We start from the raw sequence: 576,716 nt of genomic DNA on the forward strand, positions 1-576,716 counted from the left end.
TAAATTCTGGTGAGAAAAGTTGTCAAATGTCCAGCTTCCATTTTGTCAGAAGCTTGTTGGTAAGAACAAAAGGTTTATGGTTTCTCTGCAAGTTCCTTGAAGACATTCATGTCGATATCCGCATGGTGTCAAATTTGTATTTTCTACATTATTTTGTGGGACATCACAAAAGTCTGATAGTGGAGAAAGCTGTTGTGTACATTTACATGCCCTTTTCAAACTTTGGAGCACATTCAGCGCTCCAGAGTTCCCAGTAAGCAAAGAAAATAATAAACAACACACGGCCTTTACTCCAGCACCTGGCACAGTGAAGGGTGTTTAGTTTAAGTCCCTAATGGTTTTTGGAGTTCTCAAAAATAAAAGTGACTCATCCTGCTAAATCCAATTTGTGTCTACAATAGTGCTTTATACATTTTGAATTCTGATGTAAAAATAAAAACACAGCAAAGAAACATCAGTATTCATTTATGGGAGGAGGATCTGATACCTGGCTGTTAACAAAAAGATCTCAACCACTTTTCCTCCTTTATAGAAAAGTCTGAAACATTAGCAGCAGACAGTGCTGTAAAACAAAACTCCCTCTCACCAATTTCTTCTGTTTTTTGCTTCTTTTTTTTTGCCTCACACCTAAATGTTTCACACCATTAAATACATTTTAGCAGCAGACAAGGGAAACCTGGACAAAAACAAAAGCAGTTTTCAAATACAATTTTATTAATCAACAAAAAGTATTCCCTCACTCTTGTTAAATTATGGATTAACTTTGCTTGACCACATTTTATTGTAAAGATGAGACAGATCCATCTGGAAAGGATTGGGACTCCAGTGAACCACAGTGAGCGCCTTTGTCTACAAACAGAGAAAACATGGAACAAGGTGAACCTTCCCAGGAGTGACCGGCCAACCAAAATCGCTCCATCTGTGATTTAACCAGGAGATTGGAGGAATCCAGCACAACATCTAAATCACTCCAGGCCTCAGTTGTCTCAATTGATATCACTGTTCATGATTCAATAAGACAGAGACAGATCAAAATGACCTCCATGGACGGGTTCTGGGAGAAGAACCATACAGGTATGTTTCACATTAACAAAAAACATATTTGTGATCCTTGATGATCACCAGGACTTGCGGGCAAATATTTTGGGAACAGATGAGACAGAAGTCGATTTTATCAAGAGCAAAGCACACCAGCAGATCCACCATTGAGTGATTCAAAGAAAAACTAAATAAATGTTTTGAAGTGGCCTAGTCAAAGTCTGAACTGAAATCTGGTTGAGATTACCTTGAACAGGCTTTTGAAAACTGGTGCATATTGGCAGCTGCAGCACCAGAGTTTAGTGGAAGCTGTGCAGAGGGCTTTGACTTTTTTTTAGCCCATTGGCAAGTTGTTACTGCAAAGGATTAACCAGATTGATGATGTGTAGCACTCTAGTTCTACACTTTTATTTATTCTTGTGTGTTTGTGAACGCATAAATCCTGCTAGAATTCATCTTGCAGGCAAGGTTAGCAAAGGATGGCACAAAAAGCAATTATTACTTTAAGGGGGATTTACTTTTCACTACTTTTCAATATCAAGAACATCAGTTTTGACAGCATTTCCCTTAATAAATGAAATCCTCTTTAAAAATTGCTTTTTGTATTTACTCAGGTTACTTTCCTTAATAAAATGTCTATATGTATATGTATATCTATATCTATATATCTATATCTATATCTATATCTATATCTATATCTATATATATATATATATATATATATATATATATATATACTTAAAAGCAATCCCTTAGAAATTTAAACCTTAGTGTCGATATGTGAAATGAATATAACTCCATGTACATTTAGAAGAAGTATAATTTGATTAAAAAATCAACACCTTTTCAATAAAAGCCATAAGAATTATCAACCTGTTTTCATCTCATTCAGATGGTAAATGAGCACATTTCCTAAACCTCGGTGCTTTTGATCATTGCTGCACACTGTGGATGTAAGGTTAATGTGTAACTGAGCATAAGCTTTAGATGAAATCTCACCTTGTTACCACAATATGACGCTGCTCTGGGGCTCAGAAATCAATCTCGAAGCTAAACCTCAGTATTGATAAACTGTGTGTGTTAAAGGACTGTTACCAGCAGCTTCCCTCCCTCCCCTCTCTGTGCAAATTGCGCCAACCAAAAAAATAAAAATAAAATAAATAAAGGATGCTTTTACACTTCCACAGACCTAAAGGGCAAAAAACACACACGGACGCGTCCACGCAGGCATTAACACAGACATACAACACACAGCGGTATAATCGGGAGGTGCTCTAAATTATCAGCTGCGATCAATATATTCATGCCTTTTTCTTGTTTGGTGTCTACAGCCGTAATGGAAATCTATCTCACAGTGAGGGAAAGAGGATGCAGCCGAATACCTCCGCCCCGGATTGACAGTCTACATTCAGATATCATTTCAGTCGGTTTGTCTTTGAGCAAAAACCCAAGTTCAATAATGTGTAAACAGCCATATATGCGGGGAATAAGGTGTGATTATGTATTTTAGCCATGCTTATGCATACTGTACATGGCCCTTTATTCAAGATCACAAAAGTATGCGCATCATGAGTCAATCTTATCTGGTAATATGTACATTATATTCTTTTTTTTTTTACACAAACTTTCTTTAACTCTGTTGTTGTCACTATGTGTATTACGCGAAGAGATGACAAATGGATGGCAGGACGTGTTAGAGGAAGAAACAGGAGGAAACTTTTTTGTTGGATCACAGAGAAAGGGGGAAGGAGAGTAGGGTTATACTGTCAGTCGGGGTAGATGAGGAAGCCAGAAAAGGTGCTGTATTTGTTGGTGTTTCCCCCGTGAACTTTTCCCCCGTCCAGCTGAACGCACACTTCGTCGCCGACGTCCAGGTGCAGGATGACGCTGTTGGAGGCGTAGTCGTAGTTCTGATCTGCGTCTTGGGCGATTGCGCTGGCTCTCACCTGGCGACAAGGACGTAGATCAGGACACAAAGTCAATTAAAAAAATAAAAAGGAGAACCTATTCGTTATATGTAACAATTACAATGTTGCCAATTTATTTGCTGTTGCTCTTTTTGAACATTTTAGATATTTTCCACAAGTTTTATGAGGCTGACCTGCATGAAATGTTATATATTTTTTCACTTGGGAAACATTTAACTTAAATAAATACACATATTTAACACCACACAACCCCATTGAATGTATAGTAGTCACTCCATCATTATTTACAGTAGCAGTAAAAATGTTTACATAAAGTCGTCATCGTCATGAATATCATTTACATTTTGGGCTTTTAATGGTGCAGTTAACCTAAAAAAGTTTAAAGTAAGAGGTTGTTTCTGGACAGTGAGAATTAATTAAGGATAAAATAACGTAAATATTTCAACTCATTGTGTTTTGCTTTGTTTTGATGCTTACATTTTGTCTGGCCAGAGCTGAGGCTCTGGTGATTCAAACTATCTCCATTGGGTTATTTTAGCAATGATAGTCTGGTAACGTGAGCTTGTTCCATTTTATCTGTGATTTTCCCTCCTCTCCTATCACTAACCCACCTTGAAATATGTCCAAATATTAGTCAGTATAAAGTATGCTGAGTTTTCTCAGCTGCTAATACTAAAGTTAAAGCATTGCAATAGCTAAGACGGTAGCCACGATGGGTCTCATGTACGAAATATTCTCTGCACAAAAAGCTTGTGGCACAATGTTTCATGCACAAATCGGCATGTACAAAAATGGACATTGTATAAAAGCAATATTTGGAGCTACCGTGAAAATCTGTGGCAGCAATGCAAACTATTTCAATTATCAAAACCAAACCACAAAGACTTAAAACCCACCCAAATACTCTGAAATATAACTCAGTTCAGTTTTGTTTAACCCAAGGAGCATTGAATCCAATGCTTATTCAAGTTTGAGCTTCCATGATTTAAACCCATACAAAGAGAATTAATCACATTCATCCTCATAAAACAATGTTACCTCACAAAAATGATGGAAACAACCTCATTCAGGTGTAAGCTGTAAATATTCCTGTTTTAGTCACGTGTAGATGTAATTGAACATCTGTGTGCTGAGGAGCCTAAATTGCATGTAAATTATGTACGGGGCTCTTTCATTCTCACTGACAATAAAATAGGGTCTGATCAGCGTAGTAATTCCTATCAAGTCAGGTGTGATGATTCCTAAGGTGGAGACCATCACAGACGTCCAATAATCGTGGACGTCTGTGATGGTCTCTTTAGGGTAACCTGGGTAAGAATTATTGCTTTAAGAATTAAGTTTCAGGAATAGTATTTCTGACCTCAATCCAAGTCAAGATTTGAGTACTGCTTCAAAGTCAGATCAATGCAGGAAACCCACTAGTTTTAAAAGAAATCTACAACTTCTGATTGAAAACATGGTCAAAAAAACCATCAGGGTTTACTTTGCTAAGAAACATTTATGCAATATTATTAAATAAAATGTTCTAGAACCCCCTACTCTGGTATCATATATCTTACCTTGATACTAAACAACTAATTGTTGAAGTTTAATATATGATGTATATATGTATATTGAATATATAATTATATATAATGATTCGTGAACAGTGAATCCCATTTTTGTAAAAAAAAAAAAAAAAAAAAAAACTATAGCAATAACTATGTGAACACCTCTGCAGAGTTCAGTTGGCTTTTGAAGTACTGATACCACTGTGGTGGGATTTCACAGGGAACTGTGAGAAGCAAATCCATTTCACTCAGACCACATCCCACAAACACTGATCCCAAGTGATCTCTTATTAAAGTTATTGGACTCCAGGACTACAACAATGGGTGCTCTGGTCAGGCCTCCGCTGACCAGAAGCATTATGGTGAGAAGATTCTGAACTTTTCAATAATAGTTGCTTGATTAAAAAGTTTCTGGATACCTTCTGGAAGTCTTAACTTTTTCACTCATATCCTATCTACACCAAAGCGTCGTAGGATGATCCTTGTAAAATACATACTTTTCCAACATATAACTAGCCAACACACAACCAGTGGGTTCAGTTTATTTGAGAGATGCTGTTTCCAGTTTGCCTCTTCTCTCATACTGTGATCTGGGGGTAATGTCATCAGTGCTGATCCCTTCCTGCTCACTGGGTAGATAAATGAGATGTGCAGTGATCTTTGGCCTCAAACCTCCATCTGAAAGTGCATTCTTAGTCAGTATCAATTTTTTTTCCAGAGGATTGTTGCTATCACAGCTGATCCACCTGTTACACAGGGGATGATGGCAAGAGATGAAAGTATCAGGGACCACGCATCAGTTAAATTATCAGCCATTTAAAACATACACAGCAAATCCCTTTGGCATGCATGTTATGATTGTTCATCCTGGTTTTATTGGCTTTTTGCTGAGTCCAAACTAATACTTCATAAAACTATTAATGCTATTGCAATTTTGAAATACAGTCATTTATTTTATCATATGTAGTTATATGGATGTTGAAAATAATTTGAAGTGATATCAGCAATGTGAACTGCTGAAAATGGCTGCTAAAATCTTCTGTAAAAATTCATTGTTAGCCAGTCAGGACCTAGCAGGTTCTGGCTACTGTTGATGCTAAAGTTCATGTGTTTGCAATCAAAAAGAAACTAGAAGTACACTTCTTTTGTTGGAATTGGTAGAGGGGAAAACATTTCCCCTCTAAAAAAAACACTTGATGGTTAGACCAAAGTTTGTCAAAGAGAACAGAGAAACATAGAGCAGGACTTCTAGATTAATGTTCTTTTAAATGTGTATGTAAAACTCAAAGTTATTTATACACCAGAACACAGATTGCATTCCAGAAAAGAAACCTTGTGCCAGCTTTGAAGCATGGAGGTGGAAGTGCCATGGATTGGGAATGCTTTGCTGCAGCACGGCCTGGTCAGCTTCCCATCATAGAATCCACCACAAATTTTACTGTGCATCAGGGATTGCTTGATGAAAATGTGGGGTCATCCTTAAACAAATTCACACTAAGGCAGAACTGGATCCAGCAAGCATGACAATAAACTGAAACATACCAGGAAATCTACCGAGGGCAGACTGCGAGTCAAGAAATGGAAACTCCTTGGCTGGGTCAAAAACCCATATTGATCTCATCTAAATGTGGTAAAGTGACCTGAAACAGGCTGTACAGGTTAAAAAACACTCAAACATCTCACTGAAAGTGAGAATTTGGGCAAACTCCCCTGAGAATAGCAGTGGCCACGTCCGTTCCTGGAGAGCTACTATCCTGAAACATTTAGATGCATCCCTTCTCCAACACATCTGATGCAAATGAATGGCCTGTGCAGAGCTGAATTAAGTGATTCACCCATTTTATGTAGGTGTGTTGGAGAAGGGATGCATCTAAAAGATGAAGGAAAGTAGCTCTCCAGGACTGGAGTTGGGGTTCATAGACTGGTGTCAGCGACTGGTAAACGCAGATATGATGCTTCTCAATAAAAGTCTTTTAAACAAAGAGCCATATTGATGGCTGCAGTTTTCTTGACTATTTGTGTGAGTAAACTGAGCTGTGTGCTGTGCTTAGATATCCACAAACAGCAGTCTGTGCCAAGTAGTTCATGGGAAAAGGGCTTAGTTTGAAGATTAACACAACATTAACTGGAACTTGAATAACCAGGTTTGATGCTTTTCTCCTTTGGCTTTACTGCAATATGAGTTCAGAGCTAGAAATATCGTTTCCTAAAGACTTTTGCAGTATATTTAAATACCACAACACAAACGTGTGTGTATGTATCTATAAATATATAAATAGAATCAACCAAATCAAACATGCAGAAAGGCCCCAGTCTGAAATCTGAACCCAGACAGGGCCTTATTGCTGCAAAGCAACAATGCTACTAACTGCGCCACAGAGCCGCCGTTTCTACAGAAAAATAATGTTCTGATGAGGACTATGTTTTCAGAACAGTATACAATAACATGGAGATGACATACAGAGATTTAGCGATGCCCCTGCATTCAGAGATGATCATGATGAACGCGGCTGTTGTCGGTAAAGAAACTCAAAAGAAAAAGTTACGCGCACAGTTTCTGCTGATTTCTAAAGAACAGTTCCACTGTAAAGATATCACAAAGTTGTGCAGAGACCTCTTTATCAATTTTGCTGTTCAAATCTTGAAGGTGTTGTTGTTTTCATCCAAAGTCTGTCTTTACAATCGGTAAGCAAATCTCCCTGTAATAAATTGAGCTTTCACAGGCCAAGTAACAAACTACCCGTGTAGACAAACAGTGGAGAATAAAGCATGCATCTGCATATATATTAATGAATGCAAATACAATGCCCCAACTCCATCCTCTGTCTCCTCCTCGGGGTCTCAGTCTGATGGAGGATATGGTTCATCATCTCCACCAGTCATCGAGCTTCCCTTGTGATCAGAACAATAAATCAAATAAGTCTAAAAGAGCAATTTTTCTCCATCATCCCACCGTTAGCGCATTATTTCAATATGAGTGAACATATTTTTTTTTTTTTGTAAAAGCATTATTTAAAATCAACAAGGTGAACATGTTTGTTTTGCTCCTGAAGAAAGAAATAAATCAATACATATCCTTTGTTTTAATTCAGCTCACATCTCTCCATTAATTGTTGTCTCTCTCTCCAGACCTCTCACCCGTTCCATCATCCCTCTCTCCTTCCCCACCCTATCCCTTTCTCTTCATTCTCAACCCATCTATCCATCTTTTTGTGTCCACGCATCAGAATAGGATGCAGGTCACGCACGCGTTTTCTCTCCCCCGCCATGCCAGTGTTGGCGGCAGCAGCGACTAAGTGTGTCCCTGTCCGGTCTAAATCGGATGGATTAACGACGCGCCGCTGTAGCAGGTCTCCAGAGAAACCCTACCCGACCCCTAAATACCCCTCCTCCCCCTCTTACCCACCACTCCTTACAACATCCCTCACCCCTCCCATATTGTCCAGATGCATTAGGGCGGACCATACATGGCTGCAAGCTACAGTAATTGGTAGTCTGACAGCCATGGCAGATCCCCACCTAATAGCTCCGACTCCTCAATAACTCCATACAATCACAATAAATGGGGGCGCAAGCTAGGCAACCGTGGTCAAACGGGGCGATGAAATACGAGCAGGAGGCCAGGATAAGATACAACACACACGATAGAAGTGGCTCTTCTCCCCTTTTTTTGTTTTTATGAAGCTCCAGTGAACACCTGAGCAACAAAATGTGCAAGATTCAGAGGCAATTTTGTTGCTTTAGAGAGTAAGAGCGCCTTGCTCCAAAACGAATAAGAAAGCTCCCCCATGGAGACCTAATAGGTTTTAAAAAAAAAAAAAAAAAAAAAAGAAGATACTGGCAACTTGTACATTCAACATCTGTCTGCATGGCTGAATGACTAAATTCCCCCGACAGTACCGTCAGCTGAGCTAAAGACCTGATATAACTTGCTTTGAGAACAGCGCACCGATGAACAATGAACGTCAAGGCCACTCATAGACAAAGTGAATTGTATGGCCTATTTATTTAAGAACGATGCATGTGCTGTGTGACTTGACAACTTTTACTTTTGAGTCTTTTTTAACAACAAGGCCTTGGGAGTGTTCTCAGTTACCACTGAGTAGTTGCTCTAATGGGCGCACAGCAGGCTGACTGGATATGTTGCAATATGGACCTAAAGGGACAGTACTGACGTTTATAAAGAGGACATATCATGCAAAATCCACTTTTTTAGTCCTTAAATTGTCATAATCCTTAGGTGTTTGTATTTGAATTTAGTTATTTTTTGGGATCATGCATTCTTTAGTTTTGCATTGTTTATGGATTTCGCTACTTTACTCTTGTCCCTCTCAGCTTGTTGTTTGCATGCTTGTCTTTTGTTTTCCATTAGTTGTTTCTTTTTTAGAGTCTGCTGTAGGCTTTTCATTCTGGTTAGGTTCTGCTTTACTCCTTGTCCCCTGCCATTCCATAGTTCTCTCTGTTCCCTTCCTTCATCTTTTAAACTTTTTTTTTGGGGGGGGGGGGTTTACGGCACCAGTGGTTCATTTTTCATACAGTAGACTGACAGGAAAGGGGGTTTGAGTGAGAGCGTAAGACATGACAAAGGACCTCAGGCCGGAATCAAACCCAGGTCTGCCACATCGAGGATTAAGGCCTCTGTACAAAGGTTGTGTGCCATCGGAGCACGCCCTGTTCTACCTTCATTGATCACACCTGCTCCCAATTGCATCTGCCTCTTCACCTGGCTTCTCTCTCATCAGCTCACTCTACCCTGTGTATTTATACTCCTGGCTTCCTTTCACTCAGTACTGGTTCATCTGCTCAACTTATGGTTCCCTTCCTGAGTTCTCCTGGCTCTATTTTTTTAATTTCTGGACTAATTAATCTTTATGTTTTTTGTAGACCTTTATTAAGTCATTTTTGGCTGCATCTGTGCCTAGGTCCTTAACCAAATCATGACATAAATACATTTTGTTGCCTACTTGGAGTCTCTAGGAGTTCATACATTTGTATTTAGTCTGTCTAGGTATTTTTTAAAGATCATTGTATTCTTTTTGAGTCATATTTTTCAATCTGTAAGTTTTCTCTGTTCTTTATTACGTTTGGTGAACAATTACGTCACAATATTTGCTGCAAAGCTGCTACATAAGGCTGAAGCAGTGAACATAAGGCTTACAGGTGTTGGTTTTAAGGCTTTGAAAGCCGTAATATACATGCCATACAATGATCAGTGCACTTTTTGCCATGTTCGATGGCTCTAATGGATTTTATATGCTTTAACTGTGGCGGGACCAAACACGACTGCAAGGCTACACCGAGTTCACCCAAAGACGAAAAGATATGAGGTTGTAAATCTCCGTTGACTCTTCACAATTTCTCGACTGAAAAGAAACATCCAGACGGATGTAAAAGATGGACTAAAATTGTAAAAGTTTTTTGCACACATTTATTTAGTCTAATCTTTATAGGCTATCTAATCTTGAAACCGTGGAAGCAGTCAGGCTCAGGGTGGCTGCCCTGTAGGCTATAGCCGACAGAGGAAGAGAGTACAGAGACAGAACATAGAATCAGAAAAATAAAATCCGAAATTTTATTTTGCCCACTGTCACTTTTACATATTCCTGCTACCAGGGATAACATAGAAATGTTGATGAATATGGTAAATGAACTTTCCGTGTCTAAATAAGCAGCACCATACACCATCAAATCACTTCACTCACGTTAATGTGGCCAAAACAACACTTTATTTAGGAGTTTAAGTGGATTACAGAAATATAACAATTTTAAAAACTATGACGATATAGTATCATTGCATATTATCATCATAGTAAGGCGCACTGTGCAAAAGCATTTTATCATGATCTGATGGTACATGCTGTCAGCACACATCCTCGTGCCCTGCAGCATCTCCAGACCGTCACCCAGTGTGGTGTCTCAACTGCTTTGGGCCACAAGACGGCCACGGTGAATCTAGAACCTGCTTCCAGCCTCTTCACCACTCACTGAAGAAATTACCTCTCTCTCCTTCACCACAGTGTTGCTCTCTTTTTTCCGCACCCCCATCTCTTAACTCGCTGTTTCTCTGTCCTAGAGCTTAACTTTAGTGCCCCAGCTTAAGACAGAGACAGTGTCCCTGCAGAGGAGAGTTGGTGTCTCGAAGACAATCATAGTTCTCTTCATTGCTTTCTGTCATCTTTGTATGTTGTTTGGTAGCCAAAAAAAGAAACTTACCAACCGAGCAACCTGAAATCTGCCACTCGCTTATTTTTTACACCATCCCCCAGCATACTACAAAAATGGTCGAATGGAGTGGAGTGGAACTCTCTGCAACCTGGAGGGGGGCGGACTGTGAAGTGCTTAATTTGCACTTAAAGAGACAGCACCAAAACGAGCTGCTCTACGGTGCACCTAAGAACAGGGGTGAAAGAGGGGCTGTGGGGCAACAACTACAAGAAATACTGTCCAAAGCATTGCAGTTCCACTTTGTATAGACCACAACTGAAATGATTTAAATTTGAAAAAGAAGAACTTGAAAGTATGATATGTCCCCTTTAATCTACTGCATGAATTATTTTTAAAAGTACCAATTAGCTCGACTTTCCATCAAAAATAGAGTTTCTCAAAACTGAGATCAATTAAACAGCTATCAAACAGCAGCTAGGACACTGCAGATCATAACTTTACAGAGCATCAATCAAACAAAACCTCTACCAATCCTTCAACGGGTTTGAAAGCTGATGCTACTAAAACAATCTGCTGATGGCTTACAGAAAACAGTCACCATGAACTCCTCTAGGGAACCTACCACATCTCCAACTGGATATTACACTGAAGTTTACATAAAACTCCCGTTAACCCCATCCTCCAGTACTGTAAATCATCGTTTGAGTAACCCCTAACATGCCAACTAACAAATGTTGCCGCAGTGATATTCACACTACCTCATCACAATGGCCTTTAAATATGAGCATTGGCTAATTATATTTGCCAGCCAAAAGGACACAATGTTATTTATGACTTATGGTTGACTTCCTTAAAAGGCATATAGGTTTGTTTAGCCTCTGTTCAGACAGTGGAGATGCTGACATTTAATGCGGTGTTTATGATTAATTCATGGTCCCTCTCTCTTTCTGTAAGTACAGTGACCCAGTGAACACAACTCTGCTCTTCGGACATTTTAAACACATATTTACAAGAGTCTGACATTTAGGATATGACTGCGGTCACTATCAAATGACAGTGTCATCATTGTATACAGTAAGTAATCTCATGTGAGGTCATCTTACAATGGCACAAAGTAACACCACTGAGAATCTATGAAGATTAAATTTAAAATCTTTGCCTTTCTGGATAAAGTAATCACTGTTTAGTGGTAAACAAAACATCATAAAAGTATTATGGCATATTCACACGCCTTAAAGTTGTCACATTGGTCACATCACAATAAGAAACATGGAAAATAATTAATGGCTTTCAATGATTATATATATTTTTTTACAAATAAAAATATGAAAATTGTGCTGTGCATATGTATTCACCCCTCAAGGAACTTTTTTTAGATGTATCTTTTTACATCTGCAATTACAACTGCAAGTCTTTTGGGGTTGTTTCTCTAGCAGCACATCTAGTCCACACATGCTGGAAGGACAGTGTGTGTGAGCAGAAATGTTCTACTCTTGTCGACTTTTCATTTAAATTTAAAGGCGATAGCTACATCTTTAACTCCTCCCAGCCAGTAGGTGGTGCACACACCCTCACCCTTTCTCGTTCCAACCTTCAGTTGTACTGTTTTCCCGCCAGTTGCCAGGTTCTTTGGTTAAAACATTTAACTTACCTGTTCAGCAAGAAAGCGGCAACCTCGGTGTGGTTTTTGAGCTCCTAACCAATCGGCGCTAACGCTCCAAAGCTTGACTGATTTTCAACCTCGTTTTGCTTCTTTTTTGTTACGTTTGAATCTGAAAAATGTTACGCCAAGAAGAACCCATTTCTCAGCAGTGTCACTGAGCTACTATAATCTGGCAACGCCTGAGCCATCTAACTTGACTTCAACCTACTATTCCTCTTGGTTCAGAATGCTTTCGTGTTGACGTTGGCATCCTAACCAGAAATAAATATGTTTATATTTTGGACCCGTCAAAATTTATTAAACAAATATTTCTATACTATATATTTATTTTTCTGTTGAATTTATATTTTTACTCTGCGCCACTCTTGATGTTCTGTGGATGTGTTATTTTTGAGAAATGTATTGTTTTGATGAAAAGGTTATGACCCTTAAGTTTTAAATTTCACTGTGCTATAATATTTATGTTTCATAACACATTTATATTCTTTCATCTAAACTATTTGATTGTACCTCTGGTTGCACATTAAGGGTAAACCTCTGCTGCAGCCTCAAGTCTTCTGCAGCCTTTAACAGGTTTTCTTCCAGGATTTAGTGGCAATTAGCTTCATCCATCTTTCCGTCATCTTTGACCAGCTTCAGTATCCCTGCTAAGGAAGAGGTTCCCTCAGCATGAAGCAGCCACCACCATGTTTCACCATGGGGTTGGTGTGTTCAGGGTAATGTCCACTGTTAAATTTCTACCAAAAGCATTTTGGATCTAGGCCAAAATTGAAAATTGAGAAAAAATTGTAGTGTTGAGAGATTATCCCACCTGAGCTATGGAATATCTGCAGGTCCTTCAGAGCTACCATGTACTTCTGCTTCTCTGACTAGATGTCTTCCCCAGTTTGCCAGTTTCGGTGGACAGCCATGTCTTTGTGTGCATTTGCTTCAATCTTAAAATCATGGATTGAACAGTGTTCTGTGAGATGTTCAAAGCTTGGAATATTGTTTTTCCAACCTTGCCACGCTTTAAATTTTTTTAACAACTTCATCTCTGGCCTGCCATGTTTCTTGTTCCTATTCTTCTTTATTACTTCTTTGACAAACTTCTGAAGCTTTCATAACTACTGTATTTTCCTGAGATTAAATTACATATAAATCAATTCTCATCTAATAATTAGGTGACATCTGAAAGCAGTTGCTGATCATGAATTTAGATGCACCAGGGGAAAATGGGCTGAATACGAATATACAGGACACTTTGTGTGTTAATTGTGAAACAGAAAAATGTCACATTTACACAATGCCTCGTGCTGGTCCAGCAAATGTAGTGAGGACCTTTTCTCAGATTTCACCATCAATTAGAGGACCATTTGCACCAAGGTACAAACATTAACAATAGAACATTTTGTTGGTCTTCACTTTGTATTTTGCTGACGGTAAGGTTTAGGATTAAGGCATGAATTAAATTTAGGGCTCATAGAGTAAATTCTCTTTAGCCAAAGCGCTGTGTGAATACTTTAGCAAAGCATCGAATATCAAAAAATCCAGATGCTTTTCAGTAACAGCAACAGCAACATCAGCAACATTTTCCAGCACACTAATAATTATCTGTGTAAGTTTACCAGCTATACACATCCGGGGGTCCTTCTGGTAACATAATGAAAAATAAAGCAAAATGAAACAGATTATGTCATAACTTACCTAAATATGTTCTTGCGTAATCACATGACATGTGTAAACCATTATGTTGATTAAATAATTGTGCGGTACACCTGAGTGCTATTGTTTATCCCATTACTGATGAACATAGATTAATTTCTTGCACTATGGCCATGATAATTCCTGTGCGGTGAGACAATGAAACCTGCACAGATGAGTCTAGAGGTGCAGCTGTCACTACCAATCAGAGTGAAATCTTGTTTTCTTAAAGTGGGCAGGAGAAGGCACTGGGGCTTTGGGAGTGAAAGCAAGAGGGGAAAGGCAAATCAGGATTATTGTCAACAGCGGTGGAGATTGATAGCGACAAGGGAGAGAATTTCTGTCTGTTGGGCCAACGCCGCTCTGACTTGATCTGCTACTACAGGGAAGAAGGGGAGACCCAGGAGACAGTAGAGAAGATTACACTGCCAACACTTTTCATTAGATGGGCAACATTAAATGGGGGGCAGTGGGTAGGGGGAAGAGAAAGGAAAAAAAAAAGTGACAACACAGAAATGTGTCTCTGACAAGGATAAATGCCTAATAAAATCTGTATTTCCAACTGTGTCCAACTGATTCGTGGAACATATTTGTTTAAACTATATTAAGCTAATAGATGTTTGTCAATTTTAGCTGCCTGCAGCAAAAAAATATAAATAACAGAAACATATATGGCTTTTAGAAACAAAGATTCAAGTACACGAAACCAAAGTTGAGAGGGGCCATGGGTGATGGAGAGGGAGCTAACAAACTGATCACACATGCCTGTTTCGTAGCAGGAGGGGGTATAAATGAGGTTGGGGGATGGAGGTCTCCATGTAGGGTTATTTTTTTTCAGTTTTGTTTTGTTTCGGTGTAGCGCCTTGATCCTCTGGTAATAAAACTGACAGGATTCATTCACTGTGATGTACAGACCTCTCGGAGCGGAGCGAGCGATTGAGACAGGGTCTCTTAAACTTACCTGAGGGACCTCTAAGGGTGAACTGGGAGAAAGAAGAAGGGCAATTGAAATGGCCTTCTTTTATTTTTTTATTTTATTTTTTTTTTTCATAAAAGGCTGATAGGTCTCTGCCTCCATACCAGCTGTTTCTTTTATGCAGGTCGACATATAACCTTATTCTTGCACTGCTGACTCACACACTAATTGGCATACTAAATGCTAATATTTTGCCATGACACTCAAGACCCGAGGTGTCAAGATGTTGATTAGAAAGTCTCTAATTGGCTCTAGACTGAAACCTTTGAGGGAAGAGGAGATGGCTTAATTGGACATAAAGGGGTTTTTCCGGTTGGTCTACCTACTGAGTTACAGTTTCAGCGAAGCCGCTGTTCTGAAGTTCATTTATATTATTCGTTTAGGATAAGTCTACATTTTTTCACTACACATGCAGCACAGAGGTTAACACGCGGTGGGTAAAACACATTGTTCTTAGTAAATATATTTCTAATAGTCCTGTTGGCATGAAATTTACACCAACCCTAGTAAGTCCAATAATTATGTCTAAAAAAGTAGAATGACACAGAAAATAAGTATTGAAAAGCGTTTTCTTGTAGTGATTGTATCAAGAAGACTCCTGCGTGGTGTAACTAGCACCATCCATTGCTCGGCTGTGATTTTAGCCCATTAATCCACAAAAAACTCTTCAAATCTTGAATGTTCTGGGGGCTTCTTCTGTACAATCTAGTATTGTTTTTTTCATACATTGTCTTGCTACAAAACTCTTCATTTCATTTCTTAATCAAATGTATGATGACTTGTATCTACAACCTGCCCATTTCATGATGTGCCCATCTCCAAACTTCACTGTCTGTATAATGTTTTGGGGGGGGGGGGTTGCAGTATTATTTCTTCTCCACATGCAGTGTATGCTATAAGATCCAAAGATTTTTGTCTCACCTATCTTACATTCTCCCAGTATTTCACAAACCTTTGTCAAAATGTTCTCCAGGAAACTTCAAACAAGCTTCAACATGCTCTGTCTTCATCAGTGGAGTCTTGCGCAGTGACTGTACATAGAGGGCATGGCTGTTGAATACAGTTTTTTACAGTTTTTTTTTAAACAATTATACCTACTCATTTCACGTCTTTCTGAAGCTCTATGTGAGAGGTCATTGGTTCTTCAACAAAAATCTTCATGTTTTTCTTATAGTCCTTTCTCAGAAAAGGTTATGACGAGTCCCTGATCATGGCTTGATTGTGCTGAAATGTAGTTCTAATAGATTATGGCCCCAGTGGTGCTCACTGGAAAATTCAATTTAGAAATACTAAATACTGTAATGGATACAAATTGTTACAATGAACACATTGCAACATACAGATGGTAATGGTTACCATCTGTATGCTGATAACGGTTACCAACTCAGCAAGGTTCAACGGTCTTGAAAAAACTTTTTATAGGCCAGCAATTAGGACTTAACCAACCAGTATTAATTTTCACTGACAGGGAGAAGAATTGCTTTCTAAATATTGATAGTTTCCAGCCAGTTTCTTGACTCTCAATGGCTTTTTGCACTTCTTTATCCTCATAAAACCCACTTGTTCACTTGATCTTATGTGGCTTAATCTGATGCCTAAAGTTACATTGTTTTATTTTTGGTGTTTCCTTTTGTTTTAATGTTTTTACCTGTTTTTCAATTATATTGTTTTATTTCTTGTTTTATTATTTTTATCACCTACTGTTCAGCATTTTGATTGAAAGCGCTTTATGAATAAAGTTGTATTATTATTATTATTATTATTATTATTATTATTATTATTATTATTATTATTATTATTATATGTATTACGGCGATCCTCAGCTAGTGGGAATTTCATGTCAGCAGCCCCATTAGAAATGTATGCCCTGTATATCCACTGTACATACACCTGTGTAGACACAAAACAGCCCTTAGCCATAAAATCCCACCCAAACTATCGGAGCAAACACAATTCGTCACATAAAATCTTAATTAAAAGTCCATATTTAGTGCAATTTACACTCATATTTACACACTGGTCTAAACAGAATGTTAACCCTGAAATTTACCGCAGTTATTCTTGTTCAGCCTGAAAATGCGGGCAACACTGTGACATGCTGCTGCTTATAAATAAGACAAACCTCTGTTTCCTTGATGAGGAGGAACAATGATATAATGGGGAGGCAAACAGGAAAGCACAACAAAGGCAAAGGCCAAACGCAGCCAACAACCAGCTGAGCCCTTTTAGTCTGCAGAATATAATAGCCTCGGCCATTAAAAGGGAAACATATAGTCAAATAATGGTTGTGTGCATGAGCATGAATGTGTGTAGTCAGGAAGACCATAAGACAACAATATAAACCGGCATGATATAAAGCACAGATGCAAGGAGATAAACTGTTTCCTTACATATGTACATCATATTGTTACTTCTGTGTAATCATACACTGATGATAAGTCTATTAATATATTCTGGAAAGACTCAGGTAGTAGGATGAAAAGGGGTTGGAATATGTCAAAATAAGATAAGGTGTCTAACGAAGTGCTTTCATATTGACACCTTGTCTGAATCATACTCTAATTAGCACCCTCCACCTCACACAGCAGCATCGAACCTGTCGACTGGTGGCGAGCTGTTCCTCCCTTCTAATTGAGTCCAAGCCTGTCATCAGCACAACTTTTGAGTTGTTTATTTAATTATCTAATTAGCTCAAAGATCTCGTTAATTACCTCGTAAGGAAGCTTAGGTTAAACCTTCACATTTAAGCATACACATAAGAATACAACGATGTGCGGATTGTTTACTGCAACCACACAGGAGCTCATTCTGAAACAGTTTTCACATCTATCTTTTTGCAGTCTGTGCACCTCACAGCATTTCATAAATCCAAAGAGCTGATATTCAGGTTCATATATTTTCTGTAGCTATGTTTATGCCTTAAATTGCCAAAGTTAGTGATACCTTGTGCTTAAAGGAATGGCATTAATATTTACTGAAAACTATGACCCGAAAGAAATGTTTTAACCTGAGGAGAATGATTTGAGTCTAGTAATTGTGGAGACTCTAAACAGTGTTATCTTTGGAAATTTCAGGAAAATAGTAAACAGCTACAAGGAGAATACGCCAATTTGTTGTTTCCAAAGATTAATCTGTTTCTTTGTTTTTGTTTTTCAGATTTGATCAGGTGATTCCAAATTAGATCCAGTAATATGTTTTTGCAACAGACTTTAAAAACCTAAGAGGGAAAATAAGTTCTCCAGGTTGCATGTGTGCATCAAAGCACATTCCTAACCTTTTATTTGATTTTTGTTAAACTGAAAAAAAAAAAAATGCAATAAACACGAGCCTTTCATAAATAAAGACAAAAAGGATTCCTTTTTTTTCAGCATTTGACCTCCCAATCATTAATTACAACCGATCAAGGAGAAATTGGCCAGTTCCAATCTCTGGCTGATTGATCGGTGCATTTCTGGATGTTTACCTTCGGGGCCAGGAGCATTTTGTCTGCCAAATGCGCATTCAGGATGTTACACTGTGTACTGCTGGGGAGGCCTGTTTCATAACTAACAGTCTACATTTCATTTTCTCTTTACTTTACAAAATGAAGCCCTAATCTTTCCCACAAATAATTCAAGGTCATATCATATTCTGTCTGTAAGCCCGGTCCACTATGCGGTCGCCGCAGATTATTCCAGTGTGCTATGAGCTCACACGATGGAAGACGGGTCTCCACCACCTCCGACATTTCTACCTTTTCTTTTAGACCGTTGTGGAACAGTGAAAAAATAAAAATAAATGCATGGACACAGTTTGTGATTGAATTGAATGGAGGTCTTATCTGCTAATGTTGGGCTTAAAGGAAATCAGAATTTCATAAAATTAACAAAAAAATCACCTTTACTGCAGAAAAACCGGAATTGGTCATTTTCTGACAAAAATGTGCATGGGCTAAAATTTACATTAGTTGAACACAAAAGCAAAATTATGTAAATTCTGCCAAGAATGAAGGGGCCAGGATGAGAGTCAGCTGGTCTAACTTTGAGGCCATGGCTGAAAAAGGTGGATTGCTCCTTTGGGGTTCAGTGTCAGTCTCTCATGCAGAGGTTCAAGTAAAAAAAAAGGCAAATCTTTCGATTTAATGGTCCACCTACATTTTGATCCACTCCTCTGCGCAGGAGAAATGGCTCCATGGTTGAAGGAATGAGAATACAGTCTGCTAAAATGAGCTGACTCCATGGAGCAGTTGGACTTAAACACAGTTAGTAGCTCCTTCATGTAGGAGGAGCTCAGAGTAGAGCTTCTGCTCCTCTCCATCAAAGGGAGTCAGTTGAGGTGTTTTGGGCATCTGATCAGGAGCTCTCCTGGACCTGTTGCCCCTCATCCTGATCTTGGATGGTTAGATAAAAATTTACAAAACAGAAACACATTCATTTTGTGGCTGAGAGTGTATATTTTTAAACCATGAACTCTGAAGATGAACAAGCAAATTCGCGAAAGCCTAGTTTGTCCCTGAGTCCAAACCATGCCAGCAAACTGACCGGCTGACCAGTTCAGTTTCTCTAACACTGGACCAGCTATAAATATTCATACGCTCACACCACGCTCATCACTGTAAAGGGCAAAATACATATTGGTCGTGAATTATATATCCTTTGAAAAGGTCATCCACCTCAACACCAATCCTTTCACGAGTTATAAGACATACTGAGAGGAAAAAAGATTAAATTCACTGAGCGCTTAATCAGGCAAATGAGTTGTAAACTTGCACATAAGCTGCATGATTCATTAGCGAGCGTTTCAGACAGGAGCTTGATATAGTCATTCTTTTCCTATATCTATGACCAAATTGCTTTCCTCGCTACGCAACTCACACCATTAAAAAAAAAAAAAGCTGTCCTGTAAATATCCGTCCCTCTTCATGTCAGACTTCTCATCTGCGTCTTCTCTGTCCCTGCAGTGATCTCTCCACGGGACGCGTCTCGTTCTCAGCTCCTTTTGACAAGACATTGATTAACATGGTGCACATCAGCTTGACAACTGTTCCGAGCTGGTACGCACATGTTCTCACACACCCATACATACTGTGAACGATGCTGCAGACGCACACAGTAGAAACTATAATCGTTTTCCTTCAGAGTGTTTTGGATTCAACCACAGCAGAGTTAAGCTATTTAATTATCCAGAATCTTTTCCGCTGTTTCTACTGAAAATAAGATGAAACAGATGCAGAAAATATGCCTCTGATTCAAGCTTCTACACTTTATACCTTCAATCTTAATGTCAATGAATATGCACTAAATCGGATTTTTACACACAAAGGTCAGATCCCTGGCATGTGAAGTTAGCAGGACAGAAAACATTTCCCTTGCCTGTATCTCTGACCTTCTAGAGCCGTACAGCTCTTCTTGGAGCCTGAGATCTTCCGGTCAAAGGCTGTTCCACGAAGACATTTTAAAACCAGAGTGGGTAAATCCTTTAGAGCGGAGGCTCCCAGGCTGTGCGATGCGTTGCCTCCATCTTTGTTCTGTCTTGATTCTGCTGATTCTTTAAAGAAGCTGCTGAAGACTTGTTTATTCAGACTGGCTTTTAACTAGCTTTATGCTGTATGATTTCAAATGTGTGTTTTTTATGCTTGTTTTTATTGTAAGGCACTTTGTGGTTTTTAATCTGCTGTATAATGTGCTGTATAAGGGAAATGTACTAACTTTATTTACCTAATAACAAAAAAAATCTATCATCTATGATTTACAGTCAAAACCAAACATTTAGATACAACATTTGTTTTCTCACTTTTGACTAATGTTAACCTGTTTTTGGCCAGTTCGGATTTTCAAAATGACTTCTACTTGCTCAATGAGATTTTACTTATTTTATTTTTTTACAATATTCTTCAAATTCAGAAGTTTACATCAATTTAGTCCATATTTGGTAGTATTTACTTTTAAACTTAATGATTTGGTTATCTTTCTTCAAGCTTCTCAGAATAGCTTGCTGAAATTTGTTCCAGACCTGCTGACAAGACTGGAGTAACTGTCAGCCACTTTGCTCAAACGCACCCTTTTTTAATAAAAGATAAAAAAAAACACACAAACCCTTTTGGCGCTGCTCACAAATTTTCTCTGGGACTGAGATCAGAGGTTTGTGACGCGCACTCCAAAACCTTGACTTTGTTGGCTTTAGGCCAATTTGTAACTAATTTGACAATCTGCTTAAGGCCATTGCCTCTTTTGAAGACCCATTTGTGGCAAAAGAATTAAAATTCTGGCCGACGTTTTCAGAGGTTGCTTCAATATTTCCACATAATGCTTGTGATGCTATTTATTTTGTGAAGTGGACTAGTCCCTACTGCAGTCATGCCGGCAAACCTTAGAACAACAACAAAAAAAGTCTGCACTCAAACTACACCCAGCTTCATTGAAATAACCTGAGCAGGATGTGCATATAGTAGACCAGCACCTTGCTCCCTCAAAAGGAAAACAGACCACAAAACTGAGCAGACACGGTGCAACTTCAGTCAGAAACTGGAGCAAACAGGATCTATCAAGGACATACCACTGGGAGCAGTGTGCTACACAAACGCGTTTATGAGTGGACCTAACATTTTTGATAACTTTAAATGGAATGTTTTTTAAGCGTGAAGCATCAAAATAACGCAGCTCATCTTGATGTTATTTAATGCCACTAACGAAAGATTTACACTGCAGTTTTTAGGGGCAAACTTTAGATATTTCACTGAGAGAGACTCACAGCGTTTCCCCTTAAGACCTGGTGAGTGCCTGTGTGTTTGACTAGCAGAGACCATTCAGCTTTTTGAAGACCTATATTGGTAATTCAGGCCTTTTCTGTAAACTTGACTATGCCACCTTAGGCTACCTGTACAGCATATAAACGGAAGCTCAAGTTACAACCTTTTCAAATGATCTGGCTGCACCGAGGGATTTTATCACCCAGTTTTTTTGCTGGACTAAAGACACGCAAATATGCTGCAGCTAATTACCTCTCTGAGGCCATCCTGCAGGTAAATACCTGAAAGAAAAGCAGAGATGTATTTAATTTATATGAGTGAAGATTCTTTTTGATTTAATAATTGTAGAGTTTTCAAAACATGTGAAAAGAGAGATTAGTTTTGACCAGGACAAATTATACTTTCAGTATTTGACAGTTATTCTATACTGCTGTGGGTTGTTGTTGTTTTTTTTGCAGCTTTGGTATAACAGTTTAAAGGCAAAAATCCTCCTGGTGAATCCCATCTATGCTGATATGATGCCAATAAGAGGGTTAAATGTTACCACAATTACAAATGTAGTTCAGATATATGCTTTTTAATTAGAGCATTACTTTTTGTTAAATAAAGCACTAAAATATGAGAATTTTGCCATAATAAAATGCCTTTCTTTTCCTTGAATGCCATAACCCATATGCTAATCTGTGAGCGACATCTTCACTTATATGGTTTTCAAAACATATTATACGCAAATTATGATAAATAAATTAGGCCTATTTCAACTTAGAGACGTTAACTTAATTTAGAATATTAAGGTGTTGAACTATGAACCAATTCATATCAAACTGGCTGAACTGAGACAGGAACTACTGCTTGTTAAGGTTGCAGTTGGTAACCTTTGTAAAAATGTATTCTTTTACATGTTTTTTAATTATTTCCGTATGTCCTGTCAGTGTAATACGAAATAGAAAATCTGTGAAAGAAATCTCAGCTCCTCTGGCTCCTCCCAGTGGACCTACTGCCATTTGCAGAAACACACCGCTCCTGGTCAGAAACAACCAATCAGAGTCAGGAGAAATGTGTTAACAGGGCCAATCGTGATCCCCAACTAAACAGGGATACCACAGGTATTTTGAACTGTCAGCGGTATGAACGTTGATACATCAATAGTCCGTGTTTAGCGCACATATAGGCATCACCACTGCTGAATTTACGAAGCTCAAATGTTGCAGCAAAGACGAGCTGATAATGCTCTATTTCTGCCTAACACGATTTTTGCATCTCTGAATGCCAAGTGATTGGAGTGACACCAATCAGTCCGCAGGGCTTATTTGCAGGTCACAGAACATGATTGTTTTAAAAATTGAGCTTCATTTAGTCCTGTTTAGACCCACATAACACTGTAACACGTTTTTAGATGCGCCAACATACCTTAAGAGGTAACGAATTGTGTGACAGCATCTTAATAGGACGTTGTCTCTACATAAAGATAAAGATATCTTCTAAGCAAAAGTTCTGCTATGAATTAATAAAGTTACTTTCTCTTTTTTTTTTAAAGCTGTGCCTTTGCCAGCCGATTAAATAATTATGCCTGCACAAAGTTGCTTCACTGTTCTGCACGAACACTCGTCTGTTCACAGAAATATGCAGCAACTGCAATGAACCTGTAAGCCAAGTTCAGCTATAAATTGAGTTAAATAATTTAGTTGATGGAAAAATAATTAATGGGGAAGGAGTCAATAGACAGTGTGGACGGGGACAGTAGGAGGTGAGTGCCTGTGTGCGTGTGTGCGTAAAGGATGGTACAGGTGAAGGGGAGAAGATCTCATCTAAAGGCTATGAAAGATTTAACAGCAGGAGGAGACAGGAATGACAATGTCAGAGAAGGCACGCAACAAACCAAGACCCCCAATTATATCTGGCATTTAACCGTCCGTCCTCTTTACTCTTTTTGTTCATTCAGTCAAAGCAGTAAAATAGGGCAATAACTATATTTATGCACTTGGTCAGTCACATAAAACATGCAATATGAGCTGATATTTGCATTTGGGAAGACGCCTGTGAAACAAAAGTTTGACATTTTTTTGAAACATTATTTTTATTTTATGTTTGTAGCTCTTTTGTTAGCAGAGCACCTCAAAAATTATAGGAGAGGAGAATTTGACCCAAAGAGAAACCGGCTATTATTTGATTTAACACATTTGTGTTTTATGTTTACATTTTGTGACACAGATTTTCTTTAATATGATTTTCTTGCATGTAAATTTGAAATGCATGTGTACACACTGAGATCACATCTACATCCACATTTAATTATTAATTTGGCATATTAGGCTGGATTGATGTGCTTTAAAATTGTTACCATCATAGTTAATAATCTCCATATCTAGTTCAAGTCAAAATGACAGATAATGTTGCTATCTTCTTCAATACTATTTACAGCAACATATCATTGCAAGATGGTTGGGGTATTTGTTTAGGCTGAACAGACACTCCATTTAAAATCAAATTCACAAAATAATAAATTCGAGTTTAACAACTTACTCAAAACCTGAAAAGTTACATGGTATTGAAACGGCCCCAAATTGCTCCGACAGGTTCACGTTTGAAAAGAAATGTTACATCCTAACATCGCCAACATTACAAGGCTGAAGAAACATCCAGATCTCCTTGTTGAGAAATGACCAAACAAAGACGACGTTTGATTCTGCAACCAGGGTATGATGTTGCAATCAATATTTTTTTTCCTGTATTATCCTTTATGACCTTGTCCTTGTGTGACCTGCTGCATATCAACGCTGTGCACAACAGATGAAGAGTCCCCCCCCCCCCCTTCCCGCCCCCCCCCCCCCCCCCCCGCCCCCCCTCCCCCCTTTGGTAACCCTTGGGAAAGTCCCAAGATCCCTCACCTAAACTGGGATAAACTCGCCAAGAGTCAAATCTGTTTCTGCCTCATAAATAAAGCAAAATTTCAAAACTATAATAATTTACAGTGCTACTTCCCTTGTTGTGGAAGCTGGTTTGTCATAAGTAATTGTAACCTGCCTTTCCAAATAAAAATTAAAAAATAAATAAATAATAATTTACAGTGCTGCCAAAATGTATCTGCCTCTTTATAGATTTATTTTATTTTTGCTTTGTTTTGTTTTTTCTTATAATATTTCAGGTCATCACACTAATTTTGAATGCAAACAAAGATGACCTGTGAAAATACAAAAAGCCAATTTTAAATGATGATTTCATTTCTTACAAGAAAAAATACTATCCAACCTTTCTATGTGAAAAAGTAATTGCTGTCCATGAGTCCTTTTTATCACTGTGGAGAAAATCTGACCCATTTTTACTTTACCTCCTTGATTTAAGTCAAGTGACATTGGAGGGTTTTAACATGGATAACCTGTTTAAAGTGGGCGTATCATGCAAAAGACCTTAAATGTGTTTTGTTGTCTACATGGAGTGTCTAGAAGTGTGGAAAAGTTGTATGTGGTCTGTTAAGGTGCTGCATATATATCTTTATATACTGTTTGGGTCATATTTTTCAATCAATCCAGTTTTCTCTATTTTCTATTACATTTTGTAAACAATTAAGTCATAAAATATACATCTGGACAATTGGTGCAGAGCTGATAAACATGGTCATGGACTTAAGGCTAACTCATTTCATGAATCTGTCTTTTTTACTTTTTGCTCCAATTTTGTAATCCAAGCTGAAAGATGCCGAAGCTACAAGTGGATAAGTGAAAATTTTCTGTTTTTGGGTGTATTAACCCACACGATTCATTACACCGTCTCCCAGCATGCTACAAAAATGGCAGAACGAGGTGGAGGAGCAAGTATGTCCAGCTGCAGCCGCGGACACTGAAAAAACACGTCCTGCCCTACAAATCACGCCCCCTCTGTTCTATAAATCTTCAAAGCCATGCTACAGCTTCTCAATTGGATTTAAGTCCTTTGGTTGGACCAGTCCAATAACTCGATTTTGCTTTTTTTGAGCCATTCAGTGATGGACTTATTGCCGTGCTTTGGATTGTTCCCCTGCAGCATAACTCAAATGTGCTTGAGTCCAAGGTAACAAACTGATGGCCATATATTCTCCCTCAAGACTTTCCTAGTAGAGAGCAGAATCTGTCGTTTCATTAACTACTTACAAAAGTTTTTACCTTTGTTGTATCAGTCCACAGAAAATTTTCTAGCAAAATGTGTGTCTCAGTGGAGGTCTTTTTTGCCCCATCTCTTTCTCATTGTTGAATCAGGAAATCAGGAAATCCCTCCAGGTCCAGGAGACCTGGAGGGATTTAGATGTTCTTCTTGGTACGTTTGTGACCCTTCTGGACCTCACTGTGATCCTTTGGCCTATTTCATGTTGTCAGACAGATTCTGTGGAAGTGATTTACTGATTCTACATATCCAGCAGTGATCAGGTCTGGATGTAGCTAATTAAATAAAAACATGGAGTAATCACAGTTCTGTGATTTTGTGTATTCGCACATATGAACAAATTGGATCTTTCCCTTAATAAATGTAATTATTGCCAGGGGCAGTCCTGTTGGTTAAAGATTTTACATGTGTTATCTATTGTTTTCACTTCCTGCTTTATTTTGTAATTATTTCTTTTCTCATTTTAGGCAACTTCCCTTCCTGAGTTTCCTCCTTCTAAGAATTCAAAAGGATGTGTGGGAATAGGAATTTATATATCTGAGTTTAAAATTGACATATCTAAAAGACTATCTGATCAACTATCTGTATTTACGGCAGAAATGGTGGCAGTTATCATCAGTTTGCAGTGGGTAGAGGAGGTGCGACCAGACAGAGTAGTAATTTGCACAGATTCCAGAGCAGTCATAGAAAGTATTCAAGGAGAAGGAAACAATAGGAAAGATCTAGTACTAGAAATTCAACATAGCTTATTTAGATTATACAGAGGTGGCATTGATGTTTGGTTCTGTTGGGTACCAGCACATCAAGGTGTAAAAGGCAATGAAAGGGCAGATAAATTAGCAAAAAGGGCTTTAGATCAGGCAATAACGATTAAAATACCTATTGGCAAAGGGGAAGGGAAATCAATTATTAAGAATAAAGAAATGGAAATATGGCAAAAAAGATGGAATGAAGATAAGAAAGGAAGGAAATTATATAAAATACAGAAGTCAATATTTAGTAGAAATGTTAAGGTGAGAAATAGAAGGGAAGAAATAATAATGAGTAGATTGAGAGTAGGGCACACATATTTAAATGATACTTTATATTTAATAGGGAAGAAAAATAATGATAAATGCGAAAAATGTGGAGAGAAAGAAAATGTAGAACATATACTATTGAACTGTAAAACATATGAACGTGAAAGGGAGAAATTGAGAAGAATAGTTGGAAAGACAGATCAAGAATGGAGTTTGAAAGGAATATTGGGAAATGATGGAAATATAATGGATATTTGTATGATAAGAAAAGCGTTATTTATTTTTCTTCATAACACAAAATTAAAAAATAGAATATGACTGATGTAGAATACAGTTGCTACACACTCGTGTACAGTAGGTGGCGGTATGCACCTTAAAGTTGATTGCGACCCGCCATAATAGAAAAGAAGAAGAAGAAGAAGAAGAAGAGTTTCCTCCTGCAATCAGGCTTTGCCACGCCCTAATGTCATCCGCCTGGGGTTTATGCTCCGTCTTGTTGGCCTGTTTATTTCATACTCATGCAGCTTCCCTTTGCCAGTTCCTCTTTGCCTTGAAACATAGCCTACTAGTGTTTTTGGCCCAGCTTGTATTTTGGACCTGCCCCTGTTTTTGGTACCTCTGCTTGGATTGGATTTTTGGTGTCTGACCCAGGACTGTATTAAAGGAGCCTTGAACCTGATTCCACTGTGTTGAGTCTTGCATTTGAGTCCTCTATTCTTGAGCCATGTGACAATTGTAATTTCACAAAAAAACAGTTTTGTGTAATTGCTCAGGTTGCATTTGCCTAATATTAAAATGTGTTTGATGATCTGAAATACAGTACTTAAAGGAGCAATAGGTAATACTGACACCTAGTGTTGTTCCGGACCTCTAGGTTTGAAACAAGAAAATGTGACTAAGACATCGTTGATGGAGAGGTCCAATTGTTTATAGGGACTGTTGCTTCCATCCTGGGTGACAAGTGAGAATGATTTAGGTTGATTTTACAGTATCTTACTCATTGCTCCTTTAAGTCTAAAACAAAAAAATCGCAGCAGAACAGGTGTAGCTTGAAAGAAGCCAATACTTAAGTCTTCTTCCACTTATACTCACCTACTCCACCTTCTACCTTGAGGTCACATAAAGCTGTCGAAAAAAAACAGTAACACCAAAGAGATCACCTTGAAAAACCTATTGATTTACCCTGGTGATCCCTTTAAGTATAAAAGTCATGCTCTTTTTTTCTGAACCTCACAAAACAAGAACTTCTCCAAGCAGTTTGGACATATGCACCAAATCAAATAGTAAAAAATTGAAAACACAAGAGCGACAACTTTAATCTTCACCGCTAAAGCCCTTCACTTAAATATGCAGCACTCCCTTTTCCTCTTCTACAGTCCTGGTACCATTTCAAACAGCACTTGCATGCCAGCAGTGTTTTCTCTGTTTAATCTTGAGCGCATAGAAAAGTTATGGAGAATAATGGTCTCATCATTATGATGTAGGACTGGTGACCAGAGAGCCTGAGATCTAATTGCACCTCACGATTGTCTTCAGTGTCAGCAACTGTTGGACAAATAAAACTCTTGAAGACATACCTTATCACTCTTTGTTCTAAATAGCAGGTGTTGACTTAAAATTGGAAGCTAAATATAAAGGAAAAAGGTCTTTTTCTATTTGAGTACTCTGAGAAATGAGCATCTACGCCATCCACCTCACCACTGTTTGCTTCTCAGCTGCCAAACTATCTTATTTAACATTTTTTGGAGTTTAATAAATCATCTGGCAGAACATATATCTGGTGCAGGGATGGTTTCTTCTTGTATTAATTTTGCTGTCTGTTCGTGCACTGTGTAAATTATGTGAAAAGAGACGGTTGTACAATTAAAGACTTGTAACAATGCAAAGCATGTCTTTCTTTCTCTTTTTATCCTCCTTTGTCTCTCAGACAGTCCCATGGACATTGCTTTTTTTTTTGGCAGCGCACATGTCAAAATCCGACTGAAGGCTTAGTACTTCAAGCTTGTCCCTGTTCTCCAGATGGAAGGTGTTTTTCAGGCATTTGTACTTGTTTATTTATTAGTGTTAAAGTCAGAGTCCCTCAGAGGACAGTAGCCAGCTGTTGCATTTTGGCTTCATTCCACGGAGACGGGGAGGATTGTTATCCTCTTGATCGCTTGGCTGTCACTCTGTTCCTCTTCTCTCGTTTGCGAGTTTTGGCAGAATAAATTGTTTAATTTCTTTTCAGTGTTGTAAAAATTGCGCTTTTAAATGGTAAATAGTTTTTTTTTATACACTCAAGTGATCTTTTATTATATTTTATAATACTGAAGTAATTCCTTGTGTTATGTGCAGAACAGATGTTTTTCATGTTACCACCCTAAAAGCAGATAAGCAGTCCTGTCCACACCTTAGACTGCTGATGCAATTTTCCTGTACCTTCAATAACTCTTTCAGAGCACATATTGGATCATATTTAACAAAGTAGATAAACATCCATCCATTATCTAACACGTGTATCCCTATTGGGGTCACTGGGGGGTGTCAATGGGAGGTGGGGACTCACAGGTTGCCTTCTTGAACACTCTCACACCTGAGGAGAATTTAGAGAAGCAAATTAAACTAATTTTTGGACTGTGGGAGGAAGCTGGAGTACCTGGAGAGAACCCACGCATGCACAGGGAGAACATGCAAACTCCATGCAGAAAGACCCAGTGCAAGGGTAGGACTCGAACCCTTGCTGCATGGCACCAGAGCTACCCACTGCACCGCTGTGCACCCCTAAGAAGATATACATTAAACCCTAAATCTAACCTTCTCATAATCTCAAGTACTTTTAGGGCACCAGATGGGCAAAACCTTTATCTTTAGAGTGACTTTTTTTTGGCTTTGTATCAGCAGTCTAACAATGTTGCCTCTCTTACATTAAAAACAGGTTGGTGGAGCGCACAACTAATGGCTGCTCTGTCAATATTCTCTTCCATATGAGCAGCGAGTCTCTGCAGCTTTTCCAAAGTTACAATAGGTCTCTTTGCTGTTTGGTAATAGGTGGATTATCCATTGGTGGATCATATTCACTGATCAAGTGAATTGTTTGGTCAATTTACAGATGAAGGATAAAAGGGGACTGCTTACAAGTGAATGGCACACTTTTTAGATTTTAATTTGTTAAGATCTTGAAAACCATGAATTGTTTTTTTCTTCCATTTTACAATTATACACTACATATTGTAGAGCTATTATATAAAATCCCAATAACACCCACTGAAGTTTATTGTGACAGAATGTGAAAAATTGAAAGTGCTGTGAAAATTTTGGCAACGCAGAGTAAAGTTAAAAAGTGACTCAGACTCATAAATTAAAGCTATAGCTGGAAATCATTGTTCAGAAACACTTTTTGTTATACTGGGTAAAATGGTCCTTCCATCCTGAAAGTAGTGAATGCATTACGTATTCAGGGAAAAGAGGTTAAAAATCTCCATCTCTGTGGGAACAGCAAGCCTGTAAAAACTCTGACCAATCTCTGCCCTTCGCATTGAAGAGCAAGGATTGGTCAGAGTTTTGTTCCTGCTCTCACCTCCCTCTGTCCCTCTGTCCCTCATATCACCTTATCTATTGGTTTCCACATGCCAATCATTCTGACGTGCTCATGTAACGGCAACATTCCTTGTTAGTTTTCACTTGCTGGCTGCGCATGCGCACTTCTAGTGTTTATGTATCTGGTTAGCTTAGTGGTTAGCTTCGGTGTTAGCCGTTCATTGTAGCTCCGCCGCTCTCACTGTATACTTTGAAAATGGCTGAAAGAAGCAAATTGCATTCAAGTTTATGAAAATGGTAAGTGGCTTTTTACTTGTATAGTAAAGTCCACCGACCCCAAAGTGCTTTACACTAGTCATTCACCCATTCACGCACGCATTCACACTGTGACGGTGGTGAGCTTTGTTAGTAGCTACAGCTACACTGGGGTAGACTGACAGAAGAAGAAAAAGGCCTCAGTAGATAGAAATAAGACCAGAATGGATATGGGAGATTTTTTTCATGCGATCCCCCTGAGAAGCAGAAAGTAGCAGTTACATCAGTCTTGTGCAAGCACAGTTATTTAAAAAGGGACTTGGGGAAACTTACGTCAAAATCTGCAACTCTACCTTTAAACTCTAATCTGTGACTTTACACCAAAATAATATTACTTGATATGCTTGTTTTTGGGGCTGTGGCTGAATTCCCAGTTGTGTTTAAAAGTGTACCATACTCACTAGAACCATTTATCTGTTTATAACCGGTGTCTTGTTTCAAAAGAGACCCCCTCAGACCACCTGACCGGGACTCACCTGTCCGTTCTTCTTCAGGTCAGCCCACATGCTCGTCCCATCTCCCCCTCTCATCAGAACGTGGTAGGTGAAGTAGTAGATGCCAGGCAGAGGACACGTGAATTTGCCTGTGCTCGGCTCGTAGTAGTTTCCCACGTTGGTCACCACATCGTCAAACTTCAGTATTTCGCTCCCCTCGTGTTGCTTCCGGAGACCGGCGTAGAAGGCTATTTTAGGAGTGTAGACTGAGGAGCCATATCCACCTGGACCAGGACCCGGTGGACCAGGCGGACCGGGCTTACCGGGCTCGCCGGGCGGCCCTTTAGGGCCTGGAGGACCAGGAAGCCCGGGGGTTCCTCTAAACCCCTGTTTGCCCCTCCGGTTTGGGAAATCTGGAGGCTGCGGGGAGACTGCAGTCAGCTCTCCCTGAGGGGGGCTCAAAGTGTCACACACCATCTTGCAGCTCCCCAGCATCTCATAATGTGTGCCACCACCTCCGGACCCTGCCCCCTTTGTGGTGTGAACCAATAGGGGAATGGCCACGAGCAGGACCAGGACCATGGCCACGCCGACTCCAGCCCCGATGACACGTTTCTTACGGCTGAGCCGTGAAGCGGCCAGCGTGAGGAAGTCCTCCTCCCCTTTGGCTGGAATGGTTGTGCCGGCCAGACTGACCTCAGGGCAGAAAGCTACTCAAAGAGGAAAGTGTCACAGACAATGTTGAGGTTTGTCTGATGGGAAAAAAAACTAAATGTAGTCTTTTCAGGTATTCTAACAGTGAGACAAGTACAGGAATGTCAGTATTCAGAGGGAAGGGAATGACTGATTCCCCATTTGTGGATCCCTTTTGTTTCCCTCTGTTCTCCGGTTCACATTGTCTGGGGACTTTTATCCAATCTAAAACAATACATTATATAAGGGGGACATATTTTAAACAATTCTGTGAAAGGTTTGCAGCTGAAGAGATGTTACATTTAAGGATTTGATTTTTTTTTTTTTTTTCCAGCTCTGTGGTTGTGCCAGATCCAATGAAAAATCCTTCAGTTTCTCAGGCAGGGAGGAGCTGTCAGGTGGGGTCTTCAGAATTCCCACTGGAGTTCATCTCAGCCTCCGCATTCAGGGAAAGGCGCTTCGCTTGTCTGTCTAGGAATGAGAGGAGAAGAACAAGGAAACGGCTAAATCTCTGCTCTTTGCTGTTCTTCGGCTTCTGCTCGCGTTTAAGATTTATCCCAGAGATCTGATCTTGCATTCACACCACAGATTTATTGCAGCTCGTAAAAGAAAGGGGTTAAATCTGAGGAATGGGAATTGAACAGGCAAATCTGCTCTTTTCAAAGTAGCTTGGATTTAGCAGGAAACATTGCATTACATGCATCAGGGGAAGGGATTCTCTGACAACTTCAGAGCGACAAATAGAGGGGATAAAAGTTTGTGTGGTAAGGCAACTGTCGTGAATAGGGGGTTAAGTTTCAAAAATTTGAATAGAGAATCTGTTCTTTGGAAGGAAACTTAAATGGAACAGGAAACATTTTAACACATGCAATAGAGCAAGTGACTCTTGTAACTTCAGCAAAAAAGGAAGAATGCAGATAAGTGCAACAGGGCGATAGTTATTAACTCAAGAATGCATGTAGCCTTATAGTGGAAAAACTGAAAAAATGCATACCAAATATGACATTGTTTTAAACTTCACCAAGAGTTCAATGTCTTTTCTAAATTTGAAAAGAAGCTTTGAATAAATAAAAATATTTTCAGACAGATTAAAAGTAATTTTGAATAATATATTAAACTTTGGTGAATAATAATAATAATAATAATAATAATAATAATAATAATAATAATAATAATAATAATAATAATAATAATAATAATAATAATGCGACAAGCAGCTCGAAAATATTGTAATTAAATAAATATACAGTAAAGGATCTTTGTGTTCTTCTAAACCAGTCAGTTTTGAATAGCAATAAATTACTTTATTTTAAAAGTGATGACGCATTCTCACCTTAGCGAGTAATTTAATTGAAAACTTTTAAAAATCAGCCAATCTGCTTACCAAAGCTCTCTTTTCCAACCCTTTCCTGTCTCTGTTCTCAACCCGGGGTTCGGCGTGTGTTCATCCTGCAGGTTTCCGATGAGAAACGCCGCTTCTGCTCCAAACCTCCGGGAAAAACTGAGCGCCTTCGCCGGCGCAGAGGTGCGAAGTTGCTGCGCTTCTGCGATCCAAACTCCGCTCGGCTCAACCAGGATCCTAAACACTTAAACTTCAACCAAAAATCTCATCCATGAGAGAATCGCCCCGAGTCCAAACTCCTAAACGATCCGAATCAGACTGGGGAAAATTGGGTTTGTTTCAAATAAAAATAAAACAATAAAGCGGTCGAATTCTATATAGTCCTATAAAAACAGCACAAAAAGGCTTTACGGGCTCTGATGAGGCACTTTTTCCAGACTTTGGCTGTGCGTAAATGCCGGTGCACAGTCAGTGTAATTGCAGCGTAGAGCAACAGTTCAGTCACTTGTTGTATTTTCTGCCCTGCTTCTCTCTCCTCAGCATCATCTGCCTACTACACCCCCCCCCCCCCCCCCCCCCCCCTCCTCCTGTGTAACACACACTCTCTCTCACACACAGATACATCGTCTCAGCCTGCATATGACCTTTTCACAAATCAAACAACTACATTAATTAATTCTTTAATCCAGTTCTATCACTTCTGCTTAAATGTGTGGAATTCATTTGGAGCACGTTTACCCTTTCAGGCTTCAGTCGTGCAAATACTCAACATTTTTGTTTGTTTTCAGGCATATTTTGGCTTAAAGATATGTTTTTAATACACCTGTCTGAGAGAGACAGGTTAATGTACAGAGTGAAGTATCAGTGGTGGGGATTGTTCAGTATACTTGTGATGAAAAACATGCACCTATGTCTCCAACTCCTCAGCTGTTTTCTGCACGCTCCTGTCCCATTCATCTAAAAAAAAAAATGTCCTTTCTTTTTTAGGTTACCATAGATCTCTGATATTTTACTTTCATGATCTCTGTCACTTGGAGAATCCACCGCTTCTTCAGTCTCTTCTGCTTCTAGACTCTAGAATCTAGAGCATCCTTATCTCCCTCAGCATCCTCATCTCTGCTGTAACTACACCTAGTGTTCCCAATCCATACACTTGTGGGAGATGTTTATAGGTACAGCCACCTGGATCATCCTCATTTAAATATGAGTTACATCATCAATTTCAATTAAAAATCCAGCATCAAACATTATTCATTTACTTATTTAATCATTCTAAAAAGCATTTTTTCAAGAACATTGAACTAATAGTAGATAATAATGTGCCTTTTGTCATGTTAAAAGTCTTCTGAAAATAAAAACCTTTAAGCAAGTATTAAACATAATGTCTTAAGGCTACATTTTTGTATTAAAAATTATTTTTTTAATTGCTTTGATATAATATTCTAATCTTATATGCAATGTTTGCATTATATGTAAGCAAACAATCATCATTATTAACAGAAATAAGGGCTTTAAAACATCAGTATGTGAGTAAATAATGTATATAATGTATTTAGCTTAGTTAATGGGTTACTTAAAGCAAGTTTACTTTTTGATAATATTCTAATTTATTGCCTATGACCGTAGTTGTTAATTGATGCTGTAATGACTGGCCAACAGGACGCAGTATTTGGAGTGACACACCAGAATACAATAAATTGACTCTTGTTCAAGCATCCCACCAACGCCCATAAACAGGTCTAAAGGACTCTTCAGCCAAAGCGGAAGTGTTTCAGCGGTTACTGTCCAAATAGTACAGTTAGTAAGGAAGGAGGTAGGAAAAGGAGCCTGTGTGCTTCCTATCATAGGTCCTTTAGCATAGGGAGCTCACAATGTCCCTTACTGGCACCAAGGAGCCATAAGGAACCCCTCAGTCCTTTGCATGGCATGACGTATAAGCAGCTCAACTCACAGATATTAATAAAAATGTCCAGAGAGCAGAGAGCTCGCACTTTGTAGTTCATTTCCGGAAGTTTGTAGGCCCAGATTGGACTCCCATCATCCTCAGGACAGCAGTCTGAAGCTCCTTTCCTTTCCACGGTAGTATTCTTACTGTTGACCCCGTGAACAGTCAACGAACAGGAGGTACGGTCCATAGTTAAAACATTTTGGGTTCAGCCACGTACATTGAGTGTAAACTGACTCACACCCCTGACAAATTTACATTCAAAATAATTTTCATTTGCCATATCCGCTTATTATAAGCAACTTTAGGCTTGATTTTTTTCTTCTAAAGATGCTTGTAAATCTCGTGAGTTGTGGGCTGAACTTATTTTGGGCTTGTTTTTGACTGTGAAGTTGGTTATTTGGGCTCCAAAATAAGCCACTATAAACTTGAGTTTCAACGAGACCTGCTTGCGCTGCTGCATTACAGACAGCGTGAATCAGCAGAAATATCTAAATATCCCACCCCACCTGCTTGCTTGTTTCGTCTGGTATTTTGACAATTCATCTTTGGCAAATAGATCCAGGGTACAAGGCCTCCTTGCCATAGTCCTAATCTATAGCTCCCTAAATAGTTCACTATCAGATATAAATCAGATTGGTCACTCCAAAGTATTAATATTATTTCTATTCACAAGGAAAATTTAGGTAAAATGAAGGAAATTACTGTATACATTAATCTGCATGGGGTATAAATACTTAAATTTAATTCAGTTTATTTACATAGCGGCAATTCACAACAAACGTCATTGCAAAGCAAATGATTACATTTTATTGAATCTTACTCAAAGATTGGTAAAACAAACTTTCTTTCTAAAGAACTTAACTGCAAAAAACAACTTTCTATCTTTAGCCATGCTTATCACTACATGAAAGTAAAAAAAAATACATTATTTCAACATTAATGAAACTCCATAATTACGATAATATTTTTTAGGTAGATTTGATAACAGGCGTTGGTCAGCTATTTTAGGACTATTCAAATTTTGCTTTTTCAGATTATAAATTTCTAATGATCTTCATGAAAAAGGGCTCCATTGGTTCATTCTGCAGCTGATCATATCCAGAACTGGAGCCCTGATTAGCTGGGAGGGGGGGGGGGGGGGGGGGGGGGTGAATCAAGTAGAATAAAAATGTAGCTGGTAGAGGAGATGAAGATCAGCACATGTGAAAGGACTGAGGAGCACAAAGCTGCCGTGCGTGCAGACAGGTGAAGACATGAAAAAGGAAAGGAGGAGAGTGGTTGTTCTCAGGGTTTGCCGTCAATTTCAGTGTTTTTGTAGCTTTCAGACCTCGTTAGTGATGAAAGATGTATTGATAGTGACAACTCCCCCCTTCCTCCTCCTCTTCTTCCACCGCCTCCTACATGGTTTCTTTCTTATTCTCTCCATCTGCCTGATTGTACATTTAGAGGTAAATTAATTAATCCTCAGAGTGGACATTGTTCCATGTTGTCCTTTGGTACAACCCCGCACTCTTAGGTGTATCTTTCAGCAGTCTGCACACGCCTGATAAAAAAAAGCGCCTTCCAAAAACATTCACCCCTCTTTGAAGTTTTTCATAATTTTAGTAAATTACAACCACAAAACTCAAATTATTTTATTAGAATGTCATATTGGGACAAACACAACATCCTTATTGTGAACTGGAAGGGAAAGGATGCAAGGTTTATATAAGATTTAGAAAAGTGTGCATCTGTATTTGGCAACACATCACTTAATTAATCTAATTTCTCTGTGAAAATCAGTTTCGAATGCTTGCCATGGATTCTCAGCAGGATTTATGTCCAGACTTTGATTTGGCTGATTTGGCCATTCTAGCACAAGGGCATTCTTTGATCTAAACCAGGGGTCTACAGCTTATGCATTTCAAAGCTTCAATTTTACCCTCATTCCTCCTACATAAAATTTGTCAATGCATTTTCATGAAAAAATGCTTCATACTGATGTAAACTTCCTGAAGTCCGTGCTAAAGAAAAGCCTCCCCAGAGCATGATGCTGCCACCATCATGTTTTCTATATAACATAGAAAAGGTGTGTACAGGTCAGATGTTTTGCATGTAGCCCAGGAAGTTTAATTTTTGGTCTGACCCGAGCAGAGCATCTTCTTCCACATGTTTGCTGTGGTCCCTACATGTACTGTGAAAAAGTGTCAATTGTGGTAAAGTAACTTTCTTCCAGCAATAATTTTGTTCTTGCCACTCTTTCATACATGCTCAATTTCTTAAAACTAATCAATGTCTCTTCAACTGAATCTCCCACCTGAGCACCGGATGTCTGCAGCTCCTCCAGAGTTACTATAGGACTCTTGGGTGCTTCTTTTAGCAATGCTCTCCTTGACAACTGGTTAGTTTAATGTTTTCTCTGGTCTTTGTGATGATGTTCACCAATATTCTCTAACAAACCTTCAAAGAACATTTGTATCTAAACCTAAATAGATTATACTTATAGATAAGATAACCCAAAAGTGAACCCTTTTTACTGATTCAGAGACTTCTAAAAGGCTATTAGCTGCACTGGATTTTATTTAGAGGCATTAGAGCTGTACATGTTTAAAAAAGAAACCATTATTAATTTTTATTTTTGTTTCACAGTTATGGTTATCTTATGCTCTACATTATGTGGGTCTATTACGTCAAATGACATCAAATTAAAGCCCTAAAACTTGAGGCGGTAACATCAGAATAGGTGAAAAAGTCGAATACCTTTGCAAAACGCTGTACATCTTACATGAAATAAAGCTGCTCTGCCTCTGCTAAATTTTGCTTTTACATAGCAGGAAATGTAGGTGATTTACACACAAAGAGAACCCAGTAAAACCATTTAGCCACTCAGTTGTAGTATACTTGTATGCACTGTCAGTTCTGCTCCTTATTTATTCATCTTTCAACTTTACTGAGCTGGAGAGTGTAGCAGATATTGAATATGGATCAATAGATCACTCCCCAGGATGCATACTGTCAGCCGACCAAGCCCTCAGGCAGATGCCAAGCCTCTGGTCACATTTGCATTTGGAGATAGAAAGTAACTACTGCTTGTCAGAAAGAAGGAAATATGTGGACCCTGCTTTTTTTATTTTCTATTTATTTTTACAAAACTGGCAAATGAGAAATATAAAAGCTGGAGGACTTTCTGCATTCATGAACATGACATCTCTGCAGTAAACCCTCTGCTTGTACACGCGCACATATGTGTGACGGTGCCTGGGTTTGTTTGTGCCTCCCAGTGCGTGCATACACATGCGCTCACATACACATATACTGTGCACGTGGCTTTGGCACGATGGTTAAACACTAAGAGGGTCCCTGAATTTAAATTATAATTGCACAGAAGGAAGGACAATTTAGAGAGAATGAGTTTTTTAGGGCCTTATAAAATATTAACTAAGAGGATGAATGTATAAGCTGTGACGAGATAATGTCTGTCTCCGGCTCAGTTTTCATCATCTTGCTGTCTGCGCTTTTTTTTCTTTCTTTTTTTTTTTTTTTTGCCTAATCAGGTTTATATGAATAACACACTGAGTATCCTTTACACAGTCTGATTTTTTAGATAAAATATATTAACGAATCTTTTTTTATCAACCCAGTTATATGTTGTGTATTTTATTTTGCCCTTGACTCCATCCTTCAGCTTTCTGACCTTCAGGTGTCTGAGCTGCAGAAATGTGATTATTACAAGGGGGATATAGGACTGTGAGTAACAAGATAGATTTCAGGTCCAGCAAGGCTGCTGCCAGTTAACCCACCAATCTACTCACTTAAAACCTGTTTTAACTGGGGAAAAACCAAAGATAAGATAGAATATCACAGCCTATTTCTGACATATGATATTGTTTTTACAGTTTAAATATATATATATATATATATATATATATATATATATATATATATATATATATATATATATACATAACCGTTCTTTCCTTGGGTTCCACATGTTTATATTACACAATTCCTCTTGTATCTAGAATCTGATCTAGTATAATTATCCATAATTTTTCAAGTATGGATTAATAAAGACGAATAATCTTCTAGACTTTTATTCTTCATTCAGCATCTAAAAAAATCTGAGATGTGAAGGGATTTTTACATACATTTGTTTTGTTTTTTCATCTTAATTTGACATGATCAACATTACATTTTAGTCCAACTCTTTGATGGATTTGGTTGTAGGACTAATGCACGCTAATTTTAAATTGAAGAATAATAATTTCAATACTTTTGTTTTCATCTGATCTCTGTATAAATAAAGCAGGTTTCTAAAGGCCTCAAAGGTTTGTCAGTGAAGATCAGTGAAGAAAAAGTATTACAAAGACCAAGTGACTGCACCAAATTAACGAGTTGGCAAGAAGAGCGATACACAGAGAAGCAGCCAAGAGGCCCATACCAAGTATGGAGGAGATGCAGAGATCCACCGCTCAGGTGGGAAAATCTACTGAACAGCTATTAGTCGGGTACACTAAATATCTTCTATCGTATGCGTTTTCATCTTGGACAGGCCTAAAGGACAACAGTTCAAAACTTTGTCACTCTGGGTCCCTGATAAGACCCTTGACCACCGATCGCTCCTCGTGCACCACTCAATGTGGCAGCACACTGCTCCCTAAGGGATGGGTTAAACACAGGGACAAATTTCCCCTCTGGGGAACTATGAAGGGAAATATATTTGTTATTTATGGAAGAGTGACAAGACTTACTTAAAGACTCATAGTGGATAAATATTTTTAGTTAATTATGAAAATAAATGATAAGAAAATTTTAAAATCTCATGATTTTTTTAAATTATTATTATCTAAAAACTCTGTATTACACCCGTTTCCCATTGGTTAATGTTTTGCTTGTTGATTCATTTGAAATATGACAGATTATGAACCATGAACTAAAACAACTCCAAACAACTTCCAGCTGGAAAATATTCATCATTGATGTAATAGAAACACTTTTCCTTGCAGCAGATCACGATTAAAGTATGGAAATTACTTTCAATCATCATCTGTTGAAAAAAAGTTGAGATAGTTTTGGGCGTCTGATCTGGATACCTCCCCTGTCCTTTAAACTTTAAAGATGTTCTAGGACAGAACCAGAACTCATCGGGTGGTCTGTGTATTCTTTCGAGCCTGGCAACACCTGAGGTTTATCCACAGAATAAACTATAAATAGGTGGCCTCCCTTGGCCAGACAGTCAGATATGAATTTATTTATTTTTAAGATTGATTTAAAAAAGATGAAAGGTTTTAAGAGTTACATTTGTCTATTTATTTATGTGTTTATTTATCTACCTTCATAGTGTGCTACTTTTAAATGCATCACTTGTTCCCCACCCTCAGCCCCTCAACGCATGAAAAAAGTATAAAAACAGCCTTTCAAAACTGATAACTTATGCTAATAAATTTTTTTATTTTTGGTTTAGCTCCCCAATTTGAACACTTTCTGTAGCCACCCCTGCTTTTATACACATTAAAGCAGGGGTGGCTGAGTAGGATTAAAGTTGGTAATCCTGCTCAGGCACACCTTTTGTTTTACTTGGTAAAATGGTTCTTCCATCCTGAAAGTATGAAATGCATTATGCATTCACAAAAAGGAGGTTAGAAAATCGATCTCTGTGTGAGCTGCAGGTCTGTAAAAACAGTAACCAATCTTTGTCGTTGTGGCTGAAGGGCATGGATTTGACAGAGTTTTGTTCCTGTTCTCATTCCTCTCTCTTTCTCAAGTTCCCGGGGGATCACCTTATCTATTGGTTGTCCCACATGCCAATCCTTCTGACGCGCTCACGTAACGCCGGTGTGCGTGCTCGTTCCTTTCTAGTTTCCGCTTGCTGGCTGCACATGCGCACTTCTAGTGTTTACGTATCCGGTTAGCTTAGCGATTAGCCGTTCATTGTAGCTCCGCTGCTCTCACAGCAGACTTTGAAGATGGCTGAGAGTCGCAAGAAGCGAACTACGTTCATATTTATGAGAAGAAGAGGAAGGCCTCAGTAGAAAGAAATAAGACCAGAGTGGATTTGGAAAAAAAAAAAAAAGATGTTAACCCCCTGAAGAGTGGAAGTGCAGGTAAGACGCTCTTGCGCATGCGCGGTTATTCAAACAGGGTCTTGGGGAAACTTCTGGAAAACTTGTCGACACTAGCTTTAAAAAAAAAAAACTTTCCTTTATCATGACTGGAGGCTCTGATTTTTATAATTTCAGGCCTTAGCAGAGTGATTGTCATTTGTAAACTATGCAAACTATCAATATGTCCTATTTTTGGGAGTGGTGGAGTGGTTAGAACCAGGTGTTTGTGTCTTAGAGAAGCCCCAAAGGTCAGGGGTTCAATACTGGGTTTGTTACCCTGGTTCCCTGAGCAAGACACTTGACCATAGATTGCTCCCCGTGTACCACTCATTGTCAGCAGCACACTTCTCCCTAAGGGATGGGTTAAATGTAGACGACAAGGCAATTTGTTTTTATATTAATTTTTTTCCCCACACAGTATTTCAGGAATTCACAAACCTGCCATTGCATAAAAAAAAAATTCCTTTAAAAATTGCTTAAATGATTGAGGACCTTCCAAACAGTAGGGAAGAGAAATGTCTACGAATCAATGATGAACACGTCTAAGGAACCGTCTCCGCTCCCTCCAGCTCTCAAAGTTGGAGTTTACTGGTAAAACTGTGATACCAGATCACGAGGAGAGGATTAAATGTTCAGTATGGGGAATGCAGCTGTGAGTGTTCCTGATAAGTGTTGGGGAAAAAAATGTGTGTACGTGCATGAACCGCGCTCCTCTGGGACATGTACCTCTGTCTGCGTGCAGATCTGATTATGGTCCTTGATTGCGAGTGACAGTGTGCAGATTGAGTTGCACAGCCTCTCTAATTCTCTCTATTAATGAGTTGGGCTCCACACTGCTGCCCCGGACCCCATCTATTAATCACAATTTGTCATCTGTCTTGCGCTCTTCGCACTCGCCGTCTTGTCCTCCTCTCCTCCTCCCCCCATTTCTACTCCTCCCGTGCAAACATTACCCCTCTTCTTCTTGCCCCCTTCTCCCGTCTTCTTAATAAATGTCTTCTCTTCATTGCCTCCTCACTGTCCTTCTTAAAACTAGTTTTCTTTTCCAGAATGTCTCCTTTTTACTTTGTATAGATTCCCTTTTCCTGCCCTCACTGCCTTGAGTTTTTACTCTTCTTTCTTCCCTCCCACATCTGTGTCCTTCCACGGTATGGCCAAGCATACAGAGTGGGTTTCCTCCCTGAAATCCCCATCTTAATTCTGCCAGCACACCAAGGTTAAGTAAGCCCTCTTACATAGGTAAATAATGATTTATAACTTCAATTAATATCCATATGTGTTGCTTTGTCATTTTGTTATTAGAAAACATATGGCAATTTATTTAAAATACTTCCACTGCCCTTATTTTTATAGAAGAAATGTTTATGAATTTATAAAATGAGAACTCATACTGTCTGTCGGTGGATGGATTTTGGATAACGTAGCAGTTTTTATGTCCCTATTACTGAAACGCAGTTGCACAGGGATGAACGGCACTTCGTCTGGACAGAAATAAGACAACGATAGTATTATAAGGATAAAACTCTTTGCTGCAGCATCAAATGTTTCTGGTGAATCCCTACGGAGCAGACGTGTCAGAAATTTTCCACCCTACGATGAGCATTAATTAAAGTTCTAGTCTATCCCAAAACCTGCTGTTCACTTCAGGAAATCTGTTTTCTGGATACCTCCAACATGGCAAACACAGAGTGTGATCACATTGGTTAAATGGAGCACGCACACACGCACACACACAGACACACACACACACACACACACACACACACACACAATGCTATAGTTGAGCACTTGGTATATTACTTTGACAGTCTGGATAATCTAGAGTTAAGATGAGAGAATAACAACATCTTTCTGTCACTTGCTTTTGAAAAACAGCTTGACAGCAATACAATTTAAGCCACCAAGATGTGTTTATAGGAGTATTTTGTGGGGTTTGTTGTGCTTAAGTTTGAATTTTGTTCTTTGGTGACATGACTTGGGTGCTCATCTTTTCCCGTTTTAGAGATGTTTTACTTAACCAATTTTGTGTTTGCTTTGTATTTGTTCGTTTGTTGTTGCACCCACATCTTGGCTTTGCAATATTTGCTCATTCTGCAATATTTTCCAGATGTGCCAGATTTGCACATTACACATTTGCAAGTGACTCTTTGGATCTTCCACAATGATTCTTATTAACTTTGTTTGAAAAGGATGATGAACAAACAATAGTTTTTAATACAAACATAAACAAAAATGCAGGTTTTAAGCAGTTTTTCTATTTTTTCATGGAACATTTGCATTAAATTTCCACAACAGAATTAAACTAAAAGTGCCAAAAAATAATCTTGGTCCATTTTTCTTCTCATTCAGTTTTTACATAATTTTCCACAAATATACCAGCCCATGGGAAAAAGTGTGTGTATGCTTTTTTTTTTTTTTTTGCAAAGGTTTTATATTTTTCTTTCTTTTAAAACCTAAAAATAGCAAGTAATTGTAACAAATTAGATGCAGTTGAATATCATCTGTAAAGAATTGTGGTACAGAATGCATTAAGCATGGAAACTATATAGCATCATTCATACACAAGGCAATCCAAAGTGCTTTACTCAAAATCAAAGAAGAAACAATATAATAAAAAAAACACTTTAAAAAAACACTGAATAGTCAGAAACTAATTTTAAAATGTTATATAACTTGTACCTTATGACTCATTAATTGGGCAAATAGTTAATTTGTGAGACTTTTTGTTTTCAAACTGCAGTAAATAATCATGACTTAGTGTAAAAAGACCAACAGTTCTTGCGCATCTCAGGTTTTGAGAAAGTTTCTTCCAGAGCTGAGGAGTATAGAAACTAAATGTCGCCTCATTATTTAGTTGCACAAACTTTTGACCAATTTCTTTTTCCTGCCTGGTTAGGGACAGAAAAATGAGTCAGCAAAGCAGAGTGCTGCCTTCTGCAACTTGTTATTTATGAAGGTGCAGTGGTCACTGACTAGAAAACACAACCTCAAAGAGGAAGAGGAAAAAACTGCTTTGGCTATGCATATACAACCATATAAATTGAATCACATGTTTTCATATTAAAATTTAGGTAATGTTTTTACAGCTTTAATATATGAATAAACTTTTAATATATAGTTAAATTGAGAGGGAGGTTTAACAAATATGATCCCAAGATACTGGAGACCAATAATGCAGTGATAAGAGCAACATACATTGAGAAATTAAACTTAATTAAAGTATAAAGCTGCTTGTGTAGGATCTTTTTCTGAGAATTTAAATGTAAATAATACTAACATGTGTTCCTTCTCTCCAGAAACCTATTTCCGTCATCCAAGTTCACAAGGCCCTAAAAGGCATTGATCAGAGAAAAATCTGCAGGCCCAGCCTGTTTGCAAACTTTCAGTATTCGCATATATCCTTAAAAATTAAGATTAATTTCCTGCTGAATGCTGAAATGCTTTATATCTAATGATACTACTTTATGTGTTATCATCAGCCTAGTTTTAGAAGTAGCTGTCACCAATGATCTCACTGGAGCCCTGCACAGAAAATAGCATTGTGCCACATCATTTATAGATCTTTAAAAAGCATTCGATTCAGTCGATCATCAGCCTCCAGAATTCTGGCATTAGTTCAAACGCTGTTACATGATTTGAAAACTGTTTAAAAGGTACAACTCAGCGTGTCCAAGCTGAAGGCCATGAATCAAACTTCCCTGAGATAGCTAGAGCTGTTCCTCCATTTTGACTCCAATGATTTTTTTCTGGTTTTATAAATTATTTATAAACGACAAGAAGTAAGTATGGAGACTTAAGAATTGAGCATGTATATTATGTATATGACCATCAACTACACAATATAACGTCATTAATCAACTGCAGAAAATACAGGGTAAAGTTGCTACCTCTTCGTCTACTCCCATTAGCTCCTATGCCAGCCTACAATAGGAGCAAGTGACCCATCCAATATGGCGGCGTCGCAGAATGCACTCCAGCACGTAATGAGGCGTCTATGTATACTATATTGTCTACAGGTTAGGGCCAGCAGAAGTAGGGTCCCACCCAAGCTGCATTCATGCAAAAACCACCACTGACTGCTGGTGGTTGGCTGTCCTTGTTTATGGGTAAACATTTACAAGGTCACATTCACTCACAGGACCCTTACTATCCAGGTTATTTCAGATAAGCCTGATACATATCCAATCTTCCCATATCACATCCTGCAACGCTATATAGATGTTCATATTTATACTAAAATGACCAGACGTGCTTTTTGAGTTTTCAGGCACCACAGGTGGTCAGCATCTGATTTTAGGCCCTATGAAAACTTTAACTTAACACAAACAGTGTTATAAAACTGTGAATATTAATCAGCCCTTGGCTTGATGGTAGGAGAGGGATTTGTTAAACGGAGCCATTCAGGTGGCTCCTTGTGGGGCTTGTTCTGTGGGACTGAACTTAAACCCTAATCTCACTTTGCACACCGAATACCGCACAGCTCTTGCTTTCACACTTTCACAAATACTTCCTACTGTGGAGCGTGAATGCAGCAAAAAATAAAATCACTTTTCAGTAGTGTGGTTAAACACAAAGCAAGATGCCAGGAGGGGAGGGTGGAGTACCAACCCGTGACGAAGGACAGAAAGACAGGCGGGTTGGATAAGAGCGCAAGGGATCATCCCGTATGGATGACAGGGGCAACAGAGAGAGGAGAGGAAAAGGGGGAGGGATAGTGAAGCGAGACATCGATGACCTTCTTTTCGCTCTTAAACCATGCTGTTCATGCCATCGCATCACTCAGAGACAAGAACACCTCCTTTAGCCTGCTGCCGCGACATGAACATGACAGGGCTGTCTAATACACTGGACATTGCTGTCTAATTCACACAACCACTTAAACAAACAGTTTTTCCTTCCCAGGCTTTGCGTCATTGCAGGTCTTTTAAATGCATTTTCCAGTTAAAGTGCCTCATTAGAACCAGCTAATGCATGCTGTAACGTGAAACGTAGAGGCTCTGTTACAGACACACCATCCTATCCTGCTTTAATTGGCTAAAAGAATAATTTCAAAGCTAAGTAACAAGAAGCTTTTAAAATATTTTATCCACAATGGGTTGATTACATCCGAGATGTATTGTCAAATAACAGTATAGTGCACGCTGGAGCTTTCTGGGGAATTAGATGGGATGTTATTGGAAGAAAAACAGCTTTTTTTACAGTACAGTTTATGTATGAAGTGCTTTACGACAGTCCAGTGATTCTCAAGGTGGGGGGCCCGCCCCCCCTAGGGGAAGCCTTCAGCTCTGAGAGCCATACTCAATGTTACAGAGTTTTGAAATGCTTTATATAAATGACAAATACCCTCTTAGATCATGAAAATGTAGCAATCAAGCTTTAAATGCATGATGGCTTTACGCAGTTATCGGCCTATGATGAATGTTTTCATGGAATAGAAATCGATTACAAAAGTAAATATCTAAGTGTAGGGGGTGATTGTGGGGCAGTGTGTGGAGAAGTCGTCTTGCAATCTGAAGATTGTGTGTTCGATTCCAGCTTCTGCCTCCCGCATGTCGACTTAACCCCACGTTGCCCGCCGATCCGCGCACCAGAGTTTGAATGTGTGCATGTTCGTCAGTGCGATTTGGTGAATGTGACTCTGGTGTGAAGTGCTTTGATTGGTCAATATGACTAGAAAAGCTCTACATATACTCAGTCTATTTACATAGTGTTAACTTTATCAGACTCTATTAAAGGTAGCATTACTGGATCAAACGTTGTTGGAAAAAAGTTAAAAAATATATATATATAAAAATGTGATGTGTGTGTCTTTTAACACATTAACACATCAGCATTTGTTAGGAGAAAATTAGGTCTGTTTTTTCTAAGTTTACACAGAGCATTCTTGTCAAAAGAAGCATGGTCCTGAAGATGAAGATCGCTCGCTGCGATGTTGATTCCCAGAGAGAAAAGATTTCCTGAAGGACATTGAAAGAGATAGCTCACAATAAAAGCAGCTCTGTATAACCTGCTGAATTCAGAAATCCAATCCCTGTGCAGAATTATGAAGGATAAAGTCTGGTATTTGTTGAACAAAAAGGGTAGAATCAAAACTTTAAAGAATGATTAAGTAGGAGTGTTACCTTCTTGGCTTTCACGCACATAAAAAAGAACGCAGTGCCTCTGAAAAGTTTTGACAGCCCTATTAAAATCCTAAGTTTTGTTGAGTAAAAGAATTAGACCAGCCCTGTTCAGTTCATCTGAAGAACAAACAAATAGAAAGCTGCAGTAGCACTCTTTGGGTTAACGTACCTGCCCTTAAACTAATACTTTGCTTAACCACATTTAGATTCAGTTTCAGCATTTGATCTTGTTGAGTTCAGAACCTAACTTTGGTTAAACTGTCCTGGATTAACAGGCAATAAAGTTTAGCTCTCATAGTTGGATATTCCAGACTTTTAGCCAAAGCCATAGGTTGCAGACAGCTTGGAAATGATGACAAAGATCTCCCGTACAAAGATATCAGTCAGGAGAAGCTTGCAAAACCTCTACAGCATTATTCATTTATCGTTCCTCACTGAAATCGGTCATGAATAACTGGAGTAAAAGCAGGACAAGACAAACAATCCAAAGACATACAACTGGTAGGAGCTGGTCAGGGAGACTTCCAAGAGGCCAAAATTACCCTGAAGAACAAGAGAACTGACTTTTCTGCTAGTGCATGTTATGTTCTATATGTGACAACATTCTCATAATCTGCCTGATAATGACAATTTCCATCATTCAACTTTTAAAATGGCCCAGCCAAAGTTATGAACAACATCTGACAAAGAATATGTTAGGTCACCTTAGAAGGGATGAGGATGGTAAACGATCCCACAATCTGATATATTTGTAAAACATTTGAAAGGAAGACCGAGCAAATTAATTTAATATCTGGTATGTAAAACCTACCAAATAAGATTGAAGCTGTTTTTGATTTGTAAGGTGCTTCATCAAAGTGTCGGTTTAAGGAAGGATCTTCACGTTTACGCAATTAGGTTAATGCAGGGTTTTAAATACTTTACATTTTTGTCTTTTATTTGGATTTAAGTTAAATTTCACAGCCTATTCAGACGCATTAAATAAATTAGAATATTATTTAAAAGTCCATTTATTTCAGTACATCAAGTGCATCACTAAATAAAACACGCTACATAGATTGCAGTAGGACTTATGTTTTCCATTCCTTTATTTTTGTTAATTATGATTTCCACTTATTATCCAGCTAAATAAAACGCAACATTTAAGAATAAAATATTACTGATGATCATTAGGCTTAATGAAAAGTTAATTTGATAAAGGTTATTATTTTCAAAAGGCACTTTTGCAAACCTCAATGGAAAGTATATTCTAATATATATATATATATATATATATATATATATATATATATATATATATATATATATATATATGTATATATATATATATATAGTCATGTCTTTACATTACTTACGATGACAATAAACAAATTGAACTTCTTTTCTTTTAAGTCTCAGTGAGTTTATTGCCTGATAAATTAAAGGTTAAATAAATCAATCAATTAAATATTACTGCTTTGTACAGCAAACCATAAAACTAACCAGCGATAATGACATTTTGAGCATGATCAGACAACTTCTTAAGTATCTCATTAATCAGGAATTGTTTTATTTGAAACTACCTTCTGACAAATTTCTGTCAGGACAAACATTTCTGATGTTCCTCATCTGCTTGTAGCTGCAGACAAAAGTCAATAAAACACAACCTAGCTATTGTATCTATAAAACACTTACTGTAGATACAGCCATGATATCTATGTGGTGTAATTACAGCCTTATACATAAGAGAAGTCTGGGCAAAGCATTAATAGATTATTAAAGATTTGATATTCAATTAAATTTTTTTGAAACATTACTTTATACAAAAAATAATAATTTCTGTATGTTCCAACCATAACCCTTTTTTCTGTTTACGATGAGATATGACTCAGTATTGCATGTTGACACTAACAGGTCATCCATCATCGTTCCCTAGGAATAAATGTGCAGTTGTACTGAGAAACCATCCGTCTCACACTCTGGATATTTCAACCTGATCCATCCATCTGTGTCCTTAATCTGACGCCCCTACCTGCCTTCACCGATGGGTAAACAAGTGCTCTGGACACAATTACAGTAATAAATCTCCCCCCTCCTGCACAGTTTTTCTATTTTCTTCCCACACAGTATAATACGATCCCCCTCTGTTTGAAGCTTTACCTCCAGCTCTTGCACTCTTACTCTTGATCTCGCCACAAACTGAAATGTGTTGCGGCCTCATTTGTTTTTATCTTGCGGTTAACAACATTTCACTTAGCCAGTGATTGGTTGCATAGGTAAATACAAAATGCTTTATTTTTCTCTGTAAGACGGGCCACGGGTTCACAGAGAATGGTCCCTTTAACAGCTTGGGTTGTTCACACTTTCTTGCAACAGTGCAGACTAAAAGCAGCTTAAAGCAGCAAATCCACATTACAAATGACATGTTTTGTGTGTCTGTGTTGGGAATGTCGACAACTACTTTACCCTTTGGTACACCTCGCTTGTACCAGTTTAGACCTTATTTTGCCTTTAGATCTGCCTTAATTATTCATGGCACTGATTCAAAAATTGGTCAGAAATAATCCTCAAAGATTACAATCTAAATTGACAATATAAAAATAATAATAATTTCTTTATCCCTTTGATTTAAAAGATGTAGCAGATTGCACGGTTTTGAAAATTTACCTCTCAGGGTTTTAGAAAAAATTCAGATTTTATAGATCAACAACATAATAACTACATAATGTTAATGGGTAATAATGCAATGTTAAAAGCTATTCACAGAAACGTTCACCATTGTTTTAAAAATCTGGTCCAGCTGGGACTGCAGCAGACTTAAAATATCAGGCGGTAGACCAAAATCAGGTATTAAAACTTGAGTTTAATTGAGACGGATCGGTTAAGGAACTGAATAGGACAGCTTTAATACTGTATTGCCTGTCTGCTAACGTTATTCTGAGACCGAACGAACAATTCACTTTGTGTCAAATCAGAGTTATTCAAAATGTCCGGGAAATGATTAATGTCCGGTTTTCACTCGCATGGTTTCTACTTATCTATTTACAAACCCTGTTTTAAAACATTAGTTGTAACGCCACTGTTCTCTACAAATCACTCCTTGTATTTTATCCCAAAGACTACAACCAATGAGTTACCAAATAGTTTACCTGCTTGAGGGCGGCTGTTAAAACCCAAAAGTCTTGTACTGTATTTTTATGCTGACATGTAATTGGATATACTACATGTTGTTATGAGATTTTACGGTAATGCATTTGATAAAGCTGGAAAACACGTAGAAATGTGCGTGTTTTTGTCGTTTCAAAGTTAAATGGCCTTTACTTGTACAGGCATAAATGTAACATAAATGACACTCACCATAATTGGACAGAATGAAAATTAGGCTGGACAATTATGATGTTTATAATATGTTTATAATATGTTTATAATAATAATAATAATAATAATAATAATAATAATAATAATAATAATAATAATAATAATAATAATAATAATAATAATAATAATAATGACCAATATTCTACTTTTTTTAAGCTTTGGTACAGAAACATTTAAATTTAAACTCTTTCATGACAGAGACTGCTGTGAATTCAACACCTCACTCCAGATTTTTGGACTTACACTTGATTTTTCCACATGATGATCAGTCAGACATCCCTCTGGACCAGATGTAGTAAAAAAAAAAAACATGCAGTGTTTGATACAGATCAAAGACTGGATTCAGAGGAGGTGATACTGGTCAGGCTCTTTAAAGCTAATATAGGAGTGGTTTGAGGAAAACATACAGTAGAGTCACTTTTTCCACTTTATTCTGCACATTGCTTTGTATTGGTTTACTGCCAAAAATACCAATAAAATATATTGAAGATTGGGACTATAATGTAAGGAAATGTGGGGGAAATCACATGGTATGAATACTAAGGAACTTCTCTGCTTATTCAGCTCAAAATGGATAAATGGACTGGAATTATGAAGTTCATACTTGAGTTATGATCAAAAAAGGCACAAAAAAACTAATAAATATATATATAGATTTTTAAAATCTATATATGTTTGAGAGGGAAGACCAAAGTCTTAAGTCAGGCTCAGTGTCTTGCTCAAGAATATTAAAGCAAATAAAACTTATTTTTTTCATGCAAGTTTTCTCAAACTGTTGGAGCAGAATGCAGTTGATGGAAAACAAGAAAAGACAAGACAGGATTTTAAAATATACTGAAGCTTCTTAACTGTGACTTGTTCTCTGCAACTTTCACAGGCAAGTCAGTAAATCTCAGCTGACCAAACTCGCTCTTTTCTTTTCTTTTTTCGGTCATTTATCTTCTTTTTTTTTAAGAGGCAGGCATTTATGTTGGTTGTTGCGTCAGTTTTTCCCAATTGTAAAATAAAATGCAGCATATCTGTTTTATATTAGAGAATGTTTAAATAACAGTCGTCTCCGTCTCTTTCTTCGCTTCGTTAGATTGTTCATCTCTTGGTTGCCGAGAGGCTGAAATTCAGCTGTCTTTGCTCACTTTGAGTGAAACGTAGTGCCGGGTGTCATTGCATCTGAATAATTCATATCTGCTCTGCCTGCGTCCGTGTGTTTTAAATATTAGTCATAGACCTGAAAACTATGAATCATTCATCAGAGGCGATTAAAGTCTGCAGTTAATTAACCCGTATCCTTTCGCGGTTGTGGGGTGGGGTCAATGACCGATCCATGCCCTGACCTCTCAGACCACCTGCTCACTCCCAACACAGCTCTCTGTTAAAATTAAACTATTTGTTAGGTTTCTCTTCAAATATTCGGTGGTTATTTGTTTGACACAGCCATGCTAAATCATCTTCTTTCATTTCGAATCAAAAACATGTTGTTTTTGTATACGTATGAGCGACTTCAGAGGATATATCGCATTGTTCAGTTTAAAGGGGTACACCGAGTATGTTAAATGTGTGTATGTGTGTATGAGTGTGAGTGTACGTGTAATTGGCGTGACGAGACAAGATGTTGAGAACTCGGTGGTGCATGTCGTCAGAGCGCTTGAACGCTCCACATATGGCCCACAGAGAGGAGGACTGAAGGAGAAACAGAAGGAGGTAGAAGGATGAGAGGAAGTGTGAGGAGACGCAGAAATATAAGAATACACATGCTTTTTTCTTTTTTTCTTTTTTTTGTTCAAGATGCTGAAAGTATTGTAGAGATATTAGAGCGAGCAGCTGCATGTGTTTCTTGGATTTTACAGTTCTCAAAAGTAGTGTGAGGGTGTGAGATCAGATTAACCTCATTACATCCAGTTCAAAGTGTCAATCACTACCTAATTACAGATTTGTTCCACTGGGTTTTCTTATATCACTCTCTCTACCTCTCTGGAGTGTGCCTTACAGGGTTACAAATACTATAAATAAAATAGTTCAAGTACACCCCTGGGTCTTCTCCCTGTGCATGCGTGGGTTCTCTCCGGGTACTCCGGCTTCCTCCCACAGTCCAAAAACATGACTGTTAGGTTAATTGGCTTCTCTAAATTCTCCTTAGGTGTGAGTGTGTGCATGAATGGTTGTTTGTCCAGTCTGTCTCAGTGTTGCCCTGCGACAGACTGGCGACCTGTCCAGGGTGTACCCCGCCTCTCGCCCTGTGAACACTGGAGATAGGCACCAGCAACCCGCGACCCCATGAGGGATTAAGCGGTTTGGAAAATGGATGGATGGGATATATATATATATATATATATATATATATATATATATATATATATATATATATATATATATATATAAACTCTCTCTCTCTCTCTCTCTCTCTCTCTATATATATATATATATATATATATATATATATATATATACATATATATATATCTCGCTGTAGCCTTTCAAACTTCTGGTGGCCTTCAGATTATATATATATATATATATATATATATATATATATATATATATATTAGGGCTGGGCAACGATTAAAATATTTAATCGCGATTAATCGCCCTGATTAATCGCGATTAATCGCGATTAATCGCATTGTATTTACAAACTCCAAGAATGAATTCAAAAGTAGTGTAAAGAGCACTTTTATTTTAATGTTCTGCTGCCATATGAACAAAAGTGTTGTAACATTTGTAGCACTTATTTTATACTGGATATTTTCAACCCATCTATTGAATTTAGTGCACTAGTTGATCTTTTCTTCATAAGAGAACAAGCACTGCAGCCAAAATATGGCCTTTTCTGACCTGCTGTATATTAGCCAGTCCCTAAGCTTGATGTATCATGAAACTGTTGACCTTTTGGGTTTTGTGGTTTTTATTTTATTATTACAATTTAATAATAATAATAATAATAATAATAATAATAATAATAATAATAATAATAATGTTATGTTCAGTGTTTTTTCGCTAATCCACCTCTTACATATTTCAATCCTTATGTAATTTTGTCTGTGTTGTGTGCACCTGCCTGTTGCTTTAATCCTATTAATTTCCCCGTCGTGGGATAAAAAAAGGATTAGCTAATGTTATCTTATCTTAAATAACACTTTTTAATATATGTACTGGGTTCTTTCAAGGTCTTAATTACATGTTATGTGTGGGCTCCAGTAACATCCATCCATCCATCCATCCATCCATCCATCCATCCATCCATCCATCCACTGATCTACCTGGATGTTCCCTGGAGGACTGAAACGCCTCAGTCAGAGACATCAGTCTGTGGGTCTGTCGGGGCAATGAGAGAAGTTTCGTCTCCTCTCTCCGTTTCTGGGGCTCGACGTTTTCATGTTTTTTCACGTGCTTAGAGAAATTTGTTGTGTTTCCACTGAAATGAACCGGCTTTTTACAAAACATACAGCTTGATTTCATTTACGGTATTAAAATAAAGCCGAACGGTGCTACTTCCTCTGTTCATGTTTTTTCGCTGCTGCGTTCTCTCTCAGCTGTTTGTGTATTAAGTTTGTGTGAGAGCTGAGTGCGCGGGCCAGGCTGAGCCTGCGTGCTGATTGGCTGGCGCCGCTGAGCCATGTACGAGAGGGGAGGGGGGGCGGGAGGGCTGCCGTGACAGCGCGCTGCAGTCAGCGCGCTGCTGACTGACACTGACTGAAAGCTGACATGCGTTAATGCGCGATAAAATAAATATCGCCGTTAATAGTCTAATGAATTAACGCGAAATTAACGCGTTAACTTGCCCAGCCCTAATATATATATATATATATATATATATATATATATATATATATATATATATATATATATATATCGCTGTAGCCTTTCAAACTTCTGGTGGCCTTCAGATTAGCTCAAGAACAGTGCGTTCAAGGGATGGGTTTCCACGACCGCAGCTGTAGCCAAACCGTACGTCACCAAGTATGCACCAATGCAGAGTGTCAAAAGCAGTGTAGAGCACGCCGCCACTGGGCTCTAGAGCAGTGGAGGCACATTCTCTGGAGTTAAGAATCACGCTTCTCCATCTGGCAATCCGATGGATGAGTCTGGATTCGGTGGTTGCCAGACGCACAGTACTTGTCTGATTGTATTGTGCCAAGTGTAAATTTTGGTAATTCTGTGTGGGATTGTTTTTAATCCCACACACGTTCCAAGGAGAGGAACTCTATATGCTTCATTTAACAAGGAGATTTTGGACAATCCAACTTTGTTGGAACAGGAGATACCCCCTTCCTCTTCCAACATGACCGTCCACTGTTGCATAAAGCAGTGTCCAGAAAGTGATGGAGAGAGTTTGGTGTGGATGACGTTGACTGGCCTGACAACAACCAAAAACATCAAAAATTTAAGACAATTACTGTTGAAGAATGGGACAAAATCACTCCTAAGCATTACATTTTATCTTGTTGCTTCATAAAAGAGATGTCTTCAAGTTTTGTTACAAAAAAGGCGTTTCTGCAATGTAGTTATTACATCTCTGTAAATAGTAAATGGTAAATGGCTTATACTTGACTACCTCAAAGCACTTTCCTTTACAATCAGTCATTCACACATTCACACCCTGACGGTGGTGAGCTATGTTAGTAGCCACAGCTGCCCTGGGGTAGACTGACAGAGGTGAGGTTTACATACATGTGTTCAATACTTTTATCCTTTGTCAATCCATTTTTCATTATTTGTGGACTAATCTGCTTTGATTTTGTTGTATATGTGGATTATTTGGGTTGTTGCCGTTATCTGAGCTAGATTTTGTGACAATGACCCCTTAAGATATATTCATATTAATTTTTTTCAAGTTCAGATTGTTGAGCTTGAGTGAAATTTGGTTTTCCTCTATTTGCGCGTCCAACACACTGTTCACAGTGTTGCTTCGTATGCGGGATAACATATAAATCCCTCGCGCCATCCGCCTTGTTCACGTTCGGTGTCAACGCACCTTTAGAGTCACATTTTATCACCCTACAGGCAAACATTTCAAATTGATTAAGCTGTGTAAGCATTTTTTTCTTTCAAAAAAAGCAGAAACGCTCTATGGCTGTGGTCTGTTCTGTTCGTGATCATGTAGCATATCCTGCTTTCAACCTGTAATAGAGCCTATTCAGAGTGAAAGAATAGGACTGAGCTTTCACCTGCTCTATCACCAGAGCTCTTAACAAGGCCTTCCTACATTATTCGCCCTGCGTGTTCCTTTGTAATGGTGGGTCAGTGATTCTTTGGGCAGTATTTCAGAGGCAGAACCTGAGAGTGATGAGACCGTGCGTGTGTGTGTGTGTGTGTGTGTGTGTGTGTGTGTGTGTGTGTGTGTGTGTGTGTGTGTGTGTGTGTGTGTGTGTGTGTGTGTGTGTGTGTGTGTGGTAGGGGAGTGACAGGCGGTGACGGTGGGTACACAGCGTAACCTTTAGAGTGGAGCCACAAGAGCATGACGGCCAGACTCCAAGGTAACAGAGAGACAGACAGGAAGAGGTGTTGTGGGGGTTGTTGAGGGGAGAAAGAGAAAACCGACAGGTGAGAGAGAAAGAAATTTCAGTGTATTTGTGTCATCTGCCATTCGTTCAGATTGCTTTGTTGTGCGTTGCTAGAGGACTTCAGACGGGATTGGGGGCTGTGATGGAAAATAAAAATAAAGTTAAATGATTTAGAAAACATGCTTATTTGGCTTTTTTCCTGACAGGGAATTCAACCTTTCTGACTTGGTCCACTTTTAAGAATTTCTTCTCCAGTAACTCATTATGGTTGCATACAAAAGTTTCCCGATTGAATTATTGTGCCCAGTTGGCGTATTCCATGTTATTTATGTGTTTTAAAAAATTTTTTTGCTCTATTTGTTAGTAAATGAAGCGCTTTTGTGTATATCTACCACAGCCAGACCCCATGACCAGAAGTACGATATTACGCATGCACACAATGAGTAAACAAGGAGAAGCAATGGAGGCTCAAAAAAGAACAGGTAAACGCTTGCCGTATATTTAGTTTTATTTGAGGATGAATCTATGTTGTTTTTTGTGCTTTCTTTTTATGGTCACAATACGTAACTAGGCCCCTTTAAAGCAGTTTGTTCTGAACTCAAAGTTGGTGAAAAGATCTATTTACTGTATGTCAATGACAGTAAGTAGGCAACGATTGTACACAGCACATTAGTAATGTGCAAAATTAAAATCTGAAAACCCACGGTAATATGTAAATAAGACATCATATGCCCATTCCTTTTTCTTTTTGTATTTTTTTGTATCCTTTTTGATCCATTGTATATATGAAGATTCACTGTATATAACTGAATGCACCCTTTCCTACTCTGCACCTTCTTGTATGAACCGATGTGGCAAGTAAATTTCTCCATTGTGAGATCAATGAAGCCTATCTTATCTTATCTTATCTTATCTTATCTTATCTTATCTTATCTTATAGATCATAAACAGATGATCAAACATGTACAAAGAAACTGACCCTATAGTGTCGGTATTGTGCATTCACTATTCAGAAATAGATCAGATCTTTGAGTTTCACAGGGGTGGTGAAGCTTGATGGTTAGCTCTGTCAAGCTCAGTAAGTGAGATTGTAAACTGAAGCATAATTTAACAATTTTCCCCAAACCCAACTGTCCACTGAATATATAGCAAAGACACTTAAATTAAAATGTTTTATTTTTATTTACTGATATAGAAGATTATTTTATTCTTATTTGAACACTTTCTTGGACATCTTTATAGGGTATTTGAATGAGATCGGTAAAGTTTCTGCTCCCTTGGAAACACAAAAGTCGGATCTTTTTTCTGATTAGTGAATGCACCATACCTAAACTATCAGATATATGTGGCGACAACTACTCCTCAATGTGGATATCTCTATTGCAGGATGAAAATTTAAAGCCAGTTAATTTATTATTAGTGAGAGCTAGACTTCATGGAGGTCTTCCCCATTTCATACTTTTGCAGTTTTGGTTGTTTCATATTTTACTTATTGGCTACAAAAAGGAGCCATCTGCCTCAGCAGATCTATTTATACCTACCTTGGGGACATTTTGTCATATTGTCAAAGTAGAGAAATTACCTGGAGCCAACTTCAGCAGGTAACTAGAAGGCTAAACCTGTTAAATCATGAAACAAGTCATACTCATAATATTGTTTTCTCTGTTTGAAAGTATTATTATTTAAGTATTATAAAACCCTGTTTTATAGCAATCATGTCATATGCACAATTTACAAAATCTCTAATTCTAATCTAAATTATTAAAATTCTTGCTCGTAAAGTGAAGGCTGGAAATAACATCTTAAATGTGTTGGTGTTTAAATTAGAATGGGCTCAAATTAGTATCAGGAGGACAAATATATAAAAAAATAATAATAATTGAGATCCGAAATCCGTGATTTGTCTATCTCTATAAAATATTACGTCAGCTACAACTGGTGTTAGTCCTAACACCCCTGTTACACTAGGCATATTTTTTGGGTTGGACCATCAAAGGAAAAAAAATGCACCCATATCGCCTTCCTATGCGTTTAACAGTGTAGAATAAACAATTTGATCATCACATTAACCAGGCCACTATAACTGTTTTTTATTTTTTTTAAATCTCCACCACAGGAGCAAAGCAGCTCTCTGATGTCTTCTCTACCTTACCCGTGCACCACTGCTACAGAAACTATGTCTGTGCAACTCATTTGTTGTAACAATGACCCAATAATAACATCACTGGATTTTATGCTACTATACAGATGCTTTACTCACCTCCAGATGTGGAATGGTTACAGCTAACAATCGTTTGAACACTTGTACAGCATTGAAATGTAATAATAATAATACTACTACTACTACTACTACTACTACTACTACTACTAATAATAATAATAATAATAATAATAATAATAATAATAATAATAATAATAATAAATTAGATGATCATGTCAGAAAAGTACCTGGTCTTGACGCAGCAGAACACTGTGAATTTCTCTCCACTGATCCCAGCATACACTAACTTTGTAGAGAGGAAGCGTAACAAAGGCTAAACAAATACTTTGAAGACAAGACATGACTTGATGATCCACAAATTTGCCTTCATTAATTTACGTTTAGACCTACTTCCATCCATCCATCCATTTTCCAACACGCTTATCCCTTGTGGGGTCATGAGCGGGGCTGGTGCCCATCTCCAGCTGTAAGTGGGCGAGTGGCGGGGTACAGGTCGCCAGTCTGTCGCAGGTTTAGACCTACTTAGCACGTTTTTCAAAACACCAGCATACATGGCAGGATAGAAAACTGTGACAGCTTGAATTTCCTTCAGTTTGCGAAATACAAGGTTTTCTTGTGTCTGCTGACGGATGATCTCTTCTTGGTTCTGTGCCTGTCATATTTTTTTGTGTGATATGAGGTCTTCTCTTTTCCCTCCCTGAATTTTATTTTATTGCAGTGCCTTTTGCTGATTTAGAAGTGTTTTATATCTGCCTGTAAGCCTGTGTGCTAATCCGTCGCTCTTAAATTCAGATTCCCAAAAATATTACTCTCCCCAAGGTAAATAAAAATAAAACTTCGGCAGACTCCAGCACAGAGACCACGGTGTTATTTGTTTTTTCAGGCACAGATTCATTCTGAATGATAAACGTTACATTCAAAGATGTAGACCAAAACTCACAACGGATGGGGGAAGATTGTAAATCGGTATCAAACAACAGGAATTGAAAGGTGCAAAACAGAAGTACAGAAGTGATCCAACACTGGATGAATAAAAGAGTGTATAACAGGAAGTTACAGGGAAGCAGTGTGTATAACAGGGAAGCAGTGTGCTCGAAATGTCTTAAGATATATCCACAGTTGTGCCTTCCTCTGTCATAAATGTTGTCAAATTAACCAATGAGAAGCTTGCAAAGGCATGATGTGGGGATTTCCCAAACTGTTTATAGGCATAGCAATGTGTGCACGTAAAACAGATTTGAGAAACACCAATAACTAAATTCTGCAGATAAAACTATCTATGCTGTTATTCTGGTATTTAGCAAATAGAAATATTTATTTGGTTATTCTAACTGACATAAAACAGGAACACTTTAGTCTGGTTTAATGTCAGAAAGTAAAGAATAATTTTATACTACTTTTATAAATCTGTCTTCAGCTGTACATGTGTCCCTTGGGGGGGAAAAGGGACACATGTACTTTGAGCCTGTAGGAGTGCAGAAAATTTGAATTTAGTCTGTCTAGGTGCTGGGTATATATATTTTATATTATATATCTTTTTCAGTCATATTTTTCTAGCCGTTCAGTTTTTTCTGTGTTCTGTTCCACTTTTTTGCAACGACTATGTCACAGTATTTGCAGCAGAGATGATCATGGACGTCAATTAAACGAATCCAAAAATTGTATTTGTTCCATTGCGATTTTGTAATCCAAGCCGAAGGATGCCAAAGCCAAACGTGGAGTGAAGCTGTTTGTTTTTTGGGATTTTGGGTGTATGAATTTATTACCCACAGGGGTAACAAAGAGGCTGTGGGGAAGCCATAACGAGAAATTCAGACCCAAGTATTGCAGACCACCCGCTACAGGAAGAGTTTTGTTCCTGTAGCTGTTTCTTTTTTAAATAAGTCTGGACGGACTGTACTTATTTTTGTGGTCTCAACCTATTCACTCTTTCACTATTTTACTTTTTTATCTACTTATTTATTTACCATGACTTTACTGGCCTTTGCATCACGCTATTGTGTCTTAACATGCTCTTAACACGTGTTATATTGGAATAATTTTAAGGATATTTAATCATTTATAATTATTTTGTAATTTATTTTATTCATTTATATCATAGTTTTCCTAACCATGTTGAGTATTTCAATGTCTTTGTCTGTACTGATTTAATTTGTCTTTTAATGTCTGCCCAATATATTTGAGATGCCCTTTCCAGACTTCAAAATACATCTACCTATGGGTATCACCTTGGATCTTGTTCCAGTTTATATAGACCACAACCAAATGATTTAAATGTGAAAGGAAGGCATTTAAAAAGAATTTGTTTTAAAGCTACTAAAACAAAATATGTTAAATGGTTTTCCTGGGAATTCCCTTAAATACATGGAAACATTTAATAGACCAAGCATTCTCCATGCGTCTAGTTCTACTCTTTCATCATTCTCACATAGACACAGCTGAGTGTCTTCCTGACAGATTTTACTCGTTAGACTCTGCTTCTTGTTGATCAAAGCATCGAGAGTCATTTGTAGATATGGAGGGGGGGGGGCAGTTGACAGAGAGTTGTAGCAGTGAGTTTAAGCTTCCAAGAGTCAAGTGAGCGTTTCCGTCATTACTGTCAACGAGGAAGATCTTATCCTTTCACAAACTCACATAAAAATAACATCATTGCCATCACAACTTCACAAAATGGATGGCATCATGAGGAAAAAAACATTATGTGGAAATATTGCAGCAGCATCTGGAGACGGCGGCCAGGAAGTTAAAGCTTGTGGCTGGGATGGATCTTTGAAATGGACGATGACCCTAAGCATTCTGCAAGAGTGGGTGAAGTTTGGCCTTTTGGACAACAAAGACAATCATTTCGGAGAGTCCATCACAAGCCTCTGAGCTCAGTTCCATAGAGAATGTGTGTGCAGAGCAGAGAAGGTGTGTGAGAGTGGCGGTCCACTCACCCTTACTCCGTTACATCGGTACTGAAAGGAGGAATGGACCAAAACTTCAGCAAACTTTTCTGAGAAGCTTGTGGAAGGAAACCCGAAACCTTTGATCCGACTCACGCAGCTTAAGCAAGGGGCTGTTAATTTTTAAAGAAAAGAAGAAAGTTTAAAAGAATTCAAACAAATGTAATCCCTTGGTATACTGGCATTAATAAAATAGAAATAATCTAAGGTAACCAGACAGGTTTAAGGTGAGAAAAACAGTCTTTTTACACAAAGCATGGGAATACAGTATCTGGTTTCCACTGCATGGCTCTTTGTCAAACCAAGTTATTGGGACAGTCGTTACAGGTGCGTGACTTTACATGTGTTTCTGCAAATTGTTTTTACGAGGCAAAGTTGTCCGAGTCCCATTTGACGTTCATAATCAGTGTTTAGTCTTTGAACAGCAGGTGCAAAGCAAAAAACTGCACATATGATCAGAGTACAAGCAGACACGAAGAGACAAACTAGCGACACTGTTATCACATACAAAAAAAAAAGTATTTATCAAGCACATAATCAGATACAGTACGCATTCATAAGAGCCTGCCGGTGCTCTCATACCGACACGCACACAGCTCAGCCACACTCCCGGTTTAGACCGAGCCCTGTGACTATGACAAGCCCTGCTGTCTGCCTCAGTCCTCTCCCAGGCTTTAGGAGAGCATGGAGAGGAATGCTAAAGAAAACGGGAGAAGCCAAGCATACAGTTCCACAGTTGGTGGGGGGGGATGGAGACTTGAAGCAAAAGGAGGGGTGGATGCTGCTTACCACACCACAAAACTCTCTGTCTCTCTTTCCCCTCCCCTGTACTAGCATCCTCTCAGTCTGCGGAGACCCCCATGTGTGTCAGCCAAGCAGCAGAGCATTCCTTCTGTCTATTTTGCCAATTTTCGTTGTTGTTTCTGCGCTCTGTCTCCCTACCCTGCTCTCCTGTACGCTCCCTTTTCATTATTGTTGATTTTTTTAACTTCCAAGAAGGCTTTCTTTATATTATAAATAACAAAATTGGGGGGAAAATGGTAAAAGAGATCATTCATAAATGAGTAAAGAGGAGGTTACATGATGGTTGCGGGTGTTCTTTTAGTTCAGGTTAGCTCGTGCGATGAAGGGCCGATTGTTGAAGAAAATAATAAATAGTTGCAGAGAGACGTCCCTGTGTCGTCTGGTTTCCTGTGCAACTTCTCCACTGCAGGTGTCAGCTGACGAAGGAAGCTCAGAGGCGGAGACATGCAGGAAGAAGGCAATTACTGTTGTGGAGCGTTTTGTTTTGTTTGTGGAAGCAGCATTGTGTGGCCCCCTGCTAATGAGGCCCAGCAAGCGCGTCCATAATGAATTGGTAAAAAAAAAAAAAAAAAGGTGACATAAGGACTCTGTCTCACCGGAGGCTGTTGACATTCTCGCTGATAGGCCCCCAGGATAAATATGGTGTCACTGCACAGCGTTCTATTGATCTTGCTACAAACACCCATTCTTTCTCCTCTCCATGTCTACCTTGTAACTGCTTCATCTTTCCAGGTTAACACTGTTGGGATCACATTTCGTTGTCAAAGAGATTACCTTTCATTCAGCACGCTGGCTTTGAAAATAAAAACCAAATTGCGAATATGCTTCGTTTGTAGTTTCTTGCTCAGCGTTAGGTTTACTTGGCGAAGATGTAAAATACGGATGGGATGGTGAGAAAATCTCACAGAATGATAACCGGTCATTATTTTTGGACCTCTTCTTTACTGGACTGTTTTAATTCACCCACACTGGATGTTTTTTTGTACATGATCAGCCTGTTTAAGGTTATAAATGACTCGGACTTTCCAGAACATTCATGTTTTTGGGATTTTTTTGGGCCATTTATAGAGGAATTGATGGTACGTGTCCCTCCACCTGCTGCTAACTCCAAGTATTCTTGAGCTTAAGGTCAAAAACCGAATGGCAGGACATTCTCCTTTCAGGACTTTTAAAAACCTGTCTCTTGCACAGCTGTCAAATTATTTATTACATATTTAATTTATTCATCTATACTTGTTTATTTACTTATTTACCTATGCACTATAAACTAAGAAGAAATTAGTACAAATAAGACGGATATTTTATTTATTTAGCTTGAAGACATTAGATAGGGAAAAGAAACTTTGAAATGGGTATTTTGTTGATTTTTTTTTTTCAATAAAAAAATTATTAAAAACCATCACTTTTTCCTGGCCTTTGACCGCTTTAGTATGAATGCTAAATAATTTTTTTAGAAATCTTAATTCTTCTGTGTTTTATCTATAATCTTATTTGCCATTTTATTCGTTTTGTTGATTTATGATTGCTGGTGTAACTGAGAAGCACTTTGGTGACCTCTTGTTGTTTTTAAGTGTACTATATAAATAAATATTATATCGATATAAATAAAAAATCAATAATAATCTTTATTTGTCAATGCAACTTTGCTCATTCCAATGCATTTAACCCATCCCTCAGGGAACAGTGGGCTGCCAAAGTGCAACACATTCTGGGACCCAGACTGGCAGTCTGTGGGATTCAAACCGGTAAACTTGCAACCTCTCCAGGACGCAAGCGACCTGCTCTGACCACTAGGCCACCACACGCCCATAATAAAATAAAATAAAAAACACACACACACATTTCTACTAATTCCTGGTTCCACCAATAATCCAGTGCCTGAAGCCGCTCCAGACCATCACACTACCACCAACATGTTTGACTGTAGCTATGATTTGTTCTGACATGCTGCGTGAGTTTCACCAAGTTCATCGGGAGTTTTGCTTTTTGACAGGCCTTTGGATCCACAGTGGTCCTGAAGAGTCCTGAACTGTTTAGATTTTGTTCCTGATTCTTTCGTGACCTCCTGGATAAGCCGTCGATGCCTCCTGGGAGTGTTTTTTGTAGAGTGGCCTCTCCTGTAAGGGTTCAGCACTGTTGCCACTTTTCTCCATTGGTGGACAATCGCTTATGCTGTGGTTCAGTAGAGCCCCAAAGCCTTAGGAATGGCTTTGCAACGATCTCCGGACTGATAGATGTCAAAAACTTTGTTTCTAATGGGTTCTAGAGTTTTGTTGCTTGAGGCAAGATGTGCTGCTTTTGAGATCCTTTAGCCTACTTCATGCTGTCAAACAGACCTTTGTGTCTGTCTGACAGCATGAGGTGGGGTGGGGGTTGATGAGCAACAATTATATTGTTAAGTAGGAAGATTTATGATGTTTAGAAACCACAATTTTTTTAAAACGCTTGGTAAATATTGATATTTGTAACTCACCCATTAGACAACTGGACATTGTAACATTGTAACCAATTGGCAGTGTTGTAGTCAAGTCACTATGCCTCGAGTCCGAGTCCAGGTTCGAGTCTCCAGTGTTCAAGTCCGAGTCAAGTCCAAGTTGATAAAAAAAAAATCAGAGTCGAGTCCGAGTCAAGTCCGAGTCGAGTCCTTATTGATCAAGTCGAGTCCAAGTTCCGCACTAAAGTAAGCATAGCCTACATGTTTTTAAACTAAAAAAAAAAAATCCACACTCCACCACATTGCACTAATAATTTAGATATTAAAATCATACACCAAATAATATTCTAATGACATATTAAAATTATAGCCTGATGATATAAAAAAAAGTTGAGTCTTTTTCTCAATTTCCGAGTCAGAATGATCTGAATGTAGGAGTCCGAGTCCAAGTTCGAGTCATCAGTGCTCAAGTCCAAGTCAAGTCACGAGTCTCTAAATTTAGCTAATGACTCGGACTCGAGTTTGAGTCTTGGACTCGAGTACTACAACAATGCCAACTGGAGAACTTAAAACGAAGAACGTAAAAACGTTCTATCCCCAATTTCTGAAGTGTTTTTGAACGATCAGTTACATTCCCCAGTTTGCTGCCGACCTCTACCAAGATCTCCCCCCTCAGGGTCATGAGGGAAGCTTGTTCAGAGCAGCGGGGATTTTAGCAATATCTCGTGTAATAGGTGAACACCCTAAAATACACACTCACCTGTGCTGGAGTTTAAACTTCTTCCCATAGTTTGCTCTGTGTGTGTGTGTGAGAGAGCGTGTGTGTTTGGGTATGGCGGGTGTGTCTGCGTTGAGAGTGCAAAGAGAATTATTATTACCCTGACTTTGGTGTCCGAACGTTGCCCTCCTATTCCCATTGACTAACACCTCCCTGGGCGGCCGGGATCTTACTGTCTTCAGGGGGAATGAATCTCTTTTGCAGCGTGTTTGAGAGAGCTTGTGAGTGACACCAGCAGCCGCCGTGTTAAAAGGTTTGGGTTGGCAGGGACCAAAAAGCACTGACGGCTCCTCTTCCATTACATCTCTTTTGCTCCTCTTTGTCGCTTTCCATCTTCATTGTGAATACAGCCTCATCTAGCCAGTCTTTCAGTGCAACATCTGACTCCTAATAGCCTCTGTCAGCGCTTGCAGTCTTTTCTCTGACTGTCTGCTTTTTTAAAAAGGTGAATACTTTCAGCATCCTGCTTTTGTTTCTGTAGCTGTCTGTTTTTGACACTTTCTCCCGGTGCTTTATAAACCCTCTCTCCCTCCTTGCGTCTCCTCTTCCCACCACTGCAGAGATGGTGACCAAAATATACAGCCTTAATTAAAAAAGCACACTTGTATGCTTCCCTCCAGCCATTTAGCTTTCCTCTTGTTTCATGCTTCTTTTCAATTCCCCTCCTCTTCCTTTTATTTGTATCCAGTTGGCAGGAGCGCGGACGTGAGGCGCATTCTCCTCATTGTTTTAATTTGCATGTCTCCTCTTATCATTTTCCTTCTCCATCTTCTGATGGCTAGAAAAGTGGTTAAGACATATCCGAGTCTAATCTTTGCTCGGGCCCCGCTGTTATCCTGTGTCTGCACTGAACTGGTTTGGGAATGACTCACCTTCTGACTTGTCTGTCCCCCCTGGGTGAGACAAGGGAGATCCCAGTAGAACACAGTGGACCTTGTCTCTTTCCATCCCCCTCCAAACTGGTCAGCTGCAGACGAGACGGCCGTCCCCACTGGTATCACCGGTGACCCCTTCTGTCAGCTCTCATCAGCCGGATTGACGGCTGCCAATCAAACGTCTGGGAAGCGCTGTGACACGGGAGGGTCTTTAATATCAGAGCTGTCCAAGCTGAAACGTGTTTATTGATCCAAACTTGTCGGAGTTTGGCTTTGTAGTGTTGTCCATTTAAAACTGGGTTCTTTGCTGTGTTATGGAGTCAGAAAATAAAGCTTTAATGGTTTTCGGTGAGCAGCCAAAGAGCCGCATATTTCTCAGATCCTCTGTTTTTGTTTGTGTGGGAGCGACGGACACAGCCACGGTTTATCTGCATTGTTATTCTGAACTGGCTCCAAACCTCTAATGGCTAAGCCTTCAGATCAAACTCCTCCATGTGCAGCGGCTAAGTCAGATCAAAAGGTTTATTCTGCAAATGTACAAAGACAATAATGCCTGATCTAAGATACAATATTTCTTCTGCACTGTAGTTGTTCTTTTTTTTTTTCTTTGACAAGGATTTCCTGTTAGTAGCATTCATGCTGATCCTTTTCGTGAAAGCAAGGATATATCAAACATGTTTGGGGTTTTGTCTCACTTTAAGAAAAATACTCTCACATTAGCAAAGATAAATGTCTTCTTGTAAAAAGAAAAAATAGAATTTGTCAAGCTTTTTGACTGATTAAGAACAAGGTATAGACATTTGAAACCCTTCAACATTGCAACTGCAAATTTCAACATATTTTGTGGGTTTTTATCGACCAACACAGGTAGCCCATAATTAGGAAAAACAAAGATGCTTGGCTTCGAAAGAAAATGTTCAAAGATAAATGTGAAAAGTTTAAGGATTAGGTTGTAAAGCCCCGTCCTACAGTTCGAACATCTCACAAAGCAGTGATCAATCCGTCACCTCAAAAGATGTCAGAGAAGGAGTCGAAATGTCTTTGGTAGCTCTGTCCCACCTGAGCTGCAGAGATCTGCAGCTCATCCAATCTATTGGCAGGGCAACTATTAGCCGTGCATTATTCAATTTAGGTCTTTATGTAATGCGTGACAAGAGGAAAGCAACTGTTAAAGAGAAGCAATCAATGAGATGTTGCAATTAAAGCACAGCAAACACGTGGAACAATGTGCTCTGGTCATTATGAGACTACATGTTTGTTATGTTGAGTAAACAGTGAAGTAAAAGAAAAATGATAATATAAGAAAGGCATTTATAAGGAATAAATGTATTAGCTGTCCAATTAATGTGGATGACTTGTTCACTGTTTTATATAAAAATGTAAAATAAACAAATTAGCGTGGTAAAGGACATCATCTTTAAGTTAATTGTGGTGCAACAGAGATGTCAAATAGAACAAGGCCATAAAGAGACACACATTTGTTCAAACCTTTATTCTATTGAATAATCATTGTAAATGCACTTCCTGCATTGCTGTACATCAGAAACGTCCCAATTAAAATGAGCTAGCATACAGCATGGCTCACTTTGCATGGACTGCATACAAACACAGACACAGTCCCTTCTGTCTCACCTGATGTAATTGGAAAGAAAAAGTGCTACCGCCTCACAAACTAGACTCCATATTTCTATGACTAAATGCAGTGTAAGAAAAGTGTCTCCAAAAGAAAAGGAAACATTAATAATAACGTGTAAAAAAAACATCCCCTGTAAATTCCATAATGCTTGAATAAAAACTGCATTTCCGGGAAAACGGAGTCGTCTTAACAATACATCATTACATGTAATGAAAATCTTATTATCTCAAGTCAGCACAATTAAGACTGTGATTTATTTGAATGCAAATTAACATATCAATAAGCCTTATAGGAAATGTCTCATTAATTAGTCATTCCTTAATTGGTCCTGAATGTCATTGGCGCGCGGTGTGTGTTAACCAGGCGTTCATTAATAATATCGCAGCGGATCTGAGCGACAGGGCCGGCATTGGTTTAAGTGCTGTCCCTTTCGTAAGCTGCTGCATGGCGCTGTGGGTGTGGGCCTTAGGTTTGTCTCTGGACGATGAAAACACCCGTGCCCATGCACAGGCTGGTTCTGCTTTGACCAATGGTGCCTGGCATTGATGAGGTGGAGGTGGAGGGGGGGATGAGAGGATGGGGTTTGGACCTCCCACTGGCCTTGATGAAGACAAATGAGCTAACAAGACGTGACGGAATTGCTTTTGCAAAAAAGGAGAGCTGAATGCAGTGTAACTATATTGTGTTGAGGGGGGGGGGGCTAAAGGGGGAAGGTTGATTTATTGTTGTAGCAGAAGTTAGCTGCCGTCTTTTGCCTCCCCCTCATACTTTTCCTGCAAGAGACCCCAATGGTCTTTAATTAAAGCCCCCCAGCCCATTAGGGAGAGATGTAAACGTGAAAAAATGTGAATCAAGAAAGGTCAGGTGGAACTGAGAGAAATAAAATCCAGTAGCCAGGAGAAAATACTCCAGATGTGTACATGATGTGAATGAGGGAACTGAGGTTGGCAAATGTAGGGAAAAAAAGACAATCCTCAGAGGGAAAATAAGAGTTAAACACAAGTTAAGTATTGGAAGCATGACACTTTGGCAGAGCCCTGTCACACTGTAATAAATAAATAAAAAAAACTTCTCTTACAGAGAAGTTTATGCAGCATGTGGGAGCAAGGGTTACAAATATTCCTGCCTTAAAGAGAAAATGAGTGATCTTTGTGAGTCATGCTATAGTCGCCTGCACCAGCAAGTGGACAGATAGCTGTGCAGGTATCCATTCTCTGCAGGAAAATAATTGAACGAATTCGGAGACACACACGAGAGCGGGGGACGTGAGAGCGCAGGCAGCTCACCCCTCGTAATTTATCACTGTATCGCTGCTCGCTCTCTGAAATATCAGCCTATTAAAACATTCATTGAGCTGATTAAACTGCAATAAAATCTAACAAAATTTCCACTGCTACATTCAGTACATGATTTATTAGGCCGGAGCTTCGCGTGTGTGTTTCACAAGCGCCGATAAAGCACAAGGAAGGGAAAGATCAGATACTGCTGCCACCTTTTGGCTGACTGCTATTACTCTATAATGCTTACGGACAGAAACTAAGAGAAGACCAGAATTTATCTTCAAACTGACTTTATAGGATTCACCTAATTGTTATTCAGTCTCATTATCAATGTCAATAAGTCACCTTTAACCTGTGTGTATTTGTTTATGTTTATGAACCACACAGTTCCCACTACACTTATTGGCATGCCTGGTGAAGACGTGTAAAGGTCCTTTAATGAAATTATTTTGTTGCCATAGCAAAATCTCACACTTAAAATATAAGAAATCAGTTTTGGGTACATAAACTTGACTTTTTTTAAGTTGATCAAAGTCTTTTGGAACCACCAATCCATGAGTTTCTGTTTCCCCGCGTATAAATTCAATGTCACACAGAGGCCCATTCTAGGCTTGAAATGGGCCCACTGTACAACGCAGTGAGAAGGACTGTAACAGAGATAAAAAAAAAAAAAAGTATCTATAGCTCAGTCAGTTGTTTGATTGCAATAAAAAACAAAAACAGCATTATTTTCCTTACCATTACAATCATGAACGTGTGGCGTTTACCAAAAACTGCCGGTCTTCCACTGGTGTGTTTTTACCAGGTGAAGAGAAAGCCAGGTTCACACTGAGTGGTTTTCCTCATGAAAGAACAATCCGTGGTTGTGATGATAACTCAGCGGTCTTTCACTGTGAGACCCACCACCCAATGCTATCCTCCTGGATGAGCAGTCGCTAAATAGTGTTGCTGACTTTGCAGCAATCCCTCGAGCATGCATGTTGAGACGGTGGAGAGGAAAACTCCCCTTTAACAGGAAGAAACCTCCAGCAGAACCAGGCTCAGTGTGAACTCCTGTCTGCCAGGACTGACTGGAGGTTTGAGAAGACAGATCAGAGACAAATAATTATTTTCAGAATTATTGTTTTGCGCTCACATGTATCATCCCTTGCTTCTGTTGTTCCTCTATGCTTATATATACAATCTGATCATTTCAGTTGCAATGTAGACATACTGATGCAAACACATAGTATTTTTACAGAGACTCTGGGAAGAGAAGTGGTCCTTTTTGACATGAGTCACATGGACAGTTGCCCAGGGCGGTAATGGAAAGGGGGAGTACAAGCACCACGAACAAAAAAAAGCTAACATATCTATTAGTTGCTCATTGAACCAATTTTTCTGTTGCTTTTCCAAATGTACAGTCAATGGGGAGTTAGCGCCCCCATGTGTTGAGTAGATACCCCCTGGTGGCTGTAAACATTAGGGTCAACATTAGACATTAGACTTGGCTACCTGCTTTGCATGGGGACTATGCTGTCTTTTTTATAACAACAAAAAATGTAGATAATTTCTACATTTTGACTGGTTGGGCAGAAGGAGAAGTTTGCTCTGGATACCTTTTCCTGCAAGAACCACCACTTAGCATGATGTCTGTTATTGTGAGGAATTAGTTTAAGGGTAGAAAAGGAAATGCGCGTCATCTGTGAATAATTTGAGTTAAAGATAAGCAACAAATTGTAGGTCAGAAGATGCAAAGACATGAGTGCAACACGCTTCTAAATGTCAGAGCGGTAAACCTCTGACTGCGTTATTAAAGCATCTGCTTCAATTAAATACAACATGGTGTGATTAGGAACTGAGTAAGTCGAATAGTTGGTGAAAGGTCAGACTGTAGTGAGATCCAGTCCATATCTCACTGCATTAGCCGAGGGTGGAAGTGTTTTGTGTTGAACTGTTGTTTTATTGATCCATATGGTTTATTACAGGCCACCCGAGTGTTAACAGTCTCCAGGAAGACAGGAACGGGGATTACCTGGAAATGGTGCTATTGATTGGTGCGGTTTGCCTCAGCAGAGAGTTGCATGTCACTCAGCTCCCCCAGAGGTGCACCATTTTTTTAAAAAGATGGTGCAAAAAGAGGTAACAGCACAAATGCCACCTGAGGCGTGGGAATTTGATGAATTCCCTTTTGTATTCTGGGATGTATCCATTTTTAGAGGCCATATCGCTGCTTCGGTGTCTGGTTTGATTTGTGGTGTCTGTTCAGTCGGGGTCTTCAGAGATTTAACAAGTTGACGAATCGCCGCAAGATAAAACGTTTTGAGTTAAATTCTTCATATTTATGAGATGTGTGTGTTGCTGTGAGTGCGTTTGGGCTTGGATACACTCACAGAGTCAAGCTGCATGCGCTGTTCTGCTGTGTGACGGTCACACCAGTGTCACATTGCTGCATAACTCCCAGTCTACAGGCTTCAGAGTCACCTCAGGGCTCTGACCTGAGGTGACCCCATTTTCCTCAATACTACCACTGTACTTAAACACAGTGCCCACCGCAGACTGTAAACAGCTTCCGTATTGTTTTCAAACTTGCAAATAAAGACATTTGCTACGACTATAAAAAATGCAGATAAAACATTAGATTGATAAAGCTATATATACACAATGATACCGCCATCAACGTTGATAAAGTGCTGCATAATTATTTTAAGCCAAAGTAATATAATAAAGCGATTCTAAACCAATAAGGACATATTTGTCTCAGCTCACCTCTTGAAATAAGTATTTTTTTAAGTATTTTTTTTCTCTTTTTCTGGCCACAAACATTTACACAAGCCTTATTTGATTTATAGTTATACTCCTCCACTGGCTATCCCCTTTTTTAAAGCTTCATAGATGCCTTATTTAACTACCCTCCTTCCCCAATAGTAAGAATCAAGTGCAAACAAGTGATTGGACAAAAGACAGAGGGCAGAAAATAAAAAGAATGCAAAGAATAAAATAAAGTGTTTTAAAAGCAGGAGGCGCCTTAGATGTAATTCGGAAACTAATGGTATGATCATGATAGCCGACACAACTGCTGCGGGGCTGATTACTATATCCAGCGATGAACATATCATTAAACATGAACAGCATTGTCTGATAATCAGAAACTGGAACCAGATGTGATGGGGAGCATCTTTATGATAAACCAGGAAGCAGAAAGTACAATGCAGAGCAGAATAAATACCAAATACCAGCTTAATCTAAATGTAGACCCAGCAAAGCTGTGGACAAAGACCAAAAACGACTCCAAATCAACCATCCCAAGCTACTTGTACCTTTGACTTTTCTGGTGCAACTGCATTATTCTGCACAACTTCTTACGCGCTCATCCAAGAACACCAACGCATGTAAGGAACATCTGATCTTGCACGTCTGTTTGTGTGAGTTTTCTCTAGTTGACTTTTCTTTCCCTTTTTTGGAAATCTGGGAAATGTTGCACTAAGGCAAAACTACAATAAGCTAATAATTATTGTGATTTATAAATTTGCAGTGTCTTTTATAGTTAATCGTCCAAACCCTATCCTCTCATCTCCCCACTACCACCTCATCAATGCCAGGCACCATTGGTCAAAGCAGAACCAGCCTGTGCACGGCCATGAGTTGACTACATTGCTATTTTAAGATATATAGCATAATGTCATCGGTTTCTGTCTGAGTTTCGTTTTAAACCTTTCAACTTTCTTTGTCTGACTTTTCAGCCCATGCTTGGCATTTGAACATGGATCCGCTTTGCCCTCAGATGTTAGCAGACCCTGGGGGGCTGTTTTTGCGCATTGAGCATGCTTTAGTGATGAGGGTCGTTACTTCCTAATGAAGAACTTATTTAGAAGCTATTAATACGGAGCAGATCCACAATAGGGTTCCTGCAAGAAAGCCGCTTAGAGGATGTGGCACTTCGATGTTCCTGCAATGCTGGAGCTACTCTGTGCTGCCTTGCTCTTGGGTCTGTTGAAATGGTTCAGCGATAAAGTTTACGGTAAGCAATTGTTGTGATTAAATGTGTTTCATGTCTGTCTCTGTTTCAGTCTGTGATTTTGTTAAAATCTCAGTAAGGGTTACTTAACCGCATTAAAATCAGTTTTTACAAAAGAACCAAAGACATGTTGTACTTTCTGTGGCTGTTTAACATATTTGGCATTATGTAATAATAGAAAGTCAAGGCTGGTACATGTTAGCATGTCCAGTTAAAGAATGACTGTGCAGTATCAAAGTAATGGTGGTGAGGAAAGGGAGGAGTTACTCTTGAGTTTTATAGATAGCCGCTGTATCTATTTACAGTCTGGATGGGTCAGGTGCCTGAAGCAGGCGAGACACAGACGTCTGCCGGTGTTACACTGACCCTGAACTCTCTGATTCTAATTCATACAACGCTTTTGCATTAGCATTCAATCTCCTTTAACTTTCTTTATATCATAATTGGAACAACAAAATTAAAACTGGGATTGTATGTGATTGACCAATGCAAAGTAGCCCATAATGTGGGAAAAAGGGATACGTAGTTTACTTTTTTATTAATATAAATCAGATACGTGTATTCCCCAACTACCCCAACACTTTAGTGACATGTGACATATAAATAGTTGTGTTATATAAAAATGCTTTGATAGGATGGAGTGTTTTTGCTGCAAACTGCATGAAGTGGTGAAGATCAGATTATTCTCGGCGCTGACTGGACAGCCTGTCTAAATCAAGACATGCATGTTATGGCCTATAGCACTGTGTTGAATCTCATCACTTACAAGATTTGTAACGCTATGATCAACAATGTGTCTGATGGAAAATAATAACATTACAATCGAACAGAAACCAGCTGACATTTTCACAGGGCTAACTTCTCCTGAGTAAAGCCATTAAAGACAAGTGCAAATTACAGATCTTGTGAGTGGGAACCATATATTTCAAATATCCCTGTTTGACAAGCTGAACTTAAGGTGGTGAAGGTTTTTAAAACAAAAATATTTTCATCCGCTTTTTGCTTCTACACTCAATCTAAAGCAACCAACCTTCCACCTTCTGTTACAAAGTGCAAGATAAGACCAACTGGAGCGGGCCTGTCTGTGAGGAACAGATATAGGATTTTACTTACTGATAGGAAGTTTTTTTAATAAACAAAGTGGATAAAAGAGGAGAAATATGCTTGAACAGCTTGTCTGCTGTAAATAGGTTTTATCATGTAAGATGAAGCTATATGAAGAGTCGTTTACGGCATTGATAAATTTCCTTTTTCCTCCATTTTCAGCTGGAGATGACTCTGCAGCTGAAAGTGTGCATGAGAAGTGCTTGAGTTGTGACTCCACAGACAAGACTGGTAAGACAGAAGGACCTTAAATTTTGTTATGTAAAGTCGCTAAAACTCATCTTTGGAGACTACCATGCTAATTCAATCACTGCTGATGGAAAAGCAAAAAAATAATTTTATTTTAAGAAATCTTTGTTGGTCATTGCAATTCTACATTCCAACATCTGTCTTCTACATTTAACCCATCAATTAGGGAGCAGTGGGCAGCTTACAGCAATGGGGTTAATCATGGTAGTCTGCGGGGTTCGCACTTGCAGCCTTCTCAGAACGCATGCGCTCTGCTAGGCCACCGCTACCTGCTCCCTATATCAGCTTTTTTAATCGCAAAAGTATTGAAATCCTTTTAACTTTTTCACATGCCGTCATTTTGCATCTCACAGAGCACTGCACTATCATCTGAAAAAAGAAAAACAATGGCCCAACCGCAAACCTAGTGAGACTTGGCTGTGTATCTGGACTGACAGGGAAAGGAGAGTATTAATCAGAGATGCAGCCAGGAGGTTACTCATGGTTACTCTGGAGGAGTAGCAAAGAGATCTACAGCAAAAAGGGGGCAAATCAGTTGACAGGAGGACCGTTACTCATGTACTTCACAAATATGTCCTTTATAGAAGAGTGACAAGAAGAAAATCATTGAATGAAAAAGCACTAGAAGTTCTGTTTGCACTTTACCACAACTCTACCACAAGGCATAAAGGGCACAGAGCAGACGTGTGGAAGAAGGTGACCTCGTCAGATGGGACCAAAATTCAACTTTTAGTTTCATACGTAGAAGGATAGCTGTGTGGAAACCCACACTGCACCCTGAACACATGCAGTGATACATGCTGGCCACAGCACCATGCTGTGAGGAGGCTTTTCTTTAGCAAGTACAAGAAATGTGGTCAGAGTTGAACCGTGGTTGGAGCTACACACAGAAGTAAACCTGTTTAAATGTGGAAATGTGTGAGATCCGGGACTGAGGTTCACTTTCCAGTAGGTCCCTAAATATACAGCTAGAAATACAGCGGGGAGGATTCAGACAGAGACAATAGCCCAGTCAAAGTTCAGACCTAAGAATATACATCAGAACATGGAATTTAATTTTAATAGATTCTGTCTATCCAATCTGACGTATATCAGGCTCCAGATGTGCAAAGCTGTTAGAGACATACTCCAAAAGCTTTGCAGATGTAACCACAGCAAGAGGTGACCAAAGGTCCATTATACTTTTCTGATTTGTATGTGTTAAAGAAACACAGCTTTGTATTATTTTCTTTGACTTTATGATTTTCTACTACGTTGTGAAATGTGACAAAAGGCAAAAAACTTTATCAGGTACGAATACTTTTGCAACGCTCAAAATGAGTGCTACTGTAAAGAATCTGCTGTATGGTACATACAGCACTTCACAGTAAATTAACAGATCTTCACGATTTTTTTATTTAGGCAATATGCAATTAAATCTTAGACATATAAACTGGCTAACCAAATAGGTATGTGAAACTGCAGATTTTGAACTAGGTTTTTAAATCAAGAAACAGATTTTACTAGTCTGGAGCTCACTGAAGCTTCCCACTGAATCAGATGCCACTCACACATCATCTGTGTCTGGGATGTCTGAATTTTAATCGTCCATTTGCAATCAAGCTCTTCAACAAATGTGCATTTAAAAATGCATCTACTGATTAGTGAAATTTCAGGATAAAAGGTATGAAATTACATTTATATTCAAGCCTACTCCAGAAGAAAAAGCTGATTCACAAAGTCTAAAAAAGAACTTGGTTCAGAAGGACCAGGGAGAAATTAACGAACTTCTAAACAAATATGTCAGGTCAGTTTTTCCTGTTTGCTAATTTGTAGCATAGTTTCATATCTAGAAACAAACCCTTTTGTATCTGTATACTTAACATCTGTGTATCTTTTTTTTTTTCTTTTTTTGCTTGGTAGGTAATTCATTTTGAATTGTGGAGACAATTAATCTTAAAAATGATGAAATTCCACTTGTACACAAGGCTTTTTGTTTGACAGTAGAAAAAAGTTTAAGCAACAGATAAGGGGAATTAAGAGAAAAAACAAATGGGTACAGTTAATATGAAAAAATAATGGCTAACAAAACATATTTTACATGGCAGTTCAAAACAAACAAAAGAAAACAAAATCTGACAATTATGGTGCAACCAAACTTGGTATTGATGGCATACTGGTTAATGCTTACTAAAAACATTCTGCCAATCAAATTCATCAGTCCTTAAAAGGGCAATGACATCACATTATGAAGTAAATAAAATAAAATATTAAAAAGTAGAAAATTAAATAAATAAATAGATAAATACAAGAAGAAGAAACAGAAATTAAATATTGCATTACACATAGTATAATAATTTACTGACAATTTGGGCCTTTTGACTTTTATGAAAATAGGTAGATTATTATTACTCCTGATCAAAAACAACTCTCAGCAGCCTCCTGCTGATAGATAATACTTATTGCCATCGCATCTGTACCATATGTCCTTACAGTAGACATATGGTACAAGCTTCTTCTCACCATGAGAAGAATATTCTTCTCATGGTGAGAAGAAGCTTGTCTGTCAGAGTAGTTGGTACAAAACGTCCAAAAGGCATCTATGAGCTAACACGCTGTTAGTGCAAAACATTCAGCGGCAAGATGTCCTTTTTACACCCTGAAAGTCAAGTGTAAAACAAATCTACAAAAACACACCATGGTAAAAAGGCAAAATTATCAGCACCAGCTCCAAAATTAACAAGGGGTTCATAATTTTATTACTAATTTTGAGGTATATGTTGTTGTTTTTTTAAGTGTGAATTTTCTTAAAGGTAAATATTTTTGTATTCCTGATTAACAAGCATCTTAAATTGAGGAAAAACAGTTGTAGTTTAATATCAGTATCAATATCAAAGAGTAGGGGTGTAAATACGTGTACTAATCAGCGTGTACTGTACTCTATGTGCGTGTGTGGTTTGTGTCTAAATGCGTCACAACTATGTGTGCCTCCGTGTGTGCCAACAGAGTAGTTAAGCTGGGCACTCTTGCAACTGCGCTCACTTTCCATACCAGGCAGGCTGGGTTACTGCAGAGGCACCTTGTGCTTCTCTGAGAACAGCCAGGCTGCAGAGATTTTCACACTTAGGGCCTCTTTCTGTCAGACAACTTCAGCTCCAGGACCAGGACCAGGACTAGGACCAGGACCATGGCACAACCGGTTCAAATCGACCCCACTAAGATGGGCGAGGGTCGGGCGATTGCTGTGCTGACTTCTGGGGGCGATGCCCAGGGTAAGTGAGGACTTTCCAGAATGGGGTCAAGGCATGGTGCAAACAAAGCAGGGACTTGGGGGATTTGACTAAGTCAATATAAAAAAAGATTAAACTCTACTTAACCTCTTAACGTCATTGATATTGTTGCTCGCGATCACACTTGTTTAGATCCGTTTATTGCCCCAATATGACTATTTTTAATCTGCCAATCACCTTCTGATCTATGTCTGATGCTTCCTTAGTAAAGACAAATGATTTTAAGTACACTAACATGATCATGTTCAAACTCTTCCCATGAAATCCAGCATTTTTTTGTTCGTTACAGATAGTCCTCTGGGATTTCTGCTAGCTGTCATAGAGCTTAGTAATGTAAAAGGGAGGTTTGGTTTGCTATAGTGACAGAGAACAGGAGACAATCTTCTGACCTTTAACTTGATGAGGAACAAGTCCAAAGTGACCTTTGAAAGGTTTGCCAGTAACCCCTCACCGCTGAAGTGTCAGCATGTGAGAGATTTCCATCTTCGGTTTACTATGTGAACTTTATAAACATAGGACATAATCACATGTGCAAAACCAAACCAGTCATCCGTTACCTTTCTCCTTTTTCACCTGCAACTTTTTTTTCTTTTAGCACAGCTTCTTCTTAAAAATAATCCTAGTTTCTTTCCAGGAATGTAACAATCATGACCGCTAATTTTAGAGACGTGACCTTTCGTTCCGGTGTGTACATTAGTGAGGCGGGTCAAGACAGCATTTGCTCTTCCTTCCTGTACCCCTTCTCCTTTGCACTGTAAGGGGAGATGCTATTGGCACCCTTGAAGCTAATCTATCCACATCTTGTCCTTTAAGTGACCCCTTCCCCTCAGCTCAGACGACCGTGTTGAGGCTCACACCGTGTGTTATTAACCCCCTTGTGCCACTTGGTTCTCCTATCTGGTGTTTCGCAGCTAAATAGTAGCTAAATATAGAATTTCTAAGATTATTTTTCACCTGAGCGTCACAATGTCAGATCCAGAAAACTCACAATTTAGCATGCAAGCTTATAGAGAACTATAAACGTGATTGAAATGGGAAAATAAAGCTTGCATTTAATGTCAATTTTGTTATTTTATCAAAGGGGTCACATGGTGCCATTGCCCTACTTATAGATAGCACTATTTAAAGGCTAATAAAGGGAATCTAAATTTAAAGTGCAATCGTATTTAAACCTCTTCAACACAAATGATAATTGTTGGGTTATTATTATTATTATTATTATTATTATTATTATTATTATTATTATTATTATTATTATTATTATTATTATTATTATTATTATTATTATTATTATTTGAATATCATGGGACAGACCAACACAAGGTAGTGATTGATGGGAAGTAGAAAATAATGCATACAGCTGCAGTGTACATTTGTATTCAGCCCCCTCTACTCCGATACAACACACACAGGACAGGTCAGGGATTAAGTTGTGGAGAGGTTTAAAGCAAGGTTTAGGTCATAATAAATATCCTGGGCTTTGAACGTTTCTGTACTGATCCACTTTTCATCTAAAAAAAAATGTAAATTGCATGACAGAGCTGCAAAGCTGCTAAACCAAGGCCAAAGCATTAAATTAAATCAGAGAAGCAGCCAAGAGGCCCATGGTACACTTGGAGGAGCTGCTGACCTAGAGATCAACAGCTCAGGTGGGAGAATCTGTGGACAGGACAAGTAATAGATGTGCACTGCACAAATCTGTTCTCTGAGAAAGAGCAGAAAAGAGAAATGCTTTACTGGAAGATAGTCACAAGAATGCTCACTTGCAGTTTCCCATAAGTCATATTTGGGGAAACTGAAAACATGTGAAATTAGGTCTTCAGATGAGACAAATATATCACTTTTTGGCCTACATCTAAAACACTATGTGTGGAGAAAAACTAACTCTGTAGTTAGTACTCTGAACACTTCCTCTCCATGGCCAAGCACAGTAGTGGCAGCATTATGCTGGGGATTTGCCTTCTTTAATACAGACAGAGAAGTTAGACAGAACCAAAACCTGTTAGAAGCTGCAAAAGACTTAAGGCTGTTGCAGAGTTTCACCTTTTATAAGGATGATTAAATCCCCACAGCCACAGCTACAATGAACTAGTTTTCATCAAAGGATATTCATTCTGGTGTTAAAATGGCCTAGTCGAAGTCCATACCCAAACCCAGCGCAGAATTTCTGGAAAACCTGAAAACCGATGTTTACAGGTGCCCTCCAGACAATCTGTTTGAACTTGAGCTGATTGGCCAAAAATAATGGGCAAACACGTGTAGTCTTAAGCAGAACTAGTAGAGACATACCCCAAATGAGCTGAATCTTTTTACAGCAGCGTACGTGTTTGAATTTACTCAACATAATTTCACATGTCTTAGGATTTAATTGAAATAGATCAGTTGCAGGGATGGTACAAATCAAGATGCACTCTCTGTTCGTGCAGGAATGAATGCAGCTGTGAGAGCCACTGTTCGAGTGGGACTGTATACTGGAGCCAAGGTGTACTTTGTTCATGAGGTACATACTACTATTACCGTTTTCTGACCATCGCTACAGTAAATAATATAAACTCAACTAATTAAAATCGATATGCATTTTATCAACCAAATAATCAATCAATGTATTGTTTCATTTTTAGGAAAAATGATAAAAAACATCATCAAAAGATTCTTTTTTAAATTCAATTTCTGATCAATAGCTTCAATTAAATGCCCAAATTGTTCACATAGGAATACTAGGGGGACTAGAGCAGCTGTAAAAACAAAAGCATGGCATTAGTACAAAGCTGCTTCCCGGCATTAACCTATTTTTGTGAAGCCGGTTCTCTTCCTTGCAGTGATATTGTGTTGTTTGTGGATAGGGCTACCAGGGCCTGGTTGATGGGGGAGACTATATCCGCCCAGCTACTTGGGAAAGTGTGTCAATGATGCTGCAACTGGTGAGAAAAAACACATACAGGCGCTGTTAATACGTGTTCTATAATTAGCCTCTGACATATACTAACAGTCTAGCTTTTACTTTGCATGGTGCAGTGTTGAAGGTCAAATAGTCCGTTAAATGCCAAGGTTCACTAGAAAGCAACACTTCAGGGACACGAGTGTGCAGGTTTCAAATTCTACCACCCAAGCTGTGTCCTTGCCATTCACGTTCGAGACTGAAATCCTTTCTCCCCACCGGACGTCAGGGCGGCACAGTGATCGGTAGCGCCCGCTGTCAGGACTTCCGCACCAAGGAAGGGCGCACCAAGGCAGCCTGCAACTTAGTCAAGCTGGGCATCACCAACCTGTGTGTTATTGGGGGCGACGGCAGCCTCACAGGCGCCAACCAGTTCAGGACGGAGTGGAAAGACCTGCTGGCGGACCTGGTTAAAGCAGGTGAGCTTCAACCCCAACGAGTTGCAGAACATGCATGCAAAATGTCTGTAAAACATGTAAATGTGTAATATCAGCACCTTGGTGAAGATGTGAACTAACAGTGATGCTGTTTGGAACTGGTCTCAGGTAAAATCACAGCAAACGAGGCGAAGAACTCCTCCCACCTCAACATTGTTGGCATGGTGGGCTCCATTGACAATGACTTCTGTGGAACTGATATGACCATTGGCACTGACAGCGCCCTGCATCGCATCATTGAAATAGTAGATGCCATCACAACCACAGCACAGAGGTATGCGTCTGCAGGCTTTAAAACATTTAAAGATGGACCCAGCAGGTGATATATTGAAAGGCTTTTGACAATAATGGTTTCTGTGTGCAGTCACCAGAGAACCTTCATCTTGGAGGTAATGGGCAGGCACTGTGGGTGAGTACAACTTTCCTGTGTGTTTCTGGAAGCATTCGAGTAAAATTTCACACTACAATCACATGAAAAACATATTTTACATGATAGACTAACACAAGGCTTTGGATGAGCGTGTAGTAGAAGCTGTTCTGTGAAGACCTTAAAGGTTTGTTGGAGAAGATTGGAGAACAAACTGCATCATGGCGGCAAAGTAACACAGCAGGCGGGTTAAGGAAACAGATATGGAGACATTTAGATGACCTCTACATAGCAAATATCAGATAAGACCAAAATTTGATTATTTGACCTACATGAAAACACTGTATGGGAAAGCAAAAAACACATCAAATCAGCATTTTATTGTGAAGGTGCCTTTCTTCAGCTGAGACATTGAGACCGATCAGAGAGGATGGGAAGACAGATTGAGGAAAACACAGGCCAATCCTGGAAGAAAACCTGTGCGAGACTTCTAAAGTCCTGAAACTGAAGAGGAGGTGCCCCTTTCAGCAGGACAATAACACATACAGTCAGAGCTCCAATGGAACAGATCAGATGGAAGTACGATTATGCTATAATTACAGTATGCTCTCATTTTATGACATGATAGCATCAAGAATAATGGTTTTATCTAGCTGAAACTGAGGGGCCCCCTCACCAGAAACAAATGCTTAACCAATGCTTAATCAACGTTGTAATTCCTCATCGCCATAACACCTAATTGTTTTCAGCTACCTCGCCCTGGTGACTGCTTTGGCCTGCGGCGCTGACTGGGTATTCATCCCAGAGATGCCTCCAGATGACGGATGGGAGGGGCATCTGTGTAGAAGACTGACAGATGTAAATTTCCTTCTCTGCAGTGTGACATTCGTGTTTAATGAATGTGGCTTCTGTCCTAAATCTTTGGCTGTCCTGTTTAGCAAAGAGGCCGTGGTTCCCGTTTGAACATCATCATCGTTGCAGAGGGAGCAATAGATCGCAAAGGAAAACCGATCACCTGTGAACAAGTCAAAGAGGTCTGTACGCCAGCATGCTACAGGAAATAAGCACAGATCCTGTGAGGAAGTTTGCTGATAAACAATGCATCTTTCAAGCTGGTCTCAAAGCAGCTGGGCTTTGACACCCGCACCACCATCCTGGGCCATGTGCAGAGAGGAGGAACCCCCTCGGCTTTCGACAGGATCCTGGTAATACCTCAATAGACCCGTTGATGTTGCTCTCGTTAAATGAGTTTTATTGATCGTTCGAGAGCCTGACGTGTTCCATTATTGTAACTCAGGCAAGCAGGATGGGAGTGGAGGCTGTGATGGCTCTGCTGGAAGCCACACCAGATACTCCTGCCTGTGTGGTCAGCTTGTCAGGAAACCTGGCAGTCAGGCTGCCTCTTATGGAGTGTGTGCAAGTGGTAAGTGAGCAGAAATGATGCGTTAACCTGGTAAAGTGGACATTAGGTTTACTAGGCTTTCCAGATGTGCTAAATAGGTACAAACTGATACTCTGCTGTGCCTTTCAAAGGCAGTAACTTCAAACTTTTACCATTATGTGGCACTATAAACACAAACTACAATGTATTTAATTGAAATTGATGTTTTTGAGATAGACCTACAAAGAGTAGCACATAATTAGGAAGTGGAAGAGAAAGTTGGCTCCATTTTCAATACATTATTATTATCATTATTAGTCTATTATTATTCATTAATAGATTATTATGGAAAAGTTTATTTATTTTTTTAACTCAAATCCCTAAGGGAAACTCATTGTATAGATTCACATAGACCGCTGACATTTTACAGCCTTTATATTTGTTAATTATAATTTTATATAATTAACCATTTTTTTCTAACTCCAGCTACTAAAAACACACCATTTAAGATTAGAATATTGCATCGGACAACTAAACAGTCAACATTTTTCATGCCAAAAATAGCAGCTTAATTAAAACTATGTTTAATATCAGCTTAAAGGTTGTTGTTTTTTTAAAATGTACATTTATTCTGACAAACAAGCCTCTTAGAAATGTGCATTCTAATTTATTGAATGTATATTAAGTATATGGTTTTCAAACACTTTACCATGACTTCACATTGAGCAAACAATGGCAGTGACACCATTATGCTAGGGGGATGTTTGGGGGCGGGTGGGGGTTAATGGGGGGTTGTTGAGGGGGAAACATATCTGGTCAAATATTTTGGGAAACTGGAAAAGAAAATGTCAGAGGCTGCAAGATACTTTGGACTGACGTGGAGAACACTGACCTTAAACATACAGCCAGAGCTACAGCAGAAAGGGTTGAAATCAAAGTAAATGCACATGTTGGAATGGTCCAGGACCAAATTCAAGAGACAATGTATAACAAAAGTCAAAAATGTCAGTAGACACTTCCCATCCATCACCATAAAACCGTCATCATCAGTTATGTAATCACAGCGAAAGGTGATTCTACAGTGTACTGACGCGGGTCTAGGGGTCGCAAATGCACACCACACTTTTCAGATTTTCAGTTAAAAAGTGAGTAAATCATGTATCACTTTTGTTTCATTTTCATATTCATGTATTACTTTTCTTTTCTTTTCTTACACCAGACTAAAGATGTCACAACAGCTATGGCTGAAGGACGGTATGAAGAGGCAATAAAGCTCAGGGGAAAGTAAGGCCTGCACCTTTTTCTGCCTCGTTTAAATTTCTTAGCTCATGTGTTTGATTTCAAACGACTGCTCATGTTTGCCTTTCTAACAACAGGAGCTTTGAGAACAACTGGAACACGTATAAAATGTTAGCTCACGTCCATCCTCCAGACACAAAGGTCAATAACTACGCTTTTAGTATCTTTTGCCTGACAGAATTTCCCCAAAACTCTTCTTCCTCTGCAAAAACAAGCTTGGTCTGATGAGTTTTTCTTTTCAATGTAATTTCAGAGCAATATCAACATTGCCATATTAAACATCGGTGCTCCGTGCGCAGGGATGAATGCTGCAGTACGTGCAGCTGTCAGGGTTGGGCTCCTTCAGGGCCACCAGATGCTGGCGGTGCATGATGGCTTTGATGGCTTAGCACATGGGATGGTAATGTATTTGATTAGGCTGTAAATACTCCTCTAAAGGTTTTTGTCAATGTTAACCTATAATAATGAAAAAAATGGAGTTCAGTTATATTATTGGGGTATAATCTTGCCTTTATAGTGGTAATACAAAACCTAAACATTTTATGGGATAAATGCTCTGTCTGCATGAACAGATTGAGCCAATTGGTTGGTCTGGAGTGGCAGGATGGACTGGAAAGGGTGGTTCACTACTTGGCACTAAAAGGTGAGTCAATTCACTGCACAACTGATGATCTGGGCTTTAGTTAATGTTCTCTTACTTCAATGAACATCCGTTGCCTTCATCAAAACGGAAATCTGTACCACCATGACCTTCTGTGGTGTTTGTTGTTTTTGTTTTGCAGGACTCTGCCTAAAAATCTTTTGGAAGAGATCAGTCTGAACATCACAAAGTTTAACATCCATGGTATTGTCATTATTGGAGGCTTTGAGGTGAGCTGCTTTTCACTCTGATTGTGTTTACAACATGATGCTATTCTGTTCATCTGGCTTTGTTTTCTGTGTTGGTCAGAAGTTTGGAGTGAACAGGTGTGAAATTACTGTTGATTTTCTCTAACCCCCACTTCCACTCCCTATAATCACTAATGTTACTTAGAATATTGAACAGACTGCTTGCTTTTTGTAGCCATCAAAAATACCAACTCATCAAATGAGCTAGTTTTTTACAAGCTCATTTGGATAATTTGGTTTCTCAACACGATTCAGCTTGTAGGCATAGTGCACAAATATTTCTTATGCCTGAGACCATTACGGACCCAGAAGCTCAATATCACCGTTCTTCTTCCCTGATTGAACATCCAAATGTGTCAAAGTTTCAACCATTTAGTTGTGGACTTACAATGAAGTTAAGGCCTTTATTTTACAGCTAGGTCTTCGTTTTAACTGTTAAATAAACCCTCAGGATGATGCTGCCTCCACCATGCTTTACAGTTGTGTTCTCAGATTATAAATCCCCACCTTAACTCATACAAATAAATATTTTAATTTATTTATGTATTTAATTTTTTGCAATTTTGGCCCATTGGATATATCTTTGTCCCATCTCACCAAAATAAAATGTTTTCTACAAAATGTGTGTTATTGCTCTGAAAGTTCCTGTGTGATATTTATATAAACATTACTGAAGATGTATGAAAATATTTGAACCTATGTGTATACTTTTTACCTATTTAGGTTGCGGACAATTCACAAAACATCAAACATTTGCTCCCAAGTCAAGTTTTTTTCTTTTTATTCACTGAAGATATGTTTTGTATGGTCATTCTATCATAGAAAAGGAATAGTTGAAATGCATCAGTAGAAGCCACCAATTAAAATGACATTCATACCAATTCCTCCTCACAGGCATTCCTGGGAGGTCTGGAGATGGTGGAAGCCAGAGAGAAATACGAGGAACTGTGTATTCCCATCGTCGTTATTCCAGCTACTGTCTCCAACAATATTCCCGGATCTGACTTCAGCATAGGCGCAGACACAGCCCTCAACACCATAACCATGGTAAACTCCTTACTGAGCACAAACATCAAGTAATCCACAAACAATCAGGCCCTCTTAACCGCTTAGTTGTTTCCCGTCACTTGTTCACCTTCTGCAGACATGTGACCGGATCAAGCAGTCTGCTGCCGGCACCAAGAGGAGGGTGTTCATTATTGAGACCATGGGCGGATACTGTGGCTACCTGGCAACCATGGCTGGGTTGGCATCTGGAGCAGATGCGGCCTACATTTACGAGGAACCGTTCAACATTCATGACCTGGAGGTCTGTCTGTCTTCTCATGACCAAAATAAAAAGAGCAATTAGGACTGTAACCTGTATCGTTGAGAGATGGGTAGACATGTTTCATGCAGTCTGGTTGATGATGTGTTTGCAGGTGAACGTGGAACATCTTGTAGAAAAGATGAAGACAACAGTGAAGAGGGGACTCATTCTGAGGTATGCGGGAATTAAAACTAGACATTTTCTCATCCCACATACATTCACATGGATTATTTGGTGTTCATGTCTGGTCTGTAATTCTGCTCTTGGTTTAGAAATGAGAAATGCAATGCAAACTACACCACCGATTTTATCTTCAACCTGTATTCAGAGGAGGGGAAGGGTGTGTTTGACTGCAGAAAAAACGTTCTTGGTCACATGCAGCAGGTTTGTCACTCTGTGGTCCTCTGTTTGCTGCTCCACTTCTCATTGCTTGGTCAACACTGTAAAAGATACATTTTCTTATTTATATATATTTAGGGTGGCACACCCAGTCCTTTTGATAGGAACTTTGGCACCAAGATGGGAATCAAGTCTGTGCTTTGGTTGACAGACAAGCTGAAGGAATGCTACAGACACGGTGAGGACTTTAGAATGTTTTAAATCATAAGATATTTCACTGACATCTGGTGTTCTTTTTCATTATTGTGTTGAAATATCTGCTGCGCTTTTTGTCTGCCACTGAACAGAAGTCCTCTGTTTTTTTTTGTTTTATCAAACCTCCAGGTCGCATCTTTGCCAACTCCAATGACACGGCCTGTGTACTGGGAATGAGGAAAAGAGCGTTGGTGTTCCAGCCTTTGGCAGAACTCAAAAAGGAGACTGACATTGAGTAAGACCCTACAACTTTTATTTTTTGTGCTTACTGTTCACTCCACTTAGAGTGTTCCACTTATTGACATTGCAAGCACATGTTTCAATGCATTTTAGTCCAATTTTAACAGACCATCACAAAGTAGTGCATCATTATAAAAAGGAAGACGATTAAACCTGGTTTTCAATAGAAACCTGAATAGAAACCTGAAACTTGTGACATGCATATTTGCATGTCACAATTACCTTTCTGTGCAGGCAGCACAACCTTTTGGTTTCATTACAGCTACAAGCTTTTTAGGGAATGCCACTACCACCTTTGCCCATCTATACACAGGATTTTGGTCAAAATCATCAAACTGGATGTTGAGCATCTATGGACATTGAATTTGAAGTCTTAACACAAATTGTCAATTGGACTTTGGTTTTGACTGGGCCATGTTATGTGTTCCTTTCACTTCACACATATGCATGATGCTCCGTCAGATAATCCCCCCCCCCCACCCCCACCCCAAAAAAAAGGAAAAAAAAGAAAAAAGGTGGCACTCTTATTAGCACCTTTAAACATGCTGTATGTTTATCACATTGCACTTTTGCTGTCCCCTGCAGACATCGTATTCCAAAGGTGCAGTGGTGGCTCCGGCTGAGGCCCATCTTGAAGATCCTGGCCAAGTACAAAATCAACTTGGACACCTCAGAGAAGGCTGCAATGGAACACGTCATCAAGAAGAGAGGCTTAGTTCCTCAGTAGATTTTCTATGTGACTAGACAGGAGCGGACATCGGTTCAACGTCTCCCTTTGAAGCACTTTGTAAACTCTGAGTTGAGAATTGTGCAATATAAATAAAGAAATTAATATAAAAATATAGTTTAATAGTTAGTATTTACAAATCATACTGTCAGTGATGAATAACGCCCTGTGAAAAGCATTTGCTAAATTGTACAAACACCAGGATTTCAGGTATATAAAACTGACTGGTTATGATGACTATCTTGGGAAGGGATTATAAATGCTTTAATCACAGAAAACTGAAGGAATGTTTTGAAGTCAGGTTTTCGGTGGTAAAAATGTGTCTCTCATTTTGCTAAATATACAAAAAATTAACCAAGTTGGCTTCTCCTATCTCCATTTTTCCCTTTTCCCAGAACATTATTTTGTCTTAATTAGAAATATTGCTTTGAAAAGTCGTGCAATATTCTGTCGCTATTTCTAAAAAATGTAATCTTTGGATACTGGTATGTACATATTCCAGGGGATTTATGTCATCACAGCCTCCAGTAGCTTCTGCACCTAGGGTGAGACTTTCTTAAACAAAGATATTGCTTGTATGTTGCCTGCATAAACAAGGTCCCTGTCACTTGTTGGAGTTACGCGTCCCATGTAAAGTGAGCCACTGAAACAACATTTACATAGATGTAAGCTGGTCCTGTAATATCTTTTAGACAGAAAGTTTTCAACAAGCCTAAGATTTCTAAACGGTGTTTAACCTAAAACAGGAAACGTATTATATGGGTGGAGGGATGATGCATCATTCTCGTCCAATTCTATGTGTTTGCTGAGAGCCAACATTTGCTGTTGAACCATTAAAGGCAGCTTTAATTTAAACTTAATGGGATATAACTTTTGCCTTTTTGACAGGTTATTAATAGACTACATAAAATAAAATCATTGTTTTTTTTTGGCATACTATCTGTGAATATAATCTTTTGATGTGAAAAGCTCTCAAGATTTATAACAAAGCAATCAGAAAGAAGGGTCAGGGAAAAATAATTGCCCAGCAAAACTTTGGATAGTGAAAAGAAAATCAAAAGGTTGTTCAAGACTTTTCGCAGTGTTCGGTGTTCCCACATAAATTCAGTCACGAGAATGAATGATGAGGCTAAGTAAAATCTTACATCAATTTTTGAGTTAAAATAAAAAAAACGTGTAATCTATCAGCATATTACAGACCCACGGAAAAACGGAAAACAGTTCTTTTCTAACTTCCCTGCTAAAAATAAACATGGAGCAGATGGATTTACACTGATCGGACCGAAATCAAAGAATGTTTTCTTTTTAAATATCTGTTCAAGTTCAAACAAAATAGAATTTGAAGTCCGTTCCAAAGCTGACTTGAAGCGCGTCTCTTCAAAATAAAACTACAACACCCATAGGTCCAAGCGTCTCCACCCGGCAGTGGATGTGCTTTGTGATTGGCTGGCTGAGATATTTGAAACACGGTGCGCGGGGCTACAGTTGGCCGATGGAACGCAGCCTGAAGCTGAACCGACAGGCTCATAAATAACTGCTTCTCAAAAATTGTTGTTATGATGACCAACTCTGGAGCTTCTCGGCCGTGAAGACGACATATTCTGCCAATAGTGAAGACGTCAGGTAAATTCACGTTAACGGAGCTGAAACGCTGTTAGCTTAAACGTTGGCGTCATGTTGAAGTCTATGAGCCGCGGCGCCGCAAACGCTAACTCGTCACTTTATGAATGTAGACCTGCGGCAGGAGTTGCCTTCTTCTGATTATGTCTTCTTTATAACAGGAGTCAACATGAAGTGTTTGAAAGTGGAAGAATACACCAAAAGGACCGCTTCTGTTAAAGAGACGAAGCTTTTGTATCAGGAATTAAAGGTTGGCATAGCGACTCAATGTTTAGCTGTTACCAGCAACTTTACGTTTGATCGGTACAATCAGTGAGCCTGACTCTGACATGTTTTGGTATTGCCGTGGGAAACATTAATCGGTTCTCTTATTTACACTGAAGCTTGCCCGACTCTCTGTTTTCTTCAGGAACACGCGAGCGGTAAACCTGGACTCCAGGTCCGCCTGCTGTGCGACAGGATTGCCAGAGCTTGCAACCATCAGCTCGGACTCGGACCCTGTCACTCGGAGCACATCAGTGAGTTGGTGAAGCTGGTGGAGCTAGCTGTCCAGCTCTACTATGGCTCTGTAGAGCTTGTGCCGCAGAGCAGTCCCTTATATATGGAGAAGATCCTTTTCCATATTGTGAATAACCTGTGCTCCCTAGACGCTCACGCTCTTTGCAGTCACGTGGCCGGATTGCTTCACGACAAGCTTCTCATATCTCAAAAGGTAATTTATGCATCATCTGCAGCAGGGGTGCCCAAGTCCAGTCCTTAAGCGCTTCCATGCTGCCTCCTTTCTTCAGCACACCTAGATCAAATGGGTTGTTGCCAGGCCTCTGCAGAGCTGGATGACACGCTGGTGAGGAAATGAAGCCATTTGATTTGGATCTGTTTGAGGAGGGGATTCATTTGAAAGTGCTCTGAAGGACTCTGGACTTTGGCAACACAGCGGCAGACATCTTGAGCTTCAATATTGTCAAAATTTTGTTTTTATTTTTTTAAATAATGCTTTTAGTGTTTAAGTAACTTGCAAAGTAACAACAGAGTTTCTGTAGTCACCCACAAGCTTATGGCGTAAGTGTTGCTTTATTTATGAATACTCTTCTGTAATTGGTGGATATCACGTTGATCTTCTGATTCCTGGGTTACAAATACAGCTGTTAGTACTTGAGATTGGAGCTGCTCCAGAAGTTAGTTTTCAGTATTTAAAGGTTGTCTTTCACCTTAATCATTCATTTGCACCTTTTTGTACCATAAGCATAAAAGAAGACCCTCCACATGATGCTGCTGTCGGTTAATTCCAGATGCTGTAGACAGGTTTTGATCTGGATGTTTAGCAGCAATGTGAAATGGGACATGTGGTTGTCACAGATGGTCCTGGTTGACCTGTGTGGACAGATTTTAATTTTTTTGATCTCTTTATTGTGGCCCTATGGTGTTAAGGCAAGTTTATTTATATAGAACTTTTCAGTAACAAGACAATTGAAAGTGCTGTGTCAGTACTGGTCATAATGAGGTAGGACTTTATGTTTACTCCAATGTTTAAGCATTTGACTTGTCCGCTTAAATATCAGTTGAATTTGACTGTTTTCATTGTGAAGCAGGGTCTTCTTTCTAGATCAGCACCGCCTTCAGTTCAGAGTGACGTAAACTTGTTTCACTGTCGACAGGGATGCTGTTGTTGCACAATCTCCCAGATTGTGACAGGCTTGAGCTTTGATGGTACATTTGTTGCTCTTGAGCTCTAATAGTTGAAACTTGGGCACAATTAGGTTGTTCCAGCAGGATAATGATCCGAAACGCACATCAAAAAAAGCCTTTGGAATGAAGACATCAGGCTAACATCTAGTTTATTAAAGGTTTGATCCCGACCTTAACCATATTGATTAGAGTATTCATAAAAGCTGGGTTTGTTTAATTAAAAAAATCTACCAAATCTGACAAATGTGATCAGATATCCTGTCAGATTTCTGCCAGAAGCTTGTTGTTGGCTACAGAAATCATGTGGCTGAGACGGGATATGGAGGAAGTGTATTTCGCGTCCCGTGAGGGTTACAGAAACTTTTGGACCCAATTCTTGGTTATAAAATCTTTTAGTAGTCCGACTTAGAAAAAATAGTTCCCAAAAGGACACATTTATGGCAAGGATGATCATGATTTTACATTTTTTGACTGGCAGTGCATGAGTTGTGAAGCATTTTATGAAGAAGACATGTAAAATCCTTGCTTGTAATCGTTGTCAGCTGTAATTTTATTATATATATATATATATATATATATATATATATATATATATATATATATATATATATATATATATATATATATATCTATATATATATATATATATATATATATATATATATATATATATATATATATATATATATTTCTTTTTTTTGTCACTTGTAGGCTGAACATGATTACACTGTTCTCGTGCAGAGCTGTTTCGCTGTGTTTTGGAATGGCCTGTCCGCTGCCAAAGAAGGGAATACCCTGAGCCCTCAGGAAAAACTACGCTGGCAGCTTCAAACCTTGAGCTTCTTCTTGTTGTTGGACTCAGAAACAGCCGTTTCTGCCAGCTATAAAACTTCGGCATACATGCAGGAAGCCGTTGCTTTGTTCGAGAGCGGCTTCAGAGCTCTGACTGCAGAGGACGTGTCGTTTCTTCTCCAGGAGATACAAGCTCTTTTTAACAGAACCTTTCCCGACAGTCAAACCTGTGAAGGAGAGGCGGCGAAGCAGCGTTGGGAGGCATCACGTTTTTGCGTGCTCTCCGAAGTCACGCTGTTTGCTGTGAGGTTGGCCTGTAAGGGCGGCCACCACAGCCTAGCCACCGCCTTCTTAGAGGAAACGGAGAAGAGGATTTTGAGCTGTGATGGCTTTCAGGGGATCCCGTTGGTTCTTGGCAAATGGGCAGTAAAGATTCACTCAGCAATGAAGGCTAACAAAGAACCTGGCCACGCTCTGACAGAATGCGCCAGAACCCTGAGGTCTCTTTCAACGGAGCTGGACTTCAGAGACGGCCACGCGGTTCTTGAAGGCTGTAATCTGGTGGTCTGGGCTGTTGAAAGTGAGAACACCAAAGAGCTGAGCGGCCCGGCGCTGCTGGCTCTGTTTTCGTTTCTGGAGGAGCACCAAGAGTGGGCGATGCAAATGCTCAACAAGGTCAGTGTTGGCTCTGTTCAGTTCCAGTTGTCAGTAAAACAAAAACAAGTATTTGTCTAATATTATTTTATTATTTTCCTGCTCTCCCAGAATTCAGCATGTCAGGCTAGAGGCTACAATATGCGACGGTCCCTTTGTTTGAACATCTACCAGGGCTTTGTGCTTGCTCATAAGAGCATGGTGGCATCACAGGTAAGACTTCGACATGGATGTTTCTTAGATTTTTTAAATTTATTGTTACATTTATTCTTTGCATTTGAACCTGGGGTGGTTGTTGTTGTTGTTGTTGTTGTTGTTGTTAAATGTAAAAAAGAAAAAAAAAATTTCACGCAATACAGTTTTTTAACGAGCTTAAAAATGTAAGTGATACCAAGATTAGTTTCAAAAGAGATGTGCATCGATCAATAAAAAAAAAATATATATATATATATATATATATATATATATATATATATATATATATATATATATATATATATATATATATATATATATATATATATATATATATATATATATATATATATATATATATATATATATATATATATATATATATATAATTTTATGCCGATACAGTTTTGAGCCGATTCTGATTTCTATAATTTATAGAGCTATAAATCCCAACAAGATGTGCTTTTCTAATTTGCATCACATGCAAATTTCATTGTTTTTAAAATAAATGGTTAGAGAGAGCTGTCTCAAAAGGAAAGAAAGCCACCTCAACATCTTTTAGTATAAAACCATCCATCCATTGTATTTGCATTATTCATCGGTCGCTGGGAATATGTCCACCTTGGAGTTTATCAGCAAATGCTTCCGTTTAAAGAAAGAGACCAGATCTCATTTATTTTTATATTTGTTTTACTGTTTTATTGCTTATTGTGACAGGCTTGGTTGCATCTAGATATATTTCCTTTCGAAAATTACTAGTTGACATGTATAACTTGGCTGTTTTACGATCTATCAGTAAGATGGGAAAATGTGTCATCTCTGGCAGTGATTTATATTAGGCAGCTCTGCTAATACTTAAAGAATACATCAAATACAAAGTAGTTGACATTTTAAACTATATTTTGCATTTTAGATCAGAACCATTAACTATAAACACAAGGGAATCTGACACCCTGATAATAGGCAACAGGCTTGAAGATGGCTTTCCTCCTTTTTATCAGAAATTTGTTGAAATTTATGTTATATCATTGATATGCTTTTTCTCTAATTTTTTTTTCCCCCTGAAGTTTATTTATTTATTTATTTTTTGTCTCATCCATGTGTTTTTGTAAACATGAACAAAAGAAAATCTGTATTATCCAAGATGCTTTTTGTTGCACAAATATCCTGGCCTTTGGGGTTTTGAGTCTTTATCCATCCATCTGATTTGCTGCACCTAGCTGGACGACAGTGACACACTGGACCGGGTTCTGCTCTACTGCCAAGCAACGGCTGGGCTGCTGATGACCGAACTTCGCAAGGTGTCGAACGGCATCTCCCTGAGCAAACCAGGTGACTGGTTTGATTCTTTATAATATGGGTTGTCAAGTAAACAATCTCTGAATCTGTGGTTTTAAATTGTAGCCATCTGTATGACTTTTGATTCTCATAGCTGTTGTTCATGATGTGTTTTTACAGTGACCGTTGTGAGCAACTTGGCTGGTTGCTTCTACAGCCGGCGCCTATATGACCAAGCCCTAACGCTGGTGGAAATCCTCTGCCGGGATCTGTGCAAGAACTGCTCTGACACACTTTCCGTCAACACCGTGAGTTTCAGATAGGATCTGTTTTACTAGACCCTTGTGTTGCGTGTACTCTGTATTTAGGGTACAATTTTATTTCTAAAAATCTTCTTTGCATTGTTGAAAACCAGTTAAATCGACCCTTCATGCTGGCCGTGCAAGCTTCACGGCAGGTCGGACAATTTGAACGAGCGCTTGACTGGATCATCCTGTGGCTGAAGGCGCTTGGGGACCAGATCACAACTCGCATGACTAAACCGGTCTCTCTTTGGGTCAAAACAAAGTGTGATGGTGCCCGTAACAACAACGAGGACATAAGACTCAGGTACAGAAGTGTCTTTTTCCGTTTATTTTGTGGCTCCTTTTTTTTAAAGGTGCAGTGCACAAGTTCCAAGATTAACACGAGTGTCGTGCACGGGGATGGGAGAAGGAAGGGTGGAAAGCTAACCACTATGGACTTCACAGGGTTTTTTTTCTTTTTTTTTTGTTTGTTTTTTCTTTTAGTGGCGTAATCTCGAGAAAGTTAGAAATATTATTTTTTTTATATAAGTTTATATAGAAATAATGTTATTTTGAACAGAAATGATTCATATTGAGTCTGTAGTAAAAAAATTTTGGGGGGAAATGCCGAGCTAGCCTTTTAGTTGGTCATTGACTGAAGGGGTGGACTGGCCATCGGCAGTCTGAACTTCATAGCGTGGGTTTGCAGCCAGGAAGAGGCATTAGCAGCTGTCTGTGAGACCGCAGTGAAAAGGGAAACACGGCTCCCTCATGTCGCCAACAACACAGAAAAAGACGAGCGAGCCACCGCATGATCGCTATGGATTGTTATCAAGTTGACTGGCTTTGCCATTTCTGCTGAATGCGCGCTCCAAACGCAGCAGATACAAATTTTGTCAGAAGTAAAAGATCTCTATCACGGGCTAAATGCTGGTCCCTTTTTATTCCCAGGGCAGAACAAAGCACCTTCCTTTGTTGAAAACTAGGGCTGGGTATCATCTAGGATGAGCCGATTCGATACCATTGTCAATACATAGCTCACCATACAATACGATTCTCTATATAGCTGAACTTGATTTTTATTTGAAACCAATATCAACAAAACCAGCCAAATATTATATTTGTGTTCAATTTATTGAACACTGATATATTGACAGGAAAATAAAGTGCATTTGGTTCAATGCGTTTAACGTATCACAGAAACCCAAAATGTGCCCAAACGTCTGATTTTTAGGGACGAAGGCGCTGCTAAAATCCTTTGGGCCTTTTCGCAAAGTTGTCTCACTGGCACTTCCACGTGTGAACAGTAACGGCGCGTTGTAATAACGCCCCCTGGGGGTTGGGATAGATATTGAAAGCCAGAATATCGATATTAAATCGTTTGTAAAAACATCAATATTAATCTTTGTATCGAATTTTATGCACAGCCCTATTGAAAACTGCCCCGACATTTACTGTAGTTTTGTTCCTTCGCAGACCTGAGTCCAATTTTCCCCTTTTTGTCTTATTATAGATTTTTGTTTTTCTAACTCTTGTATGGGGTCTGAGATGAGGTCTGAGATGAGCTCGTTGCTGGTATTTTGCAACCATTTCTAAAATAGTCGGTGTTCTCTAATAGCTCAGTGGCAACAGAGACTCTCAACAATTGAACACCAGATCAAACCGTTGGAACGAGAGCGTGCATCACACGCACTTGCCCAGAGGATTTAGCCCGAATCTCTCTCAAACTGACTAATGGGCCTATAGATGCAACTGCGGTAAATAGAATATAACTCATTTTACGCATTAGGCAATTGTAAAGGCATATATGGGAAAGGAAATATAAAAATAAAAACTTCAAACATGTGCAATGCCCCACTAAACTTTTCAGCTATGTATGCATTTTGGAAAACCATTGATAAAAAATTTGTCTTGCAATTGTTTGTCTTGAATCAGGACGTTGCGAGATGGTTTTGGTCCCGACGTTCCTGAGGAGAAAGTCATGTTGCTTCTTTTGGACGAAGAGTTGCGGGGCTATAAGGAGGCGACCAGGGACACGGCTCAGGAACGCTACAACACGCTCTGTGATCTGTTGGACATCTGCCACGAGGAGAGTTCCTACACCCATCTGCGTGCGTTCTACCTCTGCGAAATGGCCCAAGTCGTGTGCTTCCAGGACTTCAGCGAGCAAACTGACTGGTAAAGATATAATGGACGGTCCTCTGCAAATGTTGTGTATTTGTAAGTTGATGCCACTGAACCAACTTGATTTGTTCTTCCTTTCTGCCAACACAGCATGGCGGTCGACTTTGCCCATGAAGCTCTACGGCTTCTCGGAGAAGAACCAGAGACTTCAGAAAACGCTGATAGGCTGAAAGATGATAAAGCACAAGCCTTCCTCTGGCTTTATATCTGCACTCTGGAGAAGAATCTGCAAGATGTAAGCTCTCTCTCTCTTCATTTTTCTTTTATTTATTGTTTTTATTATTATTATTTTCAAAGTGTCCTAATGTTAATGTCTTTTATAGTATGTTATTTTTTTTATAATGGTCTTATAATATTTAAATGTGACTAAGGATTCTATCTATGTAGGGAGGTAGAATTAAAAATGCAGTTTTAATTGAATGACAGCGTTTTTATTAGCATTTGAAATTAAGATGTTTATCTCTTTTGCATTTTTTTTTAAACCCTGAAACTGAGCTTTTTTTTTACTGCTGGTAAAGTAATTTAACAATTGAGATTTTTTTTTTGTATATCTTATCACGTTTCTTATTGTTCTTTTTGTACTGAGATTTGAAACTCAGAACACCTGCTGAGTTTAGTATTTTTGAAGTGTTATGTCTTTTTTAATAGAGTAACACTGGAAGTCTAATAAGGTGACTCTTGTGTTTTTGTTTTTTAAGCTGGTGAGCATTCTGCTGCTTCAGCTGTGCTGCTTATACCTGCCATCTGTAGTTTTAAAACGGTTTTACACTAATCGGTGATGGGCAGCAGCCCATTAGTTTCAACACTGTTCGTGTGTTTCACAACCAGAAATATCTCCAGCTGACTAGCAGTGCACAGCGGCAGGTTGAGTGGCAGTGCATCGTCTGTTCTCTGTCCAGATGCAGGAAACTGCTCACCCTGGCTTTCCCGTTGGAATATTTAAAGCACTTTTAACCCCCAAGGATTAATATGACAAAGTTTTAGCCCCCTGGTCACGAGCCCGTGTCTAGTTTAAACGTGACCTTTTTAGAATCACTACTTTTTTAAAATGTTTTTTTTGTTTGTTTGTTTTTTTTTTTTTGCTCCACCAGGGAATTGAGAGTGATAGAAAACAACGAGAGCTGCATGAAAAGTCGCAGAGCGTGACCAGTCCTATAGGCAACAACGATTTTGATTATGAAGACAAGCAGAAGACGCAGGACAGAACTCTGGTGTACGAAGGGCTCCATTTTAACCTGTATGCAGAAAAACGTAAGACTTAATTTTCACTTTGATCAATCGTCTTTCTCTGCCCTTTACAGAACATCAGTCAGATGTGGTTATGTCTGAAGGCTTTACGGTAGCCGCGTGGGTTTGTCAGTCATAAAATACAATAGTTTATGTATAATTTTCATTTCCTCCGTTTTTATTTTCTTTTTTTAAGAGCTGTGTCAGCCACTGGAAAAAGCTCTGACTGTTTGGACTGACCTTTTTAAGAATCGAGCCGTGCCTGGTGTCAGAAACCCTAAGCAGACCTGCAGCTCCATTGCTGTTGCTGCAGCTCTCTTCAAACTCATTGGGAAGGTAACGACATCTAAACTACTGCAGAATGTCTCCTTTGCTCATTTTCCATCGAGGCCCACAAGAGCCTCAACTAGATGCATACAATAAGCTGCTAAATGGATATTTATGAGGGTATATTTAAATGAAAACTGGAAATTCATAAATCAATGAATGTATAAAGTATGACATAATTGCAAAAATGTATATTATTTTGAAAAGCTTCTACATGTTTTGAGTGTTTAATGTCTTTGTCATAGTCCTGTGCTGCAGCACAGCATTTATTTTCTCTTAATTTGATGCATCATCATTTTAATGTTAAATTAAATATTTTATCTGAAGGTGATTATTTAAAAAAAAAAGTCACAAATATATTTGATGATTCCCAAGTTCTTTATAGTTTTACTTTGTATAGATTTATTGCATTAAAAGGTAATAATGACCAAGTTTTGCTTTTATAAGGTGTCTTTTTTTTTTCCTTGCATAGCCCCTGAAGGCTTTGGAGGCATACAACCTTGGCATTAACTTTTCCCGTGAACTTGCTGATAATCGTGGTTGTGCTGCTGCTCTCTGTCAATCGGCCAGCATCCTCTTGGAAATGGGATCACCTGACCTGGCTCTGGTGATTTATTTATTTTAATGAGATTCTCAGCATGTGATGTAGTATTCTTTATATTTACCCTATAACTATTGTAATCAATTCATGGTTAAATCTCAAGGCCCAGATAGAGGAAGCTGAGAAAATGTTAACATCAGAAGCCATGGATGATGGTCCTTCTTCCCTCTACATGCTGCTTGTCTTGTTAAAGGCTCAGTACTTCTACAGCATAGGACAGGTGAGTAATTGTGGAACACCTTGCTTGTTTCATTAGTCAGATTATTGTACCCATCTTTTGTTTTTATTTTTATTTTTTATTTTTTTGTCTATATGTTAGGTCAGCTTGGGTGTGCCTCATCTGTGTAAGGTACTGAAAGAAGTAAGTGACCAAAAACAGTCAAAGAGCTGGTACCTGCTGCATGCACGAGCTCTGCAGACCTGCAGCTCCTATCTGAATTTGGACGTCGTCACACTGCCACAAGCCCAAAGAAGCCTCATCACGCAGTATGGTGAGTGTTTGCGTCACGTTTCGCACACAAACGCCTTTACGTTTTAGTTTTCTTTGTAAATGTGTGATACGGGACCAAAAGTAATGAAAAAACTTCACATTTTGCACCAATAATTTTAACTTCAGTGGGTTTTAGTCTGATTTTTATGCTATAAATCAACACAAGGTAGGGAAAATGTGACATTGTTTTTAAATTGTTCCCCGTAAAAATCTGAAGTTTGACATGGAGTTTGCATTCTGCCCCCTTTTACTTTGAGTCCTAAATACTGTGCATTCATTTTAAGTACCTTGAAAATTCAAATAGGTTTCAGACCTAAATCTAATTGAAAATTTGTGGCACTGCTTGAAAACGGATTATCAGAGCCCATCTGTCTTCTCTATATTAATTAATTAACTAATTAATTAATTATAAAGCTGTTTTGCAAAGAAGTGTCAAGTTTGTGGTCTCTTAATGTGCAAACCTAGTGAAGACAAAAGACTGGCAGATGTACATCCAGCAAAAAGCTGCTTCTACAAATTGACCTGTAGAGACAGAATAAAATTAACTTTATGCATTCACCATGTATGCTTTCCACCAGCCTTAAAACTCTGCAGCACGCTGGTTTGGTCCATCACAGAAAACCCACAAAATATGTGTTGTGTGTATCTTAGGTCTAGATTCTCCTGATTCTGCGCTGTATAAAGGATTGAAGCTCCTCTGCAGCTTACTGGTAGCTTTAGTGGGAAAATGCCTGCATTGGAGCTCAGCCAGTAACACAGAAGTGCGCTTTGTCCACCAAGGTACGATTTTTCATGGGGGTTCTTTTGTTTGTTTTTCTTCTCCGCACCACAAAACTCACCTCCTGTTTTTGTCTGTGCCTTTTGTCAAGGAAAACCTCTGTTACAGCGTCTTCTTGTCTTTTACTAGGAGACAACCTGGTGATGAAGTGGCAGCTGCTCTCAGATCTCCTGAGCTGCTTTACAAAGCTGGTTGCCGTGCGCAGCAGGTCTGGGGCCGTCAACGATGCCAGACTGCAGTGTCTAGAAGCCCTGAAACTAGCCACCAAACTACAAGCACTCAGCCAGTATGTAGGCAGAGGCCCTCGTTATGCTCTCAGTATAACTTTGTTACGGTTGATTTGGCCCAGGCAATGCAGGCAGTTCTAAATTCAATACTTTTTTTTTTCTTCTTTTTTTTTTTTTGAAGATGTGTTGAGCTGCTGGTGATTAAAGCAGAACTGGAGCTGATGCAGGGGGAAACGGATGAAAGTCGGACAGATCTGGATTTTGTCAAAACCCTCCTGGAGCAAGGCACAGGTATGTGAATGTGCTGCTGCATCAGTTCAAATGGATCTTCTATCCTCATACAGGTGCATCTCAAAGAATTATCATCTTTCTTTTTTCTTTTTTTTTGTCACTTATTTCAGAGAGTTTGGTTCATATTCTATTTATTCGTTTCACATAGTGAAGGGTTTTCTTGTAATTATGGTCTACAGATAATTAAAACTCAAAATGTTGGTTCAATAAACTAGAATATTGTGAAAATCAAATGATGGAGACTTGTTACACCTGAGCTGCTAAATGGTCTCAATCTGGGTCAGTAGGCTGTACAATCACAGGGAAGACTGGACTGGACAGAAAAACATTGACACCCTGCACACACAGGCCAATGCTTCCCTCTGCTGACTGCATTTTCCAGCAGGACTTGGTACCTGCCCACGCTGCCAAAGGTACCAAGCGGCTCCGTTGACCATGATGTTAATCTGTTTGATTGGTCAGCAAACTCCTCTGACCTGAACCCTGTAGAGAATCTGTGGAGGAAGATCAGACACCAGACCTAATAATGGAGAGAACCTTAAGGCTGCAGTCAAAGCCGCTTCCTGAACACCTCAGCAGGACTACAGGCTGATCGGCTCCATGCCACGTATCATTAGAGGCCCAACCAAGTGTTGAGCCTATAGGAATTGACATACTTTTCAGAAGCCTGACAGTTCTGTTATCAACTTTTTTTTCTTTTTTTTTTTTTTCTTTTTTTTTTTTTTTTGAGACATTGAATTGTGGGTCTTAATCATTAACATTACAAGGAATAAAAGACATGAAAAAGTTAACTTTTTAATTTATATAATGTGTCTCACTTGCTGAAATAAGTGACAAAAAAATATATATATATTTTTTTTTTTTACATTTGCCTGTATATTGGCTTGGGCATGTTTATTTGCACTGGTTACAATGTTTAAAAAGGTTTTTGATTGCGTTCCTCTTTTGATGCAGTAGCAACGGCTCCATTTGAAAGATGTGGAAAAGTCTTGTATTTAATTTGAGTACGGTACATTTATTTCGTAACTCAGGTAGTGTGTTTTTTGTGTTACACCAACTGCTGATACTTTTTACAATCCCCTTTGACCTTTTTAGGACAGTGCACATCTGGGTGATGACAGAAATATCATATCACTAGGGCTGGACGATATGGAAAAAAAGCATATTGATAAAATGGAAATCATATTGATCAAGGTCAATATTACCAAATAATTCAAAACATATTTAAGTGCAGCCCTGGACATTTATGCTGTTGCTTAATGACCTATTTTTTGATACGAAACACTGAATTCAAACTCAATCCTTTATTCAACCAACTTTTTACCAAACAAAGTTTCTAAAAAAAAAAAAAAAAAGAACTCATACTCGCTGAACTCTTCAAACGGGGCGGAGCTTGGAGAGAGAGCATTCCTGGGTCTGCGTTTGATTGGTTGGGAGGATGTAATGACTGATGTTAGGGGTACAATGCAAAGGGCAGGAAAACTGTTATTCTATTGAACTATTTATGCAACTTTTTTTTTTTTTTTTTTTTTTTTTTTCTATTACACCACACGTCTATCGATCGATATGTATTGTAATTGATCATCTGGCCCTAAATATCACTTTTTTTTTTCCTTTTTTTTTCACAATAAAATTGCCAGTTTTTCCTCAGTCAGAATTGACATCAGTAATGTCTCGAGTCATTTTTAACACCTGAAGTTCATTGAAGCTGTCAAATTCAACAATTACTTCCACTACAGCAGTACAAAAATCCAAAGAAATCCAACCCCGCGGTCATCTGGGAAATGCCAGCGAATAATTACACTCCTGCAGTTTGAAACAGAAACCTACTTTTTTTTTTTTAACACATTAGGATTACAAGTTTTTATGGCTCTGTATTGTTACTTGGTTTTTATTTAAATTAAATTGTAACATTATTTATTGTAGTTATTCTAAGTAAAATATAAAGATGGGAAAACTTTTTGTTCCATTTGATTTTGTTTTCCCTCCTTTTTTAAATGATTTTTACCTAAATCTATCATCATAACACGCCCTTTAGTTCTGAAAAAGTCTGGGTATCTTCCTATGAATCTTTATCAAGTGTTTCTGGGTGTAACTTTATCTGCCATTAAAGGAATGTTTTCTCTTTCTTTCTTAGATATTTCCGATCAGGTTCAAAGGACTGATGTTAAAATCAAACCAAGGAAAGGCCGTCCCGCTCAAAGACCTCAGTCCCCGGTTCCGTTCATGGAAGATGATCTAAAGGACATCTTGAGCACCAGGTGGATTAACAAAGAAGTTGTAATGAAAGATGTCCCCAGTTCCCCTCCCCTTAAGGCTCCCCCTCTGCGCTGGCTCGCCTGTCTGACTCACGAACCCGACTGCCAGCTGCCCTGCTGCTCGGAGCCATCTTTAGGCCGGGCCTCTGCTCGCTGGGCAGCAGCGCGCGCCGATCTGGCTTTTCAGCTTGATCCCAACGACCTCAGCGTCACGTCCAAACTTCACTGGGCGTCTTTAGTCCGTTGTAAAAATGTGACCACGCGACTCAAAGAGAAGCTGGCCAAGCTCTTCCCTCCCTGTGACCCCGCCAGGAGCGTCTCCAAACCCTCCCTGATGCAGGACGTGGTGGGTCGCGTGTACCTGAGCATGGCCCAGACTGAGCTCCAGACTAAGGCCACCAAGGTCTGTGGCTTATGGAAAATACTGGAGGCTGGCTTTGCATTTCTAGATTCCACCACCTCCCCTGACCTAGTACCTGTCAGAGCGCATCTGATGGCAACCAAAGCCGTCGCATCACTCATGATCTTGGCTGCGAAGAAAGGCTGCCGGCCTGAGGAGCTAGTTTTAAACAACTGGGCATGGAATGCACCAAAGGAGCAGACGCACAGCAAATGTGAGCAGAAATTAGCTGCACCCGCCGCACTAAAGAAGCCCAAAGCCTCTGTTAAAAACCCAGACGCTGCAGAGCAGAAACAGGAATCAAAAAGCATCAAAGCAGTCAAACCCAAAATTCAAGTTTCTGGCGCCTCAACCAAAGGCAAGGGTCTGGTTCCCATCACACCAGTTGTTGCGAAGCCCAAGTCCTCTGCTGGGGTGTTTGATTTCAACACAGTGGTTCCCACCTTGGCTTGCACTCCGGTCCAGAAGGTAAAATGTCCCGCTTCGGCGCGGAAGGCACCGAGGAGTGTGGCTAAACTGCAGTTTCAAGTGTATGAAGAGGCGTCGCCGTTACAAGACAAGGTCCAGCCCGTGCCTGCAGCTCCTAAACGGACAAAGAAATCACGCTTCAAGGTAAGCAGAAAAAAAAAAATAGATTTTATTTTTGCCCTAAAGATTGTTCCAACTCCAGACACCCTTCAAAAACATTGACATTTTAAAATGTATTCCTTTTTGATCGCTTGCTGTTGAGGACCACATATTGAGCAGCCATACTTTTATTAGCAGGCTGATATACTTGTGTAGGTTATCTCTTTTTTTTGTCTTGTAAAACCAAATTTTTAGAGAAACGGAATTTTGGCTTTTTATTAGCTGAGATCATCGAAGTAAACGGGAAAATTATGACTCTTTGTGTAATGAATCTGACCAAAAATAAGCACATTTTAGAATAATCTCATATGGAGGCACCCTTGTGGATGTTTTTTATTAAAGCACTCTGTTAATCTTGCCTCAGGTGGAATTTAGTGATGAAAGTGACTCTGAAGCCGCTCCCCACGCAGAGCTCAAAGCGCCGGCTGCTGTCCCTAAGAAGCAGAGCTCTCGACGAGCTGCCGCTAATCCTAAAACGGCTGCGGAGAAGGCCAAGCCCGCGGGCCGGAGCGCGGCCAAAAGGAGCAGCGCCCTGCCTCGTTCAACCTCCTCTGAGGATGAGCCCGTGCTCCGGCCGCCCACGCTCAGCCGCAGAGGAAGAAGCAGAAAACCGCCGTCTAAAGCTGAAGAATCGCAGGATGAGCCCGACACCATGCGGACCATTGTGGAGGAAGCTAAGGAGGTTTTAGACCTAAGCATCGAGCAGCTCAGGACGTCCGACGCTGAGGAGGGGGACGACTCAACGGGACGTAAAGACAGTAGTATGTATTTTATGTTCAAAGAGAAAAAAACATAAGAGATTAACTCAAGTTATTGTTCGGCTCCAGCCATATTTGACACCTGTATTTTTTTTATTTTTTTTTAAGAAAAGGTTCTAAAACATTTAATCTGCTCTAAATTTTAAATGGACTTGTTTCAGTGTAGAGTTCCTGGAGCTCTCCAAGTCGGCATCCTAAATTGTTAAAAATCATCACATGGTGCCCATTTTAGTCCTGAATCAGTATTTTAAATATTATTTTTTTTTTTTTTTTTCCCCTCCATCCTCAGATGTCGACTTTGAGGTGTTGAGGAGGGATATGTGCTGTGGTGGGGAGAGAGACGGGCCGTTTGAGAAGAGGCCCAGTGAGAGTCCACCAGAAGACCTATTGCCCAACATCGCTCACACAGACAGCGGGCCAGGTAGGAGACTCTGATATGCTCAGGTTTAAAACAGCGCTGGGACATTAATTCAAGGACTGCCATCTTCCATAATAGAAACGCATCACTGTCGAGAGGATTGGTGCTTTTAATTTTGAGTGTCGTTGATCCAATTCCCTCATGTTTTTTTTTGGCTCCTCAGACAATCTTTCCTTGGAGGACGTTCAGTCTCTGCTCCGCTCAGCGCTGCGGTCTCTTCAGCACTTCCCCTGTCCAACGATCTATCCCGACCTCTGTGCTCTTCTCGCCTTGACCACGGGAGAGAGCGACCCTGTAAGGACAGCGATGCTGCACGCCCAGTCCTTAGGGGTCACCAGCCGCCATCGCACCATCTGCCACTTGAACAAATCTCGCCAGTAAGTGCATTTTAGATTGCTTAAACGAATTGATTATTGGGTTCAAATCCTTCCAGTGAACTTTTTTTTTCTTTCTTATAGAAAACTGCAAAAGGCATCCAGTGATTTAACAAAAAAAATGGATGCTTTGTCGCTAAGCGAGCCCAGTGGGACCGGTTCCTCTGCAGCTACTGAGCAGATGCTGTCTCAGATGGAGGACATATTTTCTTTCCCCACCACAGACCTCAGTTCTTCCTCCCAGAACCCTCGCCAGGAGTTTGTCCAACAAATTCAACAGCTTCCACCCGGTAGCGACAGTTTGAGCTTTGAGTTTACGTCTGTTCGCCTAGAGATCAAAGAGCTGATTTCATCTGAATATGAGTTCAGAGAACAATGTTTATGACCTCCATGTGTTTGTTTGTCTCGTCACCCACAGGAGTGACGGTGTGCCTGATGTCTGTGCTGGGAGTGAAACCCGGGGAAATGGGGGAGAGCATAATGCTGTCGCGTCTGGAGAAGGATTCCTCCCCCCTCACAATTCACATCTCCACTTCTAGACAAGAGGTGACATTGATCTTATGATTTGGTTTTATCATTTAAGCAGCTCTTATTCGAGTAAGCAAAGTTCAAAACAACAAACTATATAGCTACAGTTGAAAATATTTTCAATGTGTTGCTACAAAAATAATGGCCAGCATCAGTAGCATGTAGTTTTTTCTAAAATAATTATCTTTGGGTGGCTCTAACAAATAAAAACAGCCTTACAGGCTTCATATGCAGTTTGGAAAATTTCCCTGGATAACTGGAATAATTTTATTCAATTCACAGTGAATATTTTTAATTTTACTTCAGCAATTAATAGACTGAGAATTTCAGACCTTGGAATCTGGAAAATAAGTGAATTTTCTGATGGGAAAACAAACTGTTTTTAAGCGTCTTGTCTTTTGGTAATTATTTAGTAATTGCTGTTATAAAGGCTCAGGTTAAAGTTGCACTCACTGCTTGACTTTGAGAGTAATGTAGTTCACTCTTATTAGCTGAAAGCTTCTATGCTGCTGTGCCAATCTGGGAAAGTTTCAAACAGTTTTTATGCCAAATGCCTCTTGGTATTGTCAGAAACTCAGCCCTGGGTTTCTTTAAGTTCACAGGAATGCGCCTGGTGTCTTTATTTATTTATTTTATCTTTTACAGAGCAGAAACGCATACAAAGAGAAGGTTTAATAAGTTTTTGGGATGAATCTTTCCTGTCTGCTTAAATGATTCATGTGTCAGAGGTTTGTGGTTTGCTGGATACTAAGCATGGCTTTTGTTTTTGTGGCGTGTAGGTCAGCATTCGATGGTCTGTGCAGGAGATGGACAGCATTCTGGAACAACAGAAGGTTGTGAGCTGCGTGGCCGACAAAGCAAAGTGGTGGGAGGGCCGCAGAGCTCTTGACTGTCGAGTTAAGGTAACCCACCCATCCATCCCATGCCTGGACCACTTTTCACCCATGTCCTTTTGGTGCCTTCATACCTGATATCTGGAGAAAAATTACTTAGCAGGGCTTTAACAGGGAGCCTCGGTTGGCAGTGTAGAGTTCCTGCTAGATTTTGACCAGTTACTGTCAAGTGAAAGTTAAATTGCTCTGTTATCTTTCAGCAACTTATACAACAAATGGAGAGACTGCTTGGGTGCTGGAAGAGCCTTCTATTGCCACTTTCTCTGGATCCAGAGCTCTCCAAACAGACTAAGGACCTCAGCAAAGCCTTAGCTAAGAGAGGAGTGGCTGTGCATGAAGAGATGCTGAAGGTAGGTTTGTTTTGATGGTATTCTGATCCATCAGCCAATTTCTGTGAAAATCCATTGCCCTATACCAATCCTCATACTTTGCAGCCTGCAGACGCCCTGTGTGTAGTGTAGAGAACTTACTGAACTCTTTAGGCTGGATGTCCAGCCTTTCTCAGGGGTTGAAGACGCTGGGTTCTGCAGACTGCTCTCGCTTTTGGAGCCTCGCTGTGTGCTACCAGTCCAGAATGTGAATATGTGGCTTTTTTTTTATTTTTATTTTTTTTATTTATTTATTTTTTTATTTTTTTATTAGATGTCGTTCTCAAACGGCAAATCCTACTCGCATTGACAGAATAAACAACTTGTTAATTTTTTGTACTTTGGAAAAAGTAACAAGATACTTAAGTCAATAAACTCTTTTTAAACTAAGCTAGTAACCTTCAACTTAACTAAGTAAAATGAAAATAAGGAAAACTCATTAAGGAAGAAAACCAATAAGTTACGCAGTTATATAAAACCATGTTTTTGTCTAAATTAGTGATTTTTATGGTTCCTTTTTTCCAGATCATGTGGCCAGTAGTGCTTATAACTAAACTTACAGCCGATCCATGTGTTCTGTATCAGAGTCGCAGAATAAAACCTGATCGGAGCGTCGCTAGTTTTTATTTATTTTCCCTGTTTCGTTGTGATTGGAGCTTGCCTCTGTTCCGTTAAAAGCGATTGTAAAACCGTCAGCTTTTCAACTTCATGCTTCGTTTCTTAGGTTGTGCTTTCAGCGTCTCACTCCTTCTCTGAAGAGGATCTTAAAACATTTGGGCCAGGACTTTCCCCCAAGTGGGACGGCGACTGCGATCGTCTACTCCGCGCTGCGATGTCCCAGCTCTCGGAGAGAAAGGAGACCAGAGGACACGTGGTTCTAATCCTGGACAAGGTTGGTGTGTCCGGCTAAACGGCACGCATGACGGGTCAGAAATAAAATGCACCTGATTTCTGCCGTTAAGAGGAAGTGTTAAACGTTTACCAACCTCTGCGTTTATTACAGTACGTTCAAAAGTTACCGTGGGAGAGCATCTCCGTCCTAAAGTCTCGCTCAGTCAGCCGGATGCCTTCGCTGCATTCTCTGCTGGGACTGAGCTTTCAGAAGGAGGTGAGACTAAGGCTGTTGGTACCGTCTGTGGGGCGCAACATTTGTGCAGCAGAGATACTTTAACGGAGTATATTTTCCATGTCAGATGGATTCTCAGTCCATCTTGAGGCAAGGTGTGGACCTAAGGAAGGTGTTTTACGTGCTGGACCCCGACGGCAGCTTAAAAAGTGCCCAGGATCGGTTCAAGGAATGGTTCTGCGGGTGAGGCGAACATTAAATTAGATTCACGCCTGCCTTTTCTTCTCTTACCAGTTTATATTCTGTCCCATTGCTGAATAACTTTTTGTTTCTGTGAAAGCTACCCAGACTGGGAGGGGGTGTGCGGCGGTCCTCCCGACTCGAGACGACTAGAAGAAGCCGTTGCTTCTAAGGACCTTTACATGTGAGTTTGAGAGGAAATCCCGGTCATATTCAGCAGATGTAATGCCAAACAAAAAAAAGGTTTTCAAACCCTGTTTTTGTTACACCAGCTTCACTACAGAGTTATTTCAGTTTGCACTCTTTCATCTGTAGCAACGTAAAAAGAGATGTAAAAACGCACGACTGCTGCTCCTGTTTCCAGCCTTGTACTAAATATTTCTAAAAACATTTAAAAGTCAGATTAATCAAATTTGTATAGATTCAACATGCATCAAGTTGTGCAAACCTGTAACTCGACTAGTCGTCTAACGAGCATTATGGGTGTTTCCATGTATTGTTTCTAACTGGATGTCCCCCTGGTTCTGCTTTAGTTACGTGGGACACGGCGCGGGAGCAAGGTTCCTGGACAGCCAGGCGGTCCTCAAGCAGCAGATGAGAGCGGCCTCGCTGCTTTTTGGCTGCAGCAGCGCCGCCCTGAGTGTCAGAGGCAACCAGGAGGGTCAGGGGATCATTCTGAACTACCTCATATCAGGATGGTGAGATCACAGCACTGCTGCTTTTTTTTCTGCATGAAGTTTAATTGATATGAAAGGAAGGACTGCATGAATCTCCAGGGAGTCTGGCTTCCTCCTACAATAAAAAAAAAGATGTATTGTTAGGTAAACTGGTTTCTTTAGCATGGCTTTTGCTATGAGTTTGTGTCTGTGTTGATGTGGAGGGTGATCTGTCTAGGGGGATAACAGTTTCTAGCCCAGTAATGACCCTGCAAGGATAAGTGGGAACTGATGATGGATGGACTCCTTATATCGCCTTTTTGCTATACAAAAAGTACAGAAGGGTTGGATTTGCTTTAAGCATGGCCCGTGTCTGAATTATGTGAAAACGGTTTCCTCAGACTCTAGTACCTTTTACCATTGTTAAAAGAAAAAGCTCCATTAATTTTTCCATTTATGGGCGTTTGTTCATGTTCGTCTGTCCCTCCTTTCATCTCGTTTATATATCTCTTCATCTATCTTCACATTTATCCATCATCTATCCATCTTGCTGTTTTCTGCCCATTTCTGTTCAGTCTTCAATCCACCAATCCTCTGTCCATCCAGTTGTCCCTTATCTGTCTGTTGTCCTTATTTGATCAGTTGTCCATCCCTCCATCCAGATTTTTTTGCTGGTTTCATATATAAATTCAGGCCACTTTATTTTACCTACAATAAATCCATAGTGAATTCTTATTATCCTTTTAAAAATAGCCAAGAAATACATTTGAGTTGGGATAAGGGTAATATTTGGTTATGGGAAATGTGTAGAAACCTTGTAAATCTGTTAAAGAGCCCCATCCTTTACAGAAAAGAATAATAAAAGGTCATATTTAACATACTAACTTAAAGTCCAGTCTCATTTAATGACCTGCCAGAGATATCTGACCTGAATCATTGTTTAAAAAATCAAATGTTTTTTTTTTCTTTTCTTCTAGCCCCTTCATTTTGGGCAACTTGTGGGACGTAACGGATCGGGACATCGACCGGTTCACCAAAGCCCTGCTGGAGTCCTGGTTCTCTGCGGGATCCGGAGCGCCTCTCCTGGACTTCATAGATTCGTCCCGTCAGGCTACGCACCTTAAATACCTCATAGGAGCAGCACCCGTCGTCTACGGGCTGCCGATTCACCTACAGTAGCATGGGAAACCAAGCAGCAAACAGAATAAACATTTTGTTTATCCATGCCTTTTTAGGCTATTTATGAACTCTGAATGTTCTTTCAATCATTTTTTTATATTGTTTTTAAGATTCCCTGCATTGCTGGGTATATTGAATAAATGAACTTTCACATGCAGTCTTTGTTATGGAAGTGTTTATAGATACAGCAGTTTACTGTAGACATAACTTTGATCTACAATTACAGGAGTGAATTACAGGGAGAATGACTTGAAACCACTTTTACTGCTAAGGGTTTTTGGTTTGTAAAACAAATGTATAGTTATTAAGTTAAAGTTTTATCAATCTAGTGCTATTGATGGATTTTGAGTGGCGTCTAAAAATGTAATTTATATTCCTGCTTGATCTTGGTTGGGTTTCTAGAGGACTGGAGATATTATCAAGGTAGTGTAGACTACTCGTCCACATGGGGGCAGTGTTTCAGACAAATCTCACAATATTCTCTCTATATCTATCTAGCCTCTGTTTCATAATATAGTGAGACTGCTAAATTGACAAAATTCAAGCACCAAGTGATCTGTAAGTTGTGGGAAAGTACTAAGATCCACTGACTAACAGAACAATTTTTTTTTAAAGAAAAATAAAACAAGTTGTCAGTAATGTTGAAGTCCAAATAAAGACTTTCTGGCAAAATACAACACCACACATTGATTTGTGATTATTGATTTTTCAGAATAATAAAAATGCAGTGAATCTGAGTTCGTGGAGGACTGATGCTGGATTGTGAGAGTTGATAATTTTGCGTAACAGTTATCTCTAGAAAAGAGCACTCGCGCTCATTCATCCGCGCCGTTTTGTCTGTGATGTGGCCTTGTAAGTCTGCCCTTATCACCATGATGGCTGCTGCTGCTGCAGTGACAGCAAGGCTGCAGGCCTCATGCAGACCACTGCAAGTGGGCTTTAGTGCCTGGCATCCCAGCCACGCTATGACGCCTGCTTGTGCCCATCAAACGCGGCATTGTTTATGCAAAACATTCATCATGTTGAAATTCTGTGATTCTGCCTCCTACAATAAACCATATGTACTTTGCATGTTGAAGCTAAATTACCTCAGGTTGCTTCTTGCAAAAATTTTGGAAGAGGGGTATAAACTGATGCACAGTATCGGGTACCATCACTGTCTGATTATCTCGTAGCTCCTTTCGTATCCTCACCACTGGATGCTGGGTTTGAGCAGGAACAAGGTTTACCTGACAGGAGATGCCAGCTTTAACCCTAAAGAGCTGAAGAGGAAGTTCTGACCTTTTATTATAGTCTAAAATTGCTTCATTTCAACCTCAAACGTTTGAAAAAGCAGCACAGATTCAGTCGTTGCAGTATCTTTCAAAGAAGCCATCATGGAAAATTGGTGAGTGGAAAACTGAACAACGACTCATGATCCAGATTGTAGACTCACCTTTTGCAGCCTTAACTTAAAGTAGTCATCTTCTGGATAACTCAGTCTTTTTTTTTTTTTTTTTTATTCATTTAGGTTTGCAGACATTTGTTTCTGTACGACTCTTCTAAGGTCAGACCATTGTTTTAATCAGTTTGAGGTCTAGGCGATTACAGCAGCTTGATTATTTTCCAGTTGTCCATTGTGTTATATATCTGCTGTTGTGTTTGGGATCATTGTTGTGCTTCAACATTCAGGTTTTTTTGCATTAACCATTTTTCTAGGTTAAATGTTTTTTTATTATTATTTAAATTGTTTGAGATATTGTTGCTTGGTCAAAAGTGTAATTTTTTTTTAAGTGATGCCTCGTCTTTTGAGCAAACTGGCTTACACCTGCATTATGTAGGGTTTTATTCGACATTTTTCACCTGTACATTTTAAAACCTCGGGAAATATTGATTTTTGTGTAAGAGGAATATGCAGAAATTGTAATAAAACTTCTGTCTTACATGGATATTATTAAATGTAATCTTCTTAACCTGTTTTCTAAGAAGTCTTTAAAGGACGATTACATTATAAGTTCATTAATTTTTTTGTTGTGCTTTGTTTTTTTTGGGTATGAATGATATTTATACATTGGTATGCTTTGTTTTTGTTTTGTTTAGAAACAAATTATTTATTTTTAATAAATGTTAAAGAACATGTGCATTTTCATATGCATCACTTATATTTAGCATTTAAGCACTGATAAGAACCAAACCACCTCTGGACAAAATTTTAAGATCTATGTATAAATTATAAAAATATCTATATTCATTCTTCCATGATTGTCCTCAGGAACATAGACATCATATACGTAGACGCGTCATAGGGCGCAGGTTCGCACGTCAACGTCACCGCCATATTGTATGTGGCAGAAAAAAGTTGAGTTCTGTTATTGTGAACGTGAATCAGAAAAGATGCCTCATTCCTGTGCTGCAATAAATACACACACACACGCACACACATATATATATATATATATATATATATATATATATATATATATATATATATATATATATATATATATATATGTGTGTGTGTGTGTGTGTGTTTATGTGTTATGAATATAAGGATAAATTTGTTAAATCTAAACATTGTGGTCTTCATTATTTCATAAACCCGTGTCACATGTGAACCTTTAGGAACAGACTTTTTGGGTGAGTATTAAAGAGGTAAAATTAATAATATGAGGAAAAAAAAGTCCTAAAGTAAAAATAAACTAACAAACACAAAAGTGATAATGTTATGATAAAAACATCATATTATGAGAATTAAGGGGGAACATTTCCAGAATAATCACAGTTTGCAGAATTATTTCACTTCTGGAGTAATAGGGCCAGGTTAGATTATTTTAAATATTTTTATTCTTTAGGAGAATAAATTCAGGAGGATGAAGCTAAAGGGATACGAAAATAAACTTGTAATATTACAAAAAAGAAATACTACGAATACAAAGTATATTCAGAGATTAAAGTCCCTCTGATACTGTTTAAGTGACTGAGTAACTGCAGATTTGCCACATTTAAGATGGCGGACGCTCTGACGCATCGCAGCATAGGCAGAACCCGCCCAATGACGCGTCTACTCTTATATTATGTCTATGCTCAGGAATGCCATTTCGGCCACAGGGGGGCAGTGTTTCAGATTGTCGTCCCATCTCTCACTCGGAAGCACAATGAATGGGTCTGCTCCCTAACAGTCAGCCGGTGGATAACTCGGGTAGAACCCATGATGATAGTAGATATTTGGCATGACGGTCTGAGTTCATTACGTCAATGAAGAATCAAGAAGACTTTATACTCACCATGTGTTACTATGGTGAAATTACCTTTCAGGCAGACCCGGTTTAGGATGAACAGAAACACAAATTAACGAGTAATATAAACACTGGCGTTTTGATCATATCAACTAGTGTTTAATGTAAAGTGTTGTATTTATCATGTTCTACACATTCACTAAAAATATCTATTAAATGTATTTTAAGCTTGGTTAAAAAAATCGTTACTGTTTATCAGAAAGCTGCATAGTCTTTGGTTTGTTATAAACTCCGCCATCCCGGCGCATCGCTCTACTCCGGTGGACAAATGGTGCGCACTCAATGCGGCTCGTCGCTCATCACGCTTCCAATATGGCGGTGAATCTCACAGACCTCTCCCTTCCTCAGTTAGAAGGTTTAAAAGGCCAACTGGACCAGGTATTGTGGTGTTTTCCCTGTATATAGATGTTAATTTGTCTAACACAGCTTCCTGAACGAGAGCATTTCCTCTGGATTAAAGGGGGCCGACTCCAACGCTGCTGGGGGTGGCTACCTAAAAAGCTGCTGCAGCATGTTAGCGCCATGGTGCTTTCCTCTTTTTTTTGGAGGCTCGTTTGTTCACAGTCATGCTTTTTTTCAGGAGGTTGAGTTCTTGACGTCTTCCATAAGTCAGCTGAAAATTGCCCAGAACAAGTTTGTTGAAGCAAAAGAAAGCTTGAATGTCCTGAGCCCAAACAATAAAGGTGCGTAAACTGATTTCGTTTCTGCTAGAGACGAATTTTTATAGTGAATTTATAATGTGTAAAAATAACTGAACGTTTAAACATGCTAACTTTTATAATTATTCAATTAATAGAAAATGAGTCCGCTCAACAGATTCGTTAAAATTCCTCAGGATTGCCAGGATTACAGTTCTCCTTGTTTAATGATCATGGTTGAGGAATTAATCTGTTTCTGCCTTCTTTGTTTTCCCCCACACAGGAAAAGAGTTGCTTGTGCCTCTCACCAGTTCTGTATCCTTTTTAACACGACTTCTGACCTGAACGTCGCATAAAAGACGTCTAGGTGTTGTGTCATCACCGATTGTCTTTTTAATTTGAGCTGTTGTCATTATCTTGGGTGTAGATTATCGGGAGCAGCTGTTTACTTCTGGGTGCATCAAGTCTTCTTCTAAACTTTAGCCTCAGTTGACTTCATGGATGGGAAAAAATGCATATGTGGTGTTGGACTATACACATTTAAACGTTTATTTCACACAATGCAAGACTAAAAACTGACATTTAATCTGGTTAAACAAGTTATTAAACTACACAGCTGCATCCACAACCAGCTGAATAATGTGGATCATACCTGGGAGGATGAATGGGGTAAATTAGCAACTCCAACCAGCAAGGTTTTATCCAGCGCATTTCAGCGTAACGGCCCGTTGCCCCAAAAGTTGTCAAAATTACGCCTAAATTTGGCCGTGAGTGTAACGAATGTTTCAGAGCAACATAAAGTTCACGTTAGGGCAGGGCGATATGGATAAAAAAATAAATCTCAGATTTTATCATACCAAATCCGATTAATCTATTTTTTTCCTCCTTTTTGTTTCATAAAAAGAAATTAACGAAAATATTTTAAAACCTTGCTTTTTATTTCAAGCATTTTGTCAGGGAGTTGACCTGGATTCAAAGTGCAACTAAAAACAAGCTGTGAAACATGCTTGTAAAACAAGATGGCAGCTGTGCCATTATAAACAATGAAAATATAACAAAACATTTGCTGCTAGTGGTATTACACATTGAGCTAAGAACAGGCTTCACTGCACTTGTGAATTTCAAACTAAGTTAAAAAAAAAAAGTAAATAAGTAAATTAAGTACCTCGTATTATGGTAAAAAATTCCACGTAACAATATTTTGACAATAATTTTGCCTAAACATATATTCAGCATCACATGCTGTTCTCTTCCAGATTTTCCAAAAAGGAAATCTTAAAGAATTGTAAATTCGAATTAATCGATTCAATCGATTTATCGCCCAGCCCTAGTTCACTTGCATCAGAGAAGTTTTAATCCGCCCTGACAACTGACCTGTAAGCTAGCGCCAGCTGTTACTAGCTTCACAGACGGCCCAATAACAAGGTTCTGTCGTGGTCCTTTGAGCTGCACCACGCAGCGCTCCCCTGCATGAACGCAGACTGAAACGACATACAAACACTTGTTCAGTCTCTGTTGTCTATAAGTTAATGTTTCAATAAACTTTTAAGTTAAGGTGACCAGATTTCTCTAACGAAAACCGGGGACGTCTCTGATTGAGAATCTCTGTCAGGGAAGCCGTATTCGGCTCAGCTCTTCTTCTATGTCGGGACAGGGGCACGACCCGGTAAATAACTCTCGTTGAGTTAAACTTTTTTTTACTCCACGAGACACTGAAATCGGACACAGGTCATCAAAAACGGGAACAGTCCCTGGAAATCGGGGACATCTGGTCACCCTATTTTAAGTGGTGCATGAGCAGGATAGTTTTCACAAGCCTAGAGAGCCCTGCTGTGGCTATAGACGGGAATGTTGTATATATCACACCTGCATATAAGTGACTTATAGTCTGAAAAATACAGTAATAATAGGACTGTGTGTGTGTTGGTCTAAATCTCGCAGTTAGGCCACCGTAACTGTACTGTGGTCCTACAAGATGGGGAAACGTGGCTTCCATGAATCAAACTTATCTGAATAAAACCCACATCCCACAGATGCCCGGTTTTATTCAGATCTGGGGACTCTGGAGGACAAGTCAGCACCTGAAACTCAACGCTGAACTGTTTTTGCCGGTGACGGGTGTATTATCCTGTTGCTGAAGGAAACAGCCATCAGGGAATAATGTGTTTAGTAAAAACCATAGACTACATTGTCTGCTACAGTGCTTAGCTAGGTCATTGTGTCATACATCACAATTGATCCTTTGTCAATACAGTTGCCCTTTTTTCTGTTAACACATTAACTTTGAGGAGAAACTGTTCACTTTCTGCTTCATAATTCCCACCCACTAGCAGCTGCCATGGCAAGGAGATGATGTGTGTTATTTGCCTCACCTGGCGGTGGCCATATTGTTTGGCCTGTGTGTTGCAAGGTGTTGTTTACCTTTTGGGATCCTTAACTGTTGGTTTTTGTCCAGATGTATGTCCCCGGGACGTTAAATGACGTGGAACATGTCTTAGTGGATGTGGGCACCGGATATTATGTTGAAAAGGTAACATTGATGGTGTACTACTGCCACCCGCCTATATAAAAAATAAACGACACTTAACCATGCAGGTTTTATTTTTGTAGAACGTGGAGGATTCAAAGGCTTTCTTCAAGCGTAAAATAGACTTCCTCACGAAGCAGATAGAGAAAATTCAGCCAGCTCTTCAAGAGAAACACGCTATGAAACAAGGTAACGTGAAGATGAACCATTTTCCCTAAGATCATGAGCATTTAACAAGTCAATTCATGATTTAACAAAAGAGCGAATACGTTTCAACGTTAGGACCAGAATCAGAAATATTTTAATAATCCCAGAGGGAAATTATTTTCGTTACATGCTCCAGATATAACATATGGGCCAGGTCCCTTCAAAACATGAAATCCTCCTTTGAAAACTGCCTTATGTATTTATTCGGGTATTGTCGTCTCCGATTAATGCAGCACAGTGTACGTTTTGACCCAAGCATTGGCTTAATTTGTGATATATTAAACAATTTTTACACTTGGTGCATTTTGATGCTCTGTACAGGCTGGCCTTGTCAAAACTCGCCTATGTAACTTGAGAGGGTCGGATCAGTCGCCGAATGGGTCATGTGACCCAATCCAGGTTACAACAAAACAAAAATGAGACTTATCTGATCAGACATATTGTTGGTTCTCTGATGTAGGATTAATCTAGAAGGGTGACGTGGCCTTGTCTTTACAAGTAACTCCATGACTCTTCAATCTGCTGGTCCAACCTAGTCTGCTATCAGATTCCAAAACACGGAGAGAGACTGTTTAATTTTGTGACACTGCAGTGTAGCCTGTGGCCTTCAGGGGAGCTAAACCTGAAGATTACAGGTCTAGCGCCCCTAGTGGCTAAAATGCGCCACTTTTATGTTCATTAGCTGTAAATCTGAACAATAGTATTATTTTGAATTAGCTTAACATGATATAGTGGCATATATTGCATATCATCATTTAGCTAACATTATCTGTATTATGCATGCAACAGCATTACACAACTTACGCCCATGCGTGTGACGACAAAAACAAAAATAAAGGGGGCAAACACTTGATGGTACTCCATGTGTGATTTAAAACCTGGCACCCACTCACGAAAAAGGCAAAATGTTTATTGTTGACCCATAACATTAGAAAAACCTTCTGATGCAGATGTAATTCTCTTTTTTTGTGTGTTGCAGCGGTCATTGAGGTAATGAACCTGAAGATACAGCAATTACAACAGAGCCAGCAGGCGTCACCGATGGTCGGAAGCACCAAGGCCTAATGACAACCAAACTGCTTGAGCTATTCGGGATTAGAAACCATTTTAAGTTTGTGTTCACAAGATAATATCAAATACCCAAATGCTGTTTCAGTTGTAGGTGCACTGTTATAAGGAGGTTCCCTCGTGTAATTGTATGAATTTTATTTAATCATGTTCCGGTGCCGAGTTCATTGCCTAATTAAACATAATTAATTCTGGATTCAAAAATCACGTGTCATTCTTATTGATGGGCTAGATCAGTCCACCCAAAAGAGGAGCGTTATTTACAATATTACAGACTTTTCTGGATTATTCATTTTATTCAGCGTTTGTTAAAGTAAGTTTGTCTTGTAAAACCTGAGTATCGTAAGAAGTTCATGTTTAAGCGATTACCTCAATTAAACTGAATATTTGAGTGACTTATTGATCTATTATTTTGAACCTAATTGAAAAATAAAAAAGGAAACAAGCAAATATAACATGTATAATTTAGATTATGCAGTATACACAGCATAACAGCTTAATATTGTTTGAAATGAGGTATGAAGAAGTATACATTTATTAAACACTACTCAAAGTCCTTGAATCAAAACTGTTGTCCCTTCACGTTGATGACTACCTCATTAGTCATTATAATCATGCTTAACCTTTGAGCTTTTGTCTTTAACATAGACAAAAAAGGTTCATTCTGATGTTACAAGTTACATTATTTCACCCATACAAACATATACTCCTCAGACTAAACCATTTCTGTTTTTAGTTAGGGAAGATTACTGAAATTATACCTGTTAAATACATGAATCATGAAAGAAGTTTCCAGATGTTTTTTTTTTGTTTTGTTTTTTTAAATTTAGAAGTTTACCTACACTGTTGAAAAAAGTAAAAGGAACACTAAAAACATCCTAGATGTGAATGAATTAAATATTGCTTTGTTCTTTACATAGTTGAATGTTCTGACAACAAAATCACAAATTATCAATGGAAATCAAATGTATTAACCCATGGAGGTCTGGATGAGGAGCCACACTCAAAATTAAAGTGGAAAACACTACGGGCGGATCCAGTTTTGATGTAATGTCCTTAAAACAAGGCAAAATGAGGCTCTGTGTGTGTGTGTGTGTGTGGCCTCCATGTGCCTGTATGATCTCCCTACAACACCTGAGCATGCTGCTGATGAGGCGGTGGATGGTCTCCTGAGGGGCTTCAAGCCTAAGCTAGTACAAAAAGCAGGTTCACTGTTAGTAATGACACTTTTATACCACCTCCAGACTACGTCTTTACAAGGTCTTGATCTTTTTTTCTGGTTTTGAACCTTTCTCCTTTCTGAATGTTGCAGCGAGTGGACGTTCGAATAGATGAAGCTGTTGCATTCAGGCCACTAGAAATTTTTGCAAAGATTAACCAGATTTATGGAGGTCCACAATTCTTATCTTGATGGTTGTGGCAGATAGTTGTTTTTTTTTTTTTTTTTCATTTAAGAAGCAGTGAGTGTGTGAGGTGTGCCTCCAATTAAATACTGTTCATAGCGGTTGCATCTTGTAGTTTTCAACCACTTTTCCTTTTTCCTAAATGTAAAATTTAGCATTACACTTGAAAGGATAAGAAAGATTTGTATATGTCTTTAGTGAAAGCTGGATCATGTACAGCCATCCAAATAAAGGCACAGGAGATACTAGTTCCTCAGTTTTCATTAAATCCAGCATAAATGAGTAAACATACACCTTATCAGAGGCATGAAATAAAGTCAACGAAAATTAACATGTTTAACTTTTAAAACTCATAAACATCTCTTGTGATTTACAACTGGAAAACTCAATTAGATTTACACTGTAACGTCACTTGTTTACATAGTTCACAACACTAATAATTGGTGCTGATACTGTATATTTATTACAATACTGTAACTATTGACAAACTATATGCAAAATGCATTGGGTGCTCTGTGCTTTTATTTTTTAAGTTACAAGAGAAAAGTTGTTACAGCATCAAATGGTTTCCAACCCGGTTTGGTCTAGAAAATGGTTCTATTCCATATAAAACGGCATCGTCAAACCTACTAAAACAAGTCGTATTTGGTTCAATAAATACCACTTGATTGTATTCCACTTAGTTCACACTCTCAGTTCTAAAGTTCTATGTTTCTGGACATTAAAATTAAATGGGTGAACACAAAACAGGCTTCGTGACCCACTTTTGCTGTAATTTAATTTACCTCAAAAGTAAGAACTGAATTCTGGTGAGGATTTCTTGAGTGACGATTACCCATAAGGCTTAATAAGCATGTATTTTTTTTTTTCAGACCATACTTAAAAAAAAACTAGCAACACGTTAACAGATGTTGCACAGAGCTTTGAATGGTGACTTCATGAGATACAGACTAACGGAAACACACTTTATCACTTCAGCCATTGCTGCTTTAATAATATTCATCTTTATTTGTCATTCCAACAAAATGCGTCCTGCATTTATCCCGTCGCTTTGAGGGAGCAGTGGGCTGCCACTGTGCGCCGCCCGAGGAACATTCTGGGTCTAAGGGTCTTCTTTCATGGACTTAGAGTGGAAGTCTGTGGGATTCACACCGAGGAACCGTGCAGCCTTTCAAGGATGCAAATGCCATGCTCTAAAGAACACTTCTCCCAAAACAAAGATTCCTTGACTGGGAACTGAACCTGGGCTGTGGCAGTGAGAGAGCCAAATCCTGACCATTAGGGACCTGCTTTAAATACATGGCACGCAGATCAGATTTTGAGGTTTGACGTTGGAAAGAAACTCCTAACTTTGGACTTTTATTTTTTTTTTTCTACTTGGAGTTTTGGTGTTTACTGAAACTGTACTTGTTTCACACAGTTCAAGGGTGCTAAGTCTCAAAAGATCACTTCTATAAAAGCTAGCTGTTCACAAAGTGTTGTGTAGAAACTTAAATGGAGAGTTTGGTTTAAGGAAAAAATGTGTTAGAGGACTTGGATAAATTCAGCCTCGAGAGGATTGTAAAGCAACCCCGTTTCAAGAATTGTGAGGAGATTAAACGGGGTTGGACTGTAGCTGGAGTCGGTGCTCTAAGATGTTCAAGTCCGTTGTCAGCGCAGCCATCCTCAAGGACATTTCAGAGCAGTTTGTGTTTCCATCTTGCCTGGCAGGCTTTATAGAGATGCTTATTTCAATTTTCAGCAGGACTTGGCACCTGCCCATACTCCCTAAACCTGCATTAACGACCATGGCATCCATGTGATTGAATGGCCAACAAACTATCCTGATCTAATGACATAAAGAATCTATGGAGCGTTCTCAAGAGGACGATGGGAGACGCCAGAGAAAACGCTACATGGGGGCTGAAGGCCTCGAGAAAAGGAGATTGGGCTTCCTTAACACCACATATAACCACAGGCTGATCACATCCACCCTACCATCCAGTAAATCATCCAAAATGAGCCCACACCCAGTATCGGACACTAAAACCACATTTGTATATTGCATGGTTTTAATAATACTCACCTGTACACTGTGAATAGCACACTGTCTATTTCCCCTTTTACATTGTTTACATTTCAATTGTTTACATAAATCACTGCTGCATCTTATCCTTAAATTTTCTGCAATTTACTGTGATTTTTCAAGCTGTATGCAAACGAAATTTCGTTCTGTACGCACTTTGTGCACACAAAATGACAAATAAAGTTGTCTAAGTCTAATTAGTGAAAATACCTTACAGTAAACGGACACATTCTTACTATCTGTATTTGTTTTATTGGCTTACAATATCCACATTTTTTTTCCCTGAAACTTCAGGTTTTAATTGACCGTGCGGGCATAATCATTAATAAATTTATAAATGCATCAAAAAAATCACTGTGTAATGACTTGCTTCGACTTTTAAAACGATTTATTTTAATCAAATTTAGGCCCTTCTAACACATTTGAGGATCATAAAAGTCCGTTTAAAAGATTTTTTTTTCTTTTTAAACAAAATAATTTCCAAGATGAAGGCAGTTGTTGCGTGTTTCTCCTGGTTACATCAACCTCCCCCTCTTATGCAGCGGCGAGCTGCCTCGTCAGGGAGGAGGTCACAGCCGTTGCGTTGTTTGTTAAGGTCGACGCGGGCGGGGTGCAGCAGCAGTAGCAGCCTGTTGTTTGGTCGGAGCTACGCAGCCAGGGCAGGCAGTCTGAAGGAGCAGCAGCTGTCACATGCTGCAGTAACCGCTGCGTAGCTGACAGCCAGAGATGAGCACTGACACACAATTACCTTAACTAGTGGTACAGGTGCGTGTTTTTATTGCAGATTTAGCGAAGCGAGTCCTTTAGCGTTACTCTCGCTCTCTGGTCAAAGTTGCGGGGTGCGCGAGGCAAACTGTTGAGGCTGGAGCACGCGACCGTGGAACCTTGGTGTCCTGGAGACGGCGGTTGCCACCGACAAAGAGACGGACTCTCACTACTAAAAAAACGTCACAGTTTAAATCGTTCTCCAGAGAGGAGAGGGGACACGCGGAACTCCAGTTTACCGGCGCTGACCAGGGCAGGAAACCAAAAAAAAACGAAGATCGAGTTATTATGGTAAGTGTGCGGCCTGGAGGCTTTCACCTCGGCTAATGATTGCCAACCTGTTTCAGTTTCCCCTCTCTTGGGTTTACGCAGTCGGTGCTATCTGAAGGTCGTCCACACTCCGCAGCTGCTTGTCTGTTTTTTTATTCGGCGTTTTTAGAAGCCGGGGGGCGCGATTTAATAATAAACGTTTCACCTTTTACACAGCAGTTACATCAACCTGTTCAACAATTTGGCTCAGGGTCGCAAAGTAAAGTCAGGCCGGTTCCAGCTGGTCTGCTAGTAAACATAAGCTAGTTAGCTTAACGCCGGTGACGCTGATGCCACAAAGTTAACATATGGTATCGAATAGAACTATTACTAGCCAATTATAGCTTTTTAAAACACGCTCAGTTGTCTTTCTGGTTAGTTGAAACGCCGTTTGTTGTGTAAGAACGGTTTTATATAGAGCAATTTTTCGTCTTTACACGTGTAGTAACTTCTGCACGTGATTTCGGGTTAAACGTTAGCCGCTGCGTGTCTAACCGAAGGTCGACGGGGACGCTGTCTTCAAAAGGTTTATTTGCGGTTGAACGTTTTTGGCTATCGATCAGCAACGACACATGTGTCCGGAGACACACGATATGTAAAAAAAAAATAAATAAAAATAAGCGATCGGCACATGGTTAAGTTTTAAAAGTAGCACGTCGGCGCCACGTGCTCCTGCCGAAGCCATGAAACATTTTTTCCTTTACGTTACAAAACGCTAAGCTACTGACTTCTAATCAGGGTTAGCATACAAGGTGGGTTTACGTGTAAGATTTCGACAGGTAACAAAATATGTTCGTGACCAAAGTGCCTTTAGGTTGGGTATATATTTCTTTTTTCGGTTGGATGACAGGTTGCACGGCGTTGTGAAAGGCGAGCTTGAAATGGATCAGCTCGCAGCATTCGTCCATGTGACCACAGATGGGCGGGGAGAGGGTTCAGTAAACCAATGGCGGCTCAGGGTTGTCGCGTCTGTGTGTAAAGCTGGATTTGCGGCTCCAGTTACTTCATTCAGTGGATTGGATGTGGTATATTTAGTCGATGCTCTTCTGTGATGAAACAAGATGTTATAATCCAAGGTTGCTCAACTTCTTAAAGCGTGTTTTTGCCAAAAAAAAATTAAATGAAAAGTTCAAGGAGGCAGTTTACTTTTCATCAAATTAACTTACCTTTTATTTATATTTATATTGATAGATCTTATTTTGCATCCAAAGTGTGGCTTCTCAGAATTTGCATTGACTCTACAAGCCAAAAGTTCAAAATGTCCACGTCTTCCTAATAGTTATGTGGTGCATGTCTGAGATCACTAGTGGGAAATTCCAATCTTCGATTATGAGATGGTAGAATAAAGCCATGTCAGCAATGTCACAGTATGCAGTGAGTGGCAATATGGAATAAAAGTTGTTTAAAAATATTTTTGTGGTGTGCACTGCGGTAATGGAATTCATCAGACTATTTTGGAAATGCATCTGTCAGTGCATACAGTCAGATACGTGTTGTGCGTTTGTGGCGGCTACAGTCCTCGATGTATCTGTGCCCGGTTCGGTTCCTGGCACTGGGCCTTTACTGCCACAAAACCTTTAAAAAAATGAATTTACAATTATAAAACGACCCTTTATTTTCTGTCAAACTTCTCCTATGGTTTAAAGTTTTATTGAAATGCCAGAAAAAATGGTGGATGTCAGTTTTCTGCCAGTCAGCTGGCTGAGAGAAGCTACTATACCTTCGCTTCACTTGAAGGAAAAACGTTGTCATAGTAGGGCTGGGCGATACATTTATTTAATTGATTAATTTGAATTTACTTCTTTTTTCCTTTTTTTTTTTTTTTTAAGATTTCATTTTTGGAAATTCAGGATTTTATTTTGCCAATGCACTCTGGGCTTCCAATTTACCTTTTGGAAAATGTATTGTCATGTGTCCAAAATATTGTAAAGACAAAACTTTTTTACCATAGTACGACGCACTCATTCACTTACTTTTTTTGTTAGTTTGAATTTACGCAGTGAAGCCTGTTCTTAGTTCATTGTGTAAAACCACTAGCAGCAAACATTTACTTATATTTTCATTGTTTACAACGGCAGGGCCGCCATCTTGTTTAACAAACATGTTTCACAGCTTGTATTTAGTTGCATTCAGGTCAACTCCCAGAAAAAATGCTTGACATAAAAGCAAGTGTTTAAAATAGTTTTTCTTTTTTTTGTCTTTTTTTGTGTAACAAAATTGAGGGGGAAAATTGATTATTCAGATTCGGTAAAATAAAAGCTGAGATTTTGTTTTTAAGCCATATCGCCCAGCCCTGTGTCATAGTGTGGTGACTAAAGATTTAATGGCAACACTGTTATAAACTGTTACTGGCAGGATGTCGACCAACTGCAAATAATCTAACACATTAAGCAGATGATCTCAGTTTGTTATATTCCCGGTGTTACTCTGAGGAGCAGGATGGGGACAAAATGTATAAATTGTGCGAAAAGCATTTAAAAGCTACTACTAAATTAAGCTGGTATTTATTTTTTGCGCTGTCTATCCTGCAGGTTACCACCAAGGGAACAAGTCTGAACCCCAACGCCAAAGTGTGGCAGGAGATCCCAGCCCAACAAAATGACATCCCAGAAGTATCAGAGGATTCTTCCTGGCTGCACACCAACTCCTCACCTGCTGAGATGACTGACGGTATGTTTCCGGTTTGATGTCGTTTCTTTTATAGCACAGCGTGGGCCACTTGTCTGTCTCTCGTGTCGGTATGGCACAAAAAAAGTGGCTTTATCAGCTTCAGACAGATATTTGCTGAGAATTCTGAGTAAACCAAACGTATGAAGAAACGTTAACTCTTGGCCTCAGGCGTCGAACACAAATCGTGACTTGTTCGATGGATTACTCTGGTCTGCAAACACAGCAGTCATTTCAAAATCTTTCTGCTACCATTTCCCTTTCTGCCTCAGGTTTCTCAGACGTTCTCCCGTCGGAGGGTAAAGGATTCTCTTTGGAGTACCCGACTAGCCCCGATGAGTACTTCGCATGTGAGGATGTGGAACCCGACTTGGGCTATTTGCCCTATGATCCACAGGGCAGTTCTGCCACAGACTCTGAACCGTCAAAGGAAGAAATGTCTGAAGAGAGCCTACGGGAGTCATTAAAGAAACGACTGGAGTTCTGCTTTTCTAGGTAAATCTTTGCATGTATGTGTAAAAAGGCTTGAAGAACAGACTAAACAAAATAGTTTTGTAACTGGAGGAAACTATATATTCCTCTAATGATTTAGCCTTTAAAGAAGTTAGTGGTGTTTTGTTTTTTACTTTTAATTCTTACCATTAAATTCAGCTCTGATTACTCCCCAAATGTCTGCATTTTAAGGCTTTTTTTTTTCTCCTCACATGGTAAATCCTTTCAATTTTAAACACAACTTGCTAAGGAATTTATTTCATGATATTTCTAACTAGAACGGTGATTTTTGGGAAACCGTCATCGTAAAGAGGAGTTTACCTGTGAAGTTCTGAAACTTTGTGAACCATTTGCCCCATTCATCATTTATTCAGAATGTTCTCATTGATAATAATCATAATGCATAACTAAATGTATATAAAATGTCACATTTCTTTTCAGGGAGAACCTTTCTAAGGATCTGTACCTCATATCCCAGATGGACAGTGATCAGTTTATCCCCATCTGGACTGTTGCCTGTATGGAGGACATCAAAGCGCTCACCACTGATATGGATCTAATTCTGGAAGTGTTGAAAGGTGCCGGCGATACTCTACTCCTAATTATTGTAAAAGCTTGCTAGTTGAGATGCTAACCATATAAAAATGTAAAGAATGGTTAGAGAAATGTTAAAGTCTGGAAAGCCTCACCAAGAGCAGCAAAAGCTAAAAAAAACTGCCCAGTTATCAGTTAACTGCCAAATTCATGGGGAAGGAAGTGGAATGATGTTTACAAACTTTTACTTTTATTTCTTCATTAAGTAGGTGGAGTCTTCATGGTATTTAAGCCACATCATGGCACAAGAGCATATCTGCCCATTTTGTGGGCATGTCGGATAAGTCGCAGGGTTCAAATTGGGGCTTTCTGATATTAGGAAGGCAAATAATTGCAATAAAGGTATCGAAATTTGCAATAATGACTAACCTTAGTTTTCTAACTTCTTAATTTTCATTATCACAATTTCCCCACCACTTTCTTTGAATTAAAGCGTTATGTTTTGATTAAAGTCTGAAACTACACATTATCTTAACAAAAGCTCTATCCAAGCAGTCCATGTTGATCTTGATATTGCAGTGACTATTAAGATTGGGACATATTTTGCAACTCTGGTTAAAATGTAGAATTAAGTTGCAGCAAACATGGCATTTAGCTTTAAGGAAGATTTCCAGGCTGTGCAGCAGCTAGCTGTTGCTTTATCCTTGTGTTCCTGTACGTCACATGGCTGTTAATGATGCACTAAAGTTTGGTTGCTCTGAGAGATTACTTTTTTAATATTAAACTTCCTTACTTGGACACTTTTTTTTTTTTTTCTCCATTCAAAGAGAAAAACATTACCGTTGCCTGTTATCACTTCTGCCCTGGTCATGTGACGCCAGCTGTTAACACCAGGCCCCTGGTGTTAACAGCTAGCGTCAGGCTTCAGTGTAGATTTCTATATTAGGTTTAACAGGGTTTTCATATGCAATAGTTTTTTTTCTTTTTTTTTTTTTTAAGAATTTCTTAGTTAAACCTAGTGTGCCCTCACTGACATAAAGTTTATGTTGTCCTGTCTTTCTTTACAGCTTCTCCCTTAGTGCAAGTTGATGATGCCGGTGAGAAAGTTCGACCTAACCACAGTCGCTGTATCATTATTTTAAGAGAAGTGCCAGAGACTACACCAGTTGAGGTAAAGATGACTCAATACTGCATGCTAAGCAGTTGTCTGGATTGTGTAATTAGAGTGTAAATCCTGCTAAGGGCTACCAGATGATTTTTACGTTCTCACTTGAGTTAAAAAGTAGCAACGAGTCATAAATGCTAAATGGCAGACTTGGGCTTGTTCAGTCTGTGTTGTGCCTCAAAGTCATTGTATGAGCAAAATGCCAAAGTTTTACAGGTTGAGCAGTATTCTCTGTTCGAAATGGAAATTAAATCCATGATGTCTTTCATGTTTTTCTATAGGAAGTAGAGGGTCTTTTCAAAAGTGAAAACTGTCCAAAAGTGTTGGGAGTTGAGTTTGCTCACAACAGCAACTGGTACATAACGTTTCAGTCGGATATGGATGCGCTGCAGGTATGTTTTCTTCTTAATGATCATAGACCTCAGTTTTTTGGTTTGACAGTTGTACTTTTTACAGTGTTTTTTCTTTTTGTCATAAATGCTTTGCCTCACTCAAAGTCTATATTTGGCATTCTAACAGAGTTAAAAGCACTGGTAGATTTGGCCTTAAGTTTTCATAGGGAAAACGTCAAAGCTCCAGAGTTTAACACTTTTTTTTTTTTTTTTTTTTTTTTTTTTTACATCTTCCATCGCTGTCAGGTTGGTTTTAGGAGACACAAGTTTCTGGAGTAAAAAAAAAAATTAATTTGCCGTCTGGTGAAAATTTGTTCCTTTTTTTTTATTTTTCTCATTCAGGCATACAGATACCTACGAGAGGAAGTGAAAATCTTCAAGGGGAAGCCCATCATGGTAAATTACAAGAATTAATTTACATTGTTATGTTTAAAACTCACATTTTTAGATGTCGTGAAGAAGGCTGCAACAGCTTGGTTAGTTTCGCTCAGCGCGAGCTGTGCCGTCAGCTCTCAGGACAAGGCCTGTGTGATGCAGCCTCGGCTTTACCTTGGGCTTTATTTGGATAGAAACCTGATAAAGGGAGTTGGTCCTTTTACCATCGTTTGCCAAGCGTGACAGAAGGCCAACCAACCTATACCAAGCTACGTTTTTAACAACATGCCGTGAATCTAGTGTGTTTTATGGATTTTTGCCAGTCTTTTTCCCTCCTCTCCCCCCTTTGTGAACAAACGGCACCATGACTCAAAATCAGCTCCTTTAGCCCGATTCTGTGCAGAAACGAGAATTTGACCTCAATGTCTGAACACAGAGATGCGTGAAACTAAGTGCAGTATCTCATATAAATAAATACCCCCCCTCACATCTTCTCATGGGACAATGTTGAAGATTTGACACTAGCTTAAAATGTAAAGTAGCTTATGTACAGCTTTTATAACATTGTAAAATTAGCCATTAATGTCTTAGCTGCTGGCTAAAAAGTGATAACATGTCCAGATTGTGTCCAATTAGCCTCTTTCCCTCGCCGGTGTCATGTGACTCGTTAGTGTTCCCAGGTCTCAAGTGTGGTACATTTTCTGTTCTTGCTCTGATTTTGGTCACTGAGGCAAGAACAAAAGGATAGTTTCAGGTTGCCAACTCCCTGAAAGCTCATCTGTAGCTCGGCGGCCAAGACCATACAGCATGTGTATGTCCAGCCAAGTTTTTATTATATACGGAAGGATGAAAAAAAATGTTTGTGGTGCAAATATACTTTTGTTGTTTCATGGCAGAGTAGCTGACTACTCAGGCTGTAAAGTGTTCATTAGAGAGACTGCCTGGGGGCTCTGTGCCAGCTGGGCGCGCTGCAGCACCAGTCTGAAGGTAAAAGTCGATAAAGAGTTTGTGTCCAGGATGTGTGGAGTCAGCAGAGATGTTGGCTGCCCCTAGACCTGTACAAGTCCAAGAGTGAGGGAAGGGCAGCCTCACTGATCCCCTCTACAGACCCGATTGTTCGTTGCAGTCTAGGCCTTCTCCTGTTTAGCGGATAAGCCAAAGCAGACGGTGATGGACGGACCCAGGGCAGACCGTATAACGGCAGTGCAGAACATGACCAGCAGCTTCGTGTGGTTCTGTCCACACCAGTGGACCAGCCAATCTACGTCCCCGTCTGTATGCAGACGCGTCACCATCCTGGATCAGATCAATGTTTTTGGTTGTAAGTTGAAACTAGGTGAGACAGACGATGATCAGAGAGTCCTAAAGCCTCACGGCGTGCTTCTTTTAAGACGTTACCTCTGGTCCAGTGTGTTTGTGTCAGCGTGCTTTACTGAGGCAGCTTTCAGTGACGCTGGGAGCTGCAGTCCAGAGAGAGATGCAACTGTGGAGATGTTTAAAGCGATAAGTTATAAACCAATATTCCAAGCTCTGAACGTCTGACAGTTCAGTCTAAAAATGTAAAAGGTGTTGTAGTTAGTATTGGATGACAGGTCCGGTGAGGAGAGCGTTCATTTCTGGAAGCAGCCAAGAGGTCCATGGTAACTGTGGAGAAGCTGATATGATCCACAGGATCTGTTGACAGCTTGATTATTAATTATGCTCTCCATAATTTTGGCCTTTATAGCAGGGTGGTTAGAAGAAACGATAAGAACTCCTGACCATGAACCATGTAGGGACAAGCAAACATGAGGAAGAATGCAGACTGGCCAGACTAGAGCAAAATATAACCTATCGGCCCGCATGCAAAAACAGACCTGCTGTAATTGAAGCCAAAGGTGATTCTACAAAGTATTGAATTGATTGGGCTGAATATAAATGGATGACAAAATTTTCTTTGTATCTATTTATCGATCGATCGCACTTATTAAAAATGTGACAAACAAAGAAATAGTAATGCATCTTTATAAGACCGTTTTACAACTTTTGCATTTAATGTGAACGAGTTCAAAGTGTACTTTACCAAGGCCTCTTAGACCCCTGTGATGATCAGTATCGCGCTTGGAAGGACTCATAAGCACTGTCTATCCAGGAGGACCTTTAACTCACTCTACATAAATCTGAATCTGTTTTTCTCCCACCCTCACTCTGCCTCCTCTCTTCCTTCACCCCTTTTCTCCCCTTCCTTCCCCTCCTCCTCCTCCTTCGCTCCCCCTGTTAGTGCAGTGTTTTATGGCCTCATGACCGTGAGATTATGAGATCTGAGGGGATTAACTCGATAAAGCAACAGCACCAATTGTGAAGTGCTTGTCTGTTTAGAAACCGTGACCATGTGTCTTCTCCGCAGGCTCGTATTAAAGCCATAAATACATTCTTTGGTAAGAAGGGCTTCCAAAGCGTGGATTCAGGAGTGTACCAGCAGCAAGCCCAGCCTCAGGCCCAGTATGTGCCTCCGGTGTACATGCAGCAGGTGTACAGCCCGCAGCAGGAGTACCCCATCTATCCCCTGGTGTCTCCTACCTGGAACCCATCCATTGTGCCACACTTTGAAACGCCACTGGTGAGAACTCTTCAGTTTTTTTTATGCTATTTTCAGAGAAACTTTAATGTCAAAATCTCTCTTAACATCACAGCAATCTCTGACCATATTAGTGTGATATATCTGCTTTCATTTACATACCAGACGTTCCAAACCGCAAATTACAAAGAGTTTTTTTTGTTTGTTTTTTTGTGTGTGAATTATGTAATTAAGTTTTTATTAAATGTGTTGTTGTAGGCACCGTTCCCCAATGCTGGATTCATGAATGGATACAACAATCCTGGGAGCCACAAACCAAACTCCAGCTCCATCGGCGGCCATCGTGCTGTTGGCAGGAACAGGTAGCTGCACGTTACGATGCAAATCCCGCTCATGTTCAGTCTTGACTCATTTTCCTCATTAAATGGAGGCATTATTTTGACAACTGGTGTTTTTGTTCTTTGAGCTTCCAGCTTCACCACTTTAAGTTTGAGCTAAGTGATGCCACATTTGAGCAACAAAGGGATTTATGTCAATCCTTAAATAGCTGTGTGGAAACATTTTTTTTAATGCCTCGGATAAATAAAAAAAAATCCTTGAAAGGTCGTTTGATTGATGCATGTTGTGTCAGACAAAACAAAGCTTTGAGGTCAATGTCGTAAAAAGATTAACAAGCATTACCCGACGATTTGTTCCTCTTCTACTCGTATTTAGTGCTCCTCCCCAACCAACGACTTTGAGCCGATCTAACACGCTATATGCAAGTTTTACTCTGAAAAGGCAGCCATGTGTTAAGATCCCTTTAGATATTTTGCCTAAAATGCTGTCAAAAATACTTCTGTACTTCTTTTTATATATAAACATTAGCTTATTCTTTTCCTTATACTTGTTGAATTGTCAATTTATTTGTAGAATTTACTTTTCACTTTTAGTAATGAAGTTATTTTCTTGGCCCTAGGAACCAGATAAAAGGTCATCACAGACCAGGGGATCCTATTCCCATGATGAATGGCGTCTCCGGTCCTGTGGACTTCCAGGCACTGAGGACCCTGTCTGGTATTGCATCTCTGTCTGCCTCTTCATCTTCCTTCAAACCTAAAGAGACGTCTTCCCTGTCCTCCATGTCCAGTGGAGATCCGAGCCGAGTCGGACGAGACAGGTAGGAAATGTAGAATCTTAAATATTAGCACGACTTCCCACAGGTCAGAATTTCTAACCTGAATGTTACAATGCAGTGTGAGTTTATGCAAGTTAACAGTTTTATATGTCCACAAGTAAGACTTGAAGTTTTTTTTACATGCAGCTGTAATGAAAAACAAGTTTGAGACTCAATGTTATTTCAACCTTGTATACAAGCTGTTGCAGATGTTATTGGTGCGTTGTTTTTATTTAATTTTTTCTGCTGAAATAGGAGAAATGGCCACAGAGGCATGAGGAGGAAAAGAGAAGATGAACATTCCATGGTAAGCATTTTCTCCTTTTTCTTCTTTTTACTCCAAATCGTTGTTTTGTTTGTTCCTAACTGTCCATAAATGGAAACAGAAACCCGTCCCTTTGATGGAGGCCAAGGCTGCCCCTCCTAACTTTGATCTGGCAGCTTCCAGTTTTCCCCCTTTGCCTGGTTCTGTGCTCCCAGTTCAGGGAGAGACCGTGTCAGAGGTGCGCCTCTCTGATGTCGTCCGTGGCCTAAAGCCTCCAAGCAAGGTGACTAGCCTTCCTCGTTACATTTACACTTTTATGAAGAATAGATGGATTTCACAGCAAAATTGTGCTTTGTCTTTATTATTATTTTTCTTAAAATGTATTTCAGGCAGGGAACCAGGACAAGGGCTCGGCCCAAAACACAAAAGACTCTGAGAGTCCTGCTAGCAAACAGGATTCTACCTCCCTGACTCCTAAACCCACTGCTGTTGAAACACAACCATCAACGCCACCAGCATCAAGGTAAATTATCCCATGTCACGATAAATTACATTATACTATTTTAAAAAGTAACAAAAACTAACATGCCTTTTCTTCTTCTTTTTTCCCTCGCAATAAATTTCTAGTGCTTGTCCAACCGTAACAAATGGAGAGAAAACTGAAGCAGCTGCTGTAGAGGAAAACCTCTCTCCATCCACTGAGCCTGATTCTAAAACCAGTCCAGAACATGCTCCCACCATGTGTAGTAAAAGTGGTTCTGGTGAAAAAGCCTCACCTCCAGCATCAGAACAAGAACAGGTAGGCTTGGTCTTCCAATGTCAGTCATTGGAAACACTTCATTGTCAGGTCCGTTTAAAAAAGAACATTTTACAGAACTAGGAAACTTCTGCGTTAAATAGAGCGAAAACACGAAGTAAACAAAAAAAATCTAAAGGTGCAAAATGTAATGGGGGTCGTTTTCTGGTGGCAGAGGTTCTGGTCCTGATGGACCGAGTCTTTTTACCAGGAGACAGGAATGACTATTTGCTCACTTCTTGACTTCTCAGCGAGGGTTTTCTGATAGGTTCATGCAATTCCACAGTAACTTACATCGTACTGTAAAGTGACTATCTCTTTTTTTTTTTTTCTTTTTCTTTTTTTATTCAAACATTAAATCAGATGCTAAGGACCATTTGCAGACTTTTAGCTTCTCAGGAAGTGCCGCCAGTGCATTTAGCTATTTGAACGTCGCGTCTTGTTTTGTGTTATATGGGAATTCTGAGTCGATATATCACCAAAATGTAATTATGGCGACATGATGACAATAAAGACAGACCGGTGACCAGATGGGCCGCTGTAGGTGGACAGGGAGAGTAGATTGTTCATATTACACACGTTTCAGTCTATGTAGAAGTGCTTTGAAGGGCTCAGCAGCTGCTGTGGCCTGCAATGCAGTGTGCATTATTTAGTCTCAAACTTTATGTGCATAATTTGCTTTTTTTTTTTTTTCTTTTTACTAAATACTTTTTATGTTTTAAGGAGGAGCCTAGGAAGCTGAGCTATGCAGAGGTGTGCCAGAGGCCAGCCAGAGATCCACCACCAGCAGAGATGCCCTCCCCTCCTGCCACTTCACCCAACCACCCTCTGAAAGAGCTCAAGGTCAATACGGTCAAGGAGCCTCAGCCCAACTCCAAGAAGACGCCCGAGACGGTTGGGGATAAACCCCCTCGACAACCTCCGCGTACCTTCAGAGGTGCACCGGGTCACGCCAGAGCCAAAGGTTCAGGGATGAGGATCTGGGAGCATCAGAGGGGCCTGAATGCTGGCAAGCCGTTTTCCCCACAGCGGGGACCCAAACGCAGCGGCAAAGAGCAGAACATACCCCCGCCTCACCCAAATAACTCCAGTTAGAGCTTCACAGACCTTTTATTTAAAATGTGTAAATATGTAAATGCAGATGAATATATTTCTTTTGACAGATTTTGTCAAAGACTTGTGATGCGACTTTAAAGTCGATATTCCTTAAAGGAAAATGTGTATTTCAACAGAATTCAAGGCAAAGGCGATGCTATACCCCTTGAAGGTTGATCATGGGTTTATTTTTTACTTTGATATTTAATATAACAGTAATTAACTTCTATCCAGAGAAGCCATGTATTGTCACCAGAGATCATTTGTCATGCATTTTATTTGTCATCTGATCTGGCAAATTGTGTATTTTTATTGCAGGAGTTCCTCTTTTGCAGTCTGGTGCGTTGCATTTGAGACCATGGCTCAGATTTTCCTCTGAGGAAATTTTATTCATGGACTATAAAAGACATTAAACGGAGGGAAAAAAAAAAAACATGGAGGGTTAATCTTGGAGAACTTACAAATTTAATTTCACCATCAGTGATCCTGAACATCGTGGACTGCAACTTTTGTTTTTTTTAAAGTCCAAGTTTATAGAAGCTTCTATAGATGAGGTGTAGGTAAGATGAAATGTGTCGGGTATTTTCCTTCGTTTTTTTTGTGTTAACATGATAGCATAGTTTGTAAATATTTGAAAACGGAAGCCACCCTTTAATTTGTCAATTTTTATGCTGTTTCGAATCAAAGGTTGTTGAAACCTGGAATGTTTGACCATGGTGTGCTTACCGAGTCCTGAGCAGGTGAATAGTCTGGTTGTTAATCCTTTAATGCTTGAAGGTAACAATATTGACTCGTAGATTTTTTTTGTTTTGTTTTTATTGTTTTTCGTGAGATGTTTGGGGATAACATTTTTATTGAAGTTTTTTTTTTCCTTACGGTACGTTCACATTGGCGCCACAAAATCGTCACTTAGCTGTTGCTCGACTGGCATATGGCCGGCCGCTCACATGGCAGGCGACATTAATTGCACAGCGGACGACACGCCTGAAATACAACAGTACAATGGTGTTATCTAGTGACGCTTTCACTTCCCTGCCACTTCAGTCTCCTCGCTCACTTTTTTTGCCCAGGCTTGTTTTTCTTTCTGGACTCGTCTCGGTAGTAATAATTGGTTGAGTCTTACAACTCAGGCCGACCGCCACTATCAGTTTTTCTTCCATGTTGAATGGAAACTGCTTTGTCTCCGCTGCAGTCCTTCACCCCACGCCACAACCACATCTAGTTCCTGATTGGTTGTCACAGTGACACACAAGACACAAACATTCAGATTTTTCAACTCCAACAACTGTCCCTTCGTATCCATCACAGGTGTCGTGTCTCTCTGGCTTCGCTTTACTCGCCAAAATTGTGCGTTTTGCGTCGCTAGAATTGCCTGTGTGGCCTCACGTAGCTCAGTTGACACGTTCGCGCTTAATGTGAACGCACCTATAATTTTTCTTTTTTTTTTTTTCTTTTTTTTTTTTCATTTGTGATGTAAATATTTGTTCAGTGTTGCTAACATTTGGAATTTGGCCTCTGGCAGAGCTGTTGTTATGCTTCAGTAATTGTAAAGCATCCATTTCTGAGTTTGATATCAGTTAATTCATGCATTTATTTACAAAAGCTCCAAGGTGACAGAACACATGGAAAAATATGAAATGTAAGCACTTGTTTGTAGAGGCAAATGATCCAGTTCCATATCTGACCAGGTAATTATTTTGAATGTACTTTTTGTTTTGTTTTTGTTACTTCTGACTTTTGTGTTAATATGTAATTATTTTTGACATTTTAATTTTTTACATTTGAATGATCAGTGGTCAGCCACTCTGGCCTAAAATGTAGCAAGAAACTACATTTGTTCCGTTGTCCAAAGGTTTTCAAAAACTCCTTTTCTCTCTGCCTGATCTTTAGTGAACTTGATTTTTTTTCCTGAATACAGATGGTTCAAAAAACATATTTATACAAAGTTTAGAGTTGATTTTCCTATTTGATAATAATCATATGGAGTTATTTGCCAAAAGGGAAAAAAAAATATGATCACTAAGGCTTATTCGGTACATAAAAAAAATGATCAGATGCTCTTGCTGGGTTTTCTTTTTTAAGCTGTGGTTTCGGCATACATGTATGAGAAATGGATAGTTTGGTACATTCATGTCAGACCAGCTTTTATTAATGATTGTGGGTTCATAATTGTTCTATTTTTGCACTATTTGATGTTTATCAAAGGGACCTTAAGGAAAAATTGGGTTTTCAACTCAAATGTTTTCTCTACTCAATTTTTAAAGTTGCTTTCTCTGAACCGATTAGTGTCTTTGAGCTATTGATGCAAATGGTTTGCATCTGCATGATGAAACGAGACAGGTTGTGAACGCCGTCTGTGAGTGTGCAACTGCTGGTGGGCTTTGGTTTTTCTTTGTAGCACTGTTTTCTAGTCTTTTAGGATATGTTTTGTGGTCGGGGTTGACATTGCTGTTGAATCTGTGATGTGTAAGCAGTTTTATTTTTGTATCACTTGATTCAGCATTTGTAAATAGTGTTCCCAGATCCATTTACAGCAAATGTCTCAGCAGTGAACGCAACATGCCTGTGGAGGTGGTCAATGAAATGCACTTCATCCGATCTTGTCTTGTAATGCTGAAAAAGACGTGGGGAAAATGCTTCATTTTGAAATGTAATCGTTAAAAATTTGGAAAATGGGTTAAAGTTGATGAAACGTAAATTTGTAGCTCTTTCGGTTGTGGATTTGTGAAAGCATGTTTCCGAAACGTTGTGCCTTTACCACTTCTATATCTCAGCAGAGTCCTAAACAAATCACATCTAGCAAGACTGCCTGGTTCCTTTTCAAATAATGTGAATTAATTTGTATTTATCAGTGTATTCATTCCAGCTCATTGGAGGCATATTCTGGTCAGTTGAGCAGATACATAAATCCTGTTGATCCATTATGTTAATCATCATATTGTCGTTTTGCTAGTCGCATTTCAAACATTAAAGTTCCCTTAACTAAAAAAAAAACATTTTTTTTCAATCAATTATACACTGGTTTATCAAGTAAATATTGTGAAAAAATTAAAATATTTTCAATAAGACCTTGTGAGTGTGTGTGTTTATATTGAATTGGGTTAAATTAAAGTGTAGGAGTGTCATTTTTTTTTTACAAAACTCAATAAAAAAAAAAAAAAAGCATACCATAATATTCTGCCAAGTAAACTCCAGGAAGTAAAGATTATGTAACCACTGAACTGGAAGCACGTTTGTTATCTCGGGAGAAATTAAAATTGTACTAATCTTTATTATTAATACACATTCGCGAGCGGTTCATGCCGTTAGATATCATAGAGCCGCGAAATCTAAAGCTCAAACGTTGCTTTTTGGATTTACGCATAGAAACTACACGTTCCCCACAGATCAACCCTGTTACGTAACACTGAGCTCTCGCGAGATTTGGTCAACGCAAGTGTCAGAGTGTCAACAACGGACGGGCAGCAGCAGCAGCAGCAGGCAGCGCTGTCCGGGAGCAGGGAGGGGGAGTGAAGAGGCACTTTAAACGTCCGGTGAGTTCGGACGGATTTCACATCATGTACCATTGCCTCTCGCGTTCAGCGGAGCACAATGTTGGTGTCTGGGACGCCTGTTATGTTCTTGCTCCTACCCAGGAGTGTATAACCCCAGTTATCGTTAGCATTAGCTTGCTAACGTGTAGTGTAAAGTCTCCAAGTAAGCTAATGGAGCGTCGCTTAGCGGCTAGCAAGATCGCAGCTAGCTTAGGTGTGAGGGTGTGAAAATATTCACTGTTTTTTTTTTTTTTTAGAAGTATGTGGCTGTAATTATTTCTGTATCTACGGCTCTAAACGTGCGCATTTGCTCAGTTGTCGCGTTCGTTCGGAATAAAAGGGGATCAACGTGTCGAGGACGTGACACATTGCGGAACATCTTTGAGAGAAAGTCAAAGCCAGCAAAGCTTGTGCTCCGTACAAGCTCAACCTGTCCGGAACCGGAGGCGTTTATTTAGAAAGCCAGTAAAAACGCCGCGTCCCGATCGACCCGATGACGCCGCAGAGTGGGTTGCATGGTAGCTGGAGCTGGTTGTGCTGCCTCATCGTTGATCGTTTTGTCCCTGATCATCATCCTCCTCCTCCATGGAGTCCAGAGGCAAACCCCCCCCCCCCCCCCCCAGATAGGCCGATAGTCCTCGGCCTGTGGGTCCCTCCTGGGTGGTTAGTTCAGGCGCTGTCACTCACAGGCGTGGACAGGGGACTTCCGGTGCCATCACAGGTTTTCCTTCTCAACAGGTGCAGAATCGATTTCCTTCACTTAACCGGATTTGACCCATTGAGCTTGAAAGAGGCACAGCTCAAATTGACCTCCAACATCACAGTAAAGCGCATATAATCGTGCGCTGAGCTGGTGTAACATTCATGGTGTGTGTTGGAAAAAAAAAAAAAAAAAAAACAAGCATGGACGTCCAGTAGACCCAGAAGGTGTGCCGTGGAATCTGCCACTGGCCTGTTTGCCATGGATCAGAGTTGTAGGTCCAGAGATGGTCAGGGACAAAGCCGCGGCAGGGTAGGCGGTCCGTGTCAAACTGACACGCGTCACACTTCACATTTATGGTGGGATCACACCGCCTCCACCGTGTTTTTGCGGTGCCACGTGTTACCCGATTCATTATAGTCCAGCTCAGATGCACGTTGGACCATTGTTGGCTCTTTCAGCAGTGGACTTGGTCGCCATAAGCACTCTGACTGGGCTGAAGGTGTGTCGGTCGCCTTTTTATCTATCGGTTCACTTCTGCTGCTTGAGCTACAGTAGCTCCTCTGTTGGATCGGACCACTCGACAGGCCCAGATTTCCTCCTTATCTTCATCAGTGACCCTATTGCTGGGTTCACTAAACAGTTGCTTGGGCTACTATTAATACTTACTGAGCCTTTCAGACTGAAAAAAAAAAAAAAAAAACGGGATAGGATCTGCTGGTTTGAAGATATTCTGAAACGGTCATATCTAGTCATCATTAACTTGGCCTTTTCTCAAATTTCCTTCACGTTCCTTCTAACACATTTTATTTGAAGACACGCTTTCTTGGTTCCCAATATGTCGCACATCACTAGCAGGCGCCACCAATCGGTGTAGTTCGTGAATGGATGCACCTGTACAACTAAATGTCTCATAAATAACACAGAGCTGCTACAAACAAAGTAGGAGGTTTTACTCAACGTTGCTGCGAGTAGCGGCCATCTTGGATGCCGATGCCGGGTACCATCCTGCTGCACCAACTATCCGACTCCTACTACCGGCTTTAGGGGCCGTTCCAGTTAAATTTTCCTACCTGGAGGTTGAGAATGCCGACTACCGAGGACAAATGGAGCGCACTATAAAGCTTGATGTGTGGCGTCATCTGCCTTGTAACGCTTTCACGCTGTTGGCCTGTACGTCAGGTTTTTACTTGTGTTTTTAATCCATTCAGAGATATTAGGATATATTGCAGATGACGCTGAGATTTACCCTTCTGTACCCAAAGCTTTCTTCCCAGCTCAGTTCCTGCACTTTGACCCACCATTTACAAAATGGTCACCGAGTCAAGACTGGGATTTCCGGTTTTACAAAGATTGCATTTGTATGTTAACATGCAGCAGTTGCTGAGGCAACAAGCATGTATGGCTGTCCTGTTAGTTTAGCGTAGACTATGATGATGGGTGAGAAAACCAACGTTGGTAAAGACAGTGCGCGTTCTGGGATCCCCGTAGTCAACAACAGACAAAACGGCTGATTATACTCGTTTCCGTTTTACACGAAGATGAAAAATGACCTTGATAAAACCCTAATAAGAGCTGCAGCTTTTTTCTCACAAGATGATCAGCATGCACAATTTAAACATAGTTGTTTAGCTGACTGTTCCTCATTAACGTATTCTCTGACGTTTCTCACCCTAAAGTTATGAGTTGTATCAACGTGAGAAAAATAAGTTTTGTTTTTGCTGCTTTTAAAGCACTCAAAACCCCTCAAGGTAGTCATGATAATGGAAATAGTCCGTAAATGACTGTTTATATTTATTATAACTCATGTAAAGACTGCATAGATGCAAAGAAAAGGGCCTCTGTTATTGGTTTCCACTGAGTAGGCCTTAAAAGCCACATGTTGTTGTTTCTTGCTCCTCCTTGCAGAACGTCGTCTGAGATGGGGGATGATCGGCCCTTTGTCTGCACAGCCCCTGGATGTGGGCAGGTACAGTTTCCTCATGCACAGCACCCTCTTAGAAAAGTCTGCTCCATTTCCTTGCCTTCTGGTCTGTTCCTACAGAAACAACGTTATTTTCTTCCATTACATTAGCAAAGGTTTATAGGCCTGTGATGGCTCGCCCATTTGGTACCCAAGCATTGCCATTTCTTCTCTTCCTGCTCTCATTTGGTACCGTGAACAAACAATTTGGTTCTCATGCACCTAAACAATCACATAATCGCTTTGTTTTTCTCTTGGTAGCTGTGTATTTTTCATCAGTTGTGGACATAAAATGTTTTAATATGAATCTCTGACGACTTTATGTTACACTTCATGTTTTGTGTTGTTTCAATCACTGTTTGGACTTCGTGATCTGACCGATTAGGACCTCTTTGAAATAAACAAAATGCCACTAATCGACCCTCTGCTTGTGGATACTATTTAATGGCGTTAAAACAACCACATTTCCTTAAAGTAGACTGAGTAGAAAGCTACTTTAAATCCATTAGTTGTGAAGCAAGTATAAAAAGCCACGTCTGGCAGTAGGAGGAGATGGATGGTTGGGATGAAAGCGCTCATGGTTTAAGGTCGACCTGAAAAAGAATAAAAGAGCAAAAGGGTGAAATGACCAGCAGGCGAATAGAGTAAGCCAAAATTCAGTGTGACCTTTAACCAGCTGTTATTTTTCATATAAATATTGAACATCACGGCCTTACACACTCGTTCCCTCTTCCCTGAAGCTTCTGCTCTTTGTTTGTTGTCGGGATAAAGAGATGAAAAAGACAGAAATTGCGCTTTTATTACTTAACCATTTTGTGTTTACTACTATGAAAAAGCAAGCCAATCAGTTTCTTTCTCATCTCATAAATTTTTTTTTTTTATCCAGCTAGAGCTACAATAGCATAGTTTCGATCAAAGCATGTGTTAGCATGGCCCAGTCAACGTTCAGACCTAAATACAAATAAAAAATCAGTGTTAAGGCATGAAAGCTGATGTTCACAGATGATCTTCATCCAATGTAACTGAGCTGGAAGCTGGACCCCTTCTTGCAAAGGAAAATGTGTTAATATTTCAGTCTAGAAGACTTGCAGCAAAACGTTCTACAAATGTTTTGTTTTTGAGTAAAACACTTTGAAAACTTTTTCCACTTGACAATTATCCACTGCTTAGTGTTGATCTTTCACATAAGCAGAGATAAGTTAAAATGGCATTATATTTGGAGCAAACTTTAAAAAAGGACCTTGCTTTATTATTTCATTTTGTAAAAAAAAAAACTAGAATATGTGTTGGCTTAAAGTGCATTTCTATGTCTTGTTTTGGTACTGTAGCATTAAAAATCAATATTGTACTGCTTTACTTCTATAAGCAAAAAAAAAATGTGTGTATAAAACATGCACACGCTATCAATTATAGTTAATATACAAAAGAGATATGAATGGCAGTTTAGCTTCTATTTAAAATGAATAAGAATAATTAATAAAAATGTTAAGTCTCAGTTGACCAAAGAAGGCTGTAAATGTAGCATCTCTTAAAAGAAATTCTCTGCGTTCAGACTTAATGTTAACCTTCCAGTTAAACGGCTGAACATTGTGGCCGATGATTAAACTCTGGATCTTCTACTCGCTGAGCTGGTGCTGTTGTTCTTCTCTAAATGGTCAATAAATGAATAAATAGCCTTGATTCATTCTTTGTCAACTTTTAGGAGGTCGTCTCTCTTTCTTTTGTTCCTAATTGTCTGTTTTTGTTGGTTGCAGAGATTCACGAATGAAGATCACCTCTCGGTCCACAAACACAAGCATGAAATGACTTTAAAATTTGGTCCTGCCAGGACAGACTCTGTTATTATCGCAGGTAGGTGCAACTGCTTGTAAATTAATTTTAAAAAGAGTGCATAATAGGGGAGTGGGGAATGGTTCTTTTTCCCTGTTTTTTTATTTAAATTTTTTGTTTTTGTTTTCCCAGACCAGACCCCAACCCCCACGCGTTTCCTGAAGAACTGTGAAGAGGTCGGTCTGTTCAATGAGCTGGCCGGTTCCTTTGATCAGGAGTTTGGTAAAACACAGGAAGACGAGCACAGAACAAAGCACCCCGTGAGTAACGAGCTTTACTCCGAGGCCGAATGTCGGTTTCGGCTCATTTTGGCTGCCGGCCTCTTTAATGCTGCAGAAGAGCTGACGGCGTTCGTGTGTTTCCTTCTGTGTTTCTGGTCTGTAAGGCTGCACCTTTACAAACACCCGCTGAAGTAAAAGATGAGGACGACTCGTCCTTACAGGTTGATTCGTCTCCCCCCGACAGTCCGGACTCCTCGTCCACCATGTCTGAGAACAGCAGAGACTCTAGGGTGAGTCTAGGGAAGCGATGCTTTGCTCGGTTAAGTGCCTCGCGGATTCGCCGTTAACGCAGCCCTAACCCTAACGGGATTTCCTTAACAGGAGTTTCTCACTAAGCACGTGGCGAGCTCCACTCCTACTCCAACGATTGTTCGCCCGGGCTCGCTCCCCCTTCACCTGACCAGTGACCCGCTACACCCGACTCTGCCTTCTCCAACGTCTGTGATCACACAGGCCCCGCCCTCCAACAGACAGCTTGGGTAAATGTGTTCCTCCGTGTTTACTGTCCCGAGGCAAAACCTGCGAATAAACATCTTCAAGCTTTAAGCAAGTTCTCATCAAATGCACAAACAAATATGTCCGTCGGTGATGTAGACGGCGCACAGTTACTGAAACGGGCTAAAACGGCTCATCTTGTAAACAGATCTCCCACAAGTGCGTATCCACTGATGAGGCACCTCCCTAACGGGCAGACTATCCCGCTTCTGCCCAGCCCTGTGCAGATGACTTCAGTTATATCTGTAAGTGGAGATTTGGGAGAAATAAACTGAGGGCCTTTGGATAATCTTACTTATTTACCCTTTTTGCTTGTGTTTGTGGACATTTGTTGCTGTGTGAAAGCTTGCGAGGACAGTGAACACCGTGCCTAACATCCCTGGGATCCCAGGACCTCCTCTAGGAGGAGCCAGCAGTGGTTCCTCCTCCCCTTCGGGATATAGTCTTCACTCTGAGACCAAAATGGTAAGATTACCTATTTACTGCCCAGTTATCAAGTACACCCCAATACATTAGAATACCAGTGAGAAACTAATTAAATAATAATATTTATTTCCGTGTTTTAAGTGAAGCTCTGATATCATAACACCCTTATACAAAGTGATATTTCAAGTGTTTATTTTGGGTAATTTTGATGATCATCATGCACTTAATGAAACTCCATCTTTAAAAAAAAATAATTAAATAAAAAATCAAATATGACATAAGAAAAGTAAAGAAATATTTCAAATGCAAATCTTTACACCTTCTGAAAGTTTGTCCATGTACAGTCAATGTTTCCCATACATAGATCTATTCGGGCTACCCAAGTAAACTGAGACCCACCCAGGAAGATACTCACCCCCAAAATAAAAAACAAAAAACATTGGCTTTACAAACAGCGCACATCTGCAGCGACCAGCGTCGGCATCCTACCACTGACGCACCTACCACTCAATAAAGCTGGTGTTTCAGAGCTAAGTACATTTTCTCCCATATTGTAGGACTATGCAATCTATAAGGTCTCGGTAAAGTAGCTAATTGCTGGGGCCCATGATTTCCCCGACGCGGAAACACAGACAGAATCACTTAATTTACAGTAAACGGTTAAACCCTGAATCTGAGTTAAAGAGAGGCTGAAAATTTGGGATGGATTTTTTTTTTTTTCTTTCAGTTGGACGGGTTTTATGTTGTGTTTGGGCTGGAAACGGTCAGATCTGGCAACAGTGCTGGGTCCATTCAATTAACTCAAAATTCAAGCGTAAGCATGGACACTGTGATTAACAGAAGCGCTGATGTCAGTCTGAACTCTGGCTGAAGTAAACATTCGTACTAGGAGAGGCAACGACAGCAGCTAAGGGAGCACACGGCTCAGAACAAAGCAGAAGTCCCTTCTGCCTGCAGCTAACCAGCTAACCCAAGTTTCCTCCATTTGGCTGAGTTTCTCTGCTCCGCTCTGCTCCTCGTGCTCCTAGCTGCCGTAGCTAAACCCTCCCAGCATGAATGTTTTTATTCAGTGATGACTTCAGTGCTGACTTTCCCAACAGAAATTAATGGCGATGCTTCCTGCTCGCTCTCATTTGCTCCGTTGTCAATTCTTGTATTTGTTTGGAAATAAGTCTGAATATCCACGCCGCACTAGCAATGGTGGCCACAGTCGTCGCCAAGTAGGCTAATGACCTGTCTCCCCTCTCTCAGCAGATGGCTAGCATGTTGCTTTTCTTGTTGGCTTGCTTGATTGAATTGTATGATTGTCATATCAAGATATGAATAATAGAAAGTAGATATGAATAACCGCTTCCATGGCTGGGCGGGCACGCCTCCCAGTGCCTCCCTATGCCGCCGGGGCGGCGCCCGAGTATGTGGGAGCCTAGCCTAGGCAGACGCTAGACATGAGCTCTGGTATATGTGACATAGTGAAATATGTAAGATCATAATGACACAATATTTAGTGTAAATAATTATCAGCTGATATGTGAGATATCCAGTTTGGGCAACGTTTGTGATTTAGAGATTGGCATCATGCTACGGCGCACCATACACTGCAACTCTGCACTGAACACCAACACTAAATTATTGATCTATGGGAAACACTGACAGTAAAGTATGTGCTTTCAATACTTGGTTGGAGCTCCTTTTGCCTGAATTACTCCATCAACGCGGCGTGGCATGGAGTGGATGAGCCTGTGGTCCTGCTGAGGTGTTCAGGAAGCCCAGGTTGCATTGATAACAGCGTTAAGTCTGGCTTGATGCATCTGCGAGGTCCGCACTGCCATACTACGTCATTTTGGCTTCCACGCCCCTCCGTGGGGCCAAACGTTCCCGCTCCGCATACCTGGGAAAATTCCTAACTACACGGATAGTCTCATGTGGAAAAACACACCGGACGAGAAAGCACTCCTTCTGGCGGAGGTTTGTAAATATAGACATCTCTATGTTTCGGCTCATAAAGATCACTGTGATCAACAAATTAATTATTCCTTAACAGAAATCACCCTCACTCTCCGAAGAAAGGAACAGGCTTTAAAATGTTGGAAGCAAGTGTTTTCTACTTCTGCGTAGTGGGGTGTAGTACGCTTGGCGTAGCAGCACAACGCTGCCCTCTAGAGTCCAGGGGACTCATTCCCACAGGGAGCGTAGGCGCATCAAGCATAAACCAGCCTTTACCGTCATCTGCATTGTTGGGTCTGGTTTCTGTCATCTTCCTCTTGACAATACTCCATAGACTCTCTATGGGGTTCAGTTCAGGGGGAGTTTCATGACTCGTCACGGACAATGGTCACCGAAGCAGGTATTGACAGTTTTTTCCTACTGGAAAACTAAATCAACATTACCTGTAAGCTTGTCAGTAGAGGCAAGTAGAGCTGTTGCATTTTCTGCTGGATGTCTCTATTGACTTTGCACTTAACAATATGGTGTTAATTGTGGACTATGACCGTAGAAACTTCACTTTGCACCTTAAGCAATTTGGACTCAGTGCCTCTCTAGACTCTTAGACCTTGATTTCCAAATGAAATGAGAAACTTATTTTCTTCTGAATAGCGGTCTTTGGACCACTAAGCAACAGTCTGGTTCTTTTCCTCTTTAGCCCAGGTAAGACACACCTGATGTTGATGCAGGAGTGGCTGAATATAGTGGCTGGATACAGCACTCTGTGAAAGCCAGCATGTTTAGCTATGACCTTCTGTGGCTTATAGCATCCAAGTGAATGGGGTCTATCACTGTCTACTGAACAGCTGTCGGGTTAGCAGTCCTCTTGACCGTGGAAGCCCTAACATGACCAGCTTTTTTTTTTTTTGTTAGCTATTAGCCAAAATCATAAAAATTAACACAAATGAAAGAGTGAAATATATCCCTCTGTGTAATGACGATATATAAAATGAGTTATACGTTTTCAAGGATCTTCTAATGCTGCGTCCAGACCAAACGCCTTTTCAGCGTCAAAAAGGCGTCCAACGCCTCGGCTTGGATGCTTGTGCACATAAAAGTCCGACGCGCTGCCCGTTTTGAGCTTGGTGAGTTTCAGCACCTACAGCAGGAGCTGCGCGCTGACGAGGGTCACTTTCAGGGCTATTTATGTCTCACCTGAGCCCAGTTTGACAACCTTGCCCGCATCTCCCGCCGGGACAGCAACTACAGGCGGCCCATTTCAGCTGAAGAGTACCTGTCCATCTGTCTCAGGTTAGTGGCCATCATTCAGGAGGCTCGATGTTAATATTTATCAGTGATCCGAAGCATGGGCGCCGGTTCTGTGGGTGCTTCAGGGTCGGAGCATCCATGGAGAAAGCTCGCCTCCTTCTAGCAATGAGCGTGCGTGTTAAAATAGCAACGAGTCATGCAAGCACGGTGAGCACCCACCAGCAGAACCTTGATCCCCCACTACGTCAGAAAGCGGAGTCTCTGATTGGTTGACGACCCGCTGCAAAAGTTCAAATTTTCTAACTCTAGCGTCGGCCGCTCCGGAGGCGCTTAATGTGCGGCAAACCAAATTTGCAGCACGAAACGCGCTAAAACGTCTCAATGCCCCCCCCCCGAGGCGCGTCCACCATAGACTTTGCGTTTAAACCCGGTGCCCTTGATGCTCAAAAGGCGTTTGCTCTGGACGTGTCATGAGTTGTTGAGATGTACCTGGATGCTGTTGCCTCTGAAAATGCTCTCATGCTCCAGTTTTTCTACCATTTCAAATGATGACGTTTTCAAAAATCAGTCTAAACTGGTTAATCTGAGGAATTTATCCCTTACCCGGAGTGTTGCTCGTGTGTCATTATAGAGGCTGAAGGCAGCTCTGTCTCAGCAAGGCCCGGCAGCACAAGATGGAGCAGGGGGTGGGTCAGGATCCATCCCTGCTATCCCTCAGCGACAAGAACAGAGCCAGCAGCCCACTCAGAACTCTGACACACCGTCGCCTGCTCAACCTCAGGTACAGTTATGGATGGAGGCAGCAGTGTTCAAAGTACTGATAAGGATGGACACAGTGGCCCTATTCCTCCGACTAATACTGCTCTAACTTTGCCAAAAGTCCATATAAGCCGGTATTAATCCACATATTTAAAAACAAACAGAAAAGCAACATTTATTCTTTGCTGTTGCTAAAATAACACAACATATCGATAGCTGCAGCTGTAATGATGCTATCTGCAAAAAAAAAATTTATTTTGAGTCCAACTAATAAACCTAATGCAAAAATAGGCCGGCAACCTGGTGAGATAAATAGCAGTTTTAAAGTACTTATTGTTCTGATTATTATGCTGATTATGCTGCCCTTTTATAGAGGAACACAGCTACACCAAGCTGTGGTAGCTGGTTACTTGGTTAGGCAATCTGCTCGGGTCGGCGGCTCGTCAAATTACGTACTCGTAGCTTACCAAATGGATTTTAAACCAGTTTCCCTTAAGGTTGGTTCACACCGCAGGATTTATATTTAATAGTCGGACGATTTTTTCAAAGCTTCAGAGACGCCACGCGTAACGATAAAAAAAATCTTGTGACTCCTCTCAAGATCAAACATGAGTTCAGAGTAAATAAACTTGAACGATGGGGGAGAATAATGGTAGTGTGTGGACTGATTATTAGCGGCAGGATAGTCTCTTAAGATTATTTTAAGAGACACGCCGATAATCAGCGCCTCTCGGAGGGGGGAGATCAGGGAAAATATCGGGCTAAAAATCCAGCCGTTTGAATTAGCCTTTTAATAAGGAGGACGGGAACCGTTCTCTCTGTGTCCACATCCCCACTGTCCGTAGGAGTCCTTGTTAAACAAGGGAAACTGAGCGAAAGTCCGGTTGCCTCCGATTTAAGCCTCTTCGCTGTTGCGATTGACCCAGACTGAGAATTTGCACAGGCATAAACAAGGGAAGTGTAGAAGCCCCCATTTTAGCCAGCTGACCAGCAGTGTGCAGTAACAGAGGAGCAGAGCGGCGTTACTCTGTGCTTCAAGCTGTGAGAGAAAAGACTCTGGTTACTCCAGCACTTTGCTATCTCATTACCAGGTGCTTTCACAGCAGAACTGTTTGGTCCTCAGTTTCCCTGCATACTCCACTTTGTTTGGGTTTGTGTGAAAGCTCCTTTGAACCTGGTGTCGACCCGGGTTTGCCTGAAAACGTAGGTCTTGGTTGGCTTGGAGATGAACCCTGATGCAGTTCGCTTGCAGTGTGAATTCCTAAAAAAATAAAAAAACAAAGCAACTGGACTTGCTTCCTGGAGAGGAAGCGAAACGACTTCAACTACGAAAAACAAGTCCAGTTGCTTTGTTTTTTACTTTTTTTGCAATGACCATGACCTGGTTGACTGAGAATCTTCACCAGCACTTGCAGTGTGAATTGCAGCTGAACCAAAATGGAGAAAGTGATCTAAAGTGAGGAAGACATGCTTTTGTTGTGCCAGATTCTGTATGTAATCTAAAAAAGGCCGAAACCCTTGCTTGGGTTGGCCCAATGTAGCAGAGTGTCTGCTGTGATTGGGCATTCAGGTAGAAGGGTTTCTTTTCATGTTCTCCGGCAACCTATTATTGTTTTCAGCCTAATGAATGACGTTGTGGTGAGATGCAGCTACATGGGCCGCTGATATTAGGTAGTCATCTGTGATTCTCATCGGCCATTTTCGCCATGCTGTAAACCAGTGCTTTGCGGTGCTGTGTCCTCGGGGCATCCTGCCTGCATGCTTTGGCTGCTAAGATGTTTGATGCACGCCTACATTCCCTTGATGAGTCAGTAACGTGCTTTAAACGGATTTGACGACAAGCTTTTGAGTGTGATTCATTCCTTTGAATCGTGAGTGTGTGTCGGAGCCAGAACATCCAAAACATGCAGGACACTGTTTTAAAAAAGACCAGGGTTGGGAAAATGACCGCTGTGTATAGATTTGAACAGAGTATGTTTTACAACCTAACTTACCACTTTTGTTTATTGCAGTCACACAATGTCTCCATTATAATAGATCTGCTGGGAAGTGCACGTGAACAGGCGCAGTGGAGATCCAAATAATTTTCAATAATAAATTACAAATACATTTATTTTAAAAAAACTACGCATAGATTTTACTAATGAAGGGCGAATAAAATATCATTCTTTACTGTGTTTCAAAACAAACGGTGATCTGGTTACAGTGCAAACAAGAATCTGGTCCATGCAAATATATTCAGCAGCAGACCTCTACAGTTTCTCTCTTTCTTCTAACTTTGCATTCTATTTTCTTCAGTGATCAGCTAGCAGCACGGTTGGTTGCTACAAATTTCTACTTTTTTTTTTAAGCCCTAATTGTGATCTTAGGGTCCTTAGTCTACAAGGAGACACGATAAATTTTCATAAACGATTAAGAAAAAATGCGAGTCCACACGAGAGGACGCAGCACAACTGAAAAGGCTGTAGTTGGTATGTTGGGCCTGCTGGTGGCGCTGTGACACACGGCCGAAGAAACATGCAAAAAAAACACCGATCGGTCTCCCAAACAACTGCATCCATGTGGACCCACAGCCTAGACGACAAAATACCTTTGTGGATGCACCTAATCCTGTTGCCGTGGAGACGGTGCCTCAGTCTGGCTCCAATATAAGCTGTGTTATTAGCCATGTTAGCCTCCAATAGCGTTGCAATGAAACACTGGAGTAATGAAGGAGGCGCACTGGTTTGTTCAGTTGCTTCACTGTTGAGTAGCTGACTAACTTTTTCCTGCGCGGATTCGTACCGCAGCACGCAGCGTTGCTTTACTCTGACCTGCACACCTGGGAAGCACATGGCGACGGGGGGCGCTCAGGTGGGCTGAACGCCATCATTGGGGTGTACGTGTTAATATTTCCACACATGGTGTTGGGTTGTGTCGTCCAGGAACTTGATCACTTCACTGTTGCAGAGACAGGAGCTTCACTGGCCTTTTTTTTTAAAGTTGCTCACAGACATTAGCGTTGTAGCGTTAGCGCAGCTAACACGTGCCATTCAGCATTTTGTTTTTTCTTGTCCATCTGTCTTGTAGGGAAAACTCCTCTGAACAACGCTTTTATTTGTCTTGTTAGTTAAAGAGGGTCACGTATGTTTTTCTTCTGGATGCAGACCTTGTGTTCAGAGTTTAAACTTCCTCCAGCTCCTTGTTTTGTTCAGCTGAGCAGCTGCAAGAAGGCTAATTGTTCTAGGAATATAAGAATCAGTGAATCTATATCGATTTTTGACCTAATCATTTTTCTTTTGTATCAATTTGATCAAAATATCAGTTATTTTTGACAAACTAGCTACCAGCATTGTTCACCTCAGGGTTGGTGTATCCATTGTAAGGTGCAGGGTTAGTTTTCCTGAATGGCCATGGCCAGTGCTCAGTGAGATGTTCAAGGCTGGGGATATTTCTTTATAACCTAAACCTCCTTTAAACAGTCACACCTTTATGTCTGCTGAGGTCCTAAGTTTTTATAATATTGTTTTATTTTCTTTCTGTTCTCCAAACCTTTGAGGCCGTCTTACTTTGTGCTGGTCTGCCACATAAAATCCCAACTGAACGCATTCAGATTTGTGATTGCTATGTAAAAATACCAAAGGGTATTTTACAGGGGATCATATTTATGTCTGCAAGTAACCCACTTTTACCCTCCCTGATTCTCCAGGTCTCCCCTGCTCAGCCCACAGGGGGGCGGCGGCGGCGCGCATCGGAGATGGACCCCGACGAGAGGAGGCAGCGTTTCCTGGAGAGAAACCGCGCGGCCGCGTCTCGCTGCAGGCAAAAACGAAAGCTGTGGGTCAACTCCTTGGAGAAGAAGGCAGAGGATCTTGCCAACATGAACGTCTCCTTAACAGTAAGCTATCAGTGGATTGCCTGCGAAAACGTGTCAACGCGCTTTGTGACTGGTCTGGGGATGACTGAAGGGACGGTGTGCTGTACTTGTTGTGCTCCCATCAGAATGAAGTGACTCTGCTGAGGAACGAGGTGGCACAGCTGAAACAGCTCCTCCTCGCTCACAAAGACTGCCCTGTGACCGTCATGCAGAAGAAGGCCGCTTTCCTAGGTAACCATTCAACATCATCAACCCACAATCGTCCTGTCTTATCACTTCTCGAGCCCGGACTCACCCACCACCTCATCCATCTAATGTGTTACTTTTACTCGCTCACCTCTCTAAGGGTGAATGTCGCTCTGTCTGTCTGCAGCTGCAGGAGGAGAGGAAGTCTCCAGGGAGGCTCCCAGCGAACACATCGGCTCCCCGGCAGCGGTCATCCAGCACGTGCCGTCACCTGCTGCAGTGTCGTCGAGCCCAGGGCCCACCATAAACGGACTGAGCGTCCGCGCCGCAGAGGCAGTGGCCATGTCGGTGTTGGCCGGCATGGGCTCGGGCCAGCCCGGAGGCGTCCTGATCGCCCCGCAGTCTCAGCCGTCCCCGAGATGATGCGCGGGCAGACGGCAGCAGGAATGAACTGAGGTGTCGCTTAGAGGCCGGACCGGTGCAAAGCTCGTTGTGAAGAGGGAACCCACCCTCACTGTTATCGATACCCCTCCCCCTCTGAACACCTTACAGTAATCACACAAAGGACATGGCGAGACACCTCCGCCAGCCCTCCTCCCAACAGAAACGCTTCATCACTCTCCATGTAAATATGAATCACGTGTCGAACACTTACTCTGCAGGGTTCGGGGTCTGTTATGACAGTTTGAAATGGTTTTAGATTCAAAAGAAAAATCTTTTTTTTTTTTTTTTTTTCAACCAATTTGTTATTTTATTGCAGTTTGGAAAGCAGCAACAGTCCAACTTCTTCCCACACTGGCTGTGATGAGATTTGTTTCTTTCCAGGCTAACAGATTTACTGTAATATATCCTGATTTTTTTTTTTTTTTCTTTTGTAAAAATAAAGTTTTAACATCATCTGCATTGTTCACATAAGGTATTTAGTTACATCAAGGAATGAACAGTGTTCTCCGTAGATGCCGTATTTTTCAGACCATAAGGCGCATCAAATATTCTTCCCAAGTGTGTAATATCACTCCGCCCCTCCACGTACACAGCTCCATCCTGACAGGGAGAGCTATCCGTCTTTCTCGGGAGGACAGAGTAGTTGGACTACGGTGCCCTGTTTCTAACATAAGGCCAAAATAAACGTAACTTTTATGTTAAATTAACTTACTTGGTTTATTGTTGGTAGCACATACTGTGGGCTACCTTACATGAATGTAGTTCTAGTTTGGACATTACAGTCAGGCAGTCTTGTAGACAGCTCAGGGGTCCGATCAGGTAGTGACACAGCTTACCGTAATACTCCTTATATCCATTGAGCGGAGCGGCTTCGTTGCTTACCGCAGTCGTACTTACACATTTAACAGATTTTTGAGCGCATTGTACCACATAAAATCAGTCAGTAAGCACAACGGGAATCATATATAAGGCGCACCGGGTGATAAGTCACACCATAAATCTTTGAGAAAATTTAAGGACTTTGAGTTTGCATTATAGTCCGAAAAATACGGTATATGTCTAATATGGTTAACAACATAAAATTACACCGGATGTGGTTAACATCAATCCGTTGTTTATATCCAGTTATCCTTGCAGGATCGCGGGGCGACTGGTCCCTGTCTCCAGGGGTCATAAAGCGAGATGCAGGTTACTGGCTGGACAAGCTCACCTGTCCATGTTGCTAACAACCAAAGTAAGCCAAACATACAAAGAAATCAAAATGAATGACTCCATAAAATGTTAAATCCACAAAAAAACTTAATAAATGCTGAACACGCTAACAGAAATTCTAATTATTTATTATTTTAATGATTAAATACTTGGTGGGAATGCTTTTGTCGGTAATGACGGCCTCAATGCTTGAAGGATGAGAGTCCCTTCTTCCCATTCTGATTTTTAGCTCCTTCCTTAGATTTGAATTGGATTTAAGTCTGAGTATGAATGCTAATTTTAGCTGCTTTATTTATTTTTCTCTTAAACCAGTAAAGTTTCCTTGGCTTTGTGTTTTGAGATAATTGTTCTGCTGGAAAAAACCCATCCTTGTCTTGTCTTCAGATTCTGATCAATAATGTCTCAGCGAATTTCTCCATTCATCTTGCTTTCAGTGGTATGAAATCTGCCACAACCACATGCTGAATAGCCGCTCCCACCTTCAAACTTCACTGGTGGTATGGTGTTGTGTTTTATTTTATGTTTTTTGGGGGGTGGCAGCTTACAGGACCATTTCTCCTTAGAATATGCCATGCGTTATGACATCTGAAGTGTTCAGTTTTACACTCATCTGACCAGACTGTACTCCCAGTATTTCACTGACGTATCCAAAAGCGTGCATTTTCTTCAGCAGTGGAGTCTTGTGCTGTGAGTACAATGAGCTTAGAGGCCATGTTTGTAAATGTATTGGATTTAATAACTTAAATTGTGGATTAGATTTAGTTGATTTCTTTGTATGTGTGGATTACGCTGATTGTTACTGGCATCTGGTGTAAATTTCATGTCAGTACCCCTATTTGAAATGTATTTAGGTGGGAAACATTTTACTGGTGAAGATGTTGATGTGTCTAATCCTTATTTGTACTTGCTGTAAAGCCTTTCCAGACTGCAGTGAATGCAGTCTGGAAAGGCTTTGTCGTCTTTTTTTTTTTCTTTCTTTTTTTTATCCCCTGACTTTTACTCTTGCTTTATAAATGTTGTCTTTTTTTTGTTGTTGTTTTTAAGTCAATTCTTGATTAATGCACTCATTGGAAGTTGGTTGAGTTCACAACAAAACAAACCGTAGATGTGAACACAGTAAATCCTGTGATTGTGCCCCCCCCCCCCCCCCCCTTTTTAATTATTATTCATATTTAACCCATTTTGGATGGATATCATGATATTAGTCAATCGTATCAACCCTTACTGACTGCATGGATTGCTCAAGGCTGAAGAATACCACTATTTGTATGTAGCCCATTATACTCTCACTGTTTTGTAACATCAAGATATAAATGTGAAAATTGTCCCAGTTCTGTTAGGAATCCGTCCTCTGCCCTGAAAGCTTTGGACTATTAGAAATACGTTTAATTGACAGGTTTGAAATCTTTTACCCAGACATTTCAGTTGAGTACAGAGTAGTGCAATATATTTTTCTATTGAATATCGATGTTCTTGCTTTGAGCGGACGCGTGTAGTCCAGCTGCTGACAGGGTTTGCTCTATTTCAGTCAAACGCTACAGTTAACGAGGTGACCAAAGGAAATGTGAAGGAGATTGTTGTTGGGTGAATGGATTGTTAATCAGTGTACGTTCTGAGATACACATGGTCTGATTGGGAGCTTTATACCATTAAAAACTTGTGCTATTGCATTTATGAACCAGATTAATTTCACATGCAAGGTGCTTTTGTTTTGATGTTCTTTTGCAGCTTTTTTTAATATGGCATTGTTCTTCCAAGACGATCATCTTGTTTTTCCCCTATTACTGTTTTTTTTTTTTTTATAACATTTTTTAGGTTCCCTTTTGTTTTGTCTCTGAGGGAATATTAAGGTTTTCTCCATCATGTGATTGTATGTGCTCCTTTTTTTTGTTAGTTTTTATTTTGTTCTCTTGGTGTTTAACTGAAGTTGAACTACATTGGGGGGGGGGGGGGGGGGGTGTATCTGTTTGGAGGGAGTTTGTCCAATACTCAGGCTTCAAGATGGGAAATAACTTGTGTATAGTCTCAGCTACTTAATAAATTGTCTTGGACAAACGATGAAATAAATTAATGTATAGCAAAACGTTATTGATGGTTTGTTATTCTTATTTGACTGGAATCTCAGCTTTGAGGATTTCTTTAAAGACTCTATATCATCTTTTTTTAAGCCTTCCAAAGTCAACTATAGGCATATATATGATGAAATATTGCCTTTTGGCATTACAGCGTATTCATGTGTTATTAAATATTAGTTTTTCTTTTCTGGTGCTATTTTTCAAACCTTGAAGAAATAGATTTACCATCACTGTTGAGGGTGCTGCCCATTTCATGACGCTGCCCTAGAGCCGTTGCCGCATGGTATCAAAAAAGAGCAGATGCTGTTGCTATATGCAGATTAGGTGCTAAAAGGGCCACTTCGTCTCAACTATGGGGAGAAATTATTGCACTCTAGCTCACATTTTTTATTGGGCAGGGGCTGCAAGGTCAAGGTAGGTACTTCCAGGAGGGAGGCGGGTAATGACCACCGCTCTACATTAGAGCCATTAGTCATGGCCATTCATTTTCCAGTACAGGGAGGGCCTGCTGCTCAGAACGCAGAATTCAAGAGAATTACTCACATGCTTGAATCAAGCAAAATACCTCCTTGGGCATGATTTTGATGAAGGAATAGCATCATAACATAGTTAAAGTAGAGTTTGTATGATATGTGCCCTTTAAAAAATTAAATGCCAAATACAAATGTGACATTTAAGCTCACCTAGGATATCTGTTTATGTATTCAAGGTTTTCTTATTCTTAAATTTAGCTCTGAGGTTCATCACATCAGGTGCAACATGACGAAAGCATTGTTAATCAGCATTTTGAAGGTTTGCCCTGTTTAAACCTCAGAAAGTTAGTTTGGTGTGCTGATGACTGTTGAAGTACTAGCGAGCACTGAAACTTCAAGAACCCTTAAGAAAGAAGATTTTTTTCATCTCATGTGCCTGGTAAGAGATCTTAAGAGATCCCCAAATAATTTAAATTAGGCCATTTTCCTTTATGGAAAAATAATCTACAAGTGGGCATTCAATGATCTGGTTGTCCAAGCAAGTTCACCATGAGAGCAGACAGCGAGATGCTGAAAGAATTCTCCAAAAATACTTGAATGTCATCACACGACCTAATGCACTCTCTTGCTACTGTTATAAATGAATATGAAGGTGCATGCATCTACAATCAGATGGACGCCATTAAAATTCTACTTTCATGGGAGATGTTCAAGGAATAATAAAAAAAAAAAAGGCCAAACTAAAGAGAATGTAGACTGAGACCGGGACTTCTGTTTTATGGACTGAATCTAAAATTGTGTTATTTGGACACCGTAATAGTAAATGTTTTATATAAACTAAGTTTAGATTCCAGGAAAGGTGCTGCACACAAACTGTGAAGCAAGGAGGTGGATGTGTCATGGTCTGGGAACGCTTTGGTGCTGCAGGAACTGGCCATCCTGGAATCCACCATGAAGCGTACTGTTTTTCAGAGGGGTGCTTCAGGAAAACATGAGACCGTATCAAAAAAAATAAAGTAAAGCTGAAGCAGAGCTGGGCCATGCTGCAACGTGACAAAGAACCACAACCCACCAGCAAATCCACTAACTATGTGAATAAATAATGACTGAATAAATGGAAAGTCCTGGGCTGAGTCGAAGCTTCTCACTTAAGTCATTTCAGCCAAAAGTGGTGGGATCAAGTCAAGAGACGAGGACGTAGCTCAGCAAAATTAAAGATGAGCGAAGACGATTCACACATATTAATTTGTGCAAACACTTTAGTCACTTTTTTTCTTCCTTTTTTTCTTAACTGACTTCCATGTTAGCAAACCGCTGCCCTTTTTGCCACCATAAACTCTGCACTCTGTTTAGGCAACCCTGGGAACTCTCCTGTGATTGGCTCAGGAACCAGGAAGTAAACACGGGCTACACTCTGCACAGAAGTAGTTCCGCGCCGTACCTCTAGGTTTGAAAGGAGAAAAACTTGTGTTGATTGAGAGGACCGATTGCTTGAATGTCACTTCTGAACCGGGTGACAAATGAGTGATTTAGGTTGATTTTGAAGTCAATTTCTTACTCGTTTCTTATTTAAGTAAGGTTTTGTCGTTTAAGTGCAATTACGCCACATGGATTTTCACAGTTGAATAACAATTATGTTAGACACCTGTCTGGGAGCTGTGAATTTAACGTGGAGTCCTGTTTTCACGTGGCTGTATGTGTATCATATGCTTGATATGATCGCCATTTTCCCACCTGGGATGGGTGAGTCAGGCACTTCCTGCTGCTACCAGCAGGGGGAGCCCTACGCCCACTTCCTGGCCTCCACGGGGTCCCATCATCCCGGATCACGTGACCAACCGACTCTCCTCTCTCCACTCTGACTTGTTCCCATCTCCCCCAGTCATGGCGGTGTCGGGGAGTCGCGGAGATGGAGTAAACACCACCGTTTCCACATCTTGATCGCTTATTTCCCTCTCCTCTTCCTCTTCCTCCTCCTCCTCCTCCTCCTCCCTGCCTCTCCCCGGCAGCCTCTCGCCGGATCGTTACCTGCCGCCGTTGGAGCCATCGGGTCCTTCCCGGCTTGGCTTGCCCAGCTTCCGACGATGACCGAGCGCGGCGTTGATCTGGCGGCTCTGCCGAAAGAGGTCAGGGACCAGCTGGCGGAGCTGGACCTGGAGCTGTCCGAAGGTAGGCTGGCTGCTGGCCGCTGTGGCTTTGATGGAGGCCGGAGGAGCGATTTGCGGTTGTTTGTTTTCAGCTGGTTTGAGTCCCGAGCCACTGCAGTGGGTCGAGTCACGAATTTGACAAATTATAAACACACAGTGACCCCCTTTATTTATTTATTTATTTTTTTTAACAATCAATCACGGCTACCCAGAGGGATTGCCAGCTGCATGCAGCTTATAACCCATGAATAAAAATGTAGTTGTTTTTTCTATTTAAATCAGACATCTAAAAGCCCATTCTTGCTTTGTAATCCACATTTCTCATCCTGCAGTTTGTCCCTGCTGGTGAAATGAGCAAAATACCCACTCCTGTTGTTGAATGTGGGTCAGCGTTGTCATCCCACAGGCCCTGAGTAGGAAGATCAGGGGACGGTGATGAATGCTGTGGCCCTTCCAGCATCCGTCCAAGCGTTCGCCCTGGTCTGCAGCAGCTCATAAGAGGGTTTCATTTTCTTTAAAACAACCCAGCTGTAGCTATGAGAGAGAGAGGAGGGGGGGGGGGGGGGGGGGGGGGGGGGGGGGAGGACCATGGATCTGGGTGTTATGCAAGTCTCCTCGTCACGCTGCGAATCACTAGGCAGAAAGTTGATTTGTGGCGTGCAGTTCTCCGGGGCCCCGGAGGAGGATGAGTAATGTGAGGCTTCGCGTGGAGCCAGGCAGGAGAATGCATGTGCCACTAATGGTGTTCCAGTGGCCGAGCTGCGTGCACGCATCTAGCTGGAGAACAGGTGGAGCTTCTCTGCAACCGGTCTACCTTGATGGCGTTGAAGGCGCTCGGTCCTTTTTTAATGTTGTTGTTGAGGAAAGCAGACTTTTCCCAACGCGACTGTCAAAGTAACCTCTCATTTTATTCCTGCACTGAGAAAAAACCCCCCACAAAATCTCTGTTTAAAAACAGCCGCTCTCAGTAGATGCATAATCTTCCAAAGTACTGTTTTAGTTTTGAAGTGTGTCTTTGTGTGTCTGGCCCTTTTTACATGATTCTTCAGATCATTACCCACATTTTAATAGCAGGCTAATACAACCTGAGTAATCAGGACAAAGCAGTTCTCAAATGAAAATTGATTTTTTTTTTAAGGAACTAAATCCAAATGTGGCCCTGTTTTGAACCTGCTAACTGGCTGCAACAACCTTCGCAGCATCGTGATCATTTTTGGCCCAATTTTCTTGTTTATTTCAGCCACATTGGAGGGTTTTTAATCTTGTTTAAGCTTAGGGTGCAGCATCTCGGTCGGCTTTGAGTCCGGACTTTGACTAGGCCACTCCAAAAAACCCACTTAGGTTTTTTTTTAGCTATTCAGAGGTGGACTTGCTGGTGTGTTTTGGATAATTTTCCTGCTGCACAGCCTCAGTCGTCAGATGTCCACGCTCCACACCTGTCTCCTCAGTCCACAGAATATTTCCCCCCGAAGTCTTGAAGATTGAGAGGTTTTAGTTGGCAAATGTCAAACGGGCCTTGCAGGTTTCCCATGGATGCCATGTTTACCCAGCCTCCTTGTTAGGGTTGAATGATGAACACCAGCTAAAACGGAGGCAAGTGAAGCCTGCAGTTCTTTAGGTGTTGTTCTGGAGTCTTATTGGCCGTCTGGATGTGTGGTCCATTCACTTTTGGGAGTATTTCTTTTCTAGGCCGGCCTCTCCTCATTGTTTTCTGCATCTGATGCAAGATGGCTTTCTCTGTGGTTGACTGGAGGCAAAATGACCTTTTCTCATCTGTACTTGAATTTCCTTTGATTCGTGTGTGACGTGTTGCTTTTTTAGATCTTTTAGCCAACCCGCGTTGACTACTGCCTGATCCTACAAAAGCAGTGGTCAGGTCCGGGTGTGGATAGTAAAACTGAATAAAAGAAATCTAGTTATTAATATTAATTACAGTTATTTCATGTTTAACAAGGGGGGGGGGGGTTCTTTTTCCGATCGGGCCACATTAGTTAGGATCGTTTTTTTTCTTCTTAATAGATAAAACCACCATTTTAAAACAGTTTTTTGTATTTAGCTTTTATAAGATATGATAAGATAAGATAAGCTTTATTGATCTCACATTGGAGAAATTCACATGTCACATCGGCTCAGTAATCAGTAATCATAGGAAGAAGGTGTCAAGTAGGACAAGGAGCATCATATATATACAGTGTGTCCTCGTTATACCATGGATCAAAAAGAAGTAGGTAAGAAAAAGAAAAATACAAAAAGAAATAAATTATATAAAAGTTTGTTTAATGATCTAAAACATTCAACTGACAACACTGTGACTTTATATTAGTTATCAAAGCGCATCAGTTTCCTGGATCCAGAGTTAAGTCACTGACTTGTGACGGTGTCTGTCCTCCGAGTGAAGCTGCGCGGTATAAGGTGACGCCTCGTATCGCTCTGTGAACGCCCCAGTGGGTCTCTGAGGGCCTCGCCGTCGTTTGAAACGTTAGAGCAAACGTAAAATGAATGGCGCCTGCTTTCCAGATGCTCCTGCGTCTACGCCGCCTGTCCGCCGTCCACTCAGGCTCCACTCACCGGATGGCGACGAGGCGAGCAGCAGCTGGACACCCAGCGAGCCCGAAACTTTCTCATGGATATCTTTTACGTGACAACAATCCCTTCCATTGTTGTCCTGCTTAGACGGGATTCCCCCCCCCTCCCTAGCAACGAGCCAAGGAAAAAGTGCATCAGCATCTTTTATGGCCTTTCTGAAAACATAACAGGGCCGTGAAGAAGAGCGTTTGCTTCTGTGCTGGGTAGCGGTGGTGATCACAGCTGGAGGAGGCAACAGAGCAACTCCACCTACTTTGACTTCCACGACTGGGAGGACACAAAGAAAACCTTTGACAGGATAAAGGTCTTAGTGACCGAGCTGGGCTGGAATGTAGAGCGCTAAACTACAACGGTTTAAGCTGCTCAGAACGAGGGTGCAAGTGTGCAGGACTTATTCCCTCCACCGTGGAGATTATGTGTTTGGCTAGATTGTTGCACTTCGAAACGCCGCGCTTGTGTAGATAAATAACCTTTGTCTAGAAGCTCTTCGCTCGACGGGACGTCCGCCCCGAGGCGCTGACCTCCCACGGCATCTTAAAAGCAAACCTGCTTGTGTTTTATGTGACAGAGAGTCTCAGAGTAGTTAGTAATACATTGTTTTCACATGTTTTTACGAATACAGATCTGAAAAGTGTGGCAGGCGTCTGTTTTTAGCCCCCTCCTGAGTCACGACTTTGTAGAACCGCCTTTTGCTGCAGTTGTAGTTGTAAGGGGGATGAATCTACTAGCTGTACGTAGCTAGATGCTGAGGTTTTAGGCCGTATCTTTAATTCATTTTGGAACTGAGATAAATGGTAAGAAAACAAACAAGCATACAAGTGGGAACAGCTGTGACTGAAGACATCAACACAAATGAACAGAATCATTAAAAGCAATTCAAGTTTATTTATATAGCTCCAGGGGTCATCTCAAGGCACTTTACAAAGTCAAATTCAATCATATCATACAGACAGATTGGTCAAAAAGTTTCCTATAAAAGGAAACCCAGCAGATTCCAGCATTCACTCCTCATAAAGAGCGTAGAGCCACAGTGGACAGTCGTCTGCATTGTCCATGGCTTTGCAGCAATCCTTCATGCTGAGCATGCATGAAGCGACAGTGGAAAGGAAAACTCCCCTTTTAACGGGAAGAAATCTCCAGCAGAACCAGGCTTACAATGAAAATACATTTTACACGCTCTGAATGGACAGTCGCATTAAAACGCTTCTCGTTTACTGTTAAATATACCTAGCAATAAAAACCAGAGGGCTGGTGTTTAGATTTGTTTCTGCTTCACATACCTGATCATTAGCAGAGCTTGATACCTGCTACAGAGGTAGTTTAGCATCTAAAAGTAGCAGGACACTGGCCCTCAAGGATTTGGGTCTGAGACCACTGGTTTAACGTCGCCTGGATAAGGTGAACAGAGTTTATCTTCCTCTGCAATAAAGATGGGATGTCAGTCAAGTTGCTCCTGGGTTTCCCACTGACTCTATCGGCGAGATCAGTGTTTGCTTTAGAAACCACGTTCGCTTTCTCCCACGTATCACGTCCCGCACACTTAAGCAAAAAATGTACGTTTTGTTCTCATCTGACCTTCGTTCACATGTTTGTTGGCTGGTTTTCTTCCAGACACTCTTTAACAAAGTGATGAATTGTGGAGTGCTTGTGTGACGGCTGTCGGGTCAGCACACTTTCCCACTCCTGCAGCTCCTCCAGAGTCACCTCTTGGCTCCTTCTCTTGTTGATGGCCGTGAGTTTGTAGGATTTGCAGCTGCGTCCAGTTTCAGGTAGTGGACTGAACGGAGCTCTGTGAGACGCGCAAAAGTTGTGCTCTTGTTTTACGATCTAACCCTGATCGTAACCCGCTAGAGTTGCAGGGATTGTCGCTTCATTTCGCTTTTTGTCCGTATTCCTAATCCACGTGCTGCCAAAGCTCTCGATTTCTGTCCTGTAAGGTTTCATGTGTCGCTGTCTTGCCCATGGTCCGCTTGGAGTGCAAACATCCACCAATATGGGGATTACTGAAACCAAGCTGTGGGGTTGACTTTGGTCCAAGAGCTGGAAAACACAGTAATGGAAAGGCTGTAGATACCAGTGTGGGTGTGTTAGGGGGGGAAGGGTGGGATGAAGGAAGTGACATAGAGTAAAAAGATAAAGATATTAATAGAACCAGAGATTAGCTGTGCTTATTCACGTCTGCAGAGGAACGTTTTGGGATCAATCAGAACACGAACATCACAGCGGATGAAGTGAGAGACAGATTTTTGTGTATTAGTGGTGCGTTATCCTGGGTTTGCCTTTGAGTCCCCGTGTTCTTGTAAATGTAAATGTTGAGATGTACCTCACGTTAATGTAAAAACTCAGGTAAAACTCACAAATTTGAGTGGTCACATGCAGTCTGACTGTACTGCTCTGCCGTCAGGAAAGGGAACCTAACCGGGTATTGGGCCAGTTCTGCAGACATCACATTTCTGGTCAAAGCTGTGAGGCGACACTAAGGCAGTGCCTTTTTAGATGAACAATTAAATCAGCATGTCACACATTAGTTTTTAAAAACTAATGTGCTAAATACAAAAGTATTTGTCCTAAATTAAGTTAAAAAAGGAGTTTCCCCCGTAGCAGATTTCTTCTTTTGTTATTGAAGTGATATTGTTCAGATCATCATCCCAAACTTTAATGTAAGGAAAGCTTGTATTTAATTAGTTTTTATTTATTATTTAAAGGAGCAATAATTAATAATGAAACATAATGTTCCAAATCTGAGCAAAACATACATAGCCTCTCACCAACAACAACCATTTCCTCGATGGTCCGTTGCTGCTGTGAAGTTTTTACTTCCACAGGACAGGTATATGATGTTATGTTCTGTTTTAGCTCTGGTCCGTTTCTTTTACTGGCTTCCATGTTTGCTGATGCTGCTGCTCTTTTACCAACATAAAATACCAAATGCTGCCCTCTGTTTTAGGAACCCTGTGAACTCTCCTGTGATTGGCTCAGGAACCAGGAAGTAAACACGGGCTACACTCTGAACCGAAGTAGTTCCGCTCCTTTCTCTAGGTTTGAGAGGAGAAACACTTGATTGTTGATGGAGAGGACCGATTGTTTATAGGCAACATTACTTCTATCCCAGGTGACAAATCAGAATTATATAAGTTGATTTTACAGTAATTTTTTTTTACTTTCCTTTAACGTGAATAAATGCAAAAAACAAACAAACTCCCAAGCCGATACATGTCTCATCTGCTCTTTGATTTTCTTTAGATGGAGACACGATTTGTTTCTTTTTGAGATGATCTTTAAGCCTTCTTCATGTTGTGAGTCAGGTTCTGTTTGAGTGATTTTACAGACCTGGCAGGAATAAGGCCTGCACATAAAAAAATAATTTGCCAAACCTAATAAATTCTCGATTTGACAAAGGGGGAATTAGTTTTTCATATTGGTCCAGGTTGGTAGGCTTTTCCCCTTAATACATTAATTTAATGCCTTTTTGTATTTATTTACAAAAAATTTGTCTTGTATTAGAAAAAAGTTTAATGATAAAACAACAAAATGAAACCATTTTCACTGCCCTGTGAATGCTTTAAACCAAGTGCAAACTCTCTCCGATGCCAATAAACCATGCCATCTGCACCGTCCCACTCCACATATGTGTGTGCTGCTATAAATGTCCCGTAAACAAACACTCTGACACACGTTGCAGCTACTTTTTTTTCCCCCCCTCAGTTTCATGATTCGATCATCTTCTCAGCCCCTGCTGTTAAAGGCGTGATCAATAACTTCATTTCTACAGAACGTCTATCTGTAATCTGCCAACGTCGCTGCGCAGAACAGGTTCTGGTGTCGGCAGCCTGTTCTATACTGTAGGAGAGGGAGAGAAACAAGAGATTATAGTCCTGCCTGCGTCTCTCAATCTAGGTCACAGAGCATCGGGGGGCAACGAGCCTAGCTCATTTAGCCCGTGAGTCACATTAGGCCAGGACTGCTGCAGGGCATCGCTGCCTCTCACACGCCCACCGCCAATAACTGATGTGTTGCATGAGAGCTTCGCTTTGTGACAGCAAGACTCCAAGGCTGTTGTTTGAGAGTCCGAACCCTGCTATGCACTAGTCCATTGGAGCTGCATAATAACCTCGATGTTGCAGAAAAGCGATCTGAACAGATTTAGTGGAACTCAGATTAGTTGTCTGGAAATGAAGTAGCTTGAAGATCGTTTGGTGCCAGTCACCAGTCTTTGCCTTCACCCTGAGGTCTCCACGAGGCTGTCAACTAGAGTTGCTCAATATGTCAAAGTGCAGTCGTCCTTGCAATCTGTGCAACATTGCAATTGCAAAGGGACTGCTTGGCTGCAGTGTTTGGTGGGCCTGTATACGTCAGGTGCCTTGAATTGAAATTCTCCTTTCAAATATTGCATACAGCCAGTTGCACGGACCTTTACCGCCTTTTATAGCCACACCTGACATAGACGTTGGTGACCAAGATGCCGAAACGTAAGGAGAGCGGAGGAAATGTTTATTAGTCGCATTCAAGGTTGTTATTTCAATACTCAACAATGCTTTCCTGTTAGGGAAGACACAATATATTTAATTACCCACAGAATAAAAGTAAGTCTTTGATGCCTTCTTCTGATGCATTTTTTTTATTCTCTTCATTGAAGATAGCATATAATAAGGACAAAGGCAATCTCCATGTGCAAAAAAACAAACAAACAGCAAAAGACAGAGAATATTTCAGTGATTGATTGAATACAAAATACTTGTAGAGTGTATCTACAAACACAGAACCTGAGTGGATCTTTGTTTTCAAAACCTGAGAGAGAAATACCGAGGACTAGTTGCTGCCAAAAGTTATATATGAGAAAAAAAAAACACAAAATGTAGGATAAGAATAAAGGTAAATGGTGGTAGAACCAAATTAGATAAAGGAAGGCACGTTTGAGAAATATGTTTTCCATAATTCCCAATTTATTTATTTATTTTTTTTTTTTTTAACTGTAGGTACATGGAGAATTTAATTCTTTCCATTGCAACAATCTTGTAAATAATATCATACCAGTCCTTGATGGACGGGCTGCCTGGCCTGAGCCATTTCTTAGTGATTGCCTTTCTGTCTGCCACACTCAAAATCCCAAATAAGTATTCGTTCTTTCTGGTTAATGGTAGTGAGTGTGACATCTCAAAGAGCAACACATCCCAACTAAAAACCATTCTCAAGCCAAATGCAGTTCTTAGTTCTGTGCATATATTTAGCCAAAAAGTGGTTACAGATGCAGATTTTAGTGGCTGAAAAGCTAAAACTCAGAGAACGATAGGGAGGTCGTAATAATGCAAAAGAAAGCAATCCAGACAATGCGCGTTATTTGTCTGCTCATCACAATGCTCAGCGCTTGGATCACTGTTACATATTTTCCTTAGACTGAGCAGCCAGAGAGACCTCCAAGGCAAGAACCACTGCTGACCAAAAAGTTTCTGTCTCATGTTTGCCAAAAAGACATCTTAAGGATCTCCAAGACTGACGAGACAAACGTGGAGCTCTTTTGAACTTATGCCTCCCGTTAAAGCTATCTTAAAACTAGCATAGCATTGAAGAAAGACAATATTGTATCAAAGAGCTAATGTCAAAGTGCTGGTGGGATGGACTGGAGTGGCCTAGTCAAAGTCTGGCCTTTTAATCTGATTGGAATGCAATGGTGTGACCTTAAATAGGCTGTTGATGCTATAAAACCTTTGACGTGGCCAAATTAAAACCAATTTGTGAAGAAGTCCACCACAGCCATCGGGAAAAAGCATAAACGCAGTAGCTGCTGTTGTTCTTGTTATTGGGTTTAGGGGGCAATCACCCTGATCCTACAGACAACAAACGATCCTACAGACAAAGACACGGGGGCAGATCGGTGCTGATATTTTCTTTTTTTTAATAAACAAAATCAAAATCTTTGAGCTTAGGGAAGTTATCTTCCTCTGAGATTAAAATTCACTTAATTACCCGAAACACACATCTGAAACATTTTTCTGCAAGACTCCATCGACGGGTCCTGGGGATGAAGCCGATTTAGGCTTTCCAGCCTGGACTCGGTCGGTCTAATACGATGAAAGAAAAAAATCTGGGCACCGCTCATGACTAAAACACAGCAGCTATAGTCACAGGGTTTGTCTTTTAAACAGGTTTGAACCTTTAATTTTTCCGGGAACGCAGAGAAACACTGTTACAAATGAAGCTTTGAGCTCCGCAACGACTGAATAATTTAGACGAGACTCCAGCACACACCTTGACAGAGAGCCCCGCGGTCAGCTGGGGAGCTGAAGCCTGAATCGTGTTCACAGGGAACCTCAGGTGGAGCTTTTAAACTCCTTGTACCTTTTTAAGTTGCTTTTTACACCACGCCTTTGGTCGTTATAGTACAACTGATTCATTTCTTGACTTAGGCTGGTATAAGCGGCAAAAACTAAAGGAAACGATGCACGGTGGGGGGGTATTGCATAGAGAGCATTAAGTGGTTCGTGGGTCAGTGTGTTGTTCGCTAAATTATTAAACGGAGGAAGAACCCGGCCTACAACGCAGACCAGTGAGTGTGCAGTCATTTAATCCAGGTTTCCTGCTGCTTCCCATGTTACTTTCTCCTTCATGGTAGATGGGCCAAAACTGCCAATACTGTTTTTTGTTTTTTTTAGGGGATGTAAATACTGTGATTGATTTAAATTTGAAAACTGTCAAGTAAAATTGTGAAAGTTACTTGACAGAGAGAGAGAATAAGGTGTGAAGACGGTGGTTTACTCCTGGACTTTAGAGCAACTTCTGGCCGAGTTGATTAAATGAAGTGGCAACATTACCTGAACAGCTTCCTTCTTATTACAGTTCAGCTCAGCCTTTCCTTCGTTAGCGCTGCCTGATCATTTGTGGCTGTCACCCTGGGTTAGCACCGCTTTTTCTTCATGCTGGCCTGGCTCTTACTGACACGGCCCACATGCTGCCCCCCGTATGTCCGCTCCCACATGCTGCTGCACCCTCTGCAATTTCCATAAACCCTGTCCAGATTGAAATGGCCATGTGTTGCAGGCACTTTGTCGTGCAGCACAATAACTGCCCTGAGCTGTGAAAGCCATTACAGATGAAACATGAGACTTCCGCTGCCTCCGATGAGCTGGAGAAACATGGAAACAGATCTGCCTCTCGCCTCCAGGCCCAGGATTATTTCATACGGTTTGACGATCCACGGAGAGGATTGTCTTCAAGGCAAAAACGCAGAATGGATGAGACCGCTTGGACGTTTTAAGGGGTACACCAGCTAGCCTAAGTGTTAATTAAAGCACATGTAAACTAAACTGTAGGTGTACAGGTATTTCAAAACCTTTAGCAGAAATAATCAACCATTCTGATCATTCGGGTTGCAGAATAAAGTAGAATAAAACTGTATTCATCCCTGAGGTGAATTTCTATTGCCTAAGTAGTTCAGCATTAGGAAAAAAAACACAAGAACAACACTTTGAGTAATCGGCAGTACTATATAACACAGACAGTACAAAAAAAATAAATAAATGTTGAGAAGATTTTCAAGTAGAGCTTAAGATTACATAATTATTGATCTTCTAATGTGTGTGCATGCACATTAAGAATAAACGTGCATTAAAATGACGGTGTATTTGTTTGTGTGATTCTATGCATGGCTGAATTCGACATAGTTGTGTAATAACATTCAATTATTACCTCGATTTTGATAGACTAAAGCAAATATATACAAAATTGATCATCTGATAAATTGAGCTCTTCAAACAATTGCCTACGTAGGGCAGAATATTGGACTTTTTGTTGCCCTGGTCTTTAGAGAGTAACATGCCTAACAGGCTGATTTAGTTGGTTAATTCATCAGGCTATCTGCTCAGGTAGTCAGGCTGCAGTCCGCTGCTTTGTAAACAAGCTCCTCCTAGTTCGTAAACCTTAGAACTGATAACATCCATCCATCAATGGTCTTCCGTTTATCTGAGATCGAGTCGCGGTGGAAAAACGTCCAAGAGGGAAACCCAGAAATCCCTCTTCCCTTGTGACTTCCTGCAGCTCATTTTGGGGGGATCCTAAGATGTTCCCCAGGCGGACAGGACATATAGTCCCTCCAGCGGGTTCTGGGTCTCCTTTCAGCGGGAAGTGCCCGGTGAATCCTTAAAGGGAGGCCGTACTACTTCCTGGGCCACACTGAAGGATCCACCTGTTGACCTGATGTAGCAGGAGGAAGACCTGGACGTTCCTATTTTAAAAGTTAATTCATCTTACAAACAACGTAGCAGAAATCCAATTGGACCATTTGCTTGACAGAATGGCCGTTTGTTTCAACCATTCTTGTTCAGGATCTTAAATAAAGAGCTTGAACGTCGAAGGGAGTCATGTTGAATAAACATGACCGCGCAGTTTGTTCAGCAGACTGGCTCGGTTTTTTGTCTTTGACCGTTTCTCATGTCTGTCACCGTTCTTGTCGCGTCCAAATCCCAGTTCATTTAGGGACGGTGCCAGCGAATGCTAAGCAATGCCGCTTTATCCTGCTCTTTATCACAAAGGGAAAACTGGCCATCCAGAGGTAGGCTATTAGTTACCTACCTGCACTTATTTGCCTCTTATCTGTGTGACCCTTGCTTTGGGGGGCCTCTCGGGACTCTATGTGTGTGTGTTTGATGTCACCAGTCCCATCTGGGATGAGGGTAGTGAGTGCGTGGAGGAAAACATGATCCGCTTTGTTGCCCGTGTTGGTCACACCCAGCTTCCTATTCCACGGGAGGAGAATCACCTGAGACCATTTTCACCCTGCTGGGCTTGTAATACCAGTTTTATGGTCTGAGCCGACAGAAGTACAGATGCAGCTTCTCTTTCAGGAGCACAATCAGCTGTGACAGGATACACACGGGCCTCATTATACACGGGATAGACTTGTTTTCTTTGGGTGTTTCTCTGCAGATCCAGCTTTCTAAAAGAGAAAGTTTATATGCAATTTTGAAGTCACTGGGATCTTTCCAAACAACTCTCGTCGAAAGGAATTTTGATTAATAAAATAATCACGGGTCAGACAACATCTTATGCGCTCAAAGTGCTGGAAGATGGTTGCAGGGTTTAGCCGAAGCTCGCTCCCAAATTCTTCGAGTAGCTCTATCAGCCTAATTGTCAGTCACACAGCGTATTCGTGTTGACAGACCCGTGGTCTTGTTTCAACATGCACGCCGGCTGTTCTTTTACGAGCTCACAAGCGCAGGAGCAAGAAAAAGCAAGAGAGCCCTTTTAAAATGGTCAACATGGCAATCATGAACAAGTGTGCAAACATTAAATGGCAGCACGCAAATGTTCCTTTCTTTTTTTTAAAAAAATAAGGAATATGGTGCTAAATATGTTCATCGTTTTGTGTAAAAAAAAAAAAAAAAAATTAATTGCATGCTAATCAAAGCACTATGAGATCCTGTATCACGCATAGTCATTGCTCACATCATCGCGTCTGTAGGAGAAATGTCACTGCAGGTCACCTTTAGCGCAGCACACCAACAGGGACGTTCAGAGGTGGGAGGATCGCGACTGTTCGTCGGAGTTTGGTACTGGCAGACCTCGTAAAGTAATAAATAAATGTACCAGGACATTTTGGATCAGAACATGAAGATGAAATGAGGCTGACGATGATCCTGACCACCCAGCCAAGGTGGTCTCAGAGTAAGAAAATAAAGCTGCCAGAACGGCCAGAAACCTTCAAGAGTTGAAGATGGTTGTTGTTGAGCAACACGTGTGGGAGGTTTCTCCACAGAGGCATCTTCAAGTTGTCATTAACCTTATGGACTTATGTTGATTTCTATGTGTGTGTGAATTACTGGGGTTGTTACAAACGTCCGGTGTGAATTTTGTGTCATTTACTTCACAAGCGTTATTTTAATGAGGAAAGCTGTCGTGTTTACACAGATTAAAAGTTTCCCGCTGTGTCAAAACTAAATAAAATACACACAAATGCATTTAGAATGGAAAAAAGGAAAACCAAATAATGGAAATAATTAGATTTTCCAGATTTTATTTCATAATGTGAAAGATAGAAAAAACAACTAATGGCCTTTTATAACAATTCATATTTAGATGATGTATTTAATCTTTTTGGTTATTGAATCATTGACACTTGGCTCCTAGACCCCCTAAGACAAGGGCATGTGCTTTTTAAAACCATTTTAAACGTCTTGGTGCTCTTGTGTTTTAAAATTTTACAAACAAAATAACAGATCCAAAACCCAAATGTGACTGACTTTGCAGCGTTCTTTCATCCTGAGCAAGCATATGGCGACAGTGGAGAGAAACCATTCCCTTTAAGCAGGAAGAAACCTCTAGGAGAGTCAGAGAACAAAACACAGAGCACATGGTCAAGTAACGATTTACACGAAAAGAAAGAGAACCCGGAGTTTCTGGCAGATGCAGCTGGTTTAATGACTCCGTCCGGGAAAAGACAGCTAGCTAAATAAATGACTCCAGGACATCCAGGAACGAGACACAGCTAAACACAAAGGCTCAGAGCCAGTAGTACTTTCCAAAGACAGAAAAAGACAAAGTAATCTAAGTAATTTAATGAAATCAGTTGCTCCATCAACAACTCCACCCAGAAAGGACATAACAGCTACTTAACAATGTTGTTAGACGTTGATTAATGATCCAAAATATTATATTTGTAGCTTGAATGTAGAATAAAATGTTTTTTGAACAGTGAAGAAAACCCTAAGCTTTCCATTGCTCTCAGTTAGAACCCAGACCTAAATAATAAAGTTCAAATGGACTAATGCCGGTAAGCTCTTAAGAATAAGCAGAAAAAGTATTACTGAAACAAATCTTTCAGGGAGAATATTATAAAACGGCCGACAGCTTCTCCTATCCCTGCACCCATTTTAAAGAGACAACGCTGAATTGTGCGGCGTATTTACCATATTTGTATCACAACCATAAACCATGGCTTTAGTTGAGAGCGAAACGAGCTGCTAGGAGGTCTCAGCAGACGTCAGTTCTTAAGATAAAACCTTGCCAGGCCTCTGGGCCTCAGGAACGATGCGTTTGCCGATTTAAGCAACAACCCTGTTGAAAATGACGGACTTGAACTGAGGTGGCCCGATGTCGGCTTGTATCGTGGCTCTTGATGCATATGCAATCAGGAAGATTGGATCAAGCTTTGTGGAAATAAAGTCCCATTCTGTTTAACTTACTGTTTGTCTGTGGGATTCTTAACAAAAAGGTGTTGACACACATTTTAAGTTGTTTCCTTGGCAGAGCAATTGAGTGTAACGTGATGGGGGGAGCAGGAGAAGCATGGAGCGAGAACGAAGATGTGCAGCTAATTACTATTCAGGCCGAGCGGCCGTGGGGCAGAAGGAGAGCGAGCAGCCGAAACCACAGCTCAGATACTCCCAAAACAGAAAGTTGGAGAGCGTTCAGGCCGCACCGCTTTTATGTTTTGCGATCATTCTTTTTTTTTTATGGTGCAGCTGTCCAACCAGGACGAGCTGCGGCCGCGTCGTGCAAAGGTCGGCTCTGAAATCGTTTGTTTGTGACGTCGGAGCGCCGGGACAGACGGGACTGGGTCACTGTGGGAAAGTGTGCTAACAAGTGAGGCCCTCTTCTCCCCTCGCGTTGTTGTGCCTCCTGAGAAGGCGTAATAATTTAACGATTATTATCCACTCTCCCTACTCTAACACATCCAGCCACAGCTACGGTTTAACTCTCTCATCTCTAACTGCTGGAAAACAGCTGAGTTCAGGATCATCCAGATGGAGGAGCGATTACTTCGGGTCTCAGTTGATGCACGCTGACCCCTCCCCCACCCCCCCCCCACCCCCGTCTCCATCCCTTCCTCTGTGTACGTTTCTGCAGAGAAATTGCCTGTTCACATAAGCTAAAAATAAATCATGTGACTGAGCGCAGCCAACTGTGCTGTTCATGCATTACTTATGGAAGTGTTTGTCTTTCTTCCATATTTTTTTTTTTTCCTCCCCAGCCTCCTGAGTTGGTATTATTTTGGAGCGGGCTCTCAGGCGATGTCCTGAGACAAACATGAGCTTTCTTGCTGTTCCCTGTGTGTCTGTGGTTCTTTCTGCAGCACCGTGGCGTTTTTCCCCTTCCCGATATGCGGTGAATCTTTAAGCACGGCCATCTTATCTGTTGTAATAAATCACTGCGATAGATGCAAAGGTCTTGTAGATTAGACTAAGCTTCCCATAAACAAACATCTAACATTAACAACCTTGCTGATAAAATAAAACCACTGTTTCCAGGATTTTCTGTTCTGTCTTATGGATTTACTATATAAATACGAAGGCACTCTGAACTTTACTAAGTTAACTACTTAGCTAGTAGCCAGTCTATAGTAAACCTACTGTACACCTTGCCTACGGACTCTGGTTCTATACTAAAACTCACAACGCAGTTAGACCCAAATAGGCAACCAGCACCAGTCCAAGTGAAAGGCAGGAAGTTTAGAATCAACATGAAAACCACATGAAGACAAGCCTTGGAAATGAAAAATTGGTTTAATGCAGGGCTGGCCAAAGTGGGGCCCGAGGGCCATTTACGGCCCCTGGACTGATTTTGAGCGGTCCTCAACTGCAATTCAGCAATTATTTGACACACCAGCATATGTGAGTAATGCAGATGGTGGCTATTTATTCTTAACTAGGGCAAAATTGTTGCAGATAAGTTAAAGTTTTCTTACAATTGAAAATGTTACGTACAACACAAAGTATCTTTAATTTCATAGTATAAATAGGACCACATTTGTTAAATGGATTCTACTCAAATGCAGACTTTAGTGCACCAAAATTGTCTTTTAATAAAAAAAATCTAATTAGCTAAATACAGCAACTGTTTTGAAAAATAAAGACTGACTCAAGTCCTGTTCTTATTGCGGAGAATAGACCTCCAGCACCAAAACCTGCTGAGCCAAGCTGCAGTCTGTGAGCCGGGTTCATCCATTCCCAAAAACCGCTAAAAAATGAACCCAGGATTCAAAAAGTGCATTGACCTACGCATTCTTTTTAGCAGTGGATTTTTTTGTCTTATTTTCGCAAAAAAAACAAAAAGATCTTGTATGAGAAACTTGGACTCCCCTAACCCCCACCCACCCCCCTCACAACATCCACTCAACTGAAGAACACTCTCCAGGAAGTAGGTGTACCAGTATCTAAGTCTGTCATAAAGAGAAAACTTCATGATAGTAAATACAAAGGATTCACCAGAAAGGTGCAAACCATTAATCAGCCTCTAAAAAAGAAAGGCCAGAATTGACTTTGCCAAAAAAAACAGCCCAGCTCAGTTCTGGAACGGCATTCTTTAGACAGATGAGACTAAGATGAACCTGTATCAACGTTTGGAGAAGAATTTGAACACCTCCTGAACCAAAGCACACCACATCTTCTGTTAAACATGGTGGAGGCAGTGTGATGGCAAGGGCATGCATGGCTTCCTGTGGCACCGGGTCACTTTATTGATAATGTGACAAAAGACAGAAGCAGCCAGATGATTTCTGAAGTGTATAGGGATAAACTTTCTGCTCAGATCCAGCCAAATGCAGCAACGTTTGGACGGCACTTCACAGTACAGATGGACAATGATCCAAAACATACTGTAAAGGCAACCGACCAGGTTTTTTTTAAAGCAAAGAAGTGGAATATTCTGCAATGGCCGAGTCAGTCACCAGATCTCAACCCAATCAAGAATGCATTTCATTTGTTCAAGACAAAATTTAAGGCAGAAAGACCCACAGACAAGCACCACCTGAAGACAGCTGCAGCAAAGGCCTGTTAAAGCATCACTAAGGAGGAAACCCATGGGTTCCAAACTTGTGTTGATTCTCAACAAAATATTGAAATTTTACTTAGGGTTATGTTTATTTGTGCTTTTACTTTTGAGCCCCTGAAACAAGGAGCCTTTATATAAAAAGAGCTACAATTCCTACACTATCATATATTATATATTTATCATATATTATCATATATTTTTGTTCAACCGCTGGTATTAAACCTTAAAGTCAGCACTTCAATTACATTGTAGTTGTTTCATTTAAAATCCAACATGGTGGCATGCAGAGCCCAAATCATGAAGATTGTGTCACTATCCAAATATATTTCCTTTACATAAAACCACATGTTCGCAATTACAAGTAGATCAAAACTCAGTTATTAATTTAGCTATATGTGTCATAACAAATCTCTTACTCCAGCTAAAGTGTGTGTACGTGCTCTAACATATAACTGAGAGGGCAAGAGTCACCCCACTTCAGGGCATGGGTATCTTTATGGCCATCACACGGCCACATCTTCATCCGACTTTCAGACCGTTTAACCAAACTCAAAAACTGTTTTATTCTAACCCTAACGCTGAAATATATCACACTCTCCCAACACTAAATTCTTTTATGTGCGCCACAAGAGCAGAGAAACGTCATGTTTATAATTCGCAAGAACAAGAACATGGTTCTTTCTGGTCAGGACATGTCACACTTAAGAGGAACTCAACTGCAGCACCCCTGGCAAATCCTCTTAGGCCCCGCCCACTGCAGCACGTGGTGGCATAGTAACCACGCCCACTTTAGACTTCAGAATCACACAGGAAAGAGCATACTCTAAAGCCAGGGTTTGTAGGAACAGAAGGGGGACATTTCAGACGCTGTGACTCTAAAGGAAAAACTGACACACAAAACAGATGTGTCTGTGCAAGAGCGCCGAATAGCAAGAAAGAGAATCTGCACTATAGGTAATATCGTAATGTATCAGCTTTGGCAGATATTTGTTTTAATCCTTAAAAATCTATTTCCCAAAAGCATTACAAGGAAAACAGTCATGCACAGCTGACTGACAGCTGAGCAACAGCTGAGGCAGAGGGGAGGGAGGATGTTGGCTCTGCACCGTCTCTGGTATCCTGTTAAAAGTGATATAAACTGCACAAATGGTATGACGCGGACATGTTGCGGTTCAGAGGCCGTCGCATATATTTTAACCATAAATAAAGCCAAGTCTGCAGCTTTATAATCGGTGATCAAAGCTCAGAGCTTCAGGAAGCCATGCAGAACAAGGGCCGGATCAGACAATAGCCCTATTTAAGGGTATCCGTCACCTCTGAAGGTAAAGTTTAAAAGTTGATAATAGATTGATAACCTTAACATGGAAGTCATTAGCCGGGAGCAAACAGGAGCAAACAGTCCATTCCTCACCCTATTTCTGGAAAAAGGAGGAGATACTCCCTAGAAGGATTTATAATAGATGTGAAAAATCTAAAAGCTTTACCCACATTGGGTTTTGGCAGAGAGACGGTTAGGCCTGAGGCCCAGAGGAGAGCTCTGTGAGCCTGTGTTGGGTCTGATGGGATGGAGGATGCAGATGGGCTGCTTAGCAGGAAGGGTTGGAGGGGCTTCCAGAAGGGGGATTTGCTTCTCTGCTTCTCACTTGAGGTTAAAGTCAGGGCTAGAAGTTAGGATTTGTCCACCTCTTTCTGCTCAGTTTCTCACAATTGCCATAGTTTCCTACTCTGTGCTCTGGTCGTTTGCTTTTCATCTCCCATCCTCGCGACATCCGCCCGTCTTCGTCTTCTCTCTGAGTCTCTGAATCACTCCCGTCTCCAGCCCACGCTTCCGTCTCCGTCCACGTTTAGTCCTGCTTTGTGTTTCCCGTCGCTGGGGCTGGAACAGAGGCCCATCTTTGATGCCCGCAGCCATCTCTAGAGATCACTGCGACGCTGTGTGCACCCATCTGTTTTCATCCTCCTCTTTACCGGTCTCCCACCCGTGTACTTTTCCCTAATGCTCGCTCCTTCCTTCTTCTTCTTCTTTCCTTTTGTTGGCGGATTGCAAACAACTTATAGGTGCATACCGCCACCTACTGTACATGAGTGTGTAACTCTGTGGCTCAACCTACTATATTCTATTTTTTAATTTTGTGTTATGTAAAAATAAAAACAATGCTTTATTAATTACCATATTTTCCTCTATATCTCCATCTCGCCCTAATATTCCTTTAATACTCCATTCTCTCCCATTTTCCATAATTACTTTCCTCATCCTCTCTCTTTCCGTTGCATATTTAATGCATTTCATCAGAACATGATCCACATTTTCTTTTGCTCCACAACCCTCACATATATCATCATTTCTCTTCCCTAATATATATAAAAACTCATTCAGATATGTGTGTCCAGTTCTTAATCTAGTAAAAATGATCTCTTCCCTTCTGCTTCTTTCTCCATAATTTTTAATTATTACAGATTTTTGTCGCTCCTTCCTTGATCACAGATGGCTTCTTTTGAAAGGAGTCATTTTCTTTAGTGTTTTAATGCTAAGCTAAGGTTCCTGTGTCGTTCTGCAGATTTAAATCTCTGTAACATTTTTGTTTCACAGGCGACATCACTCAGAAGGGCTACGAGAAGAAGAGGACCAAACTCCTGGCTCCCTACATAATCCAAACTCCAGGTAAGCTCAGATCTCCTCTTGATTTCCAGTAGCATACGTAGACTCTTCCCAGGGGAAAAGACATTTTAGCCTTCTTGCTTTGGGTGGTTTTAATGTTGTGGCCAACTTGCATTTGTTAAGATGTTTTTCTGCAATCATATTTCTTAATGAAGAAAAAAAAAAAACACATTGATTTAGATATCTTTCCTGGAAGAACGATAAAAGCACTAGACTCAAATCAAGCAGTTTGATGTTCCATAAAATACACAGAAGATACATTCTACAGAGTTAAGATAATTATTTATTTGAGCTGATTTCAGTCATTGGGCATTGTTTTTTTTTGTTGTTGTTTTTTTTAGAAGTTTTGGCTGGTGTAAGATTCTCACGCTGTGATAAATTTGAATAAAAATTCCTGCATATCTTTGTGTGTGTATTCTTGGGGATGTAGTTCTTTACCTCAACTCTGACACTTCCAAAAAAAGGCCGCCAGCTTTTCCAAATCCAGCGTGCTCTGTGGGTGACACTGGCGGAAAGCTCAAAACAACTTCTTTCTTCTTCTCGCAGAAAACGCAGACGTGTCTCGACGTGTCATAGAAAATACAGCCTCCCTTTTTAATTAGCTTCTCTCTGCTTCCACTGATTGCATGTTTAGACGCTCCGCTGCTAGTGAAGGCAGGAAACGTCAAGCTTTCGTACCTCGGTGACACCCTCCTTACATAAGAGTTTTATTGTTAGTCACCTGTTGACATTAAGGCTACATTCACACAGCAGGGAAATGCGACCCAAATACGATCTTTTTGCCCACGTGCGACTCATATCCGCCTTATTCATGGCAGCGTGAACGGCCCAATTCCGATCTTTTCACCCCCCCCAAAAAATCGGATTTGTGCCACTTCCATATGTAGTAGTAAATCGTATACGTATCAGATTGTTTTAAACGCGTCCGTGTCTGAACAATTTCATCGTTCTTTTACGTCACTGTCCTGGCTCTCACTACACATCCACACAGACATCAGTCATGGTTCCACAAACAAACAATTTTATTAGCTGTTCTTGTACCTTTCTTTGTCTCGTTATGATGTGGTCTTAATATTGTCCGATCCCATTGCTCAGCAACTTTATAGCACAGAGACGTCGGTATTCACTATTACGTTTTTATCAACAATTACATCCACCATTACTTCCACTGCGCTACTGTATGACTTTTACATTCTCCTTCTGTTATATGCGCATTTGGGTCGCTTTAGGGTCTTGATCCGTTCAGACTGAAGTCTGGTTGCGGTCGCATGTAACTAGTAGGACGAACAACCACACACAAAAAAAATCAGTTTAAGCAAAAAATTGGAATTGAGCATCAAGACCTGCAGAGTGAACGTAGCTTTAGACATGGTGGGTTCAAGGACTGTATCCAACCAGGGCTGACTGAGCTGAAAATCGACAGATACATTCTTGAACCAATTTCTCAGGGCATCTGTAGTTAGAAGTGTGCTTTTCTGCAGCTAATTCTTCCTGAGACTTTGCTCACAGACTCTAGACTTCCCCTGTGCATAACCAAGATAAAGTAATGAAGATTATTTTAGGGTGATAACAGACCTTTTGCCCCCCTACAAATCTGCCAGTGTTAAAAACCCAGAACTTGTGCTTCAGTGTTCTCATTAAATGTTTGTGATGGGGTGTTTTTTTTTGCACTAAAGGTGGTTTGTTGTGATTACCTGACAGTGGCGCCCCCTCAGAATGACGTACAGCCGCCTGCTCCCAGTTCGTCCAGCCACGCCCCCGCGCCTGCCAACTCGTCCCGCTACCGTGAACGTCGCTCTCGCAGGACGCATCGTAACGGAGGAACCAGGGATGACCGCTACAGATCAGGTCAGCAATCCATCATGCATAAAAGGAAATTTGATTTGCTTCTCATTCAAAGATATAATAAACCTAAACCACTTCTGATGGGGCAACATCAGCTGGGCTCGATGAGGGGCGATGTGTTTTTTTTTTAAACCGCACGCCGGGTTGTCTCAAAGGGACCAATTAAACAGGTGTTTGTTAGAAGTGTGTTTGCTTGTGGGAGACTGAGGGGATTAGAGAGACAGAGAGCGACGCTGGGTTGCAGCTGGGGAACCCCTTTGTGAGGACCCCCACTCTCACAGCAAAAAGGATGTCGGTGGAGAGACGCAGAAGTTAAGATGAGGTGAAAAATTACACAAAAATCACACGAAGACGTCCACTGGTGTTCTCGCTGCTTCATTTTGTTAGTTTCCCTCTGCTCTGTTCTGATGGGAGTCACAATAACACCACAGCAGGGTAAATATGAAGACATATGAACCAAAGCCTGTCTGTTAAACTGAGTTACTGAGATGAACAATGTTTATAACAATGCAGGAAAACAAAAGGCAAAACCAGGGATAAAACTAAGAGAGCGACTTAAATATGATGACCTAATATTTCCCGTTCATATTTCACATACAAGACCCAAAACTGTGGGCACCCTTGAAGCATTGAAAATGAATCATACACACAGGTACAAACATGGAACTGTTTTTGCTGTAATGAGTTAAAAGCTACTTTATGGTCAGATCTATTTCTCTTCCTTAGTATAACAGTTAATAGTATAGTAATAGTATAACGCTAATAATCAGTAAATTAATGAAGTAATGACCAATTAATGATATGAGATTTTATGAGACTTCATGCTGTGTTTTTATCAGTGCCTTATTATTAATATTTTTGGTAATCTGGGGGACCTTTGGGTTTGACCAGACACTTTTAAATGAGATCACAGAATGAACCATTGCAGAAAACCTTTATGGTCAACTGTGTGGGTTGAGTTTATAAAGCTCTTCTCTAGTCACACCAACAACTAAAAGCAGCCTTAGAGCAGCATTCACTGTTCAAGCATTCATACACCGATGCGTTAAACTGAGGGATTTATGAATATAAATATATATTATTTGACGTTTGGCTGGAATGTAGCGGCAAACCAAAAAAGGCATTTTATATATCTGCGGAAAGATTATGTGTAAGACAATATGAGTAGTGCAGGTAAAAATTAAAAAATGAGCTTATTGGTCTAATTTCAGCGTAATTTTGACAAACTACTTTAGATCAAAGAGACCCCAAGTATTTATTTAGTGTGTTTCTTATTATGAATAGAAATAATTAAGTACTGTGATTTTATTTTTTCTGTGTGTTTGTTAATGTATGAATAGAAACAATTTAGCTTTGAAAGTGATGAAGCTTGTTCCAGTGAAACTAAAGAAGTCTAGTCAAGCATTTACTCAGCTTATTCCTTTGTTAATGGAATGTTTTCTTTTCCTTTGTAATATTTCCCTCTGTAATGATTTTTTTCTGTTCACGTACAGCACTTTGAATCATCGTGTTACTGAAAAGTGCTATATAAATAAACTTGCCTTGACAACAGGCAGCGTAATGGGGCTGTTACGCTGAAATGCGCTGGCGGGACTCCTGATATGTCATAATGTGACGGTGGTTACTTTCTCTTTGGAAAACACTTCATTTAGCCTTAGCTTTGGACTTGTACTCAAAAGCAGCTGGATTCTTGTGGTCTGGTTTACTTTAAAGCTAAAATGAAAACAAAAAAGATGGTTAGCAAAAACACTTTGTGTTGCACTATTGTCTGTATTGAATTTTTTTTTATCTGTCTGTGAAAATCTTGTGCTAAGACCTTAAAATTAACAATCAGTACACCTGGGAGCAGCATAATCTTATTGCTGCATAGACAGTAACATTTTTAAGCCCGGGACAGTATACCTTGCTGTTAGATCACTCTTAACTTTCAAAGCCTCAACATGTTTTCCCGCATCTAGACGAGCAAGCCTTCCATGTGCTATTTTTGGATCAGCTGCTCCACAGTGTCCCACTCAGGGGACAACAGTTTGCTCTCTAACCTCATAGGTGATGACAATGCACTGCCTGTTCAAGTGATAACAAAAGGAGAAAAAAAAACTCAGCTGCTTTTGTACTGAGAACTTATCCCAGTTTTTATTTCCTTGATTTCTTGCACTGCAGCAATTGAGGTTCTTCATTTCTTGAATGTTGAATAATTGCAGTTTGACGGCGCAACAGTGGTCCTAATTCCTTATTTAGGTATTTTGTTCAGCTACATCCAGGGAAGCCCAAGTGCAAGACCTGCTACTGACTGATAAGGATGGGGAGCTGCAAAAGAGAACGAGAAACGCCACAAACCTATGGAGTCATCTGTAATGTCAGCAGCAGTGGATCTATACAGAGTCACTGGAGGGAAAGCAGACGCAGCAGGAGCTGCTGAGACAGCCAGCTCACTTCTGCTTGATGTGCATTTCTTTTTTGTCAATAACCCTTAACAATATACCAATTTAAACGTTGTTAAAATGTTTCATGGAAAAATTTCTGTTATCTTTTTGACAGACAAAAAAAAAATCCAAACAAACGGGCATGAATTGTCAGCCATTAACTGCCTTGTGTTTTAATGCATGGCCATAGTTACGTAGTACCACTGCTGTCACTCTGTTGGTTTCTTTTGAGCAGAGCGATCAGCTCCTCTGTCACAGTGAACTTGCTAATGATCGGCTGTTAGCGACTGCAGCATTTTACTGATTCCACCACTTTTTGCAGATCTGTAGCTGCAATTAGTGATGTCCCAATGCACCAATTAACCCATAGTAATTGGAGTCATCCAAAACACAAGGTCCTAGTGCTTAAAAAATGCGATAGTGTCCCACTTAAGTCAGTTATTTTCAAGAAGTTGCAGTCAGCTTTATGAGCGCAGCTTTCCAGAGCACGTCATAAACCAGCGAGAAAGAAAGCTGCAGCAGCCAATGCACTCTTTCTTCCACTGTAAACATCATTGTAAAAGGTGAAAAAACACTTTCACTGCTAGAGAAAAGTTCTTTCACTGCTCGGGCCTAAAATGCCTTGTTCCAGACCCTGAACCAGTACTTGATATTCAATCGGCACGTCTATAGATGCATTTTTATTTATTTTTTACCCTTTTTGGGGGTTTTTATGGCACTACTAGTGGCTAATTTTTATAGCAAATAGGCTGACAAATTTTTGTTAAAATAGGCTGACAAAGGGGGATTGAGAGGTAGGGTAAGACATACAGCAAAGGACCTCGGGCCAAAATCAAACCCGGGTCTGCCGTACATGCGCCATGGGAACATGCCCCTATAGTTGGATTTTTGACACAGGAATCTTGCAGCTTGAGAATAGTTTCAAGCGAAACATGCTAGCACTTGTCAAAACAGCCAGTTAATGATTTTCTACGACAGGTGCGCAATTTTGAGGGGAGTAGTGGCCTAGTAGTTAGATCGTTGCACTTGTGTCTCGGAGGTTCTGGGTTCTGGGTTCAACTTCCACTCTGGGTCCCTGAGAAAGACCCATAAACCCATATTGCTGTCCCCCAAAGGGTCTGGGTTAAATGCAGAGATATGTATGTTGCAATGACAATAAAGATAAAGATGAAAGAAGATTTATGAAATCTCCTTTCCAGCCATGTAAATGTGTGCAATATGACAATCTGAAACGGCTGCTCAGATGCAATATTAGGTAGGCTATAACGCTTGAATATTTGGCCAGTTGCATGGACTTCTACTGTCGTTTGCCAAACCGGATCCTAAAGAATAGCGGTGGTGATACACTGATCATGGAAAAGAAAAGAACGTGAGGAAATGTGGGTTATTTGTGATCATTGTCATCACAGTAGTCAAAAGGGTTATTGTAAATGTCATTTTTCTGCATGATATACAACCATATTTTTGGTGCAGAACACGATTTTTGTTCTGCACACTTTCGTTAATTGAAAGTGAACTGAGAAGACTTGGAGTTGAGAGAGAGGCTGAAGACATGCGGCAAAGGTCAACATGCTGGGAGTCAAACCTGGGATGGCCGCGTTGAGGACTAAGGCCTCCGTACGTGGGTCGCACGCACTACCCCCGGTGCCACCACTGTGCCCCTTGTGCCTACCTTTTTTTTTAACATGCTTTTTGCAACACTATTGCCTTTATTCATAATAATCACACAGGAAATAGGCTGTGAAAGAATGGGGAAAACATGCAGCAATGGTCCCAAAGTCAGGCATCAAAACCCGGAAAGCTAATAGCCTAACAGCCTCTGCACGCACCGCGACGGCTCTACGTACCGCCAGCAGCGCAGAACTTGTGTGTACGGCAGTTTTAATGAGTAGAAATTTTGTTTATAGCCAAACACTTAAGAAATCTCCATATTTTTCTTAAACGGTTTGGATTTAAATGAACAGTGCACTTCCGATTGGATAATTTTTGTTTTGCATAAACAGTGTCAACATGAGCAAAAGAGAACTATAATCTAAAATAACCTTTTATAGGCTGAACAGCCGGGCTTTCTTGTCTCTTGCCCGGCTCATAATAAACTCACTGCCGACTTGTTCGTCTTGCTTTTCTTCAGCTTTTATGGCCCATAAACATTATCACCGAGTCAACAATACCACTTCGTCAAGTACTAATAAAGACTTACTCCTTAAATCAGTTTTTTTATTCCCTCATCAGTTTAAATTAAGCCCCCACATACGCCAGTTTAGGGTTGTACCACTGGATTCTACGGCCAGTGTCGTGCCAAGCTTCTAAACACCACACTGTCTCTGTCACCGTCATCCTTCAGGACATGTGTGAGGAGGCACCCTCTCCTGAAGCTCCTGTATTGTGTGGGGGGTGGAGGGGGGGCTGGCACATTATGAGGAAGGATAATCTGTTCATCAGAGTGCCATTTACGTAATTATAGTCTTGCTGCCGCTGTGCAGTGGGCTGCACTTGATTTATTTTTATCTCTCGCTGCTCAAACAGTTTCACTGAAGTAATAAACGTGTTTTCTTTTCAGTGCGTCATTCTCTTTGCACATGTGTTGTTGCACGGTCTGAGCGCGTTCACAGTCACATGGTGCCTTTTTAATGCGCCTGTGGGTGTCGTGGAGTAAAAAGCGTCTCTGTGTCTATGGCCGTGTGCATTTTGTCTGTGTAGGCTCACGAGTGGGCTAATACACTGCTTTATTCTCTCTACGTGGCTTCATACTTATTCCTTTTCTCCATTTATACATCGAGAAAACATTTTTTCTCCTCTGAGCTTTTTTTTTTTTTTTTTTCTTCTCCCAAACTCTATTTTTGTTTTAGGTTTTAACAGAATCTCACTGAAATGAGGCTAAGAGTCAAGAAGAACTCAAAATATCCTCCCATCCATCCAACCTAATGGTCCTGAGGCTTAATCTCCAGCATTTCTTGATAATAATCTAATCTTTGTCATCAAGTCTAGATAGAGTCGATATTTAAATGTTGTAAGGTTGAATAATCTCACTTTAGTTACAAGATCTTATTAGGAACATAAATTTCTTTTGTGTTGGTCATAAGAGTGTTTTCCTGTGCTATTGGACTCCTAGTCTTAAAAATGCACAAGGGCAAGGCAAGGCAAGGCAAATTTATTTATATAGCACAATTCAGTACAAAGACAATGCAAATTGCTTTATATGATTAAAATATAGCAAAATAAAACAGAATAAAAGCAAGTGGGAATAAAATATAGATAGAAAATAATGAACAAATGCATTCATGCACAAATTCCCTTGCACAATCCAATCTGTAGATAAATAATGTCTCTTTTTTGTTACATTTCAACTGTTTGTATACTGTATATTTAAAATCTACTGTTTACTTTTAAATCTCTGCCGCACCTAATACTGTAATTTAACTTCTACTGCGATTTACAAAAGCTGTACGAAACTAAATTTCGTTCTGTACGCACTTTGTGCATACCGAATGACAAAAAAAGTTGTCTAAGTCTAAGTCTAAGTTCAGGCCTTAAATATCAACAAGTCGAGAACGACAAAAAGAAGCTGTTTAACAAGTTGGTCTGCACAGGCCACTGACATCAAAAGCAAAATCGTACATTTTAAGTGTGTTTTTTTTAACGCCTTTATTTGTGTTTCCTCTTTTGCCGTCTTGTTTTCTGCCTCAGAACAAGAGTACGTTGGACTGAACATGTATCTTTTTTTGTCCTCTGGCTATGCAGATATCCACACTGAGGCTGTCCAGGCTGCGCTCGCAAAAAACAAAGAGGAAAAAATGGCACTTCCAATGCCAACCAAGCGGCGCTCCACCTATGTGCAGTCCCCCATTGAGACCCGCACACCTCCAGGTAAGGCCCAAAAGGAGACGGCTCTTTTATCCCCTTGTCACTGCAGGTGTAAATCCAGACATCGGGGTGTTAAATTGAATATTAATGCTTTTTTTTTCTTTTTTTTTGTTGTTATCCACTTAGACTCCTCGTCAGGATCTGAAGACGAGCCAGCTGCTCGCAGACAGTCTTCAGTGGGAGCTCCCCAGCCACAGGTCCATCCCAACCTGCAGAGCCCAGACTACTGGATGAGCCGCACCACCCAGGGCTCCTCCACCTCCTCCTCCGCCTCCTCCACGCTGTCGCACGGAGAGGCCAAACCTCAGCCTCAGAGCCAGCCTCAGCCTCAGTATAAGCCACAGTACCAGCCCTTGTATCAGCCTCACCATCAACCCCCGCCGCAGCCTCAGCAAATCCCTCACCGCCAGCCTCCGGAGCAGAGCCGCGCTGCAGCCGTGACGGACATGCTGGCTCACAGTCGCATCGGTGAGGCTGAGTTTGATGAAATATTCATGGTGCGCAAAGTGTTGCGTTGGTTCTACATGTTGTTTCTGTAGTCAAAGTCTGGTAAGGACCCCGCAACTGCTGTGATGAGATTACTTTACTTTATAATAAACAATACCCATCTATCCATCCATTTTCTGACCCGCTTAATCCCTCATGGGGACGCGGGGAATAAACAATACATTTGTGCTTATTAATTTGACTAATTCTGTTTAATAAAGAACCAAAAAAAATGTTAGCAGCTACATCAAACACAGATTTATCAAGCATTTGTGTCCTCTACCACTATTCATTGGCTGTTGTCCTGAAACCATTGTTGAGTTGAAATAAACAGTTTTGCGTTAACAGTAAACAACATCCTCTTGTCAAACATAAATCCAACGCTCCTCACAACAGTACTGGAAGTCAAAAGTATTGACATCTTAAAGTTATTATTCAATCAAGTTTCGTCTTAGTTTGGAAACAAAGACTTTAATGGTACCCACTTTTTTGTAACTATGACATACTTGTAGAGTAATTATTTGACTTGGCTTTTACTCAGCAACAAGTAATGATCATCAAAAAAGTAGAAACTATACCCTATACTTACTAGTAATTATATATATATATATATATATATATATATATATATATATATATATATATATATATATATATATATATATATATATATATATTTGTAGAGTGATTATTTGACTTGGCTTTTACTCAGCAACAAGTAACGCTCATCAAAAAAGTAAAAACTATACCCTATACTTACTAGTAATTATCTATCTATCTATCTATCTATCTATCTATCTATCTATCTATCTATCTATCTATCTCTATCTCTCTCTCTCTCTCTCTCTCTCTCTCTCTCTCTCTCTCTCTCTCTCTATATATATATATATATATATATATATATATATATATATATATATATATATATATATATATATATATATATGTATAGTACAGATCCAAGCAGTGTACCAATACGTCTTATTGTCACCAGATAGGGTACCACACCATGTCACACATTTATTGATACAGAAATATTATTGTATCGATATTAGAAAAAGACACCTTGAAACAGGTAAAGCTTTCACGCCTTCAGGCTCTGCATGTCAATAATGCTTATTTGGTGATGCTGGTTGTTTAACGCAGCAGACAATTAGGATGTTCTAGTAAAACATCACGAAACTAAAACCCGATGTAATCAGGTGCAACTTTTTCAATAACCATGTTGTCGAGATGGAAATAAGAAATGTCCTTTTTCCAGAAGCTGGATGGACTACAAACTCTCGGGGGCCTGTGGTGTTAATGAGCCCAAAGCGGAAATATATTTAACACTGTTTATTTATTTATCTCCACATTTACCAAAGTGTCGAGTATGGCGTTTTCTCCTGTAGCTCTGTCACCTGTTATAATAAACCAGTGGACTGGATTTTATTAGGAGGGGTATCAAAGTAAGGGAGGCTAAATGCACAACTCGGCTTTATACAAAAAAGTTTGAAAACAATTATTATTTTGTTTCCCATATAAAGTTATGTTCTGCTTTGTGTTGGACCTTCGCATGAATCCCAGTAAAACCCACTGAGGTTTGTGGTTGGAGTGAAACTGTCTGTCGGGGCTCAGCTCCTGGGAAAATTAGGCTGTTTTGGGAAAATCCGTAGAGAACTGGGGGAGCTGCTAGAGCAAGACGCAACAAGGTTCAGGGTTCGAATCCCACAGACTGCCACTCTGGGTTGGTCCCCGAGCAAGACCAGGTGCTGCACACTGGCAGCCCACTGCTCCCTTAGGCACGGATTAAAACCAGACAACAAATTAACATGATTATAATTATTATATTAGGCACAATGTCGAAAATGGCAAAAGATCTGGAAAAAAGTGAACCCCACCTTTATGCAACAAAATGACAGCTTTCCACATCTCTAGGCTGTGGTAATATATTCCAGTGCCTGCAGTGGTGACGTGCTCCCATTTACTTGTTCACTCTCCTCTCTGGTGCAAACGTCTGTTCATCGATTTCGTTCCAGCTCCTTCTGAGAACAGCGCCCCCCCTCCAGATGTGACGGCCGTGGCCCCCCCGTCCAGAGGCCAGCGGGTGGACCTGACGTCCAACGCCGTGGTCCGCGGGATGAGCCGCGGGAACAGCCGCTCCAGCATGATGGAGACCGCTGACGGTAACGGCTTTGCCACGCTACGCTCAGTCACCAGCCTACGAGTCGTCGCGTTAACATTTGTCTCTTTCTTTTTCGTCAGAAAGGTGTCGACTTTCGCCTTTTTATATCACATACATCCGAGTTAATGTGTTTTTTTTGTTTCGGTCTTTTCCACTCTGTCCTGTTCATTTGACTGGCTAACAGGGAGAGGGAATATGCAGAGTAAGGACACTTTTTCGTGTGTAATATTTATTGCCTCTTTTCTTTTTGCCTCCCGGTGAACCCTCACTGTCCCTGTCGTTTGTACTGGATGATCATAGGAGGGGATGCAACAAACACATACATGCACCAAAAGTCAATCCTCATGTGTGGTCCTGAGACTGAAAAAAACCCTTCTCCCAGATCTCTCTGTGTTTTTCCCAGTATGGACGACACCCATGTAGAGCTGCTGCTCTTTATTGCCGCAAATCTGAGTTATTAATGAGTCAAAGCTCAAACTCTCTCTAAAAGCGTGAAATGGAATGAAGAACAGCAGATTGTAGGATTTTAAGACCTGTGAACACGTCCTGTTTTTTTTTTTTTTTTTTTTTTATTGTTGCCCGACCTTTAAAATGTGACTATTTATTGATTGCATGTTTCCACCTTTACCCTCCTTGCAGGAGTTCCTGTAAGCAGCAGAGTTTCCACAAAGATCCAGCAGCTGCTGAACACCCTGAAGCGGCCTAAGAGACCCCCGCTCAGTGACTTCTTCACTGATGACTCTGAAGAGATCGTCCAAGGTACGCCGGCTCATAAAACTTAGTGACCCTTGAGGTTGATTGACTGGTGAATTACTTTATCCTTAAACATATACACACGTTCTCTCCTTTTGACTTTTGTGAATAATAGGGGCAGTAATAAAACAGACTACCTAATAAACATATTTTTCCCATCATTTTTGCACATTTGATGCAATTTTTTTTGTATTGTTAGAGGTTTTTTCAACTGAAAATCCCATTTTTGTGAATTCTTAAAATACATTTCCATTCATTTAATACATAGTCTAATTAAATGGATTTATCAGTCTTTTTAGAAAAATAAGCATAACATTAACTGATCCCTACCACTGGGCAATGATAGTTCACAATCATAAACATATGTGATGTAAAATAAATAATGGTCCAAGCACTGAACACTGAGGAACTCTATGAATAAGTAAAAAGTGCTCAAATCTTTTTAGAGATACACTTTAAAACAGGTTGTATACCAGGACTTTACCTTTTTCGGCTTCTTGTGTTGTGTGTAGAAACAATAAATAAATAATTCTCATCTGCTGGCACTAAGGATCGGTTTAAGGACGCGGCTGAAATATGTTTTTAAGTTTTATTCAAAAGCTGAGCTTTCCAAACATGAAGTTTAAGAAATTACCGGAAGGTTGAGATTAAATGTGCCAAAGTCAGATGTTTCTCACCAATTCTGACATTAATCTAACATGGCTGCCCACAACAGCAGTAGAAATTACTTGATATACACTTCTGATGATTTGGACCCAGTTTCATTGCTATACAAAAAGTCTTTATATTTTCTTGTTGCAGCCACAAACATCATTTCATTTTATCAGGATTTTTATGTAATCAACAAACACAAAGTAGTGCCTAATTTTAATAAAATGAAAAATTGTTTAGTGTTTTTCTCCCAGATAAAAATGTGAAGAATTCAACCTCTTATATATTCTGTTACTAATAAATCAAAGCTGGTTCAACCTGACTGCCTTCAGAAATCCTGTAATTAAATAAAACACACTGGGGTTTTTTGGCTGGAAGGCGAATAAATGTTTTTTTTTTTTGTTTGTTTTTTTTTCTCTTTTTTCTAAATGTAGAAAAGCTCAAGAGGTTTGATTGCATTTGCAAGACAGGGCAAACATTTTGTTAAGGCAGTACTATGCAACCTCCTTTGGTTAATATGTTAAAACAACATCTGAAAATGAAACGTTTAGTATTATATATTTACTGTACTGTACTGTAGATTGCAATATTAATAGTTTGCGCTGCTGATAATAACCACTCTCGCTTTTCCCTGACTTTTGTACAGCCCACGTTCCACCTGTGCTACCTGTACCACCGTATTTTTTAGCGTTACAGCCACAGGAAGCATTAATTTATGCTTTTTGGTGATTATTTTTAGAAAAGTAATCATCGATTATCCTGTCTTGAACGCTGAACATCAGATCGGGTTGATGCATGTCTGTAAGAAGTGATTTGAAATCAAAGTTATGGTCTTTTTTTTGGTGCTGTAGTTGACCTTTTAATGCTTCTTTCTGGGTAATCTAACAAATTATTAACATGTTTTCCTATTAAGCCTCTTTTTGAAAACAGTTTTGCTGAATATGTTATATTATTTAACTACACAAACATATTTACTCAGTTTACTTATGTCTGTTTTTACTCATTAAGTCACAAAATCATTTTTATTTGCTGGATCTAACCTCAGAGGTGCATGCCTGGATAAATAAAATAATAGGTGTACAGTAGGGGCAGTGTTTGCAAGCTGTAATGTATGCATTTAGTGTTATTTTAATGCCATCCTAAATAGACTCATCAACCTGTGAACTAGCCTAATGCCTTCTGTTGTCTCTCTGTCGCAGTGCCCCAGCCGGACCCCAACACGCCCAGGCCGGAGGGCCGTCAGATCATCCCAGTGAAAGGGGAGCCTCTGGGCGTGGTCAGCAACTGGCCACCAGCCCTGCAGGCGGCGTTGGCTCGTTGGGGGGCCACTCAGGCAAAAAGCCCCGCTCTCACTGCGTTGGACATCACGGGCAAGCCCCTCTACACCCTGACTTACGGTGAGACGCAAGATTACGTCAAAAACGGAGTAAGGTTTTTGATTAGTTCACTGGTTATTTAAAGAAGGAAGACTAAGCTGTGACGTTCTGTTATTTGAAAGGTGTCCAACATGTAAAAGCTGCGTGTTTTCTCTGTGATCTGAGATTGTGTTGGCCGTGGTAACGTGTCGCCTCCTCCCCACCCCACCTTCTGTGTGTCAGGGAAGCTGTGGAGTCGCAGTGTGAAGCTGGCGTACACCCTCCTGAACAAGCTGGGCACCAAGAACGAGCAAATCCTCAAACCGGGAGACAGAGTGAGGCAGCAGACGCACAGATTCAGATGCAGACATTGCTTTGTACCTATACATCTCCCATATTCACCGCAAACACTCGCTTTTATTTTTAACAACAGGCCACATTTCACACAGAGTGACAAGTAAAGGCAAAATGTGCTCGTATTTTCCACCCGTTACAAGGTGGGAGTTACTGTGCCTTGCAACAGTATTTGGACCCTTTGAACTTTTTCTCATACTTTAATGCATTTTACTGTAAATTTGCATGACAGACCAACAAAAAGTGGTGAATAATTGTTAAGTGGAAGGAAAATGGAAAAGCTTTAAAAATTGGCAAATAAAAATGGGAAAAGTCTGGATAGCTTTTGTATTCAGCCCCATTTACTCTGCGCTAACAACCGCCTACACAAGCCCCCTAAATGAGAGTCCACAGGTGTGTAATTGAATAACTGAGAAAAATGACTGAGCTTGCAGGTGCTCGGATCTGTTTAGAGGACAGCTAATAGTAAAGCTCTCCACAAATCTGGCCATTTTGGATGATTGGCTGCAAGATAGCCATCAGCAGCCCTGTTTATCGTTTACCATCAGTCTTGTTGGGGACAAAACAAACGTGAAAGAAGGTGCTCTGGTCATATAAGAGCTAAATTAATCATTTCCCCCCACATGCAAAGCGATATATGTGGAGGAAAGCTAATCAGACATGGTGGTGGCAGCATTATGCTGTGGAAATCCTTAAAGAAAATCAAGAACAAGGAAGCTGGTCAGAGTCAGTGAGAAGATGGATGTGAATGAAGCAATTTCCAGATCTTTATCTGCAGACATTTAAAACCAGGACTTCCTTTAGCATTAAGCCAGCAAAAAACAACCCTAAAGGTTAAAGTAACTGTCTTGGTAGGTGGCGCTGGTGTACCCAAACAGCGACCCGGGCATGTTCTGGGTGGCCTTCTACGGCTGCCTCCTGGCTGAAGTCATACCCGTACCCATAGAGGTGCCGCTGTCTCGCAAGGTATGAAGCCCATCACTCAGAGAGGCGCTCTCAGAGGACCGTTCTGTGATTAACTGGTTCGTTTCTGTTCACGCTGTGGTTCCAGGACGCCGGTATCAGCCAGGTGGGCTTCCTGCTCGGCAGCTGTGGAGTTGGTCTGGCTCTGACGAGCGAGATCTGCTTGAAGGGTCTGCCCAAGACCCCCACTGGTGAAATAATGCAATTCAAAGGTATGCAATCTGTCTGGAATGTGGAGGGATGTGTTTTCAGGGAAGAATACGCTGTAGTTACTACAAGATACACATTGAAACAAATAACTTTAACAATAAAAGAACCAATGGCTCTGAGCGTTTTCAGTGCTCCATAACTCGCTCATGTCCCTTTTCCTTTCGTCGTTCAGCACTGTGTAAGAACGATAATATGAGGTTTTAAACTACAAAATAACCGTTCCCCCTTTTTTTGGTTAAATTTTTAGGATTTGTTGAATAGATTAACCATTTATATACCAGCTGAAAATAAAAAAAGGAGCTTTTTAAATGCCAGAGGTGTCTGATTGTTGAGGTTGACCCCCTCTGGAGTTTGAGGGGTTCGAGCTTTAAACTGCTTGCAAATAAAGTAGTCGGTGCCTTTTAACTACAGTGTCTAAATGATTTGAATCTAAATATTTAATTGATGGTCTCCTAATGATGTTCTCTGCCAGGTTGGCCTCGAATGAAGTGGGTGATAACAGACTCTAAATACCTGACCAAGCCGTCCAAAGACTGGCAGCCGCACATCCCCACAGCCAACACGGATCCTGCCTACATCGAGGTAACAGAGCTGTGTTCACTCACTCGCCACTGTTATTAGCCTGAATATAATCCAATTGATAGTAAATTTTTAAACATGTTCAAGGACTTATTGACACGTTTTTATCACATTTCGCGTCCTCTATGTGTAGTACAAGGCCAGCAAAGAAGGCACGGTGGTCGGTGTGGCGGTCTCTAAAGTGGCCATGCTGACCCACTGTCAAGCTCTGACCCAGGCCTGCAACTACTGCGAGGGTGAGTGGATTACCGGTGATGCCGGCATACAGCGCGTCCTGGTTAGGACAGCAGACTTCGTAACCTGCTTTATGTTTCTGATTCAAGGGGAAACGTTGGTGAACGTCCTCGACTTCAAAAAGGATATGGGCTTATGGCATGGTGTGCTCACTGTGAGTATATTTCCCTCTGAATAAATCCATCGAACACAAGTTTAGTGAAGTTATTCTTCCAGTAACCTTTGGAGCCCTTTAGAAAATAATAAAAAAGAAAAGTAAAAACCTGGAGAGTAGATTTAAAAATGTATCCTTTTTGAGCTCAATGTGTAACTATGTTGGATTACAATTAGCAAATACTGACTCTAAACCTGCCATTTATTCAAAGAACAACCCATTCAAAGCAATAATTAAGCCAAACTTGTACACAAAAATATACATTCTGCATTTAGGATGAAAAACCTTCTTTGTCTGTAAAGTTGCTCTACCCAGAAATCCTCAAAGGGCATAGTTCTAGCTTCACCTAGTTCAAATTCTGTTAAAAACAACAACTTTTAAACCCCTTTTGCTATAACATTAATCATCTGCAAATCCATAAAAAAAACAAAAAAAAACAACAACAGATGAATCAATTATCAAAGCATTTATTCATTGCAGCCCTAGTTATATTGTCTGCTGTTTTGCCAAACAGCGATAAATATAAAGACCATAATAATTAAATTGCCATGTTGGGAGCATTGAATGATTTTACCATTTGCAATATTTTTATAATATGCAATAAATGTGTGTGTTTTTTTAAGTTGAAAACACTTGTTTATTGGGTTATGTTAATTTTCTGAGAATATCTCTTTGTCGATTAAACGATTAATCAAAAAACATCAATAGATTAATCAATTTCTAAAATAATTGATAGCTGTAGCCCTACAATACATTGTATTTTATTGGTGTGCGTCTTCACGGGGTCTACCCTGGATGAATAGACTTTATCTCAAGGAAAACATTTATAATAAAGTTCTGTCACTGGTATCCTCCAAGAAAAAACAGGAGCGCTCAGCCAGGGATAAACACACACACACACACAAAAAAATCAGTGTACACATATGGTACTAGTAGCTCCATTAATGGCTTTGTGTAGTAACGAGACACAGCTAAATGCAGAAACACAGGGTCAAAGCAATAATTGCAAATAATGCAGAATTGGAGAGGAAGCAATTAGTTCAGAGAGTGGTGTGTCATCCAGCAGCATTAGCCTATGGCTGCATAACGTCACAACCCAACTCTAAGGCTGCAACAATGATGGGAGACAAACAAGGTTTTCCAAAAATATAATAATAATTTTATTTTACAAAATGGCCAAAATCGTGGACTACTTCGACCAGATCGTTTGTTACAATAAAGACAGCTTAGGGAAACAAAAGCCACTCTTAATTAGAAGCCTTCTCAAAAACAAGCATCTGAAGCCTTAGAATTAGATGAGAGGGTCAGTGAAAGAGGATAAAAACCTAAAAGACAAATAGTAATAACATTTTTTAATAAAAGTGGAAACATCAAATGTAAGAATGCCCCCTGTAGGATGCGTGTAGGTGGACTTTACAGGGTTTATTTCTGTCCCCCAGGCTGTAATGAACAGGATACACACCATCAGTGTTCCCTACGCTGTGATGAAAGCCTGTCCTCTCTCCTGGGTGCAGCGGGTCCACATGAATAAAGGTGAATGCCTTTAGTCTCTCAGTTTGAGTCATGTTGTATAAAGGCCTGTGTCATGTTCTTTAACGCGTTTTTCTTCTTCTTGTTCTTCTTCTTCTTCTGCAGCTCGTGTCGCTTTGGTGAAGTGCCGTGATCTGCACTGGGCCATGATGGCTCATCGGGACCAGAGAGATATCAGCCTGGCTTCGCTACGAATGCTCATTGTTGCTGATGGTGCTAACCCCTGTGAGTGGATCCATTAAAAAGCTGTTTTTGGTTAAACTAAGGGTTCCTACCAAGGGCTGAAGAAGTCTGGAGTTTAATTGGTGTATTTTCCCAGATCCATCCGTCCTTTTTTCAGCGTTCTGTATTTGAAGCCTGTTCAACTGTAAAAACGTCCCCTGGAAATTCATTAGAAAATACATTGTTTATAATTTAAAATTCACTATAATTTTTTTTTGCCGAAAAACATATTTGAAATTAAAATAGTGTAGGAACCCTGTGAACTGGTAGCAAACCTAAATGGATGTGATGTGACGCGAGGGAACGGCCCGTCTGCTCTTTTGCAGGGTCTGTCTCTTCCTGCGATGCCTTCCTGAACCTGTTTCAGTCTCACGGACTAAAGCCTGAGGTTATCTGCCCCTGTGCCGCCTCCCCTGAGGCCATGACGGTAGCTATACGCAGGTATCTCACTGTTGCTTTGCTATTGAAATTGTTTTGTATACTTTAGGATGAACCTAAACAAGATAGATGCATTGCCTTGTCTTCATTTTTAACCAAACCTACTAAACCTAGAAAAAGACATCAAATGCTTTTAGTTATTTTTTTTCCCTTTTCCCTTGGAGGGTTGCAGTTCTGCTCATTTTTTAATTTTCTATTGTTATTTGTCTGCCTCTTAAAGATCCACTCCACTGTAAGATGCATCTGACCTATCAGAGCAAACAACGAATGAATTATAATAGTAGCTGCTGTTGCAGAGAGGGTCCAGGGTGCGACTAATGTATTTTTTTTACCATTAGAGCTCCAAAACAACGGGATAAAAATATGCAAAGAGTCCTGCAAGAGACCAAAACCTGAATATGTTTTTATGGAACTGCTACATAGATCAATATATTGTTTGTTGCACATTTGCATATCGGCTGATGGATAACAGTGCCCCCCAAAGAGAAGGGACGGATTTTGCTAAGAATAAATAAACATATCTCCTCAAACTCTCGCTTTCTTTAGGCCGGGGGTCCCAGGTGCACCCCTCCCCGCACGTGCCATCCTTTCTATGGGCGGCCTGAGCTATGGGGTCATCCGGGTCAACACCGAGGACAAGAACTCTGCTCTGACCGTACAAGATGTGGGACACGTCATGCCTGGAGGTGAGGACCGACCGAGGCAGACATTAGCCAAGTGAAAAGAAAGAGACAGAAATGTCAAGTGGATGCAGATTTTATAGTAAGCTGCAAAGAAAAAAAGCTCAATTAGGCGTTCTAAGGTGTAAGAAATTATTTCGTCAAAACTTACTGGGATATAAATACAGAAAAGCACCAATGGACGTGTATCTGTCAGACAATGCCTTCTAGAAATCCGCTGCATGAGAAGATTATCCAGGTGGAAGAACGCACATTGAGACATCAGTCATGAATTTGCCTTTGCATCTGGTTGCAATGAATAAAAGGAGCGTTAGCCAGCTTGTTGCAACTGCTTGTTTAAAACAACAGTGTCCTAGACGGTCAGTTTTTACTAATCCACAGTGGGAACATCATGGGAACATAAATACAGAGCCTGTACAGCCTAAGATATTGCAAGCACCGGTTAAACTCTATCTGGATACAAAACAGAAATGCAAAATCAGCTTTTCCTTTTATCAACAAATCTCTCATGTAGAGTTTGTCTGACTTCAGAAGCAAATTGGAAATTAAGCATTCCTGTGATTTTTAAAAGCATCGTATGTGTTGGTTTTCAGGGACAACACTCCAGTGTGTTAGTACATGGTGCTAGAGTTTATTTAGAGGGAGTGGGTTTCGGTGAGTATTATTGGGGGCTATTTTTGGATGATAATAAGGTAAGTCTATAATATTTAAAATCTGTAACAAATCCTTGATCGCCCCTGCTGTCCCGTCTGCTGCGTTGGTCACACAAACTCTATGTTTGACTGCAGCGGAGCTACCGGCTACAGTGACTACTGATCAGTCACGAGGTTTTCCCAGGATGAATTAACTTTACACGTGATTATCTTAATAACAGTTTTTAGTCTGTAGATCAACTAATCTATGTTGTATCATCTGATATCCCAGACAGAAAGGCCTCAGCTCTACTGCCGGGATGTGCGGCGTGACTCCGGTTATAACGTGGTCTCCACTTTTGTACTTTTTAGCTCTGATGTGCATAGTCAGGCCAGACGGACCTCCACAGCTGTGTAAAACCGACGAGATAGGGGAGATAATCATCAACTCCCGTGCCGGAGGCATGATGTACTACGGCCTGCCTGGACTCACCAAAAACACCTTTGAGGTATGCCGGGTGGAAATGATCCAACCAGCTCCCATATATGTGCTGACAGGAAAGGAGGAGAGCGGAGCTGGTTTGTATTGTTTGCTGTAATTGGGCCATCTCTCTGTGATGTTGCTCAGGTGATACCGGTTAACGCAAATGGAGTTCCTATAGGAGAAATCCCGTTTGTGCGGTCAGGACTCCTGGGGTTTGTTGGCCCAGTAAGTACGACTCTTCCTGCTTGTCTCTGGTTGTGTGAAACCTCCCACATGCAGGATAAGGACTCTGCGTTGTGTGTCCCCCCCTCTCTCTCTCTCTCTGCACAGGGCAGTCTGATCTTTGTGGTGGGGAAGATAGAAGGCTTGCTGATGGTGAGCGGGCGGAGGCACAACGCTGACGACCTGGTGGCCACCGCTCTGGCTGTGGAGCCGGTTAAGACCGTGTACCGTGGAAGGTAGGCCCATGTGTGAAAGTTAATTTAGTCTTTGCTGACATCTAGTGGCTAAAGGCAAACGTAGCACGTCCAGAATGCAGGGAACAGTACAGTGCCTCGCAAACTTTTTCATGTTTCTTCACTTTACAACCACAACTTTATTTAAACACTTTTTATGGGGAATTTATGCACAACATAAGGTAATCATGATATACTTGATTTAAACATGAAAATAATCTTACAAGTTTGACGTGCATGTCTTTATACCCCGATATAAAATATGGCGCAACTGAAGTCATTTAATTTGTATATCGAGTCCAGTTGTGTGTAACTTAATCCCAGTCTAATTCAAGCTGTTCTGCAAAGGCCTCAGAGGTTTGTCGGAGAACATTACAGAACAAGCAGCATCATAAACACCAAAGGAACACAGCAGACAGCTCAGGGGTAAAGTAGCAGAGACATTTAAAGTAGCGTTTGAATAAAATAGAATAACCCAAGCTCTGAACATCTCACATAACCCTGATCAATCCACCTAGAAATTGAAATATTATCACAGAATAATGCAGACTTGCAAGCACATGGCTGTCCACCTAGGCTACGTTCACACTGCTGGGAAAGGCGACCGATATCCGTCTTTTTCTCTGCAATTCTGATCTTTTCACCTCCACTTTCATATTTGGTACAAATTCGGATACGTATTGGATTTTTTTTTCAAATCGTTCACAGTCTGAACGGTCGTCTCGCATTTTATCCGTCTTTCACGTCACTCTCCTGTCTCTCACTACACATCCACAGACAGCAGTAGCATTTAGCGCACCGTTGTAAATAACTGTTTTAATTTCTTCTTACCTTACTTGGTCTTACTATGACAAGTTTTTTTTAACAAAACTTTATTGAACACTTCCAGAAACATTTATATTCACCATTACTTCCACAAACAGTGCCGTGACGTCTCCTTCCGGTATCTGCGCATGCGGGTCGTTTTGCGGTCTTGGACCATTCAGACAGAAGTCTGATTATGGTCACATTTAATAGTAGAATGAACGGCCACCTCAATAAAAATCAGATTTCAGCAAAAAATCGGAATTGAGCATCAAGGCCTGCAGTGTGACCGTAGCCTTAGACGGATAGTTCAGCTAAGGGGAGCATTAATCAGAGAAGCAGCCCCTCTGGAGGAGCAGCAGAGATCCACAGCTCAGATGGGAGAACAACTAAACGCTCTGAACTCCACAGATCTGGTCTTTTTGAAAGAATGATGAGAAGAAAGCAACTAATAAAGAAAACCATGAGTTCTTTTTAACTTTTGCCACAAGTCAAGTAGCTGCCGCAGCAACATGTGGAGAGAGGTGCTCTGCTCTAATGAGATAAAAAATAATAAAGCCTATTGGTGATTAGAAATAAAATAAAAGACTTGATACCAGGGCGGAGGCTCAGCTTCTCGCAGGGCCACCCTTAACATACAGCCAGAGCAAAAATGTTAAAACCAGGCACCGTCTTCCAGGCGCTTCACAAAATATGCGCTACTTTGTGTTGGCCTAGCTCATAAGATCCCAAAGGAACCATTGAAGTGAAAAAGTTAATTGGGTAAGAATAGTTTTACGAGGAACTGTAGGCTTTGTTTTTTCACCTTTCTGTCAAACTCTCTCCAAGCCTAGAGAGAAGTCTTCACCATATCCCTGTTTGTGTTTGTGCACCAGGATCGCTGTGTTTTCAGTCACGGTGTTTTATGACGAGAGGGTGGTAATTGTCGCGGAGCAAAGGCCAGACGCCAGCGAGGAGGACAGCTTCCAGTGGATGAGCCGAGTGCTTCAGGTGAATCCAGAGCTTCGTAATCTGTTTCTTCTAAAAACGACCAGTGTTGCCCATCGAGGTTGACCGAGTTGTCTGGCTTCCCCTCGCCTCCAGGCCATCGACAGCATTCACCAGGTCGGCCTCTACTGTCTGGCTCTGGTCCCGGCCAACACCTTGCCCAAAACGCCCCTCGGCGGTATCCACATCTCCGACACCAAGCAGTTCTTCTTGGATGGGACGTTGCACCCCTGCAACATCCTCATGTGTCCCCATACGTGTGTCACTAACCTGCCAAAGCCCCGCCAGAAGCAGCCGGGTGAGCGGGACTTACGCCGTACTCGCTCATGATTAGTGTTTTTCTGCATGAAAAAAAACGTGTGGTGTTACTTTCTCTTAGTTAAAGTTGACATATAGGATGGATGGATGGATGGCATTTCATCTTCAGTTTGAATACGACAGTAAAACATGTTATAAATAACAATGAAAAAGGTTAAACATGCACGTTGTGGTCAATAAGCACTGGGTTTCCAAAATATTAAAATCATAAAGAGATGAATAATGTAAATTTGAGTTGAAATATGTTTTTTTTTGTACTTAATTTTCTTCTGTTTATTGATTTTATATTGTTCTCAGTAGTTTAGTGTCAGTAACCGTAATGGTAACGTGGGTTAAAAAGAAAACCACCATGGGTATTTGGTTTTAAGGTGAAGTTTGGTGAGATTTAATATCATCGTTTCATCCACAGCTGGGAAGATTAATGATCCAGTTGTGGAAAGAAACCAAACCTTTTTATTCTTATTGATTAATTCAGCTTCTTTTTCTAAATTTCCCTCCCAAATTGTTGAGATTTGTTTTCATTTGCGTCCTTCACTTGCAGAAATGTCATTTCCTTTTCTCCGATACTGACATTTTTAGCCACTTGTGTTACGTGAGAACAGCGGTTAGATCCACAGTCATAATGAGCTGTAACTAAATAGTCAGTAAATCTCCTTTTACGTGGTCAGCTATGGGTCGTCTGTTATCTTTTTCCTCCGTTTAATGCTGCTTTACTCCTTCGCAGTCGGTGTAGGCCCCGCCTCCGTCATGGTGGGCAACCTGGTGGCAGGGAAGCGGATCGCCCAGGCCGTAGGGAGGGACCTCGGCATGATCGAAGACCAGGATCTTGTCCGAAAGGTAGCTCGCCATCAAAGCGCTTTAACCCACACGCCCAACCAAATGCCACCTCCTGATCTAATGTATTACTAACAGCACTTAGCGCTGCATAGGCTGCAGGGATGATGTGCACGCAGATACGTTTGACGCTCAGCATTAGCACTAGATTTAGAAAAAGTGATGCTTTGATACTTTCCCTTGCCGCAGTAGCGATGGCCAAAGCCCGAGCCCGAAAAATCTTTGATTCTCCTTTCTTTCTGCTCTCGTGTCTCTCTTGGATGTAGCTCTGTATGTGGCCCACTGTGATGGTAAGAACTGCAGTCCTCTCTGGCACGTTCCCCCGCTCCTGTGTTTATGCCGGTCGTGTGCTAACCTGTGCTGTATTGTTGGCTTCGTGTAGTGGGCAAGCAAAAGCAAGACGCTGCATGCTTGTTTGGTTCTTACAGGACGTGCATCCTGGGATGTTCACTCCATCTCACACCCTGAGTTAGTTTTCGTTGTCCTGAGAGCTGTGTTTGCTCAGAGGGAGAGTCATATGTTGTTTGTCACTTATGTTGGACTGCTGTCCACTATTGGCACAAATTTATTTTTTTTTCTTCCTTCTGCAGAAAATCCCTCCCCGAATTTGCCTCCTGTGTTTTTCTTCTTTAGACGTTTAGTTTCTCATTATGTTTGTCGTCAAATTGCAGCATCAGTATTTGACTGAAGCTCTTCAGTGGAGGGCCCAGACAGACCCAGACCACGTCCTCTATGTGCTCCTAAACGCAAAGGTACAATGTTACTGAGTGGTACAGCTTTAAATGTTGGGATTTTTCCCAATTACTATACTTCATATGCGTGTTTATCTGCGCTTTTTCCATTTCTTCCTTTCAGGGCGTAACGGTGGGGACGGCGACGTGCGTCCAGCTCCACAAGAGAGCGGAGAAGATAGCGGCGGCCCTTTGCGAGAAAAGCAGCATCAATAAAGGGGAGAACGTTGTGCTGCTCTATCCTCCTGGCAAGTTCTGCCTCTGTGTCTAAATACTCCCAAAGCAATAAGTCTGTGTGAGACCCGAACGATTTGTTTTTTTTCTGTAACTCTGCGCTTGTCCTCCGTGTTTCCCCCCCCCAGGGATCGATTTGATTGCGGCCTTCTACGGCTGCCTCTACGCTGGCTGTGTGCCGGTCAACGTCAGGCCTCCGCACCCTCAGAACCTGGCAGCCACTCTGCCCACTGTTCGGATGATCATCGATGTATGCCTGCTTATGTCTGTCTGAATGTGTTTTCAATACGTTTTTCTTCATATAGTCATATTAGTATGAACTATTCATACCCTTTGAGCTGTTCTTGTTAAATATTGACCTGATAAAAGGCTAGGGGTGTTTAGACCCATTAGTCTTTGCAGCATCCTCTTTGGAAGCAATTTCATCTGCACTGCAAAAAGAGAACTAAAAATAAGTAAACATTTTTTTAAATGAATGTATTTGCCCTTGATTTGAGCTGGTAAATTAGATTATTTGCCAATGCAATGAGTATTTCTACCCCTAAAATAAGATAATTAGATATTCTGCACTTAAAATAAGATGATGGAGATGAATTTTTCCTATTTTAAGTGCGAAAATCTTATTCCATTGGAAAATAATCTTATTTACCTGCTCAAATCAAGGAAAATACTCTAATTTGTAAGAAAAATGTTCTTATTTTTAGCTCTATTTTTGCAGTGTAAGATCTTTTTTATGTTTCTATCAGTTTTACTGGTAGTGATCAACAGAAATTGTCTCCCATCTTTATTGTATCACTGCAAAAAGGGAACTAAAAGTAAGTGAATTGTTCTTGAAATCAGTGTATTTTTCCTTGATTAGAGCAGGTATATAAGACTATTTGCCAATGGAATAAAATGTTTGCGCTTCAAATAGGAACAATTCATCTCCATCATCTTATTTCAAGTGCAGGATATCTACTTATCTTATTTTAGGGGTAAAAACTCTCATTCCATTGGCAAATAGTCTTATTTAGCTCCTCAAATCAAGGAAAAATACACTAATTACAAGAAGTTTTTACTTACTTTGAGTTGCCTTTTTGCAGTGTTATAAAGCAGCTCAGTTTCAGCCAGGCTGGATGGAGAGTGCCTTTTATTCCGGTCTGGACTTTGACTGGACCGTTCTTACACATAAATATCCATTGATCTAGGACCCTTTCATTGTTGAGGGTTGTTCTTCTGCTGGACAATGAAACTTCACCCTACTTTCAGATGATCATTTTCAGCCTCTAGCAGGCTTTCTTGCAGGCTTGCCCTGTATTTAGCGTCATCCATCTTCCCATCAACTCTCAGCAGGTTTCCTGTCCCTGCAAAAGAAGAGCATTCCCACAGAATGATGCTGGCACCACTGCATTTCACCATAGGGATTGCTTGTTCAGGGCGATGTGCAGTGGTAGTTTGCCTCCACACAAAAATGGTTTAGCATGTGGGCCAAACAGTTTGATTTTGATCTTGTCTGATCTGAGCAACTTCCTTCACACGTTTGCTGTGTCCTCCGCATGGCTTGTAGCAAACTGCAGTTCAGACTTCTTGTGGACTTTCTTCTTGCCCCTCTTCCATAAAGGCCAGATTTCCAGAGGGCATTAATAATACTTGCACTGATGAAAAATGATCCCACCTGAGCTGTTGCTCTCTGCAGCTCATCCAGATAGGCCTCTGGGCTCTGATTAATACTCTACATATGGCAGGTTTGCAGTTGTGTCGTGCTATTTCCGTTTTCAAATGATAATGTATTTAAATCAAACCTGCTTTAAATTGTTTCCACTGTTCTTCGGCCTCGGTGATGCTGTCTGTTCACTAAAGTTCTCAAGCAAACCTCTGAGGCCTTCACAGAACAGCCGGATTTATACTGAGATTAAATCATACCCACCTGGGCTCTGGTTTAGGGGACTTCTGAAGGCAATTGGTTGCTCTTGATTTTTAATTTGTAAAATGTTCTCCCTTCACTTGACAAATATGCCACACTTGGTGCCGGTTTATCACGTAACATGGTGGTAAAATTTAACATCATGGGTTTAATGTAAAAGAATGGGGCGCGGTTCAAGTGCTGTGACGCCTGAGTGTCTTAACTCATTAATATTCTACATGTTTGAAAATGAAATGACCCGATAAGCACACATCTTGTTTACATCAGCTCGATGTCAGAAGGTGCGATCATGTTGCGTGAAACGCCGTGTGGGTGTGTTTACGCTTCCCATTTAAGCTTCTGCTCTCCTGATGGATCCTGTGTGTTTTGTTGCCAGGTCAGTAAAGCTGCGTGCATCCTCACAACACAGAACCTGATGAGGACTCTGCGCTCCAAAGAGGCCGCAGCCTCTGTCAACATCAAAACCTGGCCGACCATCATTGACACCGGTAGGAGACCTGCAGATGCTCAGCTTCGGCATCTTAGAGTTAGCGTCACTTCCAGTTCTGCTCAGCTTCACTGTGGATCCTAACCATTAGTCCAACAGGATAAAATTTTAGACTTCTGCCATGCTTAGATACTTGGGAAAGTATTGCTTAGATGGTGGATTCTAGGTTGGAAAAAATAACGAGGCGAATTGTCATACATTTTTGGAGAAAAGAAACAACTTTAAGCTTAGTTTTTCTTTTAATCTCTAGGATTTTGTTGTTTCTTATCGGATTTCTTTGCACACAAAGCGTCTTGGTTATACCTAGATAGCTAAGATAAGTAATAAGAGATACATAGATGAAAATAAATTAAATTTAACTTGTTTTTCTTAATCCAAAATAGTTGTGTGGACTTCTACATTTATATTCTCCCCTGTAAACGGCCTGCGCTGTTCTTGTTTGCAGATGACCTGCCTCGCCGCCGGCCTCCGCAGATCTACAAGCCTCCCACGGCAGAGATGATCGCTTATCTGGACTTCAGCGTCTCCACCACGGGCATGCTCACTGGCGTCAAGGTGAGGGATTATTTGCCAGCTACTTGTCTCTAACCAAAGCTGCCGCATCAATGGATCAGAATGGGAACACAGTGGTTGTGAAGAAGAAATGGAAGTGACCTTGTGAAATAAATTTAATTAAAAATAACAAAACTGTGCATGGTGTTAATGCAGCGCTCTCAAGAGCCGGAGGCCTTTGGTATATGTTGGTGTTGATGCCGTGCAGCATGTCTGGCTCATAACAGGTTAGGGTTCCTTCACAGTCCCATGAAATCTGGATGTGAATAAATTAGAAAACATTTTCTAGAATAAAACAGTCAAATCATCAAGCTGTTATCATAGCAAAAAAACTAAAGAAATTAATAAACTGTACTCACACTTAAATAGGTTCAGTATCATGACTCTATGATAATAATAAAACTGTTATCACAATGAAACAGGACTGAGATCTAATCTGAATCTTTTCATCTTTAAAGCTATTTATTTGAACTGTTTTGTGGCAAAAAAAAAAAAAGAAAAAAAAAGAAAAGAAGCTAGCACCATTATCTCCACTGTCTTGAGCGGGTTAAGCTCCAGGGGGTTCGGACCGCACCAGTGGACAAGCCCAGAGCGCCGTGTGGGGTGTGTTCACCAAGCCGTGCTGCGGTGAAACAGAGGGTGGCAGAATAACGGAGAAACAAAAGCCTTGAAGAGGACCGGCTGTGGTTTAGGAGTTCCTCTCTGGTGAAAGCCGTCGCCCAACGGTGGCAGACAGAAGAGTAAACGCAAAAAAAAAAAAAAAAAAAACAACAGCAAGAGAGCCGAGCACTGAGGCGACCGTCCGCGGCGCCATCTTGTTTGTGAAAAAGAATAGTACACCCTATTCGACTCGAAATATTTTCATGAAAATAAAGATTAATGCATGGCACGAAGTGGCTCAGGTGAAAATGAAATGAGATTTTCTACTATGTTGAACCTGCTCAGCTGAAATCCAGTTTTTTTTTTTTGCAGGGTTGTAGATGCTGATGAGACACTGCTGCTAGAGAGGCACATTTAAAAAGAAACCAGAAAACAACATTACTAATAATGAACCTTTTCTGTGTATGTATTACAGATCTCTCACGCAGCAGTCAGCGCCCTGTGTCGCTCCATAAAGCTTCAGTGTGAGCTTTACTCCTCTCGCCAAATAGCCATCTGTCTGGATCCTTACTGTGGTCTGGGCTTTGTCTTGTGGTGCCTTGCCAGGTACGGGAAACCATGACTTTTCTTTACATCCCCCTCACGCCCAGAGGTTGGTGTCTCTGTTTTTCCTCAGACCTTGGCTCTTTGCTCTTTTACCTGCAGCGTTTATTCTGGTCACCAGTCCATCCTGATCCCTCCCTTTGAGCTGGAGAGCTGCTTGTCTCTGTGGCTGAGCACGCTCAGTCAGTACCGCATCAGAGACACCTTCTGCTCCTACTCTGTGATGGAGCTGTGCACTAAAGGACTGGGCACGCAGACCGAGCTGCTCAAGGTGAGACCTCTACACTCACACACACACACACACACACACACACACACACACACACACACACACACACACACACACACACACACACACACACACACACAGAGGGAGCTGTCAGCGGAGGCTCGGCTATGACGTTGTGTTTGGATGCGTTTTAGGCGCGCGGAGTGAACCTGTCGTGTGTGCGGAGCTGCGTGGTGATAGCAGAGGAACGCCCTCGTCTCGCCCTCTCGCAGTCCTTCTCCAAGCTGTTTAAGGATTTGGGACTGTCGCCCAGGGCCGTCAGCACGGCGTTTGGCTCCAGGGTTAACCTGGCGATCTGCCTGCAGGTAAACCAAACATGAGCATCGGTCTCACCGCTGCTTCAAATGGCAGCTTGAGGGTTCCTACTTTTGGTTTAAAGTTTTTCCTGGGTCTGGATGGATCTTTCTTTCTTTCTTTCTTTCTTTCTTTCTTTCTTTCTTTCTTTCTTTCTTTCTTTCTTTCTTTCTTTCCTGTATATCTGCTGTAAAATGATTAATTATAGATTTCTAGCTTCTTTCTTTCTTTCTTTCTTTCTTTCTTTCTTCTTCTCTGTCTTTTTCTTTCCTGATATATGTGTAAAAAAAATGATATTTATAAGATTCTTTCTTTTCTGTCGTTCTTTCTTCTTTCTTTCTTCTTTCTTTCGAATCGCTGTAAAATGATTATTATAGATTTCTTCTTCTTTCTTCTGTACTTTCTCTTTTTTCTTCGTCTTCTTTTCTTTCTTCCTCTTCTTCTGTCAGTAATTGCGGAAAGAGATTATAGATGTTCTTTTATGCTTCTTCTTCTTCTTTTACTGTATATATGCTGTACATGATTATTTATAGATTCTTTCTTTCTTTCTTTTCTTTCTTCTTTCTTTCTTTCTTTCTTTCCTGTATATCTGCTGTAAAATGATTAATTATAGATTTCTTTCTTTCTTTCTTTCTTTCTTTCTTTCTTTCTTTCTGTCTTTCTTTCTTTCCTGTATATCTGCTGTAAAATGATTATTTATAGATTTCTTTCTTTCTTTCTTTCTTTTTCTTTCTTTCTTTCTTTCTTTCTTTCTTTCTTTCCTGTATATCTGCTGTAAAAGGATTATTTATAGATTTCTTTCTTTCTTTCTTTCTTTCTTTCCTGTATATCTGCTGTAAAATGATTAATTATAGATTTCTTTCTTTCTTTCTTTCTTTCTTTCTTTCTTTCTTTCTTTCTTTCTTTCTTTCTTTCTTTCTTTCTTTCTTCCCTGTATATCTGCTGATAAATTATTAATTATGGATCATCGGTATAAAAATGGGAACCTGTCAGACCTTATTTGTCTCTCACAGGGCACCACTGGTCCTGACCCCTGTACGGTGTATGTGGACATGAAGTCTCTGCGTCATGACAGGTGGGGACACACGTTTTTTTCTTCTCTCCAACTAAAACGACTTAAATTTTAATAAATAAATTTCTTCTAGCTTTTATATATCAAAGCTTATGGAAGCAAATGTACCTTTTAACAATGAGGACAAAATGGGGATTAGGGATTTTTTTTTCTTCCTGTATTGTTTAGCCCGGTACAAATGACTATAAATCAGATTATAAAAATCATTTGATGCTGTTACCCATAACAGCTCAGGACAGGAACATTTTCATCTGATCAGCCCTGGATCATCTCTTCACAATATTCTCGACGTGTTTTAGAAACGAGGACAGTTTTGTCTACAACCGCTTATAATCGGAGCTCGTTTACTTAATTCTATTCACATTTTTTATTGCATAGTTTGTTTTAATGACATGCCACATTTTCTTTAAGTGAGTTACTAAATCATAAACAGAACGCAGACTGTAGTTCTAATTTGTTTTACTGAAATATTTAATATTCCTCACTGATAAAGACATAACATGAACGGCAGCATATGTTGGTGCAAAACCTGCACCGGCCAGCGTTAAGGCAGCCTCCACAGATACGCGGATTGCTCACGCCATCTGTCCGGACTTGTCCAACACCATCATGTTTTAGAGACCTTCCGACTGCGTGCTTGGAGCGCTCCAGATGGTCGCTCGCCTCCTCAGTTCAAAGGATGCAAGAATTTCAAAATCTGATTCGCCTGAACACAGAACAGTTTCCCACTTCACCTCAGCGCACTTTAAGCCTCAGACATGACCAATGTGGTCACTTTAAGGTTTTGGTTGTTTTATTATTTGGTTGAAGCATAAAACGAGTTTTATTTTTAGGATAAACTGATAAACTGCCTTCACTGGGAGGGATCTTTGGTAGACCAAATGTGCCCCACTCCAAATGAATGAGTAGTAGCAGCAATTATTTATACACATATTTTTTTAAACTATAGGAAATAATTAAATTAGCTTTAGATTCTTAAATGTCCACAATTTACTTAATTAAAACATAAATAACTGAGATGTTTATTTACAGCGTAGTTCATACATGGACCAACAGAAGTGAGAAACATTATATCTCTCTAAATCCATTTAAACCACTGGTGGTTGGTAACTAATCAAATCTGTGAGTGTTTGTACATTAGTGACTGTTTCAACCAGATGTTTCTTTTAATGTGAATGTTGACAACCATGTGATTTAACAGTTTACTTTTATTGAATACCATCTAGTGGCCAGGTACGGTGGCTGAAAAATAGCCTCCATGGCTAAATCTGACATATTTAAATGATAAACAGAAACACTTGTGTTTTTAAAAAAATATATTAAAAAAAGATGGTTTACTACAGTATGATATTTACACTATTATTTCACAGTTTATATTCTGCAGTGCACCATAGAATAATTTAACCTGCCGTTCAAATTCAATGTAATTAAATTCTGTTTATCTAAATAGCAGCAATTCCCAACACATGTCATCTCAAGGCCCTTTAGAAAGTCAGTTCTATCAAATCATGCAGGCAGATTGGTTAAAAAAGTTTTCTCTCTCAGGAAACCCAGCTGATTGCATCCAGTCGTTGACTTGCAGCATTCACTCCTCCTGAAAGAGCGCGGCGGACAGTCGCCTGCATTGTTTCTGGCTTTGCAGCAATCCCTCATGCCGAGCATGCATGTAGCGACAATGGAGAAGAAAACTCCCCTTTGATCTTTGACACCTTCTTTAGAACCAGGCTCAGTGTCTCTGCGCAAATTCTCAGTTATCTGGGTCATGGCAACAGTAAACAGGCTTAAATCGGAGGCAACCAGAGGATCAGCGTGAACGGCCATCCACCACGACCGACTGGGGGATTAGAGAAGACAGAGCAGGCGCACAAAAAGAGCACAGAAGCACTGATCCTGGAGTACTTTCTATGTGAGATTAAAGTAAACAAATAGATAAATAGATCCTTACATCTGAATGGTAGATCCACTACAGTGTGAGTGGATGGGAATTTCTCTCCAGATTGTAGCAAACATATTTGACTTGCAGCAACATCCAGTTTAAAGTAGAAACTCCAGGAAAAGGTTTTTCACTTCAATCACGGATATAAAAGTCAAAGAGAGATCTGGTGCACAAAGTCATTACCTTGAAGTTTATCAAATCATCGTTAGTCAATTTTATATAGTGTCCCGTTTTGGTTTACGGCCCATCCTTTTTGTAAATATATCGAACGCTGATAATTTGTTATGGCTGCACGTGTCTAAGTGGGTGTGTTGTCGCCGATTTCAGAGTGAGGCTGGTGGAGAGAGGAGCGCCTCAGAGTCTTCCTCTGATGGAGTCTGGCAAGGTGGGATGCACAAGATAGACTCCTGTGTTATAGACTAGTTTTGCTAAGTGTTGATGGAACATTTTTATTTTTTTTTTTCAGATTCTTCCAGGTGTCAGGGTGATCATTGTGAATCCGGAGACGAAAGGCCCACTCGGTGATTCTCACCTGGGGGAGGTAATATGGCTGACGCGGCCCTCTTGACGCTACAGCGTGCCCGTACCAAAACAAAGCCCCCCAGAGCTGAACAAACAGCATATTTTTTTTGGCTTTTTTGTTTCTCTTTCTCAGATCTGGGTGAACAGCCCGCACAACGCCAGCGGCTACTACACTATCTACGGAGAGGAGAGTCTTCAGGCCGACCACTTCAACACCAAGCTCAGCTTCGGAGACCCGCACACTTTATGGGCCCGAACTGGATACTTGGGTTTTGTAAAAAGGACAGAGCTGCTGGACGCAAGTGGAGGTAAGCAAGCAGATCAAAGTAAAACTAAATTAAAGTTAGACAGGAAGTAAACAGTTGGAGTTAGTAAGTTGTAGCTAAAGCTATTTGCAGATGAGTAAATGTGTGTGAATACACAACGCCTGTCAAAACAGTTCATATTTATTGTGTATTTCTTTTAAAAAATGAAGAGAAGCCAAATAAGATCCAACACTAATGGCAATCATCCATAACTGTTTACAAAATGATCATAAAGTGTCAGTGGAGAAATCACAGCACGGTTATCGTCAGAGCTTTGACACCACTTGAACTTTTCCACATTCTCCCTCATTATAGACCCAACGTTTAAAGTATTTTATTGGATTTTAATGTGATAATCCAACACAAAGTAGTAGATCATTGTGAATAGTAAGGAAAATTATACATAATTTGGAGCATTATTTACAAACAAAAACTTAAAAATTGTTCATTACCCCAAACCACATTTCGCTAGCCTGGGTGCCATCCCGAACTTAGTCCCGCCCACAACGTTTTAGGTCGGGAAGTTCGGTCTGGCATTGCTCAATAGTAGCGCGAGTATGCTCGCCCAATATCTGGCGGGCCAATCAAATTGTCAGGGTGGGCTTTATACGATGATGGACAGATGATCAACAGTAACGTAATCAACCACGTCACCAAAGCGCGCTTGGGTTGAATTTGTTTACAACAACGATGGCTGCCGCTGGAGAGTTGAGGTGTGTAGATTCTGCTATTAGGTCTGTTCTAGAAGATATCGACAGGTTCGTGTGTTGAAGGACTCCTTGGATCCTTACATTCTTTTTGCAACACCGGAAAAAATCGTTGACGCTCGTCTTCTTATGCTAGGCTAACAATTGAGTTCCGTTGACAACAACTATGCGTCGCTTAACATACGTCACACACTCTGTTGCTCTTATTGGTTGTAGGTCTATCCAATTGAGTGCAGAGGAATTTTTTTTCCTGGTTCGTTCGAAACACGCCCCATAATCACAGCTCTATGGAGCAGTAGCAGACTCAAATTCTGACTAGAATTGAGTATGACCATGTCAGGCTAACATTGCTGCAATTGCTGCGAAATTTTGAGGTATGTCTTTACCTTATTGATTTTCATCCAAGTTCTGCAACATATTGTTAATTGGACAGAGGTCAGGACTTTGACTGGGCCATGCTGATACATGAATATGTTTAGATTTGTTTGATTAGGTTTCTGGTTCGCCTGCTGGAGGGTAAACCTTCAGCTCGACCTGCGTATTTATCGCCATCCATCTTCCCATCAGTTCAGCGCAGCTCCTCCGTAAACAAAAGCATATATGGCTTGTGGCAAACTGCAAACGGGACACATGATGCTATCTTTAGACAGTGACGTTCTCCTTGCCTCTCGTCCCATCAGGGCCAGATTTGTGGAGAGCAGGACTAATACTTGTCATTATAGAACAAACCTCCGAGGACTTGGCAGAACATCTGTATTTACGATTGGCTTAAATTACGCCCACATAGTATCTCTTTACCAGGTGATTTTTATCTTGACTCATCAGGATAATAGAAGCAGATTACAAATGCACTCCCAACCTTTTCAGATCCTTGTTTGTCAAAACTTTTAAACCCCATGTAGCCTTTTCCTTCCACTTCACTATTGCACGCTAAGCTCTGTACAATAATCACAATAATTACACAGGACAACCACTGGTCTACATTTTTCTTTGCTCACTCTGTTTCAGATCGGCATGACGCTCTGTTTGTGGTGGGCTCTCTGGATGAGACACTAGAGCTACGAGGGTTACGTTACCACCCCATCGACATCGAAACCTCCGTGTCAAGAGCTCACCGAAGCATTGCTGAGAGGTGAGGGCGCCGCTGATGCTTTTGTAATCCTTAAAAGGTCCCTATTTATGTCTCCAATTACACACTGGTAGTTGTTAAGAGTAAAAATCTGAAGCTTCAGCAGTGTTAGCTGGCAAATAAAGCATATAATCACTCGTTACGCTTCGTGGAGCTTGTCAGATACACAAGAGCACAACGCCTTGCTGTTACAAGGATCTACTATAGGTAGATTAAAAGTGAACACTTTCAGATCGTCTCGTTAGCTCGGTAACAAGGTCCAAGGAGGAAACCCACACTTGCCTCTCCTCAGCGAAACCCCAGCTCATTCCGGGCCGTCCCGAGGCATCGATAGGGAGATGCAATTCCTGCAGCTAGATCTGGGTTCCCAGGTTCTCCTCCCACTCCAAAGTGAAACATCCTGATGCACGACCCTACTGTCAATGTGAAAAACAGCACCTCTACTCCCAGCTCCCTCCAGATTAAGCAGATACTCTCCTGGGCTGTGCACAGCAATCCTACGGGGAAGACTTTTACTTCCTTCCCACCCAGTTCCTTTCGTTTCTTCCCTTCCTCCCTTGAGTCCTTCCTTCCTTACTTCCTTCCCCATTTAAAGGTATACTATGCAACCGGGGTTGATTTTCCAGCGAGGCTCCCCCCAGAGGGCGAAAGTAAAAGTGCACAGTCATAAAGATGCTCAGCTGTTCTGGTTTCTCTGTCAAGCCAGGCGCGGTTGTTTTGAGCTTAGCAGACAGGCGAACGCAACCAAAAGTGGAAAAAACGGCAGTACAAACAATGACTAACACAGTGAAAGTATGAACATGCACACAGAGAGAGAAACCATTCCAATGTTACTTACAATCGCATCAGCAGAAACGCGAGGTCCGCGTCAGCCTTGCAGCCTTCTTTTTCTTTTAGCTCTCGCCATTCGGGAAAAAGCTTGCCTGATGTTCACCCGTGTACGACTCCTCTCTCTGTCCAGAGCTCTTTTCCTCTTTCTTGCCTGCTCCGACATGGGCTTTCGCTGTTTTCTCGCTGGTTCCGCCATAACTGCACAAATATCGCCACTGCGCTAGCAACGAGCATGCCTTTCACTGGGGGCATGTAGCAGTTCTCGCCGTAAAGAAAGACCGACTCACGATGCACACAAGACTTCTGAGCCTGTGGGTGCGGGCTGAGTGCTCCTGCAAGTGCAAGTACGGTATTTCCCCCACAGACCACCAGGGCGGCCGAGAAAACCTTTGTTCAACCTGAAATGACTCATTTAATCATCCAAAACGGTATGGAACACATTAATTAACTGAAAAATGTTGCATAGTATGCCTTTAAAGCCTTTATCTGCCATAAGGTCACAGTAAACTGTAGTATTGTACATTATTTAGTTTGTTTACAATAAAGGTAAAGGTTTGAGAACTCTGGAAACCTGAGTCTGAAGTTTGTTCAACGGTGTGTTGGAGCCCAGCTGTTTGTTTTCTGTTATTCTGAAACTTTTAACCGCTGATGCGAACCTCCTGGCTCTCGCCCCTGGCAGTGCTGTGTTTACCTGGACCAACCTGCTGGTGGTGGTGTCGGAGCTGTGCGGCTCGGAGCAGGACGCCCTGGACCTGGTGCCCCTCATCACAAACGTGGTCCTGGAGGGCCACCACCTCATCGTGGGCGTGGTGGTGATCGTCGACCCCGGCGTCATACCCATCAACTCCAGGGGAGAGAAGCAGCGCATGCACCTCCGCGACTCGTTCCTCGCCGACCAGCTGGACCCCATCTACGTCGCGTACAACATGTGAGGCGCTCGTGGCCGCCCGGGTTCGGGTTTTGGATGAGCACCAGCGACCGGTCTCGACGGGAGAGTGTGTGTGTGTGTGTGTGTGTGTGGAGCAGAAAAGCATGAAGCACGTACGTGTACAGACACGCGGCCCTGTGTGACACCAGCATATCTTCACCACTGCATGTCTGTGTTTGGGGTTGAGCACTGTGTTTTTTTTTATAGAAACAGAGCAATTTTGCAAACAAGGCAGGTAACATGCGCGGCGAAAGGAAAAAGCAAAGCAAAGTTTCTGCTGCGTTTTTTTTTTTTTTTTATGTTTTTTTTGGTGGAGAAATGACAAAATGAGGCAACAGGTCACTTTGATAATAAAAGCTGTCGTCCTTGTCTTAGTGGAAAGTCTGTCCCCCTTCCCCGTCCACGCAGAGCTACTAATCCCAACACAACTTGAAGTATTTTTGTACATGCAGCTTTCAAGCAAACTCGCACACAAACGCTCGCCCTGAGCCCCTTTTCGTTTCATTTCCCAGCAACGTGCATAAGGGGGGCAAGCCATGGGAACAGACCTCTTCCTCAGCCAGTGTGCATATTTAAAAATCTATTTCCCCTCCTCTTATTGAAACCAAATAGATATTCCCGCTTTGATATATTTCCTGCCTTACAAAACTTCAGCCATACATTCCTATCTTGACTTTTATTGAATTTGCTATTAATGGCTTCATATTCTTCCTCGATCCGTGGAGCAAACGTTCTCACAGGTATCCAAAAGGGATGAGAACAAAATAAAAGAGCCCATATTCTGTACTGTAACAACAAAAGGGGTCTCTTTGTATTTTCGATACTGTATGTCACTGTATAGATATTTCTATTTGTATAAATGTATAATTGTTTTGCTCACCTCTCCCAGCTGCTCCTTTCTGAATCAATACCTGAGCTGGGAGGCTGTCACAGTAGCAGGAATAAGGCTGTAAATAAGATATACCGGTTAAAAAGGACTTTTGTTTGAGGATATTAGCTATATAAGGGACTAGAAGATGAATAACTTTCAATCATTGTGTGTCGGGATGGATATAACGTTGCACTTTTTAAAGAGAAAAAAAAATCTATTTTATTATGACAATAAGGCATTATGAGCATATGGTTCAGGAGCATGTTATTCTGAGCAGAGTAATCCAAGTTTACTGGGAGGGCTATCACTGTTAACGCAGGAACCTTCCCCCGTTGGTGTCGGTAAGGAAGGTTACGAAACTACTTAAAACGACTGTTTTCAGGCTGACGGGTTACATTTTCACTGAAAATCTGAAGGTTCGGTCCACTTCTGTTCATCTCACATCCATGGCCACCATGCTGGCAGATAGACATGATCCTTTTTAGTTGTGTGAAACATGGAGCGACAACAAGTTCAAACCTGGTTCCTCTCCACACCCAAAAGTTCAAACTGTATTTTTTTTGTGTGTGTGTGTGTGCTTGTGTGTGTGTTTGTGCGAGTTTTTGTGCAACTTTTTGTATATAATTGCTTTGAGCTCTAAAAGCATTGTTGTTCGTACTGTAGCCAGCAGAAGGTAGTTCAACACGTGTCATAACTTATTTTCTGTATTCAACCACTGGAAGTTGAAGCACTTGTGAATGCACCTGCGAGGCTGAGCCACACGCAAGGCGCCATCAAGAGGAAAATAAAATGCCATCTGACGGAGAAGGGCATAAAAATACTGCGCTTCGTGAAAATGCTCTGGCCAGAAGTTGACATCCATTCATCGTACGCGCGAACGTCACAATAATTTGGGGTTCTGATTTAATTATTTGAGCCGTTTATATTGAATGGTAATACGAGAAATGGCTTTGATTCAATTTTACATTTCAAATTTACATTTTAAATTTAAGTTCAAAAAGAATTGGGTGCACAAGTTTGAATTTTCCCTAAATCTACATAAAAAAAGACTTAAATATATTCACACTGCCTCAGTAATATTTGATTAAGTGTCCTTGAGAAACTCACACCTCGACTGAGCTTTTGATTGCCGTCTTCTTGGGAGAACCAGTAGGGTTTATCTTAATTGGTTTGTTTTTTCTGACACAGACCTTTTTAAGCCTAATCTAACCATTTTCAGTAGGTTGAAGACCAGAAGCTTAATATTAGTTTGCTGTATTAAATCCTAAACCACTTTAGATGTGTTTGGGACCATCGTCCTGTTGGAACACCCAGTTGTGTCCATGTCTTAACCATATTGTTGCTGATTTCTCCCCTCTTAGGACCAGTGTTCAGATGTCAACATTTGCAGCCCAAGCTAAATTGCAATCCTTTGTCTATAGTCGCTTATCCGTGTTGGTCGTGGTGGAGGGGTTAGTGCCCGTCTTCTCCTGGGACTGGGCAAGAGGCAGGGTACACACACGCTGGACATGTTGCAGATCCATCACAGGGCAACATAGATAAAGAGGACAAACAGCGTGAACACACACACACACACTCATACCTGAGGGCAATTTAGAGTGAATAACCTATTAGTCATGTTTTTGGACTGTGGGAGAACAAGTAAACCCTGTGCAGGCAGAACCCAGACAGTCCTTAGTGGCTTTTATCGAACAGTAATTCAACAGAAAATGGAGTGAAGAGAGAAGGGGAAGACGTGCAGCGAATGGCCCGCAACTGAACTCAGGACCACCACGTCGAGGACCATAGCCTCGGTCACCTATCAAAGCTAAGGTTATACAAGAAGCCTGTTGACGGCTACAAAAAAAAAAAAGCATTTGCCGAGGCAAATGTGACTAAATATTAACGGGGTTGTGTGTATATTGTTAAACTTACATTGATTTGATCCACTGCAGATTAGGAAAACATCTATAAAAATGCAAACTTGTGCACCTATTTTTCTTTTGTTTGAGATTGAAATATTTTTATAATTTTTCCACCGCTGATGTAATAAGTGTACCCAAGATAAGTGTATGTAAACATCTGACCAGCAATTATGGGCTTTTCCTTGTGCTTTAACCTTTAAAGGTTCTTTGTAATGGCTTGCACAGTATTTCAGTGATGAAACCTTTGTGTCAGCCTACAATTGTTTTTCTTCTTCTTTATTTAATATTGTCACCCTTTGCAGTTGCCCCATTTTACCATTCAAACAAGTCTCGCCAAAATTTTGGAAAGATTTGTAAACCTTAAAGATAATCACAGACGAACATCTTAACAATGCACTTTGCACTGTTCAATAATCTTCGGCACGTCCTCCTTCAGATAAAACATTTAGTGCCACATTTTAGTCCAGCTCTGACAAAAAAAAAAGGGTCCAATAGCACTTAATTTTAGCTTTAACACTTTGTCTCACAGTCGCAGCAGAATGTTGGCATGACTCGGCCACGAAGGAACTGGCTCCAGGTACATCCCATATTTGATGCAGTAGGAGAGGTAAACCGGTATGAGACTAAACTTTCAGGGAGTAAAACAGAACTGGACCTGATGAGAGCAGGATCCATAAACTGGATATTTCACAAAAATTAGTATCTTTGTAACTTATGGGAGAGCTGAGATGACAACTAGAATCCATCTGCCTGCTTTGCTGGGAAGTCTACAAGGGCTTCTTTTGGTTCCTACTCTTTTATTATTATTTTTTTTCAAACTTCAGAATTCTTACACTATGCAATCCTAATGATGGTGCGATGCGATTTAATTTCAAAGTTTGCACAGTATGGAAAAATAAACATGATGCTAATTTTTTTAAAGACTAAGAGGAATTAATAAAATCTACCCAGCACTTAAGATTGCATTCATCTCTCTTGAGTTGTTTTGTCAATATTATGTGTATGCACTCTGAATATGTTGTATAGTAATTAATCTGTGAAATCTACATTTGCTTCACGAGGGTTTAATCCACTGTCTTTAGAGGGGTTTTAACTCAGTCTGTTAAAAGATATAGGTGGTACCATTTTGCTTTCTTCCATTTTGGTTTGTTGTACTTTGTTTTATACTTAATGTATAAGTAATGCAGAATAAACAAACATTTAATCATACGGTGTGCCTGAATGTTTCTGCATTTATGGTAGTGATGCAACACAGATGGAAAGTAATGACAGAAAAAAAAACTACCTTTTTTTATTTTAATCTGAATCTATAGTGAGGTATCACATGTTCAAATATCCCATATTCCTGCAGTGCTTATGACAGAAAAAACCTGAAAACACAGACAACATTGGAAACCTATTTGTTTTCTCAGAAAATGGCGACAACCAGTTTAAAATTTGCAATGATTTATTCACAACTTATTTCATGCTTAAAGCAACACGTGGACTCCAGTGAAAATGAATGTGTGAGGAGAGATTATACATAAAAGCGCATATCCAAGAGATACAAACACTGCATTTCCTTAAGAAGTGTTCAGAATATTAAAAATATTGACCAAAAATCTGCGGCACAAAAATTCATAGGGCTTTCCAGTTCAAAATTCGGTCAAAACTTCCCACCACTTTAAAAGTTTACCAATATATTGGAATAAGACTAAAAGAACTGCTAAGAACTGTGTTTCCATGTCAGACTAGGCTGTTATAATTTAAGAAAAAATAACTTAATATTTAAAGCAGAATATATTTTTAGATAGATAAAAAAATTATATTCTAATCTCAGCATTAAGTCTAGCAGGTTAGCAGCACTTCTAAAAAAAGTGCATTTAAACACAATGTTTCTTTCTTTCTTTAAAGATGCTATTAAGAACGTTGGGCTTAGATTTTAATTAGAGATAATAGTTTGGTTGAACTGTAATTTGACCCCAGTACAGTTTTGGATCCCTTAAAAAAAAACAAAGAAAAAAAAAACAATCACAGTAGTCTAGCCTTCTTGTTGAAACATTTCACAGATTAGTATTTCAGAATTAGACTTTGAACTAAACACTTTACTTTGTGGAAATGTTCCATTCCTCTGATTCATCCTTCTGATTATTTGAGTCTAATTTAGCCATCTGAATAATACAAGTTTGGGGGGACGGGGCATTTGAGTCTCTAAAAGATCATGAGTAGTTACATAATCTGAATGATTGCACAACTGAACCATTAATGTATTATTCGCAAAAGTGAATTTGCTTAAACTTTAAAAAGTTTAAATTCAAATCTTTTGCAACTACAAGTACAGAACTACAATATGTATCTCACACACACGTCCCATATTTTATTTTACCCTGTGTACATGTACAGTCTTATTCAATAAATTCGAATATGCATTTCTAAGAGCCATGTTATTCAGATTAAAAGTACTTTTTGAAAAAACAGAAACAATCTTTAAGTCAGTATTAAACGTACTTTCCATTACACACTTATTTCTGTAAGAAACATTTTGCTTTTTCATTGGTACAATCCTACGGAGCCCCTAAGGGGACATGGAGAAAAAAATAAAAGGAAAGAAATCCCGACTTATTATCGCGAGATCCCGAGAAACTAAGTCGAGATCTCGAGATCCCGACTTATTATCGCGAGATCCCGACTTATTATCGCGAGATCCCGACTTATTATCTCGAGATCCCGACTTATTATCGCGAGATCCCGACTTATTATCGCGAGATCCCGACTTATTATCGCGAGATCCCGACTTATTATCGCGAGATCCCGACATCAGTACATAACGACCTAATCACAGTGATGGAGGACACCCACCCATGGGGTAGATATATAGATTTTTATTTCGAGCTTGGGCTTGAGTATAAACACATTAAATCAGTGCTTGACAGCAGACATGGATTTAGTATTAGTGAGAGACATCTGAAGAGAGTTTTCAGAGCGCGGGGACTCATTCGGCGCAAGTCCTTTTCCGACTTGGCAGTTTTGGTAGAATTCATTAATAACCAGCTACAGTCCTCTGGACAGCTTCACGGTTACCGATGGATGTACGCTAAATGCAGAGAGCATGGACTTCGTGTGAGAAAAGAAGATGTGCGCTTTGTGTTGAAGGAATTGGATCCCCAAGGGGTGGCACTGAGGCAGGCAAGACGTCTCAGACGGAGAAATTACTTTTCAAAGGGACCAAACTTCATCTGGCACATGGACTCCTACGACAAACTTAAACCATATGGAATATGCATCAACGCAAGTATTGATGGGTTTTCAAGAAAAATAATCTGGCTTAATGCTTACACAACAAGTAGTAATCCAAAGGTGATCGGGGGGTATTACATCGAAGCGGTGCAGCGTTTAAATGGCTGCCCTAGAGTTGTACGTGGTGATCTTGGAACCGAAAATGGCCATGTGAGAAGTTTCCAGCGTTTCCTTGTACCAACGGAACCAAACGAGACCCTTGACAGTTACCTGGAAGGAGCAAGTACAGCTAATCAAAGAATTGAATATTGGTGGCGTTTCCTTCGTAACCAGTGTGTGGAGTTCTGGTTGTCCCTTTTTGGAGACATCAGAGACAACGGTTACTTTGATGGTGGATTTTTAGACAAAAACCTTCTTCAGTTTTGCTGCATGGGGATCATACAGGTGAGTTAATCTTAATAATTTATTTATGTTTGGATAATAATAGCAAACTGAGATCCTAGAGGGATTACTTGTTTTTAAACACAGCGGATGCTGCGCAACTTAACTGCAGCAAGAGCCGGTGGCCGGTGCTCGCACACGCATCCGCTGTGTTTCCAAACAAATAGTCCCAACGTAGTTCATTTGACATTCAGATCAAATAATAAAGTCATACCAGAACTCTGGAGAACTCAACAGAATAGCGAGATCAGTCTACTTTGGACCGAGGACACATTATGGGTTCCAAAGTGTGGTTATATTCTACAAAAAAAGACTAGGACCCAAACAAAGCTTGAATCACAATAAAGGGAACAAATCCTTCCAACGTCCCAAATTAACACACATCATGCAAATGACTATTGAATGTAAAGTGTTTGACATGTTGCTTAGCCGTGATCCTCAGGGAGGTCTGAGGGTCCCTGGGGGAGGAATGGACTCTGGCTCTTCTGCCAGGCAAGTTTAGATGCTTCCATATCAAGGTTATTGTTTTAATATCAGCTCTGTACTGTATGAATAGTCTCAATCTCAGTTATATGTACAGTCATATTCAATAAATTAGAATTTGGGATGAGTACTGTCAAATTAAAAGCACTTTAAAATAACCTTAAAGCAGGAGTTTAGTGTTTTTATTGGTGTGATGTAATATTCTAATCTAAAATGTTATATTTTCCTTAGCTGTAAGCAAGACATCATTTTCATTAACACATAAATGCTATGTGTTAAGTCCACTAGTTTAAGCAGTGGACTAAATAAATCAGTATGACCATGATTTGATCTTGCATACTTGAATTTGCTTAGCTTTCTCAGATGTTTAAATAACAATACACATATAATAATGTGTTTAACCATAGCTGGAGACACTGTAAGTCTTGAAAGATTTTTCCTGAGATGTGAAACATGCAAAATTGTGTTCGCAAACATTGTTGATGTGCAAAAAGTTGAATTTCATGTTAAAATTGTAGTCTAACTGCAGGATTCTTCTTTTTTAAGCCACTTTCAGTTTTGTTTGAATTGAATACAACATGGTGCAAATTTTAAATTAAGGACTTTATTCTCTAACTCATTGAGAATTGATGAAAATAAAATCAATAATTAATAATCATAATGAAATTGGTATTGCAAAGTTTTTAGGAATTCCTATCCCTATTTATGACTCTTATAATTTACTAATTTTAAAACAGATGAGTGTGTATGATTCTCATATTCATGTGTTCTTTGTGACAGGATGAGCTGGATGATACTGCCCAGGTTTGGAATGCACACTCCATCAGGCCATCAAACAACAGAAATGTCCCCAGTGGTCGACCCAATGTGATGTATGCATTGCCTGAGCTCTACAGGACAAGAGACTTTCTTTGCCTTGTTGAAGAGGAACATGTTGAAGTATGCAAAAATGAGTGCATTTCTCGACTGACCAAACCATGTGATCCAGATGTCTTTGACCTCTGCAACATCCTTATGGCAGAGTCCCATCTGACCTTACCCACAGACGCTTACCAGGCTTTGAACTTGTATATGCATCTAAGAGAGGCAATCATTGCATCACTTTAAAATGTGCTGACTGCAAGCAAGAACATTTTTCAGCACCTTTACAAGCCCACTTAGAATGGCATGCAGATGTAAACAAACTGTTTCTTTTCTTTCAAAAGTATTTCATTATGTTCTCTAGAAGGGACAATGAAGAAATGTATTGTTCATTTGAGTTTCATGAACTGCCAGTTTATTCAACTGCTTCTAACCATTTTGTAAATATGCAATATCTGTTTCAGATCAAAATAAACTCTGTGAAAGCAAATACTTACTTGTCAAACAAAGATAAACATAAAAGGAAAATAAGGGTATTTAGTATAAATAATATTTATCTGAAAATGTAATTCTGTGATCAAAACAAAATGCTTCTTTTAAGTGATAAACTCTGTCCTGCCATTCTATTTTTAAAATAAATGTTGCATTAATTAACTTTTTAAAATTTGAAATGCTATAAAGAAAGGAAAAGTATTTGAAACAATCAACATGATACAAAGCAAAATGCATATTTCTTGCCTCTGAAGTTAAGGGTTGTAAACACAATTATGAACTTTTTAAAAAATCTGTAAAAACATCTAAAAGCTTAAACAGTAAACCTTACTGAATGAACAAACTCTGCTTAAAGCAACATTGCACAGAGGCTACATCAACAGATCTGTCTTGTAGTACAGCATCTTGAAAGAAAATGAGAACACATTTCTGTTTAATTACAAAAAAAGGGGTTAGAATATGATAAAATCAAAGGAGCACTTCTTCATACATTGAAAAACAAAATCTTAACAAGTAATTCTGGTCTAGTTTCTAGTGAAAATATCCTATTACACTTAAAATAACACAAATTAACTTAAAAGTAACTTTTCAGCAACACATAGCGTTTTAAGTAAGTAATTCTTTAATATTGATGAGAAAGTACTTGCTCTATTGGCAGATAAATTAACTTATATGAAAAATATCTTGTTATAAGTTAAATAATCTTCCAATATAAACAGTACTTTTTGATCAATATTAAGGAATTATTTACTTAAAACAAGATCTTAAAATCTTGCGGAAAAGTAATTTTTACATTAATTTGTATTATTCACAAGGTATCTTTGAAAATAAATACAATTGAAATGTAAAGTAACAAAAACATACAGCCAAACCATGAAAACATAAAATCAATTGCTATATGACTGAATGCATTAAATATTTAAATATGAAATTTAGAAGAAAAAAAAAACTGCATTCAAAATTTCCAACCAAAACAAAAAGGTGCTGTAAATACCTCCCATCAACTTCAAATTATGTCCATTTCAAAGTAATTACTGGAGAGGATGTTGTCGAACTCTGTGCGAAAGTCTGGGTAAGAACTATAAGTGCAAGGAAGTTCTAGGGTAGCTCCACAGGTGTGAGCAACAGGCCTTCTATTAAGCCCAGTTTCAGTGTTGAAACAAATGAGAATTTTGTCAACACAGATTACAGAAGAGCCGGTGCAGAAACGCAGTATTTTTTCAGCCTTGTCTTCATCAGCATTTTTTACAAAACGTTGAAGGTGGTTAAAGGTTGTCTGTTCTCTCTGGGACAGCGTCACATTTGCTGATTCAAACAGCTGTAACAGTCTTTTACCTGAGGCCTTCTTTTTTTCATACAAAGACAACAGACTTTTCTTGTCAGCAAGTTCCACTTGTACACATGCCATGGATGTGGAGAAGCAATCCAATATATACTTTGGCTCTTGAAGAATTGCCTTGTGAGCCATGGTTTCAATGGCCTGCTGAATGTTCTCATTGGGAGGCAGGAAGTGGGACCCCATCCTTGTGAAGAGGTCTAGCAAGTCCTCTTCATCACCTTGATCCATGGTGCCCTGTAGAGCCTTCTCAACAGCTGATCTCTCTACTAGAGGGAGGTAGTTGAGAAATGATGGGATCAATACATCATCATCCACTGATTCAATTCCATGGACACAAGCTAAAATGAAAGCTTTCGATAGCCTCACTGGAATGACTCCATGGTCTAGAAATCCTTTGACCCAAATGTGTCCAATGGCTTGCCATTCAGACTCACAAAAGTCAGGCCTCAACCTGGGAACTCGCTCTGTTTCACCCTCACACTGTTCCAAAAACTGCTCCCAAAATGCAGTGTAAACCTCCCTTGATACCCCAGCATCATCGATTGCTCTTTCATTCACAAACTCCATTTTTAAAGTCTGATTCCAAAGGTTGTTTTCCATAAACACAGCCAAAAGATCTTCCACAACCTTGATCCTGCGAATTGACACATGTAGATGGTTTGCTAGATTTTCTGAGTTACCAGCTGAAACAGATTGGGGCAGTAGACCGCTTGAACTTGGGTGAGAATCTTCGGGTGGAATCAAGCCAGAGTCCTGGGTAAAAGATAAAGCAATAACCATTATTAACAACACAGATACAAATATGAGATTTCTACAAACAGATTGGACATTTGTTTGTTAATATTCTCTTCATTACTATGTTATGATTACCAAGCTAATTTGTAGAACTTTGGAAGATCTGGTGGAACACTAACCCTTCTGCTTAATCCATACTTTAATACTTTCATATGATTTTTAATTAAATAGAAAATACCAATTCAATTAAATGAAAAATATATATTCAATTCAATAAAAAAATATGTATTCAATTCAAAAGATGTAATAATTGCATGACCTTTAAAAAAAAGGTGGTACTGAGTTGTTCATTACAGAGGAGAAAATGAGCTCTGGGTTGTATTGACTGTGTCCATTTCACCTGGCCAGTTTGTCCTGCCTCCATATTACTGGTTTGCATTTGTGATGAGAAGAGACTCCTGGCTGAAGGCAACAGTATCGGGGAACCGTGTCCAAAGGGACTGCTGAGATCGTCCTGAATGACAAAGTTGTACAGTATTGTAATATATAAAGTTATGTTTGATTACAGCACACAACACAAGTGTTAAACTATTCATACCTTTGCCTTAAGATAGATATTTATTTCACAGTTGATTAAAAATACATCACAAAAAACTATGTAAATTCTACCAATTAATATGTTACTATTTTACCTCAATTCAAATGTCACATATCACTTCTATAAGTATCTAAATCGTATCACGCCAAAGTGTTTCTGATCTTACCTGTACAACTTCTTCAGTGTTGTCATAATTTAGTGTTACAACGACTATGTCACTGTCATCATCCAATCCAATTAGGTCCTCTTCAGGATTCCATACAACCGTGTCTCCCTCATCCATGTGTGGAACAGATCCAGAATTTTCAGAGCTGAAGGGCTGGGGCTGCCGAGGTGTGGATCCAGAATGAGGTGGATCTGTAAAATCAACAACTCCAGAATGGTTGTAGGAAGAGTCTAGGTGATTCAAAGTTTGATCATCACAATCCTCCATTTCACCAAAAGATCCTTTTCTAGCTGTTGGGGTTGAGTCCATGTCATTTGGTTGTTCAGGACTTTGACAATCTTCTTCAGATGAATACTGAACTGTTTCTTCTTTCTTTGTGCACATGTAAAACCGTAGAAGCTTCAGCTTGGTTTTTTCATAAAGACTTCCGACTGTTTCATCTAAAGAAATCCGATTTTTTTGGAAGTCACAAACTTCAAAAAGAAAGTCTTCAATTACCCCTTTGGTGGAGGTCCCATCTGGAAAAAAAAGCTCCTTTCCCATTTCAAGAATTTGAGAAACAGTTGTAGTTTTATCCACTGTTGCATGCCTCGTTCCTCCACCATTTCTTGTTCTCACTTGTTGGTATTCATCAATGTGAAAATGAAGCCACCCAATTTCAATTTTTCTCGAAGTCCTCCCTGCTGCCTTACTTCTTCCTCTTGCCATATCCACCCCTTGCATTTGGAACAAACCAGATGTGCTACAAACAGCTCTTTTGGTCCTAGATCTCATTTTCCGTGCTCCAATTTTATCTCTTAAGTTCTGGAGAAGAGTATCTTTTTCTGCAACAAGTGTACTTTGCTGACAAAAAGACAGAACTGCTATTCTGTCACCATATGAAGTGATGTAATTGGTCATCTGTTCGTCTGTCATTATAGACAGCACAGCCTTGTCCACCTGGAGACATAAAAAATAAAAAAATAATTAGAATAAAGACATCCACATCTTTATATATATATATATATATATATATATATATATATATATATATATATATATATATATATATATATATATATATATATATAGTAATAGTTGTATTTCAGAAAGCCATGCGAAGACTTCTTGTGTAGCACTATCGCTGCTAGTTATGGGTCGCATAATTTGTTGTGCCGTTGCCATAGTAACCCCCTTTTTTGAAGACAAATTGTAGAATGTGTGGTCAAACTTTAACAGATAAAACAAGTTTTTCTTGATAAAATACAAAGCGGTTCTTACCTAAGGCCAGACCTCTCAACTTTTATCAAAAGTTAGGAGTGAGATTATGCTAATTTGGGGGCGGGGCTTGTTTGGGGGCGGGGCTAACCGGACCCTGGAAGAGCCGGTGGACTCAACTCCATCTCATTTTTATCCCACCAGACAATGAAGTAGACATGTATTACTTGTGTTAAAAAGAGAAAGAGACATATTAATACTTAATAATAATAATACTTAATTAATTGTTCAGTTAATGGATTAAAACATAAATAATACACAATTGTTCAAATAATACTGAATAAAATTAAGTAGATTTTAATTATTAACCGAATTATTATACTGTTACACATTCATCTATGGGTTGTTTATCATTGTAAATCTATAACCTGATTGGTGAATCAGACTGAGTTTCATCAAGCCTTTATGATCCCCTCAGCAGCAACACTGAAGCACACAGAGGTTCCCGCTGCGTCTTTACGCACGATCCAGCTGCTGATGTCTCCCTCTTTTCAGCTCAATGCACTTCTAGACTGTTAGTTTATAACCATTATCACCTTTCACAGCGACAGGTTTCTCAGTCAGTCGCCGCGCTGACCAGACAAATCTCTATTGCTCTCGTCAGTGCGCTCTGAGTGCACTGACGCCCAGAAAGCACCTGCTCTGAGGGAAAGGAGGGGGGAGAGGAGCAAGCGCGGAGGCACAGAAATACGGTGCATGTAGTTACAAAATGCAGAATTAATAAAAACGAAACTTATAAACTGACCAAGTGGCGTTTTAAACTGCATCTGGTTAGCAGAACTGTTTTTATGATCAGCGTGCAGCCATGACTGGTTCTGAATGGACCGGTCATCTTGCAGCAGCTCCACCCCCGCCTCCTCCCCTCCTGTGTACGCGGTACAGGACCTTACCGGCTCACTTTCACCACTGTTAAGACTAAAATTATTCATAACTCTGATCACTCTTCCTGCTGCTCTGTTAACATGAACTGCAGCAGGAATTACTGATGGCCACAAGCTGTGAAAGAAGCCGAAACAGCTCAGCAGAAGGCGGAGTTTTGTCGTCCGCAGCCCAGATGGGCTTTGTGATTTTTATGCGTGAGAAATTCCATGTTTGCGTGTGAAATGTCATGTGTTGCGTGTGAAGTTAGTGAAATGCGTGTGTCACACGGTCAATGCGTGAGAGTAGAGAGCTATGCTAAGGCTATCAAACGTAGTTTTTCACTGAGCGGATATTTATCAAACAATGTTTTATGCGATTATATTTACCTTGTCTCTTTGCATGTGCATGATATCCTCCTCTGGGACATCTCTGGACCGCAGAAAATGATATAAGTCGTCCTCCATAATCAATGTAGACACACTCCCCCACGTTTACCGCATAAAAACATGCCTTTCCCCCCAAAAAAAGTAACTCGCGATTTTTCAGAAATGTCGCGGGATCTCGCGATAATAAGTCGGGATCTCGCGATAATAAGTCGGGATCTCGAGATAATAAGTCGGGATCTCGCGATAATAAGTCGGGATTTCTTTCCTTTTATTTTTTTCTCCATGTCCCCTTAGGGGCTCCGTACAATCCAAATTTCTAATCTTAAATGTTGTTTTCATTACCTGGAGTTGGAAAAAAAATGTGTAATTTACAGAAATAAAGGCTTTAAGACATCATCTGTCTGTGTAAATCCATATAATGTGTTTCCCTTTAGTGAATTGGGTCACTGAAAATGAACTTCTCAATAATATTCTAATTCACCTCCTACAACTTTGAGGCACGACCCGCTCAAACTTTTGCTCCAATCACAAGGCGCCAATAGACGATTACGTAACGCCTTCTGTGCTCAGAAGCCCCGCCCATTTCCTTTGAGGGAGGGGGGAGAGAAAAGTGGTCAGCTATTTTTTTTTTTTTTTTTTTAAGCTGACATCTTCTTGTTTTTAGCTATTAGCCGTCACTGCTAAGTAACTTTACAGGTTCCTACCGAAATAAAAGTCTGAACACGAATCGCCCGAGCGTCACGCTGCGAACGAGAGCAGTCACACGTCATTTGACAAGGTAAACGATCTGGCTGGCTCAGCGGTACTTTTTGTGCTCGTCGGTCTGCCTGCTCCGCTCCGACCGTAATGGCGGCTCGCCGCTCTACGAAAAGGGAAGGTGTAGTTAGCTTAATGGCTCCTCGTATCGCTGACGTCTTTTGACGCGATAAGTTGCGTGCCAGTGACAAGAGTTACATATATTTGCTCACCGGGACAAAACGCTCGTCCGTCCTGCATACCAGCCGGGCGAAACTTGCCAAGCATAAAACCGGGAAACGGCTGCTTTTGTCGCTTTTAAAGCGTATTACATCCGCTTAACGTGTTAGCTACCGTTAACTAGCAGCCGCAACGTTAGTGAGCCCGAACGTTCGAGAAGTAGCGGCTCCACGCTCTCAACGGCGGAGTTGTTGTTTATTTTATTTATTTTTTTATAAAGTTGGACATTTCGTGGGCTCTGGCATCGATTCAATGAGGGTGAAAAAGTCAGCCGTATCGACTCCAGAACCCTGGAGGTGTTTCGTAACTCGACATTAACGCTACTTGCTTTGCCAAAGAGGAAGTCCGTTTTTGTAGTTGCCACATTTTTCATTTATTTCAACTTTTAATTCCCCTGAAACTATAAAATCTCTCGCAGTTTTCATCTCTCTCTTTTTTTTAGTGGGTGCACATATTTTATAAACGTTTGCTAAGCAGCGTTCAGTCAGGCTGTAGATCTTTGGTGGTTCCACCAAAGTAGAGGCGGAAAACGGCGCGGAACAACAGCTGCTGATGCATTAGAGTTGCTGTGAGTCGGTAATATTGATTTATTTTTTCTCAGTTACTATGGAAGAAGTACAGCAGGGCAGCAATGGCACTGAGTCACAGACTGCAACCATTCCCACTACCATCACATCCGCTCAGTTCTCACAGATAGCGCAGCAGGTAACTAATATATGGCATAAAAAAAAGAAGAATACCTGCCATTCTGTATAGCTGCACGGGCTCCTTTTTAAAGTAAGCACAGCTACGACTTGTAATAAAAACCATCAAACCCAAAATGGCGTACAACCTTCTACCCAAGTTGCTCTGTTTTTGTCGAAATATGTTTTTTTAAGTTGTATCACGGACGCACGAAACCCCGAGTACTGCAAAAACTTCAAAACGTGTTCAGGCAGCAATTCAGATCTACTTAAAAAGTTACAAACATGGAGAGAAAAGTCAAATCATGATGAAATGAATCTTAATAAATTAATAAATCATAATGAAGCCAATTGGTGTCCCTCTGAGCTGCATGTTTATAAAGTGATAAATACTGTTAATAATTTATCTTTACCTTTTTTTTTTATTAAAGTTGCTGATCAAACCTCTGCCTATAGGAATAGTTGAATATTATACATGGTGGTTGAATTAGTTTACATTTGGATCCTTCCATTAGTAATTTTACTTTGTGAAAACTGACATTGAGTTTGAGCTAATGCAAATTGAGTTGAGGGAAATGCCAAAACGTAATATGAACATATCAATAAGTGATTATTTAGATTTATCCGAGTTACTTAAAATTCTAAATAAACACATTAGATCATTAAAAATGTATTCAAAGTTACTTAAATATGTAATGTTTTATCAATACACATTTGAATATGTTGATATAACCTTTCAAATTTGACATCGTGTTAAATATTATTGTTGTAAGTCATTTTTTTACAGCACAGCACATGAAATATACTGCATTCATGCTGTAATTTACGCTGCAGTGAGTCTGTAAGTTAGCGGCAACATTTGATTGGTTAACCTGCATAACAATTAAATTTGAAACCAATTAGATTGGCAGGAGCAGCCTTGGCCCCGCCCACTGACTTCTATGGCTAGAGCTGACAGGAAATCAATTCATGATGTGCAACAAATAAAAGTAAATTATTTTATCATTAATGATGTTTGTTTATATCATTTATTTCCACTTTAAAAAACTTAATTTATTAGTAATTAATCTGATTTAAAAAATGACAACATTTTTATCTCTTTTATACCCCCTAATTGCTCAAGCTAATACAAATATAAATGATGTGACCCTCTATGTGGCAAAGATCGGAGCCGGCACAGACTTAAAACCTGCGTGTAAATGAGACTACATATTGTATATATCTTTGAGTGTATAGGAAATTAAATTGAAACAAAATTTCACTTGTAGAATGTTATATGTGAGACTCTTTATGGTGAACCATATTTTGTTTGTATTTTATTATTTTTTTGATTTTTTCTAGATGTCATTGGGAGGTTCTTCTGTGGCTGTCGTGCAGCTGCCTGGGGGTCAGTTTCAGGTTCAGGGAGTGATCCAGTCTGCACAGTCGTCAGTCATTCAGTCCCCTCAGGCACAGAGTGCAACGGTGAGCACAGCTGCTTTTGTTTGGCACTCACGATTTTCATTGTAAAGTTACACATTGTTTAAATCTAAGTTTAATCATGGTCAGATGAAAGGTTACACGCAAATGTTGCAGTTGTTATAGATAGAATGAATGTATGTTTCTGTTTGGCTCAAAACCTAGAAATCGAGAGGTTACGATCAAACCAGTGGTACAAAGACATGATACGAGGTGTGCTTTTTGACTACATGAATGTTTTTGTAGTTCAGGTCACCGAGGAGATTAACAGAAAGCAAGGACTTCATAGTAGGTGGATTTCCATGGAAAACACACTTTTCAGATCTTTATAAAGTAAAAAGTCCATAAAAAAAAAAAAAAACTCAGAATATTAGTCCCAAAAAATGAATGAAACAGCAGTTTATTGTTTAGGCTTTATGGATATATTGTCTTGATATTTTGTTAAAACTCGTCTAAATGTTATTAGGAGTCCCTGGACCCACTCCTACCATTATTGCTGCAGTCTACCGTCCCCCAAGCCTCACAGTGACTTCCCAAATAAAACTAGCTGATCCACTCACCCACCTGTCCTTTGTCTCACCGAGTGTAATATTAGTGGGGGGTTTAGACATACATCCAGACAAAAATAACATTTCCCACACCAGAGACTTTATATCATGTCTGGAAAACTTCGGATTTAATCAGTATACTGACTCTCACACACACCTCAGAGGTCATAATCTGGATTTAATCTTCTGCTCTGGTCCCTTCAACTGCTCAGCAGATGATCTTCAAATAACTAAACGTTTCCTCCTTTCATTCAACATTTCTCTCTGTCTCTTCATAATTAGGACACCATGTCTTATCTCATTCAGGAATATTAAGGACATCAACATGGACGACTTTTCCTCTCATATCCTCAGAACTCTGATTCCAGATCCTTCTTCCACCGCTGATGACCTTGTGTTTAAATTTAATAACTGTTTAATATTTTGAATATGAGCTTGCTCCAGTAAAAAAACTTAGTCCATTGCCTTCTCCCATTCGGCCCTGTGATTCACCTCGGTTCCATTAAAGCTAAATGTCGTCCACTTGAGCAACTACAACAGAAAACTGGACTAACAATTCACAAAGAAATGTACAAAACTCAAATAGCACAGTGTAAGGACTTTTTACTTAAACTAAATCCAGTTACTACACTGATATAATCTGTTCCGATGAAGGTAACTCCTGGACTTTGTTTTTACTGCTTAACAATTCCAGTCTGGTTTCCATTCTGCCACATTACTGAAATCACCCTCATAAGAATCAACCCTCACCCCAAACACCCAACTCATTTCATTCTAACCTTACTGGCCGCACTCACTGAAGTCCTTTAGCTCTCATCCATCACCCTGTCACAGCCAGAGTGACCTAGGGTTCTGTCCCGGGGCCCCTACTTTTTATTTTCTACATTCTTCTAATCGGCAATATCTCTCGGAAATTCAGCATCCATTTTCACTGTCGTACAGAAGACACCCAGCTTCCACCTTCTTCCTTTACCTCATGCCTATCCGAAATAAAATCCTGGTTCACGTCCAACTTTCTTAAACTGAACAGTGATTCAACAGAGATCCTCCTCGTAGGAACTAAATCTATATTCTCCAAAGCTGACACTTGATGTTTCATTATTCTCCCCCTCACCTCAGGTTAAGAGTCTGGGTGTCATCCTTGATTGCACTCTATCACCTCTCACATCAATAACATTCTGCCTGTTTTCATCTACGCAGCATTAATCGCCTCTGTCCCTGCCTTTCCCCTCACTGTGCAGCCATTCTTGTTAATGGAACTCAGGGTTTGACTTGGTTATTCCAAACGCCGTTAGAAATCACTTCTCATTGTAGAGGCAACAGCGCCTTTGAGGCTAAGATAAGGTTAGATAAGATAAGATGGGCTTTATTGATCTCACATTGGAGAAATTCACACGTCACATGGGCTCAGTAATCAGAAGAATGTGCCAAAAGTAGGACAAGGTGCATCAGGTATATACAGTGTGTCCTCGTTTATACAGTGGATAAAAAAAAAGTAGATAAGAAAATAAGAATAAAAAATACAAAATAGAGATAAGGCAGCGGATATCTTATGTACATTCACGGTGACTTATATACGTGTGTATTGACATATATTCAGGTGTAATAGCAGCAGGAGTCACTTCTTTCAGGATTATTGCACAGTGTATTAAATAGAATTGCACATTAGATATTGCACGTAGGTTATTGGTTATAAGGGTGTCTGGATAGATATTTTTGAGTGATTATTTCACCATGGTTAATATAAGTGATGAGTTTTCTTGTTTTGCCAACTACAGGACACCGTCTCAACAGAAGGCGTTGTTTTAAATAAGATTAAGATTTTTGTATATGTTTAAGAATGACTCATTTATTACGACTTGCACTCATAACCCCACCCTCTACTGCCAAGATCCAGGGTACTGATAGCGAAGACTCTCAAGACTCCTCTGATAGTGGCGCACCACCCCAGAAGACCAGGGACATACTCGCGAGGCGGCCGTCGTACAGGTAAAACGTTGATCAAATCAAATCCCAGGAAGTACAGCTTTTGTGTAGATTGAGAAATCGCCCGACTTCTTATTTCCTGCAGAAAAATCCTTAATGACCTTTCATCTGAGGAAACGACACACATCGAAGGAAAGGAGAGCAGCCCAGCATCCACAGGAGTGACCGGCATCACAGTGCCAAGCACGCCGATCTACCAGACCAGCACCGGCCAGTACAGTAAGAACTGCTTCTTCAGCTTTGACTGACTACCGTATTTTCCGGACTATAAGTCGCAGTTTTTTTCATAGTTTGGCCGGGGGTGCAACTTATACTCTGGAGCGACTTATGTGTGAAATTATTACACATTTTTACCGGTATATCATTACACCTGTTATTTTGTTATTTTCACACCAAACCGCAAGAAGGCGCTCTAGGCCTGTGTTGAATCAGACGTAAACGATGTAGAAGCGGAAGTGCCGCATCTTCTACCTCCGGAGTTAACGGAGTTATTTGAAAGTGACACAGAGGATGAAGATTTCACTGGATTTTAGTTATTTAGAGTGACACGGGCGCTTTGGTTAACTTCTTCGCATGTTATTTATGCTATAGTTATCTGAATAGCTTTTAATATGTTATGTTAACATACCAGGTACGTTCTCAGTTGTGTCATGTAGCGTAAGCTAACCGTACAATTATTCAGCCTGTTGTTGCCTCCGTTCTATTTTTATTTAAAATTGCCTTTCAAGATGACATGTTTGTTCTTGATGTTGTATATTATCAAATAAATTTCCCCCAAAAATGCGACTTATAAATGTTTTTTCCTACTTTATTATGCATTTTATGGCTGGTGCGACTTGTACTCCGGAGTGACTTATAGTCTGGAAAATACGGTACATAGATGCTAACACCAGCGTGGAAGCAGTGAGCTATACGTACAGGAATGTGATATTTGTAATTAATTTAGCTACTGTTTTTTTTGTTTTCTCTAATGGAATGAAATTTGGGAAAATTAGATTAAATATATAATCAGCAGTGGTTATAGTAAACCGGTACGATCTGCAGACGAACAACCCCTGGTTCTTTTGGCAGTACGCAGTGCTGGTAAGCAGGGAGAGCAGCCGCCTGCTGTAAAGCCCTCATTCAGAACCAGTCACGGCTGTTGGATCAGAAAATGGATCCGCTAGCGAGATACAGTCTAAAACACCACTTCATCTGTTTAGAAGTTAGTTTTTTGTTCATTGCGAATTGTTTCTGAAATATCCGTGCTGTGTTGAGGTGCTTCAGCGCTCCTGCTCTACTCTTCTTCCCTCGGAGCTAGGGGCCGACCTTCAAAACGTGTACCACTACGATTAATGTCCCTCTGCTCGAAGCAAAGTGTCCCAAATACAATCAATAGGAGAGTCAGTATTTGTGTTTCATGTTATTTTGTCACCTTGCCCTTGAATTCAGGTGCGCATACTGAACGTAGTCACATGGTCAGTTCAGCGCATACCTTTAAGGGTCACAGGGTCTTGTAACATTGGGGGTTCCAGCCCAGATCCCTCATTCCTCCTCTTCACTCTTTAAAAAAATCTGTTATGCATTTAATGCAGAACTAACAAGTTCAAACTCAACCTTGGGCGTGTTTGGTTACACACTTAGAGAGGCGCCTTGCTTAGATGAGAATAATATCTGTTCAGGGCAGAGGCTAAGACGACAAACCTGCCACCGTGAGAGGTGACGGGGACAAAAATGTCTGACCACAGAGAGGCTTGATGAAACTCTGCCATAGTGACAAATGGCTGTAATGTTTTAATAATCACCTACAGAATCCCCTTTCCTTGTACCAACAAGAAGGTGTGTTGTTGTTGTTTTTCTCGTAGCTTATCAGGTTCTGATTTTTCTTTCTAGTTACCATCTCTGCTAATGGCGCAATCCAGCTGGCGTCTCCAGGGACTGAAGGCATTCCTGGCCTACAGGCTGTCACCATGGCCAACTCTGGTGGAGCACAACAAGGACCTACCATCCTTCAGTACGCCCAGACGCCTGATGGCCAGCAGATACTCGTGCCTAGCAACCAAGTAGTAGTACAAGGTGAGCATTTGTAGATGTGTCCGTCTAATTTGGTAAAGCTTTCTTGTAAGTGAAATGCGACAAAAGTGTTTGTACACCTTTATGTTTCTACTAAAAAAGGCACTTTCCTTAATCTGCTCCGATAAGAGAGTTGCCAACTCAAAGGGGCTTATGGCTAAATATGTAAATATTAAATGTACAAATGCGCACAGAAATTTATATATTTGACTGTTTCTTTCCCTCTTCAAAGGCACTTTTTCTAAAAAGTTATTTATTTTTCTTTCAGGCAAGATGAAAGTCGTATAAAAAAGAGGCAATAGTTATACAAAATAAATTTTTTTACTTGGATTTGGAATCATATGTACTCATAATATGTAAATTACTTTCCAGTAAAGTTCTAAACATTGTGTGACATGGTTCATCTGATCCACGCTCTCCTTTTTCTTCCTTTATTTGTCACTTGGTCCACTCAGGTGCTGGAGGAGAGGTGCAGACGTACCAGATTCGCACTGCACCCACATCTGCCTCCCTTCCCCAGACCGTGGTGATGACCTCTCCTGTTGGACTGTCCCAGACTAAAACTGATGATCCAACACTAAAAAGGGAAATCAGGCTTGCAAAAAACAGGTAAATACATCATGTGGTTTGGTGTTTGAGCTAAAAAACAATCCCTACAGTTAACAGCAGTTTGGATGAAGCAATGTTATTATGTTAGAGAAAGGTACCTTTTCTTTTCGTCAATAATAGTTTAAACCCTGCTTGTAAGAGACAAGGCTGCTACAGTCTTTAGAAGTGAGGAAAGTTTAGCATTTGCTTTTATCATTTCTGGGTCTATTTAAGTAGGGAAACATTTGGTTTATCAGACTTTGTTCTATTTTTCAAAGGGAAAACATCTGATGATGCTTAACAATGGCAGTAAATTTACCTTTTTTTTCCAGATAACATGGTTTATCTTTGATTTGTCTCGTCACAACTTGGTTTGAACATTTTACAAAGCACTATTTAGATTTTGACTTACTAAATTGGATAACGGTAGCAATGGTGACAAAACTGGCCTTTAATAATCCCCATTTAGTGATACTTTGGTCCTTATTCAAAGATCCTTTCTGCTCCAAGAGGTATAGAGCAGGGGTCTGCAGCTTGTGGCTCCGGGGCCACACGTTGCTCTTCAGGCCATCCACAGTGGCTTCTAATGTTTTAGGCCAAATATAATAATGTAGGATAAATGTAAAGGTAAAAAAAAAAGATTTTCATTGAATATCTGTAAATAATTTATTTGATATGGAAACATGTTGACGTTACAATAGGAAAGAAAAAAAATATATATATATGTATATATATTTTTTACTCAGCTTTATTTTGGCTGCATAATATACATTTTTATTTATTCTTTTCTTAAATATTATTTTGTTAAATATGGAATAATTTATTAAAGCCCTCGTTTTCTTTCATATTTAAAAAAATATATATTTTTGCTTTAAAGCCTAAAAAAATAACTGTGAGATTGTGGTTCTTAAATTTCACCACAAAACGAGCAAATATTTGATGCAAGACATTTATTTAATTAATGGAAAATGATTAGTTATTTAATGTATTAATTAAAATGATACAATTTACCAACTAATACATTTTTAAGTGTTTGCCACTCTAGACACATTCAATATTATGAGGGTGAGGCCAAAAATGTCTCTTTTCCAATAGAGCGGAGTTATCTTGGCCCAGATGTCAGAAAAGCAGTAATGAAAACTTTTATAATTATTTTATTTAATGACTGAGTTAAAGGTTAGTATTTGTTCTCAAATTTTGTCTAGCTCCAGAACAAAATCTACAAACTGGAGTCTGAAAGAGAAAAATTTGAAAGAAAAAACGTGAAGGAGCCATGAAGAGAAAAATGGCTAAAAAAAGAGCAAAAATATCAATCTGAGATGTAAAATTATTTAAAAGTAATAATTGTTGTTTCTGTCATTCTTCTTTTTAGTGTGTGATCAGAAACGTGAGGAAACTTGTTTTATATTTGACCTCAACAAAAACAGCTAAAGTCCCTCATCAAAGAATATTACAGAAGTGTTTATTAAATATCTAGCTCAGCATCCAGTAACGTTGCTGCTGTCACAGTCGTTGTTCAGTTTTTATTAACTGGAGCAAAACCCCCAGGCTGCCTTATTCTAGTGTTAAGTGTTCTCACCTTTAAAACAAACTGTGCTTTAAAAACTATGTCAAATACGAGACTAAACAATTTCAAGAAAAGCAGTCTTCGTTTCTCTGAATCTAATGTAACAAACCTGTAATAAGCACACCTCGTTCTCTTTAAATAAAACTGCTTTTTATGTTTTTATTTATGTGGTTTTTCGTGAATGAGCAGCTGTAAACTTCAGCACATTGCAGGAAAAACCCCTTGCTAACACATTTGCTCTACTTCAATAAAAGTTATTGGTTTGGATCCTGATTTAGGACTTTAAGTTGAGCGTCATCTGCACAAGGCATTTAAAATGACCACAATCTAGGATTGGATTTTTTTTCTTATTTAATTTTCTGACAACAAAGGACATGGAGACGAGAGATTTAGTACAGAGAACATAAGAGGAGCCCATTGGTGTAATCAATACAAAGCATCTGGAAGGTATTCTCTGCATTTCACTGTTGATTCTAGATTATATTAGAGCCTTATTTTAAAATTGATTTAATAAATTTTTTCCCCCCTAAAACTTTTTCACTCAAGACCCAATAATGATGAATTTTTGCAAATGCATTAAACATAAAAATTAATAAATCACGTTATGTAACTTGTCCAGTAATGTGGCTGAGACTTCAGCAAGGATATTTTAATGTTAACCTATTAAATATTCATGCGTTTGTTTTCTGTGTAAACTGCATTTTCAGCCGATCTTTGTTCCCGCCAGAACTTATACCTTGAATAAAACAATTTCAACGTTTTTCCTGCTTTCAGAGAAGCCGCCCGTGAGTGTCGACGGAAGAAAAAGGAATACGTTAAATGTCTAGAGAACCGTGTTGCTGTTCTGGAGAACCAAAACAAGACACTGATTGAAGAGCTGAAAACATTAAAGGATCTTTACTGCGTTAAAACGGGATAACCTTCTCTCAGTGCACATATCGAGACAGCTCTCATGCATTTGGACAAGTCTGGGTTTCTGGGAACACTTCACTTCAGGCTGAAGCCTCCAGTCTTTTTTTTTTTTACTCTGATATAAAGTGACTTTTGGCAGTGAGATTTACTGGACAAATTGGCCATTTTTCCAACTGCTGTCCTTTTTTTTTTTTTTTTTGTACAAAAAATGCTAACGCTATAACATTTATAGTTGTGTACATTTTTAATACTGGGAGGTATGAAATTGTGAGCTTTAACGCTGAGTCTCAGTTTCCAAATGTAACCTTTTCCTTTTTCCTCGTGTTTTTAAACCTGTTGCTATTCATTTACCAGCATCTGCAAAATTTTGACTGTATAAATATCACAAAGATGTAATTTCTTTTAATTATTTGAACCAGCAAGTCCCCTCTTCCCGCCTTTTTGAAAAGATGTTACAACCGTCATTCCTTATATTTGTGCAATGGAGCATAAAGGGTGTCAGAAATATTAAGTGTGGTTTGGTTGTTACTTGGCAATTACTTTGACAATCAGGGAAACAAAAGAAGCACAAAGTCCAGGTAATATTTATTTGTACATCTTGGGAGGAGTGAGAGAAAAGAACAAACAAACAGTATATGAAATGTTGCTGATTCGGCGAGTAAATAAATATATTTTCACTCAGTATGACGTGTGGTTCTGTTGCGCATAAAAATGTTCCAGTTATTCCTCCTCAAAAAAAATGGATCTACTGCCATTAATGTAACATGCATTGAAAAATAAAATGTTTAACTTTAAAAAATATTTTATATAAATAATTTCTTGAAAAACTTTGAACCAGTAAGCCATATTTTACGAAATTTAACAAACAAAACAAGAAACAATCCTGATTACATATTTCATTTAACTGAATATCCCATAATGTGTGGCCTGATCATTAAAGAAACCTGCGGAGCCTCTATGTGTTGTAGGTGAAGTTCAGCAAAGCCGGCCGCCTCCAGGTTTTTCCACGTCGCCCGGGTAACCATGCAGCCATCCCCAAGCAGGGACCAGAGAGGCTCGAACACGTGCTGGCAGAAGTACGTCCACGTGGAGGGATCGGAGACGACGTGCTCCAGGAAGTACAAGGCCCCTCCCTGAAAGAGAACGCCAACAGCTGCAGGATTTCGGGTTTGCCTTCTGGCTGCGACTGGTCATATATCTGCAGGGAGGCTTCCAGCAGTTTAGCCTGAACTCGCACATTATAGGGATCTAAACCCGTTAAAGCCTGGCCTGTTTGTAGATTTAATGTTGCATCATGCTCGCCTTTCATTTAAAGGCATTCCTGACTTTTTGTGAAGTTTAATTTTCAACCAGGATCTAACCCAACGCACGGGCCTCAAATCTACCTTGTGCTGGAATTTGAACCGACGTCATGCAATATTTGCGCAGTAAACTCCTGCCGTGTTGTTATCTTCCTCTTTAGCACTGCCTATGCACTTAGAAAAATACAAAAGTGCATAAATGAACGTGCACAATTAAGCAATCTAACTTGATTTGCAAAAATGAGCAGCAGTTATGTCAGTGTGGTGGAGATTAGCTTTTCAACATAAAGAAAATGACTACCAAAGTACACTGTACACACAACTGCACAATAGTAAACAAATTACGTAAAGGTGCTATATTTAGCTTGGCGTTGTGGGTACTTTGCGTCTGTGACTGTACCCTGAACTGAACGTTGAACGTTGCCACATTCACCATGTTACAACTACACACTTAAACAAGTTTTAATTGTATTTTATGTGAAAAGCCAAAATCTTTCAGGCTAATTCTCTGCCTGCTTTGCACATCTAGGTTCTGATTGGATGTAAAGAACTGGATATGAATATTCTTATTCTACTGCAGCTCCGGTTATGAGCCCATTGCCCTGATGGGAAAGTGAACTTAAGCTGCGGCCTCAATTGTTATGCAATCTCTTGCAGGTTTTCTTCTGGCATTACCCTGTATTTAGCTTCATTCGTCTTCCTGTGAAGTTTGACCAGCTTTCCTGCCCTTTGAAGAAAACCCTCCCCATAGAATAGTTATTTTTCACCACAAGGATAGCGCTTTAGTTATCTGCCCACATGGCATTTTGCACAGAGCCCTAAGAATCCATTTTGGTATCATTTCACCAGAGCCAATTCCACATATTTGCCTCGTCTCATACATTACATGGCTTATAGCAAACTGCAAACAGGACATATCATGGCTTCCTCGCACCACTGGCGTTCTGCCTGCCATTCTCCCATATAGGCAAGGTATGGAAAATACAAATTAAAAACATATATAATGAACAGAACATGGGTCTTGTCAATGCTCATCTGATCAATGCGGTACTTTTCTGGCCCAGGAGTGAACGATGTCTTAGTAGGTTTACTCTTTCCATTTTCACATGATACTGAACAGCTGTCTGTGAGAAGTTTAAAGCTTAGGATATTGTTCTATGAGCTAACCCTGTTTAAAAAAGCTCCACAACTTTAGTTGCATTCAATTTGCTGTTGGAACTCGAAAATCCCGGCTTTCGATCGGAAAAACGAACTGTAACGGCCGTATGGGGAGTGCTGGCCTAGTGGTTAGAGCAACGCGCTTGCACTCAGAGAAGGATGCAAGTACCCGGTTCGATCCCCAGCGCCTGCACTCTGGGTCCCTGAGCAAGACCCTTAACGCCAGATTGCTCCCTGGGCGCCGCACATGGTAGCCCACTGCTCCCCAAAGGTGATGGGCTAAAAGCAGAGAACAAATTTAGTTGTAATGTATGTTTCAATGACAATAAAGATGATATTACTATAGTCAGACATTCCCCTCATAAAGTTGGAGAATTTTTTATAACGCCCTTTGCCGGATCCAATATGGCAGCTGCTTGCATCAACAAAAAAATTTTTATTTTACAAGTCACAGTTGTAACAGTGCGTCTAAAATCAATATTGCATGTACTGGCTGCAACTCTGAACCTAACATGTTAAAGATGGTGTTTGCATGTGGAAAGTACAGCAATAAAAGACAACCGCTGTCCAGGCAGTCACAAAATTGGAATTCTAATCTTTTCTTTATTTGTTTTTGTTTTTTGGAATCCCGACTTCTCCAACTGTGTTAACTGGAACTCTTTAAACTCGGGTTTACCCCATTCCCAGCTCATCTTTTCGATTTCCGAGGCAAATGGAATGCAACATGAATGACCCGTATGCTTGGCGCCTTGGTGTTTATCAGGCCTTTAATTCAGTGACGCTTTCTTCCAAACACACACCATATACACTTCCATATACAGCTGTATTTATGCAGAGGTTAAATAATATAAAAGTAGACTCATGTGCCTCCTGGAGGCTGTCGTTTGCCCTGAATGCGTTGGTAACTCAATTAAAGATGTCGTGGCTGTGCAAATCGCTGCACCTCCAACGACACGTGAAGGCAGCACGATAAAAACCCACCTTTCTGAGAATGCGCCTGACCTCCTGCAGGACTTTCTCCACGTTGTTCACAGAGCACAGGACCAGCGTGCAGACCACGACGTCCATCGATTCGTCCTGAACTTCCGTCATGTCCTCTCCGGACAGCACTAAAACCTTCTCGTAGGTCAGGTGCTCGTTTGCGTCCATGCTCGCGCGCAGGTACGGCTCCACGTGCCGGTTGGGGTCAGTGCAGACCACCGTGCAGCCGTAGGGGTAAAACTCGAAGTTTGCTCCGCTGCCACAGCCGATTTCCAGCAACCGGAGGGTGCCGTCGGTGTCGGCGAACCTGGCGAGGTTTCGGAAGAGCTCCCTCTTCATTTTGTGCATTTTGTCGTTGTATGAAAATGTTATGTTGTAGGCGAGGAAGGGGAACAGGCGTCTGTAAACGCCGCGGAGGCCAAGAAACCACAGCAGATAAAGAGGCGAGCTCAATGCTACACAAACTAGTCTGCAAAGTGTCATGACACAAGACCACATCGTCCTCAGAAAAACCCGTGAAGTCTTACCCTCAGACGAAAAGACTTGAGAAGATTAAAAAGATTAAACTGTTAACACTGGACTGACCACTAGATGGCGACAAAGGACAACAATGGAGCACTTCCCTGTTTTTTATAAACGGGAAATTGAGCAAACTTCATATCACCCCAGCTGAATTCAGGAATAAATTATTAAGCAAACGTTTTACATTTTTAAACAATCTTTTAATCTCCATTGAAACGAGGAAATGCAATAATAACATGGCACCGATTGATTGAAGTGGCCTCACAGATGAGTACTGGTGCAGCTTCCTATGTTAGCTGCTACTACTGATGTACGGTTATGTGACTTGCTCATATAAAATCAAGATGTGTGCTTATCACTACTATAAACATTAGTATTGTGCACTGTCTATAAACAGGTATAGTCTTTAAAAAACATTTAAAAATTAAAGGATGATTGCTTTTTCCCCCCCGGTGTTCACGCCACACAAACAATGGGCACGATACAAAACTTATATTCATATACTGGTAGTCGTATAACTTGTTACGAAGGTAATTAGCAGGAATTTATTTCACAGCATAGCCTACTATGTGCGGTTTGATAATAAAGATGAGTGGTGCTTCAAGGTGTCTAAGTTTGAGCTCAGAGAATCCAGCTTCCTCCACATATTTCCAGGTTTCCCGGGTGACCTCGCATCCATCCCCAAAGTAGTACCACATAGGCTGGAGGACGTGCTGGAAGAAGTATGACCATGTTGAGGGGTCTGCAACCACATGCTCCAGGAAGAAGAAGCCGCCACCCTGAGAGACACAGATGCATTAGTTGTAAACATAACATCCAGCTTTGGCCAAATCACTTATAACACAAGGAACTTTATTTGCACTATAAGGCCGAACTCTAAACCAGGCAAAATGCTCAACTTGGATAACTAGGTCTGATAAAAACTTTTTCAACTTCTCTAATACTGGCAAGTTTTAGGTCGGATGATTTTCTATTTTAACATGTGCAGGTGAATAATCTTATCTCTGTTTGAAAAGCTTGGCCTAGCATGCTGAATGGCATATTTACATCTAGTCCATTCCAGTCAAGTCCGGTCCTAATTCTCGGTACAGATAAGGCAAAGGCTGGTCTGAGGTTTTAAAAAGTTGCAGTTTCAAAACAGCTGAGTTGATGTCTTAGCTATTCCTCATTTCAAAACTCTTTTTAAATTTCCCTTTTCAGATTAATATGGTATTTTTGAATTAAAAAAGATGCTAGAGAAATGGTTGGAGTGACTGGAGTTTTCTTTAGCTGCCTGGTGCAAAGATTTTGCTGCACTGCCGGTCAGCTGGCTGAAAGAAGCATTGTCCAGACACAAAAAAACAAACATGGACAGTCATGGCTTGAAATACAGTAGGCATTGGTATGAGAAGTGTTAGTATAAACATCATGGCTATCAAGGAATGCAGTAACTACGGGGCAGCTATTTATAGTAGCTCAATTTCCAATTATTCCTTTTGAAGCCTTTTTTTTTTCTGGTTGAAACTTATACATATATATAATCAGACTGACTGGTATTAATTTCTCTGCCAAAAAAAATAAATAAATCAGAGTTCAAGGCTGGAGTTCCTGTGGGCTGGATTTGTGTTTGCCTTTGGGAGCCACTTCCGTGCCACACGTTACATAATTGTAATGTGAAACCTGGTGCTTCCAGTTCAGGCAGTGGGAGGAACTGGGAAACTATTTCTTGTCAGCATGATATGAAAAATATTTGCAGCTCAGTTCGTTATAACTAAGTAGTGACTGCAAGGTTAACAATTGGCTTTTTCTATAGTTTCACAAGAACTACAACACTGAAAAGTCAAATCCACAGCATTTGAGAACAAATATGTAGCACCACAACGGATCAATCATCACCTGTAGCTTTGTTTAATAAGTTATTTTAGTAAATAGTTGATCCGCAGGTCCCTTCAGTTTGTAAGATCACATTGCACAAAGTTATTAATTGACTTTTTGGAAATGGAACCATACAACAGCTGAAGGTCTGACCTGACCCTAGAGGTTACACCTGAAAAAGTTTCGTTTTGAACTTGGTGAAATCTTCGCCCACATTAATCAGTTCCTTACTCTGCGCAGAACGCGGTGCGCCTCTCTCAGGGTTTGCGGGATGTCTCGGACGCTGCACAGCACCAGGGTGCACACGACGGCGTCCACCGACTCGTCCCCGACCGCAGCCAGGTCCTCGGCCGAGGCCACCACGAATCGGTCGTAGGTGAGGTGGTCGTTCTGCTTCATGCTTTTGTCCAGATACTTCTGGAAGTGCGGGTTCGGATCCGTGCAGATCACCTTGCAGCCAGGCGGATAAAACTCAAAATTTGCCCCAGAGCCGCATCCGATTTCCAGAATAGTGAGCTTTCCGCCGGGCTTGATGAACTCGGGCAGACTGCGAAACAACTCCGCTTTCCTTTCGTGCATTATCTTGTTGTAGTTTACCGAGATGCGCTGCTGGCAAATGGGGAAGATGCGTTTGTAGCCTTCATACAAACCCACCGCTTTGAGCACATGCATCGGGATGCACAACACGTTGACCACCAGGGTCCAAAACCTCATGGCAAGACTCATCTTGGCGGACGGCGGCGGGCTCCGAGCGAGCGCAACGTGACTGGAGGCGGCGAGCGACGGAGAGTCAACAACAACCAGCTGTCAAGGAGCGACAGGCGAGCCCCGACGTGACGTCCGGTGCGCATTTTCAAATTAAAACGTGGTTATAGTTGCAGAGTCCCTATGACAACGTTTTAATTTGAAAAGCACCTTTATTTTACACAGTTTAACATGTTCCTAACTTTAAATGTATATATATATATATATATATATTATATATATATATATATATATATATATATATATATATATATATATATATGTATATATATATATATATATATATATATATATATATATATATATATATATATATATATATATATTATTATTATTATTATTATTATTATTATTTTTTTTTTTTGCCATTAGACTTTCCCATAAAGACTTGACAGATGAACTTGATTTGAAAAAAGTAGCCATAGACTTTGCCAGCAAGAATGACCGTCGCCTCAGTTTTTTTTTTTTTTGGCAAATTTGACTAACGAGGTCGTCTCCTTAAGAATGTTGATATTGCTGTTTGCTGTAGTTCAGTATTAACCATTTTGCAGACCATTTATCTGTACTACCGTTTTTATGCTACAAAACATTAAAGGTTTCTTCAATGCTGCTGATAATTTTGCCTTTCTGGTCATTTTTGCATTTAATGCACATCCTTAAGTTTAATGACCTGTGATTGCCTATGCCTTTTGGGTTAGTTCTTTGTTTGGTAAATACCTCATGTGCATCGAAAAAAACCCTCTTAAGCCTACAGTGCTGATATGGATGTAAATGTATTGATTGCTTCTTTAATCAGTTAAACATGTTAAATAGGGGTGCATTTCACTTTTCCTTGCCTATGGACCCAAACATTTTTTGATTTGCTCCGCTCGGCATTTGGCTATAATACCTTATCTATCTTATTTGCCCCCCCCCCCCCTCCCCCCCATATTTTAAAACCTTCCTACACCCCTGCAAGTGCACAGTTTGACATTCACGCAAATAAAGGGACATACTCAGGTGACTTTGCCTGTGGTTGTTGGTCAATTTTTTTAAGGGATTTTGTATTTTTTTTATTTTATTTTTCCAATACGCCTGGTCTTAAACCCACCTATCCATACATCAGTCTGTATCCGCTTCCAGGCAGGGTTGCAGGGGGTTGGGGCGGGGGGCTGGTGCCCATCTCCACTGCTCTGCAGCCTGTGTTAAACAGGTTATTATTGTTGTTAGGATTGTTATTGTAACAACTAAAACTTTTATGGATGTAGCACAAGATCAAAAAGTGCTTCAGGATAGACCCGCAAATAAAACAAGCTAAGAAACAGATAGTTTGCCTTTCAGCAGTAACCTGCTCAATACAGCCATTATGTGTGAGTGCACAATTGTCTGCCCTGTTTGTCACCATGTTGCCCTGTAATGGACCACTAACGTGTTCCAGTGGTACCCTGCTTCTCACTGGTGTACCTATTTCTTTTCTATTCTAGGCACCAGGCCTGCAGTAATCCTGCAAGAATTCAGAGGGTATAGAAAATAAATGGAGGGATGGTTGTTATGAACAATTATGACATCTAGAAAATAATATTAAGTAATATTTCAGTTGTATGAATATTGCAATATCTAATTATAAATAATGATTATTGGTTATTGTAAATTTTAATAACAATGACAAAAAATAACAATGATGAATTCAATTCAAGATCATTTTAGAATAAAATGATAGTAAATGTTTAATCCACACATCCATGCAAGACCTGCTTATCCACCTCCAGCGGTTACTGGGCAAGAAATCATGTATAGGCCGCCGGTACACCAAAAGGGCAAGACAGGGATTCACAGGGCAACAGTGCTATCTCAGCACTATTATTATTATTATTATTATTATTATTATTATTATTATTATTATTATTATTATTATTATTATTATTATTATGATGCATGGATTATTTCCAAGTACTAAAGTTTCCTCCAACAATCCAAAAACATGCCTTTTACAATAATCGGTCTAATTTGCCCTTAGTTGTGTGTATGTACATGGTTGTTTGTCCTGTGTGTCTCATGTTGCCCTGTGATGGACTCAGGCTGGATCCCATCTCTTACCCAATGACCTCTGGAGATGTGCCACTGCGACCCTGCAAGGAAGTAGGTATAGACAATGGATTTAGTATTATACCAGGGTATGTTCATTGTGTTAATATTCAGAAATTGCTACCCATAATTGCAAGGAGTTTATTTATTTCTTTATTGAGTACACCTGCCCTACACTGCTGCTATTCAGTCACGTTGTTGCCTCCCATGGTGGTTTGGAATGAGTCGATTTGTCGCCCCCTCGTGGAATGATTAACAACTGCTATTAACATGTCAAAGGGGCTGCGGTAATGTAAGATCAGGCAACAAAGGTTTTGTTTTGCATAAATTTCATTAGCAGTTTTATTTTGTTTCCAAACATGTTAATTTTAAACATTTAAGAAGCATTCACAACCCTGTATGCGTACCTTATCAGTAGAACCTTTGTATATTTAGCCAACAATAATCATCTTTATTGTCATTGCAACACACTTTCCAATTAAATGTGTTCTCTGCATTTAGCCTGTAAGGAGCAGTGTGGTGCCGCTGTGCAGCGCCCGGGGAGCATTATGGGGCTACGGTTCTTGCTCAAGGGCCCAGGGTGGCAATCTGTAGGAGGCAAACTAGAAACCCTGCAACCTCTCAAGGACATAATCACTCTGCTCTCTAACCACTAGGCCACCACTCCCACTCCCCACAATACAATAGGAGCACATCATAATTTGAAACCAGTAAACGTTCCTTTAAAAGAGGTGTCTGCAGTTTTTCCGGACGTTTCCATGAAAAAAGTATCCCAAATCTCCTCTTGTCTTATTTCTTTCTACTGAGGCCTTCCTCTTCTTCTCATAAACATGAATGTGGTTTTCTTCTTGTGACTCTCAGCCATGGTCAAAGTACACGGTGAGAGCAGTGGAGCTACAATGAATGGCTAACACCGAAGCTAACCACTAACCTAGCCGCTAAGCTAACATAAACACTAGAAGTGCGGATGCGCAGCCATCGAACAGAAATTAACTAGGAACACGTTATGTGAGCGTGTGACAATGATTGGCATGTCAAGATACATAAGGAAATTTTGCATGTCTACCCGTGTGCGTGACTTCGGCTTTTGAGCTTAAGTTTTAGAAACATGCCTAATATATTTTATCACCTTACAAACATTCGTAGACAGATTGTTCTTGGGCTTTCTCAGAAAAGCTAAATATTTTATTCCTAAATGATTTGATAATGGTTATACATGTTGTGCTGGGATGTCACAACAGTAAAAAAAAACAACAACAAACCTTTGAGGTCTTTAAGTAAAGATCTCATTGCCATACCTAAAACCAACTCAAATTTAGCTCTTGGGTTTTCATTAGTTTTTTTTTCCCTGTTTAACGTGTTAGCGACTAACTGATTTCTTGGACCCTCAGTGGAGAATTTGTCTGTTCTCATTAGCACAGCCAAAGTAATTGGAGGCATTTTTCTGAAGAAGTTCTACTCTAGGGTCCTTTTTTGGTGTTTTGGTCTTGTAAATGCTATTTTCATATCTTGGATGTGTTTCTGACCCCCACCCCTCAACTTTTTCAAGTCTATGAAACTAAATAAACCTGTTTATTTCATTTTTAATTTCTTTCTGCCATGGCTTCCAGTTGCCATTGCTTAATACACAACAATTGCAGTTTGATTTCTGTTTTACCCTTTTTCTCCTCCTGGTGTTGAAATCCCTTCGAACATCTTCTGTTTTGTTGTCTAACAACTTAAGGCACTTTTTTTAGTTTAAATCTACTTATCTGGTTGCATTTCATAAAAAAAGCACCTTTTTTAAAACAATTTTGGTGAAAAAAAATCACAGATAGATTAGAATCCTAAAACTGGTATACAAGGAGTTAAATTAAGAAAAGAGTATAGAGTCATATTTATTAAATTAGAGTAGAGTAAGTTAATTTATTTTAGTAACTCAATTCATGAAGTGAAAGTCATTATATAGATTAAACAGACTAAAATGGTTTGATGTCTCTGTTCTCGACTCTCCTACCCCCACCTCCTCTGCTGCAATCACTGCAATTTGCCTCACCTGTGATTTGCTTTATTTAACCACTCCAACTTTCATGTCTCCATCCAGATCATTGAAAGCTCCTGCCTGGAGATGGCCAGCGGGGGTTTTCTTTTCCTTGTTTCATCTCATTGTAACGACCACATTTCAGTACCTTGGACTCTCTTGCCTTGCCCTCGTCTGATCTTCCAAGCTTCTGATCTCTGGACATACCTTGTTTTTGTGCCCTGACCTCTTAGTTTTGTCAAGCCCTTGGATAAATAATTTGATCTTTCCCTATTTGTGTTTGACCCTTCACTGTCTCCTGTTTTACCCTCTAGATTAATCAATGAAAGATGTTGTGTTGTCTGATTACTGAATATGCCTACAATCACCTGAGCTGAGTTGCTTCTATAGTTTACTGACTTTTAAAGCTCAAGTAGAGAATTTTTAAAATAACTTAGACCAAAATTACATTTCTACAGAAACAACTTATTACTCCACCCCCTGCCTCTTTTAGACTATGAGAATATTTATAAATGAATGCCTTTGCACCTTCTCTTTAGTTATTAGATGCCAGTTATCATGGAGCGCTAAGGTTTAAAACTGGATTTAAACATCGTTGTCATCATTGGACGATGTATTCTTTAGTTAAATGGCCATCTCTTTCTGTATGTGGAGTTTTTCATTCATACAATTTTCTCTGTAAATCAGTTCTTGGCTTGTTTCCCTCATATCTTTCTTATATGTCACCCAAACACTAGTCACAACCTCCAATCCCAGAACATCATTACTTGGTGTTCCTTCAGTCTCCGCAGATTTAAGGACATCAGCCTTCCCCTGCTCTGCACCAATAACCTAGAATCATCCCCAAAAGGAAATAAAACTACCGGTATTTGAAAATATAGACGAAAAATATAGAGAAAATGTCAGAAGGCTCCTTTTTTTCTTAAACATGCTGTAATTCTTAATGGTGCTTTTTATTATCTAAACATCGTTACACTGTATTTTGATATGCATCTGTACTGTTCTGTATTTCTGTGTTTCTGACTTTGTATAATGTTGCAAAAGGTCTCTCCTGAACATGATCTCTAAAAGGCTCAAAGGCCAGAGACACATTTGGCCTGACAGGTAATTTCTTTAAGCTTCATAAAGAAGCACTTGCATACCCAGTTGCACATATAATAGACCAAACCATTAAATATGTAGTAGTGTTATCAACATGGATGAATTCCAGCGTTACCCCAGTATTTAAGACAGGAGACAAAACCAAACTTGAGAACGGCCGTCCTATAAGTATTTTGCTAATCATTTCTAAAATTGCAAAAAAAAAAATTGCAGGAATGGGTTACTGTACAGTTAATAGAACATTTAAATAACCGCCCAACTTCTCTTTATCCCATGCAATTTGGGTTTAGGAAGAATCACTCCACATAAATAGCCACCTGCTACGTTCTGGAAAATCCAAAACACCTTCTAGATCAGGGTCACTTTGTGGGTGCTGTGTTTCTTGACCTGAAACCGCTTTTGACACTATCAACCATAATGTTGTTCTTGCTAAACTAACTCATTGTAATTTCTCCTATAGTAACCCCTTCTGGAAGAAATCATATTTATCTGGCAGAAAACAAGTAGTACAAATAGAAAACTCACAATCTACCTTTCTTACCTGCTTAGCTGTAGTTCGACGTTAATGATTTGCCCAATGTCTGCAAAACTGTAAAAATGCAATTATATGCGGACGATATTGTATTGTATAGTCACGCAAAAACAAAAAAATGAAGCTGCTGCCGTATTTTCTGGTGCCATGATACCAGTCTCTCGTTGGTTTCAGGACTCTTGTCTACATCTTGACATTAAAAAGATGTATGTATGTATGTATGTATGTATGTATGTATGTATGTATGTATGTATGTATGTATGTATGTATGTATGTTTTCTCTCGTCTGCGGGAAGATAGCGAGCAACCATCTGTGTTAGTTATTGGAGAGACATTAGATATGGTTGAACAATTCAAATACCTTGGAGTAGTTTTTGTTTCCAATCAGAATTTTAAACAGCGTGTAAAGAGAAATTCACTTCTAATTCAACTTAATTGGTCAAACCTTAAACATATAAGACCATCTTTGACAACAGAATCAACAAAGGCGTATATGCATGTTATGATATTCAGTCATATAGCCTACTGTAATGCTACATGGCCTCACACTCCAGAGGCCAGTTTGAAGCCCCTAAAGCCTATTTTTAGTAAAACACTGAAAGTCCTCGAGAAAAAGCCTTTACAGTATCATTATTGTAACATTGTAAGTGAGTACAACATTTTGGATTATGATAGTTATCAGATTTGCATGGATCCTTGCATTATTTGTAAAGTTTTAAATGGATTTGCTCCTCCTCCTTTAATACATTTTATAAAAAACAAAAACAAAAAACAAGTAATACAGTAAACACAAAAGCATTGACCAGAGGAGATTGTCATGTACAGTGGTGCAGGACTAAATATGGCCAAATGATGGCATCCATATATCAGGATCTGTGGCTCCTACTCCAGCTTTAAAAGTCTTTGAAACATTGGCTGAAAACTAACCAGAGATGCACTCATGTAGATTACTTAGTCTACTTATTAGAGTGTCCTATCTGAAGTGCCCCATATAACATTAAAAAACTTTATGTTTTTTAGTGTTATATGGGTGTTTGTATTATTCTCCGCGCTTTGTTTTGTGGGATGCTTTATTGTTCCTACCTGCTGGATACAAATTAGCTGTTGTGCTAACTTTGGCATATTTGCACTGATGCTTACTGCTGGCATCTTGATTGATATGCATTGTCCTAATTTAAATTAATAAATAAATGAAATGAGAATTCATTTCTCAATGAGATTTATCCTGTTTAAATAAAGTTCAAATGAATAAAAAGCCTGCAGTTTCCACTTTAGCCTGTTGTGACGTCATCTGATTCCTCTCTGGAGAGCTTGCAAACTGAGGAGAGAAGAGAAACTGTCTAGACAAGGAAGCATCCTTTTGGATTTCCAGAACAGACAAACCCCTGGAGGAAAAGAGTTTCTTGACTCCCGCCAGTTTCAGATTTAAAATAAAGCTTGTGAACGGTTCTCTGTGTATGGCTGAATTTTCAGGTCCTTCGCCTGGTACAGTACACAGGCTAATGTTTACAAGCCTTTGTTTCTGGTAATTATGATGTTATTCTTACAGCCAATGAAAACAACATCAGATTAAACTATTACACCAGGACAATTAAAAGAACACTTTTAATACAGAAATGGGGCCCTAATGAAAAGTATGTTTCGTACCTGCTTAAAGGTTATTTCAATCTGACAAACGAGCCTCATTGGATTTTAAATCTTAAATTACTGAATATGATGACAATGTATATAGCGATCTTTAAAAGACCATTTGTTAAGGGAAACAGCTGAAAAAAATTAGAATTTATCAGCGTTTGATAAACGTTAAAATTCATAAATATTGAATATCAGCGTTCAATAAAAATATCTGATGTAAAATATTTTTCATATCAAATACCCACAAGAAGAACAGAAATAAAGGGAGAGGGTTGAAAGGTACTTTAATTAATTAAAATAGCGGGACAGATCAAACTCTAATAACAGTTTCTGAATATATTTTAATCAAACAAGTGATAACATTGATAACCGTGATGTATCTAAGCAATATAGGTTAAATATGACACTAAATTTCTATATCGTTACAGGTCAGGTTCTGGTATAGATAGTCAGAACACAGTTCGGAAATTATAAATACATATTCTTTCTGCAATAAAAGCACTAAAGTCTCGGACAAACAAAATAAATAAATAAGTCTAAAGATGCCGCAGTAATGGTGCCAAGCAGAATATATGTGCGTGTTGTTTTAAACGGAGAGTAAACCACGTCTTTTTGTGCTTACGATGCTGCGGTCTCTTGGCCGTTCCTGGGAAGTGAAGGCATTTACCGACCCTCCCTAACAATTTGCTGAGAGTCATCAATTATGCAGGGCAGCGGCACGCACCGGGAAGGAAGATAGCAGCACCAATATGGCGACAGCCGCAGTTACTCCCGACTCCTTCCCACATCTGCAGTTCAGTGCCAGCTGTCAGGATATCTGTTAATGCGGGAAAAAGTAAGTGAACAATCTGTTGTCGTCTTTGTCCGGCATGTTTGGCCGCGGGATGGAGCCCAGTCGCACTTTTTTTTTTTTTTTTTTTTTTTGTCGACTGACTGCATCCCAGTGCCGCAGAGCGGGTCCCTCTCGCAGCATCTCTGCCCCTGTAGCGGCTCGTGGAGGGGCTCCCTGCCAGTGATGTACGCGGACGAATGGTGCATGCGATGGCTCCGGCCGCAAAGTGTGTGTGTGTGTGTTGGTTTGGTTAAATACGGGACATCTTTACGAAAAGCAAGAAAAAAAAAAAAAAAAAAAACACGTCTCGCTAAGATGCGGCGCGCGAGGCGTTCTTCTCCTTTTTTTTTTTATTTTTTTTATTTTTTATTTTTGGGGAGTTGGCCTGCAGCTGGATGGGATGACATTTCAGTGTGTCACAATGAGAAGCCCGATGATGATGGGGGGGAAGTGAGCATGTCAAAACTTCTCGGAGAGGAAAAAAAAAAAAAAAAAAAAAAATGCCAGGTCGTCCCCGCGTTCAGCGTTGTTTGCACCGAAATTGTATCTGCATGGCCTTTTTTTTTCTTGGGACATTATTTTGTATCGGGAATAGTTTTCCCCCCCCCCCCCCCAATACCCCACCCCTCCTGCTTGCAGTCTCTCTGGAGACTGTATTGCGTGAGGGGGGTAGAAGGTGCGTCTGTAGTTTGGCAGTCCTCTGAAGGGACCGCGGCACCTTGTTCCTCCTTTTATCCAGGCTGCTCGTTAAAAGACAACGTTAGCATTGTTTCATCCACTATTAAACAGCACACACTACAGTGATATATCTGTCAACACGGCCTTACTGGGTGCGGTTTACTTTCCCCTCTTTATAAATAATGTCTCTTAAAAAAAAAAAAAAACAACAACACGTTTTTATGATACTGGATTGCAGCAACCTCATGTGTGCTGCCGGTTTACTGCAGGTTTGACTTGTCAGCATCCAGATTGTAGATTCCACTGACCTACTAGTTAGAACCTATAGCAGCACACTGCAGTATTTCGGGCTTTGGCCCTATAGAACAACGACGCACCTTGGAATAAAAGCCTTTAGTGAGGACTGCAGGCTACAGAGAGCTCTCAGTCTGGGCAGGGATAGCAGGTGGTGGGATGACATTGTGAAAAAGAGCAGGCGGTCATCACTGGAGACTGGAGGAAGTCTTCCAAGGAAGCGGAGAGAGAGCGAGTTTTGCTTTTCTTTCACTGCAAAAAAAAGGCAACCGAAAGTAAGCAAAATGTTCTTCAAATGAGTGTCTTTGTCCTTGATTTGAGCAGGTAAATAAGATGATCTGCTAATGCAATGAGTATTTTCAACCCTAAGATATGATCATTAGATATATCCACTGGAAAAAAAGATGATGGAGATGAGTTGTTCCTATTATAAGTGCAAAAATTCGTATTCCATTGGCAGATCATCTTATTTACCGGCTCAAATCAAGGGCAAATACAGTCATTTCAAGAAGATTTTACTTACTTTTAGTTCCCTTTTTGCAGTGTTCCTCCCAACCGAGTTCGTCTTTTAAAAGCCATCTGGTTCATCTCTTGTTATGACAGCAAAATCTACTGCCAGAACGTAGTTTAGCCTAAAGCTGTTTCATCCCAGGCGTAAAGAAAGAGGCATTAGCCCATTTAGAACCTAAAAATCATTAGTTCCCTTAATAATATATTCAATGTTGGGGATGGACAATCGCCCTGGTTTGGGCCGGAATGAAGTGCAAGCAAACTTTGCAGCAGCCCCTCCTCCTGCACTCTAACCCACATCCAGCCACAAGACTTTACTGACATTGTGTGCAAAATAGATCTTAGATAACGGACCACTGGCTGATGCAAATTGAACCCAGCCAGGAGGCGGCACGCGCGGTTTTGAGTCATCGCCCTTCATCATAGAACCTGCAGAGGTTCTCAGCTTGTTCTGCACAAAAACAGCCAACACACGCTATACAGACAGCATCTTGCCTTCTTTTATACTTTTCACATGATTTAGCCTCCTTCCATGAAGCCCTCTCATGCATAATTGTACCAGAAGCTTCTCTAAATTTGCAGTACATTTTGACTAGCAATAGCCTGCTTAGCTTCTGCTGGGTTTCTCTGTTAGCGCTATATTCTCTCGCTGCTCTTTGTGGATGCTTTCATGACACGGACATCCGCAGAAAGACATTGTGAATACATCATTTCTTCAAACTTTCCCATTGGACATAGTTACACACAGTGCCAGGGTACTGTTGCTAAAGGCAGAGATGATGTGATAGGTTATTCTTCACCCAACAGCGCAGTTTGGTTGACAGTAACATGTATGTCTCTTAACACAGTCAAAATGTAGGCTATCCAAAAGGCAGAGAATGCTCTGTGGTTCTGCACAGAGAAGGTAACCTGGTCTTTCTAATTGAGAAGTAAGCAGGGGTTGCTTACTCAACACGGGCAGGGACTCGCTCCCCGCTGACTGTACATGCAAATAAACAATGGAAAGCTTGTTCAACTGACAGGAATACAAGTCATTTTCCTCTATCTCATGCTTGTGTCCCCTTCTTCTAAAGCTGCCCTGGGTGACCACCCATATCAAAACTCCCACTGGTGGCTTCTTTAGTTTTTAGTTGCTACACCCTATTTTTGTCTTATTTCTATTTATCTTTACCTCCGCACAGCAGATCTAAAATCAAGCAAAATGTGCCAGTGAAAATCCTATTGTAGGTTCAGAAGTTAAAATAAATGACGAAAAATGCAAGTAAATATAAATTCCAACTCAAAATAATTTCACAAAAGGAGATAGTTTAAATAAAACGACCTATAAGAAGGTTGTAATGCGTTTAAGCATGTCCTAATGCTTTTTCACACTACAGAAACAGAACAACTGTAGTAATTAAATGAGAAAAAAGTGAAATCTCATTATTGTAGATGGAAAGAACAAAGAATAATTTTGGGAAGAACTAAATGTATCTTTTTAGATGGACTATGGTTAAACCTCTCTGTGTTGTTCTCCAATCCCTTGTTTACATTGACAGGCCAGCCGCGCGTGCATGTATGTGCACGTGAACAGCTGCCCCTCAGGGCTTACCCGCTCCCTGCCCATGAAATGCCATCGGCAGGCACAAGATGGCAGAGAGCCCGCTCATTATAAAGTCATGAGTTACTTCTTCACTAGACATGTTCCTCTGAAAGGTGATGCTGTGCTGCTGTGCTTTTAAACTTTGCAAATATGCGCATATGAGCCGATGTGTGAGAAGGGGAAATTGGCGCAGAGTGCTGGAGCAAGGTAAAGAAAGGTTTGGCTTGATACACATCCTGTTTTGGTCTACAGACAATGCTCAAGCTACCTTTAGTGGTGAAAAATTGCTTATCACTCCTTTAAGCTTTTACTTCATAGATGGTTCTCAATTATTATGTTTTTTTTAAAGAAAGATGGACTGGAGTGTTACCTCAAAATAAATGACAAATTGACTGCGCTTAGTATAAAACAGTGGGAGTCAGCAACTATTGTAATTTATTTGTATTGTGAGTGTTTAAATTACTGATATTCTGAACAACGGTTTTGCAAGGAAAATGTTTTGATTTTAAAAGTGCCCTGTTTGTTTGGTTATGTATTGATAAAACAAAAATGAGCGCCAAATAGAGAAGATCAGAAATGAAAATTTAAGCACCAAAGAGTCCTCAGCTGCTGATCACAAAACCCTTTTTTACAGTCTGAATATCAACAAAATTGTCAGGATCCTAAAGAGGCCAAAAAGCCGCTGAATGATCCAACCCTCGAACCAAATGGCACAGATTTAAATTCTATATTTCAAAAACAAGTTAACTGTCTTATAGTTATTATAGAATAACAGTAAAACAACTTGGTGTCTCTGCGCTCCTCTTCCACTTTACTAATTGGCCAAATGACTTAACTGTGACGACGGCAGAAAAAAGGTTCACCTGACCTTTAAATCTCTTGAATTCACAGTTTTACCTTTTTTTTAACTTGTTCTCTTTTAATTTCAGGAAGTCTGTATAGAACTGCTATGGAAATTAAATATTTAAAAATGAACAGTGGAATTTATCCATAGCTCACTATTTTAGTTGAATGCAGTACACAAGAATATAGAAAAGGAAAAACCAGGTGTAAAAAAAAAAAGGGAGAAAAAGCTTGAACAGTATAAGAATAAAGGTACGCGATGCTGCTGTGGTGGGTGGGCTCTGGAAGTGGGCCTCTGAATGAAATTCTGCTCAGGGCCCCGTACAACCTTGGGTCGGCTCTGGATCTGCTTCAACGCGTTTACTCACCCAGATCTGACCCATCTTAGAGCAGACGGCTTTTACACACTACATGAGTAGGGAGGAGAGAAATTGAAGTTCAAAAGTGACTTATTTGACTTAGACGGATGTCCCGTGTAGCTTAGACCACCCTGTTTGGATCTCTGCTGTGTCCAGTGAGCTCAAACGCAATCAGCTGATCATCCGAGTGCAGAGAGGAGAGTAAAGGGAGTTGTTTCCGGATGCGCGGCGCCCTGCGTTGGATGCCTCCATCGCCACAGAGGACACAGCCCCACTTTCCTTTCTATGCTGCTGAACAGGGCAGGGGAACTGCTTTTCTCTCTTTTGCTTGGGAATCTGTAGGCTGCATGTATTTTTTTTTTTTTTTTTTTTTAAATGTCATCATTTCTTTGACTCTGCTCAGGGTGCAATTTGCGGAAATGAGAATGGTTTGGGACAGCGATTTCGTTTTTCGCCCCCCATCTTTTTCCAGACGCTGCATGCTGTAAAAGTTACGTCAGCCGCCTATTGATTATTTAAAGTTTGTGGGGCTGCCTGCAGTTTTTGCAGGTGTTTCTGTGCAGCCATAAACCTATATACCTCAAAAGCAGACTACATGCAATGCTAGTCATGTTCTGGTGTCCTGTTTGGGATCGCCTGGAGGGATCTGTTCATGTAACCTTGCTGGAACGATACTTTTTGGAGGCTGCGCCGACTGGCTGCTTTAATTGGACTTCTTCTCCCTTCACCCTTTAATGACTCGGGGATTTTCAGGTGCTTTCCGGCTTGCGGAGTTCCTCTGACAGCTTTTTAAAATTAGTCTTTAACCCTTTTTTTGCCGGTGTTGTGCTTGCACATCGGCCCAGTGCATCAGTCAGCACAAGAACACAAACAGGCGGGTGAGTTAAATTTATGTTGGATGGAAACATAAGAGGAAGTTGTGGCAGTAGGCTGTTTTAGTTTCTGAACTTAACATGTTTTTTGTATTTCTTATGTTTTTATTTTATATTAAATATGTTTTCATTTAATTTTTTTTAAATTAGTGTACAGGTTTTGAAAATGCTTTACTGTATTCAAATGTTCTCAGTGTTGTAAAGCTCTCCCTTGCCTCGACCTCTAAGCAGTGCTTCATAAATAAAAGCTGATATCTTGTTACTGTAGTTGTAATTCTTCTGCTCTAACAGTAGGTCTGATTTCCAGATGTTTACACACTTCTTTTTAGCTAGAATCTAAGATTTTTTCGGTCCCGCTGTTTAACAATTTATATGGCATTTATACGACAAAAAACATACATTTTTATGACTTATTTGACTAAGTTATTGCAGCGCTATAGTGTTTTTAGCCCTGTCACCTGTATTAAGAGATCCTGATGAGGATCTCGGTGAGGGTCTTCCTCTGGGGGGGGGATGGGTCTGCGTGCTCTCTCATGCCATCCCTCTGTCCTGACAAACCCAACATGCTTTTTAGGTTAAATAGGAAAATATACAGATCAAAACAGCGAGTATCTGTTCTTTTTTCTGTCTCAGCTTGGTCCAGGGTGTGTCCTAAGCCCTTGACTCCTTCCCTCTATGTGATATCTGGCAATATGGAGACCCTAAACCCCCTTCCCCAAAAAAGAGGGATCAGAAAGTGTTAGGATGGATGCCTGCAAGTTGTATAAAATCATTGTTTTGGCTATTGTTGTAGCATGCAAAAAAAAAAAAAAAAACTGCAGGATAACAAGAGGCTGTAACAGGGGTAGAATAATGGGTTTCCAAAATAAAGCTGTAGATAAAGTTGCAATAATCCTCTCCTATGCACACAGACATTATGTTTATGACTGATCAGGCTTTCCCTTGCTGATGTAGATTTCTGAGTACAATGAGAAAATAAAGGAATTACAAAATTATCCCCATCTATGCATCAAAGCGTTTGCCATCTATGTATTTTTTTTATTTTTAAATTAAAGTGCATGGCAAAAAAAGTTCTCAGCTTTGATGCATTTAGTAAATCCATTTTAAAAATCAGATTTTTCAGTAATTCACCTATTGATATCAGAAACAATCGACTAAAAAAATGGTCAGATTCTGATCTCTGGTCGATTGACGTTTTTAAAATCGAAATCAAATTGTTTTGTGCAATTTTTTTTTTCCTTTTTTACTCTTACGCTCTCTAATCACTCTGTCTCCATCTTCCCAGAGCTGGATGTCGGGGATGGAAAACAAATAAAAGGGAAATAGCTGCAGGATGAAAACATGGCCGCACCCCTTCTTGCACCCCCAGGACCTGACAGCTTCAAGAAGTTCACCCCCGAGTCTCTCGCTAATATCGAGAAGCGCATCCAAGAAGAGAAAAACAAGAAGCCTCCTAAGCCCAGATCGGACAGTAGTCATCGCGACACATCTGACGAAAATGAGCCGAAGCCCAACAGTGACCTGGAGGCAGGGAAGAGCCTGCCCTTCATCTACGGCGATATTCCTCCCGGAATGGCGTCTACGCCTCTGGAGGACTTGGATCCATATTATCTGAACCAGAAAGTAAGTTATTGCACAGGCCGTCATAATACTAGACGTCCCTTTCAGAAAGTTAAGCAGCTTTTTACCGGACGTATATATCACTGCCAGCATTGCCAAACAATCACTGGATACACATCCTTCGTAATGGTATAAACAAGTCAGACTTCATTTTTGATTATTTACTGCTGATGCGTGGATGTCATGCTTAGAAAGTATGTGCCATCTTACAGAGTATCTTATGTTCTGTTTTTTTTTTTTCCACACTAAAATGTTTCAGATCATAATACATGTTTTAGGATGAGAACAAGATGGTCTGAATAAATACCAAAAGCAGTTTTCAAATGATTTAATTTCTTCAAGAGCATAACAACCCATATACCCAAATTTATTCACCCCCTTTGTCTAATAACTAGTCGTACCACCCTAGGTGGAAACAACTACCATCAAGTGCTCAAGATAACAGGAATGAGTCTCTTAAATCGCCAGGGAGGACTACAGTCCACATTTTTTTGCACTATTGTTTTAAATCAGCTACATTTGAGCCTTTTAAGCAGGTACGATCTGTTTTAAGTTAATTCCATAGTTTCATAATCTGATTTAAGTCTGTACTTTGACTAGGCCACCCCGAGACCTAAATTTTGTTTTGTTTTTAGCCAAAGTTAACTTGGGCTTAAGGCATGAGTGTCAAACTCCAGTTCTCGAAGGCCTGCGTCCTGCAATGTCTAGATATGTCTCTGCGTCAACACACCTTAAACATCTAATTGAGCCACACGCAGGATTCTGTAGAGGTTGAGTACATGAGAAAGTAATTCAGGCATTTGATTCAGGTGTGTTGGATATGGGACACATCCCAGTCTTAAGGTCACAAACTGATGTGCTGACATTTTCTTTTAGGATTTATTTTCTGGTGAAGACCTGACTTCATGGTTTCATTAACTACAGCAAGTCACTCAGGCCCTGAATTGGCAACACATTTCCACGCTTCACAATCTGTATAAAGTAGTTTTGAAAGACTACAGCGGCACAATATTAAGAAAACATGCACTATGCGATAATGTTGGTTAATTGTGCGATAAAATCATGACTTACGACGCATGTACAAAAAGGTAAACAGTATTAATGTCTTCCTGCTGCAAAGTAAGCACAGACCAAACAATCTGTCCAGCTACAGCAGAGAAACTGTATTTTTTTTCCCATTTTTATCAACAACAGCTGATGTCTGCTGCAATGAAACAACGTAGCTGCAGTTTCTTAAAGACTTGACCACCATGACACCTACTGGCATCCTTAAACGTTTTTTAAGTTGCACTAAACAAAAATACTGCACAAGCATAGAGAGCCTGCAAGATACTGAATGGTACTTAAATAGTTAGGTAACATTTATTACAGGCCAAGGCTACTCTTGAGATAAGCATGTGGCATACTGTGCAATGCAGCAACCATAAATTGTGATGTGTTGTGCAGCCCAGTTTTTCTCCAGATGTAACAGAACATACGCTTTAAAAAAGTTCCCCTTTGTCTAGTCGATCTACAGAATGTTGTCCTAGTGTTCTTATGGATCATTGAGGATTTTATTTTAGTAAAGGTGAGATGGTCCTTCGTGGGATTTTTTTTATCAAGTCTTTTTTTGGTCAAGTCTCTTTCTTATTGTTGAATAATGAACGCTAAACCTAACTAAGGGAAATGAGGTCTGTGGTGCTTTGGAGGTTGTTCTGGATGGTTTTATGACCTCCTGGAGCAATTTTGGTTGGCCGGTTTCCCCTGGGAAAGTTCACCACTGTCTAATTTTTTTTTTCTCCATCTGTGGATAATGGCTCTCACTGTGGTTTCTGAAGCCTGATGGATGTCAATGACTTTGCTTTTCATGTGGTCCTGAATTTCTTCACATGGAGGCATAATGTATTTCTTTTTTTGACAGATTTATTTGTCAGACAGATTCTATTTAATCATTTCTTTTTTTGTTGTTGTTCTAGTTCTGGCAGTAATGAGGCCTGCATGAGGCGGGTGAAACTGAACTAAAAGAGGTGGTTAATCACGTTTAATTCATGATTTGAAAAGAATAAAAGTTACTTTCTCACATAGGACCAGGTTAGTTTGGAAAACCTTTTTCCTGTAATAAATTAACATTTTAAAAGCAGTTTTACATACGCATTAAGGTTATCTTAATGCGTAATCTGCTTGATGATCTGAAACATTTAGGTGTGCCAATAAAATAAAAATAAAAATGGGAGAAACTTTAACTGCCCCATACCTTCCCTGTAGTCACATGTAGCGGTGCCCACTCTCTGCATTTTGCTCTCCGAAATAACAAAGCACTTCTCCTTTACAAACATAGCTTTGCTTTATAGATGGGTGTATTGTGGCACCTTCCCTGCTGCAGGTTTGCTGTGCAAAGCATTTCTTAGAGAGCAAATTATTCTGGTGTTTTTTTTTTTTTCCAGTTGTGTTGTTTTGCTGTACCTGTTAATGTCTGGGGAAGACAACTGCAGGAGGGAAGGACAGGTTCACCTTTGAGCTTTTATGCTATCGGACCTATTGATTAACGGTTTTCTTTGATCATGATAAGACGCACTTTGACATGATAAGTGCTCTGCCGACGTATTAGGAGAGGAAAAAGTGTTGATATTAGTCCAGCCAAGGGAAACCTTTGTTAAACTTACACTTAAATTATAATCTGCCCTGATTTTTTTTCCACATTTGCTTATATATGTGCAGCTAAATTGTCATGACTGACTGTCGTACTGCAGCATTAGTGCTATTTATGAACACAGTGGGATTTCTTTTTTTTTTTTTACCAGTGGCATAAACAAAATCAGAACAGTAATCAGTTTTTGAACTAGCCTGACGTGACGAAAAGGTCGCTCGAATCCCCCTCAGCTCATTGTCAAGTTCGTTATCTTCTGCTCATCCGAGACGTGTCTGAGCTCTGCCCTTCCTGCAGCTCTGCGCCAGTGGAAGCGAGGAAGACGAGTTAGAGCAGAAGATGGAGGGCAGGACAGGAAGTGGAGAGAAAAGTGCAGGGGCATGCAGCTGTGTGGACTCCCCTGCCTCCTGTGTTGGGACAGTGATAATGTATAAGACAATCTGTGGGCTCTATAGAAGCAAGATTGCCAGTCTTGCTGACTGGCAATCTCACAGAGCAGCACTCCCTCCCAAGGTAGATGGAACCATCAATGGCATGTGCCTCTTGTGATCTATTGATCCACAGTCCCAGGTCGGTGGTTACCACAGGAAGGGTTACATTATGGCCTTTAATATCCCGTCCAACTTTTCCTGATGCTCTTTGCATTCCTCCTTAGCTTTCATTTCTCTGCTGTGCAGAGTTACTTTGCTGATCCAGGAACACGGCCTCTTTGCTGTGACGCTGTTTGTTTGCAGGCTGTTACGCTCAGCGAGGAAGGAAAATGGTGCATTAAGATAACAGTAGCATTAAAAACAACAGTGTTATGGATAACGCCGCTTCAGTCTGTCACAACGCGTTTTTTTTCTAATAACAAAAACGGCCGACTTCTGCCGACTAGGATTGTGTTTTTATAGCTGTGCTGATCCCACGGCTAAATTCTTGGCTTATTCCCTCTTGTAATTGTTGTTGTTTCAGGTCATTTGTTTATATGAAAAACAACATGCACAATGTGTCAAACTGCAGCTCTTTCAAAATGTCAATATTGGGTGGGTGGGGGCTAGGGCTGGGCAATATATCGGGATTTTAAACATATAGAGATTTTTTTAAGGAGATATAAGATGAGACTATATGGTTTATATCGAGATGGTCTATGTTGCATTAGAATTACTACTTTTATGTATTACGGTAGGTTATATTTCAGCTGTGTTTCATATTTATCGACATCTTTTGTTAACTCAATTAAATTATATTTATATAGTACCAATTCACAACATATATAATCTCAAAATATTTTACAAAGTCAAATTCAATCAAATTGAATCAGTTTGTTAAAAGAATTGTGCCTGTAAGACATTTTAGATGAAGCTTTGATTCAGAGACGCCTTTTTATAATTACTTTAAGAAAAGAAAAAAACATATTGAGATAAATATTGTATAGATTCAGACTAAAAATATTGATATATTAGTTTTGATCCATATTGGGATTGGAACATTCAGAGGTTTAAAAACTGTAACCAAGGTCATCAGCATGTTTTCCAATAAGAAGCTCTTTGCTTTTAACCATCATGAGATGCTTCTTGTGAGATACCTTGGGAAATGGAAAATTTTAACAGGGCACCAATAAATAGCAGGATCGCTTTCTAAATACCGAGAGATTTCATTTGTCTATGCCTTTTTTGCGATTATAGGTTTTTGTTTGTGCGTGTGTGCTGTGCTTATTCCCTATTTTATTCCAATTCATTACATGTTACGCATTTTACTGTAGTTGCTGCTTTTGGCAAGTTGGATGAACTTTGCACACCTGATTCAGGTTTTAGGTCCCAGTATGCTGAAGCTCATAGAGTAATGAGTATATAGTATATATATCTGAATGAAATGAAGGTTAATTGTAACCAGTATCAGCATTACGGTATTCTGCTCTAATACTTAAATTGCACGTTTTCCTAATGTAATTTGAACTTGTTTAAAGGACAGTGGACATTCAGTAAAGAAGTTGGTATGTGCAGTGGCGCAATATCTGTGCCAACACTTCCTACAATGCAAAACCTCTTCAAAACAGGAAAGACAAGCAGGCATGCCTTAGATGTGTGTCTGTCTTCACAAGTCAGGAAACGACAGTCAGGTTGCTAATTAAAACGTTTACGATACCTCGAACTGGGACAAGCAAGGCTGGAAAAAGACCCGGGTTCGTCGTCTACAAATACGGAGGAGGATGGAAAAAGGGAGGGGGAAAAAAAACTCCAACATTAAGTGTTAGAGAGCTGCAGTAAAGGGTGGTATCTTAACTCTCCATAACAGCAATCTGTTCTGAGGCTTTTGTCCACCTCTAACTGATGGTGCTAATGGTTGTGGATGGGGCTACTTCTAACAACAGCTCCTTTGCATTCAGGGTCTTTAGCACAAAAGACACACACACCATCTTTGTATCATTCGACGCATCGTTATGCCCAATCCCCACATATATTTGACCTTTATCCCCTCCGTGAGGAAGTCTTTCTCAGTATGTGATAAGTTAGGGTCCACTCCTCCCCCCCTTTGTCTCTGCCCTCACCTTTCAAGGCTGTCTGTCTCCTCTACTTGACCGACGCTCATCCAATCGCTCAACATTGCACTGTATGTCAATGAGTGAGTCTTAGAGAGAGAGTGTATGTGTGTGTGTGTGTGTGTGTGTGTGTGTGTGTTAGCGTTGCTGCAGGAAACCTGATCACAGCACTCATGTATAAAAGAGAGGAAGAGGAGGCAGTGGCGAGGAAGAGAAATGCAGAGTTGCAGTTCTTGTTTTCCCCTGTGATGAGGAGAAGACTGCCTGGGCTTTTCGGACGTCTGATGTGACAAGGCAATGTTAAAGGAAGGAAGAGCGGGACATGATGGATGGAGGGCAGGCACACGCGTGTCCCCGTGTGTAGACGGACACTGCCAGTATGCGTAGCAACACAAAAGCCCACGTTCCTTCCCCCCCCCCCAATCCGAATTTTTCCTCGCTGCTGCTGTGCTGGTCGTATCAGCAGTGTGCAGCAGAGCAGTGATTCCTGCACGGGTTTGTTCTCGGCAGCAGCTGCTAGAGGGCGCGCAAGGTGAGCTCGCGGCAGCAGCAGCTTCTGAGGCTCACTGTACACAACATTACATTATGTTCCTCCTGCTCTCTCGTGGAGTCTGCCTCCCTCCATTACTATGCTTCTCCCCTCTCCTCCTCGCCCTGCCTCCTCTTCTCTGGTGTTCCTTCTATCATGGCGTTGTAAATTAGAACGAGGGCCGGGCTTTAGTGCTCCGTCTGAGTCCTCAGTCTCTGATGACACAGCATCCTTCTGTACTCGGCTGAGTGAAAAAGTGGATGGAGGGGGGGGGGGGGGGGGGGGGGGTTGAGTGCCGCCACTGCGATACAGGCTGGTATGGAGGAGAAGGGTGGAGTTAGCTAGGATTTTATATATATATATATATATATATATATATATATATATATATATATATATATATATATATATATATATATATATATATATATATATTGCTGTAGTTTTGCAGGTTTATTTATTTATTTGCAGTTTTTGTGTTTATCTGCAGCTCATAACTTTTTTGTTTCTATTCTTTCAGTTTATTATTATGTGACTGCCTGCTGCTGCTTTGGGTAGTTATGAAAAAGTCTGATAAAACAACCTGCTTAATATTATTGTTATCAGCAGTGGTGGTTCTGGGACAAGTGGCCCCTGCAATACATTTGATAAATGAATGTTGTCACATTTGATTTTAAGTCATTTTAAATGTTACCAATGTAGATTATTTTAGTTCATTTTTAAATGGCTTTCTCGATATGAAATGAACCGGATTTAAAAAATCAACTATAGCGTCAAACATGCTATGGTTGTGCTTTTACAAATAGAAAAGAAAAGATCCCGTCATTGTCAAACTGTGTTTTCAAAAGCCAAGAATAATCCAGTTCCAGGTTTGACAAGTTTTTTTTAATAGATATATTTTGAACTGGAGATGAACAAAACCAGTCCTGATTTATTTTACCAAGAACCCTTTAATTTACTCTTGTGAAAAAACAGGGGGGTACCCACTGCAAATGCACTGGAAATACACGTAAGCAACAGAAAACTTGTCATACTTGTGACATTGCTTGTGTCACTTCTTGATGAAATCTTGAGAGTCAGATCGCCCCTGTCAAAAACCAGCATTGGGTAATGGGTGTTTTTAAAAGGTCCATTGAAACACTAATCATATAAAGATAGCTATTTTTAATTTGATCCTTTTACCAAAGCCAATAAATGTTTGTGCTAACTGCTAAGGCCAGTTAAAGTCAGAAAAACTCACAATATATATATATATATATATATATATATATATATATATATATATATATATATATATATATATATATATTTTATTTATTTATTTATTTTTTTTTACAGCTAATAGAGGAAGTGCCATGATGAAGATTATCAATCTGTTGGTCTGCAACCTCAGTTGCTAAATATTATAATTATAATTCTGAATATAAATTATATAATTATAATATAAATAATATAATTAGATATACAGTTGGTACAAGGGACATAAAGGCTCGTATCAGATTTAGACATGACTTTAACTTTACAGTATATACATTAAAACCTTTGTTGCCGTTAATTTTGTTTTTTCCAATAAATAGGTTAAAGTGCAAATAGTAGGGGGTGTTCCATTAATGTGATCTTGCTTTTGCGTCTTTTTAATTCAACTGGATGACTTTTTATTAGATGTGCTTGAGGAAAAAAATAAAACAAACCTAGCAAACATTTGATTAGCAGTGGTCAGTACATAACAGAGCAATGCAAACCCAAAGAAGCAGAACACAGTTGTTTGTGGCGCTTATGACTAAGAAGGCTAAAACGGCTCTTTGCTTTTTGAAGAAGTGGATTTCCTTTTCATGACTTCCTCCCTGTTGTTCCCCAGCTTAGATCTCACTAATCTTTGTTTTAGTCTGTCTTGCTCACCTCCATTCTCTTAGATTCTTTGCTGCATGCCTCCTCCTCCTCCTCCTCCTCCTCCTCCTCCTCCTCCTCCCTATATCTACCCATTTATACCAGGTGTGGCTTTCTGTTCTCTGCAGCTCTTTGGTTTTCTGTTCTGCATCCGCCCCCCCCCCCCCCTCGTCTCACTCTTTCTTTGGATCTCCTTGCTGCTGTCCTATACTCTGCACCCCCCTCCTCCCCTCCGATACCCCTTCTCCTCACATGTTTAGACAGGCACAAACAAACACGTCTCTGTTCTTGCAGCTCAGTTCTGTCTTCTGGTTCTTGCATGTGCGGGTCACTTTAATTGTTTGTCGGAGCCGTTTTGCACAGAATATGGCTTCCTGCAGACTGGAGCCTGGTCCAGTGGGTTTTGCCTTCCTTCATCTATTTATAATTATACAGTCATTCTGTGTTAAAAATACAAGTTGAAAATTCAACTAACTACTAGTCGCATTACAAGCTGATCATGTAATGTTCTGGATTTTCTGTACTCATCAGCTAAAGGAACATTTTCACGCACAGAGGTTGCACAGTATGTGTGGAGCAAGTTTAATACAACCTGTCAGAAGTGTTAGTAGCTTATACTTGCAGTTTTGATCACATTTTATTTGCACTTTTCTATTTCTGAAATCAAACTCAGGGGTGCTTGGGGATCTCTACCTGTCCAGCTCAGAAGTAATGTTCTTGTTGTGTTTCCAACTAAAAAGTAAGTTGTTACTTTATGCAACATGCCATGACCTGGCTCAAAGGCCACGACAAAAAGGGAGACATGGCATGTGTGAGATTTCTGACTTAGACATGTTAAAACTTGTACTTAAAAAGCAAAAGTATTTTTTGGTAAGCGTAATTTATTTTGATTCAGGTATGGAGATGATGTTATTGCTACTGGTTGTGATTTTGGTAAATAAAATCTGAAAAGAAAACTATTTGAGTGCCAAAAAAGAAACCACTGACAGATCTCTGTGCATTATTTAAATGAATAATAGTATAATTATGCAGTGACATTCAGGGATTGGATCAATGATCACTGCGACTTTCAAGGAAGACAGGCTGGATATTTAAGCTCTTCCTCTCAGTACCCATTATGCCTTCTTTCTCATGTGTGTTTCCTTCATGTTTAATTTAATTTCTTGTAAATATGACCTTTTATAATTATAACCAGTAGTTTAAGATTGGTAATGTCCCATATATTGCCCTTCACCTGCAAACAGGTGTACCAAACCTTGAAATAAATCATGCTTCTCTCACTCAAAAAATTGAGAAAATGCCAACCTTTAGTTTGGATTTATTCAGTAGGGGGAAAAATATCCCACATTGAAAAATGGGTACCTCAACTACTGCATTGGTAATCTTAAATACTCCTATAAAATGAAATCAGATTTTTTTTGTACTTTTTTTGAAATGAAACAGACTGTCAGGGATTTCTAAATCGGTAAACCACGACTTCCTGTTTCATTGGGACATACACAGACATAGAGGCTCATTTCTTTGTAGGCAGTCATCTAAATGGGAAAGACGATATAAATTGCCATTTACAGAAGGCAGATGTGTGCTGATCTTAGGTCGGGATGTGGCTTTGAGAACAAACCAGCTAGCTTAAACTAGTCCATATCTACAATTAAAGCAGTAATTAAGTAAACAGGAATCTGGGTGTCGCTGAGTCCTTGTGTTTTGCAGCTTTTGTGCACATGTTGGGTGTCAATAATCTTACTGAAAGGTGTATTTTTTGTTTCCCATTTTCAAGCATTCTTGTCAGTAAATGAATCTCTAAGGCCTCTTTTCATCTGAAATATATTCTCTTCTAAACTCAGCATTGGATGACTTGAACTGAAATTCACAATTGAAAAGTTTTTTATTAATTCATATTTACCCTTTCAACACCCATGTATTGGTGGGTGTTTACTGTTTTATTAAACCTAAAAAGCACAGTTAGCTGCGTTGGCCACATGTTAACTCCTAACGAGGACTTACTCCTTCCATCCTCATGTCGTATCGACCTGATCAGCAAAACACTTCCTTTGACCTCTGAGGGAGAAAACAGTCTCTGGAAGTGACTTCAGGTCCCTCGGTTTCCTGTTTACGTGACATTGACTAGATATAAGTCTCCAGATGATGAAAGCACATGATGTTGCTCTATAGGACGCTTTGGTTCACCTCTCTGCTTCCTTCTGCTGTCTCACTAGGGCGTTGACCCGGCAGCTTCGCCGTTTGTGTTTAGTTTTAGTTTGATATTCTCTTCCAGTAGGTCATTATTAGTCAATTTTCTTGCTGTATTAATACAGTGCCTTGCAAAAATTCATAGCCCTCGAACATTTATGTATTATCTCACTTTACACTTGCAAACTTCAATGTATCTGTTGGGATCATGTGTGTTAGACCAACGCTAAATAGCACACATTGGAACAGTGGAGAAAAAAAAAATTAAAGAATACATTGTTTTCAACTATTTGTACCCTTTGAACTCTGGTCTCATGTGCCGACGGGCAATTATTGTATTGTTCAGAATTATTTGGTGGAAAACCTATTATGATACATGTAATATATCAAAAAATTTGATAAAATTCAAAACAATGATGTTTGCCAACCTCTAAATCTAACATTTTAGTGATTGTAACGTTTGCTTTTTGTACTCTTCCCCCCCCCCCCCCCCCGTTGTTGTTGTTGTAGCATTAAAGCATCAGTTAATATTAACACAGGTAAATAACTGAATGCAATCACATTACATTTTAGTGTTAGGTCTACTGCCTATGCCAATGTAACTGGGGAACTGAAGTTTGATGATAGGGTTTATTGTTTGGGCAGTATTTGCATCTGTCTCTGACACTACGCCGTGATAGATATGTTGTTAAAACAACATGTCATCGTAAGATTTTAGGTCCATCTCTAAACTTATGGAAAAGTGACAAAAAGAAAGCTAACAGTTGATTGAAAGATATTAGAAATCACATCTAAAGTTTGCTACAGGTCACATGGGACACGGCAAACACGAACAAAGGGCCACAGGTGGCGGAAAACTAACTCTACACCTTACTCATCTTTTACAGCATCCCCACTGTAACACATGGTGGTGGCTGCATCATGCTAAGGGCATGCGGAGATTCACCTTCCAGCAGGACTACAACCCTAAACTTACAGTCATCTTTAAGTGCAGTGAAAAGGATTAAAAACATTAAATACCATGTATCCTTTTCCTTTAATGGCGTCTTATGGTCCGTCATAATGTGCCCTTAAAATACATGGGAGTCTGTGGTTGTAACATGACAGAATGTGAAAATGTTCAATAAAAGACTGCAGTCGTGTCCGGTTGGTCCAGTTGGTCGTTTCACAATGAACACAGATCTGACTGCAAATCTCCGTCTTAATTTTACTTTTAGAATAATTGGATTTTAGATATAGCTCTCCTGTGATAGACTGCGACCTGTCCAGGGTGTCCCCAGCCTCTCACCCATTGACAGCTGGAGATAGGCACCAGCACCCCTCACGACCCCACAAGGCATATATGTGTTAGAAAATGGATGGATGGATGGATGGATATAACTGTCCTTCTACTTCTTTTCCCAAATACATAATTTAGCATCTGTAAGTCTTTGCATGTGACGTCCTGAGTTTTTTTTCATCACAGAAATTAAAGGTATTCACATCCACGCGTCAGACATGTTCTCCTCTAAACTTCGCATTTCATAACTGGTCGGTGAAAGCAGCTTGGCCGTAACATGCAGCAGCTCACCAGTCTGCTTCTAAATGTTGCTCGTGTCCATAACGCCGACCTCATGTGCCTTTTGCTCAAGATTTTGGCACAGGCATCTGCAGACCCCACACATGAGTACACAGAAACAAACAGAGGCTGCTGCCTCACCCCGGTGCCCAGCCGCACTTGGTCCAGTGCTGTTTATGGGCAGGGAGTGGTTGCTGCGAGCTCCGAGTCAGCAGATCTGCCCTGATCGATGACAGCATTTGCTGTTCCCTTCCAGTAAGAGCTTTAAACCCGACGTGAAGAGAGTCAGAGAAGCCAGAGAGCTCTGCACGTGGCTGTCTGCTTGCCTTTGGCTTCTCGGAGAGCTCACAGCCTCTGTCACAGTGGAAGTCCTGCTGGGGCAGATGGGTAATCTTTGACAGCTGGTCGCAGAGGAAGTGATCTGAATAAGGCAAAGTGTTGCTTGTTGACTACCTCAACAATGCTGTAAAAAAGCGTTTTCAGTGTTTATGGGTTTCTTCAGTTTATTATTGGGTGTAACAGTGAAATGTTTCAGTTCAGTAAAAAATATTCTACTCAGACAACCAAAACTTGAGTAAATGTAAAAGTCTGTTTTCAAGTGATGATTCTATTTATCAAGATTTATCTTATCTCACATTTCCCAAAATACCTCAACGATCCCAAAGACTTTTTGTAAAATGTTCTGTGGACTGGCGAGACAAAAGTGGAACTGCACCTTTTTATTTTATTTTATTTTATTTTATCTTATTTTATTTTATTTCATTTAACTTTATTTGTACAGGTTGTGTGATTGAGATTTAAGGTCTTAATTACAAGAGAAATCTCTTTTGATAAAATCCTTTTTTTTTTTTTTACAAAGACGTTAACAATACAAATAATTAAAATATTAGACTCAAGTTCAGTAAGCTAATGACTAAGGACCCAAAAACAAGGGCAAATTTCAAAGGAAGATTTCTTGATCTTTCTTAAAATAAATGTAAGTTGTCCCAGAGGCATTGCTGTGGATAGTTGCAGATCCTGCTGCTCCAAGCTGACGGAGCAGAATAAGAAAATGTCTTTTTTCCAGGTTCTGTCTGTACTAACAGAGCGCTGAAGGCAGTAAAGTCCTGAGAACAAAGTCTGTGGCTGGACTGTCTAAATGACATGTAGGAGGTTGAATACGGCGGGAACAGTCAAAGGATAGCTTTATAGATGAAAATGTACCAATGCTATGGATTGATATGGATAGTCAGTTGACCTGAGAATATAGAGGGGATGAATGACAGATTTATAGTATGTTATTAACCGCAATGCTCCGCGATAGACAGCATTCTACATATGCAGAGAGGCGGCAGATGCATCCATGTAGACAGCATCACATTAATCTAACAGAGGCAGGAAGGTCATTAAGATGATCATTACATCTGGTGTTAAATTAGCAGCATCATTATACAGACAGTCAGTGATGATGGTGGTAGTGTCATGGTCTGGGTCTGCTCTGCTGCTGCAGGAAATGGACGACGTGCTGTAATTGATGAAAGCACAAAATCTGATCTCCATAACGGACAATTTTTGGCCCTCAGTTTCTGACCTTACACACAAGGGCTTCTGAGTTACGCAGCAGGATGATGATCCAAACCATAAAAGCAAAATAATGGCTGAAAAAAAGACAACATTTTGGAATAGCCTGGTCAAAGCCTGGACTAATACGCAATTAAGATGCTGCAGCGGGACCTCAAACAGGCCTGTGGGCCAAAAAAATCTTTCACTGTACGGTTTATGGTGGGTTCCATGGGTGGCAAAACATTTTTCACACAGGGCCACGTTGATTTGGAGGGCTCACTTTCCTTTAAAAACGATTTGAAATCGTCGTTTGAAAACTGCTTTTGGTATTTGATGGGGGTTCCAATTGTCTGACCTTGAAATTAGGTTGACGATCTGAAACATTTAAGTGTGACATATCTGGAGGCATCTACAGGGTTGTAGATGCCTCCAGATGGTTAGATGTTCATCTATTTTTTTGTCTCATAGTCTATATCACAGAGCGGTTGCATAGGAGCTCTACGATAAAAAAAACGTCCTGTGAGTCAGGGACAGGCTCATCCTCCTTTAAAGCAGGATATCAGAAAGGTTTTTAGGACATGTATGAAATATATACCTCCACTGTTTGACTAACTGTCTCCTTTTTCTTTCTCTCCACAGACATTTATAGTCCTAAACAAGGGGAAAACAATCTTCCGCTTCAGTGCCACATCCTCCTTGTACATCTTAAGCCCTTTTAATCCACTTAGGCGAGTAGCCATAAAGATTTTGATACATTCATATCCTTTCAAGTTATGTTTTTGTGCTTGGCAAGAAATAAAATAATAATAAAAAAAAAAAACAGGATGGAGTTGTGATACAATAAGAAACAAAAACCTTTTTTGGGGAAGTTTTTTTTTTTTTTTTGTCCAGGAATGAGGGACTTGTTAATGATTAACTTCAAATTGTGTTGTCTAATTAATCAGATGATCACCTCCAAATTTTTGCTGCCATCTTGCAAAAAAAAACTGGTGAGGACTAATTTAATTACAATTTTCCAAACTCTACGAGTAATAATGTCTTGTCTTTTTCAGTGATACTTTGATTCCTTCTCCCAAGAATGGGATCGCTTGCAAATTCCTTTGTTTTCCAAAGAAAACCATGTTTTTCAAGCTATACAATAAAGATTTGATTAATTTCACAAACATTTTGAATCAACCAGATGTTTTTTTTTAAAGAAAGTTTTACTTTTTTACATGGAGGTGTATTATCAGATTTCTCCTTTAATCTCCTGCTATGGTTGCACATCCAAGTTAATCATAATATAAGGCTAATTGATTATTAGGAAACCCTTTTATAAATGCACAGCTGAATATTGTTGTAGTAACAAAGCAGTGTTAGAGCCTTGTATTTTTTAGGTTATTTTAGAAGCATCCGCAGCTGTTTTTTTATTTTAATTTTTTTCAGCTTGCTTGGAAACCTGTCACTTTATTGTTAGCCAGAATGCGGGAAAAACTTAAAATACAGGTGCATCTGAATCAATTAGAGTATTGATAAAAAGTTTATTTACTTCAGTAGTTCAATCAGAAACTGAAACTCATTAATTAGTTGGATTTTTTTTACCCAGTCTTAGGTTTCAAGCATTTATTTATGCTCATTTTGGTATTTATATATAAAAAAAAAATTGTTGAGAAAATTATAATTTTACATAAAGCCAGTTTAATAAAAAACTAAATAAAAATAAACTGGCTCTAACAGCATAGGGAAGGAAAATTGAGGTCATAGTTTGAAACTATGCAAAAAAACAAATTTCTGAGTTTAAAAATTTTTTACCTCACAGATCCTCAGCTGGCAGCTGCGGTAAATAAATACCAGACTCAGCAGTGAAGAGACGACTTCAAGCGTTAAAGTTTAAATCCATAAAGCTGGTAGAGAAATTACCCAAAAGACACACAGCTGTCTCTGTAATAAAAATGAGTTATTTGAAAATTTGATTCAATTGATAAGAATTGTAAAAAAATAAAACCCACTTGTCAAACTGGCCAAAAAAAAGAAACAGCAAAAATGTTCACCGTGAGAGTAGATCTGTTTTGGACAGAGGTGTCCAGGTTTGAGGTTTCTATACCCAAAAGAAGAATATTTGTAGCATGTAGATCAAATAAAAAGCCGTGAGGACACTCAGTAAAGCCATCAAGCATGGTGAAGGCGGTATCATGGTGTGGGCACACATTACCTGTGGACCGCACCTGACTGGGGCACCTGACCGAGGCTGACCCAAACCACACCTCCAAAATTTGTCAGCATTGTTTAAAAATAAGCTGTCCATCAACCTAGTTTACTCATTGTATTTCCTACTCAGACTAATTTCATGTCCATTTGCATGAAAAACAAAAATAGTTTTAATTGATCCCAAACTCTAGAACTCTGAATCTGTAAAACATTTTTTAGTGAGTAATGTTTTCCCAATCTTTGATTTAGCTGAGTGAGCTTCTCAATCCTCCCAAGGAAATTGGTTGGATGGATTCTCAAATATACAAGTGCGTAATCCTAAACAAATCAAACATATTAAAGATTTATTTCTAGATAATTAATTGTAAACAATTATCTACATTATAGATGGTACCCTTTATTGAAATGGTTCATCTGTTAATATTTTGCTGTGAATTAAAATTGTTATTTCTGTTTATTAATTCTGATTTCTTCTTAGAAAATACACAAACTGTGTTCCCTTACTTTAAAGTGTATTTTTTCCGCTGAAAGTTGAGCTTTTTTTAAACCGCACTCCTTGTTGTTTTATATGTGCACCTTGTTTTGCACTGTTCAAAGTTTTCCTTAACGTTTGTGCTTCCACGTTATTCAGCATGATCATCATGTGCACCATTTTGACCAATTGTATATTCATGACATTTAGTGACCCACCAGAATGGTCCAAACAAGTAGAGTAAGTATACACGGCCCAAACTTCTGCTGAAATCCTAACCTGCCCGTGAATCCCGTCGCTGCTCTTCACTCTCCGCTGGACCTTCTTTTCTAGGTATACCTTCACGGGTATCTACACATTCGAGTCGCTCACAAAAATCGTTGCCCGAGGTTTTGCCATCGATGGCTTCACGTTTCTCAGAGACCCATGGAACTGGCTGGACTTCATGGTCATTTCAATGGCGTAAGTATATGTCGATCTAACAACTGCCTGCTCTCCTCTTAAAGGGGCGTAGTTGCAGGTTAAAATGAAGAAAAACAAACATTACCTGAAGCATATGTATGTAACTTGTAAATTATCCATGATTCCGCTTTAGATGAAAGATTGAAGCAGATGTACTAAGAATATCATTCAAAAATGTTCTTTTGCGCTTGTTCTTGTTTATTTAAAGTATAACTTCAATCATGAGAAGCCGCGGTGATCCTGTTGTCTATGCCGCTGACACCACCAGTGGACAATTGCTCTTGCAGAGTTGCTTTATAACACTTGTGCTTTTGTGTCAATAACAAGCCCAAAGGGCTTACAGGGAAAGTGTATTAATAATAATACAGATGTACCGTAACCTAAAATATACAGTGTCTTGCAAAAGTATTAATACCCCTTGGATGTGTTCCTCGCTCTTCGCGATGCTGTTTTTGATTCACCAGCAAACCTCCGAGTCCTTTAAAGAACAATCGGGTTTATACAGAGATTTACAAACAGGTCAACCAATAAGGCGAAGGCAATCAGAAGTTAGTCTGCCCGAATACTTTTTCAGGTTTAGATTTTAGATTTTCATGACCGTGGAATCACTTTCATTCCTCTTTACAGTCATGTTCTACTTTGCGTTGGTCTGTCACATAAAATCCTCTAAAATCTAAAGTTAGCGCCTGTAAAGTGTCAAATTTTGAAAAAGTTCAAAGGGTGTGAGTATGTTTGCCAGGGACTGTACAGTAGACCATGAAACGAAAAAGAATTTTGATCCTATACAGATTTATTCTATTTTTACTTTTTTGGCACATTTATACAGACCTGAACAAATACTAAAAGCAGTTTTCTTATTATAATTTTTTTGTTTTTTTGTTCCGTGTACGGAAAAGTAAATTAACCTGATAAATGGTTGTGCCACCCCTGGAGGCACCAATTGCCTTTTTTTTTATCAATGTAGATGCATTTTGGTTCACTCTTCACAGAATTATTTTAATAGAGCCGCACTAGAAGATTTTCTAGCATCATCAGCCTGTTTAGGGCCACAACACTGCATCCCTATTGGCTTTAAGATCAGACTTTGACTAGGCCACTCCAAAAGCTTAATTTTGTTTCTTTTCAGCCACTTAGTGGTAAAAGTGTCTCTTGTCTTCTGGCAAACTCAAGTGAGTTTGTGCTTCAGGGTACAAATTGAGGACTGGCCATTCCCCTTCAAGATTTTCTGATACAGAGCAGAATTCAAGGCTCTATTGATTTCAGCAAATTGTCTACAGGGTATAGGATGTACCCTTTCTGAAAAGTGAGCTTTGCAGTCCCTTAGATGTTGCTCTGGGCTCTTTTGTGACCTCCTGCATAAGTTGTTGCCGTAATTTTGGTTGGCCGGCTGCTCCTAAGAAGGTTCCCCACTGTCCCACATTTTCTCCACTTGTGGTTAATGGGTCTCACCATGGTTCATGGGACCCCCAAAGCCTCACAAAAGGCTTTAGAATGGCTTCCTGACTGATAGAGGCTAATGATTTGCTTGATTTTCTTAAGATTTGGATGTGATGTGTTGCTTTTTGAAATCTTGTGGCCTACTTCATGCTGCCAGAGCAGCTCTTTTAAAGTGGCCTGTTGACCCACAGGTCTGGCAGTACTCAGGCCTGAGTATGGCAGGTGATGTGGTAATTGTGGTTAATTCATGGAAAGGGCCGAAATATTTCCACTTAGGACCAAGTTTGGAAAAAAATATTCTTAATCACAGAAATTATAATTTGAAAACTGCTTTTTTTTTTAACTCTGGTTACTTTTGTCTAAGATGAAAATTTGTTTGATAAAACATTTAAATGTGACAAAAAAAGCAAATATCCTGTCATGATACTGCATATTTATTATAGTCTTTATTTTGTTTTAATCCTTTAATTTTACATCGTGACAGCACAGGTTTAATATTAAGATGGAGAGATAACTAAAATCTGCAATGGGTAGTTTGAAGACAATTTAGCCTACAAGTGATTACATACTGTCTAACTTTTCCATAAATTAAAAGCATCCATTATACATTTTTGGAGGCGCTGGGTCGTGGTCTCAGTATATTCCAGTTAAAGCTTTTCTTCTCATGTAAAAATGTTAAATACAACTCTAAAGTCTATCTCTGACCAAATTATTGGTACTTTGCTATTTTAAGTTTGTGCCCATGTCAATATTCAGCTTGATGAAATTTTCTCTAACTGTTTGACGCAGCAAAGAGTTAAAAGTCTAAATGTAGCACTTATATTTTTCTTTATATCTGGTAATACTCTGCAGTACATGGTGATCCGTATGACTTTAGTCTGGAGAACCAAGGAGACATTTATGGGGACGTTACAAGCTAGCAGCAGGTTTACCATTCATGAAGACACTTGCGACACAAATGATGGAGCTTACCACGTCAGCAGGAAGGTCATTCAGTCTTTTCGGTCAGTAGGGTGGAGTAAGAAATCACAAAATCATCACAGGAAAAATATTTTACGCAAAATTTTGCAAGAACCCTAAAATATCTGCCTAAAATTTCCAGTTGGATGGTACACAATGTTTTATTTGAGCACTATATGAGGATTGTACCTTCTCTAATATCTTTCTGCAACCACTTGTTTAGTGCAGACAGATTTTCCCTTTAGTAACAGCAACTGTTGATGCTAATGACAGTCAAACTCTTTTTAAATTCTTGCATAATGATCCACACCTTATCCCCTCAAAGAAAATATAATGTTATCGCTGTTAGCGTCAGTCATTTTATCTGCCTGAAGCTCTGCTCGGAAAAACTGTTAGCTTGACTCCCCCGTGAAATCTTCTCGGCCTTCTGGCATGAAAGAGCTCAGATTGCTTTATATCGCAAGGAAAATACTGACTGTTCATAAGTACCCGTCGAAACCCGACAACACAAAAACCGAACCATTCTAGTTAGAGGTTTGATTGATTGGTTGACCTCGGTAGACATTAATTGTTGGTTTGGGTGACGTTTAATAAAATTAAACAATTAAAAGTCCACCTTAATCAATCCCATCATGTTAGTTATGCATATCAAAATATATTGTAATTGTCTTCCTCTAACTTGGATAACTCCTGAGTGACTGTATCTGATCCACCTTGCAGGTATATAACAGAGTTTGTAAACCTAGGCAATGTGTCAGCTCTGCGTACGTTCAGGGTTCTGAGGGCTTTGAAAACTATTTCAGTTATTCCAGGTAAGGCAGGTGTTTGTCTTGCGGGCGGGCGGGCGATCCACGGGGCTTCATGTTAGTCATGGTTGTGTTTCACTCCCTCTTCCTCCTCCTCTCACTGGCCGGTCAGGTGTTCAGCCTCTGTCCCACCGTGGTGTCCCTTCCTGGTCTTCGATGGTGGTGGTGGTGGTGGTGGTGTTGTGTTCTTGCACAATCATTCGTGTGTGTTGTTATCGTGTGTGTTGTGTATCATAGGGTTCTGTTCTGTGTGTCATCCTACCTCGTTGCAGATATATAACAGAGTTTGTGGACCTTGGGAATGTCTCGGCGCTGAGAACGTTCAGGGTTCTCCGAGCATTGAAAACTATTTCTGTCATTCCAGGTGAGACTCCCATTTAAACACTAAGGCTGATCCTAAAATGACCCCGCCTAACAAGAAGATTTTTTTTTTTCTCCAGACTTTCTTTGTATATCTTCTTTATTGCAATCAAAAATGGTAGAAAATCATTTTTGATTGGCTGAGCAGCCTGCAGGCAGTCTTGTGGGTTCACATGTTCTGAATGCACAGCAAAAATAAGGTCATGGTGAAAAGAAAGTGTGCTGTCAGTCAATTATAGGATTTGAACTTAGAAATGATCTGGTCATTTGCCAAAAAGTATTTAAATCAAACCTAAAATGTCCAAGAACGTGCAAAACACAGATTTTCCCAAAATAAAAGCATTTATGAGAAAATAAGCACACCCTGAAAACCTGATATATTGAAAGAATGTAAAACTCTAAAATTTAAAAGTGACATCCTTTCTTTTCTCCTTGACTGGAAACAAACTACCATTTATCTTTTAAAGCTTGCATTTCTCTGAAGTAGAAGTGATTCTAGAAAAGGACCAAACTCGGTTATGACTTTCCAGGAGAGTTTTACTGTATTTGCTTAATGTTCAAGAAGTTGACTTTTTAACAAGTCAATGTGAATTATTAGACAAGAAATATGTAAGAAGAAAAAAGAAGAAAAAACCCCGATCATATCTTTGTGCATTTGGTTTGTTTCCAATGATACTGCCTTTTATTCTTATGTAAAGAGTTCAATCCTGTAAGACTGCCAGCCTTAATATGCTGCATGAAGCTCTAAGACGTACCTTTCTGATCTGATAGAGGGATCATTTATTTATTTTTAATTTATTTTCCTTTAGTCCATCCTGAGTCATGATAAAACGATTGTTATTGCAATTGCATCACATAAATGTGTGACATAAACAGTATTATGCAAAACCTATATGTAGTTTAGATTTTACCCTTTTCTTGTAGTCACTGCTTTTGTCTCACCAAAAGTTAGCAACTTGATAATTAAATCCCAGAACCAGTCACTTAAGGTATTGGGAATAAATTTCATAATTACCATCAACTTTAAAGTAAAGCCTCTGACTTAAGGATTGCATGCTGCTTGTAAAACAGCATCCAGCCATCAGTAAGTCACCTCAGTTATATCTGAATATTTCAGGATGATGGTCCATGCAGATTTTTTATGTCTTTGCTTTTTTGACTCGTGTTTTTGAGCCGCAAAAACAACTTTATCAGACAAAGATCACCAGTGTTAAAACAAAAAAAAAGATTATTAATTTCTTTACAAAGGAAAAAATATTTCCATATCACTATGTTCTATGTAAAAACGTTGCATGTCACCTTCTTAAACCACAACTTAAGCGCTTATAAATGCATGCTTTTTAACGGTGAATTCGGCTTTAATGGCCACACCAAGCCTTAATCACCCATACTATAAAAACTAAAATAGAACCTCTCTGATAACATGAAGTAGGCTAAAATATCTCAGGACACCATCTAAAGTACTTAAATAACAGATGATAAACAAAATCACTGATATCTATCAGTATGGAAGGAATTATGAAGCCATTTCTAAAGCATTGGGGCTTCATTGAATGGCAGTGAGAGTCATTATCAGCAAAAGCAAAAAACAGTAAACAGTGAAGACCATTTCCAGCAGGACCAAAATTACCCCAAGACAAAGGAATCCAGAACCATAAATAAAGAGCAAAAAACAGGCTGGGCAAAGTCGGCCTCCATGGAAGAGCTGATAGCCGAAATGAACAAAAAGAAAATTAAGGCTTGTTTCACATTTGCCAAAAAACAAACATCTTGATGATATCTAAGACTTTTTGGGCAAATATTCTGTAGACTGAGGAGACAAAGTAAGACATTTTGGAAGGTGTCCATCCCTTTACTTCCATAATTTCAGGAAAAAGTATTGTCAGATTTCATACCGACAATCAAACTTGGTGGTTGTCCTTAAAGTATGAATCCTTCCCTCCACCAGAATATCCTGAGGGATTTTCATCTTATTTGTTTAACCTCTGTTTATTCAGATATTCACATTGAGATCCAAGATCTCATTTTCAAGAGAGACATGCTTGTCCCTTAGCGTCTTCAAAGAGCACTGAGAATAAGTAAAAAGGTGGGATAAAAGTCAGTTTAGTTCAGTTCAAGTAGTCTCATCACCTTGCTTAATACTATTTATACTGATGCAGCCATTTCCATCAGCCTTGGCGTTTAAATGACCTGCATGCCTCCTCTCACTAACTCCTAAACTCCAACTCTAGTGCTCCTGAAAGCTGTCTTTGTGCATGTTATCTTCTTCATTTCTTGCTTCCTTTCGTACGCGTGCATCTCTGCATTGCTTGCTCTTCTTACTATGCTGTGTTTCACCGTGTACTTACTGAAGTTGGTTTGGGATTTTTCCATTGATGCAGTTAAAAGGAAATTAAGAAATGTTTCATATCCAGTTTAAATCTTACTTTAGTTGTCCCTTTAATCAGCTTTTTTATTTTAATTTTTAGAGATAACGATAATAATAATAGATTTATCTGATGGAAAAATCCCATAGAGCTTCAGTCTTTTTTAGTGATGGTTTTCAAATATCTTCTTCAAAGTATAGAGATATCATATTCTGTAACTGCCATAAAATCTTAAGATGGCTTTAAGACACAATAAAACACATTTTAGAACTTCCTGCACTTCTAACTAAATTACTTAATGTTTTAGATTGACTTAGACCATATTTATATCTGGGGCATTCTGCTAGGTCTGCTCTGATCTGACTTGCTTGACAACATTTTGGCAGAAATCACTTTAGATGCAAATTATACTAAGGTTAGTGCAACAAGGAACCAAGAAATGAAGTTTAAAGAATGCATTCATTTACTGTAAACGACAAAAGTTTGCACATTGTTTTCTGTTGCAGACTTAATGTAGCTGCTTTGTGAGCTGTACAATCTGAAGTGCAGATGTCCTGTATAAAAAATTTTATTTAGAAGAAACAAATGAAAACTATTTAACTCAAAGCACCTAGATACCGACACCAAACGTGTTCCAGCACTGGCAGACATTTCTGAAGAAAGAGTGGGCCTTTCCACAAGGTTAATGTTAGCAGGTTTAATCGTCATTTTTCATGTGTGTTTAGGATAATTTTCCTGATTCTCAGAAGAGGATATAAGTTGACAGACATTTTATTTGTGTTTTCCTCTTACTCTCCTCCTTTCTTCATATGTCTGTGTGTGAATATGTCCAATGTGGTCCATTGTGTGAGGTGGCCCGTTTCCATGTTTGTGCGTTTGTGCACATCTGTCTGTGTATGTGTGTCTGTGGGTGGATGTTGTTCGTGTGTGTGAACAGGCCTGAAGACCATTGTGGGCGCTCTGATCCAGTCTGTGAAGAAGCTGTCCGATGTGATGATCCTGACTGTCTTCTGTCTCAGCGTCTTTGCGCTGATTGGATTGCAGCTTTTTATGGGGAACCTCCGAAACAAGTGCGTCTTCTGGCCAATCAACATGACTGAGCAGTACCTGGAAAACGGCAGCCGAGGTTTCGACTGGGACGCATTCATCATGAACGACTGTGAGTATAGCCTCTGGCACTTGGAGGATCATGCAGGATTCCTTCACCGTCTTGAAATCTCTGGAATACTGTGGGATTTAATTTTTGTAGTCAGGGTGTACGGTAAAATGTATGAAAAAATAGGAAATAAAATATGTTATGTACATGATCATTTTCTTTAAAGGTGCACAAATTTATTGCAATGTTACTTTTTCATCATTATTTAACACACCAAGTCTCCCTAACTTCCCCTCCCCCTTTTTTTTCAGCTACTCTGCTGTTGTTTATTCTGACTAGAGTGTAACTGGAATACTTTTTGTACAATGTATTGCTAACTTGCAGAGCCTCCCAAATCCTTTCTCCGCCTTTACAATTTTCTTTTATATCCATCCATCCATCCATCCATCCATCCATCCATCCATCCATCCATCCATCCATCTATATATGTGAGGTAATTTTAGGAGGGGTGGGCAGAAGGGCAACAGACTACATTTCAGTTCACTCAGCTGATCCTGAGTCTGGCAGTCTGTGTCTTTAGAGACCTGTACAGGCTGCTGGAGGACAGAAGGGTGAACAAATGATGAAAGGTGTGTGTAAGGTCTTTCACAACATTTCAGGCCCCATTGTGACACCGAGAGGGATACATTTGCTACTTAGACAACATTTCCAAACCAGACATTTATGCAGTACGTTAATACACTTTCTACCACTGAACGGCAGAAGGACTTCAGACAGTTGGGCCTTTCTCAGCAGTCTAAGGAAGTATAGTCTCCAGTGGGCTTTTCTAATAACAGCATCTGAGTTCAAACGCCTTTTAAAGTCTTGTCTGATGTTCAGAGAAAGGTTGTTACAGGTGCACGATTCAGAGAGTCCATACACTTCATCTCTGTAGGTGGTCTCATTCCCATTTCTGATGAGTCCCACCTTGGACCTGTTTGGTAATCGTGTTTGCGAGGTGGAGAGGCAGGCAGTCATGAGTGTAAAGGGCATAGAAGAGTGGACTGAGCACACAACCCTGTGGTGCCCCTGTGCTGAGCATTGTTGTTTTTTTTGGAAAGGGAGGTCCAGGTCCCACAGTCTGTGGCCGCTCAGTGAGAAAGTCCGTTATCCAGCGACACAAATGACTGCTGAGACCAAGACCCTGCATATATTTGTGACTAGCTTGCTTGGCATGGTGGTATTAAAAGCTGAGCTGTAATACATTGATAAGTGTCCTGTTTTGTTCAAGACACGTTAGAGCTACATGGAGTACTGTGTTTATGACATCTTCTGCAGAGCTATTCACCTTGTATATTGAGGGTCGAGTAAAGTGGGGTAGAGGTGATTTAAAATGACCTAGAAAGGACTTGGACACTACGGATGTAAGAGCAATGGACCTGTAGTCAATGAGTGAAGTGTTACTTGTCTGCAATGGCACTGGGGTTAAAGCCTGCAGAGATATCTGACATTAATCCACTGTGATCTTTAGTCTTTATATTTAAGAGTGTGTCAAAAATTGAGAGGGAGCTCCCTTCATTTAAATCAGACATATATGAAATTCTGAAAAGAAAAGTGTGCAGGGACCCTTGACATTTCTGAGCTCATGGTACTGAGATCCAGTATGTTGTCACCTTGGTTTTATTAAATAGAAACATAAACAGCGACTAATTCATCAAACAGGCAGTGGTCATTAGAAGTGACGTTCCTCCTTTGCTTTTTTTGCAGCAAATTTCTACTTCCTGCCCAACGCTCTGGATGCTCTGCTATGTGGAAACAGTTCGGACTCAGGGTGAGTTGTCACTTAATACGAGCTCATGATGTGTGTTGCCAGGAGTGTACTCAACACAGAAGAAATCTCGCAAGTTTCCTATCATCTAATTCGTCTAATGATGATGAGAACTCACCCATTACTAAAGAGAAAACTCAAGTAAATCTGATGTCTCCTCCTCCTGAACAATTTTTTTTGAGAAACAAGAACTAAGAAAGAAAAACCTTCATTGATTTATCATATAATGCTATATTATCTTTCTTAAATATACTAGAGCACAACTATCAGGAGGTACATATTAATCACGCTGAGATGATGCTAAATATTGTAAAAATTTAAAGTTTCAATAAAACAGCTTTTTTTTTTTTGAACTTTTTATTTTCAATTGCTGTTTTATATCAACATATATATGTCCACTTTTGTCACATCTCACATTTTGCATCTTAACATTTTTACACAGATCATTCTAGTAATTTCACCCACATCAGGAAGCCCGTCTGTTAAGTCCCAACTACGCCACAGGTTATCCAGGCGCCCTCGATGAGAGATACAGCCAAACATAGACACATCTCCTCCCAAATAAACATTGGTCCCAACAAGACAAACCCACATTCACTGACCCATCCATGGACATATAAATCACCGTACTTGTAGTGAGGGGGACAACAGTAGACATTATGAACATACATATTAAAGTAGAAAAAGTACACCATAATACTAATACAAGATGAATTCAAAAGGTACAAAAGCAAAATAAAAAAAGTAAATAAATAAATAAATGAATGAATAGAGGCGTCAAGGTTACACTATGAATTTAGTTATAGGTCTCCACTTTGTTTCAAAGGTTTCCATCTTGAATTGTAGTAAAACAGCTTTTTTTTAATATACATTTCTGTTATTTTCTTTCAGACGATGCCCAGAGGGTTTTACATGCATGAAAGCCGGAAGAAACCCAAACTATGGCTACACCAGTTTTGACAGCTTTGGATGGGCTTTCCTTACCCTCTTCCGTCTCATGACTCAGGACTTCTGGGAAAATCTCTACATGCTGGTAAAGAGGAGTATTCCTAATTTGTTTTCTCTTTTCTTTAAAATATGGGCACTTTTCTGTGCCACTGCTTAGACCTGACATTGTTAAACAGTTTTAAATCAACAAAAGGCCATTGTCATCAAAACCACCTCAGCTTTTTTTTGTGCCATTGTAGCAAAAGTGAGAACAAGACAAGCTATGAGGAACATTGCTGCTACTAATGCAGCTTGCAGACAGTATTTATTCTCCTTTTGTGAATATTTTGTAGTTTTTTTTCTTTCCAGATTTCCAAAATTATTTGTTGAGTTTCAAGCACACCGTTGCCATAAATCTATAATCCCTTTTGGAATTAGTTTGAACGTTTACATTGGTTGATTTACAGTAGCACATTTAAGCAAATGTATTTGTGGTTTTATTATCACTTCAGTAGCTCTCATCTGACATGCATTTCCGCCTTCTCTGGATATGACACGAACACGGATCAAATAACTTTCCCTTTGTGCCAAATAAGGAGTATTGTCTGCCGCGTGTAATCAGAGTTGTCTGTGTTGAGCGGTTTTCCAGTGGTTTTACAACCACTAATATAAATGCATGCATACAAAATAAAACATTATTGGTAAGTGGAAGGAGCATGATTCATGTTATTTTTTTTAACAAATTGGTAATAAAAATCCTAAAAGTGTCGCCGGCGTAGGTATTAAGTTGCTTTTACTCAGATGGCCATAAATAAAATTCAGTGCAAGCTATTTTGTTCAGTAGTCACTCAATGGTGAAACAGAGTCACTCTGCCTTTGATTAAGTCTCTGAATAAATCGAGCAGTTCTGTGAAGGCCTCAGGGATATGTTAGAGAACCTTTATGATCAAAACAGCATCATGAAGACCAAGCAACTAATCAGACAGGTCAGGGAGGAATTTGTTGAGAGGTTTAAAGCACAGTTAGGTGATGAAACAACATTGAGTAATGAACATCTCACAAAATCACAGGTAAACCCATCATGTTGAATATGGAAAGAGTATGGCAACTGTAAACCTTCCAAGAAAAGGCCATTTGCGTACATAAAGTCACAGGAAGTATTAATCAGCGAAGCAGCCAAGAGCCAAAGATAACTCTGGAGGAGCCACAGAGATTCAGATTCAAATCAGATTTTTCTGATTTCCCACAGACTCTGCGAGCTGCAGGGAAGACTTACATGGTCTTCTTTGTGCTGGTCATCTTTGTGGGCTCCTTCTACCTGGTGAATCTGATCTTGGCTGTGGTGGCCATGGCTTATGAGGAGCAGAATCAGGCCACAATGGAGGAGGCTGAGCAAAAAGAGGCTGAATTCAAAGCTATGCTGGAACAGCTCAAAAAGCAACAGGAGGAGACACAGGTAAGCTGCCCTTTTCTTCTGAGTTGAAAAACCGTCTGTATCTGTTTTTTTGGACGTTATGTTCTCATTATGAGGCCTGTTTGTCACTTCAGGCTGCTGCTATGGCCACATCGGCAGGGACCGTATCAGAGGCTGCATTAGAGGATGTAGAAGGGGGTCATTTGTCCCGTAGCTCCTCAGAGGTCTCCAAACTCAGCTCAAAGAGTGCCAAGGAGCGCCGCAATCGCAAGAAGAAATGGCGCCAGAAAGAGCAGGAGAAGGAGAAAGGAGACAGTGAGAAGGTAGTTAAGTCTGAGTCAGACGATGGCAGCAAGAAGAGCACCATCCGCTTTCCAGGAACCCGACTCGGGAGGAAGACATCCATCATGAACCAGGTACAGTCAGGAAAAATGTGTCAGCTTCTGCAAAATGATGTGTTCGATGGCTTCAGATCAGAAAGCTGTACATGCTTTTAGTGGTTGGAAGTGTATGGCTCCTTGCCACAGAGTGGTCCTAAATTATTGATCCATTCCCGTGACCTGTGAGATCCACTTTAATGGTAGATATGCTGGCCATTTTGCATTGGCTGATGTGTGGTCCTGACCAAATGGAAAAACTGATTTACCATTTATATTTTTCTGTCACATACGGTTTCTCTGGCGCACCCTTAAAGCTGGGATTTTGACAGTCTCTTCCCTCTGTTTGTCCTGCTTTTTGAGAAGATATTTTGTTCTGGTGAAATAATTTAAGTATGCCTATCAGGCCAAATTGAGCAAAGTTATAAAAAAAATTGTCTTCTTAGTTGCTTTGAAAACTTATTTGAAAATGCTTAGAACCTGAGGCTTCATAACGTTATAGGAATCCTGTTAAACCGGCTTTAAGCCTATGTACTTTGTTGAACAATTTGTAATTATTGTTTATGTTTTCAATAATATTATTTTGTTGTTACTGGTCTTGTTACTGGTCTTGGAAAGGAAGGAATTTACAAAAATGCAAATCATAAATTGGAAATATGTTAGAACATGACTCATTGTGATATTTATGTAGAGTTTAAGATTAAAGTTTGAAAAGTTTGTATTTCAGGGAGGAAGGCAAGATGTGATTAATTTCAGTTAATCAAATTGTTAAATCCTAAAAATAACTAACAGATCCACGAGGATGTACAAGCGTGTAATCTTGGAATGAGTATTGTCCTCATTAAATGTTCTTAAGCAATTATAGTTAGGAATAGACATATTCAATAAATTAACTTTTTTTTTAGAATGGTAAATTTATTGCAATCTCAAAATGTAGAAGTTATTCTGGCACTTGAATTGTTTTCAAAGATTACATTGTGGCTTTTTATGTGATTTTTAGACTGTCATAATAACTGCTTTGTTTAATTTGGTTTAGTCATCTTTGCTTGCACTCCACCCTATTTTATGCTCAAGTATAATTATTTTTGAATGAAATGAAAGACTAATAAGGCCTGCTTACAGTGATTTAATATAATTTTCCCCAGAGTTCTGCTATTTTTCTCTTTACACACTTAAATATTTTTTTATCAGCTACATTTTCCTGTTTGACAAAGGTAACCTGCAGAGTAAATACAAACTGCAGCTTTCAAATGATGATTTAATTTCTTGGGGGGTGTAGGTGGGGGGCTACAGCTTAATTTCTTAAAGGTTGAGAAAGCAATTTTTCCAGAAATGATAATAAGAAACACCTAAGTCCCTTTTTGAATAACTGCGCATGCACAAGACCATCTTACCATCTCTTCCACTCCTCACGGGGATTGTGTGAAAAAATCTCCCAAATACACTGGTCTTATTTCTTTCTTCTAAGACTTTCCTCTTCTTCTCTTAAACTTGTAAGAAACTTTACTTCTTGCAACTCTCAGTCATTTTTAAAGGATACGGTAAGAGCAGCGGAGCTACAATAGACGACTAACACCGAAGCTAACCGGATACATAAACACTAGAAGTACTCACGTGCAGCCAGCAAACGGAAACTACCAAGAAGCATGCGTGCACATTGCCGTTAAGTAAGCGTGTCACAACGACTGGCATGTGGGACAACCAATAGATAAGGTGATACCCCTGGAACTTGAAGACAGAGGGGGGTGTGGGCAGCCCTCGCCCTCTGACCAATCTCTGCCCCTCGGACCAAATGGCTGGGATTGGTCAGAGTTCTCATTTTTTGTTCACTTTTATGATTACACTTTATGTATTCAGAAAGGAGCTTTTGTCTTTCTGCTGTCTTTGAAGGCAGAGGCTATTCTTTCTCCTCTCCATCACCTGTATCAGCCCTGCTTCTGCTTCCATCAATCTTTTTGAAGCCTCTCTTTACATGTCCTTCAAATTGTAACTTATGGATCTGGTCAGCTGGTCTCTCAATGCAATTTATCAAATTTTCTCAACTAGAAGACTGGCAAAGGAGAGCCCTCATGCCCCAGTGGTACATTTGCAGCTGGACACATGGTGGACTCCCGGGAGGAGGATCATGTGTCTGTCCATTTTGTCGGTCGAGGATGTGGAAGATGCATTCATAATTGAATTGATAACAGGATTTCTGCTTTTTGGAGCTGGCGGTTACCTGGAATATCGAGAAATTCCGAAAATGTTCCAGCTGTTTCAGCCCATGATAAGGCTGCCTGGACTATGTGAGGGATATGTCGTATATTCAACACAGACTGAAATGCTGCATTAACGAAACCATAAACTGGATGCGATCCTTGTACAGAATCATAGGCCAGCTGCACTTCCTGAACTTGCTGGTGGGATGGAATAGGAGAAGTTGATAGCTTGACTTTGGCAGATACCACAAATTTGGATTTACCATTTGAGATATACCAGTGAGACTTTAAGGCAGACAGAAAAAAAGAGTTAACCTGCCCTAAAACAAATGCTGTTATCCAAATAGGCTCCCCTGTGTCCGCCTTGAAAGGCTGACTACCTTACTTTCTCCTGGATGTTACGTAAACAAGATGCTCTGCCCCCACTTTCTCTGACATCTGTGACTCGGAACAGAGCACTACTGAACTGCCTGATAATTACCCCGTTTACGCTATCCTTTTTTAACTATGCCGAGACCAGTCCGAGCTCGGTAACCGAGGTAACTATAGAGTGTAAATGGAATGCAAGCTGAACTGAACCGAGCCAGACACAACCGTACCGCGCTAAATCTAGACCAGTTCCATGTGTGGGCTCGGCCCGGTTGTTCCCTGGCACGGTTCTCTAATAACAAAGAGCACATGAGCAGACCGCGTCATCTCCTTACAGCCAGCTGACATTTCAGTCATTCATAATAATACTAGCTTCCTTACCATGCCACACAATTTCCAATGATGATTCTGCTTAGCAGTGTGATGTCGTTGTTTCCTGCGTCTGTAAATCCTTATTAGACGTTCGTTTGCCTTATCCACTTCCCAAAAGCCGACTCTGTCAAGTAAATTCACCAAAAGTTGCTGTCTTCGCCTGACTCTCCGCCATCAACGAAATATAACCAAACATAACTTCCTGAATGTTACGGGTACCGCCACTTTTATTTGCCTGATTCCCTACTTCAATCCTAGAGAGCAGTAGTACCGCAGATCGTCACCAGGAGGCGAGGAAACCAAGGAACCGAGAAAGCGTGATGTGTAAACGGTCGTCAGAACCAAGCTCGGCTGGGTTAACTGATCCAAGCTCGGACTGAGCTCGGCATGGATCGGTTTAACAAGGGTAGTGTAAATGGGGCTATTGTTCTATCAATGACTACGGCTATGGGGGCTATCTGGGGCAGTTGTCATGGACCTACACTGACACACACTCACGATTACACTAAAACACACATGCACACACACTGCCTCCGCTGCGCTCCCCCCCCCACCCTTTACTCTCTTTCTGTTTTAACTGTAGTGTCACAAAGGTAAGATCAGAGGCCTTAAGTTGTAGCCATAAGTAAAACTAAAGAAGTCTAGTTAAGGATGTACTTAGCTTATTCCTTTGTTAATGTCCTATGTAATATTTCCCTCTACAATGTTTTTTGTGTTCATGTACAGCACTTTGAATCGTCTTGTTACTGAAAAGTGCTTTATAAATAAACTTGCCTTGCCTTGCCTACTCTCAGGATGGAAGGACCATTTCACCCAGTATAACAAAAAAGTGCTTCTGAACAGGATTACCAACTACAGCTTTAAGTTAACTGTGATTAACCACATTTCCTGGAAACTTACTTCAAGAATGCATCAACAACTTAATCAGAGGGTGGCAAAATAACCCACAACATCATCTAAAGCAGGGGTCTTCAAACCTTGTCCTCAGGATCCACTGTTCTGCATGTTTTAATGGTTTCCCTGCCTCCACACACCTCATTTAAATAAATGGGTGATGAACAGGCCTCTGCAGTCCTTTATGGCTGCTGAGGAGGTGCTGAGGAGAACGATTTGTGCCACTCTCATATGTGGTACTAAATCAGATACATATCCGATAGTTTCCAAGGCATCTTTTATCTGAAATGTCATTTCATAGTTCATTCGTCTTTTATGTCACTGTCCTGGCTCTCGCTACAATATCATACAGACTTCTTTACAGCAGTAGCAGTCACAGCTCCACAAACAACCATTTTTAAAAGCTGTGTTGTCTATTTTTCTCATCTTTCTTGTTGTTGTTCTGATGTGGTCTTAATATTGCTGGCTCCCATTGCTTAACAATTTAATAATAACATAGAGATACTGTATCCACTGTCATGTTTTTCTTTTTTTCTGAATGACGCTTTATTGAGCATTTCTATTAATAATTACACAAAAAAAACAACAATCACATCTGCTATTACTTCTGTAAACATTGTGCTGTTGTGTGACGTCAACTTTCTCGTTCTGTTGCATGTGGGTTGCTTTGGGGTTTTAACAGTTCAGACAGAAGTCTGATGGCGGTCATATTTAATTAGTAGTATGAATGAGAATAAAAATAATCAGATTTCAGCAAAAAAACTGGAACTGGGCATCAAAACCTGTTGTGAACATAACCCAGCCAGTATAAACAGATGTGGTGAAATGGTTATCCAATGAGGCTTAGAACAAAACATACACCCATAAAATATAAATACACCCTTTGTGACATGCTCATCCAGTCACATGTTTGGCTTTGCTTTGGTTACACCTTCCCCTGAACTTGGATTTGCCTTCCCTTCTTGCAGATGTAGCTGTTTGGAAAATCCACTAAGCTACACATCCAAATTACATTTATGACTACAGTTTCCAAAACTATGTGTACTGCAGAAAGTAAAGAAAAACTGAAAAGCGGAAGGGAAGAGGGGGCCAATTAAACAAACCAATGAATGTTTGTGCGTACTAAATGGCAAAAGTTTCTAACCTCCCTCTTACAGTGTGCAGATATACCCTTCTCAGTTTACCCATGAAATAAGTGTTTTATTCTTGTGTCATGATTTTATGAAGATAAGCATTTTTGTTACTAAACTGCTGTGTCTATGTATTTTAGCGAACAGAAGGTATAAACTGGTTCATCTCCTCTGAGTTTTAAGTGTTTATGTGTACTTCAAAGGTTGATTTGCAATACTTTTTCTACTGTATATCATTTTAGAAGTCTGTTTATATTATTGTGTTCAAGCTGGCCACCTAGTAGAGGTTTATTTGCATTTCAGATTTAATGAGTTAGAGCATGCTTAACTTGTATGGATGATATCAGCTTTTTCAATTTCCATTTTTAAGAACAAGTGCAAAATCAGTGCGAGCAGACAACTCTGCATGGGGAATTTACCTTCACTGTAAAATGGTTAATCTCCCAAAATAAAAAGAACTATAATTATCCAAACTAACTTTATTAAATTCTACCAATACACCACTTTGTGTGTGTAATAATAGATGTTCACTCGAACTAAATAACTGAAATAAAGATTATAAATGTTTTACCTTTTTGAGGTAAAGTATATAGCCTGTAGGAGTTTGTATATTATGTGTCTAAATGCAAACTTCTTTCTCATTTAACTGAGCCTGTTTTCTGGGTTTTTATCCGCTTGTTCTCTCCAGCTGTTTTCAACAGCCCTAAATCCTCCATATTTTCATCTGTCTTTCCTCAGTCTCTGCTCAGCATCCCTGGCTCGCCCTTCATGTCACGCCACAACAGCCGCAGCAGCATCTTCAGCTTCAAGGGCCGCTCCAAGGACATGGGCTCGGAAAACGAGTTTGCAGACGACGAGCACAGTACTGTAGAGGAGAGTGAAGACCGCCGAGGCTCGCTGTTCATACCTTACCGGCGCAACAGCTACAGCGGCTACAGCCAAGGCTCATCGCGCATCCACCCACTGGCGCCTCACTCTGGAGGGAAACGGAACAGCACGGTGGACTGCAACGGCGTGGTGTCTCTCATCGGCCCCGGGCCTGGCAGACGGCTTCTGCCTGAGGTGAAAATAGATAAGGCAGCCACTGATGACAGTGTAAGGACGTCCATGGGACACCCATACAGTTTAGGCATGATGACGGCCCTGATCTCTGCAGCTCCTCCTTTCAAAGCCCAGTCCCATTTCCCCGTGTTTTTCTGTTTCCCAAACTCTGAGCTCTCTTCTTTCCTCCTGAATAATCAGATTCTATTTAGGAATTTCCCTTCACAGAGCCACTTACTCTTTCTGTTTTATTAATTTTTTTTATTGATTTATTGCTATATTTTTGTTTCTAAATAACTAACAAGCAGCAACATCTCTACAAACTCCCTCTCTAGCAAACCTAATCAAAATGTTATCAACTAAATTTAGAAAAAAGCAGCATTTCTTGTTAAAGAACTTCCCCTTCATACCATCACCTAGTGTACCCTCAATGGGATGCAGGCACCTTTATTCTCCTTACTACCCATTTCTCTCCATAGGTGTCTTTCCTATTTACTCTTCTTCTACTACAGCTCTCCTCCTCTCTGTCTTCATCTACCCTCCATCCCCAACCCTGGATGGCACAACAAACAAGCCTGAAATATTTTTTTGTAACAATATTTTTCCCCTTCCAGAAAGCATGGTAGACCTCCTACCAGTCAACCTGTTCTTACCTGTTTACTCCTTTTGAAGCTTAGCATGGTGGAGATGTTAATGGTGTCTTGAATTTCCCTCTGTTGACATGATATGCATGCCAGTGCATGCAATTCAATGTTACAAAGGCATTAGGAAGAGTTCAGTGTTATTTGCAGAGTTGATATGAAGATCGGGGCTATGTTTTCTTTATTTTGTCTCTTTAGTGGAACACGGGTATCATTTAGTGGCTGAGGTAGCTTTAAAGCGTTGCTTCTGTGTCTTGTATACATCCTGGGCTTTTCTGAATGACCATCTGTCTTCTCTGAGTACAGACTACTGATGTGGAGATTAAGAAGAAACACTCTGGCTCTCTTATGATATCGGTGGATCAGCTCAACTCTTCCTTCAAAGGAAAGGACCATGCCAACAGTCAGATGAGCGTGGTCACCAACACACTGTTAGAAGGTAAGCTTGGTGCACTTAGTTCAATTCATTTAGCAAAAATATCATATTTTTTATAGAAATGGGAAGAATTATCTGCTTTAATATGTACATTTGATCAGGATGTATTTAAATTGTTTCCACATGTTGTAATGTTACAACCACAAACTTTAATGCAATTTATTGTGATTTCATGTGACAGATAAACACAGTAGTGAAAAAATTTAAAGTGGTAAGAAAAATACATGTTTTTTTAATCTTTTGCAAATAGGAAGAAAAAATAGAAAAGAGGTGTGATCTGCTTTTAAATTCTACCCCCTTTACTCTAATGATGAATTCTGAAATTGGTTTATTTATTATTTTCTGTTAAATTTGTTAAAATGAATTGTCTGAAATAAATTCCTTTCATTCATTCATAGAATCCTGTGTATAATTTAAACACAGTATCAATACAGCTGTTTTTGATTGACACAGATGTTTTCCTGACGAACATTTGTAAATAAACAGCACCACATAGACCAAGGAACACAGCAGACAGTAAAGAGACATATTTGCTAAGAAATTCATAGTTTACGGGTTATAAAACAATATTTCAGGTTTGAACATCCCCCAGAGTTTTGTTTTATCATCTGACAAATCTCATTTGTCTCAGGGGCAGCTAAGAAGGCCATGGTTGCTCTGGAGGAGAGATCCACAGCTTTGGTGGTTCATTCTTTTGGCAAGAATAATAGTATTCATTCACGCCACAAATCTGGCCTTTATGGATTTTTAAGAAAGCTACAAGAGGTCTGGTTTAAATTCATAGTGTAGGTCATGTGCTCTGGTCACATGACACCAGAATTCTAATATTTGGCATAAGTGGAGTTAAACTTAACCCTGCACATCAACCTGAACACACCATCCCCACACTGAGACATGGTTGTGGCAGCTTCATGCTGTGGGGATGCTTTGCTTTTCTGTCTGCAGGTCAGCAGCCCTCTACTTTCAGCCAGCTTTAATTGCAGGGAAATGTGCTTCTACAAAGTATAGGCTCAGGAGTTCTCAATAAAAATGCACGCCAGTCTTCAGATTTATTAAACCAAGCGATTCCTTGGTTTATTATAAAACATTAAAAACAATGCATAATTTTCTCCGTCAAAGCAGATGGGACCAAACGAAGGGGCAAAGAAAACATGTAAGATGCTGCAAAATACTTGAGACTGGCATAGAGGGTCACCGTTCAGCAGCACAATAACATTGAACAATTACAAGAGTAATGACTCTGGAAGGTCTGCACACAAATGCAAGCCACACTTTTTATATTATTACTTCTAAAAAAGTTGTAAAAGCATATTTTTCCCCACTACTCAGTTGTGCACCACTTTTGTGTTGGTCAATATAAAATCCCCTCATAAGCAATCACTGGGGTCTTACATACCACAGCTACAAACATAATTTAAATGTGCTCCAGATGTACATACAGTGGCATCTCTGGCATGATAAGTTAAGTGGGGCACAGAAACTCAACACCTATTACACATTTTTTGTGATGCGTACAACCTAATTTTGATCAGTTTTTAATTAAACAGATAAAATAGCATAAACCAACACACTAGAAATGCCATTGTATATAAGCTAAATGTAATTTAACTTTTATACATAAAATTACAAATAAAGGCTCACTAGTATTGTTCATTTATTGAAGACAGAGATTCACAACGATCCTTCAATGAGCCAGCACCGACAACCAACACTGGATGGTTGCACACTATCCTGGAGAACGTAAACGTAACGTGTGCAATTCCAGTATTTTGATTGGACGATCCAAGCTTGGGGCCGTAGGATTTGTGCCCCATGACTGTCCACTGAGAACATGATGGGCATGGAAAAGGAAATCTGTCATTTTTACAACATTACTTTATAAAGAACGATCTTGTCGCACTGATCATTGTGAACATAGAGGTACACAGCGACATCTGGGGAGTCCAGGCTCCACTGGCCCCAAATCCAGAGACGCCATAGTCTCTGCATTTAACACAACATTTGACTTGTAAACACCACCTGGGGCAGCGTGGGAACCTTGCTCCCACCCCAGCATCTGTGGTGGTTCATCAGGGACCGGAGGTATGGGGATGCCTGGGACCTTGTAGTGGGGGACCGTTGGGTAGCTAAGCCCATTTTAGGGGGTTTTGTCTGTGTGTGAGCCCACTCTACATTCTGGAGTGGGCTCATGGGCGCCTATGTCTACCGGGGCTGTGTCGGTCTGAACTAGGGCCACTAGGGCTGAACTACTTTGATGGAGGAACAAGTCTAGATTTAATATACTCAAATCTACAAAGTCACATGTAGGCAACCAGCTTCTATGCATGGTATGCCCAAAATGCAACAACAGGACATGTGAAAAAATAAAATCCTCCCAAAATACATTGAAGTGTGTGTTTGTAACATGAGAAAGTGCAAAGAATATCAAGGATTATGAATACATTTGCAAGGTATTGTGAAATGGGTTATATACATGTGCTGTATCATATTAGTCATAACTTAAGTTTAACTCTTCAAGATATGATCACAATAGACAACCTGTTTGCAATAAAAAAAACTCTTCGTGATTGTTTTTCTTCCTCATCCTGCAGAATTAGAGGAATCCCAAAGGAAGTGTCCTCCCTGTTGGTACAAGTTTGCAAACATCTTCCTCATCTGGGAATGCTGCCCCTTCTGGCTGAAGCTCAAGCACATTGTCTACTTGATTGTTATGGACCCGTTTGTGGACCTGGCAATCACCATCTGTATTGTGCTCAACACTCTTTTCATGGCCATGGAGCACTACCCAATGACCGAAAATTTTGAGAATGTCCTGTCTGTTGGCAACCTGGTAAGAGATTACAACATTTCTCATCTTCTATGCTCTTTTTTTCTCTTCCTCTCGAGCTAAAGAGGAACTTCAGATCGTGTTTGTCCCCTAAAGTAAGACTGCATAATTTCACATGTGCACTTAAGAACTCAAACTTACTACATAGAATAATCAGATGGAAGTCTCATTAAATATGTATTTCCATTTTAATGACGCAAACTGGTCAGCCCTGCAGTCTCATCTCCTCCTCTTCACTTTTTTTCTTTTCCCGTTTATCCCAATTGCACAAAAACAGTTTTTTGACAGATCTGGTGAAGTCTCTCATATATTTGACACACTTTAAAGACACATTTAAAGGTGGCATGAAATGTTTTGGCAGGGAACATGTTAACCTCTTGGAAGACATTTTAGTTTGGCCGTTTCCAGTCCTTGCTTTCCAAAAAATCACTGTAGCACAGCAGTATTGGCTCTGCATCAGCACTGAGACAGGAAATGAGGTCATAAGCATTGGTAGCTGTCCAAAGTGAAACAGGAATTTAATTCACCCTGCATTAGAGGGTGGATGGTGCAGTGTGAATCACTGGGTGTCTTCTGCAGCACTGACCGGACACACGATTAGCTGTCCGGTGGGTGAATGTGCAGATTTTTCACCGTACCCTAGCATTTAAAATGTTCAGTCAGAAGAGATTTTAATATTAATAAATAGCAATTCATTGCAAGTAACGTGTGCATATAAGAACTGCTACTAGACCAAACCAAAATATCATCCCATTATTTAATAAAACAATGGTTATTTTTTAAAGTTGTAATGCGAGAAGGCTCACCTCTTTGTGAAAGGCTGTATTTGCCAGTAGTGCAATAATTAAAGATAAAAATGCATCTGTGTAAGCCTGTTTAAAGCAAAATTTATACTTTTCAAATACCTAAAAGTGTTCCTAAAGCAGTCTTGTGCAGCCGTCGTCTTGCTACTTTTATGAAGTATATTTTGTGAAAGATTGAGGCCTCGTCACATACTCCATTGTGTTAAAAGGGGACATATTCAAAATCCATTTTTAGCCCTTAAAGACATGTTGTTGTGTACTTATAGTCTCTAGGAGTGGAGAAAATTCGAATGTACTTTGTGCAAGTGCTGCGTAGATATTGTCATACTCTGGGTCATAGCTTTCAGGCAATTTAGTTTTTTTCTGTTTTCCATTATGTTTTTTGAAAAATTACGCCACAGCATTTTGCTGCAGAAGTGATTTATGTATTTATCAAATTTATCAATTTCGCGAATCCGCTAGTTTTATTTCTCTGAACGATTTTTGTAGTCCAAGCTCAAGGATGTACTAGCTACAGGTGAATAAGTCAAAATCTTTAGTTGTTCATAACACCGTCCTCCAGCATTCTACAAAAATGGCTGAACGGGGTGGAGGGGAATGCTCTGTGACCTCCAGGGGGTCGGGTGTGAAGTGCCTCCTTTAGATTTAAAGAGACGCCACTAAATGTAGGAAATAGGTCCAACTGCCATGACGCCTGAGCCATGTCAAGCATTAGCCATGCCAAGCAATTTAATCTTCTTTGGTTCAGACAGAAGGTCGGCATAGTGTACCTTGAGGTTATGTTTTGGGACACGATTAGGGTTTTGCTTCAACATATGAGTAGGATTAGTGTAAATTATTTTGCACTGGTGTCCTATGGGGTATATACGCCCTCTCTAAGTTGCTACGCTAATGCTAAAGGATTTCTCAGCATGTCGTGGGAGCCTTATTTAGCTGGAAATGAAATTACAAACACAACAATGTTTGATACAAAGAAAGGCTATGTCAGAATGTTATTTACCAAAGGTTGTGTGTTTTTGTACACTATCGAAGCAAAGTGATTTAAGTTGACCAACTCAATAAGTCAGAGTGTTGAAAATTGAACTGTTGTTTGATGCATCAATATTGGTCTTTCAGACAGCAAGCCCCTGGCAAACAAGAGCATAAGATGTCCTCCTTATTTTTTACTAAACAGTCTCCAGGTTTATAAAAAGTTTTTCTTAATAGAAGCAGCATAAGTAAGTGGGGGATTTCAGTAAGTTATGTTGCCATCCAGACATGTTGTTTTATAGAAGGGGTTGCTGATTTCATCAAAACATTATCTAAACCTGGTTTTTGTTTTTTACCTGCAATATAGCAGCATGTCTTATTTGTTTGACTTCTGTAACATACTGGAAACATTTAAAACATCACAAAAAAGGGGGAAATGTATGCTAAAGGAACCACTTAAATTTGAAACCTCCTCTTATTTAATGTATCTTAATGGAGTGACATGTTCTTATAAACCCCTCTAAGGTCTCATTGTAAATTGTCCCCTTGTAGGTTTTCACTGGCATCTTTGCTGGGGAGATGTTTGCCAAGCTCGTAGCCATGGACCCCTACTACTACTTCCAGGAAGGCTGGAACTGCTTTGACGGCTTCATTGTGACCCTGAGTTTAGTTGAACTGGGGCTGTCTGACGTGGAGGGACTCTCAGTTCTCAGGTCTTTCCGATTGGTGAGTGAAAATGATCTCATGTTAATTTTCTCAGCACACTTTTAAGATTAGAGGAAAATTAGATGAGCATGTCAGCAACATCAGCTTTCTGTCACAAGATGCTCAGGATTAGGCTTAAATTCAGTCTTGATCTAGCTTTTGAATATGACAAAACATTAATATATTTAGTCAAATGGGTTAGAAATACAACCAAGTAATGCTGTTTTCCATTTACAGCTTAGAGTGTTCAAACTGGCCAAGTCGTGGCCTACACTCAACATGCTGATCAAGATCATTGGTAACTCGGTGGGAGCGCTTGGTAATCTGACCTTGGTGTTGGCCATTATCGTATTCATCTTTGCTGTGGTGGGCATGCAGCTGTTTGGAAAGAGCTACAAGGACTGCGTGTGCAAGATCGCATTGACCTGCGAGCTACCACGCTGGCACATGCACGACTTCTTTCACTCTTTCCTGATCGTGTTCAGAGTGCTGTGTGGAGAGTGGATTGAAACAATGTGGGACTGCATGGAGGTGGCAGGACAGGCCATGTGCATAATCGTCTTCATGATGGTCATGGTTATAGGAAATCTGGTGGTAAGAAAGAAAAATATCGCGTGACGTATTCACCGTAGCTCGTGTACACTAAGTTCTAGGGTTCCAGAGTATGTTTTGTGTTTTTTGGTAAGGTGCTGAACCTGTTTCTGGCTTTGCTACTGAGCTCGTTCAGTGCAGACAACCTCGCTGCCACTGATGATGACGGAGAGCCCAACAACCTCCAGCTCGCTGTTGCCCGCATCAAGAAAGGAATCGCTTGGTTTAAGATCAACATGCGGGTCTTTGTAGCCACAGTGCTCAAAAAGGTACGTCACAATTAGGCAACGGTGGTATACTGATATCAAGGTATGCCAAGGTTTTAAAAAGGTATGGTTTCAAAGGTGCTAAAGATTCTCGTCATACTGTTCTTATGGTTTAAAGTTTTGTCAATGAAAAGCTGGAGGAAGCACAGATGAAAATTAAACAAACTATTGTTTTTTTAAATCATCAACAAAAGAAAATACTTAGAAAAAGTACCAGAGTATCTCTTTTGGGTCACATTTGGAGCGGTGAACTGCAGTTCAGCTACCTGAGCAGGACACGTTACTCATAATGTAGTTATATGAAAAATATTGTGATAGCAGTAATCAGTGTCAGTAAGTAAATAATTTAGTTAAACTATGAATGATTGCCACTTTTCATTTTTATATTAGATTACACTGTACATGTATGTTTAAACATTTTTGTAGATATCATAACAGCACGATTTGTGCCATTTTTACCTAAACTTATCATACCACAAGGATCTCTTCCTGTCCCATGCTTAATCACAAGCCTACAAATATTGTATTACCCCAAGGTGGTTTAAAATTTTAACTTCATCCACCATATTTTCTGACAGTATTACTGTTTATATTGCTTTACCTTCCTGACAAGCAGCCTATAGAAGACGAGCAGAAGCCTTTGGATGGTATTTATGAGGAGAAGCTCAACTGCATCGCAAACCACACTGTTGAAATCAACCGTGAGCTGGACTATCCCAAAAATGGCAATGGCACCACCAGTGGCATAGGGAGCAGTGTGGGGAAGTACATGATTGATGATGACTACATGTCTTTCATCCACAACCCCAACCTCACCGTGTGTGTTCCTATCGCTGTTGGAGAGTCCGACTTTGAAAACCTCAACACGGAGGACTTCAGCAGCGAATCGGATGTGGAAAACAGCAAAGATGTGAGTAAAATGTATCTTTGAGGAGAAATTTGGTATTGGTCTTATTTTATAGGCCTGAAGATGTCAGGTAGAATAGACTTCCTCAGGCTTCATGTTTACTGCCAAAGTTTTAAGGGGATATATATAGTATTTTAAATACAAAAATGACATTACTAATATAAATGCATCAATCTGAATTATTTTGGCACATTTCTGATCTCTGGTTTTTGTAAAGCTGAGACCTGGCAACATTAATTAAGCTTACTTCCAGTTTCTGTTCCACAACTATTATATAGGAACATATAAAAACAGCACTCTTGCTTTGAGTATTTGGTTACTCCTTATATTACATATATTAAGAGAAAGGGCAGTCAAACAGGGGTCTTACTGTTATAAAAAACCATGAACATGTAAAGTGACTAGATGTCTAAAATTAAAAACTGAGACATATATGGCCTATTTTGTTAATGGGGGATGGGGGAGATTTTAGATCACTAGCTTAACTCTGAGGTTTCCAAAAGGCTGCCAACATTTCCAAATCCAGTATGTTTCTTACAATTTTCTTTCATGTAGCATTTTATATTCCTGCCTTCTCTGACCATGTTTTGAACACATCGCTGGTACTAAAAATACTAAAAACTTTCAGTCTTCTTTACTCAGTAACAACTTCCACATGAAATATTGCTAATAACAGGGTGACCTGGTAGTGCTTAGCTTAAATTGCTGGAAAGATATTTTTTATTTTTGACTTCCCAACCAAATCACCAGTCAGGGCCGATTATCTTTAGCTACCCGCAGATTTATATGAAAATATTACATGTATTACCTTATGCGCGGTCTGCTGGGGTGGTATTGGCTTCCACATGAAAAGACAACGTTGGCATGACATTTCAGAACATTCACTTAGACAGAAATGCTGTTCCACAGTGAGCATAAATGCTGAGAATGCACACTAAAAAAGCCCATAGGCAGACAGGGAACGTCCTGATGAGGCAACAGAAACATCACCATCTGCATGTTATAAATGTTTAAGCAGCACCAAAACCTCGTAGACATTTATAATATATAGGTCACCTTCATCTGGCTTATAGTTGGATGAGTTAAGAAAATACAGCTGCATCACTATTATACCTGCACCTGGTTCTTATGGCATCAGCCACTTCACCTCATCCTCCCTGCACTTCATGCTGTAACAGAACACCCTACAGGGGAAACAGAGTAAGAACTGCTAACAGCTAATATTTGAAGGGCTCATTACTGGAAAAAATAAATAAATAAATAAACAAATAAATATATATATATATATATATATATATATATATATATATATATATATATATATATATATATATATATATATATATATATATATAATTAATTGTTTATTGCTTGATTTCACTAATCTAATTTAGTCAACTGTTACATAAAAAAATGTATCATTCAGCACCAACAAAGCTAGTTTTTTTTAAAAAAATATAGCGATGACGATGGGCTTGGCAAAGTTGTTGGTCGTGAGACAGTCCAGGTTGTGTCCGGAAAACAGAGAGTGATAAGGCGTCTGATCGAGGGCACGGTGAGACTGGGAAATCCAGAGACGGGAACTTGGCAAGGAAGGCTAAGAACATTGGACATAACTTCCTCAAGACTTACAAATAACCTGGCACCGACTGGATTTCTTCCTGTTCTATGCCGGAGTATGTACAAACATGTGAACAGGTGAATGAAATCAGCCTAATTGTGCTGCTGGGAGGATGGATGACAGGGGCAGCAGATCACAGTAATTGGGAGAAGCAGGGAGTGATAAAACAGTCAGCCGGCAAGCATAATAATATAGCCAGTGTGACACAATTTGCCATCTTGAATCATAACACTATGAATCCCTTAACTTTGTCGTTTAGGTAGTCTCAGAAAACTGTGAGTACTACATTACTACAAAATATATGCATGTTAGAGTAAATCAAGGAATGTATAATAGCCCAGAAGTACATGTAAAAATTTAGAATATTGCATCAAAGTGTAATATTTTTTCCCTGTCTTTTCAGAAAGTGAAACGGTTATTTTATAGAGATGCATTAAACAATTTCAGTGTCTCAGAAAAGTTGAATGTTGCATTAGACCAATCAAAAAAGGATGTTTTAAGCACATGTGAGGCTTCTGAAAAGTATGTCCGTTTCTATGTACTCAATACTTGATTGAGCCTTTACTTGCATGAATTACTGCATCAATGGGGTGTGGCATAGAGGCGGTCAGCCCGTGGCGCTGCGTAGGTGTAATAGAAGTCCAGCTTGCTTTGTTAGCTGCCTTCAGGTCATCTGCATTATTGGGTCTGGTGTCTCTCATCTTCCTCTTTACAACAGCCCATACATTTTCTATGAGCTTCAGGTCAGAGGAGTTTGCTGGGCAATCAAGAACCGGAACACCAGGGTCATTGAACCAGCTTTTGGTACCTTTCTCAGTGTGGGCAGGTGGCAGTCTCCATACCGTTTGTCTGCAGAGGGAAGTGCTCTAGAACTTCATGTAGTCCATGTGCCTCAGTCCAGTCCTTGTGAAGCTCCCTCAAATTCTTGAGTAGATTTCGCTTGATAATTGTCTCAAGTCTGTGGTTCTCCCTGTTGCTGGTGCACCTTTTCCTACCACACTTCTTCCTTACACTCAATTTTCTGTTAATATACTTGGATAAAGAACTCAATGAGCAACCAGCTTATTCACCAATGACCCTTTGTGACTAACCCTTCTTGTGAAGGGTGTCGATAGCAAGGCAAGGCAGGTTTATTTATATTGCACTATTCAGTAACAAGACGATTCAAAGTGCTGTCGATGAATATCTTCTGGACGTCTGTGAAGTCAGCAGTCTTCCCCATGATTATGTACCTGAGTGACCTAGTGTGAGAGAACATTTAAGGGCTCAAGAAACCTTTGCAGGTGTTTTAAGTTCATTAGATGATTAGGGAGATGGTTCGATTAGTCTTTCGCCCCTACACCATGCGTTTCCGTAATGAACTTTTTTCACAGTATTCTAATTTCCTGAGACATAATTTCTTGTTTTCATTATCTGTAAGCGAAAGTGATCAAAATGGCAAGAAACAAAGCCTAGGATTACATCACTCCACGTGCAATGATTCTGTATCATAAACCACTTTCACTTTCTGAGATGACTAGTAAAGAATATTGCATTTTATGCAATATTCAACATTTTTGAGATACACCTGTGAAAAGACTGTACCCCTGTTGTGTAGATGACTCAGCTTCTGTATATAAATAACTGAATCTCTAAAGTGATCTATTTTGTCTTAGCTGGATGACACCAGTTCATCTGAGGGCAGCACAATAGACATCAAGCCTGATGTAGAAGAGGTGGCCGTGGTCGAAGTCGTAGAGGAGTATCTCGACCCAGATGCCTGCTGGACTGATGGTGCGTGACCCTCAGCATCTGTCAGACTTTGTGGTTTAGAAGTGTAAAGTTGTGGTATTTTTATAGAATTTATTTCAGTAGCATAATCTCACATTATCTACATCTTGGCATCCTGGTGGCTGTGTTAAGATGGAAAAAAAACGACAACATTCCATTGTATAGCGCTAAATAAAAAAATTACAGCGTGTGCATCATGGAGTCTTTATAACAACCTGTATACACTTTTTCAATGGATACCACTTATGTAGTAGGCATTCTAAGACATGTTCTACCATTTCAGATGTAAACATAGAGTGGGCTAAACTCTACTGGCACTCAAACTGTAACCGTGTGCCTTGGTTAGATGAAACTGAGGCTACGTTCACACTGCAGGGAAATGCGACCTAAATCCAATGTTTTTGCCCATATGCGACCCATATCTGAAAATTTCATGGCAGCGTGAACAGCCCTATTTGGATCTTAACGTAGATTAATAAATTATATGTTTTACTAATTCGGATACATAACGGATGTTTTTTCTTTCACGTCACTCTCCGGGCTCCAACTACACATCCACACACAGTAGTAGCAGTTAGCGCTCCGTAAAAAAACATTGTTGCTTTCTTCTTACCTTTTTTAGTCTCCCCATGATGTGGTTTTAATATTGTCAGCTCCCCTTGCTCAACGGCTTTCTAATAATAACAAGGAGAGATGCTGGCTGGTAGCCGCGTTTTTAATTTTTTTTTATGTTTTTACAAAACTTTATTGAACCCTTCCGTAAACAGTGCTCTACTGTGTGTCGTATCCTTCTGTTATCTGTGGTTTTGGGTCACTTTGCGGACTTGAACTGTTCAGACAGAATTCTGATGAACGACCACCTTAAAAAAAATCCCTATTTCTGCAAAAAAATCAGAATCGAGCAACAATACCTGCAGTGTGAATGTAGCCTAAGATTGTGCTTTCCTGCAAAAAGACACTCCAGGCAGGTTTCAGGAAAAGCACCTGATTCATAGATTTAACTTTAGTTGAGGAACTGGGATGCTATTGGCCTGTTTCTCTTTCAAAGGCCCTGGGAACCTGTTAAATGTATGGTATCATGAACTGTGAAATACTAGGAGATTTGAAATACAACTCATACATAAAAATGTTTACATTAATTACATAAATCAAGATATTTCCATTTTTTTCAGTATTTAGTTAATCAAAGATTTTTTTTATTGTTTAATTTTTTGTTATAATCCATGAAAATGTGTAAGGATTACCTTTTTAAAGTACATTTATTCTATTACTTCATAGTCTTTTGCAACAGCATTTTATGCATTTATTTTATCTGCCAATCTTGCTCCTTAATTTATTTCCTGATGAACTGTTGCAAATAGCAAATGAATATTGAAAAATAAAAATATCATGTGCTACTACAATGAATAATGATTTTTAAGGCTTTTTACAAATCTTGTATCATAGATGTCAAAAAAAATTTGGGGACATTTATATATTTAGTATTGACATAAGCCATGCTGTTTTATTATGTTGGCATTTTGAAAAAAAAACAAAAACAAAAAAAAACAAAAAACAAAACATCTGCCTCTTTAGAATGTGTCAGGAGTTGTGGTTTAATTCATCCTACAGAGTGTGTGGCCAAATACAAGTGCTGCGACGTTCCCATCACTCATGGATGGGGGAAACACTGGTGGTTCCTGAGGAAGACCTGCTACCTGATAGTGGAACACAACTGGTTTGAGACCCTCATCATCTTTATGATCCTCCTCAGCAGTGGAGCTCTGGTAAAACCACAAACACACACATATGCCATGGCATTTAATAGTGTAGATTATTAGGAAGTTAATCAAACCATAGTGGGTTGGCTTTACACCAAAATTAAATATGCAAGATATAGCATGTATGTTAGAGCTGTGAAAAAAGACTGGAACGATAAGTGCATAAACACACATTCATTTATGTAGGGAAAATATCATTTGCTCTAAGGAAGCAAGGGAGCATTAGTATCTCCTACTTGTCTGCTGCAGCTCCTCTTGATATTATAGGCCTTAATGGATGGTAAAATGTTATTTTACCAACATTTCAACCAAGAGGATTCGGCTTAGGTTTGCAGCTTTCTGGAAATAAAGCACCCCTCCCCCCTAATGTGGTGAAGAATACATACATGCCATACTTGGAGTTGTCAGTCATTATTTTTTATTCATCACCAGGTTTTTATGTAAAGTTGTACAAAAATACTGTTTGTAAAAGGGAGAGTTGTTGCAAGTGATTCATTAACTCCTATAGGCGCAGATCAAAAGCATCAGTATACTTGACTTACCGTCGTGATGACTGTGGGGCAGGAAACTACAGCTAATTGTGTACTTAATAATAACAACAACAACAATATGAGGGACTGAATTTGACATAACAAAAAAGAAATATAGAAATAAATATAGAAATAAAACATGCTCAATAAATAAATAAGCATGAAATAAATGCACAACACAGCAAGTAAATAAAGTAATCAGTAATTAAATTATACAATGAGACATAAATGTAAATATCTCTTTTAATTAGCTGATTTATTTATTCCTCTTCATGTATTTTATGCTTATTTACTTATTTATTTCTATATTTATTAGTAGTTATGTCAAAATCGGTCCTCCATACAACTACAGCAACAACAACAACTCTCTAGGCACTAGGCCACCACACCCCATCGTCAAAATTAACAAAGAAATAAAACAGCCTCTTCAGTACTCAAGCTTTATACAAATTAAAATGTCAAAGATGGCTTTTCTCGGTCAATCCACAGGTCATTATGTAATTCTGCTAAATTTCAGGCCTTTGAAGATGTGTACATTGAACAGAGGAAGACAGTGCGCATCATTCTGGATTATGCCGATCGAGTGTTCACCTACATTTTCATCCTGGAGATGTTGCTGAAATGGGTGGCCTACGGCTTTGTCAAGTATTTCACCAATGCCTGGTGCTGGCTGGACTTCTTCATTGTGGATGTAAGTACTTTTAAATTCTGCCGAATCAGATCATTTGATTGAGCTCTTTGCCATAATAGGTTTTAAGCTTGTAACAATTAGCATTAAATGTCAAATTCTTCTGATTAAACCAACATGTTTTGGGTTTACAAACAATCCAATACAGATATTTCAGTTGATTTGAATCCTTCCAAGTTTAGTCCTTACTGTTTGAATCTGATAGGACATTGCTCTGTCTATTCTCACTGCAGATGACAGCATGTATTTAACTCCCTGTATTATTGAAAACTATTTAAAGTAAATTAATGACACTCAGATTAGATGCTTTAAGATTGTTGGCCTACTTCTGTCCTGTAAACATGCTGAGGCTCTGTTTCTGATTTATCAATAGATCTTCTGATGGATAAAATTCATGCCTGGGTCCATAAAAACACTTGTATGTTATATAGTTGTTGGCTTCATGGATTGCACTTGGGTTCTGATCGCTAATCCTGCACTTTGGGGCCAACTTTTTCCAGTATAGTCTCAGTGTTGTGATGTGGTCAAAACTCTACCTGGAAAAATGAAAGCGATATTTTTGTAGAAATACTGCATCTTCAGTCCATAATGCTAGTTTAGATTTGGAACTGCAATTACTTAATACTTAAAATAAGAATCCTGTTTTGTACTTTTCTAAAGAGAGATTTTATCACAAGGTTTTACGTTCTAATATTTAGTAATTTTTCCCTTTCTGATTGCTGCTGGTTTAATTTTTAATAAGAATCTTGTTTTTTTTTTCTTTATGATTTTTGTCTGTCTACGTTTAGACTCTCTGGTGAAACATGTCATCTGGCATGTGAGGTAAAAACGTGTAGACTTTTTCCTCAAATCTAACATGAGTGCTGACCTGTGAGAACTGTTAATAACAGCATCACTGAATGAGTAACCCTAAGGTGTTGTGTCTTTAAATTCCAGCCGTGTTTCCTTTTATTATATATGATCATGGGACACTTCTGTTGGACCAAAACCTTTAAATTTTGTTAGAGCTTAGCTGTTGTCGACAGTGTTGTTTAGGAGAATTACCGTATTTTTTTGTACCATAAGGCACACTGAATTATAAGGCACACTGTGAATTAACACGTCTATATATGTCTGTGTCCACACATAAGACGCACCAGATTATAAAGTTCATTAAATATTCTTCCCAAGTGTGAAATATCACTCCACCCCTCCGCGTTCACAGCTCTCTCCTGAGAGGGAGAGTTTATTCGTCTCTGTCAAGAGGACAGAGTAGTTGGACTATACTGCCCTGTTTCTAACATAAAGCCAAAATAAACGTAACTTTTATATTTAATTAACTTATTTGTTTTTTTGTTGCTAGCGTGTACTCCGGGCGTGGGCTGCCTTACATGAATGCACGTCTAGTTTGGACATTACAGTCAGGCAGTCTTGTAGACTGCTCAGGGGTCCTATTACAGGACTGATCAGGTAGTGATACAGTGTACCGTAATGCTCAGAATATCAATTGAGCAGAGCGGCTTCATTGATAACCAGTCGTATTTGCACATTTTAACAGATTTTCAAGCGCATTTTACCACATTGAATCGGTCAGTAAGCATAAGTACGGTAATCATATATAAGGTGCACCGGATTATAAGGCGTACTATCGATTTTTGAAAAAATGTAAGAATTTTAAGTGTGCCTTATTGTCTGAAAAATATGGTACATGAGGAATTTGGAATAAATAATAAGACGTTAGTGGCTCCAAATTCTGAAAAAAAAAAGAATTTGAAAAAATGATTCTTTAGAAGACATGATTTTCAGCTCTTATATGAAACTTGGAGATAACCAAAAAGCTGTACATAAACATCTGTTGACATTATGTTTTGTACCGTTGCAATGAAAGAACAAGAATGTAAAAACCTTTTTTGCTAAAATGTTGCATTGTTCTGTTACTGTCTTTGTTTGTGTAGGGTGAGATGTTTGCATACATATGTGTGCTACTGTTTCAGAGAGAGAGAGAGAGAGAGAGAAAATCATTCAACACAAGAATTTATAATTCCGGATGTTTGAATAACCTTTTAAAATTGGTCCAAATATCTGCTAACATCTTTCAATAACTCATTTATAGTTCACTGTGAAATGAGTGGCGCTAACATACAATAATAATGATTTCACAAGTTACACATACTTAATTTTTAAACTATCTGCTAAGATTTTCCACTCATTTAGTTTTCTAACAACAGCATTGTTCTGACACCTTACTACAGTAAAATAAAGCCCTCCCATTTTCAGTTTGGGCGTTAATGTGTAAATGACCTGGTTTGAAATCTCACATTAATTGCACAAAACTAAACACCACATATTTAATTATTAACGGTAGAGCCAACTTAGAAAAATCAATGGAAAACAAATCAAACCCTAGATTAATTAAAAATATGTAAATATCTAGAGCTCAAAGAAGGTGTGCTTAAAAAAAGAAAAAAAAGGTGTACTCAGTTTTACAATGACTGTAATACACATCGATGCTCTAACTTTGAAAGCTGCAGGACTTTACCCAGCAATAAAGTTAGCTTTTGTTCTTTATTGTTTGCAGTTCGGGGAATTTCTGGAGACAACATGTTCTGTGTGTAGGTTTCTTATTTTCTTTCAAATTTGAATGCTGTCTCAATGTCTTTTTGGGTATCCAACCTTCCACCTTACTGATGCAAGCTGTAGTCACTTCCTGTTTGGTGGCAAGTTGGAGTTGATTAGCTACACGAATGGACAAGTCTATGAGATCATCTAAGGTCTTGGGTTTATTGTGGCATGCCACCTCATCATTCCAGCCCGACTCGGCAGCCAGGGAACAAAACTCAACAGCTAATGCAGCCACAGATCTATTCCCCTGGTTAAATGACCACAAACATTTAGCAGACTCTTTGTCATTTATTTTGGAAGAGAAGGTTTGTTTAAATAGATCAGATATTTGATATCAGGACAATGGGGGAAGGCTCTGATCATGAACTGAGTAAAAAAGGAGATTAAAAAATTACTGCTGAAGAATGCAATGACTGGGATTCAGTCTGAGTAGCTTACAGTTGGTAGTAGAGGATGAATCCAGGGCAGGGAGTGAGTCTGCAAACAGAGAGCTGCAGCTGGTAGATGGTGGTTGCGCTTCTTTTCTCACTTTGATTTTGCATGTGGATTGGCGAGGAGGGATCAGGATCGTTGGAGGGTGGACAGGCAGGTAAATTCACGGCAGCCCAGTAGGGTGAGCACTCAAAGGTGTGCACAGGAGCAAGGAATCGAGAACACAGGGATCTCATGTCAGGTTACCACATTAGGTGAGCAAACACTCTGACACCTTTAATGGGACATTTCTAAAATTACGTTACATTTGCCCAGAAACAGCTCCACAATAGCAGTCATTTTGAAAGGTGACAACTTCCTGGAAACTTAATTTCTACATGCTTCACTCGAGAGACACATAGAACAGCTCAAATTTTGGTTGAAATGTGGAGTCCTCAATATGAGCGGAGAGAAAGCAGTATTAGTAGAAAGGTAGGAGGCTGTCCTCTCCTCTTTTTCAATGTAATACGGAGGCCTCTTCTAATCTTCACAAATGCATGTATTTAGCTGGTATTTATACACTTTTCCTCCTCGTAAAATAGTTGCCAGGGAGGATGGGGGGATTGATTTTAGCCCTGCTAATAGCTCTTGTTGTGTGTGATCGTATGAGAAAAAGCCAAATAAACGTGGCATACCTGCACAGATGTTGCAGTCGCTGGTATTAGGTCTGGAAATTCAAGTGTTGGCTCCTTACCCACCAAGGAAATGTAGAGATCACATATGTGTCTTTGCTCAGATTCCATAGTAAAGTCCTCTTGGTTACAAGCTTGTATCAAATACTAACGTTTCTCGCCAACCCTTTGGGGTTTTGGAAAATCAGTGAAATGAACACAAAATATGGGACGTCCCGGATAAAACGGGACAGTTGGCAACCCTGCTCCAGTCTTGCTCCTCTTTGTACTCTCATAAAGCAGCGCTGATGATGAGCATCTTTGGAGCTGCAGTTTGCCAGTCGCACCATGTAGGAAAGAGGTTAGAGAGAAAATGAAACAATAACTACACAAATATCCACACAGATCTGTGGATATAATACTCACCACACACACCTTGAGGGGAAATGCTACAACTGCGACCAAAATATCTAAACTTTGCGCCTAAAAATACAGTGTAGATCTCTTGTTCAGCTCCAAACGGTGCTATTAAATGATTTCAAGATGAAAAGCATTCCTCTCATGTCTCAACACTTTAAAAAACGCCTCTGTTCTGTTAAACTTGTCAAATATTTTAAGGTCCACTCATGAACGCATTCATTTGAATGTATTCATGCACAACACTGGGTATACCCACACCTGCTGGAAGTCCAGATAAAACTTATGTGTCTTGCAGATAAACACATTGATTTGTGCATACAATAATAATCTGACCTCCCTTCTGTAATTTTGGATCTCACTTATGTACAGCTTTTTACCATTGTAGCTGTAATATATACATTTTTAACCAGAGAGAACTCACTTTCCCTAAAAGAAGAAAATCCAAAATGTTACTTGACAATGGAAATTAACAGTGGGAGAATGGAATTTGTATGAGACCGATCATTGTGGTTACAATACTTTTTAAAGGTGACTGTTATCCAAAACTGATGCTTTACCTATTTAGCGGAAAACACCACATCTTGTTACTACAACCCAATCCTTTGCCCTAATACTGACCTGTCCTCTCTCTCACAGCAGGTTCCTATAACTGTGTCTCTCTTTAAGTTAAGGGAGACATTGTGCACCTCAGGAGGGGGACTGAGAGGTCGGTGTATGGGGGTCCAGGGTAAGGTTTGTGTGTTGTGGTGGGGCTCCTACTTTCACAGGTTACCCTCTCTCTTCCAACCCTGAAAGTTGTCCTCAACCTCCTGCATACTCTCTCTCTCTCTCTCTTTCTCTCTCCCCTCTTTGAGTGAAATGCTCGCTGGTGTTGGTACCGTTTCGTACTGTGTACTGTGTGTTATATTATCGTGTCACATTGATTTAAGTGTTTCGTGAACACATCTCTCCTCCAGTTTTGTCCCTTTGTTGGACTCTCTTCTCTTCCTCTCACTGTGTCAACCACAAGTTTCTTTCCAGGTGTGCTCACTGTGCTGTTAAGCTGGTTTTCATGCTAGACCGGCTTGCCAAAACTAAACCAAACACAAACATGAGGTTTTAAACAAGGGAAAAACTCTGGACATTATTGACCATTTCTTTTACTGTTGGAACCTTTATGTTGTAAAAGTATTTTTAAACATAAAGGAGTTATCTTTGTACTCTGTATATAATCATTCAGCCATCCTTACGGTTGATTTAGGGCCACCTTTCTCTCTATATCCCTTCTAACTGTGTGGCGACTTTCTTCTTCTTCTGCCTCTGTCTTTCCTTCTTCTTCTTTCCCTATCTGTCTAGGTGTCTATAGTCACCCTTATAGCTAATGCTTTGGGCTACTCCGATCTAGGCCCGATTAAATCACTCAGGACACTGAGGGCCTTGAGACCCCTCAGGGCCCTGTCACGTTTTGAAGGGATGAGGGTAAGACCTAAGACTCCAGGCAGCTGCTCCTTTTGCATGTCGATTTAACAAAAAGCATCAACGCATGATAGAAATGGCAAAAAAAAGAAAAAAAAAAAAAAGAACTTAAAAATCTCTCTAAGGGGAATTTTTGCTGTAACCCTTTTAATAAGCGAGAAGCTTTTTGCATGGATTAAGATCATCTCAGATGGTTTAATACATCTGATTTGATTTATCATATTTCATTTCATATATGATAAATTTAGCATTCTGTTAAAGCTCCCAGCAATGAAGCATTTATTGAAAATATGGCCTGATCTAGATATATCTTCCTCCTGTCTATCTACCTGAATGATGCAGCAAAATAAAAAAGTCAGCTCTGATTGGTGCTAGCTGAGAAACAACTAGAGGTTGGCGTGAACTGTTGCACCAAACCCTTTAATTGGAATATTAATTACAATTTGTTCTAGGCACCCACTACCTGTTGGTAGTGTTCCTAAAGATGCAGAACCAAACTTACAATATCTTTCAAAGTGTTTCAAATCTCTTCAACTTTATTCACCTGACAACCACAAAATGAGATGTGTTTAATTCAAATTTGAAGTGATAGACTAATTTAAAGTAGTGTTAACAGCTCTTAATTGGAAGGAAAATGAACTACATCTTGCACATCAAGTGTGGTGTACATGTGTATTCAGACCCCTCTACTCTAATATCTCTAATTAAAATACAATGCCACCAATTGCCTTTAAAACTCACCTATTTAGTAAAAAAATAAGTCCATTTGTGCCTAGTTTAAATCTCACTATAAAACCAATCCTAAAGTGACAAATTTGCTCAAGAAACGATGTTCTCCATCCAGTCTGACTAATCTTGAGCTATTTTGGAACAATGAATGGATAAAGATTTAGTTCTGTAGATGTGAGAAGCTGATACACATGTACACGGTAACTTTGGAGCTGTGATTGAAGCTAAAGGGATTTCTATAAAACATTGATTTAGAGGGGAGTAAATCCTGATTCCTGATGCACTTTTCAGATTTTCGATGGTAAAAAAGTTTATCGATTTCACAAATACACACTACTTTATGTTGTTCTATTACATAAACCCCTAATAAAATACATCATAGTTTGTGGTTGTCACATGACAAAGTTTGAAAAGTTTGAGTAGTATGAATTCTCTTTTATGGGACTCTTAAAATCTTAGCAAATATTTTTAAAGCATTCTCCCACTTTAATGGGGAATCTTGTTTGAAGATCAAAAACTTTTTTCTACTGCAGCAATTGCGTTCACGTTTGACTGGCTCTTGATTTTTTGTGATGGCTCTGATCAGCCTCTGGTTGTTGTTTAGCAGAAAACAAAAAGTCCTGTCTGTGTCTGGGCTTAGCATCCTCTGACTTTTGCTCTGCCTGAGGTGTCCTGTTACCTGATCTTATCACAGTTTGGCTTTGGCATTGTCACACTGGAAGATGAACAAACTTCTGGTTGCATACCCCTCCCCACCCAACCCTCCAACCCCTGCCATCTCTGCTTATCACCCTTCAGTAATTTCTCATAACTATGGTTTTCATCATCACAGTTATGCAGTTCTATTTATATTTATGCATTGAGTCTATATTATGATATTGGATTGATGAAAAAAGAAGAAGAAAAAAAGCATTTGTTGTATGTTTTTAGTTTTGGCTTTTTGTTTGGCTTTTTGTATTCATGGCACCTCTGAATGCAGAAATGCACATTCATGTATTCTCCTCTTGTGAAGGCTTCAATTTTGTCCTGTTATTCACATAAAGAGCAGATTGTTTTGATATGAGAACATGATCTTATTTGTTGAATTTCCTTGGTATATTTTACATTGATACTGTACGAGTTTTTATTCATACACCCAAAAAATCTTTTGCACATTCCCCATTGTGGGACATTAAATAAATTCTTATCTTATCTTAAAGCTGAATATCCACACAATAACATTGGTTTGGAGGAGTGTAACATACATTATGGCACAAACCCTTGAATTACAATTTACTGATCTATTGTGGTTACAGCTAAATTAATCTAATTGCACTTTAAAACAAACTCATCCATTTTAAATGGATGTTTAAAACTCAATCTCGAGACCTTAAACCCTCAAGAGGTTGGGAGAAAATGTAATGTTTAATTATTAAAATCAATAGTTAGCTGGAAATTCCTATTTGCTTCCTCTTAATCAACTAAAACATGTTATTTTTTTTCTATGTGGATTTCTGTTTATTCTTATATATATATATATATATATATATATATATATATATATATATATATATATATATATATATATATATATATATAGTGTATTTGTTATTATTTTATTTTACAAAATATGTTTATTATTTAGGTCATTTGTCCATATTTTTTGGTTTTACATTCATATTTCATAGTAATGATTCTATATTGTATAATTATTGTATTTCATCCTTATGTATTTGTACTATGTATAAATAATTTTCACATTATATTTGTAACTATTATCTTATTTATATTTTATGTAATTATTTTATTTCTTATTTATTTGCTTTTACTTCAGTCATATTTATTTTTTGTATTTGTTTTGTCCTCCAGGAATGTATGTAAAAGTTTTTTATCCTTCAGTTTAATCGTTACAACAAAACCAGTAAACCGCAAGTCACAGTGGGGCATTTGATCTCCTGGTCTTTAAAAGTAGCGTATTGTATCGTGTGCCCTGTTGAGTTTTGTTACACTCCCTGACAATACATCATGAAAGGCTTTAACGTTCACCAAAAACAAACAAGTGTGCCTCTTATGTGAGAAAAGAGTGTGCATTTCTCTCTGTGTTGATACTTATGTTCAGCTGCTGTATGATGGCCAGTCTACAATTTTGTTTTCCTCACGGCTCTCTGCAGGTTGTTGTGAACGCCTTGGTGGGTGCCATTCCCTCCATCATGAATGTGTTGCTGGTGTGCCTCATCTTCTGGCTCATCTTCAGCATCATGGGCGTTAACTTGTTTGCTGGGAAGTACTACTACTGTTTCAATGAAACGGCTGAAGAGTACTTTCTGCCTGAAGTCGTCAACAATAAAACTGAGTGCTTTGCGCTGATTAATGCGAATTACACGGAAGTCAGGTGGAAAAATGTCAAGATCAATTTTGACAATGTTGGTGCAGGATACCTTGCACTTTTGCAAGTGGTAAGAACCATTTTGGAAAATATGAGGTTTTTTTTCTCGCTCGCAGATTTAAAATGTAATGACTTGTGACTACCTGCTTCACAGGCAACGTTTAAAGGTTGGATGGACATTATGTACGCAGCAATTGATTCTAGAAAGGTATGCTTCAGCTGCTTTGATTCTGTCCTCCAGTTCACTGTTAAAATGGATTCTAATATATTTTTCTATCTGACAGGTGGAAGACCAGCCTATCTATGAGGACAACCTCTACATGTACATCTACTTTGTCATATTTATCATTTTTGGCTCCTTCTTCACTCTGAACCTCTTCATTGGTGTCATCATTGATAATTTCAACCAACAGAAGAAAAAGATAAGAACTATTTCCTTACCTTTTTTCTTTTCAGAAAACAATTCACAAGAATCAGAGGAAGAACGTTTGCTAGAATGCATATTGAAGATGTGTAAAAGAACCTTTAATGATTAAAAATGCTGAATTAGCATAATCTGGCACTGATAACTTTAGGATCATTCATCTTATTTTGTGAGCACATTTGTTAGGTGCTGTTCTAAATCACAGATATTTTAATGCCATGTAAAGAAATAACAGCCTAACACTTTGTACATTTAAAAACTATCATAAAATCTAAGACCCTTTTCCATTACATCTCAAAAGGCCTCTGCGCATTTTCATATGGGGGATTTCTGTTTCCCCGGGCTTTTGTTTTATTGGACAAAGATCCTGATCTGAGGGTAGGACTCAAGAAGCCTGGGGCTTTGTTCAATGTGCAGCAAGAAAAACTGTCTGCCATAAGCAGGAGTAAGGAGATGATGAGTTTACAAACCTATCCATTTTATACCCTTAATTTATCAGAAAAAGTGGTTGTAAGATGTATTTAGGCGAGAAAGTACCCCTCCAAACTTCATTTGTGCAGTGAGTTCATCAAGGTTATGAGCCAGTTGTGAATCTGTTTTCAGACTTGTCTTCCCGCTGGTCTCGTCAGGGAGACAGCAGTAGGAAACCCCGTTGGTGTAGCGTTTAGTCGGCCAGACAGTCCGTGATTTCCAGCAGATTTAATGTGTTTGTCACAGTTGAAACGTGAATATAAAGCGTTTACTACGTTTGTGGGAAAATCTTCAAGTACCAGATATCAAGTGTGAAAATCTTGGTTGAATATTTTAGGTTAAGCATTTTAAGCATTTTAAATTAATTATAAAGTTTTTCCCCACAGTTCTGTAAGACTGATATTTTAGTACCAATGATCAAATGGAGCCCTTTTCCTTGTGCACAGAAAACACATTTCCCTAAGACTGACTTTTTATGTTAACCTAAGTTGGGGGACTGTGAACTCTTTTACTATTTACAAACCATGAATCTCGTCTAAAGGAAAAAAGAAAAGATAAAAGGCACTCCAGTGTTCTAGATGGAGACGGGTGCGCTGCATTTAATTCAGATCCACGGATTTAGTGAGGCTTTCTCTCACACACTGAAAGTTTTGTCTCTAGAGTGCACCGGCTGTTGACTGAACCACTCTGTGCGTGTGTGTGTGTGTGTGTGTGTCTGTGTGTGTGTGTGTGTGTGTGTGTGTGTGTGTGAAGAACAAGGCAGTCTCTCTGCTGCTCTTCCACTGCAGTAGAGGCAGAGCCGAATCTGCTCGAAGCGTATATCCTATAACCTTTAAAAATAACTTTGCTGCGATCAAAAGTCCATGGTATTGTACTTAAAGATCTCCCTTATCATTCTCGCCATGGCTGAGGCAAAAATATACTCGTAAAGCTCTAAATGTTAACTCCATGGGGCAAACTTTGGAGCAGACAGATCACAATATCATCTCCCCTCTCTGCTTCTGTCATCCCTCCCCAACACTGCGATCCCTGCGTGTGCAGAGAGAAGCTGTGCTTTATTTTTACCTGTACCAACAGGAGTAAAATAGAGTGGAGCCAAGCAGTGCACATCCGAAATGCTGTAATAGAGTAGGAATAGAATAGAATTCTTGCCGCAACCCGCTGTGCCGGAGTGGTACTGCAGTTTTCTTTACAACTTCCCCATACATCATCGGGCTATTTTACATTAATGACACCTAGCAAATGGAAACTTAAAGACCCCTGGCTTAAGACCCTTGGGCTTGCAATGGAAAAGAGGCTAATGTAACCAAATCAGTCATGCAATTTATACTTATGGTGAACAGCATCTTGGAATTTTTATTTTGACTTTCTGTGCTGAAAATATGATGCAACATAGAGGATGATTTCTCTAATTGACTCTTCAAAATAGGAAAGACAAGAGAACAAGTAATTGAACTAAAGCAGATGTGGGGATGTTCTAAAATTTCCTATCAGCCCTGTTGAGCTACTGAGGTGCACAAGTGGCATTGTTACCTGTACTTATTGTGTGTCGTGAAAGAAAATTTGCTGTAAATGGAAATTAAGAATCGGACTGAGACTTTGGGAGACATTGAAAAAGCTATTTCTACATATTAACTGAGTAAAAACCCACAGATTGCTCATCCATGTTCTCAACTTTTTTCCAAAAGAAGAGTTGTCTCTAAAACTGTTCTACCAAGATGATAGCCTCACAGTGCAATTTCGGACATATTAAAAAAGGTATTTCACATGCATTTAGTGGCATAGAAAACACATTCAGAGCAAATACTATGGGTTGCAAAAGATCTGGGGCCTCATGTACAAAACGTGCATACTCAAAAAACCTGCAGCGCAATGTTTAATACCCATCTTGGCATACAAAAATTAACATTGTGGGAAAGTGAGCAGTAATCCATGGAGCTAAAACAGTGACAGTTTGCAGCGACATTGAAAAGAGATTTGGCATTGTAAAATCAAACATTGAAAAATGAAACATTGAAAAATCACATGCAATGACATTGAAAAAGAGATATGGCATTGAAAAATTAGACATTGAAAAGTCAAACATTGATAGAGAGTAAAAAACCTATGATGATATTCTCATTTTATGCTGCAGCTTTTTTTCAATGAGAGATGTTTTCTGTGTCACTGTAGAGTTCCTTCAGCTACAATGTCACAAGCTGCCACTGTTTTGCCGTTGGGGGCGGGGCTAAATTGAAGGCCCCTTCACGGGTCTTCCATTTTTCTGGCACTTCACTTCATATAGAAGACAGATAGGGAAAATGCGTATGGCTGACAACAAGTTTGTCCCCTCTCAGCTACTGAAATCAGAAATAGCGATGCAACATGGCACTTCCCGGTGGGTGCGCCAGCACCTATGTATTTATAAATTACTAATTCTAAGTTATGAGAATGCTTTGATTTTTGTTGTGACATGTGTAGGCTTTGCTAGAATATGTATTTTTAAAAGCAGTACTTTTGCTAAGTAAAAGCCAAATTAGTTACACACTGTCCCGTTAAAGTGAGGTGTGCCTGATATTTAGCAAATAAAGTCTCTAAATCAAGTAAATTGTCCATCCTGTGTTTACAATCGTGTTGTTTATTGGTTAAAAAAATAAACACATTCGGAAAACAGTTTTGAGATTAGTACTGGAATGAGTAGTTTAGGTCTGTGCAGATTGTAACCAAACTATGTTTGTCCCTTTACTTTGGAGGTCAGGATATCTTCATGACAGAAGAACAAAAAAAATACTACAATGCTATGAAAAAACTTGGGTCAAAGAAACCACAAAAACCAATACCCAGACCTCAGGTAAATCTCGCTGCTCAGACATACGACTTGTGGATTAGTTTATACTTTATATTTCTTGACGCTGAGAAAACTGACATAACAACTTGACATAACTCTTTCTTGTTCCCTCCTTTTCCCTCAGAACAAGATACAAGGTATGGTGTTTGACTTTGTGACACAGCAGGTGTTCGACATCTCCATCATGATCCTCATCTGCCTCAACATGGTCACCATGATGGTGGAGACTGATAATCAGTCGGATGAGACGGAGGTGGTGCTTTACTGGGTCAACTTCATATTTATAGTGGTCTTCACTTGCGAGTTCGTACTCAAGCTATTTGCGCTGCGCCACTATTACTTCACCAATGGCTGGAACATTTTTGACGTGGTTGTGGTCATCCTCTCTATAGTGGGCAAGTATTTCAACAAGTGGTTTGTGGGGAATGGGGAACATTAAGAGTTTACTTGGCCATTGTTCAAATGCTACCCATTCAAATGGATCTAATATGACAGTTTAGGAAGTAATATATATTAAGTAATGCTACTTAGTTTTGTTTTAATACTAATTGTTTTGGTGCTCTACTCCTATCACTGTGAGAGATGTAATTAATCTGGTAATTTAGAAGAGACTAAAAAGCACTGCATTGCACACAAGCAAAAAGTCAAACAGAGCTGAATCTATTTTTTATCTTTTACCGGGAGAAATAAGTGAACACTTTCACAATAAGAACCTTAAAGATCCAAATATGAAGACCAGGTATTGTTTTTCTTATAAGTTTCAGTAATTATGGTTTGGTTTTGAGCCTTATGGTACCACATTCAATATCTGGCAACAGTATTCATGCTCTATTAACTTTTTCTCATTTTGACATGGTAGAACCACAAACTTCAATGTTTTTTTATTGTGATTATGTGTGATAGACCAGTGCAAACTAGTGCATAGTTGTGAAGTAGAAGGCAACTTGGTCTGAGGATTTGCAATCATTCTATAACTAAAAATATCAAAAGTGTGGCATGTATTCACCCCCTTTACTTTGACATATCTAAATAAATCCAATGCAACTAATTGCCTCAAACGACACTTAATTACCCGTGTTTAATTTAACCTCAGTATAATTCCCGTTCCTCGGTGAAAGCCTCAGATTTCTTTAGAGAACATTAGTGATTAAACAAGATCATGAAGACCAAGGAGCACAGCTGTCAGCTCAGGGACAAATCCAAACCTTTCAAGGCACGGCCGTGATGCATAGCTCAGGCGGTAAAAACTGTGGACAGAATAGCTTTTTGTTACTCCACACATTTAGATTTTATCTAAGAGTGTCAAGGAGAAAGTTAATGTTTATAGAAAGCCACAGAATGTGTTGTTTAAAACTAGCTCTAAGTCATGTAGGAGACTCGGCAAACATGTGGTAGAAGGTGTGCAGGTCAGGTGAGATCAGCAGTGAACATTTTGGCCCACATGCAAAACATTATGGGGAGTGACTCCATCATGCCGTAGGACTGCTTTTAATTAGCAGGGACAGGGATGTTTGCCAGAGTTGCTGGAAAGATGAATGGAGCTAAATATAAGCAAATCCGGGAAGAAAATATATTAAAAGCTGCCAAAGACTTAAAGGTAGAATGTATGATTTTTCAGGAAATGTAGGCAAGAATCGCCCAAGACCATCTTACCTGCTCTTCCACTCCTCAGGGGGATCGCGTGAAAGAATCTCCCAAAAACACCCTGGTGTTATTTCTTTCTTATGAGATCTTCTCTTCTTCTCATAAACTTGTAAGGCAGTTTGCTTCTTGTGACTCTCAGCCATTTTCAATGAGAGCAGCGGAGCTTCGATGAACAGCTGAAACCAAAGCTCACTGGATACATAAACACTAAAAGTGTACATACGCAGCAAAAGGAACCTAGCAAAGAACGAGCTCTTGACGTTAGGTGAGCACATCTCATTAGCTACGCTTACATGTACAAAAGAAATTGGAATAAAGGGTCGATCGGAATAAAAAACCGTCATGTAAACAAGCCAATCGGAGTATTGTGATTGGATTAAGCTCAATCGGAATTAAATTGTATTCTGAATGAGAGGGGTGGTTTATGCCAATTGATAAACTGATCAATGTGCATCTAAACACTTGTCAGGTTCAAGTAATTCTGAATGCGGCAAACTGACCCGACTGCGCATGTGTGCCCGACGTAAACGTGACATATTTCCGCGTTGGTGAGGGGCGGAAATAGATCAAGAAGCAAAACTGTCAGGGCTCCTAAAAAATAAAACAGCTCAAAATTGTTGCTTACTTGGTAACGTTTCAACCATAATTAGAACCTGATGCAAGTCCATCCTGGGCGCTCGGAAGACAAACAAACTAGTATAATACTGCTTTGTTTACTATTATTTGTTGTTTGGCAAAGACAAAAGTACTTATGTGTTTTATATAAGGGGAATTTAATAACTGTGCCTGTTATAGTGGTTCTATTCTGAATAAAGGCAGGTGCATATAAACACACATCATGATCGGATTAATTGATTTTGGGCCCGTATAAATGGTACAATCCGATTATTTAATCCGAATACATTTTATTCCGATCATGAAATTTTGTGCATGTAAACATAGCTAATGATTGATACATGGAACAACCTATAGATATGATGAAACCCTGGAACTCGAAGCCGAAAGAAGATCGTCCACTATACGATTAAGACAGAGGTTAAGGTTGGCCACAACCCTAAATATACCATCACAACTACAATTGAACAATTTAGATCAAAGCATATCCATATGGTAGAATGACCCAGTCAAAGCCAAGAGATAAGTTCAATTTAGAAGCGGCGGCAAGACCTGAAAACTATCGCTCACCGATGCTGTTGGTTTAACATGGCTGAGCTTGATCTCTGAGTGTTCAAAGCTGATAGACACATACTGCCCAAACACTTGAACTTGTAATTCCTTTGCAATACAAATGCATGCCACACTTTTTTATTTGTATTATATGTTGTTTCTTTCCACTCTTATTTTACAAAACATTTATGAAGTATGTATCCTTTTCCTTTCATTTCTCAATGAATTATAGTGTAAAATCCCAAAGAAAAACATTGAAATTTGGGGTTGTAATGTAACTGTATGATGAAGGTTTTTTGCAAGACATAGAAGGCTGATTTTCAAAGAAAATAAGTCTTGTACTCACATATTTATCGTGAAAGATGCCTCACATGGCATCTGCATGCTGCAGGCTAAGGTGTACAGTAAGTAAATAAATTCAATGAATGGTAGTTATTTTAAATAAATTAAAAACATCTGTGTTTTTGTCTTCTGTTGTATTCTATCTGTATTGACTGCACTCTTCGTACAAATTGCAAAACTTTAACCAAGCGTGTTTGGTCTTCTTCTTGTAACCTCAGGGATGTTTCTGGCGGACCTGATCGAGAAGTACTTTGTGTCGCCGACACTCTTCAGGGTGATCCGTCTGGCTCGTATCGGCAGAATCCTGCGTCTTATCAAGGGCGCCAAGGGAATCAGAACTCTGCTGTTTGCCCTCATGATGTCGCTGCCCGCCTTGTTCAACATCGGCCTCTTGCTCTTCCTCGTCATGTTCATCTTCTCCATCTTTGGCATGTCAAACTTTGGCTATGTAAAACACGGGGCCGGAATTGACGATATGTACAATTTCGAGACGTTCGGAAACAGCATGATCATCCTGTTCATGATCACCACGTCGGCTGGCTGGGATGGCCTTCTGCTGCCCATCCTCAACTATCCGCCGGACTGCGACCCATATTTAGAGAACCCTGGAACACCCACAACCGGAGACTGTGGCAACCCGTCCGTGGGCATCTTCTTCTTTGTCATGTACATCATAATTTCGTTCTTAATTGTGGTCAACATGTACATTGCCATCATCCTGGAAAACTTTAGTGTGGCCACAGAGGAGAGCGCAGACCCACTCAGTGAGGACGACTTTGAGACCTTTTATGAAATTTGGGAGAAGTTTGATCCTGATGCCTCCCAGTTTATCACCTATTCCAAGCTTTCTGACTTTGCCGATGCGCTTGAACACCCGCTGCGCGTCCCCAAGCCCAACACCATTGAGCTGATCGCAATGGACATGCCTATGGTGAGTGGAGACCGCATCCACTGCCTGGACATCCTGTTTGCCTTTACCAAACGAGTGCTGGGCGACAGTGGGGAGCTGGACATGCTTAGGCAACAAATGGAGGAGCGCTTTGTGGCTGCCAATCCCTCTAAAGTCTCCTATGAGCCGATTACCACTACTCTGAGGCGAAAGCAGGAAGACGTGTCTGCAAGGATCATCCAACGGGCCTACCGCGCCCACCTGTCCCGGCGGGGATTTGTGTGCAAGCGCAAACCGGCCAACAACAAAGCCGAGAATCAGGAGCAAGAAAAGAAGGAGGGCACTCCATCCACTGCCTCCCTGCCTTCTTATGACAGTGTGACCAAACCTGAAAAGGAGAAGCAGGATGACAACAACGAGGGCAGGGGAGAGAGGAAAGAGAAGGGACGAAACCAAAAAGACATCAGGGAGTCTCAGTGTTAGGCTGGGGGAGGGTGATAAATAACCACATTAATAACAGTACAGATTTAACTAATGTAACTTCAAGCAGAGTGAGAGAATACTCACCCACACAGATGTACAGATTATTTAATTTGCAAGTCAGAAAAAAAAAATAGTCCTCAATAATTTTGTTTACAGACTTCATTCCTATACGGATGCAGAGGGGGGGAGGAGAAGCGACTGAACTTTACTCAATCCAAACATAATCAGCATTCTGTGTGGCACTCTTATATCAACACAACCGATCCTAACTAAAAGAGGAAAGAAGGCAAAAGAAGAAAAAAAAAATCCGCCGTTTTTCCAACAACTAACTCTACACCAAGAGGTGGAAGGCAAAAACGCGAGTCCAGCGCCGCGGGGCTGCAGTCGACGGATAACAAGGAAGCTGCTCGATCTCTCAGCAGCCAAAGTGGTTCTGTGTCAGCGTGCAGAGACACAAACGACAGACTCACTCCATGAGCAAACAGAGGGATGAGTGGTGCGTGAGAGAAAGACACAAACTGAGAGAGTCTAAAGTATTTTCTCTTGTTTTATTAAAAGTAGAATTTCTTTTTCCTTTTGAGCAGCAAAAATGCAAGAAACAAACCAACAAAAGAAAAAGAACAATATTCAAACAGTTTGCCCATGTCGGTCAACTACTCACGTTGTTTTTGTTACACCCACATACAAAATGCTTTATTTTACATGGGCTTTTTGCACCAAAATTGGTAAAAGGGTCTGTTTATTAACAGGGGTTCAACTTGGGGCCAAGGGCTTCCATTTACTCAGAAAGATTTCCAGACAAATACATAAATAATTGTGCTTGTTCAATGCATAGAAATGACTTGCATGATGGCATGTTTTGATCAGAAATCTTGCATGAATTATCATAGTCCACAAGACACTAATACGCAGACCTCACCGGTGGCTTGACGATCTGTACGATCGAGGCGTTTTTTTTTTTTTTTTTTTTTTTTTTTAGGTCAAAATTTGAACGTTGGGAGATAATTTCTTCAGTGAAAACCAAGTGATATGTGGGTTGTTCGGCTAAAACAGATCCAATTTTTATCATTTGACATATTTCAGACGTTTAATCTATAAACGGAATAAAACACAGCCTCAGTGGGTGAAATGCAAGCACTTTCTTTGCTGCTCGGAAGATTTTGGGTGTGTATGATGGAGAAAAAGACGTCTGAGTGGATCGATGGACTGAAATGTTTGTTTGAACTGGATTGTTTTTTTTGTTTTTTTTCCCGGAAGCTTGAAAAGCCTATGTTTATAATTTGTATGCTCCTGTAATGTTTCCCATCGTCTGCCTTTCATTTTAACGTGCGCAGGAGTCTGACTGTCCGTGGTTTGGGATTTGGGTTTTGGCCAACCCCCTTTTCTGAGTCCTGATTTTTCTCTAACCTTTAAAAAAGGGCTTGTAAGAGTTTGGATTTGTGTTCTAAAATGTTTTATTTGCTAATGTAAAACGTTTGTTTTCTTCCCTTGTGTAATTTTCATGTTTCAGAGGGTGATGAGGCTTATATTACAGTTTTATAAACCGCATCAAGCCGAGAAGAAAGCTGTTTTTTTTTTTGTTTTGTTTTTTGCCGAAAGGTATGTTTGGGATGGTCAAAGTGAGAGACGTAAACTTCTGAATGGGTGATGAGAACATTGTGTGTGGAGAAGCCAAAGAGATCTGCCTTGTAATCCCTTGTTGTCCTTTACTAACAGAGTGGGACTGCCCATTCTTTCTTTTTTTTTCTTTTTCTGCTGTCGTTATCAGACAGAGAGACCCTAGAAATGTATGCAATGCTTGAAAATTTATTCCCTTTTTCTCAGGAGATATTATAAATGTATTATTAAGAGCTCTGCAACAAAATGCAATTGAATGTGGCGGGAGTATCATTATATGTAAAGTCATGTTTGATCCTCTTTTTGTTTTGAGCCACTCTTGGGGGACAATGATCTCGGCTGACCGTCTCAATCAGACAGCCGCCTCGGTCGGGAGCTAGTTTATCACTTCCTGCTTCTGATGCTTTGGAGATATAAGGCTGGAGGCACCGCGGTGGCAAGGCGACATAACACGCTTGTAACTAGTGCTGTATTTATGTTTGTGGCCATTTCAATGTGGATTGATAATAAAAAGAAAAAAAAAAAGTTCACCCTGATTGCGCACACAGGTCACAAGAGGAGATGTCACAAGAGTCAATTTGGGATTTATTGTGTTTTTAGCAGCATAAAGATAGAAGTGGAAAAGCCCCAAATTTAAGCAAGAGTTTAGAGCTTCTCATTTTCCTACACGTTGCTTACCTGTATAAAAGAAAACCATACCAAATAACCGACAGAGCACTGGATGCATTTCTTCTTACGGTACTGTGAACCTGAGCACCACAACCCAGAGCATTTGCACTTCCTGTTGTGCAGCGATGTCACTTCTTTGTTTATGGATAACCTCCCCCCTTATCCGTTTTTTCCCCATGCTCCAGCTGCTGCATGAGATCTCCAGAATCAGTGTGGGTGTCAACTTGAACCAAATAAAAATCTGAATGACAAGCATAAAAGCTATCGCCGTGCATTTTCTCCAACAACTCCGAGATTTCTCTAAATGGGAGAAAAAAAAAATCCATTTTGTCATAAATAAATATGTAAATTCAGGCTTTGCTCTATAGGGCACAAACTGCAAAAGCTATCATTTTTTTTGATGAACTATTAATAATGTAATATATTATTTTAAGAGCATGTGTAGATTTTTTTAACATTTTTTTGTAAATACAGGACTACTGTAAAGAAAAGAAAGCTACAGCTATTTGTTTAACACTAAATACCAATAACCACAAATAGAATGGCTTCCAGCTGATGCCCCTTTGTCAATCTTGTAAGGCTGTGATGCTTTGTTAGAAGGTGTAAATTTCTCTGTGTCGCTTTTCATAATAAAGTGGGGAGTAAATGAAAGAATGTATATTAAAAAGCAGAACATTGTGTGTAAACCTGTACGAATCAATATGCACATATTCAAAGCTATATATATATACATATATATACATATATACATATATATATATATGTATATATATATATATATATATAATGTATGTATCTATATGCATATGTATGTATATATGTATGTATATGCATATGTATGTGTGTGTATGTGTATGTACCCTGTCCATAACTCAATTCTCCTGTCCACTGTCATTGAGGTGACACCAGATCCACTGATTAAAAGTTGATCCCTCGTTTTTCTTTGTGCGGGACACTCAGAGAACAACCTAAACTCTGGCCTGCCCAGGACTTCCCCCAGTATCGAGTATTGGCCTTCAATGCATGACGTTAAACTGGCTGCTTGCTGAGAATTGTGGAGCCCGCCTTGGAGAGAGGAATGCACAACCAGCATACCAATCCCCATTACCCCCCCCCCCCCTTCTCTTTTGTGTACATATGTGAAGATGTTTTGCCCCTATTGTTTCCCCGCTTTGTGTACACATATGCAAAATGGTATACACGCGCACACACGGACACGGACACTCATTTTGGCCTTTTTGCAGACAACTGCTGTTTTATCAGATCACTTCAACTGCTCGCTGCAGCCATCACCCCTTCATGTGCCCCCCCACCCTTCACCGTAACACATTTGCTGCAGCTTAGAGTTGATCCTTAATTTTTGCCAACACTTTTAATAAGATATATCTAAAGATTTAAGGATTAGTTGTCTTAACTGTCTGTATGTTTGTTTATGGTGCAATATCTCTTAACGGCACGTGCCTTTTTAGCTTTCTATTGATAAAAACCTGCAGCAAAGATCTCAACACCCTCAGAGCGGATCTAAAACGGAGCACGTCGACATGTTGAGTTCGAAGCAAACTGAACACTCACCACCTATAGTTTAGACTGTCTGGACTAACATTGTGTAGAGTCTTGTAGGAAGTGCTCTCTCTCTCTCTCTGTCTCTCTGTGTTTTGTTGTTTTGCTGGCTCGTCAGCCAGGAGGAGAACAGCTTGCCTTCTGTTTTACACGTCTGTTTTCTTTGGTTTTCTTTTTCAGAGGTTGGTTTATCAATCAGTATATGAGGCCATTGTTTTGTAGCATGACTGAGATGAATTTCTTCTCTTTGAAAATAGCTTCACTAAAAAGAAAAAAAAAAAACAACAACTTTTGACTGTCATTTCTTTCCACTATAACAGTCAAGAAAGAGGACGTATGTTGCACACCACATTGGACAATTAAGTGAGAAATCGGTGAAAGAATGTCTTCATTTGAGCACGAACCTATTTCCAAATAATAAAGCAGCCTTCCAGTTATCTCTGTGGCCTGTGTCATTTTTGGATATAAAATTAATGGCTGTTATTTGTTTGTTGTTTTTTCCTTTTCATTTTCTGTCAAAGTGGATTATTTGGTTGCTTTTTAAGTAAGATATATATATTTTTTATTGATAAAATTATGTTTTGTCCAGAATCAGATAGAAAACAATTAAACGCTGAACATAAGGGGACATATAGAAACAGAACAACAACAATAATAATAAAAGAAAAACTCCAGTTAGATTAATTTTGGTCATGGGTCTAGTTTTATGGTTTATTTTGAAAGTTTTTTTTTAAATATCTCTTAAACCTTTTTAGCTTGCCATGTAAAAAACAGAAGCCGCTGTTATTTTTATTGGGATTTTATTGTGATAGACCAACACAAAGCAGTGCATGTTTGTAAAGTGGAAGGAAAATGTGTGGTTTTCAACTTGAAAATATGACAAGCTTGGTAAGCATTTGTGCTCCTTTGCCTCCTTTTACTCTGATGCTTCTAAATCAAATCCAGTGCAACCAATTGTCTTAAAAAGGTGTTTGATTAAATCTCAGCATTTATCCAGCTGTTTGGTGCAGCCTCAGAGATTTGTTAGAGAACATTAGAAATAAAACAGCATCGCGAGGACCTGTCAGAAGTTTAATGCAGGAATAGGTTATAACACCACACCCCTAGCTTTGAGTAATGTATTTGAAGATGTTTAAATATACTTCTCCTAGACCAGTGTTCAATACATCATCCAAAAATGGAAAGAGTGCAGTATAACTGGAAATGTAAACTGACTGCATGCCAAGGAGTATTGACAAGAGAAGCAGCCAAATGGCCCATGAGCTGAAAGGTTTAGATCAAAAGCAGAAGCAATGTCCATACCTACATCCGATATTAAAAAAATCTTTGTCAAAACTTGAAAATTGACATTCACCGATGCTCTCCAACCAGTCTGACTGAATAACTTAGTCTCTGAATAGACAAATCTGGAAGAAACATTTCCTAAAAGACTTGGGGCTGTTATTGCAGCAAAAGATGGTTCCATAAAGTATTGACTTACAGGAGCAAATACAACACAAGTCACACTTCAGATTCTTATGCAGGAAAAAAAAAAAAAGCCCTCAAAAATCATGAATCATCCTCCTTCCACGTCACAATTACAAGCAACTTTGTGTTGGTCCATGACAGAAAATCCCAATAAGTCTTTTTGTTTTTGCAGTTTATGTCTGTAACATGGCTAAATATGAGTTCAAGAGGGAATACATGCTTCTGCAAGCCCCTGTAGCTTAATCTGGTCGGGCGTGTCATAATGCTCGGATGGCAGCTGGGTGTGTGCATGGGTGTTTCTCCCCACTCGTGTTGTGTGTTTGTGTGGAGCTCTGACTGAGAGAGCAGTGCGATAGGGGGTAAGAAGAGAGGGAGAGCACTGCAGTGCAGATAGATGAATGCAGTGGCCTGGGCTGAGTCAGCAGCATGTTCCCCACAGGCTCAGACTGTACAGTGCACTGTAAAGCACCTTCTTACCCACAGCGAGCAAGTCAGAGGGAGCGGCAGCCTCTTCAGGGGAGGACAGTAAATGAGAACAATGAACACAGGCTCATGCAGTCAAAAGCAAAAGTACTCCAGCATTTAACCTTCAGCTAACTATTACCAATGATCCGGCTTGTTTGATCTCATTCTATCTGACACTGCATTATAAAAAAACAAACATGAAATCTAATTTATTTCATTAAATTGCAAATTGGTTATTTAACCCTCTGATCTCTCTAGGTAAACTAGGCTTCATTTGATAGACATTTCTGTATTTAAATCGGTTATTTTCCCTTCATTCACCTATGCTGCACTGAATGATTCTGGTTGTATTTCTTACCATGTTAAGGTTCTGTCTTTTTTTTTTTTTTAAATCTGTCTAAATGTAGAGCTCATACAAAGGTAGGTCATGGATTAAGCGGGACGTTGGTGAGATCTGCTGGGCTGAGACGGCGGCCGATTTGTGAAGTTTGGAAGTAGACTGTGTGCTTATGTAAGGGGGGCACACAGACAAGGACGCTGTTCTTCAGGTAATCAGTGTAATCTGAATCATGATCAGCTGACTTGGTCAGGTGGTTTCTTTCCAAAAAGCACAAAACAGAAGCATTTTTGTGCTGACCCAAGTCTCTTCCTATATGCAACAGGGCTGCATGACTTCTGTGTCAAAGCATAGTATATTAATATTACATATTACCTCTCTCAGAATAAGACTGACAAAAATATATTGGTTTGTAGTAAAAAACGTGAAATCTTTAGGAATGTATTGTGCTTTTGATTCCTGTAAAGTGATCACTAACTGGATCAGACCCGGCCCTTTCTAACTTTTGCTTTTCATTTCACCTCTGGGGACATCTGTAGATCAGTGGTTCAGCTTCTGACCTACATAGTAGCTCCTGCTGAAACTTGCAACAACAGCCTTCCATTACTCACATCGGTTCTGGCAAAATATGCCATTAGATGTCAGTTTTTTTTTTTGATTGTTTAGATTTCTGGAGCTTTCTGAAAACTACATCCATCCATCCATCCATTCATTTTCCGACACCCTTATCCCTGTTGGGATGCTGGTACCTAGAGGCGGAGTACGCCCTGGACAGGTCGCCAGTCCATCGCAGGGGAAACTACAGTGTTTTACAAAAGTATTCACCCACCTGGCTTTTCACCTATTTTGTTACATTCCAACCTGTAATTTAAATGTTTTGTAATCATATTTTAGGTGATGGATCTGCACAAAATAGTCTAAATTGGTGAAGTGAAATAAGAAAACTGTAAAAGAATATAAAAAGATAAAAAAAGGAGAAATTGGCATGTGCATATGCACACCCGCCTCCTTTGCTGTGAAACTCCTAAAATGTTCTGCCGCAACCAATTACCTTCAAAAGTACCATAATTAGTGAAACAAAGTCCACCTGTGTGCAATCTAATGCTGCGGTCCATTTACTTCAGAAGTCGGGTCTCCGTGTTGGGAATGGCGTAACACCTGAAATAACAGTGTTTCAGTTAATATAATGGGAGAAGTTGAGATCCCAAAATAAAAACACAAGGCCAGGATTCCAGTATGGTGACGGCGAGGAAAGCTGTTGTTTTGTCCATAGTACTTCTTACGGATGTTGTTTAAAGTTGTACTTTCCACATGCAAAAACCTTGTGTTGCAGCCGCTACACGTAACATCGATTTCAGACGCTCTCTTTCAACTGTGTCTTGTAAAATAAACATGTTTTCACAATAGCTTACTGTTGTTGAGGTGAGGAGCTGCCATATTGGATCCGACAATCGGCCTTGAAAAAATTGTACGACTTTCTGAGGGGAATGTCTGACTTTAGCAGCAGTTCTAGTTGATTCTTCTAATCAGAATTTCAAGGAGGGCATTAATCAGAGAGGCAGCAGAGAGACCAAAGGGTAACCCTGAAGCAGTTCCAGAGCTCCACAGCAGAGACTGGAGTATCTGTTCCGGTCTGTCCATATGACCACAGCAAGCCATACATTCAATAGATCTGAGCTTTATGGAAGAGTAGCCAGGCACAAGCCATTACTTGTATTTTTAGTGTTAAAAATCAGAAGGCATGCATGCCCACATGTCTTTTTTGCCAAAAGGCATGTGGGCTACTCGCCAAGTGGAGGAAGATGCTCTGGTCACATAGGATTCAAATTTAACTTATCTGCCACCGAGGAAAACACTATGTCTGTGTGACTGGCTCATCCCTTCATCTATAAGAACACCATCCCCACAGTGAAACATGGTGGTGGCAGCATCAGGCTGTGGTGACGTTTTTCAGCAGGGAGGAAACTGGTCGGGTTGAAGGAAAGATAGACGGTGCCGAATACAGGGACATTTCTTGAGCAGACTCTAGCTGTGTCAGTCTGCATGTGATTTGAGACTGGGATGGAGGTTCACCCAACCTTGCCTGCAAGCTGAATTCTCTCTGTATTTATGCATTCACAAATGCAGCCCACATCTGTCAGAATCTACAATTTCATATTTAAAAGAACAGCAAAAAGTGCCTTCACCAGATTAACTTTAAGGTTTCTCATGGCGACTGCTGCTTACGAAATTTTCATCTGATTCCATGATTGGCGAAAACCAAACTTTGGTAGGCAGACACTAGGTGTTGCTTGGCCCAATCAGCTCAGAGATTTCTTCTGAATGTCCCTCCTTTCCCCAAACAGAATCGATGGGAGCTGGCACCAGATTAATAATGTGCAGAACTAAACAGAGTGCTACGCATTATCAAAGGTTAGAGGTTTACCTTCCAGCAGGACAACTACCTGAAGCATACTGCTAAAGCAACACATGCACGGTTTAAGGAGGTGATGCATTTAAATGTGCTGAAATTATCTAGTCAAAGTGCAGACTTTAATCCAACTGAGAATCTGTGGCTAGACTTGAAGTAAAAACAATCCAGCAGGAAGGAACTGGGGCAGTTTTGTCTTGAGGAATGGGCAAGATGTGGCAAGCTAACAGAGACTGATCCAGAGCAAATTGTAGCTGCAACAAAAGGTAGCTCTCTACAACATACTGACTTTAGGGGTGGGAAAATTTATGCACACTATTTTTTTTTTTAATATTTTGTCCCATTTGTTGTTAACTTCACAAAAAAAAAATCTCATTTTGAAAGTCGTTGGAGTGCTCATGTTTAAAGGAAATGGTGAAAGCTCTCCAACAGGGGGAATCTTTTCCTGGTCACTGTCGGGTAGACTGCTTTGTTATGCCTGTGATTGCTGTAAAACTTTTACAGCTCTCTAACACCCTCTACTGCACTTGAAGGAATTACCTGGATGGCGTACTTAAAAACATCTACCTACTGTACTATAAAATATCCTTTTTATAATCATCAAAATGACAATGACCTTAGTAAATGCAACAGCAGTTTTCAAATTATGATTCTATTTATTAGGAGAAAAAGCCAAACCCATCTGGCCCTGTATGAAGTCATTTCTCCTAAACCTAATAACTGATTGTGGCACCTATTCGTAACAACTGCCATAAACTGTGATGACTGGCAATGAGTACTTTATATAATTTTGGCTCCAACCTTCCTTGCAGAATTGGTTTGGTTCAGACCCAAGGAAGGTTTTTGAGGAAATCAGCCCATTTAAGGTCACATCACAGAATCTTAATCCAATTTAAATCCAGACTTGAACTAGGCCAAAGCCATCAGTTTAAGTTAAAACTTATGGCTGGCTTTCTCCTTATGGATCTTCTGGTTGGCATATTGTCCAAATCCTGAAGCAGCAAAGCAAAACACGCGACCAACTCAGTGCATGACTGTAGGCATGACGTTGGGAAAAGTGATTTTTAGATAAGATGTGTTTTCTCAAGTTCACAGTCTGTCTACAGTCTTGTACCAGGATTTTTTTTGTTGTTGAGAAGTTCATGTTTTCTTCTGTGGACCAGCTTTATGCACATGCTGATTCCGTTTCCCAGCAGGACTTGGCACCTGTCCACCCAGCCAAAGGTGCCAAAAGCATCTTAAAGGACCATGGTGTTACAGTGCTTGTTTGGCCAGTAAACTGGCCTGAACCCCACAGAGAATCTATGGAATATTGTCAAGAGGAAAATGAGACACCAGACCCAACAATGTAGATGGCCTGAAGGCAGCTATCAAAGCAACCTGGGCTTCCATTACACTATATTTAATTATTGAAATATTAAAATTTTCTGAGAGGATGAATTTTGGGTTTTCGTTATCTGCAGGTCATAAGCATCAAAATTACAAGAAAAAAAGGCTTGAAATAGTTCACCTTATGTGTAATAAATCTAAGTTTCACTTTCTGAAATAAGCAACAACAAATATAGACTTTTTTATGCTATTCTAATGTTTGAAATGTATCTATATACAATTGTTTGACCAGGTGAATGTGAGACATTTAGAAGGTTGGAAGGTTGTCCAGACTTGCTAATTTCTTGCTTAATTCCTTCCAGATTATGTTTCTTGAGGAAGCAATGTGTTTAAGGTGTTGTCTTATAATACTTTCACAGTTGTGCTTCCATTAAACTCAAATTTAGCTAATTAGGTCAGCCCAAATCTTACAAAATTATGACATCATCATCTGGCCTGTTCAAACTGCAGAAGGACATAGTAATCTTAGTGTGAGAAAAACATCTGACTTTGATAATAGATGCCATTTTAGTTATCCTAAGTGACCTAAAACAGAAACAGTTCAGTTTGATGTCATGCATGACAGAATAAAATACGGTGGTCTAAAGGTTCAAAAGGTTACACGTGGCAGGTTAGTATCGGATTTCAACTATATGTGAGTTTCAGAAGAGAATAAAAGATGAACTAATAAGAAAGGAAGTTGAACTTTCTAGTTGAATATTGGTCCATTTAGATTTAGTTTAAACTTTATAATTTAAACTGACAAATACAGTAGCTAGCTAAATAGCTCTTTATCAGGTTATGCTAGTGCAGAAAGTGAATAGCTTAATAAAAGCACATCAAAGAAAAATGCCATAAAACTCATTTATGATACTAGAAGGTAAGTATCATACTCAAACTATTTTTGTTTTCAAAGACAAAAAAAGACAAATTCAAGCACGATACATTTTTTTCTTGTATATTTGCATTTGACAGAACTTGACAGAACAATCTTTAGTGAGGTAGACTTAAAACAAAACAGGTCAATAGTTAAAAACATTGCTCTTTAAGTAGGTATTTGAAATGGACATGAAATAAATACTTCCATGTACAATGTCTTGAAAATGAGGTAGAAATGGTTAAGGAGAATGTACAACAAACAATAAGCGTGAATCACAAAGATAGCACAGAATTTGTTCAGATTTGTTCCACATCCTTCACTGCATTGAAGAAACAAACAAACATAAAAAAACATAAAATAGTCACTGTTGTGCGTATTTTACCATAAAACATGCTCTTTGTGTAGCACTGAAGGGCGTATATTCCTTTTGGCTAAGCGCTTGGAAATTTTAAGTCTACTCAAGTTGCTTTAATCTATCCTTAACGTTTTTTTTTTTCCTCCTAAAGATAACCATCAAGCTTCAAGGATTTGCTTGTGATATGTTACCACATGCTGAGCATGTTTGGTTTAATAAATGGTGGAGTTTCTACACTCACATTTATTTTTAAGTTTGGTTGCGTGTTTGAGGAGAAAACTAAGTATCACCCCAGTCTTACAAGGAACTCCTAGAGCAACATCTTGGTGAAAAAAGAGAAGTTAAAGAGTTGCAAAGACAGTGCATGAATTCATACATTGTATGGTTTTGATTCAGGTTTGAAAAAACATTACAGTGAACTGCTGATTTTTAATTAAGACATTCAGCAAACTTTCCAATAGCAGATGACATGGATCTTGATATATGGTAATCTTTTGGATTTTTTCAACCAGGAGTGCCTTGTCTTGACAGTTTGTCTGCAAAGCCAACTCCCTAACACTAACTTCACTAACACCTAACATGGCATTCATTTTTCCACCAAAACCTATAGAAGAATTACATCTATAAACAAAGAAAATAGGTTTTATATTTCTAAAAACATCACTGATGTACATTATGGCATGTATTGTCCTTAAAAAAAAAATCTGAATTACATTCAACATTTCGGGCCTTGGTATGAAAACTTCAAGTTTCCCAGAGCAACAAAACTGAGGGGATTGCGATTGCCTATGTGTGCAATTGTGCGAGCATGCTGGGGTTTTATTTTATTGAAGGCATTGTACACTTGTGGTTTCCCTGAAGTTTCTAGCCATGGCTCTGTTTTCTTTCTCCATCTTGCTCCGTAAAGCTCGCTACCAATACCCTAAGGTCATAACATACATTCTTACTTTCATCATTCTGAGGTAACAATATTCTTCCTGAGTTTTTTTAATAACATGACTATAAATCATCCTTCTAAGAGGGTTAAGTAAAGAGATTGCATATCAAAAAAAGGTAAATCAAAGCAAATAAGCAAGCAATTCTTGATACAAAGTATAATGCAAGAAGTGTTTGAGGCACCTGGACCTGCATGCTGTGCATCCAAACAACGAAGAGCCTTTTTGGGCATCAGTTGGATATTTTTTAATTTATTCTTGTGTTTAGCACAGATGTGCATGTAACTACACCCTTAAAGATAACTTGTAGATTTTTGTGCCCTGCAATTTATTGAATGCTAAATACAATCAAATGAAAATTAGATTAGATACTTGATAATGCATCTAAATTTAAGGAGCGACTTCATGTGCAGTCATATTCAATAAATTACAATATGGGTTCCAATGAGGCTCATTTGTCAGATTAAAAACACCTTTTGAAAATAATCATTCAGCAAGTATTAAAGATAATTTTCATTAAACCCACATTTTTATTAATTTTTTATGTAATATTCTAAACATACGTGTCTTGTTTTCATTATATGTAAAAATCTTTGTAATTAACAGAATTAAGGGCTTTAAAACATCGGTTTGTGATTAATCTATATAATGTGTTTACCTTAGTTAATTGGGTTACTGAAACAAATTGCCTATTTGATAATATTCTAATTTATTGAATATGACTGTATATTGCTGAGCCTTTTATACAGTGCTGTGGGAAAGTATTTTCCCTTTACATACAGTATATCTTTTGTTTCTGATTTTTGTTCTCACACAAGTTCTAATATCTGACCAAGATAACCCACGTAAATACTAGAAAGAGTTTTCAAATTGTGATTTCATTTATTAAGGAGGCTCCCCAAACCAACCTGGCCCTATGTAAAAATCAGTTTCTCCGCTTTTCAAAACCATTAGCTAACTGTGATTATACACTTTTTATGGGATGAATTTCACTCGCCACACTCAGGCCTGATTACTAGCAGACCTGTACAATTGAGAAATCAATTAAAAAGAATTTATCTGACAACCTGAAGTAGGATCAAATATTTTTTTAAAAGCACATTACACGTGGATCTAAAGGAATTTAGGAACTATTGAGAAACACAGTCATGGACATCTCTGGTCTGGAAAGAGTTGCCTTTCTGACATTATCAATAAACAGGGAAGGGGGGGGGGACTTCTGCTAGTGTATATAGTGTGGCTTAGCACCAAAATACATCTCAAACTTGTTGTCAGTGTATCAACCATCCAGACCACTCAGGTCTTCTGGCTTAAGCCTGCTCTGCATGCCTAGAACCAGAACCAAACATGGAGAACCAGCGTTTAGTTCCTATGCTCCACTTATCTGGAACAAACTCCCAGAAGACTGGTAAAAGTGCTGAAACCCTGAGCTCTTTTAAATCAAGCTTAACAACCTATTTGCTTCGAGTTGCGTTTAAATGTTAATGTTCAATTTAAACTTTTTTAGTTCTCATTAGATGAAGTTTGTAGTACAACTTATCTTGACCTGCTGATACTATTCCACTGTAATGTACTTTCCTCTGTGTGTTTTCTTTTCATGTGTTCTGTTCATGTACAGCGCATTGAAGTATCTTGTTACTGAAATGTGCTATACAAATAAACTTGCCTTGCCTTATCTGTTAAGTCAGCGGTCACGCCAATACAAAACCAAAGCGTTTTGTAAGTGATTCAGTTTTCTTATCTGTGTTTTGGTATTATTTTTATCAGCCTACAATAAAATACCATTAATTCATATTGGTAATCAGTCAAGTACTATTATTGTTTTAACATGATGGTATATGTAAAAAATACATTGAGTAACAAAAGTTACCTACTGCAGCTTTAAGGTAAGTTATCATGAGTCAAATGTAAGAAAAAGACTTGACAAAAATGGCCTCAATTCAAAGGCAAAAAATCACCACTGTCCAAAGCAATATATTGGATTTTCAAGAAAACATTTTGCTCACTGAGGAGACAAAAGTGGATCTTTAGAGAGACAAGTGTCCCTTTTAAATATGGCATAAAACTAGAACAACATCCTAGCAGTCAAGCAAGGTGGCAGTAGTGTGATGGTCTGGGGTTGCTTTGCTGCTTCAGGACCAACTGTAATGCTGTCATTGATAAAACAATGACTTCTGCTCAAAACCAGTAAATCCTGAACGACAATGTCCAGCTATCAGGTTGGAACATCAAACTCAAGGGCACTTGGGTCGTGCAGCAGGACAAGGATCAAAAGCATACAAGCAAGTCCATTTTTAAAAGGCTCAAAAAGAGAAGATCTTGGAGTGGATTAATTGAGGTCCAGATTTAAATCTGATTGAGATGATGTGGCATGACTGGGCTCTAAATGCTTCTGTTGACTGAATTAAAGCAAATCTCTAAAGATTGGGCTAAAATTCCTCCACAGCAATATGGAAAATAACATTGTTTTGTCAATTGTTGCAATTTTTTGTGCATGTCTGTATATGTTGGTTTAGGCGGGTCGGGGGTCACTACTTTGAATTTCTTTTGCCTGTGTGAGAAATAAGTAAAGGGACAACTATTTTGCAACAGCACTGTACATATAAAGTGGAAAAGATTTCAGTTGCTTAGTATTGACAATTGTTGAGCATAAAAGGTCAAAGTAGGTCCACAAGATAGAATATAAATGCAAAAGAAAACAAAGAAAGAACAATAAGGAAAAAAAAAAGATCAAGAATAAGCAAGGGTGAAACAATCTTTTGACGCCCATTGACACACCAAGCCTTGCAGTCAGCTGTGTAGCAGTGATTATGCTAAAGTAGCACGACAATCTCAACTTTTTACTTATTGCTTGCTTTCCTTTTTGGTCATTTTGTGGTGCCAAAGAGCATTTTTTTTTTTTTGCAGTCAAGGGCCCTTTTACACCAATAATGGCCACAGACGTGTACGCCAACTTCCTAAACGACGCCAAGCAGCCAACAGGAAATATATATACGATCCTGAGAGAAAGAGAAACTCTTATATTTAGACTGTCTATGCAGATAATAGCTCAACCTAACACCTAACACTTATCTTAACCTAAGTGGCCCAGTGAATCTTTGGAAAAGTAAGAGTAATGAAAGAAACGATAAACATCCACAAGAAATAGAAGTCTTGTGCCCTCTTGTGTTTGCCAGAGAGATTACATTTTTTTCGTAGAACAAGTCAGTGTTCTTCCAGAGCCCCTTAGTCTTCAGATACTCCTCCCTGATGTTGACTTGGATTATCAGCGCCCACCAGTGGGGTCCTCTGCTCGCGTGTGAGATGCAGGCATCTTCACGGACATTCTTTGCTGCTGAGAAAAGCTGTGCTCCCCAGTTATGCCCTCCCCTGCAAGGCCTGACGGTGGGCTGTAGTCCCCTGCTCCGTTGTATGGAGACGATATCAGGGGCTTTCCAGGTTTGTAGGCCTGCTGGTCTGAGGCGGGGCCGCTGACATCATAGCCGTTGGGCTGGCCGCCACCGTTACCTTTGTTATGGCTGCTTCCGGAACCGTTGCCATACTTTTTGTAGCGCGACCCCTCCACCTCTACCTCCTCCTGTTCTTCCTCTGTCATCTCAAAGGCCTTTCGCTTCAGTGGCACACCTGCATCAGAGCTCCCTCCAAGGTTGTGGTACGGGTAACTATAACTACCCCCGACCACAGTAGGCCTAGGGGCCAGGGGCGTGGGAGCACTGATTCCTGAGGGAAGGTAGGAGGCACTGGGGTGGCTGTATCCAGAAGAAAGGGTGGCTTGGGGGTAGCAACCCGGTGGGTAGTTGTAGACGGGAGTGCTGGTGCTGTAGCCGGGCACTAGAGTAGGCGTTGGCTGCAGGGTGTGCAGAGGGGCAGGTGGAAGTGCTGCACTGGGCTGAGGGCAGTATCCCGGGGACAGATAGGTGCTGTTGTAGGCAGGAGGGTATTCCTGAGATGATGGGGCATTGCAGGAGCCAGCACCGCTGTAGCCTGGTTCCGAGACCAAGTTACTACTCACTAACGTTACGCTTCCAGTGGCCGGGATTCCTACGGAGGCAGATCTCTCCTTGGAGCCAGTTAATGCCTCAAGTCCAGGGTAGCAATCCATGCCTTGACTCAGACCCCAGGGCTCGGATTCAGTTTTTAGGAAACTTGCAGACTCAGAGTAGGCACCTGAAGCAGGGCGTTCATATGACAATTCCAGACCTGAGTACTTCTCAGCGTATCGCTTGAGGAGCGACGAAGCCGTAAGAGCAGATATGTCATCACTGGCCCAAGGATACCCAGAAGGGGCAAAGGTGCGGCGGGCAGCAGTACTGTAGGGGTCTTGTTTGTGGGCAGACTGGGGGGAGGTGGTGGACGTTACATCTAGGTGCTGCTCAGGCCACTGAGATAAAGGGGTGGCGTGCTCCGGAGACCAGTGCATCTTCAACAGACCTGAAAGAAACAAGAAAACATGAGCTAACCCACAAAAATGCACAGACAGACGATTTTCTGCCTAATCAGTGTTGACCAGTGCACGGCTGGTAGGAAAAATATGAAATGCAATCTTTTTCTGACCAGCTAAATGCAGCACACCTAAGCAATAACGGGTTGCGGTAGCACTCTACAGTAACAGTGAGGTGTTTAAAACATAAATCAGAGGAATCACAGAGATACTAGAAGCATTAAAAAATTAATATGTATTTTCTGTGTTGAACATATTAAAGAGAAGTTGTATGATTTATTATTTTTGAGGTTTTAACCTCTGTCTGTGTTGCTCAACATGCTCAATCTGTAAAAGTTTGGTAGGATTTTGGAAAAACTAATAATTAGAACAAAAATCTACATGATCTGGGGAAAACACACAGTAACCACTTTCTGCAGTTTCTAATACTAAGTGCTATTTGATAATACAGTTTAAATATCTGTTCTGTGATCATTTTGTTTTTAAATAACACTAAATCTCAGCTTTACAGCGAATGTTCTGCAACATAACTTTACACACTGTTGTTTAAAGTTCTTTCAAGAATCTAACTCAGGTACGATTGGCATCGATATGTTAAAACTTTGTAAAGATGCAAAAACGAGTCGCCACCAAGTTCTAACTTATGCATCTGCAAAAATGCAGAAAAGGAAGAATTCGTCACAAGATGGCAGCACTGACTAACCGTTCTGTTTCCCAACACCACTTTAAAATTAGGCTCAAACCATCTGTTTTCATAATCACCTTCAAAACGAAGCATTTTACAGCATCTAGTCACTGTTTAGCGTGTGCTCTTATGCACAGATCCATCCAGGCAGGGGAACAATGGGTCTAACCTTTATGAGAAACTGCCAACATAGCCTCCAGCCTGGTCTCCACAGCGATAAGCCTCGATCAGCCTTCATGCTACCCTCTGAATCTGCTTCTCTCACATTGGAGCCATTGTTGTCTCTCTGTGAGTCTCTTAGTCCACAAAGCCACCCCCACCAAGCGTGTGATCTAATTCGGCCCAAACCTCAGGGGTCTGCTGGACAGAGGGAAAGTGGGCGGGGTCCCTGAGGAGAGAAGTCCAAGTATTTTGTTCCTTCAAATTACATGGGGGCTAAACTAGAACTCATATATAGATTATCACTATGATTGATTAGGCGTGGGGGGGTAATCTAAATTTCATGTGACATGAGACGTTATAGGCGCACATTTAGACAGAGTAATCCCCTGGTTTAGTGGCTGAGGGATGGTCTTTTTGAACTAGAGTTAGGCTGACATTCCAGGCATTGCAGAGCATTATTAAACTATCACAATCCCAGGTCTGGGCCAGAGGGGTTTTCCTGCAACAGCACTGGACAGAGGAGGAAGTTACTGGTTGGGAGAACATCTTTAAGTGGCAGGATTTAACATTAGAAATTACTTTGAAGGTGTTTGTGAGTTTTTTTATTTCTTTATAGATATGAGTGTTTACAGAGAATACAAAAAAATAATTATGTATTATCATACATAATTCTTTTTTTTTTTTTACATTAACAACCAAAATAGTGGAATGCAACATTTTCCATCAAGCCCTATTGTGTTTTTCTGTAATGATTTAAACATTAAATTTACTCTTTTTTAAAAGGAAAATTAAACCCAATAATCACAAATTTTTAATCCGATATAGTCAGAGCATCCACCTTCTCGACATCCTGAGTCAGAATGAAGATTGTGATCTAAAATAATTATATGACCAGTTTGGATCAGAACAATTTCTGTCTAAATTCCTCTTAACTAAAACTTGACTTAAGTAAATTCAATACAACACAAAGCAATAAAAACTGCAGCTCCAACGACAGAAAAAAAAAATGCAGTCCTTTGCATGTATTTATTATTACTCTTGATGCCTGTTCTTGAACCTGAATAGAGATTTGGCTCATGCTAGGCTACATGTTGAGGGACATGTATGCCTGGACCACCAGATGGGTCCTTTAACAAATCCACATGTTGATCCCTAAATCAAATGATCTTTTAGCCCAATAATCCCTCTCATCTAGCCCGGGGATCACAGTGCTCCCCACCAGCTTTTGACACATATTGACCTTTATACCTATGAAAATGTATGTTCTCAAGAAAATAAACACAGCAACTGGTATTTTTAAAATGCAGAATATGGAAAACTAAAAATGATGATCATACTTACACAAGAACAAGACAAGAAAAGGGGCACTATAGAGATAAAATCTATTTAGTTTTTGATAAAATAGAGTTTATTTCAGAATCTATAAAAACATTAAAATTAAATTGTAGTTAAATCATATTTAATTTTTGTTTTAAATTGGCCTATACTTCTAATGTAATAAATGAACCAGACATACTTTATATGTATCCTTCCCAGTAAAACATCTCCGACATCATTGAGTTATATGTAAATGTGTCCATTTATAGCAGGATTGATATTTTTGATTTTTCTACATATGTTCTTTGTCTAAACGGTGCAAAGACTATATTAATAAGAAATCTTTATGAAGGGGTTATTTTTTGTGCCTTAAAATGAAAATCTTAAATTTTTGTTGATGTTTTTTAATCAGAGAGCTATGTAAAAAAAATTAGGAAATAGGCTTTGGGTGTTAGAATGGATAAGTCAGGAGACCACATAAGTGATTATTATTTATATTTTCTTTGGACTTGCAATTTGTGGGACAAACCTCTTGCTAATACTGCAGCACATTATTTTTACTTTACTTTACTTTATTTTTTTTTATTTAAAGGGGGACAGTGTACATTAATCAACATTAAAACAATGTAAATGTACCCGAGTTACCTAAAGAGTGCTAATTTACATCGGTAGTCACCCAGCCAGGTGTAAAAAAGGCAACCTTAAAAATAATCACAAGTATAAAATCACAAGATAAAATTACAATGCCAATTACATAAAAAACATTATGGTTAAGAAATACAGTTCATGTAAAATAATTCTAAATTCTAAATTATTGGAGACAGATGGATGAAAAGCACCATAAAATGAGCACAGAAATGTGAACACAAAAATAGGGATCTAGGAGACAATAATTTAACATAAATAAAATGCAATTTGTCACATTAAAGTCACTGTTTCATATACTGTGAATCCAGTGTAACCTAGATTGGAAGATTTAAATGTATACATTTTTAGGAGCCTTTAAAATATGCCTTAAAACATTCAACAAAGCACATCAGTGCCTACCATGGGTCACCACTGGACAGCAGAGAAGCATATTTTTGTATCAAATTCCCATCTGATTTCACTAAACCCCCTTGAAATTGGGCAGTTAACTGTCAGTGTCCTGGTCAGCTGTGATAATTGTTGACTGTCAACTTTAATACATTAAAATAAATATAAATTAAAATACTAATACTTTTTAATTCAAACCCTTGATCCACAATATACCCAAACAACTACAAGTGAAACGTGGCAATACATTTGGAAAGTGATGAAGATGAAAGAGATCAAATAAATGAAATTTATCAGAAGGCATGGTATTTAAACTCCGCAGTATTGGGCTGACTCATTAATCATAGGATTAATACTTCATTACCCTTTCTAAGAAAGTTGTGCTTGTCAGGAATTGTGGCTCAGCAGAGTTACCGTTGAAGGATAACAAGATGTTGCAAGATATTAGTTTGCAAGGTCGTCTAGAGAGTATGAAACAGGTTTTTGCACATGTGCAATGGTGCTCAAACGTTTTGAAATAATCGTCACAGACATAAATGTTAGATTAATTTTAACTGTTCCTTTTCCATCGTGTAAGGAGAGATATAACGTGCAACTGCTGATATTTAAACTAAAAATATCTAATTTATTGCATGATTTGAGAATTTTTAAACACAGGTTCTGTTTTCATTACTCTGACCAATCTGTGCAATGCAACAATACCACCTGTAGCCCAAACAGACCCTCAGACTGATGCTGCTACCTTCATGCTTCAGAGGACAGTGTTCTTAGGTTTTAAATGCTGTTTGTGACTCCTGTAGTATATCATTTATTGCAGGACAAAAGCTCCATCTTTGTCTCTGTGATGAATTTAGGAGGACCCAAGAAATACCCGAAAACAAGTGAGTACAAAAATAATATCAGTCTTTATTTATGACGCTGCGGCTCGGCCCCTGGTTCGGCTCGCACTCTGCGACAGGCCGCTCCTGAAGGCAGAGTCTCAGGTTAGTGACCAGCAGATATTAACAGGTTTGTTAGAGAGAAGTGAGGTCACTAACCTGGACGTGCTGAGGGCAGAACTCTGACTCCTTGTTACGAAGGCGTCCGAGAGGGGGTTATCCAGGGCTCTTTTGTCCAGGTCCGGTCCGGGTCTTTGTCAGGGGGAAATCCGTTTAGTTCAGGCAGCGGTCTCCAAGGGGGAATCCAATAGAGCGTCCAGGTCCAGATCCAGGTCAAATCCAGAAGGCACAGACAGAACAGGGGGGGAGCAGGCGAACTCGTTTACTCACAGACAGGCTGGGGTCGGAACCACGGTGAGGCAGTCCAAAACTCTGAGGCTGACAGGCAGAACCCAGGCAGGCAGACAAATCCAAAGGGGCAGGCAGGTATCCAAAAAACAGAGGCAGAGACAGGTCGAGAGGCAGACAGGCAGACAGGAAATTTCAAAAATGCTGGAAGCGCTCACCGTATGGCTAGAGACGTTCTGGCACTGGAGGCTACGATGAGCAGAGCTTTTAAGCAGCCAGGGTGGAGACAGACACAGGTGTGCTGATTGCAATCAGCAGCTCCAGTGCCAGAAACGTTACAGAGCCCCCCCCTCAAGGGCGGATTCCAGACGCCCCAGGTTGGTCTGGATGGGCTCTGTGGAAGTCCCTAATGAGGGATTTGTCCAAGACGTGGCGAGCCGGAACCCACTGCCGTTCCTCAGGACCATAACCCTCCCAGTCGATGAGGTACTGGGTGCCTCGACCCCATTTACGGGACTTGAGGATCCTCTTCACGGTGTAAACCGGAGAGCCATCCACCAGGCGGGGGGGAGGTGGGGGCGTGGTGGTGGGAGACAGGCTGGAGGTGTTGACAGGCTTGATACGGGATACGTGGAAGGTGGGGTGAACCTTCATGGTAGAAGGCAGACGGAGACGGACCGCCACAGGATTGATAATTTTGATGATGGGGAACGGTCCAATGAAGCGTGGCGCCAGCTTCTTGCTGTCCACCCTCAGAGGAAGGTCCCTGGTGGACAGCCAAACCCTATCTCCCACTTGATAGGTTGGAGCAGGGACCCGCCGACGATTGGCTGCACGGGACTGACTCTGAGATGCGGCGAGTATGGCCTTCCTGGCCCTTCTCCAGGCTCGCCGACATCTCAGAGCAGAAAGACGGGCGGACGGGACTCTGGACTCAACCTCTTCTGTGGTAAAAACTGGCGGTTGGAAACCGTACACCACATAGAAGGGAGAGAGGCCAGTAGAGGAGGAGGGTGTAGCGTTTATCGCATGTTCCACCCAAGGTAAGTTCTGTGCCCACTTAGAGGGGTCTGCCTGGCAGAAAAGGCGGATCTTCGTCTCGACCTCCTGGTTCATCCGTTCGGTTTGTCCATCTGACTGGGGGTGGAAACCGGAGGAGAGATTTACAGAAATCCCCAGCATCGCACAGAACTCTTTCCAATAACGAGCCACAAACTGGGGACCCCGATCTGACACAATGTCAGAGGGCAGACCATGCAGCCTGAAAACCTCCCTGGCAAGGATGAACCCCATTTCCTTGGCAGAGGGAAGCTTGTTAAGGGGGACCAGATGGACCATTTTGGAAAAACGGTCAACGACCGTGAGGATGACCGTGTGACCGTCAGATGAGGGGAGACCCGTGATAAAGTCCATAGAGAGGCTGGACCACGGTCGAGGAGGGACTGGGAGAGGATGAAGCAAGCCAGAGGGGGGACGACGAGACACCTTAGCCTGGCTACAGGAAGAACAGGCTGCGACAAACTCCCCGACGTCTCTGACCAGAGACGGCCACCAGAACTGAGACCTGATGAGGCGAATGGTCTTGCTCACGCCTGGATGGCCGTATAACCGGGAGCTGTGACAGAACTCTAGCACTTTTGATCTGAGTTCAGGAGGGACAAAGAGCCTGTCCTTGGGGCAGGCTTCGGGCATCTGGACAGAGACGAGGGATTCCCTTACCTCCCTCTCTAGTTCCAGGCGGGAGACAGCACACCTCACAGAATCCGGCAAGATGAACCCCTGTTCCTCCTCCGGATCCCCCTCGTTAGCCTCGAAGACCCTTGACAAGGCATCCGGCTTGGTGTTTTTCGACCCCGGTCTGTAAGAGAGGGTGAAACTGAACCGACTGAAAAATAGTGCCCACCTGGCCTGCCTGGGGTTGAGTCTTCTTGCTGTCTTGAGGTACTCCAGGTTGCGATGATCAGTCCAGACTAGGAATGGTATCTTGGAGCCCTCGAGCCAATGCCGCCACTCTTCAAGGGCCAGTTTAACTGCCAGAAGTTCACGGTTGCCCACATCGTAGTTCTGCTCAGAACTGGATAACCTCCTGGAAAAGAAAGCACAGGGGTGCACACGACCGTCCTCCCCCTGCTGGCTGAGGATGGCTCCGACTCCAGAGCTAGAAGCATCCACCTCTACTATGAATTGCTTCTCAGGGTCAGGAGAAACGAGGACCGGGGCTGACGTGAACAGCTCTTTAAGGCGCCTGAAAGCCTTGTCTGCCTGTTCATTCCACATATACTTAGTTTTACAAGAGGTGAGGGCGTGGAGAGGAGAGGCTACCTGGCTGTAGTTCTTGATAAACCTCCTATAAAAATTAGCAAATCCCAGAAATCTCTGGAGTTGCTTACGGTCCACCGGAGCAGGCCACTCCGTTACGGCCCGAACCTTGGCTGGGTCCATGGCAATCTGCCCAGGCGACAGAATAAAACCAAGGAAGGACGTAGAAGTAGTATGAAACTCGCATTTTTCTGCTTTAACATAAAGTTGATTTTGAAGGAGGCGGAGGAGGACAGAGCGGACGTGTTGCTTATGAGAAGCCAGGTCCTTAGAATAAACGAGAATATCATCAAGATAAACGAATACGAACCGGCCGATCATGTCCCCAAGAACCTCATTAACCAGGTTCTGAAAGACTGCTGGGGCATTAGTTAGGCCAAAAGGCATCACCAGGTATTCGTAATGGCCGGTGGGGGTGTTAAAAGCGGTCTTCCACTCGTCTCCCTCTCTAATCCGGACTAAGTGGTAGGCGTTGCGGAGGTCCAACTTGGTAAAAACTTTAGCCCCTTGGACCTGGTCAAAAGCAGAGTTCATCAAGGGAATAGGATATCGGTTCTTAACCGATATGTCATTTAGGCCCCTATAATCAATGCAAGGGCGGAGGGAGCCGTCCTTCTTTTCAACAAAGAAAAATCCCACTCCAGCTGGAGAGGACGAAGGACGGATGATGCCTGCTCTTAGGGATCCATTAATGTAGTCCTGCATGGCCTGGGATTCTGGAGGGGATAATGAGTAAAGGCGGCCTCTGGGAGGAGCGGCGCCTGGTAACAGGTCAATCGCACAATCATATGGGCGATGAGGAGGTAAACTCGTGGCCTTGGCCTTATTAAAGACCTCCTTTAAATCATGGTAAACGGAAGGAACTCTGGACAGGTCCGGGTAAAACTCGTCTGCTTTACCTTCGGGAGAGCGGGGAGGGTGAGCAGAGGACAGACAGGACTCGGAGCACGAAGAGGCCCAACCCGTAATCTCGTTACGCCTCCAATCAATCTGGGGGTTGTGTTTGCGGAGCCAGGTAGCGCCCAGGATCACTGGAACCTGCGGGGAGTCAATAACCATAAAGGTGAGTCTCTCCTTATGATTACCTCCCAAGGTCATCTCCACCGGCTCAGAGAGGAGGCGTGATTGATTGAGCTCATGCCCATCCAGGGCGAGAACACTGCGGGCTGAAGAGGCGTTCTGTAGTGGGAGGTTAAGCTTCCTGGCCAGGCCCTCGTCCAGAAACTCAGTGTCGGCTCCAGAATCAATAAAAACCGAGAGCCTGTGGGACTGTGAGGAGAAAGACAAGGTAGCAGGAATTAAACGGTTAGGGGGGACAGCAAGCTTGGTGTAGCTCAGTAGGGATGCCCCACCCCCTACTGAGCTTGGTCTTTTAACGGGCAGTTCCGGACTTGGTGGCCCACCCCTCCACAGTACAGGCAAAGTCTCTGCTGTTGCCTGCGCTGGTACTCATCCTTGGTTAGGCCCACCTTACCCAATTGCATGGGCTCTGGCTCTGGAAGCTTGGGCGAAACCGGTGACGTAACAGGGGAAGGAGCCGAAACTCGAGGGGGAACAGAAGACGTCGAACGACGTTCCCTTCGCCGTTCCATGAGGCGGAGATCCACTCTGTTAGCCAGCTCCTCGAGCTGCTTCAGGGATTTAGGGTACTCTCGAGTGGCAAGCTCATCCTTAATCTTATCGTTGAGCCCAAAAATAAAAACGTCCATAAGGGCATACTCGTTCCAGAGGCTGTCGGCAGACAACAAATGAAAATCAATAACATAATCTGCCACAGACCTATCTCCCTGTCTCAGGGTCAGAAGCCCCCTAGAGGATTCCCGGCAGGGCAGCAAGGGACTGAAAACTCTAACAAGCTCCGTGGAGAAGTCATGATATGAGTGGCAGATGCGCGAGTCATTTTGCCACTCGGAAGTTCCCCACAACCTGGCTTTGCCGGCTAGCAGTGAAATCACGTACGCTACTTTGGACCGGTCTGAAGGGTATGAGGAAGGTTGCAATTCAAAGTGTATCTCACACTGTGTGAGAAAAGCCCTGCAATGTTCTGGATCACCGGAGAACATTGCCGGCGGGGAGAGACGGGGCTCCGACGAGGATGACGTCACCGGAAGTGACGGAGGGCCAGAGGAAGCGGCTTGCGGAAGTGAAGGCTGCGTGCTCCCCTGAGTACGAAGATGGCCTAAAATCTCCGAGACGCCGGCTTCTAATTCAGAAATGGATTTCTCTACCCCCGCACGCCACTGGGTTTCGGGTACAGGGTCCATGTTTGGCCAGAACGTACTGTGATGAATTTAGGAGGACCCAAGAAATACCCGAAAACAAGTGAGTACAAAAATAATATCAGTCTTTATTTATGACGCTGCGGCTCGGCCCCTGGTTCGGCTCGCACTCTGCGACAGGCCGCTCCTGAAGGCAGAGTCTCAGGTTAGTGACCAGCAGATATTAACAGGTTTGTTAGAGAGAAGTGAGGTCACTAACCTGGACGTGCTGAGGGCAGAACTCTGACTCCTTGTTACGAAGGCGTCCGAGAGGGGGTTATCCAGGGCTCTTTTGTCCAGGTCCGGTCCGGGTCTTTGTCAGGGGGAAATCCGTTTAGTTCAGGCAGCGGTCTCCAAGGGGGAATCCAATAGAGCGTCCAGGTCCAGATCCAGGTCAAATCCAGAAGGCACAGACAGAACAGGGGGGGAGCAGGCGAACTCGTTTACTCACAGACAGGCTGGGGTCGGAACCACGGTGAGGCAGTCCAAAACTCTGAGGCTGACAGGCAGAACCCAGGCAGGCAGACAAATCCAAAGGGGCAGGCAGGTATCCAAAAAACAGAGGCAGAGACAGGTCGAGAGGCAGACAGGCAGACAGGAAATTTCAAAAATGCTGGAAGCGCTCACCGTATGGCTAGAGACGTTCTGGCACTGGAGGCTACGATGAGCAGAGCTTTTAAGCAGCCAGGGTGGAGACAGACACAGGTGTGCTGATTGCAATCAGCAGCTCCAGTGCCAGAAACGTTACAGTCTCGTCTGATTATAAAACTTTTCTCCTGAAAATGTTTGGCTTGTTCACATTGATGGCCACAAATTTTAAATATGTTTAAAGGTGTTTGATTTTTGAGCTACAGCCATCCAGTCCTTGTTGAAACATTGCTTTTCTGTGCTGAGTGACACTGTAAGCATCTTTAAGTGTACATTCAGCTTGAGATTTGGTAGACCATGGGTTGTTTCTTCACATTATAACTTATCAAATTTCAACATCATTATGTGTGGCAGATTTAAGCCCATGTCCCAAATATTTATTTGATTTTTACACCAAAAAAAGTGCATCAAAACACATGCTTTGTCTGTGTTTATTGAGCAAAAATGGTGGGAGTTCTTAACTGATTCCATAAAAAAGAAAAAAAGTATTTGACCTGCTAAATATGGATAAAAGCTGATGCTGTTTTGCTGTGTTTTTATCTATTACAAATATGCACATAAGAGGTGACGAGTGAAGGTAGAAAGAGGCACGGCTTGACACACATCTTGTTTTGGTCTACAGACAGTGCTCAAGTACCGCCTAGTTGTTAATGCAATTCTTATTTTTAAAATTCATGAAAGCTGTTCATTGTATTATCATTAAACCCCCCATATCATATGAGATCCATGTTGATGAAGTGTATAAATAAATAAATAAATATCTAATCATCACTGCATAATACAGAGCTGTAAGAGCAACACACTTTTGGTAATAGGAAATGTTTGCCATAGTTGTAGGTGCACAAAAAAACCCTGACCATCAAATACGACAAAAAACATTTAAACATGCTTTTGGATAACCAATCATCAAAGCTAACCACATTATGGTTAACTGCTCTGAATCATGAAAAATCACTGCAAGTTTCGGAGGATTTTTCTTTTAAATCTGACGAGCAGTGATGAGCTGAGCTGCAATATAGTAGTGTCAAGTTTTGCATCTACATGTGCACCCCACACGTACAGTTTACTCTTAAAGGTCAGTATGTTTCCAAGAAGAGCTGTATACGGCTAGCCTCGTGAGACCATCCTGATCTCGCGAGCTTTCAAGGTTTCACTCGCAGATCTGTCTGGCTACTCTCCGTTAAAGAAAATTTGGAGCCGTTCACAAAACGAACGTCCAATCAGCGTTGGCTTTGAGGCGGGTTGAGGTGTGACGCAACGAGAAGCGCGACAGTTCAGTCTAAAGAACATGGCGGCTTCAGCCGATGAAACTAGCGTTAGCGTGGCTATCGAGCAAGTTTTATCGGAATTACAGAGTATTTCTTTGCTGAGCTAACGAGCCTTTACCTGCAGCAGCAAGAGTAGCTTGGCTTGTGGTTCTGTTTTCGTCGTCGCTCTGTTACGAGCGACGACAAATCTGATTGGTTTATTTGGCCCGTCTATCACCAACATAGGCCAATCAGCTGACCAGTATTTTCGCCCCTTCCCAAAATTACTTCAACGGAAGGTTTCCAGATGGATATGCGGAGCAAATCTATCTGGCGGAGTCAGGTAAGTATACGGCGGGATATTTATCTAATTGAAATAAATAAGAAGCCTCCATGTTTGGACTTATCCATTATACTGATCTGAAGTCCGCTTCTATAGATTTAGTTACTGAATCTGCAAAAGGCAGTGGTTTAACGCAGCTTAATAAATCTACACCAAATCACCACCAATTCGATCACATCTACGCTTTAGAAGAGTGAGAGGGAAAGACTCATAACAGGAAGGATGAGCAGCATTGTACTCTTTTGAGCTTTCAGCCTGTAATAGAACGGGTGGGATTTTGTAAATGTTGGCAGGTTTTTGGGAATTTCTCAGTTCCTCACGGATCTACATTCTCTTGGAAAACACACGGAGAGACTGCTGTGTTAGTAATGCAGCACTCATCACAAATTTTTTACTGTTTCAGAAGGAGTGAATGCTGCAAGTCAATGCAGCATTCACTCGATGCAATCTGCTGGGTTTCCTTAGCTTAGCTAGATAACTGTTTAACCAATCTGTCTGTATGATTCAACTGAATTTAATTAAAAAACTTTTTTGTTAATTTAAATCTGTTGTATATAAATAGACTGAACTGAATTGAAACTGCATATAACAAAACATAGCTGCATCACCCTAAATATGTAATCTTTACTTTTTGCTACGCACTTGACCACATGGATGTGCAATAATCGACGGTTGCTCGCTTACAGATTTATTTTCTTTGTCCCATGGAAATACTTCAGATTATCAAACCGTTTTTAACATCATACAATGATAACCTGAGTAAATACAAAGTGCTTCCTTCATATGAGGATGTCATGGAGAAAGAAATATCCAGAACAATCTGGCTCAAGTGTGGAGTTCCTGTAGTATTTTGAAACATTGTCTGGCTGCACAACTCAGGTCTTGAGCTTGGCCACGACGAGGCCGAGTGGTTAGAGCAGCGCACTTGCACTCAGAGAAGGTTGCAAGTACCTGGTTCGATCACAGTGCTGGCACTCTGGGTCCCTGAGCAAGACCCTTAACCCCAGATTGCTCCCCGGGTGTCGCACATGGCAGCCCACTGCTCCCCAAGGGTGATAGGTTAAAAGCAGAACAAATTTCGTTGTAATGTATGTTTCAATGACAATAAAGATGATATTACTATTACTACTATTATATTACTTACTTGAAGTCACAAACTGATGGTCAAGACCTTTTTTCCTCAAGATTTCCTGACAGAGAGCAGAATTCATGGCACCATCAAGTACAACAAGTAGGCAGGGTCCTGAAGCACCAAAGCAGCTCCAGACCATCATGCTACCACTACTATGTTTAGCTGTCAGTATGTCAGTGGACTTTGTTTCCCTTCTGGTCTTTCATTTTAAATTATGGCATGATGTGTTGCTTTTTTGTTCCATTTACCGTATTTTTCTGACTATATTGTGCACTTAAAATCCTTATATTTTCCCAAAAAATGATAACCCGGTGCACCTTAAATATGATTACTGCACTTATTGTGCTTACTGGCCAATTTTATGTGGTACAATGCGCTTTGAGTAGCAACAAAGCCGCTCCGCTCAATGGATATTCAGAACATTACGGGACACTTCGTTACTACCTGATCAGACCCCTGAGCTGTCTACAAGCCTGCCTGACTAATGTCTAAACTAGAAGTACATTCATGTAAGGCACCCCGCACCCCGAATACATGCTAGCAACAATAAACCAAGTAAGTCAATTCAATATAAAAGTTACGTTTATTTTGTCTTAGAAACAGGGCAGTGTAGTCCAACTACTCACAGAGACGGATAACTTTTCCTCTCAGGAAAGAGCTGTGTACGCGGAGGAGCAGAGTGATATTACACACTTGGGAAGAATATTAGCGCGTCTTATAAGTGGATACAAACACACAGACACGTTAATTTGGTGGGCAGAGCTGCCTGATTCGAAGATCAAGGGTGCCATTACTTTGCAGTTGTTGTTACTTGTTGCCATGGATGAAGAAGCCTTCTTTGAAAACAGAAAAAAAATAAAAGATACCAGAAGATTTAGTGGGAGTAGTGAGTATTCAACCATACCAGTATGAACCTAAACCTACAGCTGGATCTCTGGAATCAAGTGAGAACTCTTCAGACTGGGTTTACGAGGACTGTCAGAGCTAACAAGACAAATGTCCGCATCATTACACCCATGCCATGTTGTACAATGTGTGAATTAGTACATTGTTTGGCATTTGTATTCTGGGGGTGATTTGAAGAGCAACGCTAGCGCTTTCTCACAGCTTTTATAATAAGTATGTTTAGTGCCTCTAGTTGTATGTGATGTGAGCTTCAAAACACTTCAAACCTACTTTATTGTTACTGCGAGTAGAAGTCATCTTGAATATGAAAGTTGGGTATGTTCCTGTTGCGCTGATTTTAAGTAAGTAACTCATAATTCTGACTTTAGAGGTTAAAATTTCTGACTTGGCGGTAAAGAAATTTCTGATTTCCAAGGACAAATGGAACGCAACATGTTATCAAACAGGTGTATTTAAGCGATTTGTTGATGTCAGGGTCTGGCAGTATTCAAGTCAGAGTGTGGAAGGTAAAAACAAACCCAGGTTAACATAGGTTAATTATTAAAAAAAATATATAGGTTGCTTTTGAAAGCCTTTTGTCTGTAGTCAATCAAATCATTGAAAAACAATTTTTGGATTTACTCAGATCATCTTTGTCTAAGCTGAATCATTTAGATATGACAAAAAAAAAAGAAGAAATCTGGCCCAAATACTTTTCCACAGCATTGCACACACAGAGAAAATAAAACAAAAATATGTTCACAATGTGCTTTGATAAATCAAATAGGATGCTTGCAACTACTCTATGAAGAAAGAAATCTTAAAACCATTCGGTTCAAACATCAACATTGTCATCTACAACCAATTAAAGGGCTTTGTGTATTCAAGTGCTGCTGTCACTTACATTTGTTGTTTTTTATTCTCTGACTACATGATTTTATCTTTATCTTTCAATGACACAAGCATATAATTCTTGCTCTATGGCCCTGAGTGGACTCTGGTTTGAATAGTGAGCCACTGCATGGTCAGTATACGTAATTAGGGGTTAATAAGATGGAAGTACACATGGGGGATGGGGCTGGCTGTGATGGGATTTGGGGGTTGTGGGGCATCAGAGATGGCTCCTGGACTGGATGAGTAAAAAAGAAAAAAAAAAGTCACCACTCTGTAGCTGAAGGGTCTCTGTTAGCGCTTTTTCTCCACTCACAATAAACAAAGAGATCCCCCGAAGACGGACAGAGACACGGAAATACACATACCAAGCCCCGCGTGCACAGAGAAGCGCCAGCAAAGTGAACTCCCACATTGTGGTTCTTCATGCAGCATTTAGCTTCAGATGGCCAACAAGCAGAGGGACTCCTGACCAACCATTGGATGATTTGGACTGCTGGCATGCCAGGAATCTAACCTGAGATCTTTTCCATACACCCAGCAGACTTGATGGGAATACCAACAGTGCTGGCATCAGACTGTTTGGATTTCACTGAGACTTTTGATGGGAACTGATTCACACCCCTGCTAATATTAATACAGGAAATATTACATGAGTACAGCCATGGGTCTTAATAAAACAGTGACAGGGTGTGCTGCCCTAGTTTCCACACCATGACTGCCTGTGTTTCCGTACCCACACCCAGAGAGGGGAGACGTAGCTGCCTTTCAACCAGCTGACTGGCAGCATGCAGTAATGGGTGGGGGGGAGGGGCATCGCTGCTACTTTATGCTTCATACAACTAGAAAACACTCTGTGGTCACTGAGGAACTTTCTCTTGCACATTTAAAGGAAGAGTTACAACCAAAATGTTTCCCATTTGGATACGTTAACTTCTAACCATCTAACAGGGAACCAGCACATGCCTATATTAGAAATATAATATGCCAAAATTATTGTTGTTATGGACAGGAGACTCACCACCCAGCAGTTTGTGTCCTTGCTAACACTGTAAATGAGGGCTAGATTGTTATGTATGCAATGACCATTGCCATTGATCATTGAATGTCAGAGTGAAGGAGAATGGACCCTCTCACTCTCCTTTAACTTCACCTCCTCTTTTTTTTTCTGGTGTGCAAAGTATAACAAGGCTGCAATGCAGTCAGTCAAGCAAACACTGTACCACACCAGATTCAGTTTTATCCAGTTTAATCTAAAGACTGATAAGAAAAGGCTTCCAATCTGGTTGCTTCCTTGTTCTAGTCATATTCTGTGCACGTTTCCCCTTTTTCTCTTGTGCAGTGTAGTAAAGATGTGACTCTGTGTCCCAATCTGTGTGGTCACTTTTACCCTCCCCCACTCCTATAGCTCCACACATGTGGCAGAGGCCGGACTGTGCCCCCCCACCTCCTCTCTGCTCATTGTGTCCACTCATATATCAAGCCTGCAGCTGACCAGTCCCTCCTCACATCTTCCCCATCTGTCCTTCCCTTTGCCTTTTTCCCTCAATCGCTGCAGCGCACATCTTTACCTCAACTACTAATGAGGAATCTACGATGGGCTGCGGCTTTCTTAACAGGATGTCGTCGTTACTGTTGGAGGGGTAATGCATTTGTAGAGGCCGACGTTTATGTGGCCCACCATTCAAAGCTAATGAGAGGCTGTTGACACCGGGTTACTAACGATGTGGCTTTCATTCACAGGAGTGCTTCACCCCGGTAACTGGTGACTTAGAAGAGCAAAAACGGCTCATCATTTTCTCTTCGCGTCACACCATCATCATTATGTACAGAACCTCCTTAATGAGGTGCAGAGCAGTGGTGATTACATGTTTACTTGTTTGTGTTTGCAGTGATGGGTTAGCGTCGAAGGTTTGATGGGGGGGGGGGGGGGGGGGGGTTAACGAATGCTATCTTAGGAATGCATTTTGTCAAGAAGAAGGAAAACTGACACAATGCTGCGAGTCAGTTTGAGGAAGGAATGTGACAAATGCATGTTACCAAAAACTCCTATCTGCTCAGACAACTCCCTCATTCTCGGTTGAAGCTTCAGGACATTTTTTCTGTCTTATTCGGAATGCAAAAACAACAAAGGAAATCCCCTTTGCTTTATTCTAATCAGGTTCGAGTTGTAATCCTGTTAAAGCTCGGCCTGATCAATAACTCAGTCTGTCAATGTGCATATGGAAAAGCCTAGACGCTAAAAGGTGGGGAATAAAAAACAGACCAGGTTCTATATCAAATATGATCAAATGTGAAAGTCCAGGGATAGGTGGATCAACCATAACTGGGTTGGGTAATGGCTTTGACCTTGCAAACTGGGGTTGGTTTTCGAACCAACAAAAAAATGCATAGTGACAAATTTCTAATGATAAACATGTTTAGAAATAACAACTTACTTTTAGTTTGTTCATGCAATAAAAATATCCATTTAAAAAATATACATTTAACATCCACATAACACCTAAAATTGTTGGGTATTGTTCTATTAAAAACAACTTTTACTCAACGAGCTAAATGACACTACATACAATATTGCTTATCTGTATTGACTTTGTAAGCAAGTCTTTGGTCAAAGTGTAAATTTTGAACATAGCGCTAGCTATATCAGGTAAAACACAAATGTTATCTGAAATAAAGTGTAGGTAAGACTTGGTTTTTAGTGTAAGCTAGAGTCATCAACACAATCACATTAAAAGTATTAAACAGCACAATTCAATTTTACTTTCTTTTATAGATGTAACACATTAACTTCACAAGAAGAGAATAAAACAGATTTTGGTAATATGTGTGGGAAAACTTAAAACCACACCAACTTAATTTATAAAGCGCTTTAAAAAAAAACTGCCGAAACAAAGGGCTGAACATAGCTTCAAACTACAAACATACATTAAAAGAACAAGAATATATACTATTAGGTTTTGCTTTTCTAGTCTAGGTTTGAGTAGACTGGACTAGTTTCACTTGCAGTGTTTATGCTAGTCCAATTCAGAGTTGGTCCTGATACACCCCCAAAAAATGACTAAATATTTCCTGTTTTAGTGTTTTCACAAATAATAAATACGAATCCTTAATCTCAAACTGCACTTTAAAGGATCACTGTTCTGTGCAAAATTATCCAGTTAAGATTTAAAGTGTCCCATTATTTTAGATTTTTAATTACAAAGGAATAGATTCAGTCCAGACATCTCAAACAAATCTGTGAAAAAAGCCGTTTAGGTGGGAAATTCAAAAGCAGATGCCAACAGTACCATTGTTGGGAGCTGATGATTAGCTATGCTAGCAGTGCCTACATTATGCATTGTTTTTTTCCCCACTCTTATTCTCTACAGATTATCAAAAAGCTTCAAGAATGATCAACTTCTGCCCCAAACCCATCCTAAAAAAGCATTTAGGTTAAGAATTCACATTTTTGCAGGTAAATCTTGCATAGCATATCAGAGCGCTGTACCTCTTTAGTCTGTTGCTGTGCAAAGTCAACTTTCAGCAGACTGAAAGTTTGGGAATTGCTCTAGTCATGTAAATTACAAGCTATCATGTTGTAAAAACTAAAGCTTTGCCACCAATTTACTATTATGGTAAACCTATTTTAATTCTAGTTGATAAGCTACAAGTTGGATGGCAAAATTATTCAAATAAAAACAATTAGATCAACGTGTATATATCTGTTTGAAATATTTGCACAAATGCTGCGATACTGTGAAGATTGTGGTATTTTTAATTATTATTACTCATTCTTCTACCAGTCCATGTGTAATTAGCACACAGTATACCAAAAAGGGGGGATAGTTTGATTCATTAATGACAAACTATTACACTTTAATCTCATGGAGCATTCGGTTGTTAATAATTTCAATGAAGTGGTCTGAAAAAAAATTTAACACATTTGCATTCCAAGTGTCATCTCTTTTGCTCTCCAAAACTGGATTGTACCTCTTAAACAAGGAATACTTGTTTTTATTCTTCTTAGAACTGTACAGTCACAGTAAATTATCCTTTCTTTGAAAAAGAGCATCAGACGCACATGTTGCTTTACTGCAAAACATGTTTTGGAGTCTAATAGTTGTTTGAACTGTACACCGTTCACATGGAGAGTCTGGAAAAACAGCAACTGAACACTTTTTGTGAAATTCCTCAAAACGAAGCCTGGAGGCTCAGCTGTTAAAGCCATTAGCATATTTGCTTTCTCAACATGACTTCACAAAGACCCCCCCCCCCCCCCCCTCCTCTCTCATTTCTCTCCACTCACCCTCCCATCATCTTGTTTCCTTCTAACTAACCCACAGGAGACGAACAAAAGAGGAGCCAAAGAAGAGTGTGTACAGGAGAACTGTCAGAGGCCGAGGATTTGCACACACATAAAAGTGTCATGACTTACTGTATGGGGTGGCAGGACTGAGCATTCTGCAGCCCTGGCCCCAGGTGAAGTTGACAGAGGACAGGTCCGCTTGTCCTTACTGAGGACCCAGCTGCATGCTGTGGGGGCTCCCTAAGTCAGTTCTGCTTGTCCTGCTGTAGACCGTGCGGCTGCTGTGTCTGCTAGAGGCCAGCCTATAGAGCAGCTCCATGGTTTAGTTCACACTTCAACACAGCTGTGATACGCTGCCACCTGAAGAGGGAAAACAGCTACTGTCAGTGTTATTTACGCTTTCAGAAAGCTTTTTGTTAAGGGTGACACACTAATAATCTTAGGCTGGAGCAGCACAACTAAGAGAAATAAGAGATTTTCAGGAGTTGTTTTTTGGCCCCAGGTCAAGTTACCACTTTGCAAAATAGTACCCCACTTCATAGCTACAAGTTTTTGTTTTCCTCTTCCTACTTCTGTTTTGACTTCATGAGGAAACCATTTCATACCCATGTACTTATATTGTTAGGTAAATTCATTTCTAAATAAATATTTTCATGAAATATAGAGATAAACAATCAGTGAACAAACATCAAGATTAGTTATCATTTTATTGTCTTTTTTTTTTAATGTTTTTATCAGAAAATTTTGCACCCAATTTCCACTTATTTTGTTTCTGAGTCAGTTGACTCTTGTTAAATATGGCAGACTAACAAGCTAAAATAACTAGGGTATCTCAAACTCCAGCTCGCATGTGTCAAGTTGCTACAACTTTCAGAAGTGTCCATGCTCCCACTCACCTGAATCAAATGACCACACTCCCTCCTTCGCATGCAGTCAAGCTCAACACAGTCCCACTAATTAGGTCATTATTTGAGTCAGGTGTGTTGAAGCCCAGACGCATCTAAAGCTAGCAATAATACGGCTCCTGAAGATTTCAGACCCCCCCCCCCCCCCCCCCCCCCAAGGCAGCTCTTACTATTAGATATTTTATATTTATTGGAGTCATAAAACCACATTTACCTACTATAAACTATAATTAGAACATATAAAGTTAGTAAAATTTCAAAGCGTTCATGGATCACCCCGCAGGCAGGTACAAATTGACACTTGGCCATTAAAAACGTCCCATGTCAGACAACCATAACAGCAAGGACACAAATCATAAAAGCCATTTTATTCAGGCTTATTCCCATGAACAAGCTGAATATTGTTATTATTATTATTATTATTATTATTATTATTATTATTATTATTGTTGTTGTTGTTGTTATCAATTACTTACACTAAGAGTCTTCTCCACCAAAATGTGTGTCCATATTATTAGAATACTACAGCTTTTCTAATTGCTGGCCTAAATATGTCATCCTGAAGTCATTCAAGGGTTGGGCTACGACTGGGTGGCAGACATTGGAAGGAACAATTTGAAGGACAAAAAAATAAGCATATTAGGCCTACCATTTATAAATAAATAACGCGTTGCAACTTGTCTAAGGTTGTCTCTTCCTGTCTTAAATTCATGCGTAAAAAAAATGCACATAAAACTGTCTGGCCATTTGCTGGAGCACAGCAAATTTATAGGGGTGACCATGGCCCACCCCTGGCCCCCCCTTGGTGGCGCCACTGAAGCCACTTATGCACACTTTTTTTTCCACACTTAAATTCCAGACCATTTGGAGGTAAAAAAAATCTGAATGACATAAAAACACACTAACGCTTCCTTGTATCTATTTAATGGCTGACTTTAATGCGGTGGAGCTTTGCAAAGTGGAGGGAAAAAGCCCCCCTTGTATAAATCGTGCAGATATCACGATTTAGGTGCGCTGATATACGCTCCTCCTTTTGCCTCATTTTGCTTTACTGCGCGAAACTTCAGCAACCTGACAGAAAACAGGTTTCACACTCCCAAAAGAGGAAAAATGCGCTCTTTCAACCTCAAGAACTCGGAACCATATAAACGCACCGAAAACTTAGAAGCCTATACTCTCTCTTCTGACTGACACCATTTTCCCATTTCTCCACAGAAAAGTCACGCCTGAGCGAGAGAAGACAGACTCAGAGGACTGACGTGTGCTAAGAGGACGCCTCGCGACAATGACGTGTGGTGCGTGCAAGAAAAAAAGTGTAAAGTGTGCAAAAATAAAACATAAAAAACAATTGAAGAAAACGGCAGGAGGGTGGAGAGAAATGCGTAAGAAGCAAAAGGAAACATTTGCATCGCTCAGGAAATAAAACAACTTTCGCAACAAGTGAAGAAATGGTTACAAACCTGACCATCCATGGATGTACTCGGTTAGTGCTCCAGTGCGGAAAGTAATCCAATATTCCTCAAAATACAGCAGGGGGGAAACGGGCTTGTGGTTGGGTGTGCAGGACAGGGGTTTCTCTCTCTCTCTCTCTCTCTCTCTCTTTCTCGCTCACTTCACTTGTGGGACCCTATCCTCTTCTCTCCCACTCTCCCTCCCCCATCTGACTCCCACCTCCGTCCCTCCCTCCCGGTGACAACAGAGCTGCACACATACACACATCCCCTCCCCCAGCCATGCACCCACCTCCTCCCCCTTTCTCTCTTTTGTTCAAACCACTCTAGCAGGAAGGGAGAGAGAGAGAGAGAGAGAGAGAGAGAGAGAGAGAGAGAGAGGTGACCAATCATGCAGTGTCAGGGAAGAGCATAATTATCCCTGCTGTGTGTGCATGTGTATATAAATAAAAAAAAGTATATCGGTGTGTGTGCAGAGGCGTGTTTGTGTGTCATCTCATTGGGAGGTTGCAGACCCTCAGTTTGATGAATGGGCGTGTTGGGACACATGCGAGAGGCTAGATCTTTTAGAATTTTCTCCTCCGGTGATCGCATGAGAAGTTCAGTTATTGCCAATGACTTCTATTGATCCGGTGCATTGATCTGAGTGTCGTTTGGGAGGGAGGGCTTGAAACAGCCATGTCAATATTACCTAATTCCTGTTTGGGACCCATCCCCCTCAGTCCAACACACGCACGCACACACACACACACACACACACACACACACACACACACACACACACACACACACACACACACACACACACACACACACACACACACACACACAAAACACTGAATTTGACTCATTCGACTCACTTCTTCTCCACCTGTAATTTATTTGGCTCACCCAACCATTTGTGCACATTCTTACCCTTTCCCTTTCTTTTTCAGACCTTATTTTCTCAGATTCACGCAGCGTACCCACAGGAGCACAGCTGTGACTCTGCATTTGGAGTAATGTCCACTTGCAGAAACACTCCTGGCCCCGCTGGATGCTCCGTGGCTCCTTCAGAAAGGACTACACACCAGTGAACATGTCTGATACGTGAGCTATGTTTTACGGATGGGTTGTTAATAGTAAACTTGTGATCACCACTTTAATATCACACAGCTTAATATATTCAAAGCCTTTATATGTTTCACATTTTCGGTATTTTATTTGATAAAGTAGTGTGTAATTGTGAGGATGAATGGAAAGGATACGTGGATTAAATAGTCACTTATTTAAAATACAAATCTGAAAAGTGAGGTTTTTGCATTTAGCCGCCTTGACTCGATACTTCAGAACCAGTTACAGCTGGAAGTCTTTGGGTTTGTCTCTTCCAGTCTCTGGAGGTTTTTCCTCATTCTTTCTGCAAAATTGCTCGAGCTCAGTAGACTGGACGGACAGCATCCCTTAACACGAGTTTCCAAATCCGGCCACAACTTCTTTATTAGATCAAGGCCTTTACTTCGTCTGGGCCATAGTAGCACCTGGATGTGCTTTGAAATAAACCATTCCAGTGTAGCTCTGGCCGTATGGTTGGGGTTGGTGTCCTGCTGGAAGGTAAACATCTTAAATCTCTGCTTTATTTTTTTTCCCCCCTCTATCCACTGTATATATGTGGATGCACTATATATACCTCATACACCTTTTTCTTCCTTTGGCACATTCTTTTGATTATTGAGCCGATGTGACAAGTGAATTTCTCCACTGTGAGATCAATAAAGTCTGTCTTATCTTATCATATCTTATCTTATCTTACATTCGACCCTTCTTGTCCCAATCTCAAGTTTTTTTTTTTGCCGTATTTAACATGTTTTCTTCCAGTATTGACTTTCGGCATGGTACGGTCACCACCATGTTTCACTGTGGTGATGATGTGTCTTCTTACATGTAGGGGGAAACGTGTTTCCTTCTCTCACGTTTTCTGAGTCTCCTCCATAGTTTGTGGATTGAACGGTGCTCTGTGAAAGGTCATGATTTTAAAACATACCACCGTTTCAAACTTGTCCATATGTATCTCTGACCTGCCTGCTGTGTTGCTTGGTGTTCATGATGCTGTTTGGTCACTTTGAAAACAATTTTATAGTTTTCTTCAGTTTTGTAGTTATCCTAAACTTTCTGTTTGTGTATCGCACAAAACCTCAATAAAAGACACTCGAGTAAAATGTGAAATTTATGCCTTGAATACTGATTGATACCGCTGTATCGCTTTGAAGAGAGTTCTGGTCCTGTTCATATTATACCAGTGATCCAGAATGTTGCAGCAGTAACCAAACAATCTGGCTGAACTGTGGGTTAAAATGCTGCCGCTAACAACGGTGGAAGTAGAGGCTTGTTAGAAGACCTTTCATAGGTGACTCAGAAGAGTAATGGCTTGTGCAGCGCTCAGCCCTTTCAGCCTTACATGCTTTGCTGACAGACCCTGAAAAAAAAAAGCCACTCTGTTATTCTGCAGACAAGAAAACAATACATCGGAACAATCCCAAATGTGCTGCAGAAGCTGTTCCTTTCATCACAGGTAAGGTGGGCGGTTTGATACGTTCTCACTGCCTGAGTCGAAGCCACCAGATGTGCTCTGTCTCGTTACCTCTTAAAAACCTCTCCATATAGGAATAAAAGTGCCTAAGTGGGTGAAAGTAGAAAGAAGAAGCACAGAGGCCAGAGTGAGCAGGTCCAAACACAAAGGTGTGGCTACCAGCAGCAGGTTGGAGGAGAAGTCTACTGGCAAATTTCCTTCACATTTTTCCCAAAGTAATGCGACGCAAATCAAGAAATCAAGGAGTCAAGAGTCTTTATTGTCATTATGTTACCATAATGATATTTTCGGTGAGCCACCGGCTCAGAACTCACATATATCACACAGTCACAAACAAAGGCATGCATGGAAAAACTAAGAATAAGCATTCGTAGAGAAGACAAATGTACACAGGAAGACAAGGTTTCCACACTCTTACATGTCAGACACGGTGGAAATTGGAAATGGTAACTCTAGCCCTGCGCTGCATCGGGCCTGTGGGTGGGACAGGTCACATGATATCACCCATGAGAAGCTCAGCTGTCAGCCATTCTAATTCTGTCTCAAGCAGCTGAGCGCTGACCCACTGCTCCATTGAACTGTTCGTGTAATGATATTGGTGCAGGCAGCCGTGTGTGTGTGTGTGTGTGTGTGTGTGTGTGTGTAGATGACTACATGAACATGAGGTTGTAGTAACTGGGGAAAATAAATTAAACATGGGTAACACTTTACATATGGGTGACCAGATGTGCTTTGTTGCTATTGTGGAGCAAATCAGTGACTTGCTGCTAATCAACCATTGATTAATCACAAACTCTAAATTGAATTATGGTAAATATTTAGATATGGATTAGTTATCTAGTTAGACTGTGATTCAAATAATAAAAATTGGAAGGAAACAACAGGGATTGATTACTAATTAACAATTAATTATCCCATGAATATTGTTAATTAGCTTATGATTGGTTATTTCTTTTGGGAAACTACAATTATTGATTCTATCATATACCTTTAACAAGTGCAACCTGTTAACATTTGTTATACTTAGATCTAATTTGACCACTTTGCTCACATGACTGCAGGTTTTAGCTTTTTGTCAAAGATATTTGCACATATGCTGGACGCTGACTGGTTACACTGAAGTTACTCATTAATGCTCAGGATGAATGAAACACTTACCTAAGATGAAGCAAAAAGCTGAGCTTATGCACATGCAATGACAAAGTAATGTGACAATTTGTAGTAATAATTATTTGTTAACCTGATAAACAGCAATAAATATTTAAGACAGAAATAATAGTAACTGATCAAGTTGGATGGATAGACTGATCTTTTGTGAAAGCGAGTGGTGCTTCAAATTATTATTTTTTTCAGCCAGGGTTTCCTCCAAGGAAACATGTCACCACCACTTTGAATCAAAAGAGATGCACATGCAATGACATTTCTGCCAACAACACATGTCAAATAAATCATGTTTTATTTATCAAGAACTCCAACAAAAAAGATCCTCCTTCTGGCAGGATACCCTATATAACCCATTCAGTACCAGGACTTTCTCCTGCAGAGGACTCAGCTAAGGCATTCAGTTGCTACCGGTGCAGAACCTCCACAGCAACACCAGAAGGCAGGTGTAAATGTCATTGCATTCCCAATAAAGCTAAAACCTTTGGATGTGTGAAGGCGTTCTGCAAAGAATCTACTTCTCCTCAAGACAAGCATCAGGATAAACTGACATTCTGGAGAAAATACTAGAACTGAACTGCAGAGGACTGGCATGGAGTTATTTTTTCAGATGATGAAACTTTCTGATTTTTTTGGGACACAAGGGGGGAAAGAAAAAAACTGCTTTGGAGAACAAAAGCTGAACGTGACCAAGTTCTGTGTCATGATCACAGTCAAGCTTCCATTGACCATTACTTCACTCCTGATTTTAAAGGGGACATGTCATGCTTTTCAGTTCTTCCTTTTTACATTAAATCATTCGGTCTATCTAAAGTGAAACTGCAATGCTTTGGTCTAAAGTCCTCTTTAATCTACCGCAATTCCCCCCCTTTTACCCCTGTTCTGACATGCTCCTGAGAGCAACTTGTTTTGGTGCTGTAACTTTAAATCTAAAAGCACTTCACACCCCGCCCACCTCCAGGTTGCAGATTGTTCCACTTCACCCCCTTCTGCCATTTTTGTTGTATGATGGGGGATGGTGTAATGAACAACAGAACATTTTCACTTATTCACTTGTAGCTTTGGCATCCTTCAGCTTTTACTACAAAATTGCTCCAAGAAGTAAATATGACGGACCTCGTTTAGCCTCGCCGCAGCAAACACTTTTAATAATTGCTCAAAAAACGTATATAATAGAGAACAGAGAAAACTGAACATAAAGATATCCGCGCAGCTCCTGGACAGGCTAAATTAAACTTTTCTGCATTCTTAGATACTCCATGTACACAGCAAAATGTATTTAAGAGCTAAAAAAAGTCAATTTTGCATGATATGTCCCCTTTAATACAAAACTAAATCATGTATTAAAAAATGAGATCAAAACATCCTCCCAAAGCGATTTGTTGATTAACAATGTTTTTTTCTTTCTCTCTCTCTCCAGCAGCACAAAGAGATCAAATCATTGCATTGTTGTGTCGAAGACCAGAGATCTTAATAGTTTTGAAATCCTTTGTTATTGTACTGTATTTTCCAATAAAGCCTCTGAAACTGATGTTCAATGTTTATTATTGAACATCAGTTCAATAATAAACCACTGGAGACATAACTATCTGAAAGAAAATCTAACACTGAAGCAATAAAATTTGTTAAGATCAACGATTCTGTCAGCTTCAAAACCTTTGGCCATCACTGCAGGGCCTCTAATGTGAAAATATGTGAGCAGGCATGCTTTACAGACAGTCTTAATCCATCTCTTAGTGAATTAATTGTTCACATAAAGCAATGGGATCTCTCAAATACAATTTTTGACACTCTAACTCTCTATTTATTATGTAGTCTTCAATCACCATTCAGTTATTCTGCTTGTGTTTCGATTTCACTCCTTATTTGTTACATTCCCGCCGAGAATGTTTTGGGGTACATAGAGTTAAATATGTAGCTACAAACCAGCTTTCATTGCCAGCTGTTTGAACATGTTCAGGGATAACGTAGAGGGTCACCTATGAGGCACAGAGAGAGAGAGAGAGAGAGAGCAACACTCTCAGAAAAAGGGCAAAACAGGAAGAGGAAATATTTCGGAAAAGAACAGGAAATGTGTGCATTGTTAGTATTGTCTCTCACAGGAGGCCCTGTAACTGGTGTCCAAGCCCTGGACTGGTATTTGAGGGTTGGTCAGTGTTTTCTGTATTCACCATGAGGCTTAAGCACGAATAATAAATGTTTTTTTTTTGTAAGCCTGTTAGTCACATTTCAGGAAAAAACAACAACATATAACCAATGACGATGATAATAATTACAGTGACCATGATACAGTTGTGATTTAGTAACATAGAGCCAAAGGGCAGCTTTCTGCATGAGAATGTAAGTCAGACTAGCTGTAAATGTACACATCATTTCAACAACTGACTCCATGTGTGATAAATCTGTATAATATGCGAGATTCACTTTTTGAGATGAGTTAAAAAAAAATCTTGAACCGTTTCACAACATTCTGATATTTTACATGAGTTTACTCAGTCTGCACTTAACAGTGCTAATAAATAAATAAATAGATGGGATAGTTGGGAAGACAGCCGAAGGCTTCATATATGTTGCGACAGGGCTGACCTGCAAAAGTTTTCTGTTAAGCTTCATCATAGACCACCGCATGGGTACTTACACTGTGTATCAATATACTCCAAATTCTTTCAAATTTTCCATCAGTAGGTAATACAACAGGACCAGTAATCTCAAAGTTTTGCGAACCACCTTGTTCGGTTCTGACCTAGACGAGCCATTTTTGTGCTTTCTGCTCTTTTCAGATGCAGATGGTTCAAAACACCAGCGCTAAGCTTTAAACTTAGTCTTCTAAATAACCTCATGGTACTTTTCCAGTTTCATTGCCTTTCCCATTAACTCCCTTATGTTGGCTTTAAGATTCTGGTTCTGGTTTTTAGGTCTTCATATGGTCAAGCGCCAGCACATGTCATTGATCTGTTAAATCCTTAGACCCCCAGCAGGTCCCTGAGGTCCAGTGACCAAAGCCTTTTGGTGATGCTGAGTTTCAGGCTAAAGACAAAAGGAGACAGAGCATTTAATGCTGGTTCCCCCAGACTCTGGAACTATCGGCCCATGAGCCTGAGAACTGTGGACTCAGAGGTCTCTTCTGAACAGCAGCTCAAAGCATATATTTTTAAACTGGCCTTATCTGTTTGTCTGGATTTTTATTGGATTGATTTATTTTTATTTATTAGCTTTTATCGTTGTAATTTTTAACATTACAACAGTACACCTATATAATTTAACTTTTCATTATTTTGCCAATATATTTTATTTTTATTATTTGTATATTTTAACTTTTTATGTTCACTGCTGCTTTATGTATTTAACTGTGCTACAAAGCACTTTTTGGTATTTTCATTTGTGAAAAGGGCTATTTAAATCAAATTCAATCACTTGTCATTTTAGTGTTGCCATCTGCCAGTTGGTCTACAGGCATACTACTTTACTGCATTTTTTGCAGTTTTAGTTGGTCATTTGTGATTAATTTCTATAAAGTGAAGTCTTACTCAGTTCTCTCCATCACAACTTTGCAAATTGTTTTGTTTCTTTGTCTGTTTTTTTTAATTCTTTTTATTTTTTGATTATTTCGCCCAACTTTGGAAAAGCTGTACTGGTTTATCTATTTTGTTTGAATCTGCTGTATATCAAGTATATCAAATGTAAAATAATTGATCAAATGCAATTTTGGTTTGAAAGCATACTAATAAGTCAAGTTTACAAACATATAATAAAGTAATATTATATATAGCAATATATTTTTGCATTACAAGTACATTTTACATTGGACTGACTGCGACAGTAAACAAAAAAGTTCCATACTTTCCCCAAAATACAACTCCTTTAGCAGGACACAATGTTGCTCTCTCTCTCTCTCTCTCTCTCTCTCTCTCTCTCTCTCTCTCTCTCTCTCTCTCTCTCTCTCTCTCTCTCTCTCTCTCTCTCTCTCTCTATATATATATATATATATATATATATATATATATATATATATATATATATATATGTCTGTCTGTCTGTCTGTCTGTCTGTCTGTCTGTCTGTCTGTCTATCTATCTGTCTATCTATCTATCTATCTATCTATCTATCTATCTATCTATCTATCTATCTATCTATCTATCTATCTATCTATCTATCTATCTATCTATCTATCTATCTTTGAGAAGCATTCAGAGAACAATATATGCAACAACTAAATATCTAGATCAGTTGTTTTTTAACAGCCAGAACATTTTGTTTGAGGAGCAGCTTGGCTTTGAATTTAATCATCTGAACTATTTTGGAGGGCAATGTTTTGTTAAGCCCAGCTTCCTCTGCAGGACAGCTTTTAACCACGGAAAGAAAAATATTAGGTTTCCACATGTTACACCTGCAGACTGCTTTTGCTGATCAAAGCCCATCAAAGCATACAGATGGGTGGACAGTGTTTGTCATATCAGTTCATTAAGGATCAGAAATTCTATTAACAAAGTCAAAAACAAACTCAACTCAACCCTCCTATTTGCTATTTTGTGCAAATCAGACAGTATGTTTGAAAATGCTTCTCTCTTTAGTGACCTAAAGCTCTTGAAGAACAGAGCCTTCAAACTGAGAAACTTATTTACTGACTCAAGGCATACATTGTCCTTCCTTATTGTTGGTTTCAGTTAGAGTTTCAGGTCTACATATTTCTACAAGTTTTGTCTTGCAAAACAAGCAAAAATACAAGAATTAGATGCACTCACCATCCATTTTGAGGTGAAAATCTAAGAGATTAATAAAAACACTTCTGCACTCACAATAAAGTCAGTGAAGAGTAGTTAGATGTCAAATTCAGAAGCAGTTTCTCTTTCACAGAGCATCCCATCCAGATTTAAAAAAAAAATAAAAAATCAAATCACATGGAAGCTGCTTCAATACGTCACTCCTAATTTTGTATTTTGAACAAAGCATCACCATAATAAACACTGTCCTTATATGATTACATGCTTTGAAGCTCTGGTACCGCTTTGGACAGGGACATTTGAGGGAAAACCCAATTGTTGGAAAGTGCTTAAATTAAGACAATTACAAAAAATGTGTTCAAGACATGACGTAATTCTGTTTTATATCGCCACATCAATTAAGCCAGTAATACAACCCCAACCTTATCTATATTCATAAGAATGTCTATCAAACAATATACATCATGTTTCAGTTCGAGCCTTTTTAACTTTCACAGAAACGCCAAATTATATTGAAACAAAACAGAAAATACTATTGATAAATTCATGGCCACCAGGGGTCAGTGCTGCAACAAAAAATGAATCAAATACGAAGCATAACCACTAAAATGGTAGATGTATGAGCAGTCACAAGTATTAATGCATGACAAAACTGTTGCGTGGATCATGGGGCGTGTTAATTCTTTATTTGCTGAGTTTATAATTATATTAATTGGTATGATTTAGATTTATGTAGGCAATATAAATTAATAAAATATAAAATAAATATAAAAAGTTGTATGGGTTTTTTTAGTTTTTTTTTTTTTTTAGCTGCGGTTAAAAGACTAGCACAAACAAAGCTGAAGTGACGAGGGTGAGCTAATTATCTATTCATATATCAGCGTCAGTGAGACCCAGGAGTATCATAAAAAAAAAAAAAACACCGCGTGGCAGTTTTATTTTGTTTCGACCCATGATCGAAGGCGCTCCTTACGTCACAGCGCATTGTGACGTGTCATAGCGCGTCCCGTCGGCTGCGTTCGATTAATTTGCAAACAGTGGACAAGTGCTACAGAACAAGGTGGAGACCAGGTAGCAAGGAAGTTTGGGAACTCCCTCATACTTCCATTTACTTGATTTATTTAACACCGTGTTTTCCTTTGAAACCCGTAAGTTCTCATTTCCCCCAAAATATGGGAAACTGTTTTCCAAGAAGGAAGAAATCCTTTCCCAAAACCGCTGTTTTTAGGGGTCACTCCTCTACCTACCGCATTGAGGAGATAATCGGCGAGGGGGTTTATGGAAAGGTTTTTAAGTGCAAGAAGCTGGAAACAAGGGAAACAGTGGCAATAAAGGTCGTAAGAAAGGACATCAACAATTCAGGCAGAAGGGAAATTTCTAACATGAAGTTGCTCAGACAGCATAACCTACAGAGATGTAACTTGATCAAGCTGACTGATCATTTTGTTCACATGCGACAAGACTGCCTGGCTTTTGAAATGCTAGATAAAGATCTCTTTGAATACATGAATGACAGACAGTTTCAGTCAATGCGTGTGTCGGAAATCAGATTGATAGCACAACAAATGCTTGTAGCCCTAGAAGCGCTGAAAAGCATTGGCATGGTCCACGCTGACATCAAACCAGACAACATAATGTTGGTCAATCACAAGTCGAGTCCTTTCAGGGTGAAGCTCATTGATTTTGGCATGGCTGAACAGGTGTCACGCTTAGAGACCGGAAGTTTGATTCAGCCTTGTTCTTTCAGAGCCTTTGAAGTCACGCTGGGCCTTCCTCTGAACGAGGCTGTGGATATGTGGAGTCTCGGTTGCACTCTGGCCTTCCTTTACACCGGTGAGCTCCTGTTTCCTTGGGAGTCTGATTATGGAAACATTAGGGTGTACATGGACCTGTATGGCCAACCTGAGAATTATTTGTTGAACAAAGGGTTGTATACAAAAGACTTTTTCAACTTGACTCAGGTAAGCCCTGAAGCAACCTGGAGACTCAAAACTCCAACAGAATATGCAGCTACAACAGGGAAAGAGGAAGAAAAGCAAGAAGACTCTTATTCATTGATACAAAGCTATGCTGACTTGGAAAGGATGCCCCCGGTTCGAAAGAGCCCAGATGAGCGTAAAGACATCCGAGCCTTTATAAGCCTCCTCAAGGAGATGTTGGCTTTAGATCCAGACAAGCGCATCAGTCCCTCAGAAGCTCTCAAACATGATTTCATAACTATGAAACACCTTGCCGGCAGCTCAAGCGGATATGTGAAAAAGGCAAAAAAAATGATGAAAAAGATCCAGCTACCGACAAGCTCAGAGAAGACACCGTCACGGCCTGTTTTCACTCGCCGCTATGCAAAACCAAAATTGTTCAAAAACACCATGACTACCCCCTCAGCTAGCGAAAACGCTGCTAAAGTCACTCCACAGAAGCTACCAGTAATAACTGAAGCAGGAAAAAGCACAACTGAGAGGGTCAGCCATGAGTTTCCTCTCACAAGAAACATTATTTATGTGAAGCCTTACCGGAAGCCATCTTTGAGCTTGGACAGTCGCTGGGGAACCTGTGACGGATTAAAAAACGACAGTGCGGAGACCAAGACGAGTGTGTATTCGTCATATTCAGATGATAACGAAATGGCTTCTCCGAATATAAGCATAACTACAAATGTTAAACAAGCAAAAAACAATTTTTTGTGAGTAATACTGTTCACATCCTGTGAAAGGAAATGGTGAAGAATGCTCTCCAGGATTTCCAGCTTTAGAACGTTGTCCGGAGAACATCAGGAAGAAAACATTTGATTGCAATGGACATGTCTGTGGCAATGAAAACACTGAGCAGATATGCAGAAATTTCTGTTTCAGAATATTAACTTCTGCACAAAGCAAAAAAATCTTAAAAAATCCACCAATGTGCAAACATATAGTTGTTTGAGTCACGTTAAATATAGATACAATATGTATATTTACACATTTAATTTCAGGTTAAACAAATGGAAATATAAATAAGTGTTTCTATATAGGTTTAACAGCAATAACAAAAATAATGATAATAAGCCATGACATCATCCTCTGACCTTTCCAAAATTGTTTAGACATAATAATCTTGGCACATGTACTCTTCTGAATTTGCTGAAAGATATATTAAAAAAAGCTATATCTCCCTTTATTAAATAGAAACAAATGTACATCATTTATGTAACTGAAACTGAATTAACACTTGAAAATAATTTTCTGATTTAATATCATACAGTGAAGAAAAATAGATACGCAAATAATATATTAAATTACAGTATTTTTTTTTTTTTTTACTATTTAAACCCTAAAATTATTTAAAACCAAAAAAAATTACCATTACTGGAATTAAACCCTTCTACTGTCAAGTTTGATAAGAATGTGGACACTGGTGTTTTTCACCGTTCATCTTTTGCTATGAGCACCTCGTTGGTGTCAAAAGGCAAATATACCCTAATCTTTAGCTCAACCCACAGATTCTCTATTGGATTCCTGTCAGGAGTCCGATTCAAAACATTAATATTGCTTAAAAACAGAAGAAAAAAGACAAACAATGAAAAAATGCCAGTCAAAAGAAAAATGTTATCACCACGTTACTGGCCGACATTACTAGAGGTTGTTAGATTTTACACTGGATGCTTTTTCTTAATCAAACTCTTCCTTTTCATTCCTGCCTGGGACCAATCCACACTCGTGCATCCTAATGTCCTGCGTTGGAGTGGCTCTTTGTCCTCTGGCACTAAGGACACAATATCCAACTCTGGTAATAGAGGTTAGATTAATTGTTGACAAATCCGTATTCAGCAGTTCCCTTTCTCTTGGCTGGATAGATTTATGACACAGATTGATGGGGAGGAGGGATGAGCTCTCAGCCACTTCTGTTCAGTTTGAAAAAAAAAAAAAGAACAGCAGCTCAATGTGACAAAGGGAAATGGGAATAGAGAGAATAAAAAGAACAGGAAAATGATGTTTGGGTCTTACATGTATAGGTTTTGATTTTGATTTTGGTGGTGTCCTAGATATTTAGGCTTTCCAGCTATGGGTAGACAAACTATAGTAGACAGAAAATGTAGGGTGGAATATATATATATATATATATATATATATATATATATATATATATATATATATATATATAGTTATATATAGTTATATATAGTTATATAGTTATATTTATAGTTATATATAGTTGCCCTCTCCCTGTGCATGCGTGGGTTCTCTCCGGGTACTCCGGCTTCCTCCCACAGTCCAGAAACATGACTATTAGGTTAATCGGGTTCTCTAGGTCGCCATACATTGGCTCCACCAGGCCCTCTGCTCTCACCACCGCCAGCAGGCAATGCAGGTGGAGTGTCTTGCCCAGGGACACAACAACTGAGATGGCAACCTGCTGGCAACACCTTTAGAGTGTTGTTGACCTTGTACAGTGATCATCAATCCATACATTTATATGATTTGACATAATACAGATGAGTTTAGCAGCAGTGACATTTCACCAGGGATTTAGGTAATTTGTCTCCTCATACAGATCCTTCTATGAGCTGCTTGAAGATTATTTCACATTTTTCACAATTCCCTTAATAAAATGCTTCATAAGCCGAGGGTGTTACAGCTGCTTTTAATCAGGATTCAGGACCAAATGACCCCTCGAGGCGCACATGCTTCATAGATGCACGCATTAAAAGGGCAGAGCATCTTTAACCTCAACCCCCTACCTACAGGCTAGTTCTTTGCTGGCACCTCCAGATGTGCACTGTTCCCTCGCCTTAGGTGAAAAACCGAGTGGAGTTCAACACAAGAGGATCAAAATAGTCTTTCGGAAACAAGTTGGAGTGAAAGCAGAGCAAACAAGAATGCAGTGCAAGGTGGGGCGGTCATTTCAACACAATGCACTTATTTTAAAACAGAGTCAATAGTAAAAGACGTTTAATGGAAAAAGCGCAACTGCTGCCACCTAGTGGAAAATATATTTTAATACGATAGTTAACTGAACATAAAACGATAATAAAACAAAACGTGAAAAAAACACAATACAATGTTAAAAGTATAAAAGTATTAAATGAATGTGATGGTATGGTAGGAACCAGTATTGGTTTATATGAACCATACCATGTACATTAAAAGATATAAAGTATATTAACAATTCATAGTTATCACACATAAATCAACTGGATTAAATTTAAGCACTTAAGTGTTAAAGAAATGTATATGTATTTAAAAATTATTTTGCCATTAAACCGTTTTTTAGTCATTTTGAAATACCGACAATGAGACAAATGGTTTCATAAGATATAAGAAGTGATTCCAAAGAACTCCACAATACTTGAAAGAAAACAGTAGTTGGAGAATCTTTGCCTGTCTAATTGATTGATCTACAAATTCATTACTAAAACCAATCAGTAAATCCACTATCATAATCAAATATCTCACTTTATAGACAATAGTACAAGTTTGCTAAATATTAGTAAAAATTTTTCTGTAGTTTCAGTTTGGAAAATAAAGGAGTACTTGGTGCTCCTTATGCAGTTGAAATGTACTTGCTCAAATAATATTATAATATGATAAAGAAGGACAAAATGTCCTACAAGGCTAGGGAAGTATAGAGTTGAAAAAACGGGTCTTAATTGTCTGAGAATACCTAATGATTTTTTTTTCTGACTAAACTAACCGGTTCCTCCCAGAATAACTTGTCATCTATTAAAACACTTAGAAAAGACAAGTTGATGAAACTTTGTTCACTTTATTACTGGTACATTGTCATCTGTTTCATTTCTGTTACTATACATATTATAAAGTTATATTATTTTTATTTTTTTTATTTAAGGATAGCTTGGAATAAAACCATACATCTTGAGTTCTTCCTGTAATTAAATGAGCTAAAACTCCATTGGAAGCAAAAAGGCAAGTGTCATCTGCAAATAGTAGTAAAAAAGTAGAGTTTGATGGGAAGGTCGTTTATTTACATAAGAAACAATAAAGGTCCCTTTATGGATCCTTGAAGGACACCATAGCGTGTAATATTTTTGCATGAATGAGAACCATCCCAAAAATCATGGCTCTTGGTTTATAAGATCCATTCTGAGCGAGTCATGAACATTGACCCTGATCAGGGCCACAAGCTGAAACGCGTTGGTACTTGAAGTGTTGCTAAAGTTTGCAACTCACCACCTATAACATTTCCATAAAAACCATATCTATACAATTTGAAGAGCAAAACTATCATGGATAACTATATCAAATGGTTTTGAGAGATCTAAAAATATACCTGCTGCAAATTCATTTTTATCTTGAACTTGATGGATTGTAGTAGTGAGCTCTAATGATGCCATGTAAGTTAATTGCTTTTTCCAGAAATCCTTCTGATGACTATAAAGAATGCTGCATGAGTGCAAATGATTCAGGATTCTTTTATATACAAGTTTCTCTAATATCTTTGAGAAGCTAGACCATTTTGAAACAGGCCAATAGTTTGTAAGAGTATTGAATCTAACTTTAGTAAGCTTTAGGTCAAAAGGTATTATATTAGTTTCTATTGATGATGCAAAAATTATTGTTAATGATAAAAGTCCTGACTTCTTTGAGTAAGGTGATACCAATTCCATCATGACCTGGATCAGATGATATTCCACCTTTTTTGAGTTAGGCAAGCCAAAGTTTCAAACAGAAGGAAAAGAGCATTTGATATATTCCAGTGGGTTATTATTTGTTACAGCTATCTTAATTGCATAGAAATCTAATACATTTGAAAAGAAATATTTAAACCTAGAAGCTAAATCAAAAGAATCAGTGAAAACATAATTTCCATCTGTATAAATTAAGGGTAAATTTGGAGGATGATGTGCGTTAACTCACTTAAAGTCCGAATGACACAGTTAAATACAATACTACCTCAGGGCATGTTTTTAAACAGGTTTTGAGGATCAACTATTTTTATTTTGCTTTTAACTATACAAATTTTTCTATTGGTCATTATCCTAAATTATTTAATGTATCTTTATTTTATTTTTTTCATATTTACTTGTTCATCTCTTATTTTTAAAATAAATATCACATTCTGTACTGTTATTTTATTTTAGTTTGTGTTTTACCTTAATCAAAACCTTTTTAGTTTTTGCAGGGTTTTTTTTTTAGTCACTTTTGTGTTGACCATAGTTTTATTCTCTTCTGTATGACTTTCCCTTTATGTAGTTCATTAATCTCCACATTTATGTTTTGCTTCATGCTGCTCCTCTTTTCTTTAATGGTTTCACACTTTCCATCACTCTCTCACAGTGATGTGATGGAGTTTTGGTCCATGCTTTTCTAAAACCTCATTTTAGTTTACTGTTGTCTGCAGAAATTTGTTTCTGTGCAGCTCTCTTAACACCCCACCACCATATTTTAGTCAGGTTGCGATCAGAGGATATTGACCAGGCCATTCCTTTTAAGCTAGTCTGTTGCAGATGCGCTGCTGTGTTTGGGATCCATGTACTGATTTACGACCCAGTTTTGTCCAAGCTTCAGTTCTTGGACAGATGGGCCCATGTTTGGCACCAGAAGTGGTTTAGTGATCGACTCAATTACGACAAGGTTTGCGTGTTCTGTGGATACAAAAAAAACCCAAACCACCAACCATCTTCCACCATGGTTTCAGGTTAGTATGATGTGTTTATGCTAACACGCTGTATTTGGTTTTAGCCAAATATGACAATGTGCATTATGGCCAAACATCTGTATTTTGATTTCAGCTGATTATAAAAGTCTTGTGACTCTTCAGTTTTGTAAATCTAAGTATTGCTGTTTCTCTTGGCAGCTGTAATAAAAACTGTCATCTTTTTCGCTGTAGAATAATAGACTTTAAACTGGACCACAGATAAGTGGGTGGAGTAGTTGTCTTGCAGTGAGAAGGTTGTGGGTTCATCACATTTAAATGCACCAAGAGTGTACTTGTTTTTATTTTTTTATTTTCTTCTTTTGAACAAAGCTGATCTCCAATTCCACAACCAATTGCACAGAGTGTGGAATTGGTTGTGTTTTTTGCACACTGAAGGCGAGGGTGTACTTTGTGTTTATCGTCACTGTCACACCATAAATACTCCAACACATACTCAGATATTCATATTGCAGTTTTAATTTATTTTCCATTTTGCCATAATCAAAAATGAAATTACAGATACATATTAAACAGCATTATTCAACACAAGGCATCACGCTCACTGTGGTTCAAATTAAACTACACAGAACAGGTGCTTCTCCTTCACTGCATCTTCTCACATTGTGTTCCTCTGTTGTCACCTGGTCCTCCAACTCAATACATCTGTTCTCCAGAAGGACATAGTCCCACATAGTGCAGAGACCTTTTCTTCTGCACAAAAAAATAGAGTGGCTAGAGGATAGTAAATTAAGCTTTGGTACAATCATCTAAAATGCGACTATGAGTAATGTTTTCTGACAGCAGGTACTTCATTACTGACTGAAAGTGTGCTTTTAGTTGGATGTAAACACAACAGGAAACAATCATTACAGGCACGAATGTACTCCAAATATATTTAAACTCACATCTACCTAGATGTATTATCTCCCCTGGTCACATGTACATGTCACCATTCATGATGAATAGAAAGCAGACACCCTTCAAATTCATTGGTTTTACAAACTTTCTATTTAGGACTCTAGGACCCAGAGCTGGTTCAAAATTATACGGGGCCCACCTTTCACCGCGGTGCCACTGATTTCCCATCTATGCTTGTTTTTCTTCTTATTTTATTATTCATTTATATTTTGAGAGCAGTGACCAAATTTGATCTTGAATTTACGTTTACAAGAAACCAAAGAAAAATGGCAACCACTTCATGATCTACGTACAAAGTTAACAAATCAACATTTCTATGATGATATATATATATATATATATATATATATATATATATATATATATATATATATATATATATATATATATATATATATATACCATCCCTTTCTATTATTTTTATACCTGCAAATAAATGCTGGCTATAAAAGGATAACATGTTTTTTCCAGCTCAGAAACAAGCCCCAAAAAACAGTAATCTAACTATAAAGGTTCTTGTTAGTATGTGTACGACGGGTTAAATTGTCAACATGTCCTGTGTAAATTCTAGTCCTCCACTCTCAGCAGTGGCCAAGTCCGCGGTGACTCTGGCCAGCCCTGCCTGTGTTCGTAGGATGTTCTTAACTATTCACAAACATTCACATTTAGGTGTTATGTTTGTCTAATGAACAGTGATGCGGAAACGTCCTTGCTGCTTGTTTTAGTAAATGTATACTTAGACTCAAAGAACTATAGAACATGGTTAAGTTTAACATATTTCTGCGCTAAAACCTTAGAAGTTACAGAGGGTGTACTTTCTTTTTACCATGACTGTATATGTTAACCAATAATATCCTGAAGGCAGTTTTCTGTATATGCACCTTACATTCACATAATAATAATGTAATGAGGTCAAGTTTACAACACACTGAAATGGCATTTTTTTCATAATTAAATTCTACTGTTGAAGCACGTTTACATTCTTTAAACTCAAAATGTTTAACTGTGATTTCACACTATTGCACATCTCCGTGGTTTTAGCTTGATTAACTTAGATCTGCGTGGTTATTTTTTTGTTTTTTTTTTACATATAATTACACTTTGAGTAACATTCTGTCATGCTTGTGATTAATTTAGTTTAGAGTCATTGCTCTGCAACCTTTCACATTCAGAAGTCTGACAGACTCAAAGCCCAATTACATGAAAGCATTGTAAAAAAAATCCTCACAAGGGCCTTTTTTGGAAGACAATTTTATTATTCATTACTTGTGCACTTTGCTTTGAAGAAAAACGAAGAATCCAAGGGGGTGGTTGAAAAAATTATACATGGGCTAATATTTATTGTTTGCAAATTTTAGAACACAAACATGGCATTTTAGTGACTTTACTGAATACTTGTAATATTAATACAGAAATCCTTTAGTAATCCTACTACTGGATTTTTCTGGGTTATTCAATCCTCTTCAAACTATTCTGTAGCACAATCTTTGTGGTTTTAGTCCAGGTAACCCTTTTTGTTTTAACACTCACTACATTGCCTTGCAAAAGTATTGAAAACCTTTGAAGGTGCTTACATTTTGTCCCACAACAGCCCAAAACACAGTAGATTTCATTGAGACCTTACGCAATAGACACATGAGCAGTGCCTCATTATGAAATATGAAAAGGACTTTCAAACTGTTTACAAATAAAAATCTGAGAAGTGTGATGTGGATTTGTGTTCAGCCATCCTGTATTAATTACTTATGAACATTATTAGAACCATCCATCTTCCAATCAACTCCGACCAGCTTCCCAGCACCAGATTAAGAAAAAAAAAAACACACAGTCAGATGCTGCTACCACCGTGCTTCAGACAAGGTTTGTGTTTTCAGGGTGATGTACAGCGTTAGTTTTCCACCATGCATAAAGTCTTTTAAATAGGCCTAAAATTCAGTTCAATTCAATTAAATTTTCATTTATATAGCTCCAATTCATGAAACATGTCATCTCAAGGCACTTTACAAAGTCATATTCAATCATATTATAGAGATTGGGTCAGATTATAGAGATTGGGTCAGATTATACAGATTGGTCAAAAATTTCCTATATAAGGGAACCAGTTGATTGCTTCAAAGTCCCGACAAGCAGCATTCACTCCTGAAGAAGCGTAGAGCCACAGGGAGAGTCGTCTGCTTTGTCCATGGCTTTGCAGCAATCCCTCATACTGAGCAAGCATGAAGCGACAGTGGAGAGAAAAACTCCCCATTAACAGGACGGAAAACCTCCATCAGAACCAGAACCGGGCTCAGTATGAACGGTCATCTGCCTCGACCGACTGGGGGAGGCAGATAAAAGATTATACATAAGCACGTTCTTCAACATGTTTTCTGTATGCACTCTATATTGAGTCAGATTTATGGTATTTAGACTCCTGAAGGCAATTCGATGCACCAAGGTTTCTTAGAGGTAGTTAGTAAAGAGGGCTGGATACAGTCACAAGACACACTTTTCAGATTTTGAATATAAAATATTTAAAACAACGTCCTTTTTGTTTCACTTCATAATTTGCCACCACGTTGTGTTGGAGTGTCACCTAAAATGTAAGCTGGTGTTTGTGAAATTACAAATTTAAAACATTTTTGCAAGGCACTGTAGAAAAAGTTATACCCTCCATTTGTCCCAGCTGGTCTCTTTAAACTCCATCAAATACTTGCATTCTTCAGCCTTTCTTGGTAAAATATATACATAAAATATATAGAATAACATATAATTTCACATCTAAAAATAAATGTATTTATTGTAAAATTATTTAATTGTTTAGAATATTGTATGAGAATAAATCTATTATCTTTATCTACAGAAAGTGCACATAAATTAAGTATCACATAAGATTATTGTTCCAAGCAATAATCTCTCTGCTTCCTTTAAGGTGATTATAATGTGGGCTAAATTGGGGGAACATGGCTCAAATAGTTAATAAATAAAACATAAATATAATGTAACTGTTTTCAAAACAACAGATGCACATATAAGTCTAACTATTTTTATCTAAGCTGTAATTTTCCAGGACATCCTGAAATCTGGAAAATGTTATTTTTCAGTGTGTATCTTGTGTTTTATTTTTCAGTTAAAAAGCAATTAATTGTACTTCGGTTTTTTTTATATATATATACAAGAAATAAGGAAAATCAAGATTGCACTCATAAAAATGTTCTTGATGAATAAAAATCTGTGCTTTGGTCAACTGAGGTTAGACTGAGGGTGTTTGCTTTTTTTCCTCAAATATCCTTAAACTCCCTTTAGAAATTCATACATTTTTGATGTAATAGGGGACATGGCATGTCTAAAGTGCCTTTCAGCCACATTCATAATCTTTCTGAGGTAAAAATAAAATAAAATTAAATGCATGACAGGCATTGTGCAGAACAGTCTCTAAACTTCATAGTCATTATTATAAAGGCAATAAAGGAGAAAGATGAAGCTTAAAAAATAATCTGAGCTGTGTCACTGAAATGGTTGTTTTACCTTTTATGCTTTCCAGCATCAACATCACACAAGAGTGAAGCAAATTGTTAACAATCCTAATGTTGGTTATAGGAGAGTATTTCTTTAAAGAATCATTGTGTGTTGAGATTTCTTTGCGTTTCCATCTTCTTGAAGAATGTTTTTAACGCTGTAACAATTTGAATGAATGAATGAATTTATTTCTTTGCTGTATTGAATGAAAGCCCCGTAAATTTTGAGCAGATCAGTTTCAAGGTCAACCAGTAGTTAACCAATCATTTACTGGGGTTTGAATGTAGTTTTGGTTATAATTGGGTTAACGTAAAGGATTCTATTTTATTGACGTAAATAACAAATCTTCCTTAGACCAAAGTTCGTTGTGGAGATCCACAGGACTCTGCGCTTGGACCATTAGTTTTTACTTATATGTATAATGTATAATTTTCTGCTTTTAGGGTTGGAACTAAGCAATCTTTGAACATGCTGTCTAGATGGTGTCAATTTGGCGTCAGGTACTAGTGTGAGGAACTCTGGAGCTATGATCTTTAACTAAAGTTTCTTGAACCTCCCTGTGCCACCTGCCTACTTCCAGAACATCACAGCGCAAAGTTATGTAGAATTTTTGTTGATATTTTTAGTTTCAGAGTATTTCTAAGCATCCTTACGTCTAAAGGATTTTCTAAATAGAAAAAATTAATTTCAACATGCATTTTGCATTAACTATTCTGGTGAAAATGTCCAAACTGTAAAATCCAGATTGAACTTTTAAAAAAAGTCTTCTCACATCTTTAAGATAGAGCTTCGCTACATTCAAGAACCTTCCTACTTTCACATCACCTGAATACCGGCTTTGGCCTCTGATAACAGGCTTAGGTTGTTTTTTCAGTTTACTGAAGTTTAATTGTAAGTCACCCCAAAGTAGGCAACACTAAGATAGTTTTAAGACAAATATTGCAGAATTAAATAAGTTCAAATAAAAATGTAAAAAAAATACACTGTAACATTAAAGTAGCACTCTTAGGCCCCATGTATACAGTTTATCTGCAAAAAAAAAAGTTGATCTTGGGGTGAACTACATTTAAAATGAGAGGCAGAGCCCTCAATTATAAAGCTCTTTTGTTTCAGAACTAGCATGGGTTTAGAAGGCAGACACCTTTTCTACTTTTAATACCTTGGATTGAAAGTTTCCCTTGTAAAAAAAAAAGCTGATAGCTAGGGCTAATTAAGGTAATCCAAAACGGCACAATCATTTTTCTTGCTATTGCACAATAATTTCATGATGTACTGAAATCTTCTCACTCTCCTACCTGACCCTGTTCTCTTAAAGCAACAAGCTAGAATAACCAACCAACCAACCAACATCCTTTAGATATAATTTTTTCAATCATTACAATCGTATTTGATGGTAAATTTTCCTGGGTGTTTTGGCCCCTTTGTTGTAATTTAATAAAAATGAAACTGACTCTCCCAAAATGCAAGCTTCCGGGACTACTCCTCTAGTGACATCACAAAAGGCATTCATCAAGAAGCCAACCACAGTTTTTATGAGTATGCCTATTTGCTCTTTCCTGTTTAGTTTTATTCCCCTACTTTTACTAAATGTTTTCCAGCAAATTGATGGCTTGGCTGCAGTATTTACTATGGCCAGTTCATGAGCACCATTCTCTTCTGCCTTTTGTGATGCCACCAACCCAAGGCTGATTTAGCATTAGCATTTTAAGAGCGCTTCTTAAAAACATTGTATTTTGTAAAATCTTTTGTTGAAATCTAAGAAACATTCCTCATCTGTGATTTTTTTTTTTTATTGCCCGTATATATATATTTTTTGGTGAAACATTGCACCACTGGATATTGTCTTTCACTGTCCATGTCTGCACACTCTATCGTATTGTCACTGGCTTGTGTTTCTCTTCTTTCCAAGTGTTCTTGGCCTTGCATTTTGGTTTTATCTTGCATTTTTATTTTTATCTCAGATATTTTATGTCCTCTCAGATGTGTCTGCAGAATTACATTGCTGGGCTGTATTGGGCTGGACAGATGTTAAGAAATTACATTTTTGCTACACGTTCAGGTGGAAAAATACCAGCATTTTGTACTCATGAAAACGTGGTTTTGTCAACTTGTTTGTTTGGTGATGTTTTGTGTATGTCCCATTGATTGGGTTTGGGAATAAGACTTGGATCTCTATTGTATCCACAAACCCTAAAAAGACAGAAGTACACATGTGGGAGTACAGCACAATTGGCTTTCTCTGTATGTTTGTGGCCGACACAGTTTTTTTTTTTTCTTTCTGTGAACTCTGAAGAGGCTGTTTTGGTTCAAGTGGTCGACCTTGTATACTGTGGTCCAGAACTACAGCCAGGTGATACAGCTGAATGTCTTTACTCATCAATGAATGCGATCCCTTCAATCCTGCGGGACGAAACACATAAACTCAGCACAGCACAGAGCACAAGCTGGCTAACGACGATAAGGTTCAGAAAAATAGAGCACGAACAACAAATCATCAAAAAAGCAGAATATCGCGGTGTGCAGGCAGGTTTATTTTCTCCAGGAGGGAATGAGGGAAGAATAGAGGGTGGGGCCTTGCCTTTTTAGCAGCCACAGGACGGATGTCCTTATGATTGGAGTTGAGGGATTTCCACACAGTGGTTTTAGACATTTCATCAGATATGTTAATATCAGACGGATCACACCTGAGGAGCAGGGGGGTTGGAAAGGGTAAGATTGAGGAAAGCTTTTAAAGCAATATACAGGACTCAGGGGAAACATGAAAACAGAGCACCACACACCAGGTAATAAGAATCACGGGCATGCAAGAAGATGGCTGGGAACGTGACAAATCTCTCTAATAATCAAGTACATATTCATAGTGTGTGTGTTTGTTCTTACTTGGGATCATGTGTTTTTTGAACAGCTCTGCTGCCCTCTATGGGAATCTGAACAGTAGCTGGATTGTCTTTGTTCAGGCTGAGCATTTCTTGTGATTCCTGCACGACGCAAACATGTGCACAGCCACAAATAAAACAAATTAACTTTAGATGCTTTTCTGTGAAAGACACATTTTTTTTACGGTTCTTCCTTAGATTACCCCTTCAAACTCTTTGGAAGCATCATCCAGGTTTTTCTTCTTCCACTCAGGCATCAAGTCGTCCAGGTAGCTCAGCTCTCGTTTAGAGAAGCACAGATCCAGCAGCTTACGGATGAACACCAGGGCCAGGACCTGCAGGAACAGGTGTAAAATAGATCTCAACTAAACAGAAGCTGAAAGAACACATGAAGACAGTGTTTTTTGTTTAATGAAGGCGATTACCATCATGGGGAAGACGATGGCGGCAGGAGAGTGCTTGATGATCCAGAGCAGCACCAGACAGGTGAGCTGAGTGACAGTGAACAGGTGCACCTTTCTCAAGGGGACGTGTCTCAGATAGATGAAATCAGGCTGGTGTTTTGCTGGCATACCGAAAAGCTTCAAGCGGTCAAAGAACTGAGACGAAAAGAAGCACAGCACAGTTGAGGTGGAAGTAAAATAAAACAAGTCAGTCAGTATTAAATACGGTACACATGTGCAGTGTATGAGTATTGTGAGTCCAGCCATGTGCAATATTACCTGCCAGTTATTTTTTATTTAGAAAAAATTCAAACACACCAGTGTCAAAGTAAAAAAAAAATCAGTCATGAAAGACCTGATGTCCAAAGTAGCCAAACTTCATTAACACACTGTGTCATTTACGCTTTCAGCTTTGTTACATCCTAACAATCCACAACTAAAGACAGATAGAAGAACACCTGCAGCACTAATGAAGACAAACAGTCAGCCTTCGTTCCAGCAGTCAGTCCTCCTAAACTCCCAAAGCAAGCAGTGCGTAAATAAAATGAAAGAAAAAAAGAAAAAAAAGAAATTCACAAGCGCTTCAGGCTTGGCGTGAGGTTTATCAGTGGGAATCACAGTGTGTGTGACAGCTCAACGTGATAAACAGACTGCATAATGTTAGTGGATGATGTCCAAAGAATAATAAAAAAAAATTATCATCTTGAAAATTGAAAGATGCAGCCAAGATAAATTCGCTGCCCTCAAACGAGGTTATCTGGATTTTTCATGAGCACAAAATAAAGTTGAGCATAGCATGTGGACATGTCAAAATACACACTTAGACTCCGAGTACTGTGATATGGATGTTCTAGCATAGTGATGAACCGTAGCCTATTACAGGATTATACAGGATTTTGGGACAAAAATAATTTCAGTTTTATGAAACTGTAAGCAAAGTATTCAAGTATTTTAAAGATAAGTAAAAAAAAAAGTCAATGTACATCAGTAAAGAACAGCTGAGATTCTGTTAAAAATATGAGAGAATAATAACATGAGCTACATGTAGGAGTTCTGTAGGGATGTATATCTTGAAAATTGAGAATCATACACATATAACACTGAAGGGTTGGTGAAAACCATCACTACAATCATATTTGACATGAATTATTAATTTTGGCCCATTAGGGATGCACTGAGTTCTTCATGTTCCAGGTGAGATGATTGCACAACGAACAGCTTAATGTTTTCAACAAAAAAAAAGAGAAGATATACTCACAATTCCACTAGTCAGGTTGGGAAGAGCCTACACACATTTTTAACAAGCTTCTGGCGTAATTCAAGCTGGATATTTGAACACTTGTCTCAGCAGAATCGGAGGAGCTTACTATAACAGGGTGGCTTGCTGGCAGAGACCTTTGAAGCATAGCCCATAAATATTTAGTAGCTTTGAGGTTGGGACTGGTTGAAGACTATTCTAGAAGATTTATGTCAGCCTGTTTTATCCATTACAAAACCACGTTTGATGTGTTTTTTTTATTGTTATATTATTGCCCAAATGTCAATAATCTGACCCAGACTATATCTGAGATTAAATACTATTAATTAGGATGTTCAAGAAGACTTTCACACACCAGTAGCCCTGTCAGTAAAGTCAGTCTAATACTTAGATGGTGCAGAGCAAGAAAAGAAGTGCATGCTCCAAAATCAACTCCTCAAAAGCTAGACTAAAATCCAGTTTAACAAGCCAAAAGGCTTCAAGAGAAACATTTATGTTTAAATTAGACAGATGGTGAACCCCTTGGCCACATTGTTGAGAAAAATGTAATCACAGTAAAGCTTTTTAGTGTTTTAAGGAACACTGTGCCAACTGTCAAGCATGGTGGTGGTTGCATCATGCTGTGGGACTTTTTGCCATTCAGTGGCACTGGTGCATTTCACAAAGTGGATGGAAAAATGAACTATTTTTTGATAACCTTTTGGATTGCCCCATCACAAAGTCTCGACCTGAATCTTACTCAACATGTGTGGGCTGGCTGTGTTCAGAATCCAGGTCTGTGCCAAGAAATAAACTTACCAGACCCCGAGGGGGGTCGGGGAGGAATTAACAGCTGACAGAATCAGCTTTTCCTGATTTTATAATTGACGTAATCTTTTAAATTTTGTTAATTTTTTATTTTATTTTAACCTCTGTAGCACTTTGAGCCACTTAAACTGCTCTTTCAGTAATATTCATAATTAATGTATAAATGGAGGGGGGAGAGTGTGAGAGATAGACTGGTGCCTATTTCCAGCAATCCCCCGTGAACAGATTATTTCATGTTATTATTATTTGTTAAAATAGTTATTCTCATTGTTACCCTAAACGATCAGAGGGAGGTTTTCAGTGAAGAGGACATGGTCACTGTCACTGATACACAAACCAGTAGAACAAAAATAAACAGGGACAAATCTGATTAGTCAGCTATGATATTTTCTTATTAAACTCAGACATAAAATAAAGGTTTTATCTTCTGTTTTGTCGTTATGTAGTTGAACAGTTTTTTGCAGAACTTCTGCTGACAAAAAATAAATAATCTTTTTGTTTTCTTTATTTATTATAATACTAGTTAATGCTATCTTTAATAAAAGAAGAAGTTAAACAGCAGAAGTTCTCCATTTGCAAAGAAGCTGTTTTGTGCATCCTGGGTGTCTGGAGAGATTATGTGACGGTTTCTGGATTGCATTCAGAAATGGAAACACTGCTTAGAACTTGATGTTACTTTTGTGGCAGCTCCCAAACTGCCCGCTGTACACGCGGTTTACTCTTTTAAATGGGGCGGACCAAACTGGCTTTGCTCATCTTATTCACTGGAGACTCAGTCTTTGAAGATCACCCGCAACGCGTTTTCTTATTGCACTCACATTTCTTTTTACTGTGCACACAATTTTGTGTTTCTTCTTTGAAATCTTTGAAGATCAGGCCCATAAATAATTGTGTTTTTATAGTACGATTACAGACTCCATGAGTGCTGGGTTTAAAGGGCAGGAAAACGGTTGAGGACACTTTTAGGTTGAAACTATTTTTAGGGAAGTTGAGAAGATGAAGGTTGTCACATGCTGGTGGAAACAGACCTTCCCTAGTTAGTATCATTATACATCATACATTTGATGCTGTGATTTTAATTTGCAGAGCAAAAAGAAGCTTGTATAGATGTGATACTCATAAAGAAACTGGGCTTTACCTGAATGCCTTTTAATGAAGATGCTCCCATGTAAAGAAAAACTCCATACAATACAGGCATAGGAATAAACTGAAATAGGAAAAAAAACAACATTAGAACTACACTTAATCTGGTGTGCCACATTATTAGTTTAACTGGAACTGCCATCAAACATTTTCCTAGCAGAAATTGTTGATATAATAATAACCTTTGGCACATAAAATAAAATTATTCAAGTCAGTTACATTAAATTATTTTTTTTAAATCACAGGCAGGCCGAAATGTCGCCACTTTTTTATGCTTCAGTGTCTTTTTTTTTTTTTACATAATCATATTCAGACATAATCCCTGCGTTGTGATTGTGACCCACCTGCAGCGCTCCAGTCATGAACACAGAGCAGCCCATGAGCAGGAAGATAACCAGACCCGTGACCCGCTGCTCTCTGATGCCCAGGAAGCGCGGCTGCTCTCCAGGAGCTGCGCTCTCTGACTCCAGTTTCAGGCTGTTGACATGAGAGATGGACAACACGGTTGCCGCCACAAACCACGGCAATCCCATGATGGAGCACACAGCCAGCATCACCCCCACCATCAGCAGGTCTAGATGGTACCCGCAGCCTTTCTGTAAAACAGAGAGCGAGTCAGTACGGTTCCCAGAATCCAAGCCTGAAGGAGGATTTGAAATGTTTTCTTGCCAGAAGTTTGTGTTCTTTGCGGTTTATGATGACTGCCGTTATCTGTTGGTCCATGAAGATGAGGATGGTGCAGAGAAGAGCAGGTATGGACGCAACCAGGGCGGTCCACCAGGGGTTTGGCCCGATTGGATTGATCAGCCAACCGCGATCATCTCTGGTAGGCTGCAGGAACAGAGCAGAGATGTTTTTAAATGTTTCTGATCCCGTTGCAGAGCTCACCTGGGCATGCTTATTTCTATCTACCTGTTACAAGTAATTGTTCTTATTTAGCCAAAAAAATATGTGTCGAAAACTGGAAAAATATGTTGGAAATTAGGCTTTTAACAACTTTTCAGCGCCCTTACACGTTGTTACTATGGAAGGCAAAATCGTCTTTTTAACTAGATTTTGCTTGTGGTCACATAGATTCTTGTATATCTATTCTCATTTACCTGAAATTTGTTCGGCACCTTCAGCTTCTGGGAGGGCACCCCAAGGACATAGTCGAGCAGGACCATCATAACAATTGTAAGAAAGACTGCAAAGTCACTGATCATTGAACGAACCTAGGAGTGACAGATTACCGCATTTAAACATCTGTTGCTATGCACATCAGTTTGCAAGTAAAGAATCTTAAATAATCTAAAGTATTCCTAACTCTTGAACCTTTTCCACATTTTGTCAACTATGAGCCTTGAATGTATTTTGGGCATTTTATGTGATGAGCAACATAGTATTGCATAGTTGTGAAAGTGAAGCCAAATGATACATACCGGTAGTTTTCAATATTTATTTTTACAAAAACAAATCTAAAAGAAAATGAGATGTTTTTTGTATTTAGCCCTCTTCCTTCAAATACCCCAAAATGACATTCAGTACAACTAACTGCATGTCTTTCTATTCAGCCCACATGTTTTAATACTTTGTTGAACCATCTTAAGGTATGCATCTACCAGCTTTCAACATCTAGAGAAAATGTAGTCCTCTTCTATATCATCTCATCAACTTTGGCCAGTTTCCCTGTCCCTGCTGGATAATAAGAATCCCCACAGCATCATCCTGCCACCACCACACGCCAATGTTCAGGGTGATGTTAGTTTGTCACACAAAACTTTCCCTCTGGTCAGAGCACCTTTTTCTATGTTTGCTGTGGTCCCTACGTCCCTTGTGAAAACCTCCAAACAGGATTTCTTTATGGTTTTAATTCAACAATAGTTTTCTCTTGCCAAATTACTCAAAATTTGGGAGCATGAAGTGACGCCTCTGAGGCCTTTACTAAACAGCTGGATTTATGCTGAGATAAAATTACAGACTGTTATTAACAAAGTCAGCTGGTTATACTGGATTTGAATTTAGGGGTATCCAAATAATTTGAAGATCATGTATTTTTTATTCCGCTTTACAATTTTGCTCAAAGTATGAAAGTGTGAAAAAGTCCAAGGAGTATGAACACATTTGCCAGGCACCGTGGTCTTGGATCAACTTGGTGAGGTACCTTGGTGGGGAAATAACGACTTGTCTTGAACTGTTTGAGGAAGGCCGACATGAAGAACGTTGAAAAGAACAAGATGATGGACCAGAAGAGAACATCAGGGGTGAAGGGGCCATGGTGTCCACATGCTGTCCCAACGAACTGTCCCTGCAGGCTGATACATTCCTGAAGGGACACAAAGAGATCGGTCAGCTCAGACTCAAGTAGAAAAATCACCAGAGCAAACTCTTTAACTGAAATGCTGGGTTAAAATTATAAGAAAAAGCATGATGTTGCATGACACAAAAAAAAAACAACTTTGTGTTGTCCAGGTGAAATGCTAGAAATGTCAGCCTCACAGATGTCCTTCAGAGAGATTACCTGCGAATGGGAAGGTGAGGTCTAGTCGAATGTTAACTAAAAGGAAAACATACTGAAGAAATAGAAAATGCACAAGGTGAGGATACAGCCTTGGGCTCTGAACAGTGAAACCCATGAAGGACAGGTCGTTAAAGAGACAAGCTGGGCACCTTTTTGGCAAGCTAACCATTTACTGAGGAGTTAATGACATACATGCTCAAATATGACAGTAATGCATTTATTTTTTGTTTTTTCCAAGTATTCTTTAGAGGATGCATTAAGTTACTTTTCTTCCCATGATTTATACTCTTAGGTACATTACCCTTACATTACCCTTATTTGCTGACAGATACTGTTAATGTTTCTCATAAAGGGTAACATTTTAATAGGTACGTGTTAAAATGCAAAGAAAAGCACTGGATAGAGTAACTACTCAACCCTGTTGCTCTAATATCTTACTTTCTCACATGTCTGTTGCTTCTTGTTTTTAGAGTTTAAGGCAACAAACCACAGCTTGTTGTTCTTTGTTTTGGTAATTTCTCTTAAAAGTCAGATGAAAAACAACACAGAGTTTCTGATGATAACGTGTAGAAATGTTAGCCATAAGAAGGTTGATCTTCCCATTTATGATGTCACTGTCACTCAATGTGACGTGTTTTGAAGGTGAGGTTAGTATCCTTTAGCTGAAAGATTGACATACCTTTCTCTTTAAAAATGAACAGTTTAACTGAATAAGATATTTCTTTAAACAAAAAACAAAATAGTGACAGGATTGTGAATGTGTGCATTGTGGATGGATGGATTATGTCACCTTTAAGGGATGGATGCACGGATGGAGGAATGGATGGATGGGCAGACAGAGAGACGGACAGAGAGACGAACAGATGAAAGGATGGATGGATGGACGGCTGGATGGACGGACGGACGGACGGATGGACGGACGGGCGGATGGATGGATGGATGGATGGACGGATGGGTGACGTCCCTTTTAAAAGCATAGATGAAATGGACCTACCTTAACAGTCAGGTTATCCCAGGGTACAACAGAGGCTGTGATATTTCTCTCGCTCCACAGCTCTAAGGTTTTATTGCTGGGATTATCAGGCTCTGCACACCTGCAGCTACACAGAGAGATGAACATGAACAGGAAAATCCACATATGTTGGCTGACTAAACAAATATTTTAACAATAGGCTTTCTTATTCATAAACGGAGTATGCATAGATGGTATATTTTGTTTGTGTCTACAAATTATTACTATTATTATATTACTATATTACAAAGGCTTTAGAAAGAAGTTACATAGCATAAAAATCGCCTCTTAGATTTTACCGCAAAGAAAGGAAAACTGGTAACACACACACTGAGAAAAAAAAAACAGTTTCTGTGACTCACTATGCTAGCGTGAGTTTGTCCAGCTCACTGTTTGTATTGTAGGGGTACAGCTTCCCCAAGTGGAACAGTTTCTCCAAGGCCTCATAGATGAAGATGAGGCAGATGAGGGCAGCAAACGCCTCCTCTGTGAACCGAGTGATGTAGCAAACCAGAGAACTAGCATCTGTGGCCACTAGCATCAAACAAAGCAGGGCTGTCCACAGGCCAATGCAAGCCCGGAGGGACAAATACGACAGGCCATAGTCCCTGAGAAAAGAAAAGGGGAGATAAATGTCATAGGAAGGCAGGGGATGACGGATCAGCCGGGAAAGGAGTTGTTTAAACTTTATACCTACTTGCAGAATTTGAAGAGTATTTTCTCAAAAACCAGAACAGGACCTGTGCTGCCCAGAATGGTGAGAGGCTGACCAGCAAACAGAGAGTAGGCCACTCCGGTCATCGACGCACCGAACAAAGACTCTATGGCGCTCTAAGGCAAGCGGTGGTATTGCACTGTGTTTAGTTTTGCTGTAGTCACACGTCATGAAACAGATTGTACAGTATAGTGATGCAAATGTGTCTCTGCTCTTACAATGCGTCCTTCAGTCGCCTCGCCGAGCAGCCCGCCAAAGGTGATGACAGGAGACATGCAGGCACAGTAGAGGAAGAGGAAGGAGGCCACACACTGGAGGCTAAGGGCGTCCCTAAAGTCACTCAGATAGAAGGGAGCCTTCCTCTTAATGTCCAGTATGAGGCCGCCAAATAACCTGGCCACAGTGCACAATAAGAACAATTACCCTCACATTTACGACATCTACTGTACAGAAACAAAACAATTATAGGAAACTTGTTGCCACTTTGTAAAGAAACACAATAGCTAATCATTAATCTCGTTCAAAAAGTATAGAATAGGATGCCAAGTGGGTCAGGGATGTCTGTAGGCCAAGAGTTTACATTCTGGCCTAAGTTGACCAGATCACTGCATTTCATTTAAGGGCATCATAGTTAAGGGGAATGATTATAAAGGCACACCACAATTTTTAGATGTCTGTTTATAAGAAATGTTGAAAAAAATATAGACTTTCTTCTATTTCATAATTACACATCTCTTTGAGTAGATATATCACTTCATAGTCCTGTAAAAATGTACTAAGGTTTATGGTTATGATATAAGAGAAGTTTGGCGAGGTGCGAATATTTCTTGGGAGGCAGGTTATGTATCTTATTGGCATTCTAAAGCTCCCTGTTGTTCTCCAAAAAGCATAGTAAAAATCATGTTGCTCTAAATCTCTTTAGGGCGAGGAAATTGTCCCACATCATTTCCCCAGCAACTCAAATGTATGTCTTTTTATCAACAGCAATAAGAGCTGAATCCTAACTGGATCAACATATTTTTTCCAAAGGCTAAAATCACATTTATTCGTTCTGGTTTTTATTATTATTATTATTGTTATTTAAAACGTTTATTTAACTTCCATATTATTCATGACTCACTTCCCACATCGAGCAACAAGCCTGTATGACAAATCTGACTGGTTAGCTCACCTTCCTGTCCTCTGCAGCTCCGGTCCGTGGGGTTCAGCATGTTGTGGTTCATCCACCTGCAAGCCTGTACCGTTGGGAACTCCCGGCATTTTCCTCTTCTCCTACAGGTGCAAAACAATATAAACAAGGAGCTAATTTTACTTAAACAGCTCCAGGGGCATCTAATATGGCTTAAACGCTAGGGCTGAACGATTTTGGAAAATAATCTAATTGCGATTTTTTTTGCTTAATATTGCCATTTAATGCGATTTTTTTTCCAGTTTAATTTATCATGTCTTTTTGAACATATACAAACAACAAATCATTTTGTTTCCTCGCCGTGCAGATTAGGTGCTAAAAGACCCGCAGCATCTAAACTCAGAGCAGAAATGATTGCGTTCTGCCTACAATATATTTCAACCAAAATTGCAATTTTGACTTTTCTCTGCGTTAACCACAAGCAACAAAAATGGCCTCTAAATAAAGATGTTTGTAAACAAGGACTATTCAAAACAAGAACTTTTAATGTTTCTATTAATCAGAATATTATTCAAGAGAACAGCTTTTAGTTGATTTGGACATCAATTCTTGTTGAACATAAAGTCCAACCAACAAGCAAGTCTATGTATTAAACTGATTGACCAGTACTTAATGCTATGTTTGATTATATAAACTCTAAAACAAGTAATAAAATTTGATTATCTCACTGCTGCAACTGTCTTCCCTTCCATGTGGAGGCAAACCCACTTTAAACATTTTACCGACACCTAATGGACGTGTCTAATTCCCTAATTGTTACTTAGACAAAAATTGCAGACTCTGCGATTTGGAAATTGCGTTTTTTTAAATCACGATTATATTGAAAATGCGATTAATTGTTCAGCCCTATTAAACGCAAGGCTGAAAAGTGAAATAGAATCTGTTGTTGCCTACCTGAGAGGGGACATTTTTGGGGGGCTCTATTCGGATGGAAGGGTCCCACTCCCCTGGTGGCAGGACAGTCACCTGGTCCAGAAACTCGTCTATCCCTGCTAACAGGTCACTTCTGTCCTTTGCCTTGTAGGCGACATTGTGGAAGATCTGATCCAAGGACAAGAAGTGGAACATTTCATTTTGTTAAGGCTTCAGAAGCTGCATTTCATTGCAAAATAATTCATACCATTTGAAACGCTGTTGTTTTTTCTTTTGTAATAGACTAACACAAAGTAGGCATGTCATGGGGATGTGGAAGGAAAAAAAAAAAATCTAAACACCAACTATAAAGATAGTTGGTGTTTAGCCCCTTTTACTCTGATAATCAAAAATAAATTCATATCCTTCAGAAACAACAAATGTGTATGCGGGTTGTCATGCTGTGTAAAAAAGCAAAGTGAAAAAGTTTAAGCAGTGTGGATATTTTTGAAAGGCACTGTGATTTTGAAAGGTCTCCTACCTCGTCAGTCATGATGGTCGACATCGAGCGTCCTATTTCATGGTACTGCTGAGCTTTTCCATCAGGGCCCAGAAGGATAAAGAGGAATCTGATTTGGATCGACAGATAAGCCACGCTTCATAAACGGTCCTTTAAGAGCTGCATTGAGAGGAGTTACCAACAGGGCCTGGCCAAGCTGTCGCTGTCTACCTGGTGGGGATGGGGACCTCGGTGAGTCCGGTGAGCAGGACGGCAGGGGAGAGGCGTACAAACGCAACAACGGGCCTCTCCAGGAAGTCCAAAACTCCAACCAGCACATTTGAAGCCTCGGCGCCAACTGGAATCTTCTTCATGAAGTGCAGATCGACCTGTGGGGAGAACAAGGTAAAAGGTAACCCCTCAGAGTAAATTTTTAGTGGACTTTATTTTTACCCACCTCCTGCATTAGAAGTAAAAGGTTCAAACACTTTTGTGGTGTCTCTGTATTACCATAAACATATGAATATTCATAAATAACAAACTGTGTTTCCCATCATTTATCCATATCAATGAGATAAATGAGAAATCCACAGCCGGTTTGTTTACCTTACTGAGGTCCACTTGACTGTCCTGTCCAGCACCATTCTTGGCAGGTTCAGTGGGCAGAGGCGGCTGAGGAGACGTGGCTGACCCTATGGGATGGTAGTTTGTGGGTGTGCATACGTGATTAAGAGCGCAAGCGACTAAATCCGAGAAAATATCTTTCCAAGTACAAAGTGCGGGGAAAAAAATTGGAAGTTTTCTCTGACAGAACATGAAAGGTTTGTTTAATGCTGTGAAGCACTCCAGTGTTCCTGTTCGAAGATGATCCTGTGGTGCCTTGCAAAAGTATTCACATACATTTAACTGTTTTACATTTTTACACGCACAAACCCCAATGTATTTCAGTGTTGTTGTTTTTTTTAACAAGCAGGGTATAACAATGACTTTGAAGAAAATTTGGAATTTACTAATTTTATTTGCAAACAAAACATTTGAAATGTTTGGAATGCATTCGCATTCACCGCCTTTTAATTCATTACTTCTATATGAAATCCAGTGCAACCCACTGTCTTCAGAAGTTACCGTAAAGCTAAATACAGTCCACCGGGTTCTAAGAAAGCCATAAAAAGTATGTTATGTGTAGACAAAGACTAACACTGCACATCCCCCTGTACTCTCCGCTGTGAAACACGGTAGTGGTGGCAGCATCAGCCAGTGGGAATGTTTTTCTTCAGCTGGGATAGTGAAACCGGTCTGATTTAATGGGAAGATGGTCAGAGCTAAATACAGGGCAATCCTGGGGGAAAACTTGTTGGAAGCTGCAAATACAATGTAACCATTAAGTTCAAAGCATATTCTGCTGCTAGAATGGCTCAACTGACAGTCTGTGTCAAGAAGTAACACCTTACAGCCTGAGTAGTCACTGCTGTGAAACAAAATAAATATTTTCACTTTTGCAACTCATGACCTCCCCTTTTCTTTTCCTTACATATAAAAACCCAACTAATTAGTTCCTTGATTGTGCACAAACATGGCTAAATAAAGAGGATTCTGATTTAAAATGTATGACTTTAGACACCCTACATACGGACTGACTGAACTAGAACTAATTGACAAATTGCACATTGGTTTTCTATATGTGCAAAACTGGTGGACACATAGTCCAAAAATAATTGCATGTAAAGGTGGTTCTACAAAGTGATGATTGCTGGGGGGGAAAAACAAATGCAAGCTACACTTTGGTTGTAACAAAAATGCAAATGTATCTATCAATTTCCTGCTACTTCAAATAATTAACTGCGTGTTGGGTTGTCACATACAATAGAAATAAAATACATTGATGTTTGTTGTTGTTATGTGACCAAATGTGGGAAAATCCAAGGGGTTTGAATACTTTTGCACAACAAAGTCATTTGTGTGTTTGTTTCTAATAAGTCTTTCTAAATTAAAACTGATATTCTCCACGTGTGTGTGTGTGTGTGTTCCACGTAGGCTGAAACGTACCTACTACTTGAGGCTCTGACTGTTTGCGTGCTCCCTCGGCGATGGAGCGTACGATGGGAATGAGGTTCTTCTTCTTCTCGTTTTGGTGGTGGTGTCTCTTCAGCAGGGCCTCCCGTACCCTCACTCTGACGGTGTCATCCAGCTCGTGCGAGGCCTCCTGGTGGTCCAGAACCATGTCTACAACACAACGGTACACTCATAAGCCACCACCTTTTACCCTATTCTCTTATGAATGAGAACCCTGTTTAAAGGCCATTATTATCATATTTAGAGACAAATATGAAACATTAATAAATCATAGGCGGCCATTCCATTGTTTGTCCAAGTTAGCTTTAAAAATGTTGTTTTCCAACACAAAAGGAGCCTTTGTAGTTCAATTCTCAGGACCCAATATGCAGTTCCATAAATGGATGATTACCAAACATCTGTTTACCGCACTAAGCGCCAGTCACTGACTGTGACTGTACAGACTGACAATAACACTTTTCTAACAGGAATTTGTCATCTGGATATGTCGTCACTTGTTTGCTAAATGGAAAATAGATGCACCGAGCACTTTTGCTAGAGCAATCATCTAAGCAGGAAATGTGGGTGAGCTCTGCTGAAGTCAACAACGGAAGTCAACAACGGTTTCTTTTCATCCATAAAAGTCTCTTTTATGGATGACCACCATTGTTTGTAAAAATTAAGTTGAACAGCTATGAAATTTTTGCCGTTTTAGGGTTCCCTGTCAATACAAAACCCACTGTCTACAGATTTCATTAAGATGATTAATAAATCAAAAAGCCTTCTCCCCAAATATCTATCACAATTAGATGGTGCTTCAACTTGATATCTGTCTGAGCTAAATGAGTTCAATAAAGGAAGAAACATCTCAATCAGATGCAGTCAAAGTATTTTACCTCCCCTTTCTTCCATCACATGTGTAGTATTGACTTGAAAGGGCTTTCTAAGGTCAACAACACGTCATGCACTGTCTGTCAAACGTTTGACAGACAATGCCCTTGGAATAACATTTTGACAAATAAATTACAGTACTAATTACTGTCGTAAACTTGTGTGGATTAATTACATGCTGGTTTGTAAATTCTCTGATCACCGGCTCCCATGACATCTCTCCTATATTCCACCTCCTCACTTTATACGTCACTATATAAATCTTCACTTTATAAGCTTGAATCCAAGCTGGAGACTGTATTTTAAATGTAAGATTATTGTACCTTTTTCAACTTTCACAGTGTTTAGATATTTCTATTTTTTTACATCTTTACATATTTCTTGATTTCAGAAATGAACATACAGTAAATTATAACTGTCATGAGCCTCCAGCCCGCCTCTCGTCCAATGACAGCCGTAGATTAGCCACCGGCCTCACTGTGACCCAACACAGATCAGCAGGTATAAACAATGCATGGATGAGCTTTAAGACCGAATACAATTCAACAGTAAAAGTTGCAATATTTACCAAACATGCCCGTTAACAAGAAATGTATTATACAGTAATGATAATGAGTCTCTTGATTAATAATTTTCCAGCTGCTATGTTAAACCAGCGTTCTCATACATCAGCCTATAGTTCTGTGCAGAGAACAGACAATGTGCTGTAGAAACTAGCATCGATGCTGGGAACATATGAGATAATATGGATCTGCAGAACAACAGCTGCTCCACGTCTACTTGTCCTTTCAAGATGAATTATTTGGTCAGCACAAGACTGTACATTAGTTTGCTTCCTTTCTTCTTTGACAGCCAGCAAGAGCTTCTCCCACACATTTTCTTCCATGCAGTAACTAAATTTCTTCTGCACAAACTTTAAGATCAGCAATAGTGAGCCAGCCTCAGTGATATTTTATCAGCTTTGTTGCAACAGAAAAAGGCAATAAAGCCTGCAGTGAAGGTGAAATCTGCACAGTCAGCCGAGGAGGCTCTAAAGCTGCAGGCTCATGTCTTTAAATGTTAACTAATAACAATAATAATAATAATAACAAAAAAACTCAAATGGGGATGCTGTATGTTTCGAAGAAGTCTGTTGGTTTCTTGCGGTTTGTTTCACTGTTTCTACATGTAGCTTTAAGCATAATGATGAAAAGATAATAAAATCTTAAAAGACAGGGTTATTATGTATTTAGAAATGAGACAATAAAGTATAATGAAGATGAATGCATAAATATTAAATTTGCTAAGATTTGCTTTTATCCAGGACAAGGCTATGCTCTGTGAGGTGCAGAAATGCATTAAAATGAACGCTGTCATGAGGGGAAATGACATTCTGGAGAACTTTAAACACAACAAAGCTTTTCTTAACATGACAGACTTGAAATCCTAGGTCTCCCTGTTTGGGAGTGAATAAAATCTATAACCTAAGAAACTTATAGGACAAACTTATTAAAGGAAGAAGAAATTGTGAAGAACTGCTGTGTGTGTGCATGGATGCCTGTGAGGTTTAGGCTGTTGCACTCATATATCTACCTCTGTGGGGACCTGTTACTGATATTTTGCGCCTCTTCCCTTTGCTTTAAACTTGAGCTTCATGCCCTAACTATGAAAGTGATAGATTATACTCATTTGTTCTGCAGCCCACTTCTGCTTTTGCTCTGCAGGAGCCTGCTGCAGAGAGTGAGTACAGGTTGCAGGTTAGCAGATGCAGCATAAAGAGACAAGGACAAAGCTGCAGCATTCTGTCAAGTCTAACAATCTAGTCATTTTACAAGTTAAGTAAAGCCAAAATAACATGAATGTATTTGTTCTTTTGTCATGACAATTTTGCATGATATCTTTAAGTAGAATTTTATCAAAGAGGACCCCCAACCTTGTCATGCCTTGAAATTGCTGCTTTTCAGACAAAAATCATTTCATTTTGGTATCTGACATTTAAGGCTGGAAAATATGTAAATCAGAGCATCTCTTCTGAAAGTAAAATGGAGATTATGTAAGGAAAACAGGGAAGAAATGAACAGATGGAAATGAGTTTTCAAATGCCAGGTTGTAAATGCTACATGATTACATTAGTGATATGCTAATCAGGGAATCGTAACCTTTTTTTAAACTTTATTTCATTACAGAAGCTCAATGAATGACACGTATTTCATGTTTGGAGTGAATTCAGTTCAAATGTTCAGGTACTGAGCCATGAACATGAACCGATTCAGTGTTAACCTGAATGAACAGGACTGTGGTTATGGCAATGTCCAGTTTATATAAAACTTTAAAGTTACATTTCTCTGCAGTTTTTGAGCTAAAACTGCTTGTTTAATGTATTAGTTTATGAAGAAAACAAACTTTAGGTGATGCATCTAAATTTCTGTATTATTTGGTAAAAGTTTAACATTGTTTTAACATTCACATCCTTCTGTATTAATTGCACTATGTGTCCAGTTTGACACAAATAAGCCTATGTGGAGGTCAGGGTTCTATTTCTCTCATTTTCTCTTTTGCTAAATGGTTTAGAGCTGTATGGTACCCCACTCATACAAGCATTGGAGAATATTAACATAAACAGAAATGACTTTAAACATTATATAACTTTATAGTAGTAGTGTCCAGATGCCAGCGTCGAGTGCTCATACTTGTACTTATAAAAGCAACTCAATACTTTGACCCGATACCAATTTGGCGCTTGATTTTCCTCCTGGGCTGGGCTACGCGGCAACTCAAAGGCTTCACTCCAGACCCTGGTGCTATACACAAAGAGGTAGTTGGCTCACCCATCAAAAAAAAAAGGAAAAAAAAAGAAAAGAGAAAAGTTGGATTGTGGGAGGGGGTGAAAATTTCCATGGCTTGGAGATATGTCCAAGTAAACACGGAGGAGACTAAAAAAAAAAGACTGTCTGCTGTACTCAGCTAAGCTGTGACAAGGGGCAAAAAAATTGCTTTTTAACAGAAAAACTAGATCAAACATTTCAAGACTAAACATAATGCAGATTTCAAAGAGTTTGCTGCAGCAAGACTGCAACAAGTACTCCAGAAACGGAAAAAATGGCCCTAATTCATGTCCGGTAAGCAAACTGATGCTCTTACAGAGTTTATGAGTTGTTTTCTGTGGTCAATGATATTAAGTTATGTGGGATCTATAAATACAAATGTATTAAGTACTCAGTATTGGTACTTGGAATCAGCAAGTATCTAAACTGAAGTACATGTACTTGTACTCGGTCTGGATAAAAACTGGTATTGAAACACCCCTACAGTATTTGATATAAACAGCCTGCTTTACGTTAGCACCTACAATAAAATCAAACTTCTTCCAGCACCTAAATTTGAAAAAAAATGTTTAGCAGAAGCTTTCTACCTTCATTGGTTTTAAGGTATTATGATAATGAGTTACCGATTTACATGACAGAAATCCCTCACCCGCTATCTCCTCAATGGAGTCAGCCCGCATGTCCAGCAGCACGCTGCCATTGATAATACAGCTCCGCAGCTCAAACAAGCTGTGAAGAGAAAGTGTAGCGACGTAAGGCTTGCTCCACCTCTCTCCACCGTCCTCCACGTCCTCTTCAAACTTCAGCCATCTGAAACATGAAAACAAAGTTAAAGTTAAAAACGAATCAGAAACCTCACCTCGTAAAAGTCTAATTATAATGTAGATCTTTTAATTCCCCTCTCTCTGATTTCTTCTTTTACATTCAAAACATATAAGACACTTTATTAAGATTGATAAACACCACACATAAATATCTTTCATGTAACAAATTATAACTGGACATGATGACAATGTCGGGGCTTTCGGTCAGTTTAAAATGTTCATAAAGTATATGGTTTTCTGCTTGTTTTTTGGGTTGTTTTTTTGTTTTTGTTTTATTTTTGATAACTAAAACAGATGCAACAGACACACTCAACAGAATTAGGGAAACTTGAAAAAGTTCCTTCATCTGAAAACCTGTACAGAAAAATTAAGATTGGGAAAACTCTTAAAAATCCCATGTTATCCATAAAAAACATACTTCACCTTAGCGCAAATCCATAAAAGCACCTTCACCTTAGCAACATCATCTTAAGAGATGTGTTTTATTAAGGAAAAAAATTATGAAAAATCTGCATAATTTCTTATCCTCACATGCTAAAACTATAAAATATTCCCACATAATCCAATGTTAGAATATCATTGAAAAGCTATTTTGTTTGATTTACTCAGTTCAAAAAGAGGGACTCGTCTGTTGTTCTGATTAGTTAATTACAGAGAGATATACTACAACTCAAATGGTCGTTTCAGTTCATTTTGATAATAATGTCTTGAAAACCCAAAATTCAGTTTCTCTGAAAATTTGAAAATTACTGTAAGATCAATAAAAAAAGAGAGCACACCAGTAGCATCTACCTGCTTTAATGAGCATGGTGTTACTCTGCTTGCCTAAAGAGTCTATGGAGTGCTGTTAAGAGGAAGAAAACAGACCCAAGACTGTAGGTGTGCTGAAAGCTGCTATCAAATCAACTTAGGCTTCCTGATCATCTTATCAGAGCCACAGGCTGATCACCTCCAGACCACTCAGCGTTGATGCATTAATTAATTTAAAAGGAGCTCAGACCAGAGTGTTGAGTGTAAATCCTGTACAGTGTCTGGATCTGCTTTTCAACAGGAAAACATTTCTCAGATTAAAAAAAATGCTTTCTTATCGATTTAATATTGAAACTTTCTGAGAAACTAAACTTTGAGTTTCCATTAGAAATTAGCTACAATCATCAAAATAAATAAAAAGATACACTTGATAAATGTCACTGTAGATGCAATCAATCCAAATATTATTTTTTATCAAACTTGATTTACTAAAAATAAATTCCCTTTTCCAAGAGATTCGTACTGACTGAGATGCACCTAAAGGGTGTCAGACATCAAACTAAACAATAGTCTGGATGAGCTACTTGACCAAAACAGCTGTTCATGCATAACAATGTCGCAGCTTGAATGTGGTCAACATTTAATTTATGTAGGAGGTAGTCAGAATCTAAACAGAGTACATGGATCTGAATTTGAATCGCTCAATAGCTTTTTTGAGTGCTTTGAGGTGACATTTGTTGTAAACTATTAGAGCATTTCGCTCTCAGACTGCAGGTCTGCTGGTGGTTCCTAGAGTCTCTAAAAGTAGAATGGGAGACAGCTCCTTTAGCTATTAGGCTCCTCTCCTGTGGAAGCAACTCCCAGTTTTGGTCCGTGAGGCAGACACCCTGTCTACTTTTAAGATCTGGCTTAAAAATTTCTGTTTTGACAAATCCTCTAGTTAGGGCGGCTATAGTGGCTGTAGTTAGGTTAACCTAAGCCATCTCTGTAGTACAGTCTCAGGCTGCTGATGGGCATAGTGACCACCTGTGCTCTCCTTCTTATTATTCATTTTCGTCAAGTATTAACGACGTTAGGTTGATCTTCTCTCAGTTTAGCCACATTTCTCTCCAACAATAAGACAGTGTAGGAGTTATTGCTACCATAAACATGCTACTTTTTCTTTAACATAGAAAGTGCTCGTGGATCAAGGTTTCTGTGTTTCCTTTTATGTGTTTGTGTCTTCTGAAACTCCCAGTTGGTCGTGGCAGATGGCTGCTCACACTGAGCCAGGTTTTGCTGGAGGTTTATTCCTGGTAGAGGAGCAGCATTCATTATGACTATATCGCTACACGCTTGCTCAGCATGGAGGATTCCTGCAAAGTTAATGACGCCATGCAATCGACTGTCCATTATCACTACCCGCTTGTTCAGGAGAAGTGGTTTCTGCAAGTCTGAGTCTCAATGCAATCAGCTGGGTTTCCATAAATAGAAAATGTTTTACCAACTTAAATAATAAACTGAACTTGTGTTGTTTTATAACTAGGAACAAATTGGAATGTATGTAACTTACTTTAATAGTGTCTGTATTACCGAATTGACATCATTCATGTATATAACAGGTGTTTTCTTTTTAGTGCCTTGAGACAATTGAGAACATGGTTGTTGTGAATTGGTGATATATAAACAAGCTGAAGTGATTTGAACAGACGAGTTATTTAAGGTTTAGTGTCACATCCGATTTTCTTCCATCCATCCATCCATCCATCCATCCATTTTCCAAACCGCTTATCCCTCATGGGGTCGCGGGGGTTGCTGGTGCCTATCTCCAGCTGTCAAATGGGCGAGAGGCGGGGTACACCCTGGACAGGTCGCCAGTCTGTCGCAGGGCAATCCGATTTTCTTGAAAGAGAAAAACCTGGCAATCAAACTAGCAACCCTGACATTAGAGCACGACGCACCTTGTCTGCAGAGCTAAAAATGATGCGACTGTATTAAGCTGTATATTGTTTGATTGAAGAGATCTTTAGCTCATAACTTAGTTGTTGTTTTGTATTATTTTTACTCTTGAAAGTTTGATCAGCGTATATCTAGATCAGCTCATTACCAGCAGCATTTAATTGTAACGAGATCACTTTCCCTGCCTCACTTTCAATATCTAATCAGGCGATATGCACAGTTATTTCAGGGGAGCTTGAAGCCCCAACATTAGCAGGTAAATCTGAAATTCTTTGTTGAAAGTAATGCAGCTTTTGTATGATTCATCTTTTCACTTTAAGCAAGCCAAGGGATAAATGATTCCCTAATCTCTAAATGTAATAACCAGTTGTCCTTGTGCATATCTCATTCTACCATTTACTTTATTGCCAGGGTCTCTTTTCAGCTGCTCCCAACAGAGATCCTTACCTGGCTGTTTCCTTCCACTCGGCATCTTTGCCATCCTTCACGCAGATCTCGTCCAGCTCGGTGAACAGCTCATGGGAGACGTGCTCGGCATCCTCCTCTGTGCCCAGGATGAACTGGACCCGCTGGGATGGAGTGTCTGGTGGAGCAACCGCATGCGAAGGAAGGAGGGAGAATTAACTTTAGTTCTCAGAGAGCACACATATTTCAATTTCTTACTGATGTCGAGCCTTTAGATGGCAGCACAGGCACATTCACTAAAAAAAATAAAAAAGACTACACAGAAATCCATCCTGTGGACTAGTTTCTGTTCCTGAATGGGTCATTAATGGCCTGTCAATGTTTGCCTGAAGTGCAGTGGTCATGCAACCACGTGAGAAAAATCAGCAGCATTGATCTCTTTTGGAGGAGCCTGTACATATATGTACATGTGTGACTGGATGAGTTCTAAAAAAAAAAAGCATTACGAAGGTTAACAAGAGCTTTATACCGATGGAGTGTGTGAAGTGGCCTGTGTTACCATGGCTGCTGGCACCGGTCTCACTTTCCTCGCTTTGTTGTGTCGTGATGCTTCCTGCCCTCTTATCTTTCTTCCGGTGGCGGGATCCGTGGGGTTTGCGTTGCCGATGGCTCTGCCTCGGCATCCGAACCCCCACAAACAGAGTCCTGTGTCCTGAAGGGAGACGTGAAGATTTTATAAATGTGAAATAAGAGTGCTACATGCTGTCATTACGAATAGGAATTAGTGTGCAAAGACATCTTTACGTGACAGAAAGGGCTGAAAGTCGATTTTAAAAGTTTGCAAGGGGCATTAAAAACAGAAATCTCAAAACATCAGCAGATTTGACAGCACTGGATCTTTAACACAAGCATGAATCCAGGATCCATTGTCTTTTGTCACATTTTAACCCCAAACTGCAATGTTTTTAGTCCAACATTTGTAAGGTAGACCAACACGAGGTAGTGCTCAGTGGAAGGGAAATGATTAATCGTTTTCACATTTTTTTACGAATACAAATCTGTTGTGTGATTTTGTGTTGAGCAACCATTTAATCTCATACCCTTAAACAACGTCCAGTGCAACCAACTGCTTTTAAAAAGTTACCTAATTAGGAAACAGAGTCGGCCTGAGTGTGACTTAATCTCAGTGGAAATCCAGCTGTTCTGCGAAGGCCTCAGTAAGAGAACATCAGTGATAAAGCAGCATCAGCGGACAGGTCAGGAAGAATGTTGTGGCAATGTTTAACGCAGGATTAGGTTACAAAACAATATCTGAAGCTATTAAGATATTGACCAGATGGTCTCTCAACACATCTGGCCTTTATGGACATATGGTGAGAAGAAAGCAATTGTTAAAAGAAAGCCATGTAAGGTCCCATTCACAGTGCGCCACAAGCCATGCATTGGATACAGCAAACAAGTGGAAGAAGGCTGTTGTATTCAGACAAGACTAAAACTACGAGTGGCAGAAAAACAAGACTGCGTATGAACTACACCACATCAGCCCCACTGTGCAAACACAGCGGTGGGTGCATCATGGTGTGGGGAAGCTTCTCTTCATTGGGGACAGCCAAGCTGGTCAGAGTTGATGGGCAGATGGATTGAGTTAAATTCAGGACAATGCTGGAAAAAAACATTAGAGGCTGCAAAAAAAAACTTGAAACGGTTGCTGCGGATACAATTTATAAAAAGAGAATCACAACAGGGAGAATGCTCCTTTGGTTTTTATATGCTTGCTGGAGCCACACGGTATTAGATGGCATGCTAACTACAAAGTTTAGCTTCATAAGTGTTACTTCTAAGACGTTTTTTCATTCAAGCGCATGTAATATTTTGCAACAATTATTCCCACTGTGCTTTTATTCAACTATGAATATGCTTGTAAAAAAAATGAAGGCGCTAAAGACTGCACCTTGCTGCTTTTCCTATTTGGAAAAGCAGCGTACAGTGCAAGTAGCGTACCACCACTGTACGCTAGCTGTTACAAAATGGGGATGTATACAATTGCTGAAATGATTGAACAGTTTATGCCTTTGCCCTTCTGTTGTGAGACACCACTAGTGTGGATAGAAACAGCTGGTACCGACCATATGTGAGGCAGAGGTTCACTTTCCAGCAGGATAACAACCCTAACTATAGAGCCAGAGCTACAATGAAAAGTGTTTAGATCAGCGGCTAATCATACATTAGAGACACTGGGCCCAGGGAGAGTTGGAAACAAATTCACGCCACACTTTTCAGATTTTTATTTAGAAAAAAAGAAAGAAAAAAAAACATTGATTTTTATCATTTCCCAATATGTTGGTCTATCACAAAATCTGAGCTTGTGGCTGTAACGTGACAACTGAACAGACAGGATTTGAAAACATGTAACTGGATCTGTAATGGACCCTTTTTGTACAAGGCTATGATACAAAGTCATTATGAATGAGCGTTGTATGAACTGAACTGAATGGAGCTGAACAAGAGCGAAAATGGGAACACAAACAAGGCTTGAGGAGGATGAGTGGGATCGAGAGCAAGAGACAAAGTGTGCTGGATGTGTGAGTCAGCTATACGTGGACTTCCCAGATTAGAGATGCTACTGAGCAAACACATTCATTTAATAAGATGCAGCCTAACTGCAGTCTGTTCATGAAATGTTACTCTCTGCCGGTATGTTTAAATAAATGCTCCAGCTCCATGCAAATATAATTCTCAGTTTAGCCTTGCTTGTTTAAATTAGCTCTCCACATGTGAAATCTCTAAATGTGTGTGAGAAACGCAGACCAGAGCGTTATTGAAAAAGGAGAGGAAACAGATCGGCAGAACAATGAACACAACAGGCCCTGGCAGTTTGAGAGTCTGAAAGTGACAGGCGTCCAGCTGAGGTTTAGGTGTCGGCCTGAGGCTCCAGAGAGAGCAGGGGGAAAAACACCTTTCCTGCTGCTTCCTTTCACACATTAGCCTCAGCCGCTGCCAGCTGTAATTATTATCAGTCAGTTTAATTTAGGGTGAAACTTGCTGCAGCATCAACAAGCTAAATGTGACAACATAAAAAAAAAAATCTCTAAAAAGAGCAATACCAAGAATATTAAATATTTCTATTTCTTTCATTATAAGATTTTTCAGTTTAATACAAAGTTTACAACTACTAAAGACAGATATAATTTAATAATAGAAACATTCATTGACAGGATTCAATATTTTTAGTTCTTCCACTTCCCATTGACATCTAATTCACCTTTCATCCTCACCCAAATTCAAACAATAAACCAGGAATTAAGTAAAATGAATGTAAAAGAGCCGGGCAATTAAAGTTGTGGATTAGAGTTTTTTGATCCTCTGAAAATTGTCAAAATGTACTCATTTATAAACACAAAAACACACAAAGTGCTTCTAGTCTCCGTATTTTATCAATATTGTGTTAATTGATTAATTAAAAACATGTAGATAGTTCGGTGAGGCCAAAAACTTTGATCAGTTAAACTTATAGCAGCGTACATTTATATAGCTTCTTTCCAACAGGCATGTAGATTAAGGTGCTTCACACAACCAAGATACAACAGCAGAACTACAGAGGGCAAACATTAAATAAGCAGAAATGCTTAAAAACCTATAATTTAAGAAGACAATAAAAGAGGTAAAAAAAAAACAGGCAAAATAGAGATTAAAAGAATAAAAGTGCAGATATAAATCAAAAGGCAAAGACAGAAGAAAGCATGTTGTGATTTAGTTGGACGTGAAGTACCTCAACAGAATCCTACTGCAACTACTGTTTGGGATGCTAATGGTTTGTTTTCTAATTATGCATCTTGGGTTTTTGTTTTACTTCCTAAGCACTGGTTAAAAATGTTGCAGCACAAATAAGCGCGCTCCTACACCACAGCAATACAAGCCTGGGCTCAAATCCCAATCAAGCCTGTTCTATGCCCAGTTTGGAGGCTCTCCCTCTGCTTGTGTCGATTTCTCTCTCAGCTCAAAAACATGCATGTTAGTCTGGAATTAGATATTGGAAACTACTGATATTTCTGCATGTTTTTTTCTCTCATCTGGATTCACAGTAAGTTTTCATGTGGAAACCAAGTTCCCTGTAATAAATCATTTATTTTTTCTTGAAACTAAACATAAATAAATACAATGTCTAATTTGACATTTGCATATGCATGGTGCAGCATGCCTTATGTTCCTATTCTCCTCATTTTTATTATACTTTTGAGATACATGCATGAACGACTTTGGTGTTGTGTGCACACATAAGAATTACTAACACACAAACTGGGCTTGAGATGGGATGTAGGCTGATGTGGCAGTCAGTTTTGGCTCAAGTGCTTTCAACTGAGTCCAAATAGGAAACAAGGACCAGAAATCCTCCCTTCTGTTCTAGACAATGTAAAATTACATATTATGTGTTTCTCTGAGTTCCGGTAACACAAAGGACAAAATGGTTCTGTGTATTTCTAGAAAGTGGGGGAAGGGAAAATAAAAATTATTAGTTAAAAAACAGATTTTTTTCTTCTTGTAACAAATTAAACTGTTTTCAAAGGCGTGAAAATGCTTCTCTATGGTAATCATCCAATCATCAGCCATGGGGACCACAACGTAAAACCAATTCATGCCCTTAGGGAGAGACAACCAGGCATATATAATCAATGCAATTTTCCGAATGTGAACAGTTCTCACCTTCTAGCTCCTCTTTTTCATAGTGAGTGTTCATCACCGAGCTGGTCCCTCCCTGGTCAACCACCACCTCCTCATCGGGCCTCTGACAGACACACACAAACAGAACACATAAAGGGTAAAGTCACAGTTCAGATTTGTCCTTTTTGGAGGAGGAAACACGTCACTTTACAGCAGAATGCCCTCTGTGTCATGTTGACATCATTGTTACTTTGTAAAAGATAACCAGCTTTTTGCCCACATCAATTCCTGACACATAAAGGGTAATACTCCGAAATGCACGTGTTCATACCCCTTGAACTACACCTCGAGACTGAAATTCATGCCCATCTTTAGATGAGGAATAGCTCGAGCTCAGTCAGGTTGAATGAAGAGACTGTGTCTGAACTTTGACTGGGTCATTCATTCTGACACATGAATCTAAACGATTCCATTATGTTTAGAGTTGTTCTCCTGCTGGAAGGTGAACCTTCACAGCAGTTTAAAATCTTTTGCAGGCTTGAACATGTTTTCTTCAAAGATTTCCCTGTATTTAGCTCCATTCATCTGCCCATCAAGTTAGACCAGCTTCTTCTATGCTTCCATCACCATGTGTCACGGTGTGGATGGTGTGTTCAGGGGGATACGCAGTGTTCGTTTTCCACCACACACAATGGTTTCCATGCAGGCCACAAAGTTAAACTTTTCATTTACCCTTCTTTCACATGTTTGCAGTTTATTCCCAGTGGCTTGTGGGGAAAAAAAACAACTTTATTTTCCTTTTGCCTTTTCAAAAATATTAAAATATCTTTCTTGTTGTGAATCTGCTGCAAATGCCAGATTTGTGGAGTGCATGGCAAGTAGTCATCCTGTCAACACATCCTCCCACCTGAGCTATGAATCTCTTTAGCTCCTCCAGAGTTACCATCAGCCTCTTGGTTGCTTCTCTGATCAAAGCTCTCCATGCCCAGCCTGTTAGTTTAGGTGGGCAGTCATATCTTTTTAGGTTTGTATCTGTGCAATACTCTTTCAAATTTCAGATGATGAGTTGAATGAAACGTTGAGTTGTTCAAAGCTTGGGATATTGTTTTCCAACCTAACCCTGCTTTAAACTATCTTTACATGTTTATCCCTGACCTGTTTGTATGCTAAAGTTCTCTAACAAACCTCTGAGGCCTTCGTATTTGTATTTATACTGAGGTTCAAATACAAATGGGTCTACCCAATTAATGAAGGCAATTGGTTTGAACTGCATTTTATTCAGAGTAAAGGGGACTGAATACAAATGTGGATGACACTTTTAAAAGCCATGCATCATTAACCTTCCACTTAGCAATAATGTGCTGCGCTGTGTAGGTATAATCACTTAAAATCTTATGTGATTATGTGTTATGTGATCACTTATGTGTCAAAATGTGAAAAGGTGTAATGGTATGACTATTTTTGAAAGTCACTTTATGTTAAGTTTCCTGACACTATTTGACAAGGTTTTCAATTATGTGGCGACATTTATAAACACATGTTTAAGGCCTGGCAGGAATTTACACCAAACTACACACAAAAAAGAAGTCTCTGCAAACCTTAGGACAAATCATTTGGAAAATGGACAGGGCTCTGCTATTCAGGGTCACACAAATCAAATTACACATCCATCAGCTGGACTGATGTTGGCAAACTGCAGCAGGATGTTACTGCAGATTGTTTAACAATTTTAGTGATGAGGATTTCTCAGAAACGCTGCAGTCTGCTCTTGATCGGTGGTGTCTGTGGCCTTCCTAATGTCTCAGGTCTTATGACAATGAGGGTAGGGTGTTACAGAAACTTCATGCCACAGCATTGACACTGTTTTCTCATTTCTCTGCATGAACTCATGTAAGCAGTTAATGTTTAATTTTGTAGCTGCACTACTTTCGTTCACTATGTTAAAATGGCTAACGTTAATATGTACCAAGGAAAATAAGTGAAAATAGACCTACAATTCGTAAATAGTTAATACACGCAGTACCCGGTGGTCTTTGACTGGAGCCAGATCATTGAGTCAATGCACAAAAGACTGTAAGCTGCTCAGTTTCAGAGAGAAAACCTTCCACTGCATCTTCACACTCTTTCATCTTCAGCTCAGCGCTTCACAGCTGATCTGCGGGTTATCTCCTAAAACAGATTCCTTTGGTCTTTGCTTTTCTCCGCTCATCCCACACAATGCCCCGACATCTCGTCTTTGATTGAATGTTTATGATCAAACTAACCTCAGGGAGAAAACCCTTCTCACTGTGTCTTTCCTTTGCATGTTGACTTTTCTGAACAATCCTACTCCTTGTAGATGGTTTTACTTTACAAATTAGGAAACGCAACTTTCACCCACATCTTTTTCTTTCGGCTTTTCTTTTTTCAGGGGTCGCCACAGTGAATAATTTATCTCCATCTAACTCTATCTTTCACATCTACTCACGCATCAAGTACCTTCATGACCTTTTTAACTCCATCCATAAATCTCATGGTACCCATAGGAACCAAGTAGCCCTTGAGGACCACATGTGGCGCCCATGAGCCTGTTCTAAAAAAGCACAACCGAAACTTTACTTTATTCTGTTACTCTTCCTGTTTATTCACACTTGCATTTGTATTGATTTAAAAATGACAATATCTATAACAAAGCATGCAAATGTCTACTATTTTACATAAAGTTGAGATGAACTCTGACTCTTCTAGCTCAAAGGTCAGTACTGGTAGCCTATGTATGACACAACACCAATGAAGTAGCTCTCAGTTTCAAAAAGGTTGGTGACCCCTGCTCTAAACCATCCAGCATCACTGGTCTCACAACCATCGTGTACAACTTTCCTTTCATTCTCCCTGATACTCTTTTATCACACAACGCACATTGCACTTTTTTTCCACCAGTTCAAACCTGCTTGGACACATTTCTTCACCTCTTTTCCACAATCACCATTGCTCTGGACTGTTAACCCTAAGTACTTAAAATTCTCCACCTTCATTATCTTTGTTCCCTGTAACCTCACGGCCCCACTTGGCTCCCTCTCATTCATACATCTATTCTGTCTTTGCTTCAACTAACCTTCATTACTCTCCTTTCCAGGACAAACCTCCATCCATCTAGATTTTTCTCCACCTGTCCACTGCTCTTACCGCAGATCACAATGTCATCTGCAAACATCGTAGCCCACGAAGATTCCTGTCCGATCTCATCTGCCAACCTGTCCATCACTACAGTAAACAGGAAGGGGCCCAGAGCCGACCCTTGATGCAGTCGCACTTCCAAATCCTCTGTCACACCTACAGCACACCTCACCACTGTCTTACAGCTCTCATACATGTCATGCACCACTCTAACATACTTCTCTGCAACTCCAGACTTCCTCACACAATAACACAGCTCCTGTTTCGGCACCCTGTCAATGACTCAAAAACAACATTCACCCACGTACGCTGCCAATAAACTTTGGGGTTGCTTGCATAATTCCTTCTGAAGAAATACCTGAGAAAGCTCAGTATTTGGACAGGCATGCTTCTTTTTATATCACCCCTATCTTCTCAACACCAGCTGTCTAGTGTAGACAGGTAGTGTGTCTACCACCAATGACCACACAATGGACAAGTAGGTATAGAAAAATGGATGAACGGATATAAAGACTTATGGGGGTAGAACCTTTTATGATGCAATATCAGGAAGTAGAAGAATTTACCAGTCTGCTGAAAGGATGAGAGCTTGGCTTTGAGAAAGCTACTAAAGTTCGGGAAATTAATGTGATAGGAGACTTCTTTGTGTTTGGTTATATTTTTAGGTTTGAACATTTGCAGTTATGATTTGTTGGCTTCCACCACTTCACCCCTCTTGCAGGCTAGAATTAAGTGTGTGCAGTCGCACTTCCAAATCCTCTGTCACACCTACAGCACACCTCACCACTGTCTTACAGCTCTCATACATGTCATGCACCACTCTAACATACTTCTCTGCAACTTCACAAACAATGTGTGTTCATTGTTTGTGAAGATCAGACATTGTCTATCCTTAGTGATGTTGGACGTAGTTGACATCATTTACTTTTGGGCCCCATTTTTTGATGATTTGCTTTTCCGTGGATTTTGTTGATAATTTTTGGGAAAGTTAAAAAGATTATATTATTTTGTATCTTTGTCGCTTGGTCCCTGACGTTGTTGTGCTCCTGGGCAAGGCACTTTACTCCAAGTTGCCCACCGACTGGTCTATCAGTGTATGAATGTTGTGCATTTGTAAGTGTGATTATGTGAATGTGGTTCTGGTGTAAAGTCACTAGAAAAGCCCTACATTTTCTGTCTTTTCAAAGATAAATAACAGGGAGCAAAACATGACAGGATACTAATTTTTTTTTTTTTTAATTGTGTATAAATGGTGTATGAAATCTCTAATGGTACAAACTGATTTTTGAATGTCAAGACTTAATTTTAAGGTTTGAGAAAGGTGCTGGAAAATGTCTTTAAATGTGGTAAACAAAAGAATGTTGTTTTGCTCAGACATGAGCACATGATATTCAAAGAATTTTACAAAACATCTTCAAGGGCAATTTACCTAATTTGCAGGCATGTTCCACCTAGAGCTGCTTTCCTGCTCTGTTTCTCATACACAAAACACCATATAAGAGCATTGGGATTTCATTTTGTTTCCATGACTGAGCACTTCATTATCTCAAGAGAGTTCTGCCTTTTAAAGAATACTGCCTCTCAATTAGAAAGGCATACTTTGGCCAGAGACTGAATCTGATTTGTAGTCTTGTGCCAAAGATGAAAGTGTGGCAGCAAAAATGTGTGGATTTACAGCTCTGCATGGTGTAATAAATCTGAACAAACTTTACTTCCACGTGGCATGCATGCGTCAGAATTAAGGCAGTATAGCATCCAATCCTTGGGGGAAATAGTACTGCACAAGCACTCTTTCTTATTTCAAGTCTTTTTTTTAATGCAATCTAATAAAACCTTAAGTTATTTCAGTAGTCACATATTTGTCTTTATCTGTAATGTTTTGAGCTTAGGTTTTGTGTCTTCAGTTTTAACCAAGTCATCCTTACCTAGTTCTCTGTATTGAGTTATTTTTGTGTATTCCTGCTAAAGTTTTTGCTTCATGTTGCCCGGGGCCTGGACTACAAAGTGGGATTGATGTTTTGTTGCAATAACTGCGAGTGAGTCCTTTACATCATAGTGGAGGTATTTTGGCCCACTCAGATTTGCGGGATTGCTTTAATTTAGCCCCATTGGAGGGTTTTTGAGCATGGTGGGCTGATTTAAGGTTATGTCACATGGGTCGGATGTTCTCTCTGAATGCATGATGTTCTGTATTTTACATGCTGTGTTGGTTTCATGTCGGGATGAAACAGGATGCAAATCTTCCAGGGTTACACTTTTGAGTTGTCAGTTGACAGAATATTTGCCCAAGCATATCTCCAAGTCTTGGGGATCATCAAAGTGGTTTTTTTTTGCCAAATGTGAGACATGCCTTTGTGATCTTTTTGGTTGGCAGTGGTCTTGTCCTTGGAATTCTCCAATTTTTGCACTTTTCAACCCATCCTTTTCTTATTGTTGAACATCTGACCTTACCTGATACAGGGGACTCTTAAGGTGCCTTAGTTGTGCTCTGGGTTCTTTTGTGACTTCCTGGATGAGACATCGATATGGTGGGCCGACCGGCGCTGGGAAGGGTTTCCAACTGTTCTATGCTTTCTTGATTTGTGAATAATGGCTCTCACTGCGGTGTGCCAGCATCCCAAAGCCTTCTAAGCATTAGAATTGGCTTTGTATCCATGTTAAAACCGATAAATATCACTGATTTTGTTTCTATTTTTAGATTGGGACATGATGTGTTGCTTTTCAGGATTTAGTTTAGCCTACTTCATGCTGTCAGACATGTTCTCTTTTAGTGATTTGTCCTATATGTGTCCTATATGTGTATTTTTTCTCTCTCAATGGGGAAAGGCATTGTGTCGTGAAAAAGGTAATGAGTCATCGGTACATCCATCAATTTTCTAACACGTCTATCCCTTGTGGGGTTGCAAGGGGTTCTGGTGCCTATCTCCAGCTGTCAATGGAGGAGAGGCGGGTTACACCCTGGACAGGCCGCTAGTCCATCGCAGTCATCTACACAATAGAGGAAATATTATTTGTGAGCATTGTAATACAGATCCCCCTAAATTATTTTGTTTTTTGATGCTGAAAATTAGAACATAATGTTGATTCTGTTTCTTCATAATAGTGTCTTAGACTATCTTTGTCTTTGACTCACATCACTTGTATTTGTAATGTATTTGTTTATGTATTTGATCTAATATTCTAATCCTAAATATTGGGTTTTCGTTATATGTAGGTCAAAAATCCTTTTTATTGACAAAATAATGGCTTAAAGACATCAGTCTAAGTAATTGATCTATATAATGTGCTTACCTTATTTATCAGGGTTACTGAAACAAGTGAAAGTGTCACATTTCTTACTATGGCTGTAGTTTTACCAGCCAGTTATATCCCTCTGTACTCTTGTAATTGTAGTTCTGATTCTCTCTCCAAAAACACAAAGTGTTATCAGCATCTGCAGCCGTCCTGGTGAGTCTGGGATTCTGTGTATTGTATTTCAAATCAAGCTGGAGGCATCAGAACCAGAGCTTTATCAAATTATACATCCACGCTGCAGGAGGAAGCAGATTAAAAAAAAACAACAACTGTAAAAGCTTTCTCTCCGAGGATGGGTGGCAGACTGTCAGATCAGATCAATTTGGATCGATTTGGTTTAAATAAAGGGAAGAAAGAAACAGAGAGGAGGAAACAAATATGTTCTTACTTTAAAATGACTTCATTGTAACAATAGAGTAACTGAAGCTGTGTTTCAAAAAGATGGGAAAACAACATGAAGGAAAACATTTTTTAAAGAATTCCCTGCCGATCAGATCTTAGGAAACAATGTCCTCCTTGTCCTTAGCAATGCTACATAATCTGGGCTATGGAAAAGAAAATTAGAGCATCAAAAAATGCATCCTCAGATTTCATCCATTATCCTATTATCTTAATGTGCCAGCCATCTGTCCATCCAGTCTCTGGTTTTGGTGGTTCCGTACTTTAACCCCAACCCTCGATATCCAACATAAATTTATAGTAACATTTTGTTCTGATAAATTTACTAAAGCTAGAAAACGATAGAGTTTCAGCTATTTAAAAGTCTGTAAAGTGAAGAATTTTGAAATGGAAAATTTACAGGAGCCCTGTTGAATGTTGTTCTTTCCCTCACATATTAGGTATGGGGCCCACAGTAATACTGGTCACAGTCCAGTGACAGCACCGTTCTAATTGCAAATTCATGCTAGTGAGTGTTTTTTAACAGGTTAATGGTTGCCTGTCATTCATATCTCACCTCCCTTGTGTCACATTAAGTACTTTAGCTAATTAAAAGCCCACGCTGCACCTCTAAGTTTTTGTTTGTCTCTGCTGCTGCTGAGCACATCTGTGACCCTCAAAGCATGCACACACACACAGGGAAAACAATGTGTGTGTTGCCGCCAGATTCTATTACCTGGCAACCATCCTTTTTGTCTTCCCTCTTGTCCTCCAGCTGGGTATCAGGAGCAGCTTTCGGATAAGGTTTATGACTCATACAGAAGGGTGCCACAGTGCTGGACCCAAAATGGCTGCATGTCCTTGAGGTTCTGCCCTTTATGGGCATACCGGAGATAACCAGCTGAGGCACATGCACACAGGGGCAGCCTTGTTACGAGAGAAAAGCATATGCTCACACAGTCTAATAAAAGACAAACAGAGATTCTCATCAAAGGCCCAAAAAGACCCTTGCCTACTTTTTGCCAGTACATCACATGCAGATTTGTACGCTTAGTGCCCTCCAGATTTTTTAACCCACTAGCTCCCTATCTTTGTTTGAACAGTATTTAACTTTTATAGGTCTAAATTTAGCTAAACTAGAGGTTATTCAACACGAATACTTAAACATTTTTTAAGCAAGTTTGATTAAAGAACTAAGTTTAGAAAAACAATTATTTAAAAGGGCTATAAAAGCTCTGCTGTCGGAGGCTTCAATTAATCTTTTAGAGATGTTGTACTATTTAGGGTTGATCACGACAAACAGAAACCTTTCGCTATTCATACAAGCATGACCCATAAACACTGTTGTCTTTTAATCATACATTTCTCAGTTAATTGTTGATGAGCTAATTGACTGAGCCTTGCATAAATTGCATCAAATCACAAACTCAAACTGTAATGTTTTTATTGGGAGTTTATGTAATAGCCTGGCACAAAGTAATGCACAGTTTTAAAGTGGAGGAAAAATGTTACTATGATTTCAAAATTGTTGGGGAGTGGATGCACTATACAAGATACACCTCATGGATGCACTGGGACGCATCATCAGTGATGTATCCTGGGGTCATTGGGTGTTTCGGGTCTCGCAACATCATACACCCTCACCCAGGCGACCCAGCCGGGGGTGATCAGGCCCCGACTTGCGTCCCAGTAGCTGCCCACGGATCTGCCCTCCTTATCCAAAGCCACCTAGTGGCCTTTTCAGCGGCTTCACTTGCGGATTTGATGGCCCTCTTCTTAGATGCTCCTACGATGCCCAGGCGGCTGAGGACCTTACACAGGGACCTCCCTGCAAAACCCCTACAGCCTACCTCTATAGGCTCATAGAATGTCTTCCAGCCTGCCCCCCTGCACTCCTCCACCAGTTCCTGGTATTTAGCCCTCTTCCTCTCATTGGCTTCCTCGATGTTTTCTTCCCAGGGCACTGTCAGTTCCAGTATGATCAGATGTTTTGATGACTGAGAGGTCATGATCATATCTGGGCGGAGGGTTGTTTTTGCGATGTGCTGGGGGAACCTTAGTTGCTTACCCAGGTCGACCTGCAGCTGCCAGTCAGATGCTGTGTAGAGCAGGCCTATTGTAACCCGTTGGTTTGCTCTGGGTTTTTCTCCAGCTCTGACAAAGGAGATTGCCTTCTTTGGAGCCTGTTGTTTGTTGCTGGAGTTGATGGCTGAGGCTACGCTCTCAGCGACTGCCTTGAGCACCTGGTCATGGCGCCAGCGATAGCGACCATCTGCCAGAGCCTTCGGGCAGCCGCTAAGGAGGTGTTCTAAAGAGCCTCTACCAGAGCATAGCGGGCAGGAAGGGGTCTCACTTTTTCCCCACACATGGAGGTTTGCTGGGCTTGGCAGGGCATCGTAGACAGCCTGGACCAGGAAGCGAACCCGCTGGAAATCTGGCTGCAAGATGTTTGTCCAGGTAATCCTTCGCTGTAAAACGCTCTCCCACCTTGTCCAGGCCCCCTGTTGCCGTAGTCCTACTGCCCTACTCACACGCTCTTCCTCCACACCTGCTCTGACTTCCTCCTGGATCAGGTGGTGCCTTTCCTTCCTTCGTGACTGGCTTATGAGGGTCTTTGGGAAGTATCCCAGGCCTGCTCTGCCTGTTGCCACAGTTCCCACTAGTGCCTTCTGTCGAAGGCGCGACTCTGCCAGCTCCAACGCTTCCCTGGCCTTCCACTTCCTTCCTGTTCTCACCTCTATGCCAGCTGCTGAAACTTTGCCGTCCTTCGAGTCCCTGTACTGCAGCACTTCTCTGGTGCGTGCCACCATGAATTCTTCTGTGAGACCACTGAGAGGAAGCTGCAGGATGTTACTCGTCCCATACAGGGCAGCGCTGGTGAGGCTGCGAGGAAGTCCCAGCCACTTTCGAAGAAAGCTGCTGATCTTCCTTTCTAGGGACTCCACTGCTGTCATTGGGACTGCATAAATCAGCAGAGGCCAGAGGATGCGTGGCAGGATTGAGTGCTGGTAGATCCAGGCTTTAAACCTACCGGGTAGGCCAGACTTGTCTACCTTGGTAAGCCAGGCTCCAAGTTCCAAGCTGGCCTTCTGGATGGCTACTGAGTCCTTCAGGGTGGAGTCGAAGAGTTTCCCCAAGCTCTTCACGGGTTGCTCTGTGATGGTTGGGATGACAGTTCCTGAGATGGAGAACCGGAACTTGTCCATCACCTTCCCCTTCTTCAGGACCATGGATCTTGACTTGGAGGGCTTAAAACTCATCCTTGCCCAGGAGATAAGCTTTTCGAGGCCATGCAGGATCCACCTGCACCCTGGGACTGACGCAGTCGTTACGGTCAGGTCATCCATGTAGGCTCTGATGGGAGGCTGTCGCACACCTGACTTGGTCAGGGGCCCTCTACATTCCACCTCAGCTGACTTTACCACCATGTTCATGGCTAAAGAGAAGAGGACAACAGAGATGGTGCAGCCTGTAATTATCCCCTTCCCAATACGATGCCAGTCCGAAGTCTCTGACCCAGAAGTAACTCTCATCCTGAAATCATTGTAGTAATCCAGGATCAGGTCCTTGATCTTACTGGGAACATGGTGGAGGTGGAGAGCAAGCTCAACCAACTTGTGTGGTATGGACCCATAGGCGTTGGCCAGGTCCAACCACAACACAGCTAGGTCGCCTTTGTTCTCATGGGCCTCTCTGATGAGTTGTGTGACGACCCCAGTGTGTTCCAAGCAGCCAGGAGTCGAGATCCCTCCCTTCTGTACAGATGGGTCAATGTAGCTGTTCTTGAGGAGGAACTCTGTCAGTCTTCTTGAGACGATGCTGAAGAACACCTTCCCTTCCACGCTCAACAGTGAGATGGATCTAAACTGACTGATGTCTTGTGAGTTCTCCTCTTTGGGGATCCAAACTCCTTCAGCATGCCTCCACTGGTTGGCCACTTTTCCCCTTCTCCAGATCACCTTCATGATCCTCCACAGGTGCCGAAGAATCCCTGGGCAACGCTTGTAGACCAGGTAAGGGGTTCCACTGGGGCCCGGTGCTGATGCAGAGCGGGCTGCCTTGACGACCTCCTCAACCTCCTTTAGGCTTGGCTCCTTCAGGTTGAACTCCGTTGTAGGGGGATCTGGGCTGATTAGAGCTTTGTTAGGCTCCAGCTCCTGGTCTCTCAACGGATCGCTCACAGTGTCCTGGAGGAACTGATTTACTTGCTCTATGGAGCACTCAAGCCGGCCACTGCGCTTGTCCCCAAGGAGTCGTTTGGTAAAGCCAAAGGGATTGGCGATGAAAGCTGCTCGCTTCCTTGCCCTCTCTCTACCCCTTCTCCGATGCCACTCTGCTCTACGAAGCGTCATCAGCTTCTTGCACAGGATGTTCTTCAGTTCCGCCAAGGGTTGTTTCTCCTCCTCCGTAGCAGCCTTGTACTGCTTCTTCAGGGTGCGAAGCTCCTGGCGTAGATGGTGTATCCGGGTGGCTCTGCGGCTCATTGTGTAGGGAGTGGATTTCGATTTTCCTTTGTCCACCTGTCCAAATCTTTCCCGGGCGTAGCTGACAATGACAGTGGTCATCGATGTAAGGCGGCTGTCCACGTCTCCTTTGGCTGTGGCCTGGATGATGTTGGACACATCCTCATGGAACTGCTGCCACTCGCTCCTCCTGCTGGCTGGGGGCCACTTAATCCGCTGCTGTGGAATTACTCTGCTAGGGTTGAGAGTCTGAGGTACGTGGAGGGACTGGGCTCTGTGGGTTGCCTCCTGGCCGGGCTCCTCCTGCGTCTCACCAGGTACAAGACCTGAGCGTTGTACCTCATTGTCTCTATCCAGGCATTTCATTTTAGCCTGATGGATCTTCAGGCCTCGGTGGTTCTTGCACAGCTTTCCGCAAATGCATGTCACATTCGTCGTTTGTCCGTTTGCCTGGGTCATCACCGTGTGGTCCGTCCGGTTGGAGATCTCATCCTCCCCCCCTCTCGGGATCTCCTGGGGGTATCTTACTGTAGGGCTTTCCGTAGCTTGATTTGGGTTCTCTCTCGCGAAAGATACAGGTTGGGATGCTACCCCAACCTGCCCCGAGTGCCGTCTTTCCGTGCTGTCCACTGTCTCTCCAGTAGTCGGCCAAACTCTTCTTGGCTGTCACCTAGTCTATTCCTAGGAGTCACTGGCTGTGCCAGATGATAACTATACAAGATACACCTCATGGATGCACTGGGACGCATCATCAGTGATGTATATTTAGTACGGAAAAATAGAAAACTAGCCAACTCCACGTTTATGCTGCGTTGTAGTGTGTGACTGTAATATGACAAAATGCTACAAGGATACAATTCACTTTGCAGGACAGAAAAAAATGGGACCAACACAAAGTTATCTGCTTGGGGCTGCAACACTGCCTCCTACGATGACTTTAGACGGCCTCATCTAAAGTCTCAGCATGCGCGAGCCAGAAATAGAGCAATGCCATCAATCACCAAGAGATTTGAGTTGTATTTTCCTTGCTAGACATGAAAATATGTTGGTTTCCCAGAATGGCAATGAGAAGTAACGTTACACAGGGTCCTATTTTTAATGCTGAAAACTGTCCTTTTAATGCAGAAAACCATCAATGGTATCCAAACATGGAATTTCGCTGAATTACTGATACACAGTAAGAAAATACTTGTTACATAATCCAAAACCTCTTCCTTGGGACCTTACACTGTAAAAACATTTGCCTCCTTATTCCCCTCCTTTAGCATCACTTCTTGGCATCCTATATTTGTCGAAAAAGAATGTTGACAACATTGCAAACGCAGTCCAGTTGCATTAAAGTAAAACTTATTCAACGGTTAGAGCAAGAACGATTTGCAACCCTGTGTCCTGTCGAAGTGGGGCAATCGATGCGTTGCACCAAAATGTCCTCTCACTCTAAATGCACTGTGAGGGAGACGTAACAAGAGGCACCAGGCTGCCGACATCACTTTTACACTGAATAATTATTTCTCCTGTCTCTTCACAATGTCAAATAGAAGGTAAGAAGAACAGAAATTAATATTTTTCAGGTGTCAAGACATTACCTGTCTCACCTCACACTACAGGAATAGTATCTTGTCTCTCAGATAAAAAAAAAGAAACTTTATTGTTTTAACTGTTAGGCTGTTTATTTGAGGCAAAGTTATTATCATTTTTCACAGTATGGTTACGGTCATTGTCAATTTGGCGGATCCACTTGAGCCCAAGCTTTAAACTTTACAGCTGATGTCTTGAAATGTTGTTTAAATACTATATTGCAGCAAATCGCTATGATTTTTGTTTAATCAGAGCTCAGAACATTAAGATATTTGTCTCTGAGTGCATTTGCAAAAGTCTATCTGTGTTTTAATGTGTTGTTTGGGGTAATGGGTTCTTTCTCTTTGAGGGGCTTTTCAGCCCCTGCTGGTACAGGACATGTTTAGATAATGACCTTCTGAAACCAGCCTCAACCAGCATCTTCAAAGAGTCTTTCCTTTTTATTCTGGTGTCGATACATTCATCTCTGACCAAAACATGATCATGTCTGGGATAGAGAACCTGTTTATACTTGTGTTTATTCTAGAAAAGCATTATTTGAACAGATGAACATGTCACCTTCAGGCATCTATAGATTTTACTCGAGTATTAACCCGACCTGTGGACGTCCACAATTATCTTCCTGACATTTTGGCCGATTTCTTTGGAGCTTTTTTTTCTTTTTCTTTGATGTCCCAAAAGCAAGCAGTGTGACCTAAAAATACACGTTGCTCTGAAATACAGTGCAAACCAGGTTTTTACATAGACTCCATGAACTCACTGTGACATTAAATCAGACACAATTTTTCTTGTTTTAGACAATTTAGGAAGCAGGAGGCAGCGTATTTGAGGCGTGCCTCTAACTAAAATGGAAATTAACTTACTGAAAGCTAACAAAGCCATTACATTATTCCCATTGTTTGAAGGGACAGGTATCTTGGTGTATGTCATTTCTAAATATGAAGCAAGCAGTAATTTACTAAAACAATAATTATTCTGGCACAGCAAACAGAAATAGTTTGGGAGATCCTTTCTGACCTAAAACAGTCTGATATATTGTCAGACGATGAGAAAAGAATCTAGATCTAAATCTCAATCAAAGTCTGGTTTTAACTGTTTTTACAAGCCTGTCAGCATGAGGAAAGAGCAATATTTCTTGTGCGACCCCCCTTGTTCTGCAAGCTTAGGAAGCTGATTGACTTCTTCTTGTTTATTATTGAAGAGCACAGTACAGGAAGAAGCTGAATCCAGTCCAAGGTTTTGCAAGTTGACCGCTACTTTAAAATTTTTGAAGCTGCTATTTAGATGTTTATCTTACAGTACTCCCCACCAATTTGCAATAATCTCTTCCTATTTTGTCTCAGTCTGCAGTGTTTCATCACCTAACCTACACCAAACTCCTCCCTCTCAAAGCCCAAGCCGGTTACTTCCGTCCCTGAAGCATCCTAAGCTGACAGCAGGAACACCGATCCTGACTCTAACAACTGGGCCTGTCACTTCCTGAACAGGGTTTGTGTCTCAGAGCCAAGACTGGCACTTAGTATCATGTCCTCAGGCGGCTGCTGCCCCCTCATAGCACTGCAGCGTTTCCAATCTAGAGACACAAGAGACACATCTCCACTCAGGGGAGGGCTGAACATGAATGGATGAAAACAAGAGGTAATGGTATAAGCAAGACAGCAGAAGAGAAGGCTGGAGAGAACAAAACGAGAGGGGCGGCTGTTTTGACTGCTTCAGCCCACGAGTAGCATGAGTCACCTCGTTCAGCCCCACACATTAAAGTCTGCCTCTAATTGTTTTCTTTCTACAAGTATTAGAAGGTTCTCTGGATGCAAAACAGTAATATCTCATATCATAGAAACTGCCAAGTTTGGGTTACATACATGTAACCCATTTATGTCAATTAAGGATAAGAAACCCAGTGTCAAAGGTGGTCCATTGTGATGCGTCAAGGTTTTTCTTTACACAAGTACTCAGCAGATTTCTGCACAGGCTGGAATAAGAATAGGGTTCTATTGAAGTCCGAGCCTCACATCACCAAGAAAGGGAGAACAAAAGGAAAAACATAACTCAAGACGAGTTGTTGTTGCTTAGAAATAGTTACAAAAGCATCTCTCTTATCTATAAAGCGATTTTGCACAAACAGAGGAAATTTAAGGTCATTGTTACCCTCAGCGTGTGTGCTCCTCTAACAAAGATCACTTCAACATCAAGGCGTTTATTGTGTGAAGCCTGAAAGGACTCAGTGTAACTTTTATAGAGCTGCATCACATGCATCACATAACTGACTGCTGTTAATATTTGCAAGTTCAATAGGGGGAATGTGGAAACAATGGCATGCACGACAGAGCTGCGTACGTATGACTTTGCTCTGTTATGTCTGATATGTTCTCGAGAAAGAGTGTCGCAGTATTTTAAGTTTGCTAAAGATCATGTGGAATGGCCAGAATGTGGCTTTATCAATTTTTTAATTAACTCCTGGGGGAGGGGGAAACACCACGTTCCACCTCAAGAACCATATCACATCTGTTAAACAGCATGTTGTTTAGTATGATGGCTTGGTAAGGTTAGAGGTCAGAGATGCCACATAATAATTCTACTTGTACTGTTTTTTTTAAGTCTGTAAATCCAGTCCAAGTTTCTTTATCCGCTTTTTTCCTCAAGCGAAAGCCCGTGTCAGTTTTATTTGGTACATGAATGACCAAATTTTCTTCTTTATGTGTGTGTCTCCCTAGTCTTGTAATTGTTATCTGACACTTCCATTTCCATCCATATGTTTGAGTGACAGAAACTCATGTAAACTGCTAGGGGTGTGACTTTAATTAATAGGTATGATGAATGAATCTGATTTAATGAGGAATGGTATAAAAAGGCACAGAGAGCTGTACCCTAAGGAGAATCTCTACGTAACCAATTAGAGACCAGCATAAAGCCACATGGAAGCCAAAAGGTTACACAGACACAAACGCACTCATTTGTCCGGCATCCTTTTGGCATTGAAATATCACAATTAGGAGGCCTACACACACAGGAAATTAAATAAACCCAAAATGGAATGAGGATGACTGTGACAGACTGGCGACCTGTCCAGGGTGTACCCAGCCTCTCGCCCACTGACAGCTGGAGATAGGCACCAACACCCCTCGCAACACCAACAGGGATAAGCGTGTTGGAAAATGGATGGATGGATGGATGGATGGATAGAATGAGGATGCTGAAAAATCAAAACTTGTTTTATGAGAGAACAGATCTGATAATTACTTTTTTTTTTTGTAATTGAACCAAACTTGGTATCATTGATTCCTGTCAGATGACCAACCATCCAATGTGGTCAGATGCTGACGTCATCAAAGCCACGCCCCCTGGGAACAGGAAGTCCCTTTTTTCAGTTGGAAAGGTCCCTCTCGGTCCCTATTGACCTCATCCATAAGTTTGGCTCTAAATCACACATGCAAGAGCCAATTAGCTTCAAACTAGATATGAATGATCACTGTCAACCTACCAACAGTTTCATTGGATCACATTAGAATTTGGATCAATGGCGCCCCTTAGGACACTTACAAGGCTGTATCTCACTGACACATCATTGGATCATCCCCAAATTTATTGTGCTTGATCGTCGTTGACTATTTCAGAAGTTGATTTGGTCAGGTGATGACATCACTCTCAACGCTTCTCACTGGAGCACATCTAAGCCTGGTATATATAGGGCAATGTTGAAGCTTCCTTGTTGTACCCCCTGGTGGCGACCTCTGTAACGGCAGGGGAGTCATGAGGAGGCGCATAGGTGGAAAAGCTTTTTTTCCCGTGGTTGCGACAGAGCCTGGAGCGGCACTAAGCTGCAAGGGCCGCATATCGCCGCTTGTGGCTATAATTTATGTTGACTTTTTCTACACTTTTTTCCTGCAACTTTGATGGGGGCTGGGGCCACTCAAGGTCCCCCATTTGACAAGCCAACACTGCCTTATACACCTGTAAGTTTGCATTGTTACTTTGCTACACTAACCTGTTTTTTTGTAAACTTCCTGCAAGATCTCTGTATTTCCTCAATGTCTTAACCATGTGAAACTTTGTTATCTTAAGAGTACTTTGTTTATATTAAGATCAGTCCTTAATCTAAAGTGAGGAACAACAAAGACATTAAAGTTAAGCCTATTTTGACATTCCTTCTCTTGTTATAATACTGCCCTTTAATCTGTAGTTGTAGGGTAGAATTAGGGTAGCATCTTTGATTTTTACATTTTATATATTTTTTTCTTTCTTTTTTCTAATCAGTAGCTATAGGGTACGATATAAGTTTAGTTCTTTATCTTAGTTATGTCTAGCTCCTGTTGATATTTTTCTTTAAAATATTAAAATAAAGCAATTATTTTTGACTTGTTCTAAATAAATCTTTGAGTGGTAAAGATTCCTCAGAGGGAAATAAATTGTTCTACAGATTGTTTTAATTGATAATGACAGTGACTGTTTGATTAGTGGACACTAGTTTAACATAGCTTAACCATGCATTCTTTAAGTTATTTACACGGGTTGTACAAGCCCATAATTTCCTGTTGCTGGTAAAGGTCATGACATTAATCTGGCAGAAATAAGACATCAGTAAGGAGGCCAGGCACCGAATGTGCCCTCAACAAGTTACACCGACTGGGATTCACCTGAGGCAACAGCTCTCCCCTGATTGCTAAAGCTTTCCTGGTAGATACTAGATGGGCTTCTATTCTCAGACTAGTTATCTTGTCTGCTTTCTAAGGGACATTATGGATCTTATCTGACTGTGCATGTTCTTTTCAATTTTCCCTTCCAGAAGGAACACTGGAAGAACTATTCAGTTGAAAAAGGACCGTGCGCTTTTTTGAGTTTATTAAAAAAAATTCAACCACCTTGTGGTCGGATTTGATTGTAGAAAAACACATTTTCTTTTTATTCAATTCAATTTTATTTATATAGCGCCAATTCACAATACATGCCATCTCAAGGCACTTTACAAAGACAAATTGAATCAAATCATACAGATTGGTCAAAAAGATGTGCTCCAGTGAGAACATACAAGGAAATCAGAGCTCTGATATATGATGGAGTATGATTATTAAGGCCTTTATACGTGAGAAGGAGAATTTTAAATTCTATTCTTGATTTAACAGGAAGCCAATGAAGAGAGGCTGAAATGGGAGAAATATGATCCCTCTTGTTGATTTTCACCAGAACTCTTGCAGCAGCATTTTGGATCAGCTGAAGGCTTCGAACTGATAGTAAAGAATTACAATAGTCCAGCTTAAAGTAACACATGCATGGACTAGTTTTTCAGCATCATCTTTGGACAGATTATTTCTAATTTTGGCAATATTCCGGAGGTGAAAAAAGGAAACCCTGGAAACCTGTTTAATATAGAATTTAAATTTGTTGTCTTGGTCAAAAATAACACCAAGATTTTTTACATTATTGCCAGAGGCCAAGTTAATGCCACCCAGATTAAGTGATTGGTTAGGAAGTTTATTTTTTGAGGACTCTGGTCCAAAGATTACAACTTCTGTCTTGTCAGAATTTAAAAGCAGGAAATTTAAAGTCATCCAGGTTTTAATGTCATCAAGATATGTCTGTAGTCGAAGTAGATTGGATTCATCAGGATTTATGGATAAATATAGCTGAGTATCACCAGCATAACAGTGGATATTAATCCCATGCTGTCTGATAACTTTGCCAATGGGAAGCATATATATATATAGTAAAGAGAATTGGCCTAAGGACTGAACCCTGTGGTACTCCACAAGTGACCCTAGAGTTTGAAGATTTGTTATTGACATGAACAAACTGGAATCTGTCAGACAGATAAGATTCAAACCAGCCAAATGCTTTCCCTTAATCCCTACAGTATGCTCAAGTCTTTATTAGAGAATATTGTGATAAACTGTGTCAAATGCAGCACTGAGATCTAACAGGACAAGTATAGACACAAGTCCATTATCTGAGGTCATGAGAATATCATTAGTGACCTTCACCAGAGCTGTTTCAGTGCTATGATGAGCTCTGAAGCCCAAATAGGTCATTACTTTGTAAATGTTCACATAGTTGATAAGCAACTACTTTCTGAAGACTTTTAGATAAGAAAAGAAGATTAGATATAGGTCTGTAATTTATTGTCATTTTGATCAAGAGAGGGGTTCTTAAGTAAAGGTTTAATAACAGCTACTTTAAAAGTCTTTATCTTGCTCTATTAAGTACTACCAAGTGAGCTGTGATTGTTTTAAGCTTACACTTGTAAACTGTGGCAAACTAAATTGAAACACTCCACCAGCACTCCACCATGTGCTGTGAATTGGCGCTATATAAAAGATTTTAAATTGAATTAAACTGCATAAAATCATGCAACAAACTTAAAATAATTTTAAGTTCACAAACCTTTATGCTTTTCAACCTTAGTTTTGTCTTCAAGTATGCCGCATAACTGCAATATCTTTAATATGCGGACAGATGTATTAAAGTACTACTTACTTACCAAAGTGTACAGTTGTACTCTTTACATTGTATGTTCAGTCAGAGCTGCTCATTGATCAGTCCAGCTAAATGGAAACTATGCCAATAAACTGATTAAATTCAAAGTGTGGGGCACATGCCAAACAGCGACTGTATGCACTGGGGTAGGGAAATTCACCACTTGTGTAAACGCATAGGTTAACTGTGCATAAACATAGTTAAAAGGGGATACTTACACAAGACTGTTAAAAGGTATAAAAATTTTTCTCCGTGTCTGACATTAAATCAGACTAAACGTTTCCTGTTTTAGAACACTTACGATGACCAAAATTATTACAATTTGCTAAATGCCAGAATAATGAGAGACATATTTATTTGGATATTTGCTTTTTAGCTTTCACTCACATTTGGTACAGTTGTCTTTTTTAACTCTATGACTTTGGTCAAACAATTTGTGCACCCTTCCACAAGCTTCATGCGGTAGTTTGCTGGAATTTTGGCCCATTCCTCCAGAGAGACTTGTGAATTAAAAATGTTTTAAAAAAAAACATTTAAAAGTTAAATGTTAGGTTATGTAATGGGTTTCATATTTAAGACATTGTTGTTTTGCTTTGCCTTGCAAACGTGTTAGATTTCTTCTATTTGTCGTCACTTCCTCAGGCAAAAATCTGCTGATACTATAATCTTCATCAACACCAGTTTGTGACCTGAGCATCTCATTGGCTAGTAGAAGTAAGTTGCAACACATCACGAATTGCACATTGGTGGACATCACAGCATGGTTACAGAAAAATGCAGGCTGAAAAGTCCAGGTGTTCCAAATAGGCGATCTTACACACATGGCAATAAGGTTACATAACTTGCTTCCAGGGTGATGCTCAGAGGCAATCTCCCCTCCTAGTCTGAAAGCAGTCTATTGATATGTGAGACTCACCAGCTCAGCTCTGGTTCTTATCCGTCTTGTTTCCTGCTCACAGACAGGATGTGAGTCTGAAACATCACGTTAACATGACTGCTAAGGTATAGCCTGCAACAAGTCTATTAAACTATAATGCAGCATGGTAAAGTGTGAGTGTGTGTGTGTGTGTGTGTGTGTGTGTGTGTGTGTGGGGGGGGGGGGGGGGGGGGGCTATAATGGTACTGGATGTCCCCGTTTCCCCAATTTAAACCACACTCTTTCTGGCTCCAAAAGACAGCTCCTTATAAAACACAGTGAAGGAATGGCGTCAAGGTCATCTGGGGGTAATTATACTGAATAAAAAAAAGATCCCTAGATCCCAAGTTCTCCTTCCTCACCACATGTGACCCCGGGGACAAGCGGTTGACATGTCAATGGTGAGGGAGCGGGCGCTGTGGACATCCATCCAGCCCTAATCAATATCCCGCAGCGCTCTCCCAGAGATGTGGCCGTGACGTCTCCATCCGGAGGATGCGCGTTAATTTATGCCTGAGTGGTGGTCTCGGCAGACAGCTGAGGTCCGCCTGTGCAATGCAACGTGACGCGATCTGAGACCTGACACACGTGCCGGCCCCTCACAAAAAAAAAAAAAACAACAACAACAACATCAACCATCCCCATCTTGCAGTGAAAGCGAGACAACTCAACGCTTCACATCTTGAACGCAGAGCCTCTCTAAGTTTGCAGGGGGTGGGGGAGAGAGATAGTTAAAAAAGTCTCCATGCCTTGAGTTTGTTTTAGCTCAGGTCACTTCCAGCTGTTGGATGACGCATCTGCTCGCGGCGCTGCACTTTATGAATAAAAAAATAAATAAATCCACTTTACCTGGTAACACAGTAAACTCGGCGGGTCCCCGGACGCGCTCATGGCTCCTGAGTTGACCCTGTCGGCATCCACTGAGTGTGAAGAGGAGACTTTCACTGAGTCAGGCTGCTGCCCGCCGCCGTCTTGCAGGACGATCAGAAGGCGCGGTCACGGCTTGGATGCTGCAGCCGCTTCTGTCACCCCACACATGTTGACGGATGACATCTCTCTCAGATGATGGGGGAAATGATCATCTTGGTCCTCTCTGTAAAGTGATGATCTCCGAGCCGCGCCTCCAACTCCCCTCCCTTCCTGTCCTGCCTGGCAGAGCAGGATTCAGACAGCATCACCGCGCCCCGAGCCAATCAGCGCGCAGAAGCACACAACAGGCTGACGCACTGCTGCTAACCAGCAATGCCAATAAGTCTATACAGCGGCTTCATCGTACACTGTGTTCACTTTAAAAGCTTCAGCGTTGCTGCTGCTGCTGGCTGCAGTGACCACATGGTCACAAGTTTCAGCGGCCATCCAAAAGCACCTCGCATTAAGCAAAGATACAGGGGCAAACACACCAAATGAATGTCGAACTGTACAAAAAAAACTTTTTATATGTATTTTCTTCTTCTCCCTTCCTTTACTGCAAGGAGCATCCACACTGCTGTGAATAAGCATTTGCTCCCTTTAAGGTTTTCTCTTTTTTTTTTTTTGTCTTGTTCAGATTATTAAACAAATTAATGTAAGAGACAAAGATAACCTGAGTAAATTAAATAATGTCATTTTCAGATTATGGTTTTATTTATTAAGGGGAAATCCACAATTCAAACTCACATAACCCTGTGTAGAAATTTATTGGCCCCTAAAATCTCATAATTGAGGAAACAAAGGATCTTTCTGGGGCTTTAAGACACAACTAAACCACAATGAGAGCCATTATTCACAAATAAAGAAAGCATGGAATGGCAGCGAACCTTTCTAAGAGTTGCCAGTCTACCAAAATCAACCCAAAACAAAAAACCTGGAACATCCTCAGTTCAGCTCAGTGTTCATAATTTAAGAATACAGCAAAAATGGCATCAGCGTTAGAGTTCCATGGTCAAATGGTAAATGGCTTATACTTATATGCTTTATCGAGTTCAACAATCCCATGGCGCTTTACACTACAGTTATTCACCCATTCACACTCACATTTACACCGCAACGCCAACTCATCTTAACCAAAAACATCCTGGTGTTCCCCAAGATGTTTGGAAAAACATTCTGTGGGCTGACAAGATAAAAAAGTAGAATTTTTAAACTTTGTAAGACGTGGGTCGTAGAAAGATATGGTGGAAATTAACAGCATTTCACAAAAAGAACATCGTGCCATCAAAGACGATGATAGTGTGTCGTCCTGAGGCTCTTTTGCTGCTTCAGGACCTACACCATGCATTACCTTTACCAGACTTGAAAAAACTCAAATATATCTGAATTAAAATAGTTCTGCAACAAAAGAGTGGGTCAAATTCCTCAGCAGTGATATGATATCATCCAGCATTTGTGATATCCTTGCCAGTTATCACAAATGCTGGATGTCTGTTGTTTTTTCATTGTAACAGTCCTGTCTTTTTATGTGATAATGGGACATATGTTTATGTTTTTAAGCAATTAGGATTTTTTTCATTGTTGTTTTCCCCCCTCTAAAGTACATTGATTTACCCTGTTTATATATGGTGCTATACAAATAAACTTGCCTCGCCAAGGGTGACATAACCAGATTTAGAGGGAGGTTACATTTTGACATATGGTCAAGTTGGTTTGCTTAGCTATTTTCCTTCATTAAATAAAATCATAACTTGAAAACTGCTTTTTTTTTCTTTTATTCAGAATCAAGTTCATTTACTAAGTTTGTGGTACAAAGAAGGAATTTGACTTCTGATCCCAACATCAACAATTGTGTTTTTGTAAATAAATACATAAATAAATAAAAAGACAGACAAGCAGAACAGCAACAACAATCTAGAACAAAAAGGGAATAGGTAAGATCAGAGGCAGTATGCACTATAGAGTTTTTTTTGTATATATATATATATATATATATATATATATATATATATATATATATATATATATATATATATATATATATATATATATATATATATATATAGGTGTGACAAAAATATAACAGAAGAAATCCACAAAATAGCAAATGCATTTTCACGCCCCTGAACAAGTGTTTTTATCTATTTGTTTTTCATTTACTGCTTCAATGTGGAAGTGGGGTGTGCAGTGCAAAATCTATTGTGTCATCTGTGTATCTGTTTAACCCAGAGGCAAACAGTGACAGGTCAACTCCACCGGGTGGACACTGGACAGATGATCCAAATTCCTAACTTTACAATGCCAGAGATATACTTGTTTAACTTCACAAGATTCTAAACATTCCCAACACTGGGGGAAAACTGCGAATTTGTTATCACAAAATTGGTACTTTATTCTTGCAGTTTTCTAACTTTATTCTCATAATTTACAAAAAGAAAAAAACACCACCACCACTCAAGCTGCAAAAAGGGGTCACCAATCTTTGGCAATTTGTTATTTTGGGGGTCTCAGGATAAGTTTGGGAACCCCTGGACTGTACGCTAGTATATGCATCTTTCACATGGAAAAATGAATACCGATATATGAACTGCAGATATTTTCATAACGCACCAATGCTTAATCCTTGCACCTTGCAATCCCAGATCAGTTCAAGGCCGTTCAGTTCAACATTGCTCAAATAGATTTGATTGTACATTATGTAGATTTGATCTACATAATGTAAATGTTGGTGAATGAATGATAATAGCATAACACAAGCACGTTGAGCATCAGCTCATTTGGGGGAAAAAAAGGAACTACTAAGAGCCTAAAGAAACATAAAACGGCATTAGCCAAAAAGAGAGACATTGAGCAAACTGTTCCTCTTCATACAAAGCAAAGCATCAAACATTTTTGCAGACATGCGGCACCCACCAAAGCACCGACACCCTGCTGTAGCAGCAGCAACAGCATATCTTAATCAGGACAATCGTCCAACATGGTAAAAAAAAAAATCCTTTCAGAAATATTTAAAAACACAGCAACTGTTGTTATTTAATTAAATTTACAACTAATCAAGATTCAAGACTGACTGTGCAAAGCCTGCTGCAGCTTTACTCCAGATAAATTGTGCTTTATATCTAATGAAGTATTGATTGTATAAATAGTGTAACATAGATATCAATCTATTGCTCTTTGGAATATTAATGACAAGGAAATGGAAAGCAGTCAGCAAGGTGTGAGTCATAAACATACTTATAAATATGAAAACCGTGCTGATAGATATTGACTTTAATTATATACAAAAGCTTTCATTTTATGGAGGGAGGATCACGTGGATCTTATGTCTTAAAGGAAAAAATATATAATTACCATAAATTTATTTCAATAATCATAATTCTATGAAGGGAGATAGGCACCAGCACCCCCCGCGACCCCATGAGGGAGAAGCGGTTTGGAAAATGGATGGATGGATGGATAATTCTATGAAGAGAAATTGATATTTATCTTCACAAGTTGGGTTAAATCCCACTTCACAATTCAGATCAGAAATCTTGATCAAAATACTATTCCATACAAAAATTGTGTAACTCTGAAAATTATTATAATAGCATCAATTATTGAGGCTCAATGTGCTCAATGTGTTTTTTCAATGTTATGATGCAATGAATGGAAACTATAGTTTACATATTTTAGTGCATCAAGTCTTGATTGTAGAAGTCCAAACAATGTTTAGAATTTGTAAAATAAATAAATATATTTCTGTTATAATACATCTAACTAAATACAGGCACACAGGATCAGTGAGTTATTCAGCAAAAATCATTGCCCCACAGGTTCTTTGATCCAGTACAAGAAACAAGACAGAAAAGCCTCGATCGCCCCCTTGTGGGGAAACACAATATAGTGCACAGTAAAATTAAGCACAGAGCACGTGTATTGTGTTCATTTCAGCGGCAATGATGCCCCACGGTCTCTGGTCTTTATTTCAGTAATTCAAGTCAGAAAGTTAATCGACAATCAGAAACTTACATGGGATAAGACCAGAATTATTTTTTTATAACATTTTTTGAGGGCTCCGGCTTGGCCCCCAGCCCCCAGTACTGGGGGAGGAACGCAACCTTTCAGTAATTGCAAATAACTTAGATAATCATTACATTAATAATTGTTATTATTTTAATGATATTATTTTCAAACAATTTAACATTCCTGTGGCACACATGTCTATATGTTTAGATGACGTTTTAAGTTGCTGAAGTAAACGTAATCAGATTAATATAAGTGTTATTTTCAGCAACCAGTTGACAAAGAAAGCGCCCTGGTGGGGCTTAATCAAAGCAATGTCAAACTAATTCCAGCCGCAGTCTGAACCTTGTGAATCTCACCTAAACTCTTGCTTCACGATCCTCTACAGCAGGGATTCCCAAACTTTACAGCCTGCGACCCCTGAAGTAACAGTACCAGAGACTAGCGACTTCCTTTTGGTTATAATTTTATGAAAACTCTTACAATAAAGCGCAGTCTTCCCCCCTTGTGTTAAAATAAGGAACGTTGAACATCTTGTTAAGTTATATTTTGGTATCAGTTTTACAAATAAGAAAATACTAAATCTTTGTGCACATCAGCATCAAATTATGATCTTGTACACAACATCATGACTTCCTTCTCATAATATCCAGAAAATGAATTCATAGTAGGGCCATCATAGATAAAAGAAAATGGGTTATTAGCTATGAAGGAGTACATTTTCACAAAAAGCTCAGATATTTTTTTCACATATTTGCAAGAAAAAAACCTTGGATATCTTCTGAAGTCAAAAAATCGTAAAATTTCAAGAAAAAGCGTAACATTTTCCACAATTAAAAGCATACATTTGCTTGTTAAAATGTACCCAATTAGCTGCTTCACACCTTCCTGCCTGTATTCTGAACCATTGCTAATTATTGACTTAACAACATGATGGCACAGTCAGACACAAGACACACGAGATGAAAGGAAAATACAGCAGAGGAGCTATCTATTGATACTTTGTTCAGTATTTGAATGTTGATGACAGTTCAATGCCAGCTGAACAGATGCTGTGAAACTGACTTTTGATAATTCAATTCAATTCAATTCAATTTTATTTATATAGTGCCAATTCATGATACATGTCATCTCAAGGCACTTTCCAAAGTCAAATTCAATCAGATTATACAGATTGGATCAGATTGTACAGATTGGTCAAAACATTTCCTATATAAGGGAACCCAGTTGATTGCATCAAAGTCTTGACAAATGATTGTAATTTAATCCTTTCTTTCCTATTCTGTTCTAACTAGAAGTTGTAATAACTTTAAATGCCCAGCAGGTGGCAATAAAGTGGAAAAAATAGCACGTTTAGGTCAATCCCCAGCTACTACAGGAAATAAATTCAATTATGAGAGTTCTTCTTTAATGATACAGGCATCTTTAGCAGCTCCTGCTGGGTTATCTAATTGTTTTAGTGTTTTTGAAACCAAGGAGCAAAACATTAAGAATATTTGTAAAACTTTATAAAGCAGGCCATAAACCACCTTTATAAAGGGAACATGAATGGAAAACCTGGACATATGTTCAAGTTATAGTTTATGTATTGTGAGATTCATAAACAGTTTGGAGACAGTTTTGCAGAAACGTCTATTGTGAAGGAGACATACATTTAATCCTCCTGACCCCTTGACTGTATTAAATACTTTATTCCAACTGCAATGTAAATAACAGGACTTGTCAAACACAGACATAAAAAAACTAACTTGAAAGGAGTTAAAGGCATTTAAAGTTTCTGGGACGACCTTTGGCTTCAGGTGACTCAACACTTTGACGGCTCCTACAAAAAATAGTGGGAACGAACAGCAATCTGCTGAGATTCAGGCTGTGTTGTGTTGCTTAAAAATGCTCAGAATAGAACAGTGTCATCATGGTTGGGTTAGGGTTCCCATTGATTTATTTATGTAGGACGGATTTCACCAGGCAGAGCATTTTACGAGAGCTTTGTCTTATTATATTAATATAGATTAGCTGTTTGAATGATTGCTATGAGCTTTCAGCTGAGACTCCAGTAGAGCCAGCTGATCTTTTTTTGTTATAACAGGCACCTTGTCTGCTTGTCAGACTTGGTTTCAAATCTTAGCTTTTTGATAAACAAAAACATGATTTGGTAGGTGTACATTTTACTCAGTAATCGCGGCTGCTGTATTTTCTCCTTTTATGCATTTGAAGTCATTGCTGTGAGTGCTTCCGTTCTTCATTTATTGGTTTCCATTGAAGTTCCACCTGGCCAGTTTATCTGTGTAGCCGTCCCCTTGGAAGGAACCATTTAGAGACGTCATTGCCATTTGTTATGTGTACTCCCTTTATTTTATTTTTCACATGAAAACATTCCCGGTTTGGTGGTTTTGTGTTGAGAATCTTTTCTTTTCTGATCAAAATCATTGATGGGGCTGTTGCTGCCAGCAACCCCGTGTACTCTTTGTTGTCTTTTTAATAGAAAGTACACCAGGCTCAGTGCTTCTGTGTTTAGCTGTGTCTCTTTCCTGGAAGGAGATTGCTGTCATTGACTATCTGTGCTTTCTTTGTTTTTTTTTCCTATGGAAAGTACTCCTAAGAGGTTCTGTGCTCAGCTGCCAACAGCTATATATATACACACTATCTACCACTTAAAGAAGCCCCGTGTTTAGCTGTGTCTCCAATTTCCTGGCTATTTATGCGGTAATTGCAGCCTTTAACTCTAAATCATTAGTTTTTATATCTAAACAAGAAGTTGTCCTGCAGCAGCATCTGTGCTTGTTTTTGCACTAGTAGCTTTTGACAATAAGCTTGACAAGAAATGGGATTGAGAGACAGGAGAAAAAAAATGTCTCAAAGATCCACAGGCTGGGATTAAAACGCAGGACGGCCACATCAGGGACTGAGCACTTTGAACACGCTTGCTCTACCCTGGTACCAGGGTTTTTCTGTGTCCCCTTTCTGTCCTCTTATCCCCAGGTGATCCTGACAGATGGCTTCTCAATTGACCTCGGTTCTGTGCTTCTTCCTGTTAAAAAGAAAGTTGTTCCTTTCCACCGTTGCCACATGCTTGCTATGAACAAGGGATTGCTGCAGAGTCAACAAGTTGATGCAATAAGCTGGGCTTCCCTCCTGCCCTTATATGTTAAATTGTAGTGCATTGTTATTTTTGATTGAACAGGAGTATCTATATAATAAAAATCTGAATCTAACAAAGCAATTAAGTTGTATTAGAGCATATTTAGAATTGTTTGTCCTGAAAAGTGCCTTAAGATAACAAGCACTGTAATTTTGGCTTTATATAAATAAACTGGATGAAAAATAATTAGCACACGTGTCTTAGCAGCAGAGGAATTAAGCTCATGTCTGATGGGAATTTCATGATCTCACACATTCTCCTTCACATCCAATAAAAAACAAATATCCATGGGAAAAATACTTTATTATTACACTTATATGATTTATATCAACATGTATAGACAAAATATGTACATCAAACATCTCTCTTTAGGTCCCAAAATATAAAACCTTAAGTACCTCACTTTCTATAGAAAACTAGTCTTCTGAAAAAAAAAAAAAAAAAAAAAACTTACATTCACTTCACCCCCCTCCACATATCTTTGACTCCAGGTTCGATACATTGTACAGAGCATAAACACCTGCGGTTTATCAGCTTCTCACAAGTAAAATGCAACAGCAAGAACAAACACCAGGTTTGACTTGAGCAGAAACAACGTCGATTACGCAGACCAGGTCCAGCACAGTGCTACAGAATGTACACGTTCTGAGTACACAAACATCGTCCACACTACGCACTCGCTCCAGATGCCTGAGAGTGCAGAGTGCAAGCACGGGTATCAAAAATAGAAATATACATGAAGTCTTTGAACAATAATTACAGGAATCCCGCTCAGCTCATCAACACGAAAACAAGACCTGCCACTCATTTTGGCCATGTGGTGGCCTGTCCCTTCATTCTAAGGCTGTCTCCTGACCCATTTTGTACACACTTCAGAACTTCCGGGTGTTTAAAAGTCATCAATATGGAGCTAAAAAGGGCGTCCCAGTGATCAGAACGGTGAGCAGAGGACATAGGCAACAAACTTTGGGTGAATACTTACCACTATTTTGGTGCAAAAAAGTTTCTAAAGTACAACATGGCAAGTCTTTCGTCACAACGGCTACAGAATGAGATGGATCATTGTCATAGGCTTTTACATTTCAACAGCAGCATCTTAAAAAGACTTCTTTCATTACATTCAACCAATGTGTGTGTGTTATGTGCAGGGCGGTTTGGGTTCAGACAGTACATCTGTAAATGAGGAAAACCACTGAGCTTCAAACATTCAGCCAGAGTTTTGCATTCCTCCCAGTGTGGATGGGTAATATCTGACCTCCAGACGAGGAAAAGAGAAGATGAATGATTATAGATTACAAACAGCTCAGTCCTGTTCGCCACTCGTTGCCACCGGCTATTAGAAAAAAAAAAAAAGGCATTGTCCCTTCGCCTGTTCCTTCATTTCTCATTCTTTGGTTTCCAGGTTGAGAGGTGGTACCTGCTTTAGTGCCTGAAGGAGAGCAGGGGAGTCCATGGGGGTCTGCGATAGGGCCGGGGCAGGAGAGCCTCCCCTGGGAGACAGCACAAGGTGAGGTGGGGGAGGCCTCTCGCCAGACATGGTGGGCGAGGAGCCTCCCATGCCGGGGTAGAGCATAGGCACAGCTCCGGGATACCAGCATTTCTCCAGCATCGGCAGGTAGGCCGCGGCAGAGGGGGGGATGAGGTAGAACGGCATGCAGACGGGGTGTGGTGGGGGAGGCGGGTGGCTGGGGGACGTGCTCATGTAACTACCGTAACCACTGGAGGACGAGGAGATCGACGACTCCCCACTCGAGAGCACCTCGTCCTCAGAAGACTCCATGCGGAGTCGCTTGTGGCGCGGCTCGTCGTCCTCCTGCTTGATGCCGGAGCTCTGCCTGTCGCCCAGCAGCCGCTTCTGCTGGCTGTAATAGTCGCCGTGTCCCTGTAGTGTCCCCGCTTCGGTCTTCTCCAGCTCCCCCCCATAGCCACTGTCCGTGTCTGTGTCACTGCCGCTCTGCTCGCCGCTGGCTGGAGGGTACGCCCGCTGGATGACGGGCACGCAGTTCCTCCCGTAGCCCTCAGCGGGCTTAGGGGGCGAAGTGCTGGGCGTCTCCTTGTGAGCCTGGCGCTGGTGGTAGGCCGGGACCTCTTCGGGTTGGGGACTGTGAGGGGTGCGGGGTCTGGCCGGGCTCTGCAGCACTTCAGCGGCCAGTTTGTGAAGGTGGCTGATGAGATGTGTTGGAGTCAGGTCTCCATCTGGCTCATGGCCGGCTAGATACTGGAGAATCTCCTTGGCACACATGTGGAAACCAGAGCGAAACATTTCCTCTGACTTCTCCTGGCTAACAGGTGGCTGCTCTATATATAAAAAACGAAAATTAATGAAACCATTATGAGCAAATCTGCAAAAAAACAACAACTTTTTCTTTCCATTCCCAATATCTTCAACCAGGAATGATAAATTGCTTGAAACTTCTGCACAATGCGCCCCCTTTATTATGAGTTTGACCAATTTAGCTTTCTCTTTCATTCTGCATGTTTGCGTGCGTGTGTCTGCCTACGTAGCTCACCGATTTGCATGCCGCTCTGCAGAGCGAGGATCTTCTTCTGCTGCTGCTCCAGGAGGGAGGTGAGGGCTTTCACATGTTTGAGCGTGAGCTCTAAAACCACGGCTTTCTCCAGATGGCCCAGAGTCTGTGGGGAAACGCGCAAAGTCAGCACATCTTAACCGCCCAATCAACACAGAGGCTAAACTGCGCTGCTCTTGGCCACAAGGCCTCTGCTTCTGCTTTTAAACCCTCTCAGAAATACAGCCATTTGGCACGATATCCATATAAAACGTAATTTAGGGGATTGCATTGTAAAGCACATTAAGACTTTGACATCATCATGTTGCAAACTTTTCGCTCAATAAAGTATAACAGATTTTCCTCAGAGCCAGCGGTCAATTCGGTGCGCGCTGCTGACGCACACCTGTAACTCCACCGATGAGCCACTAGATGGCGCACTCTACTGTACGTCGCCGAATCCCATTCCCACCCCACGGCAGCCGCTCCGGGTGTGAACTTACGGTGAGTTTCAGGTGCTCGGGTAATAAATCTTTCAGCTGAGCGATGCATTCGTTTATCCGATCGCGCCTTTTCTTCTCGATGAGTCTGTGGGGCAGCTTGTAGGTGTCCTGCGAGGAATAAACAGAGGCGTTGCGTAAATCCTTCGTGTTTGCAGCCAGTTACACCCATGGGGAGGAATCCAGGAGTTATGTCATAGCAGAAATTGGGTCAACCATTTATGGGAACTGCCGCCACTCTAATTCCTTCCTTGTAGATTACGTGCAACAAAGCTCCACGGACGTAACAAGTTTCCAATAAGTAATAGAGTGAATAGATATGATAGAAATACACAAACCTTGCTCTCTTCCCCCCTCTTTATCCCTCTTCTAGGCTTATAAACATACATTTGGAAATCCATCCTATGGAAACAAACAAGAGCGGACCCGTAAGGAAAACTGGGAATAATTCAAGGATAAAAAAGGGTGACACGGTTGAGGAAGGAGCGCAACTTACCCCTGCACGTCTGTCAGATCAGGCTGATGTTTGGAGAGAGCGGGAGGCTGCGCGCTTGGAATTCGCTCCATTCTTTGTTCGGGTCCAAATGTATGTAAATATCTCACCAGATCAGCCACAAATAAACACGCATTTACTGACGAGCGGAGTGGAGTAGCTGCGCTAAACCGCCTCAAAAATGTTGTACAAAAAAAATCTTTTTAAGATTGTGTCATTTTTTTTGTTTTGTTTTTTTGTTTTTGTTTCTAGCACAGCTCCTATTTTATGCGCTAACTCAGGTGCGTCGAGGTTAAGTCCATGTAAGCTCCAGGCTGTGGTCCCGCCGCAGGAGGAAGTCCACCCTCTCTCAGTGGCGCGTCGGGAAAGTGGGGGAGTACGGAGCGACGACTTAAATAAACCCTCTGACTCTCCGCTCGGTCTGACCTACCTCTTGTCACATGAGGCTCACGTGTTGAGCGGCGCTGTATCCTCGGCGGGGAGGACGGCCCACTTTCCCCGGGCCAGGCGCCTCAGTGGCTCGGGCGCGGCGCACGTCAGAGCGGGGGCCGGCGCGCCGCGGATCCCGTGTACCACCATGCTGAAGTAAGTGGAAACAAGGCTGCGCGGCAAAGAGGGAAGGGCTCAGCAGGGGTTCAGCGTGTGCGAATAGTTTAGACCTGTGCGCAGCAAAAAAGAAAAAACACAAACAAACAAAAAACAAAGACTGCCTGGAAGGATGTTCTCCAGGATTGTTGCACAATGCATGCTTGGGAAAGAGGATCGGTGCCAAATTGGGAATTGTTTTTGGAGGCCTTGCAGCACAACCAGTGCAATAATAACGATGATAAAAAAATTGCAACTTCTTGAAACTGCACAGCTTAAACAGGAGCGGGAGGAACCACGTGTACCCGTGCATGGACTGCTGCGTGGACTCCTTGTGTATTGTCATGAGGTGCAGACTTGTCACGTTGAACACCTCATGGCCCACGGAGTCTGCTGACCCTGCCCATCCAGCTTATTATGCTGCACACACGGTTGCTGCACCTGTCTGCTGCTGTCCCCGGACAATAACAGACGCCCTCCGCTTCCTCCTGTCCTTTATTTTTATAAGGTTTCCAGACCTTTTGTGTCTTACTTAGAAATCCCGTAGCTTTCTAGAAAGGAGCCACACAAAGATCAACATCGTTCCAAATCTTTGGGGCTCAAATATTGAGTGAAAAAGGTTAAAGTCTAAATTTTAATCTTGTTACAGATGGCAGTCCTCCGATTGGCCTTGTCTACAATCTAACAACAGCAGAATTGTTTAAAAAAACATCACAATTCACTGTCTGCAAATCTGGACATTTTGGCATCAGGGCAGCAAGAGGATAGTTTGTTTATAGATTTCCATGTTTAGTGTATATATTGTATTGCACTTTCTTTCCATGAAGAACCTCCATATATGTATGTTTTTTTCCTGCATTTGTGTCAATCAAAGGTGCTACTGAGTTCTAAAAGGAATCAAAAATGCAACACAGCCCAGAATAGGTTGGACCTGAAGGTATTTAAGATGTTGAAATAGAGATGATCAAAGATACCAGATTTTTTATGCCAGGCAGCCCTAGGCAGGAACCCATACTGCCCTCATTATAAAACATTAGTGTATGTTATTGTGGCTGGATTGAAACTGGGATTTAATTAAAAACCTTGAACCGCTTTATCATGTTTTTAAAAACAGCCCAATAGTCTGTAAGTTCATGTTTCCAAGTACAGAAAATGATCTGATTCGACGTGTTGCCGCATACTTTATTTGCTGCTGCAAAATTTGGTGTGGGTGATTTTAAATTGCTACAACTCTCTTCCTTTTTTGCCTAAATGTGACTCCAATAACATTTGAGTAAATAAATGAGGTACATCAAACCACACACACACACACACACACACACACACACACACACACACACACACACACACACACACACAAAAGCATCTTAACACAAACAAATAAGCGTTGCGACTCATCAATGCTGGTCTTTTGTTCTCAATTTCATGCATTAAAATATGATGCATATTGAAGGTTGTCAGGCGGACAGATTTTAAATTTTGTTATCTTATTGCCTTGCTGTTGTACAATTCCAGAAAAAACATCTTAATGTTGAACAGAGCCACAAGCTAAAGTCTAATTTTCAGTCTTGTCAGCCTTAAAATCCAACCTTTTTATTTGACAGTAGCAAATTATATATATATATATATATATATATATATATATAAACTTAAATTTTTAGTGACACCTTTTCTAAGATTGCTGTGATCAAACAGATGTGTCACCATTTTAGCAAAAATTATTACCCCGTATATGAAAGTGCAAAATTTTTTTCCCTTGGCAAAACCTTCGAAAGGTCACGTCCCACTGAAAGAGTCCATCAGAGTTTTTTGACTGATGGTCGTTCTGGAAAAACACCAGAGACTGAAATAGTAATGAGGCAGCCTGGGGTTGGGGGGGGGGGGACGTGCTCAGTAATGACTTTACGACCTTTGTCCTAGAAAGATTTGTTTTCCTGCTATAATTAAAAGATCACAACAATGACAGAAAGTCCCTCAAGCCAAGGATAAAAAGTAACCCGGTAAAATACCTTTAACCATTTTAGTAAGAAAAAAATTGTTGCGTACAAAATTTCCAAGCGTCCCAAAACATATCAAACAAAAATGCCTTAAAGGCAATAAAAATGTATATGCAGTACATTCATGGGACATATTTCAAGACATCTGGGAGAATTATTTGTATTAAATCAATATATGTTAAAATCCGTAATATTCATGTGCAAAGCTTCAACTAAGGCAATGCACGGCTTTAAGAGCTCACACCAGCAGACTAAGAACAGCACATAGCAGATGTAGAGTGAAACAAATGTTTTAATGCACATTGTTCTGTGCACTATTTAAACAATGTGAAACAATAGATCTAGTATTACTTTTCTAAGAGTTAATGATGCTCTCTCCCCTAACAAGGGGTCAAAGGCCTTCAGAAGAGAAACAGGCCCGCAGCCTCACACGTCCTCCACGGTTCTTGGCAGTGAGAATGAAATGCATTTGCACGTAGTTTCACACCAAACCCACGTGGGAAGGTTGTTGCTGGAAAGCTCAAGCCTAGTCTCGCAGCTCCTGTTAAAGTCTCATAGTGAACTCTACCTGTCTACATTAGTGATGGTAGGACAGGACAGGATTTTCCCTTGCTGGTTGTTCTGGTCACAAGCAAAGCATAATTTGCAAAAGTACATATTATTTGCCTATTTAGTTTTATCTAATTCAAATGGTCATATTATATTTTAGAAAGCAATTTCCTGATTCTCTTGCACTCAAAAGGGACTGCCACCAGTATACCATTCTATTCTAATTTATTATACTAAATTAAAGGAAATCCAAATCAGTATTTTTCTACTTTAAAATATATTTCTATGAATGATCATCTTATTTCATATTCTTAAAAATTCAAATGTAATTAAAAAATGCACGTAAGTCAATAAGAATGCCTTCTTCACACACAAGAGTGCACGTCCTCATTTGTTGAGTACAGCACATACAGTATAACCTTATTTGCTACTAATTTACAAGCTGGGTTTTTTTCCTGCAGAGCCCTTGACTCATTCTTGCCTTTAGTGCAACCATGGCACCTAAACTGTCGAGTGGTCAGCTGCTAAAGTTGCACTAAGAAGTATGGAGATAAACCCGCAATTAAAAGTCTCGTGCCAACCAAATACCAACCAATGGTTCGGTTCCTCTGGATTTGCTCGGCTGATTTAGACGCTGAATTGTGCACACAGAGTATTTTACACGTTCTTTATTTAAATAAACTCCAAGAATGGAATGTACAATTCAGACACAAACCGTCAATTAGTAGAAAAGCCTAGTTTGGTCAAGCAGCACGGCAAGTGACCTCATATACACTCACACACTCAAGAAGGTCATTCTCATGATGACGTTTTACAAAGTAGTTGTGTGCTACAGAAAATATCAGTGCTTCGGACTAAATAGTTAAAAAGATACATAATTCAGTGTAGGCTCACTAACGTTTGTGTTTTACCGGCTTCTGTCGAGCCCATCCATTAATAATCACAACATGGAGAAATTCCCTCCAGTGAGTTCACACCAGACATCGTTTAAGGTAAGGGCTGTGGACGGGTTTTGAGGAGTCAAAGTCATCCATCTTCACAAAAAGCTTCTTAGTTTGAAATCTTTTCATTTTCATCTGAACTGTCCTAGAACAAGCAGAATCTCTGTTAGAGATAGTAAGTTTTGAAAGTGATAAATACTTTCCCTAAAAGTAAAAAAAAGAGAATAAAAAAAGACACAAAGGTTTTTATAAAACAAACAAAAAAAAAGACACAGTATAAGGAAGCTATTGGAACTCTTCAAGATTGTCTTGTCTCAATGTTTTAAAAATAAACTCGTTCAAATAAAAAAAAGTAACTCCAAAATAACTCGCTCCTGTTCACACATTGCATATCATATATCCCTATTGCCGTCAGATGACACCAATTATTAAATAACACGCTGAAACAAACCTTCAAATCTACATTTGGCCTGAGTTTACTGCCGCAACACTGAGGATACGACCCTTGACAAAAGGACACTTGACGGGGAAACCTCCTCCTGCTACAGAGGCTGGACTCTGGCTTTCAGGAGGGACGATAGGCAGAAAACAGGCCGGGTCCTAAAACTCGCGTTCATATCCTTGACTTACAGGACTGACTTCTGAGGTCTCCAGGCACTTTGTGCAAACTTAACCCGCGTGCTGCGAAGGGTTACAGCGTTCACTTCACGTAGACACACAGATACAAACATGTCCACTGAAGAAACAATATCTCAGGAGGGTCGGGTGAACCATACCAGGTGGTCAGATCACCACCTGAAGACATTTGGGCACATTGTGGTGCTGGTGTCGGGTGGGTGCTGCTGAGGCACCGGTGAAAGGTAGACTCTCCTCCAGGGAAATCAGGCAGGCTGCTGGGGATTAATGTTCAGATGTGGGGGATGACCCAGAAGACCGATTCGTTGTTTGTGCTTCCTCTGCTCAGTCATCTGCACGGGGGAAAAAAACAAGAAGAATGACACAAAAGTGACATTTCAATTAGAGCAACTTCTGTTTTCTAGTACTACGACCTTAGCGACCTCGCATTGCTGCTGTAGCAGGCATGCGCGCGCACTCTGAGAGGGCTGCTGCTGGCAAAACTTGGTTAAACTAATAATACATTTTATAATAAATAAAAAGCAAAGAGGAAACACTGGTTAATATGAAAGAGATGTATTTTCTTAAGATTTTACCAATGCATCAGAGAACATAAATAAATGTAAATAACCCTAAGCAGGAAGTGGATATGCTTCAAGAAATCAGCTGGTAACCAGAACTAGACGACTTGTAGCTTCACAAGCTCCGAATAGTGACTGAATGCTTGAAAACTTAAAAATTAAAATGTTTTTTATGTTCAAGGAAAGCCATAAACTAATGTATAAGCACCATAAGGTTAAGTGCCTGTAAGATGCATAAGGTTGACTGTTCCACGTGGAAGTTGCTACTGTTTGCAATGAGGCTCAGTGTAGCAAATTAGTACAAGAAACTATTTGAAAGGATTTGTTTGTGTTTTCTAACGCAGGATGAGACACGTGTGTGGTTCATTCCTGCTGCTGAGAGAGCGAGGCTTTTAGAAGATAACGGGAACCCTGACCAGAGTACAACAAAATTTGCTCAGCTTTACCCTTTTGAGTCGTCAATCAACCTTTGTCACAAAACATGCTGGATTAGAAAATCCTAAAAGCGTTTTAGAAATCTCTGGGCCTAACTACATGCAAAGCTAAGAGTTTCTCCTCAACTTGGACCTCTCATCCATATGCACACATAGATTGTGGCAATAAAAAGTGATTTAAAAAGGGTTTTTCTATCCAACTATTCTGCGACTACTAGGACATGGAGTCCCGCCTTGCCCATACCACCCCTGGCTTACTGCACAAGTGAGCAAAGCAACTGAGGACGGGGTTTTGGGTCCGGTTTTGTCTCCACTCTGTTTCTGTTGGCTTTAAATGTGAGCTGAAGAAGTTCCTGTCCGGGAGGGAAAGGTACAAAAATGTCAAAGACCCAGACGGTCTGTAATCGTTTGGGAGAACTTTAGCCGGGTACTGCTGTAGTCGTTCTTTGTGAATGTTAATGTGGTTTAGTGTCAACGTCGTCAACAAACCATTGGGGAAACATTGGCGCTACAGCATATTTTATCGTAATCTGAACATGCAGATGCAGAAATGCTAAGATAAGATGCTAAAGCTGGTGGAAAATGTCAATTCCATCTTTCTTAGTTTTTTTAAATAGTAAAGGCTCACTTTACAGTGACTGCTCTCTCACCAAGTGCTTTGATGTTACCTTTGCTCTTAAAATTACCGTGTTATTTACCGCACATGCCAGAAAGGCTACGTGGATATAGGCGCCTTTAATCTCCTGCTTACGTCAAGGTTATGATGTTAAAACCACAAAACTACTCAGAAATAAAAAAAAAGTCTCTTTTTATGTAGGAACACTTAAATAGCTTTTATCTCAGGTTAATAATAACACAAAGTGACACGTTTGGTGTGATGCCTCGGCTCATACAGATAAGATAAATTCCTACGTAAATAAACCAATGCAGGGTAAATGCACAAAAAATGAAACCCCAGTGTTCATCTGTTTGGTATTTTGGCATGTACTGCTTCCCAACTACGGCGATAACTGTGCCAAAAACGGAACCAAAAGACGGAAGCTAAAAAGAGTCGTGAAATCCAGGGGGTTGAGTTATATTACGAGCGAATTTGGGGCTTGGTAGTGCAGATACCTGCTCCTTTAGCTCCGTCAGCTGTCCAGACAGGTTGATCACCAGCCTCATGGTTGACTCCAGCTTCTCCTGCAGGCTCCTGATTTCATTCTGCTCCCCCTCCGAGTCGCTGCTCACCAGGGACATGGCGCGCATCCGAGGAAACCAGTCCAGGTTGTGCTCCTGTGGATACCCAAACGTATGACCACTGACACTGAAATCTGAGGGTTAATAACAACTGAACGGCAACTTTAATTTATTTATTAATTTTTTTTGCTCGACTGGATGTAGTTTATGGAAAAGGTTAACGTGCTGTGACCAAAGAGGACTAGGATGTGTTCATAGGTCAATGCCTTTGACACCTTGATTTGCTTTAATATTAAACCACAGGCTTGTGTTTTGTTATTTCACCGACTTCCTCTTTGGCTGCGCCGGTCGGCTGGTATCGATAAAGGGGCATAACCAGCACGTCTGTCGGTTAAGATTAGAAAAGAGGAAGAGAGTAGCACACTGGTGGGAGTGTGTTCCTGCGTGACGAGATAGGACACGTCCGAAAGTGTGAATCAGTAACATAAACGGATAAAAAAAAAATAATGTTTTGCCTAACTACGGTTGCCAAAAACGTGACACAACCTGAAAACCATTTGATTCACCACTGAACTTCTGCCACTTAAGAAACTCCCTAGTTCCACAGAAAAATCTATAAAAAAAAAAGAAAAAAAGAAAAAGAAAAATCCTTATGAAGTTAACCGAGCATATTTTTTCCGAGGAAAAGTACATGAGACGGCCAACCATTTCACCGCATCCGTTTAAGTCATTCCGCCACTAAATAATTTCCAAAGGTGCACGTAAGAACAGTAGATGCGACACATTTACAACAGACGTGCTGAGGAGGTGTGGGTATTCCTGGGTGATTTCTGTTTACCTTGATCATCTCTGCCACGTAGCTCTCAGGTCCTGTGTATTCTGTCGAATCTTTCACTTTTACCAGCACTATGAAGTAGAGGTAGTGCCACATATTGTGCTCCTCTTTGATGTGCTCTTCGAAAGTCACCGTCTTATTGTCGAACTTGTCACGCTCCAGACCTGCAACACAGAAGGCGCAGTGTTTGTAGTCTGGTGTGGTTTAGAAAAATAGAAGAAAAAAAAAAAAGCTGTTGATGGCTTCTTATTCACAACCATTAGTTTTACAGAGTCATAGTCGACTCTGTGCCCCATATTTGTTTAAATGCCACGAATAATATGTATTGACTCTTTGAAACATTATGAGTTACAGATGTGTGAATTTATCGGTTAAAATCTGTAAGGTACTAAACTGAGACAAAATTGACATCCGGAGTCAAGTGGTGGAAGTAAATGAACTGCTCGATTATTTCAAGCGTATTTTTTTTTAAAATGGTGTCAGCATATTTAACCCCAGGGTGCTTCTAAGATGTTAAGACCAGGACTATTTGGGAGGCAGGCTATCTGGTGTGGAGCTTGTTATTCTTTTCATGGCTAAAATCGTTATTTATGACCCAAGTCATTGTCGTGTCAAATGGCATTTAGGTCCGAAATGATGAGCCTGTGACCGTTATTACCGAATGGTTGAGAGTATATGAAGTTTTAAGCACCTCTATCCAATCAATTAATTATAATTTAGAGATGTAACAAGAAATGGATTGGTGACCAAAATGTGGACAATTTTCAGCTTAACCTACGTCGACAAGTGACTGGCTCTTAGGAAACAGAAAGATCAGATATTTTTCTGATCTGTGATGACATCATACGTGAGCACTGCTAAATAATATTTCAGATTATATACCAAGAGTGTTTCATTCAGGCTGCAAGAAACAGAGAGAGTGAAACTCTCAGTAGATAACAGGAAGGCTGAACTGAGTACAGAAATGCACACATAGCCTGCTGCCACAGTAACACTAACTGCGCTAACCGTGCTAATCGCTAGTATAATGCTAAAGTCCCCAATCATTGTGTATATAATAATAAAACCTTGTTTCCCAGTGGCAGCCCTCTCACATAAACAGCGTGAGGTTATAAACACTCTAAATAAAAGTAATTCATAAAAGCTCACAGCAGGAAGGCTAGAAAAGTAGAATTTGAATGTCATTCTTACTTCTTATATATTGTGCTTATATATTACACCTCTTTAGGAGAAAGCCTTGTTGGCTAAAATTGGCACCGGGAGGTCAAAGTATTATTACAAAAACCAAAGATCAGAAATCTGCCACATAACTTCCACTGCTGTATCTCTAGGACTTCTTGCAGCATCACAATCTCAGCTCAAAATCTAAAACATTTAAATTTAAATAATATCACACAAAGATCATTTTTACTTCACCCAGTTACTCTACTGGTGAAAACACTAAACATATAACCTTTGCACCGTATTTAACCTGCAGAGACGACACTGACGTTAGCCCGCAATGTCAACTTTAAGGAATCTAGATTGCAGTTGATCATCCGTTGTTCAAAATACAAAACATTTCAACAGACCAATTGTAAGCTAGATAATGCTATAATGAAAAGAGATTCATTAAACACAGTTTCTGATCCATGAAACTTGGACTCTCTTAGTAAAACTCACAGAATGATATGATTTCACTACTATTTTGGGTAGTAGGACCACCTTAGCTCGGCTCTTGCTTGAAAACGTAGCCAATTGCCACCTGGACTGAATTATTCTACAGTCATTTGAAGCACAGTCAGTAATCTGTATTCGCAAAAAACAAAACAACAACTAAGGATTCTTAAGGGGGAATGTGCACTGGCACCCTAGCAATTCTTGCCATGTCAACGGACAGGCCATGGATTGTTTTATAGTAGTAGAACCAGTTTAAAGAGGATTGCTGGATTACAAAGGGTTTACTTTGGAGCGTCAACTTCTGCTTGGTCAATACCAGTGTAGGTTGTTTGATAGAAAAGTAATAGGAATGAGTTTGTTGATGCTGCTGATGTATGTTGCCTTTTACAGTTGTCCTGAAAATATTAATAAAGTCCCATCTTGCCTCTTATGAGCTCAATATTGTCTATTGGCTCGTCTTAAGAGCTGCACCTATAGTTACAGTGCTGTTAATGTGTGCTGAAATATGTCCTCCTGAATGATTAGCAAACTTTTTGTTCAGCCAAGTCTTGCCTGTATTCCTTACAGCAAGTAATCAAGACTGAGGGAGTATTAAAAAATACTGTCTCAAGGAAGAGAGAGGAGGAGTCAAGTGATTCACTTCTGTGCTGCATTCTCGCTTTGCCTTGAAACCCAGACCTTGGAATGATAAGACACTTTCATAACCTCGTTCCAAGTTGCAAGTTGGCAAACCAGTTAGATCAAGTTAGCCTAAATTAGCAATACCGTAAGTGTTGTGAATCAACGGATGATTCACAATAGATTTTCCTGGATTTTACATGCTCGCGAATAGATTTCGGTCAGTGACACCTGTGTGACTGACTTACTGGGAAAAAGACAAACAGACGTACATATAACTGGTGTATTGCTGCAGCTCAAACCATGTTTTACATGCCAGATAGCATGTTGGATTTTGAAGTGATTGCTGTGCAAAAAAACAAAAAAAATTAAACAAACAGTATTTCCAAGATCAAAGTCTGAGCTCAAGGGGGCATTTCACAGGTTTTTCTTCGTTTAGCACTCACATAGTCTAACTTTGTAAATCTAATGGACTCCAACTATAACACAGCAAACTAAACTGGTCTAAAGGCAGGCTACTGAAGATGGCTGATATTGTAATCCTTTGGTAATATTGACTACAAACCCCAGAAATTGTGTCCAGCTAGTACAACAGCATATTATGTCTTCTTTTAAAATGTCAGAAGTGTGAGAAATGTTTGCTTCACGTTTGTCAGACAACATGGGTAAGAAATAAGAAGGCTCTGCAAAACAACAATGTTCTTACAGAAGCCATGAAATAATCCTCACCTATAGCATCAAGCAACCCTGTGCAATGACTATATGAAACAGCACATATATTTTTATAGACACAACTGTAAAGTATAGATAATAAATAAGCTTTACTTGCTCAATAGATTGTTTAGAGAAGGTGTTCAGTTTGTTAAAAAATAATTAGGGAAGACGGAGAAGTTTAATGCTTCATAGCATTTAGTCGATATTATTAAAATATTAAATACATTTCCAATATTTGCACTCATATGTTTCAGTAAGCACTTATTGTTACTGTGTAAAACTAATTTTAGCGCTTATGTGTTTTACAGACCTCTATCATTACTGTACAATTAGATAGGCTTTGTGAAAGTGAACCAAACTATCTACTTGATTGTAATTACTTGTAATTAAGCAATAAAGGGTACGCCTGGAGTGCAAACAATGTGTTTCAGGCTGTTTGGCATAATATTTTCTTTTCTGCGGAGTTTGGGCTATTTGCATGCCAAAGTCTGATACAACACAGGGTGGGAAAAAAATCCCAAAAATATGACAATGTTGGCCATTTTTACTTATTTACAGCAAATATCATGTTTTACTGTAGAAAGCAACAATTGGAGTCACACATTCTCCATTTTTCAGCCATATTGTCATTTTGTTTTTCTAGTTTCCAAGATGCATTTTGCCAACGAGTTCAATTGTTTATAGTTCAACAAAAAAGGTAATTCTATGTGTTAAAAAATACCATTTACAGGCATCGTATGTACGTAAAAATCAAAATTGGCCAATTTTCCGTTGATCAGTTTTGATGGTGACCATAAGGTCAGAAACTGATATTTAAATGCATTAAACTGAAAACTTCCACCATTTTAACCTCACAAATGCACTAAAACCTAATGAAGCCTAAGTACTTTCCTTTGTATGCTTGAATGAGGATAATGGTATATCTAATTTTTGGAATTTAAAATTACTTCAACAATTCAAGAACCTGCAGCACAAGCCTTTGCTTTTGTCTATTAGTGTCCTTAGAACAAGATCTGATTCGACAGGTCAGACCTCAAAGGAAGCTGGAAATTGGTATTAGCCAGCAAAAGCCTGATCTGTGCATTTTCTGGCTCCAGAAGCCATTACAAAACCAGTGCTGTTTCCTAGTGTTTCCCATGGATCTGTTGCAAAAAAAGAAACACTCCAAAAAACATGTAATTCAACTGCAGGTGAAACTCAGAGCTGTTTGTGCAGGATGATGTAATTCAATCATTTGCTGCAGACCCCCCATGTGATCTACAAACTAACAGAACACACCGAGAGACGGAATGGCTTATAAAACCAAGCCGGAGGACGTCAGGCCATTTAATTCCTGCGGAGATCGCCTCCTAATCTCTGCATCTCCTGTTCTCTTGCGGCCCTTCTGGAAACCATAGAGACAGCAGCTCCCCCTGTGGCCTGGCCTTATTTAACGGGACTGACTCACAGCCGATGGCTGGCTGGCTGGCTGGCTGACATAATGCTGTTCTGCTTCCATATGCTTACCACTTGTCCTTCCTGCCTGTCTCAACATATGCATGCTCACACACATGCTCTCATACTGAATGTACTCCCATGCTCACACTCATTAGGGTGTGGATGCACACACCGTTTGACATGTACTTCCTGGACGCACACACACACACACGTTTGGATCATTTCAGGACATGCATATGAAGCCCCTTAAAGCAGAAATGCAATTTGGCTGATCAGTGGAGTTGCACAAAAACATATGGTAGCGAGATTAAGAGTGTGCATGTGAGTGAATGTGGAGGTGAGAATGTGCGTGCATGTGAGACAGACATGAATTATGGAGGCGAGCTGAGCGGTGGCAGGAAGCTCTCGTGACTCAGCTTTCGCTGGAACGACAACATAGTGAAAAAAAGGGGGAGGAGGAGACGAGGGGAACTTCACAAACTACATAGACCTCTACAGGCCTACTTACCAGAAACCACTAACACAACCCAAAGTCTGGTGCTCTGGGATGGGAGTTTGGGAATGAAAGGAGTCGGTTTAGATAAAATAAAAGAGGTCAGCCGTAACACTTAATAGTCCTGCGCTTTAAAGTTACTGATAATGTTACATGATTTACAGGTGCATCACAAACCCTGTAATATAATGGAAAACTCAATCTATCGCAGTAAATATACTTAAAGTGATTATTTATGTTAGTTTTGATGGTTATGAAATCTAAATTCAGTTTCTCTGGAAACTAAAATACATAAGACAAATAAAATGTATTTATATGTAGCCTACACAGTGACAGGGAAGACTGCTGACTTAATGGTTGCTCAACAGACAGACAGCTATTGATGCCTTCCACAAGGAGGTTAAGCCACAAGAGGTCATTGCTAAAAGGCTGGCATCCAGACATCCAAGCATTTCAGGTGAGTAAAAGGAAAAACGGAGGTAGAAAAAGTTGCACAAGCAAAAGCCACAACCCACAGACATTTCTAGGAGCTACAATTGTAGCATCACTGGCGTTACGCCTCTTCTAAACCAGAGACATCAGTAGCTTCTTATCTGGGTTAAGAAGAAAACAAACTGGACTGTGGCTTATTGGTCTAAAGTCCTTTTTTTTTAAGTTTCCATTTCATTTGGAAATCAAGATCCCAGAGTCTGGAAAAAAATATATAGAGACAGAACCCAAATTACTGGAGGTTCAGGGTGAGGTTTCCTCAGTCAGTGATGTTTGTGGTGTCCTAGCATCTGCTGGTGTTGGTCCACTGTGGTTTTTCAAGTCCAAAGTCAGTGCAGCCAGAAAATATTAGAGTATTTCATGTTTCCTTCTGCTGACAAACAGTATGGAGATGTTGATTTAATTTTTAAGCAGGACTTGGACCCTGACCACAAAGGTAGCAAAAGTTGATCCAATGAACATGGGATTGATTGATCAGGAAACAAACCTGAACTGAACCCGTGAGAGAAACTGCGGAAGATTTTCAATAAAAACAATGTGAAACAGCAGTGTAGGACAAAGAAATGCAGGTTCTTGTTTTTTTTTTTACCAAAGCAAACCAGAGAAATTTTGTTATGAAATTCAGAAATCAAGAGTACTGTCACACTCATTGGTTCTCCTCAGGATCCTTCATGAACCAGAAAAGGGCTGCTCCCCTAAACCTTTCCATATCTGCAGTGAGAGCATTGATTTACAAGCAGAGAAGTGCAGCATAGAAGATACATTTATTTATTTATAATGCTAATTACACAAGAGGCGCCAATAACTCAGAAGGGTGCTGTAGGGGCTTGTTAAACCTTCAAACCTTCACTTCGACCTCCTACAAGAACTGAACACACTCACCACAGATGAAGCAGGTAGTCTTCAGGATTTCCTCTTTCTTCTGTTTTTCGCTTCTCAGGTCAGCAAAGGTATCGATGATGACACCGAAGATGAGGTTGAGGACGATGATGATGACCATGAAGAAGAAGAGCAGGTCGTAAACCACTCTGGCTGCAAACAGTGGCTCCTATGCGAGGGGAAAAGGAAACAGGTGCGCAGAGAGCACGTTTTTAGATTTCTAAAAACTTGAGTTGTGCCATCTTCAGTTTAACAGAGATAAAGACAATTTTGAATAGATGAGTCAGGCTTTTAACATGTGGGGGATGATGATTGGTGCTTAAAGATGAGGTTAACCTTGGTTCTCATGGGTGGAAAGAGGGCAACAGGTGCGAACGGAGGCTAACCCAACATAGACGACAGACAGTTAACATGATGCAGCCCGCCCTGCTCATGTCAACCCAACGCGCTCAGTCTACATTGGCTACATTGGTCAAATTCGGTCACTTATTTTTCACACAAGCATGGGAAATGTTTTTCTGGCACCTCTGGTGCAGACTTATGTAGAAAAAACAAACAAAAATTTAAACAAATTAATCTTTTATCGCAGCAGTATAAAAAATATATTTATTTTTGGTACATTTTATTCAGTGTGGTAATATCCTACATTTAGACACAGACTAATAATTAACCAAATCAGCAGGGGCAGCTTAACTGGTACGCCTGCTTTTAATACTTTGTGCTACAATCTTTGGCCAGCAGAGCAGCACTTTGCCTTCTTTAGTAACATTTATTGAGGTTGAAGCACACAGACAAAAGGGATCTGTGATCACTCCACGTTGTACAATCTCTATATCGTTCAATCTCTTATGGCTGGTTTTCTTCAGCTCATCCCACAGGTTTTCTATTAGATTGATGTCTAAAGACTGGCATAGCAGCTGAAGCGAGTTGATTTTGTGTCTGGTGACCCAATTTGAGTGTTTGACCCTACGCTTTGGATCATTGCTCTGTATCCACTCTCCGAGCTGACCGCTCATCACTGTATTCCTTGTGGAAGTACGTCAAAATGCACAAACTCCAAGACCTACATGAGCTCAAGTTCGTTAACCGTGAGAAACATCTCCAGCAAATGCTTGAAACTCAGCACATGAAGTTTCCCAATAATGACCCATTTTTGGTTACCAGCAGGGTTCAGCAGATTTGTATAGGAAACGATGCCCTGGTATTTCAAAGAGTTCATGATGACATGCAATCCAACAATGTTGCCAGGGTCTTTGGAAGAGAAGCAGGTCCACTGCAGCACATGCTTAACAGGGGCATGGGGGGCTTTTCCACATATTATTTTGGGAACACTCTCCAGTGAATTTCCTTATCCTGTGGCACACATTCAAGAGTACTGAGCAATAGTGCTTTTCTTCAGAAGTCTGAGCAGACATTTCTCATTTGTGATCCAAGTAGTGATGTGTTGCAAAAACATCCTCTTTTTGACATCATTTGTGGTTCAGCCTGAATTCACTGGAAATCTAAACGTTTCATTCCCTAACACAAGTCGGAGGCAGTGCAGCTGTTGGGAAACGTTGCGAAAGCTCCACGGCTTTTGAAATAAAAACAAGTTCAGCGCACGATGATCTCAGAGCCAACTCACATGACCCGCGCTGTAGCGGCAGGAGCAGATGCAACACCCTCCCAGCACACACACGCACACACTCACACAGAGCCTGGGACCCATTCAGACTGGAATTTACCTCCTTAGAAGGCTTACGGAGAACATCCCCCACACCCCCTCCGCTCCTCAGGCCGTGACTCAGCACCGTAACAATACACATGAGCAGAGAGTCGCACGTCCGCTCCATGTTGTTTTCATCCTCGTCGTCGTCGATCACAACCTCTGAGGAAGCACAAAAGGCCAAGACATTTGCAGTAAAAACTTTGATAAAAACGGAAAAAACAAGACAATTGCACTGTAGTTACAATACTGCTCCCAGTTAAATAAATATCGCCAAACTGGTATAACTGGACTACCAGGAAGTTAAGGGCTTTATGTAACTTCAAAGGCCCTGCACAAAACACTGCAAATAGGCCTCACTAACTTCACATAAGCATAACATTACAATTTGTTTTACATGCACCCAAGTTGCACTCATTTAATTTTAAGTCCAAATTTAGCTTTAGTGATGGTATTCTCTACATGAACTGAATATTATCTTTATTTAAAAATAGTCCATAATCACAAGTTGGTTGTGTTATACTACAACAGTCTAGGTGTGAGCCAGAATGCAAATCTAATGGTCATAATCTGTACTAAAGAAATGATAAAGCATGTTATAATACTGGTACCTGTAAAATGTATTTATTTAGATTTTGGTCAAAATGTGTGTATAATAATCATTTTTAATTAAGTTGTGTCTTCGATAGAAACTGTTCATGGCTTCTGCTTCGATATTGTATGGTTTGCACAAGTTCAAAAGAAAAACAAAAACAAAAAAGACAAAAAACGTCCCCAGCGATGCTGCACCTGAAGTCTTGCATTCAGTTCATTTTCCACACTTCTTGGAAACTTCCTGAATGCCTCAACACTAAATAATTGCAGGCCCATCCATTACCTAACACTTTTGGGAAGGATAATTATAAAGGCATTTAATCAACACATCTACTCACATAATTGATTACAAAATGTTCTTTTGAATGCTCTCCAGTAAGGTTTTTGACCATATTGTACCACTGGGGCTGCACCTGGATTTTAAATAGCATTTGCTTAACTGCGATGCATGAAAAACCGGATCCAACTTTCAGCTCCTTTAAATCAGGACTGAAAACATGATTGTTTACGGTGGATTTCTCATTATCAGCAAAGGTTACTTATTCTTTTCTTTTGTTTTAACATATCTAAGCCATTTATTTGTTTAAATCTGCATTTTAATGTTTCTTTTTTATGCTGCTTTAATTACCTTTTTCTACATAAACATAAGCAAAAACACAGAACAGACATCTACATTTTCAAGAGCCTATTAAGCAAAACTTAAGGTTTGCATTCTGCCCTTTAGAAAGTAACATACATATAGCAAGCTAATTTTTGGCTGGTTAATCTGCTCATGCAGCCAGCCTGCATCTATAAACCTTGACTTCATATCAACAGAATTGCGACAATCAGATAGAAGTATTTATTTTGCTTTTATTTCTTGCTGTGTTTAGTAGAAGTTAGTTTTTATGGACTTTTCTTCAAAGTATATAAATATATTTTTTTCTTTTTCAGCAACAATTTGGATGGCTGAGACCAAGAAAGCCTTTCCTTGTTTATTCATCTCTGTTGCTTATTTCAGGAGGAGTATGACAATACTTTTTATGGACGAATATATGTGGCCCACCACAGCACACAGAAAAAAACTTCAATTTCTGAGAAAATAATGATTTTCATTTTATTGCAAAATATGCTTGTTGAAGTTATGAAGAAACCCCTCAGTGCTTTAAAATTCCGTTTCAAAGGTTTTAAAGGGATATAGTCACGTTGTAAGCTTAAAAAAGACCAAAAACTGTTTGATTATGATAAAAGAAGGTTATATAACACCATCCTGATAATGTTTTGATGGTCCTTTATGTGGATTCTGAGGGAGTGCTGGCCTAGTGGTTAGAGCAGCGCGCTTGCACTCAGAGAAGGGTGCAAGTACCCGGTTCGATCCCCAGCGCCTGCACTCTGGGTCCCTGGGCGTCGCACATGCCAGCCCACTGTTCCCCAAGGGGATGGGTTAAAAGCAGAGAACAAATTTCGTTGTAATGTATGTTTCAATGTATATTTCAATGACAATAAAGATGATATTACTATTACATAAAAATAGCCCCGGTATCGGGTGCGATTAGCAGGTATAAACAGACGTGGCGACATCTAGTGACAGTATCACAGAACTATCATAATGCCGGTTTGCTTAATTAATAATTTAGAAATAGAACAGCAACTTTAAGAGCCATATATCAGAACATTTGCTCACATCAATCAACTCTGTGGTCACATCTGAGCAATCGGCAGGTTTAGCGTCCATTTCAGTGAACACCAACGTTCATACTGTATTTCCAGCGACATTCCAGTCTTTTCCCTCTTCTTTTTTGTATGATTGATTGCTGCTGTACCTGGAAGATTACTCCATGGGATTATTTTGTATAGTAAATGGCAATGAGAAATGTTATCTTAACTGCCCATATAATGCTTTTGAAAAGTTTCTTAAATAAACAGAAAAAGCAATTAAAAAGCAATAATACCATTGCATGTTTTTGTTTCTGCAAGTGGCATCATGCACAGAGATAAAAAACTTTTTGAACTGTTTGACATTTACCAATTTTGTAAATGATAACTGTTTAAGTACTTTACTTAGTTTTTTGTTTGTATGTGTGTGTGTGTTACCGTTAAATCTGGTGGTGTAATTTTTTGGACAGTTGAGAGATGTTTGTTCAATGTACAGTTCTAACACAAATATTGTAACGCAGAGCTGTAAATAATTTTTACATGCACAAAATAGTGCTGTGAGTTGATCTGGACCCTCTATTGACAGGCATTGAAGGTGTGGGAGGTGTTGCTGCAAGGTATGCAAAGTAATTCAAACTAACAGCTTTTGTTAACCACCCATGGCTGGGGGTGATTCTAAAGAAACTTTGAGGCCCATTTTCTCTTTAATCTTCTTTGCCAATATTCAAATGGTCATATCTTCTTCAATTCTTTGTTGATTTCTGAAGTTTGACTTCATCAGACAGCTTAGATTCTATTCTTTTAGAGTCTATAATTAACTCAAAACGACCCTGTTTCTGGTTTTGCTGTGGCCGGTCACATATGCTCTACTGATTGATGATTTGGTTAAGGGTAACAAGTACAAAGCAGCTAATTTTTTCGTATGACTCCAAGCAAAATCTCCATTAAAAAGCCCTTTATGGAGAGTGATTGGTTGGTACCCTTTTAGTTTTCAAAGCATGATTATGTTTTTCACATCAAGAAATATTTCCAGGCTACCAAACCTGTCTTTTTTTCTAAGTGAAAGCCAAGCAGGATTGCCTTCTTTCAGCCAGCGTACAGGCAGTGTGCAGCAACAGGTAGGGAAGGGGCATCATTGTATAATCCATACATCCAGGAAATGTCTGGCATCTCATTAAAAGGCACTTTAAAATTTAGAAATGGTACTTTTTCCAAAGCTTGGTATACTTAACTAGGTTTTATTGTATGTTTTGCATAAAGAATCCTTGAATTTGTTGCATAACTCCACATCAGTTGTGTTTACATGCTTTGGTTCCCAGTGTGACGCCCAATAGTCAAAGCAACAATGTTTTTGTTTTGCTGAAATGTGAGACGCTGCATAAAAAAGGATCTGAATCAAAGGGGTATATAGGTCATTTTAACGATTCAGAAGGAGGGCACAGTTGAATGTTCCTGGTACCGATCTGTTTGTAACAGTGGTGACAAAATTATACCTTTCAAGGTTGTGGGTTCAAAACCTTTTACTGAATTTTAAGAAAGCTGTCTCTCTTTTATGTAGGTAAAATGTAGAACTATTACAGCTTTGGGTCAGTTCACAAACAATAGTTGTCGTTGTTTTGTTTTGCAATGATTTTAAAACGTGTTCACTTTGCTACAAGGTTGCACCCCCCCACACACACACACACCCCTCCCGTCTTGAGGGCACCGGACAACCAGACTGAGGGAAAGTTCCAGGGGACTTAATGTTTTCTCTGAGATGCAACGCTAAATCAATGTCGACGAGGTTGCATGTAAGCTCCTTGGATCAAACTGAAGTCACGTGATGCTCAGATGAGTCACATGCAGGTAAGTGCCCAAAATGCAGAACAAAGGTAAATAAACACATTAAAAAAAATATATCTCACAATAATATTTTGATTCTCAGTGGTCAGAGAAGTCACTTCTCTGTTATCTTCCTCATAATACATGCCCATTCTACCAGCAACTACCCTTTTCTTTATAAAATTATTCAATAGCCCGTTTAGAAAACAAGGAACATGAAACCAAACCTTAACCAAAGCTGTCTACCGATTCACTTGCAAATGTGCCTATGAAAGCCAACTTTTCACCCAGAGGTCCACTAAGGGAATGCAGGCTTTACACCATAACCCCCTTCCCCCAAAGGAAAAAAAAAACTCAACTGTAAAACATCATTAAAGCTTCTTGAGTCTCATCAGACATTCAGAATTAGGTTTGATATAGGATGGTAAATCTTCACATCAGCACTGATTACTAAAAAAAAAAAACTTCAGATAGACAAAACATAATGAATTACATCATTAACTACCTTCCTGCTGAGTATTGGTGCTGCAGTTCTCATCAATACCTCCTTGACACATTCCTGTGCTCAGAAACTCTCCAGCAAGACTGCCTCCACTCTCTATAAAGTAAAAAAGCATGACAAAGGCACATGTGTTTCCTGGTTGTTCTCAACACGATAGGGAGTGTGATGTCTAAAACGACAAGAAACACTGTGACAAATGGGTTGCAGTCGCCCCTCACTTTGGGTTGTGTTGGCGATATGGTCCACCTCTAAGATGAAGTCGTCTTTGAAGAAGATGTAGCCGACGATGGAGAACAGGTAGACCAGGATGAGGGCAAGCACAGCTGTCAACACGATGGAGCGTCCGTTACGTGTCACGCTCTTGATCACGTTCAGCAGGGTCTCTTCCCTATACACCAGGTCAAACAGCTGCAAAAAGGAACAGAATCTATCACAATTAAGAAGCATCTGAATGGGGGCGGCCTCACAGTCTGATACACCAACAAACCGACAGCCTAGACTGCTTTGTTTATGGCTCAGAGTAAAAGAGGAGAACCAGAGAAGGCTGTGGGAAGCTATATGAAGCTCCCTGAATATATACAGGAGAGACAGACAAGTCATGACGTGTCAAATGTAAGGATACAAGCTAGGATGTAAGCTAACGCTACCTAGTGCTAACAATACCTAATGCTAATGCTACCTAATGCTAGCTTGCTATAATAATTGTGCTCACACACAATAAGCCCAGCGTAAATGATTTAGCGGCTGAAGATATTAGTTATTAAAATATGCTGAGACCAGCGATGCCGCAACTTAACCAATCAGTGACTGACAATCTTTTGACGTCACTTTTTTAGAGCGACTTGGAACAGTTGGATCCGCAGGTAAGCAAGTACAAAAAGACCATAAATGCGACCTGACCCATAATAAATTGCTCTGAGTTGGTACTAGTGGAAAAAGGGCACATGTGACAAGTTTTGGAACCAACCTAAAGCTTTTGAACCTCAAAAACTAAAGCCACAACCATGAAAAACCTTCAGATAAAACATCCTTCCATTCCAGATACATTGTGACAGAGTACATAAGTACATCAAAGGGACACAGGACAAACATGCAAACTTGCTCCTAACAGTACTTTACAGTGGTATGTGGAAGTTGGAGTAACCAAGGGGAAAGCTTGCAAACTACGTAAAATAGGCAGCAATTCTGACTTAATATTCTGAGGCAAAAACAAATTGTGCACCTAAACAGACTTTCTGGTTTAGACCACATGAACTTCAGTGAACCTAAACAGAAACGCTTCAATTGTGCTCCAAAATGGATTTCTTCTAAGGGATTTAAACCAGTAACCCTGCCTTTTAAATAGTAGGCCATGTGTATGCCCACCGAAAAAGGATGGATTCATGTCCTGCACACAAGCATCTTACAATAAACTGCTTCTGTGTTTCTCTCACCAACAGGCTGTAGAAGAAGACATGGCCAAACACCCCCAGGCAGCAGATGATGAGGTAGATGAGATGATAGAGGAACTCGAAGTCAATCACCATGGCTTTATATCCTCGTGTGAAAGTCCCTCGGTTTCCAACAAAACTTATCAGGAAGATGATTTTATTACAAACCTGGAACAAACAAGGCCACTTTTTACTGTCATTAAAAAGGAGGGCTAATAAATCATTAGTACTTGTGAAGATGGCATCCTGTTACTGCGGGCTCTGCTGTGGGAACAAAGTGTTGACATCAGTATAGTGACTGTGAATTAAAAGCTAAATGAGGACACAATGTTAGCTTTATTGCAAACAAGATGCTCAGCTTTCTGTGTAGATTAGAGGGATTAACAAAAACCCGGTTAATACAGCTTGAATGAGCCTTGCTTGAGAAACATGACTTCTTTGTCATATATACTCACTTTCTTTATCTGGGTTCATGTCCCTGATTTAAGGGGGGGTGGGGGGTTAGCAGGTGCTGAATAAAAGCGATTAGGGGATTGAGCAAAAATGAAACTCAGATCTAAATACTGTTAAGTTGTGTTCTGACTTATCTTTGGATCTAAAGAGTTTCCAGTTTGTAAGAGAGAAACTGATAGAAAAAGTAGGGATAGCAAAACAAGGGAGAAATCTGACCACCTGCATATAAACTAGATTTCAGAGGAACCAGGTTACTGCAGCACATGGTAACATCTCTGGTTTCCTGGCTTGACCTGGTTTCGCCTAATAACCTGCTTTTTTTGTTTGTACAAGTCAACAAAGGGAGCCAAGAGCTCATCTATTCTTCATTTTACGTGTTTTGAACGGATGTGTTTATGTTTAAGCGCGATTAGAAAAATCGCTACAAAACAGGCTGTGTCATTTCTAAGATCCAGCTACGCAGCTTCTGCCAGCAGGACAGCAATGCCAGATGGAGCTGCAGGAATGGGGGGGGGGGGGGGCTCGTATGGTTGCGGTCTGTCAAGAGGCAAGAGGCCGTTAGTATGGGAGGTGAAAGGAGAAGTGGAACTGGCAGGGTGGAGATTTCTCAGTACTTGAAAGTGCATACACTGGTAACTTTGATAGCTTTTCTCTGGGGAAAATTACCATTAAAACCACACAGAGACATTTTCTCACAGAAAGCAAGAAGACGCAGAGTTTTAAATCGCTTCTATCAAAAGCATTTAGCCACATCCAGTGCGTTGCAAAACTAGCCAAGAAATGGCTGTCCAACTAAAGTGACGGGCCGAGCAGGGAAAGCATCAAGCAGAGCAGAGAGCCACAGCTCAAGCCTTTGAGTCTGGTCAAATATTGGCTGTGTACTTTACAAATCTCCTCAGGTGTCGGAGCGGCAAGGAGAAGGACATTACTGAAAGAACGGCAAAAGAAGTTCAGTTTGCCACAAGCCATGTAGGGGACACAGCAAACGTGTAGGAAAGGTTCTCTGGTCGAACACTTTGCCTTACATTTAAGACTCTATATGCAGCAGAAAACTAACTTTGCAAATCAACCAGAACACAAAAACCACATGATGAAACATGGTGGTGGCAGCATTATGCTGTGGGCATGCTTTTCTTCATAAGGGCCATGGAAGATGGACAGCGTTTATTTGGAAGATTGGTGAACTAAATACAGCCCAGAAGGTTCACCTTCCAGCAGCAAAACTAACCCTAAACATACAGCTAGGAGCTACAATAGACTGGTTAAGAATAAAGTAGATTCAGAGTTTATGAGTGGCCCAGTCAAAGTCCAAAACAAAATCCCACTGAGAATCTGTGGCAAGACAGATCAAGTCTGACTTACACTGTTCTGCAAAGAAGTATGGGCAAAAATTCAAGTCTCTAGACTAAAAGCTTGTGGAAAAACACTCAAAAAGTGGCTCTACAAAGTATTGGCTCAGCAATCTATGCTTTTAAGAATGTTCTAAAAATAAAAACCCATGTACAAATTCCTCATACAATCCCAATAAAACATGTTGCCAGTTGAGCCAACACCACTGCAAGGGTTTAAGTGAGGTCACTCACATTAAAGGCACCCAGAAGGAAGAGTGTAGGCTCCAGGCCCACAGAGAAGATGAGACGGAGAATCGTGATGGCGACCAGGGCTAGGATGCCCAGCGGCTGCGGCATGAGCACAACGAGGACCAGCGCTGCAAAGAGTCCCATCCACAGCAGAGCAGACAGACGGGGCTCCAGCATTTCTGTGGAACACAAATACACACATAAACGGTAAGTAAATGGGCAACGGCCACACAGAACTGAATAAAACCTTCTCAAACCTTCATGCTAAAGGGGATTTTGAAGAATCCAACAAATAAAAGCCTTGATAATGCAATGGCTCTGGTCAGAAATTTACATACACTCATCAACAGACTGGTATGTTATCAATATGGGGCTTCTGAGTAAATACAACTTCAAACATTCTAAGGTCACACGTTACACGATTACAGATGTAAAACTATTCATACATGTTCAGCTATACCAGGGGTCAGCAACCTTTACAACCCGCAGAGTCATTTTGGCCCTCGGTCCAGCTAAACAAATTTCGTTTAGAGCCACAAAAGTTACACATCTCTTTCAAACAAGAGCTTGTTTTTATAGTATACAATAGAACATTTGTTTACATTTTTTGCAAAGATCAACAGTTTTTATTATTTAACCAACAGTATTTTTATGTTAATTTAGCAGTAGTAAAATATTATATACAGCATTAGTTTCTTTCTTTCTGGAAATGTTAGGTATAGATTGCAGAACTAAATGCATCCTAAAGCTTGCAATTTTTTTGCAATTGGTCAACGTTTCCATTTAGAAACATTGACCAATTGCCCCCCGCCCCCGCATTTTTGGTCTAAGTTTTTAAGAGCCAAAGCTGAAGGTGTAAAGAGCCACATGCTGCTCTGGAGCCACAGGTTTCAGACCCCTGAGCTACACACACACACACACACACACACACACACACACACACCAACAAGCTTCTGGGTTGTGTAGCCATCAACAAGCTTCTGGGATAATTTGGATTCAATATTTGACCTTTAGTCTTGGCAGAATCTGTGGACTTCATTTGAATTGCTCTGTTTCCTGCCACAAACCAGTTTTTTTAAGCATAGCTTATAAATCTTTAAACAGGTTGAGCTCAGGGTCCTCCCAGAAGGGTTAATGCTGGCCTGTTTTATCCATGCCAAACCAGTTTAAATGCCCTGTTGGAACACCCAGTTGAGCCCAAGTCAACCAGAATGTGGATGTAGTCCACTTTTATTCTTCCATCTACTTGGTGCAACGCAGCAGTACCAGTGACAGCAAAACAAACACCTCAACACGATGTCGCCGCCGCCGCCATGTTTGTGGCACCAGCAAAGTCCAGGGCGATGTTAAACTCAGCTCACTGTGGACGGTGACGGTGGTTTCCATCATCGTTCGGTTTTGACAAACTCAAACCATGGGTTGTTCTTATAAGCAAGCCAATTTTTCTTTCATTTGAGGGTGACAGTTTACCATCAGATGATTAAACGTTGGATGCAACTCACTTATCGTGACACAACAGATTTTTTAAATTAGTAACATACTTCTTATTGGCAATTTATGGCCTATGTCCGAAAGCCGTGTCTATACATCAAAACCAACAGACAAAGGCAGGGAAATGTGACCCAAATCTGATCTTTTTGCCCATATGCGACTCATATCTGTATTTTTCATAGCAGTGTGAATGGCCCAATTCCGATCTTTTCACTCCCCAAAGAATCCCATTTGTAACACCTTCATATGTGGTACTAATTCGGATATGCATCATCCGCTGTCTGACGCATTTTATCCGTCTTTCACGTCACTCTTGTGTCTCTCACTACACATCCACACACAGTAGTAGCATTTAGCACGCCATAAAAGACTTTTAATACCTGTGTTGCTTTCTTCTTAACTTACTTGGTCTTACTATGATGTGGTCTAAATGTCGGCTTTCATTCCTCAACACCTTTCTAATAATAACAAGGAGAGATGCCGGCCAGTATGTGCATTTTTTTTCTTTTCAAATTTTTTTTAACAAAACTTTATTGAACACTTCTAGAAACAATTACATTCACCATTACTTCCGCAAACAGTGCGCTGCTCTGTGACGTCTCTTTCTGTTATTCACACATGTGGGTCGCTTTGCAGTCTTGAACCATTCAGACAGAAGTCTGATGGCAGTCACATTTAATAGTAGAATGAAAAAATCAGAATTGACTATCAAGACCTGCAGTGTGAATGTAGCCTTAGATGAGCTCGAACAATTCTGCAAATAAGTGTGGCCAAATATTCAGCCAGAATTACGACAGGTGTGTTGAAAGCCACAAAAAAGCAAATGGTGCAACACTGTAAAAGGACATTTAACCTAATGTTGCCGGAGTCAGTGTGGGTACATTTGTATCTTTGAGCCTCCATGTATAATGATGAGTGGATGAGAAAAAAAAAAAATCACAATTCATTCAAACGTTACCAAAGTTCTTTGCTGTATAATTAGTCCACCCGTAGAAAATAATCTTCCAGTTAAAGCTCAATATTAGTTTGACGTTATTTGATGTCATGGTTCTTTCTATATCTTGCTCTGTAGGTGTAGTGCCCTTGTGCCCTATTTTTTTCTCTGATCTATTTTTGTCACTTTTTCTCCCTTTTAACATTTTGCGTCATCTTTTTCTCTTCCGTTTCTTGCTCCGTTACCTTTCTGTTTCTGTGCCCATTGAACTTGAAATTATCTCAAAATAAAATCTAATAAAGTGTTTTTGCATATATATCAAGAGGAGCACTATAGCGAAAGCAGTAATGCACCACTTGCGAAAGTAAATCTGTTGGACTCTCGTTGGCATTGAGACATCAATTCTTAGTGCTACACTGCCAGACAGAACACATACATTTTTTTTATATATATATTGATGTTACTATCGAGGATTTGGGTTCTCAACCCTCTGATTGAAACTTTAGCTGTGATTTAAAACTAGTTTCAGAGTACCGTTTGTATCTCAAAAAGGAAATGTGTGGATCGTCTGAGTACCTTTAATGTCCCCTGCATTCGAGAGCATTTGATATCAAAATGAGTAAGTTACATAACACCAGAAGGTGTATGACACAGTTTTGCCAACACTGAGTGTGTACGTGTGCGGGCAAACCTTTAGACAGAGCCAAACTGATGTCCCCTCTGATCCTGAGCTAAATCCAGGATTAGAGCCCAAAACACGGCTTTCAGCTGGCTACGTGCCCATCAAGCTAAAATCCTCCACCAGGTGTGATTTGCTTTAAAGGCAAGGCCACGCCTTAGAAGATCCTTCCCCTAAAAAGGTCACTCTAATGCATGCTTGGTCACAAGTCACACAATTAAAAGCCAAAAACATGCAAAGTGGGAGAAAACTTCAAGGAAACAGCGGGAGGGAGAGCGAGGGACTGTTGCGGTCCCCCCCCCCCTCCCTCTGTTTTATTCCGTCCTTCCCTGTCTCTGGTTTTCTCTCCTTTCCAATCCCGGTGGAGATCACATGACAGGTGCCACTTACATAACAGCCTCTAAAAATACCTCCGCTGAAAGATTCATGAGGAATGAGCGGGGAGCAGCGCGGCGCTCCTGTGATGTTAGAGCTTACGTTCTCTCTCAAACTCCCTTACGACTGTGCAAATAAGCTGCAGGACAACCGCAGAGCTGCACACTTCCAAAGCTTGCCTGTGCTTAGGAGTGCGGCATGCTAACCCAACTCGCTCATCATAAGCCAGTCAGTCATGCGTGCAGGCTGAACACACTGACCTAGATCTCTTGCTCCTATAACCTCCATTCTAAAGCCCTAAGCAATGGAGGGAGGGCAGGGCACAGAGTGCATGTTTTTTATTTTTTTTTTCAAGGTGTGTGAGAGCAAAAGAGGAGACCCGGGTCAAAAGCCACGAAAAGTTCCTGTTTCAGCAGGTTAAAGGTATGCAGGAGCCTCACGTGATGTCGCGCACACAAACCCAGCTCCAAAGGCGAGAGATACAGTCAGGCCTTTATTCTTGTTGCATAACTTGTTTTTTTTTTTTGCAAGTGCCAAAACAGATAAAACAATGTGGCCGGTTAGTTTTCATTTCAGACTGTAGCACTTATTGTTTTTAACCGTGTTATTAGCAAGTACAGCCACGCCGCAAAAACATTGTTCGTGTTACAACAGCCAGTTGTGAATTTATTTCCGCGGGATTTTTTCATGACAGACCCACGGCGCCCACAAAAATATCAAGTTAAAAGTTCCCCTGGCCCACTGCTGAACAAACCACACAGGCAAGATTTAAAATAAAACAGGGATTTATTGATGAAAATGGATTTGTAAAACTATGTAGATTCAAAAGATAAAAAAAACTGTCCTCCAGTTTTGTTCTGCTAAAAGAAATTTGTACAACTTCCCACATTTTTGAGTCGACCATTTTCTCTTTACATGATCCAGAATTTATGCTTCTGGTCCATTTTTAGCAATAAAGACTATACGGTAACTCTTCTTTTGGAAACATTTTCCGAATTTAGCCAACTTTTATAAAAAGGGCACATCTAACTCTGCTTTTCTCCAGTTTCTATTTGCAATGAAAATGCAATAAAAACAAAAAACATTTTTTTTGTTGTATTCTATATTTTCCATTTAAGATAATTTTAATGTGTTGCAAAAATTTGTTTAAAAATTAAGAAGTGTCCATCTGCATCAACTTTCTGTGCTGGTGGTTTAAATTTGTACAATTTGTGGAAATTGTGGCCACGCAAAAACCATTCCTAGGACTGCTAATGGCCAATGGGTCGCACTAGAGAGACTACTGTGATGGACCAACACATGGTAGTGCAGAGTAGTAAAAAACAAGAGGAACTTTGGATTTTATTTCAGGTATCAGAGTGAAAGGAATTGAATACAACAGCATCATAATTTTCTACACTGCCATTACTCAGTCTGTTTGTTCATCCTTCACTATGTGGTTTGTTTCAACAAGAAAACAGCACGGGTCCAAACAAGAACAAAGACAGATCTGCCGAAGTGATGATTCAATTCAATTAAAACATGCTTTATTATTTCCAAAAGGGAAATTAAATGCTCGTGTAACTCATAGGGGTTTATTTTAAAGGATGATGGCTGCAGGCAGGAGGGATCTCCTGTAGCGGATCTGGAGAAGCCTCTGACTGAAGACGCTCTATTGTTGTTTGGCAGTCTGATGAAGAAGATGCTCAGGATTGTCGATAACGTTCTTCATGTTATGAAGAATCTGACCTTCCCTGCATCTGGGCAGACCAGGTCTAGAGTCAAGAAAAGGGCAACTAACGTCTCTGCAGATCCCACACATCCTGCACACAATCTGTTTCAGCGTTTACCTTTAGGTCAGCGCTACAGAGCATTGTTTACTAAAACAAGCCGTCTCTCTGATAAGCACTTATCAGGCAGAGTCCACAGATTGATACCACCTTGGCGATCAAACCTGATTCTGATCCATTTCATTCTTTTTAGATATTAGATTTATTTTATTTTAAAACTATGAAGCATGATCCTTCCAGGCCAGAATTACACATTACTTCACGTTGGTGTTGGGCATAAATTCCCCCAAAAAAAACACTTAAAAGTTTGGGGCTGAATTTTTATTTTTTTTAAAGGGTACATATAATTTTGCAGGACACAATATATTGCCAGTTTTATTGTTGTCACAACCTATATGAACATCAAAGGTTCACAAAACAACAACAGCACAGTAGACACGCCACCCAGATGTCTTCAAAGTGACATAACAGATGGATAACTTTTCAGATCATCTTATGCGTGACCCGTGTGAAAAAAACCCGCGCTGCTTTAGAGGGCGGAGGCTCTGTTTACAGTAAAGACAGTAGCGGCGGCGTGTTTATTGTTGTTTCCATAGCACCGGAAGGTAAATATGAGGAGAAGCAATGAAAGCTGCGGGCGTGTCTTAAGCCAAGATAGTCCCGCTCCTAATCCTGATCAGGTGATTAGACGTCAGTAGATCTGAATGCGGTGAAGAAAGGAGATCAGTAGGTCACCGCTGACTTCCAGCGAAAGGCCCGAAAGTCAGCCCTCTAAAGACGGTTTCTGTGGGTGGAAACACTGCAGGGCATAAAAACCGTGAGGCTGACATGAATCTACAGGAGTACTTCGTTGCAGCTTCTGGTTGAACTATCTGACTTATGTTACAACCTCCTACTTCAATGTTTTTCATTAGGATTGTATGTGATAGACCAAACATGTGAAAAGTTTGGCATGCATATATGTCTTCAGTGGGTCAAAAATGTGTTGAGCTCCTTTTCGCTGCAAATAGAGGTCCGAGTCTTTTAGGGTACGTCTCTACAGACATTCCACATCTACTGCAGAGAGTGAAAAAATGGATTTAGGCCTCGACTTTAACTGGGCCATTATGATAAATAATCATGCTTTTGTTTTATTCAAGCATTGTCTTTGTATTTCCTTCTAAAGATTTTTCAAACTGTATGTAGCTCCCCATCAACCTCGACCAGCTTCCCTGACCATTCTGAAGAGATGCATCCCATCAGGACGATGCTGCCACCACCACGTTTCTCAAAACATATGCAGTGTTCAGGGAGTCGTGCAGAGTTAGTTTTCCACCACAATCGGTGCTCTGAATGTAGACCAAAAGGTTCAGTTTTGGTATCATCTGACCAGAGCATCTTCTTCCACATGTTTGCTCTGGCCCCTAAGTGGCTGGAGGCAAAGGACTTGTAATGGCCTTCTATCAACAAAGACTTTCCTCTTGCCGCTTTTTGTCTTCTTGCAAATCTTCCATAAAGCCTGGATTTGGACTAATAACTGTCCTGTTGACTCCCTGCAGGTGGGGAAGGTGTGTTTAGGCTGATATGCAACACAACTTTTTGGCCACACGTAACTTTTTGCACCTAGGCCAAAAAGATCAGTTTTGGTCTCAGTTAACTAAAACATCTCCCTCATGTTTGCTGTGTACCCACACACGGCTTGTGAAAAAGTTCACAGGATGCAAACACTTTTGCATTCCACGGCATGTTAGAACATTTTGGAAAAATACATATATATAAAAAAAAGATATTATGGCAAGCCGCCGATCTTCCTGTTTTATTCTGCTTCCTGCATTAACCTTTTTCTGAACCTGGTTTCTAAAGAAATCCGATTGCAAGATCAAAAACAAAGAAAAAAAAAGTCTGTAAGTGTGACTCGCAGAGAGCTGGGCGTCTCTGCTTATCTCGGCTTCTTAATATATATAAACGTGTTACACAAATACCAGAAGACTCATATGATTTCCTTCAAAAACTCGCTTCCTTTCGGCTAGATGAACGTGACTGACCTCCATGTACCCCCTCCAGGGGGTAAAATAGGCAGACCATCAGATTCATGAGCAAGGCCAGTTTAAAGGAGATGCTGCTCCACACCGACATGTTTCTGGAGCACCAGTACAGCACCGGCTCAGCTGGGGAGGAGAGCAGAGCAAATACAATCATTTCAATCAATCAAGCTTTTCAGTTTTAATCCATCCTGACGTAAAAAATAACAAAAAAACAACAACATAAAAACAAAAACCAAAGTAATGAAAACATGGCAGAAGAAAAGCTGGTGGATTGTTTATTACGTCAACATCTACCATATAAGCTGCAGGTATTAATTAACAGTATATAAAATAATCTTCAAGCATGACAAATTTTATCTGTAGTGCATTGGTTTATGTGAGCACAGTTTCTAAAATACTTAAACGATTTTAAAATACATGACACAGTACTAAAGCATGAACATCGGAAATGGAGGAAACTAAGAAAATTACAAACAGGAGATTTAAGCAACTTTGAACTTTCTCTGTAAAAAGGTCAAGTTGAGGAGCAGGCCTCTTGAAAACCGTGTTTCTCTTGACCTTTTTCCTCCAACCTACAGCCTGACTTGTCAGAGTCTTTGCAAACTTGGCTTTTATAGGAAAGCAGAAACAGATGCGGGGACTTTTCAATGTCCATCCCCTGCTCTGAGTGAGAGACTAAATAAAGTGTGTGCGTGGGCACGGGAGTCTTGTATGTGGATTAGACGTGTCACTGGGAGTGGGTGTGGGTCTGAGTGTGTATGTCTGTGCGCTGCGACGCGCACACTCTCACTTGTGATTCATAAGGTTACTGTATAAAACGCTTCACGGCTCAAATGAGTTTGGAAAGCCCCTGGCTGCTTTTTACACAGCGGAAACATGCACTTGTAACATGAACGTATACAGCAGGGCAACAGTTGTCCCTGCAGATCGGTGCCTCTGCACAGCTGTCCACTTATCCTGCCCAGGCTTGCATCCCGTCATGTAGCAGATAAGAAATAATGCACACAGTATTAAGGCATATGACAAAATTAGGACAAACCAAATAAGCCCTGAATTCTTGCAAAATGTGTAAATGTTCACAAACTGAATTTTTTTATTATTTTGCATATCTGGAAAAGAAAGTGATTAAATTGCACTTAAACAACCAGGTATAAAGTTTTGTATACTTAATAAACAAAATTTACGAAGAGAAATTGCTTTTCCTGGGCTTTGACTATTTCAATGTGTTCCTGATGGTAATTTTTAGCCAATCTTTGGTGGATTTATTGGTATGCTTTGGGTCATTGTCAGGTTGCTAAGTCAACCTGTCCTGTAGCTTTGATTTTCTCACACATTTTCCTCACGTAGCCTCTGATAGACGGTAGAATTGATGGTGTGTTATATGATAATGAGCAGACCAGGTTCTGCTGCAGCAAAAAATCCCCAAACCATGACACCTCTACCCTTTTTGCACAGTTGATATAGGGTTGTTTCCTCTTTAAAAGGTGTAATTACATTTCAAATTAACATTAGCAAGAGCCTGCTGTTTGAAGCCCTCTTTTAGGATCTAGTGAACTGCTGTCAGCGTGAATTTCCTTGTATGACCATATTAGCAGATATTTTGAATATCCTTCACTTTTAAGTTCAGTATTTTCTGTAAAGAGATTTGGCTGATTTTAACTTTTTTCCAAGACCTCTTTAAATTACTCGCCAGGCTGATAGGCTGCTACAGCTCTCTCTCTGCAGTCCTCAGACGTCTCTTTGATATTACCAGGGTGTTTGCTCTAATTTGAACTGCTTGATGTTTAAACAGGGAAAACCTTCAAAATGCTGATCGAGGATGTTCTAAGCATGTGTACCTTATGTGACACCACTGCGTATAATTTCATCCTACATTTAGTGGTCATTTTACAGAATGCTGTAAGGGGCATTTCCTTCACTTCCTGGTTATTTATGCAAGTAGTTTTCTTAGTATTAATATAAATATTAAACATATATTAGTCCAAATATACTAGAAAAACACACAGGCTCCTGTAACCTGCCCTCATTTTTTTCACATGACTATGTCAACGTGACACAACAGTTTAAATACAGAAGCTTTATTGCACATAAAATGCGTGTCCACAGGAAAACAAACTCAGTCCAATTTCTTTAAAAGTTGTGCACACAATTAACTAATAAGGATAAGACTATAGATAAAAACAAAAAGCAGCAGCTGGTACTCGACGCAGAAAAAACGCCCGTTGACCAGGATTGTCCGATCTCATGCTCAATAGACCTAGACTGGTGATCGGTCCGTGAACACACCGCACCCAAGACAATAACACCCTTTGTGCAGAGGATATTACTGAGTAAAGAAGACACAAGCTAGCTATTTCCAGCTGTGTGAAGTGAAGTCATAGGAAGCACAACAGATGTAAAGAGCAGCAGGTAACAGGAAGCTCAATGTATTACAGAAGAAGAAATAGGTTTTATATTTTTGTGGAGTGCAATTCTGTCTCTCATGGAACCATGTGCTAGAAGTTGGCATTCTTGTGGAAATCTCACACTTTTTGCAAGGGTCCATTTATTCCACAGGGAATACAGGCAGGAACCACTATTAGCAAAGCTTAACCCTGCTAATCATGCTCGTTGATAATATAGGATGCTAAAGATAGTTTAAAATGTAAACTCTGTGATCATGTTGCCTTTATTTTAAAAGTAGTTATGAGTTAATTCCTGTTTAGCTGCAGAGATGTGTAAAATCGACTGGTCCCCTTCATATTAACTTTGCCCTCTGCTCCTCATTGAAATAATCAGGGATTTATCATGATTTAAAGGCACCTGTAGAGTAGCAATAAACAAATCATTTGACAATCTAAAAAAAACATCAAATTAGAGCCATGATTGCTTAAAAAATTTTTCTACCTATGCTACCAATACTTCTAAACATGTTGCTGCATACCTCTGAGCTTCTTCTGCCAGTTCATCTCATTAAAGAGGTCTTCTGCTCGCAAGAAGAAGTCGTTAATCTTGCTGCCCTGCTCGTCTCTCTCAGTGGTGTAGTAGACCCGCAACTTTGACTCCGACGTCAGGAACTCACAGATGTTGGGCACGGGGAACACTATCTCCTCCATGGTGCGATCCTGACGCACAATCTAAAAACAGAGAGGCTCAAACAGTCACCTTAGAGGGACTCCAAGTGGACCCCAGAGGTCACGTGTGGTAATTCCTGCGCAACATTTAGTTGTGTGGTTGAGGATGTATGACCTCTATCTGAGCGGTGTGCTTGGCGTAAAACTCCAAGGCCTCGTCTCCATCTCCGCTGGGACCTCCGGGCTTCAACATCATGGACAGCTCTTTGTTATGACGCGCCAACTGCAAAGTGGCCAACAAGAGTGAGCTTTTCACAAAAGCAGCAGAAAGCAATATATATTTGCATATATATGCAATAAAAAAAAAACATCCTGATTTAGCTAAGATTGAACTAATATATACATATAACCAACCTGGTGAGCCAGAATATAGATGTTGTGTCCAACATTACGGGGTGAAGCAGCATCATGTTCCTCTTCATCTCGTGGGTCCTCTTCCTCCTTTATGTCCACAAACTCTACCTCACCCTGAAGATAGGCCTTCTTGATCACCTCCACCTGCAAACGCACACATGTGAACGTCGCTGGAAAACCATTCACAACCCTTGAGGTTCTACACATTTGTCGCATGTAACAATTTCGCTCCACTTCATAATTATGCACTAGTTTGTGTTGGTTCTATCACATAAAGCCCCAATAAAACACGGAAGTTTGTGGCTGCAACGTGTCAAGGTGCGACAAACTTGCAGGGAACAAAGACGCCTTCATAGTCTCACAACAGAACAAAGAGGAGGAGTTTCTGACCAGCTCTTTAGGCTTCATGTTGTACAGGATCCTCTCTGCGTTCTCACTGTCATGGCGGCTCTCCATAATGGCGAGCAGCAACTTGGAGGCGTTATTCTAAGCAGGGAATCAAGTAAAAGCTTGTTAGGAAAGTGATTGGCTTGTCTTTGCACAAAGGTATAAAAGCACTCTTAGACAGATCTAAACACCAATCACCAATGGCTAGTAGCAACGCTGTAACTACTAAGAGGATGAAAAGTTCTAGCCTCACCTTAAGCTCCAACACTAGATCCATCCGTTTCTTTCCAAGAGGGTTGATGTCATTCAGAATCAGGGCAATGATGATGTCGATGCCGTTGGACTCATGAGTTGCTATACAATTCTGGAGGAAATGAATAAATAAATGTGATGCAGTGGGCTAGTGCGGTGAAGAAGCCTCCTGCTTCAGCTGCGCCTCCTGTACCTGGTTTTCATGACAGGGACCTTGGCAGTACTCCGTTAGGCTCTCCAGCGTTTGGTTGATGAGGGCAACGTTGTCCTTGTTGATGTACAGCCCCAGCAGGCCGAGGCCTCCCGTGGTGCTTCCACAGATGCAGTCCAAGAACTGCAAGGTCTCGCACACCAGGTTGTAGTTGTTCTTTTTATTCTGGCAGCGAAGGAAGTTCTAGCAAAACGCAGGAATCATGCAGAGACACCGATTAGAGTGAGAAAGTCAGAGGGAGACATCTGCATTGATTCTAAATAAGTAAATTAAAGGTGAAAGAATTTGAGAAGTATTATAACAGGAATACAACTAAATAGTTTAAAATGCAAACATGTATGGGTCTGATTCAGGTACCCAGGTTTACGCTTTCAAAGGATGAAAGATATGGACCTAAACTTTCGTCATTATATCTTCTGGCATTTATTGTGTTAAACAATAAAAGTGATGATTTAAAACTAATTGCAATCTTTTGGTAACAGATATAAGGGCCCTGCTACAGGCAAAGCCCTAAAAATAACACTTCTGAAAGCCAAGGTTACACATCACCTAAATAAGCTATTTCAGTAAACCAGTTAGTGTCAGTAAAACAGTAATACTGTGACACAGCACACCAAAACAGAATTTGATCATGTTTTGAGATCATCTCATGGATTCAGCAGCAGCAGCAAAAAAAAAAATGTTTTCCACATTTTGACAATCAGAGCAGATAACCAAGCATATTAAGCAGTATATCAGCTTATTATGCTTTGTTGTTTCACATCTATGGCTACAAGCTGTGGCTCCAGAGTTGCCCACAAAAAGGCTCTAAAGAAAGCTATCTAAAAGGTACTGTAAACAGCACAAGCACTTTAAATCTACTATTTATCATAGCATTTTATTTATTTTATAGTGTTGCTCAAATCTTTCAATTAAAATAAAAATAAGAATGAAAAAATATCATAGTTACAAGTATTCTAACTAATAATATTGATACTCTTATTATTAGTGATGCATTATTAGGGATATAAGGATGCAACTTTTTAAAAAACACATACCATACATTTTATTTATTCCCATATATATATATACTGAACTGATCAAAAATCTTGTATATATTGCAGACGTGTAAATCCCACATTTATCCGTAGCAATTATTGTGATCAAAGATAATATGAATACAATAGTAACATCCCTCTAAAAGCCATTAAGTAGATCTAATCAAAGATGTATAAAGAATAGACCTAAACCCTTCTGATACGCAGAGTGTCCCACCTGCAGGTCACGGTTGTGGTTCTCACAAAGTAGCTGCAGGAAGCGAAGAATGGGCTGCATGATAACGATCACAAAACTCATCTTTTCCTCGTGGTTGTTGGCCCCGGCGCTGGGCAGGCCATCTGCCGAGGTACAGTGGTCCTCTGGGTCAGCTTCACGTCGGTAAGAGTTGAAAGCCTTCTTGGTGGCAGATGAGGCCTCTATTAACTGCTCTTTCACATCTTCTGTCATTGCCACGGCTGCATCTCGAGCTGCATAAAAATTGGGAAATAAAACAGCGTTGATGTAGATAACCACCAATGTCTGTGTCCTAACAAACAACCCAACATCTCTTCCTGCTTCTAGCCATAGCGGGTAATATCAGACCTTTTTTGCGAGCGGGGACGTCTTTGTCCTGGCTGTCATCGTCTCTTCTCCTGTTTCCTAAATCGCTCGTGTTTACTGTCACCGTCGCTTTGATTTCCTGCTGGGCCGACTTCATACGGTCGTAGAAAACCCGGAAGAACTTCTCTGATTTCTTGTCATCGGTCAGACGGCAAAAGAATGAACGCTGGATACGAGGGAAAATAAAGGCATAATTATGTTAAACAGGAAACAACACGGTTTAGAGCCCAGAGAAGCCAGATATCTGCCAAACATAACAAAAGAGTAACAACGGGTCTTTTACATAGTTATTTTTTTTCTTTTTTTAAGAGCAGTAAGATCATTTTAAAACTTGCTTTTCCAGAGAAAGCCCCTCTAAAACATAAAACACTGCCATCGGGATGAAGTCGCAACAGCAGGGGAGGATTGCCCATTGCCATAAAGAGAAAAAATATTTATTTTAAAAATGTTTCTTTAAAAGGAATATGCTGAGTGGTGGCGTAGCTGCTCACTGATAACACAGAAGAATGATTGAATACTCAAAGGAGAAGTCGGATGAGAGTCATAAAATCAAACAGGTAAAGAGGGAGAAGTTCTTCTTGCCCACCAAAAACAGTTTCTATGTTAGAAAAAAGATCTGCCCCCTAATTATTAAACAACAATAACACAATTCCTGCTTGGCCATGACAGCTAGCTCCATCAAAAAGAAACCAGATCATTGAGGTGACTGCGGGTTGTTGTTTATGAGAAAAACGTTTGTTTTTTTAGATATGAAAATGCATTGTTTTATCAGCACATGTTAACAGATGTCAACCAGCTCTCTCCGATCTGCCGCCCTTTACCAGAATTAGCTGCAGTTTCTAGAGTGGGCTACAATCACTGGCCACAACCTTTAAGAAGAATCAGAGCAGAGGAGGCCTTCGTAACCAACATAAACATTCTCCTACAGCTTGTGGAAAGCCTTAGTGTGGGTGTGAATCACCAGCTTTATTATATATATATATATATATATATATATATATATATATATATATATATATATATGTGTGTGTGTGTGTGAGTGTGTATTTTATTTATTTGGAGGACGATGCAATATTTACTGATATCACAGAGTCTGTTACGATTTTAGATCGATATGATGCAATGTTATCTGCCCATGTACTATCATTTTCACTGATATCAACTCACAACGAATGAAATATGATTTGACCATTTTATTTCTAAGTTGTCAAAAACAGCATTCTTCCAATTTTAAAATAATAATGACGATGATGATAATAGATCATCTGTTCAATATAGCCTCATGCCTGAATTTTAAAATAAAGGTGTATCTTGAAAATGTCAATATGGATTAATATTTTCATTTTACATCCATGTAATTGGATCGATCATCAGTTAATCGATATATTGATGTGGATTGATGTATGGTTACACATCTGCCAACAACATATCAAACATTAGGGATCAAAACCGCGATGACCCTAAAGTTTGTGTTTTAGAATGGATTGAAGGAATGCTTCAATGCAATTTGGCAACAAAGTGTATGTGTAAACTATGGACATGAAAATTAATATAACCAACAAGATCTACAAGTCTGAACACATCTGAACAGAATAAAAAGGGCAAAAATAATGATATCTGCCCTTTAAACATGTTCATGGTAGTATCTTGCAGAAGCCTTTAAAACTGTATCAGCTATTCTCACCATATATTGACACAACTGGTCAAACAATTTCGAGCTTAGAAGCGCAAACATTTCAACGCATCGACTGATTTGAAAGCACGGTCCCACTGGAGATAAATCAAGGAAACCAATTATTAATGCAAAGGTTACCCTTTTAATATGGGAAAGAGCACTTTATCAAAGTCAACACTTATAGTCTGACCAACCAAGAGTAAAAACCAACACCACTTTACATGATAAAAGAGGTCTTATCAGGACCTTCAGAAAATATTATATAACCGTCGCGAAGTAGGTCCGAGATATGAGAGGGTTTAACGCCATGGTTACGGCTGCAGAATGGGGTCACAGAGAATTAGAGCAGTTTCAAGCTTGCCAGGGACGATGTATACACCGTGTCCCAGTCCACAAGGCTGTTGTTTTGATTATGCAAGAGCTGTTACTGCTGCAGTATACGGAAAGGCTTTTTAGCAGCCAAAGCAGCCTTGCCACACTTACAGGGTGAAAAAAAAAATGACATGGGTCAGGAGGGAGGGAGAAGCCTGGCCTACATACACAGATCGGAGGGCAGAGGTGGTGTGTGGTGGGGCTGAGGAGAAACCTAAGGAAGAAAAACTGACCAAAAAAAAAAAAAAAAAAAAAGGCTGAATGAGCGAGGGGAAAATAGAGCAAGAGATAGGGTGGGATAGAGTGTTATCAGCTAGTATTTAGGCCACGTCTCAAATTTTGTTACATAACCAGTTGCCTTTCCAGGTTAGAGCTAAAGCTGGACAAGAGGAGAAAACATAAATTACAGCCACGAGGTTGTTGTTTTCCTTCTCCGTCATGCAAGAATCCTCTGCTACTCATTTAATTGAAATTAAAACGGGCGCCAGAGCTGCAAGGCAAGCAAACAAAGTGAGTCTAATCGGCTTTTGGAACAAAGTAGCTTGAGAGGAACGATATTACTCAGAACTCGCACTTCAAAGGAGACTCGCAGTCCTGTGCCCCACCCGGCCCTCCCCCACTGAGCTGCTGGCCTCCTGCACGTACGCATTCTGCCAAAAACTCAGGGACAAGGAGATGGGCAGCGTGGGGCGGCAGAGGGAGACCGCCAGTCAAGACAAGGCCATCGAGCAATAAACAACCTGATGATAGACGAGACACGCAGACCGGGATTAGCTGCGCCACTCACAGTCCAGGCAGAGTTTACAAGTCCGAGCATGCCTGTGGAGGGAAGGGTAGGAAGGTGGAGGGCGGTGGGGGCTAGTTATTGTCATGCATGCTCATATAATTCAGTTGCAGGGGGTGAACCATGAGGCACAGGGCCAGCATAACATACATTGATCCAAACCACAGGAAACACAGAGGAGCACTCATCCTTAACCATTACATAACTGGCACCGACTCACACTAAACCTTGTACAGTCGAAGCACAAACAGGCTGGAGACGGCACGCACCGGTCCGCCTACTGACTTTTGCACTCGCACACACAAAAAAAAAACAAAAAAAAACTGGGTCAGCTGTCTCAGGCAATTAGCACATGCCAGTTTTGGAAAGGACACACCCACAATCCCCCACATACCCTAAAGCACAGCTTTCTCTCTCAAACTCTCAGCCAACCGGGTTCTTATGTAATCCAACTGGTTTTCCACACTATGTTTTATCAAAGAAAGAAAGGCTCCTTTGTTGCAAATGCCAGGTTACAGGTATCCAAATCAGCCCGTGTGTCCAGCAGGATGCCAAAAAGGGCCATTTTATCTTTAATAGACGCATTATGTTTCACTGTGGTAAAGGCATGTTTCTTTCATCCCCATTCAATGAAAGGCAAATGTGCTGGTCATTAAAAAAAAAGGTTAAATTATTTTTTAGATTCACCGGCAGCACAGAAGCCCCATCACATGCGATGTTTTTTTCAAAACGCAGTTTCTAAGAACTGCACTTTAGTCGGGCAAGTGCGTCACCGAAACAAAGACGATGCCACACCAAAGACAAAAGAAAACCCCAAAGTGACCCAACTTTCATTTTTTGATTTCTTCAGAAATGTTTCCGTCAATGAATCAGAAGTGAAAACCTTAAACTTTCATGTTGCTGCCTCTTTAGTTTCGACACTGGCCCTGAGAAGCTCATCTAAAAAAAAAAAAAAAAAAAAAAAAAAAGTGACGCCATTTCTGCACAACCCCTCTGCGTGTTTTGGTAGAGCAGGAAAAAAATAAGGGAGAAAAAAAACGGCGAGGATGAAAGCGGAGAGAGATGAGGTGGACGGAGAAGACGGGCACACGTCTCAGGGGCCCCCCTGTAGTGTTGAGTAAACACAGAGCCTGTCTGTAACTATGAGACGGAGAGGAGCAGGGCCAGGAGGGGGCGGACAGTGCTGAAAAACAAGGTCATAGCGCTTTCCCTTCTCTCCTTCCGTTCCGCCACTTGGCATCAACAAAAGGAAGTTATGTAACAGCTATTTATACTTGCGCTCCTCTTCTCCTCTCACGTCAGCTAGTGCCACATGTAGACCAAATGGAGCTGCTGCTCAGCTCTCCTTTACCCCCTGAAGACTTCTTCCTCCCTTTTTATCACATCCCTTTTTTTCCCCCCTCCCTCAAACTATCCAATTTGTCAGGATTTTTAACTGTAATTCAACAAGGTCCCCCCCCCCATTCAGAACAGCTTTGCAGGGAAAGAGAGCAGCGTGCCGTGTAGTTAGACGGCAGATGGCTGATGAGTGAAATGTCACAAGTTACCATGTCACAACAAAATTTACACTTGCGTGAGATTGGTCATAGCGCTTTGCAGCAATGCTGAGAGGAGACCGAGGAGGAGAGGACAGGAGAGAGGAGGAAGCACATGCACAAGATGTAATAGAGCAACTCTGGAAAATAGCTACCAAATACACACACAACAGTCAACAGCAACATTCACAAATTTTGCTTTCAACCAAAAAAGCACCACAAAGACTTTGTCTAGTGAGCAAGTGCTGGCTCTGTTACTTATGGAGCATAACATTTAAAGCCAGTAGCAAAATTTCAAAAATGTTGGGTCAGGGGGTAAGTTTACCCCTCCGAGTGTTTGTGTATTTCAGGAAATATGTTCTGGCACTTCAGCGTTTCCAATTTTAGTTATTTGGAAAAAAGTGATGTTTTTTTTTAATCTTTTTATCTTTATAAATTTTTTTTATCTTGGTCAATCTATAAATGTGCAAAATCTAATGTATGGCATGCATTTTTATTCAGCCCTCCTGAATCAATGATTTCTAGAACCTTATTTTGTTGTTGCAACTATTCCAGCTGCAGGAAGGCTTTTGTGATCTCTTTTGTCTCTTCAACTGCTCAATCTAGGCCAGGGGTGCCGAAATCTAGTCCTTGAAAGCTGTTATCCCTCATCTTTTAGATTCTTCAACACACCTACATCAACTGCCTGAATCACCTCATCAGCAGCCATTCAGCTCTGCAGAAGCCTGGGAACGAGCCATTCATTTGATTCAGGAGTGTTGGAGAAGGGATGAATTTAAAAGTTGCAGGATAGTAGTTCTTGAGGCCTGAACTTGGGCACCCTTGGTCTAGACATTGTCATTTATGCCCATCCTTCTTTGTAAGAATACCTCAAGCTAAGTCAGATTGGATGGAGAGCATCCATGCAGAGCCATTTTCAAGTCTTGCCACAGCTTCACAATTACATTTAGTCTGGACTCTGACTGTGCCATTCTGACACATACATATGTGCTTCGATGTAAACCATGCTTTTCTAGCTCTGGCTTATATTCAGGGTCATTGTCTGGTGAAGGTCCAACCTATTCCCAAGTGTGTTGCAGCTTCTAGCAGGTTTTTTTCTTCCAGGATTGCTCTGTATCGAGCTTCATACACTTTGCCATCAATACTGACCAGCTTCTCTGTTTCTGCTGAAGTAATGCATCCTGACAGTAACATGCTAAATACAACCATGAGTTAGTGCAGTGATGCATTTTATAGGGTGATGTGGAGGGCTAGTTTTCTGCAACATATTATGTTTTGCTTGTTACAACACAATGAAGGCAGAGCACCTTTTCCCACATGTTTGCAGAGTCCCTTACATGGCTTGTGACAGGGCTTGTCATGGTTTTCATCTTGCCATCCTCTTTAAAAGCTTGTACTTGTGGACTCTGACTAATTAACGCCCCCTTTTAGGAATCCTACCTAATCTGAAAAAAACAGTGTAGTGTTGTATAAAAAGACCTTTCACAGAGTTAGAGCAGCATATTTTTCATCATTTATAGAGGGGAATAAAAATAATTCTAGGTTTCTCTTTAGTGCAGTTGTCAAACCTACCCAGAGTCATAGCTCCGTTGATTCATCCATTCTCTTAGCGCTCAGCAGTAATGACTTTATGGGATTCTTCATAAATAACATTTATTCTATTAAAAATAAAATAACTGGCATCCTCCAAAATATGATTACCTCGTCTTCAGTAAGTGAGGCAGTGTTAGAGGAATGTTTAGAACCTGATCGGTGTTTGAACAGTTTAGAAGCAGTAGAGCTTTCTGAGTTATCAACAATTTTAGCTTCATCTAAACCTTTAACTTGTATGTTAGACCCAATCCAAACCAAGTTATTTAGGGAAGTATTCAATTTAATTAATACCACAATTTTGGACATGATTAATGCATCCTTAGTCAAATGGATATGTACCACAGGCTTTCAAAGTAGCTGTTATTAAACCTTTACTAAAGAAACCATCTCTTGATCAAAATGACAATAAATTACAAACCTATATCTAATCTTCTTTTCTTATCTAAAATTCTTGAGAAAGTAGTTGCTAATCAACTATGTGAACATTTACAAAATAATGACCTACTTGAGGAGTTTCAGTCAGGCTTCAGAGCTCATCATAGCACTGAAACAGCTCTGGTGATAGTCACTAATGATATTCTCATGGCCTCAGATAATGGACTTGTGTCTATACTTGTCCTGTTAGATCTCAGTGCTGCATTTGACACAGTTGATCACCATATTCTCCTAGAAAGACTTGAACATACTGTAGGGATTAAGCGGCAAGCATTAGGCTGGTTTAAATTTTATATGTCTGACAGATTCCAGTTTGTTTATGTTAATAATAAATCTTCAAACTCTAGGGATACATACCAAGCTACCCTTGGCCTTCTTTCTTCATATCAAGAATAGAATTTAAAATTTTCCCAACGTATAAAGCCCTTAATAATCAAGCTCCATCATATACATCAGATCTGATTGCCCCATATGTTCCCAACCAAGCACTTCTCTCTTAGACTGAAGGTCTACCGGTGGTTCCTAGAGTCTCTAAAAGTAGAATGGGAGGGTTAGCATTTAGCTAACTTCCAAGTTTTGGTCCGTGAGGCAGACACCCTGTCTACTTTTAAGACAAGGCTTAAAACTTTCCTTTTAGACAAAGCTTACAGTTAAAGTGGCTTAGGTTACCCTGAGCTATCTCTGTAGTTATGCTGCTATAGGCTTAGGCTGCTGGAGGACATCAAGATCTATTTATCTCCCTCTGCTGAGTTCTCCTACTGTTCCCCAATTTTGCATTGTTTGTTGTTATCTACATTTTTAACTTTATGTTCTCTCTTTTTTCTCTTCCTAGTAGGTACACCTGGACTGAGGTTCTGTTAGTTTTGACATCACCCAGGGGGCAGATCATCTGCCATTACCATATAACATAGAAAGGATTCCTGGATCAATGTATGTCTCTGCTCTGTCTTCTCCAATCCCCAGTTGGTCGAGACAGATGACCGTTCACACTGAGCCTGGTTCTCTTGGAGGTTTTCCTTCCTGTTAAAGGGGAGGTTTCCTCTCCACTGTCGCTTCATGCATGTTCAGTATGAGGGATTGCTGCAAAGCCATGGACAATGCAGACGACTGTCCACTGTGGTTCTACGGTTCTCCAGGAGTGAATGCTGCTTGTCAAGACTTGATGCAATCTACTGGGTTTCCTTAGATAGGAAACTTTTCGACCAATCTGTATGATTTGATTGCGTTTGACTTTGTAAAGTTCCTTGCGATAACATGTATCATGAATTGGTGCTATATAAATACAATTGAATTAAAATTCCCCTGCATGTCAGTTTAGGTAGGCATACATGTTTTATAGACTAATCATCGACCTGTCCAGGTGGATTTAAAACTGGGATTACATCACAAACACGGGGACTTCATTTACTCTTTTAGATTGACTGGATTTCAGTTTTATTTTAAATGTTTGAAAACCTATTTATCCTTTTCCTAATAGTTTGTTGTGGATTCGCTTTTAATACAGTGAAAAACATATAAATTTGTGGTTGTAAGGTGGCAAAATATGAAAACGTTAACAGGGACTAAACCCTTTTGCAAAGCGCTCTAAATTGTTTTCTTAGCCGTATAAAAGACGCATACATGAATCATCCTCAGAGAGTTCAACGATTTTCACCAAAGACTTGGATGTGTTCATTGAGATAAACAGTTAATATAAACGTTCTTCACTTTTAATACATAAAGATATTTCCAGATTCAGTAAACACTCAAACCTAGTATGCAGTCTAAATGATTCCTATCTTTCCAACTGTAATTTTCTAGATGCCATCTTTTCTGTTTGTTTTGTGCCGCTGGTCTAACTTTTTGAAGGCGATGTTAGAAATCAACTAAAACCCATACATAGTATTCTTGCAGATTCTAAGAAGGCTGTATTTCAATCTAAAAGTTTTTAAATGAACTCAAACTTTCTTAAAGCCACGCTGAAGCGCATATGAGAAACACCCTTCATGCAACACTTCCCATCTAATGTGTTTCAAACAGGTTTTGTTCTTGGAATAATTCCTGCTAACAGCATTTCATGACATTTATGGATTTGCATTGCATTACAGCATCAGGCACATAAGCGTTTGAAGAACTGAACGCTGATGATTTACATAGTCGGGCTATTTTTGTGCACTATGTAGGGCAAGAGTAAATAGTTAACAGTGTTACATGAGAGCAGATATGCGACACCCAACAGGTGTTCTGGAAGTAACAACGAATGAAGAAGGTGAAGAAAAAAAAAAACTAAATTCGTGGTGAACGAAAAAAGGGAAACACCCTTTTTTGGAATGACCATGACCTGGATGACTGAGAATCTTCACCAGCACAGAGGTGAACTATGACTTTTATCGTGTGCTTGGTTTCCACTGGAAAATATCCGGTAACTTAAAGCTTAAATAAATGTTTGCACAGTGAGGGACATTTCTTTCTCTGCAGGATAATTTTTTCTGCAAAAAAAAAGCATCTTTCCCAGAGCAAACATGAGTCGGTAAGGAATGGTATACCTCCAGTTTTTCCTCAACCCCTCCTGTGTGTTTCCTCACCCTTTCACCCTCTCTCCCCACTGCCCCAGTTCCGGAGGCCCAGCATGACCCAGTTTGGGCGGTGGGAGAACGTAAGGGAGCGGGTCAGGAATGTTTTGAAGGCTGAGACATTCCTCATTGTTCATTCACACCGCCTTATGTAACACAGACAGATCACGTGACGCTGCTCTGCTGCAGCCGTGGGAAGCCGATGCATTATCTCCGCCTTAGTGGCTTCCTCGCTCTTATCTGATTATGCAAGCCCCCCGCTTACACAACAGTACGCAGACCGACCGACAAAAATGAACAGACCACGAGATAAACTGATTAAAAAAAAGGCGAGGAACAGAGACATCGAAGACCTGCGGAAAGAGGGTCTGCAAGGATAAGGGCAAATCAAAGAATGGGGGAAATATCTGAGGTTATTTCACAGTCTTATTATTGTTATTATCTACAGATGAGGAGAATCATTAACAAATGGCCTGTTTTTTTTTAAATATAAAGCAGACGAAGGAATGGAGCGTTGGGCTGTACGTACATGTGCAACTGCAATGGTATATTGACCCACATGTAGTGCATTCTCTTAATTTTGTGCAAACTACTTGCTGACTGAACGTAAAGAGTTAAGCATTTTTCATTAGTAGACATAATCCACAAAAAAATTATGTTTATTGATAGAGTCCAAGTTTGTGTGACTGACCTGGATGGTTGTGTTTCCTCCTTCCAGCAATGCAATGGCCAATAGGATGCTTTCTTGGAAGACTCTGTCACTGGTAGTGTTCATGATTAGATCAATAACGAGATCCGAAGCTCCTTCTTTGTCCAGATGACACTGCACCTCAGCCAGGGTCATCTCCCCCCGACTGAGGCCGCCTGGCCCCCCTAAAGCTGCAAGACCAAGAGAAGTTAACAAGTAAAACCAGGGCTGTTTGTTTTAAGTGTATACGCCACCCTGCACTCTCACTCCTATTTGATAAAAATGTTTTTACAAAGGCCTTAAGTTGTATTTTTCTTTTATTAAAGTAGCAAATTCTTGCACTGGAGAGTTTAGGAAAACCAGACCTTTAATATGAGTTTATGGATTCATTTTGTTTTTAACCAAATCTTCTGTTCCACAATTATTGGCTCCCAAACAATTCCTGAAATAAATGTACTTGAACCATTTTCATAATTTAAACGATTTTTTTTAACATTTTTCAGCAAGTCTAAAAAGTTTGAATTAGACATACACAAATACCACAACCAGTTAGGTGCAAATCTGGTGGGACACAGAAGCTAATTTCTCTTAGCCATTCTTCAAAATGGGAAAGACAAAACAATTCAAGGGATGATAAAAGAGAAGGAAAAAAAATTCCAAAGCGCACTGTTAGAGAACTGCAGCAAAGAGGGGCATCTTGGGGTTACCAAGTGTCCATAGCAACATTTTGATGGCATCTACTTGCAAACCAATTGTATAGAAAGCAGGCCAAAGGCTAGGAAAAAGCTGTTTATGTCCTACAATCCCAAATGTAAACTTATGAAGTTTACATGAAGCTACTGGGACTTCAAATGGAACTGAGCGCTTTGGTCAGATGAGACTAAAGATTGATCTGTATACTACCAACCACTCCAGATGGGACTGATGTAAATGAAAAAAAAGAGGATCTATAATTATGTGGACTTGTTCTCTTTCTTATAAATTTCCTCGGGTACTGGTTAGAGTGTGTTGCATAGTGAATTAACTGTTTATAATACCAAACTTAAAAAAACACACATCTGAAGGACACTAGCAAAAAAATGTAACTTAAACTTGTTCATCATTGGGTCATAATGATCCAAAATATATAGTCAAATAACCAAATAGATTGTTTAGCCTTTTTGCAAGGTCATCCCAGTCGTCAGGCCTAAATCATATTAAAATAGCTTGTCAGGGTGGCTGAACAGAACAGAGCATAAGATAGGACTCAGTACTTGAGATATGCTCCAACTCTGTAAAATGTTATAGGAAATTGGACTAAGCATTGGCCTATTAGTGTCAGATTATGCTACTGCAGTAAGAAAATTAACCATTATAAATTTGCACAGTAGATACACAATAAATATAATAATACCTAGAAAAAAAATCAACAATAAAAAATATTAAATGTGACTTTATTTTTTTTAATACCAAAAACGCTGGTAATTTATTCTGAATAAAAATGTATTAGTTCAGGAAAAAGCCCTATACAGGTGCCTATCTCCAGCCGTCTAAATCATCACACCGAGCACATTTCTGCCCCCTCCGGAGCCCCTACTTGGGGCTGCATATTAAATTCCTTTCCCGGCTCTTGTTTCTGCAACAGGTGCATAGGCTGTTTCCACAGGACGCACCAGCCTGTCTCTTAGCAACAAAAAGAAGTTCATCATGGATGGCAAAGGGCAGGCTTTCTGTGGTCTGGATGGCGTGCATGGGAAAGATGGGGAAACAGGATCCAGGATGAGTGTTTTCAAACTCAGTCAAACACCGCTCATGACAACTGCTTGATTAAAGCAAGTCAAATAATGTGAATGCATCACAGGCCAGGCACAAAGCGTTCTGATCTGCCGAATGAATGAAAAAAATCACTCATTGCACCTGTAGTCTGATTTAAAAAATAATCTTATGTAATTACATGTGTCAACCAATGGCTCAAACAGCCATGGCGCATTGCTTCAGTATTTTGACTCCAGATAGTAACACATTGACCTCTTTATCGTGTCTTGATAAGAATGTTGTGCTCTGCATGCTCAAAGGGCATCTTGCAGCACAACCACAGAGCTGATAACCACCTCAGGGCCAGACAGATACAACGAGATTCTTGTGGCTTATTGCTCACAAACCAAAAGCAAAAAATTTACAGAGGCGCTGGTGTCTGATATCATCATTCCTGGCAGCGAGATACCCTTTATGTTTCTCAGAGGCTTTGGTTAATGCTTCACATAAGGATCCGGTCAGCTAGAGAGGTTCAAACCAGCGTTCTCACGGCCCTTTGGCAGCAAACTGGAGAAAAAAAAAAGCCACTGCAAAAACAAAGACAAATGTTTGTGTTCAGGGCTGGAAATGAGCAAAATGGTCACCTGATTGGCTCCTGCCCGGCCCTACCGGACTGAGGGGGCCATTGCCAAATGACGTCAGGCTGTCCCTCCGCCCACCGCTCCGATGGAAGTTTCCATAGTAACGGCTCACCAGAATCTGTCTGAGCGCCTCACCCTAAAAGTGGAAGAGAAAGGGCAGGATGCAATGATGTGACGTCAGCGACGGGGAGAGACGGGAGATTGTATAACACAAGTGACATATTCTGCAAGTAAATAAATAATTCTCAGAAATTCACGGCCTGCAAACGTGTTGGTGTAGTTTCTAAGACACGCATTTCAAGGCAATCCTTGGTGTTCCCACACAAGTTCCACTGGACTTACTTTTTGGGTTCTCGAACAGAACAACAGGAGAGTCAAAATTTCCAGCTCCCTTCAATTCAAGCACCGAGGAGGTTTTTCACCTTTCAACACTTATAGCCGAACCCTACAATTGATTTTTCTACAGGAATGATTGTAAATATTTTAAAAAAAGTTTCCAAATAACCTGTCATGGTTAAGCATAAATTTTATGCCTCCCACGCAAATGTTTTTTTTTTTTATAGCCACAGTGATTCTATGCAATAACAATGGGAGGTCCTGGTTTTCACTCAGGCAGACTCGAGGGCAACCCTCCTACACCGTGACTCATCCACCGTCGAGCAGTCAGCGGCACGACTCTGCCGTTGGCATGGCAACCGCAGCCCATCGTTACCTGAAAGACCTCCCATGGGATAAAGTGAAGGAAATGAAAGAGGACTGCGATTTGTGTGTTTGTGTGCCATTATGTGCAAATTATCGTGAGCTGTGGGTGGGCCTTGAGAGACGACAGCGGGATTATATAAACTCTGCTGCCGGCGTCAAGCTCCGGGGGTCACGACTACTTTGGTGTGAAGAACTCATCTTTTATTGGCTGTAGGCTATTCAGAAGCGTGTATGCGCATAACATTTATTTCCAGCTCTGATTTGATATGACTTACAGCGGATCTCAAAAATGTAGACACCCTTATTAAAAGCCAAGGTTTTTTTTTTTTTGATGTGAAGAATTACATTGTGATTAAGAACTTTTACCATCTTTAATGAGACATTCATCCTGTGCAATGTCACTGATAAACAAGCAACTATATTATCTAGATCAAACAGCTACAGTAACCCAGGTTGCGTAAGTGTGCAGTGTTAAAGCAATAATTGAACAAAGCACATTTTTATTCGCTTACAGCCTTCCAGTCCTGAGTTTACACCTCAGTTACAGAGAAAATCGATGACCCAGAAATAAAGTTCAGCTTTCCCAGCAGAACTTTCCTGACATTTGCACTCTTTGGCTAAAAGTCGTACCGTCTTCCACAAAACATTCCCATAATAAGCCAGCATTGTCTAGTCGTCGCTTACCTCCCTCTGGTTATTTATCAAATCATAAGTGGAAGCGTCTATATTTCGTACAGCTATGAGGTTTAAAAATGAACCCAGTGGCGAGGGATGATAGGTGGTGTGGTGAAACAGCGATGACCCCATCTACGCTGGATGTCTCCCAATGCCGTTTATTTTTCAAAACGATGATGGTCGACGAATTCAAGGTAGCGGTCCTAATGTTGCATAATGCAAATGCTACAAATTTATATTACATACTTCATCTTCTTTCTCTTCTAGACAGAAATTATTTCTGAATTTTGTTTTTGCGTCGCTCCCTCACAGCAGAGCATTGAGGTCAGCCCTCCTCTTTTGCGGCGGCGTCTTGCCAAGCAAGGTAGTCACAAGCTGGCATATGCTGACTTGTATGGGGGGGAAAGCCGGCTTTGCTGGTCGGGGGAGAGCGATGTATTGATGATGTATAGCTTGATTATGGCAGGTTGTAAATGTGTAGACTAGAGTCAGAAATCCTCAAGTCAAGAGGTGCGTCATCAAATTAACTTGTCTGCTTTAATTATTATTATTATTATTATTATTATTATTATTATTATTATTATTATTATTATTATTATTATTATTATTATTATTATTATTATTATTATTAACCTATCAGATTTGATGTCACATAATAGCTGGAAATCATTTGACATTAAGTGGATGTGTGCACTTTTGAGATCCAAAAATGTAAAATTAATGAACCAAATTCACAATGACTCAACGATGCTGAGGACGTTGGAGCTTCAGTCCAAACAGAGTGTTATTTGTAAAATTTAAAAGACCAAACAAATGTGTCATGAAACTGACGGCTAGTGAAAGAGGCACATTAGTCCAACAGCCTCCCTTCAAAAATGGCAGGAAAGCTATTTTAAATGCTGGAGACATTTACAGTAAGGAAATATTCTGGATAGCAATATTATACAATTTCATTTGCAATGAAACTGTGTACGAGTGACATAAACTGATAATATAGGTTACTTCTCTGCTACATGCCTGTTTCACATGTAATTTAAGTGAGAATAAAAACACTAATCTAATGAGTTACCTGCATTTGTTTATTAACTAGAGGGGTACCTCATTTTAATAATTCTATAGTATTAAAGATGTTAGTTAAGCTGCCATGCTGGTGTAAGTACCTACCCTTCTCTGGTCTGCCAACAGTTTCGCAGGCACGTTCTGATCCAGCTTCTGTATGCAGTGAGCAGTTCAAGCATTGTAACACAAACACAGAGTTAATATTCATGCAGTACAGACAGAGCATTTTTCAGAGCAATTACCACATAGTGTACCTATCAGCTGTCACAAGTGGCCATGCAAAGGTCTGCTTAGTACGTGTTGCCATGCTTTTACTGCTAGGTCAGAGACCAGGAAAAGAGCAAAGATTTACAACTACTACACAGGTAAGCTATTTATTAAAAGAAGGATATCCAACTTTTGTTAAAAACATGGGTTAATCACAAAAGGGTTAACCACATGTTTAACTTGTGGAACTCAACCTGCAGTCATACAGTGTTGTACATACAAATGTAGTGTCAAAGGTTAACATGTAGAAAACCATTTGGACACATGCAGATGATTATAGGATGGGGCAAAGCTTATCCTAGCTAACATTGGGAAAAAGGCAGCCGCGATTCTAAAACAGGGCTAAGAGACAGCTGAGACAAACATCCAAGGACAAACTCTTAATTTCAGATTAGAATAACCTTTTAACCGCACATGTATGCTTTTGAGTTCTTAGAAGAATGCTAATGAAAGCATGCAAAGAACATACAGACTCCTCACCCAAATGCTAACCAGGAATAAAAAGTGCTTAGACCTCCACGTTCTTGATTTCTTTTCTTTTTTTGTGCTGTCACGTAAAGTATTTTCCCTAACAGCACAAGAAGTTCACACGCTTTCTGCTTTCCTCACTGCTTTCACATTCAAGGCACACGAGTCTCTCTCTCCCCCCCCCCCACACACACACACACACACACACTTCTACAGGAATCCGTTTAAACTATTAACATTGGCAAGAAAACCTATTAATACTGGTCTAAGCCTCAGAATTTAAGATACTTTCATTTTCATTAGTCACCTGATTTATCATTTGGCAGCAAAGTGTGAGAATTAATTTTAAACCCATGACAGTAAGTAAGGGTATGTGGGATTAGTTGGTCAATATCACCTCAAGGCTCAGTCAACATGAATGTGCCAATGTCAATAAAGCACAATACCCAAATTTTTTAACCCAAATCATTTTAACCCAATTTTTTTTTATCTTAGTTCATTTACCTCAGCTGACAGTATATTAGCCAATTTAGCTTATACTTTATGCTAGTTTTTGAAAATAAAATGAAATAAAAAATAAAAGCCAGTTAAGCTAATCTTATTTTAGCTTCAAGGAATTTAAATGATCGTATCATCTTGGTCCATATCAGTTTATTTTGTTTAGCTTGTTTTAGCTAATTTAGCTTATGACATTTTAGCAAACTTTTATTATATTAGCTAATTCATCTCATCTAGAATGAAGAATTTAAATTAAAGGACACTGTGGATCTTGGCACACTCAATCAAATGCAAAATCAACATTTCTAAATCACAACTGAAATAATTAACTTAGTTTGGCAAGACTGCTAAAGCATATCTTCACAGTTTCAGTGTTAACCACAATCAAACAAACAATGAAACATTATCCTGTGTTTACCTTTAATGTTGATTATACTGACAAACAACAAGCAGGGCACTAAATTTAGCTAATTCAAGAGACCAGCTGACTGTTTTTAAGGTTACATAATTTAGGGAACTGGTTTGCAAATGAGCTAGATGACCAATGAACATAGGTTGGTTACACTTCAAATGGTAAAGTTTTTGTTTTTGTTCAGTCCCTATCAAATAAGCTTGAAAAAAAAGGGTATTTTTGTGATAAGGATAAATTACATGTCTTGAAGTAAACAAAATAGTGTTTTTAAGAGTCTTTGTTAAAGATAGAAGAGTAAATCATTCCATTTACCAAAATGCCAAATTCACCTTTTTTTGCAACTCAAGAACAAAGCAACACCTGAGCAGAAACTGAATTCGCACAGCAACAGTCAGCTAAGATCATACATGAGTAATCTGAAAGGTGAGAAGTTTTCAGTATGAGCCAGGTTCCAGGGAGCATGCACAAAAATCACATTTCAAAAGCATAAAATATAGACAAGTGATATTTTCCCTTTCCTCGCTGGTACAGCTGAAGAACGGAAACTTAGATTAAATATGATACTAGCATATGCATACGCCTGTATATCCAGCGAAAACCCACTAAAGGATTATAAAACTTGTAAAAAGATGCCGCTTCTCATACATGGTTATGTAAAAAGCCGCATTAGAAGGGGCTGGAGAGGAGGTGAGGGCAGAGGCACCGGGTGATAGGGTTAGACTTACATAATCACTGCAAAAGAAACCAGGCCACTAAACCAATGACACAGAGCTGCTTACAGTGACCATCTGTCACCAAAACACAGGATTATCACTGATGAAAGACAAGAAAAAAAAAAGGGAGAGCAAGAGAGTCACAGACGCACAATGTGCATACTTTGACAAGGCGGTGTCAGGGCCATGTTTTGTAGGATTCAGGATTTCTGCCAGTGAGTTTTGGCACTGATAATTTCACTACACTCGGAATTGCAAACAAAAAGAAAGCAAAAGTAGACAAAAAAAGCTAAAGTGAAAGCCACAGTTAAGATGTCGACGGGTGATGAAGATGGCAGCTCGCTAGTAAACAACATGCAGCTGGTAGTTGATTCAATATTTAAAATTAATTAATTAATTAATGCCCTAAAAAAAAAAGGTATTTGGTTATATTAATTGATATTATCCTCCAAAAAGTCTAAGGACCATTAAAGAGTTCAGTGTCAGCATTGCCATCACAATCCTGTTAACAGAGCGATTTCAATATAGGACAACACTGAGTAGCAAAAGCACTGATAAGCACCAAACCTATTCAAACTTTGATATGTTAAAACCACAAACTCAGAAATCCTTAGAATCAACAGGGGTTTCCACGTATGAAAATAATCCTCTGTTAGAGTTTATGTAACCAGAACTGCTTTTAGTGCTGCTACAATGTGACGTGTCGCTTATTTAAAAATAGGGAGCAGTTACAAGGCAGAGGATTTTTGTTGGCTTGTCTGTGTTGGTGGGGGGGGGGGGGGGGGGGGGGGGGGGGTGAAGCAGACAGAGAATGAGTGAAAATGTAAATTTTAGTCTATGTCATCTAAATCCAAACACTACTGCACTACTTTCAGTGACTTTTGTTCATTTGACTCATTATGTTAGTTTTGCAGTCAGAATGAGATATTCTTTTTCTCTAACAGTCAACCCTACCCTAAAGCAGACAACACATTCCCTGTTTTAGGCCAGTTTCGATAGCCAAAAATTTTCTATTTGCTAAATGTCAAAAAATGTGGTGAGTTTATTTCTTAAACTTTCTTTGAATTCTTAAGTTTACTTACATTTCATTCATATTTGTTAAAATTGCCCTTTATAACTGTATGTTCTGGATCAAACATTTTGGGTAACAGTGTGCTGGAATATTGGCCCATTCCTCCAAACAGAACTGGTGTAACTGGGTCAGGTCTCCCATGGGACTGACATCAGGGCTTAGTAGGGCTGGGCCATATGGACCAAAAATAATATCTCCATATTTCTATAGGCTAAATCCAACCGTATGAAGGCTAGACATGGTATTTATACTTGTATATATTTGTTTAAACAAATGAACCTGGCACCTTCAGGCATCAGCAAACTGGAACGAGACCTGTGGAGGGCAACAATCGTCCTCCTGATATCTTGGATAATTTCTTTATTCTTCCATGATGTCACATGAGGTAGCAGGTTTTTTGAGGTGTCAGAATTTGCAAATTAATCCATTGGTGGCTTTCAAAGGCATGACTTGGGCATTACCAAATACTTTAAACCACAGTAATCTTAGTGCACCTTAACCTCCAAATTTGAAGAAAGTAACAAAAATCTGTTTTATCATTTTGGCATTTAGAGAATGGAAACATTTGGGTAATCCTTGCTTCTTTTTTAATATCTAAATATCTGGTTTCAGCTTAAATTCAAAACTGATGGAAAAATGCTGTATAGCTCCATTTTCTTGCCACTAACTAACCCTATTTTTTTGTCATACGTTTTTAAAAAAAAAGAAAAACACAGATTCTGATTAAACCCTGAAAATCAAGACTCTGTGGGCATCTTCCAGTATCTAAATCAGGCGCTGCACAGCTGAGGGACATTAAAGTTTCCATTACACAAAGGGCTGGAGCCCACAGATCCATTTTTCAGCTTTCGTTGTGCAAATTCAATAAAGGTGGCACAATAAAAGCTGAAAACTGACCACTGAGCTCCAGGCCTTTTTGTTAGTTTGGTATTAAATCCTCTAAGGGTACCAGTCCAACATGACTGGAGCTTTAATGCTCTGAAGACACAGTGGGGCAGACACGTACACAGACATTTTTGGAGGCTGGTGCCAACACAAAAAATAGATAAAAAAAATACCCAGCTTATTTATTATTATTAATAGAAAGCAATTAAGTCTTTCTGTATGTTTGTTAATGTATGAAAGAAGTCTAGTCAAGGATTTACATGGCTTATTCCTTTGTTATCACTTTGAATTGTATAGTTACTGAAAAGTGCTATATAAATAAACTTGCCTTATTCGTCCTAAAGCAACTAGATATTTTCAACTGAAGGAAGAGGGTGATAACTCTAAGCACTGGCATTTGCCATTTAATCAGCTACAGGGCCATTGTCAAGAAAATTGGCTTTAAAGATTTCTGACTCAGAATTGAAAACACTAAGCTATTGCATTTGTTAAAATAAACAATATAATAAAAGTACAGCATTATATCTTTGCAAATTGTAGGATTTTCAGGCAAGTAGCCACATAATGTTTTCAGCACCAACATAATGTTGCGTATTGTGGACAGGGATTGCACAAACACCGTTGGCACTGGTCTGTCTGATGCTGCGGGTCGGAGGAGTTTGACCTGCTGCTCAGCGCTGCATGAGGGATGAAAGGAGGAGGAGGAGGCAGGGCCAAGGCGCTGTGGAGCAGGTTGAGGCGGAAATTCTCACAAGAAGCCAAATTCAGTTAAATTAAATAAAAATCTCAAAGGGAAATTAAATAAATAAATAAATGCCTGTCTGATATCAAAACAGTTGTAGGGGGAAATTGATGGCAGATGGGGTCCTTTTTGAAGCAAAATATTCAAAATTTGATGAATGAACAAAACATTTAGCTCTTTTCTCATCCGCGGCAAAATGGGCAGGTTTTCAGCACCACCAGAAGTCGGGCATAGTTCAGCAGCAGGTTGGGGGGTGGGGGGTGAGGGGTGTAACTATTAGCACTGATACCAGCAAAGGACCTTCATTTCCTACCTATCTGTGGACAGTATCTCACTGGGACCACATCAAACCCCAGAGCAGCATGTTGATCAGGGCAGATGCATGCAGCCAGTCAACCCCCGGCCTGACCACAGCCACCGCAGAGCAACCCCTCGCAGCTCCCACATCCGCTGCAGCTATGTTACTGAGCTGGAATCTCCCCACGGCAAACCCCCGAGCAGTCTCACACCTCTCAGTTCCACTCTAGAGGAAACAAATGCGTGCGTGCGCACATTCACACGAAGCGATCCCTCTACTTTGTTTCTTACGAAAGTGCGAAAATAAACACATCTCCGCAGCATTCGACTGAATCATGTTCAAAGCAGAGGTGAGCGTCACAGAGATCCGGGGTTTACAACTCTGCCGCTTCTTTTATGTGCGCAGAAACAGAGCCTAAATAATAAAAAAAAACAAAAATAGTGTGGTCTCTCACTTTCATTTCACCTGACCCAGTTTGTCTAACCGGAGCAGCAAAATTATTTTTGCTCCTGACCAGAGAGGCTGCAGCCCAGCTGTGAACGTGCATGAGGGTAAATATACCGGGTGGATGAACAAAATAGATTAATTAAAGCCAAACGTCAACAATTGAAATTGTTACTGTTTTGACTAAAACCCAGAGTGATGAAGCCGTGTGAGGAGGGCATCCTGAGAGGAAGAGGCAGCCCTCTGTGTGTCCGGAGCTGGCTCTTATGTAACTCAGAGAGCAGCAAGTTTAATCACCTCCCTGACATTAAGTCGGGTTGTGGAGTGGAGGGCTACGTGATTTGTCTCCATGCAATACTTTTGTACAGAGCCTTCCTAACTGTTAACACCCTCTGTTACATTTTCTCATCTTACAACCATAAATTCAACGCATTTTATTTGGGGAGGGGGGGGGGGTTATATAACAGAAAAACACAACGTGCAAGGAACATGGTAGATATATGACATATAAATGTACAGTATTTAACTCTCTATTATCCTGATACCTATAAATAAAATCCAGTGAGTTGTCTTAAAACCTGTTCACCGCTAAGGGATTTAGGAGCAATTTCAAATGTGTTTTTCACCTCCTATTTTACTATAGGACTGCTTATGCATATGGCATAGCCTTAGCTCACAACATTTCACCATGTATCATTAAAATATGCCATTGTATAAATTATGATTTTGTAAGCATATATTTTTGTCTGATTGCGATTCTGGAAAGAGGAGGGGGATATAAAGCTGCTCCAGGCTCTACTAGCTGGCAGTAAAAACATAGATAACAAGAAAATGGGTAAATTCACCCCCCCAACATTAGGAGATTGGTTTAGCATTGTTTTGTTGACATTTTCTTTAAGAACCCAGACAGAAAACTTTTATAATATTTGGGGGGAAAAGGATCAGGTTTGTATCCTTCTTTTGAAGTGATTTTGTATAATTCTCGGATCCTAACTATATCGAGGCACTGTATTGACCTTCTGAAATTGGAAAATAAGATGGCTAGATATCTGTTTTTCTTACTGAATATGTAAAAGGTACCTGCAGCTCCCAGTTAACGGCACCATGTTGTATTTTTTTTATGTAAAATCAAGAAAAGGACTAATTTTGTGTGTCAAAACAGATTGTAATGTTTCTCATCCTTCTCAATAAAAAATTAATGGGAAAAAAATACCATTGTGCACACCATAAAATCAATAAGAGGAAGACACAATTAGCTGAATTGTATTATTTTGTCCCCAACATCAATAATTGCAATAAATAAAAACTTATCAACGAAAAAATTATGTAAACAGCAACATTGAAAACAAATATAACCAGTTGAATCAACCCCAAAACAGTAGTCAAGCAGCCTTGAATCATCCCCACCTGAACTAGCCTGCAGTTACTTTGTTCCGCGAGAAGATGTGATTATTGTTTAAATTTGTTCTACAAAACAGCATTTACAAGCATAAAACAAGTCAAACATTTAAAAAGAAATAGCAGCCATGTAATGTAAAGTTGGTAGAAAATATTTTGTCTCGTAGTAAGTTTTTGATCATAAAGGGGGGAAAAAAAGCATTCACAACTTCCTGTTACAACCAGAAGAGTGCTGTGTAGTTAATTGTGAACATTTAGCTCGATGCGTGTTAGCGCACGGCACTGGTAGTTATGCGGTTACGCACCGATCTTACTTTGTCGGGAATTGTGCTACAAGGACGACCAATACGTCGTTGGAAAGGTAAGACTCTCCAGCTTCATATACCACCAGACAACGGGTTTAATGGAAACACAAGACAACGTAGCACGATAGAGAAGTTTTCTGGGAGTTTGTTCCAGATTATTGAAGCATAAAATGTCAATGCTGCTTCTCCATGTTTGTCTCTGACTCTCTAGTTTTGCTCTAAAGTTACCAGTGACCAGTAAGCAGAGTGCAGCATTTAGTAATTTAATCCCAGCTATTTCTATGAAGGCCTCAGAGTTTTGTTACAGAACGTTCAGGAGCACGCCACATCATGCAGACTAGGGAACTCAGCATTCAGGTCGGGGGCTAAATTTGTGGAGAGGTTTAAAGCAGGGTTAGGCTTAATAGAACAATGTCCCGAGGTTTGAACACCTCAGCGAACACTGCTCCATCAACCAAGAATGGAGAGAGAGTGACACAGCTGCAACCCTGCTGAAAAAATGGCCGCTCACTTAAACTGACAGGCCAGGCGGGGAGAGCACTGAATTCTGAAGCAGCTGCAGGGATCCACAGCTCAGGTTGCAGGATCTATGAAAGTCCTGCCCTCCTCAAATCTGACCTTTATAGTGGAGTGACTATAAAGGAGTGGCTATAAAAACAAATAACTGTTGAAGGGAAAGCCAAAAGAAATTACAAGTCACGTAGGGGGGGGGGGGGCATCCTCCTGAACACAACATCCCCACTGCAAAAGCACAGCGATGGCAGCATCATGCCGTGGGAATGTGCCCTTCCGGTACAGGAGCCGGTCAGACTTGATGGGAAGATTGATGAACAACTTCAAGCTGCACAAATAGTTTTGAACTCCAAGAGAAAAAAGTACGCATGGACTCCAATTTACAAAGAATCAAATGCCATATGAATCAGCTCGCCTAACAGATCAGCAGGAGAGACAAAAGCGAAGCATGTATTGTCATAGCACAAGAACCAAAACATTCACAGCCAACTTAATTAGGCTTACACGAAGTAGGTGTTGTTGAAACAGCTTGAGAAAGGGTGTGAATGGAAGCGGGGTAGTATTTCAGGTACTGAAACCGTGTCAGAGGAATTTATTAGGGGCAAAAGGGCAAAAAGAGGCAAGAATGGAGGGAGTTCAGCTCATTGAGAGATGTGCTGTCTTACGCCATACTGAGTTTTCATGTTAGGACAAACAGATGCAACACTTCACAGGGAAGACTCCTTTAAATGCTTCTCTATCCCGCACCCAAATCGGTCTTTATACACACACACACACACACACAGGTGTGCACACACTCGCACACATACAACAAGTGGGTAAACAGCTCCTCCACACTTTTATTGGCAATTACTGTTGAAGGTCGCGCATCAGCGGTGGGGCTGAGTTCCAGGAAAGAAAAAAAGCCTGGTTCTTATGTAACCTCAGCCCAGAGTTGGCAGGCGCCCAGGAATCGTGCAGCTTGCAGGAAAGAGAAACTAGGACACAGCCTCAATGACTGCAACAGTCCCTAACATTTAGCTGTAGATAAGACGCGCACACAGTCACAGTGCCCCCTGCTGGCTGCCTTAAAGGGACAGGGAGGAAACGCCATGCACAAAGATGAGATGTTGGTAGACCTGCCTTTTTGAACGAGATGAAATAGGGATGTGGCTATCATGGTTTTCATTTCTTTGCTGTTGCCTCTTGCAGCAACAGGCATCAGGTTACACGATGATGAGCAAATGCAAAATGCCAACCTGCTACACCCTCAGATCTTGCCACGTTTTTGCATTTAAGTAGGACTTCATGTAGACACAAAAGTGGTAGGAAGACCACAATTTTCCAAATTTCCTATGAATAAAATTCTGAAAAGTGTGGAGTGCTTTTGCATTCAGTCCAGGGTGAATGGGTGTCTGAGAGCAAAGATTTTGGAATCCTGCAAGATTGGATTCAAGTCTGGACTTTGACTAGGTCATTCTAACAACATGATTAAGCTTTGATGTAAACTCCTTCACTGTAGTTCTGGCGGTGCGTTTAAGGGTTGTGGTCCTATTGGAAGACAAACCTTCAGCACGACCTGTATTCAACTCCATACACCTTCACCAAAACTGCCACTGCCAGCCTTCGACAAGTCAGCTGTCCCCACTATAAATACACTTCTGGCAAACTTGCAACTGATGCTTCTCATTCTTTTAACAGACTTCCTTCCTTTAAGACGTCCTTTTTGCAACTTTTCCATAAATGCCATATTAGTAAAGCAAAGGACTAATAGTTGTCCTGTCGATACATTTGCCCACTTGAGCTGTGGATCTCTGAAGTTCCTCCAGAGTTACCACGGAGCACTTTGCTGATTCTCTGATTAATGCTTTCCTTATCCTTTCACTTCACAGTCATGCAATACTTTAAGTTGGTCAATCATTTGTGATAACTTCACCATTTTTCAGGACAGGCTGGATGATGGTGCTTTGACCCTTTAAAACCTGCTCCTGGTTGGTTTACTGAGGTGGTTCCTCTGCTCAGCGGGGAGTTTGTCCTTACTGTGGTCTTGGTTTTGGTTACAGCTGGTTTTGCACTGTTCACACAGTCACATTTTTCTGTGGTAAACTGATTCAAACACCTTTTTTGGCTCATTTAAATTTAAGTGACTTTTTGTAAATGGTGCCACATTTAGTCGTCGCCACTAATTTGTTGCAGTCTTTGAGCCTCGTGGCTCTAACATAACATCCCAATAGTGGCAACGAGACAAAATGCTAAAAGGTTCAGTAAGTATGAACACACTTGCAATTCACTGGATGTGCTTTAAATAGTTAAATTAAGTATTTTAGTTTGAGCTGTGTACATATGTCAACATGTCTGACATTTTTCAGCTAAAATAAGTTATATATCCACCATTGTTGGCTTTGTTGTTATAATCTAAATAAAATACTGTGCATTTGTCATTTAAATTATTTAAATCTGCAATACATTTAAGAGGAAGTGATGGGGAGGTTGAGAAGGGTAATCGAGAGCTTTGATAATAGTTCATTATTCTTGTTAGTCAATGAGCCACTAGGTTTTTCTCTATTGCCTAAAGAGAAGGATGAAGTGCTGGGATTACTTGGCATTTGGTCTGCCTCGTCAGAGCGTACTGAAGGACCAAAAGCTCCTTCAGTGCTGCAGGTAGGAAAACGGAGGAGAAATGAGGCAGACCAGATAGTAATTTGTACAGAAAATACATCAAAAGCCATTTCAGACAACTTAAACCAGGGTGTCTATAGAAGATGCCGCCCTATAACTTTTCAAATTGAGTCTACATAAAAAACAGCGCATGGAGGAACATTTCTGAAGCAAGTTGAGGTGGAAAGCAATGTGAATGAGCAGATAATAGAAAAAGTCAAAGTTGCTTTTATGCCACTTGTTTCTTTGAACCCTCCAGGTCGTTTTTCATGACTTACCTTTGAAACCTATGTATCGAGTGTCACAAAATACCTTTTCATGATATGAGAAACAGCTAAGCAAGAGTTCAGACATGACAACCTCCAGTGTGAAGACGGCGAACAGACACTAATGCAGCTCTGCCACCTGGCCCAGCGAGAAAGAGCTTCACCCATAAAAAAAAAAAAAAAAAACATACTTGCTGAGGAGCACGCACGTTAGCCACAGCACACGCCTACCACCACCTCAGTTGGTCTGCATGCAGGTTCTTTTTTTGTTTTTGGTAAAGGCTGCAGCAGGTGTCAACAGCAGAACTGCTCTGCCCCATATATTTGCTACCATCTGTGCCCAGAGTACCCCCACTAACAACAAGAACAGCACCACAGCAACAGCAGCTGCTACCGTGCAGCGACAGAACAACTGTTGAACAGACACAGAGAGGGGTGTGAGTTAAAGAAAAAGAGAGACAACCTTAGGCATTTCCATCTCATCATCAAAGGCCCTGAGCTGAAAGAGAACAGAAGGTTTAAGGGATTAGATCACACATGACGGAAGGAGGAAGTCTAGGCAGAGGTCAATCACACAGCGTGGCGTGCTTGTTACGGGAGTCAAGGATTGCTGCAAAGGTGCAAAGACGTTTGGGGTTTTCCTAAGTGGATATTACCAGGAAGAACTCCCTCCCTTTCAGAATGTTAGCCGTTTATGAGACGTGTGATGCAGCTCGCTCGTCATTCATGATCCTAAACATGCATATTTAAATTCTAGGTCATATGAAGACTTTACGCAACTGAGTGGCACAGTTTACGGCCTCGTTTGGCTGCTTCTGTGCAAAGTCCTGCAGGAAGAACTGTGCTCTTTCATTTATGTCTGCAGCTTTAAGAAACCTTGAGCCACAAAAATAAACATAAACTTTGATATGAAGCAAAACACAATTTATTATTAGGGTAAAATCTAAAACAAAACTTAAATTCTTTAAAAAAAAAGGAATTAGTCGAAAACTAATATTGTCTTCTAATATCAACATACTTTGAAATACATTTTTTAACATTATTACCTGGTAAAGAAAAAAAATAATTTTAATGTCTCATTCAACATCATGTCCCTTCCTTCTTCCTCTCCTTGGGCGCTCCTTTTTGAATGTGAGTCAGCGCAACTCATGGGCAGTTTATCAGTGTATCAGTAACTCCAAATAATAAAACTTTCGCGTTTTGTAGGTTTGCAGGTAACTAGCTTGCAAAGTTAAGGACTGATCATGTTAGCGACGTCTTAGATAATGTAAGCAGATACAGTAAAGGTAATTTTCTGTCACGACACTCATTCATCTTTGAATCTTGGGCATCATTTTGAATCTTGGGCATGTCTGAACATGCCCACTTGCTGCAGCTGCACCTTTAATCAGAAAACAGATTAAACTGTATATTACTGATGTATTATCCCTGCAATTAGGGGATTACTTTCCATTGTTTACCAAAGTACCTGGAATCAAGATGAATGTGCCTGAAGAATCTAAGTTTAAAGAGATCACCAAAAGCCCTACAGATGTGTTCCTTTTATTTGTAAACTGAATCCCCAGGTGAATAAAAATCCTTTTAACACTGTTTAGGGCGCACCAGAGGGCCAGTTAAGGAATGTTGCCTTCCAACAGAAGAGTTATCAACACTGCTGAAAGCAGATATAAACAGTGATGGTTATTATGGTTATGCCCTTTAAAGATCGGTAAGAATTAATTAGCATGTGACAAAGCGACCGGTACGATGATATTATCTTGTTTATGATCTAAAAGTTAATGCCACTACATGTTTTTTACAGGCATCTGCTATGAAATTAGTTTTCTTGTCAAATTGCCAGTCTGGATGTTGCCAACCAAAAATCAATGAACATAAACAGAGTATAACTACTGGAAATCATAGCAGTAAACATCTGAGGACTCCCAGAGCGTGCTTCAGCATGGCCGGTATGCCACATCTGAGTATCCGGCTGATTTTAGTTCATCACTCTAGCCGAGGGGGAGCTTATCACTTAAAAATAGTTGACTCTTGACGTTGAGGTGTTGGATGGATTGTCTTTTTGTCTGTTTTAAAGCGGTGGTAAAACCCTGTTGTATTACTGACAGTCAACTTTGTCACTGGGGGCAAGAAAGCTAGAAAAAATATCTTAAATGTGGATCAAAGGTCGTTTATATTAGATTTTTTTCAACGTGAAATTGGAAGTGGAAAGACATTGGCATTCGTACGTTTTATAAAATCCAACCTAAGAGCTCTTTTACAAAATTTAATTATTGCATAAGATAAGTTGATTATGGTGTCATACCCTAATCTTCTAAATTTGAATTTTTTTACAATAATCTTATTTTGTGAGAAAGTGGATTTTGGGTTTCCATCATCAGTAGTCCATAATCATCACAATGCTCAAAAAATGTGTAATGAGTCTACATAAAATATAAGTTTTACTTTCTGAAATGAGAAACAAAAAATAATGAATTTCCCCCCCCCGATATTCTTGTTTATTTAAAACGTTGTGGTCATAATTCGGAATGGCTGATAAGTGCGGAGTATACACAACCAAAAGTACATGGTCAATGATTGGGCTGATGGTTACAAATCATTTTACTCCAGAGAACAGCACGTTACCTTCTCTCCATAACCGCGGTCCTTCGTCATCATCTCTCGAAGCGTTTGCAGAACTTTGATACACAGTTTCTCTTCATTTTCCTCGAGCAGTTGTTTAGTGTGTTTGATCAGCCTGCGCATGCACACACACAAACACACACACACACACACACACACACACACACACATATTTTATCAAGTCTCTGTCAGATTACAAACAAAGTTGTAAATGACGAACAATTGGAATGCTTACTTGCATATAAACCCTCCGCTCTCACACTTCTTGCGTGAGTCGGTGTTCTCAGGGAAGAGCAGCTCAGGCCGATGCAGCACATCCACCAGGACGGACAGCTCAGCTTGGACCAGTGGACGCAGACGGTCCTCAAGAGCTGACACAATGTCCTACATTACAGACAAAAGCATCTCCTTAATGTTTACGTAGACGAACTGGTATCTATTCAATTCAATCATGCCCAACCTTTACCTGCAGCCTCTCGATAATATTCCTGTAGTCCCTTGACACGGTCACCACCGATTCTCTGCGAGTTGAGAGCTGAGAGTTGCGAACAGAGAGCCTCCAGCTGATGGCGGTCCGCTGCACGATGTTGTTGGATCTCACAAACAGGTTGTTCACCTGGTTGTCCAGGTCCACTGGGATGGCTATCGCTCTGCTTTTGGCTGGACGGTATAGAGAAAAATGCATTTTGTGACGATTATGTATGACAAGATTTCCATGTGGGCATTGAAGCAGAGATGTAAACTCACCAACATCAGAGAGCACTTTAATACAGGTTTCAACAGAGCCCTTCTGGCCTGAACCCAACCAGTAGCAATGATAGACCCTGAAAACTGCCTGCAGCAGCTGCACAAAGACGGGTTGCCTGGTCTGAGAGGAAGACACGGGTAAAAAACAAAAAGCTCAGGATTAGTGTTTTCCTTCCGCTTTAAAATATGTTTGTCCTCTCTTCAGAGAAAGAAAAAGGTCCCCAACAACTTAAAAGTCTCCCAGCTTTCCTCTGTCACAGTGGTTCACAAACATTTCACTTTCTGGAATAATCAGAGCACAAACGGCTAAGCTGATTTGCATTCGACCGTTTGGAAACTAAAGATTTCATCTTTCTCTGATCAGTGAACAGACCGTACATCAGCACTACCGGGTGAAACTGACAACAATGCTCCTCGGAGTGAAAGTCACGACTGACAGGGTTCAAAACATTTCCCATGTAAATTTTCAACAATTATTAGAATCATAGTTCTCAGTCCTTAAGGAGCAATTTTAAAAAGTAAAATAGAAAAGTTCAAAAAAGGAATTAAATTCCCCTTAGGACTTAAAGTATTTATAATTGAATAAAATTTAAGTGACTGTGAATTCATGCCAGATATCTTTTTTGCAGAGGGCAGGATTTAAGATGAAGCCTGAAATAACCAAATAATAAGAGAAGGAAGGAAGGTGGGAAGGAATAAAGGAAGGACAGGAAGGATAGAATGACACAAAGAATAAAGCAAAGAAACAAAAGACACAAAGGAGGGAGGAAATAGGAGGAGAAAAGACAAAAGGAGAGAAGGAAGTAAGGAACGAGAGAAAAAAGGAGAGGAGAAAGGAAGGAAGGATTAAAGGAGAGGAGAAAAAAGTAAAGAAATGGGGGATCTTTCAAAAATCGCTGACTGGAAATCATCCACTAACTCTCTGATCGGTGCATCTCTACTATTTTTATTGCTTGTAACAAATGAGTTTTTTTTTTTTTTTTAATCATTCTCATTTGTTGTGCTCCGTCTCCACGTTTGGGAACCACTGCTGCATTGCACCAACAATCTGCACCCACAGTTTTTGAATGTCCAACACCCCTCTTCAAAGTCAGTGAGCAAGAGTGACAGAAATTGTGGTTAGACCAGCATGCCGGTCATTTCTTGGACACACATGAATCCCACAGTGGACGCTTCCCCAGGTTTCACCCAGTGAACATAAAGCTATGCTGCACTTACTTGACAAAATCAGTTAATAACAAGGTAATTTATTTTACATTCCACAAAAAAAAAAAAAGAGGTTTGGTACCTTTCTCCATTTCCCTGCTAAAGAAAATTACAACTATACCTGCAAATTTTTCCTCAGCCGTTTATCCTGCAGCAGAGGACAACAAGTCATGAAGCAACAAAATAAAAAAAAATAAATGAATAAATAAATAAACGACTATACATGTTAAATAACCAAGCTGGATGAAATAGAGACCCAAACGCTCTTTCTATCATTATAAGCGCGTATGTCTGAAAAAACAGATAATGCCAACAGCTAGATCATATGATGTAGCACTTTGTCTCACAGAAGGCTTTTATGATTAGGACTTAAGTAAGTCCTAATCATAATCCATAAGTAAAGTCACTGCAAAATGTTCAACCTGTGCACACAGGAATCATCACACAGACTGAAAGGCCTTAATACCTAAACATGAGATGGCTATAAAAACATCAACAATTAATGCAGAAAAGGCTCTCAAACTGTTCTAGTTTCTTTTTAGCAACATTTCCCACCTTAGAAAGACCCTAAAGCAGTGGGAAGCTACCACAGGTCAAGGCAAGTTAAGTGGTTAGGGGAAAGAAAACAGTTGGGAACACAAACTATAAACATTTTCTAAAAATGTCAATGTGTATAGCCTGCATAACAATACAACACAAACCTCATCAGTTAATTATGGTTGGTTGCAGTGAACCACTCCACTCCCTTCTCGTCCAGGGGTGGTGCATCTTTTGACATTTTATATTGTGCCACTGTCCAGGCCCTCAGGGCAGATTAGCAGTTCTTAGAGCTTGTAGTTAAAGTGCTATTTTTAACAAGCCAGCCCAGTTCTGAGTACCATAATGGACAGCTGTGTAGCTAAACATACAAGTGTGTCACGAACATCCACACCAGGCTCCATAAACTCTGGCATTTGCAATGGTTTTGCGTTTTTAAAGGTCACCAGTGAGACCTGCTTCTTCCAGAGCGCGTTTTAAGCAGCACAGGTGCTGTTAATTTGTGTGTTTAAAATAATATTACCTTTTTTTAAAAGAGTGGCAGGGAGAACGGTACGGCTGAAAGTAAGAACTGCTTGCAGCTTGCCACAAACCATATAATGGACAAAAGATAATTTATTAGGGTGTCATCAAATTGATTAAGTTTCTCTGGGCTAGATGATGCCATTGTTATCATTTGTGGCCTACAGGCAACGTGTAGAGGAAAACCAGCACTACACCAAACACAATGAAAACAGGGTGGTGACAGGATTCCCACAGCATGATGCTGCCGCCACCAGGTCAACTCCTAGAGCAATACTATGAAGTTTGTTTGTTTGTAAAGTGAATAATGTGAAACAGCTCATGAGGTATGACTAGGTTTTAAAGACACTCTACTAGTCATTAACCATGCCTGGTGTTACACGTTTAGCAAAATATATGAACCGTGTTACTTATAAATATTCTGGTAGGCATGTGCAGACATTATTAAAGAAATACGTAGGAGCTGAAGGCTTTGGTTTCCCACCTTAGTGGTACAGAGTATGAATCATACATTTTACGTTAGGGGATGATGTTTTATTTCATTCTCTAATCTGGGGTTGCTTGGGGAAAATCCTTATCGCGGTTATTTTGGTCATTAGTGATTATTTAACATTTTCTTTTACGTTTTGAGTATATTGCATTTTAGAAAATAAATTAGATGTACACTTGCAAACCAGGATGTAGCCACATCATTTGACTAATAATCCCTAATAAACTCCTTTTGAGAATTACGTGTTTTTTTGTGATTAAAGTCAAAGTTAAAACTAAAACACATATTTGGTTAGCCTTCTTCTGATCCATATATGACATACTGGTCTATGACTCAGAAGGGCTGGCTAACAAAATGAAACCTAAAGTTCGGGATATAATCGCAACGTACCTTAACCAACTTGAATTGATTCTCTTAAAGACTTTTTCTCTCTCTCCAAATATCCCCTCTGTAACATGAAAGGCGATTTACCTGCAGGGTGGTGCTCTGGTCGGAGAAAGGAGAGCTGAAGAAAGTGGTTACGATGCTCATAACCGTCTCCGTCACGTAGCGCTCCAGGACGGCATCGGCGTGCTTACGGTCGCTTGTGTTGTTGCACACCTGAACAACCGTTTAAATGTTTAAACGACACGTAATGCGTTTCTCATTTTCTACATAAAGAAGGTACGGCGGCCCTTACTCTGCAAATGTCAACCAGAAAGTTATCAAAGAGTTTCCACATGTGGTTGGAGGTGTAGATCTCCTTCATTTCCACCTCAGTGTCCACATAGCAGTGGTTCAGAAAGTTGATGTATGCAATCTTGATCTAGAGTATAGCACAAAAAAAATAAAAAAATTAGTGGGTGAACATGCTTCTAAATACATCCAAAAAAAAAACAACTTGCATGCCCCGTCACCTCAGGGATGCAGTCTTCGTGGGTTACGACCCGCACTATGTCGTCCAGCGGTAACAGGGAGTTGCACTTGATCTCTGTGTAGACATTCTTGCCCTCGGTGCAGACGGCCAACAGCTCCACCAGGTGGATGTGGTACCTCAGCGGGCTGTTCTCGTCCATCCGATCCCGCTCCGACCGCATCATCTGGACCAGAGTCTGGAAAGAGGCTCGATCGTTGTAGAAGACCAGAACGTCTTCCCCGGCATTCACCAGCTGTAGGGAGAAATGGATATTATCAAGCCACAGAAAACCTGTCATGTCCAAAGCTTTGCAATAATAGCCCCGCCTGTACAAAGTGGATTCTATGTGACAGGCCAACACAGATTAGTGCATAGTGCTAAATAAACAACAACAAAAAATCAACAACTATGCACCCTTTTGCTGCAATTATAGATGCAAGTCTTTCAGGGTGCGTCTCTACCATTCAGAAACCTTTTTAGTAATAAAAAAGGATAAATGATCCATTCAGCCTTGCAAAAAAGCTCAAGCTCAGTCATGGGTAGACAATACCAGTCATAGGGTCTTTTAAGTCTGTACTTTGACTGGACCATTCTTAGAAATAAACATCCTTTGATCTAAAGCCATATAAAGCTCTGACTGCATGTTTAGGACCGTTGTCTTGCTGGAAGACAAACTCCAGTCCCAGTCTCAAGTCTTTCTCTCTCCATGGTCCTGCATGTGGCTCCGTCAGCCCTTCAGCTCCATCCGTGCAGGAGAAAAGCATTCCCATAGCATGGGGTTGCCACCACCATGTTTTACCTCTGGGCATGGTTTGTTTAGGGTGTCGTGCAGTGTTGGGTTTTCTGTCACCCATAATGCTTTGCGTGTGAGCCAAAGAGCTCAATGTTGATCTCACCAGAGCCCCTTCTTCCACATACTTGCTTTCTCCTATACATGGTTTGCAAGGAAGTGCAAACAGAACCAGCTATTTACCAACTGGATGACTTGTAAATGCAATCAGTCACGACGTTGTGTTGGTCTATCGCATTAAAATTTGAAATAAATACATAAATAGTTTGTAGCAGGATAATAGGTGGGAAAATTACAAGTGACATTAGTATTTTTATAAGTTGAATGTAGTCAGAGAGAGTCACGACCTCTGCCATGACGACGTCCTGACACTTTTTGATGAACTTGCTCTCCGCCTTGACGATCGTCTGCAGGAACTTGAGGTACTGCACGTTGCGGCCGTGCGTTTCGATGCAGTGGACGAAGTGCTGGACCACGCGCTCGTTGATCTCGCTGCAGAGCTGGAAGTTGTTCCTGAAAATGTGCTGCATGGTGACAGCCTCCAGGATCTGAATGAGAGGAAACATAGAGAAGCAGCGAGTGTCATTATCAGAGACCGTCTGCAACGCGGCGGTAGGGGCGAGGCAGAACGAGACGGGAGGAGAGGCAGGACGGCTGACCCCTGGAGTGAGGAAAAGATTGATGTGTTTATGGAGCAGGGCCTGGTTCTGCTGGTTTCCTGCACAGAAGTTCTGCAGAAACTGGTGGGCTAGTTTCATGTTGTCCTGCATGCGTACATCTTCCCCCTGGGAGACAAAAGAGGATAGTTAAAAAGGTTAAGTGAGATTTATTCACACATATAAAAGGAAACTATGTCATTTAAAAGCCTTTCTACCTTTTCATACGGTATCTGCAGCAGCTCAAGAACCACAGAATGAGCCCCCATGTTTCTCAGCAGCCTCTGCTGTTGTTTTCGGCTCTTTCTACCCGACACGCCTTCTTGGATACACAACCTGCTGAGACGCAACAAGACCTGCGAGGGAGTCACGATGAAGGAGTAAAAAAACAATGTTACACATCTGGAAAACAACCTTAATTTTTCAGTTTTGTAATAACTGTTGTTACCTCCTTTATCACCCGGTAGTTTTTGCTGCTAGAGCTTTCTGGCTTCCTGGGTTTGTCCGTGGCTGCTGAGTCCTCCTGCAGATCACAGCATAAAGTGTCAGGGATCCCGACTTTACAGCGGCTGCCTTTATCCTCACTTTGCACGACGTAAAACGAAGAGAACCTTTTGAAGATCCCGCTCCGCTGGCAGCCCGTCTCCTCCATCCAAGCCTTCATCGGGTCCCTGCCTCTTGTACACCCACAGCTCCGATTTCTCAACTATGGAGCGCAGCTTGTCCAGGTCTTCCTTTATCTGCTTATAGTTGTCCACATCCTGGCTCGTGACCAGCAACTGCACCTGTTGTCAAAGTTAGGGGGATCATTGCAGAATCTAGAGGAGGGAAATAATTATGCAGAATCTACCAAAAAATTACTGTGGAAGTGTTCGTATCGACGTGCACCGGAAACATAAACCAAAAGCTTTTCTCCTGGGATAAATACTCTATTTTGCCAGGAAACAAATTATCTAAGGGCGGATTTGTGGTGTATTTGTGGCACAAAAGCGCATGCAAGCTTGCATTTGGGTCCCTTTTATTGATATTTGAATCTTTTAAAATTGTGACAATAGTTGATGAGCTTATTTTTCAGATTTTGACATGTTACAAACACAAATCTGAATTTCTTTCGGAGGGATTTTATGTGATTGACTAACAAAGTGGCGCATGATTGTGAAGTGGAAATTAATAAAGGCTTTTTTTTTCCTTTACACATTGAAATCCGAACAGTGGCGGGGATTTGTTTTCATCCCCCGAGTCAATAATCTGTAGAGCCACCTTTAGCTTTACTCTGTTGAGGTATGTCTCAGTGCTTGGAGGTCCACCGCTTCACCAGCTTTTGAAATTTAAAGACTGAAATGTGTCCGCCTGCTCCTCCATAGCATAGCTGAAGATGAGTCAGAATGGACTGACACCGTCTACGAACATCAACTTCGAAGTTTTGATCTAGGATAAAACGCTTTGATCTAAACGGTTTGATTGTAGCTCTCGCTTTATATTTAGGGTTGTTGTCCTGCAGCAAGGTGAACCCCCACCTCAGTCTCAAGTCATCTGCAACCTCCAACCGGATTGATTCCAGGACTTTCCTATATTTTCCTCCATTTTCCTTACCAAATCTCTCAGATATCCCTGCCCATGCAGAAGAAAAGCATTCCCACATTATAATGCCGCCACCATTATGCTTTACAGTGGGGATGGTGTACTCCAGGTTATGTGCATTGTTCTGTCACATAGAATGTTTTGCATGTAAGCGAAAAGGTTGAATATTTGTCCCCTCTAACCAGAGCACCTCCTTCCACGTTCTGAAAGAATTGTTTTTTGCACTAGTGGCCCATAAAGCTAGTCAGACAGGTTTTCCTTGATGTTCTGAGATATTGTTTATTTTATTGTGAAGCACTTTGGTTAACTGTTGCTTTTTTAATCTGATATTGAGTATTAAGAAGCTTGTTTTTGCAGCAGGGTTACCTGTTTGAACGCCTGCAGGACCTCCTGCCTCTGGCTGAAATGCCTGAAGAGCAGGTGCAGGGCCCTTGACACCAGCGGAGGATACTCGTGCATGGTTAGGTGCAGCAAGACCCTTAAGAAGGTTCGACCGCCGTGATCGTCCAAGTCCAGAGGCGTGTTTTCCTCACTGTGCACACACACAACGCACGCCACAATCAGAAAACATCTCATTTAACTCTTTGATAAATGGGTAGGGTCTGACTTCACCTTCCACCAAAGATCGCCTCCGCTTGCTCTTCTATGTGCTCAAAATCCAAAGCACCTGGAGTTTTAGGAAGACACTAAGCATGAATTTTTAGAGGACTCAACCTTGTTGTGCAAAGCATCTAAGGATGAAGCTGACCTGGCATGTTGTTTGGCCCTTCTACTGCTCCGCTTATGGATAACTCGCTCTGGGAGTTACTCTCATCAAACTCCCGCTTAAAGATCGACAGAAGACAGGAGATCCTGTAGTCCAGGCGGACATTCAGGATAAACTGCAGGAAAGAAAATAAAATAAAATACAGAAATACTGTCCTTGCAACTTTCATTTCCAAGGATATGCATTTATTTCACCTGCAGGATCTCTATGATCTTGAGTTTAGTGTCCATGACCAGAATGTCCTGTTTCTCTGGTTCAATCTGGGTCTTCACCGTGTCTCCGTCCGAGCCGGTGTTTGGATCTATGGGGAGGAACCCGCCTCCTCTCAGGACTACTTGGGACATCAGTTCTCCTACGCCGTGAATGGACCTCATCACATTACTCCCTGAGAGAATATATTTACACAAACACAACTCAGCTTCATAACCACCACATCAACGCCCCCAACCCGCCGCTCCGGCCTGTCATACCTCTGCTTACGTCGGCTTTGTCCAGCTTGGTGAATGGGAAAATGGTGTTCACGTGGACACAATCCAGAATAGCCAGCAGGATCTTGGTTAGTCTGAGGAGGTCACTGAAGTTGTAGAAGCCGAAATAAATCAGATTCCTGGCCAGGTTCACCACCTGAAATAAGAAGTTTGAAAACTACAACGTCAAAATATTTTAAGATTTCATGTGACAAACAAACACAAATTAGTGCATAAGCGTGAAGAAGAAAAAAGGGATGCAGGTTTTTTTTAGATTTTGTTTTACAATTACAACTCCAAAAGGTTTCACATAAATATGTATTTAGCCCCCTTTACTTTCATGTCCTTAAATGATGCAACAAATTGCTTTCACAAGTTATCTAATTAACAGAGTCCACCCGGGTGTATTTTAGCTACAAAGTAAATCCAACTCTTCTCTGAAGGCTGCAGAAGGCTTGTTTGAAACATTAGTGAACAAAAAGCATCATGAAACACATCAGAGTTAAGATATAAAATAGAAAACTATGCATCGTTTTCTTTGCAATTCCCAACTATGCGCTGCCTGGTGTTGGCCCATCACGCAGAATACATTGAACTTTTTTTGTATTTTCTTTCACATTAAAACTTCAAACTTTGACAACACTTTTATGAGGCGCGTTATGGACCAGACTGACCTCGGACGTGAGCTTGTTCTTTTCCTTGTCTGCGAATGGAAAGTGCTGACACACCACGTCCCTGAGGTAGTTTTCAACAAACTCCATAGTCTGCGAGAATCGCTCCTTAATTTTATCTTTTGTCGTCCCATCATTGTCGTAGCTTCAGATTAAGAGGATAAGCACAGATTTTAAGAAGAAAACTAGACACAGGGAGAGTTTACGTTGAACATTTCATGACAAAGAAGGTTGCCCACGCCCCGTCTCTCACTCGTTAATGCAGATTTCCGACGGGATCTCGGACCAAAGCCGTGCGTATTTGACCGGCGTGACTTGCTCCTGTGGGTCGCGGTCCACGTGCATGTGCAGCATCAGCCGGCAGAAGGAGGCTCGCAGGTCATAGGGCAGGTCTTCGTCCGACATGCATCGTAAGATCAGGTCGACGTCGAGCTGGATGGAGATCTTGTTGATTGCCAGATACTGGCGGTCCAAGCACATCCTGGCGAACAGGTTCAGCTGATACCTGTCACGAATGAGTCGGACCAGTTAACAACCCAGACTGTAGGTGTTGCCCAGCCAGAGTACAACGAGCCCCAGAAATGACCTGTAGTAATTGATCACTTCCTTGTCCTCCTTCTGGCCCTCTTTGGCATCCTGGGCCAGCTCCCGGATGCTTTTACTGCGGATCTCCTTGTCGCTGTTCTTCCAGAACAACCACACCTCCTCCTCATCCTCCTCTGCTTCCACAGAGTTCTCCCCGAGCTGTGCTCCCTCGATCTCAAACCTCGAAAGCACCAGTCTACAAAAGTTATGCAAAGAGAAAAAAAAATAACCTTCATTTATATTTTTTATACTTATTTAAATTGTGTTTAAACTTGTTCACATGACAAAAAAAAGTTAAGATATAATTGTCGCCTTTTCTATTAGGGTCCTCTATACTAAATGTTTGGTTACACTCAATAAGCAGGAATGTTAATCTAAATTTTTGACTTTTAATGTTTTTTGTGAACCTTTTTTTTTTTCCAAGGATGGATCGACAACCTACAACTTCAATGAGTTTTACAAATGTGAATTTACAGAAGTTCACATTTATTGGGGAGTTTTGTTTGCATTTCTGACCATTGTGTATGAAAGGTTGTAGCACATACTTCTCTGTTTTTCTGTTTTTCTGTGTATGTCTGGCTGGGATTATTAAAGTTTTTCTAATTCTGAAAATACACACAGGGCATAAATTTTACCTTGGCCCTTTGCGAAATGTTTTAATTTAGCGACATTGGAGAGTCTGAGCATGAATAGCCTGTTTAGGGTTAGGCCACAGCATCTTAATGTGATTTTAGTTCAGACTTCAACTCCCCAAAACCTTCATAATAATAATAATAATAATAATAATAATAATAATAATAATTGTCGCCAGGTCGCCTCACTGTGCACACACACAACGCAGGTGTACAGTGGGCACACACACAACCTGTGGGCACACACACAACCTGTGGGCACACACACAACCAGGTCGCCAGTCTGTCTGCGACAGACTGGCCACCTGTCCAGGGTGTACCCCGTCTCTCGCCCAGTGAACGCTGGAGATAGGCACCAGCAACCCCCGCGACCCCATGAGGGATTAAGCGGTTTGGAAAATGGATGGATGGATGGATAATAATAATAATAATAATAATAATAATAATAATAATAATAATAATTTCTGAGCCACTCACTGAGATGGACATGCTGGTGTGCTTTGGAGTGATGTTCAAAGTTATGCAGCTTCTCTTCAATTTCTTCAATACACAGAATATTTTCCCAATATTCTTGGGGATTGTGAAAATGTTTTATGCAAAAAAACAAAACAAAAAAACTAACTTTTTTTTTAAGCACTGGGGGAATTGGGTTGAGAAAGAAGGCGTGTGGGATAGGTCCATGGGTCGGGACTCGAACCCGAGACGTGTTGAGGACTGAGGCATTTGTACACGGGTCGCGACCTCTACCCCAGCAGCACCGCCGCGCCATTACGCAGATGTGATTTGGGCTTTGGTGTTCTTTACAGTCTGCAGTGGTTTTTATCTTGCAGTGGATGCCATTTTTCCTGTCTCTTTATTACTGTTGATTCATGCTTTAACTCAGGCCTTTGGAGCTTTTAATTTGGTTCTGGGTTCTTTAGCGGAACCTGTATGGGTTGTTGATGTACTCGTGGAGTAATATTGGTGGACCGGCTACTCCTGGGAAACTTCCCCACTGTTCAATGTTTTCTGTATGTAGCTTTCTAACTCTTTCCAGACTGAAAGATGCCGATGACTTCTTATTGACTCCAACATTTCTTTAGATGGGGACCATGTTTTGCTTTTTGAGATTTAAAAATGGGTGAAATAATGAAGATGAAAGACTTCTGTACCTCCAAATCTGGTTGAAACCTGGACAAAACTAGGTGTTCCAAAAGGACGTCCTTAATGGAAAACCGGAGTAGTTTTGTATGTAATTACTCTCCTAAAACCATCCTACACCTTTAAAGCAACTTTAATAGCATTAATATTTTTTATCTTTGGTTTGGAAGATTTGAAACTCAATGAACGGTCCTAAAGAGAAATCAGGCCTCCAATAAGCTTCTGGAAAAGCCCGTTTATTTAACACAATTGAAGAGTTGTGGACTGAGCTTAATAGCCACATGTTGCCCATGAAGCCAACATATTTAAGTGAACTCTCTCAGTTCTTGATAAAATGAGTGGTCAAATATCCAGCCAGGATATGCTTGTTGGTGGTCACAAAGTTTTGAGGTCACTGAGGTTGTTGTTCAACTATGGATAACGATTCTTTAAAATAATGCATTATAAATCCAGATTAACATGACATTCATGTCACCGATTAGAGTATGAATAAAAAGACATTGGTTCATTTTTTTTTTAAAGAGAAAGAGCTCATTTTTCTACCTGATTAGTGCTAAGAAAGTAAATAAAACCAATACGGCTGTTATACTGTGTTTAGCAAAAAATGTGTTACTTTGTTTCTATGAGGATGTCAGCATTCGCTGGATCCAACACTGCAGTACAGATGAGCTCCTGTGTCACAGGGATGGACTTGTTCATCGACACACACAGGTCCGACAGGTAGTCCAAGAACCTGGACAGAAATACAAGCAACACGAAACTCAATTACACACAGTTCTGACGGTTCAAGAACATCTAGAACTCAGGAGTTATTCAAACATTAAAAAACAAAACAAAAATCAGATTTTCTAGGAGCCCATTATTAACCAGACAAAGAGCGACACACCTGGGCTCCCGGTTCTTGCGGACCAGGCTCACAAACGTGTCGATCTCTGCAGCAGTGATGTGCTTCTCCAGCAGCTTGCGGTTGTTATGGAGCAGAGCTGTGATGGTGTCCTCGGCCAGGACGTCGTAGCCGATCTGCTTCTGCATGAAGCGAAACTGTTTGGCGATGTACTCCTGCAAGGGACATTACCGGTTATGCGCAGACGCAACAAGTTACGCGCATACGTTTTTATGACATGGAAGATTTATGTCATCTAGTGCTGGAAAGTTTAAATAAAGATTTGCTTTTGTATTGACTGTGTCTTGAAATGATATTTATACCGGCTGAACCTTTTCCACATTGTTCAATTTATGTTAATTAAAATAAATCTGATGAGTCTGTGTGTGATTACCCTCCCCCCTTTACTCTGAGACCCCTAAATAAAATGCAGAGACCTACTACCTTATTGGTACATACAGGCCACCTATGATTTATTGTCAGTCTAAATATATGAAGGCTATAGAGGATTGTTAGAGACGATTAGTGAACAAACAGCATCATGAAGACTAAGAAACACCAAGGACCAGCACTGGTTAATCCATAATCCATATCTTTTACAAATATTTCTTGAAGTTATTTCCACCCCCACGTGTACATATTTGAGTTGACTGCATATTTTATCACATGTAAAAAGGATAAGTTTGTTTATGGTTTTCTTTTTTGCTCTCTGTATATAGTTGCACTTGTTTTTTATTTAATTTTCTTAGTAAAAAAAAAAGGAAAATAAAAATCCATCATATGAAAATGCAAAGAAGAGGCTAAGACAAGTAACTCTGGAGGAGCTGCAGCAGAGATCTGCAGCTCAGGTGTGAGAATCTGTCAACTGGACAACGACCCGGTGTGAAAGAGAAGCTGCTCTGGACAAATGACACCAAAGTGAAACTATCTGGCCTACATGCAAAACACAATGTGTAGAAAACAACTACCATTAGACGTCATCCTGATCACACCATCCCCGCCATGAATCATGGAGGGTGAAGCATCATGCTGTGGGTTTGCTTTCTTATTAATAGGCTCATGGGAAGGTGGTTGGACCCAATTCAAAAGCGGGCCACCATTTTATTTGTAAAAGAAAACTGTAAACCTTGTATAATTTTCCTTCTACGTCATAATTATGTGCCATTCTATGTCGCAAAACCCAAGCAAGATATATTTAAGTTTGTCACAGTAAACCGTAAAGTTAAAGGGTTATTAATACTTTTGCAGTGTTTGCTATTTTTGGACATCAACTCCTTTTTGCAGAGAAACGGAGCCTGTTCCCTGTGGTCAGAAGGCCTCCTTACTAAACCAAAGAGGCTCCATTACCAATAAAAAAGTGTTATTGATGAAAATCAATTTTTCTTAGAAGTAAACAATTTGAGATTTGTGATAATTTTTTTTTTTTTTACAGCATGAGCTTTACCCACACCTGTTGCGTGTCTTTGTATTTGCAGTCGGCAGCTCACAGTTCAGACTGCACAGGATGTTCAGCTACATTACGCAGTTTGTTTTGTTGTATTAATGTTGCTACAGAAAAATGGCTCTTTTCCTCCAGACAGGAGAAAAAGCCCTTACAGCCACGTCATATGGTGGCTGTGTTATTAAATAATGTCCACAGTTGGCCCCATGTACCTGATTCTTGCGATAATCCTGCTGAGAGTGACGCAGGACCCTGTAACACAGGCGGCAGATGTGTCTGAAGGGGGCATGGCGCTGGTCGGCCAGCTCCTCGAGTCGCAGCATGGGCCCATCCCCGCTGTCTGTGAAGGGCGCCTGCAGCAGCTTGAAGATCTGCAAGCAGGGAGGGTATCGTCAGAACTGTAACCGTGCAGCGCTACGTATTACTTTGACACAGTTACAAAATATCAGAGGAAGAGGAGGAGGAGGAGGTCAGGGGGAATTTGAGTCGAGCATAAAAAAAGTTCCCGGTGTTACTTTATCGCATTACCTGCTTGAGAATATTCTGTTCTCTCATGAGTTTCTGTCGCTCCCTGTTGGGTTTGTTCACCATAATTTCCAGAACATCCTGTCCGTTGTTGGGAATGTCCACCACAAAGAACACCAAATCCTCCAGGAGCTTCGTAACCGCTCTGAATTTAATCATTTAAAAACACACAATTTACCATCACGGCTATCATCCCCTGGCAACAGCACAGCCTGCCTCTGTTTTCTACCTCCTCTCGTTCTGCGTGATGGTGCCCTTTTCCAGCTTTCCAGCTATAGAGGCCAGCACTTTGCTGGCATCGTTTGCGAAATCAAGGTCCCTCACTTCAGCCGGGGAGACGGGCACAATGGCAAAAGCCTCTTTGTCCTCTTTATGTCCGGATGTGCCAATCTTAAATCAGAAATAAAATCACATTTCTTTATTTAATTATCAGATGAACTCAGGGCAGTATTAAGGGTATGTTTCCAGAGCACAAGTTCAGAAATAAATGCAGATTCACAATTTAACAATCTTGAAATATTGCAATGACAAACATAGGCATTGTTGACATACTGACTGAAAAAAAAAAGTCAAATAAAATTGAGAAAAGTAATAAATCTCTTACACGCAGCATGACGGGCTTTTCTTCTTCCTTGTCTATCGGCTGGTTAGTGCTGTGAACCCACGTGTTGGTGCAGAGGTGTCGGAGTCGCACATAAGAGTTCCTGAAAGTATTTTTTATTTATTATTAGCTTTGGCTCATTAAAAATGTTCCCGTGCAAAGTCAATATTTTGGATTCCAGTTACAGCTGTCCTTAGAGTGAAATTTATTGACTGGGGTACATGCACTAAATATGCACTAGTGAAACAGGCCAGTTTCCGTTTTAAAAAAATTTAAAAGACGCAGAGGCACCAATACGTGTAGAGCGGGTGGCCCATATATATATATATATATATATATATATATATATATATATATATATATATATATATATATATATATATATATATATATATATATATATATATATATATATATATATATATATATATATATATATATAGAGAGAGAGAGAGAGAGAGAGAGAGAGAGAGAGAGAGAGAGAGAGAGAGATAGATAGATAGATAGATAGATAGATAGATAGATAGATATACACACACTCTCCTGAATTAAGCCTTCTGATGCAGAAGCAGATGCAACTGTTACTTAAGAAATGCTATCAGCTTTGCACATCAAGACAGTTGTTCTTTCAGGCTGTTCTTTGCAAAACAAGTAAAACAATTTCTAGTTTTCCTTCCACTGTACCATTACGTGTTATTTTGTGTTTATCTGTCACACAAAACCCCAATAAATCAGGTTGGTGGTTGGAACGTGACAAACTGTCATGTTTGTCACGTTCATGTCGTATTAATAATTCTCCGCAGCGCTGCACTCTACAAAAACAGCTCCTTGTGTTTCTTATATTTACATGATTCCATGGAGGGATTTTGAAGAAATGCTTGTATATGCAACCAATAGTTAGGATCATGACTCATGATTCCTGGGTCCATTCTGGTGTTATTTTGTGGGTCAGAAGCTGAAAAGTTTGGGAACCTCTGCCTTTGAGCTCAAACGTTACTTAGCCGCCCCCCCCCCCCTTACTATCTATAAAGTGTCTGTCCTACCTGGGCACAAGCGAGTCCCCCCCTCTTAAGGTGGTCGGGTCCAGCTCGAATATGGAGGAGATGTCGTTTCCGTCAGGAACCGATATGAGAGTGTAGAAAACCTTATCTTGGACATTTTTCAAGCGGGGTCTCAGGGTGTTTGGCTCTGAGTCAAGCTACAGAAAGGGAAATCTCATTAGAAACGGCGCGCACAGTAAAACACCCTGAAAAGCAAATTGTTGTCCTTTAGCAACTGACTAGTTCACAGAATGCTGACTATCACTGACATAACATGGATTCTAGAAACTAAGTCCATACACAGGTAGTAAAAAAAACTAAGTCTTTAAATCACTGAACAAAAAAAGAGCCCAACCAGTGGCACAATTTCTCATACAAGCTGAAGTTTACCCTTTAGAAAGTCACAGTCCTAAAAAGAAAGAAGCAAAAAAGCAAGCAAGGATGGACCTTTACATTTACCCTGAAAACTCTGTTAAAATTGTGCTCTTAATTTTTTTTATTTAGTTAAAACAGAGAAAAGGACTGCAGCGGACCAGTTTACTCATCTCTCACGTCTGGGTCAGCAAATGTTTGAAACTTCACGATAACAAGACAGTAACCTGAAGCAAACCAATAATCCATTATTGAGAGACACACTGACATGAAAAGACTGCCATCTGCTGGACAAAAAAGGACAGCACCTTCATGTTCCTCAAGCTTTGCAACCAGGAGAAACAGATGCAGCCGGCTCTTTTCTTTGCAACAATCTAATAACTAACAACGAATAAAACATATTTTGCCATCTCCCTGTTAATTACAGCAGCTATAAAATAGGTGTAACATGTTTAGAAAAAACAAAGCATTTAATTTCTCTATAAATAGAAAAGCCAATAAGAATTGTGCATTTTCAGTGGAAAAACTGCACTACAGGCAGGTTTAAATAAAATAAAATAAATCAGCCTTTTATGACGACTTTCTCACCGGAGAGCAGAAATCGGGGCACTCCTCTTCATACTCCGAGGTTACCTGCACAAATTCAAGAGTGGTTGACTTTCAGATGTTCACAAGCAAACACAGCTGTATGATGTGACCTCTGACCTCTGCAGCCAGGTAGTGTCCTGTGGCCAGGTGTTTGAAGCGGAACAGGCTGTTCCAATAGCCCGCCCCGCCCCGACATGGATCATGCTGCACAACCTGAAACGAAGGAAAGTGGAAACCATCTTCACCTCCAAGCACCTCCAGCAAAAGCAGGTATGGATTGACCGTTGCTCACCTCGATCTCCCAGAGGGCTTTGCTGCTGGTCGCCGAGGTAGCCGACTGCCGTCCAGTAGTGCGAAGGAAGACGTATTGCTTCTTTCTGTGGTCGTCGCACGTGAGGAACTTCTCCTGCTCTGCATGGAACAGCCGAACAACATCACCCTGCGGAGAGCAAATACAGCGAATCAGGGCTAAAATCTGAACATTTTAAATAAGAATCAATGTTCAAGATCTCTAAAAGGCCAAAATTTGATCAACAGGAATGGAAAACTCTCACAAAATTAGTTTTGAAAAGTAACCCAGTGGTATTAAATAATATGCGGGTTTAGGGGCCAGGACTTTGAGGAAGGTTAACTGGCAGACCAAGATACATTTTGAGTTACAGCTCAAATTCTCTAATATATAGCCTTTAAAGTGATTTAAAGTCTCATTTACAGGCATGTACTGCTGACTGATGATACTAAAGTGAAAACAAACAAACCAAGAAGCCCACACAGATCAGACGAGCAATGTTGCGCAACAGCAAGGTTTTTAGGGAATGAAAGAGATTAGAAACCCTCCAACATTATTTAACTAAAGCCGTTTGAGGCTCCCGCCAATTGTGATTACTATTTTAAGAAAATACCTATATGGCCTTTTCACTTTAAGTATTGCAATGTATTTATATTGATAGTACATGTATACTGTTTAAGAATGAGAAAGTGTTTTGTACATAAGAAAAAATTAAATAAAATAAATAGAGAAAGATTTATCTGATAGTCGCTGTGAAACGCACTCCTTTCAGGACGCACTCCCGGTTGTCGCTCCATTTCATAAACAGGACAATCTTCCAGCTGGTGTTACAGTTTACAGAGTTCACCTGGAAAACAAGAACAAAGCTGGACATGACTGAAGCTATAAAACCGTCTGCGAGAACTCATAAAGTTGAGATATTTGCTAATTTCTTTGTAAAGTAAAAAAAAAAAATAAGGTCTGCCCTCTACTGATTTCTTCTTCTTTTTTTGTACAGTAACAGTACGGCACTGCTCACACTGTAATGTATTAAATCATCAAACAAGTTTTAATATCAGACAGGGCTAAACAGAGTAAATACAAATACAGTTTTCAAATAACAATTTTGATTTATTAAAGGTAATAAAGCTCTCCAAACCAACCTGGTCCCCTTTATTGAAAAATAAACTTTCCCTTTTTTTTCACCCATAGTTTATTGATTTCCATATGAAACAATACAAAAAAAAACCACAATAGACAACTAAGAACAGTGGGAGTGACAAGTTTGGAAAACAAAAAACTATTGAAACATTTAAAATGTAATTCAACCATTTTGATCTGTACTTCAAAAACATCCACCTTTGACTTCAATCTAAAAGTTATTCTTTCCATTATAAAACTACTGTGTATTAAATCAAGCCACTCATTTACTCTGGGGGTTTCCTTCTTCAGCCACTTCTGAGTTGTGGCCCTTTTTTGAAGCCAACAACAGCACTCAAATCAAATATTTATCTGACTTTTAAAGGTCAACTCCCTCTAAGTTTCCTGAGTACAATACAACAAAATTCAACTGTATTATCGTTTTAAAAACTGCTTCCAGGGCTTTGTGAATATCGCTCCAAAATGGAGCCACATGAGGGTGTTCCCAAAAGATGTGGAGGTGTTTGCTCACCTATGTCCACACAAACTCCAACAGCTGGTCTGCTGAGAGTATTTGGGGGTATAAAGATGGCGCGTCATATTCATCCAGCTGAATTCCCTCCATACCCTCCCCTTCTTAAATCATGCATCATCTGGGATCAAGCTGACTGATTTTGGTTAAATGTCACAAGCCACACCCTGGCCTGATTATTGTCTGACCTGCTGAATCAAGAAAGCTGGCTATGAGGTCTAAAATAATCAACACATCATTTCCGCATCTAAAGAACTTCAAGAAAAGAAGAGAATCGACGTCATTCAGTGGTCTAGAATTACAACAAGGATACCAGAGCTTTGAGAGTCCAGCGAACTACAGTGAGAGCTGTTATCCAGTCATGGAGAGAAGATGAAACAGAGGTGAACCTTCCCAGAAGTGGCCAGGCTTAACTCACTAAAAAGCCCATCGACTAATTCAGGAGGTCTTAACAAAACCCAGGGCAACATCTAAGTCCATGCAGGGCTCACTTGCCTCAGTTAGCGCTATAAAAAAAAAGAAATTGGGAAAAACGGCAAGCATAGAAGAGCCAAAAATCACCACTTGGTAAAAATGATGCAAGAAACTGTCTACCATTTGTCCAAGAACTCAATATTTTTTGGGAAATCTTCTGTTGTCTGACGAGACAAAAGTGGAAAGGGTACATCCGTTTACATGTGGTATGAAACTAACAACACTATGATATTATTTCACAAAAATAATATCATAGTGATAGTTGGAAGAGTGACGGTCTTGGGTTGTTTTAGGATCTGGACTTCTTGCCATAATTGATGAAGCCATGAATTCTCAACCAGAAAATCTTAATCAGCTAATGATCAGGCAACAGCAACAACTTGTTGAATGGCTCAAAATAACAAGAACCAGGTTGGATTTTAAAATGGCCTAGTAAAGTCTGGATTTAAAACCGAATGAGCACCTTTAGCAAGGTTCATGCTAAAAAAAACAAAGGTAGCACAAACTCCTGATGGCACAACCAGTTATAGGTGTTAGTAAAGGCAGAGAGGCCGGTTGGTTTGGAAAACTTATTTTCCTTAGTAAATAAAGTGATCGTTTAAAAAGAGCATTTTGTATTCACTCAGGTTATCTTTGCGTGATATTAAAATGTTTGATGATCTGAAAAATATAAGTACGACAAAAGAAAGTACAACACAAGAATTGTGTAACAATATGTAAATCTATTACATGGGTTCTCCACAAATTAAATGAGAAACATTTTATGTCTAAGCAGAAGTTTATGCGGTAAACCAGAGAGGATGAAACTGCAGTAGTCAGTCTAAGATCTAGCGGGATCATATATGAGAATAAGAGGGAAAGACTATCATAAACGAAAGGGGACCTACGTCAGAGCCCTGAGGACCACCACCGGTGAAGCTTGTGATCTAAAATGTTTTAAACTACACAAGCTGATTATGATTTAAGGAGGACAATGTAAACCAGGCTTTGAAGGACCAGTTGCACGGTGTAAAATAGTGGCTAATTGAGTACCGATAATGAGGTCAAACGTAAGCAAACCTCATTGCATCCTGGGTTATCCACAAGCTGATGTGTGCTGGCATGTAGCGGCTGACCAGCGTTCACCGGGTTCAGGACCACTTTGTCCCCAATCACCACCTGCAGTCACACAAAACACATCCGCTACAAATGTTAAAAAAAAAGGGAAGAAGAAAGTTAATTTACTGCATATAAGCTGGGTTTATTTGGTCCTTTAGCAACTTCAGTACTCAACAGAAGACAGAAGCTCTGACGGCAGTAGATTTTTTTTTTAGCCACTCCATCATCTTGTCCACCAAACTGATGCTTAGGATTGTTAATAAGACCAAAGATGACCAAGACCGGGCTGCCACCATCTACAATAGTCACTGTTAAACAATCAGACATTATTTGCTAATAAGTTGGTTGTTTCTTCATTTGGCCTCCTCAAAAAGAAAAAAAAAGAAAAATCAAGAATAATTTTTAAAGCATCCTCACAACTGTAGGTTAAGGTTTTTTTTTGTTCTATGGCAAAAAATTCAAACCAAAACAAACAAAAAGAAATAAGAAAAACTGAGAATGTGTCTGTTTGAGACACTGAACCTTTTCAATACATTTGGTTTTTAAAATATGTAAATAGTTAAACCATTCAAGAACATTAATAAAGTAGACAGTTAACTGTTGGATCTACTCCTGAGGAGCTTGTGAGAACAAATCATTTCCTTTAGACTGACGGTTCAGGAGAACCTGCACACAGATTCCTCCAGAGGGCTACACATCTGGTTGTGGCAGGCTGATCGATTTGGCTTAAAAAAAACTCATCAAGTGAATGAATAAGTGACAATCTTGTCTCTGTTGATTTAACTTCTAGGCAACCTACTCCATATGAAAAAAGCATGTCATCCTGGCAATCAAAAGCTGGAGGAGGAGAGGATCTGACCATGCCAGCTCCTACTGAGCCGTAGTTGAATATTTCAAGCAAAAACTGACAATGTCTTGCAGAACCAGACAGAGATACAGAACATTGCTGAGAAACCACTGCGCATTGAAAAAAAAACAACATACATTTATCATCATAGTATGAACGATACATTAAAACTGGAGAATAATACAACTGCAAGCTTGCATTCTACTGTTTATCATAATGTGAGCGGGAGTCAACACAAACAGCAACGGCTGAAATTAAGTTCCCCAAACTAGCTGACCACAGATGACCCGGACAATGAAATGAATAAACACTGTGTGGAAATAGGAAAACGTAAACACTCAACTTCATTGTGCACTCCAGTAACACGGCCTTTAAAAGGTTAGAGCTGCAACCTTTTCATCAAATCGATTCATTTTCCGAAAATAATACATCCACAGAACGTCGAGAGTGGTGCAGAATAAAAGTACTAATTTTACTGAAAAATAAATATATAGTACACATATAATAGTTTTATAAACTTTGACAGGTTCATAATATATCCATAATTACTTCTGGTTATAATGCAACCAACGACACAAAATTATTTTAAATTGTTATTCTATAATGCAGCATTGTAAAGTCTGATGGCAGCAGGGATGAGTGACCTGCGGTAAAAAGGAGCGCTACCGCAGGTGCCATCAGCCTTTACAATGCTGAGCTATAACTGTAATAACTTGTGCAATAACTAATGTGCAATTACAATTTAATACAATGTGCAATACCCTGTGCAATAATCCTGTTAAATACGTGACTTCAGCTGTTATAGCTATCTCACTACCTCACTGGTACCACTTTAATGTACAATGTCAAATCCATACGTCTATAAGTCATCTTGAATGTACATAAGTCATCTTAAATCTGTGCTTTATTTCCCTTTTTATTTTAATTATTTTTCGATCCACTGTATATATGTGGACACACTGTATATACCTCATGCACCTTTTCCTCCTTTTGGCAACTTCTTTTGATTATTGAGCCGATGTGACACGTGAATTTCTCCACTGTGAGATCAATAAAGTCTATCTTATCTTAACCAATGGGAATAGTAGGTCGAAATCACGTAACACAGAGCTCAGGCGTTGCCAGATCAAACAAAATTAAAAACAATCAGTGGAAGAACTTCAATTTCTTGACCTACGAGCAAAACACCATCACCTTGAAACATTGTGGTGGCAGCATCATGCTGTGGTGGTGCTTTTCTTCAGCAGGAACAAGGAAGTTGGTCAGACTTAGGAGGACTATGGATGGAGATACATACAGAACTACCATGGTAGAACATCTCGTGGCTAACTAAGACCTGAGACTGAGACTGGGGTGGAGGGTCAGCAGAATGGTTTAAATCATGAGTGTCAAACTCCAGTCCTCCTGGGTCGGTGCCCCGCATCTTTTAGATGCATCTCTGCTTTAACACACCTGAATAAAATAATTAGTCATTAGTAGGGCTGTGGACAACTTGACTGCATGCTGTAATTAAGCAATTTGGTTGAGGAGTGTTAAGGTAGGTGTCGCATCTAAAAGTTGCAGTGCAAAAAGGTTTAGAGGACTGGAGTTTGACCTCCCCGCGTTTAGATCAAAGCATCTTCACGTGTTGAAGTATCACTGTCAAGGCGCAGATCTAAAACTAGTTGAGAATCTATTGCAAGACTCAAGAAAATGGGTGTCACAGATCCAATCCAACTTGAACTATTTTTGCAAAGAAGAATAGGCAAAAACTGCAGTCTGCGAATCTGGTAGAGGGGCGCCACAACAGACTTGCAGCTGTAGTTTCAGTGGAATGTGATTCTACAGTACAAAATATCACCATGTCCACTTTACTCTAAAGCGATAACTGGATGATATGCATCATCTCTGGCACAGATCAGACGATTCTGTTCTGCTGCATGACGTTCATCCACATGGAGTCCAGCACTCCCACTCTGCACTCCTCCCACAGACCGAAACACTCACACTGTCCCCGATGGAGCGGAGCTTGTAGAAGGGCTGAATGTAGAACCAGGAGCCTTCATTTCCTGCCGTGTCCAACATCACCCTCATGGCGTTCTTCTCCAACAGCGCCGGCAGCCGTTTGTTCACCGTCAGGTATTTGTTGCTCTTCAGGTGAAGCAGCTGTGTTAGGAACAAAAAAGCAGCGAGAGACGTTGCGGTGTGCAGGAAGTGTTTCCGATGGTGTGACATATTTAGGAAAGCGGTTTTTATTTAAAATGCTTACCATCAGAAATATGCAGAACAAAAGATATATGCTGCTAGTTAGATGTTTACATGCACTCATCGTTGGCATGTATGTTGCCATTCTTGGGCATTAATGATGCATCTGTTCTTTTTCAGGGGCAGAGGGAATCAGGCAACAAACAACTTCAGTGAATAAAAAAAATAAAAATGAATGCACATATTTGAGTTTCTTATGGATTTTCTCTAATCCACACAGGGTTTGATTTAAACATATAGGCTCAGATGTATACATACACCTCCCACTGATATTTAGATTAATGTCCTTTAGCAAGATGCAGAGAAACCAAACACATTTTGCAGCTATTTGCACACATAATCCTGGCTGGATTTTTGGTAGAGTTAATTTAAATTGGATGGCTTTCTGGGAAAAAGCTATTTTTTAACTATAGTCTGTAACATTTTCAATAGAGTTTAGGTCAAAGCTTAAGAGAAGCTAATCAGGAGGCCTAACGAGAGCCTTCTAACACTAGTCTTGATGTGTGTTTGGGATCGTTGCCCTGCTGGAACATCCTACCAAGTCCTTGTTTCAACCATCTTATCCAAAATGTCACCTTTCAGAGAGTTCAGAAATAACCTTTAGAAAACTGGAAGATGTGGGAACATCAGCGTCACTGTTCAACGAGAAAGCAAGTTAATAATAATAATAATAATAATAATAATAATAATAATAATAATAATAATAATAGCTCCAAGATGGAAACCTTTAAGGATGAATGAATTTTGCATCTGCCCTCAAGGAGAAGCCAAAATGCCTTTTGGAGACATAAAAATGTGGTTGGGTGGGACAAAGACGTAGCTGATTGGCCACAACAACAAGTCGTCTGTTTGGAGGACTCAAGGTGAGGCTTTCAGACCTAAAAACAACATCCCAGCTGTTAAGCATGGTGGTGGCGGCAGCGTCCTTAGAGACTGTTTTGCACAGAGTGGTACTTGCACATTGCACGACGCAAAATAATAATGAAGTAGGAATACCTCCAAATTATTTGACAGATCAGTGTCAGAAAACCAACCAGTTTAAATTAAATCAATCCCTTCTGATAGATATCCAGCTTGAAGAAGGCCTGAACCCTGTTGATGATGGCTACAAAGCGATTGTGCTACTTGCTGGGAGGCACCAAAATAAATATTACTGGGGGTAGATTTCAGCCTGTTTGCATAATTTTAGACCCTGAATGAATTAGAGAAAATTCCCAATAAAGTTCAACGTGTGCACCAGTTTTTTTTTATTCACTGAAGTTGTACGTTGTGTCGTCACTCCATCAGGGAAAAAGAACGGCTCCATGCCGGCTCCAAGCAGCATCCATGACCATAGAGAGTGTATCTAAACATAGTTTGAGTTTAAATAACCACTTGGCCTGATTCTGGGTTTCAAATGATCTTATTTAGCTCCACCAACTCCAACTTTTCAAGAAACCCATAATTTAAAGCGATACTGTACCTAATATTTTGCATACTGTTTCATGGGCACTTGAAGAAAGCTTTATCACGTTTCTTTACCATAGTAGCATGGGAGTTATCTTTTCATTTCCGACATACAAGTGCACTTGGAGTCATTAAAGCTCAGAAATATTAAAATTTTAAGCACATGGCATGTTGGAATGATTCTCAAATGATATCAAGCCCACCTCTGCTGGTTTAAAACAGGCTGGTATTTCTCAGCAACCAACCTGAATGACATTCCCGTACTGTATCACTGTTCCCAGGAGCTTTTTGTTTTCAGAGTCATTTTGTTTCTTCTCCAGGTCGGCTGCGTGCTGGTGTTCAAAAGAGAGAAAAGGACATTTATTTCACCAATATCATAGCTCACCACTTCCAGTCCTACAGAAATCTGCTCTGAAATCTGTTTTATTTTTCGTAAAGAAAAGGCCCTGAACAAAAAGTCTTTACCAAAACATGGATCTTCAGCACAAACGTTTTACCACAGATTCCTGACCTCACCTATCCACAGGGAACATTGCCCACTTACATCCTTTGACTGTTTGGTCAAACGGATTGCTTTAAATGGTGTTGGACTTCAGTGGAAAGAGAGGAAGGAGAGCCTCCAGGGTAGATAGGTATAGCAGTAGGAGTGAAAGGTTCGCAAAAATGCCTATAAAAGGACTTGCAAGGATTCTACCAGAAACTATCCAGAAGAAAGGATGCTTTCCCAACTGGGAGCACAGTAAAAAAAAAAAAAGAGCACTGTAAAAAGTTTTGTACATTCAGTAAAGAAAGAATCTAAACATTTTTCATCCACATCTCAACCCTCAAAGAAATTTATATCCAGCACCTATTAAAATCTGCTCTGTAGCTGTTATTGCAAGCTGTGACGGCAGGGTTGAGGTGGCTGTGAGATGCCGTTTTCTCTGCTTACGTGGAGCTTGTTGAGCAGCACCGTGTCGGTGTTCCCTCCGGGCTTTGCTGCTTTCCAGAACTGCTTCTGGGCTGAGTAGCGGTTCATGGGGCAAAGTTTAAACAGGCAGTCTGTGCGGAACAAGAGGCAGAAATCGATCAGTTCCGCTCAATTCATCTCAAATGAAAGCCACGCACACAGGGCAGAGGGAAATGTATGGAAATGCATACAGCGGCGTCCACAATTATCAACAACGCTAATCAAGATGTGCAAAAATCCTCTGAATCAATTCATCTGTTACTGCGACAGCATAATCTCACACAGGAAGACTCTTTGGAGATTTATTCAAATCCCATTTTAAAATCCTCCTCAGCGTGAATGGTGGCAGGATGAACAATGCTATTGTTTATTATAGAGAACAATGAACTATCATGGAGACCAATGATTCCAGCAGACAGGTCAGGGAGAAAGCTGTGGAGATGTTTAAAACAGGGTTGGGTTATAAAAACAAAATTCTATGTTTTGAACATCTCACCAGAGGGTATATAACACCTGCAATTCTAACAAAACACTTGATTGAAAGGTCAAGAAAGGGAAGCATTTATCAGAGAAAAAAACCAAGAGACCCAGGTGACCCTGGAGGAGCTGCAGAGAGACACAGCTCAGGTGGGAGAATGACCCGGCAGAACAAATATTAGCCGTACATCCAATCGTCTATGTTCTATTTTAGCTTAAACCTTGGAGGGTCGAGGGGAGTCAGTAGGCAAAAGGCAGGGTGCGTCACCGCAGTGAGTGGTCTACTTCAAAAGATGGACGTTTATGGATGAGTGGCTAGAACAAGAAACTTACTACAAGCCATTTAGGGTACACAGCAACCATGGACAACAGGGTGCTCTGGGAAGATGAGACCAAAATCTAACTTTTTTTGCTTACATGTGTGGTAGAAAACCAAAACCATGAATACACCATCCACACAATGAAACATGATGCTGGCAGTATCATGCTCTGGGGACACTTTTCTGTACCAAGGAGAATCTTGCTAAGAAGAGAACCTCTGCAAAAAAACTTTACATATGTTGTGGTTAGGTGGGGGCTCACCTTTCAGCAAGAAAACAACATTAAGCATACAACCAGAGCTATGATGGAGTTCCTTAGATCAGAGTAAAGTGTATCTGTTAGATTGTGCCTTTAAAAGCTGAAACATAAATTCAATTGAGAATCTGTGGCAAGCCATTAAATCTTCTGTGCACATGTGCTCTCTTTTTGATCTGATGCAAAGGATCTAGCTTCTAGAGGTGCAAAGCTGGTACAGACATACCTTAAAAAGACTTGCAGCTGTTTTTTACAGAAGAATCTGATTCTGCAAACTAAAGCTACAGGGGGAGTGAACATACATGCCTGAAATACTTTTTTTTAGATTCAAATATATACAAAAAATTAAAAAGGCATGCATCCGTTTCCTTCCACCTCACTTTATGCGCTATTTTGAGCTAGTCTACCACATTAAACTCCCAAAATAGAAACTATCTTGGTTCACGTCTCTTTGTATACTAATCCGGCCATGCGTGTGCCTGCACTTCAAACACATATTAATAATTCTCCTGAATGGAGATCAAAGGCCTCTCTCTGCGCTGGTGAGGAGCGGCGGGGCAGGGGAGGCCTGTCTCTGCGTGTGTGATCGGCCTACATCAGCTCTCCTAAAAGGCGGTAATAGACTGTGGTTAGATGGCACCAGGTATCACCGCATAAAAAACAGAAAAACATCCGTGGTTCTGTTTTCATTATAAAAGGGCACGGCGAGGAGGCAAGGTCAGTCGGCGCGTGTAACCGCACGCAACAAAAGAGACGCTGCCGTTATCAATAGTGGCCGATTGTGGTGTTCATTTTCATAGGCTGTGCAGAAACCCGCCAGGAGGGAAACCGGGCCTTTTATTTGCATGCGGACACAGTTTCAGAGAGAAGTTCCTCTTCTCTGCTGGGAGAGTTCCTCTTCTGCAACTCGCCAGGACTGAGGGAGACTTCGACACGGGATGAAAGTTAGGCTTTGTTTAGCAGGAACGGATGAACTACTTTCTTCTGCAGAGCTGAATTTATCTCCTCCCTCCAAGTTCTGGCTTTCCTCGGATTTTTATCTCCCATCAGATCACTGCTCCTTTTTTGCAGAGAGGTTGAAAAGAGGAGGAAAAGAACAATCTGTCCACCCCCCCATTTCTGTGTCTCTGAACTTCACATTGGAGTCGCAGCAACATGACCAAATAAGGCCAGCCTAGAGAAGGGGAGTTAGAGAACGTTAAGGGAAGGGGGAGAGGGTGGGGACTCCCTGCCTCAACCCCCCCCCCCCCCCTTTCGATATTCTGTCATCCCTCCTTCTCTCTGAATTCCTCTAACTATTTCACACACACCATTTGTTCCCTCGTGACTAAAAAGGTCTCAGTATCCTAAATCTTCAAATCCCATCCAAATCCCATTCCCCCATTGGCCTTTCTCATCAGACGCTGCTGACTTCAGTCCGATGCATAACTCAGTAAAGGAAAACAATTAAAAAAGGAAGTGAAAGACAAATGAGGAAGACGAGGAGAGAGTAAAAGAATGTAAAACCGAGAGCATGGGGGTTACATGACAGCAGAGAAATGGAGAAACACTGATGAGGATGTCAGTGTGCATACTGGATGCTACATTTACAGCTGAAACCACACATTTACATAAATATAAAAAGACACATAGCCGTTTTTTTCCTTAAAATCTGACAAAAAAAAAATCAAACTAAAGATTTCCCTGCTCATTCTGGCATTAACTAAATGGCAGATTTTTTTTTTTTATTACCATCTTCACATTAAGTGGTTTAAATAGGCTAAGATTACTGTGCCTTTAAACGGCTTGGGAAAGCCCAGATGATCACATCATGGCTTTGTAAGCTACTGCTGGGTTAGTTTAAGTTACATTTAAGTTAACTGGAAGCAAACCGGTGGATGCATTTTCAGGCAACAACCTCACACTTGCTGCTTCCTGGTGTGAAATCCCGGAAAAATACAAAGAAATCAGCCATTTCCTTTTTGCGTTCAACTTCCACATGCTTGAATGCACCATGTTCATCTGTTTAAACTTTTATACACACGCATAAAGAGCTGGGAAAGTCCAGCCATCATAGAAGGAGATTGGTCCCAAAGATGAACCAATTTTAGTATGATATGAGTGAATCAATCCCAGAACAAAAGAAAAAATATGTTGGGAAGATGCTGACTGAAGCTGGAAGAGAGCGTCGTTATCCGCAGTGAAAGGAGCCCTAGGCTGAAAGGCCACTCAGAAAGGAAGAAGCCATTAGTCCAAAGCAGGATAAACATAACAGCGGCAAAGTCCTTAATTTTTGGAGACCTTCTGGTACACTGCTGCAGCTTGCAAAAAATATGAAATCCTAACAAGACAACATTATGTGAAAGTAAACAGCTCACGAAACATCTCAAGACATCAGCCAAAGAGTTAAAGCTTGGGCACAAATGGGTCTTTAATACGGACAATAACCCTAGGCTTACTAACAAATCAGTTAAAAAGTAGCTTAGTGACAGTAAAGGCCATGTTTGGATCGAGATGAATCGGTCTGCAAAACGGACTCATTTACCCGAGTTCTGTCAGGAGGAACTGGCCAAAAAGCTGTTTTCTAAGCTTGAGGAAGGACACACAGAACACCTTTTAAACTATATGGCACAAGTCTTACAGTTTAAAAGACATTCTACCAAGTACTAAGGAAACATGAAAACATTTGAATTTGAAAAAACAACAACAAAGGTCCCCCATTATTCTGGCATTTAGCAAAAATCTGTATTTTAGGTAATCCTAAATGACATAAAATAGGAAAGGCAGAGTCTGGTTAAGTGGTAGACAGAGAAAAATAAAGTTGTGTGTATTTGTATACAGAATAAATATGTTCAACTGTATAACATCTGGTAATGGGGTTAGAAGGTATCAGGGAGTGAAAATTTTGTTGCCATCTGATTTTCTTTCCTAAAATATCTTCCTTAGATTGCAGAGGATCAAGCACAGATTAATGAATGACGATAAACGTGATGGATTGTAAAAAACTAACAAATGTTTTGGGTTTTTGTTTTTTTTGGGGGGGGGGGGGATTAAACACAACTTGTATAATATTAGAACAAACAAGAACATTAACGGCTTTTGCTGAGGTTTATTGAATGACAGCACAGGACTGCATAATCAATCATCGTAGAGAAAACAAACTTGTGCTTCGAGTCGGAAGGAAAATAAACAAAAGTTCCCATTGAACCTCCATCCATGGCCACTGTTTACAGTTGAAGTCATACTGTCATAAAATCTACTAAAGCCGCTCAGAAAGCAGAACAGACTCCCGACACATTTTGCCTTGGTTATTGAAAACCAAGCAACCAGCAGTACGGCCTGCTCACACCCCTGCTACAGATTTAACTGAGCTCTGCTCTGATTGCATGACACAGACGGACCAAGGACTTAGAAACAAATGCTGATTTTTATCTCGCTTTTATTATAGAGGGAGTGGCTAATCATTGCCGATTCAAAAGCAGGACGTTTCCTGCAAGACCTTGAGAAATGTTTTTAATGTACTTAGTTGTAAATCAAAGTTTTAAATAAATCAGCCACTAATATTCAAAAGTCAAGTCAATCAATAAATCAGTAATGGTAGACAATATTATATATTATCAGGTACTAGCCTGTATTTTTAAGGATGCCTGATGATGTTCATGTTAACAAATTTGAATTTAAAGCACAACTTTTAATGTGATGAGTTAGTTAACTGTAATATTTTCTACAAACAGTATTTTGGGGTGAAGCACAGAAAAACCATCCAAATGTTTTATTCTAAATAAAATAGGTAAATAATTCTAAACAAAATAATAAATAATTACATTAGTTCTACATTGAACAAGTCTTGCATTTATTCAGTGCATTTCAAAATATAGGAGTAGGCATAGTTTTTTTGTCTTTGTTTTTTTTGTCCTCTGGAACATTTTCTTTTGATTGAAGCTATTTGAGTTTGCTTTTGGCGCCATTTTGACCAGGAGTCCCCAGTAAAAGAGACGCCTCGTATCAGCAGAACCTAATTATCATTAAAAAGAAAAAAAGAAAAAAAAGAAACCCATCCCCATAAAAATGTCAAATACATATGTCGACTTTGTCCTCTCTAAACGGTTTGATTGACTTCTAAATTATCAGCTAAAGTGCTATAATGTTATTATTTCATTGCATAAGGTAAACCCAACACTGTTCAGAAATTTTTTTTGCAAATTCCATCCTGTCCATTTAAGTCATATTTACACAATGAGATGCTGCTGCAGCTGATGAATACAAACAGTTCCCATTAACTGTAAAGTGTTAATAAAACCCACGTGACATGTAAATAATCACCCAGGAAGCCCATGCCAGCAGTTAACACCAACACACATATTTACAAGAGCAGCATGATGCCTTCATACCTTCAATCTGAAGTGAGCTTGACCTGGAGGCAGTTTCACTTTATTCCTTACTACAGTAAGGAATAAGATGTCAACTGTGTCTCGTTTTGACTTGTATTTTTAGAAACAACATCTTGTGTCTGGCACCAGAAACAAAGATGTGCATTTAGCGGTGTGAATAGGTACTGCCATTGGTACTGGTCAATAAAATAATTTAATTGTGAAACAGCTAAAGGCTTTAAAATTCAATAAGACAGATGATACAGGCAATATGTGGGCAGTAGATGAAACTGCAGCCAGAAGTGTGAACTTTTTTTCCCCTTGTTTTCATGTTGTACAAAAATTTCTTTCTAGTTTTAAATGGCACTACAAATGGGATCTATGCATCAACATATTAGACGATAAAGTGTCATCCATAAAGGCTCCATGCGTTATTCCCATCAGTAGTTATTTAAGGCTTATAAGTTATTTAAAATTAGTTCTTCATGTTTGTATTGAAACAGGTACCATCTTAGAAACTAGACTTAATTTGAATCCGTATTGCGATAATCATCGGACCGAGAATAAATACCGTAATAACCGTGATACTGTTTTTGTCCGCAACGCAAAGCTCTAATCGGATTGAACGAATATAACCTGAACAAAGACATGATACAATTTTTAAAAATATATCATTCCCCACAGAACCCTCCTTCAGACAAGTAATGCGACATTTAAATCAGTATAAATCACAGCAACTAGATGTAAATAGAAAGCAGTTAAAGAGCAATCTCTGTATTTCTGGACCGCTGACATGAGTGTGTTGGCTGTTACCGAGTGGTCTGAATTCAGCGTGAGTAGCAAGGAACAAGTGTAATAGGCTCTGCCATTTTTGACAAGAAACTAAACATAGCCATTACAGTGACAAAAATCATTGTAAAATATTAAGGGGGACCTATAATGCTTCTTTTTAAACAAGTTAGGATAGGTCTATGGGCTATATGCAATGCATCTTCATTACATTTTTGTACAAAGACATTCTGAATTCTAAAATAATGAAATTTAACCTCCTCATTTTCGCCTATTTTGAGCTCCTCCCATTATGAGCCGTTTTAGGGCTCTTTCACTTTTATGCAAACATGCTGTAGCTGGCCACCTCCCCGAACACAACGTTTACACTCTCACTTTATACAAATGAAAAGAGATGCAGAATGGTACAACGGTACATATTTCACCCAGAAGCAGGAGAAGTGGAGCCTCCTGCACAACCAACAAGGATGCAGCAACAGTTTCTGAACAGTACGTTTCTAAATGGACCTAGGGCTATCAGTAGCCTATTGTTAACATTAGCTTGTGCTAAATGCCAAATCATGTTCATCATAACCTTTTTTTTTAAGCTAAATTATTTGATGTAGAAATTAAGTTGGTTGTGGACATGGTCCAGGACTTCCATAACGTTCAAGGGAAACTTTTGACCCAAAGGCCTGCTGAAGTGTGAAACTTTAAATGTGTTACTTATTTGGGATAGTTATTTATTGATAGTTAATAACACAGTTAGGGTTAGAATAAGATGGCAAAACCGCTTTCCAACCCTGCTTCACTTTGCATGTATAATTCCAAAAAGCATTACTGAAAATATGGTCACTAAAACATCTCTCTTACATGAGGTAAATAACATAGTTGTTAATATTAAACTCCAAATTAATAACCTGGTTTGGATACCTGACATTTTTTGCATGACATAATTTTAGGATCAATGTCACAACGTCATGTTCAGCACGGCTCCGCCCGTGAGCTGCCACAGTATTTCAGCACACCAGCAGTGCAGATGCTTCAGAGTGCAGATACAGGCTCTATGTGAGAGATTATAATGGTGAGGAGAGAGTTGTGTTTACATTAGGAGGAAATGTTAAGCATACCTCAGCAGTGACAGCAGCACCCAGAGGACCTAGCAGTGGATTTATAAACCATTTTGAGGGGATTAAAGTATTATTTTCACCAAAGCTTAATAAAAGTACTTCATTCCAAATCAGCAATCAACTGAATAAACTATTGGTCTGTTGAACCATTGTTTGTTACAGCTAGTCTCTCTAGAACTAGCCTAAATGGAGTAATTCCAGTGCCATATTGAACCACTTTTCTGTTACTCTTCAGGACTCTCATGTAAAATTATCTAATCAGGTCAGGACCAGCCAACACGGTTAAGGAGCTCCTGAACTGTGCCACAAAACACAGTATATGGAAATACATTGTGCAAAATAGTTAAATATTTTAACAGATACCTAAAAAAAATATGACAGTCCTGGCCTTCAAAAATCTTAATCAGGCGTTTCCTCTTTATTTTAAACCTGATATGTTATTTCATAACATACCTTTTTAATGCACTTGACAGCCAGTCGAAGCCAGACACTACGCAGGTTACCACTGAGTTACTATGTAGGTTCAAGGACCACCACAGCTTGTTTTAATGGAAAGTCACAGAAACGTGTTTGGGTTTTTTGTCAACAAGAAAGGCCTTTCCAATGCTAACATGCCGAGTGGATTTATAGTCTTGCATATCAGCAGCATAGTAAAGGCTTGATTGAGCAGCCATCCTTTGCCACAAGGATTCAGCTACATGGGAAAAAGTGGATACATTTCTAAGGGATGAGGGAATACCTCTCCCTCATCCAGTACAAATGGGATTGCTATGCTGTGCTGAATCTTGGCTTCAATGAGAGGAACAGCGCAACACAGAGGGACGGTGCACACCTTTTTGTCACGTGTTAAGCAGAAGGCCCGAGCTATGAGTTTGCATCATGACTATAAAAACAACTACAGGTGTCGGTTGGGCAAAGACTAAAAAGTTTCCCAGGTAGGAAAACTTGTTTTATTGTGGGATTGAAGTAATATGTATTCTCTGCCATTACATAAAAGTTAATCTGTCTATGCCTGCTGTTTGCATTACTAAATAAATCAACGGCACGCCTCTCCAAACAGTCCTCCTGCATGGTTTTGCAAACAGTATACAGCTGCTGCACAAATGTGTTGATCTGTCAGTGTATGAGCCAAACGAACAAGAGTTTAATTAACTGCAATTGTCATCTTATTGCACTTCAACACTTTAACTTCTCTTTAAACCACCACATTAAAATTAGCTTGGAGTAACGTTTTAAGGCCAAACAACATGTTGGACACTGTAGACAGACAGAAATCTACTTTCACATCATACTTTTGTTGTATAATCTACACTCTTAGACATAAATTAACCAATATTGTCCTCCTGATTTACCTCAGCATATCAGTCAGGTGGAAGATGCAAATTTTAAGCCATACTCCATTGGTTCTGCAATCCCAGCAGCATGGCCTGAAAGCGCACACGGCTGAAGATCTTGTGGGATCGATTTGTTTGATATAAGGAAGTGGTCTGTAATGGGTAGTTTGTGGTGGCATGTTTATTGCTGAACTATGATCTGAAAGGTGCTTTAGAGTTTTTGTGGGGTGATCGACGGTGTCCTCAGAGAGAAAAAAAAAAGACATCCCAGACAAAGCTGTCTTCTTCAGTTCTTTTTTATCTATATCTTTTTAAAACTAAAAAGCAAAAACAAATTGAGAAATAATTGTGAAATAATAGTCCCACCTCCCTTAACCTCTGAGGTGGTTCAGTCCAACCTGACCTGTTTACCTAAGTCTGGTATGGAAATAAAACAGGCTTCATCTTAATCCAATCTTCTTACTTAGACAGTATATAGCCATGGAGAGGAAAAATAAAGGAACTGAACTTCTGTTGACTTTATGAAGTCTTATACTAGTGCCCTTTCTAGCACAGTAGACAACTTGGAAAGGCATAGTAATGTTAACGGGGAGGCTGCTCAGTCACACCGGTTTGCGGTAGCAACATGCTGACACATGCAGTTTGGCTGTCTACATATATCTTTGCATTACTGTTTTTAACTCATTTCAGACATGGACATGAACATCAAAATTGATCTTGAAAACATGTCAAACATACTGTTATTTTTTTTAAAGAAATGATCTTTAGATCTAAACTAAACCTTTCCTTTGAGTGTAGTGTGCTTTCCTGAGAATCTTTTTAAAACGAGTCATGACTAAGAGTCTAAGGACATCGCGATTAGTGAGATAATTTCTTTGCATCAGGGCTGAAAATAGACGTACAAACCACCATAGTTCCTCTGCCGGGGTGGAAGTATGACTACAGTGTGGTTTGTAAACTTGTCTAGCAGCAACATTATGTAACAGCCTGGTTGAAGTTTACGACGTTTGGTAGAGAGGAGTGTGGGAAAAGAAAACAATACATTTTTCTTTAGATCCTGATCATGTTTGCTGTGCAACAACATTCCAGATGTGGAGCATGGAGAAGGATTGTTTGTTATGACTGCACTTTGAGTTAAATTATTTTAATGGTTTAGACCGCTGGTCTAAACCACCTCCTGGTGTGTTTTGGATCATTAACCTGCTGCATAACCCGGGTGTGCTCATCGTGAACTGATGGCCGGATATCCTCTTTTGGATTTTTCTGTCAGTGTGGGGCTCTTTTTCTGCTATTTTGTGTGTTTTTTGTAAAGAGTAGACAAAACTTTCAAAAATCTTCAACTTTTGTCTTCCTAGTCCACAGTTTCCAAAGGTTTTGCTGATCATCAAGGTCTTTTCTGGCAAATACGAGAAGGTGTCTTTGCGGTCATTTTCAACGGTGCTGCTGTGGAGAGGGTGACCAGCACCAAATATCTGGTTGTGCACATCTCTTAAGACTTGTCATGGAGCAACTATCACTGCATTCCTGGCCGGGAAAACCCATCAGCACCCCGGCCAACATAATGGGCACCTTCACTGTGTGGCACGATGCATCCAGGAAGATCGGCCTTTTCTGAACACTTGAGCATAAATGCATAAACAAGTCAGAGACTGCACCAGCCACTTTTCTAATCCATACACTTTATTCATCTACCTCATTGCATTGGGTTACCTCTGCCCATTTTATTGCCTGTTTGTATTTTAGATGTCCGTTTATTGCACCGTGGGTCCCTGAGGACCATCATTTCAAATTGGATACATTTCTGCCATATATAGAAAAAAGTGTACGATAAAGTTGACTAAACTAAATTAACTAGACTAACATTTGTGGACAGTGTTGTTTGCTTAAGTCCCAAAGTTTTAGAAACCCTAACAACGGCTTTTAATCCTTCCAGGTTGAATAGATTTCAGAATTTGTTTCCGATATGTTCCTCAATTTCTCTCATCCTGGGCTTGATGTGCTGCTTTTCAAGAAAAGCTTGCTTCATGGTGCTATAATGGTTCTATTCTATTCATAAATTAAATAATCATTTGAAAACACTTACTTGTATGTACTCAGGTTTCTCTAGCTGCTTTAACGTTTGTTTGCTAATCAGAGACATTTAAGCGTGCCAAAAGTATGATTCTGCAGGGGGCCAAAGACTTTTTCACAGGACTGTACATGCACGGCTGAACTGCTTTGTGTTGCGCTTATCTGAGGAGCTAAGACGGTTCAGTAGGAACGCTGTTGAAGTTTAGTCTACAGCGTCAGCTTGTCAGCTCAAGATAAGAGCAGAGAGGTACCAGTCTGGGTTTATTGTGATGGCAGCGATTGTCTCTGGAGGAAAGATAACATCCCCCTTGAACATCATAGAGAAGCAGAGGAGATTTCAGCTCACAGTTCTTCTTGTAAAGTTGCACACACTCAGACATCAGATCCAGATGCAAAGTGTTAGCATACCCACGAGGAACGTAGAGCATCCAACGTGGTTCAAACTCAAGATAAAGAACTGAAAGCAAGTAAAATAAAATACAAACAATATCTATAAAAGATTTGTCCAGATTAGATTTAAAAGGGTTTTGTGAGGCATTTAATGACTAATTATTGTGTTGACTAGATAGAAGTGTGTGAATAATGTCTATAATGTCTCAAAAATATATCACATTTTTAAACAACCATCCCCCTGTGATAATAGGGAGTCTTTAGCAAACAAAGCCTTTAAGCAGGTTTTGTAAATGTTTATATTAAAAATGTTATTTCTATTTGTCTGATGTAATACTCCTTTGTTTTTGAATTACTTTAGATCAGGGCATGATATGTAGCTTTTAAAAAGACGTAAAGCCTGCTCTATATCAGACAGGTTATATTTAAATGACTTCTTGATTTCACGGCTCTGCAGTAATCAGTCCTGGGTGTGGCTAGTGAAACTAAACTGTATCAATGCGGTGAAGCACAGTAAATCATAACTTAAGAAGGGGAACTGTTACATTGTCAGATTTGGACAGATAGGTTTGGAGAGCTTTTTTCCACTTATTAAATAAAGTCTTCTTTAGAAAACTGCATTTTGTATTTGCTCGCTTTATCCTGGTTTGATATCAACTTTTGTTGGATGAAACACACAGGAAAAATAAAAGGAAAAACAGAGGACAAATACTTTGTATGTTGCAACCACATCCTCAGAATATCACAGTGTGCAATATTAATATTGGATAGCACATTAGGTTGTTAACTTTAGCCAGGTTTCAACCTAGATTTTTAAACATTAAATGACAGACTTTTGGTCACAGCTTAATGTTACTAGATCCCTAAGAATCTCTTCAAGCTGAACTATTATAATTTTAAATTAGCACCTAAAAGGCTACCAGGCTATTTGTCAACCGCTGTTTAGAAATGTTGTTTACACAAAACAACGTGATTGGTTCTCAGTAAAAAATATCTAAATATATGCCGGCATAAACATCTTCCTACCAAGGTTAGCTTCATTATGACTCTATTTTAGGATTCCCCAGAGGACGTGACACCCACGTGTGATCTGCTCCTTAATTGGTCAACAGCCCACGTTACTGTGCTGGCAACTTGCAGTCTGTTGTATAGAGTGAGAGAAACTGGTTTTGTGTGACAGGAATAGAAATGTGAATATAATCAACGTTATTTCAGCTCCTGTAAGCTGAAAATGTTAGGATGCCCAGGGATGTGATTACTTATGTTAGTTCCCCGGGGATCCTGCAGTCTGGTTATATGGTTATGCCCTTAGATTCTTCCGTTTGTCCTCTGTTTAGTTTTCTGTTCAGGATTGATGTTAATTATAGAATCTGGTAGTTGTTAGATTCTGTTTATGTCTGGTTTGCTGTGTTCTTTATTATTTTAGTAGTCCTGTCAGATGCCTGCTTTTCTTTAGTTACGTTTCTGATCTTCTATTAATGTATTCTTGTAATGATACATTTAGTTGGCTTATGGCCTTTATTATTTCTGTAGATCTGTTATCTATTCCTTGGCAGTTTAGTTAGATTTGTTCCCATGTCTGGCCCATGATCTTATTCCCTATTAGATTCAGTTCTTCATCTGCTCCTGCCAGGTCACTGCCCCTCCTTTTTCGCAGCTGATTGTTTCACTCGGTTCACCTGAGCCTAAATATCCGCCTATTGTTTACCTCGGTCCCTTCCCCTGTAAGTTCAGCTCACACTGTCAGACATATTGTCCGGTCCTCCGTCTTCATTGGTCTATCTATCCTGTTTTGGTCAAGTTCACTGTGTTCCTGGATCCTGTTTCCCTGTAAGCCTTGTTTTTCATTAAAATTCCTCATACGCCTCCCGGGCTCTGTTCTGTGCTTCGTCCTAAAACCATGACAGAAAATATATTAATGTAAAAAGCACCCATTAGAGGACACTTGTGCAACAGTACTTGAGCAGTTAACATAAAGAGTATAAACAGCAATTCATTTACGGCAACTTTTATTTATTATTTTGTCAATAAGCTCATTATTATTTTTACATGTCCTGTTAAACCCATGCAGGGTAGCATTAAGAATTGCTGTCTTAATGCCAAAGAGAGCCCAACAGTGGACCATCACTGCAGTAATAAACTCCCTATTTTTTTTTTTATTTTTTTTTTTTAAGTGTGACTTTTGTGTATTAGATTTACTTTACTCTGATCTATAAATCATTCAGGCATAAAAGGCTCCTAAATTTAAAGGATGTACAAAAACAGACCCTTTCTTCCCACAGCTTTAGTTGAGCTTATAGGTGAGATGTTGACTGGAAATGAAATATTTTCAGGTTGACTGAACCTAACCAGCCTGTTGAGACTCAGCAATCTGCCCTTTTTCTGATCAGTATACTTACAGCATGTAAGTGTTACCATCAACACTCTTCAGTGTTGATGCTGTTACCAAGTTTTAAGCATCAGTGAAGTATTATAACAGTAAAGTCAGAGGTAGTATGGAGATGTAAGAAGCTGATTCACTGGAAACTATTTGATACAAGTTGTTGAGATATGACTCAGGTTCCTTTGTGAGAGTGAGAGAGAGAACTTTCAGTAGATAACAGGAAGATGAAAGAAGCACAGCAAACATGCTCAGTTTTATCCTTTTGAACGTTTGACCTGTCTGTTATGGAACAAGCAAAGTTTGGAAATGTTAGCAGCCTTTTGGAAATCTCAATGTAAGAATTTACATGGTTTTCAAATGAAAGTACTGCTACCCCTAGGTTACTTGAAGGCTTTTCACGGAGTACTTTAGAAAGTTTGTTGAAAAACAGCCTTCATGAGCAAGCACTGCAAAATTGTTACATTTTAGATCTTTAAATAAGATAAGACAATAAAATTAAGTTTATAGTCAGCAGGCTATTAAATTTTATAAGACAAAATTTAAAAATAAAAAACAGATTAGTCCCCACACCGAGTTGGTTTGACCCAACATGGCTTGTGGCAAGAACTGCATTTTTGGGAGTGTACTGGAACATCCTGACCGAGGAGAGAAAGTTTTGGAACAGCTCCTTTCATTTTCCTTCCACATATTTATATGAAATCTCCTCCTCTGCAGTTATGGATCACAACTAAACAGAAACAGCCTTGAACCTGGAAAAGAGATTGATTACATCATGGGCCTCATGGACACCAACAGTGACAACAATCCTCAGTGAAGAATAAGCAACAAGGCCAAGTTCAATGCAGCAATGTCATTTCCATGCACTTTTACCAAATGTTAACAGTTTATCCATTAAAAGATGTTTTAACTGTTTATTTGATGTTTATTTTTAAGCAAAAAAATTTATTCAGTAGAGAAATGCTTTTTAATGGTTTCACTTTACACATTTGTTTCTGTCACCCAAAATGATCGCAATTTAGTTTGGCAATTATTAATTAATTACAAGTCAGTTACTTTACAGCAATTTGTTTTACATTTTATTTTTCAAACCATATACTTTGTGATACATATGGGATACTTGGCTAAAAAAAATAAAAAAAGGTTTCACAGAGGGCACATCACAGAAAAAAGGTTGAGAATTACTGATCTAGGGAGTCCACAGTGGTTTAGCCTAAATAAAGCTAGTTTAAAATCTTAACTCCTTAATCTTTTTTTCTATACGTTTTAACATATTATTAAAACTCTGTTTGCAGTGATTTTTCTGCCCCCCACACACACAAAGTGATCTTAATATAAATAATTAATGACTGCTCAGGGCAGTACAACAAGAAAAAAAATAGTCTCAGTGTTGTTCTCTTATCTTCTCATTCTTAAATAGAAGACAGAAGTGACCAAAATAAGCATTAGCTCATGAAAGCTTTGCAAAAACCAGAGCTAGATAATCATCCACACACTATAAATCTGACAAATAAACTGGCATTTTAGAGAACTTGACAGAAAATCTGAGAAGTGGCAACTGAAATTAATAAAATACCTTCTGATTAGCACCATTTTTAAAGTCCCTGGAAGCAAAATAAAAATAAATTAAGAAAAGATTGTGGTCTAAAACCTTTGTACATTAATGCATTTATGTGTGCTTGGGTTTCATAGCCCCATGCACTCGTAGTAGAAGAGTGGACCAAGTCTCTTCTAAGTGAGATTAACTTCCAGCTTGTGAACTGCGTGTCACAGGTTTTACTTCCTGTATATAAGCCAATAATGGACAGTTCAGCTAAAGTAACAGCTAAAGGCTTTTGCTAATAATGCAGCTTTGCAATTTTTACTAATCAGCACCTGTAATGATTCTTCCCATCCGGCCTTACTTGGACAGACATGTGCGAGCAATCACGCACACATACATACACACACATACACACACACACACACACACACACACACACACATCATTAACACTGACAAAGGCAGGTCTGTTTGAAGTCCAGTGGGCAGAAACATTGTGGCCGTCGCCAAAGAGACAGCACAACACATTCAGCATTGTCTCTCACACGCTCTGCAGTATCAACATACTGCAGCTAAGGTCGTAACTCCTGAGCGCAACAATCCAACATATGCAGAGAGGCAAGGGGAGTCGACTCAGTGCTTCTTACCTCTGAACTTCTTCGGGGGGTTGTTGAGGTCTCCGGCATCAGGCTGGACAACGCATCGATCATCCACCAAACTGTAAAGAACAAAACAAATAATAAGGGTAAAAAAAACAACAACATTCCTGATCCCACGGTATAACACAAAGCTGACCCGGAGAAAAAAATGTTTTATATTTGGGGCTTTTGAGGAGCTGCATAGAGAACTAGCCTGTTGACAGAATCGGACAATTTTCATCTTTAGTGGCTGGTTTGCGATCAGTGAACGACCCGCCAAGCTCTATCAGGTCGCTGAATTTTATTTATCAATTTAACCTTTATTTGTACAGGTTTTCTCATTTAGATCCACAAGAGATCTACAAGAGAAACCTGTTTTGAACAACAACGAAAAAGTTACCAACACAGTGACAATGCATATAATTAAAACGTACGACTCAAATTAGATAAGCTAATAAAATATGACCTCAAACAAGAGGAAGTGTCATAGGAAGAGTTCTCCATTTTTCTTAAAATAAACGTTAATTGTGCCAGGGGCATCAGCGTGGATAGTTTCAGATCCTGTTTTAGAGTGCTGAGTGAGAGATTTATCAACCATAATCCTCCTCTGCATCCAACATATGCAGAGGGGCGTCAGGGAAGTTCATGTAAACATCGCATAAAGCAGGAAGATCAATAAGACCAGAAGCTTCTTTGCACTGAAAAAGTAAAAGACGACTGCAGACACCCCAGCACAGAGTAGCACATTTTGAATGGTAGTAAACTACAGCGTCATTAGTATAAAAATCTACATAAACATCATTAATATTTTCACCAGCACTGTTTACACAAATTGAAAACAGGGTTGGACCTAAAAAGAACCATGTGGCACACCTTTTGTTACATTTAAGTGTTTTGATGACAGACCACAGTGTTGAACACATTATCAATGATTTGACAGATAATTAGAAAACCAGCATATAGTTTTATCTGATAAACCAATGTCAGACAGCTTTTGACAAAGGATAGTATTATCAATGGTGTCAAATGGCTTGGACAGGTCAATGAAAAGGGCAGCGCAGTAGTTATTGCCATCCAAGGCTTTAATTATGTCATTTTTTTTTACAACCCTTATAGTGGCTGTACTGTATTATGCTGTTTCCTGAAACCAGACTGATGGCAGGACAAGATGATGACTGCACATAAATATTCTCTAAGTTGATTATTAACTAGTTATTTTTGTTAATAAACCGCAGTTAAAATACAAAGTTTTGAAATGAGATAATTGTTTAACAAACTGGGGTCACCACTTTTCAGAAAGGGGAGAACAAAAGGAGCCTTGCAAATATCTGAAATGACATTAGTTTGCAAAGAGAGATTAAAATATAAGAGACTGATTCAACTTTAATTGCTAGTGCGAAATATAACAAGTAAAAATAAATATTTTCCTATCCAGCTGATGTTTTGCTCTAGAACTTAACTGACAGATACAATTTAAAATGATAACGGTGTAATTCATAGAACAAGTGAGAGGTTGAGTATCAGAGAGTGAATCAAATAAGGACCCAGAGGCAATAAAATGTTTGTTTTAAACCATTAAGTACCTCTGACTTATCTGACACTAGAATGGAGATTATAGATAATGATTGGGGAAACGCTGAGCAATGAGAGTTGCCTGAAAGAGTCCTAACAATGTGCCAAAATTATTATTATTTAAAAGATTTCATGGCACAACAGGTGAGGAATAGAATAATTCTGTTAGGCTTTCTTTATGGTAGCAGTACACTGGTTTCATAATTGAGGGAAATGTAACCCACCAACTTCAGAATCAAATTTCCTTGCAGCTGCCCAAAGCTGATTTCTCCTTTGCAAGAGACTTCAGTGGTGAACCAAGGACTAACATGACCCTTGAGTCTCAGCTGATTAAACGGCACGTTTGCCAATAAAAACATTAAAAGGGGCCATGACATCAAGTTTAATTTTTCTGAGGTTTTTGGGGTATAAAATGGTCTGTTGTGCACTGATGAAGACATGTTAATGTCAAATCTGAATACCAAAGCACCCGCTCAGGGGCCATCATCTTTGTTGACTTTCTACGTAGTTAGAGCGCGCCATCAATCAAACGGCAGCAATAATATTAGCACCTGTGGAATCAGCCCAGATCTGTACCATTTCTAATTTTGGGAACAAGCTATGGGCATTTATATGTAATATATGAAGACCACTTGTGTTTTTAAAATCAGCACATATTACGTAGCCCTATCTGTTACAGGACCAAGGTTTGGCTGGATACCTGAAAGCATTAAGAGCATGACCACCAGATATTTCAGCATAATCTTTGTCACAAAAAGGTGAAAACAAAATATTGTTTTTAAGTTCTTGACTTAGTTTCAAGCAAAGTGTAAGACACGAATGACCTGGAAATTTTAAACCCTTTTCCAGGCTTTTAAAAAAAAAAAAAACTGTGTATGCATGTGGATATAAACAGCATGTAAAAATATAAAAAAATTACCCTTGAAAGAAATTGTTTTGCACAGCTTCTTGCATATGCTGACACTCTGTAACTCCAGGATACTTCATTTGACAATAAGATTCAGCCTCAGTTTGTCAAATACAGAGACAAAAAAATTAATAAGCATTAAAGTGTGGTTTATGGGTTGGATTTCTGTAATGTTATCAGAGTGTAATTATCATCTTCAGAACCAATCTCTGCTCAAAACAATGATCTGTACCGCGTTATCTACTTTCAGCAGTTATCGACGATTATTGCAACCGTACCTCCATAAAATATGTGCAGCATTGCTCCTTCTGCATTTACTCCCGTCGGCTCACCGTCAGCCAAGAGTAGAAAAGACCCAGCCAATATGGCAACGACACAGGATACGCTCTAGAACGAAATAAGGCGTCTAGTATATTTTGTCTATGGGTAGGAGCGTGTGAAAGTGGAAAGGCGGCGAGATATTTCAGCTGGTTATACTCATGGTGTCTGTAGCGCGGCAGTGTAAGCTGATCTCTTTATAACTCGTGTTTATCGACACTAATTTTAGAGCCCAAATAAACAACTTCACTTTCAGAAACAAGCCCAAAAAAACACAACCCATGACTCACAGAATTTACAAGTGACTTTAGAAAATAAGAAGCCCAAAGTTGCTTATAACAAGCGGACTTGGCAAACAATGCTAGCGGCTTCGGCCATGTCCACTGCTCTCAGGAGGGAATTTAGCCTCTTTGTTGCTATATTTAGCGACCTTAGAGACCCCTCAAGCGATTTTCTTTCAAAAAGCAACTTTTTACTAGTCACTTTTTGAGAGAAAGTTGCGAGTATTTCTGTGTTAATGGCGACTTTAAGTGAAAGCACTAATTATTCTAGAGTTAATGCATTCAGGCAGCAGCAAGAGCCTGTATCAACTGTTTCTACTTCCCTCAGCGCAGTCTCACAAGCACACCACAGCTCCTGCTGCCTCGTCCTGAAAGCCCCACAGCAGTCAGAGCAGAGAGCAGTTTTTAAAGTAGTATATTTTGTCTGTGAAGCTGTTGCACTAAAATAATTCCCTAAATTACATTCTCATGCTCACTTATTCACCTCAATCACTTTGTGTGCCTCTGATAACTGTCTTTTTGGTATAATTTGTTTTATGCAGTGTGGATATAGGCAATAGAATTCATAAAACATTCCTTAAAAAGGTCATTTATAGTTCCATATTTAATCACTTTTTTGTCTGGGCGAAAGCTTCCTACAGCCTAGGTCACGCATGTATTAACAAATACGCAAATGAGATGATGACATCATCTACCAACACCACCATGGTTTAAAAAAAGTCCAAGAGGAAACCCTGGTATTATTACTGCTATTGCTACTACTGCTACTACTACCACCTCAGCAAGTAGCTAATAAATATGCTTAAGACAAAATAAAATAGGAACCTCATTACCATTTTGTCTTCATTTTAGATCATTAGGAAACCCATGTTTTACAACTGCTCTCTCAAACAAGGCCTGGCTGTCACTCATAAATATTTACTTTTCATAGCACAAAGGAGAGAAACAAAATACACTGAATGCTTAACAGTATACTTGTTCAAAGAGAAACTGGAATCACTTAAATTGCTTTCAGCATGTCAAAGCCTTAAAACAAAGACCAGGAAATCAGACGCAAAATTCTGGCGCATCTCTTACTGACATTTTTAGCTACAGCGTGAAGATCAGATTGTGACTCCTCTGGAGGAAGGGAAGCCTGCACAGATGATCCTAGTGCTCAAGTGCAGCCAAGATTGATAGTCTCTGTGCTTACAGGAGCTTTTTGGACCATTGCCCATGTTATTTTCACGAGAATCTCCCAAAATGGTTGCTGCTCACATTCCACAACGTGTAAATTCAATAAACATAAAATGGTCCGATATCATCAGCAGCCTTTTAAAAAAAAAAACAACAACCACCAAGTGTCACTACGTGATTTCTGAAAAATGTAGATAAAGTTCAGATTTTTAACCATATCTCTGCTGAAACACAAATTTCCTCAAAATTCAGACCATGTTCCCTCTGTGCATACATGTTGTTTATCACCATGTTCTCTTGGCAGTTACTGATAAATTATTGAGATAAACTAATTTAAATACACAATATTTCCTGAATTTGTCATGTTAAACCCTGCCTCCATTATCTATGGTTTTTAATCCTTTTTGGGTCAGATGACTCTTATAAGATACGAAAGATTCTGACCCCTGATCAAACCAGAATACCTATTGTTATTGTACCTCGTTGATATCCTAACACTATGAAGTGTAAGCTTAACTTTTTTTAACTGAATGGAGTTTTTAACAAGCTCGGGTGTCGCAACCGGAAATGAAGGTACTGACCCATCACTAACCATGAAGGGAAATATAAGCTTACTTTGCAACAAAGTGGGTGAATTGGTGGCGCTAAACCAGCATCAGAGAAGCTACAACAAATTATACTACAACTTAATTATACAGAGGGAGACATGGCTAATCACTAACTCTGGACACAAATATTAACATGGATGGTTTTTATTTAATCTGGGTCCACAGAACCAAGGATAGTGTTAAGAAGAAAGGAGGCGTCAGGCTGTTTTTGTAAATGATATGGTACAACTCTGGCCATTTAACTATCAAAGAGACGCTCTGCAGTAAAGTCATTAAGCTGCTAGCTGTCAGCATGAGGCTGTAGTATCTACTACGAGAGCATACACGTCTGTTTCCCTTTCTACCAATGCCGCAGCAGTCTGCGACGTCAATGACAATGTTACCAGCAGACTCCAGGTTGTAAATTTTAATTAACCTATATTTTTCTCACTTCTGTTTCCTTGTCATCGCCAGGTATTGTCAACACCTCTCAGTTTGTTCATGCAATTCACTTCCTATTGCTTGTTTCAGGTTTCATTTGAAACTCTGCAAAAGCCCAGAATAAAACTAAATGCTGAGTTTCCTCCTCAGACCACAGTACGCCGTTTGTATTTGCTGTCATACTTGTTGCTTCTATCGTCTCCAACTTTGACCCGCCCACGGGTGATGTCACGGTCCGTGCAAAAAAACAAAAGCAAACAAAACAGGAAATAGAAATAAGTATTCTTCGTTGCTTGAGTTGAACCGGTGGAAACCTGCAATGCGGTGGAAATGGGCTAAATGTGACCTTTAGCATCAAATGAATAAATGGTGGGGCATCAGGGGGCAGTCAGAATGCATCCCACTGTCAAAGTATATCAATGGCATGCACATGATGGACGTAATTCTCTGGCATTATAAAAGCGGGGACCTGAAGGACTGAGGCCATCACTTGGATTGCCTACCTGTGTCCACGTTACCTTGGCCAAATGACAGCGAATGTGATTGAAATTCAGAGATATATCCATAAGCATCTTGTTTTGAAACCTCTTTTATGGGCCAATCCAAAAGACCATTATTGCTTTTTCTTTTCCTCTATTGTGGACTTAGATGCACAAGTTTTTTTCTTTTTTTTTTACTGGTAAACTAGTATCCCCTGATGCTGTATCATGGCTGTTTTGTCTTTTTGGATGCACAAACTGTTCCAGTCGTTTAGTATAGACATGTTGAGGTTTTCTACACCGTTGTCAGATTTTTATGTCTTTGGTGCTATTGGCTGTTTGGATGGATAATCTGCACTGTTTTTTTGCACCTTTTGTGCCATCAAGCCATGAGGAAAAATCAGACTGAGTTGTAAGCAAAGCAGTTTAATACTTTTACAGGCACCAAGGAACTCCCCCCCTAAGCAGGCTGCGGTTGCGATAAAGTCAAGCTCCCACAGACTATCGTTCTCATTTTCCAGTTGCTCCGTGGCAGCAACATTGGGGAGCACACTCTCATCCTCTGGAGAGCAGAGGACCCGACTGGGTTTGGAGAACTGGCAGCTGGATCAAAGCTAAGTCTGTAGTCTAACTTCCATGCAACACGGCGAAGTAAAATAATCCATCTATGTTGAAACCAGCTTTGTAATTTTTCTCAGCTGTTGTAGGAAAGCTGACTCGAGACAGCGTGGAGTGGTCTCCTCGCCTGGGGCCAGGCCAAGCTAAAAAGAAAAGCTGATCTGAAATCGCCCGCTGCAACCGACTCAAAGACTCACGAGAGCGGCTACTGGAGCTGCTTCCAACCTTCACGCTTCGACTAGCCGCATGCCGCTGATCAGAAAAACCAGCTTTACCTTGGAGTAATTCAACTGCTTCAAACTGGATGCCCAAAGCGAACCGAAGTGACACAGAGGCACCAACAGGTTTGGCAGAGAAATTAACAGGGAAAGTTAAATTGTTTATTTAGAATGGTTTACGTAATGCGTTTTCACTGTGTTTTTAAAAACACATGGAGCTTACAGGATAGTTCTTGCTAGCTTCTTCGAAACCACGTCATGCTGATGAAGATCCAATGTGTTTTTACGGTTATAACAAACGTTATTTCCACAAGGGTTTTAGACATTGATGGGTTAATGATGTTTGCATTTTCCGGTCCACTCATCACGACTAAGTGGAACTCAAAGCTTTTAAAATTAGCGCTAGCCTAATGCTATTAGCTTCCAGATAACATGCCACTCAACTATAGTCTGTTTCAAACATAAGGTTTGTTTCGTTTTGCTCCACCATCGTTCGACAGTGCTATGAGCGTTATTACCGCATTAATATTGAATATTAATGCCGATTTAATGGTGTTTTTGTATAACTTTAGGATTAACCCATTTAGCAATCGATCGCTACAGCGACCCCTAGCTTCCCAGAGGAATAATCGCATTAATAAAAATCAAGCGTCCTATAGATTTTTACTGAGAAAATCATTCTTTAAAATGTTATTTTATCAAATAATGTTTTGTCTAACTCAGGATTTGCATTGTGAATGGGTTGAAACACATAACAAATGTTCTAAATTAGTTAAGCTAATTTAACCTCATTACACTTTCTTGAACATGGTGATGATGATCAACCATTTCATTTAATCCTTTTGTTTCTTTTGTGTGTATATAGCTAGTTTGTTTTTTTATCTTAATTTTGCTTAGCAGTTTAGTTAAGTTTCACTAGCCTAGCAAAGAAGACTTGTTGATTGAAATATAATGTTAATTCAGATAAACAGCATTCTATAGTGATGTTCTCTGGATGTTCATTTTATTTCTGTTAATAAATTCTTGGGCTTGAAAAGAAGTTGTGACTCCTTATTCTATATGTGTGCAGAGTTTGCTGTTAGAAGAGAGCCAGAGCTCGAATCATTCCTTTTAACTATTGTCGTAATATCAGCTGTTGGGCTGATATTCACCAGACAATACCTAACAGACAGAGTTACTTATTAATCATTAAATAACTTAAAGCAGTGTGTAATAGCACAACACACAGTTGCCCATTCAACAATTTGTACAATAGCCATCCAAACATTTTATCAAACCAGTCCTTTGCAATTGTTGTATTGAACAAACACTTAATGGCCACTTTATTATTAAGTACATTTGGTTAAATGTCTTTTGAAGACAAAGATGGAATCAGTCTCAGCAGAACACCGTCTTTCAATGCACAGAACTTTGAGCCTTGAACCTACAGCAGCAGAAGACAACACCATGTTCTCCTCATGTCAGCAAAGAACAGGAACTGAGGTTGCAACACAGGCTCACCAAGACTTGAACAAAACAGATTCTAGAAAGTTTGCTGGTCTTATTAGCTCCAATTTCATCTACTGTACAACACTCAGATGGTAGATTCAAAATTTGGTGTAAACAACATAGGTGCATGAATTTATCCTACTTTGCATCAATCGTTCAAGCTAATGGGGGCAGAATTACGTGGGGTATATTTTCTTAAAACATTTTGAACCCCTTAGTACCAACTGACCATTATTTCAACACCAGAACCTACCTAAGTTATGTTGGCAACTAGGGCTGTCAGTTTTAACACGTTATTAACACGTTAACTTTGTTAGACCATAACGGCGAGATTTTTTTTAACGCGTTAATCGCGTGTCAAAACAAACCCACCGTTCCCTAATGTTCTTTTCCCCACAGCGCTCTCCGGACTGTTTTCCGTAGTTCGAAGAACGCTAGAGACTGTAGCAAAACAGACCCGCGCTTACTGTTGCCAAATCTGCTTATTTTATGCGAATTGAGCTTCTTTTTCCTAAAGTTGCTTGCAAATTTAAAGAGTCGCGGATTGCGTTTTTTTGGGCTTGTTTCTGAATGTGAAGTCGCTTATTTGGGCTCTAAAATAAGTGACGATAAACAGGAGTTTAGAGACCCGCTTGCACTACAGACACTTCAGTATAACCAGCTGAAATATTCCTCCGCCTCATAACGCGCTGCAGCACATCCTCTTCTAGAATGACATAGGAGCCGACGGTAGTAAAGGCAGAGGGAACAATGTTTCCCATATTTTCTCATTTAAATTGTCATATCTATGGAGATTTCGTCGTGCTGATATGATCCACCTTTCCTGCTTGCCAAATAAAGTGCCCTGCAGTTTTAAGATAAGATAAGATAGTCTTTATTGATCTCACAATGGAGAAATTCACTCGTCACATCGGCTCATACAAGAAGGTGCAGAGTAGGGAAGGTGCATTCAGTTATATACAGTGAATCTTCATATATACAATGGATCAAAAAGAATACCAAAAAATACAAAAAAGGAAATAGGGATGGGCATATGATGTCTTATTTACATTCTTAGTGGTCTATATATATATATATATATATATATATATATATATATATATATATATATATATATATATATATATATATATATATATAAACATATCTATATACCTAAATATATACATATATCTATGCGCCTACATACATAGGTACCTACGCGTATATATGTGCATATACATTGTATAGATTTGTACATACATACATACATGTGTACTGACTTAGTCGATGTGACTGGCTGCTGCCTGCGCAGCGCCATCTTGAAACATGGCGCTGACCAGGCAAAAATGGAGTTTTGTGCTAAAGTTCTCTTTCAAGGGTATTAAGCTCCTGCCCAGTTGCAAGCAAAGTGTAAGACTGGAATGAAATTTAAAACCTTTTTCCAGGCTTTAAAAAAAACTGTATGTATGTGGATATAAACAGCATGCAAAAATATACAACGGAATTATTGTTGTTGGTGTGAAAGCTCAGGATCATATGTGTGAGAGAGTGTGAAAAAATTAACAATAAAACTTGTGACTTTATTTAAATGTATTAATTTATATGTCAATGCTTAATACCATTTCTATCTTTGTTTAGAGGCCAAAAAATATTTCAGCATGAAATATTTATTTATTTACACACATGTTTACACATTGTGTAAACATCAGGGCAGTGATTTAGCCCATTATTGGCCAGAGTTTATCATTTTATGGCACCAGGATGTTATCAATCCAATTCTGAAAAGTGCTTGAAAAATAAAAAATAAAAATATGCCTTGTACAAGCATGTTTTTTCCTAGTGTCATTTATTGCAAAATTACATATTAAAATGGCAAAATAGGCTTTTACACTTTCAGAAATAAAAAGATAAAACATGCGATTCATTTGCGATTTATCTCGAGTTATCTATTGAAATTATACAATTAATCGCAATTAAAAATTTTAATCGTTTGACAGCCCTATTGTTAACCAATATGGACCAAAATCTCCCTGTTGAATCTATGCCACAAAAGATTAAGGCAGTCCTACCCTGTACTAGCGATGGTTACCTAGTTAAGTAATTTAGAGCGATTGCAATTTGAGATTTTATCCAGCTCTAATACTGATTGATGTATTAGGGATCTAAACTTCAGTGATGTCTATGCCAGCTTTAGCCATACACACACTTATGCGGCTGTCACGGGTTTTATCTTCAATCTACAAACACAATAACAGGCAGTTGTTAAGTTTAGGGTCTGCTACATGGCAGGTCTGGAGACCCCACACCAACTCTTCTAAGATAAAAGGCTACTCTCACCAATCAGTTATAGCGGCCTGTCCAACGCATGCATTAGTTTTCCATCTTTCTTTTCACAAAACAAACAAACAAATCCCAAATGACAAGACCAATACGTAGACGTGAACATTTTGTGGCAGATTTAGCTCAGGCATGTTACAACACATGTTGGGACAGCGGCCAAATCCCACATCCCATTTAGCAGAATGTGTACAATAGAAGCAACTACACCATAACATTTTAAAGGCCAGGGAACAAACTAGTCCAGGCTGAATAGAAAATGAGCATTACTTGATGACACGTGGAACTTGAACATTCACCTCAGGAGGTTTGGGGTTGGCTGTTAACACCTAACAGATTAGCACGACCTCCAAATATCCCTGCCCTGTCCATCCACTGGGTCGCTTTGAACATTAACTAAACCGTCTCAGAGAACCAGTTTGATACTGGAGACAGCTCAGCAGGAGAGGCTATGATGCTGAGAGCTTTCTCTCCTCTCTGTGATACTTCTTCCTCGAGGGCAGATGAGCTGAAGAGCGCAGGAAAAGTTGTTTATGGAGTGGGTGGCCGCTGGCCAAAACTCTCATGACAGTTTTGTAGATAAGTGTGTTTTACCACGTGAGCGTGTGCATAACTATACGTGGGAAGTGCCTGCATGTGAGAAAGGCCATGATGTCTCTATAATGACTCAGTCTTTGCAGTGGGTCGTTCCATTTTTCATGAGCCGGCAGGAGGGTGAGATGCAGGACTCTGAGCTATTAGCCCTGATTCAATTACAAAGGACAGACACCACCTTCAGAGGATGATGCTGTACAGGGGTTGTTAGCAGCAGAGTTGGAATTAAGCAGGAATTAAATGCACTACTGCACAGGTGATATATTAGTCATCTACCAATTTTATTTATTTACTACAGTATATTTCCAGTTCAGGAAATCTAAAATATCTTAGAAGAGTGCTGAATTACCCAGAGTTCTGTCTGGCAGTATGGAGCATTACGCTGCACACCTACCATCCTGCTGCCACTCTCTCAAATACGAATGTTATGATTTGCCTCCGTCACCCGTACATTTCCTTTCTCCTCACACCATCAGAGATGAGGTAGGTATTAGCTCAGATAGCTTGCAGACCTTTTTTTTTTCTTTCAGGCTACCCAACTTTCATTGAACATGTTTTCCTCCATTAATAATATTTAACCGCTGATGCGAACAACAGAAAACATACAATATATTGTCAGAAAACATACCCCAGAGTACTGATGAAACCATTGGTGGATCCCTCTGCATACAGGGAGCAGATGTCCCCGATGTGCAAGAAGCTGGACATCTTATCCGACATCTTTGACGCCAATTAGAGAGCACCTGGAAGGGTAAAAAGAAGATAACACATTGAAAATAAAACAAAAGTAAAGATTCAGCTACTTTTATAGCTTAATCAAAAATAGTTGAGTATGTTCCTCTGGATGGGTTCTTCTTTGTCAAAAAAAGACTCCTTAAGTGTGGGGAGTTCCAGGTAAACTCCGTTTAATAAGCAGTACAGTAAGCATAGTTGCTCAACAAGTCTAAAGTGTTTTTTGTTTTTTTACAGATAAACTTTATAAACTGAGCCTAAGGGTGCTACTTTAATGTTACTGTGCAACTTTCTACATTTTCAAGTGAAATTAGGGTTGAATGGTAACTATTGCAGATTACCGGTAGTTTTCCTATTGGTTCAAAGGGTAGATTCTTTTGTCAACATAGCTCCACGTTTGGGTATAAATCATCTCAGTCAGACACGCTCCACCACCCCTACAGCAAGTCAGACTAAGGAGTTGATATTACAAAATTGATCGACATGGTTTAGCATTTGTTTCTGCTTTGAACGTTAGCCCATATCAGCAGTGATGCTGCTAACATTGCTTTACCACTCAGAAACTGCACCCATACTGTGTGAGCTGAGCCCTGCTGGGGTCCCTCAACCGAGGTGTGTGTGTGTGTGTGTGGGGGGGGGGATAATCCCACAGATCTGTGGCAAAACCACCAGAAGTCGCCTTTGTCACTCCAAGTTTCAACATGTCACTTTCTCTGATCCTGACCGCAGTCCCAGGCTATGCTGAAACCTGCACCGCCCACCTGCACCCCAAAGTGGGTGCCCGGAACCACCCACTTTGGTGGCATTTTTTAAAATGTGTCTGGGGGCCCGGGTTATGCCTTTACGTCGGGGTGAGTAACACTTTAATGGTGACAATCAAAACTGGTTGCTCACATGCAAGTGCGGACCATTTGCTCTTGACTGTCACAGTTAAACTGGTTGATCCACTATGCGAATATACTGCTTATAATAATAATAATAATAATAATAATAATAATAAATTTTATTTTAAGAAGTGCCTTTTCATAACACTCAAGGACACTGTGAAGAACAACAAAGATAAAACAACAATGAAAGTTACAATGAATTTATAAGGCTGTGTTTATCTACAACTCCTCAGACTAAGGAAGTCTCTTGGAGAAGAAACAAAACTTTTCAACAAAGAAGAACCCGTCCAGAGGACCTACTCAACTTTTTTTTTTTCTACCTAGATTACTGAGATGCATTAGGACATTTATCTTTCAATGTTTACTTAATAGAGAGTTTGCCCAAAAACACAGTCATCTACATTGCTCACATCCCCGGAGCATTTTTTCATATTTTGTCCCATTAAACCCAAAACCTTCATTGTTTTTTTTATTGAGACAGGCTTGAGTGGTAAACCCAAAATAGTCCATAGCCATATAATGGAAAGTAAATAATACCAGTTTTATAAAATGAAATGCAGATAAACATCTGAACAATGTGAATTTGTATTTGTCACAGATGTGAATTTGTATTAAAACCGATACCCCAGAATGAATTCATGTGTATGAAATTCACTTCAGAAGTCAAATAATTAGTAAGCGGCAGAGTCTGCCTGTGTGTCATCTTTTCTCAGTACAAACACAGCTTCTGGTTTCAGAGGTTGTTTGGAGAACATCAGTGTGGTTAGGTTATGAAACAATAACAAAAGCTTTGAACATTTCATGTAGCTCTGTTTCAAGCCATCGTCTAAAAACGGAAAAAGCATGTAACAACTGTAAACGTGCCAAGATATGGCCATCAATCTAACCTGACACTCAGGGCAAGAAAAACGTTAATCAGAGGAGCAACCAAGTGACTTAGTGTAACTCTGGAGGAGCTGCAAAGATCCACAGTTCAGGAGGGGGATTTAGTCTGCAGTACAACTACTAGGGCTCAACGATTTTGGCAAATAATCTAATTGCGATTTTTTTTTCTTAATATTGCGATTTAATGCGATTTTTTTTCCAGTTTAATTCATCATGTCTTTTTAAACATATACAAACAACAAATCATTTTGTTTCCTCGCTGTGCAGATTAGTTGCTAAAAATTGCAGACTCTGCGATTTGGAAATTGCGTTTTTTTTAAATTGCGATTATATTGAAAATGCGATTAATTGTTCAGCCCTAACAACTACATCTCACAAATCTGGCCTTTATGGAAAAGTAAGAAATAGAAGGGATTCTTAAAATGGAAATCATAATTAGTCCTGTTTGCAGTTTTCAGCAAGTAATGCCCGAGACGTGGCAAACATGTGGATGGAGGTGGTCTGATTGGATGAAACGTTTCAGGCCTACATGCAAACCGCTGTGAAGTGGAAAAGTAACACTGCTCATCACCATGAATGCACCACTACCATGGTGAAACATGGTGACTGCAGCATTGTGATGAGGGCATGTTCTACAGCGGCAACAGGGAGGCTGCACAGAGTTAAAATGAAGATGGATGGCGTTAAACACAGGGCAATCCTGGGAGAAGATTTGCTGGAGGCCACAAAGGTCTGGAGACTGGGATGGAGGGACCGCCAGCACACCAATGCAAAGGGTTTATAAAAGTATAATTGTGGGTTAGCACAGCCAAATGAAAGACCAGAACTAAATCAAACTTGATTTGGATGATGAAGCGTTGTGAAATTGGTACGCCCGAGGTCCATGACCTTTTTAGCAAATACTGTGATGCAATTGTTTCAAAAACATAATAGAGAACAAAGAAAACTGAACGGCTTGAAAAGATAAGACCCAAACAGAATATAAAGATATTTATACAGCTCCTGCAAAGACTACGCTCAAATTGCTCTCCAACAGACTCACCAAAATATATTTAAAGACTAAAAAAAAGTGGCTTTTCTAGATATGTCCCCTTTAGAGAAGCTCAACAAGCTAATAAAGAAGGCCGGCTCTGTTCTGGGGACTCTTTTAGAACAGGGGTCAGCAACCTCTATGACCAAAAGAGCCATTTTGCTCCCTCTTCCACCAAATAAAAGTAGTCTGGAGCCGCAAAATACAGCACAGCTTATAAACATTTTAGATTTTTACTTTTATTCAATTTACTTTACCTTTAACAACAATAGAACTTTACATAGGGAAGTGCAATGTGTAATGTAGTGCAATGTCTACTTAAAAAAATTTATAAAACACTGAACTACGCAGGCCAGTTTAGTCCTTCATTTATTTGTATAAAATTTTAATAAATGTAGACAATTTAAATATATGTATAATAAGCAAAAAAGCTAAAATTAGAAAAAAATAAATAACAGGTCCATTTAACTGTGCTCTCACACTCTGCGGGTATCTTTCTCAGCCAACCATCAACTTGGAAGTAGGTCCCCCATAAGTCTTTATCCGCTGTGTCGGTCAGATTTCTGTCCAGCAGTGTGATAGGGAAGAACAATGTGTTTTTCCCCCCTTCTGAACTCATAGAATATTACTCCAAATGCAGCTTGCATTGCCAGAATTGCACGGTTCAAATATTCAGAATAAATGGGATTGAGCTCTTCACTGAAGTCTCTCAGGGATTGGAAGTGAGAGAGCGTACCTCTCTGAACATCTCTGGCAACATCTTGCGCTCAAACGGTTGAACATCCATCAGTAACAGCAGGGCCATGTTTCTTTTTCCCTGGAACTTTTTATCCAGTGTGTTTAAGTGATGTTGTCATATAAAACCTTTCCAGCCAATCGAGGTCCTCCAGTTCGAGATGGCTGATGCCTTTGCTGTCCAGCACATCTCCCCTCGACAGCCACCGAACTCTGCTGTGCGGGCAGGCGATCCGAGTATGCGCCCTCGACTTCAGCTAGCAATGAACAAGACAGTCGTTGGTTTTGCCCGTTTGCAATTATTTTGTCCACAACGTTAAAAACGAGGCTCCACACATTCAGGGGGAATGTGTGCACCTTACACAGGGGTTGCCGGTGGAAGGTGCAGCGAAACGTCATCTGGTCCAGCGACTTTTAAAGTACAATTAAATGAATTAACTAACTTTATATTTTTTTTAGGGCTGTGCCATTTTGGCAAACATCTAAATTGTAATTTATTTCAACCATAATTGAGATTGTGATTTAATTTAGACTTTTCTCTGCATTAACCACAAACAAAATGCCCTGTAGATAAAGATGTTTGTAATCAAGGACTATTGAAAATAAGGCATTTGACTGTTTTTTATTATAATATTCTTATTCAAGAGAATAGCTTGTTGAGTTGGACGTCAATCCTTGTTGAACATGTAGTGCTAGGTGCAAACAAACAAGTCTATGTATTAAATAGTTTGGCCAGTACTTAATGCCATAGTGAGATTCCTGAAACGTTCCGATATATATATATATATATATATATATATATATATATATATATATATATATATATATATATATATATAAAGTATTCATCATATAAACTCTAAAGCAAGAAATAAAATGACATTATCTCACTGCTGCAACTCTCTTTTCTTCCATGTGGAGGCAAACCCACTTTAAACACATTACAAACACCCAAAAGATTGTTACATAGCCAAAAATTGCATAACTCTGAAATTAGGAAATGTTTTTTATTTTTAAATTGCGATTATATTGCAAATGTGATTAATTGTCCAGCCCTAATTTATTTCCCCCCTTCTGTCAAGGCCAAGAGAGCCACAAACAGGAGGCTCTGCAGCAGCGAGTTGCCGACCACTAGCCAGACCAGCCAGACTAACTTTTGCCTCTCTTCAATACGGCTGAAATTAGTCTGGAACTGCTCCCACAGAGGGCTTTTTCTGGGACGGTGTTAACAGGTGGAAAGTAAACCAATCAGAGAAACTGCGGACATGATTTTAAAAATGCACAATCAGACTTCTGCTGTCAACATTTCACAATGTTATTCAACATGGCGAGCCGCAGTCGAGCGGAGACTGCTGTGAATGATTCCTTTTAAAACTGAAGAAAGCGCACACGCAAACGAATGCTCCGTAGGCGGCCATCTTGTTTGTTTTGGCTGAGGGATTCTCGGGTGCCGCATGTCACTCAACATATAAAGCCCGCCCACACCTGTGATTGGTCGGTATCAGGAAAGAGGGCTCTATGGGAGCAGTTCCAGACTCAGTTCTCTGTATAGCAAAGCAAAACGGAGTCTGGCTGGCCGGGCTAGCCGACACCTGCGCTAGAGCCTCTGGAGATGATTTCACAAAGAAAGGATTCTCCATAAAATGAAAACCATTATGGACAACCCTGAGCATCGTCTTCATCAGACTGTCATGCAGAGAGTCTTCAGTCAGAGGCTTCTCCAGATCCGCTGTGAGGCAGACAGCTACAGCAGCTCTGTGCTGCCTGCAGCCAATCAGCATCTACAACTCTTTCCCTTTGGGATTAATTAAGTAATTTTGAATTGCACTCAAATCGAATTTAAATTGTTGCAGGTGTAACAGCAGCAGAAGGGGATTCTACGCAGCACTGCTACAGTCAACCTGAACAGAAATACCAAATAAATTAATTTGGGGGTTTAATAAAAAAAAACATAATTTCTTTTAGTTCACAATTATGCACTACTTTTGTGTTTGTATGTCTAATAATTATCCCCACACCCACGCAGTTTGTGGTTGTGACAGGCCGATAAAAGCTTACGGGTGGATTTTCCAGAGGATCTGCATACAACCCGTGCCTGACTGGCTGGCTGGATTTGCATAGAAGCGGCAGGAAATGAAAATTCACCCACCTTCCAGTTACCTGCTGGTTGCCGCCGCCTGCAGCCGCCTATACCTGGCAGGAAGGTTTCTGCACCTGTAGCGGCTCATCCCCACCGAATCTCCCCCCGTGTCACAAAAAACACCGCGGAGGTGCAGGGGGGACAAAACTTTCTAAAGACAGCAGCTTACGGCTCAACATAGCAGTTTGCAGCGAACAACGAGGGCGGAGCGCTCGCTCATCTGGCTGATGTGATTGTTTATCCAGGCGCAAAAAAAAAAAGACGCCAAAAACTTTTAGAAACGCGTTTCCGCGACTCGCAGTGCTCCCTTAGTGTCAAGGCTGGTCTTTCTGGGTTACTGGTGGGTCTATATAAACAAATAAATAAAAATCAGTTTCCAGCTCTGCGTTTTAATAACCATGTAAGGAAGAAACTTTTTTTTTCTTTCCTCCGCTGAAAGAGGATCGGGAGATAAGAGAGGATGGCAAATCTGAGAGTTGCGCTCTCGACTTTACCTCGCTTAGTGCTCCACTCGGCTCAGGCGATCAGCTTTCTCCGACCTGGGAGAACCAGCATGGCTGTGGCCGTCCTCTCCGCCGAACCGAGGGTGAGATCCAGCCGTGCGGCGGCTCCGATAAGCCCGTTTGTGACAGCCTTCCGCGGCTGCGTTCACTGAGGCAGGCACTGCTGCTGCGCTGAGCTGCCTGGCTCACTGCCGACTTCTTCCTCTTCTTCTTTTTGGGCGCCCGCTGTGTTGGTAGCTGGGAAATGTGGTTTCATTTTACTCCTGTGGAAATCTGAGCCGCATCTAGTGTAAAAAACTTATAAGGTCTGCGTTTAATTTAAAATATAATTTAAAAAAACGGGAAAACTTTGTGTTTGTAGCATCTTGAATTTAACAAATCCGACTGATGCGTTGTGCTTTTTTATGATAAAGCAAGCAGTGTACAAATAAGGGGATAGTGTTGGTCTGAACAGGGGCGGCAACAGAGTTTTCAGAAGGGGTAGCCAGATAATCTCGGCGTGCTTATACACCAAAACCCAGAACAGAAGGGACAAGTACTAGATATTTAAATGTGACATACAATGCAGGAATAAAGGCCAAACAATATTAGTGATGGAGGTGAGGCAAAGGCAAATATATGGGGTTTGATTTATGGGGTTCGTGTGTCCTCCTTGGTGGCTCTCTAGACCCTAACGGAGGGCCTAATAAATAAAAATGTGTTGTTTTTTTTAACTTGACCTCATAAGAATAAAAAATAAAATAAAACACTGCATTTAAATCTGAAGTTTAAATGTTTTATTATTTAGTAAAATATAATAATCTAACCAATTAGTGTCAGAATTTCCAGTGTTTTTTTTTTCTGTTTTGTTTTTTTAAAGTTTTCAACCTGTTTTCTGCTTTGTTGCCAGCCAGACAAACAGTGTGCATTATCTCCATGGCATAAATCTCAGAGCAAGATTAGAATAAAAAAATAGAAGGATCCTTTATTGTCCCCCAGTGGGGCAACTCATGTGCACCAGCAGCAGAGAACAAAAATACTGTGGGTACAGTTATTAGCTATTGAAAGAAATAACATACTCAAGAAATTAAAGAACGATTCAACTGAGTAAAGGGATTTTTTAAAAATGCGTAAAACATGTATGTATATTTCTGCATTAAAAAACACCAACAGACTCTTTACAAGAGTGAAATAGAGTGTGGGAAAACAGCAGGTAAACACTGTTGGGAGCAGTAATGGTTAAAGTCTAACAGCTGCTGGGGTCTGGGAGGAAGGACCTGTGATAACGCTTCTTTCTGCATCTAGGATTCAGCAGTCTGTCACTGAAGGAGCTCTCCAGCTCTGCAAAAGCTTCAGGCATGGGAGACACGGTCCAACAGTGATGTTGATTTTGTCAGATACCTCCTGTCTCCCACTCGCCCTGGGTTGAACTTATCTAACCGCTTCCTTTCAACTGTAAATAAGATGCTGCTCAAACAGAGTACACCAGAAGGTGGGTGATGGCACAGAGTCAAAAAGGGTATCCAGGAGAGCCCCCTGCACTACAAAGGATGTCAGTCTCTTTAGCATATTATGTGTAGGAGATCTGACATGAATTATCGTACACTCAAGTCATTTTCCTTCAAATGGGTGGGCTTTGTAATCATAAGGGTGTTGGAAAATGGATGGATGGATGGATGGATGGATGGATGGATGGATGGTTGTTTGTCCTCATTTTAAATAAGTGGTGGAAACTTTTAGAAAAAATGCTTGATAGCTTAAAATATTTAAGTTGAGTCCACTCATAAAAAAAAAAGTACGGTATTTGAACGATAACCTCACTGGCCGATTTGTTGGCCACGGATGTGTCCAGACAAAACCATGAACAAAGTTGCTGTTATGATTAATGGGATGTGTTCAATATTATAAATTACAGGACTTCCTAAAAAAGTTGAACACTGTTATCTGCTGGTTGTTTGATGAACCAAACATAAATGCATCACCCAGATAAAGAGTCCCTGTGTCCTGAGAAATTAAGTCTCGTAAAATTATAAATGCAGAATTGCATGCTTAACAACATGGAAACATAATCAGGAAATATGAAAAGTAGCTACCTGCAAGCAGATGAGCACTAAAGAGTGATCCCCAAAAATGAGCTTACTGTCACTATGAAGTCAAGTCTATTCAAAATTATTAAGTTCATAGAGTTATGCAAATTTAATTTTTACAACTTACACATAATACATTTTTTTTAACTTCACAAGTTTCTTTTAGGCAATGAGTTTGCATACTTTAAGAAAAGAAAGTAAAGTCAACTAAATGCACCATAAATATACTTACATTTTTCAAGGCCACCGGGTTCCTAGATTTTTTTAAGTAAGGTGAACTAGTCAGATTTTAGAGTGTGGTCTGTGACTCTGCAGGACGATGGGACAGGAACATAAAACATAAAAACAAACATAAAAAGGTCAGTTCCACCTGCCAACCAATGTTGAGCAATTTTGCTGCAGTCCTGCTTTTATTCTGCTTTCTGCAGAGTTGTCTTAGAGGTTATATCACTGTTTTTATAATCAATATACTTTATATAAGGTTTCCACTAAACTGATGTGCAATGTGTGTCTTTCGTCTAGATACCTAATCTAGACTCAACTTTTCAGAGTTGGTTCTCCTTCCAAAATGTGGTTTTGATCTTCAGATCTTTATTTCAACCACCACTCCTTTTTTCTCTCAAAATGTGAAGTTGTTGGTTTGCTTGTGCGCCTTTCCTGACATTGTGTTTGTGTCTTTTCACCTTGATATTTGTTTTGTGTTCCGAAGTGTTATGGTTTGATCAATGGTCAGAAGATTGGAGCTGTTGTTTTGTTTTCCCCTTGACGGCCTTGGTCAGTCAGCCGAGGTTTGTGACTGGGTGTAGAGATAATCAAATGCAAAAAACAACAGCAAAACAGCCTTTTAATTTAGCACCAACTGGGACTCTAGAATAAGATTCCAACAGTTTATCTTTTCTGGTGTCTATCCTGTTCACAATACATTGACTAGATTTGCAAATTACCAATGGAAACCTCTTTCAATGTTCAATGGGTCAAGGATTTGTCTTGAATAGAACAGTTAGCCCTGCCAGCCAAATGTAATGATTATAGATATATGCTTTTCTGAATCTATTTATTAATATCTGCAGGTAGATTGTTTTTTTTTTTGCAGTGGTTCAAATATTCACACAAACATCTTTACACAGCCAGAGCAATCAAACTGAATATACCAGTGCTCAAAACAGGACACAGACAAAAGAGAGCAGGACCAAAAATAGGATAAATATACATGAAATAGAATTTAAAAACCATAAATCATAATCTAGACTTAGATCTGTTGAAATCCACTGAGGGTGCTCATGTCATTCCCACTTGTTCATTTCAGTAACAGCAGTCAGAACAAAGCCATTTTCAAAACATCTGGTCCTACATTTAGGGACTGAGAATCTTCTTTCAGAGGGAATAAGATGAAGCTACCTGTGAAGGGGATGAAAGTCATGATCTGCTGTACCTGCCTGCTGTTCAGAGGTGTGACTGATGGCTGGGACTCTCCAGTTAGTCTCGAATCTAGAAGATAGTTTCACAACCTGCTGGAGGGATCTCCTTTATATCAGAGTCGTATGAACTTTTGTCATATTGTGTTTAACATGCAATTATTTTTTTGCTATGTTAAACTTTAATGAAATTGTGCCACATTTGGACCTCCATTGGGCATATGGCACTGCAGTGCCTCCAAGGGCCTTCTTACAGCTCCCCTCTTGATCGTCTCCTGAGCCCTCTACTCAGTTATTTATACAAAAATAAAACAAGCAGTGGTAGAATGGACAACATTTTAGCAGATTTTGATATCAGTTTTTACGAACGAGACACAAATAATCCAACCGGCCATGAAAGAGTTACAATCCTCTTCCTGCCAGACCAGCTGACTTCCCCACGTGACTTTGCGGAAGTGAGCGCATAAACAACATGAGCACTCACTGAGTCGAGGGGACTTTTCCAGAATGATACGCTGCTTTTTCCTACTTTTAGCGGCAGTGCTCGTCAATGTAGAAGTTTGTCTTCAAAGTTCATGCGGAGGAGAGCGGGAGCCCGCCTCCCCGGAGGGAGCAGCGAGCTGCGGCTGCGAGAAACTGAGCAGAGCCGCTGCCGGAGCTGAAGACCCGGAGGAGGTGGAGGCGACCAGCGAGCCCGCCGTCAAATACACAGCAGCTGCTAACGAGCCGCTGTCTGAGGTCAGTCCGTTTGCTGTCAGATACATTGTGATCAGGTGGAAAACCCAGGGCAAAACGATTTATATGCAGTTTGTCTCATTGCAATCACACGTTTCAATATATTTCATTGAGATTTTATGTGGTGGGCAAACACACCACATAAAGCACACACAATTTTTGAAGGAAATGGAGGAAATAAGGAGCGTGATGATATATGACTTTCAAAATTCTTTGTAAACCAAAGAAGTCTGAAACGTGCATTTGCATTCAGCCCATTTTACACTGATACCCTGGAATAAAATGCAATGGCTTCAAAACAGTAAATAGAGCCCACATGGGTGTAATTTAATCTCAGTAAATTGAGTGAACTTATATTGCGTTCTTCTAGTCGTACCGATCACTCAAAGTGCTTTCCATTACAGCCACACTACGCACACATTCACACACCAATAAGCAAATTGGTAGGCAACTTGGTGTTAAGGGCCTTGCCCAGTGGTACATCAACATTTGACAGAAGGAAACTGAAATCGAACCTGCAATCTTCCGATTGCAAGATGATTACCCACTGAGCCACAGTTGCCATCAAATTAAAGGTATACGGTCAAAACACAAACAAACTTTATTGTTATTGTCAAAACAGGGCTGTTTATTTTCTTCCCTTTTTTTGAAATGTGCATCTTAAGAAGCAGAGTACGTTTCCAGGTCACTTTTATTGCCGCCGACAGAGTATTCCTTTTAGTCTTAGCCTGTGCTTAACATTTCAACATGTTTTTAATGTTTTCTTCGTGATCAAACAGCAGTTTCTGTTTGTGGTGAGAAACGTCGAGACCTTTACAGCCAGCTCTGTATGATGCAGCTTCAACTGACAATATCAGAAAATGTGTGCAATACATTTCTGATAAATGTATGTTTTTAGTTCGATTGACGCTGAAGTTTTCACTCTGCTTTCAGATGGTGTTCATCCCCGGAGGAGAGTTTCTGATGGGAACAGACAACCCAGGTATCCCCCAGGATGGTGAGGGCCCACAGAGACGGGTGCATGTCGGCTCTTTCTACATGGACGTGATGGAAGTAACTAATCAGCAGTTCCAGCGCTTCATCGAGGCCACAGGTTATGTTACTGAGGTATGAAGTAATTCCCACTTTGCATATTTTAACACAGTATTTTTATATTAAACACATCCCTTTCATCAGGTCTTCTCCCCTAGGCCTAAAAAAATGGCAATTATTAAACCATTAATGAAAAAGAGCAATTTGGACAAGTTGCTACTGCAGTTTCCTTAGATAGGAAACTTTTTGATTAATCTGTATGATTTGATTGAATTTGACTTTGTAAAGTGCCTTGAGATGACGTGTTGTGAATTGGCGCTATATAAATAAAATTGAATTGAATTGAACTACATGCCTATCTCAAACCTCCCCTTCATCAGTAAGATTATTGAAATAGCTGTGTTTCAACAGTTAAATACCTTTTTAACAGTGATCAGTCGCTTTGACGTTTTCCAGTCAGGCGTTTGTGATTACCACAGTACAGAGACAGCCCTGGTCAATGTCAAAGTGTTCAATGACATCCGTATTAATACAGACTGTGGAAGAACCACAATGCTGGTATTATTGGACCTCAGTGCAGCATTTGATACTATTGATCACTTATTAGAGCATCTGGAAAACTGGGCTGGCCTTTCCGGCACAGCACTTGACTGGTTTAAATCTTACTTGAAGAACAGGGACTTTTATGCGTCAGTAGGTAACTTTAAGCCAGAGACCACAAAAATGACATGTGGGGTCCCACAAGGGTCCATGCTGGGTCCCCACCTATTGAATATCTACATGCTCCCCTTAGCTCAGATTATAACAAACAACACCTCAGTTTCCATAACTATGCAGACGACACACAGCTCTACATTACAATGTCACCAGGTGACCATAAACCTATTAGAGTATTGGCTAAATGCATAGAACATAATTTTCTTCAGCTGAATAAAGACAAAAGGGAAGTACCGGTAATCATTTTTGGTCCAAAGGAGGATTGATCAAGAGTTAGCACACACCTTCAGTTACTACAGCTAAAAACCACAGATCAGAGCCAAAATCTTGGTGTCGTGATGGACTCAGACCTGAATCTTAAGAGATACATAAAGGTAACAGTGTCCTTACAGGTCTGCCTAAAAAGTGGTTTAGACAGCTGCAGCTGATCCAGAACGCTGCTGCCCGCGTCCTCACTAAGACTAAGAAAGTAGAGCACATAACCCCAGTTCTAAAGTCCTTACACTGGCTCCCTGAATCTCAGAGAATAGACTTTAAAATACTTCTGTTAGTCTATAAATCCCTGAATGGCTTAGCACCTAAATACATCACAGACTTGTTATCAGTGTATCAACCATCCAGACCACTATGGTCTTCTGGCTCCAGCCTACTCTGCATAGAACCAGAAGCAAACGTGGGGAAGCAGAATTTAGTTTTTATGCTCCACTTCCAGATTACTGAAAAAGTGCTGAAATCCTGCGTTCTTTTTAATCAGGCTTTAAAACCATGTTTTTTTTAGGATTGCCTTTGACTGTTGTGGTTAAACTGTTAACTGAAACATCATTAGTTTAAGTTTGTAGTCCAACTGTTTTTAAAATTATTAATATTTGCTTTTAGAATCAATTTTCCTATGTTTTATTTTGTTTCAAATTTTCTACATTTTATTCCAACAGTTTTTTTTTTACTTTTATTCCAATTTATTTTCCTATGTTTTAATCATGTAAAGCATTTGCTTTGCCCTTGTGCTGAAATGTGCTATACAAATAAATTTGCCTTTGCCTTTAAATGTCTTATATATTAGAATCCTGTGATCTTCTCATGACTGACCTGACTTTGTTTTTCCTCCTGATTTTAGGCCGAGAAATTCGGAGACTCGTTTGCGTTCGAGGGAATTTTGAGCAAAGCTGTCAAAAGCCAAATCACACAAGCAGTGAGTATATTTATCCGGACGCAAATAATATCACATTTAGTTTTCCTATGTTGTCTCAGCAGAAAGAGTTGTTCAAAATACCTTCCAAGCCTAACACTGTTATGCTTGTTTATTCAGAGCTGTTACCTGCTGAAACATGAGCAGCAGGAGAAGTTCACACACTTTTATCAAAGTTGGACACAACTTCTGCCTCTTGCTTTCTGGGTCTGTTTGAACATTAATTCGTTCAACAGCGCCTTCACATGTGCAGTAATTCCTGAGTGGGTTCAGACCAAAACCAATTTTGTTCAAGATTTAGTTGTAATGTGACTAGAGCTGAAATAACTTCCAACTTGAAGCCATTACTTAAAAACTTCAGGACTCAGCGGCAAACTCCTAGTATTAAATATCAGCAATCAAATAGATTGTTCGTCCTATAGTAGATTGAACACTTATTATTCACTATAGGATTACGAGCCAAATGTAGAAACCACGTACATCTACCAAATAAGCTATATACTGCGTTTTAAAAAGGAAGACATACTATATGTTCCTGCTTTTGAAGAGGCTTTAGATGGTTCACATGTCGGTTGTATGAGGCCTGAATCCAACAGGCCTCCTAAGATAATGGCCAGACAGCGTTGTTAACAGAGGTGGGTAGGAACTAGTTACATTTACTCAGTTACATTAACTTGAGTAACTTTTGGAACAAAATGTACTTTTAGGAGTAGCTTTACTGCACTGTACTTTTTACTTTTACTTGAGTCATATTATTACTCAAGTATCGCTACTTTTGAGTAAAGTTTCTGGCTACTCTACCTACTGCCAGTAACTTTATGAGTAAAGAACATACTTGTTTTAACCAAAAATGCACCGTAGACAAAAACCAAGAGTTCATGTTAAAGTGAAACTTCTTGTTTGTGCACAAGCTTTGTTATTTTATGTTTTATGTTTGTTTATTTATGTTTTATGTTAATTTATTTATGTTATCTGTTAAGCTCATTGAGCCATTTAGAGGTCAAATGAATATTTAGTAAACAGTGGATCTTGTCATTGGAAGTACTTTGCACTGTTCTAACATTCTGTGTTTACATAAACTACATACATTAAGTATCGCTTTCAAGTTTAATGTTGAAATTAGAAGTGTTTCTTTTGTCTTTAGTGTATTCAGTGTATCTGTTGTCTTTAAAATACCAGAACCTGCACATAACCTTATATTTCTGTTTGTCCGATTACATACTTTTTAAATATTAATATCATATTAATATCATCAGCTGTTGTGATTAGTTACTCAGTACTCAAGTAGCCTTCTTACTGAATACTTTTTTACTCTTGAGTAATTTCTAGGCTGACTACTTTTTACTTGAGTAAAAATATGTTGAAGTAGTGCTACTCTTACTTGAGTACAATTTTTGTCTACTCTACCCACTTCTCTGATTGTTATTGCTTCATCTTAGCCATTTTGTGCTGCCCGATCAAAAGGCCGAGACGGTGTGGACCCATCAGCGTAGCGTCGCTAGAAAACACTGAGCCATTTCTACTTTAAGACAATTCTGGACAAACCTTGTAAGGAGTTAGGGAGCAGAAACGTTTAAAGTCATCGCTGTGATACCTCTTTGTTTTCAGGTGGCTGCTGCCCCCTGGTGGCTCCCGGTCAAAGGGGCAAACTGGAGGCACCCTGAAGGCGAGGACTCAAACATCACAGACAGGTACCCAAAATATTACAACACGTGTCTGTTAAAATCGTTTTAATGCATTTAGACTACACACAGTGGTAATTCAGACTATTAACCCCAAAAGAAAGTATTTTAATTTTTAATTTAATGGGGTCTGAGAGTAACAATGTTTTTTGCAGGCTGGACCACCCAGTTGTACACGTCTCCTGGGCCGACGCAGTCGCCTTTTGCTCTTGGGCCAACAAGAGACTCCCTACTGAAGCTGAGTGGGAGTACGCCTGCAGGGGGGGCTTGAGAGACAGGTGAGACGTCACGTGATCTATGAAAAAACGGCAACACTTGCATGAATGCGCCCAAAATGAACTCACAGGAACGCTTCCTTTTCTCACAGACTTTACCCATGGGGGAATAAGCTGAACCCAAAAGGAAAACACTACGCCAACCTCTGGCAGGGGGATTTCCCCGTATACAACTCTGGAGAGGACGGATATGTCAAAACGTCCCCTGTAAGTCTGAAAAGAAGGAAGGGGAGGTTTTGTGGTTTTGGGTGTTACAGATATGTCATTTCTTTTCAGGGTAGACGGGAGCAGACGCTGTCTGTGGAATACACTCTGTATACTCAAACACAGCAGGGTTTTTCAGGCAGGTTTCCTGCTGAAATCTATGTCCAAAGACTAGAACAGTTTGTTCCAGTCAGGATACGTCTGGTGAAAAGAAATTGTGGGAAAAAACTTGTCTGTCCCTAAAAGGCCTGTCTATTTAGACTTAAGTACATATTTCTGTTCGTTCCATTTTTACAGTCGCTACTTTTTCTGGTTCTAATGCAAAATCTCACCAACACATAAATATCTGCCATGAATTCGTAGTGAGCCTTTGTATTTCAGCTTTAAAATTTCATTCAAAAGGTATTGGAGGAATTTTAGGCGAGTAAGCATGTTGAGTTTGGACATGCAGTACATAATGTAAAGCAACTCTGTAAAGGATACAGATCCAGTCTCCATCTCTCCAATCTAATTATTTTAACTAAAAATCTAGGTGCATATAAGGTTGCTGCTTTACATTCAACGAAACCTGGATCATAACGTCCTCAACTTTGCTCCTAGGTAGCACGATTTTGATGAACACTGCAGTAAACCTACACATCCAAAGTGGTGGAGAAGCTCCATTCTGAGACTCTCTGACTACAAACATAATCCAGATATCTTTTTTTGTTTCCCTCCAGATACAAAATACACACAAAGAAACATTTACATGAGGTCAGTTTTAATAAGGATAAATTATTCCTCCAATTTACTCCAAAGGATCAAATCTTCATCCAATCAGAGCAAGAAAACCAGTGTGATTTTTGACAAGCAGCTGCTGTGCTGATAGTTTAGGAGAAATAATTGTCAAGTCCTTCGTCAAAACTGTATCATATTATTAAAACGGTTGGTGGTTTTGTCTGGCAAGGGCAGGTTCCAGCTAGAAGGCTGATTGAAGTGCTTAAATAAGTAGAAGTGTATCTATAATCTTTATAAAATCTAAAATCCAAAATAGGGCACTCTGCGCTTTCTTAAGGAGGAACCTGCGAGTGGCGTTATCGCTGCTTGTTTGTGGGATTTTGCAGGTGTGCAACATATTTTAAATTTAGCTGCGTGTACTTGAAGAGAGCAGAAGTTAAAATGCATGCTATTTTTAGGAATTTTTAGGAATTGCCTTTTGGGGAACACATAGATTTTTGTTTGATTATTTGATCAATATCAAGACCAACAAGATCAGCAGAATAATCAAATTCTACAAATAAGCTGTTTTTTATTTACAGAACATCATTCTTAAAGAATATTCTAGATTCCCATTTTCATTTCTTAGACTGACATTTAAGTAAGAGGAAACGGGAAACTGGTTCCGCAGCTTAAAACCTACACGGAAACAGTTACGATACTTGCCATACCTGTTTCTCTAGTCATGGAAAGGACATCAGAATGGAACATTTCTTTCCC

The 576,716-nt window shown here is 39.9% G+C and overlaps 18 protein-coding genes across 39 annotated transcripts in view; 10 read left to right on the forward strand and 8 right to left on the reverse strand.

The window, feature by feature from the left end:
* Positions 1–33,731, reverse strand: part of LOC105937014 (complement C1q-like protein 4) — a 44,774-nt gene extending 11,043 nt beyond the window's left edge. Inside the window, exons 1-3 of one of the 3 annotated variants that reach the window (XM_036151825.1) lie at positions 33,229–33,731; positions 31,194–32,315; positions 2,954–2,984 (exon numbers count right to left, since the gene is read on the reverse strand). In XM_036151825.1, coding sequence (XP_036007718.1) covers positions 2,954–2,984; positions 31,194–31,733 — 571 coding nt within the window. In that variant the 5' untranslated portion in view covers positions 31,734–32,315; positions 33,229–33,731. Of the gene's footprint in view, positions 1–1,793; positions 2,985–31,193; positions 32,316–33,228 lie in introns of those variants that run through there. The other 2 variants (XM_036151823.1, XM_012878119.3) reach the window with 2 other exon arrangements.
* A 43,798-nt stretch (positions 33,732–77,529) lies between these two features.
* Positions 77,530–88,573, forward strand: pfkmb (phosphofructokinase, muscle b). Its single transcript, XM_012878172.3, has 22 exons — positions 77,530–77,768; positions 80,213–80,286; positions 80,630–80,707; positions 80,954–81,143; positions 81,270–81,435; positions 81,526–81,570; positions 82,278–82,386; positions 82,467–82,562; positions 82,641–82,733; positions 82,826–82,951; positions 84,129–84,193; positions 84,286–84,349; positions 84,462–84,608; positions 84,781–84,851; positions 84,991–85,078; positions 85,991–86,143; positions 86,241–86,405; positions 86,518–86,579; positions 86,678–86,789; positions 86,883–86,982; positions 87,129–87,234; positions 87,825–88,573. Exons 1-22 carry the CDS (start codon positions 77,684–77,686, stop codon positions 87,964–87,966), a joined length of 2,337 nt encoding a protein of 778 aa, XP_012733626.1. The 5' UTR covers positions 77,530–77,683; the 3' UTR covers positions 87,967–88,573.
* An 848-nt stretch (positions 88,574–89,421) lies between these two features.
* espl1 (extra spindle pole bodies like 1, separase) lies at positions 89,422–111,042 on the forward strand. Its single transcript, XM_012878159.3, has 32 exons — positions 89,422–89,589; positions 89,748–89,836; positions 89,996–90,298; positions 91,984–92,739; positions 92,830–92,931; positions 94,134–94,245; positions 94,372–94,499; positions 94,607–94,800; positions 96,411–96,653; positions 96,750–96,894; positions 97,751–97,910; positions 98,083–98,222; positions 98,686–98,820; positions 98,918–99,034; positions 99,134–99,305; positions 99,956–100,084; positions 100,212–100,368; positions 100,491–100,600; positions 102,738–103,870; positions 104,250–104,646; positions 104,933–105,064; positions 105,225–105,438; positions 105,520–105,725; positions 105,854–105,981; positions 106,743–106,865; positions 107,057–107,206; positions 107,949–108,116; positions 108,228–108,332; positions 108,418–108,533; positions 108,631–108,714; positions 109,064–109,228; positions 110,164–111,042. Exons 2-32 carry the CDS (start codon positions 89,756–89,758, stop codon positions 110,363–110,365), a joined length of 6,507 nt encoding a protein of 2,168 aa, XP_012733613.2. The 5' UTR covers positions 89,422–89,589; positions 89,748–89,755; the 3' UTR covers positions 110,366–111,042.
* Positions 111,043–113,884: 2,842 nt separating this feature from the next.
* pfdn5 (prefoldin 5) lies at positions 113,885–118,284 on the forward strand. Its single transcript, XM_012878181.3, has 6 exons — positions 113,885–114,018; positions 114,221–114,323; positions 114,562–114,593; positions 116,734–116,808; positions 116,889–116,994; positions 117,992–118,284. The coding sequence occupies exons 1-6, from the start codon at positions 113,923–113,925 to the stop codon at positions 118,075–118,077; spliced, it is 498 nt and encodes a 165-aa protein (XP_012733635.1). The 5' UTR covers positions 113,885–113,922; the 3' UTR covers positions 118,078–118,284.
* A 3,870-nt stretch (positions 118,285–122,154) lies between these two features.
* On the forward strand, positions 122,155–137,184 carry larp4ab (La ribonucleoprotein 4Ab). The gene is made up of 15 exons (XM_012878169.3): positions 122,155–122,604; positions 125,154–125,292; positions 125,562–125,784; positions 126,223–126,359; positions 127,383–127,486; positions 127,762–127,872; positions 128,215–128,268; positions 130,634–130,846; positions 131,063–131,166; positions 131,763–131,963; positions 132,216–132,267; positions 132,347–132,508; positions 132,615–132,748; positions 132,853–133,024; positions 133,745–137,184. Exons 1-15 carry the CDS (start codon positions 122,602–122,604, stop codon positions 134,114–134,116), a joined length of 2,181 nt encoding a protein of 726 aa, XP_012733623.2. The 5' UTR covers positions 122,155–122,601; the 3' UTR covers positions 134,117–137,184.
* Positions 137,185–137,562: 378 nt separating this feature from the next.
* On the forward strand, positions 137,563–155,081 carry atf7b (activating transcription factor 7b). Of its 5 annotated transcripts, XR_004933562.1 has the most exons (14): positions 137,563–137,649; positions 140,258–140,318; positions 142,067–142,163; positions 142,275–142,402; positions 142,528–142,653; positions 142,745–142,902; positions 143,067–143,163; positions 143,264–143,383; positions 147,168–147,317; positions 150,984–151,172; positions 151,277–151,382; positions 151,525–151,962; positions 152,919–153,015; positions 153,378–155,081. XR_004933562.1 is itself a non-coding variant. In XM_012878182.3 (12 exons), the coding sequence occupies exons 2-12, from the start codon at positions 140,271–140,273 to the stop codon at positions 151,758–151,760; spliced, it is 1,455 nt and encodes a 484-aa protein (XP_012733636.2). In that variant the 5' UTR covers positions 137,563–137,649; positions 140,258–140,270; the 3' UTR covers positions 151,761–152,069. The 5 variants fall into 5 exon arrangements, 2 of the variants coding, with proteins under 2 accessions (XP_012733636.2, XP_012733638.2); XR_002429123.2 differs by having other exon boundaries at positions 152,919–155,081; XR_004933563.1 differs by lacking the exon at positions 147,168–147,317 and having other exon boundaries at positions 152,919–155,081.
* Positions 155,082–157,377: 2,296 nt separating this feature from the next.
* dip2bb (disco-interacting protein 2 homolog Bb) lies at positions 157,378–217,220 on the forward strand. 5 transcript variants are annotated; one of them, XM_036151898.1, is made up of 40 exons: positions 157,380–157,710; positions 176,626–176,697; positions 178,396–178,542; positions 184,704–184,829; positions 184,953–185,294; positions 187,331–187,477; positions 187,661–187,678; positions 188,116–188,235; positions 190,080–190,277; positions 190,479–190,570; positions 191,445–191,555; positions 191,641–191,764; positions 192,235–192,344; positions 192,475–192,577; positions 192,665–192,729; positions 194,169–194,262; positions 194,365–194,484; positions 194,808–194,922; positions 195,466–195,605; positions 196,604–196,740; positions 196,860–196,940; positions 197,046–197,173; positions 198,850–198,964; positions 199,058–199,259; positions 200,004–200,116; positions 200,380–200,403; positions 200,785–200,865; positions 200,969–201,092; positions 201,207–201,328; positions 203,358–203,469; positions 203,914–204,023; positions 205,096–205,226; positions 205,326–205,494; positions 205,647–205,817; positions 206,820–206,881; positions 209,142–209,199; positions 209,281–209,355; positions 209,470–209,644; positions 211,357–211,480; positions 212,988–217,220. In XM_036151898.1, exons 1-40 carry the CDS (start codon positions 157,626–157,628, stop codon positions 213,238–213,240), a joined length of 4,896 nt encoding a protein of 1,631 aa, XP_036007791.1. In that variant the 5' UTR covers positions 157,380–157,625; the 3' UTR covers positions 213,241–217,220. The 5 variants fall into 5 exon arrangements, with proteins under 5 accessions (XP_036007795.1, XP_036007791.1, XP_036007793.1 ...); XM_036151900.1 differs by lacking the exon at positions 200,380–200,403; XM_036151899.1 differs by lacking the exon at positions 187,661–187,678.
* A 1,522-nt stretch (positions 217,221–218,742) lies between these two features.
* On the forward strand, positions 218,743–221,184 carry LOC118567261. The gene is made up of 3 exons (XM_036151956.1): positions 218,743–219,671; positions 220,932–221,090; positions 221,173–221,184. The coding sequence occupies exons 1-3, from the start codon at positions 218,835–218,837 to the stop codon at positions 221,182–221,184; spliced, it is 1,008 nt and encodes a 335-aa protein (XP_036007849.1). The 5' UTR covers positions 218,743–218,834.
* Positions 221,185–222,415: 1,231 nt separating this feature from the next.
* On the reverse strand, positions 222,416–225,041 carry LOC118567240. The gene is made up of 3 exons (XM_036151903.1): positions 224,343–225,041; positions 223,979–224,092; positions 222,416–223,596 (listed from the first exon to the last, which is right to left on the reverse strand). The coding sequence occupies exons 1-3, from the start codon at positions 224,883–224,885 to the stop codon at positions 222,511–222,513; spliced, it is 1,743 nt and encodes a 580-aa protein (XP_036007796.1). The 5' UTR covers positions 224,886–225,041; the 3' UTR covers positions 222,416–222,510.
* A 2,455-nt stretch (positions 225,042–227,496) lies between these two features.
* atf1 (activating transcription factor 1) lies at positions 227,497–237,835 on the forward strand. 3 transcript variants are annotated; one of them, XM_012878141.3, is made up of 8 exons: positions 227,497–227,624; positions 228,423–228,526; positions 229,846–229,968; positions 232,402–232,499; positions 232,582–232,715; positions 234,369–234,551; positions 235,004–235,157; positions 237,478–237,835. In XM_012878141.3, the coding sequence occupies exons 2-8, from the start codon at positions 228,428–228,430 to the stop codon at positions 237,620–237,622; spliced, it is 936 nt and encodes a 311-aa protein (XP_012733595.1). In that variant the 5' UTR covers positions 227,497–227,624; positions 228,423–228,427; the 3' UTR covers positions 237,623–237,835. The 3 variants fall into 3 exon arrangements, with proteins under 3 accessions (XP_012733595.1, XP_021180042.1, XP_012733596.1); XM_021324367.2 differs by having other exon boundaries at positions 232,408–232,499; XM_012878142.3 differs by lacking the exon at positions 228,423–228,526.
* Positions 237,836–238,053: 218 nt separating this feature from the next.
* LOC105937028 (methyltransferase-like protein 7A) lies at positions 238,054–241,667 on the reverse strand. The gene is made up of 2 exons (XM_012878143.3): positions 241,056–241,667; positions 238,054–238,748 (listed from the first exon to the last, which is right to left on the reverse strand). The coding sequence occupies exons 1-2, from the start codon at positions 241,551–241,553 to the stop codon at positions 238,512–238,514; spliced, it is 735 nt and encodes a 244-aa protein (XP_012733597.2). The 5' UTR covers positions 241,554–241,667; the 3' UTR covers positions 238,054–238,511.
* An 88-nt stretch (positions 241,668–241,755) lies between these two features.
* On the reverse strand, positions 241,756–244,336 carry LOC105937029 (methyltransferase-like protein 7A). The gene is made up of 2 exons (XM_012878144.3): positions 243,663–244,336; positions 241,756–242,356 (listed from the first exon to the last, which is right to left on the reverse strand). The coding sequence occupies exons 1-2, from the start codon at positions 244,155–244,157 to the stop codon at positions 242,123–242,125; spliced, it is 729 nt and encodes a 242-aa protein (XP_012733598.2). The 5' UTR covers positions 244,158–244,336; the 3' UTR covers positions 241,756–242,122.
* A 7,891-nt stretch (positions 244,337–252,227) lies between these two features.
* On the forward strand, positions 252,228–325,046 carry scn8ab (sodium channel, voltage gated, type VIII, alpha subunit b). Of its 6 annotated transcripts, none has more exons than XM_036151294.1 (28): positions 252,228–252,383; positions 258,804–259,141; positions 272,631–272,749; positions 274,801–274,890; positions 274,984–275,112; positions 278,588–278,679; positions 281,979–282,200; positions 283,884–283,947; positions 284,836–284,977; positions 286,121–286,327; positions 286,420–286,701; positions 292,364–292,720; positions 293,614–293,746; positions 296,335–296,573; positions 298,895–299,068; positions 299,285–299,641; positions 299,734–299,907; positions 300,521–300,814; positions 304,088–304,205; positions 305,814–305,968; positions 307,010–307,183; positions 312,619–312,741; positions 315,618–315,902; positions 315,987–316,040; positions 316,117–316,254; positions 319,453–319,557; positions 319,679–319,949; positions 322,926–324,079. In XM_036151294.1, exons 2-28 carry the CDS (start codon positions 258,860–258,862, stop codon positions 324,077–324,079), a joined length of 5,934 nt encoding a protein of 1,977 aa, XP_036007187.1. In that variant the 5' UTR covers positions 252,228–252,383; positions 258,804–258,859. The 6 variants fall into 6 exon arrangements, with proteins under 6 accessions (XP_036007187.1, XP_036007190.1, XP_012733610.2 ...); XM_036151297.1 differs by lacking the exon at positions 278,588–278,679 and adding an exon at positions 278,230–278,321 and having other exon boundaries at positions 252,229–252,383; positions 322,926–325,046; XM_012878156.3 differs by having other exon boundaries at positions 252,229–252,383; positions 292,364–292,687; positions 322,926–325,046.
* Positions 325,047–339,337: 14,291 nt separating this feature from the next.
* Positions 339,338–361,536, reverse strand: si:dkey-195m11.8 (fidgetin). Its single transcript, XM_012878180.3, has 3 exons — positions 361,385–361,536; positions 359,149–359,379; positions 339,338–340,573 (listed from the first exon to the last, which is right to left on the reverse strand). Exons 2-3 carry the CDS (start codon positions 359,171–359,173, stop codon positions 339,408–339,410), a joined length of 1,191 nt encoding a protein of 396 aa, XP_012733634.2. The 5' UTR covers positions 359,174–359,379; positions 361,385–361,536; the 3' UTR covers positions 339,338–339,407.
* A 22,438-nt stretch (positions 361,537–383,974) lies between these two features.
* On the reverse strand, positions 383,975–430,858 carry slc4a8 (solute carrier family 4 member 8). 2 transcript variants are annotated; one of them, XM_012878160.3, is made up of 25 exons: positions 430,594–430,858; positions 409,534–409,615; positions 405,392–405,544; positions 404,875–405,010; positions 401,565–401,725; positions 397,215–397,391; positions 395,775–395,860; positions 395,400–395,557; positions 395,211–395,298; positions 394,712–394,858; positions 393,800–393,900; positions 392,847–393,021; positions 392,611–392,744; positions 392,276–392,521; positions 391,896–392,001; positions 390,545–390,706; positions 389,502–389,615; positions 389,071–389,232; positions 388,746–388,997; positions 388,397–388,465; positions 385,176–385,349; positions 384,954–385,085; positions 384,755–384,852; positions 384,453–384,558; positions 383,975–384,274 (listed from the first exon to the last, which is right to left on the reverse strand). In XM_012878160.3, the coding sequence occupies exons 1-25, from the start codon at positions 430,633–430,635 to the stop codon at positions 384,269–384,271; spliced, it is 3,267 nt and encodes a 1,088-aa protein (XP_012733614.2). In that variant the 5' UTR covers positions 430,636–430,858; the 3' UTR covers positions 383,975–384,268. The 2 variants fall into 2 exon arrangements, with proteins under 2 accessions (XP_012733614.2, XP_036007997.1); XM_036152104.1 differs by lacking the exon at positions 384,453–384,558.
* Positions 430,859–438,081: 7,223 nt separating this feature from the next.
* On the reverse strand, positions 438,082–441,735 carry LOC105937041 (class E basic helix-loop-helix protein 40). The gene is made up of 5 exons (XM_012878167.3): positions 441,301–441,735; positions 441,143–441,206; positions 440,808–440,915; positions 440,308–440,431; positions 438,082–440,095 (listed from the first exon to the last, which is right to left on the reverse strand). Exons 1-5 carry the CDS (start codon positions 441,369–441,371, stop codon positions 439,182–439,184), a joined length of 1,281 nt encoding a protein of 426 aa, XP_012733621.2. The 5' UTR covers positions 441,372–441,735; the 3' UTR covers positions 438,082–439,181.
* A 3,346-nt stretch (positions 441,736–445,081) lies between these two features.
* Positions 445,082–566,153, reverse strand: LOC105937030 (inositol 1,4,5-trisphosphate receptor type 1). 4 transcript variants are annotated; one of them, XM_036151570.1, is made up of 61 exons: positions 565,920–566,153; positions 559,645–559,759; positions 548,028–548,098; positions 532,347–532,456; positions 531,661–531,747; positions 529,712–529,870; positions 526,840–526,938; positions 524,419–524,502; positions 523,659–523,805; positions 523,484–523,579; positions 523,367–523,411; positions 522,410–522,564; positions 521,370–521,469; positions 520,995–521,155; positions 520,769–520,910; positions 520,453–520,611; positions 518,803–518,975; positions 518,530–518,649; positions 516,146–516,340; positions 515,813–516,064; positions 515,563–515,704; positions 514,892–515,045; positions 514,616–514,806; positions 514,404–514,536; positions 514,268–514,322; positions 514,022–514,187; positions 512,686–512,859; positions 512,523–512,597; positions 512,293–512,430; positions 512,078–512,203; positions 511,766–511,966; positions 510,630–510,881; positions 510,413–510,538; positions 510,205–510,333; positions 508,306–508,332; positions 506,979–507,099; positions 506,698–506,891; positions 506,467–506,615; positions 506,235–506,346; positions 504,076–504,111; positions 492,800–492,847; positions 490,262–490,394; positions 487,887–488,074; positions 478,232–478,415; positions 477,866–478,116; positions 476,594–476,794; positions 476,402–476,512; positions 476,152–476,247; positions 475,762–475,905; positions 475,523–475,630; positions 475,218–475,410; positions 472,295–472,417; positions 465,026–465,201; positions 462,993–463,157; positions 461,778–461,967; positions 461,563–461,655; positions 457,027–457,169; positions 455,306–455,471; positions 449,017–449,177; positions 448,113–448,274; positions 445,082–446,337 (listed from the first exon to the last, which is right to left on the reverse strand). In XM_036151570.1, exons 2-61 carry the CDS (start codon positions 559,734–559,736, stop codon positions 446,251–446,253), a joined length of 8,271 nt encoding a protein of 2,756 aa, XP_036007463.1. In that variant the 5' UTR covers positions 559,737–559,759; positions 565,920–566,153; the 3' UTR covers positions 445,082–446,250. The 4 variants fall into 4 exon arrangements, with proteins under 4 accessions (XP_036007463.1, XP_036007465.1, XP_036007464.1 ...); XM_036151572.1 differs by lacking the exon at positions 504,076–504,111; XM_036151571.1 differs by lacking the exons at positions 508,306–508,332; positions 565,920–566,153 and having other exon boundaries at positions 559,645–559,736.
* Positions 566,154–569,840: 3,687 nt separating this feature from the next.
* The window catches only part of sumf1 (sulfatase modifying factor 1), a 9,447-nt gene continuing 2,571 nt past the window's right edge, over positions 569,841–576,716 (forward strand). The window contains exons 1-6 of the mRNA XM_036152208.1: positions 569,841–570,147; positions 571,078–571,251; positions 573,008–573,082; positions 574,688–574,770; positions 574,917–575,039; positions 575,129–575,243. Of these exons, the coding sequence (XP_036008101.1) occupies positions 569,917–570,147; positions 571,078–571,251; positions 573,008–573,082; positions 574,688–574,770; positions 574,917–575,039; positions 575,129–575,243 (801 nt within the window). The 5' untranslated portion in view covers positions 569,841–569,916. The remainder of the gene's footprint in view (positions 570,148–571,077; positions 571,252–573,007; positions 573,083–574,687; positions 574,771–574,916; positions 575,040–575,128; positions 575,244–576,716) is intronic.

This window comes from Fundulus heteroclitus, chromosome 20 (genome assembly GCF_011125445.2).
Source record: "Fundulus heteroclitus isolate FHET01 chromosome 20, MU-UCD_Fhet_4.1, whole genome shotgun sequence".
Lineage (NCBI taxonomy): Eukaryota > Metazoa > Chordata > Actinopteri > Cyprinodontiformes > Fundulidae > Fundulus > Fundulus heteroclitus.

Bases quoted from the DNA above. Each gene is read 5' to 3' on its own strand.
- pfkmb (XM_012878172.3), top strand. From the start codon at position 77,684: ATGGCACAACCGGTTCAAATCGACCCCACTAAGATGGGCGAGGGTCGG. The intron at 82,563-82,640 runs GTCTGTACGCCA...GCATCTTTCAAG, and splicing joins CCTGTGAACAAGTCAAAGAG to CTGGTCTCAAAGCAGCTGGG. The intron at 86,580-86,677 runs GTATGCGGGAAT...CTCTTGGTTTAG, and splicing joins AAGAGGGGACTCATTCTGAG to AAATGAGAAATGCAATGCAA.
- espl1 (XM_012878159.3), top strand. From the start codon at position 89,756: ATGAAGTGTTTGAAAGTGGAAGAATACACCAAAAGGACCGCTTCTGTT. The intron at 99,306-99,955 runs GTGAGTGTTTGC...TGTGTATCTTAG, and splicing joins AAGCCTCATCACGCAGTATG to GTCTAGATTCTCCTGATTCT. The intron at 104,647-104,932 runs GTATGTATTTTA...CTCCATCCTCAG, and splicing joins AACGGGACGTAAAGACAGTA to ATGTCGACTTTGAGGTGTTG.
- pfdn5 (XM_012878181.3), top strand. From the start codon at position 113,923: ATGCGGCTCGTCGCTCATCACGCTTCCAATATGGCGGTGAATCTCACA. The intron at 114,019-114,220 runs GTATTGTGGTGT...GCTTTTTTTCAG, and splicing joins TAAAAGGCCAACTGGACCAG to GAGGTTGAGTTCTTGACGTC. The intron at 116,995-117,991 runs GTAACGTGAAGA...TGTGTGTTGCAG, and splicing joins GAAACACGCTATGAAACAAG to CGGTCATTGAGGTAATGAAC.
- larp4ab (XM_012878169.3), top strand. The intron at 132,268-132,346 runs GTAAGCATTTTC...AAATGGAAACAG, and splicing joins GAGAAGATGAACATTCCATG to AAACCCGTCCCTTTGATGGA. The intron at 133,025-133,744 runs GTAGGCTTGGTC...TTATGTTTTAAG, and splicing joins CAGCATCAGAACAAGAACAG to GAGGAGCCTAGGAAGCTGAG.
- atf7b (XM_012878182.3), top strand. From the start codon at position 140,271: ATGGGGGATGATCGGCCCTTTGTCTGCACAGCCCCTGGATGTGGGCAG. The intron at 142,164-142,274 runs GTAGGTGCAACT...TTGTTTTCCCAG, and splicing joins AGACTCTGTTATTATCGCAG to ACCAGACCCCAACCCCCACG. The intron at 142,903-143,066 runs GTAAATGTGTTC...TCTTGTAAACAG, and splicing joins CCCTCCAACAGACAGCTTGG to ATCTCCCACAAGTGCGTATC.
- dip2bb (XM_036151898.1), top strand. From the start codon at position 157,626: ATGACCGAGCGCGGCGTTGATCTGGCGGCTCTGCCGAAAGAGGTCAGG. The intron at 190,278-190,478 runs GTGAGACGCAAG...TCTGTGTGTCAG, and splicing joins CCTCTACACCCTGACTTACG to GGAAGCTGTGGAGTCGCAGT. The intron at 211,481-212,987 runs GTGAGGGCGCCG...CGCCCCTGGCAG, and splicing joins CACCGAAGCATTGCTGAGAG to TGCTGTGTTTACCTGGACCA.
- LOC118567261 (XM_036151956.1), top strand. From the start codon at position 218,835: ATGGAGGACACCCACCCATGGGGTAGATATATAGATTTTTATTTCGAG. The intron at 219,672-220,931 runs GTGAGTTAATCT...TCTTTGTGACAG, and splicing joins GCTGCATGGGGATCATACAG to GATGAGCTGGATGATACTGC.
- LOC118567240 (XM_036151903.1), bottom strand. From the start codon at position 224,885: ATGGGAAAGGAGCTTTTTTTTCCAGATGGGACCTCCACCAAAGGGGTA. The intron at 224,093-224,342 runs GTAAGATCAGAA...TTTGTCATTCAG, and splicing joins ACACTGAAGAAGTTGTACAG to GACGATCTCAGCAGTCCCTT. The intron at 223,597-223,978 runs GTGAAATGGACA...TCTTTTACCCAG, and splicing joins AGGCAGGACAAACTGGCCAG to GACTCTGGCTTGATTCCACC.
- atf1 (XM_012878141.3), top strand. From the start codon at position 228,428: ATGGAAGAAGTACAGCAGGGCAGCAATGGCACTGAGTCACAGACTGCA. The intron at 228,527-229,845 runs GTAACTAATATA...GATTTTTTCTAG, and splicing joins TCTCACAGATAGCGCAGCAG to ATGTCATTGGGAGGTTCTTC. The intron at 235,158-237,477 runs GTAAATACATCA...TCCTGCTTTCAG, and splicing joins ATCAGGCTTGCAAAAAACAG to AGAAGCCGCCCGTGAGTGTC.
- LOC105937028 (XM_012878143.3), bottom strand. From the start codon at position 241,553: ATGTGGTCTTGTGTCATGACACTTTGCAGACTAGTTTGTGTAGCATTG. The intron at 238,749-241,055 runs GTGGGTTTTTAT...GTTCTCTTTCAG, and splicing joins TCAGGCGCATTCTCAGAAAG to GGAGGGGCCTTGTACTTCCT.
- LOC105937029 (XM_012878144.3), bottom strand. From the start codon at position 244,157: ATGAGTCTTGCCATGAGGTTTTGGACCCTGGTGGTCAACGTGTTGTGC. The intron at 242,357-243,662 runs GTAAGGAACTGA...TGTGTCTCTCAG, and splicing joins CGCACCGCGTTCTGCGCAGA to GGTGGCGGCTTCTTCTTCCT.
- scn8ab (XM_036151294.1), top strand. From the start codon at position 258,860: ATGGCCGCACCCCTTCTTGCACCCCCAGGACCTGACAGCTTCAAGAAG. The intron at 284,978-286,120 runs GTAAAGAGGAGT...GATTTCCCACAG, and splicing joins GGGAAAATCTCTACATGCTG to ACTCTGCGAGCTGCAGGGAA. The intron at 312,742-315,617 runs GTAAGACCTAAG...GGCTCTCTGCAG, and splicing joins CACGTTTTGAAGGGATGAGG to GTTGTTGTGAACGCCTTGGT.
- si:dkey-195m11.8 (XM_012878180.3), bottom strand. From the start codon at position 359,173: ATGCTCAGTCCTGCCACCCCATACA. The intron at 340,574-359,148 runs GTAAGTCATGAC...TGTTTCTTTCAG, and splicing joins CAGTCCTGCCACCCCATACA to GTCTGTTGAAGATGCACTGG.
- slc4a8 (XM_012878160.3), bottom strand. From the start codon at position 430,635: ATGAGCGCGTCCGGGGACCCGCCGAGTTTACTGTGTTACCAG. The intron at 388,466-388,745 runs GTGGGTCACAAT...TTCCTATTTCAG, and splicing joins TCATGACTGGAGCGCTGCAG to TTTATTCCTATGCCTGTATT. The intron at 384,853-384,953 runs GTAATCTAAGGA...TGCGTCGTGCAG, and splicing joins CTTCCAAAGAGTTTGAAGGG to GAATCACAAGAAATGCTCAG.
- LOC105937041 (XM_012878167.3), bottom strand. From the start codon at position 441,371: ATGGAGCGAATTCCAAGCGCGCAGCCTCCCGCTCTCTCCAAACATCAG. The intron at 440,432-440,807 runs GTAAGTTCACAC...GTTTCCCCACAG, and splicing joins CCGAGCACCTGAAACTCACC to ACTCTGGGCCATCTGGAGAA. The intron at 440,096-440,307 runs GTGAGCTACGTA...TTTTATATATAG, and splicing joins GCAGAGCGGCATGCAAATCG to AGCAGCCACCTGTTAGCCAG.
- LOC105937030 (XM_036151570.1), bottom strand. From the start codon at position 559,736: ATGTCGGATAAGATGTCCAGCTTCTTGCACATCGGGGACATCTGCTCC. The intron at 521,470-522,409 runs GTAGGACAGACA...AAATACTTTCAG, and splicing joins GGGGACTCGCTTGTGCCCAG to GAACTCTTATGTGCGACTCC. The intron at 512,598-512,685 runs GTTCTCTTCGTT...TGTGATCTGCAG, and splicing joins CGGAGCGGGATCTTCAAAAG to GAGGACTCAGCAGCCACGGA.